This window comes from Mastigoproctus giganteus, chromosome 1, assembly GCF_048544385.1.
Source record: "Mastigoproctus giganteus isolate SK-2022 chromosome 1, ASM4854438v1, whole genome shotgun sequence".
Lineage (NCBI taxonomy): Eukaryota > Metazoa > Arthropoda > Arachnida > Uropygi > Thelyphonidae > Mastigoproctus > Mastigoproctus giganteus.
Window position 1 is genome coordinate 185,188,036 of NC_143575.1, and position 502,869 is coordinate 185,690,904.

The 502,869-nt window shown below is 38.0% G+C and overlaps 2 protein-coding genes across 6 annotated transcripts in view; one reads left to right on the plus strand and one right to left on the minus strand.

The window, feature by feature from the left end:
- Positions 1-1,330: 1,330 nt before the first annotated feature.
- On the minus strand, positions 1,331-305,097 carry LOC150091364 (ralBP1-associated Eps domain-containing protein 2-like). Of its 4 annotated transcripts, none has more exons than XM_090383441.1 (16): positions 304,974-305,097; positions 253,800-253,941; positions 240,306-240,423; positions 223,928-224,107; positions 200,201-200,264; positions 199,914-200,065; positions 171,958-172,031; positions 146,401-146,487; positions 140,635-140,710; positions 111,341-111,415; positions 95,121-95,202; positions 82,311-82,438; positions 63,385-63,452; positions 42,294-42,419; positions 17,303-17,409; positions 1,331-1,679 (listed from the first exon to the last, which is right to left on the minus strand). In XM_090383441.1, the coding sequence occupies exons 2-16, from the start codon at positions 253,926-253,928 to the stop codon at positions 1,508-1,510; spliced, it is 1,638 nt and encodes a 545-aa protein (XP_090239567.1). In that variant the 5' UTR covers positions 253,929-253,941; positions 304,974-305,097; the 3' UTR covers positions 1,331-1,507. The 4 variants fall into 4 exon arrangements, with proteins under 4 accessions (XP_090239567.1, XP_090239547.1, XP_090239556.1 ...); XM_090383421.1 differs by having other exon boundaries at positions 171,958-172,043; XM_090383430.1 differs by lacking the exon at positions 304,974-305,097 and adding an exon at positions 288,477-288,570 and having other exon boundaries at positions 171,958-172,043.
- Positions 305,098-433,613: 128,516 nt separating this feature from the next.
- Positions 433,614-502,869, plus strand: part of dgo (ankyrin repeat domain containing protein 6 diego) — a 405,239-nt gene continuing 335,983 nt past the window's right edge. For both annotated transcript variants that reach the window (XM_090383458.1, XM_090383467.1), the window contains exon 1: positions 433,614-434,084. The gene's annotated coding sequence lies outside the window, so the exon portion shown is untranslated. The remainder of the gene's footprint in view (positions 434,085-502,869) is intronic.

The window sequence follows — 502,869 nt, forward strand, 5'->3', positions numbered from 1 at the left end:
GAGTGTGTACTTGTACACATCACTAGCACACACACACACACAAATTTAATTTTCCTGAACGTTATTATTACTATAAAAGTTGTATAATATAGTTACAATAATTGGCTCAAACTTATCAGAAAATTACAAGAATTATGTTAATAAAATTTCAAATTAATTTTATTTTAAGAGAAAAGGAATAATTTTTTCTTAAAAATTTATTTCACTAAAATAATTTTTTACTTCAATATTTCTGCAGTGTTAATAATTTCAGTGTGTATGTGTGTGAATGAAGATTACAGGTTCCAATTCTGTTCAAAGAATTAAGCTGACTAAGCAAAAGTTTATTTGTGGAGTTGATCATCAAAAAATCTTCTAAACTCATTTATTTTTAATCCTTACATAATCTGTAGCATTTTTGGTAACAAAAACTTTCGTCACCGTCACATTTGTGGAATTCAGTGAGAAGCTAACAAATTAAGTTAACACTTAAATTTACATAAAATTATAAATCAAATAACATCAAAAAGAGTATCTTTTATCAAGGATGAATATGGGTATTAAAAATCATGAAAAAAATATGTGCAGCTTGTTAACGTGATGTTTCATAAAATTTAACTACAACTAAATGCAATATTGGCTGTAGCAAGTAAGCTTAGCATTAAAAAATAGTGAAGATGGCTCGCATTTAGAATCTTGATAGTTATCACTTCTTGTTCTTCAAACAAAGTAAGTGTGCTTCTCAGTTCATTATCAATTTCATTATCAGAACATATCTATTGTCATATCTTTTGAAAAACAATTAAAAATCAGTGAACTTTAACATAATACACAAATATATATATAAAAGATGTTTGGCACAGAGGCTTCATTTTTCTTGACTTGTATGCACATTTTAATACTTGTAAATATAATCCTAAAATTCCTACATGTGCTGAATATGTAACATATGTAACTATGCTTCTAGATCCAGGAAGTGGCTGGATGTTTTAGCAAGACACCACCTGAAGATCAAAATCAAATATATTCTAAATATAAATAATTTACAGTTTTCTAATTTATCAAGGAATGTACAATTTTGATTGCACTATATTCAGCTCACAGTTAACCACTGTAAGACAAAAATGAATTAAATGATATATGTCAAAGGGTATCACAAATGATTTAATTCTAGTCCTTATGGAAATATTTACAATAAATAGAAATATGAATCTTCTTAACACTGTGTGAACATACACAAGAGCTTTCTTAAGGGGAAAGGGATAAAATTTAAGAGACTGAAGGGAACATATTCTAAATTTTCTTACCTTCTCCTTACTCATATTTGAAGAGATTATTTTAATGGCTCTATTTTTTCCAAAAGACAAAATTATTGATGTGCAATTTTAAATTAATAAATGGGGATGTGTTATTTGATAGCTGTTTTCTAGACACTATCAATCATGTTGAAAAACATTACAGTGAAAAAATTATGAATTTAAAAGCTAACATTACTGACTGTTATTGGTAACTGGTATATAAAAAGGGTTCAAGTACAGAGTGGCTTCATATGTTCTAACTGGATTTCTAGGGCAATCCTTTCTTCCATAATTTCTGACAGTTCTTGATTCAGTTCATTGTGAAGTAATGCTAACATCATATGACGTTTTCGAAGTGTCTCAATTAGTGACTGCAATTCTTTTTTGTCTCGGGGTACAGTGCTGAAAGAATTTTTAAAGATTAAATTTTTAAAAAATCAGTGTATTATTAAAATGACGAATGCATCTCTTAAATGTTAATTTATATTAAATTCAACTGCAAAGGAAGTAGTATATTATCTTTGCTATTTCCTAAAAACTGCATAAAAATAACCTTTGTTATTTGTTTCTATTCTTATTAAAATAAAATTATTTGGCAATTTCATTAACTTGTTTTGAGATAATAATAATAAAAATAATAAAATAAACATGTAATGTAAATTTGCTACTGATAAGCTACTAATTCAAACAGAAAGCTTATAATTAGTTTTTACCAATTATATTTACACTCAGCTTCTGAACTTTATATATAAAATATGTAAAGATGCTAAATATAAAGATCATATTACTTAAATACTACTGCTCTCACCAACTTTTCTAGCACAGAACAGCGTGAGCGCAGAATTTCATCCAATCAGAATCAAGTCTATAACCCAGTCCATTAATCCAAAAAAAGGTAATATAAATAATAATAAAGGCAGTATATGTAAATACAGAATGTCCAGTGTTAGCTGAAAGCATAACTTATGTTTCTCAAGTTGGCAAAAAAAAAAAAAAAAAAAAAAAAAAGGGATTATGTCAAATGTTAAAATTAAAGTTTTACATAGTCAAGGAAGAGAAACTGTTTCTCATGTAATAAATAAATAATAACTAAATTTTCTGTTTATACTCTGGGGCGACCACACAGTCAGAGGAGTTCACAAGATACAGATACGAGAAATAGCACCATATTTAGCAGTCATGGACTTGAACCCTGTTCACTCAAAGCACATGTACTTATACCCTTGTGCGTGACCACTCGACTATGGTGATGTAACAGCACTCTGTGAAAAAGATGAAAATAAAATTCATATGATTCCTCTTTCCAAAACAGTTGAATGGACTTCTGCAATGGCTGGATTGTCAAGAAAAACTGCATATTGAATGAGAGATGAGAAGTGGAAGTTCAATGAAACTGATAAAGATTTTAAATCTCCTAAAAAGCACTGTCACATTTGTCCCATAATTGACATTGACAATTTTGATAAATGAGTAATATACCAAACTATAAACTTATTTCATGTGAAAAATCAAGCATTTCCAACAATAAGGGCAATTCTTCAAAAATTCAAAGAAAAGAAATATAAAGTGGATGGATTATTAAAAACCTATGGCTTCAGAATTTTGCATTTACTTCCATACAATATTGATGCCAATAATGCTACCTTTAAATCGGATGATGTCAAAGAATTATTTATTTAGAAATTTTCAGAAATTGACGATATATAGCATTTCCCAAACTTTTAGTGACGGAGCACTTTTCATCTCACAACATATTTACGGAACACTTACGAAATAGAAGTTTAGCAGGAGCCAAAGAACTGTTTGCTAATATTTTATTACATATGAAGCAAGTACACATATGCGTCAGGAGCATCTTTATTTTCAACACATGTAAAGGCGAAATTCAAATAACTGTCATCATACTTTCGTTTTGATCTTTTATTAGTTAGTTCCTGTGTTTTCACTTCTGAATTTTTGGTAGTAGTACTGGCATGTGATGTAAGAAAGCAAGCGTATGAGCTTATGCAGCAACAGCCAAAAAAAAAAAAAAAAATCATACAACCATTCCCTCTAAATGTTTGTCTCGTTCCTCCTTAAATTTATTTAACCTATCAACTTCCACAATGACAGATGGAAGTTTGTTCCAGCAATTAACCACCTGCTGGCTAAAGGCAAATTTCCGCACATCTATTCTACACCTGTCTTTCCTCAATTTGAATTTATGCCCTCTTAGGTTCGTAATCTGAACAAGTGGAAGCATCTAATCAGAATTCAGCTTGCTCAACCCATTCAAGGCCTTATACACCTCAATCAGATCACCTCGCAGGTGCCTAGCCTCCAGCCGTTGCAGTTTACAGAACTTAACCCTCTCTTGGTAAGAGGACCAATTCATTCCCCTCACCAATCTTGTTGCCCTTTTCTGTACATGCTGAAGCAAATCTACATCCTTCCTAAAATGAGGCCTCCAGACCTGTATGCAGTACTCAAGGCATGGCCCGACTATTGCCTTATACAGAGGAACAATCACCCCCCTTTTTCCTGCTAGCAAAATTCCTGTATATCATTGACAAAACCCCATGACCTGCCCTGGCAGCCTGTCTGCATTGCTCAGAAAACTTCATACCTGACTGCACAATTACTCCCAGGTCTTTTTCATTTTCTACCATCTTAAGTGTAGTACCACACTGTTGGTACATCCCTCTGGGGTTACTTCTACCCATATACAGTACTTTGCATTTGTCAATGTTAAACTTCAGTTGCCACTTCCCAAATTTTCTAGATCCTGTTGCAGTAGCACACTGCCATTACTGTCATTAACAACTCTTCCAACCTTTGTATCATCTGCAAACTTCGACGCTAAGCCCGATATACCTTCATCAATGTCACCGATAAATATACAAAACAACAGTGGACCCAACACCAAACCCTGTGGGACTCCACTAATAACATTAATCCACGAAGAGCAGCGCCCATTGATTACCACCCTCTGTCTTCTCCCATTCAACCATCCTTTTATCCATTGTAGCAACTTACTCTTAATACCATTCTGCTCCAATTTGTACAGTAGTCTTCCATGCGCAACAGTGTCAAAAGCTTTCCTGAAATCCAAATATATGATATCAAAATTATTTTTTTCATCCAGTTCCTTTGTAACCACATCATAATATCCTATCAAATTTGTCAGACAAGACTTTCCCTTAACAAACCCATGCTGTGTGTTAACTATTACTGCAGTCTTGTCTAGATGATCCTGCAATGCATCTTTAACCAGTGACTCCATTATTTTACCCAGAACAGAAGTTAAACCAATCGGTCTGTAATTACTCGTGTCACCCTTCAACCCCCCTTTGCGAATTGCGGATACATTTGCACATCTCCAGTCCGTGGGGACTCAGGGAAGGTTCCCACAGACTGGAGATGTGCAAATGTATCTCCAATTTAGGGTAACAAACTTAAGGGTAAAAAAAAAAAAAAAATTAAGGGTTTGTTACTTCCTTTGCCACCTCTTTCAATATAACTGTATAGATCTCATCCACCCCAGGTGCCTTTCTTATGTTTAACTTCAACAATTTGTCCTCCACTTTGCTCTCAGTTATTACAAAATCATTAAGCACCTTGCTACAATTTGATAACCTTCTGGCATTTTCAATAACTCCTCATGTGTGAATGTAGATGCAAAATGCTCATTCAGTTTGTTTGCTATCTGAGCAGATCATCAACAGTCGAACCACTGATATCAAGTGGACCAATCAGATTCATCCCCTTCCTTTTAGAGTTTATATAAGTAAAGAAATCCTTGCTATTTTTCTTAGCATCCTTTGCCAAAGATTTCTTATATCTGCCTTCGCCTGCCTAGCCTCCTTTGTAACTTGATTACAGACTAGCTTATATCTGCCATAGGCTTCTGTGTCACCTGATCATTTATATGCATCCCATGCATTTTTCTTCTCTGCCATGAGTCTCATTAGTTCGTGGCAGAGAAGGAGTGCAGCCTTTTGGAGAAAAAAAAGGCTGCGCTTGTTCATCCTCACTTTGAAGTGTGACAATATTGTGTTAGTTTTCATTGATCACAGTTGCAATACCAGAAGTACTTGCTTCTCGTTTTAAGGTTCCATTTTTCAACCATAAATCCATGGTTAAACCATTTTAATTATAATGTTTCAAAATACCGATAATTATCAAAAAAAATTTATACAAGGAAATGAGTTTAGTTATGATATTGGCTTGCTTCCCACTCTCCTGGAATTCAACCCATGTACTCCAGGCTAAATCGCATACTAGATCACTACACTGTTACTTTTTAGTAGATGTCATTACCTCTACGCATACTTCTCTATGCAAAAGCCCGCCAAAATAGTGTTCAGTGGTCTATTTGATTATTAGTCTATGCCAATATAATAATTGAAAAAAGAAAAAGTTAAATATTATAATGATACAAAAGTGGTGTATGCTACTACAAATATGTAAATTTTTTTTTTTTTAAATTATTAATTATGATTTTTTCACGGACCAATTGTTCCGCAGAACACAGTTTGGGAAACACTGATATATAGGAAGAATGTCATAAACATGTTATTCACACTGAAGATGTATACATGATTAATCAGTCAGTTATCAACTGAAAATTTCATTATAAAGTTTAGTGAAGGATACAGTTCATCTGGTGGGGTTGGTCAGTAAAGATGATTCATTTGATGGATCAGTGGTTATTTGAAAAATACACCTATTGTACAAAATCAATTTTTATTTCTAAAATTTTGCGCATTGGTCAGTATCTCAATTTTAATAAACTACTAATATTAATAAAGATACCACATATAAAATTGATATATGTGATATCTGTTTTAAGGTAAATAAACTAAAGAAGCAAACTCTGTTTTGCTCTGCTAAACAAAAACAGGCATTTTCTAAAATAAGCAAAAGTTTCATTTAACTCTTGCAGCACTGAAAGAATTTTTACTTAGGTTTTTAACATATTTACTTAAATTCACTGAATTAAAAAATACCACGTTTCAATATAATTATTAATTTATAGAAATTATTTCAAATTATAGTAAGTTGAAATCATTGTTAGACTGAAAATGCAAATACTACTGCATCCACAAATTAAACAAATTCTAGAAACAAGAAATATATCCTTCCCTAAATTAATATAATGAGAAGAATCCAATTCACTTGTTTCTCTTGCACAAATTTATGCCTACAAACTTGGCAAGACCTGGAGCAACTAAGTCCACTAAAATCAATACCGAGACATCAAATATTATTACTTAAATTGTATTTTATCAAAGAAAAAATAAAAGGAAAATAAAACAAAGACATCACCACCCACTATGATCAAATTAATAAAAACATTTTGCATATGAGCATTTTAAACTCACATAAAATGAAATTTGATATTAAAGTAAAATCTAAAATGAATACTTTCATACTGCCTTTTTATTAACTAAATTTGTGCATAGCTATAAAAGGTTATATTCAATCTGATACTAAGTGCACATATACAGTTCATACAGTTTGCCAGAGTCAGTCTGTTGTTGGTTAAGTGAGAGTCACTTTGATTCCTTTCTGACTTTAACATGAACCATTCCAAGGTAATTTTCATTTCAGTTTCTCTATTCTACTCTAAATCTGAGAAGCCTCTACTAAATAGGGCGAAAGTGTGGCATTAAATTGGCAATACAATATGATTTTGTGACCGATAATGGGTTTAAAATTTTTTCAAATGCTAAGAACCCTCCACTGCTTGTGACACAAATTAGAATAAACTTGCTTGCCCAGATTATATTAAATGCACCCCCCCCTCCCATATCATAAAATGCAGTTTTTTCATTGACACAGCCAAGTGTCAATGAAAGTGACACATGGCTGTGTCAATGAAAGTGACACTTGGCTGTGTGTCAATGAAAGTGCAATAGCATATCAATTTCGGCTGACCATGGTTTAAATCCATGTATTTGCTAAATACAGTTAATGACAGTAATCTTGTCAAAATTGTAAACTTCCTCTAACTTTGGCAGTCATGCCAGAGTATAAGCAAAACAGTTTGTTACTAAATTGGAGATTATTTTTATTATATTTGCCAAATTTATCCCATCTCAATTTTTTCTGAAATTTCTATTTTCTTCAGTCATTCTTATATTGCATTTTACTTTCCATTACATAACTATACACAGTCTGAAATTTTCATTCATTCTTAAAAACAAAACATATTAAATAAAAAATTTTATTTTATTTATTTATTTTTTTAAATGAAGGCAGTGGTACACAAAATCAGGTTACAGAGAACAGAAATTACATTTAATGGTTCTATTGCTTTGCCTTAATATCATCGTCACAACTCTCTAACCTAGCTGACAATCAGATGAAAATTGTTGGCATATGACTTTGTAACTTTTTACAATGCACCATTCCTAGTTTCCTGTAATTTAAAAAGAGAACAAAACACTTTACAGTTGGATTTTAACAAGATAAAAGACGGCCATCAAGAACTTGCTTGATGGCCATCTTTGAAATGAACAACCATTGTCATTCTAGTCTGTTATATCCAGTGGATGTATATGTCACTATAATACTATAAGTAGTCCAGGATTATCACTCTCCCAATCCCATTTTTCCTTCATGCTATCCTTTTTCCTGTTAGATCTTTAGCCTTGCTGGAGTAAGCTCTCTGTTTGCCTCTGGGCTTATTATTTATTTTTGCTTCAAATAACTGTTTAGCTAATCTCTTTTTTCCCATACTTTATACATGCCCATACCATCTTAAGTTTTCTTCACTTACTTTTGATTGGATATATGTTACTCCAAGATTGTTTCTTATTTGTAATATGGTCCTACCATTGCTTTCATCTGTTAGTTCCATTTACTTATCTCAAAACTATCTTTTCTGAAGATTTTAATTTTTGATCAATCCATTTATTTTCTTACCCAGCTCCACACATTAAACAGACTTAAAAATTTATCAAAGCGAAGTTTCCTTTTTTGATCCAAATAAATTTGTTTAAATGGCTCGCTACACCTCCTGCTTTCCTTCTATGATTTATTTCCATGTCTAATATTCCATCTTCATTAACCTTTTGGTGAGGGTGTGTGTAATATATAAGCAGTGCTTTTTTTGTAAAAAAATAGGTGCTGGTATTCATTCTTTGCTATCAGGAAAAATGAAAATTAAAAGGATTTTTAGAATTTTAAAAGTACTCTAAAAAATTTCCTGATATTGTTACTTTGTTGTTTGGTTGGTTGGTTTTTAGGAGCATTAGCAACTAAGGCCATATTGCTCCGGGATATGCGGTGGTCATTCCTTGACCTTTCCGCATCCTCCGTATTTGGTGGTGACGGGCTCGAACCCCGGTCTAATCAAGAAGCGTGTGCTACGCACTGCTGCTGCTCCTTCCCACCTGGCTACGGAGGCGCCTGATATTGTTACTTTAATAGTAATATTTTTGGATTAAGAACAGCAAATTAAGTATATTAACACAGTTTATTAAGCATAAATTTGTTATTTAAGTATATAAAAAAATAAGTAAAATGGGTAAAAAAAAAAAAAAAAAAAAGTAAAATGTGAGTAAAATAAGTAATAAGTAAAAATAATTTCATAATAAAGTTTTTGTAGAATATTCCAAATATTTATTAAGTTCTCATCCGACACACTATGCTGACTTCTTTTCATCTGTTTGTGTCTGTTGCTGAATGACGTTTCCAAAGCAGCCATGAATGGACTGCTGGATCGAAGCGTGTCAGCGGTTGGTCTACAATTTTAAGAAACAGGAGTGAAGAAATTGTTTTTGTCATCAATGAAGCACTGGTGGGCTGACGATCAGATTCATTTGTGAAAATTCTCGTTCACATTCACTCAATGAAACTGGTATCATACTCAGAGCATTCATCAAATGCTTCAATTCTTCCGAAACTGTCTTATCAATTAGGTACCCCCGAAACCCCAGAATTGTATCTCTTTCATTTAACTGTAACCTAATTGACAATTTTCTAACTTCATTTTCAACAAATGCCAACATTTCACGCTTAGATGGTTTAATACCTTCGTTGTCGTTTTCCTTCTCTCATCATCGATACTGTCACTAGTTCTTTGAACTAGTTGTTAAATTTGAATATTTTCTTTTCTCGTTTTTTTTTTTTTTTTTTTGAAACTGTCCAAAATGGTGTCATTTGGATATTCAGGTACTGTGACCACGTAAACAGAGATAGGGAAATTTACTGAAAAATGCGGATAATGCACTTCCACGAAATAACAGATGATTTTTTGTTGGGGTAAAAGAAAATCACTCTCTCCTAATTCTCGAACGGGATGCTTACAGTTAATTCACAGCGGTGTCCAACCTAAAGTCTGTGTGGAAAGTGAACTAAAACTGAATTTTAAATTTTGTTAATTATCAAAAAATTCTCATTAAGTATTTTGTCCAGTAAATGTAATTGTGTATTGTACTTAATAAAATTTCCGGATATTTTTCTTTTACATGTAACAAGATATGGAAAAAGTAACACTAATTTTTCTCGAATCACTCAGCTTTCAAAAGCTGAGTTATTCGAGCCTGCGAAAGAAATCTAACTTTGAATTTTTTTGAATATGGCCCCTGCATGTTAATCTCTGCATCGTTGCTCTATTCAGTTTTTACGGACTCGGCCAGTGCGTGTCATGTAATAAAAAAAAAAAAAAAAGAACAGACAAATTTTGCCTATTAGCTTGTGTGTGTGTTCTGTAGTGTAGTGTTGGCCTTTTGGCTACCTGGAAGCAGTGATCACCTGGACTTCTGCCTCCAGGTACTCATCCCTAGCCGCGGGAAGGGAAGGCCTCCCCTACTATTTGCTCGGCCTCCTCTCTGGGAAACGAGTTTCCCAGGAAGGAAAAGAAAACTAGTCAGGTGAAGAGGGGAAGGACAAAAGAGGGGGGAACTCCCCCTGGGCCAAGGGGAGCCCAGTCCAGGATAAATTGCTGGGGGGGGGGAATGAGTGGGTGAAAGGTTGCTAAGGTTGCAGTGGTGTCCAACCTTTTCCTGGGGGAAAAGGGTGGACACCACTGCAGTATAAAGTTGACGAAAGCCCATCGGGAATACCCCTTGATCTGCTCACTGTTGACCAGTGCGACTTCTCCGTATGTGGGACAGGTGGTCAGATAGGTGTTATGAGTATCTGTAAGTTGTAGAATGGTAATCCCTTTAGCTCTCTTAATTCGTGCAGCAGCACTAATTGCCTAAATTGCCTGAAGGCCAGAAATGCAAACAGTGCGTACCGAGTTAAGTCTGTCCTAATCCGTTCTTTATATGAAAATTTTCTTTGCTCAATGGAAACTACAGCATTTTAAATGTAATTTCCAAGAGGAAATTCAAAAAATTTGCTATAAAAGGAATTTGTTAAACAGAGGTCTGAACGAGTAATTCAGAATTCTAAAAATGGTTATAGTTTTATATAGAAAACATCTTAACAATAGACAATGAAAAATGCAAATTTAGTTAAATAACTTTAAGCTTATTTGAATAGTAGGTAAACATGTAAAAAAAATTTATGGAATATTACAAATTTCGAAGTGTACTGCATCCAAATATCACATGTCACAGTTAATAAAGGTGCCGGTACAGCGTACTGTTGTGTACCGTCCCAAAAAAAAAAGCACTGTATATAGGTGTATGTGTATGTATATATAAAAAATATTTTAAGTATAAAATATTGTAGGTAGAACGTGTTAAAGAGCTTTATGTATAGAATTAAAACTAATGAATATACCGTATACTCTGGGAGCGATATATGTTGTGAAAGAAGGCGGGGGGGGGGGGGGAATTAACCGGAAAATAAAACAATAAGAATTGCAAAAACTGAAAAAATACCAAAAATATTTTGAAAAAACGACCAAGGTGAAAATAATATTGCAGTGTCTTTCATAATTTTTGTGTCATCATCAGAGGTCATCCACCGAAATCATGAAAAAGACAGCAATGCTCTTACTTATGTTTCCGACATGTTCTGTATGTATAGGTTCACGTGTGAAATAGCCACGTGGTATTTTACAAATTTATATTTTAAAATTTTAATTTTACAAATTTTGAATTTAAATTCAAAATTTGTAAAATTTTGATGATATATGTGATTGATGCACTAGATAGCACACTACGTTTGCTACCTAGTGCATCAATCACATATATCATCAACTGTTCAGAAAACTTCGTGCTCGACTGTACAATTCTCCCCCTCCCCCAGGTCTTTTTGTTCTTCACTACTGTCAGTTGGTACCACATAGTTGATGTTATTCTAGGATTTGATTTGATTTTTTTTTTTTTTTTTTTTTTGATTTGGTAGTTGTTGGCGCATCGGCTTCTGTGGCCATATTGCACCTCCCAAGGTTTTTGCAGTACTTTGATCCAAGCCCGAGGCGGGAATCGAACCCACGACCTTTGGGTTGCCGGGCAAGTACTTTACCCACTCGGCTAGCCCGGTCGGCCCGTTATTCTAGGATTACTGCTATGCATATACAGTACTTTGCATACATCAATGTGAAAGTTCAATTGCCATTTCTGAGCCCATCTGCCTAATTTTTTAAATCTTGTTGCAGTGACATACCCTTATTATGGCCAAGATAATTAACTGCCCTGCCAACCTTAGTGTCACCTACAAACTTAGACATAGACTGATATGCTTTCACCAATAAATATTGGGGAAAAAATAAATATTTCACCAATAAATATTTGGGGGGGGGGGAACCAATGAACCCTGGATGACTTCACTAATAACATTAGTCCAAGAAGAGCAGTGCTCATTGACCACTCTATGTTTTATCACTCTACTATCCATTTATCCATAGTAGTAATTTGATCTAATACTACACTCTTCCAATTTGTATAGCAGGGTTTCTTTCATGTGGAACAGTATCAAAAACCTTTCTGAAATCTAAGTATATTAAGTCAAAATTATTTTTTTGCATCCAGTCACTTTGTCATGTCTCACAGTATCCAATCAGATTGGTCAGATGAGATTGCTCCTCAACAAATCATTCATAAGGGGCGAGTTGCATAACTGACTGCTGTATAAGTGCATACCTGTCTGGATGATCCTACAGTACTTCTTTAACCAGTGATTACACTATGAATTGGGGATACATTGGCACATCAGGATCTCCCCCTGAGGATGAATGCTCCCTATGGATATTCTCATAATGATGGCTTAAGGTTTTCTTACCTGTCGATGCCTTTCTTAATAAAATTAGATAAACCCCATCTGCCCAGGCATCTTATTCACCTTTAGCTTCAACAATTTATTTTCCATTTTGATAACTGTATCTCCTCAGTCATCACAAAATTTAGCTTCCTGTTAGAATTTGATATACCCATTTGCATCTCATGTCCCTAAAAAATTCCCCATGGGCATATGTAGATGCAAAATATCTATTCAGGTTATCAGCAACCTGAGCAAGGATCATAAACAGCTGTATCATTAATGGACCAATGTGATTCATCCTTTTCCTTCTAGTGTTCACATAAATAAAGAAGCCTTTGCTAATTTGCTTTGCATTCTTTGCCAGATATTTTTCTTAATCTGCTTTAGCTTGCCTAACCCACTTTGTCATTTGATTGTAGACTACTTTGTACTTGACATAGGCTTCTATATCTCCTGCTAATTTATAATTATCCCACATATTTCTTTTCTCTGCCAGTAGTTTCATCAGTTCATCTAACATCCATTTAGGTGTAAATCTGATTGCTTCCTATTAAGAATTTTCAGTTGGCAACACCAGTTCATTCCACTGATGGGAATTTAAAAACTGTCTACAAACACTGTGATCACCTTTGTTAAAGAAAAATCCCTTCCCTTTACAGTAATTATATCTTTAAGTATCTTCCTTTATCAACTTATTATCATCAAAGCAACCTATTTGCCCTTTATCTGCAGATTCTTAATGCACGAAGAGTCACTGCTGACAACCAGATAAAGAGTACTGCTTTCCTTTGTGAAAGAAAAATCCCTTCCCTTTACAGTAATTATATCTTTAAGTATCTTCCTGTATCAACTTATTATCATCAAAGCAACCTATTTGCCCTTTATCTGCAGATTCTTAATGCACGAAGAGTCACTGCTGACAACCAGATAAAGAGTACTGCTTTCTCTCATTCCCTCTCTAATATGCTGGTGTAAAAAAACAGTCATGCAATAAATCCTGCAAACTCCTGCTACTGTGTGAATGGCCAAACACAAGTTCCAATTCAATATTCAGAAGGTTAAAATCTTCCACATTCTCCCACTTTTATTTGTTTATATGTCATATGAAACTGACTCAATATTGCACTGGTCACTGCCATCAACTGAGTGCACTGCCTTAGATCCTCTATGCTTCCTAACCAAGGGAATAACCCCTCCCCCTCATGTCCTGCCTGTACCCATTTTACTTCCCACATTCAAATTCTGTATCCCTTCAAAGAGGTACAAGTCTCTGACATTCCTACAATGTCCATGTTTCATGACTTAATGAGTCCTTCGAATTCATAAAATTTGTTTACTAATCTGCTGATATTACCGCACATGCAAGTATACAGGTATCTGCATTTACTCTTAGTAAACCTGAAACAGCCTGTTTATATGATTCACTCCAGCAGGCCTTGTAGTTCCTGAATTGTTTCAAAAACAATTCAATAATTACAAACGATATTGTTTCAAAAACAGATATTACAAGCAAAAGCAATAGTGTTTCAAAAACAGATTGTTTAAAGAAAATCTGTTTTCTTTAAAATAACAGGGAAACAGCAGTGCAAGAATCACTCATGCCTCTGCCTATGTCTGAGGTGTAAGTGATCCTTGCACTATTAGTTTCTGTATTTCCCCAAGCTATCAAGGTTTCTAATCTGCCAAAAATTGCTTTGTTAGCATCAACAATATTCTTGCAACCCCCCCCCTTCTATTTAAGGGTATCCTAACCCTTAAAAACAGTTTTTTCTGTTAGCAACACAGACTACACAGAAAAAATTCAATCCCATGAACAGTCTCTTTAGGGCCAAATTGATTGGCATGACTCTCACATCACACACTTTCTCCTATCATGTCTGGGCAGAATTGCAATTTCAAATTTAATCCTAATATGCAACTTTTTCTCATCATTACTCTGTATTTGTTAAATAAGTCCTCAGATCTCCTACTCTTAATATCATTGTTATATCAAGCACAGACCATGCCAAGAAAAAATCCTAACCCATGAACAGTTAACTCCAGGGATGAATTAACAAGGCTCTCATCATGCACTCCCTCCTATCAACATCTGGGCAAAATTGCAGACACTTTGAAATTTAATCCTAGCACACAACTTTTTCTTCAACATTGCTCTGTACTTGTTAGGTAAGTCCTCAGATTTCCTACTCTTAATATCAATAGTACCAACATGCACAACAAATTCAGTAAGTGATGTTTAGAAGATTGAAAATAGATTTCACTAATTTTAGAGCCAAGACCATTTATAAATAACAAAAGAAGTTGTTCGGTCACCCTACTTTTAAATAGATTTTTAAGATAAAAAAAAGTTAAGAAATTTTTTGATATGCTGCATACACACAATTAAAATAATATCCAATTCCTCAATAAGGCATACTGGCAGTTTGTCTCTAGATATGCCTACAGTGACTCAATTCCTCAATAAGGAATGCTAGCAGTTTGTCTCTAGACTCTCTTGAGCCAAGGTAAATAATCTTTATTTGTATATTTACCATCCATACAATACATATAGAAGAAACTGCAAATTCCACACCACTGCAATTAATGCCAGATTAGCAATAAGGATATAATAATAATAATAATAATAATAATTAAAGGAGGAAAGAATTACATGTCTAAAGTTTTATTAAGCAAGCAAGAATTGTCAGATGTAAAATTAATAAAATGAAAGACAGCACTCATTAATTAATGATCTTTAAAGTAAAAATGCAAAAGTTAAGTGAAGACCACAAAAACTTCTTTTAAGTGTTTTCTTTTAAAACTTCTTTTAAAACAAAATGTCAAATGTAAAGCTGTAAATTTCATGAAATGAAAATTAAAGCTCCTGACCTGTGTTTGCAGGAAACCCAACTGACCACAGTAGAATTATTTTGTATATACACTCTGTGATCACTGAACTGTGACCACCCTATCCATAATGATGGGGTAGTCACAATTTGGATATGATCGAAAACCTGAAATGTAATACACTGCACGCTAACTTTTTTTATTGGTGTTCAGTTACTTTGAATAATGAAATGCTAATAATTTCTCAGTACAAGTAGGTGGGAAGGAGCAGCAGTGCGTAGCACACATTTCTTGATTAGACTGGGGTTCGAGCCCGTCACCACCAAATACGGAGGATGCGGAAAGGTCAGGGAATGACCACCGCATATCCCGGAGCAATATGGCCTTAGTTGCTAATGCTCCTAAAAAAAACAAAAAAAAAACAAACAAAACAATCAGTACAAGTTTTGTACTGAGAAGCACAAAGGTATTAGGTAGGTGGTCACAATTCAGTGATCACTGAGTACATATTGCTGTATTAAACTTAATAAATATGTGGTTATGTCTGGGGTAAAACCTCAGGGGCTCACATCTGGTGAGTATGGGCATGGCACACCCAGAGTCCCGAGCTGGATATCATCATTCTTCTCTTCCTTGGTGATTCCCTTCTACATCCCTCTCTCTCTCTCTCTCTCTCTCTCTCTCTCTCTCTCTCTCTCTCTCTCTCTCTCTCTCTCTCTCTCTCTCTCTCCCCCTCTGTCAGGGTAACAGAGTAATATTTTTTTTTTTTTTCAGTTGGTGCAGCAAAAGCCTCAGGCTTCCTTGCACCATATGGCTAATGATAATAATAATAAAATAATAAAAGCTTCAAACTATGAAAGCTATAAAAAAGTCATTGTACATATCAGGCACACCTCATCTGTGCATAGCTTTGAGTAAACTGAGTTTTCTACTTAGTGAATCCAATCCCATATTGTGGAGGCACTTTGCAAATGACTTGCCTTGGTATTGCACACTAAATAAAAAGCACTCCTTCAATGGAGAAGTATACTGCTAATTATTTATAATGTTAGTTGTTTAAATTGTATGCCACTACCATAACCACGGTTTTGACCCTGACTGGGGTCTCCTCGTTGGATATGTAGGCACTGTGAACACCTGAACAATCCAGTGATGAGATATATCCATATTATGTGAGATACGAGATGGTGCCGTAAATGAGGTAGGCATGTTTAAGTCTAGGGCAAAAAAGCTTCAAGCTACAAAAACTACAAAATGTCATTGTACATGTCAGGAATAGCCTCTTTCTGTTCATAAGCTTTAAGAAAATTAGGTTTGCCACATAGTGCATGATTTCATATTGTGGAAGTACTTTGCAATAGGTAGCTTAGTATTGCACTACTCTATCCAGTTGGGTATGGAAAAGGGCTATACCCAACATGTACAATAATTTAAAGCTTTTACAGCCTGAGCACTTCTATTTCATTTACTTCACCATCTTGCATCTCACATAATATGGATATATCTCATCACAAGGTTGTTCAGGTGTTCACGATGCCTAATTACTCAACAAAGGGACACCCAATCAACTATGGTCTGGGTAGTGATATACACTTTAAATAAATAGCAGAATATTTCTCTATTGGATAGCTACTTTTTATTTAAGCAGCATAATAAAAGGCAACTCATTGCAATGTGCCTCCACAATATGAGATCAATGCACTAAGTGGCAAATCCAGTTTTCTCAAACTATATACAGAAAGAGGCAATGCCCACACAATGACTTAATAAATACTTAAATCTTCATCTAGATTTAAGGGTACAGTAATTTACTGGAACATGTAAATTATTATTCAACTGCTACTGTAAATGTTTGTTGCTCTCTGCCTTCTACATTTACAGTTTTGTCTTATAGGAGAAGAGAACAACAATCAACTTAGTAATTTAAATTTTCTTTTCATGAAACACAGACAACAAACACACAGTAACTTTCAAATTAATCTGAAAGTTAATTCCTAAAATTTACCTAAACAAATTATGATACTAATGCAATCTTATAAACAAATATTACATACAATACAGAAGGCTGATATAATGCAAAACTTTCTCGCTGTGTTTGTTTCTGTTCAACAATATCTTCCGAGTAAGCCACAGATGAAGTACAAGATGCAAATGGAGTGGTCTAAAAATTTAAAAAACAAGTTTAAAAAGTTAAAGGAAGTCAAATAAAAGGAAGAGTCACTCAAAATTTAAAATACTCTTATCAAATAATAATTACTATATTTAGGTAAATACTTATTAAAGTAACACCAAAAATTTAACAGGACCTCATAAAGTCTTATTTAGTTTCAGAAACCACGTGGAGTTTTTAAAGTATGTGTACTGCCTGGTTTTGCACCAGTAAAATCCAAATCAAATCAAATCAAATCAAACTGCCTGGTTTATTAAAAAAAAAAAAAAAAAAAAAATAGAGTACAACAATTTACTTAACATTCGGTGCAAAAATCTGATTTGCATAACCCACTTTGTGATGTTCGCAAAATGCTAGAAGTGGAAATTACATCACTAATCTGTTTAATTGCTCTAACTCAAAATCCATTACTTCTACCTCAAACTGAGTAGACTTTTTTTTTTTTCTATTTTTTTTTTTTGCAAAGGTAAAGAAAGCCAACACGAGAACCATGGCAAACTTACCAGACAAACTGGTTTGCAACTACTGCAGTTTCTCCCTGCATTCTCGGTAAACAGACAGTGCATGTTATTGGTAGCGGCAGTAGAAGTCGAGAACAATATACTGATTGACACAGAGGCATGACAGACAGATAATGTACTGATTGGTCCGTAAACACAACAGACAATAACATCATAGCTTTAAATGATTGACTGACATTATGATATGTGCATATATAAAGAACCTTTCTTTCTTTTTCTATTATTTCTTAACGTACCCTTTCCCTTTAACAAATGGTTTACTCTTCAGACTGAGATAGTAGGACCAGTGCTGAGATCACTATTGTTTTTCATTTTCATATTTCTTAAATGACAATGATGATGGTGGGGTGGGGAAGGAAGTCATGTCAACATTGGAAGAGTGGTTAATGATAACAAGCAGTGCTCCTTCAGGTAATTAAGACAGGCTTCAAGAATGATCACAAAAATGGCAGCTACATTTTAATGCAGCAAATGCAAGGTCTTATACTGGGGGAAATCCAATAATAACGTAAACCGTATACAGGAAACGTCTGCTAATCTGACTCCTCTTAATCTGACTTTCAGTTAATCCGACAGTTTATGGGTTTGAACCCCCACTCCAAAAAATTGAAAAAGGCATCAATTTAAAAAAGCCAAATTTAAAGTGCATGTCATTAGTTTGTTTTATTTTTTTGTTAGCCTGAGAGTTTTTACTTTCCCTGGAATTATAACCAATCCATACTAATACTCAGTTATCGTTATTGTAATAGTACAACATCAAGTCTGAGTTGTGTAACTGTTGAGTATCTATTGCCAGTTGAAAGAATAGAGAGAACATTCCCATTGTAGCTCAGAGCAATATGGCCTTAGTTGCTAATGCTCCTAAAAAACCAAACAACAACAACCCATTGTAGCTAGGCAAAGTTTGGAGCTCAGGGAATGTGAGAAACCTCTCGCTCTGAGTTATATGAATTTCTCTCCTTATCTAATAAAAAAGTAAGGCAAAGTCTCCCTAGTCCCTACCAGATTAATAGAAATGAATTAATTAATGAGCAAAGGGAAAGGAATGCAGGAGCCTGGCTTCTCACAATACATAAGGGATTTTATGGCCGGGATAACAGAACGGAAGTCGTGGGAGGTTGGCAAGAAGGGAAGCCAGTGTGAGAAAAGAGTAGGTGGGCATTTTTATTAATGTCTCCGACACCAGGACGTTAAGTAAAAACATCCAGAGACAAGGGTACCCATGTGTGTGTGGGGGGGGGGGCACGAGTCATCCCTGGACCGTCTTGGACAGGAAACTCGTGACTTCCAGTGGCCAATGAGAGAGTTTTGCTCTAGAAGACAAAGGAGAGTATAGAATATAAAAGGGGCCCAAAATGAGACCAGAGGGTTGTCACTGTCGTCACCGCTGGAGGCTCTGCTAGTTTTGGTCGCCATCGTTCCTGTGGATGCTGAAAGATTGTCGCCTTAGTTGCTGTAGGTTTGCCATTATATAGTGGATCATGTGGTCATCAATGCTGGTTGCCGCTCTGCCTAAGTCACCATTGGCATCTCGCCCAAGCCTCTTCACAGTAGCTGTCCGCACAATCCGATCTGGCTGAAGAGATGGAATTGTGATGACCAGAGAAGACCACAATCCACTCCACTATAGAAGGAAGCCTTGTAAAGAGCTCCAGGACAAACCAATTTAATCTGGTAAGCAAACCATTCTTACGTATGGATGAATATGTGTGAAACAGCCAAATTTACTTTAAACTCAATGCTTCCTTTCTCATTCTCTTTTATACCTGGATATTAGTATTAATTCAATAAGGTATATCAGAGTTTATGTTCTAATATTATATAGAGGATGTCAAAAGTCAAAGACCGGATTTATTTCGAAAAGATAGAATGTAGAATTGCATAAAATCACTATACCATTGGATTTTATAACTCTATGTCCTGTTGTTAGTATATGATTGTACTTGGAAGCGATGCATACTTTACTCATTGTATTATTATTGTGTGAAAATATATTTTATGCATGACCCTTTTTGTTTGTAATAAATGTTAAGTGTTATTTGTTTGTCGCATTCTCTCTGTCAGTATCTTGAAACACGCCAGGGTAAATAAATAATGAAAATGGATTTTTGCAGGATGGAAAGATACTAAGTGATCTTTCCATTACAAAACACAATGCGATCTGTTGCTGCAACGATCAGGGGGGGGGGTCATGAAAACCCCTTGGTTGCCGAGAGCACAGGTTTTTGTCCTAAGTGATTGAACAGTTGGAGCAGAATAGACATCACAGGTGTACCCTGAAGAAAGGGGGGGGGTCGACATTTTATTGTTATTTTTAAAATGTTTAAGATTAATATAAAAGTACGCTGTGGTGATCACCAACCTCGAATAGGAGAGAGCATCAAAAGAAGATTAATATACAGAGTACATATATTACAATGTTGGAATAAACACGTACTACAATGTCATTTATTCTGTACAGTGCCCAGAAAATGTATTTTTATTGAGAAATGCTTGATTATTATTTTGTAGCATATACTATTCAACTAAATATTTTTTATAGTTGTATGGATAATATAAAATAAAACAAATAAACAAACTGAATTTTGTTTAGGTTATTTAATAACAAGGCAGACTACATTGTACCCAGGCCTGTGCATCTTGGATTTCAAATTGTCATTTTGCCAGTATGAGCATTGGGTATTGTCTTGTGCAGTGTCTAGTAATAGAGCTCCATTTTACTTTCTCAAGGTAATATTTTTTTATTTATTAACCACGGCTGACAATGAGCAGTCCAAGATGACCTACCCCTTTAATGATTCAGGAGTCCTACTCCTGAATCACCAAAGACCAATAAGAGGAAGCATAATACTTTGTGCATTGCTCAAAAGCTGGAAGTCACTGAACAAATAAAGTGAGGGGCATGCCGAAGCAATGTTGCTAAAGAATATGGCACAGGATTGATGACAGTCTAAGATATTGTGAAGCAGGCAGAAGCTTCGAGAATATGCTACCAAGCTAGAGAATAATGTACAGAAGTCCTTGCAACAAAGAAAGACAGTAAAATCATCTGTTGCTGGTGATTCAGCAGTGTATATGTGGTTCAAAGCTAAGCATGCTAAGGGTTCCCCCCTCTCAGTGGTGAGAATTATGTGAGGACTTGACAATTCTATAATGACTTGGCCAGGCAGGAGTAGCGTGCTTATAGTGATGGATGGCTCAGTAGATTTAAGAGGCGGTATTGTATCCATAAGTTGGTTGTGTCAGGTGCAACTTGTGCATTATAAACATGCAGAAGTCTATAATGCAAACAAAACTGGACTGCAATGGAGGTGTTTGCCCAGGACTACACTAGCTGGTTCTGATGAAGCTTTACTTTCCTGATGAGGTTTTATTTTCCTTGAACTCATGAGACATTGTGAATTCAAGGAACATAAATATAGTGTGACGGTTTTAGTCATGGAAATGTGGCAGGTGCTCATAAATAGAAGCTGCTCGTTATTGGAAAGTACAGCAAGCCTCATTCCCTTAAAAAATGTAGCCAGCCTACCTGTGGTCTACAAGAGCCAGAAATCTGCCAGGATGAATGTAGAAATATCTGAGGACCAGTTTAAGAATTCTTTTGTTCCCAGCATGAGAGATCAGCATCTGAACTGTCATCTCAAAGACAGTTCTCATCTTGGATAACTGCAGGGCTAATTTGGCAGATGATTCTCTTGAGGTGAATGTACTACAGCTTTTCTTCCAGCTAATGTAATATCTTTGATTCAGCCAATGGACCAGGGGATCATTCTAAATCTTAAAAAAATGTATTACAGCAGGCCCCCATTATAACATGGTTCACTTTACGCTGATTCACTATAACGCTGTTCTTATATTATAACCCGTATCTGACTATAACGCTGTCACAGATCACTATAATGCTCTTTTACAGATTGCATTTCTGGCATATTTAACGAAATCGTTTCATCTGATGGAGTCGATAGCTTGAAAATGAATATCAAAACAGCATTAAAACGTTTCCCACGCCGACTTGAAAAATTTTCCCACGCTCAGTGAAATTTTCCCACGCTCAGTGAAATTTTCTCGCACGCTAATTTAATTTCAGTACAGTGACTTGTTACGTAGTTCTGAGATCAACATTTTAAAAAATGATCAAGTATATTGCTTGTAATATTTGCGTTATATGCATTTATCCAAAGACTAATCATCACTCAGTACAGTATTACACAGCGTGCGTAACGGACAGTTTACTCGAACATTGTATCATAATTAATGCAACCAACGCAGTTACATTTTAGAAGAGTTAATAATGGCCGATAAGAATGAAAAAGCAACGTCTGAGCGCAGTACGAAGACTATAAATGTAAGAAAAAGACTGAATTGGAAAATTAAATTAGACGTTTTGAAGCGAATCGATTCCGTTTTTTCGTTTTTAGGAGCATTAGCAACTAAGGCCATATGCGGTGGTCATTCCCTGACCTTTCCGCATGCTCCGTATTTGGTGGTGACGGGCTTGAACCCCGGTCTAATCAAGAAGCGTGTGCTACGCACTGCTGCTCCTTCCCACCTGGCTACGGAGGCGCCGAATCGATTCCGGTCAACGACAAGCTGATGTATGCCATAATTTAGGACTTGTAAGTTTAACTGTAAGAACAATTATAAAAAAATAAAGAATTAATTTAACAGCGGGAAAGATAGCTGTTCCACTGCAAGCAACTAGGGCTAGGCCGGCTATTAGGATTGAAATGGAAAGACTTATTTTATTGAAGATAATATCCAATGCAGAATTCAGTTATGTTAAATATTATTAAAAAAGAGAGAGATCAGCCAATATGATTATCTGAAGAAAACTCACTTAAAAAAAAAAATGTGGAACCATTTAAAACTGGTAAGGGCTGGTTGAATAGATTTAAAATCCAGGGAGAAGCCGCAAGTGCAGATCAAGGAGCCGAAACTTTCAAAAAAGAACTTGTTAAAATTATTGAAGAGGGGTATTATGTGTTATACTTCTCAAAAAGTTTTTAACATAGATGAAGCAGGACTTTTGTGGAAACGAATGCCTAAAATAAGTTTCATATTGAAAGAAGAAAAAAAAAACATGCCAGGTTACAAAGCGGCGAAGGATCGGTTGACTTTATTGTTGGGTGGTAACGCTGCGGGGGATTTAAAATTAATAACCCTTTTAGTTTATTTGGAAGAGGGCCAAAGTTCAATAGAAAATCGACACATTTTTCATGATTAAATTCATCATTTAAAATCATTTTAGATCTATTAAATTCATGATTTTAATTGGAATTTTAAGTTTAATTTTGATAAGTAAATAGTTACCACATTATTATATACGTATGTAATAAAGAATATTTTATATGTACAAATATTTGGATATTAAATATTTTGACCGACATTTGTGCATCTTTTCACTACCGTTTATTATTGATTAGGAAATATCCTATGGCGCCGACCGCAACTCACAAATACATATGTTACCTTATGGGAATGCGGTGCTCGCTTAGCGCAGATTCACTTAGCACTCTGTTTTTCCAGAACGAATTATCAGCGTTAAGCGGGGGTCACCTGTATAGGAAGTTATTTATGCAATCAACTTGGATGTAGTTGCATTTCAGGAAATTTTTAATATTAAACATGCAATCTTCAAATTCTATTTTATGTTTGGGAGGTCAAGAAAGAGACATTGGTGAGGTGCTGGCATAAACTCTGGCTGGATTCTATGTTTTTTTTTTTTTATGATAGTTGTGATGAAAATAACTTTGAAGGATTTCGGACAAAGAGAAGAGCCCCTCAGGACAGTGCAATAAAGGTCTGGAAGAGAAAGAATTAGAAGAGTATCTTTCAGTAGATGATGATGACCAACCTATTGAACCTTAATTAACTGAAGACGTTATAGCAGAGATGTAAAAGGCCAAAAAGCAGAGGCTAGTGATGATGAAGAACCAGTCATAGAAAACAGTGGCCAAGACAAATACATATTACATGGGCTGAAGCTGCTCATGCTTTGGATACCTACACTGAGTTTGTGAGGAACTCTTTAATGTACAATCAGGCTGATTTGATGGATCTGATACTGGAGAAGTATAAGTTTGAAGAACAAAGATTGAAAGCTTTGGTACAGTCTGAAATTAAAGCCTTCATCCAACAAAAGAAGGGTCTTCATCATCAGATATTTTCAACCCAGTCCAGAATAAAGGCCTCTCCAGCAACTTTCCAGGTCTTCCTATTTTGCGCAATGGCCATCCATTTACTAACCACAAACTCATGAATTTCATCTGTCCATCTCCGTTGTTGTCCTCCAGGTTTTCTTCTAGCTCCTCTAGGGTACCATTCTATTATCACTTAGTCCATCTGCCATCCATTTTAGTTCTTTAGTTTTGATAAGAATGTCCTTTATTTGTGTTTGCTGCCTAACTATGTATTTCTCTTCTTATCTAACAGTCTGATTCTTAATATAATTCATTCCTTTCTTCGCTGTGTAGTTTTCCACTTCTCTTCCATTCTTTCGGTGAGTGCTCAAGTTTCACTTCCATAAGTCATGGTGGGGAGTATACATAAGTTCATTATTTTACGTTTCAGACAAATTGGGATATTACTCCACCTCAGTATGTGACTATATTTCCTGAATGCTACCCACCCGAAATTCATTCTTCTCTTGACTTCAGCCATTTATCATTATTACAGCTAATAACTTGTCCCAGATAAGTATATGACTCCACCTTTTCAATTACTGCTCCTTCAATCATTATGTCCCTTTCTGTGGCATACTTATTCATCATTACTTTTGTATTAGCCATATTCATCTTTAGTCTGAAATCCTTACTAACTATTCATAACTGATTAAGATTTTCCTCTAATTCTTTGGGATTGTGGCTTATGATCACAATGTCATCTGCAAATCGTAAATGGTTTAGATATTCTCCATTCACATTGATTCCTTTCTGCGACCAGTCTAATCTTCTGAAAGCTTCCTCAAGGTCAGCAGTAAACAACTTCGGAGATATTGTGTTCTCCTTGTTGAACTCCTTTCTCAATTTTAAATTTGCTACTATCTTTGTCTAGTCCAATAAAGGAGGTAGCATTCTCATAAATTTTCTTCAATATCATAATGTATGGAGTCAAATGCCAGGCATAATGGTGTTTTATATTCATTTGCGTTCTCCATTAGCTGTGACATTACGTGAAGGTGATCCATAGTTGAGACTCATGTCCTAAAGCCAGCTTGCTCTTTCAGTTGATTCTCATCAAGTATTTTTTCTAATCTGTTAGTAATGACCCCTGTGAATAACTTGTAGATGTGGGACAACAAGCTAACTGGTCTATAATTTCCAATTTCTGATTTATCTCCTTTCTTGCACAGCAAAATTATGATTACATTATTCCACTCCTTAGGTGTCACCCCTTTCTAATGTATTTTGTGAAGAGTCTTGGCAATTTCTGTGTCATGTCTCTTCCTTCCAATTTTAACTCTACAGTAACTTCATCTTCACCTGGGGCTTTCTGATACTGCATTTTCTTCAATGCATGTTCTACCTCATCAGGAAGGATATTGCTGTTTTGTGATCCACCTTCCCCACTGCTGGCATTGTCCGGACGGTCTGTGACAGCCAAATCCTCTGCTTGCACCTTCACGATGGTGGGACTGTTAGTAATCCTGGGTATAACTTCCATGCACAAGTACATGGTGGGTGACAACCCAGGTGTGAACCAAAGTGAGCAGGGGTCGAGATGTGGCGCCCACACCACATGGAGGAACGCCGCCCCTCTATGTTACCAGGCAGTACTAGGTGGTAGATGACTCTCATCAACCGGTGAAATACCACCACTTTGCTTATTGGAGGCTTCAAGTGGTGGAACCCATGTTTAGTCTCTAGTGCTAAGTTCCGGTCAACCCTTCCCTATCTCTTCCATCATGCAGTATGATTCATGACTTTTGAGGTTATGATGAACGTCGTGGCGAGATCCAATATTCCTTACATTTCGAGGGTACAGCTCTAAAATGGTGTTCGCAGGCCGGCTGCTAGTTAGTACACCGGACCGAACCTATTGGTAACTCTCTAGGAGGCTTCCGGATCAGCTAGTGTATAATCTTGCTACCTCTACTCTGCCAGATAGTGACTGGAGGGAGTCTGAATAGTGTGTGTGTGTGTGCGGGGAACATTGTCGAGGCCACGTTATGTCAAGGATCTGGGTATATTCTTACCACGTGTATGCCATATCCAAAAATTTCATTACTTCATACAGCATGTCCCACCCACTTTTTCTTACTATTGAATACACCATGAATTGTCAAATTAATAGAGCAAGCTTATCTGCGAAAAGATATAAACCTCCCAAGGACTTCCTAATTCATTTCACAAATATACATGGCCTCAATTCTAATCTCAACGATGTCCATTTCCACTTGCAGTCTGCCAAACCCCATGTACTTTTTCTGACAGAATCTCAGTTATCGGTTGATTCAACTACTGCTCATCTCAGATACGCAAATTATTCGCTGTATGATTGCTTTCGCCTCAAAGGCGGGACTTGTGCATATGTCCGTTCTGATATTCCCTGTCAGAGACTTGGCAATTTGGAATCTCCTCTCTTTGATCTTCTCTGGCTTAAAATCTCTCTACCTCATTGTGTCAAATTCATCTGTTGCCTCTACCGTTCTCCCAACTCCACTAATCACCTGGAGCTCTTTGACTTCCTCTCTTCGCAACTTGACTTTCTCCAGTCCAACTTTCCTAACAGTGAGGTAATTTTCCTTGGTGATTTTAATGTTCACAACTCCAGCTGGCTTCCGTTTTCTAGTCACACCGACCCAGCAAGTCGAGATGCTGAGGCTTTTGCAATTACTAATGACCTAGCTTGATCTTTTTCACACAAACAACCCTTCTAAGTACACGGTCAAAGTGAGAGGTCCTTCAGGCACTTCAGATCACAACTTGGTGATTGTCTCTTCTCCAATGGAACCTTTATCTCATGGCTATTCCCAACCTCGTGTTGTTTGGCATTACAAGAATGCAAAATGGGATGACCTGAGAGACTTCTTTTCTTCTTTTCCTTCGTCGAATTACTGTTTCAAAACTTCTGATGTCAACGTTTGCTCAGATCGTGTCAGTGAAATTATTCTTGCAGGAACGGAATCCTTTCTCCCACACTCCACTTTAAAATCTCGTCCTTTATCTAAACCTTGGTTTTCCAATAAATGTGCTAAGGCTGTTCAAGAGAAGAATGTTGCATATTGTAATTGGACTGTTTATAATTCTTCAGTTTCATTTTCTGCCTACACCAAAGCTCGCAACAATTGTAAAGCAGTTATTAATCAGTCCAAACTCGAGTTTGAACAGGCTAAGAGTAGAAAACTTGCTTCTTGCCCTAATGGTAGCCGAACATTCTGGTCTCTTGCCAAAGCTATTGGCCACAACTTTCGCCCATCTCTGCTCCCACCGCTGTCCAAACCAGATGGTTCTGTTGTCACTTCAGCCAAGGATAAAGCTGACCTGCTAGCATCCCATTTTTCTTCCAGCTCATGTAATGATCTTGGTAAAACACCTCCCACCATTCCCAACACGCTCCATTCAATTCGTCCTGTGGTCTTCCGTCAAAATGATATCAGAAGGATTTTGATGAATCTTGATGCTAAAAAAGCTCCAGGTCCTGATGATATTTCTCCACTTGTTCTCAAAACCTGTGCTCCTGAACTCACTCCTATTCTTTGCCACCTTTTTTCACTTTCTTATTCCAAAGGTGTTTTTCCTTCTGCTTGGAAATTTGCTCATATCCAGCCAGTTCCTAAAAAGGGTGACAAATTCTTCCCATCGAATTATTGTCCTATTCCAATTACTTCTACTCTTTCTAAAGTAATGGAGAAATCAATTAACTGCCAACTCTTAAACTACCTAGAAACCTTCCGTCTGATCTACGATCGCCAGTATGAATTCTGTCAGTGTCGATCCACTGGTGATATTTTGGCTTATGTTACCCATTTATGGACTAATTCAATGGAAAGGTTCGGTGAAACACAAGTAGTTGCTCTTCACATCTCAAAGGCTTTCGATCGTGTTTGGCATAAAGGTCTTCTAAACAAGCTTCCATCTTATGGTTTGCCAACCGTTTTTAGTAATTGGTTATTCAGTTTTCTCTCTGATCGCTCACTGAGGGTGATGGTAGATGGCTCTCTGTCTTCTAACTTCTCCACTAATGCCAGTGTCCACCAAGGTTCAGTTCTTTCCCCCACTCTTTTCCTCTTGTATATTAATTTCCTTCTTCCATTGACTGGAAATCCTATCCATAGTTTTGCGATTATAGCACATTGCATTCAACTTTCAATTTTGAGAAATCTTGTCCGCTCAATCAGCTTCAACTTCTCGAAAATCTGCTACCAATTCCTTAAATGCCGATCTTCAGGTTATTCTCCAGTGGGGCAAAGACAACTTAGTTGATTTCAATCCTTCTAAAACTCAGTCTTGTCTTATATCTCGCAAAAAGGATTCTTCTGCTCCTATGCTTATCTTTAGTGACACTCCAATTTCTAGGCAAAATGATATATCACTTTTGGGGATTACCCTGACTTCTAATCTCTCTTGGCACAAGCACATTACAAATATTGCTTCCGCTGCATCTAAAAAACTTGGTTTTCTCTTTCGCTCTCGGCGTTACTTTTCTTCCAAACAGCTGCTCACTCTGTATAAATCGCAAATCCACCCTGCCATGGAATATTGTTCCCACATCTGGGGTGGTGCCCGGAAAACCTCTCTCAGGCTTCTTGATTCCATTCAGAAGAGGGCAGTTAGGTTAATTAATGATTCAACTCTAACAGAGTCTCTCCACTCGCTTTCTCATAGACGTACTGTTTCTGCTGCATGCCTCTTCTACAGATACTTCCATGGGCACTGTTCTTCTGAATTGGATTCTATAATTCCCGCTCACTCTTTCAAAACAGTCCGACCACGTGCCGCCACCAGTCAACATCCATTTACTGTCCAACTTCAAACCCACAGAACCAACTTTTCATCTTCCTCATTTATTCATTCAACTGCCGTTTTCTGGAACAACCTTCCTTCATATGTATTTCCTGAAAATTACAATCTACTGAAGTTCAAGTGCAATGTCAACAAATATCTTCTTTTGTCTTCTCAACCTCCAACCCAAGCACAGTACTAAGTACTATAGGTTCTAATACCTCTCGTGTTTGGGGTTCACATAAAAAAGGAAAAAAAAAAAAAAAATTATTCCCTCGCTCCCTATATAATTCTTTATAGTAGTATTTTGCTATTTATAAGTACGTCATCCCTATTCTTCATTTTCAGTATCATTTGTCTTTCTGTTTTACTGCTCATGGCTGCTGATTTAAGTCCTTTGTTTTCCCTTAATGCTTGTTCTATTTTTCTTGTGTTAAATCTTATGTCCTCTCTCAGTCTCTTTCTAATGGATTTGCATAACTCTGTATACTGAATTCTGTCTTTGTCAGTGTTTATCTTGCTTTTCATTTGTAATCTTCGATTCATCACGACAAGTGTTTCTTGACTAATTTTTTCTTCTTTGGATTTCTTTTTACCTATAAGTTTCTTGATCTTTATCACTTTCTTGGTCCTGAGCAGTCTGCAGAAGCTCAAACTTGTTCTTAAGTTCCAGTATATACTACTGCTTTTTCTCCTCTTCTGTTATCTCATAGAACTTTGTATTATTTACTCAAAGTCAGTTTTTCCTTTTTTTTTTCTTACATCTACATCAAGTGTGCATCTTACCATTCTGTGATCACTTCCAACATTTAGCTTGTTCGGGACAGTAACATCATTCACAATATATCTTCTGTTAGTGTATAGAAAGAGAAGGGTACCAGCTAGCAATATATGTAATTTATGGACTATGATTTCGTTAAAATTTTTTGGAGAATTTTTTTCTTTTAGTACCTCATGTCTTAATAAATAGAGCTTATTTATCTTATACAGTGCATTAAAAAAACATATTTTTATTAATTAGGCAGCTTCTTAGGCTCAAAAGTGTAAAAACTTGAGTGGAAATGAAAAAAAAATCTAACAGTTCAACTTTTCAGCTAATCTAACACCACGGACCTCGGACCTGAGTGTGTTGGATTAGCAGAAGTTGCCTGCATGTATAGCAATCCCAAAATAAGATAAACTATGTATGTTATCTATAAGAAATATATATAATTATCCTGGCGGATCATATGATAATAATAATAATAAATTGTCTGTTTATACTCCAGGATGACCACACAGTCAGGAGTTCATAAGATATAGTCAGCCCTAGTATAGCATGATAGTTGTGTTCCTAGAAACTCCTATGCAATATAAACAACAGGCCCAATGGGAAAAATACGGTTAGGTGGCAACCACCCAAAATTGAACACACATTTGTAACCAAAACATTACCAAACACAATAAATAATCGTAATAAAATACGTAAGTATTTTGTTACGACTATTACAAAATAAAATATTGTTAATGCTTTTGCTTCTATTGTAAGCAAACTTGTTCTTTGTTTGATTTTCTATCCAAACAGATGGCAGCCGTTCCATCTCTTCCAATTCTTTGTCTTGATCTAATAGATTTTAATTACACTTTGAGTTGTTCCTGCTATGAAAGTTGTTTATATTTTCTCTGCATTCTTTCTAATTCTTGGCGTTGCCTCATTTAGGCCTGTAGCATGTGCAATATCACATGGTCTTTCATTTCGCTCAAGACGTTTTGCAATTTCATATTTTTTCTCTATCGACAGAGGTGGACATAAGCCTTACCAGGGAAACCCCGGTGGGCCGGAGGCCAGTGTGATTTTGGCCATAAATGCTAGTATGAGGCCACCACAAATTTTCCCGGGTAAGAATTTTCGACCCAGTCCACCTCTGTTTATCGATATTGCTTTTATTTTTCTCTCTGAATCTGTAGTGTCTTCACCAGGATGCTTTTCCTTCCTTTTCATACCTTTTAAGTATTTTACTCATTTTTAGGGAATAAAGCACAATCACAAAATGAGGAGGCACGCTTGATACACAAACAAAGCTGCGCACGTGTAGCAACTGAATAAACAACGCCGTAAAGGCAGTGTCACACTATTAACACCTCACTAGCTCACATTTTACTAAAGCACATTTCTGGAGGCTACTACCATAAAATAATAAAAACAATTTCCAGTTGCATTTCTGCTAGTGGAATCTGTTATAAACTGGTAGTAAACTCGATCTAATTGCATTTGCGATAATACTGATAGCTGGAATTGTGTGGGTTTTTATGTTATTATGGTGAAATGTGTTTCCCCTTCACTGATATAAAAAACATAAATACATTTTCAGAATCTTCTCTTCATTCCTATGTTGTGTTCAGTTGGGGTTATTCCGTGTTCGACTGCCATTTCTTGTAAACACAAAGGCGAACTGTGCATAAGCGAATTCGGTTCGTGTTATATACAATATTGTTCCCCAATTTATAAATCGTGCATGATCGAATTCTTGTAGTGTAAACATGTGTTATATGAGGACTGACTATACAGAGAATATGAAAAACAGCACTGTATTTAGCAGTCACAGGCTTGAATAAAGGTAACTCAAAGTGTGTACTTATGCACCCTCGCGCTTGACCACTGAGCAATGATGGGTAACCAAAAATAAGGTTCTTGCATTAACCATTAATCAAATATCTAGACAATAACAAATTTTTTTCTACCTTCCTAAATATAGTCAAACTTTTACTGCAATATTTTTTGGTGGTTTTTTTATGGTTTTCATACAGAAACTGCAAGCAAGAACCAGTCATGTGACCTGGCACTATCTTTGCAACTATTTGGCTTTTTGCCTAAAGCATAGCATGGTATTGGACAAGCACTGACACTACATTTGTTTAGAGTTTCAGACTACTTTATTTCAATAAATATCTCCAGTTTTACCCTACCTGTTTCAGAATGATTTGTTATTGTTTTCACATAGTAAAGACAGGAAGTAAGTACTGTCAAACACCCTTCTCAAAAAGAGGATGTTTGTTGTCGTTTATTTGGTTTTTAGGAGCATTAGCAACTAAGGCCATATTGCTCTGGAAATATGCGGTTGTCATTCCCTGACCTTTCCGCATCATCCGTATTTGGTGGTGATGGGCTCGAACCCCAGTCTAGTCAAGAAGCGTGTGCTACGCACTGCTGCTCCTTCCCACCTGGCTATGGAGGCACCACCAAAAAGAGGAAACAAAACACAGATTGCATACATTAACATACAGCATGCAGTTCAGATAGACTGAGGCTATTCTCTGATAACTGAAGAATTCAACCGAGTTCATAAAACAAGTAAGCCTTCAGCAACAGAGCACTACAGCATTACAGCCACGAGGACAAGAGTCCACCAACTCTGGTCTTATCTGTATACTATGACAAATGCCACAAAAAAAAAAAAAAAAAAAAAAAAAACAATCTGCGACAAGTCCCAATGAAAACCCAACACAATCTGATGAACAAATAATGAATTCCATTGCAATGTTGCATTGGATCAATGTTGTTATCCACCAAGAAGCCCAGGTCATGTCAAAACCAAACTGGCTAAATATCCTATAAACAGATAAAACTAATGAGAAACTCCACAGAAATTTTGCACTTCCACCAACAAATGCTCATGACCACAAGACATAGCAAAATGATCTTTGGTTTGTTTTTTTGAGGCAATGAGCATTAATATTCATGCCCATCTAAGGCCAGAGGCAACATATTTGAACAAAGGCAACCAAACTTCCATATACATTTCCATCTTGCCACCATGCCAAATTGTTAGTAAATATTATATAATGAGGTCTCCCTACTTTTTGCCTATCATGCATTTCTGGGTGCATTTTAAAAAATTTGACCCCCCCCCCCCATAATTTTTTATTTCTAACTCGACCTTTTGAATATTCTGTGGAAAATGTTTTTTTTCCGGGAAACAGCAGGAGTACAGCTTTACTAATTTAAATGTATCCAACTAAAATCATTCCTGAAAAAATCTATTCCAATACTCTGGACGCTGTAATGACTTCCTTTCACTAGAAAACACTTGGAAATTCTCAATCCTTTTCAGATTTATTCAAATGTTAATCCTTCATCAAGTCCACCTTCATATGCCCAATGATCAATTCTGTGATGATCCTTGCAAGTGAAGGCAGGAAACTGCATACCCTCTCACCTCTCTTAATATGGTATGCAACAACTTTAACAAACTGTATATCTAAATCAATTTTATATGCAGGTTAGTGCAATTTAACCTTCATTTTTCTAAATATTTTCTCTTCATTTGGTATAATTTTCTTTACAGATCAATCTGGTTTTCATAAAACAGCAATAAAACAGACTTCACAGAATTAGGGATTTTGCTAATATCATTTACAAAAATAACATATGGAAATTTCCTCCAGAAATATATGGAAACTGTAATGGATTCCTACTATTAAGGAAGGACTTTACATGAATAAGGGCGAGACTCCTAATCTTTATCAGATAGCACGGAGGGTCCACGAGATTTTTGCAGACCTCAACCTGCCTAATAAGATCTGCTAAAGATACCAACACTTTGAATGTGGGCTTCAGAGCTCAGTTTTAGTGTTTCATATTAAAGATCAAGCAGAATGTGGAGGTTCCACCAACTCTGCATTGTGTACTTTGTGTTGCAGAACAAACTCTGTCAAGGACAGATAGTGTGTGTTATTTTGTGTGGTCTGTGTAGTGTTGTGCTGGTTGGTTGGTTGGTTGGTTGTTGGGTTTTATTGGCGCATTAGCAACTAAGGCTATAATGCACCAAAACCAGGTGATATATAAAAATTTTAATTTCACTGACCTAATTACTTAGATCACCATGTCAAAATATAAAATGTAAAAAAGATAAATCAATAAAGAAATAACAATAACATGTAAATTTTAAATACAAGTAAAAACCTTTATTGATTTAAAATAGCTAAAAACAGCAGACACATTGTCATTGTCGGATAAAATCTGACTGAGTGTATAAGGCTCAGTCAGATGGTTAAAAGCGGTAAAACGGATATTGCTAAAATCTGGACAGTCAATTAAAATGTGTCTGATTGTTATGTTAAAATTGTGCCACAGGACTCACACATAGGTGGATTATCAGCCCTCAGTCATTTGACTCATTCGTTTTTTGCTATGTCCTATGCGGGTCCGGTCAAGAACAACTTCCTCCTTATGATTCCAGCGCAGACTAGACTGCCACGGTTCAATTACAGGCTTTATATGATATAATTTATTCGTAGTCTGTCTATTCCACGAATCCTGCCATTGGGAGTGTATGTTCTGGTGTATTATTTGCCTGTAGTCTGTATAGGGGACTGATAGGCGGCGATTATTATTGGGAATTGCTGATTTGGCTGTGATGTTAGCCAAATCATTTCCCCTACTTCTTAATCTTCTGCTGAATGCAAGACAGAACTGGATGAGAATTATATCTCACAGTTATTAAAGCCTGTAACACGCTGAGAGAATCGGAATATAAAATAAACCGTTGGTATTGGCATTTACTAATGTGATCCAAGGCTAACTCTATCGCGTGCAGCTCTGCAGTAAATATGCTGCATTCAGAAGGAATCTGCTCCGATGTAGTGGTGTCTGTAAAGACAGCAGCAGATCCCACACATAATTCCGACTTCTAACTGTCTGTGTAAACTGGCGCGAAGTCAGAATGTTCAGCTCGGTGTGCTGAATAAAGCTGCAGGTAGACAGATGATGAAGTGTCCGACTTTCCCCAATTTCTAAGGGACAAGTCACATGCTGGAACATGAGCATGCCAGGATGGAAGGGGTTGCTTTGGTGTTTGGGCAACCTTGTCTACCTTGATATTAAGTTCTTTGAGTAGCTCTTGGAGATGAATACCAAAAGGACGATTGGCAGTCTTACGGGTGTTGTACAAATTTTCCCATCGTGGCTCAAAAACGGATGGCCACGTAGGATGGTCTGGAAGGTATTTCAGTTTTAAAGCGTACTTTAGAGACAACTGCTTACGTCAAAGCGATAACAGTGGTTCATTTGCTTCGACGTATAAGCTCTGGACAGGAGATGTTCGATATGCTCCAATAGCGATACGGAGAGCCTGATGATGGATAGGATCCAGCCAACGAAGTACACTGTCTCTGGCCGAATTGTAAATCAGGGACCCGCAATCTAGTCTGGATCGTACAAGCGCACGGTAAATGCGTAGTAGGGTGCATCGATCCGCACACCAAAACGTAGAGGAGAGAGAGCGCAGAATATTCAGACCTCTTGTGCACTTTGTGCAGAGTTGACGGATGTGATCCAGAAAGGTCAGCTTTTTATCAAATACGAGTCCCAAGAATTTCGTGTCCGCTGCTATTGGAATAGCATTTTGTCCGAGCCTTACTTCAGGTTCAGGATGAAGATTACGCTTACGAGAAAAGTGTATGCAAACGGTCTTCTCCGGCAAGAACCCGAAGCCATTAGCAAGTGCCCAGGAATTAAGGCGATCGATGGCTTTTTGCAGTTGTCTTTCAATAACCCTCATGTTGCACGACTGACAAAATATGCTAAAGTCATCAACATAGAGGGCACTGTTTACAGTTGAAGGAAGTTGTTCTATGATGGAATTTACTTTGATGGCGAAAAGCATGACACTTATTACTGATCCTTGTGGTACTCCCTCCTCTTGGCGAAAGGAACGAGAGAGTGAGGATCCCAGACGAACTTGGAAAGATCGATTGGTTAAAAAGTTTTTAATAAAAATGGGGAGATGCCCTCTAAGACCAAGGCTATGCAAATCTTTTAAGATGGCAAATCTCCAAGTTGTGTCATACGCTTTCCCAATGTCAAAGAATACAGACACTAAATGTTCACATTTTAGGAAAGCATCCCAGATGGATGTTTCCAGTCTAATAAGATGGTCCAAAGTGGACTGGTTCCTTCGGAAGACGCACTGGATGTTGGTGAGAAGGTCATTTGATTCTAAATACCAGATTAAACGAAAATTAATCATTCTCTCCAGGATTTTGCACAGATAGCTAGTCAGAGCAATAGGACGATAATTAGTAGTGACTTTTGGATCCTTTCCTAGCTTAGCAAAGGCAAGAACGATTGCCTTGCGCCAGGAATCTGGAAACTGCCCTTCAATAAAGATTTTGTTATATAGAAGGAGCAGATAATCCATAGATTTTGGTGAAAGATTTTAATCATTTCATAATGGATGCCATTGCTTTGGAAAGAGTGAGGGCTCTTTTCAGTTCCTGTATAATGAATGCCCCGTTGTAAGGATAAAGGCTCTTAGACTTAAAATTAAGAGCCTGTTTTTCAATTTTATGTTTCAAGACCAGCAACTCTGGGGAATACAAAGATGTTGCAGAGATGTTAGAGAATGTTTCCCCAAGAGAATTGGCTATTGCAGTTGGATCTGCAATAGTGCATCCGTTATAATCTAGGATTGAAGAAGGGTGGGATGTATATTTTCCCTTCATTTTCCAGATTTTATCCCAGACGAACTTAGTACTAGTGAACCAAGTAATTGATGAAGTAAAACGGATCCACGATTCCTTTTGACTCTGACGACGGATGTAGCTTGCTTTGGCTTGTGCACGTTTAAAGGCTATAAGGTTGGTCGTGGTAGGATATCGCCGGAATATCCACCACACTTTGTTTTGAGCCTTTTTTGCTGCTGTGCATGTGAATTCCACCAAGGTTTGGGAAATGGTGGAAACCGGGCAGATGTTTTTGGAACAGCATTCACAGCTACTTGGACGATAATTTCTGTGATGTACGTTACTGCATCATTGATAGGCTCCTGACTGTCTGTACTGAGGTCAAAATTTCCTGATGTTGGAAGGCAGTTCAGTCAGCCTGATTAATCTTCCACCGTGGTAACCTGAAAGGAAGACATGGTCTCCCACTGTGTAACGAGGTTATCACAGGGAAGTAATCACCTCCACTTCCCAAGTGAGTGAAGGGAGTAGAGAAGGGGAGCAGATAGAGAGATCAATGGCAGAAAACGTACGGGTAGGCATGCGGAAGAAGGTATTTGTTCCAGTATTTAGAAGGGAAGGTCATTGTCATTTAGCATACGCTCTATGACTCTTCCCCTTCCGTTGATGTTAGCACTACCCCACAGGGTGTTATGTCCGTTAAAATCCCCGAGAAGTAGGAAAGGGGGAGGCAGCTGCATTAGAAGATCATCAAGGTCTGCCTGGGTGATGTCAGTCCCAGGTGGCAAATAAATGGAGCACACAGTTAATAAAAATCCCACTGAAAGGCGAATTGCAACAGCCTCTATGCTGGTTGTAATTAGCAAGGGCTGCACTGGGGTCTGGTTACCCACAAGGATAGCCACTCCTCCACGAGCAGGATCATCCACAATTCTGTCCTTACGAAAAAAATGTTATGTTACGCATGGTGGGGTTATCATTTGCCTTTAGATAAGTCTCCTGCAAGCAAAAGAAAACTGGCTCGTGCTTTTGCAGGAGGGCCTTGATGTCATCTGTATTTCGCTGGAATCCACGACAATTCCATTGTAGGAATTTAGCCATTATTTTGGCTTGGTGGGTCCATCAGGCGGCTTCCGAGGTGCTGAGGGCTTACTTTTGTCAGTCTTGGATTTATCTTTTTTGGGGAAGAAAGGATGCTGTCCTGTGTCCATTTCTTCCTCCGCAAAGAGTTCCAAGACTGATTCATCCGGTACCTCCTTGTTCTGTACCATTCATTGTTTCTTTTATTACTGGAGGCTCTTTACCGCTTAATTTTGGTAGTGGTGGAGCACTAGGAGGTACGGATATAGGAGTGGCAGCTGACTGTTTTTTTGGTGGGCTTTTGTGAACTCAATAAATAGCGTGCAATCAGGATGAATGACTCTCTTGGTGGTATAGTCATCTCAGTTTGTGTACCGATAGTGCACTTAGCAGAAACCTTCTGGGTAGGAGATATTCAGCTCTGTTTTCAGTTTTTGGACTTTTTTTCATCCTTCCACCGCTGGCATGCTCTAGAGTAGGCGGGGTGCTCTCCTTGGCAATTGACACAGATCGGTTTTGGAGCTGAACATTCCTTGCTCTCGTGGTCTTTAACACCACATCAGGCGCCTCCGTAGCCAGGTGGGAAGGAGCAGCAGTGCGTAGCACACGCTTCTTGATTAGACCGGGATTCGAGCCCGTCGCCACCAAATACGGAGGATGCGGAAAGGTCAGGGAATGACCACCGCATATTCCCGGAGCAATATGACCTTAATTGCTAATGCTCCTAAAAACCAAACAAACAAACAAACAAACAAACAAAAAACACCACATCGAGCACAGACAGGGTTACCACGACAAGATGTTTGTGAGTGGCCGTATTTTTGGCATCTAAAACACCGCAGTGGGTTTGAGATATAAATCCTCACTGGGCAGTTTAAATAGCCTGCCTTGATGGAACTTGGAGGCCGTGGGGTGGTAAACGTTAGGATGAGAACTCAGGTAGGGACGAGATTCCCATCCTCTCTCACTGATATTCTTTTGACAGCTGTCACTCCTTGTTCTTTCAATCCAGAGCAGATCTCTTCTTCAGAAACATGAAGAAGGTCCCACTCTGAAATGATACCTCGTGAAGAGTTCAAAGTTTTATGGGGGGTTACGATGATAGGTATTCCCTCTATTGATGTGACTTTCAGGATTTTTTCCGCCTGTTTAATAGTTGTAGCTTCGACCAAAAGGTCGCCAGATTGCATTCTGGCGACCAAATGGATTTAATGGATTTTGGTGAACCTGCCAACCCTTCTAATCCTTTCTGGATAAAGAAGGGTGACATCTTTCCAACTGACTGCTCTCCGGTGGAATGGAGAATGAGGAAAAGCGGTGTCACTGATGGTGTTGGTATATCCTCAGGCCTGGCTCTTTTTGCAGAGGTATTTTCTGCATCATCATCTCAATTAGGTAGGGCCTTGTTGGGGCCCCCAGAAGAATTTGAATTTATAATACTCATAGGAGTAAAATAAAAATTTCCGATGCCCTAAGTACCTCATCCACCACGGAGCCCTACGAGGGGACACCCACTCGTGAACTAGCAGGTACTGTGTACACGAATGGGATACCAAGTTAGCTTAGAGACACCATACCCATGTTTCCAATAAGCCTTGATCCCATCCCAGGACCAAAGGGAGGGAGGCTTATTGGAACGCAGTTGACCCTAGCAGTAAGAACCACCCGCCGATTGATCTAGTCGGGCCAGTCCGGGACCACCCGTCTTGTCGAAGCAGGGGCCAAAGTGGTGTATTAAGGCAGAAACCTTCTGGGTAGGAGATATTCAGCCCCTCAACCACCAGGATCCCCCTTTCCGAATTCCATGGGTCGCGGCGCACGGCTGCACATGCCAGATTCCAACGATGTAACCCTGGAACCAAGATATGGGCGTTAGATCCCAGTGATGCTAGTCTGGAAGTCCAGCAGTGTCACTGGGAGGTCCCCTCACCACATACAGGTGCCCATGTCGAGGAGTTTGTGCTGGTTTGTTGTTCATCTAGCCTCCTAGCCATGGGGCCTTGGAAACCAAGTTTCCCCCACTACTGCCCATCCACAACCATGGGGAGGCTGGCCAAGAAGTAGGGTGTAAGGTCTCTGGCTGGGGTTAACCCTGGCAGAGCCTGAGCTTGGTAGGGAGGGGACCTAAAAAAAGAAGAAGTTTTTATTGAAAAAGAGTGCAGGATCATAGTATAAGTTAAGGAATATAGGTGAAGGTGAAAAGTTACAAAGCCGAATATTTTCTCAAGATGGTTGCTAGCTGCAGGAAGCAAGATACATAGTTTCAAAATTTTCAAACTGTGCAGTGCACAGCAACATTTTGAAATAAGAAAAAATATCAAAATATATACGATTTGTTGATTTTTTTTTATTTTTAGTGATATTTATATACAAAACAAGAAGTACACGAGCATGTGCATGTTTGAAAATTTTACATACTTAAGTCTAAACTGGAAAACCATAAGAGACTAATGTTTCTAAAACATCATTTATGTCTAAAATGTTTTTTTTTTTTTTTTGCAATTTTCAACAGACTATGTATATGGCTGGTGGTAATCATCTGAGAATAAGTAACATTAGTCTTCTCCTCAGGTGAAGCGTTACTTATTTGAAGTAGTGCAATATCATGGCAACTCGTGAAGGTATTCACAATATGAGATATAACTTAAAACGATGCCGCTTTGCTAATATTCTGTTCATTCAGATTTGGCTATGTATTATTGATGCTTTCGCACTATACTTATACATAGTGTAGACTTTTCCATAGCTTAAGGCTTACACCCTAAACACTTTATTTTCAACAGACTTATTTAATTTCTGTTTATTAAAAAATAAACGCTGTAAAACATACATAGGATGTTTTAAAATTTTTAATTTTTATTAAAAATTAACACAGTAATTGCTGCAATCCATTAAGAAAAGATAAAATATTTCCAATATTTAAGCAAAACTCAGAAAAAAACAAAATATTTTGTAGAAAATAAAGCTGACCACCTGTCAGGTGACCTGCCACCATTTTTGGTATATATTTTGGATGCCACTGCCAAGGTTAAGGACACTTTTACCATGTGAAATATGGCACACAGTTAGTAGTCTACAACTGAAAAACTGTTTATCACATGGACATCAGTTATAGCCCTTTTGAACCCTCTCTAAAAGTGCTATGTGTTTTTTTCAGATGTGGCATCTAAACATGAAAACAATAACCCAAATGTGGTTTCACTGTTATTTTCTTTCAGCCAGCGAGTGACTGTTTGCTGGATAGGTTGCCTCCACAAGTAGTTGGGGTTGACAATTTGAATATACTCAAAGGTCGACTGGATAGTTACCGATGAGGAGGGAAGCAAATAATTTGTATTTTCTTATTTACTCGTTTCCCCACCCCCCCCACAGCTAGTGCAGCAAAAGCCCATAACTTCTTTGCACTACATTACTATTACACAGTGCGACAATGACATCCTTCTCCTACTTGCAAAAGTCCTACAAATTATGAACCGAAATCATGTGCTTTCCCAGCCATCTCTTTACAGTGCATATTAATTTCATATCTTATTCAACCTCAGAGTCCTTTTTTTTTGTCCTGAACCACTTCTCTTCCCCTAGTTATAAGTAGCCCCTACTGTATAAGTAACTTCTGTAATTTCTGTTCTCTAGGCCTAAAACCATTTAGAAGCATTAAACATTAATTGTCATTTTCACACCATACTTGAAACTATCCTAGTAATATTTAACATGGCCTGGTTCTGGTCATTAAAATTCCAGTTGAAGGTGGGATCTCACACTCCTCTTCAAATCATCATCAAACTCTGACAACTTCCCTAAACTCACTTGTCAATGTCATTAAGGAAAATCAAAAACTGGAAGTACTCCATGATAATCAGGGTCTTTGGATCAGAGGTTTTTTTTTTTTTTTTTTTGGTTTGGTAGTTGTTGGCGCATCAGCTTCTGTGGCCATAGTGCACCTCCCAAGGTTTTTGCAGTACTTTGATCCAAGCCCGAGGCGGGAATCGAACCCGCGACCTTTGGGTTGCCAGGCAGGCACTTTACCCACCTGGCTAGCCCGGTCGGCTTTGGATCAGAGGGTGGGCAGTAACTTATGTAACAGCCTTTCAGGTAAATTCATTAAAAATGTGGGCCATTTGCAGTCCATGGTTGAAAACAACAATTTCTCTAGAGCAACCAATTTTGATACCAGCTGTTTTCATTATATGAAATAACTTGGATGTGCACCAACTTTGAGAACATCTTGAAGGGATCTGTCTCTTCTCATTTTGTGAAACATACTGGTGGCAGTGTAGCCAGTCTGCACATGCTTTCCATTGTATTCCTTTGTACCAATGGCTTTAGTGGAACCATACTAAAGGAAGAATATTGTGACATCTTTGATAGCACTATTCTTCTGCTGCTAGTGGAAATTTATGTTGATAAACCATATATTTTTCAAAGGAACAATGTTCCTTATAACAAACTTTGATCTGTGATGGTCAAATAAATTTTGGTATGAGTTTAAAATGTGAAAATGATGGGATGACCTGCTCAAAGCTCTAATTTGAGTCCAACAGAACCAGAACTAGCATGGGAAACATGGTTCTCTGTTGAAGTTTCACGGAGGTCAACCTTACTTCTACATTTAAAATCTGTCCTGCTGGAGGAATAATAGAAAAATATTTCTTGATATGTGTCAATATCGTAGTTTTTGTGGAGACCTGTTTTATGAAAAAACGAATTCTCACAGATTTGCTGTATTAGGGAGGTCAAAGGAAGCCATTAACCATATATTAAAATTTTAATCCATAAATCACTGTTCTTTTTTTCTGTTCCAAAACTTTTGGTAACAAATAACATTTGTGTTCACAAATGCCTAAAATAAATACACTAATTATTAAAAAATTAAAATTTTAACACTTACTTTCATTGAAAGCAAGGCACTATTAGGTTCATCAGGTAATGAGAAATGTGCTACATCTAAACTTTTGCTCTTAGTTGTTTGATATTTTTTATCTTTAATAGAATTAACCATTCTTTTTGGAGTAGCCTGAAATGAAATAATAAAATTTTTTTTTTAAAAAAGTGCTGCGATACACAGAATTAAAAATGGTGAATGCTAATTAAAGTAAATTTCAACTTAGTATTCTTGACAAAAAATTTCATTTTATTTTTCATAAATTAAAAAATAAAAAATTCAGGTTGTGGTACTCTGAAGGGCATTCAAGAAAGTAACTGTTTATTTATTTATTTTTTTTTTTTTACCCAAATGAAATGAAATGAATGGTTAAAAATATTTTTCATAATACAAAATGAAAAATACCTATTCTACAATGAATGCCAAGGAAAGTTGTAGAATACCCTGTTCCTAGAAACGTTTGTGAAATGACTTTGACACATTCTATACTGAAGAAAGCAGTATTGTGAAATGCAATACTGAAATGTCCTTGAAACAAATTCATGATTAGAATGCTAAGAAATTACCAGAACTGAAAAATTTTCCATTCTGTTAATGCTATTCCTAAAAAAACAAATTCAGGGCAAGAATTTGCTTTTTTACGGAGAGATTTTATCATACATCTTACAGATGTAAGATGCAGCAATGCAAGAATATGGTGCATTCTGGAAATATTTAAATCTTGCAGTGATACGTCATAATTCCTAATACAGTTGTGGATGATCCTCTGATTCTCAATATTTCCAAAAAATACTTCCCTGAGACATATCAAAGAAGGGGCACAGACTACAAAAAAGTGTCTAGTTAGCCCAAAAATAGTGCACCCTTTAATATTAATTATTATTCACATATTTTCCTGTAACTAAATCTGAATGTCCCTTTTAATTCATCTTTAATTTTTCATTCTTTTTGCTTTTACTTACTAAGCTAGGTAACACCAAAGGTAGTACCAAGTTTTCATGTGTGCAGCAAGTGGGACGCATGCACATGCAAAAGGTTAGAAGCATTAACAGTTTGCTGATGTTGCATAAGCTTGCTTCTTTGCATCACTTTGCCACTAATACTAGTTCAGAAAACTGTTTCTAAATAGACAAAATGGTGGTGCTTGAAACATAGAGCATTAACTTGCCTGCCACTTCAATTCCAAGTAGTTTGTTTTCTTTGCAGTATGATTTTTATTTGAATAATATCATCATCAGCCATTTTCAATCCACTGCAGGATGAAGGCCTCTCCAGCAACTTTCCAGTTCCTTCTGTTGAATTATTAAGAAGCATATTGAATAATATGCTTCTTAATAACTTGTTTTTGCTTAAATGACTCAGAGTTTTTATTCTTATATGTCTTAGACACAACAACCCATCAAAAACTACATCTGCTAAATACATAAGCAAGCTTGCACAAAAAAATATGCCGATCCAATGTTATATTCTGCCATTAATACACTCCTACTTACTCCTATTCTATTTCTATTATAATACAGGCATACCTCGGTTAACGTTACCTCTGATAACGAAGCTTCGATATAACGAAGTCCGCAATTTCAAGCCCCATTTATCTTAAAAAATATATTCCAATTTAAGGCCAACGCCCGACAATCATCCGACTGGTGACTGACGGCGACTCGTTACGTACTCCCGAGCAGCGGGTGTGTCTGTTATAACAGTTTTGCACTTCATTCGCCTAATTTAGTTGTTGTTTACACTTCATAGGGTGTGTTTCAGTGTGGTGCATTGCAATGATCCCTATCTGTCAGTTTTCTTGATATGCCAGATCGTGATTTTTAACTGTCCTCCATTTCCTTTACATGATTGACGTTGTTTCAGTGTGGCGCATTGCAATAATCGACGTAGGTTCTTTGATAGCATTACATAACGTAGATTTTGTAAATTTTAATAGAAATATTTTTGTTTTAGTTAATTAAAATGTCAGAATCAAAGAAAAGAAAAGCAATTTCTTTGGAAACTAAACTAAATATCGTACGACGTGTTGAAAGCGGCGGAAGAAAATCCGATGTGGCACATTCTTTAGGATTAGCGCAATCAACTTTAACAACCTTTAACATACTAAGTCAATCAGAAAAAATAAAACAGCCTGCTCAGAATTATACAGATGTTACAGTGGCAAAATTAACTCGCTTAAGGAATCCAATTTTAGAAAAAATGGAGAAAATGTTAAGTTTGTGGATAGATGATATGTCACAACGTCATATACCTTTAAGTCAAATGGTGATTCAAGAAAAAGCATTATTTTTGTTTAATCACCTGAAATCTAAACAAACTGAAGAAATTACGTAAACCTTTGGGGCTTCTCGTGGTTGGTTCGAGAAATTTAAAAAACGGGCCAGGATTCATAGTGTAAAATTAACAGGAGAAGCTGCAAGTGCAGATGTTGAAGCTGCAAATAAGTGTCCAGAAAAACTAAAGGAAATAATTGAACGTGAAAATTTTCCACCAAATTTGGTGTTCAATGTTGACGAAAGCGGTTCGTTCTGGAAACGGCTACCAACAAAAAACTTCATTTCTATTGAAGAAAAATCAACTGCTGGGTTCAAAGCAGCCAAAGACCGTTTAACGTTACTCTTTGGATCAAATGCCTCTGGCGATTATAAATTAAAATTGTTATTAGTTTACCATTCAGAAAATCCGAGGGTTTTAAAAGGTAACATAAAAATGAATTTACCTGTAATATGGAAAGCAAATAGAAAAGCGTGGGTTACCAAGGAGTTATTTGCTGATTGGTTTGTTAACCACTTTTGTCCTGAAGTAAAACGGTATTGTCAAAAAAACAACTTTGAAGAAAAAGCTCTTTTGTTGTTAGACAATGCTCCGGGACATCCTACTGATCTTAACATTGGACACATGCATTCCTGTCAAAGTTGTGTTTCTTCCAGCAAACACAACTTCCCTGATTCAACCATTGGATCAGGGAGTAATAGCATCATTTAAAGCTTATTATCTGCGTCGAACATTAAGCAATATAACTGAACTAGAGGATAAAGAGGAAATGACAGTTAAAACTTTTTTGGAAAAACTACACCATTAAAAACGCAATTGAAAACATTGATAGTCCTTGGAAAGAAGTCACTAAGAAATGCTTAAATGGAGTTTGGCGCAAAATATGGCCAGAAGTTGTACTAGAAGAAGAAAATAACATCCAAGAAATTAGAAATGAAGTTATCCAGATGTCTCAATCAATAGGTTTCGAAAATGCCGATGAAGAGGATGTTAGAAATTTATTGAATGCAGAAGATGATGGTTTTTCAGTGGAAGATTTAGAAAACCTTTTTAGGAACGAAGACAAAGATAATGAAGACGAAGTTAAAGAAGTTTCTGCCGAAAAAGTGTTAACAACCAAAGATTTAAAAAGGTGCTTAAATGACATTGAAAACATTTAAAATTTTTTTAGTGAAAATGATCCTGATTTAGGAAGAAGTGTTATTGTTAAGCGATCAGTGTTAAATGCAATAACTCCGTATAGGCAATTGTTAAATGAAAGAGAAAAAAAGCATAAACAATCAACTTGAGACTCATATTTTAAAATGTGATTTCACTTTGTATGTAAGTTGACTGTTTATTTAATAAAACTTTTCGTTGTTCGAAAAAAAAGCTTTTCATTTTCTTTACGTAGGAACGTATTCCTATTCTGGCCATAGTATTTTTACCTCTGAAAACGAAGTTTCGCTTAACGAAGTAATTTCGTGGAACGCATCCTATTCGTTATTCGAGGTATGCCTGTATTAGGTTTGTCACTAAGCTTTAATGTTGTTCTATAAGGTTTATTAACATTAGGAGCCATAGTGAGGGGTTTTTAATTTAAAATAAATGTAAAACAGAGTATAATCCATGATATCGGTACAAAATTTTCAAAATGGCGAACTTAAAAAAATACAGTAATCATGTGACTTGCCATTTTCTTTTTTCGCCACCGATCTCAATGTGCTGCTAGCTTGAATATTCTGTTATTTTGGGTACCATAATTTTGACAGTCTACTGTAATATAAATTTTTGACTATAATCAAAATGTTCTAATTTATAGTAAAACAAGAGGGCATGATTACTGTCAAAAATAAAATCCAAAATTTTGTTAAAAAAATTTGGGGGAGAAAATTTTTAAAAAATTTAAAAATATAATGAAACTAGCTGTTATTTTTTTTTTTTTCAATACAAAATATTTCTACATTTTATACATCATTTTATTCAGTTTCATCAGCTTTGGGATTGGGATTCCACAAAATTTCTTCAATTCCAGCTTGCATAAGTCTACATCATTGTTATTGAAATATGTTGTTGAAAGACTGCACCCTCCTATGCCAATTACTGAAACTATTGTTCCTAAAATGATGCTTCTAGCCCTGTACTAAATATTCAAGGTTTAATTTGATTTGATTTTGAGTTTATTGGCGCAAAAACAACTATGGTCATACTGCGCCAAGTAACGATTAAAATAACAATAAAGATAAATTCTGGTAACCTTTAAAAAGGTTACCTCGTCAAATTGTTATTTATATATGTGTGTATATATTAATAGCTTTTAAAAATTTAAAAACTGCCGACACGTGGTCGTTGTCTGATAAAATCTGACTGAGTGTATAAGGCTCAGTCAGATGAGTAAAAGCGGTAAAATGTATATTGCGAACATGGGTATAATGAACGCAATCTATTAAAATATGCTTTAGAGATAAAACGGTGTCGCAAGACTCGCACATAGGAGGGTCATCCACCCTCAGCAGAAAAGAATGTATCAAATGACTGTGTCCTATGCGGAGTCGGGCAAGAACAACTTCCTCGCTCCGATTCCTGCGCAGACTAGACTGCCATGTTTCTATTACAGGCTTTATTTGGTATAATTTATTTGTTCTCTGTCTGTGCCATAGTTCTTGCCATTGGGAATATATCTTGTTCCGTATTATTTGCCTGTAGTCTGTATAGGGGACTGACAGGCAATGATTATGAGTGGGTGTTGCTGATTTGGCTGCAGCGTCAGCCAAATCATTTCCCTTTATCCCAATGTGGCTAGGAATCCAGCAGAAGCGGATATCAAACTTGTATTCATGAAGAGAATGTATCTTCTGCTGAACTCGACAAAGAACTGGATGAGAATTGTGTCTCGGAGATAATAAAGCCTGTAATACACTCATTGAGTCGGAATATATTATTGACCTTTGATATTGACAAGTTCGAATGTGATCCAAGGCTAGCTCTATAGCATACAGCTCTGCAGTGTATATGCTGGATTCAGGAGGAATCTGCTGAGATATTATAGTGTCCGGAAACACAGCAGCAGATCCTACGCACGATTCAGACTTCGAGCCGTCTGTGTAAACGGGCAGGAAGTCTGAGTACTCAGCTTGGTGTGCAGAGTAGAGCTTCTGGTAGACAGATGACGAGGTTTCAGATTTTAACCATTTCTGAAGGGAGATGTTGCACGATGGAGTATGAGCATGCCAGGGTGGAAGAGTCTCTTTTGGTGTTTGTGCAACCTTGTCTACCATGATGTTAAACTCTCTTAGTAGCTCTTGGACACGAATACCAAAAGGTCGGTTGGCAGTCTGACGGGTATTGTACAAGTTTTCCCAACGTGGCTCAAAAACGGATGCCCACGTAGGATGGTCTGGCAGGGATTTCAACTTTAAAGCATAGTTTGAAGACAACTGCTTACGTCGAAGGGATAACGATGGTTCGTTTGCTTCGACGTATAAGCTTTGGACAGGAGATGTTCGAAAAGCTCCAGTAGCGATACGGATAGCCTGATGGTGGACAGGGTCCAGCCATCGGAGGACACTATCTCTAGCTGAGGAGTATACCTGGGACCCGTAGTCTAATTTGGGTCGTACAAGTGCACGGTAAAGCCATAGTAGGGTGCATCGATCTGCTCCCCAATGCGTTGAGGAGAGAGAGCGGAGAATATTGAGTCCCCTCGTGCATTTTGTACGAAGTTGACGAATATGTTCGAGAAAGGTCAACTTTTTATCGAACACAAGTCCCAAGAATTTTGTGTCTGACACTACTGGAATAACATTTTGTCCGAGCCTTAATTCAGGTTCAGGATGAAGATTACGCTTGCGACAAAAGTGTACGCAAACGGTCTTCTCCGGCGAGAACCTGAAGCCATTAGCAAGTGCCCAGGAATTCAGTCGATCAATGGCTTTCTGCAGTTGTCTTTCAATAACCCTCATGTTGCATAAACTGACAAAAAATGCTAAAGTCATCAACATAGAGGGCACTGTTTACCGTTGGAGGAAGTTGTTCTGTGATGGAATTTATTTTGATGGCAAAAAGCGGGACACTTAATACTGATCCTTGTGGTACTCCCTCCTCTTGAGTGAAGGAACGAGAGAGTGAGGATCCCACACGAACTTGGAAAGATCGATTGGCTAAAAACGTTTGAATAAAAAGGGGGAGATGCCCTCTAAGGCCAAGGTTATGTAAATCTTTTAAAATGCCAAATCTCCAAGTTGTGTCATACGCTTTTTCCATGTCGAAGAACACCGACACCAAGTGTTCGCGTTTTAGGAAAGCATCCCGGATGGATGCTTCCAATCTAATAAGATGGTCCAAAGTGGACCGGTTCCTTCGGAAGCCACACTGGATGTTGGAGAGAAGGTCATTTGACTCGAGATACCATATTAAGCGAGAATTACCCATTCTCTCCAGGATTTTGCACAGACAGCTAGTCAGAGCAATAGGACGATAGTTGGTGGTGACTCTTGGATCCTTTCCTGGCTTAGGGAAGGCAAGAACGATTGCCTTTCGCCAGGAGTCCGGAAACTGCCCTTCAGTAAAGATTCTGTTGTACAGAAGGAGCAGACAATCCATAGATTTTGGTGATAGATGTTTAATCATTTCATAATGGATGCCATCTGGCCCAACAGCACTTGCTTTGGAAAGAGTGAGGGCTCTTTTCAGTTCTTCTATAGTGAACGTCCCGTTGTAGGGATAGAGGCCCTTGGTCTTAAAATTAAGTGCTTGTTTTTCCAATTTATGTTTCAGGACCAGGAACTCTGGGGAGTACGAGGATGTTGCGGAGATGTTAGAGAATGTTTCCCCAAGAGCATTGGCTATTGCAGTTGGATCTGCAATAGCGCATCCATTATAATCTAGGATTGAAGAAGGGTGGGATGTATATTTTCCCTTCATTTTCCGGATTTTATCCCAGACTACCTTAGAGTTGGTAGACTGGTTAATAGATGATGTAAAACGGATCCACGATTCCTTTTGACTCTGACGACGGATATATCGTTCTTTGGCTCGTGCACGTTTAAAGGCTATAAGGTTGGTCGTGGTAGGATATCGCGGAATATCCCCCACGCTTTGTTTTGAGCCTTTTTTGCTGTTGTGCATTGTGAATTCCACCAAGGTTTGGGAAATGGTGGAAACCGGGCAGATGTTTTTGGAACTGTATTCGCAGCTGCTTGGACAATATTTTCTGTGATGTACTTAACTGCATCATTGATAGGCAGTCCAGTCAGCCTGATCAATCTTCCACCGTGGTAACCTGAAGGGAAGACATGGTCTCCCACTGTGTAACAAGGTTATCACAGGGAAGTGATCGCTTCCGTACGGATTCTCCTCCACTTCCCAAGTGAGTGAAGGGAGTAGAGAAGGGGAGCTGATAGAGAGATCAATGGCAGAAAAAGTACGGGTAGGCATGTGGAAGAAGGTGTTTGTTCCAGTATTTAGAAGGGAAAGGTCATTGTCATTGAGCATACGCTCTATGACTCTTCCCCTTCCGTTGATGTTAGCACTACCCCACAGGGTGTTATGTCCGTTAAAATCCCCGAGAAGTAGGAAAGGGGGAGGCAGCTGCATTAGAAGATCATCAAGGTCTGCCTGGGTGATGTCAGTCCCAGGTGGCAAATAAATGGAGCACACAGTTAATAAAAATCCCACTGAAAGGCGAATTGCAACAGCCTCTATGCTGGTTGTAATTAGCAAGGGCTGCACTGGGGTCTGGTTACCCACAAGGATAGCCACTCCCCCATGTACAGAGCCATCCGCAATTCTATCCTTTCGAAAAACTGTGATGTTGTGCATGGTGGGATCATCATTTGCCTTTAGATATGTCTCCTGCAAGCAAAAGCAAACTGGCTCGTGCTTTTGCAGGAGGGCCTTGATGTCATCAATGTTTCGCCGGAATCCACGACAATTCCATTGTAGGAATTTAGCCATTATTTTGGCCTGGTGGGTCCATCAGGCGGCTTCCGAGGTGCTGAGGGCTTACTTTTATCAGTCTTGGATTTGTGTTTTTTGGGGAAGAATGGACGCTGTCCCGTGTCCATTTCCTCCTCCGCAAAGAGTTCCAAGAATGAATCTTCGGGTACCTCCTTCTGCTCCACATCCATCTTTTCTTGGGTACTAGGGGGGACTTCCCCTTTCTTATTCTTTTCTTTCATAATTATCTTTGTTACTTGTGGAGCATTAGGAGGTACCGATATAGGAGTGGCAGCTGATTGGTCCTTTTGTGCAGGTTTTTGAGATGTTAAGAGATACCGCGCGATGGGAGTGAAAGACTCCTTTGGAGGAATGGTCATGTCCGTCTGAGTTCCGACGGAACATCTCCCTGCTACCTTCTGGGCGTAGGTAGGTTTGTTGATATTCAGGGGTTTGACCGATTTCCTTGCCTCCTGGTATGATATATTTAGCTCTGCCTGCAGCCGTTGAATTTCTTTTTCTTCTTTCCACCTCTGGCATGCTCGTGAGTAGGCCGGGTGTTCGCCCTCACAGTTAATACAGGTGGGTTTTGTGGCTGAACATGCTGCTGTTTCGTGGTCCTTTGCACCGCATCGAGCGCATGCAAGGACTCCACGGCAGGCCATTTGAGAATGTCCATACTTCTGGCATTTAAAACACCGCAAAGGGTTTGGAACGTATGGACGCACTGAACAGCTGATGTATCCAGCTTTTATCTCGTCAGGAGGTTTAGGAGAGTTAAAAGTCAGGATAACACTCCTGGTTTTAACTATTTTTCCATCCCTTCGCGCAGTAATTCTCTTGACGGCAATAACTCCCTGGGGTTTTAATTCGGAGCAGATTTCCTCCTCGGTTACGTCGAGAAGGTCCCACTCCGAAATGACACCTCTCGATGAATTGAGTGTTCTGTGTGGTGTCACTGTTATAGGTATTCCTCCGATTGATGTTGTTCGGATTGCCTGTCATTTTTAGTTTCAATTAAGAGGTCTCCAGAACGGAGCCTCTTAACTGATTTGGGAGAACCTGCTAAACCATCTAACCCTTTTTGAATAAAAAAGGGCGACATTTTACCAATCGGTTTTTCCGGTTGAATGCATAATCAGGAACCTTGGAACAGGCCCTGATGGTACTTCTGTTCGCTGCCTCTTTGTACTAATAGTACTATCTGGATCTTCGTCGATGTTTGCAGATAGGGACCGGGTTGGGGCCCCTGAAGAAATGAGTTTATCAGGATTCATAGAGTTTTTTTAATTGTTCAGTGCCCGGGCTCCCCACCCACCACGGAGCCCAAAGGGACGCCCACTACCCGGCATGCAATAAATGCGCTCGGGAGTGGGACGCCAGGGCTACCCAGACACTATACCCGCACCGCCGCCAGCCTGAATCCTGTCCCTCGGACCATGAGGGTAGGGGCGTGGCATTGACACGGTTGACCCTCGCAGGCGAGCCTACTAGCCGATTGATCCTAGCCGGGCGTTCCAGGACCACCCGTCTTGTCGAAGCAGGGGCCAAAGTGGTGTATTGAAGCTGGGCCCCTCAACCACCAGGATCCCCCTTTCCGAATTTCCACGGGTCGCAGCGCACGGCAAACACGCCGGATTGCATTGATGTAAGCCCGGAACCTAGGCTGTGGGCGTTGGATCCCAGTGATGCTAGTCTGGAAGTCCAGCAGCATCACTGGGAGGTCCCCTCACCACGTACAGGTGCCCACGTCGAGGGGACTAAATATTCAAGGTGCAGCCTGACCAAGATGCTGTATATGATGGGATAATTACCTCCTTATTCTGCATATCAGCAGAGCCCTATGGAGTGCCCCTCTGAGTAGTGCAGATTGGCTGCTAGGACAGCTCATATGGTTCTGCCAATAATATATAAGAACTTACAGCAGGGACAAGGAGATAATTATCCTGCTATATAAAGAAACTGTTAAGCCATACCTTGAGTACAACTTGAAGGTCTGGAAGAATCCTTTCATGAAGGATGTGGATCTGCTAGAATGGATAGAGAAGAGTGCAAGATTAATAAGCAGTACAAAAGGGTACTCTAATCAACAAAGACTTCAGTTCTGCAAATTACAGTCTGGAAACTAGACGGCACCTGCGAGAAGACCTGATCAATGTAAGTCTTTAAATGGATTGAGTGAACTAAATGCTAATGGCAATCCTTACTCTTTTTCATACATACGGGGACATAAATTTAAATTAAAAAAGATTTGCAGAACAGATGAATGAAAATACAGGAATTTCCCGACTTATGTAAGGGTTGCGTTCCGCGGAATGCTACGCAAGTCTGGGAATTTCCCACGTGCTTGTGCAGCACTCCCAACTGTGCTCGCTGAAACGATTGAATCAAAAAAGAAATGTTCAACGAACATGTAAACAGAATTATTTATTGTATTTATTTAATTTTTTATCTCATGTGTAGGAAAAATTACAACAGTGTGCAATTTAAAAAAATTTCAAAATTATAAAATTACAAAAAAGAGAGGAGACAGGTTGAGGGCTGTTGAGATTTAGAAGGGGTCGGTCGCTTTTTTCTTTTCATCACAGATTTATTTGTAGCAAGCAAGCATATCACTCACCCCTCTATTAACTTTTAAGAATCATCGCTGTCAGGATTCATCTTCTTAAACCTCACCATTGTCATCTCTCTGGCGATGAAATGTCTCGGCTGCTCATTTGGTTCATCTTGAGCTTCGTCAGCATTTTCTTCTTTCACTATTGCTGCCTGCAAGTCAATATGTTATTCATTACATAATTCCTTCTCTTCCTCTATTAACTCCTCCACGTCTTTGGCATCAACCTCCAACTGAAGTAGCTCTGCAACCTTTACAATCTTATCTGTAACCTCTTCATATGATTCGTCTTTTTCAAATCCTTCGAAGCCTTTTACGTGCCGTGGGCATATTTTTTTCCATGTGCCATTTAAACAACTTTTGGTAATTTCCACCCAGGCCTTACTAATGTTTAAGATGGCGTGGTAAATATTGTAAGATTTCCAACCAAAAGCCTCTCAACATAAAATTTTTCTTATTGTCTGCTGCAGACAATGCCTGAGTAAATGTTGTGTAAATAGTATGCTTTTAAATTTGAAATAACACCCTGATCCATAGGTTGGATGAGTGAAGTCGTGTTTGGCGGTAGAAACAGAACTCTCAAATATAGATGCACAGGATGTCCAGGAACATCATCTAATAGAAGCAAAATCGTGAAAGGAACGTCGTTGTCTTTACAATATTTTTCAATCTCGGGAATGAAGCAGCATTTAAACCAATCCTCAAAGAGATATTTTTATCCATGCTCTCTGGTTCGATCCAAAATGCACAGGTAGGGTGGTTTTATTGATGCTCTTAAATGCACGAGGATTTCCAGAATAGTACATAAGCAGTCGTTTTAATCTGTAATCTCCCGCTGCATTAGTCCCAAGCAAGAACATGGTCCTATCTTTTGATGCTTTGAAACCTGGCATTGTATTTTCCTATTTGGCAATGTATGTTCGATCTGGCATTTTTTTCCAATGCAGAGCAATCTCGTCAACGTTAAAAATTTGCTGCATTGAATAGCCGCCTTCAACCATAATTTTTTTCAACACATTGGTTGCAGTCGGTGCCATATGATATTTCCTAATCAATAATAAATGGTAGTGAAAAGATGCACAAATGTCGGTCAAAATATTTGTACATATAAAATATTCTGCATTACATACATAAATAATTATGTGGTAACTATTTACGTATCAAAATGAAACTTAAAATTCCAATTAAAATCATGAATATAATTGATTTAATTTAATTGATGAATTAATCAAGAAAAATGTGTCGATTTTGGGTTGTACTCTGGTCCTCTTTCTGGTAAACTAAAAAGGGGTATTAATTTTAAATCCCCGCAGCGTTACCACCCAACAATAAAGTCAACCGATCCTTCGCTGCTTTGAAACCTAGCGTGTTTTTTTCTTCTTTCAATATGAAACTTCTTTTAGGCATTAGTTTCCAAAAAAGTCTTGCTTCATCTATGTTAAAAACTTGAGAAGTATAACACAATCCCCTCATCAATAATTTTAGCAAGTTCTTTTTTGAAAAGTTTCGGCTCCTTGATCTGCACTTGTGGCTTCTCCCTGGATTTTAAATCTATTCAACCAGCCCTTACTAGTTTTAAATGGTTCCACATTTTTTTTTTTTTTTTTATTAGGTGAGCTTTTTTCAGATCATATAGGCTAATCTCTCTCTCTCTATCTTTTTTTTTTTTTATATATATATAATATTTAACTTAACTGAATTCTGCATTGGATATTATCTTCAATAAAATTAGTTAGTCTCTCCATTTCAGTCCTAATAGCCGGCCTAGCCCTAGTTGTGTACAGTGGAACAGCTGTCTTTCCCGCTGCTAAAAAATTAATTCTTTAATATTTTTTTTATAATTGTTGTTACAGTTAAACTTGCCAGTCCTAAATTATGGCACACATCCGCTTGTCGTTGACCGGAATCGATTCGCTTCAAAACGTCTAATTTAATTTTCAAATTCAGTCTTTTTTCTTACACTTATAGTCTTCGTACTGCGTCCGGACGTTGTTGCTTTTTCTATTCTTATCTGCCATTATTAACTCTTCGAAAATGCAACTGCGTTGGTTGCATTAATTATGATACAATGTTCGAAAAAACTATCCATTACGCACAATGTCTAATACTGTACTGAGAGATGGGACTTCGGATAAATGCATATAATGCAAATATTACAAGCAGTATACTTGATCATTTTTTAAAATGTTGATCTCAGAACTACGTAACAAGTCGCTGTACTGCAATTAAATTAGCGTGCAAGAAAATTTTCTCAAGTCGGCGTGGAAAACGTTTTAATTCTGTTTTGCTATTCATTTTCAAGTTATCGACTCCATCAAATGAAATGATTTTGTTAAATATGCCAAAAATGCAATCTATAAAAGAGTGTTATAGTGATTTGTGACAGTGTTATAGTCAGATACGGGTTATAATATAAGAAGAGAGTTATGACGAATCAGCGTAAAGCGAACGGCGTTATAACGAGGGCCTGCTGTAGTAATATAATTAATAACTGATTAAGCTACTAATTAAATTAAGTAATTACAAATAACACAATCACCACATAAATGTGATGGTAGAGTTACTTATTGTTTTTTCTAGCTTTAGCATTGTTGTTTACGTCCCATCCCATACACATAACAAAAGCTTTATAAATTTATTCTTTCACTCAGTAAACTGCAATATACAGGGTGATTCAAAAGTCACACATCATTATAAATACTACAAATTAATATTTATTTTTTGTTTCAGAGCTAAAGAATGGCTGAAAAATTATCTAAGGTTGACAGAATGAGCTTAGCGTTTATATATGCGGTACCAGGTCAGGGCTGGATTTTGGTGTTCGTAAGTCCAAGGCACTTTTATTCCGAAATATGCCATATATATATATATATAAAAAAAAAAAAAGGGGGGGGGGGGTAAAATGTTTTTTTGATTTTAACACTGTCTGCGAATCATGTCAATTAACACGATTCAAGTTTCAACTATAATAAATGATAAACCACCTCAATTGACGGAGTGACCATCACTTCAATTCTTATAGTTTCAAGAACAGTCGCTAGATAGATAGCATATGCGTATTGAATTGAAGCTCCTGGAGTCAATTGCACATGTTTTCTCAGCTTGTTTTTCGTTAGACACAGTGAACTGTTCTTTTCTTTTTTTTTTAAATTTTGCCTTCCTTCGTAGACCCTAGGCACTGTGCCTATGGTGCCTAATGGGAAATCTGGCCCTGTACCAGGTGTTACACACCATTTATTTACCAAAGAATTTAACAGGCCAGGCAGATTCCACACCAGCCTCCAATTGATCAATCACTTGTTGGATGACTAATAAATCATTTTAAAGACTCTGGAAGCATTGCTGATCATCCTCAAAGTGGAAAACCAAAAAGTGTAACTGATGAAGAAACATCAGTGATGGTATTGGTGCACTTAGAAACAGCCAAAAAAAAAAAAAAAACCAAACAAACCTCAAGGTAGTTTAAGTCAAGTAACAGGGGTTAGTCAAAGTTCAGTAGTGAACATTTTTCGAAAAAATCTGTATAAAGCAACTCTTTCAAGGTTTTCATGGTGATGACAGACTGAAGACAAGAGTTTTGTGAGTTGATGTTGCAAAACAGAGTTGTATTGATATTCTTCAGTGACAAGACAGTATTTTACCTAAGTGGTAATGCCAATAGATACAATTTTCATTACCGGTCAGACAGTGATATCCTAATTGGATGAAAGCAACTAACGTGAAAAACGACCCCTAAGTTATAGCGTGGAAAATGGAATATGGGATGGTCAAATAATTGGCTCTTATTTCTCTGACAACAACAACAATACTGGTGAAACATACTTACATATGCTATAGAGTTAGCTGATGGATTTTCTGGATGATGTTTCTTTACAAAGGATCAACATGTTCATTCAACAAGAGACAGAGCACCACTGCATTATTAATTGGTTGTGCGAAACTAGCTCAATGAACAGTTCCCCAACAGGTAAACAGGACAACACTTATATTTTCCTTTTGGCTCATTTAAAGTCTGCTAATTTACTAGAGTCATTCAAGAAACGGAGAACTTAAGGAAGCAATATCATCAGAATGCCAGCAAATTACAAAATAAACATTGACAAGTGTCAAGGCATCATTCATACAAAGAATTCAAAAGTGTTTGCAAATTGGAGGTGGTCATTTTGAATATCTGTTATAATAAAAATAATTTACTTCATGGTGTGCAACTTTTGACTCATCCTGTACAGTAGTCAAAAATAAAACTTTTTTATTACTCTGGGAAGACTTTAGTCTGAATGAAAAAGTTAATTTAGGTTTATTAAATCTTCTTCATACTAAACCTGCAACACAGAAACTTCAAATGATATCCCCTTCCACTAAAAGAAGAAAGAATATGTTGGATTTACTTTTTGTTAATTTTTTTCATTAAGTAACATTTCTTTGCCAATTAAGCAAGAGAAATATTACTAGTGGACTTCTTATTCCATCATGACTCTTTAATCCTTTTTCATTGTCAAATATTTTTTAATGGTTTTGTCGATGATATACAGAAATTTTGCTGAAAATTTAAGGAGGTAATTATTCCATTGTATAAGAAATGGGCAGGCCACACCTTGAATACTGCTGTTGTTATTTGGTTTTTAGGAGCATTAGCAACTAAGGCCATATTGCTCCGGGATATGCGGTGGTCATTTCCTGACCTTTCCGCATCCTCCGTATTTGGTGGTGACGGGCTCGAACCCCTGTCTAATCAAGAAACATGTGCTACGCACTGCTGCTCCTTCCCACCTGGCTACGGAGGCGCCCCTTGAATACTGCATACAGGTCTGGAGGCCTCATAGTAGGAAGAATGTAGAGCTGTTGGAACAGGTACAGAGAAGTGCAAGAGAAATTGGTGAGGGAAAAAAAAAAAAAAAAGAAGTGGTAAGAGCACTCCTTTTCCACAAAAGGCTTCAGTTCTGCAAACTGCAGTGTCAGGAGACTAGGCACCGGCAAGGTGATCTGACTGAGGCATTTAAGGACAAGGCACCATCGTGGCAGTCAAGAATCTTCACAAGAAATAATCTTTAAAAAGTTATGGTTATGTTAGAGGAGCCAAAGACTAGTTTGAACACACAAAAGGGAAGAGAACATGATAAGCTAAGGATTCATGTAAATTAGTAAAAGTTATAGGCATTACATTTTTTAATATAAGCAGGTAATTAATCTGAAAATTGCATGCATTTCTCATTTGGGGGAACTTTGGTCTCTCCAGCAACAGAGGCCAAATTTGGCTGCAATGGATTGGACTTATGATCACATAAGAGAACACCATTATCTAGGAGTCAACCTAAATTGCTAATATAACTTCACAGAAATGGCATTGCTATAAAGGTGAATTCATTGTGTCTAAAACTGAGTTAGTTAGTTATTTCGGTTTTTAGGAGCATTAGCAACTAAGGCCATATTGCTCCGGGAATATGCAGTGGTCATTCCCTGACCTTTCCGCATCCTCCATATTTGGTGGTGACAGGCTCGAACCCCGGTCTAATCAAGAAGCGTGTGCTACACATTGCTGCTCCTTCCCACCTGGCTACGGAGGCGCCTCGTCTAAAACTGAGAGCATAGTCATGATTGCTGTTACAAGACTTGATGCTTTCTCATCAGATCATGGGTAACCTCTATATGGGAATGTAAGTCAACCTGTAAGTAATGTAGTCTAAGTGAACAGCCACACAGCGTATGAATGCAAAAATTCAATTGAACACATAACAAAGGTTATGTGTACTTTTAAATACTTAATACTGGGCTCCAGTGCCCAACAGCAGGGTAGTAAAGGTTTCAGCATTAAGGCATGGAATTAATTTGAAATTGTACCATGGAGATGTTTTGGTTCCTCAAATGACACACGAGTTTAACTATAAGTTTTGGCTACTTCCAACGTACTGCTTGGCTGCTAACTTATAATGAATAATCTATCTTGGCTGCTAACCTATACTGAAGAATCTATTCTGTTTAAGTTAGCATGCAAGGTTGGCATAAGCTTGCTGATAGAGACCACCTGTTGCTTGATGAGCATGATTAAGTCTTAAAGTAGTTAAAAGAGTGCTCAAAGTTTTAAAAAAAAAATAGATAATTTTTTTTTGGTAATGCTCTTTATACAAAACATTAAAAATTTAGGTTGACTTGTGAATAATAGTGTCATTCAGAGCTGGTCATGGTCCAGTGCATGCAGCCACAATTAAAAAGGTTGAGGGTTCAAGCCTGTACATTGCCACAAAAAGTGCACAACTCATTGTGTACTGCAGTTCCATAAAATCCTAGTTGGGCTTAATTCCATATGTATATAAATCACAACAAATACAGTCGAACTTGGTTATAATGAACATCAAGGGACCAACAAAATTTCCTTGTTATAACCATTACTCACTATATCAGTGATGAGTTAAACCTACCTCCTATTTTTTTTTTTAATTCTCAATAACTTGATAAAGATATTCAAAAAACAAAAGAAATATTAGAAAGAAAAAAATTAATATTAGTAAATACCTGCATATTATTTGCATTAATATGTTTGTATAAACATAATATTAAACACAATTTATTTGTCTGTAATTTTAAAACCATACGCTTAATACTAAACACAATTAATTTTTATATTTTTGTATAATGCTCAAAAAATGCTCAAATTAAAAACAATATTAATTAATAATAAACATGAGTTCCTGTATAAATATATAATAATAAACCTGAATAATAATAAATATAATAATGTATAATAAACCTGTATAATAATAAACATGAGTTCCTGTTTCGTTGTAGATGTCTTTGCCATTGAAATCTTTTCTAATTTCTGCAAAAACATGGTAAATTCATTCATTTGCCATTATTGGATCTGCAGATCGAGATTCTCCACTAATTTTTGCATAAACGATGTTATGTCAGTTTTTAAATCGATCCAGCCAACCATTGTTACATACAAAATTGTTGCATCCAAATTGTTTAACAAATTTTTCCGCTTGAGCCTTCAAAATAGGATTGTCTATTGAAAATCCAACACTTTTCTGTGTAGTAAAACAATGCTTCATCGACGTTTGTAACTGCGCACTTTCTCAATTTTTTTTCCCTTTTTCTTTTGTAGTGCCGATATGTAAGCATATTTATTTTTCCAAAATGTCGATACTCTTAAAGAGGACAAAGAAAACGTTTTTACACTTCAATATTTTTTGGAAACCGGGAGAGACTTTCTTTTGTTAGTAGACATGTTTCCGAAGGAAGGATTTGTTTCTGATTTTACTTTAAAATGGCAGTAAATTGATCTGCATATACAATTATCATTTCCAAAATTCTTAGAAGTCCTGAAATAAATTTATGGTTCAGTGAAGGCAAGATAATCTGTAAATAGGGTGATGCAACCATAGAAATTACAAGTGGAATGCCAATGCTCTACTGTATAGTCCCGTCCCCAAAAAGGACAAGGTTAGGTCATAAACTGGCCCCTAATCCGATGCTGGTGGTCACAAAAGCTAAGTTGCCCCTTTCATTTTTATCTATTCCAAGAATGGGGTTTTATCGACTACCCGAGCAATTAATGTTTGCACAGTTACCAAAAATTTGTACAGTACAGTAAACCCCCGCTATTCGCGGTATCTGCATTCGCGGTTTCGCGTATTCGCGGTCGCTGATTTAAACCTAAAAAAATGTGAATTTTAAAGCGCCGGAACATTTACCGCCATGAAAAAAACATGGGTGTGGCTAAAATCATTTTGCCCAGTCCACAGAGTAGTACAGTCAGTCGTCTTATAACACGTGTTTACACTACACTAATTCAATCTTACACAATTTAGGGGAACGATATTGTATATAACACGAACTGAATTCGCATATGCACGATTCGCCTTTGTGTTTACAAGAAATGGCAGTCGAACGCGGAATCACCCCAACTGAACGCAACACGATAGAAATGAAGAGAAGATTCTGAAAATGTATTTATTTTTTTATAGCAGTGAAGGGGAAACACATTTCACCATAATAACTTAAAAACCAACACAATTACAGCTATCGGTATTATCGCAAATGCAATTAGATAGAGTTCACTACCAGTTTATAACAGATTCCACTAGCAGGAACGCAACTGGAAATTGTTTTTATTGTTTTATGGTAGTAACCCCCAGAAATGTAAAATGTGAGCTAGTGAGGTGTTAATAGAGTTGTCTCTGCCTTTATGGTGTTGTTTATTCGTTTTGCTACACGCTCACAGCTTTATGTGTATCAAGTGTGCCTCCTCATTTTGTAATTGTGCTTTATTCTCTAAAAATGAGTAAAAATAACTTAAAAGGTGTAAAAAGGAAGTGTCCTGCGCTCAATGGGTGGGGGGTGACAAAATCGCGAGCGCGGATGTTTCAAGCTAATCCTTGTTCAGTATGTGTAATGCGCTTGTCATAGAAGGTTTCATCTCTTGCTTTTAATTGATACGTTTACAAAAGTGAAAAATCTACCATTTTGCAGTGTGTTGATGTAAACAGACTTTTTCGAGCGTGTTAAAGTTAAAAGAAAGTGATTTTATTGTGGACAAGTTCTTTTCTAATCCTACAAAAATATGGCCGCGAATAAAAAGGGAACTGTGAAAAGATCAAAGAAGGTGATGACATTAGCGAGTAAAATTGAATTGTTAGACAAAATTTCTAATGGTGAAAGTGTCTCCTCAGTGGCAAAACATTATAAAATCAATGAGTCAACGGTACGATCAATCAAGAAATCGGAAGAAAAAATCCGCCGTAGTGTCCGTGAAAACGCGCTAATTGCATCAAAAATTTGCTCTATAACTCGTGATGTGAAATTAGAAAAAATGGAAAAGGCTTTAAATCTGTGGATAGAAGACCGAACTCAAAATAAAATTCCGTTAAGTTCACTTATCATTCGTGAAAAGGCAAAACACCTTTATCAACACTACACTTTAGTGAAACTGGTGATAGCACTCGTGGGATAAGTTTTTTAGCCAGCAAAGGCTGGTTTGAAAGATTTAAAAATCGATATGGTTATTTTTCGCCCAGCAACCCATGTTCTTGATATGTTTTTGAAAGGTTTCTTTAAAATGTCTAATAAATATGTACAGTATTACATTTAATAAATTGTTTCTTATTTTCATTTCGATGCCTTATGCTTTTTTTTTTTTTTATGTACTTACTCTCTACGTTTGTCTATGTACATAGTCATATTATGTAGGTAAATACACATAATACGTACAGACAAAATTTTAGACTAATTTTTGTTATATATTTCATACTTTGGAACGGAACCCTTTTATTACCATGGGCGCCATAACTCAGTATTCGCGTTTTCAGTATTCGCGGAATTTCTCAGGAACGTAACCCCCGCGAATAGCGGGGGTTTACTGTATATCCATGTAGTACACACGTTATAAGAGTGAGCTTGTAAGAGATTGTATGGGAATACATGTAAATTAAAATCATTATTGCTTTTTGCTCATTACAGCCATAATCTCGTTATTTCTGTGGTCGTTATAACCAAGTTTGACTGTATGTAGATTCCTTTGGCTTCAGCAATCATGAAAATAAACAGCAATTTACTTATTTATTATCTCTAATGTAAGCATAAGCCCAAGATTTCTGGTGGCATGTTGGCCTCTCACTGGAGAAATCGAAGTATCTTTAAGACAAACAGTGCAGGAATATGTACAGTTTCCAAATTATTCTAGTAAACGGCCAAAACAAGCTATTTTTTAAGGATTTTGATTCAGAACATTTTTAAACCGCAGGCTATCACATTACATTGTTGGTAGGAGAAGAGTGGAACAATTCAGGAAGCTGATGATCTAGATTAAGACATTCTAAAGATGAAGAGATTAAAAAAAAAAAAAAAAAAAAATGCTGCCGTTACTGCTTGTGGGGCAGGAAGTGAGTAATACTAAAAATGAGATACCAGAAAAATCTAAACTTTCATCATCAGAGACTCCCTAGACACCAATTAAATTTAGTGGTGTAACTTCTGATCACTATTCAACCTTATTATGACCACCTGAAACGTTTGAGGGAATCTATTATACAGACAAATGCAAAGATGCACATTCAGCTTGAAATTGATACCTTCAAGGTCTATGTCAGTTGAATAACAACATAACACCAGAATCAATACTGCATATTTGCAGTACTTGAGTATGACTGAAAATGGTGGTAAATATAGTACAGCACTTGTAATATACCATATCATATACTTGCATTATTTTGGTACAGCAGAGTTTCTAAGATTCTAATAGTATTTACTGTATGAAAGCCATTAACAAATAAAATATATCTGATACTTATAACTTACTAAGCTAGGTGACACTCGAGGTGGTATAGCAGGTGGCACACAAGAAAACTTGGAAGAAGTAACAGTTCCTGAAAGAACACAGTTGGAAATATTTTGAAAACACTGTCATCAGAATTCTGTGATATATAAAAACTTAGTAAAAATATATTAAAGTAAAAATATATTAAAAGAATTTCTATTTGTAAATTTCCATCATAATTGTGTTCTGCTTGAAGGTTTGCCATACAGATTGTAAGAGCCAATTGTGATATGGGGAAGGAGTTGACCCCTGCTGATAGAACTCCAAAAACACAACCGTCCAAAATTATCCCGACAGGTAGACACAGTGATTGGATGTGTTACTGGCTAGAATTAAAATGAAGAAAAAAAGCACACCAAAATAAAATAATTGAGCACAATATCCTCTCATATTTCTCATATTTCAAAAATGAGTTGTACAAAACTACCTCAGTAGCAGTTTCTGTTGATACTACAAGATTCATAGGTTCACTCAGTAATTAGTTTAACCTTAATTAAATTTATCTTGAGACTTCAAGAGAAGTCACAAGACTTCTTGAGACTTTTGCTGTAAATTAAACTGTAAAGTAATAAAAGGGAGAAGATGACTAATTCAGAAATTTATTGACACCAACAGAATGACAACTGAACACACTTGCTGAATTTGCTTCTCAAAAAAACTGACAGAGGTTATAAATTAAAATGTGGCAGAAAAAAAGAGTATCTTATTTTAAAAATGAAACACCATATCGTCGTTACAAACCCAAAGAGATAAAAACAATAATGATACACTTTAACATTTGAATGTTATTTACAAATCACTTCCAATGATCTATAAATAATACCCAAAAGCTGAAGTCTTCAATAATTTTAAGAGCAGCAGTTTAAGGTCCTGAAAAGCATAACACATAAGCATTATACAGGTTACCCCTGCTTAGCATTGATAATTCGTCCCGGAAAAACAGAACGTTAAGTGAATCCGCGCTAAGCGAGTGGCGCATCCGTGTATTTGTGCGAGCGGCGCACAAATAACTTGTATTTGAGAGTTGTGGTCAGTGCCATAGGATATTTCCTAATCAATAATAAACAGTAGTGAAAAGATGCACAAATGTCGGTCAAAATATTTAATATTTAAAATAGTCTGCATTACATACGTATATAATTATGGAGTAACTACTTACGTATCAAAATGAAACTTAAAATTCCAATTAAAATCATGAATTTAATTGATGAATTTAATCATGAAAAATGTGTTGATTTTGGGTTGTACTTTGGCCTTCTTCCTGGTAAACTAAAAGGGGTTTTAATTTTAAATCCCCCACAGCATTACCACCCAACAATAAAGTCAACCGATCCTTCACCGCTTTGAAACCTGGCATGTTTTTTTCTTCTTTCAATATGAAACTTCTTTTAGGCATTTGTTTCCAAAAAAAGTACTGCTTCATCTATGTTAAAAACTTGTTGAGAAGTATAACACATAATACCCCTCTTCAATAATTTTAACAAGTTCTTTTTTGAAAGTTTCGGCTCTTTAATCTGCACTTGCGACTTCTCCCTGGATTTTAAATCTATTCAACCAGCCCTTACTAGTTTTAAATGGTTCCGCTTTTTTTTTTTTTTTTCTAGGTGAGTTTTCTTCAGACTATCATATAGGCTAATCTCTCTCTCTCTCTCTCTCTTTTATAATACAGTCCATTCCGGTTATTTGGGACACATCGGGACTAGTGCATTTTGGCCTGATTAAGCAGCTGCCCCAATTATCCGAAGTTTCACGTAAATAGTTAAAAATACAATATACCCTCCCCTTTACAACTGGTTCACTGTACAATCAAATCACGTTACGATGAACTCAACATAGTAAAGTACCGTTCACTATACGATGTGCAGTAAGCACTGGTCATTGTGATCATGTTTGTGAATTGAATTCATCGTAACGATGAATTCAATTCATATTGAACAATTAGACTTTACACCAGCCGGTATTCAAATAAACAAATTCCAATCCTGCAACTAAAACACTTTATTTACAATAAAATAAAATACGAGCGTATGAAATGAAATAAAATAAAATACGAAAATATAAAATATGATGATAAAAGCGATAAAAACAATTAATAAAATACCGTAACAACTGTAGCTTTCGGGGATAGCGATCCCCTTTCTCAACAGCATATTTCTGCTGTGTGGCACATCCTTAAATAGCAGATCCACGGCACTCGTCACATGGTTCCTCGGGAGTAACCATTGATCAGGCACACGGGTTCTGGGACCGTAAATGGCTTGAGAGTTTATGTATTGGGGCAGCTAGCAATTCCATTAATAGAGACAAGGGTGTACGTTTGCATCCCCTCACTGTGGTTCTTGGGCGAGATGAACGGTTTCAGCTAGCACACTCCTGAGCCATTTCCGGTGCATAAATGGGAAATTCCGGCCTTACTCCTGAGGAACCATGTGACGAGTGCCGTGGATCTGCTATTTAAGGATGTGCCACACAGCAGAAATATGCTGTTGAGAAAGGGGATTGCTATCCCCGAAAGCTACAGTTGTTACGGTATTTTATTAATTGTTTTTATCGCTATTATCATCATATTTTATATTTTCGTATTTTATTGTAAATTAAATCACATCGGTTTTAGACTACTATATATTTTATTTTATTTCATTTCATACGCTCGTATTTTATTTTATTGTAAATAAAGTGTTTTAGTTGCAGGATTGGAATTTGTTTATTTGAATACCGGCTGGTGTAAAGTCTAATTGTTCAATATTTACCCTTTATTACCTTGCCAATTAAAAAAATTTTAAATTTTATGTTACACAAACGTACATTAAACATACATATGGTAAAATAATAATGGATATATAGGAGACACTGAAGCATAAATTTAAGCAGGGCTTTTTTTGTGACGGTACGTAGCTGGTACGCTGTTGAAAAAGGCGTATCAGCACCTTTTTAAACAGCGTGTGACATTTGCATGCAGTACATTTCGAAATTTGAAATATTCAGTAATTTCTTTTTCACATGTTTAACCATTATTCAAATACATACGCTTAAAGTTATTTAACTAAATTTGCATTTTTCACTGTCTACTGTTAAGATATTTTCTATATAAAACTTTATAACCATTTTTGGAATTTTAGATTACTCAGTCAGACCTCTGTTTAACAAACTTAAAATAGTTTCGTTTCAGCGAAAAAATATTTCTTATAACGAACAAATTAGGGAGACTCGGTACACACTGTTCACACTTCTGGCCTTCAGGCAATTTAGGCAATTAGTGCTGCTGCACGAATTAAGAGAGCTAAAGGGATTATTCCACTTAGTGATACTCATAAATCCTATCCGACCACCTGTCCCACATACGAGAACTTGCGCTGGTCAAGGGGTATTCCTGATGCGAACAATGGGCTCTGGTCAACCTTCTACTGTAAGCGCCCTCTTCGGGAATTAGGAGAGAGTGGTTTTCTTTGCAAATAATCAACTGTTGTTTTGCAGAAGTGTGTTTTTTTCCGTAAATGTTTCTGTAAATTTTTCATATCTCTATTTACATGGTTACAGTACCTCAATGACTTCCACATTTTGGACATTTCACGAAAAAAAAAAAAAAAAAAAAATTCAAATTTAAGAACTAGTTCAAAGAGCTAATGACAATATTGACGACAAGAAAAGAAAAATGAGGATAACGAAGGTATTAAACCTTCTAAACATGAAATGTTGGCAGATTTTGAAACTTTGTCGTGGCCTGAAGTGTGAAGATGTTCCTGAGAATACAAAAGTTATGTTAAAACAAATGCAAAAAATTTTTAAATGATCGATGTACAGTAAACACATTGTACAACAAAAGATAACCAAATATTTTGAAAAATAATTCTTAAGTGTACTAATATTGTGTGCATCATGTCGTATGAAAAAAAAAAAAAAAAAAAAAAATCGTATCTTAATTTGTTATGTATTAATAAATTGTTTTGAAATGTTATAAAATATATTTACCATCTTTTACTGTATTTTTGAATGTTGAATTATTTTTCATTGTGGAAAAGGTCATATTTCTTTATAACGAAATTTTTGTTTAACAAATTTTTGCAAGGAACAATCGACTTAGTTATATAGAGGTTCCGACTGTAGATTTATTGGGGATTATCTCACTTTCGCAGGTGTTCTGTTCATCTAAGAAGTACCACCCACTTAGGAAACTCATGTAGCTCTTTCTCGACTCCCTTCCCCTTTGGAAATGCCATTTCGTAGGGGCTCCAACTGGCTCGCCACTAATGTTTCTGTGGCTTTTGTTATGATGTAAAAGTTTGTTCAACACAACTTTGTATTTGTGCATTTTCAATTCAGACACAACAGTTTAATTCATTTGCCCGTGCGGTAACGAGATTGTAAGTGAATTAGTATTAAAAAAAAAGCTATCTTGAACCATAAAGTACAAAATGAAAAGAATTACTAGTTTCTTCTCACCCTCCATAGTTAAGAAATTAAAAACAAGTGAAAATGTGAGTGAAGACCTAATTACAGAAACTGTGTCAAACACTGCTTTTGTTCCTGATGGTATCCGCATCCAACAGCAAGGAATGACTGACATAAATGACTGCCAAGTTGCTGGACTGTTGATCAAAAAAATGATTTCTGTGCGAAGTATAATTGGCTAAATTATCAAAATAAGAGACTTGGCTGTGCATTACGTAAACAAATTGTAAAGGACTCTTGGAGTGGAAAAGAAGATGAGCATGAAGATTTCTAAGGAATGGGCAAATAATGAAGTTACATATTTTGGTGAAAGCAGACAGCAACAGCTATTGTGTCTTTAAGAAAGAAAATTTTCGATCACAAGGAAACAGCGGGACATAAAGCTGCTATAAAACTGCTTGTGGAAGCTGAGAAAGGACCCCTTGAAAATCTGTGTTTAAAGAGTTTATCACGCCAAAAATTAATAACAGCAAAAATTTTTCACACTGCATATAAGGTGGCCAAAAAAAAATCAGTCTTTTCATAATTTTGAATCAGAGATTGACCTACAGGAATTAAATGGGATTGACATGGGTCGTATTCTTCATTCAACAAACGCTTGCATTAACATCTTGAACCACATTAGTGATGAAATGAGAAAAAATTTGGTTAATAAAATCGTTAAGTCAAACAGTAAAATTTCACTGATAATTGATGAATCAACCACGGTGGGTAGGAAATCCGCTTTGATCATTTATGTTCGAACTTATACATTTGACTGTGGAATGAGATCTCCCATAAATTTGTTTCTGGACTTGATTGAACTCGAAAGTGTTACTGCAAAAGGGATATTTCATTCTCTGCTCGATTGTCTTCAGTCATACAGTATGACGGAAAACTATTTAAAAACTCACTTAGTTTGTGTCACATGTGATGGTGCTGCTGTTATGATGGGTAGTAAAAGTGGCGTTACGAAACTAATGAAACAAAAAATTCCCTTCTTTAATAGTGTGGCATTGCGCTAATTACTGATTAGAACTATCAGTTGGTGATACTGTGAAATTCGTTGCAGGTATCGATAGTTTTAAAGCATTTATTGATAAACTTTATGTCGTGTAAAACTCGTCGCCAAAAAATGCCGGAGAATTGAAGGTGTGTGCCAAATCACTGGATATTGAACTATTAAAAATTGGCAGAATTTTAAGCACACGATGGGTGGCATTGAGCTTCCGGTCTGTTTCAGTTGTTTGGAATAACTATGAGGCGTTAGTTAATCATTTTCAAGAAGCAAAGAATGACTCTATGTGGGACCAAAAAGAAAGATGTACATATGAAGGATTGCAGAAGAAAATTACGATTACAAACTTTAAATTAGACTTGGGTTTAATGTGTGATGCTCTTCAAGAATTATCAGACTTGAGCTTGGACTTGCAGGAGTGTGATATAGATTTGTACAGGGCGAATAAAAAAAACAGAAATTGTTGTACAACTTTTTCTTGAAAGACAAACAGTTCCGGGACAGTATTACAGAAATGCCACCAAAGCTGCTGAAAATCTATGATTTCAAGGAGTTTCACTTCATGGGACAGACTACAGAAATTATTCTCCAGTCGATCCAGGGGCTTTCTATAGGACTTTGAAACAATCAGTAGAAAGCAGGCTGCTTGATAGTAAAAGTGCTGATTTCGCAGCGTCGGCCAGAGTACTCGATAGGAAACATTGGCCTGAAGATACTAACTCTCAAGTGACATTTGGTGAGAATGAAATTAGAAAATTATCAATTAGGTTTAAGTTAAATGAAAGAGATACAATTCGTGGGTTTCAGGAATACCTAATTGAAAAATTTAATGAATGCTCTGAGTACAATACCAGTTTCATCAAGTGAATGTGAATGAGGATTTTTACAAATGAATCTGATCGTCAGCCCAACCAGAGCTTCGATGATTACAAAAACAGTTTCTTCACTACTGTTTCTTAAAATTGTAGGCCCACCGCTTACACGCTTCGATCCAGCAAAATATATCGATTCGTGGCTGCTTCGGAAACACCACTAGCAACAGACACAAACAGTAAGAAAAGAACTCGGCATATTGGGTCGGATGAGAACTTAATAAAAATTTGGAATATTTTATAAAACTTCATTATGAAATTATTTTTACTTATTTTTTTACTTGGTATTTATTTTTACATTTTACTTATTATTTTTTTATTCATTAAATAAGACTCACCTTTGACTTATTTTTTTATATACTTGTATAATAAATTTATGCTTAATAAACTGTGTGTTAATAAAATTAATTTGTCGTTCTTATTCCAAAAACATTACTACTGAAGTAACAATATCAGGAAATAAGTTTTTAGTTTACTTTTCATATCCTTTTAATTTTCAATTTGGTAGAGATTCAGTATTGGGTACAGCGTTCCGACTGCTAGTGATACGGCCGTGATTGACGACTGCTGACTCTGCCCAGTATCACGTGATCTCCTTAACAGACAGAAACAGCTGGCATGGCTGACAACCACTGTGGGCCAGCCGTGTCGGCACGGAATTTTTCCTGATAGCAAAAAATGAGTACCGGCACCTATTTTTTTTTACAAAAAAAAGCACTGAATTTAAGTAAGTTTAGCATTTTATTTTATTATGTAAAATTTGCCCTTCTACAGCTGGATAAAAGTCCTACATACAATACAAAAGCAATTAAGAATTTGTGAATATAAATAAGATAAACACTGTTCTGAAACAAATGCTCCTATAAACTAGCATATAAACAGATCTTTTGTATAAATACACTGTGTTTTACAAAGACATTAAAGAGGTTTAGTAGCATTTGTTAGCTTCTTATTTTGAATTTAACTAGTGATTTTGGAAGTTACGACTCCCAATGTTGGTGCCAATATTGTTGAACTTGCCGCCATATTGTAATCAATAAGAAATAGTGCAACTTATATATCTCAAACTGATAGCGTAAGGTATAACGTAAAACTAGATAACGTAATATCAAGCATTGTATTAGGAATCTGTTAGCTTAGTATAGTATTATCGATTAATCAAAAATATTTCTTAATCTTATTAATTCCATTGTTAATTAAACTGTATTCAAATGGGAATCATGACCCAGACTAGAGCTGTGAAGCAAAGATCACAGACTAGTGAGAGTGCTAGTCTGTGAGAAACGAAGGGGCGTTTCTCCAACACATCAGTCTCATAAAATATGCAAAATGTTTGCTGAAATTACTAAAATGGGACATGATCTAGCCAAGGAGGATGTCTTTGTGTGTGCTAGATGCCTAGAGTGTCAAGAAATTAGGTGCCAGCTCAGCGTTCTGATGAGTGTCTATGAGGGCTTGAGGGTGTATGGTAAATGCCCTCGAAGAAATTAATATGAAAGGCCCATCAAGCTTTCAGCTGCCCAGCACAACAGCAGAGCTAACTCCAGTGCATCAGGCAACACAGAGGCAATCTCCAGGGCAGAATGCGTAGGTTCGAAAGGAACTAGTTATTGTTGGTGACTCTATTATCAGGGAGACGGGGAATATACTATGTAAGAAGGATAGGTGGAACTGGGCCAGGGTATGTCTGCCAGGGGCAAAAGTTGATGATGTTGCAGAGCAGATATCTTTTAAGGGCACAAAAGGTGATACGTTGTACACATCGGAACTAATGACATTAATAGATCTGCAGATTTACTCAACAAGTACAAGTCCATGTTGAAAAAAATTTGCGAGTTAGGATTGAATGTGAAAGTGTCTGCAATTCTGCCCAGACACAATAGGAGGGAGTATATGATGAGAGCCTTGTCTATCAATTTGGCTTGTTTGTTTGTTATTTGGTTTTTAGGAGCATTAGCAACTAAGGCCATATTGCTCCAGGAATATGTGATGGTCATTCCCTGACCTTTCATGACATCTCCGATATCCCAACATTCCCTGTTGGGATATCAGAGACGTGGCGACACACAGATATAAGCAGCGCAGAATTGGAATTTGGGGAGTACAACGTGTACAGAAAAGATAGACAGGACAGAAGGGAGGAGGGGGTTATGCTGTTGGTTAAAAAACACAAAATCTAAGGAAGTGCATCCAATTGATGTTGGTGGACAATGCAATGTTATGACATAAGCACTGGGAAAGGAAAAATGAGAGTAGGTGTGTGTGTTATAGCCCTAATGAATCTGATGAGTATAATGAGCAATTGTTCAGAGAAATAGAGTGGGCCAATAGTAAATCAGAATATCTTATAATGGGGAATTTTAACTTTCCAGACTGAAACTTGTGGTTTGGTCACTCGCACGCTAGCAGGATTTCTTTGGATTTGTTGGATAACTGTTTTCTACAGCAGCATGTTCGAGAGGCAACCAGAGGGTGTAATACTCTTAATTTGATTATCACCAGTTAGTATTCATGCATTAAGAATTTGCAGATAAAGGAACCGCTGGCTGACAGTGATCACAATGTACTGATACGGGAATTACTTAAAGATGTAACTACCATCAAGGCTAAAGGAGAGGGCTTTTGCTTTCATAAAGATGACTACAGGGGTCTAGGACAGTTTTTAAATTCTGTACAGCGGGAAGCCTCCAGGGACTTAATCTTGTAGGCTACTAGGCTTTTCATTCCAACTAAGAAATACTGTTTAAGGTTCAGGCCTAAATGGATGTCAGATGAATTAATGAGGCTCGTGGCCGAAAAGAAAAATGTATGAGATGCATATAAATTATCTAGTGACACAGAAGCTATCACAGATATAAGCTTTTCTGTAAGTCACAAAGGAGGTTAAGCAGGCAAAGGCAGATTACGAGAAATCTTTTGCAAAAGGATGCAAAGAAAAACAGAAAGAGTTCTTTACTTATCTAAACTCTAGAAGGAAAGGGATGAATCAGATTGAACCACTTAACATGGATGGGTTGACTATTGATGATCATGCTCAAGTAGCTGATAAACTGAATGAGTATTCTGCATCCACATTCACACGAGAGTTATTCAATGAGGGGAATGCCAGAATTTTATCAAACTAACAGGGAGCAAGTGATTTTGTAATAAAGTGGAGGAAGAATTGTTGAAGTTAAACATAAGGAAGGCACCTGGGGTGGACGGGATCTATCCAGTTATATTAAAGGAGGCAGCAAAGGAAGTAAGCAAACTCTTAGCCATAATTATGAGAGCTTCCTTGGACTCAGAGGAGGTCCTCATTGTCTGGAGGTGTGCAAATGTATCAACAATCCACAAAGGGGGTTCAAAAGGTGACACAAGTAACTATAGACCTGTTAGTTTAACTTGTGTTCCAGAGAAAATAATGGAGTCACTGGTTAAAGAAGCATTGCAGGATCATCTAGACAAGACTGCAGTAATTGTTAAGACACAGCATGGGTTTGTTAAAGGGAGGTCTTGTCTGACTAATTTGATTGGATACTATGATGTGGTCACAAAGGAACTAGATGCAAAAAATAATTTTGATATCATATACTTGGATTTCAAGAAAGCTTTTGATACTGTTGCACATGGAAGATTGCTGTACAAATTGGAGAGGTATGGCCTGAAGGGTAAGTTGCTACAATGAATAAAGGGATGGTTGAGCTGGAGACAACAGAGAGTGATTATCAATGGACACTGCTCTTCATGGACAAAAGTTATTAGTGGAGTTCCCCAGGGTTCGGCTGGGTCCATTGTTGTTTTGTGGAATCCTGATATACCTTCATCAATGATATTGATGAAGGTATATCAGGATTAATGTCCACATTTGCAGATGATACAAAGGTTGGCAAGGTTGTTAACGATAGTAAAGACAGTATGCTACTCCAACTGGATCTAGATAAGTTGGAAAAATGAGCTGAGACGTGGAAACTAACGTTTAACATTAACAAATGCCGAGTACTACATATGGGTAGCAATAACCCAAGAGAAACATACCAACTGTGTGGTACTACACTCAGGGAAGTGGAAAGTGAAAAAGACCTGGGGATAATTGTGCAATCAAATATGAAGTTTGCTGAGCAGTGCAGACAGGCGGCCAGGGTAGGTCATGGAGTCTTGTCAATGATATACAGGAAATTTGCTTGCAGGGACAGGGAGGTGATTATCCTGTTGTACAAGACAATGGTCAGACTACACCTAGAGTGCTATGTACAGGTCTAGAGGCCTCATTTTAGAAGGATGTAGAGTTGCTAGAACAAGTACAAAGGGCAACAAGATTGGTGAGGGGAACAAAGGGGTGCCCCTTACCAAGAAAAGCTTAAGTTCTACAAATTGCAGCACCTGGAGAATAGGCCCTGCAAGTGATCTGATTGAGTTGTATAAGGCCTTGAATGAGCAAGCTGAATGCTGATGGGATTCTTCCTCTTGCTCAGATTAAGAACCTGAGGGGGCATAGATTCAAATTGAGGAAAGACAGTTGAAGAATAGATGTGTGGAAATTTGCCTTTAGTCCATCGGGCGGTTGATTGGTGGAACAGACTTCCATCTTTTGTTGTGGAAGTTGACAGCCTAAATAAATTTAAGGCTGAGCTGGACAAGCATTTGGAACGAGTGGGGTGAAATGAGAGGTTTTTTTTTTTTTTTTTTTTTTGGCTGATGCTGCATAAGCTTGCTTTCTTGCATCGTATGCCTACTAATGCTATCTGACAAAAAAAAAAGTATTCATACAAACATCAGTTTAGTGAATAGTGTGTCACTCCCCCCTTTAGCCACTACAGCACACTCCACCCTAATGAATAGCCTTTCCCCTAATGAACGCTAGACTGCAGTGGGTATTGTTCTCTATTCCATTTGCAGTGGTCAGTTGAGCTAACAATATGGAACATGTCAGTTTCACCCTTGCGGACACTCCAGTTCATTCCAAAGGCATTCCATAGAGTTCACATCAGCACTCTGTGCTGGCCATTCCAACTTTTGTACATTTATTGTTGAATCATTCTTAAACAGTACGAGCAATATGGTATGGGTATAACCCACATTGTTATAGTATTATGCTGCTGTAACAATGTGGGCTATACTCAAAACAAGTGCTACATCATAGAAAGCATCAGCATTCATGGTTCTGTCACACAACTAGCAAAATTTTTGGGTCAAACCATAAGAAACAGCTACACTATAACCATTCTCCAAGCATCCTACACACCCACCTATCTGATCAGAATAGCACGTAGCATGATTGGTCTCTCCATAGAATCAATTTCCTTTCCTCTATATGGACAAAATTTGGCATTCATCAAACCATGCTTGCATGGTGTCAAATTTGACATCATGCAAGCATGGACATAGAGGAATGTAAAATGCACCCACTGATTGTAGTTGGTAATACTGGCTTTTCATCACCCCTTTGGAAACCAAGGCTATAGAATTCCATATATAATAGGTTCACACAGACCTCAACTGCCACTGATGCCTTAAAAGTTCTGGTTGATGTTTTGCAAGGATGTATGAGATTGTCATTCTGTCTTCTTAGTACCTTATTGTCATGGTGGTAATACTATCACACTTCCATTTCATGGTAAGCTCACTGAAAGTTGACTATAGATGGTGTAGACTGTCAACAAGCCAGCAATGGTTAATGAAACAACTAGTTGGTTGTTCTTGTCATTCCATGAAAAAAATAACTAACTTGTATCATACATCTTCTCATATATCAATCTGAGTCATATGTTTATCAGGGATGGTCTAATGGACTATGAAAACAGGAGTGCCTGGATACTTTTTTTTTGTAATATATAAAATGAAGGCTTTGGGAGCAGAACCAACATTTGGTATTAATTAAAATTTTAATACCATGTTGCTCCAAATTGCTCCCATAAATATGTTGCCTAATTTAAGCAATAAAGTGTATTTGTTAACTAATTTTATACCTGCATATACTTATGTCCTTTTACAAATACAGCAGACTCTCGATTTACTGGGATCGGATTAACGGGGACACTTCAAGACTCCAAATTAAAAAAAAAAAAAAAAAAAAAAAAAAAAAACAACTAGAAATCTTATATAAAATTCAAGTAATAAATATAAAGGTATAAACATCTGTTTATAAAAAAAAAAAAAAAAAAAAAGGGGGGGGGGGAAAGAAAAAAAGAGAGAGACCAAATGTTTAGTTTGTTTTAGTGTGTCGCGTCAATTGTTGTGTTCCGGCTCAGCACAAAAGGACAAATTTTGTTTCGTTATTCATGTCAGGGATGTTGGAATTTTTTTTTATAATAACTATATTTTCTTTTTGTTTAGAAATTGCGAAAATGGGCAAACGCAAGAGAATTTAAACAAAAACTCGAAATTATTCGAAAGTTTGAAAACGGTGCATCCATTAAATCTCTAAAGAACCATTATAATGTTGGTGACCAAACCATACGCGACATTGTAAAAAATAAAGGGAAGCTATTCGATTTAAAATTGGCATCGCAAAAAATAAAGGGAAGCATCGTATTGGACACGCGAGTAGTACGTGGTAAGTTTTTCGTTTTTTTTATCTATCGACATACTTTTTTACATAGATTGCTGAACATTTTTCGATACAGTAAATCCCCGACTTATGAAACTTTTTTTTATATATATTTTTTATATGACTGAAGATTTCAGTGAAGGGGACACACATTTCACTATAATAACTTAAAAAACCCACAGAATTCAAGCTATTGGTATTATCGCAAATGCAATAAGATCGAGTTTACTACACGTTTATAATTAGATGCACTAACAGAAAGCCCAGTAACCCGGAAAGTGCAAACTGTTTTATGCTAGTGACCTCCAGAAAGGAGTTTTAGTAAAATGTGAGCTCGTGTGGGATGATAATAGTGAGTTTTTGCCTTAACCCTGTGAAGTTCTTTTAAGAAAATTTAATTAATTTTGACCGTTATCATGGTGTCGACTAAGAGAATAAGTGACAGCAGTACTAGTAAATCTATCAAGAAAAGGAAAGCGATCGAGTTGGATCAGAAAATTAAAATGATAAGGATGTATGAAAATGGCCAAACATTAACAAGTATTGCACGGAATTCAGATTTGTCAGTGGCAACGGTGAACACAATAAAGGAGAAAGAGAGAATACGAGAAGCGATAAAGGGATTGGCACCAATTAAGTCAACTATAATACCCAAGGTTGCGAAACACACATCAGTTTTTACAGTACTAACATGCGTTTTTTCTTCCTTTTATGTTTTCTTTTCTTAAGCACCACCACCACTCTGGCTACTTCACCGCCATTCCCAGATAAAGTTTTTAATTGAACTAATCAAAAATATATAACTATTTTTCTTCATTCTTCTGAGGATATTTTGTGATTTTTGTAATTTTGGCATATCAGGGATATAGTAGCAATATTTTTTTAGTCATTCTCGAGTTACGTAAAACTGGACTTAGGTAAGAAGTCCAGGAATGTATCTCTTACGTATGTCGGGAACTTACTGTATTTTTGGATTAACCAAGAAATCGATTGTCAGGGAATTTTCTTTTACCATCTATCCCGGAAAATCGAGAGTCTACTGTACATCAGATTATACTGTAGGCCCAATATATCATTGTTATTTTGTTCCAAATGAAAAAATGACATCTGCATGAATATTTTGAAGATTCAAATTTCTACTAAAATTTATACTTCATCATTCCCTTAGAAGTATGTCTTAAAAATAACAGCAAAGACTACAGATCAGGGGTCATGTTTCTCAGCACAGAATAGGCAATCAGATATAAGTTTATGCTGGAAAAAAAAATTTTTTTTTTTTCCAGTATAAATTGAGCCTTGAAATGGCAGGCTCTATTTCTGAAACTGGAGAAACTTAAGTCAGACAGCAGAGGACCTCATAAATTTCTCCACCTACTACCACAAGGTGTTATACTTCTTATCAAAACCTCCAACTGAAATTGTAGAATGGCAATCCATCAAATTGAATAGAGTTTTATACCAACTGCATGACTTATTTATTCCAGTATGTCAGAAATGGAACAAGGGGCTAAAGTGTCCTTGACCTGGTTCTCAACAATTATCTGGGCGGTATAAGACAGTACAGGAACCAATGCTGGGCACTGACCACAATAGTATAAAATGAGCACTGTCCAAAAAATCTTGATGGTTAACATGTTGACTGCTATGGCTTATTTGGGTGAATGGGTCTCCGACGCCAATCTGAGTTAGGTATGTTAAATTATTCAAAACTCAAATTATAATATATATTCGTCACCAAAACTCCTAAAAAAGCTTATTGTTGATAAAAAAAAGAGCTTCTCGATTCTCGAATTGTCTCGTAGATGGCATGTGTAATAGAAAATTCCTCGCAGCAGTCAACTACAAGTTAACTCAAGACGTATTGTTACCTGTAGAATTCGCCGTATATAAGTCAGTACTGTGCGTAAATCCGCAGTAGTGACATAGACTGTGCTGTGTATGTGCCTTGTATTTGGTAATTTGTTGTGTTTCTAAAAAAAAAAAACAAACAAAAGAACCTAAACATGGATAAGAAGAGACCACTGACCAAAGAAGAAGAGCTTGAGCTGTATGCTAATATGAGCGACTCCGAATTTCAAGAGATTTTTGACGAGCCGTACAGTTCTGGTTCTGACAGTGACAACTATGAACCTAACAATTCAAGTGAGGATAGCGAAGGTAAAGCCAGCTGCCAGCCTGAAGATAATCCTAATTCTCCGCAGGCAAGTTTTGAAGTACTTACCTCAAATAATGATAATAATTTGTGAAATGAGATAGCACAAGATCCTACACAATTTATTTTTGAAGAGAACGTTGGCTTGAAAATGGACACAACAGAACTTAGTGTACAAAAATTGGTAGAGCTATATTTTTCTGAAGAATTTCTTTGATTATTAGTGGAACAAACTAATTTATACGCTAGGCAAGAAATTGAAAAATGTGGACAATTGCAAAATTATGCCAGGTCATCAAAATGGAAAGACTGTGACATCTCAGAAATGAAAGTGTTTCTTGGGATTTTTCTATAAATGGGTCCTTGTTCTTTTCCTTCAATAGAGCATTACTGGAGTACAAGTGCATTCTACAATGTATTGGCATTGTTTTAGCAATCTTTTATGAGTCGAAATAGATTCCAGTTGATATTGCGATATTTTCACTTTGTACTGCGATATTTTCACTCATCATATGTATTGATGAGTCGATGATGTTGTGGATTGGGAGACTGAATTTCCGCCAGTATATAAAAAATAAAAAGAACAAATACGGAATCAAACTTTACGAACTGTGCGAGTCCAATGGCCTTGTTATGAAAATAAAAATTTACTCAGGTAAATCAGAAAAAACTGAACAAAATATAGGTCATACAGCTGAAGTTGTACTATACTTGCTTGAGAACTACTTAGACAAGGGATATGTAGTGTATATGGACAATTTTTACAATTCTGTTGCTCTGATGAAATTGTTCTGCTTGAAAAACTTATGTATATGGAACATTACGCACCAACAGAAAAGAAAATCCAAAAGATCTGGTGATGAGAAAATTAAAGAAATGTGAAATTGCATGGCAACGAAATGGCCCTGTTGTAGTTTGTAAGAGGCGGGATAAAAGAGAAGTTCTCACTATTTCTAACAAACACTTTGAAATGGTTGAGATATGTAACCAGAATGGAAAACTTTCAATAAAACCAAACATAATTTGGGATTACAATAGTGGAATGTCCGGCATAGATTGATCGTATCAAATGCTGTCATATTATTCAGTGCTAAGAAAAACCATCAGATGGCTGAAAAAAATTGCATTGCATATTTTAGGATGTATGCATTATATACATAATGCATACATCCTTTTCCGTCAAGTTATAGGTTCCACCAGAAAATCTCTAAAATTCAGAGAAACATTCATTGAATCTTTGATTGGAGAAAAAATTCAAAACGCTTCAAAGAAGATTAGATCAGAATGCGACATTCATTATTTAGAGGTAATACCACCAACTGAAGAAAGAAAAGAAGAAGAAAAAAAAAAAAAAAAGCACACCCGACACTAAGCCGCGTCAAATATGTACCAGCAATAAAAAAACGCAGAGAAACACGCTATTGTCCAGTGTGCCAAGAAAAGCCTGCTCTTCGTGTAGAGGAATGTTTCAAGAAATATCATAAATAAACACTATAATATTATCGTGAATTTTAGTTATACACTTTTATTTATGTATCTGTAAATAAAAAATATGTTGTTGTTGTTGTTATTTGGTTTTTAGGAGCATTAGCAACTAAGGCCATATTGCTCCGAGGATTTGAGGTGGTCATTCCCTGACCTTTCTGCATTCTCCGTATTTGGTGCGGGCTCGAACCCCGGTCTAATCAAGAAGCGTGTGCTACGCACTGCTGCTCCTGCCCACCTGGCTACAGAAGCGCCAATATATATATATATATTTTTTTTTGTGTGAATAAATTTTCTGTTTTCTGACGCCGTGGTTCATTCTTATCCCAGAAGCCCACTATCCATCAGTTGCACATATTTGCTACAAATATACTCGTAGCTGAGCCTGAAAGGCAAGTCATACCAGTCCGGGTTAACTTGTAGGCAGCATCCTGGGCCAGATCACCAAATACGAATTAACTCATAGTCGCCAGTCGACGTGTTAAAGAAGATGAGGGTTCTGATTTCAAAATGAAATTTGGGTGGGGGGGTGCAAGATGGTTTCTCAAGTTGTGCTCTATTAATTGGAGAAATAACTACTCATATATACCGAATAGAATATATTAGAGGAAATGTTTAAAGGATTTATTGTGTTATTTGGTTTTTTTTTTAGGAGCATTAGCTAACATATTGCTCCGGGGATATGCGGTGTTCATTCCCTGACCTTTCCGCATCCTATGTATTTGGTGGTCACGGGCTTGAACCCTGGTCTAATCAAGAAGCGTGTGCTACACACTGCTGCTCCTGCCCACCTGGCTACGGAGGCGCCGATTTATCGTGGAAGCCACTAATACATTCATTACAGAAGAGACATAATCAAGTGGGCAATGTGGAGTGCAGTAGTACATGGATTTGATTTGACTGGTTCAAGCCTATGTGATTGCTAATTAATGATTATATTCTTGTCCAAATTATAAATTTCACTCTCCTTTGTGGTTATGCCAGAGTACAAACAGAACATATGCTCATTTTATTTACTTACTGCAAAAGAAGGAAGACAAAATGGTCAGTACGACAAGTGAGAGGTTACAATGAGGAAATGCAGAAAAAGGTTGGCTAGTTAGATTTTGCAAGGTAATTTCAAATGGCAGTTTGACAAGCTGACTAATTTGTCAGTTTGCTGTAAAATTAGTGACTTAACTATCACTGAGAGGCACCTGTTGCAAAAGTTACTGATGCTTAGGGAGGGTAAGACCCTGGGATGGACAATACACATCATGTGAGTACTAAACCAGTAGAAACAGTAACAAGATCATTACATTTCAGGAGTGTGGGGGCCTGACTGATGTATATATATATAAGGTCCCAAAGACTGAGTACCTCTTTGGGTACCCAGTCTTTACACATAAAATGAATGACGAAGGTACATTTCCACTTATAAGAGAGACAGGAACAAGAAGGCACAACCATAAAATCTTGAGCATAAAATATGGGATCCCACAGAGTTTATTATTGGGCAGTGCATGGCAGGTCAGTGGAGTAAATTATGCTCCAAGATGGTTCAAAGTAGAAAGATTATTACAGTTTAGTGGAGAACTGACTGGTCACTTTTTTGGCAATAGGAAAAGCATGCATGATCAGGAAAAGAAATGTGCACCTTTAAAAAATTTCTCCCATGTGAGGAAAGATGCCAGCAACCTACTTTAAACACAGTGATCTAAACCTAAAAAATAAGCCCCAAAAAGGATCAATTGAGCTATATAAGAAAAACAGAAAAGATTAGGTGTTCACAATCCTAGACAAGATCAATTAAAACAGACACCTAAATTAACAAGGATTCTATAAACCCAACTAGAAAAGAAGATAAAACAAAAATTGAAGGAACTTCTTAAAGATAAAAAGATCAACACATATATTACTTTATCATTACACATAAACTGGAACTCCCCACTTCATTTTTGGAAATATCGAGGTACATGAAAAGGAGACCCCCCACACTTTGCACACCACATTGTCAATGGAAGTCACCACACCTGAATTGTTTTTTGCGGAGAGTGAGTGCAAGTGTTATTAGGAGGTTTGTTTTAAACAAACTTCAACTGATTTTACAATTATTTATTTGATAGATTAATGCATGACAAATGTTTGCACAATCAAAGTCTACAGTAAAACTAGTAGTTGGTTGACCTCACAACAAGAAGGGTGGAAATGGTAATAACATAGAAACTTCCTGAATAGTAGAAGCTTGCTGCCAGAAGCAATGGAAGTCATAAGTTTCCTTAACATTACTTCAGACACCATTTGCAGAAGGCATTTTGCAATAATATAATAGTGTTATAATTAAAATACTGGACAGTGCACAAAGGTTAACAAAATTTGATCTTAAATCACTTATTCTAAAGGCTTTCCTTGTTATGGATATAACATTATTAGTTAATATTTACCCAGTCCACTGAGATCAAAAGAGTAACTTCGACCATGACTTGATCTTGGCCTTGGTGGAGGTGGGGGTGGTTCTCTTCTTTGTCCAAGATGAACTGATAGGGGCATGTTATAGGAGTTTGATAAATACCTACAGGTACAGATTTTCACATTAAAAATATAATAAATAACCATTACTAATAATAAGCTAGAAGGGAACCTACAGGGAAAAATTATAGGAGAAATAAAATTAAATACTGCATGATCAAGTTTAACCTAATTTGATGATAAAGAACACTTCTCAAGATTACCACTAATCATAAGAGAAAGAAATTATGTTACTGGTGGACGTAGCTATATCTTTAATTGGTGAAATGTTCATAAATAAAATAATGATATAGAATAAAAATATAAAACTGGAACTTTTTTCAGGAAGATCACACTTCGTAGACTAAGTAAAAATCATAAATCTTGAATTAAAATTGACAAAGTCAGTTTTAAAAAAATACAGATGCATATTTTATACCTGATTTAGATCATATAAGCAAATTCTGAAGCAGAGCTTAAGTGGAATCACCCTTTCTTTACAATGCTGGTTAAAGATATAAATGTAGCCTTCTAAAGCTATATTAACATCTGGATAAAGGTATCAAAAACTTTTATGGGATGCTTCTCAGATGGACATTTCTAAATACATTTTGTATATAGTAAAACTACAATCTACTAATGCTGTTTCAGTGTCAAAAAATCGACAATGGAACAGCATTCTCTCACGTTCCACTTAGTTTATTAAAAGCAATCATGGTACAAAAGTGTGTGTGTGTGTGTGTGTGTGTGTGTGTGTGTGTGTGTGTGTGTGTGTGTGTGTGTGTGTGTGTGTGTGTTTACAATAAAACCTCACTAATTCAGACTACTTTTGTTTTTAATGCAGAATGGAGATCTTCCTTAAATTAGAATTTAATGACACAATTCCAAACTTCTTTCAGATCATGTTGTAAGTGAAATAAAATTATTATATTAAAAAAAAAAAAAAGTAATGCAAATGAAAGCTATTTATGGCATAAAGAATTAAACAACAATATAATACAGGAATTATATACAAAATTTATAACTATCAGCATTGAACATACTGATTAAAGTTTGTTTATAAAGTCTAAATATTTGTGTTCTGGTGTTCTGTTTGATTTGTATTCCACTTTGTTTTGAACATAAATCTTTTCTTTATCTTTTCATCGTATGTGCCCAAATACCCTGAATCTTGCTGCTTGGACGACAGACACAAGGGGACATAAATTTAAACTGAAAAGGAATGATTGCAGGACAGATGTACAAAAATTTACTTTCAGCTAGAGAGTGATTGATTGCTGGAACCAATTTCCATCTGGTGTTGTGAAGGTGGATAGTTTGAATAAATATAAGGAAGAATTAAACAAATTATTAGAGGGAATAGTCATATAAGGTGAATTAATGCTTTTTTTTTTTTTTTTTTTGTGGCTGATGCCACATAAGCTTGCTTCATTGCATCATTTGCCATTGCTAATTACTAATACTAAATGAACTTATATTTACAAGCAAATACATCTGCTTGTTTTTTACGAACTACAACTTTAAAATATAGAGCAACCGCGCCATAACACGCCTCTTCATACCGTGGTTTTAGGATATTATGGGTATGATTATGTTCCCCAAAACGAATTATTAAAAAGAAAAGTAGTGTGTTCAAAGAACTAGCAACTTCATATTGTAAATTGGGAGAAGTGAAACTGTATATTCTCGTATCTACTCGTACATTCACCACCATATTTCCAAGAAGGGAAATCAGCAAAAAAATTGGCTGTATATTCGTTTCAACAGCACTCATCTGACTCCTGTCGAAACTCACAGAATGCATACAAATTATCATGTGAATCACAGAAACACAGAAACCTAAGGCAGATATAAGCTAGTCTGTAATCAAGTCACAAAGGAGTTTAGAAGGGGAAGGCAGATTATCAGAAATCTTTGGAAGAGGATGCAAGAAAAACAGCAAAGACTTCTTTAATTATATAAACTCTAGAAGGAAGGGGATGAATCAGGTTGATATCTGGTCCACTTGATATTGATGGTTCGACTGTTGATGATCCTGCTCAGATAGCAGACAAACTGAACGAGTATTTTGTATCTACATTCACACATGAGGAATTCTGTAGGGAAGTGGAGGAAAGAAGCTTATAAAAGTCTAGCAGGGAGCTTAACGATTTTCTAATAACTGAAAGCAAAGTGGAGGAGAAATTGTTGAAGTTAAACATAAGAAAGGCACCTGGGGTGGATGGGATCTATCCAGTTATATTAAAGGAGGCAGCAAAGGAAGTAAGCAAACCCTTAGCCATAATTACGAGAGCATCCTTGTACACAGGGGAAGTCGCCAGGGACTGGAGATGTGCAAATGTGACCCCAATTCACAAAGAAGGATCAAAGGGTGACATGAGTAATTACAGATCACTTAGTTTAACTTCTGTTCCAGGGGAAAATAATGGAGTCATTGGTTAAAGAAGCATTGCACAATCATCTAGACAAGACTGCAGTAATAATTCAGACACAGCATGGGTTTCTTAAGGGAAACTCTTGTCTGACAAATTTGATTGGATACTATGATGTGGTTACAAAGGAACTGGATGCAAAAAAATAATTTTTATATCATATATTTGGATATCATGAAGCTTCTGATACTGTTGCTCATGGAAAACTACTGTACAAATTGGAGCAGTATGGCATTAAGGGCAAGTTGCTACAATGGATAAAAGGGTGGTTGAGTGGGAGAAGACAAAGAGTGGTAATCAATGAATGCTGCTCTTCATAGACTAATGTTATTATGGAGTCCCCCAAGGTTTGGTGTTGGGCCCACTGTTGTTTTGTATATTTATCAATGATATTGATGAAGGTAAATTAAGCTTAATGTCCAAGTATGCAGATGATACAATGGTTGGCAGGGCTGCTAATGACAGTATGCCAATTCAACAGGATCTAGAAAAGTTCGGCTGAGAAGTGGCAGCTGAAGTTTAACATTGACAAATGCAAAGTACTGCATACGGGGTAGAAGTAACCCCAGAGAAATGAACCAACTGTGTGGTTCTACACTGAGGGTGGTATAAAATGAAAAAGACCTGGGAGTAATTGTGCAGTCAGATATGAAGTTTTCTGAGCAGTGCAGACAGGTTGCCAGAGCAGGTGATGGACTATTGTCAATGACAAAGAAATTTTGCTAGTAGGGAAAAGGAGGTGATTATCCCTTGGTATAAGGCAATGGTCAGGCCATGCCTTGAGTACTGCACACAGGTAGGTCTGGAGGCCTCATTTTAGGAAGGATGTAGAGTTGCTTGAGCAAATACAGAGAAGGGGCAACAAGATTTGTGAGGGGAATGAAGGGGTCTTCTTACTAAGAAAGGCTTAAGTTCTGCGAATTGCAGCGTCTGGAGACTAGGCACCTGCAAGGTGATCTGACTGAGGTGTATAAGGCCTTGAATGGGTTGAGGAGGCTCAATTCTGATGGGCTAGAGATTCAAATTGAGGAAAGACCATTGTAGAATAGATGTGTGGAAATTTGCCTTTATCCAGTGGGTAGTTGATTGCTGGAACAAATTTCCATCTGTCGTTGCGGAAGTTTATAGCTTAAATAAATTCAAGGAGGAACTAGACAAACGTTTAGAGGGAATTGGTGTGTGAAATTGTGTTTTTTTTTTTTGTCTGATGCTACATAAGCTCATATGCCTGCTTTCTTGCATCATATGCCTCTACTACTAAATCAGAGTCCTGTTCTTTATAACAATGGGACTCATCAGGGACTACTGTAGATGCCAAGTTTCTCCCCTCAGCTAGAGATGAAATAAAAAAAGTATATCAGTGGAACGCTAATTACAAACAGCTACATCTGGAGGAGAATACAGTTACTGTTCATCAAGTGCATTACATTAGTTACAAAGTAAATTTTTGTAAACAGCACACGACATCCTTTCTTTAACTAGTAGTCACTGGATATTAAAAACCCAACAAAGTAGACATAAAAATTAAAAAAGAGAGAATTACTGTGTTAAAGTGTGCAAACAAGACTGGAAATCACAAGTTAAAGCCACTGTGCATCAGTAAAAGTCAAAGCCCCCAGTGTTATAAGCTAATAAACATGAAACCTCTACTTGTGATTTATAAAAATAGCTCTAACACTTGGATGACGAGTAATATTTTTGCTTCACGGTTTGCAAGTCGGTTTGTACCATCATTGAGAGACCACTTGCTTTCCAAAAATCTTGGAGAAAAGGTTACTGTTGGATCATTGCTCAGCTCATCCTTAAGCTGATGTCCTGAAATCAAAAGATGGCAAGATCAGAGTTGCATTTCTACTAAGGAATTCCTGGGCACTAATTCAGCTCATGGATCAGAGCATTTTCTGAGCTTCCAAAGCTCACTATTCTCGTGAATTACTTGGTGTTGTAAACTCAGAAATTCGAGTTCTATATCTGAAAACTTTAACACTGAAAGACAGTGCATACAATATTGGATTAGCATGGGAGAAAGTAACCTCAACAGCAATTGAAAATTGCTGAAAAAAAAAAATGTATTGGTCAAGATCACCAATAATAACTTTGAATTGGCAACATTTTCAGAAAAAGAAGCAAAGGCTGCTTGTAACAGACTTGGTGGCAGTCATGGAGCAAATGACCTGGCTGCTTGGATTGAAGGTGAATGTGGAAGCTCCAGCTGCACATTACCTGAGCAAGAAAGAAATCGCAGTCTCTGTGAACAGCGGGAAGACAATCAACAAACAAAAGGCCAGTGACATAGGAAGTGACTCAGAAGATAATGTAGATGACTAATGTAAGAGAAATGCATCAGAAATTAACAAAGTGCTTGAAAACATTAGTGAGATGATGGTGTGGTTAGAACATCATAGTGATTGTGAACATTTCATTTATTGCAACTGACCACCATTAAGAATTATGCACTGAAAAAACACTGTCATCAGTTCCAGCTAACTAAATTACATAACTATTTCAGAACAGATGATAAGATGACATGTAAAATGTAAGTCCATAACAGCATTGTGTATTAGTAGAATGTAAATGGAATGATATAGCCTTTAATACTTTGTCTTTTAGTCTATATATATATATATATATATATATATATATATATATATATATATATAGAATCAAAATATTACAGAGTTTAAATTATAAAATTAAAACTTAATTATTAAGTGTTAAATATAGAACGAACCGATTAATGCCAGCTGCAGCTCCAGCTGGCTTGAGGCTGCATCGATTTTCAAACCATGGAGGGCACTTACACTAACTTATCTAATTGCGGTATATATATATATATATATATATATATAGTGTTCTTACCGAAGACTATAAAAATGATATTTGGTAAAGTTTACCGTAATAGGTACCTGTCAAGTGTGCAATGTTAATGTTATTGCACATAGGGCAATTAGGCATTATAAGTGCATGAAATTATATTAGTCAATTTCATTTAATGGTATCTATCTGTAGAGAATTAGGTGTATAAGAACCAAACTAACAAGTTAGTAAAAGTAAACTAGCTTTAGCCTGGAAGGCCTATACAAAATTATATCAATGAAAAATATATTAAAAAGTAAGAGATTACTTCAATCTTTTTCATGGAATGCTTCCAGTCAATTCTCGCCCATACGTGAAAAATAAAATAAGATGAAAAAAGGTGGGAAAAAAAAAACCGAATTAATGAATTCCCTCACTCATAGAGACACAACCAAATCCGATGCACAACGGAATCAAAAGCCGAGAGCCCCAACCCGACCCCGAAACACATCAAACCACCGCAGCAAGACCATGAGTGCGAGAAGACATTGTGTCAAAATAAACAGTTAAAACTGCTTCCGATAATAAATAATTAAAATAACTATTAAAATCACAATTAAAAAGATTAAAAACTATTAAAATTAAATGGATTAAAAGTTATGATTTGGATGAATACTCAAATTAAACAAAATGCACTGCTGTTTCCCTTCCTATATTGGACAGTTCTACTTACAGGGTGATAGACCCTCTGTATTCACAAATTTAGTAAACCAATACAACAAAACCCTAACTGCATATCGTAAGAGTGATTTTATTTCCATGGTCCAATTAAAAGAGCTGAAAGCGAGGACATACAATATTCCTCTACTTTTTGACAGGTTAAACTTCATAAACCCAGTTTTCCCGTATGCCCTACTGTATCTTACAAAAATTCAGCATTTTCACTCTTAGCTGCTTATACACTTATACAACATCATTAAACCATTCAGACAGTTGATTAGGTTTGGCATAAAAAATTATGACACTTTATTTAATAGTATTAAAGATATTACGCTTGGCATTCACGATAAATTATTTTCATTAGATGTTACCTCTTTGTACACCAATGTAAATGTGTACTACGCTCTCGATGTAGTTTGGGAACTGTTAAATAAAGATTCTATTGTGATAAATCACACTAAATTACCCAAAAAAGTTCTTGAAAAGTTCTTCTTGAAACTAACTATTTTGCGTTTAAAGAGACTATATACAAACAGGTTTTTGTTTACCAATGGGTTTGAACCTGAGCGGTCTTATAGCGGAAATCTATCTTGCCAATATCGAGGACATTCATTTAACACCATTTCTTCCCCGCATTACTACGGGAGAAAAATTGATGATATACTTGTTATAACAGATCACAACACCACTCAGGACATTCTGCACATATTCAATAATATTCACACGAGACTACATTATACACTGGAGGAGGAACAGACAGAAACAAAAGCTCTAAATTTCACTCTCACACGTGACATGCAAAAAATCCAAGTTAGCATTTACCAAAAACCCACCAATTTGGGGATGTACCTGCATTACCGAAGTTATCATCCATTCACTTATAAGAGATCCATCATATTTAACCAGTTTTTCAATGTTCCACGTCTGAACCCACCTTACACTTAGACACTGTTACACTAACCGATAGGTTTTTAAATAGAGGTTATCCTCACTCCGTTATAAATCAAACCAGATTACAGGCTAAAAATAAGACAGCAAATATTTTACCCATTAATAATACCAAAAAAACACACTTTATTTCCATACCGTACGTTGAACAATGGTACAGGCAGCTTAATAAACTTAATAAACTCTTTAGAAATACTGAATTCAAAATTGTAGCCAGGCCCATACAGAAGCTCCATAATATATACTAAAAAAAATCACACAATTCTTCCTTCTTGCTCAGCACAGGTAAATGACCTTGTGTACAAGATTTCGTGTAGTCAGTGTGATTCATCGTATGAGGGTTCCACTCGTTGCACGTTAGAGTTATGTGTCAAGCAACATGCTGCTTCCATTCGCACGTCGTGTGCAAACGCGTCGGAGTTGGCTTTTCATGCGGTCAGTGCTTTTCATGATGGTCACGTATTTCTATTCAACGAAGCAGTAATTTTAAATATACAACACAATTACATAAAAATTCCATTAATGTGCGACGGCCTTATCTAATTTCTGGTCTTTTTTGCGCATGCACCAATATAAATAATCTCTCTATATTTCAGAGTCAAATACACACACAAACACTTTGCGATATTCCCATCCTGTAAACACAGCAATCAACCGAAAAGTGTGGTCTGCTTAAAAAAAAAAAAAAAGAGGAAGGGGAACAGCTGTGCATTCCATTTAATTTGAGTATTCATCCAAATCGTAACTTTTAATCCATTTAATTTTAATAGTTTTTAATCTTTTTAATTGTGATTTTAATTATTTATTATCAGAAGCAATTTTAACTATTTATTTTGACACAATGTCTTCTCGCACTCATGGTCTTGCTGCAGTGGTTTGATGTGTTTTGGGGTCGGGTTGGGGCTCTCGGCTTTCGATTCCGTTGCGCATCGGATTTGGTCATGTCTCTATGAAGTGAGGGGAATTCATTAATTCGTTTTTTTTTTTTTTTTTTTTCCATCTTATTTTATTAGTCACATATGGGAGAGAATTGACTGGAAGCATTCCATGAAAAAGATTGAGGTAATCTCTTACTTTTTAATATATTAAAAAATTGTGGAAGTTATTGAGCCCTGTAGCTCTGAATTTTTCACTAATTAATGAAAAATAGAAATAAAAATAAAAAATGATGATGAACATGAAAATAACAATAAAAAATGATGATGAACATGAAAATAACAATAAAAAATGATAATAAACAATGAAAATAAAAATGTAAATAATATTCTTCCACTTGGTCATCGGTCTGCTACCACACCAAAATTACATTAAACAATACAACCTTAAAAGAATTAATTATAAAACGAAAGAACTACAAAATAAATTCGTCATTACAAATACAGATAAGGTCAATAACAACTTCAGCGTTATATGCAAAAAATTCTACATAGACATGTTTAAAGAGGAGATGGACCACTGCGATATATATAAGCTCGTGAACTCCACACCTAGCTGCATTACCAAAAAACTTATAGCCATTCACAAAAAAATCAAATTAAAAATAGATAATACAAGATACCCTTTCATATACTGGATCCCCAAATTCCATAAAGTACAGATTGGAAAAAGGTTATCACCTCTGGTAGAAACAGCTACATAAAACCATCCAGTAATTTAATGGAGGACAAATTAAATATTATAGTCAACCAACTCACTAACACTAAATTTATCTCCAATAACAGAAAATATTTAGACTACATCAAAAACAATAGAATCAGAAGTCTATACACTTATGACTTTAAAAACCTTTTCACCAGTATATCACACAACAATTTTAAAAAAGTTCTTTTACACTACTATGAAACTTATCAGAATATAATGGGATGTAATAAACAGCATTGGCATGACCTTATTAATCTTAGTGTCAAAAACAATTACTTACTTATAGGAGACAGCATTTACGTGCAGAGTAGGGGAGTGGCTATAGGGGCTAGTAGTTCTTGCTCCATAGCCAACCTGTACCTGCATTATTTCGAAAACAACATCAAAGAAGAAATTATATTCTACAAATACATTGATGATGTCCTGGTTATCAATTTCGACAATTTTAATATTATAGCCCAGGAAATTTATCCCGCAGATTTAACAATAGAATGCACCAACCTGAATAGCAACCTACAAGCTTGCTATCTCGACTATCCTGCTATCTATTCATAATTCGACAGCCAAATCACTATCACCAATTAAAATGTTTACACTCGACATTATGATAAGAGAGACCATTTCAGCTTCCCAGCTATAAAGCTTACCAACTGGAAGAGCAATTTGGCTGAACATATCCGTGGCAACACTATTAGATATCAGACAAACAGGTTAATACACATCTGCAATAATCTAGATAACATGATGGAAGCAATAAAAAAACTGAGAGATATTCTCATCAAGAATAATATACCTGCCAATTACAGCAGACATCATATTAAAGCGGCCATACTTGCGAACCTCAACCTACACCACCCCAACACCAATCCCAATACACTTACTAAGATAAAGATTATTGCCCAGAGAAATTACTTCCCAATTTTGATACCCGGATTTACTGCACTCAGAAGAGGCTTGTCGTCAGACTGCACTGTAACCTGGCTGACCAAAACAGACAATGTAATAATTGGTGATATTTTCTATTCTTTTTGATTTGGAATATGATGGCTCTCTATCGGAAATTTGTGGTTTCACTACACTTGAAATAACGTTAGTGTCCAAATTTTCACATGATACACCAGCGCCTCCGTAGCCAGGTGGGCAGGAGCAGCAGTGCGTAGCACATGCTTCTTGATTAGACCAGGGTTCGAGCCCGTAACCACCAAATATGGAGGATGCGGAAAGGTCAGGGAATGACCACCGCATATCCCCGGAGCAATATGGCCTTAGTTACTAGTGCTCCTAAAAACCAAATAACAAACAACAACAACAACACATGATACATTTCTTACCCTTTCAGCTTCTGAAGTATCTCTAGAAATGTCATTGTCGTCACTCCTTGACCGTGTTGTTCCGATTACCCAATTGTCCGTGGTAAAATACATAAAAATATATTATTTTTTTCTTCTTAATTTCAGAAAAATGAAAAACTTTTTGCAGAAGAATGAAAAATACATTCAAGTTGACGTGAAAGCACCGAATTACAAAGCAGCATAAAGTGTGCGTGCAACAGACTTGCTATTTACTTCCACTGAATATTCACACCTCTGGCCTTTAGGAAATTCCTGTAGGAAGCACGAATTAAGAGCTAAAGGAATTACGGTTCAGCAATTGAGCAGTACTGAGAAGTATACATATATACTTAGAAGTTACACTAGTCTGTTGCTTTCTATTTGTCTATAACCAGTGAGCAAATTAAGGCTCACAAGGACAATAAGTGAGGAAGACACCTGTATCGCACTTGAAACCACCCTAAAAATAAAGAGTGGCAATAGGGTTCATTCGTATCTCAGACTTCATTTGAGTAGTAAGGTCTCTACAACTACATATTGAAAAAATAATTTTAATAACAGGTTTTTTAGCCTTTATGTACACAATAACTAATTTTATTTAAAAATTGCCACGACTCCCAGAAGGGTCAATGCTCCATAGTTTGTGCACCACTGGTCTGAGTATTTTCCTTAGTACTTTCCCTGACATGTTGATACAAATAGCAATTATCTAGTTAATTTAAAAATTTTGTCATCCAGGTGTGTTTCCTTCCCATTTGCTCCAATCAATTAGAGGCAAATTGAAATAACCCATAATAAGACATTCACGCTTACTTGACCACTCCATTTGCATGTAGAGGTTCTCGTTATAATCTTCACAATCACCTGGCCTGTAGATTACTCCCACTCTCATTATATACCTTGTCTCATTATACCTTTGCTTCCAACAATCTCAAACCATACAGATTCTATACGAGCATGCGAAACGCGAAACGTCTGAATCTGGGAAAACTTTTGTCGCGCTCAGGCTGCTTTTGATAAGAAGAATGACCCCTTCTATCTTCCTTATCTTTCCTAAATACATTATACATACCATACTGAAACTCATCATCCCCTATCTCCGGGTGGCACCACGTTTCTGTAAGCCCAATTATGTCAGCATGTTCAAATTATGTGAGCAGTTCGAATTCGCTCATTTTATTGACAACACTTCTGACTATATAAACAATTAAGACTTTAGGGTTCTTGTATAGTTAACTACCCTGACACACCCCTTAAAGTTATTTAAGCTTGCTTCCCTGGCATTTGCTACCCACTCATTTGAAATGTTTCTGCCCTCAGAACATCTTGCTACTATGTTCTGTTGCAGTAACAAACAAACGAATACTCTTGAGGTATGTGCAAGCATTAATTTGACCAATACTATCAGATAAACATGTATCTACATTACCCTTGTCCCCCCAAACTAGCAGTTTCTCTGAACCTTAAAGGTATCCTCAATAATTCTGGCAAAAACTCTTGGACCACCTTTGTTTAAATGTATGTCTCTACAAAACAGATTCCTTCTACCTAAAAGTGCAGGCCAAGCTGATAGAAATTTTACCCCAAAAGTCTTGCAGAGTCCTTCAAGTCTTAAGTTAATCCACAAGGCTTTCAGCATATAATCCCTCATATCATGCCTGGGCAGAATTGCAGACACAGACCTTGTGACCTAACTCACAACATTTCTTCAGCATGGTCCTGTGTTTGTCTAACAAATCATCAGATCACGTATGCTTAACGTTATTAGTCCCTACACGAATAATAATATTCTCTTTCCCCCCCTTAAAATCTGACAGTCTGTTGGTGATATCATCAATAGTTGCTCCCGGCAGACATACCCTGGTTCAAGTCCACCCATCCTTATTACAAAAAATATTTCCCATTTCCCTGACAATAGAGTCTCCTAATAAAACTAAGTCCTTTTTTAACCAGAGTAGTTTGCACTTGGTTAGTCTGTTCTGGGGCCCAAATTGGGAGTGCATCACTTGGTAGGTTGCTAGAGTCTTGAGTCCCTGATGAGCTCCCAGTTATGTTATTCTCGAGGGCAAGCACCCACTTTTTCAGTGACTCAAATTGTTCTAGCAATGCAACAAAGAAATGATTCCTCAATTGAGCTAGGATTATCCACTAGGTCGACCTTGAAATACATGCCACAGGTTCTACAGAGGATAAAATCATAATTCACCAGGAAATCACCATCGGCTATTTCCGTATGAGTCAAGTACCCTCTGACATGGTGTTCAAGGTGGATCTTGTAATAACCATTATGTAATTTACTAATTATTAATAAAAGAAACTTTCAAAAAATTATATTTATAATATAAAAAAAAATCAAATTATTACAGAAAAAATACTTATTAAAATAAAACTTTACAATATACTAAATAACCTTTGAAATCCTGCTTTAATCCCCTCTTATCTATACTTCTTTAATGTCACTATGAAGAGCTGTAATAGGCACGTCTGCTCGCTACGAATGCCAACAGCAGAATGACGAGAAAGCCAACAGTACAATCATGCGAGTCCATTTATTTATGAATAGGTAATTTTTTCAGTGAATTATGTTTATAGGTTTCACTTGCTTTTAGCATAGCTTACCAACCTACTCCAATAAACACTAGAGAAAATTATTACACCATAACAGTAAACAAGAAATTTGATTTAAATATCAAAAACTATATGTATCTAGTGAGATAACTAACACTGAGTTTGGATTATATTTAACCTTAACCACAACAAAACTATCATTTTAGAGGGCAATTTAATTCTAAGTCAATATCTATATAAAACTTTTTATCCTGTTTCACTCCATTTTAATTACTCAATAATTATGAAAATAAGTAGCTCTATGTCTTACCCTGATGATCCACTGCTATCTGATATACTTGCTGCTTTTATCAAAGACTGTGGAGGTGGCGGTATAGCACCCTGAGTGGGAACTACAAAAAATGTATTAATATCAGGAAACACATTCAAAACAGTTGTTTTCTATTGATATTTATAAGATTTGTAATATATAAAGTTACATAACCTACCTTAATACTGGGTAATATTTGAAGTACTGCCTTGTAATTATTTAATTTGGTAATAAATGTGTTTCAAAAGTCGAAGATATATTTCAATTATATATATAAGAATGTGTGTTATAAATGTTAAGCTGCAATTAACATTTAGTATACTTCTGCAATGCAAAACAGTCAGTTTACTTTACCAGAGAGAGTCAACATTCCATGATTGCACCATCTATGATATTTGTGATCCAAGTGAATTATAGAATGCTGCAGAGAATGATTATAAAAATCAATTATATGGTTCCAGTTTAACTTCCAGTGGTAAGATTTTTAAATTAAATTCTCTTCTGCATACAGAAAGCTATAAAAATTTTATTCATTATGGTACTTATTTAACTGTGTGATCAGTGTGCTTATGTCTTGATTTACAATGTCAGTTAGTCATTTGAGAAAACGCATATTTACTTTATTTCATATTAAAAAATTAAATCTCATTAAATTCAGGTTAAAATCAAACTCGATTCCTGGTTCAGACTTTTTTTCAATACTATATGATTTATCTTTGTATATGCAAAACTCGAGGCTAATATCATGAACAAATGTATATATAAGAATGGTTCTGATGATATATAATAGATTACAACCCTGTCAGTATTCCATTCAAATTATTATTATTATTGGCCATATGGTGCAAGGAAGCCTGCAGCTTATGCTGCACCATAAAAGAAAATTTCTGAATTACACCCAGAGAGAGAGAGAGAGAGAGAGGGGGGGGAGGAATAAGGGAATCGCCAAGAAAGAGAAGAATAACGATATCCAGCTCAGACCCTGGGTGTGACAAGCCCATACTCACCAAATGTCAGCCCTGGAGTGATAAAAAAACATGACAAGAAATCTAGATGAAAAAAAAAAATAAAATAAATAAAATAATTTGTGTATATAAAAAAGGGTATCTAAAAAATTATTTTAGAACTAATCATATAAACTTATATATATGCTGCATAATATGACTATTCAGAATGAAAAGAAATGCTCGATTATGGACATTTCCAATTCAAGGGAGGAATGCTTGACTGCAGAATTAGCAATGCATGAAATACAATGAGATAGATCACTGATTATCCAGTAATTGAACAGCTGACTCCCTATATTTTCTGCCAATCTGTCACGAAAGGCATTTGAGTTGCAGTATGTACTCATAATGCATGTGGAGTGGCTTTCAGTGTATTATGCACAGTGAAACAATGTACAGTCGATTCTGGTTATTTGGGACACATTGGGACTAGTGCATTTTGGCTCGATTAAGCGGCTGCCCCAATTACGTTACCAATTAAAAAATTAAATGATATGTGAAAATCGGAAGAATATTTTCCACAGGTTAGCAAAATAAAAATAAATTTACACTTACGTGCACAGCTTAATTAATACGTACTGATGTACATACTAACTAGTTGACATTTCTGTTCACTGACATTTGTGGCTGGGGGTTAAAATTTAAATTTAAAACAGTAAAAAAAAAAAAAAAAAGATAAGCAATCAATAACAAAGAACATGGCACACACACAAATTGCAAGTAACACGATACGTGCAAGTGAGAACGGAGTAACAAAGCTTAAAAAATAGGAATGAAGAACAGATTCTGAAAATTAATTTTTTATATGATTGAAGCACTAACAGAAAAGCCCAATAAACAGGGGACTGCTAATTGTTTTATGGTTGTGATCTCCAGAAATCCGACCGAACCACGTGGCATGGTCGCAGACAATCATAGTCGATTAAACAGTAGGTTGTCCCAATTAAGCGAAGTAAACCCTGGCTATTTTCTCGATTGGGTTCTGTTCTTTAAGATTTGTCCCAAATAAACAGCCCGATTAACTGGTGGCTCAAATAAGGGGAATCCACTGTATAATATTTAAATTGCTTTTAAGAGAGAAAACAATTACAGGAATTTCGGGAAGGAAAATAGCCTTTTTTATTATTATTATTATTAAAACCTCAAACATGAAAAGATATTAGAGCCTAGAGTACTTAGTACCATGTGTGTGGGTCAGAGGTTGAGAAGACACTTATTGACATTAGACTTGAATTTCTCTATATTATAATTTTCAGGAAATGTGTGAATAGAACATAGGTAATGTACAAGTGGCTATTAGATAGCCACTTAAAAGAATAAATTAAAATAAATAATAAATACTTATGTCAACGATATGAAACATAGCAGTAAACATATTAATTAACAAATTACACTGCATAAGCAGAGAGTAAAATATACAATATTTACAAAATAAGTAATTAAAATCTTAGCTGAAAACCAGTCAACCAAGAAATTAACAAAAATAGCCAAACAGAAGAAATGCAAAAACATATATACAAAACACAAAGAGACAATTAATTACAAGCAACAATAATCCAACAAACAGAACTCACCCAAGGCAAAGATATACCAAAGGCAAAGGCAAAACCAATAAATACTGTACAAATAAATTAGTTAACCAAATCAAAAGCAATTCTAAATTTAAATCTAAGTATAACAAATCAAAATCAAAATAATAAGTTAAATATTAAACAATAATTAATGAATATGCAGAGAAAATGTCTCTGCACAAAGTAATCTAATCTGTATACATATGTACATAACCAGCAAGTGCAAAGCTGCTACACAAGCTGCGAAAAACAAAACTGTCTCAAATAACAAGACACGCAGTATTAACAATAATGCACAGATAAGCATTAAAAAAACAACTCAACCTGCAGGGCTGAACAAAAGCTAAAACTATACATTTCCACTGCAACTGGCAGTAGAAAATAAAAATAATAGCAAGACTGGAGGAGGAGGAGAACAATGCCTCCAACCAGTCAGCCAACAAAGCAATTGGATCTGAGAGGGCGGAGAGAGGTCCATCCCAACCCCTCAGAACCAAAAACTGATTTACAACTAAAAATGCTAGACCAAGAACTATATGGTACTAGCAAAAATCCAACTGATTGCAGCTGCAATCAGGCAGGAAAGAAAAATACAACAACAAATAATTAGCCCCACAGGAAAACAAAATTAAATCAAAACACAAGCAGCAAGAGAAGCAGCCGGCAACTCCAGCAGTAAAACAGTCTAGAGAGGAAAATCATCTCACTCAACCAGAACAGCTAACAGAAGATTGGATCCGAGGGAGAGGTCCATCCACTCCTCAGAGCCAAACAGACACCACAAGAAGAGAAAAACTGTCTCTTCAACATAATCATGAGCTAATACACAAGTAATGTCCAATATAAACACTTAAGATTAACAACTGCTGATTCAAAAACACAATAAAATCAGTTACTCTAAATTTTGAGAGCAAACAGCAAATCAAACAAAAGCACCATGATATTAACAAGATAATTACAGTATTTACAAAATACATACAATTTAACACAGAAAAATCATTTCAGGCAGCCTGGACAGAGTTTGAAGTGGGAGAGGGGAGGTCCATCTCTCCCACTCGGCCAGGCGAAACCTGAAACAAGTCTCCAGGAAAAGACGCAAAAACTCTGCGTCCAAAACACAAGGCAATTTAGGCAAGGAAGAAACTCCTCTCAGAAAAAAAAAAAAAAAAATGAATAAAGTAATATATATAAATATTGAGAAGAAAATTTACAGAACAAATAACAAAATCAAGGGTTATTCCTTGATAAAGCCGCTCTTCTCCAGAAGACACTATTAGCAAAAAAAGAGAAGGCAGAAAGAGAGTCTGCCGACACAACCAGGTGCCAAAAATCATCTAAATTATATACATTTGTACAGATAGACAATTGTTGTCTTAAATCCACATATAAATTACAATGTAGGACAATATGTTCAACCATCTCCTCAGAGCCACAAGAGCAGAGAGGACAAGTCCAAAACTATACAAACGAGAATTAATTACATGTCCCGTGATTAAGAAAGTGGGAAATAACCCAAATTGAAGCCAGTTAAAATTTTTATCTTTAATGAAAACACGAGGAAAGATAGTGTATGACTCTGCCGCAAGAGGAAATATCCCAAGAGTGTTGCCACTCTTCCAAAGCAAGACTGGAAAGCCTGGCCAGATCAACATTTGTAGAGTTCTCATAATTATTAGCAAAATCTCCCACTGAGGCAGGAGAGAGAGATTTTCTATGGTAACACAAGAAATGCAGTATAATTTCCAGGTAGATAGGGAGAGGACCATTAATAACAAGCAGGGCATCAGTAGAAACAGTTCTACATGCCCTGCAAGCATACAGAAGGAAGGACCGCTGCGCCTGCAGAAGGTATTTTTGGACCACTGAATTAAGAATTCTAAAGCCCAAGCGCCGGCACCATAGCAGACGATGGGGATGAAGAGATGAAGAGACACTTGTAGTAAAGACCAAGAGAAGATGACTTAAGATTCCAGAGGGAACGGGCAAGCCGCAACAGCCAGCCGGTAACAGAACGGATTTTCTGCCGAAGGTACTTACAATGGGGAATGAAAGATAAACAATCATCAATCACCACCCCAAGGTATTTATATTCACTTTCCAATTTAACAGCCTGGTCAAGAATTTTAACCACAGGGGGACAATTACGATTCAGTAGGCCTTTCAGAAGAACCTGTTTAGTTTTAGGGACTGAAATGGAGTTTATGGAGGGTACACCGCATGTGAAGATCATCCAAGATGCGGTTTGCTTTAATTTCCAATTCAAGACGAGAATTCCCAGGGACAAGCAAGGCAAGATCGTAGGCAATGTTGACAATATCATCATGAGGGGCATTTAGCCATCCATCAAGGACCACGTTCCAGCAAACAGGGCCAAGAACGGATCCGAGGCCAACCCTAGAAACCGGCCTCGTAACCGAGCAAAAACCCGAGGAGACCACAAGGCTTCTATTATCAAAATAACTAGAAATTAGTTTGTAGATACGACAGGAGACCTTGGTCTCCCGAAACCTCACCAGGACACTCTGCCACCATAAGGTGTCAAAGGCCCCTTTGAAGTCTACAAAGAGACCGAGAACATATTTAGAAGGAGATGCTGAACAGTGCCCAGGAGAAGATTAATTGCATCTGTAGTTGATTTACCTTGCGTGAAACTAAACTGGGAAGAAGATCAAATATTTAGTAACCCATGAAACCAGAAGTTTTTCTAACAACTTGCCGAGAAAAGGAAGAAGGGGAAATTGGACGATAAGAAGGAGAGTCAACTGGACTGCCAGGACTCTTGAGAAGGATTTTTAAGTTGGCAGTTTTTCAGCGATCAGGGAAAAAACCAAACCTAAGGCAAGAATTTTCATAAGAATAGGTTTGATTTTCCAGATTCTTTTAATCACAGAAACCTCCATGAGGTCCAGACCTGGACTTTTGCCATTAGTAAGGATATTAATGGCAGAATTAATTTCTATATTAGTGAAGGGATCCTCAGAAGAAGAGCCTTCAAATACAAGATGCTGTAATCTAAAAAGAGTTTGTTCATTGCCAGGAACTGAGATGTCCCGGAGAAGCAATTCATCCAAGATGGCATCAACAGATGCCGACCAAGTTAAAGTTTCAGTGGAATTTGGAACATGGATTGAGGTCTGAGGAATATATGGATGGAGTTTAGAGGCAATGACTTTATAGGGTAAACCCCAAGGTTCTGATTTAATAGTTCTTTCCACGAGACGAGGCCAAGCCTGGGCCTTCTCCTTTCTAATACTGTTAAAATATCTGTTGCGAGCTGCCTTATACAAGTCAGCAAGCCTGTTTACTTCAATTGATGGCCTGTTATTCCTTTTAGTTCTATTAAGGTTTCGCCTGGTGGTCCTAAGATCTCTTCTAAGAAAGGAAAGACCATCAGACCACTAAGGAACAGAACTGATTCGACAATGTTTTTAAAGAAAACTAAGGTCAGAGACCTCAGTAATAATTCCAGTTATCTTTTCTTCCAGGGAATTTGGATCCAATTCAGAAAGATTAGAGATGAAATCCTCATTAACCAAACTCAAAAGATTAGAGTCGAAAATGCTCCAGTCAGAACCCTTAGTTTTATAGCGAGGGAAATCATGATTAACTCGAGAGGAAGATTGATTGATTTTTGATTTGGTAGTTGTTGGCGCATCGGCTTCTGTGGCCATATTGCACCTCCCAAGGTTTTTGCAGTACTTTGATCCAAGCCCGAGGCGGGAATCGAACCCGCGACCTTTGGGTTGCCGGGCAGGTACTTTACCCACTCGGCTAGCCCGGTCGGCCGAGAGGAAGAAGGTCTAACAGTGGTGACCAGGTCAAAAGTGATAGGGTGATGGTCACTGCTCGACCAAGAAGTACGAACCGACCAATTATTTATACCGAAAGAAAAAGCACGATTTGAAAGTGTGATGTCAATGTAAGACTGACCCCGCGAGCTGGAAAAAGTTGGGGCATGACCCCGGACATTATGGACAATTAAGTTTTTTGCAACGATGAAATCCTCAAGGAGATCACCCTTGGGACTAGAAGTAGGGGTTCCCCAAAGGGGAGAAGAAGCATTAGAATCCATCATAATGATTAACGGAAGACAGAAAGTCTGGTTAATAAGAGTTCCAGGTAATTTAAGAACGGCTCAATAGGCTGTGCCTATTGAGCTTACTGCGAACATCGCATGTACAAAGAGACTGCATAAATCCTGCCGAAGGAACTCTCAAGACAAGTGCAAGCAGCAAACTTGGAGCAGAGACTATTGATCTTAGTAACCGTGATCAGAGGGTCCACGATCACCAGAGCAGCCCAAACCCTAGTCACCGCCTTACCTCCAAACCCAGAAAGTATCAGGGATAGATTGAACTAACTTAGACTGAAAGGGCAAGCCCTTAATCACACCTTTATAGGAATATGGTTCCTGGAGAGCAAAAACAGAAAATTTATGTAAAGGAATTAAACTAGATACATCATTAATAACAGATAAACTTCACTGACAATTTAATTGAAGGAATTTTACACTTATATTTACAACTGTAGTATGGGTACTATTTATAAGATGTCCTGAACCTCACCTGGTCTTGGGCCCTGAGATATTCGGAACAGGAAATGTCCTTGTAAGAATGGTCAGCTTTGAGTTTCCTAATTTTACAGTTGGGACAAACTATGGGGGAAGATTTACTGGGGCAATCAGAAATTTGATGGCCCTGACAACCACAGTGCCCACAGGTGTGTTCAGGTGACCTACAAATTTTATATGAGTGGCCATAGCCCAGGCATGTCAAACACCTAGAAGATATTATAAAATCCTTAATACCGTGGACTGACCACCCAATATAAATTCTATTATTATTTTGTAACAAAATACGTCTGATAGAGCCAGGGACCTCAATCACCCAGTGCTAGCAGTCCTCCTGCTTGGCATTCATCTTAAATCGAAATTTAACTAGTTTCTTAAGGTCCTCAAGGGAATAATCCGTGCCAATGAAGTTCTTATCATGAAGATCCTGGATGAAATCATCTTCAGAAGTGTCTTTACCAATGTCGCAGATAACTACCATAGGATTTAATTTCTTTGGAATGTCAAGAGAAATTTTCAAGTCTTTGAACTTGTGACACGATTGCAGGGAATCAAAGTCGGCTTTAGAAGATGTTTCGATCACAATACCACGGTCCCGGACCTTGCGGACCGTCTTAATTTTAATCTTTCTAAATTCGTCCCTGAATTGAGTAGTAATTTCCTTCTTTACTTCCTCACTAGTTTTTAAATCCAAAGATTCAGAAGCTTGAACGATGATTACGTGTTGCGGCTGAATTGGACACTGAGAAGATTGGGCCAGGGCCCTAGATGCCACACTGGCATAGGTATTGGAAGGCAATGGAAGAGAAGCCAAAGGTGCACTGACAGAGGGAGCTGACTACAAGGCAAAAACATCCAGGTACTTGTGTTCCAAAACGTTAAAGATCTTAGTAACTTCAATCACAGTGGTTGCAGAAATATTAGGATCTAACTCCAAGACACGAGTCAGCCAGTCCCTCAAACCATAAACCGTGTCCACAGAAGCCTTCATAGTAGGGTGAGAGGGAGTAGAAGTAGAACCTCTCTCATTAGAAAACATATCAAGGAAATCTTTACCAATGTCACTAACGATAACTATGGGATTCATATCAGCTCTCAACTCCACAGGGCCAATAGACAGGTTAGGAGGAGAGGACAAAGTAGAGGCAGAGTCATATTCTTGTGCACTTGAAGAGTCCATTTTATTAATAACTCATTGACAAACGACACTATAATAACCAAAGCTGGTACACTGAAAGATACGGTAGAGAATTCCTCACACCAAATTCAGTCAGATTTGCCCAATAGAACAGAAGTTATGGGCAACTCAAAACGTTACCACTAAGGGGTGCTGTAAAAATTCCAGAAATTAAGTAATTTAATTTTAAGTATTCTCACAAAGACTGAGCTTAATCTGCCTAATATGGACGGAGATAAGCGTTTAAAGCCAGAAAAGTTTCAGCCCAAACCACCCCACAAAGGAAATGGAAGGGCAGTTTGAGTTCCGCAAGAAGAAATGGCTGTAACTCAGTCCCTAAAGCACCAAACCCCACCAAACTTCTTGGAGGGGGGTCCCTAGGGCAAGAGGAAACTATATACCAAGTGGCAAAATAATAGGAACGCCTAAATACAATATTAACACAATTGAAAGTTTTACCAATATTCTGTACCTATATGTATGTACATAGAGAAAGGCAGCCATTATTAAAGAAGATAACCATTGTAACATAAAATATCAGCATATATATATATATATATATATATATATATATATATAAGTCTAATACACTAAGTACAGGGCATCTAATACTTTGCCTCAAAGATACACTAAAATAGTTCACACAGTAAACCCACAAAATGTCTGCCACCACAAAAAGCAATAACCAATGTAATTCTATGAGCGTTTCACGAAATGGCGGCCTCCAGTGTAAGCAGCCATGTTTTTCAAGATGGCAGCCTTCAATTTTTAGGAGTCCACCAAAGCAACCGATTGGCTGTCACTATGGGGAAGAAGACATGGCTACCAAGTATGTATTAAAACTAATATTGTAGGCAAAAGCTTAATAATTTCATTTCTTCTATACGGCTGGCAATAGGCTACAATAAAGTACATCAACAAAGTCTCCAAGCCTCCAACAGCCACCCAGAAGTTCCGAAATAGTGTCCAAGACCCTGGACACCCCTATACAGGGGATCAAAGGGCACAGCAGCAAAAAATAGACCATCAACGAAGGAAACAATGATAACTGGCGTCCATTTTTCAATGTTAATAAATGGCAAAAATATCACAAAAAATACAAAAATGTATAAATTGCTTCAGGTAAAATTCAGTGGTTTACTGAAACATAATTATCGTCATGCCTCAAAAGCTTAAAAATCACCATTAACAAGTTCGGCTGTGTGCATGGCTCTTTCCTAATGAAATCATAATGGTGTACAATCATGATTGATATTCGCGAAAATTTACCAATTTTACTTTGGGCTGCCCTCTAGGTGAGCAGAATAAGGCAGGGGCACCACATGTTATTTCTACCCTTGTTTGAATGGATTAGATGACTGGTTGAACAAAAGGAAAACATCTATACCATTGGCCAAACCAATTATATGGAGAGAGCCAATAAATGACAATGTTGATTTTTACTTTTTTAATATAAATGTAACTTGATTTACAGTAAAGAATAAGCATAAGACTTTATCCAAACCTGAATTCAGTGATGAGACCAATCCTTCATGACAAGAGTATGCCAATTCCAATAATTTCACAGCATGAACCATTTCAGCAGTTATCAAACTGATCAGGTTCATGTAGCTTTACCTTAGGATTCCACACATTTCACAGGGGTACTGTGAACTTTCTGAAAATTTCTTTTTTATGGATTCAATAAATGCACAAACTTTCTTTTATCAATAGAGAGAGAACTGTAAATGAATTTCTGTTCTGCCAAAGTTGCCTGAGTCGAGAGAGAGACACTTCACAGAATTCACATACCTTAGTTCAATTTGGGAGGCAGCATCACCCTGCGTCTGAGTTATTAAAATTATGCTTAAATCATAAGCATAATTTTAGGTTGCTGCCAGCTGAAAAAGTTTGAGGAACCACTAGACTAGATTCTTTAGAAGATAAAATAGAATGTGATAAAGGTGCAATTGGTGGAGACCTGGGAACTTCAGCCAATCCTGAGTACAGATACTTGAAAATGAGACACTAAAGCCAGAGCTGTTTAACCAATGTAAGTTGAATGATCTCATTAGAGATTTAGTCTTTTTCAAAGGTAAAGCCACACTTCTCACTTCAAGACTAAAGCAGAAACATCTGGTTAATAAAAACACCAAAATATCGAAAAGAAACCAAGTTTTTGCAACGCTATCAATAGAGTTTTTTAGAATGAATGGTGCCTCTTCACTGACTTCTCACAGTAAAGTCTGAAAGCTGTTTCTTGCATAATGGGAATTTAAAGCCATCCATCCCCATTTTTCACTCTGTTCATCTAAAGGTTACATATTATAACATAAAGACACCATTGAAAGCAATTAAATACAGCACTCATTGAAAGGAGTAACAGCAGTAACCTCAAAGTCATTGGTAAGTTAATGGTCATGCAAGGAGGGTTCACAAAATGTTGTTGCCTATGAGACAGCCATTCTACTGCAAAGCATTACATCAGATGTGACTGGCCTCAAAGAATCAGATATGAGCCAGGAATGAGTAATGTTGTAATATGCTCCATCAGTGAATCCAAATAAGATTTTCCTTCCACCTCTCCATATTGAACCTGGCCTAATAAAGTTTTGTCAAGGTGATGATTAAGATGAATTTGAGAGGATTTCATTACTAAAGTGAGAAATTTTCATAGTTCAGTGCCACAAAAAGTGAAAGAGGAAATAATCTTTGTGTTGCCTCAAATCAGAGAGCTTCTGTAGGATGAAAGCTTTGAAAAATGCTTCAATGTATTAAAACTAAAGGCACTGCAGGCTTTCAAATGGCTTTGTGGAAACTTTTGAGTAACCACATACCTCCCATATACAAAGATTAAATTCAGAAACTGCTTGATGAACATAAAGAAATGGATGTTGTATGTCACTGAAAGTTCATTTCTTGCATTTACATTTTAATTTCTTTCCGAAAATCTTGGCACAGTGAGTGGGGAGCAAGCGAATGATTCCACCAAGACATTAAGTCTACTTAAAATCACTAACAAGCATTCTGGGTCAAAAGTATTTTGTACTGTGACATTCAGAAGAAAGCGTACTAAAAGAAATCAACTACACAATATTTTTAAATTGCACATATCTTTTTTACAATACTGTAGTGCAGTGCTTCTCAAACTTTTTTGGTTCACCACCCCCCCCCTTGGTTGGATAAACGCCCCCTAAAAAAAAGCCCTCGCCAGCACTTTTTTTTTTAGCCCACCAATATAAAGTGAAGCTAAATAAATGAAATGAAATGAATGAATGAATGATTGTTTACTACTGGAGAGACAGGAAGTGAATGAAATAGTCAATAAGAGTTTTAAAAAAAATGAATTAGATAGTATGAATCAGAGCTGTAATACTCAATACGTATTACAGCTCTGATATACTCAATCGATACACACAATTATGGGAGATTTTTTGAATGGCTTGGTGCAAAATTACATTAAATTTACACTAAGGTAAAAAACTCGGCCCAAAGTTACCATATTTCTTTTCTAAAATATTGCCTTCAAAACAACATTGTTTTGAAGTTTGCCAGGGTTAATTTAAATCAAAAATTTTCAGGCATAAAACAACTAACACTGGTGACATCACGTAATATTGTTAAGCTTGCCTTAAAATCTCGATATTTGAATAAACAAAAATACCTTTCCCAAGTTAGGAAACTTCGCGACAAATTAAAAAATTATCTACATCCGAACGATTGGTCTCTATTGAAGACCTCCATAGATTTGCGACGGGAAGCACAGGCCTCAGAAATAAAAAACACACACGTTAATAAGTTGCAAACATTATCGGATAGGTCAAGACACGTTCATGCAAATTCTAACACATTGTCGCAGGCTTGCGACCAAGTTCATACGAGTTGGGTGACAACCCCCACACAGACACATAACGTACTACCACAGAATATGTCAGCTAGTTCACGAACACCCCCTCACCCAGTATTCAACAAACCGACATATCAACAGGTTACAAATCTTTCCTCATGTATGCTATCGCAGGACCAGATTATAATTTATCACCTCAAAAACTACCTAAAAAACAATGCGTAATTGAATTTGGACTTCATAATGTTCCACAAAAAGATGTATTTATTCAACAAGTTAACCAAGTAGTGAATAACATAAAAGAAACGCGACTTCCTAAATTGAATACACATCACAGTTCAGCTTTACGAGAACTTCGGGGAAATAAGGACATTATTATACAGAGGGCATATAAAGGAGATACAGTGGTAATACTATATAAACCTGATTATATTAATAAGTTTGATTCAGTTGTTTCAGATACCTCCACTTATCTTGAAGTAGACCCGGCACTGTTTACCAATTTGGTCAATCAATACAATAAAACGTTAACCACATATCGAAAAAACGACTACATTACTATGGTCCAGTTAAAGGAATTGAAGGCAAGAACATACAATATTCCTGCACTTTTCGGTCAGGTAAAATTACACAAGACTGGATTTCCTATTCGGCCTATTGTTTCCTACAGGAACTCGGCATTTTCATTCTTAGCCACACATGTATATAACATTATAAGATCCTTTAGACAGGTAATACAATTTGGGATTAAGAACTACGATACATTATTCAATAATCTTAAAGGCTGTAGACTCGGCGACAATGACAATTTATTCTCATTAGATGTTACCTCGTTATATATGAATGTAAACGTTGAATACACATTAGATATTATTTGGGATATGTTAAATAAAAACTCGACACCGATTAATTATACGAAACTACCTATTAAGGAAATTTTTCACTTAATTAAACTGTTAGTCGAGGCCAACTACATCACCTTTCGAGACAAGGTATACAAACAAATTTTTGGATTACCAATGGGTTTGAGCCTGAGCGGCTTAATATCAGGGATCTATCTCTCAACGATTGAGCATATATATTTGACACCTTTTCGACCCCATATCACATACTATGGGAGGTATTTAGAAGATGTTCTAGTTATTACTGATAGTAGTACTATCCAAGACATTTTACATTCATTTAATAATATTCATTCTAGACTCAAATTTACATTGGAAAGGGAGGATACGGATACAAAGTCATTAAACTTTCTAAATTTCGTGCTTACCCAGGACTCGAAAAAAATACAATTTAGCATCTATCGAAAACCTACAAACACCGGTATGCTTCTACATTATAATAGCTATCACCCGTTATAACAGTTATCACCAGTCACAATAAACCGAATTAGGATAGGATACAAAATATTACACCAACCAACAATAGTAATATCAAAAAATACTTTATTTCTGTCCCATAGGTTGAACAGCGGCACAAACAGCTTAATAGATTCTTTAAGATACCGAATTTAAAACTGTAGCCAGGCCAATACGGAAGTTACACACTATACTGAACAATCGCTCGGTTCTTTCTGCATTCGCAACACAAATTAATGATCTGGTATACAACTTTTCTTGCGGTGATTGCGACTCGTCTTACCAAGGTTCGACGCGATTTTCTCTTGATATTCGTGTAAATCAATATGAAGCCTCAGTTCGTGCTTCACGTTCAGCAGCGTCATTAGCCTTTCATGCCATTAACGTAAAACATACTTTTTTATTCAACGAGGCGAAAATACTTAATGTTCAACGTAATTATACGCGACTATTAATTGCAGAAACCATAAAAATTAAATTACACGAGAATTCTGTTAATGTTCGGTGGCCATATTTGATCTCCGATGCGTGGACATTTAGGCGTATGCGCAAAGACAAATAATCACTATTTAAGTTTCAGGTTTAACCCAATTCGGTAATTTTCATTCCTGTGATCACGACATACGGTCGAAAAGCATTGTCAGCTTCAGGAAGGAAAATCGTTTTGAATATTTTCGTTAAGATTCTTTTAATTGCATTAATTTGATTTTTAATTGATTTGAAGTTAAATTGATTTTTTAATTATTTATTTATAATTTACTCTATGTACCAGTAAGTTGTCGATTTTTTCGTTTTAATTTCTGGAGGGTATCATATGGAAGTGTTCTACGTATTATATTGAGGTAAACTCCTCTTATTATTTTACAAATATTATTATCAACGTAGAACGTATTGAGTATTACAGCTCTGATTCATACTATCTAATTCCCAATGCAGGATAATGGTCAGGGATTTTCTTTTGTAACAAAAATTCCTGATATGAATTTTGAAATTTTGGCTTCAGTTCAACTTCATTTTGTAACTCAATCAATTCTTCTTCTACAAAACATTCACCATCGTCATTATTTAAAAAAGGATACCCAATCTGGAATTTTCAAATTAAGGAGATCTTCGAACCTTTCCTGCATATCTCTGTGCAACATTTCTAGATGATTACAAAAAGTTAGTAGAGTTTCATCAGCTATTTTCCCTTTTTTCTGTATTTCCAACAGATTTGGAAATTGATACAATTCACGTTGTCCTACGTTGCGCATAAAAAGCTTTAATTTTGAAATAAATGCTGAAATTTGAGTTTTCGCCTTAATCAGAGTTACATCTTGTCCTTGTAAATGTAAGTTCATTGAGTTGAATCTAGTAAATATATCTGCAAGATAGGCAAATATCAGTTTTCATTTTCTTGAGGTCATTACTAAGGTCGTTGTTCCTATCTTCAAAACATTTGACAACAATATCAAAGAGTTCATAAAATCTGTTGAGACAGTTGCCTTTTGACAGCCACCGAACCGCGGAGTGAAGTAGAAATCGTTCAAAATCTTCACTGTTTTGATCACAAAGCTTTCGAAATATACGACCGTTCAAAGAATGTGCTTTAATTTTGTTTATAGCAGTAATAACAGTTTGTAGAGAATTGTGCAGTTGATTCGCAACTAAATGCTGACAGTGAATGACACAATGAACAGTAATAATATTTGGCACAGCATTTTTTTAAATAAGCCATAAAACCCTTGTAACAGCCAATCACTGATGGTGCTCCATCCACCCCCATTTCATGCCTATCGCCCCCATGGATAATTCAAACGCCCCCCAGGGGGCGACATCGCCCACTTTGAGAAGCACTGCTGTAGTGTATTATTTTAGTTATGTGTACAAAGTGCATTGGGTTTAAACTGCAAAAGTGATAAAAATATAACTGTAATAGTCTCATGTTTTGTAATGAAATCACCTCAATTAACCTGTTCATCTAAAGATTATACCTTATATTATTAGCAGTTATATTATGAAAATTGTACACAATGAACATGCTAAAAAAAAAACCAAGATATTTGAAATCAGCCTGGAAAAATGGTTTAGAAGAATGTCTTTTGATGGGAAGGAGTTTTATTTTGTTAACCAGCATTATTTTGGTGACATGTATATTCAAGGCTGATATTTACAGCTATTATTGTCAGGAACAAAAAAGAAAGGAAGAAATTGCTGTTCGATAAAATATGTAGAATTTTTTGGACAATATGTTCCTATTTGAATAGTTGCAACCATCATAGCATGCACCCTGTTTCTGTTATGCCACTCCTGGTGTCCAAGTCTGGCATTATTTCCATTTTTATGTATTATTTTATGATTAGTTGTATATGATATATTAATGCCACTGGAGTAAAGTTATTCTTAAAATATTTTGTGCATTAAATTCATAAAACGACACCAGACGCAATTAAAAGAACTGTTTGGTTTCCTTCTAAATACAGCAAAATAATTACACTTCATGACAATGGCCATACATATGAAGAAAAGTAAAAAGCTAACAAATCCAGGTAAGTGGGTAACAGCGACAACATTATGAACAGTACCAAAATTGCTAAAAGAATGACTGAAACCTTAAAATAATACCTCAAGATGAAATAACTTGTTAACCAGCTCTACAAGATCACAGAACTTCTAAAGAAATTTTACTGACAGAACTGAATCAGTTTATACTACTAAGGGGTGAAACTTACCAGAATATTTCCTAGGAGTTGGCCTCTGAATTGCATGTGGCTGTGTAGATGGTGACTTCACCTCTTTTGAAAATGCTGTAACAATTATAATAACTGTAAACTGTAATAATCATAAAATTTTGAAAATGAAGTTTCATAAATATAAATATATATATATATATCTCCTTGAGTTCAATTCATGCCCTCCATTTTGAGGGCAAGGAGGAATTACATGGGGAAGGGGTTTTTTCCAGTCTTTGAAAAGTCATATACAGCTTTTTTGAGATTGCCATCACTTCAAAATTGATTCCTACACAAGTGTTTGCTCAGATATTTGAAGAGCAAATAATCACTGGGGAGACTGGGTACAGATTCTGTGAGACTGGGTCCAGGTTCTGTAATCCCTCAGAGTCAAGTGCTTTATGGGTCATGTGTACAGGAGCACTGTCACAAAGAAGCAAGACACCTTGCGTAAATTTCTCTCTTCTCTATTCCATTATGGATATCTTAAAGTTTTGAGAACAGTAGCATACGCACATTCAGCAATTGCTTTTCTTATGTAGCGTGTAGTCAATCAAAAGAATTCCATACCCAAAAATGGTGACTTACCTTCTCAACTGAGGATTGGGTCCAAATATTTTGGGCAGTGGTGGCCCCTGGAGTTTCTACTGCAGGAATTTGTTTCTAGATCTCAGTGATGAATCCATGTTTTATCACCAGTTACAATTATTGAAAGAAATTCCTGTGGAACAGCATCATGCATGTATACATTTTCCTCACAATTTTGAGTCCTACACTGTTTCTGAAGAGGCGTAAGCATCAGCATCCTTGGCACCCAGTGAGAGCACCTTTGATACAGCCTAGTGTTTGTGGAGGATGGCCAGCACCATCTCCTCATAAATATACATTCTCTGACAATAACACACTCAATGTGTCTATCTGCATAATTAGGCATTCAATTTTGTAACACATTTCTGGTGTTGCCACTTCCAACGGCCATCCCAACTGGGATAATCTATGGATTTTCAAATCTATTTTAGCTGTGTAGACCAAAATTTTATCTGGTATTCAGAAAAGTGGATAGCATCACCATGTATGGTTTTATTTATTCACAAATAACTTTTGTTCCACTTCCTTCTTTTGTGCGAAAATTGATGACGGCTACTGCTCCAATTTCATGACATCCATATTTTCCAGTGGGTTGGCTACTTAAATCTTTTCTGTACTTCACAGAATTGTGGCCAGACCTGTGCAAATAAAATACAGACTTTTTGAGAGTAATAGAAATAGTTTTTATATATCATGCATATTTAAAGTCAAGGGACATAATTTATTGAATGCCCCTCATAACATCTGGAATGCATACCATTTTTGTAATCTATCTTAACCACAAATATTCAATACTTTAAAGGAGTTAAAAGGTAGTAATGAAATAAGTTAAATTCAGACTGACACACAAAGAGTCCCTTAATTAATAAAATGGATATGCTTAGAATAAGTCTTTCACTAAACAAAATTTTATTAAACAAAACCCATTTTTCCAATGATGCATTATATAATTCAAAATGCATTCTCACATAAATTCTGTCACCAGAGGACATAAAACAAAAACAGAAGAATAAAAAGAATATTAATTTATATATTTGTTCTTTTAACTTTTTTGTTCCTTTGCACACTCAAAACTCCACTATATTTATGTAGCACAGACACTTAATTAGAAAGTTTACACATCTCGACACTTAATTTCTGTCTTTAGGGAAGGTACAGCAATACCAATAGCCTCCAATAACAGCAACAGGCTTTCAACAACCAAGTCTTGGAGGGATAAGAAAATTATCCATTAGTTGAATGTTTCCTCCTCCTCTTCTCTTGGCCGTTGAGGTTGTCACAGACATTCTCTCAGATAGGCCAGACAAGCTGCACTTGCTACCTGGGAGCCTAAAACGCTGATGGAACTGATATTCGGGTGACACTCAAGTCAAGTGGACTCAATTTCGGCAAAGTCCGGACAGTCTGTGACAGCCAAATCCTCTGCTTGTACCTTTACGATGGTGGGACTGTTAGTAATCCTGGGTATAACTTCCATGCACAAGTACATGGTGGATGACAACCCAGATGTGAACCAAAGTAAGCAGGGGTCGAGGTGTGGCACCCACACCACATGGAGGAATGCCGCCCCTCTATGTTACCAGGCAGCACTAGGTGGTAGATGACTCATCAAACGGTGCAATACCACCACTTTGCTTATTAGAGGCTTGAAGTGGTGGAACCCATATTTAGTCTCTAGAGCTACGTTCCGGTCAACCCTTCCTTATCTCTTCCATCATGCAGTATGATTGATGACTTTTGAGGTTATGATGAACGTCGTGGCGAGATCCAATATTCCTTACATTTCGAGAGTACAGCTCTAAAACAGTCTTCGCAGGCCGGCCGCTAGTTATACACCGGACCGAACCTATTGGTAACTCTCTAGGAGGCTTCCGGATCAGCTAGCATTGTCGAGGCCACGCTATGTCAAGGATCTGGGTATATTTTTACCATGTGTACGCCATATCCAAAAATTTCATTACTTCATATAGCATTTTTCACCCACTTATTCTTACTATTAAATACACCACGAATTGTCAAACTAATAGAGCAAGCTTATCTGCGAAAAGATCTAAGCCTCCCAAGCACTTCCTAATTCATTTCACAAATATACGTGGTCTCAATTCTAATCTTAACGATGTCCATTTCCACTTGCAGTCTGCCAAACTCCATGTTCTTTTTCTGACAGAATCTCAGTTATCAATTGATTCAACTACTGCTCATCTCAGATGCCCAAATTATTCGCTGTATGATTCCTTTCGCCTCAAAGGTGGTACTTGTACTTATGTGCATTCTGATATTCCCTGTCAGAGACTTGGCAATTTGGAATCTACTCTCTTTGATCCTCTCTGGCTTAAAATCTCTCTACCTCATTGTGAAAAATTCATCTGTTGTCTAATCACTTGGAGATCTTTGACTTTCTCTCTCTTTTCAAATTGTCTTTCTCCAGTCCAACTTTCCTAACAGTAAGGTAATTTTCCTTGGTGATTTCAATGTTCACAATTCCAGCTGGTTTCCGTTTTCTAGTCACACCAACCGAGCTGGTCGAGATGCTGAGGCCTTTGCAATTACTAATGACCTTGCACAGATTGTTCATTTACCTACAAGAATACCGGACAATCCTAATCATGCAGCCAACACGCTTGATCTTTTTCTCAAAAACAACCCTTCTAAGTACACGGTCGAAGTGAGAAGTCCTTTAGGCACTTCAGATCACAACGTGATGATTGTCTCTTCTCCAATGGAGCCTTTAACTCATGGCTATTCCACCTCGTGTTGTTTGGCATTACAATAATGTAAAATGGGATGGCCTGCAAGATTTATTGTCTTCTTTTCCTTGGTTGGATTACTGTTTCAAATCTTCTGATGTTGTTTGCTCAGATCGTGTCAGTGAAATTATTCTTGCAGGAATGGAATCCTTTATCGCACACTCCACTTTAAAATCTCGTCCTTTATCTAAACCTTGGTTTTCCAATAAATGTGCTAAGGCTGTTCAAGAGAACAATGTTGCATTCATAATTGGCATGTTTCTAATTCTTCAGTTTCATTTTCTGCATACGCCAAAGCTCGCAACAATTGTAAAGCAGTTTATTATTCAGTTCAAACTAGAGTTTGAACAGGCTAAGAGTAGAAAATTTCCTTCTTTCTCTAATGGTAGCCGAGCATTCTGGTCCCTTGCCAAAGCTATTGGCCGCAACTTTTGCCGATCTCTGTTCCCACCTCTGTCCAAACCAGATGGTTCTGTTGTCACTTCAGCCAAGGATAAAGCTGACCTGCTAGCATCCCATTTTTCTTCCAACTCATATATTAATGATCTTGGTAAAACACCTCCCACCATTCCCAACACACTCCATTCAATGCCTCCTGTGGTCTTCCGTCAAAAGGATGTCAGAAGGATTTTGACGAATCTTGATGCTAAGAAAGCTCCAGGTCCCGATGGTATTTCTCCACTTGTTCTCAAAACCTCTGCTCCTGAACTTACTCCTATTCTTTGCCGCTTTTTTCACTTTCTTATTCCAAAGCTGTTTTTCCTTCTGCTTGGAAATTTGCCCATATCCAGCCAGTTCCTAAAAAGGGTGACAAATTCTTCCCATCGAATTATTGTCCTATTCCAATTACTTCTACTCTTTCTAAAGTAATGGAGAAATCAATTAACTGCCAACTCCTAAACTACCTAGAAACCTTCCGTCTGATCTACGATCGCCAGTATGAATTCTGTCAGTGTCGATCCACTGGTGATATTTTGGCTTATGTTACCCATTTATGGACTAATTCAATGGAAATGTTCGGTGAAACCCAGTTAGTTGCTTTTGATATCCCAAAGGCTTTCGATCGTGTTTGGTGTAAAGGTCTTCTAAACAAGCTTCCATCTTATGGTTTGCCTACTGTTTTTAGTAATTGGTTATTCAGTTTTCTCTCTGATCGCTCACTGAGGGTGATGGTAGATGGCTCTCTGTCTTCTAACTTCTCCACTAATGCCGGTGTCCCCCAAGGTTCAGTTTTCCCCCCACTCTTTTCCTCTTGTATATTAATGACCTTCTTCCATTGACTGGAAATCCTATCCATAGTTTTGCCGATGATAGCACATTGCATTCCACTTTCCATTTTGAGAAACCTTGCCCTGTCCAATCAGCTTCAATTTCTCGAAAATCTGCTACCAATTACTTAAATGCTGATCTTCAGGTAATTCTCCAGTGGGGCAAAGACAACTTAGTTGATTTCAACCCTTCTAAAACTCAGTCTTGTCTTATATCTCGCAAAAAGGATTTTTCTGCTCCTATGCTTATCTTTAGTGACTCCGATTTCTAGGCAAAATGATATAACTGTTTTGGGGGATTACCCTGACTTCTAATCTCTCTCTTGGCACAAGCACATTACAAATATTGCTTCCCCTGCATCTAAAAAACTTGCTGTCGGTGTTACTTTTCTTCGAAACAGCTGCTCACTCTGTATAAATCGCAAATCCGCCCCGGCATGGAATATTGTTCCCACATCTGGGGGTTGTGCCCCCAAAACCTCTCTCAGGCTTCTTGATTCCATTCAGAAGAGGGCAGTTAGATTAATTAATGATTCATCTCTAACAGAGTCTCTCCACTCGCTGTCTCATAGACGTACTGTTTCTGCTGCATGCCTCTTCTACAGATACTTCCATGGGCACTGTTCTTCTGAATTGGCTTCTATAATTCCCACTCTCTCTTTCAAAACAGTCCAAACACGTGCCGCCACCAGTCAACATCCATTTACTGTCCAACTTCAAACCCACAGAACCAACTTTTCATCTTCCTCATTTATTCATTCAACTGCCGTTTTCTGGAACAAACTTCCTTCATACGTATTTCCTGAAAATTACAGTCTACAGAAGTTCAAGTCGAATGTCACCAAATAACTTCTTTCATCTTCTCAACTTCCAACCCAAGCACGGTACTATGTACTATAGGTTCTAATACCTCTCGTGTTTGGGGTTTACATAAAAAAAAAAAAAAAAAATATATATATATATAATAGACAACCAATATAAGAATACCCTTTACCAATACCCTTTTATAAGAAAAACATTATCATAATGTAATACTAATGTTATTAACACCTCTCTTGCACAGGTAATATCTCTCAAAAAAAATAAGCAAGTTGTTAACTTTTTTGTTCCTTTGCACACTCAAAACTCCACTATATTTATGAAGCACAGTACACTTAATTGGAAAGTTTACACATCTTGACACTTAATTTCTGTCTTTAGGGAAGGTACAGCAATAACAATAGCCTCCAATAACAGCAACAGGCTTTCAACAACCAAGTCTTGGGGTTATAATCCCATTATGGATAAGACAATTATCCATTAGTTGAATGTTTTCTGCTCCTCCTCTCATAAACCTTGCTCCATCTACGTGGTTTTTCCTAGTCCTATCTCTTTATTCATTCGTGTTTTTGGTACAAATCTTCACCCACTCTGCATTCTTCCAATTCATTCTTTCACAGATCAACCAATCTATTTAATTCTTACTATTGTATAAAACATTTAACTGTGCAGCAAACAAATTTTATTTGCCAAACATGAAAGAGCAGTGGTGGTTGTGATGGCTTAACAGCACAAGAGCTGCTGAAATCAAATTGTGTCTAGTGATTTCATATAAAATACATGGGCAGCATGGACTATAAAGTTATATTAGAAATGAACCATAACTGAATTAAATACAGATAAGTAAAAAAAATTCTATCAAATTTATTTTATTCTCAATGAGGTGATGAATTATCAAAGGTTCCTATAGGTCTGTGAGATAACTAAAAATTTCTGATCTGATTTTTATAATGAATACAATCTATACATTCAATTCATGTATCAAGGAGGGCCATTCCCTGTGATAAGATTAAAGATATGCCAGATGGATACGCCCAATGTGTACTCTAGCAAAAATAACTTATGTCTATTTGATCAGAAGTTTGATTTCCATAACGGCCATCCATGTATTATTTGTAAACTTATTTGAGCTTGTCAGATCTGTGTCTGCTGATCATTACAAATTCTGCATGAGTTTGTAATGATCAGCATAAACAGATCTGGCAAGCTCAAGCTTGTAATTATTTGCATAGTGCATTGCATTTTGAATTTGCATTTCTCACTTCCTATACTATTTAGAAGTACAACTAGACCTTGTGTTTATTGTATATGTTCTTAATATACAAGTGTGACTATTAAATTAAGATTTAGAAGTTTACATCTATCAAAGTGTTATTATGCCACACGATTTTTCTATATTCTTAAAAAAAAAAAAAAAAATACAAATACTTACCAGGTTTTGTTAGACATGTTTTTATAATGACTTATCCACTGAGAACCAAAAGGAGTTTCAATCAAATAAAGAAGTGTTGAATCAGTCTGGGACAATAAAGCTACACTGCATTATGTTTTCTGTCTTTACTGCCTGGGGACTATACTGCCCATCCCATGATAGAGCTTAGGTCTTTAGAAATGACCGTTATTATCTATCCCTGATCTAACCTACAGTAACTACTATAATTTTTTTTAGTAGTTTTCAAATAGCATCACCCATCAGTTATATAAATCGTTTGTTATTTGGTTTTTAGGAGCATTAGCAACTAAGGCCATATTGCTCCGGTGATATGCAGTGGTCATTCCCTGACCTTTCTGCATCCTACATATTTGGTGGTCATGGGCTCGAACCCTGGTCCAATCAAGAAGCGTCTGCTACGCACTGCTGCTCCTGCCCATGGAGGCGACAGTATATGAATCTGTTACTCATTAAAAACTCAAAGGCACTGTTGTGATCAGACAACAGGTAGCCTCAATTAGGTGATGTTGTCCAATTAACTTTAACAACAACATCCATAGATAAAATGTTATTTCTAAAAAACCTAAGCCCAGCTCTGTCATAGAAGGGACAATATGGTTCCCAAGCACTAAAGACAGAAAAAATGTAATGCACTGTAGCATTATTTTTTCAAACTGTTTCAATTCCTGTTTTGAAATACCCTGCTTCTTTACTTGATTTCTGCATTTAGCCAATGCAATCTACCAAATAGGGGCTTATTATATACATAATGAAAGTTGTTTTCAATTGCAAGTTTTTCTTCCAAACAATGCTTGCCTGCTTTTTTAGATTAAATACATTTACTCATTAATCAACACAAAGGTGACTAAATGAAGCTACGGTTGTCTGATGAGTGACATAAATAGGTACAAAACTGGTCACAATAGTTTTCAATGAATAATGGCTTCACCTACTGGGTGATGTCATCCAATTGAAAATGAAATCAGTTACTTTACGTCAATCCATGGACAAACATAGCTTTTCTGAAGAGCATCTGCCGCTGTCACAGGAGAGAGAATTTCCAAATTTCTATCTTTACATGACTGATTCTTAGGCAGTAAAGACAGAAAGTAAAGGCAGACTAAGTAAAGTAAAAGCAGAAAGTACATCATCTAAATATCTTACATAATAAACCATTTTAGGAATGAAAGAGTAAATAAATTCCTTCAATTTTAGAAGGATACAATTCTGCCAAAAGACCACTAATGCAGAGACCCTAAGGTAATCTTTATACTTCTTTATAAACCTGATTCTGAGAGGGCATGTAATTTACATTAATTAATAGGCTCACTTTCAATTCCAATAAACATCTATTGGGAAGTTTAGTTCCAGAACTGAGTGTATGGTCATTACTGTGTAGAGACCTGAAGACACTGAGAAAAAAAGATACGTGGGTATTACACGTATACACAAGGTGCTTAATGAAAATAACCTCTCATATTTAGTTCTATGCGAAGCTTCCAAATTAGCTATAACATGCTCAAAACAAATCCCAGAGCTTCAGAATTAGCATACCATGTCCTTACTTTGAATCCTGAATTTATTTTAACAATAGTGGTATAATGGACATACAGCATAATTACACTAAATTACCAATCCGGAGACCTTAGAAATGAGACCACATTGCAATTAAGTAAATGTAAATGGCCATACTTAATTTTTGATTATTGGACATTTGAGCATATGTGCAAGGATATTCCCCCTCGCCTATATAAACCATTTAAAACTTGTTGCATTATGTTAGCCAGTCCATGAAATCAATTTCAATTAAAAAGCATGTCAGTTCTTCAGACTAGGCATGGTTTTTTTTTTTTTTTTTATTATGTTAGGCTAGTTTATTGCTGGCTCAATAAAAAACAAGTTAAAAGGGTTCCTGACTGCTTTTTTTTTTTAGCGAAAAAAGGAGGCATGTCTCATAACATTTGATTGCGAGAGTTCCAAAATTCATGCCATAAGTGGCATGACTTTTTTTTTTTACAGCTGAGGAACATAGAAGTTTTTTCTGTTTTATTAACTTAAATTGGCTTGAATTGGCATATTAACTTATTTTATAGAGTAGCTCTATATTCCTAGGAGGAGTTATTAAGGTTTAAAATGTAGCATCAAATTGTAGCAGGGTGTGTTTAATGATTTTGTAATAACTAAGAGCAAAGTGGAGGAGAAATTGTTGAAGTTAAACATAATAAAGGCACCTGGGGTGGATGGGATCTATACAGTTATATTAAAGGAGGCAGCAAAGCAACTAAGCAAACCCTTAGCCATAATTATGAGAGCTTGGACTCAGGGGAAGTCCCCACGGACTGGAGATGAGCAAATGTATCCCCAATTCACAAAGGGGGATCGAAGGGTGACACGAGTAATTACATACCAGTTAGTTTAACTTCTGTTACAGGTAAAATAATGGAGTCACTGGTTAAAGATGCATTGCAGGATCATCTAGGCAAGGTTGTTAATGGCAGTGTGCTACTGCAACAGGATCTAGAAAATTTGAGCAGATGGGCTAAGAAGTGGCAACTGAACTTTAACCTTGACAAATGCAAAGTACTACAGAAATGTACCAACTGTGTGGAACTACACTTAAGGTGGTAGAAAATGAAAAAAACCTGGGAGTAATTGTGCAGTCAGATATAAGTTTTCAGAGCAATGCAGACAGGCTGCCAGGACAGGTCATGGGGTTTTGTCATTGATATATAGGAATTTTGCTAGCAAGGAAAGGAGGTGATTGTCCCTCTGTATAAGGCAATGGTTAGTCCATGCCTTGAGTACTGCGTACAGTTCTGGAGGCCTCATTTTAGGAAGGATGTAGATTTGCTTGAGTGTGTACAGAGAAGGGCAACAAGATTGGTGAGGGGAATGAAGAGATCCTCTTACCAAGAGAAGCTTAAGTTCTGCATATTGCAGTGGCTGGAGACTAGGCACCTGCACGGTGATCTGATTGAGGTGTATAAGGCCTTAAATGGGTTGAGCACGCTGAATTCTGATGGGATTCTTCCACTTGTTCAGATTATGAACCTAAGGGGGCATAAATTCAAATTAAGAAAAGATAGATGTAGAATAGGTGTGCGGAAATTTGTCTTTAGCCAGCAGGTCATTAATTGCTGGAACAAACTTCCATCTGTCGTTGTGGAATTTGATAGATTAAATAAATTTAAGGAGGGACACGACAGGCATTTGGAGGGAATGGTATGATTTTTTATTTTTTTTGGCTGATGCTGCATAAGCTCATACACTTGCTTTCTTGCATCACATGCCACTACTAGTTATGATACTTAGTTTAAATTTTAACGTAGATAAAATAGATAGAGATTTTGTAGGTTATTACTTAGTATCGGTAAGCGTATCCTATCTGCGTGTTTTACAAATTTTGCAGAGCTGGCGAATCGGAAGTTTTTTAGCTATTGTTAGCCGCTTTATTGACCAATTGTTGTATTAAATTATTTTCTGTAAGTAGCTTATAGACCTAAGCCCTGTTTTAATAAATCAAGATCCTTGATTTATTCTGAATTGAGACCGCGGGATTTTGGAAGTTAATTAATATTTAAGTGTCCGTAGATTTATCATTCGTAACTTCTGCCATTGTTATATGATACATTATATCCCGAACTAGATAGCGTTAGCTTAGTATAGTATAGTATATAATATTATCAATTAATCAGTAAATTTATTAATCTTGTTGAACTTCATTGTCAATTAAATTGTACTTTTAATTAAATAATATAACAACTTAGATTTTACGAATGTAACATAATTAATTAATACATAACTTGATACGGAACTTATATAAAGAACTCGAAGATAATACTTGACACTTAAAAAATATATATAGATATATAGTGTTACAACTGCGTTGGCATACAAGTTTAGGGTTATAATTTTGTACTGATATTGAAATTTTATTGAAATTGAATTGAAATCATGACTCATACCAGAGCAGCAAAGCAAAAGGCTCAAGCTAAATGGAGTGCTGTGGCTCAGGGGAGAACTGAGGGGGGCAGTTGCCCTCTGAATCACAGCCTTTTAAAATGTGGAGCAATCAGGTATGGGACATGATATTGTCAAGGGGGATGTCTTTATGTGCGTGCGATGTAAGGAGTGTGAGGAAATGAGGCGACAACTCAGCGTTGTCATGGGCCTATATGAGAGCTTGAAGGACAAGGTGGATGGTCTCGAAGGATCGAAATTGAGGGGGCCCATCAAGCTCTCAGCTGCCCACATCAATGGCACAGCTTGCACTTGATCATCATGCAACACAGCGGCAACCCCCCAAGGCAGAATGCACTGGTCCCACAAGAACTAGCAGTTGTTGGTGACTCTATTGTCAGGGAAACGGGACACATGCTATGTAAAAAGGATAGGTGGAACATGACCAGGGTATGTCTGCCAGGGGCAAAGGTTGATGATGTTGTAGAGCAGATATAATCTTTTAAGGGCAAAAAGGGTGATATTGTTGTACACGGAGGCAATAATGATATTAAGAGTAGGAGACCGGTAGAATTACTTAACAAGTACAGGTCACTGTTGAAAAAAAGCCGTGAATTAGGGTTGAATTTGAAAGTGTCTGCAATTCTGTCCAGACACAATAGGAGGGAGTATATGATGAGAGCCTTGTCGATCAATTTGGCTCTGGAAAGATTGTGCAAGGATCCAAGGGGTAGAATTTTTTTCAGCCTGGTCAGTACTTGTTAATAGGAGAGACTGCTTCTACAGGGATGGGATACACTTAAATAGAAAGGGTACAAGAATGTTTGCTGATGCTATTGAGGCAGTGTTAGGTGGGTCGGAAAACTGCTAGCTAACAAGTACTAATAGATTAACAGTAGCCACTGGCAGAGGTGATTTTTGCACTGCTTCTAATGGAATGAGCAGCAGCCTGGAAAACAAGATGCAGGATATTTCAGAGACAGCTGGGACTCATTGCGGTACACATGGGTTGTGTTAGGGTAGCTAAGAATAGGAACAGGTGCATGTATACTTGCGTGTACACCAATGCTAGGAGTTTGGTAAATAAATTTGATGAATTTGAGGTATTGCTCAGAACACCAAAGGCAGATATTGTTGAGATATCAGAGATGTGGTGTCACACAGATATAAGGAATGCTGAACTGGAATTTGGGGAGTACAATGTGTACAGGAAGGATAGACAAGATAAGAAGGGAGGAGGGGTTATACTATTAGTAAAGAAACACAAAATTCAAGGAAGTGAAGCCAGTTGTCATCACTGGACAGTGCAGTGTTGAGTCAGTTTGGTGTGACATAAGCATTGGGAGATCAAAATTGAGAGTAGGAGTGTGCTATAGGCCTAATGACTCTGATGAGTATAATAAGAAACTGTACAGGAAAATAGAGTGGACCAGTAAATCAGAGTCTTATAATGGGGGATTTTAATTGTCCAGATATTGACTGGAATTTGTGGGTTGGTCACTCACACACTAGCAAGGCTTTTGTGGATTTATTGGATGATTGTTTTCTACATCAGCATGTTAGGGAGGCAAATAGAGAGAGTAATACCCTTGATCTGATTATCAGTAGTGATTCTTCATGCATTAAGAATCCGCAGATAAAGGAACCACTAGGTGGCAGTGATCACAGTGTGCTGAAGTGGAATTTACTCAAAGAGGTAACTACCATCAGGGGTAAAGGGAAGGGTTTTTGTTTTCGTAAAGGTGACTACGATGGCCTGAGACAGTATTTAAATTCTATACAGTGGGACCAACTGATGATGTTATCAACAGCAAATTCAAAATGGGAAGCATTCAAAGAACTTATCTTGGAAGCTACTAGGCTTTACATACCAACTAAGAAATATTTTTCAAGGTTTAGGCCTAAATGGATGTCAGATGAACTAATGAGACATGTGGCAGAGAAGAAAAATGAATGGGATACATATAAATTAATGGGTGACATGGAAGCCTATGATAGATACAAGCTTGTCTGTAACCAAGTCACAAAGGAGGTTAGGCAAGCAAAGGCAAATTATGAGAAATCTGCAAAGGATTCAAAGAAAAACAGCAAAGAGTTCTTTACCTATGTAAACTCTAGAAAGAAAGGTATGAATCAGATTAGTCCACTGGATATTGATGGTTCAACTGTTGATGATCCTGCTCAGGTGGCTAACAAACTAAATGAGTATTTTGCATCTACATTCACAAATGAGGAGTTATGCGGGGGGGGGGGGGGATGCCAGAGGTGAATTAAACTCTGGCAATGAGCTAGATGATTTTGTAATTATTAAGAGGAAAGTGGAGGAGAAATTGTTGAAGATAAACATAAAAAAGCCACCTGGGGTGGATGGGATCTATCCAGTTATATTAAAGGAGGCAGCAAAGGAAGTAAGCAAACCCTTAGCCATAATTATGAGAGCTTCTTTGGACTCAGAGGAGGTACCTGGAGATGTGCAAATGTGACCCAATTCACAAAGGAGGATCAAAGGGCAACACAAGTAATTATAGACCTGTTGGTTTAACTTCTGTTCCAGGAAAATTAATGGAGGCACTGGTTACAGAAGCACTGCAGGAAAGTGGAGGACACAGTATGGTTTTGTTAAGGGAAAGTCTTGCCTGACCAATTTGATTGGATACTATGATGTGGTCACAAAGGAACTGGATGCAGGGAATAACTTTGATATCATATATTTGGATCTTAGAAAAGCTTTTGATACTGTTGCATATGGAAGACTGCTTAACAAATTGGAGCAGTGTGGCATTGGAAGCAAATTGCTTCTATGGATAAAGGGATGGTTGAGTGGGAGAAGACAGAGAGTGGTAATCAATGGACACTGCTCATCGTGGACTAATGTTATTGGTGGAGTCCCTCGGGGTTCAGTATTGGGTCCATTGTTGTTTTCTGTATTTATAAATGATACTGATGATGGTATATCAAGCTTAATGTCCAAGTTTGCAGATGATACGAAGGTTGCAGGGTTGTTAAGGATACTAATGACAGTACACTGCTGCAACAGGATCTAGAAAAGTTGAGCAGATGGGCTGAGAGGTGGCAAATGAAGTTTAACCTTGACAAATGTAAAGTACTACATATGAGAAGCAGCAACCCCAGAGTGACGTATCAACTCTGTGGTACTACACCGACAGTGGTAGAGAACAAAAAGGACCTGGGGGTAATTGTGCAGGCAGATATGAAGTTTTCTGAGCAATGCAGATGGTCTGCAAGAGTAGCTCATGGTGTCTTGTCAATGATATACAGGAATTTTACTAGCAGGGATAAGGAGGTGATTATCCCCTTATATAAGGCAATGGTCAGGCCACACCTCGAGTACTGTATACGGGTCTGGAGGTCTCATTTTAAGAAGGATGTAGAGCTGTTGGAATGAGTACAGAGAAGGGCAACAAGATTAGTGAATGGAACAAAGGATTGCTCTTACGAAGAAAGGTTTAAATTTTACAAATTACAGTGTCTGGAGACTAGGCACCTGCGAGGTGATCTGATTGAAGTGTATAAAGCCTTGAATGGTTTGAGCATGCTGAATGCTGGTGGAAAATTGAGGAAAGACAGATGTAGAATAGATGTATGGAATTTTCCTTTAGCCAGTGGGTGGTTGGTTGGTGGAACAGACTTCCATCCTTTGTTGTGGAAGTTAATAGCCTAAATAAATTTAAGGTTGAGCTGGACAGGTACTTGGAACGAACGGAGGGGTGAAATGGAAGTGTGGTTTTTTTTGTTTTTTTATTGGCTGATGCTGCATAAGCTTGCTTTCTTGCATCATATGCCTCTACTAATGCTAAAAAAAAAAAAAAAAAAAAAAAAAAAAAAGTGTTTTAAATTAGGCATTTAGTTTTTTTTAAGTATGTGCAGTTCAAATAGTACTTTGATAAAAAAACAAAGGCAAGAATTTTTTTTAGATACTTAATATGAAGATGATGAATAATTGTTCGTAAAAAAACCTGTGAACTTTGTGTTGCCTGCTCATACAAATATTTCCTGCAGAAACAAAGATTACTGTGCCAACCTGTAATCTACTGTCTGATTAAAAAAATACATTAAAGTTTTACATCACCATTACTGTAAAAACAAATACAATGCATGTGAAATTTGATGCTGTCTCACACAAACACATTCACACATAGAACTGAAGTAAAAAAAAAATTTGAAATAGAAACAAAAAAAGTTTAATGTTGTAAAAACATTTTTTAACTGAGTTTTGAAAATACTGACAGAACTTTTAAAACTTGGTCACAATGTAAACTTTAAGGCAAGGAATTAGTAAGAAACTTGCTTTAAACATACTAATCAGGTTAGCGTTAATACATTAACAAATTAACACAAGATTAAAAAAAAAAGAGAAATGTTAAACTGATTAGTGGCTAAAATATAAGTTTAAAATAGAAAGAATGAAGCCTTGATTAAGTTAAAGATAATATGTGAATCATTAACTTAATCAAGAAATTAAAAAATATCACCGAGTCTTTCCTCAACGATATTTCTATATCATTGAGGAAAGTGCACACATGCAGGATGTTTTTGAAAGTTCTCATAAAACTCGGGGAGCATGTTCTGAACATAGGAATGAAAAAGTCCATGTGGACATAGATCAAAAAATGTTTCCCTTCCAAGTTACAATCTCCCTCCCCCACCACAGTAGAGTGAAGTTAAGGATGCCTTACTAGTTATTTATTTATTTTTTTTTAAATTAAACTACTAATGCATGCTGTAAGTGATAAGAACTTTCCTTTAAACCTACATCAGAGTAAAACAAATTGTTTAAATGGATTCCATGAGCAGCAGCACATTCTTCAGAGTATATTTTCAAATATTGCAGAACACAAAATTCCTGTAGTTTTCCAAATTGTTTGTGCATTACAAATGAGGATAGCATAAACAAGGTACTTCAGGTGTCTTCCATAAGAAGAAATTCAATTTTATCACAATTGAAACAGGACAGCATGCAGGCTATGTAGATGGTCTGCATCTAGCAACCTAACAGCCAGGATACTTATCAAGAAATTTTCAAGCAATTAGGGTAAAATGTGTGGAGGAGTCCCATAACGCATGAAACACATCTCAAGGCATATTTACAATAGAACTTTCCATAAATGCAGGTAGTTCCTCTCCTCTCTTCCTCCAAGATGCCTGTAATTTGGACAGTGTGCATAGATGGTAGAAAAAAAAAAAAAAAAAAAAAAAAAAAAAATGGACCAATCAGATAGTCACCAATGATACCAACCAAAATGTTCCAATGAAACTGCTGCTGATGCCACAACTGGGTTGTAACATGAGCATTTCCTGTAGCCACAGGTGACTGTTGCGAATCACAACTAATCTTGTAAATTGTGATCCATACATGAAAACTAGACAATGGAGAAGAGGTTTGATTGTTTGTTTGTTTTGATTTTATTGGCTCATTAGCTACTAAGGCTATAATGCGCCAAGAAGAAGAAGAGGTTTGATACAATGCTACATAAGCCCTTAACAAAACACAGCTTACGGATGAAAATCACCTTGTAAGAGGATCTGCACTTGCTGCATATAATATGGGCAGGGTTACTCCTCACGAAGAATTTTTCGTACAGTTAAATGTGCAATAACTAATACTCTTGCTACATTTTTCATTCTAGTTCTAGAACTGTCCTTCACTGTGTCCACGACCTGTTCCTCTAAAGCAAGTGTTCAGATAGTTCCAATTTTTTCCCCAATCAACAGTGGCAAAGATGCTAATGGTTATGGATATTATCAGCATCTTTTCCACTGCTGATTGGGGAAAAGATGCTGATGGACATCAGCTAAAGTATCTTTGGTTGGCCATCGTCAATGTAGAAACCTTTCCTGGTAGAGACACTGAGTTCGCTGTTATTCCCATTTGTATGTCCATAAATGAAATGAACATCTGTCATTTCAGCATTAGAGATTGATTCATGGAAAATGTAAAAAATAACACATGAATTGAAAATTCATGTGTTATGACTCAGACCAGAGCAGCAAAGCAAAAGGCTCAAGCTAATGGAAGTGCTGTGGCTCAGAGCAGAACTGAGGGGGGCAGTTGTCCTCTGACTCACAGCCTTATAAAATGCACTGTTTGCTTGATGTTTGCAGAGCAATCGGGTACGGGACATGATACTGCCAAGGGGGATGTCTTTGTGTGTGCGCGATGCAAGCAGTGTATCGATATCAGGCAACAACTCGGCGTTCTTGTGGGCCTGTATGAGAGCTTGAAGGACAGGGTGGATGCCCTCGAAGAAACTAAATTGAGGGGCCCATCAAGCTCTCAGCTGCCCACATCAACGCCAGAGCTTGCACTTGGGCATTGCGTGACACAGAGACAACCCCTAAGGCAGAATGCGCTGGTCCCGAAGGAACTAGTAGTTGTTGGTGACTCTATCGTCAGGGAAACGGGGAACATGCTTTGTAAAAAAGATAAGTGGAACAGGACCAGGGTATGTCTGCCAAGGGCAAAGGTTGATGACGTTGTAGAGCGAATATCATCTTTTAAGGGCACAAAAGGTGATATAGTTGTACACGTTGGCACTAATAATATTAAGAGTAGGAGACCGGCAGAATTACTTAAGAAGTACAGGTCACTGTTGAACAAAAGCCGAGAATTAGGGTTGAATTTGAAAGTGTCTGCAATTCTGCCCAGACACGATAGGAGGGAGTATATGATGAGAGCCTTGTCGATCAATTCGGCCCTGGAAAGATTGTGCAAGGCTCAAGGGGTAGAATTTTTTTCAGCCTGGACTGTACTTGTTAACAGGAGAGATTGCTTCTACAGGGATGGGATACACTTAAATAGAAAGGGTGCAAGAATATTTACTGATGCAATCGAGGCAGTGTTAGGTGTGTCAGAAAACTGCTAGCTTGGGGGGAGACAAAGACCAATAGATTGACAGTAGCCACTGGCAGAGGTGAAAGAGATTCTTGCACTGCTTCTATTAGAATGAGCAGAAGCCTGAAAAACAAGATGCATGGTATTTCAGAGACTGCTGGGAGCCATTGCGGTACAAGTAAACACATGGGTTGTGTTAGGGTAGCTAAGAATAGAAACAGGTGCAGGTATACTTGCGTGTACACCAATGCTAGGAGTTTAGTAAATAAATTTGATGAATTTGAGGTATTGCTCAAAACATCGAAGGCAGATATTGTTGGGATATCAGAAACGTGGTGTCACATAGATATAAGGGATGCAGAACTGCAATTTGGGGAGTACAACGTCTACAGAAAGGATAGACAGGATAGGAAGGGGGGAGGGGTTATGCTATTAGTTAAGAAACACATAAAAACCAAGGAAGTGAAGCCAGTCGACATCGCTGGACAGTGCAGTGTGGAGTCAGTTTGGTGTGACATAAACATTGGGAGATCAAAATTGAGAGTAGGAGTGTGCTATAGGCCTAATGACTCTGATGAGTATAATAAGGAACTGTACAGGGAAATAGAGTGGGCCAGTAAATCAGAGTGTCTTATAATGGGAGATTTTAATTTCCCAGATATTGACTGGAATTTGGGGGCTGGTTATTCACACACTAGCAGGGCTTTTGTGGATTTATTGGATGATTGTTTTCTACATCAGCATGTTCGGGAGGCAACTAGAGGGAGTAATACTCTTGATTTGATTATCAGCAGTGATTCTTCATGCATTAAGAATCTGCAGATAAATGAACCACTAGGTGGCAGTGATCACAGTGGGCTGAAGTGGGATTTACTCAAAGAGGTAACTACCATTAGGGGTAAAGGGAAGGGTTATTGCTTCCGTAAAGGCGACTACGATGGACTGAGACAGTATTTAAATTCTATACAGTGGGACCAACTGATGATGTTACCAACAGCAAATTCAAAATGGGAAGCATTCAAAGAACTTATCTTGGAAGCTACTAGGCTTTACATACCAACTAAGAAATATTGTTCAAGGTTTAGGCCAAAATGGATGTCAGATGAACTAATGAGGCATATGGCAGAGAAGAAAAATGCATGGGATACATACAAATTAACACATGACACAGAAGCCTATGATAGATACAAGTTGATATGCAACCAAGTTACAAAGGAGGTTAGGCAGGCGAAAGCAGATTACGAGAAATCCTTGGCAAGGGATGCAAAGAAAAACAGCAAAGAGTTCTTTACTTATGTAAACTCTAGAAGGAAGGGGATGAATCAGACTGGTCCACTTGATATTGATGGGTCAAGTGTTGATGATCCTGCTCAGGTAGCCAACAAACTAAATGAATATTTTGCATCGACATTCACACATGAGGAGTTATTCAGCGAGGGGAATGCCAGAGGTGTATTCAACTCTAGCAGTAAGCTACAGAATCTTGAAATAACTGGGAGTAAAGTGGAGGAGAAACTGTTGAAGATAAACACAAGAAAGGCACCCGGGGTGGATGGGATCTATCCAGTTATATTAAAGGAGGCAGCAAAGGAAGTAAGCAAACCCTTAGCCATAATTATGAGAGATTCCTTGGACTCAGTTGAGGTACCCATAGACTGGAAATGTGCAAATGTGACCCCAATTCACAAAGGAGGATCAAAGGCTGACACAAGTAATTATAGACCTGTGAGCTTAACTTCTGTTCCAGGAAAATTAATGGAGGCACTGTTTAAAGAAGCACTGCAGGATCATTTAGACAAGACTTCAGTTATAGCTCAGACACAGCATGGTTTTGTTACGGGGAAGTCTTGCCTGACCAACTTGATTGGATACTATGATGCAGTCACAAAAGAACTGGATGCAGGGAATAACTTTGATATTATATACTTGGATCTTAGAAAGGCTTTTGATACTGTTGCACATGGAAGACTGCTACACAAATTGGAGCAGTGTGACATTGGAGGCAAATTGCTGCTATGGATAAAGGGGTGGTTGAGGGGGAGAAGACAGAGAGTGGTAATCAATGGACACTGCTCATCGTGGACTGATGTTATTAGTGGAGTCCCTCAGGGCTCAGTGTTGGGTCCATTATTGTTTTCTGTATTTATAAATGATATTGATGATGGTATATCCGGCTTAATGTCCAAGTTTGCAGACGATAAAAAGGTTGGCAGGGTTGTCAAGGACACTACGGACACTATGCTGCTGCAACAGGATCTGGAAAGGTTGAGCAGATGGGCTGAGAGGTGGCAAATGAAGTTTAACATTGACAAATGTAAAGTACTACACATGGGAAACAGCAACCCCAGAGCAACGTATCAACTCTGTGGTACTACACTGACAGTGGTAGAGAATGAAAGGGACTTAGGGGTGGTTGTGCAGGCAGATATGAAGTTCTCTGAGCAGTGCAGACGGGCTGCAAGAGTAGCTCATGGAGTATTGTCAATGATATACAGGAATTTTTCCAGCAGGGATAAGGAGGTGATTATTCCATTGTAAAAGGCGATGGTCAGGCCACACCTAGAGTACTGTATACAGGTCTGGAGGCCTCATTTCAAGAAGGATGTAGAGCTGCTGGAACGAGTACAGAGAAGGGCAACAAGATTAGTGAATGGAACAAAGGGGTGCTCTTACGAAGAAAGGCTTAAGTTTTGCAAATTACAGTGTCTGGAGACTAGGCACCAGCGAGGTGATCTGATAGAGGTGTATAAAGCCTTGAATGGTTTAAGCATGCTCAATGCTGATGGGATTCTTCCTCTAGCTCAGAAAAATCACCTGAGAGGGCATAAATTCAAATTGAGGAAAGACAGATGTAGGATAGACGTGCGGAAATTTGCCTTTAGCCAGCGGGTGGTTGGTTGGTGGAACAGACTCCCATCCCTTGTGGTGGAGGTTGATAGCCTAAATAAGTTTAAGGCTCAGCTGGACAGGTATTTTGAACGAACAGAGGGGTGAAGGGGAAGTGGGGTTTTTTTTTTTTTTTTTTTGGCTGATGCTGCATAAGCTTGCTTTCTTGCATCAAATGCCTCTACTAATGCTAATGCTAAAATAACAACAGGATTGACAACAATATTGATTCACTTAGGGTAATCCAAACTTAGGAAAACTGATAAATGACAACTAACAACTCATTTTAAGATCATATGCTTCACCTGGAAGGAATAGATTAATTCAAACAAAAATCTGCAGTCATGTACAGCAATATGAGATAAGCAAATTATTAAAATTTATCTATCATCTTATTTATTAACAGATGTATATACTTCAAGAAAGTAAGAGGCCTCTATGCAGTTGGGGGGGACCACAGACTATAAATTTTTTGTCACTATATTAAGCAGAAAATATAACCAAAATCTGACAGAACCTTTTAAAAACACTATAAAACCCCAGGGACTCACATCTGGTGAGTATGGGCTTGGCACACTGTGTCCTGAGCTGGATATCACCAACCATTCTTCTATTTCTTGGTGATTTCCTTCTACTTTTGACTCTCTCTCTCTCTCTCTCTCTCTCTCTCTCTCTCTCTCTCTCTCTCTCTCTCTCTCTCTCTCTCTCTCAGGGTAACTCGGGAATTTTTTGTTTTTTGGCTGGTGCAGCATAAGCTTCAGGCTTCCTTGCACCATGCAGCTAATAATAATAATATATATGCGTGCATGTGTGTGTGTGTGTGTGTTTGTGCGCGTGCACGCACGTGCAGAGCAAGGAATTTTGGCATGTGCGTGCACACACACAAAACCCCCATGTCATTATGAAGGGTCAACCACTGAAGTTGTGAGAAAAGATGGCAAATGTAGGCCTCTGTTTCTGAGTAAACATTATGCAAGTAAATAGTAATTAGAGTATGAATTTAGAAAACAAGAAAGGCTAAGGCCTTTCTTGAAAGAAAATACTATTGATAAAAAGCATGTGGTTTGTACCTAATATGATCTCAACAGATCAAATAAGAGAAAAATTAGGCAGAAGGGCTGAGAAGCAGCAATTCCAGTTTAACATTGAAAAATGCAAGCTACTGCATATGAGGCAGTAATCCCAGATTAACATACAAAAGTGTGTGGTTCCACACTGAGGGTAGTGGAGAATGAAATAGACCTGGGGATAATTGTGCAGTCAGATATAAAGTTCTCTGAGCAATGCAGATGGGCTGCCAGGGCAGCTCTCATGGGGTTATCAATGGTGTACAGTAATTTTGCCAGCAGGGATAAGAAGGTGGAAGTGGTTATCCTGTTGCATGATTGATTGTTGTTATTTGGAGCATTAGCAACTAAGGCCATATTGCTCGGTGCGGTGGTCATTACCTGACCTTTCCGCATGCTCCGTATTTGGTGGTGACGGGCTCGAACCCCGGTCTAATCAAGAAGCGTGTGCTACGCACTGCTGCTCTTTCCCACCTGGCTACGGATGCGCAGACCCTGTTGCATATGGCAATAGTTAGGTCACATCTTGAGAACTGCAAACAGGTCTGGAAGCCTCATTTTAGGAAGGATGTGGATTTATTGGAATGATTGAAGAGAAGAATAAAGAGGTGCTCTTACCAGGAAAGGCATCAGTTCTGTAAACTGCAGCACATGAAGGCTAGGCACCTGCAAGGAGATTTGATTGAGGTGTTTAAGGCTTTAAATGATTGAGTAAGCACAATGCCAAATGGAAACCTTTCTCTTGCTCAGACTACTCATGAGTGTATGTGTGTGTGTGTGCACATGCTATGGGTTGCACATAAGCTGCAGAGTATCTATTCATGGAAATGCTAGAAAATAACTAAGAAAAGCAACCACTTCATTTTCATTTCAAAAACCCATTCAGAGTTCATGATATACTCCAGTTTGTTTCAGAAAACAGAATTAATGTTTGCCTCATCACCACTAAGCTGCAGTGTCATTGTTTCTCAGAGAGTGGCCGGCCAGAGAACAAAGGACTGAAGTTCTGTCCTGTTGATATCCCAGCAGTAAATCAGAATTGTCTGATTGTTAGATGTGCTGAAAAGTGTGAATACTGAGGACCACCACCTGTGAGACAAAGGTGAGTCGGATTAGTATGTCCTATTCTTGCCACTTGCAAGTACCACTTCTCATTGCACTATCTGAATGCCAGAGTAGCGAAGTTTTGGGTCCTGTTTCAAGTGATAAAATTTATTAGTTTGATTGTGCATAGTTTTTCCACTGTGCAAGATACAGTGGTAAAACTATGCACAATCAAACTGAGATTATAGTCAGAGGAGATTATATAGCAAAATTCTACCCCTTGAACCTTGCACAATCTTTCCAGGGCCGAATTGATCGATAAGGCTCTCATCATATACTCTCTCCTATCGTGTCTGGACAGAATTGCAGACACTTTAAAATTCAACCCTAATTCACAGCTTTTTTTTCAACAGTGACCTGTACTTGTTAAGTAATTCTGCCGGTCTCCTACTCTTAATATCATTAGTGCCAGAGTCCTTTATGGAGCTGAGGCCTAGACACTGACACAGAAGACTCAAGAGTAAGTTAAATGCTTTTGAGATGCAGTGTTATAGGCAGATATTAAGTGTGTCATGGACTGATAAGATAAAGAATGACGAGATCATGAGATGGACAAAGAAAAAGACAGAAATAACTAACACTGTTAAGGAGAGGAAACTAAAATATTTAGGTCATGTGATGAGGAATGACAAATATAACATGTTGCAAATGATAATCCAGAGCAAGGTAAATGGAAAAAAGAAGTCAAGGGAAAAGAACGAAATTTTGGTTGGCAAACCTCAGAGAGTGGTATGATCGGAGTAAAGAGGGTTTATGTTTAGGGCTTCTACCTCACGTCCATCCATTGCGAAGCTGACAACGAACCTCTGCAAAGAGAGCATCATTTGAAGAAGAAGCAGACAGAAACCAACTGGAGAGCAGTGATTAATTAAGTCTTAAATATTGTCGATGTTGCCACAAAAGCATCTAATTTTAGTAGAACAAGTTGTATCTGATGGCTTTTTTTTTTTTTAAATGGCTGGCTTATAGCATTCAGACTTTGTTTTGTCTTTTCTGGGAAGAAAGGCTGACTGGTGTCCATATCTTCTCGCACATATATATTTCTAGAATCGAATCTTCCTGTTTGGATGAGTCATCTGTATCCATAGATGTGTCTTGAATATTCTTTGATGAAATCAAACTTGAACTATGTAATGTAATAGCAATCAGTGGAGGAGGACAGCTTGAGTGATCAGTGGTTGATGTTTTTGTACAATATTGGAATAGATACATTTCAGCAGACTGGGTATACAGTTACTTTTCTTACTTCTTGATAACTTACTTTGTTTTCAACCTTATATTTTACAATTTTTTTTCTCAGTTTTCCATCTGTCACATGTCTCAGAGTACAAAGGTAGGTTGCCTTACAGTTCAGGAAGATAATTTCTGTCACCAAACAATCATTTTCAGTGTGATCGGCAGATCCACATTTGGGACACACCGGGTTTCCTATAGATGTTATTTGAGAGTGGCCATACTTTTGGCATTTATTAGTATCTCAAGGGATTGGGAATATGAGGAACATTTATTATAATATTTTTAATCATAGTTCACAAAATTATATTTTGTTCCTGAAGTCTGTGATGTTATTAGTGGAGTCCCCCAGGGTTCGGTGTTGGGCCCATTGTTGTTTTCTATATTTATCAACAATATCAATGAAGGTATATCAGGCTTAATGCCCAAGTTTACAGATGATACAAAGGCTCGCATGGTTGTTAATGACAATATGCTACTGCAACAGGTAGTAAAGTTGGGCAGATGGGCTGAGACGTGGCAACTAACGTTTAACATTAACAAATGCAAAGTACTGCATATGGATAACAGTAACCTCAGAGAAACATACCAACTGTGTGGTACTACACTCAGGGTGGTAGAGAATGAAAGAAACTGGAAGAGTTGTGCAGTCAGATATGACGTTTCCTGAGCAGTGCAGACACCCTGTCATAGCAGGTCATGGGGTCTTGTCAATGATATATAGAGGAATTTTTCCTAGTAGGGATAAGGAGGTGATTATCCCTTTGTATACAGCAATGGTCAAGCAATGTATTGAGTACTGCGTACAGAGATGGGCAACAAGATTGGTGAGGGGAACAGAGGGATGCTCTTTCCAAGAAAGGCTTAAGTTCTACAAATTGCAGTGTCTGGAGACTAGGCACCTGTGAGGTGATCTGATTGAGTTGTATAATGCCTTGAATGTGTTGAGCAGGCTCAATGCTGATGGGATTCTTCCTCTTGCTCAGATTACAAACTGAAGTAGGGTATAATTCAAATTGAGGAAAGACAGTTCTAAATAGATGTGTGGAAATTTGGCTTTGGCCAGCAGGTAGTTGATTGCTGGAACAAACTTCCATCTGGAGTTGTGGAAGTTGATAGCTTAAATAGTTTGTCCAATTCAAAGAAGAATTGGACAAACTGTTAGAGAAAATGGATGTGTGAAATGGGATTTTTTTTTTTTTTTTTTTGGCTGATGCCATATAAGCTTGCTTTCTTGCATCGTATGCCCATACTAATGCTAATAATAATAAAAAGACAAAATCTAAGGTTTGTATTTGTGAAATACTGTATGTTCAAAATGGGATAATATCCACAACAGGTCTAAGCAACTGCTCTAATGTTTTAACGATATCTGGGCATAATTATTCCTGCAAGAGGTTATAAATTTGAAACTTAATGGTGCTTATGAAATTCTGGAATTAAACATAACTAAATTGCAATTATGTATATTAAATTTTAATTTCTTAATTTACTACCACAGTACACCTGTTGAAGCTGATAAGCTTCAACAGGTGTACTTGTGTTTAAAAGGTCAAAGTACACAATATTTTTATAGGTTCTGATAGTTGTTTTTTTTTAAAGGAGATGAAATTAACTTTTGAACTCAACCTAAACATATATCCAAATGAAAGGATTTCTTTAAGTTCCGAGTGTAACACAATTCATAAATCTCCAGAAATAATATGACCATAGCTGGAATCAATGTAAGAATTTAAATTTTGTTGTCTGCAAATACAATTATCCATGTCTAAGGTATCAACACTACTAATGTTAGTGACTAATTTTATAGTTGCACACAATTAAGCCAAAAGGCTTAGAATACTACCTAACTTTAATATGAATATTTTGACTTCTAATGGGCAGTAAATCACTATGTGAATTGATACATTTATTAATATTCATGTAGACATTAATTTATTTCAAATTTTCAGAACCATAACAGAATGTTCCAATTGAAGATATTTATGTTAAATTTGTAAATATCATTTATAAGATGAAAAAAGGTATCTGGACTTGAAGTCCAAGTATAAATGATCCTATGTAAGGCTTTAACACTGAATAATAAGTTATGCACAATTGTACATTATTATCCCATATCTTTAAGTACATGAATAAAATTACCTGCATTATTTCTCATCATATAAGATGCACTTTTTCCCCTGAAATCTATCTCAAAAAAAAAAAAAAAAAAAAATCACCCTGTGTCTTATAAGGTAACATTGTGGTCATAGCTATCATAAACAAGCAGGCTGCTATGCCTTGTTTTGCCAATGATTTTACAGTTTTTACCAATATACTTACAATTTCATGAAACTCTTGCTAAAAAAACATCCAAATAAATTATCAGAAAATTTTAGCTCTGGGGAAAAAAAACCTTGCTGGATCTGTTAAGATAGCATAATAAATATTTTTATGGTGTAGCTGTAATGAATATTAGTTACAGCCATTGCACATGCACACATACACTTATTCACCTTTAACTGTAAATATCAGATTATCAGTACCTTATTACAATGGAATCAGCAAAGAAAAGGCTTGCTTACACAATTGGCTACAAATTACAAGTCATCAGTTAAGCAAAGGAACATGGAAAAAGAGCTGCAGAGAGACATTTAGGGCCACCACCAACAGAGAAGACGATGTGGGAGTGGTGGAAACAAGATGATAAACTCAGTATGGCAATATACTGAGTTTATCTTCATAAACAGCATAACTTTTTCCAACCAACAAAAAGGGCAAGACTTGAGAAAGAACTGAATAGCTGGGTTTCTGAGGCAAAAGCTAGGGCGGCAGCAGCAGCAAAGAGACTTGATTTTGGTGGCACAACAAAGTTGGTGTTATAGATTTATGAAGCGAAATGGCTTAGCTATGAAGACAGACATAAACAAGGACAGCCCAGAAAATGCCAGAACAATACAAACACCAAATTCTAGAATTTCACAGATTTATAAATAATGCTAGGAAGCACAGAATATGAGCATGGCTAAACTGATAATATGGATGAAATCCCTTCAACAATTGATGTACCCTCAAATAGAATAGTCAGTGTTAAAGGTACAAAATCAGTAACCACAAAGACATGTTTAAGGTACAAAATCAGTAACCGTGAAGAGTAACCACCTCCAACTCAGGGAGGTGGAGAATGAAAAAGATCTGGGGGTAATTGGGCAGTCAGATATGAAGTTCTCTGAGCAGTGCAGATGGGCTGTCAAGACCAGGTCATGGAGTTTTATCAATAATATATAGGAATTTGCTAGCAGAAACAAGGTGCTTATCCCTTTGTATAAGGCAATGGTCAGGCCACACCATGAGTACTGCGTACAGGCCTGGAGGCCTCATTTTAGGAAGGATGTAGAGTTGCTAGAATGAGTACAGAGAAAGGCAACAAGATTAGTGAGAGGAACAAAGGAGTGCTCTTTACCAAGAGAGGCTTACAATCTGCAAGTTGCAGCATCTGGAGACTAGGCACCTGCGAGGTGATCTGACTGAGGTGTATAAGGTCTTGAATGGTTTGCGCAGGCTCAATGCTGATGGGATACTTCCGCCTGCTCTGATTAAGAACCTGAGGGGCATAGATTTAAATTGAGGAAAGACAGTTGTAGAATATATGTGTGGAAGTTTGCCTTTAGCCAGCGAGTAGTTGATAGCTTAAATAAATTTAAGGCAGAACTAGACAAACATTTGGAGAACCAGATGGGTGAAATGGGAAGGGTTTTTTTTTTTTTATATATATAAGCTTTCTTTCTTGCATCATATCCCTCAACTAATGCTAATGCTACATCAAGCCATGAAAACAAACACTATAACACTGGGGAAAAATTCCACCAGGTATTTCTGTTCACACTCATCCTAATATGGGTGGATGGATGAAGATGGATTCAAACTATGGCTGGAAAAAGTGTGGTCATAGCAAGCATCCTGGTGGCCTTCTCAAGAAACTAGCTTTACTGGTATGGGACTAATTTCATGCACATAAAACAGAAGCTATAAAGAGGAGGGTGGGAAAGTTAAAACCACAACTTTTTGTAATTCCAAATGGACTTACTGGCCAACTACAACCATTAGATGTTTCGATTAACAAGCCTTTTAAAGCTTTAGTGAATGAAGAATGGACTAAACAGATGAAGGCACCACAACACCCACTGGTCATATAAAGAGATCAAAAACCTCTCAAGTCTGCTAATGGCTATAAAATTCTTGGGATGCAGTAAAGACTGAGACAGTTATAAAGTCATTGAAGAAGTGTGGTATCAGCAATTCCTTGGATGACACAGAAGATTCTGTTTGATGAAAATAACAGTTTACTATCAGACATCAGTGACCATGAGGATAAGAAATGTGATGATTATCTTGCTGAGACTGTCAGCAGTGATAGTTTTTGTGAGGTCTGAAGATGAATTAGAATAATATTTTGTTTTATTTTATTTCAAAATATTAAAATAAAATAAAATTAGTATGTATGGTATTATAAAAACAGTCATGTGTAATAGTGTTTTTGTTTTAAAAGCATTAGACTAAAAATAAATCAGTTCCTCAAAAAAAATAAATTTTCCCCCTAAATAATCTTTTCTAAACTATAAGTACATCTTATGTGGTAGGAAATACAGTAATCTAAATTTTCTTGTGTTTTTATTTTTATCCTTGGATTTTTTTTACAAGATCTACTAATTTTAGGTTAGATTACTTGCAATTTTTTTTTTTTTTTTTTTTTTTGCTGCAGCAATTTTTGGTAAATTTGGCTTTGGTCAGACTAATGAGTTCTAAATAGGTGAAACTTAAAAAATGAATGATGGCTGTCTTGTTTCAAAATGGTGAATAAAAATTAACCTTCCCATCAGGCTATTCAAATACCCCATTAGGGAAGGGGATTATATTCATGGTGCATCTGGTTTCAATCAAACTGTAAACAAACTGTAAACATTATCACAGTGGGAGACACATACAGTCAGACAGCCTCACAACCTTTTGGAAAGAAGACTGGGAGGAGAAAAAAAAGAAAAAAAAAAAAAGAAACCAGTAGTCTTGAAACATCTGTTGGGATAGTGTGTTGGATTTTAGACAAATAGGAGAATAGTTTTTTGATGAGAACAGCCATTTGTTTAAAAGATATTAGCAGCAGAGATCAACTCATTAATAATGGTATTTGTTTTTAGTAAAAGCATAAACCAAAGCCTTGATAGTGGGCTTTTATCCACCATCATTAGAGGGACCAAAGCATCCTCAAATATGAACAATTTTCAAATTATTTCAATGTCCATGTTGATAATATAACCCACACATTTATAATTTTGGTTTACTTCTTAAACCAAAACTTACCTTTATAGATATGTTGTTTTTCAACTTCACTATCAGAAACCATTCTTGCAGCTACAGGGTGTAATGATCTTGGATCCTAAAGAGAAAGAAAAAGCATCTATATATTCACTGTTATGTATACGTAGAAAAATTCTTCTAGGTAAATTTGAAGATGCATCAATATTTCAAAATAATTATTTATATTAGTCTTAAAAATATTACATTCAGATTAATATGGTTATTATTTTGGGATTGTTTTTGCATCAGTTATTTTGGTCATATGATGTGGTAGTTAAATGGACTGTTGTGTGTTAAAACACACAATTGTCTGTTCACAGACTGATTTATGTGTTGTGAATTTTACATCACCAAGAATTTAGAAAAGATTATTTAGGGGGAAATAATACTGAAGTTGAAAGGATCGTGTCTGTCAATTTAGATCCAGGTGAAACAGTCCAAAGATTTACAGCTGAAAATTTAAAGCCCAAAAAGTTAATTTTTGAAGCAGAAAATTTAATGAATGTGTAATAATTAATTCAACTTGTATAATTTATATTTTCATTTTAATAATACAAACTGAATGAAATAAACAATAAAATTATTAAAAAAATTTATATTTTACTTTTGAACTGAAAAACCTTTTTCAGCTTATAAAGGGGATGGAAACATGGGTGCCAAACCAGAGTTGGCTCAAGGCATCACAACCCTTTGAGCTGCATCTGTGTTTTACTGGATCAAGTTCATCAATTTTGTTGATCTCTGAAGAGGTCACTTAACCAATCTTAGGTTGAATGGTTTCATTAGAGATCTAGTCCTCTTCAAAGATAAAGGCCAACTTCTCACCTCAAGACTAAAGCAGAAACACTTCGTTAAGAAGAATGTCAAAGGGTCTCACTATTGAAAAGAAAACAAGTTTTGGCAACATTCTTTACAGTAAATAGTTTACAGTCTATCCTGCTACTACAATGTTATCAATTAGTGAATTTTAGTGAATTGTAACAAGTACACATTACATCTGAACATTGCCTCTTCATTGGTTTCTCAGCAAAGTTCAAAAGCTGTCTCTTGCATAACAAGAACTTAAAGATATCAATCCCCATTCTGTTCATATAAAGTAGTGGTTCCCAAAGTGAGAGAACCCCCCCCCCCAGAGACATGCTAAGAGACAATGGGATGTCATGGGATGCAGTGGAGAAGGAAAGCCTCTATGAACACAATGATTGCTTATTTAGAATTGACCAGGCTAGAGCCTAGATTGAAGCACTTTCCTTGCTTCATATTTAAAGTTTTACTGCTTTCAAAACTTTTCCTTTGGTCATTTGTATTTACAATGCAAAGTCCTTGTTGCATTTCCAACTTCACATTTAGTGAAACGTGGTTTTAGTGTGGTCATCCAACTTCTCTCCAAGCAAAGAAATAGACTTCAGATTATTGAATGTGATGATTTAAGACTCCTACTAAGTGACTTAAAACCAAATATTGAAAAACTGGTATCACTTTATCAAGCCCATCCATCACATTAAGAATTTCCCTGAGCAGCGAAGTAGTTACTAAATATATCTCAGTCTCTTGCTAAATGACTATCAGACTTTAAAAAGCTGGTATCACTGGATCAAGTTCATCAGTTGTGATGAATTAATTAAAATAAAAAGTTTCAATTCAATTTTGAAATGTGCAATTAACTGTTACTGTTTTGAATTTTATTGTGTTATTATCTTCCTTATTGGATCATGCAAACTGCTAGTTTAGTCACCATCAAATAACTGAAATATAGCTCTTTACAAACTTTGCTGGGTGTTTTTTTGTAGCAAAAGTGACAAGACTTTTGATAGAAACAAAACTTTTTATACATTAAAAATTCATATAGAAAATGCAATCAAAATATCTACTAATAAACAGCCTAATAAATAAATAGCAGCTGTAGGCAGAGGTGTAAGCAATTTTTGCATTGCTTCTATTGGGATATGCACCTTTGTGATCTATGACAGGTAAAAAGCAAGGTGTCAGAGATTAAAAGAGTTGCTGGGCTTCCCAGAAAATTTTGGAGAAGTGCCGGTGAAACTTGGAGGTCCTCAATAGAACAAGCAAATACATAGGCTGTATCAGGGTTAATAGGAGTAAAAACAAATGCATGGATACTTACTTGCATGTACACTATGCTATGGGTTTGGTAAACAAATTTTATGAACCTTAAAATACTGGTTAAATCTCTAATTTCAATTACATAAGTTAAATGTAGACAATATGAGGATATGATATTGGAGACATGGTTCCAATCAAGCAAAGGGGATGCATAAACTAAATTTGAGGAATACAATATGTATAAAATGGACAGTCACATGCACTTCTATGCAGTCTCCAGGCACCCCCTCCCCCAAATGTCATCTATACTCGGCAAAAGCCAATGCTGGCCATGTTGGAGTGTAGGTTTATGTGTGGTGGAGCGTTATAGGTTGACGACTGGTGACTTTACACCCATGGGATGGCAAACACTCAGTTAGCTGCCTCTTGCCTCTCATCCTTTGCCATGAGGGAGGGGGCATGCCAAGTTCTGCAATCAAGGCATCTTGCTGGGCTTCCCAGAGAATTTTGGAGAGGCCCAGGTGAAACAATGAAATGAGCAGGGAGAAAAGCAGAAAAAGTATGGGTACAGGGTGGGGAAAGAGGATGGAAGAATGAGGTGTCCCCTTGGAAGTTGAAAGATATTAGATTACAAACAGACAGACACGATGGGGGGGACAATTTTTCGCTTGGTTAAGACACACACAGAAGCTCAGGTGCACCCAATCAACAGAGGTGGCCCACACAATGCTGAGCTGAGTCAGTCTGGAGTGATATAAGAATTAAGAAAACAAAAATGAGGGTAGGAGCATTTTATAGATTTAATGTCTGTGATGAGTATAACAGACAACTATACAAAGAGTGGGACAGTAAATAATGTCCCATAATTGGGGGGGGGGGGGGGGTAACTTTCCAAATGTTGCCTGGAACTTGTGGATTGGTCACTCACACAACAGCAATGCTCTTAATCTGATTATAAGCAGAGACTCTTGGTGCATCACAAATAAGCAGATAAGAAACCACTAGAAGGCAGGATCAGTGTATTCATGTGGGATTTATATAAAGATGTAACTATGGGCAAAGAGAAAGAACTGGTTTTTGCTTTATTAAAGGTGACTAATATGCAGACTAATAGATCATTGCCTGTTATTAATGGACCCAGCGTTGTTTTCATTATTTATTAAAGAAAGCATATCAGGCTTAATGCCTAAATTTGCAGATGACACAATGAGTTTTTTAAATTACTTAGTAGGGCCAACTGATATTATCAACAGCAAAATTCTAAATGGGAAGCACACAGAGAAGTAATTAGAAGCTACTAGGCTTTTTATACCAATTAAGAGATGCCATTCAAGATTTATACATAAATGGATGTCAGATGAATTAACGAGAAGTGGTAGAGAATAAAAATGTATGGATGCTCATAAATTACAAGGAGGTATAGAAACATGCAGTAGGAATAAACTAGTCTGCAGTCAAGTCTTAAAGTAGGTTAGGCAAGCTAAGACAGATTATGCGATGTCTTCAGAAAGTAATACAAAGAAAAACAGCAACAATTTTACTTATGTAAACATTAGAAGGAAAGGAATGAACCACAATGGTTCATTACATATGAATGATATAACTTTAATGAATGAAAACAATGAATTAATGAATCACAAGAATGAAAATTCTCATTCCTGTGATCACAACATACGGTCGGAAAGCGTTGTCAGCTTCAGGAAGGAAAATCGTTTTGAATATTTTCGTTAGATTCTTTTAATTGCGTTAATTTGATTTTTAATTGTTTTAAATTGATTTGTATTGTATTAAATTGATTATTTAATTATTTATATTTTACTCTAATGTACCGGTAAGTTGTCGATTTTTTTCGTTTTTTCCGTTTTAATTTCTGGAGGGTATCATACGGAAGTGTTCTACGCACTATATTGAGGTAAACTCCTCTTATTATTTTACTAATATTTTTCATCTATATTTACACATGAGAAATTTTTTTGGGTTGGGTTGGGGATGCCAGAAGTATATCAAGCTATAGAGAGCTAAATGATTTTGTGATAACTGAGAGGAAAGTGGAAGAAAAATTATAAAAGTTGAACATAAATAAGGCGGCTGGGGCAATGGAATCGATTCAGTTATATTAAGAGAGGTAACAAAAGAGTCAGCAAACTTTAACTATAATTTGGGGCAGGTCCCAATGGAATAGAGATTTATGAATGATATATCCCCAATTTAACTAAGGGTGATCAATGGGTGAAGTGAAATAATTGCATACTCATAAGCCTGACTTCTGTTTCGGAGATAATAATAGAGTTACTGATTAAAGAAACCATTCAAGACTGTCTAAACAGGAATGCATTTATACAATAGTAACAGTATCAATTTGTTAAGGGGACAATCTTGTCCAACCAATCTGATTAGATACTATGGCACAGTAACAAAGGAACTGAATGCAAAAATTTATCTTGATATTACATGCCTAGATTTCAGAACAACTTTTGACAGTGTTTCACATAAAAGACTTCTGTACATACTGAAGCAGTGTGGCATTAGGACAAGTTTTGTTTGTTTGGTTTTTAGGAGCATTAGCAACTAAGGCCATATTGCTCTGTGGATATGCAGTGGTCATTCCCTGACCTTTCCGCATCCTCCGTATTTGGTGGTCACGAGCTCGAACCCCGGTCTAATCAAGAAGCGTGTGCTACGCACTGCTGCTCCTGCCCACCTGGCTACGGAGGCGCCTTAGGACAAGTTACAGTTATGGATAAAGAGATGGCTGAATGGGAGAAAAGAGAGTGGTTATCAATAGGCACTGCTTTTCTTAGAAGACGTTATTAATGGAGTTGCCCAGTGGTGGGCTCAGTGTTGTTTTCAATATTTTAATGATATTGATGAATGCATATTAGGCTTAATATTAAGCTTGCAGATGATACAAAGATTAAAAGGCTGGTTAATGACAGCAATCAGGGTATTTACTGCAATAAGATGTAGGAAAATTAGGAAGAAATTTAGATTAGCTGAGAAGTGGCAAATGAAGGTTAACATTAACAAATGAAAAGTATTGTGTGTGGGCTGCATACATGGTAGTGAAGAATGAAAAAGACCAGGGGGTAATTGCACTCTAACAAAATTTTCTGATCAGCAGACAGGCTGCTAGGGATTCTATCAAATGATATAGAGGAATTTTGTCAGCAGAGACAAGAAAGTGATTATTCTGTTGCATAAGAAACAGTGGTTAGACCGCATTGTGAGAACTGCATGCAGATCTGGAAAGCTCACTTTGGGAAGGATGTGAATCTGTTGGAACAAATGTAGAGAAGGGCAATAATATTAGTAAGAACAAAATAGTTTTCTTACCAAGAAAGAGTTCAGCTTTACAAATTGCAGAATCTGGAAACTAGGATCCTGTGAGGTATTTAAGGCTTTGAAGAGATTAAGTTAAATGTTGATGGCATCCTTCCTCTTGTTTAGACAACACACGAGAGAGAGCATAAATTAAAACTGAGGAAACATAGCTGTATAACAGATATGCAGAAATTTGCTTGCAGCCAGTGGGTAGTTGACTGCAGGAACAAACTTCCATCTGAGTTTATGGAAGTGAGTAGTTTGAATAAATATAAAGAACTAGACAAATTATTAGTTGGTTTGGAAGTGATCTCCTCCCACTTCCATGCCATATAATATTAATTTATAAAATGAAAAATCAAATTTCAAGGACATATTACTAACCTGATTTACAGAAGACATGGAAAACCTAAGACCCCCTGCTCTGGGAGATGAGGTACAGCTATTGGGTGAGGTATTAAATCTGGTCCACTAAATAAAAATATTCAAAGTTTTTAGAATATGGATTTAAGGGGAGGGGGCATCACACCTTATAATAATTGCACACATGACAACTTTTAGAAATCAAAATCTAGAAAACTTTTAGTGCAGGTTTGTCTGCACTAAAAGCTTTAAACACACACACACACACACAAAAACAAACCTTTAGAATGAGCTTTCATTACATACCCTAAGCTTCAATGCTGATTTAAAAGCTGACATTTTTGAACAGTAAGGATTTTTTATAAATTGAGAAAAAGGAAAATGAGTTTATCCAAATAATTTGTATATATTTTTATTATAATTGGATAAAATTCAATAAGATGAAGAAAAGAGAATAATATTAATTAATATAAAAGTGAAAATTTATGCAGACTGACCAGATTTTTTTGCCAGGAAAAAAAATCTCAGTAGGAATGCAAGAAATTACCTTTCACATTTATCTTAGATCCTAATTTTTAGAATTTACCAAGCATATTTTCATAATTGACATCTTTCTTGTTTCCTGAGCGGTTCAAAACAATATATCAAGGCAATCCACATTTCCTTTTCAGCTACAGTCCTCTTGCAAAGAAAATACCCTTTTTTTTTTTTTTTTTTTTTATTTGTTGGCACATCAGCTTCTGTGGCCATAATGCACCTCCCAAAGTTTTTGCATTTTCTACTTTGATCCAAGCCCGAGGGGGGATTTGAACCCGCGACCTTTGGGTTGCCAGGCAGGCACTTTACCCACCCGGCTAGCCCGATCAGCAAGCTTCCTGTCAAATAAAGTTGTAAACTGATTGCAAAGATATCAAAGCAATTGTCATCCTTGTCTAAAGTGGTTCATTAAAACTAACTGGATATGAAATGGAGGTAACAGCACTCTGTATAGTCACTGAATCCTAGTCCACTGATGATTTTGTACTCCACTGTCTCAATCACATGTGAAGCATGGCATTTTGAATATTGGCACAACTATACACGTGATTGGTTGTTTTGTCTCTATAAAGTAGCCAGTTATGGATTTTATTCATCACCTTAAGTGAACTAAATGAGTAATTGGAACAGAAGCATAAATGTTCTCCCTTATGAAACATTTATGACACATGTTTTGGAGGAACTGATGAACAGTCTCCACTCACTTAGTCCTTGTACTGAAATCACTTACCTAATAACATGTTGGGCCACCTTCTGCCATGATAACTGCTTGCACAACGCACAGAATTGCCTCCACAAGACTTCAGAAGGAATCCTCGGGTATCCGGACAAGATGGATTGAAGGATGTCCCAGAATTCGGCAATGTCAGGGGAATTTGGCAGAGAGGGTGCATTCAATGGAGATGAGAAGACCCAGTGATGTCCATGAAATCTTTCCCTAAATCATGATACCACTGCTGTCAAATATGCACCTGTCCACTAGCATGATGATGGAGCTGGAACATTGATTTATCAGACCAAGTGAAGCTTTCAGTTGTCCAATTTCCAGGAACAGTGCTCCCATGCCCAGTGAAGGCGAGGTGTCAATGATGATCAGTCAACATGGGCACACGAACAGATCATCTATTCTGTAGGTCTATCTGCAAAAGCATCTGCTGGATGGTGTGCTTGGAAATGCTTCTGTGTGCACTGATTGTAGCCTGCTGTTAATTGAGTGATCATGAACTATCTGCTGCCCCAAACAGCACATGTCAACTGCCATTCACCTTAACTGTCAACCAGTGGCACTTTCCCAATCCTAGCATTATGGGTGGTGGCACGTCCCTCTTTGGACCATTCACACCAGCATTATGGCAGCCCTCAAACAGCCAACAAAGCCTGCTGTTATTGAGATGCTTTTGTTCAACCTCACTGTTGAACAAAAGCCGAGAATTAGGGTTGAATTTGAAAGTGTCTGCAATATTGCCCAGACACCATAGAAGGGAATACATAATGAGAGCCTTGTCGATCAATTCGGCCCTGGAAAGAATGTGCAAGGCTCAAGAGGTAGAATTTTTTTCAGCCTGGACTGTACTTGTTAACAGGAGAGACTGCTTCTATAGGGATGGGATACACTTAAATAGAAAGGGTACAAGAATGTTTGCTGATGCTATCGAGGCAGTGTTAGGTGGGTCGGAAAACTGCTAGCTTGGGGGGGGATACAAGGACTAATAGTTTAACAGTAGCCGTAGGCAGAGGTGAAAGTGATTCTTGCACAACTTCTATTAGAATAAGTAGCGACCTGGAGCGTGGGGTGTTGGGAGTTTCAGGGACAGATGGCAGTCATCCTGAAATAGGTGGGTATATGGGATGTGTTAGGGTAACTAGGAATAGGAGCATGTATACCAATGCTAGAAGTATAGTAAATAAATATGATGAATTTGAAGTGTTGGTCAAGACATCAAAGGCGGATATTGTTGGAATAGCAGAGACGTGGTGTCACACAGATATAAGGAATGCTGAACTGGAATTTGGGGAGTACAATGTGTACAGAAAGGATAGAAAGGGAGGAGGTGTTATGCTGTTGATTAAGAAAAACATAAAATCAAAAGAAGTGCATCCAGTTGATATAGATGAACAGTGCACTGTTGAGTCAGTTTGGTGTGACATAAGCACTGCAAAAGCAAAAATAAGAGTAGGAGTGTGTTTTCTGCAGCAGCATGTTCGAGAGGCAACCAGAGAAAGTAATACTCTTGATTTGGTTATCAGCAGTGATCATTCGTGTATTAAGAATTTTCAGATAAAGGAACCACTAGGTGGCAGTGATCACAGTGTACTGATGTGGGATTTACTTAAAGATTTAATTACCATCGGGGGTAAAGGAAAGGGTTTTTGCTTCCGTAAGGTGAGTACAGTGCTCTCGCAGTTTTTAAATTCTATACAGTGGGATCAACTCACGATGTTACCAACAGTAAATTCTAAGTGGAAAGCATTCAAGGAATTAATCGTGAATGCTACTAAAAGTTTCATACCTATTAAGAAATGTTGTTCAAGGTTTAGGCCTAAATGGTTATCAAATGAGACTCGTAACAGAGAAGAAAAATGCATGGGATGCATATAAATTATTAAGCGACTCAGAAGCCTATGGCAGATATAAGCTAGTCTGTAATCAGGTCGCAAAGGAGGTTAGGCAGGCGAAGGCAGATTACGAGAAATCCTTGCAAAAGACGCTAAGAAAAACAGCAAGGACTTCTTTACTTATATAAACTCTAAAAGGAAGGGGATGAATCTGATTGGTCCACTTTATATCGATGGTTCGACTGTTGATGATCCTGCTCAGATAGCAAACAAACTGAATGAGTATTTTGCATCTACATTCACACATGAGGAATTATTAAGGTTTGAAAATGGCAGAAGGTTATCAAATTGTAGCAGGATACTTAATGATTTTGTAATAACTGAAAGCAAAGTGGAGGAGAAATTGTTGAAGTTAAATATAAGAAAAGCACCTGGGGTGGATGGGATCTATCCAGTTATATTAAAGGGGGCGGCAAAACAACTAAGCAAACCCTTAGCCTTAATTATGAGAGCATCCTTGGAGTCAGGGGAGGTTCCCACGGACTGGAGATGTGCAAATGTATCCCCAATTCACAAAGGGGGATCTAAGGGTGACACGAGTAATTACAGACCAGTTAGTTTAACTTCTGTTCCTGGTAAAATAATGGAGTCACTGGTTAAAGATGCATTGCAGGATCATCTAGACAAGACTGCAGCAATAATTCAGACACAGCATGGGTTTGCTAAGGGAAAGTCTTGTCTAACAAATTTGATAGGATATTATGATGTGGTTAAAAAGGAACTGGATGCAAAAAATAATTTTGATATCATATATTTGGATTTCAGGAAAGCTTTTGACACTGTTGCGCATGGAAGACTATTGTACAAATTGGAGCAGAATGGTATTAAGGGTAAGTTGCTACAATGGATAAAAGGATGGTTAAGTGCGAGAAGACAGAGGGTGGTAATCGATGGGTGCTGCTCTTCGTGGACTAATGTTATTAGTGGAGTCCCACAGGGTTCGGTGTTAGGTCCACTGTTGTTTTGTATATTTATCAATGATATTGATGAAGGTATATCAGGCTTAATGTCGAAGTTTGCAGATGATACAAAGGTTGGCAGGGTTGTTAATGACAGTAATGGGCAGAGTGCTACTGCAACATGATCTAGATAATTTGGGCAGATGGGCTAAGAAGTGGCAACTGAAGTTTAACCTTGGCAAATGCAAATTACTGCATATGGGTAGAAGTAACCCCAGAGAAACGTACCAACTGTGTGGTATTACACTTAAGGTGGTAGAAAACGAAAAAGACCTGGGAGTAATTGTGCAGTCAGATATGAAGTTTTCTGAGCAATACAGACAGGCTGCCAAGGCAGGTCATGGGGTTTTGTCAATGATATATAGGAATTTTGCTAGCAAGGAGAAGGAGGTGATTGTCCCTTTGTATAAGGCAATGGTCAGGCTACGCCTTGAGTACTGCATACAGGTCTGGAGGCCTCATTTTAGGAAGGATGAAGATTTACTTGAGCGTGTCCAGAGAAGGGCAACAAGAGAGGCTTAAGTTCTGCGAATTGCAGTGGCTGGAGACTAGGCACCTGTGCGGTGATCTGATCGAGGTGTACAAGGCCTTGAATGGGTTGAGCCCGCTGAATTCTGATGAGATCCTTCCACTTGTTCAGATTACGAACCTAAGGGGGCATAAATTCAAATTAAGAAACGACAGATGTAGAATAGATTTGCGGAAATTTGCCTTTAGCCAGCGGGTGGTTAATTGCTGGAACAAACTTCCATCTGTCGTTGTGGAAGTTGATAGGTTGAATAAATTTAAGGAGGAACTGGACAGGCATTTGGAGGGAATGGTGTGATTTTTTTTTTTTTTTTTTTTGGCTGATGCTGCATAAGCTCATACACTTGCTTTCTTGCATCACATGCCACTACTACTACTACTAGTAGCACTTCAAATCATTCTCTGTTCAAACTTGGTCAGGTCCTTCCTTCCCCAATTATTAAGAATTTGCACTAATGAAGTGACAGGCAATACCCATGCTTCCCTGGTCAGTGACATCACTCCTAGGTGCCATGCAATGTGTCCCCTCATGGAGACGGGGTGGTTATAATGTTTTGGCTCATGAGTGTACAGCGCTCCTAAGATACACATTAACCTTATATGGAAATCCTACTACAATAGACAAGTGTATCTTCTTGAGAAAAGCATGTAATGAACTCCTCCTTATGGTATTTGTACAATGAAAATGATGTCCCTGGAGAGAGTAGAATTTCAGCTTGGTGCCTTGATCCCAGGATCACTGTAAAAGATTTTGAAAAACCCAATTCTTTTTCCAAACCATTTAACTAATTTTGTGTGAGCGTTGTACTTCACATGCACTTCATGCTGAGAAGTCATCGTCACTATATACATTGCATTCACAATCTAGAATTATAGAGACCATGACATTTTTTATTTTTAGTGATACAGCCTAGCACAGTGGTTCTCAAAGTGGGTGCCACTTACTCTTTATAGGGGTGCCGTGACGTCAAATTTAGCACCAGCTTACATCATGGCCATCTCTATAAAAGGTCGTTGATTTTCATGCAACCATGTAAATTAGAAGTCGTCATGAAATAATTGCTGACTGCATCACAGTGTTTATGTACATACACCTACATATACGGAATAGCCGAACTGTGTTGTTTCAAGTATACTGTATTTGAAACAGCACAGCGCCGCTGCAAATGCTCGTACTTGCTTAGCGGATCTTATCCCTTAGCCCTAAAATTAATAAAATTTCAAAATAATTTTGTATTTTTAATTTACATTTAAAATTTTTAATTTCCGTATTTCCCCATATATAAGACACTCCCGTGTATAAGACGCATCTTAATTTTGGGGCCCGAAATTTGAAAAAAAAAAAAAAAAAATGTATTACATAAAGTTATTGAACTCAAGTTTTATTCATCATAAAATTCATACAACTCATCACTGTCAAAACTCCCATCCATTAGCTTGTCCTCATCTGTGTCTGATAACAAATCACTGTCTTCATATATTGCCTCGTCCTCAGTTCCATCTATGGCATTTGAAATGCCACACTTCTTAAATGACTTGACAACGATCTCAATCTTGATATTATCCCAGGATCTTTTCACCCAGGTACAAACTTCTCCTATAGTTGGTTTCTTCACTCTTCCTGCTGATGTAATTGTCTCCAGAAGACTTCATCCATTGGTTCCATTCGTCTCTCATGGCAGCTTTGAAGGGTTTGTTAATCCTGACATAAAGTGGTTGGAGCTGGGATGTCAAGCCTCCAGTTATGACAGCAAGTTTTGTTTTTTGCTCTGCAGCAATCTTCTTTGTATTTTTTGTTATGTGTGCCCTGAACTGATCAAGCACCAATAGGGCAGATTTGCGTAAGAGCCCACCTGATCTCCTGCTCCAAACTTTCTCAAACCAGATCTTCATCCCATCCTGATCCATCCAATCCTTGTCATGAACGTGGACAATCACTCCTCGAGGAATGTCTTCTTTTGGCCTTGTTTTGCGTTTGAAAATCAGCATAGGAGGCAGCTTGGTTCCGTCGGCACAACAAGCTAGAACAACTGTATAATGGCTCTTTTCATGTCCACTTGTCTTCACAGTTACAGTTTTCACCCCCTTCTTATCAACAATTCTGTTACTTGGGACATCAAATTGAAGGAGGACTTCGTCCATATTTGCAATCTGCCCCAACTCAAACTGATGTGTCTTCCAACATTGAATGAAAAAACAATGAAATTCAAGGACCTTCTGCTCATAGCTTTCAGGCATCTTTTGGGTAAGTCTGGTGCGTGTACGCATGCTTATTCCATTCCGTTTCATGAACCTGAAGCACCAATTGTGTCCTTCTTTTAAATCAGTAACTTCTTTTTCATCAGCAATTCTTCTTGCCTCATGCTGAAGCATCTTTGTGGACACAGGAATTCCAATTACCCTTTGCTCTTCAATTCCCTCTCAAAATCAGACCATTTTACTGACTTGCCTCTCATGGCATTCTGCCATGGCGTTTTCAGTAGGGGTTTCTTCTTCCTGTAACCAGTCTCGAATTGTTTTCTCAGTTGAAGGAGGACCAAACTTACATTCAGCAGCACGATTTCCATTCACTTTTGCAAACTGGATCACTTTTAACTTGAATTCAGCACTGTACGAAAATCTTTTCTGAGCCATTTCTGGGCAGAACGTGGCAAAACTTAACCTAATATACCAGTAACAAGTGCGAAACAATGAGTGCAAAGACAAGCGCGAAAAAGCGGGAAATGCAAGTAAAAAAATCTACAACCACTGTACAAGACGCACCCAGTTTTTAGACCCCAAATTTTTCGAAAAAAGGTGCGTCTTATACATGGGGAAATACGGTATTTTAGTTTCTGGATATAAATTTGAAAATGTACTTATTGTTGTAAAAACATTAAAATAAGTATGAAAAAACAATCAAATATTATTTCTTTAATTTTGATTTTTTTCATACAATTTATTATTCTTAGAGATATAGAAATTGTGCATAAAATGCAGTATGAGGCCAATTTTTAAATAAAAAAAAAATTTTGTTTAAAAATCCTGTACCAAAAGCCAAATGTTTTTCTCATGCATTTTTCAAAAAAAAAAAAATTCCCTCATTGCCCTTCCACATGCACCCGGTGCTGGGGTTGCCGGGAATTTTTCATAATGGATTTAGGGTGTCTTCACATTAAAAAATTTGAGAACCACTGGCCTAGCACTTTAGATTAACAAAAATTGCCATCACTCCTTGCTTTTTTGCTATTCCCATGGTCTTCTCTTAGCTTATGCAAGACCATGGGAATAGCAAAAAGCAGGGATTCTTCTTAACTTGACTCCATTTCGTCAAATGTTTCTCACTAGTTTGATGAAATTTGTGATTTGTTTTGGCCAACAAGTTTCATGTTAAAATAAATACAGTATGTCTTTTTTAACAAACTCTGTAATGGCTTTCTTTAACTTTTTTATATAAAAGTACACCCATGTTTCAACACCAGCATTAACGCAATTGATAAAATTAGCATTAGCATTAGCAGAGGCATATGATGCAAGAAAGCAAGCTTATTCAGCATCAGCCAAAAAAAAAAAAATACCACTCCCATTTCACCCCTCCGTTCATTCGAAATACCTGTCCAGTTGAGCTTTAAATTTGTTTAGGCTATCAACTTCAACAACAAGTGATGGAAGTCGGTTACACCAACCAACCACCCGCTGGCCAAAGGCAAATTTCCGCACATCTATCCGACATCCGTCCTTCCTCAATTTGAATTTATGCCCTCTGAGGTGATTATTCTGAGCAAGATGAAGAATCCCATTGGCATTGAGCATGCTCAAACCATTCAAAGCCTTATACACCTCTATCAGATCACCTCGCCGGTGCCTAGTCTCCAGACTCTGTAATTTGCAAAACTTAAGCCTTTCTTCGTAAGAGCAACCCTTTGTTCCATTCACTAATCTTGTTGCCCTTCTCTGTACCCGTTCCAGCAGCTCTACATCCTTCTTGAAATGAGGCCTCCAGACCTGTATACAGTACTTCAAGATGTGGCCTAACCATTGCCTTATACAAGGGAATAATCACCTCCTTATCCCTGCTAGAAAAATTCCTGTATATCATTGACAAGACACCATGAGCTACTCTTGTAGCTCGTCTGCACTGCTCAGGGAACTTCATATCTGCCTGCACAATTACCCCCAGGTCCTTTTCATTCTCCACCACTGTCAGTGTAGTACCGCAGAGTTGATACGTTGCTCTGGGGTTACTGTTTCCCATATGTAGTACTTTACATTTGTCAATGTTAAACTTCATTTGCCACCTCTCAGCCCATCTGTTCAACCTTTCCAGATCCTGTTGCAGCAGCATAGCGTCAGTAGTGTCCTTAACAACCCTGCCAACCTTTGTATCATCTGCAAACTTGGACATTAAACTTGATATCCCATCATCAATATCATTCATAAACACCGAAAACAACAACGGGCCCAACACTGAACCCTGAGGAACTCCACTAATAACATTAGTCCACGTTGAGCAGTGTCCATTGATTACCACTCTCTGTCTTCTGCCACTCAACCATCCCCTTATCAATAGCAGCAATTTGCCTCCAATGCCACACTGTTCCAATTTGTGCAGCAGTCTTCCATGTGCAACAGTATCAAAAGCCTTTCTAAGATCCAAATATATAATATCAAAGTTATTCCCTGCATCCAGTTCTTTTGTGACTACATCATAGTATCCAATCAAATTGGTCAGGCAAGACCTGCCCTTAACAAAACCGTGCTGCGTCTGAGCTATAACTGAATTCTTGTCTAGATGATCCTGCAGTGCTTCTTTAACAAGTGCCTCCATTAATTTACCTGGAACAGAAGTTAAACTAACAGGTCTATAATTACTTGTGTCAGCCTTTGATCCTCCTTTGTGAATTGGGGTTACATTTGCACATCTCCAGTCTATGGGTACCTCCCTTAAGTCCATAGAAGCTCTCATAATTATGGCTAGGGGTTTGCTTACTTCCTTTGCTGCCTCCTTTAATATAACTGGATAGATCCCATCCACCCCAGGTGCCTTTTTTATGTTTATCCTCAACAATCTCTCCTCCACTTTCCTCTCAGTTATTACAAAATCATCCAGCTCACTGCCAATGTTTACTTTACCTACATCATTCTCCTTCCTGAATAACTCCTCATGCGTGAATGTAGATGCAAAATACTCGTTTAGATTGTTAGCCACCTGAGCAGGATCCTCGACTGTTGAACCATCAATATCCAGTGGACCAATCTGATTCATCCCTTTCCTTCTCGAGTTTAAATATGTAAAGAACTCTTTTCTGTTTTTCTTTGCATCCTTTGCCAAGGATTTTTCGTAGTCTGCCTTTGCCTGCCTAATCTCCTTTGTGACTTGGTTACAGACCAACTTATATCTACCATAGGCTTCCATGTCACCCATTAATTTGTATGTATCCCATGCATTTTTCTTCTCTGCCACATGTCTCATTAGTTCATCTGACAACCATTTAGGCCTAAACCTTGAACAATATTTCTTAGTTGGTATGTAAAGCCTGGCAGCCTCCAAGATTAGTTCCTTGAATGCTTCCCATTTTGAGTTTGCTGTTGGTAACATCATCAGTTGGTCCCACTGTATAGAATTTAAATACTGTCTCAGACCATCATAGTCGCCTTTACGAAAACAAAAACCCTTCCCTTTACCTCTGATGGTAGTTACCTCCTTGAGTAAATCCCACTTCAACACACTGTGATCACTGCCACCTATTGGTTCATTTATCTGCAGATTCTTAATGCATGAAGAATCACTACTGATAATGAGATCAAGAGTATTGCTCCCTCTTGTTGCCTCACGAACATGCTGATGTACAAAACAATCATCTAATAAATTCACAAAAGCCTTGCTAGTGTGCGAGTGACCAACCCACAAATTCCAGTCAATATCTGGGAAATTAAAATCCCCCATTATAAGACTCTCTGATTTACTGGCCCACTCTATTTCCCTGTACAATATCTTATTATACTCATCAGAGTCATTAGGCCTATAGCACACTCCTACTCTCAATTTTGATTTCCCTATGCTTATGTCACACCAAACTGACTGGACACTGCCCTGTCCATCTATGTCGACTGGCTTCACTTCCTTGGACTTTATGTGTTTCTTAATTAATAGCATAACCCCTCCTCCCCTCCTGTCCTGTCTATCCTTTCTATACACATTGTATTCCCCAAATTCCAGTTCCACATTACTTATATCTGTGTGACACCACGTCTCTGATATGCCAACAATATCTGCCTTTGATGTTTTGAGCAATACCTCAAATTCATCAAATTTATTTACCAAACTCCTAGCATTGGTGTACACGCAGGTATACATGCACCTGTTTCTATTCTTAGCTACCCTAACACAACCCATGTGTTTACTTGTACCGCAATGACTCCCAGCAGTCTCTGAAATATCCTGCATCTTGTTTTTCAGGCTTCTGCTCATTTCAATAGAAGCAGTGCAAGAATCACTTCCACCTCTGCCAGTGGCTACTGTTAATCTATTAGTCCTTGTATCCCCCCCAACTAGCAGTTGGGGGGTACATTAGCGTGGATTTATTTCTGTCCTTTTTAACTCCTTGCACATCCTTGACAGTGAACCTTTTGGTTACTGTGCAACAATTGTGGAACAAATTTTATTGACATGCCATTTTACTCGAAGTATGCCAAAGTTTTCAGTCAAAATCGTTGGCAAGGCCTAAAGGAGATTTTCCAGTTCATCAGCCATTTCTTAGATGGTTAACTGCCAATCAGAACGAAAATTTTCACAAACTTTACCAACAATTTCATCTCTGCTTGGAGTTGAATGAACATCAGTCATCCTTGACAGCTTTCTGATCATTCCAGAAACATTTCATCCACCGAGGAACCACAGCCTTACCTAAACAAGCGAGAAAAATTATTTTTTTAAAAGAGGAAACCTGTGGAAAACATAGATAAAAGTGAAAAACAGTCAATTACATATCAGAAGGCTACACTTTTCAAACCTCTACCCCTAAAGTCTTACACATCACTCATCAACAAAAAAGAAGGGACTTCCTAGAAGCTTTTCAGAAAGACTATAGAAAAACTATTAACAGAAACACAGGTGGCATTACCATCTTCCAGAATAATGCATAACTGTATTCAATGGAATGCCAAACAGAGCCAATAACAGAGTAAGGACCATTTGAATAACCCACAAAATAACCACAACCTCCAACCCTTTAGTTCAGTTACATTTCCAGACAAAGACATTAGCGAAGACAAATTGACAGTTGTTCAAGCCAGAGGCAACAACAATTCACATGGACAACCCCCCCTACAGCATTTAGCACGAAGAGCAGCAATGAGAAGCCTTAAGTCCAATCAAGAAGGGGCAAACTAAACACCTGACCCTCTCTCTCTCTCTCTCTGCTTCATTATGTTCAGTGCACCATGGTGGAAGGATTGTATGTAATATTTATTCCAGACTGCAGACATCTCAACATATAATTTCATAATTGTATATCTATTCCAATTCTCACAGATAAAGGAACACTGTTCCAGAACACTTGTAATATCAGTTATTAATTAAATTTCTAAATTATGTTATTGCAATACAGTTCAGTGTATATTTTAATCAGATTAGTTATACATAACTATGTCTTTCAACCACCTCATTCAGAATTTCCTGTTTATACTCTGGCATGATCGCCAGGTCAGAGGAGTTTACAATAACTCGTGGATGCAATTGTTAATCATATTTAGCATTCACAGTCCACTCAAAGAGCATGTGCTACTGCACTCTCACTCCTGATTTGACAGCATTTCCTTTTGTCACTTTCATTATTGTTTGTATTTGAAGTAATGCAGTAGTAATCTCACTTTTTCATAACCTCACGAAAAAATTAAATAAGTGAATTACATTACAAAGACAGACCACTCTGAGTGAAAAATAACACTATATATAAAGTAGAATTTTTTTATTATCAAAATTATAAAAAAAAACCCTATGATTCAGCCATTTTTAAATTAAGAAAGTCCTACTTTTCATTTAAAATTCTAACTTCACCTTCTGCATGGCAGTTCATACAGATAAACAATTGCTACTGTTTTGTCAGGAACTATCACCATATTCTGTTTCAATCTCAGCTGACACCACTGAGAAAGGTACAGTATCTCCTCACATGACAAATTGTATAATATGTTAATAAATTCTACTCAAGTCAGTGGGATATATTAGCTTTTTTGTTTGTAAATATAACAAAATGTAAACATACATAACAATATGTACTAAAAATGAATATTAATGTTAAGTTATCACACGAAAAAAAAAATCGTGGTGGTTTTGAATGCAGTACATTAACAAAATACTTGATAATTATTGGTTTCCTATTTTTTCTAATTTTTTGGTCATTTACATAAAAAAAAAAAATGGAATTTACTTCATACGTTTAAATTTTATTTTTCAATATTTTGGTGATTACTTAAATATAATTTGTGACAGTTTCCAAAAAAGGGTGCTTTTTATAACATGGAATCAACTATTCCATTTAAATTTTCAATATCGGTATCACCAGAACTGAAATTGAGGAAAGGCAGTTGTTGAATAGACGTGTGGAAATTTGCCGTTAGCCAGTGGGTAGTTGATTGCTGGAACAAACTTCCATCTGTCGTTGTGGAAGTTGATTGCTTAAATAAATTCAAGGCAGAACTAGACAAACATTTGGAATGAATGGATGAAACGGGAAGAGTTTTTTTGGCTGATGCCGTATAAGCTTGCTTTCTTTCATCGTATGCCTTTACTAATATTAATGCTAACACACAAAGGTATCAATTTTTAGTTTAACCCGTGGGGAGTGAATACAATTATTTTGTATATCAAATGGATAGTACCAAAAAAAAAAAAAAAAAAAAGTATCTCCACCAAAAAAGACTAAATTTCCAACTAGCTAAATGTTTTTCTCCACTTTAATTCTGTGCTCTAGAAATAACTACTGTTTTGTCTTTTTACACACTCTTATTCCACTGCTGTACGTCCTTTATGAGAATTATTTTTTGGTCTTATTCAACCAATTCCTAAAAAAGGTGACAAAAAAAAAAAAAAAAAAAATCCAGGCATCCCTCTCAATTATTATATTGTGCTTACTGCTCCGTTTTCTCCAAGGTATTAGGGAAATCATAAAGTGCCACCTCTTACACCATCAGATCTTCCTCTGATTAATGAACTCCAACATATATTCCATCAAATTCAATCCACTGGTGTAAATATGTCTTATGTTACTAATCTATATAATATTGGTGTAAATACACCATAGAAAACTCTTAAACGAAAAAACTACTTTTGTAGTTTGAAGGGGCATAATTTCATCTGTATCCCATATTGTGCTTCTCCTTCACAATGAGTTGCCACATATTGCACTACCTCGAATAAGTAACGCTTCACCAAAAGAAGACTACTGTTACTTATTCTCGATGGGCACCACCACCACCACCCAGACAGCACCGTTTCAAGGCTTGTTGGCCCTTCATTGGTGGGTAGGTAGGCAGGCACCCTGGCTGCAATACCAGTTTAAGAGTGTGAATATTATATAGAATATATTTTATATAATATTCTATATAATATATGATGCTTTATTGCATCAATCTTCAAACATATTATGCTTTATTGCATCAATCTTCAAACATATGATGCTTTATTGCATCAATCTTCATTTTAATATTATCATGTACACCTTCTGGCATCTGTCATATTGTGTGATTATCTTCTCAACTGGATTGTCTCCAATACAACTGTCTGCAATGTGGTGCCTGCCCACCCACAAATGAAGGGCCAACAAGCCTTGAAATGCTGCCGTCTGGGTGGTGGTGTCCACCGAGAATAAGTAACAATAATCTTCTCTTTTGGTGAAGCGTTACTTATTCGAGGTAGTGCAATACATGGCAACTCATTGTGAAGGAGGAGCACAATATGAGATATAGATAAAATGATGCCCCTTCAAACTACAAACGTGGTTTTTTCGTTTAAGAGTTTTCTATGGTGTATTTACACCAATATTATATAGAATATTTACACTCTTAAACATATGATGCTTTATTGCATCATATCTTCATTTTAATGTTACTAATCTATAGAAAAATTTGAATTGAAAAAGTTTTGAGAAATCCAAACACTTCTTATCATGTTTGGCACAAAAGTCTTCTAAGCAAACAATTGTACAGTCAGATATGAAGTTTTTTGAGCAGTGCAGATGGTCTGCAAGAGTAGCTCATGGTGTCATGTCAATGATATACAGGAATTTTTCTAGCAAGTAAAAGATGATTATCCCCTTATATAAGGTATTGGTCAGGCCACACCTTGAGTACTGTATACAGATTAGGAAGGATGTAGAGCTGCTGGAACGAGAACAGAGAAGGGCAACAAGATTAGTGAATGGAACAAAGGGTTGCTTAAGGCTTAAGTTTTGCAAATTACAGTGTCTGGAGACTAGGCACCTGCGAGGTGATCTGATTGAAGTGTGTACAAGTGTATAATGGTTGGAGTATGCTCAATGCTGATGGGATTCTTACTCTTGCCCAGCTTAATCGCCTGAGGGGACATAAATTCAAATTTAGGAAAGACAGTTGTAGAATAGATGTGTGGAAGTTTGCCTTTAGCCAGTGGATAGTTGATTGCTGGAACAAACTTCCATCTGTTGTTGTAGAAGTTGACAGCTTAAATAAATTCAAGGTAGAACTAGACAAACATTTGGAGCAAATGGATGGGTGAAATGGGAAGAGTTTTTTTTTTTTTTTTTCTGGGTGATGCTATATACGCTTGCTTTCTTGCGTCAATATGCCTCTGCCAATGCTAATGCTAACAATAAGTGGAAAACCCACTATACTATAAAAGAGACCAAGCAAACTAGTACCCAAATAAATAAATCTGAATATTTTCATTCATTGAAGGTCATTTCAATTCTAGTTATCACACTGGCATTAAATAACTGTATTTTCTTGAATAACATTGCTCTGCATTTTGAGAAAAAAAAAAAAAAAAATCACTGATATTTTCTCAGAAAAGGGTTGTTTCTGAATAATTTTTAATGCTGATTTCAAAAATGATTTCTGTTTGTTTCTATCTCATCAGGTTTCTTCAAAAATCACAAAAATTTTGGAAGAAACCTTTTGCTAAATGCTACTTTTACTAGACTTTTATATTTAAATACATGTTGAAAACACTATTAAAAATGCAATGGTAAAAAGTCCACAAAACACTCATCTCTCATTTTAAAAAATGATCTATGATGGGTAAAAATTTTGTTTCTTTGGTTTTCTTGGAAATCCTAATACTTTACATTCCCTCGTCAGCATCCAGCAAAATTCAGCCATGATGTTGACATTCCACGTCCCCTGGAATGTCAACATCATGGAATGTCTACCTCACATCTCCATGACTTTAATGTCCTGGTGAAACCTCTCACCCTGTTATTCACTAACATTTCCTTAATTTTCTGGGAAGTAGTCAATGTGGAGTGTAAAAAAGGTATCCTGATGATCATGTTGCAGCCCAGCTTGTTGAAGTTGGCCAACATATTTTTAACTATATCCTTGTAGTCTGGATCCTTTTGTACCTTAAGAAGTTCTCAACAATAGACCTCAAGCTAATTCATGCCTGTTTTTCTCTTTTATTCCCAATTCCTCAAAATCTCAGTCCCCATCAACTTGCAAATTTGAGGTCCAACAAAAATACCTTGTTTTAGCTTACTTTGGGTGATTGATAGGATTTTAGTACAAATGAAACTGAAGCATGAACCTTCCTGAGGTATAGCTTCACAAACTGTTTCATCACATCCAGTTTGATGTGCAAGGGTGGAAGGACAGTTCTAGGGTCTAACAGTGGTTCTCTGATCCAGGCAACAAACTGCCCCTCTTTGGCCAGACCTCGTTATCCCTATGCTTACTCTTTGTCCGACAGTCCCACTCACACAAAAAGCAAGGCATTTTTGTATAGCCAGATTGCTGTCCAAGTAACATGTAAGTCAGCACAGCCCAACCAACCATGTTCTTCATACTTAATATTTGCCAACAACTTCTTCATGTTCTCACATGTTTCTTTCGAATGCACAGTGATCTACTGGAATTGACCCATTTTTATTTACATTGTTGAGCAACACACCTTTGAGACTCCTCTTTGATAAGTCAATAAAAAGTCTTCACTGTGTAGGTTTGTAACTAATTCCTAAATAGTTTATTGAGTTATTTATATTACTGCAAGAAACAATATCCTAATTTCCTAGAAAAGTAGGGGACTAGTTCTCATTCTCTGTCTGTACTATGAGAAAAACATCCCACGTGCTAAAAGATTTGACTTAAGCCAGAACCAAGGAGTTCTGCATATCACTGAATTCATGCTGTAAAAATAACTGAAAGCTACATTCAATGTCTCCAGGTTGTTATTCAAACACTTGCCTGAAGATGTTTTACTCACTTTTCAGCACAAGTGTGACACAATAACCTCAAAAATAACTGAGCTCGTACTGATAGATGCTGCTGCACGGAGCTCTCAAGGTAAAGAAACAAATGACTGAAGGCAGTGTTGCCAACATGTGAAGATTTAGTTTACAAATTCGCAGCATTTACTTTTAACTTAATACACTCAATAAATACAACTCATGACAGCAACCTAAGTGATTTGTGAAAAAATGGTACACAATAGAAAAAAACTAATATTTCTGAAATCATCAAAAAAAAAAAAAAAAAAACACAAGAGTTAAAAGCAGCTATTTGTTTAACAACATTAAAAACCATGGAACATGGTGTAATCTGTGCACTCCATTTTTAAGAAAAGAAAAAAAAAAAAAATTATAATCACAGTTAATCCAACACCATTTCAGAACTCAAGTGGCCAGGATCACTGTCACAAAGTAGATTGTCCTTGAAGCTATCAAGTTCGTTGTTTGATTTCCTGCATTTTTAAATGCTTTTCTCCCAAAATATGGGATGAAATGCTACCCATTCACAAGCCTATTTCTGGCTACTTGTAGGTATGTAGTTGTGTCCTTCCTTCCTTCCCTGGCTCCGCTCCTCCCCCCTCAAAGCCATTGTATGGATAGTTCCTTCAAAGAAACCTTGACACAGCTAATCCAGCTATTGTAACATTGATATTCTACTGAGGATGACTGTTTTGATCTATGTGACACTGATTTAGAGCTTTTGTTATGTCATCAATTTTTGGGTGCCACAGAAGTTGACTAGAAGAGCTGGAAATGGTCCTAGGGAAACATAGACTGGCCTAATTTGCACGTAGAGAGCTCAAGACTTTACAATGCCACATAAAATGTACACTGTCACACTAGCATATTGGCCAAAAAACAGTTACAATACAGCTGTAACTCTTCTGGCCACTCTGACACTATATCAGAGTATAAAATAAAGAAAAAAAATTTTAATACCAGCACTATTCTGATATTTCACAGTGCCCCAGGGTGATTTTGAAACAATGATGTGATCCAGTCCAGAATAAGTGCATTGTTCACCCATCCCTTTTCTTGGGCTTAGACTTTCACATTCACCTTTGAAAGAGTTTTTCTCTTAATGATGTACAGTGACGATTTTCTTCCATCTGCCATGATGCACAACATTAGGAGGAACCACTGTTTTTTGTTATCATCATTTCTTATTATGCCACTCTTTTCATCTTTCCTGTTCAAAGTAGTGTCAAAAGGCATCTCAAAATACACTGGCAATTAACATTACCACTTTGTGACAGTGGATATGAATGCTGCTGCTGCTACTTTTTATGCATAGAATGTTTCTAGTTATAGGTCTCATGCTCTACCCACCCCTACAACTTGTCTCTTAAGTTTTTTGTAACTGCTTAGGCCAGTTACTGCAAAAATTATTATTTCTGCAAAAATCATATATCCAATGTGACAACTTTCAGTGATATATTTGCAGTTTTTTCTTCAATACCTCAGAGTTTTGCTCTCTCTCCATGAAAAGACCTGCAACTACCTAATAACATCAAGTCCTTCCTCCAATTTCATATAACAGTCAGTGACAGTTAATTATTTTCTTTCCACTATATGATTTCCAAATTCTTTTGCCCCTTTGATGATTTATGTTTTTTTATGCTATGAAAGAATGATAATGCAAACATTTAGTACTCAATTATCAGAGGAACATGTTCACAATATTATTAAGGTGTATTGAAAAGTTTTCCCCTGACCAGGTTCTACATATCCCAGGAGGTTGGGAGCCTCCGTAGCCAGGTGGGCAGGAGCAGCAGTGCGTAGCACATGCTTCTTGATTAGACCTGGGTTCGAGTCCGTGACCACCAAATACAGAGGATGCAGAAAGGTCAGGGAATGACCACCGCATATCCCCGGAGCAATATGGCCTTAGTTGCTAATGCTCCTAAAAACCAAATAACAACAACAACAACACCCAGGAGGTTGAGATTTGGAACAAATATTACTCCTCTATGTACTACCATTCAAAGTGACACATTTCTCATTCTATTTTTGTAGAAGGTCTCATTTTGCTCTTAAAACCATGCTTCTGTCACAGAACTGAAATACCAAAAAAGTGCTTTCCGCAAAAAAATGATTTCAGCTGCAGAAAGAAAAAGAAGACAGAAGATGCCAAGTCGGGAATAAGGCAAGTGTGGCAAGATCAGTGGTTGCAACAACAGTGTAAGCTGTTGCATTGTCACAAAGCAATAGCATATCTTTGTTGAGCATTCTGCATTACTTTTTTCTTAACTGCCTCATGTAATTGCTTCAATAAGTTGCTGTAGTAATGTACATCAACGATGGCAACCTTTTCCAGATAATCTGAAAATAATGGCCATTTCATCCCAGAAAACTGACAGCAACACCATCCCTGCAGATGGTTGCACCCCAGACTCTTTGGGAGTTGGTGATGATGGATGTTTCCATTGTTTTGAAACCTGTTTTTTTCTTGGTCAAAATGATGTATCCAAGATTCATCCATAGTCACCAATCAGGAAAAAATCAGGTCAGGATTGCTGTCACACATGGCAATCAATTCAGCAGAGCAGACCTGCCTTTTTTCTTTTTGAAGACATGTGAGAAAGCAAGGAATCCATTGCACTGACACCTTTATTCATATTCAAATCATTGTGAATTATGCTCTCCACCAATACATAGCTTATCCCAGCCTCAGTAATTATCTGTTTAATTGTTATCTGGAGGTCATTGAGGATCAGCTGTTCAACTTTCTACACGAAGTACTGTGAGATGTGGATGGCTGCCCACTTCTTTCCTCATCTCCCAGCAACACAAACTACCTTCACCAATGCTTTACTACGTCATACGACGGACAGATATCCCCATACACCGTAGGCATTTCTTCATGGATAGCTCTTGGCTGTTTGCCTTGCAAAAACAGGAATTTGATAGCAGATCGATATTCAACTTTATCTATGATGACAGTGTCACACATTCAGCTCTGTAACGAAAGAAATATGAGTTAGAGCAATGAAACATCTGGCATATATTATACTAGATAAACAAGCAATACGGTCAAAAAAAAAAAAGATGTTCACATCAGTACATATACATGTGGGAGGTTTTGGTTTCATTTTATATAGATGTTTTATTGGTTGCAACTGGTGTCGCATAAGCTGTGGATATGGCAAAACGAACAGAAAGTTTTAAGAACTAATGTGATGTGGAAAGAGTGAAATTTCAAATTTTATACATGAAGAAACTGTGCATCCCAATTTTTGGTCACTTTTTTTTTTTTTTTTTTTTTTTTTTTTAGTTCAGATTGTTCAAGTATATATGGTATATATTTATTATTCTGTTTCAAAAAAGATGGCCATACAGTATGTCAAAATCAAAGGTGTCTGCATCCTAGGGTAATGTATATAGTTTTAGATTTGTGACGCTGAGCTGTATGTTGCCATAAAAAAAAAAAAAAAAAAATCAATGCATAATTGTTAACTCCTGCACTATATATCAGCTGAAATTAAGGAGCTATGATGCAACATCTCTGGTTCTTTGGTATTGTAATATAAACAGAATTTTTTTTTCCCCCTTTCCTTTTTCAGTACCTGTCTACTATAATCTTACTGCCAAGTACATGTCTATTATCTTACAACTCGGCGCTCTTAACATTCATCACCATTAACCTTACGAACTACAAGGCTAAATATACAGGAGGTAGGCAAAAATAATGGAAACCTCCGATAACAGTTACAGGTATGCACTATGTTTGGGCCACCCTCTGCTTTTAAAACAGCTTGTATTCTACTTGAATTGATTCAAATAATCTTTAACTTTCTTAAGAGGAATATCAATGGAAGAGCGTTTCAAACTCCTTAAGCGATGTATTAAGGTGGAGGAAATCTGCTTCTCGGTCTCCTTTCCAAATATGCCAACAGTGGCTAAAAAAAAACATTTTAGTCTGGTGACTGTGCACAGGGTATGGGAGATGCTCAGCTTCAGTTTCATATTCCTCAAACCAAGATTGTACACATCTGGCTGTGTGTATTGGAGCATTATCATCTTGAAACATGACATAATTTATGGGAAACAATGTTTGCACCACGTGATGAACCTGACCAGTCAGAATATCAAAGCAACCAGTGGCAGTAATGCATCCATTCAGAGTGACAAGAGAACCTAAAGAATATCAAGATATTGCTGCCAAAACCACTATTGATCCTCCCCCACATCTGATAGTTGCTTTTGGCATTTGCCAAATGTAAACACTCTCTGACATTAGAAAAAAGTCTGAATGATGATTCATCTGAAATTATGACATTTTCCAATCAAGAATTCAGTTTTTGTGCTCCTTACACCACTGCATCCTCTTTCTAGAATTACCATCAGTAATTAGTGGCTTGACAAAAGCAGTTCTAGCAACTGGATTGCTGAGGCTCATTTAAGTTCTGCAGTTATTTTTGCAGCAGTAGTCTTTCAGTCAGCTTCAGTTTTTCCATACTTGGTGAAGTCAGAAACCACTTCTGACACAGTTGCTCTGGATACATTAAATAAATCAGCAGTTTTAGCTGACATCACTGTTAAACATGCGTTAACAATTTGACCTCTTTGAAATTCAGACAGGTCAGTCATTTTTTACATGTACATTTTTATATCACCTCTAAATAAACATCAGTTTTTATCATCTTTCCTTCCCAGTACTACCAGCAAGAAAAAAAAAAAAAACCACTGCATGTTCATAAATATGTCATACAGCCATTCATCATCATCATCAGACATTTTCAATCCACCGCAGGATGAAGGCCTCTCCAGCAACTTTCCAGTTCCTTCTGTTTTGGCCAACCATTTACTACCCACAAACTCATGAATTTCATCTATCCATCTCTGCCTTTGTCTTCCAGTTTTTCTTCTAGCTCCTCTTGGGTACCATTCTGTTATTTTCTTAGTCCATCTGTCATCATGTCTTCGAGCTGTGTCCTGCCCAAGACCATTTTAGTTCTTTAGTTTTGGTAAGAATGTCCTTTACTTGAGTTTGCTGCCTAATCCATGTGTTTCCCTTCTTATCTAACAGTCTGATTCCCAATATAATTCGTTCCATTCTTTGCTGTGTAGTTCTCAGCTTCTCTTCCATTCTTTTGGTGAGTGCCCAAGTTTCACTTCCATAAGTCATGGTGGGGAGTATACACTGGTTCATTATTTTACGTTTCAGACAAACTGGGATATTGCTCTTCAGTATGTGACTATATTTTCTGAATGCTATCCATCCAAAATTTATTTTTCTCTTGACTTCCAGCCATTTATCATTATTACAGCTAATAACTTGTCCCAGATAAGTATATGACTCCACCTTTTCAATTACTGCTCCTTCAATCATCATTTCACTTTCTGTGGCATACTTGTTCATCATTACTTTTGTTTTAGCCATATTCATCTTTAGTCCAAAATCCTTACTAACTGTGCATAACTGATTAAGATTTTCCTCTAATTCTTTGGGATCGTGGCTTATGACCACAATGTCATCTGCAAATCGTAAATGGTTTAGGTACTTTCCATTCACATTGACTCCTTTCTGCGACCAGTCTAATCTTCTGAAAGCTTCCTCAATGGCAGCAGTAAACAGCTTTGGAGATATTGTGTCTCCTTGTCGAACTCCTTTCTCTATTTTAAATTTGCTACTGTCTTTGTCTAGTCTAATAAAGGAGGTGGCATTCTCATATATTTTCTTCAAAATCATAATATGTGGGGTATCTATGCCTTGTCTTTCCAGTGCCCGAAACATTGCCTTATGCTGTATGGAGTCAAATGCCTTTTCATAATACACAAATGCCAGGCATAATGGTGTTTTATATTCATTTGCTTTCTCCATTAGCTGTGATATTACATGAAGGTGATCCATAGTTGAGAATCCTGTCCTAGTTGAGAATCCAGCTTGCTCTTTAAGTTGATTCTCATCAAGTATTCTTTCTAATCTGTTAGTAATAACCCTTGTGAACAACTTGTAGATGTGGGATAACAAGCTAATTGGTCTATAATTTCCAATTTCTGATTTATCCCCTTTCTTATGCAGCAAAACTATGGTTGCATTATTCCACTGCTTAGGCATCACACCTTTTCTAATGCACTTTGTGAAGAGCCTCGCAGTTTTTGTGTTATGTCTCTTCCTCCCAATTTTAACAGCTCTAAAGTAACTTCATCTTCCTCCAGGGCTTTCTGATACTTCATTTTCGTCAATGCACATTTTACCTCATCAGGAAGAATATCGGGTATGTCGTATGTGTTGCTAATTTGAAATTCATCTTCCCCGCTGCTGGCATCATTCCCTCGCTCCTTGTATAATTCTCTGTAGTAGTCTTCTGCTATTTGAATTATGCCTTCTCTGTTGTTTATAAGTACACCATCGCTATTCTTCAGTTTCAGTATCATTTGTCTTTCTGTATTACTGCTCATGGCTGCTGATTTAAATCCTTTGTTTTCCCTTAATGCTTGTTCTACTTTTCTTGTGTTAAATCTTCTTATGTCTTCTCTGAGTCTCTTTCTAATGGCTTTGCATTACTCAGAATACTCAATTTTCTCCTCGAAAGTGTTTATCTTGCTCTTCATTTTTCGCCTTCGGCTCATCATAACAAGTGTTTCTTGACTAATTTTTTCTTCTTTGGATTTCTGTTTCCCTATAGGTTTCTTGGGCTTTATCACTTTCAGAAAGTTATAATATTCCTCGTCGATATCTTGGTCCTGAGCAGTCTGCAGAAGCTCAAACTTGTTCTTAAGTTCCAGTACATACTGCTTTTTCTCCTCTTCTGTTATCTCAAAGACCTTTGTATTATTTACTCGAGTCAGTTTTTTCCTTTCCTTTATCTATATCAAGTGTACATCTTCCTATTCTGTGATCACTTCCAACATTTTCCTTATTCAGGACGGTAACATCATTCACAATATATCTTCTGTTAGTGAGGATGAAGTCGATTTCATTAGTTGTTAATCCATTTGGACTCTTCCATGTCCACTTTCTGTTCACCCTTTTCTTGAAAAAAAGTGTTCATTACTGACAATCCTTGAGATTCTGCAAATTCCACAAGTCTTTCGCCTCTTTCATTTCTTTCACCAATTCCAAAATTTCCTATAGTTCCCTTGTCTGCTCTGTTTTGTCCTTTTCCAACCTAAGCATTGAAGTCCCCCTAAATAATAGTGTAGTGGGTTTTCTGCTCATCTAGAAGACTCTCAATTTCGGTGTACATTTCTTCAACCTCTTCATCATCATGGCTCGATGTTGGTGCATAAATCATTATAACCTTTAGCTTGTACTTCTTAGAAATCTTGAGTATTAGTCTTGTCACCCTTGGCGATGTACTTTTGAATTCCAAAATGTTATTTTTTAAATCTTTATGGACCAGAAACCCAACTCCACCTTCACTCCTTTCACTGTTTCCATTGGTGTACAGCAATTTCCACTTGATAAACTTATAAGTGATTGATTTCTTCTTCTTGTTTCAGCCAAACCGATGATATTCCAATTCACATTTTCTAATTCCTTTTCCAGCTCTAATATCCTGTCTTCACCGATGAGTGATCTTACGTTGTAACAGGCCAAGTTCAGTTTCCGTGCATGGCAGCCTGGTCGTACCCAGAGATTCTTAGCACCCTCTGCTTCCACTCTGATCCTCTCGCTGACATAAGAGGGGGAGTGAAAGCCGCTGGGGACTGAGGGCCATTTGTTTTGTCATGCAGTCATATGCTGGAGGGTTTGGTCTTTTCCTCTTCAGGCTGACCAGGCGTCTTGAAGAGAGCCACTCTACACATTCGTTGCCACCTAAGTGACGTAACAGGGCTTACCATCAAGAAGGTGTGCATGAGTGGATTTTAGAGAGGCAGGCCAACCGGACTTCTCCTAAATCTTCTGTAATAGAAAGATATTGGATCCATCAGTGTTTTAGACTGAGTGTCTGATAACACACAGGATACCTGTTCCCCTCTAAGCCCCCTTAGAGGGGAACAGGTATCCTGTGTATACAAACAAGTATACAGCCATTACAAAACCTATTACTTTCATATCATATGTTTACATTATTTTGTAAATCCCCTGTACATAAATATACATATGCAGAAATATAAATAAATATACCCTAGTTAAGATTTAGGTTAGACTTAATTGTAAATTACACTGGTCTGAAGACAACAGACAAGCACCTTTTTTTTTTCTTTAAATAGCATGCAAAACAGTGCCAGTTTTAGCTGACACTTTTTTTGTATACTAGGATAATTTCTGTGTAGTGACAATCATACTAGATAGTATAAATATGAAACCAGTAATAAGTTTTTTCCTTGGGGAAAAATAAAAATATATTTATATACAAGTTTGCCTTTTTTCTTTACCCATTATTTTCTTCATAAATTTCATCTTCTATTGTTAATTACAAAACTTTTACTATACAGAAGATGCAACATGCGCACCCATTGAATAAAAATGTTATAATTGTAAGAAACATATAAACATACTTAAAATATTAAAAATGCATAATTACCTCTTTCTTAGGAGAAAAATTCTGTGGGTCCCATGTAGAAACGGAAGAACTTTTCTTCTCTTCTGAAGATGAGTCTGCAATTATTTCTGTATAAAAATTAAAAATATCCCAATAAACCCATTATGATACAAATGCTGACTTCCTGCTCACTGCAGTCAATACATAATTTTTATGAATAAATTCCATTATATCACTATTTATAAATTCTATCATAAGGATTACAGATATAAAAAAAAAATAAATAAAACAACATTATAACCTATTTGTTGAAAGAGAAAGGGGCATTATATTAACTCAGAATATTAATCATATTAATTTATACATTATGAATGAAATAATATTCAAAAAACTATCAAACCACATGTTACTGTTAAGCAATTTTTTTAATGAAATAATATTACAAGGGGAATATAAAGTAATCACCATAATACTAATATTTAAACCAAAATTTAAAGAAAGCATGTGGTGGTAAATAAAATTAATATTACAAATACTACAATTATGTAAATTTAAAATAATAAACATGTTGAATACAGGTAGTTCTCGACTTTACAAGTTAATTCGTTCCCAGCGTGCGCTCATCAAGCGGGAATTTATTTCCCACAGATATAAGGTTAAAAATAGGGGTTACATTCACAACAATGAAATTAGTTAGCAAATTAGCTTATGTTTAAACAATGATTGATTTATCGAAAGAAATGAAAATGTAGTCTGTAAAATCAAGCAAATTATAATAATAGAGAAATTATTTACGACTTACAAAATGTTAGTAAACTTATAAAAATGTTAAAGAATGTTTATTCTTCATCATCATCATTGACTAAATGCACACTTGTTGAACACTCATTATTGGCTGGGCACTCGTTGGTTTGTTGCACAAGGAGTAGTCTTCTTCAGACATGATTCAAGAGGCATTTGTTTCCAAGATAATCTTCTCTTATAAATTTCACGATTGCATGCATAAGCATTTTTTAACGGCACACAGAAATTGCAACTAACATGATTCGCTTGGAGTAACAAGTTTACGAAGCTTAAAAAAAGGAATGAAGAGAATATTCTGAAAATTTATTTATGTTTTTTATACGATTGAAGATTTCAGTAAAGGGGAAAACATTTCACCATAATAACATAAAAAACTACACAATTCCAGCTATCGGTATTTTCGCAAATGCAAGAAGATCGAGTTTACTACCCGTTTATAATTGCTTGCAGTAACAGAAAAGCCCAATAAACTGGAAAGTGCAAATTGTTTTTGTTTTATTGTCGTGACCTCCAGAAATGTGCTTTAGAAAAATATCACAAATTGATTCTTATAACAGAACATGTGATAACGATGAAAGTGTAGTGCATTTGAATTGGTAACTAATACAATTTACAAACCATGCTCACCACCTTTTATATGGCCTTAAGGTCATGCTCGTGACCTTAAAAATGACATTTTAGAGAGATAAATAGCTTAGTTATACGGCGAAAATTTCAACTTCCGTGGTCTTGAAACGAATTACCAAAAAACAATGTGTTATTGGGTCACATTACGATATTTTAACGATACAATAGTATCTCTGGAACGGATTAATATCGTAAAGCTGGGGTACACTGTATTGTATAGCTACGCACGTGGTTTGAAATGCAGTATTTATGAATGTTTAACATTCATTTTTTGCAATTAATGTTCATATTTTCAATTTTGTTGAACTTGAGGGAAAAAACTCGTAAACCTGGGAACTCGTAAAGTGAGAACTGCTGTAGTTTCATTTTATCATGTTAAAGAATATGTGCAAATAAACAGAAGGAATAGGCAGCTGAAGCTTGGGTCTAGAATGAGATGCAACCCCTCCAGCTGTTCTGACTGGACCATCTAAACCAAATGAAAATTAATTCCTACTAGGAAAGAATGATTGAAAAGGAAGTATGAAGAAGCCCACAGTAAGGATAATCTAATTACAATAGAATGCCAGTTACCCAAAAGAACTGGGACTGAGGGTATTTCAGGTAATTTATTTTTTTAGATAACTGATTCAGATTGTTATCGTTACATATATAAAAGGGAAATGCAAAACAATTAAATAGAGAAAAATGCAAGGTGTTTGAAAAGTTCATGGCCTGAATACAAAAATTTCTGTACTTAAGGTATAACATGTCAAACAGTAACCCACCAAGTTTCACACAGTTTCAATATTCCTTTTTCAATTATAGTCCAGAAGTGAACAAAGTTGTATGAATAAGGAAAGACATACAAAATTAGTCATTTAGGAGGCAATTCATGAGGATACAGTTACAACACTAGAGAAGGATGTCCTTCCTTTTCCAGAGCCTGGAAGATGACCAATGCAAATTCATCACTCTTAAAGTTGTTGACAGCGTGCACAATCTGGTAATGATTAATCGAGTGACAGTTTTGTACATTGTTAGCGTCTTGGGTATCTCAGCTGAACGTGTGTACAACATAATAACAGAGGTTCTCACTATGAAAGAGGTGTCAGCACAATGGGTCTCAAAGTTGATACATATCAAAAACACATGAGAGTCATCAAGTCAAGTGAACATCTGCATTTTTTTTCAAGCAGATTCAGCAAATTTGCTTGCAAGGTTTGTGTCTATTATTTTCAGCTACGGACAAAGGAGCATGCCAAACATTGGAAACAGCTGTTCTCCCACTCCAAAGAAAACCTTTTAATTCCTTTTACCAGCAAAGTGATTGCATCAGCAACCTTCGGAATGGCCAAACAGTCACAGGTACATATTATGCTGTTGTTGTTATTTGGTTTTAAGGAGCATTAGCAACTAAGGCCATATTGCTCCGGGGATATGTGGTGGTCATTCCCTGACCTTTCCGCATCCTTCATATTTGGTGGTCACAGGCTCGAACACTGGTCTAATCAAGAAGCGTGTGCTACACACTGCTGCTCCTGCCCACCTGGCTACAGAGGCGGCGCATATTATGCAGACCTTCTGAGGGGTTTGCAAAAAAATATCAAAGGCAAATGCTGAGTAAAACTCAGCAAAGGAATTGTGCTCCACCAGGACAACATACCTGCTCATAAGTCTGCAATTGCCATGATGGCTACACCGCATGACTGTGGCTTTGAAATCTCGGACCATCCCCCCATATTCACCAAATCTAGCACCATCGAACTTTTGCCTATTTCCTAATTTTAAAAATATCTAGCTGGCATCCATTTTTGAACTAACAGTGACATCATTGCTGAAGAGGATGCATTACTTGAAGTCTAAGAGAAAACATTCTTCAGAGCTGGAATTAACACATTACACATCGGTGGAAAAAGTGTATTGACTCCAAAGGGGGACTATGTTAAAAAGTAACATGTTACCAAACTCCCCAAATAAACCCTTCATACTTGCGACATGGACATTTCAAATGCCCCTCGTACATTATCAGAACATCAGCAATCATAACTGCCAATGTTCTGCTGCCTGAAAAATGCCCGTCTTTTCTTTATTTCTTCATTTGTCAGAAAGTGATAACCTGGATCATTACAAACACGACTTATAATTAATGCCCAATTTTGTCTCTAGTTTTGTGTACTGCTGTTAAAAAATGGCCAAAGAATTTATTACAGAGTTCATTGTAATAACAAAGAAAATCCCCATTTATAGAAAGTTGAATGGAGAGAATATACAAATAAAAATTTAATGAACAAGGCATGTCAGGAAAGCTAAGTTTTATGTGTCTATGCAAAAAAAACAGTCAATAGGCTGGGTATATTATCCATACCACCTCTATATAACCAATGCCAACAATTGAAAAAATATAATGCCAAACTGCACATTATAATTTCTGTTGTAACTGTCTGGTTGGGAGTCAGAGGGCAGGGAACCAGGTGTCCCTTAGCTGCAATGCCAGCAGGTGCCGGCACTCAACACAACAACACACATACTTACATACCTACATATATACACTTGCCAGCCTTGGCCTTTTGCCTTTTCAGATGCTACTGCGGTATATAGAGGAAACCATGGAGACCACAATTAAAACAAACACACCTTGACCTTGTGACTGTCTGGGAACACTTTTGTCCCTCATATGACAGGCACAAAGTTTAGGATAAGGCTCTTTAGAGATGACTACATTTACCCATAAATCAACCAAGTTTTTTATTTAGTTGAAATAATATCACCCAGTAGAATTGTTTTTCATTAAAGACTCTCAAAGGCACTGTTGCTGGTTCAGACCTACTTGGGTCATTCATCAGACAAGTAGTCTCAGTTAGAAACCTTATGATGAACAGTGAATAAATGTATTGAATCTAAATTAACACCCAAACAACATGGGAAAAAAACTTAATTGAAAATGGAACTTCCGTTACATGTATATTATCCCTATTACTGGGCTGAACTGGCCCAATGTAGCATTTCAGTAAAGAAGTGGGGTACTATTTCAACACAGGTATTGAAATAGTTTGCGAAAATAATGCAACATTGTGTTATTTTTTCTCATGGGAGTAAAAAAATGTCCCAAACAGTTATAACAGAAAAAAATAAATAAAAAATTTTCTTCAGAACACTAGCTTAGCTACTTGTTTAGATTCGACACATTTAACTGACCCAAATAGGTCAAAATCTGGCCAAAACAGTGCCTTTCAACTTTTAGCAGAAATTTATCAGATATTTATCTTTGTATGGAAAGAAAGATGTATGCCACAACATGTGTACAAATGTGAAAACTGTTACCATGAAGGATGACTCCCACTCAGGATATGCTTGCAAGTGACAGTTGTCAAAGGAAAAAATGTTATCTTGGCAGACATCATCAGAACAGATCAGTGTATGATAGTTGATGACATAGCTAGAAAGCTGCTGGTACCTGTGTTCAGATACCTGTTGAAATAGTACCCCACTTCTTTACTGAAATGCTGCATTGGGCCAGTTCAGCCCAGTAATAGAGATTATAATATACGTGTAATGGAATTTAATCAATTCCATTACACGTATTTCTGGTATAGGCAGATCATCATGGAATTTAATCAATTCCATGATGGTCTGCCTATACCAGGGGTGGCCAATGAGTCGATCACGAATTTAATTTCGGTTGATCACAACGAATTTTAAATATACAGTCATCCCTCGATTTGTGCACCTTGTGCAATGTAATTTTTGAGATGGTAGATCACGGCACATTTTGAAGGAAAAAAGTATATCACATCACAAATTAAATACGCCACTCCTGGCCTATACCATCATGGATGATGTGTAGGCACCTGGGAATTATTTGTTCATCACTGACACTTGGGAAGAAGCCACACTTGCGGAATTGTAACTTTGAACCAGAGGGGAAGGTGATGCAAAATGCAGTGGAAACATCAGTTATCACTATGGGAAAAGAAATTTAAGACTTCTAAGAGCACTGGAAAGGTTATGCTCATGCTAATTGTCAACTTGGAGGAATTGCTGCTGTCATTTCATGGATAGAGGTGAACAGTCAACTCACAAAATTATGCATGAATCCTCAAAGTTGTTCTGTGGCACACCATCAAAAACAAAACACCCAGTCATTTAACAGTGTCTTTTTTTTTTTTTTTTTTTTTTTTTACGTAATAGCATTCAACCACACAGATCAGCACACACTGTGGCAACAATCTTGATTTTCATATTTTTGGAAGACTGCAAAATGCTATGTCAATACTAATTCTGCATGGGCAATAAAATGAAGGAAGCCACATTTATGCCAACAACACTCAAGACTTTTATAATAATGAGCTTTTATTTAAGACTTTTATTAAAAATCTTGTGTAGAGGTACAATAAGTGCCTAAATTGTGGTGATTTTTTTGAAAAATAAAATATTAATTATTGGTAAATAATAAAAAAAATATCTCATAAGTACATCCACTCTAGGAAATTTTCTAATCCTTTCTTAAATTTATTCAAAATACCCACTTCCACAACACCAGATGGAAATCTGTTCCAATAATCATTACTTTCTAAATGAAAGCAAATTTTCATACATCCACCCCTTTCAACTTAAATTTATGTCCCCTTGTGGTGTTATCCACAAGGGGACATAAATGCCATCATCAACTGTCCCTCATATTAAACATTTTTCATTACTGCCTTTGTAGTGATTAACCTTTCCTGAATCAGAAGCAAACTAAAGTGAAGCGGTGTGCTGTTGTTGTCATCAAATGATGACAAGAACAGCACACCGTTCTTGTCATCAAATGATGACAAGAAGAGCACACTGCTTCATGTGAAGTCCTCTGGATGGTTAGTTGGTGTTTTTGAATTTTTATGATCTATTATGGTCATAATGTACCAAATTCAGACTCCACCTTCTGACCTCAAAAACAGCATTTACATATCTGCCAACTTTTCTAAATTTTGATTGCGATTTCTAAAAGATACAGATCTGTCATTCAGCCAAAATGCACTAGACTATTTCTTCCAAATTTAATGGTAACAATAAATGTCACACATTTATCCAGTGCAACAAATATATGTGAAGAGGTGCTGTTCATAGTGAAACAATGAACAGCACCTCTACAATACAAGGGTGGCACACCCGTTTCAATGTGGTGGTATGAAAGTTTAAAGGCACAAGGTCTACTAGAGTCAAATTCTGCCTTTCTATGCTGTATAGTGACTTTGATCCATTTCGATCTGGATCATGCATTGCACACTAGCGTGGTTGGGCTACTGCAACAAGTGGCCCACCTGAATATTCCTGTTGTGCCCTGTTACAAGCAATTGCACCTACAGTGAACACAGGAGTGGACTACTTGACAGGTGATAACTGAAAATGACTTGTCTGGTCTGATGATTCATGTTTACAACCATATCATGTGGACAGATAGCAGTGCACCCAGGGCCTGCCATCCAAATAATGCCAAAAAAGAGTTACAATGATTATTGTAACTCTTTTTTGATTGGTTAATTGGTTTTTAGGAGCATTAGCAACTAAGGCCATATTGCTCCGGGGATATGCAGTTGTCATTCCCTGACCTTTCCGCATCCTCCGTATTTGGCGGTCACGGGCTCGAACCCCGGCCTAATCAAGAAGCGTGCGCTACGCACTGCTGCTCCTACCCACCTGGCTATGGAGACACCCAATTAAGTTGTAAATTCCTCTGATTGTAGTGGCTGTTCATAGTATAAATAGAAATTTTATCTATTTATTTAAACATGTAGCTAACCTGCCAAAACATGCAAAATAAGTAGCAGTATCCTTCTTCAGTAGAACAAATTAATATATTCATTATAAGTATTTTTTCACGAAATCTGCACTAAAAGTTGAAATAGGAAATAAGCTCTAATGGGATAAATGCCTAAACCTGGAGATTTTTTTAAAAAAATACTGTTACTGGTTTAAGAAAGAAAGAAAAAAAAAAAAAAAAAAAAAAAAAGATTCATTTGATTCGCCCTTGAAGAATCAATGTTTTCTGTTACATTCCTGACAAGAATATCTCTTGCTTTTGTATGATAAGTTGATTTTTGACACAAGATGTGAAGAACATTTCAAATGAAAAATAAATAACACTTTCTCTAAATACGAAATAAAGAATTTTTTATTGTCAACTATGGTATCTTATACCTGACACGAGAAATCCAAACTCGAATTTAAAATAAAATTAATCCTCGGACAAGATGCATGTTTCCAATATTGTTTTCAAGAGAGCAAATAATTATGAGAATTAACTCTATCTATACAGAGCACACTATCAAATATGTGTGTGTGTGTTCATTATCACTATACGTTGTTTTCTACATTAAATATAAGCACAGCCTTGAGTCTCTATACTGAAAAATTTGGCACTTCTATATTTAAAGAACATAACACAAATTTGACTGGAATCCGGGAGAAAAATAAAAGACAATTTGAGTATCTTCCAAATAAAATGGGAAAATTTTTGCAGGTGTCATTCCAGATCATTCCAATATATACAGTGAAAGTCTGAAAATGTGGACTGCCTGGGGACTGGGTCGATCCGGATTTTCCAGATTCTCCGGCAGTACTTTTAAAATTCAAATTTAAGATGGAATAAAGAAGAGATGACCAGATAAATTTTAACAGTTTATTCATTAGCAAATAAAGCATGCTTCATTTATCAAAACGAGCAGTTTTAAAGAAAAATAAAGTCAAAACCTGACGAAGATGTAAACAAAAATTTTCACAAAAAAAAAAAAAAGCGTGTAATGCTTGAAATAGTGTTTAAAAATGAACAATGTAAAAGCAAAATATAGTATATAAATGAAAGCAGAAGATACATATTTTATATAAATTATTTGTTTTAGTTTATTAACAAAACATTTTCCTATAAAATACAAAGTTCGAAAAACAAACAAATATTTATTCGTTCTTTTCTATGATTTCTGTTGCACTGCTTGTGGATGGAACACTTGCAGCTTCTACTCTATCTGCTGCACTGCTTGATGCTTCTATTGCATTCTTTAAATACTTCATATATTACCTTGTTTACGACTTTGTAATTTTTTTGTGATAAAATTATTATGCACCATGTGCGCATGCACGATGTCCTGAAGACTGAAGCTATGGTTCTGTTCCATAAATTTAATAACTTTTTCAATGGACTTTTCTGCAGTAGCCCAAGATATCTTTTCTTCTTCAACTTAAGTCATTTTCTTCACCAGATTCTTCTGAATAATTCTCTTCTATCTTATCAGGAGTTATAATGCTTTGAATAATTTCTTGATCAGTGAAAGTTGCTGCAACTTCAACATCATCTTCAATGCATATCCACTCTTTTATGTCATCAGCATTAAGTTTGAGGGGGTTGTCTTCTGTACATAATTTAACAGTTTCCATCAGTTCTTTAACTTCAGATGCCTTCAGCTTTGTGAAAGCCTTCAAAATCTTTGTTTCGATCAGATTGTAGATCTGCAAACATCACGTTCTCCCATAACTTTCGCCACGCTCTTAAAAGAGTTACAGGCTTGACTGCATTCCATGCAGTCGCGAGTGAAAATGTTTCATCTTTGATTGTAAAACAGCATTGAAATTCTGAAGGGTCGACATTCTTATGCATCATTTTTGTCATAAAATCATTTTTATAGTGACATTTAAAGTTCCTAATGACTCCTTGATCCGTGGGTTGAATTAATGGTGTTACGTTTGGTGGCAAGTAACATGCAAAAATATTTTCAATCAGACACTAATTTTGATTCATGTGGGCGGGCCCTACAGTTGTCGAGAAGTAGCAGGCACTTTTTATTTGCAGGCTTCGCAATTTTCTCAAGTTCTGATGAACTGATGGAACAAAATTATGAACAAACCAATCGCGAAATATATCTTGGATGAGATATATCTCATCCAAGCATTCTTTTGGGCTTTATAGATCACAGGTAAGTGCACAATTCCTTTAAAGGCCTGTGGGTGCTGAAATTTACCAATCACCAAAAGCTTAATTTTATGCTGACCTGAAGCATTAGCACACATTACTCTTTCCTTATTAAGCTTAAACCCTGTTGCATTTCATTCTTGGTTTCCAGCCAAAGTTTTTGTGGGCAAACACTTCCAGTAAACCGCTGTTTCATCAGTATTATAAATTAGATTGGCTGTAAGCTTGTAGCCACATACAATTTTTTCAAATGTTGCACTATATTCTGTTGCTGCTTGTGTATCAGCTGACTGTCTTTCTCCAGCAATATCTAACTGTCTAATACCATGACAAGACTTGAAACTCCCAAGCCATCCATCACTAAACATGCACTCTGATTCAATGTTCATTTGCTCCTTAAAAGACCTTGCTTTACCTTCCGATCGTTTTAGAAAAAACCATTCGTACAACACTTTATCGAGATTCTCTAATTTTGGTCGATGTAAACTTTTCCTCTCAGCAATTTTATTATAAGGCTCAGACAAGGCTGTGAATTCTAGAATTTTATTCTTTGCCCTTTTTATATTGTAAATTGTAGACTTTCTGATGTTGTATGTTTCCATTAAGACAGTATTGCCCACACCACTTTCTAGTTTAATTATTTCAAGTTTGTCACTCAATTTCAATGTGTTCTTTCTCTTCACACCATGAAGTATATCTATTTTGGGAGCCATTATTATGGGCTTGTAAATAAGTATATATGGTAAATGGAAAGAGTAGGACAAAAATTATAGCGTTGCCACAGTTTGATTGCTCATTTCAAAATGGCGACTACAAGCTCACTTGTCGTCACTGGGCATCTGTGCCACTCACGCATGCATGCGCACACACAAAAGTCCACTAAATTTAAAAAGTTTGAGTTTTCGGAAAGTCCGGATTTCTGGCATCTGGATTTTCGGACTTTTACTGTAGTAAGTTCCGGTTATAGCGATAACTGATTATTAGAATCAGCCACTTAATAGAATCAAATTTCAAAGAACCAATTCAAAGCAATAAAATGCACTACCCTTGCATCACTTATTAGAATCACATCTTTGGTTATAAGAATCAATTTGAACACCTGTCTGATATTTTTATAAAGCACAATTCTGGAGCTCACAATCATAAAACAACAAAAACAATTTGCAATTTCCGGTTTATTGGGCTTTTCTGTTAATGCAATAAATGGGTGGTAAACCCAATCTTATTACATTTGTGATAATACCAATAGCTGAAATTCTGTGGTTTCATGTTATTATGGTGAAATTTGTTTCCCCTTCACTGAAATCTGCTCTTCATTTCTATATCTAAACTTCATCTCACTTGCATGTGTCATGTTAGTTCCAATGTGCATGTGCTTTGTTATTGATTGATGCTTACCTTTTTTAGTGTGTTTTAAATTTTACTACCCAAACAAAAAAAGGTCAGTGAACAGAAAGAGTGAATCTGAGTGTAAAAGATAAGTTACGAATGATAGAAATGTACGATAAATTAAACTTAGGAAATGTTTCAAAAGGGAAGCGGCAGTAAAATTAGGAGTGCCTCAGTCATCTTTATCAAAATTATTAAAATCATGTCACACATTAAACGCTAATGTGATAAGTGAAACAAGAAAAAGGAAGCATGATGGGAAATGCCAAACAGTAGATGAAGCTCTGTTCGTTTGGTTCAAACAGGCCAGCTCATTTAATGCACCAATCAATCATAGCATTCTTCCTCAAAAAGCTGATGATTTTGCTAAAAACTACATAAAGAGTTTATAGCAACAGACAGATGGCTGGCAAGATGGAAGGAGAGGCACAATATTGTTTACAAAAAACCTCAAGGAGAAAAACAGGATTCTGATGGTTCTGCAGCTGACACGTGGTTGAAAACCTCTTGGCAAACTGTATTAAGCACTCATAATTCTGAAGCCACTTTTAATACAGATGAAACAGGGTTGTACTACAGGGCTACCCCAGATCATCACATGACTTTTAAAAATTCCTCTGCATCTGCAGGAAAGAAGATCAACGAGAGGATTACAGCTCTTTTAACATGCAACACAACAGGAACAATCAAGATGAAGCCATTAGTTATAGGCAAGAGTAAATTGCCTAGTTTTAAAGGAGTAAAACAGCTGCCTGTTGAATATGCCAACACTTGGATGACAGCTTATTTATTTGAAGATTATCGTAAATGGGATTTGCAATTGGATAAGAAAAACAAAAACATTGCATTGGTTTTGGACAACTGCCCAGCTCATCCAAAATTGACTTTCAAAAACATTGAATTAACACTGATTCAACCTCTTGGCCAGGGAATAATAAAAACCTTTCAGACCTTTTCATAAATCGGATACGAAGCAAAGAATCATCCAGTCTATAGAAGAAGATTTGAGAACATCATACGATATTGCAAAGCAGATAACTGTTCTAGACACACTTCATATGACAATGAGTGCATGGAATAAAGTTTCTAAAACCTGCATTAGCAACTGTTTCAAAAAAATGTGGATTAATTATTCACGATGGGCAACTAAGTCACTATACTGATCACACTGAAAAGCATGAAGACCATGAGCCTGCCGATATTTAAGGATGTGCTGTATGATAAACCTCACAGTTGAAAAAGGAGGCAGATGCCTCTAAGCTATGGTGTTTTAGCACTTTTTATCATCCTGTATTTTATCTACATTGATTATTGTAATTTATCCATTGCAGTTTCAAATTTCATATTTTATTGTACAGACAGTTACCTTTTTATCCAGTGTAATTATATCATTCTATTTATTTCATTTATTTGTATCATTATTATTTTAATATAACACAACACTATTTATTTTATTTAATAACGGTTGGTGTAGGATTGTGCAGTTATTATGAAGGCACTTACTATATTTCCATTCTCTGATCATTAATCAACATCAGATACTTTTTTAAGTGTAGAAATAAACGGCTACCCATTACAATGAAAATGAATTTTCCAGTAATCACTGTGCTATAAATTCTAATAAAAAAAATTAAAAAAAGAATGATCTTATCAGTTATAAGCAATTTTAGTTTTAGTCTACTTTTCAAAAGTGGGATGCAAATCCACAAGATCAACCCTTTCATTAATAATTCTCATAAACTGCATTTTCAGTACAATCCAAACCCAATTTATACTGCATGACAATTTACTAAGGTGTCCTAACAACAGTACTTTAATTTTGATTAACTACCACGAAACATGACAGCCACTTCTCAAATTATAAGGACTGACCATTACTATGTTTGCTGCTGGAATGCAAACTTACATCAAAACAAACTGCAAGTGTTGTTTGTTCCTTAATGGAAATATGCATCCATTTAATTGCTGTCAGGAAATGAGCACTGTAAAAGGAAAGGCACATGAAATGAACAACTGATTGATATTGGCACACTTATTGAACCACAGTTATTTGCATTACAGATGGGATTTGGCTCAGTCACACTGTCTAAACAGAGCCATAAAAGCTGTATACTTGGTTCACAGTTTCATATGTTCTTTGCTTATGTTGAAGTTATTTTATTTAGTATCTTCCACAAGAAGATAAGATAAAATTTTTTGAAGATTATTCTTGCTGAATTTCAATTCTTAAGTTTTAAAAACAAAACATCATTTTGTGTAAAAAGCATTTTCTTATAAAATTTCATCCTAAAAGGTTGTTATAATGGATCCACAGCCTGGAACATCAGGACTGAAAAGGAACGGGGATGGACAGTATGCTGAAGCTGATGACACTGAATCAGCTCTTTATAATATGTCATTCGATACTGAAATAGAATTCTATTCAAGCAATGTGGATTTTGAATCTTGTTCAAATGCATCTGTTAATGTTAGAATGCTATAAACAACAGATGCTGGAACGGGGATGGACAGCATGCTGCAGCTGATGACACTGAATCGGCTCTTTATAATATGTTATTCGATACTGAAATTGAATTCTATTCAAGCAATGTGGATTTTGAATCTCGTTCAAATGCATCTGTTAATGTTAGAATGATATAAACAACAGATGCTTGAAGCGATAATTCTTCACAAATGAAATTCTTTTCATTTAATATAAAGCACCCAAAGAAATAATCCAATTAGGAAAATATGCACTTTAGTCAAAGCTTAAATAATTCAATTAGTTATTTTTAGCTTCTTGCAAACTGATAAATTTTTTAGCTGCTTGTGAATGAAACTAATGCTTACACAGCCACCATAAGATATAAAGCAGGAGTGAAAACTGGCTCACGAATAAATGCACAGAAAGATGTTAGCATGGAGGAGATGAAAATTTTCTTGGGATTAGTTACTGGAAAAAAAAAAGACCCACTATTTGCAATGAATTGCTTTTCACAATTAATGAGGAGAAACAGATTTTTAGTAATAATGAGATGCCTGCACTCTGCCTAAAATTTCAAACTGCTGAATACATGTATTGAACCTGCACTCAGAAAAGTTCATTCCCTGTGCCAGTGATGCAAATGTGAGACACTCTTGTGTGTGGAAAAAAACACTTTATTCTTAAATATACTTACTGAAAAATTATATTGAATCAAAATCTAGTAGACTCTCGATTTTCCAGGATAGATGGTAAAAAAAAAAAATCCTGGTTAATCCAAAAATACAGATATATGATATACAGATATACAGAGATATATAACTCCCAGATATATGTAAGAGATATGTTCCAGGACTTCTTGCATAAGTCGAGTTTTACGTAACTCAGGAATGAGTAATAAAATATTGCTATTATATCCCTGATATGCCAAAATTACAAAAACCACATAAGAATGAAGAAAAATAGTTACATATTTTTATTTAGTTCAATTAAAAACTTTATCTGGGGACAGCGGTGAAGTAGCCAGAGTGGCACATAAGAAAAGAAAACATAGATCGCAGTACAATAACATAGATGTTATTGTACTGTAAAAACTGATACTGTATTTCGTAGCCTTGGTTATTATAGTTGACTTCATTGGTGCTGATTGCTTCACAGCTTCTCGTATTCTGTCTTTCTCTTCATTGTGTTCACCATTGCCACTGACAAATCTGAATTCCACACAATACTTGTTAATGTTTGCCCATTTTCAAACATCCTTATCATTTTAATTTTCTGATCCAACTCTATCGCTTTCCTTTTCTTGGTAGATTTTCTAGTACCACTGTCACTCTCTTAGTCAGCACCACGATAACAGTCAAAATTAAATTTTCTGTAAAGAACTTCAGAGGGTTAAGGCAAAAACTCACTATTATCGCCCCATGCGAGCCCACATTTTACAAAAGCACATTTCTGGAGTTCACGACCATAAAACAAAAACAATTTGCACTTTCCGGGTTATTGGGCAATCTACTGTATTATAAACGGGTAGTAAACTCCATCTTATGGCATTTGCAATAATGCCAATAGCTGGAATTCTGTTGGTTTTTACGTTATTATGGTGAAATGTGTGTCCCCTTCACTGAAATCTTCAGTCTTATAAAAAAAATATAAATAACATAACATAAGTCCGAAGCTAATAAATCGGGGACTTACTGTATCAAAAAATGTTCAGCAACCTACGTAAAAAGTATGGTGATAGATAAAAAATGAAAAAAACTTACCACGCACTACTTGCATGTCCAATACAGTGCTACCCTTTATTTTTTGCGATGTCGATTTTAAATCTAATAGTGACCCTTTATTTTTTTACGATGTCGTGTATGGTTTAGTCACTAACATTATAATAGTTCAAAAGATTTAACAGATGCACCATTTTCAAACTTTTGAATAATTTAAAGTTTTTGTTTAATTGAAAGCAAATTCTTGTGCATTTACCCATCATTTTCATGATTTCTAAACAAAAAAAAATATATTTACTATAAAAAAAATTGATGTCCGTGACATAAATAAAACAAAATTTGTCTTTTTGTGGTGCGATGGAACACAACAATCGACGTGATGCATTAAACACTCCTCTCTCTCTCTCCTTTTTTTTTTTTTTTTTTTTGAGCGGCGGGTGTGAAGATAGCGGGCATTGCAAGATAATAGATACACTAATCTTCCAATGCCGACACTTATTTACGACTTGCAAAACATCTGTTTATACCCATTCTAGTTATTACTTGAATTTTATGATTTCTGTTTTTTTTATTTTTTATTTTTTTTTTTAAATTTGGAGTCTTGAAGTGTCCCAGTAAATTGAGTCTGCTGTATAAGTTACATTAAAGCACACAGAAACAGAGCTACAATATTCAGTATGGTGAAAAAAAAAAAAAGTATAATTAAAAAGGAGTGCCATTAATCCCACTTAAGACTACCTGTTTTTAAATGAAAAAGAAATTATTCTAAAAATAAAATTTCTGCATTTATGAGAAAAACCTTTTTTGCCCTTTAATATCCATATCTTTGCAATACACATTTTGTTGAAAGTTATAATGTGATGTGTGAAACTAATTATTAAAAATTACAAGCCCAAGTAACAAAAGGCAAACCAGAAATGAATGTAATTTTAAAGAAAAATAACAAACTACTTTTTAACAGAAATTAAGAGAATTCCTGAGCAAATATCATGTCAAAATTTGCATATGACGTAAAGAGTCTTTAATGATCAGTGCTAAACAGTGCTCCTTCAAAGACAGACTTGAACAGACTTCAAAGACGGTCAGCAAAGTGGCAGCTATGTTTTAATGCTACTAAATGCAGGATCTTACACTTAGGGGACAGCAACCCACAAATAAATTATACTTGGTGGGGTTGAATTAAAAATAGTGGAAGAGGAAGGGGATCTGGGAGTTACAATATGAGCATATATGAAGTTTTCTAACCAGTGTAAACAGCCAGGAATTATGTCCTATCAATGATTTATTGAATGCTATCCTGTAGAGATAGGGAGATCATAATCCCACTGTATAAGGCAATTGCAGGACCACATTTGGAATCCTGTGCTCAAGTACAGAGACCTCGCCTGAAAAAAAAAAAAGTAGATTCTTGAAAGGATCCAAAGACAGGCAATCGAATGGTGAGAATGGCAGAAGGATGACCATAAGAGGAAAGATTCTGATTATATGGGCTAGAGAGCTTGGAAACCGGGCACCTCAAAGATGACCTGATTAAGGTTTATAAGGCTCTGAGAGGGGTTAGTAAAATGAATGAAGGTAGAATTCTCACTGTTCTAAAGAATTGGTGGTGCTGTGGACGCTGACCAACTGTAACTTCGTGAATTTTTAAATTTTAAATGAACACAACTGAGAGTATTATTTGCAATTGTTTATTCTTACTTTTGTGTTTTTGAACACATTTTTGTCCAGTGCAATGACTACAGCGCTAGCAGTAATGATCCTACTGATACAACCAGTGACTTGCTTACACTTCAAAGTACAAGGATTTTTATTGTTTTACTCTTAAAACTGCTTGGGTAGATGTTATTTTTTGAATGAGGAATGCAAATCTAACCTATATTTAGATTTTAAAGTAGATTTCTTTGTTTATGGCGATTTTTCCGCCAAAAACAAAAAATCACGTTTCTTGGGTTTAGAAGCCTATGCTTCTAAAAAGCATATTAAACTATTCTCCTGGACCTAAGGAACGGCATTATTAGAAAATGGCTAGAAAATATCAGAATTTTGAAGAAAGAAAACAGAAAATATAAATGACTCTGATACAGAGCCTCTCCCACACACCGAAGTGAAAGTATAGGGGAAAAACTCCTAATACAACAGTAAATTCTAATAACAATGAAGATACCAATCAAAGGACCAAAAAAGGGTGGAATCAATTGGAAATTAAAGAAAATAAGAGAAAAAAAAAAAAAAAACACCACTGAACAAACAGAGACCAGACAGAGGAAGAGAAAAAAATTTGAGGCAATCAATGAGATAGAAGACCCAATCAGACAAATTAAGGAACTAAAATTATACTTAGAGGACTTTCTACATAACATTTGCAATAGGGCTGCAGACTGTAAACTGCTGGACTGTATTGGAGCAAAGAGTTAAACACTGAAAATAAAGTGTTAAAAATGACACAGTGACTGAGAAAAAAAAAATAACAGTGACACTGACTGAGGAAAAAAACAATTACAAGGGAATGAATTCTCTAACCTAGCGTTTCCCAAACTTTTTTTAGTCACAGAACACTTTTCATCTCACAATATATTTACGGAACACATATACAGGGTGTCTCAAAAATATTGGTACAAACGTTTAGGGAAGGTAGGTAACATTTAAAGGAATTTGAATCGCATAGGAACCCATAACTGGAAACATCACCGAAAGTCGGTAGACGGCGCTGTTCATCAGTTCACAAGACAGAAAATTTCTGGTTTACTCATTCAAGCAGTAGTCACCGCAATAAGAGCATGCATCGATATACAAACTGTGAGCTGGCAGACGTGCAACTAGTGTATGGATTAGCAGAGGGCAATGGACGAGCCACTCAACGAATTCATGGAGAACGCTTCCCAGACAGACATGTACCGGACCACTCTTTGTTTGTGCGTGTGCATCAAAATTTGTGCAATTATGGGTCATTTAGAGGTAACAGGAGTAGTGCAGGCAGATCACGTTCGACGTGAAATCCTGCCATGGAAGAAAGTGTGTTGAATGCTGTCCAGAATAATCCTACTACCAGCACACATGCCGTTGCCTCTGCCTTAGGAGCGTCTCATTGCAGTGTACAGCATGTCTGGCACAACGATTCCTTGCACCCCTTTCATCTCCAAAGAGTTCAGTTACTGCTCCCCCAAGATCATCCTGCTCGTGCGGCTTTTGCACAGGGGTTTCTCCAAGAAAGAGTTCAAGACTTGAATTTTCCAGCCTATGTTTTGTTCACGGATGAGGCTTATTCAATCAGCACAATGCTCATGTGTGGACTCACGACAACAAACACGGTGTGCGCCCCCATGCGGCACAACATCGCTTCACAATAAATGTGTGGGCAGGTATGGTCGGTGACTGCTTAGCCAGCCCGTACCTGTTACCATCCCATGCCGCATGAACTCTGATAAATATCGGATCTTTCATGAACAAGTTCTACCAGGGTTACATGACGATGTTCCAGCAAATGTGAGATGCAACATTTGGTTTCAACATGACGGGGCACCTGCCCATTATGGAAGGTGTGTTCGTGACCATTTGAACAGGCGTTTTGGGCGTCGATGGAATGGCCGTGGTGGACCCGTTGCCTGGCCCCCACACTCACCTGATTTATCGAGCCTTGATTTCTTTCTGTGGGGGGGCTCCCCTCAAATCTATCGTGTATGAATCACCTGTGGAGACGGAAATGGATCTCGGGGTGAGACTCGTCTGCGGTGCTGCTACTGTCAAAGAAACTCCAGGTGTTTTCGACCGTGTCCGCCAATTCATACTGCGTCGGTGTCACGCATGCATTGCATCTCATGGTGGAACTTTCGAGCATCTGTTGTAATATAAGTTTGGTGTGACATAAGCACTGCGAAAGCAAAAATAAGGAGGAGTGTGTTATAGGCCTACTGACTCGAATGAGTACAATGAACAATTGTAGAGAGAAACAGAGTGGGCTACTAAATCGGAATGTCTTATAATGGGGGATTTTAACTTCCCAGATATTGACTGGAACTTGTGGGTTGGTCACTCACACACACTAGTCAGACTTTTGTGGATTTATTGAATGATTGTTTTCTGCAGCAGCATGTTCAAGAGGCAACCAGAGAAAATAATACTCTTGATCTGGTTATCAGCAGTGATCATTCTTGTATTAAGAATTTTCAGATAAAGGAACCACTAGGTGGCAGTGATCACAGTGTACTGATGTGGGATTTACTTAAAGATTTAATTACCATCAGGGGTAAAGGAAAGGGTTTTTGCTTCCGTAAAGGTGAGTACAGTGGTCTCCGACAGTTTTTAAATTCTGTACAGTGGGATCAACTGACGATGTTACCAACAGTAAATTCTAAGTGGGAAGCATTCAAGGAATTAATTGTGGATGCTACTAAAAGTTTGATACCTATTAAGAAATATTGTTCAAGGTTTAGGCCTAAATGGTTATCTAATGAACTAATGAGACTCGTAACAGAGAAGAAAAATGCATGGGATGCATATAAATTATTAAGCGACTCAGAAGCCTATGGCAGATATAAGCTAGTCTGTAATCAGGTCACAAAGGAGGTTAGGCAGGCGAAGGCAGATTACGAGAAATCCTTGGCAAAAGATGCTAAGAAAAACAGCAAGGATTTCTTTACTTATATAAACTCTAAAAGGAAGGGGATGAATCTGATTGGTCCACTCGACATCGATGGTTTGACTGTTGATGATCCTGCTCAGATAGCAAACAAACTGAATGAGTATTTTGCATCTACATTCACACGTGGAATTATTAAGGTTTGAAAATGGCAGAAGGTTAAACATAAAAAAGAAAGTTAAGAAAGTTAGAAAGTTAAACATAAAAAAGCACCTGGGGTGGATGGGATCTATCCAGTTACATTAAAGGAGGCGGCAAAGCAACTAAGCAAACCCTTAGCCATAATTATGAGAGCATCCTTGGATACAGGGGAGGTCCCCATGGACTGGAGATGTGCAAATGTATCCCCAATTCACAAAGAGGAATCGAAGGGTGACACAAGTAATTACAGACCAGTCAGTTTAACTTCTGTTCCGGGTAAAATAATGGAGTCACTGGTTAAAGATGCATTGCAGGATCATCTTGACAAGACTGCAGCAATAATTCAGACACAGCATGGGTTTGTTAAGGGAAAGTCTTGTCTTGCAAATTTGATAGGATATTATGATGTGGTTACAAAGGAACTGGATGCAAAAAATAATTTTGATATCATATATTTGGATTTCAGGAAAGCTTTTGACACTGTTGTGCATGGAAGACTATTGTACAAATTGGAGCAGAATAGTATTAAGGGTAAGTTGCTACAATGGATAAAAGGATGGTTAAGTGGGAGAAGACAGAGGGTGGTAATCAATGGGTGCTGTTCTTCTTGGACTAATGTTATTAGTGGTGTCCCACAGGGTTCGGTGTTAGGTCCACAGTTGTTTTGTATATTTATCAATGATATTGATGAAGGTATATGAGGCTTAATGTCGAAGTTTACAGATGATACAAAGGTTGGCAGGGTTGTTAATGACAGTAATGGCAGTGTGCTACTGCAACAGGATCTAGATAATTTGGGCAGATGGGCTAAGAAGTGGCAACTGAAGTTTAACCTTGACAAATGCAAAGTATTGCATATGGGTAGAAGTAACCTCAGAGAAACGTACCAACTGTGTGGTACTACACTTAAGGTGGTAGAAAATGAAAGACCTGGGAGTAATTGTGCAGTCAGATATGAAGTTTCCTGAGCAATGCAGACAGGCTGCCAGGGCAGGTCATGGGGTTTTGTCAATGATATATAGGAATTTTGCTAGCAGGGAGAAGGAGGTGATTGTCCCTCTGTATAAGGCAATGGTCAGGCCACGCCTTGAGTACTGCGTACAGGTCTGAAGGCCTCATTTTAGGAAGGATGTAGATTTACTTGAGCGTGTACAGAGAAGGGCAACAAGATTGGTGAGGGGAATGAAGGGATCCTCTTACCAAGAGAGGCTTAAGTTCTGCAAATTGCAGTGGCTGGAGACTAGGCACCTGTGCGGTGATCTGATTGAGGTATATAAGGCCTTGAATGGGTTGAGCATGCTGAATTCTGATGGGATCCTTCCACTTGTTCAGATTACGAACCTAAGGGGACATAAATTCAAATTAAGAAAACACAGATGTAGAATAGATGTGCGGAAATTTGCCTTTAGCCAGCGGGTGGTTAATTGCTGGAACAAACTTCCATCTGTCATTGTGGAAGTTGACAGGTTAAATAAATTTAAGGAGGAACTGGACAGGCATTTGGAGGGAATGGTGTGATTTTTTTTTTTTTTTTTTTTTTTTTTTTGGCTGATGCTGCATAAGCTCATACACTTGCTTTCTTGCATCCATCTCGTACTCCATTGTTAATATTATGTCAAATAAATGTTTGCCAGTAATTAATACTATCTTGTGTTGTTTCTGGTTCTTATGCCTCTGCTGCTACTTTCCCGTGACGTTTCCGGTTATGGGTTCCTATGCGATTCACATTCCTTTAGATGTTACCTACCTCCACTAAACGTTTGTTCCAATATTTTTGAGACACCCTGTATTTACGAAACACTTACGGAATACAAGTTTAGCGGGAGCCAAAGAACTGTTTTCTAATACAGTGGATTCCGGTTATTTGGGCCAGCCATTTATTTGGGACAAATCTTAAAGAACAGAACCCAATCGAGAAAATAGCCAGGGTTTACTTCGCTTAATTGAGACAACATTCCGTTTAATTGGGGCAAGAGACTGCAGCACTCGAGATTACCTTATGATTGGCTCCGACCATACCACGTGGTTTGGTCGGATTTCCGGAGGTCACAACCATAAAACAATTATCAGTCCCCTGTTTATTGGGGTTTTCTGTTAGGGCAATCTATTATAAACGGATAGTAAACCTGACCTTACTGAATTTGCGATAATGCCGATAGCTGGAATTCTGTGGGTTTTCCTGTTAGGGTGAAATGTGTTTCCCCTTCCTTGAAATCTTCAATCATAAAAATAAAAATAAAAAAAAAAAAACAAATTTTCAGAATCTTCTCTTCATTCCTATTTTTTAAGCTTTGTAACTTGTTACTCTGTTCTCACTTGAGAGTGTCACGTTACTTGCGATGTGTGTGTGTGTGTGTGTGTGTGTGTGTGTGTGTGTGCGCGCACGCCATGTTCTTTGTTATTGATTGCTTATCTCTTTTACTATTTTAAATTTTAACCCCCACCCACAAATGTTAGTGAACAGAAATATCAACCAGTTAGTATGTATATATTACAGTACGTATTAATTAAGCTATGCATAAGCATAAATTTATACTCATGCAGAGGCACGGTACACAGTGCAGATATTGGAAAACAAGACTGATTTTTTTTAGATGAATGCTGGTGCTGCCATCTACTAAAAGTAAACATGAAATAAAAGAGTGATTGTTCCCTGAGCACTGCAGTTTAGGTTAGTAGAAATTGCTGCCATTTCAGAACGGTGTGAGTTGAACTGCACATCTCTCCTGTGTCTGTGTTGTGGAATGACAATGGAAGAACAAAGAGCAAACATCAAGTTTTGTGTTCGACTGGGCAAAAGTGCCACAGAAACATTTCAAATGATGAAGCAAGCATAAGGAGAGAATTGTCTGTCACATGCATGTGTGTTTCAGTGGCATAAATATTTTGCCCATGGAAAAGAATCACTGGAAGACAACAAACATCCATGCCCAGAAAAAACATTCAAATTAGCATTAGCATTAGTAGAGACATTTGATGCAAGAAAGCAAGCTTATGCAGCATCAGCCAAAAAAAAAAAAAAAACCCACTTCCACTTCACCCCTCTGTTCGTTCAAAATACCTGTCCAGCTGAGCCTTAAACTTATTTAGGCTATCAACCTCCACCACAAGGGATGGGAGTCTGTTCCACCAACCAACCACCCGCTGGCTAAAGGCAAATTTCCGCACGTCTATCCTACATCTATCTTTCCTCAATTTGAATTTATGCCCTCTCAGGTGATTTTTCTGAGCTAGAGGAAGAATCCCATCAGCATTGAGCATGCTTAAACCATTCAAGGCTTTATACACCTCTATCAGATCACCTCGCTGGTGCCTAGTCTCCAGACACTGTAATTTGCAAAACTTAAGCCTTTCTTCGTAAGAGCACCCCTTTGTTCCATTCACTAATCTTGTTGCCCTTCTCTGTACTCGTTCCAGCAGCTCTACATACTTCTTGAAATGAGGCCTCCAGACCTGTATACAGTACTCTAGGTGTGGCCTGACCATTGCCTTATACAATGGAATAATCACCTCCTTATCCCTGCTGGAAAAATTCCTGTATATCATTGACAATACTCCATGAGCTACTCTTGCCGCCCGTCTGCACTGCTCAGAGAACTTCATATCTGCCTGCACAACCACCCCCAAGTCCCTTTCATTCTCTACCACTGTCAGTGTAGTACCACAGAGTTGATACGTTGCTCTGGGGTTGCTGTTTCCCATGTGTAGTACTTTACATTTGTCAATGTTAAACTTCATTTGCCACCTCTCAGCCCATCTGCTCAACCTTTCCAGATGCTGTTGCAGCAGCATAGTGTCAGTAGTGTCCTTGACAACCCTGCCAACCTTCGTATCATCTGCAAACTTGGACATTAAGCTTGATATACCATCATCAATATCATTTATAAATACAGAAAACAATAATGGACCCAACACTGAGCCCTGAGGGACTCCACTAATAACATTAGTCCACGATGAGCAGTGTCCATTAATTACCACTCTGTCTTCTCCCCCTCAACCACCCCTTTATCCACAGCAGCAACTTGCCTCCAATGCCACACTGCTCCAATTTGTGTAGCAGTCTTCCATGTGCAACAGTATCAAAAGCCTTTCTAAGATCCAAGTATATAATATCAAAGTTATTCCCTGCATCCAGTTCTTTTGTGACTGCATCATAGTATCCAATCAAGTTGGTCAGGCAAGACTTCCCCTTAACAAAACCATGCTGTGTCTGAGCTATAACTGAAGTCTTGTCTAAATGATCCTGCAGTGCTTCTTTAACCAGTGCCTCCATTCATTTTCCTGGAACAGACGTTAAGCTCACAGGTCTATAGTTACTTGTGTCAGCCTTTGATCCTCCTTTGTGAATTGGGGTCACATTTGCACATTTCCAGTCTATGGGTACCTCCCCTGAGTCCAAGGAAGCTCTCATAATTATGGCTAAGGGTTTGCTTACTTCCTTTGCTGCCTCCTTTAATATAACTGGATAGATCCCATCCACCCCGGGTGCCTTTCTTGTGTTTATCTTCAACAGTTTCTCCTCCACTTTACTCCCAGTTATTTCAAGATTCTGTAGCTTACTGCTAGAGTTGAATACACCTCTGGCATTCCCCTTGCTGAATAACTCCTCATGTGTGAATGTCGATGCAAAATATTCATTTAGTTTGTTAGCTACCTGAGCAGGATCATCAACAGTTGACCCATCAATATCAAAGTGGACCAATCTGATTCATCCCCTTCCTTCTAGAGTTTACATAAGTAAAGAACTCTTTGCTGTTTTTCTTTGCTTCCCTTGCCAAAGATTTCTCTTAATCTGCCTTCGCCTGCCTAACCTCCTTTGTAACTTGGTTGCATATCAACTTGTATCTATCATAGGCTTCTGTGTCATGTGTTAATTTGTAAGTATCCCATGCATTTTTCTTCTCTGCCATATGCCTCATTAGTTCATCTGACATCCATTTTGGCCTAAACCTTGAACAATATTTCTTAGTTGGTATGTAAAGCCTAGTAGCTTCCAAGATAAGTTCTTTGAATGCTTCCCATTTGAATTTGCTGTTGGTAACATCATCAGTTGGTCCCACTGTATAGAATTTAAATACTGTCTCAGTCCATCGTAGTCGCCTTTACGGAAGCAATAACCCTTCCCTTTACCCCTGATGGTAGTTACCTCTTTGAGTAAATCCCACTTCAGCACACTGTGATCACTGCCACCTAGTGGTTCATTTATCTGCAGATTCTTAATGCATGAAGAATCACTGCTGATAATCAAATCAAGAGTATTACTCCCTCTAGTTGCCTCCCGAACATGCTGATGTAGAAAACAATCATCCAATAAATCCACAAAAGCCTTGCTAGTGTGTGAGTGACCAACCCACAAATTCCAGTCAATATCTGGGAAATTAAAATCCCCCATTATAAGACTCTCTGATTTACTGGCCCACTCTATTTCCCTGTACAGTTCCTTATTATACTCATCAGAGTCATTAGGCCTATAGCACACTCCTACTCTCAATTTTGATCTCCCAATGCTTATGTCACACCAAACTGACTCAACACTGCACTGTCCAGCGGTGTCGACTGGCTTCACTTCCAGAGTTGAAGTGAAGAAACAAATGCCAGAGTTGATTGAAAAGGTGCAGAAAATCATTACCAATGACCAATGTGCAATGCTCCAAACAATTTCAGATCTGAGAATTACAAATAATAACCCAGGATTTGAAGAAAATGAGGTTTTCTTCAAACGAGGTCTGTGTGAGGTTTTCTGCATTCATTAACGTATGGTAAATAACCCGTGCAAGTCAAACACTGCAGAGAACTCACTGGGGGCTGCTGAAATCAAATCCAACTTCCCGAATTCAATCATTACGGGTGTTAAGACATGATGTTTTCAGTATGACCTCACAACAAAGCGACAAAGTGCAGAGTGGAAGTTGGTAAACTCTCCCAAAGCCAAAAAAGTTCTCCAAGAAAGGTCAAAACTAAAAATTATGCTTATCACTTACTACGATAGCAAGGGAATTGTGCACAAAGAATTCATACCCGATGGCCAAAGTATTACTGCTGCATACTATATGGACATTTTGAAATGTTTGTTGCAGAGAATCCATCATCATCATGTGCAGCCTCAGTATGGAGAAGACAGTAGTTGGTTCCTCTTGCACAATAACACACCAAGCCACAAGGCTGTCATTGTTCAGAACAGTTTTTGGCTAACAGAAAAGTCTGTAGACTGTCCCACCATATTCACCAAACTTAGCCCTGTGACTTCTTTTTGTTCCTGAAGCTCAAGGTACCACTGAAAGTTGGTTATTTTTATGACGTCGACACCATTCAAATAGCTGCTGTTTGTTGTTGTTTGTTTGTTATTTTAGGAGCATTAGCAACTAGGGCCATATTGCTCCGGGCTATGCAGTGGTCATTCCCTGACCTTTCCGCATCCTCCGTATTTGGTGGTGATGGGCTCGAACCCCAGTCTAATCAAGAAGCGTGTGCTACACACTGCTGCTCCTTCCCACCTGGCTACGGAGGCGCCAATAGTTGCTGTGACAAGAACAATAAATAGTATACCAGTCACAGTGCCTTCCAACAGTCTTTCCATGATCACTGCATGCAGTGCATGGACATAGGCGGAAGTTACTTTGAATAAATCAAGGTTGTGTTAACGAATTGATAAACACCACACTATTATATCACGTGGCAGATTAATTAATTTATTATCAAAACGATACAATTCAAAGGAATTGAACCACCTCAATGCCAAACACTTAAAACTATTTATGGCTACGTTTGAGAACTCACTGTTTCCCGTCTTCAGGTTTGAGGAGTGGTATTACAAGTTTTCAATTTGATATTTTGCAATTGGCAAAATAGCATTGCAATTGTACTATACTCTTTTACATGTATAATTTTAGCATAATTATTACACTTTTTCTTATAAATTTAACTCATTAATTAATTAATAAAATAAAAATATAAATGGTTAAAAAAGTTTAGAAATGGATATTTCTAAACTTTTTAGGCTGTTATGGATTATTAGATTGACATATGAAGTATTTAACAATTGTTTTGTACTAATATTAAGTAGAAATAAATTAAATTAAATTAAATTACAGTATCCTTATAGAACTGCTATACGGTTGTCAAATTGTTATGATTATTACATTTATTGATAATGATAATTATTATTGTGCTAATTAATTGCTTATTATGAGTAATAAGTATTATTATAAGACAAGCAATTAATTGACAAAATAATTATAACAATTTGGAAAATGTATGGCAATATTATAGGACAATGCAATTTAATTAAATTTTAATTTAATACTAGTAAAATATTAATGTTGATGACGTCGACACCATTCAAAGAGCTGTGACAAGAACAATGAACAGTATACCCGTCACAGCCTTCCAATGGTCATACCATGATAAAATAAAATATTAAATACTTCTTATGTCGATCTAATAATCTGTAACACATTGAAAAGTTTAGAAAAATCCATAGATATACTCTCAATCTGGCTCTCACCCTACTCCCTCCTCCCCTCAACCTCGGAACCATCCTAATTTACCTCTAGGTAAGCCCTTCCAACTAATTTAGAGAGTAACTCTAGGGATATTTCATAAACTATTTTTATTTATTAATTAATTAATTAATGAGTTATTAAATTTATAAGGAAAAGTGTAATAATTATATGACAATTGTATATGTAAAGGAGTATAGTATAATTAGAATACATTGTATCGTAAATAATCAGATTGAAAACTAGTAACCATACCTCTAGCAATTTGGCATTGAGATGCTTCAATTACTTTAAATTGTATCATTTCAATAATAATTTACTTAATCTACTATGTGATATAGTGTAGTGTCTATCAATTCACTAACATAATAATGAACAGTGATGTAAATCCCCCTTCCAAGTAATTAGAAACCAAAGTTAGTTTACTCATACATGAGATCCTTATTTTTTTCTAGCACAGGCTCATTTTCCAATTGCCAACTTTGTATGGGTCATGACCATGGACAGTTTATTAATCTGCAGTTTGCTAGTTTAACAGAAGAAATTATAAAAAGAACAATACTTGATTTATAAAAGCAAAATTAAATGTGTTCAAAGGTTAAGAAATAGGGCTGAATTTCTTCTTGAAATATAAAGCATAAATAAGAATCACTAATAATCAGTCCTAATATAACAATATTCAAAATGCTGAAGTTTCAAAATGTATATATTTCAATGATTTAATATTCTTAATTAAATGCATAAAATATTATGCAATTGATTAAGAATATTAAATAATTAATATAACAAAACCTACCATCATTTGTTCCTTGCAAAAGCTGGGAAATTAAAGTCGGAGGTAGAGATTCTGGTAACTCAATACTGTTACGACGCAATACAACAAGATGCATTGCTATGCAAAACTCTTCCAAAGTTAATGTTCCGTCACCATCAATATCTGCTAGTTGCCTAACAGAACAAGAATATGAGCACATAAATATATTTAGAAGGAAGCAGTATACATTATTATCATAAAAAAGATCAGTTAAAAATTTTCAGTTACTACCGAAATTTGAAAAGAGCAATTCCTTTTTTAACTCTTACCATATTCTTGATAATTCGTGTACTGGAAGTTTTGATTTCTCAAAGAAGTCTCTGGCTACAGTCCCTTGAAGAAAACAATAAATCTAAATTAATATTCTTAATAAATTTCATTGCTCAAGAAACAAAGGTATGCTTAATATTTATCTCTATTTCCAACTATAATTGTAAAAAGCAGCATTTACAACAAAATCAAAATGTAACCAGCATACAAGTTAGTGCAACTGCATAACTACAGGAACTCCCTGACTTGCGTAAATTCGACTTTACGTAACTTTTGCTGGCCGGTGCAAAGCGTAGAAACATATTTTGTATCGTGTAGGAATAAATGCCGTATCGTAATGTGAACCCAATAACACATTGTTTTTTTTTTTGGTAATTCATTCCAAGTCCTTGGAAGTTAAAAATTTCGCTATATTACTAAACTATTTATCTTTACCAGAGTTTATGCCCTGCCACTGGGGGATTCCTTTGGCTCATTGCCATAGAGGTAGGAAAATAACCAAATGTGACTGATGGGAATAAAGGCAGGCTGGTACTGCCCTCATCATACCATACGTGCAACCAAAACAGACTGAGTTCCCAAACATGACAACACTCACGGAAAGGACTTTAAAGAGACTGGTTAGGGTTAGGAAAAAAACTAGTAAGCTACAGGTTTCTGAAGTATGCTAGTATGATTGAGAACTGGAGTGAATGTAAAGGCGAGAGTATGAAAGGAAATGCTAGGAAGGGTGAGTGGGTGGTAATTTATGCCTCTGGGTGTGTGAGGGATGAATGTGTGAGAAGAGGTGAGTGCTGAAAGAGTAAATGTGGAAACTGAGTAAAATTAGCGAATAACTGTGGAGTCTGAGTGAAATAGACTGTGTGAATGTAAGGGTGTAAAAGTGTGTGCCTGAATGAGTGAATGAATGTGAGAAATAGTGTGTTGAATGTATAAATGTCGAAAGCAGAATGTAAAAGTATGACAGGCAGTTTGTTTAAAACAAAAAAAAAAAAAAAAAAATTAGCATTAGTATAATTGTTATATAAATGTTTTTTATTATTATTATTATTTGTATGTCATTTAAATTGTGTGAGCTTTCTTCAAATTGTTTGCTTGTTAAAAATGGTTGCATTGTATTTAAAAGAAATGGTTAAACAAGCATTAAATTATTTAAAAGCAATAATTGGACATGCGGGATTGACAGCTTGGTGTCAGTTTTGCTTGTTTAATAAGTCATCCCTCCCTGGTGTGAATGAGAATGATGGATGAATGGAAAAAGAAGAAGAAGAAGAAAAAAGTATAAAAAAGTTGTCATCATCATCATCATCAGCCATTTTCAATCAACTGCAGGATGAAGGCCTCTCCAGCAGCTTTCCAGTTCCTTCTGTTTTGAGCACTGGCCATCCATTTACTACCCACAAACTCGTGAATTTCATCTATCCATCTCCGCCTTTGTCTTCCAGGTTTTCTTCTAGCTCCTCTTGGGTACCATTCTGTTATTTTCTTAGTCCATCTGTCATCACGTCTTCGAGCTATGTGTCCTGCCCAAGACCATGTTGTAAAAAAGTTGTAAAATGTAACAAATATAAAATGTTGCCTTGAAATGTAGGAGGTAAAAAAAAAAAAAAAAAAACTATAAAATGTAAAGAAAAGAGAAAAGAAAGAAAGAAAAAAAAAAAGGTATAAAATGTAAAAAAAAAAAAAAAAAGGTATAAAATGTAAAAAAAAAAAAAAAAGAAAAAAAAATTGTGTGAGAGCGAATGATATAAACTGCATGTTCTATTCCAGTCTCTCAACCAGATGGACGGATGGCCATGGGAACCTTATGGACCACAAGGTCATCCATGCTATGGAATACTGTCCCAGGTGGGATACAACCACCAGCACAGATCAGCTGCTGCCATTAGGCATCCCTAGCCTAATGGCAGCAGCACGGTCCCTTGCGTGGTCCTTTCCCTCCACTCCCCGGGTGGGTTACCTCTGGTCTCCCCCCTCGCTGCCCCTCTTTCTCCTTTTGTGGGACAGGCCTGCTCCACTGATTTGGGGGTCATCTTCTCTATGGACCCCATATCTGTCTTTCCCCCCAGCCTTCAGTCTCCCATCCCCCTCTAACTTACAACCATTAGCATTCAAATCATTGTTAAATTGCTTGAGCCCTACACCCAAAACTTAATGACATCAAATCGCATAACTAGTACTCCTTTTGGCTGACCCCTATCTATAGCGGTTTTTTTTTTTTAGGTCCCAGTCACTGAAATCTCAGGAAATTAGGTGGCAAGACCTGCCAGAGTAAATAACAATAATACTCGTGTACCTGGTCTGCCTCCACGGGTTGGAGTGTGGACAACGTTGGGTCCCATTGGGGACCCAGCGGCCGAATCACCAGAGGAACAACGGTACACGAGACTAGACATTACAAGATTCACACACTTTTAAACCTTTGGCATTATTCTGTTGTTCTGTTTCACACCTACAATGTATATTACGCAGAGATGGGGGAAACCCCTGGTGCCATTTGACATTAAACACACTCTACACTCTAAGCTATTTATTTTTCTAAAAGGTCATATTTTATATTACTAAGCTATTTATCTCTCTAAAAGGTCATATTTTCTAAAGCACGTTTCTGGAGGTTACTACCATAAAACAATAAAAACAATCTGCACTTTCCAGTTTAATGGTCTCTTCTCTTAGAGAAGAGACCATTAAACTGGAAAGTGCAGTTTAAGAATTTTTTATTTGTTTGAGAATTTTGTATGCAGAATTGTTTGAGAATTTTGAATGTTAAAATCACCATACATAAGGTGGTTAGTTTTAAATTTGCAACTGAAGCATAAGATAAACTTAGTAAACATCTATTCATCAACCATTGGTGGAAAAGAAAAAGTTATGATATTAAGGTGATAAATATATTGATGTAACATTCAATAACGGTAGCTTCATAAACTTCAGATTTGGAAAGAACACCACCACCCTTTTTATCCTCTCTGTTGTTTAAAATCATAATTTGTCTGTGATGGGGGAAAAAGATGATGAGATGTATTTATAGATAGCTACATTTCATTAAAACATGTGATATCAAAATCTTGCAAAAGAAAAAATCCTCTTATTCAGATAACTTATTATTTAAACCATGTATGTTTTGTCTGAAAACTTTTAACCTGAGAAAGTAGTTACAAGGAATATTCAAAACATTCAGGAATTTCACAATATTTGGTTTACCAGAAGAGCAAGCTGACCATTTCGTGTTAAGCATACTATTTACAGTGAAGACAGGAAAATAATAAGAATTGACACAAGCAATTACCAAGTTTTTTTTTTTTTTTTATGTAAACCCCAAACACGACAGGTATTATAACCTATAGTACTTAGTACCGTGCTTGGGTTGGAGATTGAGAAGATGAAAGAAGATATTTGTTGACATTCGACTTGAACTTCTGTAGACTGTAATTTTCAGGAAATACGTATGAAGGAAGGTTGTTCCAGAAAACGGCAGTTGAATGAATAAACGAGGAAGATGAAAGGTTGGTTCTGTGAGTTTGAAGTTGGACAGTAAATGGATGTTGGCTGGTGGCGGCAATTGTTCGGACTGTTTTGAAAGAGAGAGCGGGAATTATAGAAGCCAATTCAGAAGAACAGTGCCCATGGAAGTATCTGTAGAAGAAGCATGCAGCAGAAACAGTACGTCTATGAGACAGTGAGTGGAGAGACTCTGTTAGAGATGAATCATTAATTAACATAACTGCCCTCTTCTGAATGGAATCAAGAAGCCTGAGAGAGGTTTTGGGGGCACCACCCCAGATGTGGGAACAATATTCCATGGCTGGGCATATTTGCGATTTATACAGAGTGAGCAGCTGTTTGGAAGAAAAGTAACGCCAAGAGCGAAAGAGAAAACTAAGTTTTTTAGATGCAGAGGAAGCAATATTTGTAATGTGCTTGTGCCAAGAGAGATTAGAAGGCAGAGTAATCCCCAAAAGAGATATATCATTTTGACTAGAAATCGGAGTGTCACCAAAGATAAGCATAGGAGCAGAAGAATCCTTTTTGTGAGATATAAGACAAGACTGAGTTTTAGAAGGATTGAAATCAACTAAGTTGTGTTTGCCCCACTGGAGAATTCCTGGAGATCGGCATTTAAGGAATTGGTAGCGGATATTCAAAAAGTTGAAGCTGATTGAGCAGGGCAAGGTTTCTCAGAATGGAAAGCAGAATGCCATGTGCTATCATCGGCAAAACTATGGATAGGATTTCCAGTCAATGGAAGAAGGTCATTAATATACAAGAGGAAAAGAGTGGGAGAAAGAACTGAACCTTGGGGGACACCAGCATTAGTGGAGAAGTTAGAAGACAGAGAGCCATCTACCATCACCCTCAGTGAGCGATCAGAGAGAAAACTGGATAACCAATTACTAAAAACAGTTGGCAAACCATAACATGGAAGCTTGTTTAGAAGACCTTTATGCCAAACACGATCGAAAGCCTTTGAGATATCAAGAGCAACTACTTGTGTTTCACCGAACCTTTCCATTGAATTAGTCCATAAATGGGTAACATAAGCCAGAATATCACCAGTGGATCGACATTGCCGGAATCCATACTGGCAATCGTTGATCAGACTGAAGGTTTCTAGGTAGTTTAAGAGTTGGCGATTAATTGCTTTCTCCATTACTTTAGAAAGAGTAGAAGTAATTGCAATGGGACGATAATTGGATGGGAGGAATTTGTCACCCTTTTTCGGAACTGGCTGTATATGAGGAAATTTCCAAGCAGAAGGAAAAACACCTTTGGAATAAGGAAGTGAAAAAAGGCGGCAAAGAATATGAGTAAGTTCAGGAGCACATGGGACCTGGAGCTTTCAGGTCCCAATGGTATTTCTCGTTTAGAAGCTTGTTTAGAACTAACACATATAGCTGATGGGGATCCTGGAGTTCTTTCCTTATGTCATGTCAGCTACGACTGCTCTGTGACTAATGTTGGAATCATAAAAGTATTTCTCTCATATGTCCTATTGATTTATGGCACTTGAATCTTTAAATAGGATCTAATTTTAGGTTGGGAGGATCTTTATTTCTATGCAGTAAGAGTCTTGACAGCAATGGCACCTAAGGATGGTAAGCTTTTGTTCAGTAAACAAGTTATTCTGATGATTGTGGATAACCAGGTAAAGAGCAGCATATTATAAGCAGTGGCAATGCACACTTTTTAACATATAAAACTATTTTAACAGAATACAACTAATTAGGCATAAAATAGGCATGAGTAACATTCACTGGGCTGTTGGTAGAACCACCCAAACACTCAGGGTTACTAACAATCCCACCAACTTAAAGATGAAAATAGAAACTACGTTCACAGATATGAGACAACAGTGCATGACACTTTAAACCAATGTGCCACCTCCTCCTGTGAGGCGCCTCCATAGTCAAGTGGGAAGGAGCAGCAGTGCGTAGTACACGCTTCTTGATTAGACCAGGGTTTGGGCCCATCACCACCAAATACGGAGGATGCGGAAAGGTCAGGGAATGACCACTGCATATCCCGGAGCATTATGGCCTTAGTTGCTAATGCTCGTAAAAAAAAAAAAATAATAAAAATAACAACAATTACAAATAACCTCCTCCTGCGACTGCCAGGTTTCATTATCCAATGACTTGGCCATGCTGAATACTGGAGATGTGGTTATGCCACTGAGCAAGTCAAAAAATGGGAATGAAGTGATGTGGTTGCAACCTGTGTTTTTATAGGCATTAATAATTTGCATAATGTGCAGCTGTCAGATACTGGATAGATTTCTATTGGATACTCGGAATTTGCATGCTAGGATGCCTATTATATCAAATATTCACTGGTGACACTGTTCTCAACAAAATATTCATGTTGTTTTTATTTTCTTCTGTTAACTTTGTCCAGCAGTGTATTACGGTCCTTGAAGTTGTCACATACATTCTCTATATGCCAGACAAACTGTACTTGCTACCTGAGAGTATGCAAATTCGGAGTATCCAATAGAAATTTATCCACCATCTGACAAAGCCACACATCATGCAAATTATTAATGCCTATAAAAATACAGGTTGCAACCACATCATTATGGAACTGATATTTGGGTGACATTCAAGTCATGTGGACCCCATTTCGGTGAAGTCCAGACAGTCTGTGACAGCCACATCCTCTGCATGCACCTTCACAATGGTGGGACTGTTAGTATTCCTGGATATAACCTCCATGCACAAGAACATTGTGGGTGACCACCCAGGTGTGAACCAATGTAAGCAGGGGTCGAGGTGTGGCACCCACACCACATGGAGGAATGCCGCCCTGTGTGTTACCAGGCAATACTAGGTGGTAGATGACTCTCATCAACCGGTGAAATACCACCAGTTTGCTTACTGAAGGCTTGAAGTGGTGGAACCCATGTTTAGTCTCCAGAGTTAAGTTCGGTCAACCCTTCCCCATCTTTTCCATCATGCAGTATGACTGATGACTTTTGAGGTTATGATGAACATCGTGGCAAGATCCAATCTTCCTTATATTTCAAGGATACAGATCTAAAACAGTGTTCGCAGACCAGCCACTAGTTAGTACACTGGACTGAACCTATTGGTAACTCTTTAGGAGGCTTCCGGATCAGCTAGTGTATAATCTTGCTACCTCTACTCTGCCAGATGTTTGTTTGTTATTTAGTTTTTAGGAGCATTAGCAACTGAGGCCATATTGCTCCGGGATATGCGGTGGTCATTCCCTGACCTTTCCGCATCCTACGTATTTGGTGGTGAAGGGCTCGAACCCCGGTCTAATCAAGAAGCGTGTGCTACGCACTGCTGCTCCTTCCCACCTGGCTACGGTGGCGCCACTCTGCCAGATAGTGACTGGAGGGAGTCCAAGTAGCGTGTATGCAGGCAGCATTGCCGAGGCCATGTTATGTCAAGGATCTGGGTATATTCTTGGCATGTGTACGTGATATCCAAAAATTACATTACTTCATACAGCATATCCCCCCTCTATTAAATACACCATGAATTGTCAAACTAATAGAGGAAGCTTATCTGCAAAAAGATCTGCTAAACCTTATCTGCTAAACCTCCCAAACACTTCCTAGTCCATTTCCACTTGCAGTCTGCCAAAGTCTATGTACTTTTTCTAACATAATCTCAGTTATCCTTTGATTCAACTACTGCTTGTCTCAGTTGCCCAAATTATTTGCTGTATGATTCCTTTCGCCTCAAAGGTGGTTCTTGTGCATATTGCTGTTCCGCTATTCCCTGTCAGAGACTTGGTAATTTGGAATCTCCTCTTTTCGATCTTCTCTGGCTTAAAATCTCTCTACCTCATTCTGTCAAATTCATCTGTTGTGTCTACCGTTCTCCCAACTCCACTAATCACTTGGAGCTCTTTAACTTCCCCTCTTTGCAACGACTTTCTCTAGTCCAACTTTCCTAACAGTGAAGTAATTTTTCCTGGTGATTTTAATGTTCACAACTCCAGCTGGCTTCCGTTTTCTAGTCACACCAACCCAGCTGGTCAAGATTCTGAGGCTTTTACAATTACTAATGACCTTGCACAGATTGTTCATTTGGGTACCAGAATACCAGACAATACCTAACCATACAGCCAACACCCTTTATCTTTTTCTTGCAAACAACCCTTTTAAGTACACTGTCAAAGTGAGTGGTCCTTTAGGCACCTCAGATCACAACTTGGTGATTGTCTCTTCTCCAATGGCGCCTTTATCTCATGGCTATTTCCAACCTCGTATTGTTTGGCATTACAAGAATGCAAAATGGAATGACCTGCGAGATTTCTTTTCCTTGGTTGGACTACTGTTTCAAAACTTCTGATAATGTTTGTTCAGGTCGTGTCAGTCAAATTATTCTTGAAGGAATGGAATCCTTTATTCCACACTCCACTCAAAAATCTCGTCGTTTATCTAAACCTTGGTTTTACAATAAATGTGCTACGGCTGTTCAAGAGAAGAATGTTGTATATTGTAATTGACTTGTTTCCAATTGTTCAGTTTCGTTTTCTGCCTACACCAAAGCTCGCAACAATTGTAAATCACTTATTAATCAGTCCAAACTAGATTTCGAACAGGCTAAGAGTAGAAAACTTCCTTCTTGCCCTAATTATAGCCGAGCATTCTGGTCTCTTGCCAAAGCTATTGGCCGCAACTTTTTCCTATCTATGTTCCCACCTCTGTCCAAACCAGATGGTTCTGTTGTCACTTCAGCCAAGGATAAAGCTGACCTGCTAGCATCCCATTTTTCTTCCAACTCATATATTAATGATCTTGGTAAAACACCTCCCATCATTCCCAACATGCTCCATTCAATGCCTCCTGTGGTCTTCCATCAAAAGGATGTCAGAAGGATTTTGACGAATCTTGATGCTAAAAAAGCTCAAAGTCCTGATGGTAGTTCCCCACTTGTTCTCAAAACCTGTGGTCTCATACTTACTACTGTTCCGCCTTTTTTCACTCTCTTATTCCAAAGGTGTTTTTCCTTCTGCTTGGAAACTTGCTCGTATCCAGTCAGTTCCTAAAAAGGGTGACAAATTGCTCCCATCCAATTATTGTCCCATTGCAATTACTTGTACTCTTTCTAAAGTAATGGAAAAATGAATTAACTGCCAACTCCTAAACTACCTAAAAACCTTCCGTCTGATAAACATTCGCTAGTATGGATTCCGTCAGTGTCAATCCAATGGTGATATTTTGGCCTATGTTACCCATTTATGGACAAATTCAATAGAAAAGTTCGGTAAAAAACACAAGCAGTTGCTCTTGACATCTCAAAGGCTTTCGATTGCGTTTGGCATAAAGGTCTTCAAAACCAACTTCCATCTTATGATTTGCCAACTGTTTTTTGTAATTGGTTATCCAGTTTTCTCTCTGATTGCTCACTGAGGGTGATGTAGATGGCTCTCTGTCTTCTAATGCTGGTTGTGCCCACAAAAGTTCAGTTCTTTCCCCCACTCTTTTCCTCTTGTATATTAATGACCTTCTTCCATTGACTGGAAATCCTATCCATAGTTTTGCCGATGATAGCACATGGCATTCTGCTATCCATTCTGAGAAGCGTTGCCCTGCTCAATCAGCTTCAACTTTTTGAATATCCGCTACCAATTCCTTAAATGCCGATCTCCAGGAATTCTCCAGTGGGGCAAAGACAACTTAGTTGATTTCAATCCTTCTAAAACTCAGTCTTGTCTGTCTTATATCTCACAAAAAGGATTCTTCTGCTCCTATGCTTATCTTTGGTGACACTCCGATTTCTAGTCAAAATGATATATCTCTTTTGGGGATTAATCTGCCTTCTAATCTCTCTTGGCACAAGCACATTACAAATATTTTTTCCTCTGCTTCTAAAAAACTTGATTTTCTCTTTCGCGATCGGCATTACTTTTCTTCCAAACAGCTGTTCACTCTGTAAAAATCGCAAATCTGTTCTACCATGGAATATTGTTCCCCCATCTGGGGCGGAGCCCCCAAAACCTCTCTCAGGCTTCTAGATTCCATTCAGAAGAGGGCAGTTAGATTAATTAATGACTCCTATCTAATAGAGTCTCTGCACTCGCTGTCTGCTGCATGCCTTTTCTACAGATACTTCCATGGGCACCGTTCTTCTGAACTGGCTTCTATAATTCCCACTCTCTCTCTTTGAAAACAGTCCGAATACATGCCACCGCCAGCCAATATCCATTTACTGTCCAACTTCAAACTGACAGAACCAACTTTTGATCTTCCTCGTTTATTCATTCAACTGCTGTTTTCTGGAACAACCTTCCTTCATACGTATTTCCTGAATATTACAGTCTACAGAAGATCAAGTCTAATGTCAGCAAATATCTTCTTTCATCTTCTCAACCTCCAACCAAAGCACAGTACTAAGTACTATAGGTTCTAATACCTCTCGTGTTTGGAGGTTTCATAAAAAAAAAAAAAAAAATTATGGTGGCAGCCATAATTATGGTAAAATCATTAAAATTATGGTAAAATCATTAAGTATCTTGCTACAATTTGATAACCTTCTGCCATTTTCAAACCTTAATAATTCCTCACGTGTGAAATAGTATTGCCCTTTGTATTGATTCTAATTTATTCCTATTCTTTACTATGGCCGAGCGGATGAACCACGCACCGGCTCCATAGGTGATAACAGGTAGGAACACTGCATGTTCATATTGCAATTTGTAATTGCAATATGACCGCCAGGGTCTTTCTTTTGAGCCCCCAATCTGCTCGACTGATCCTGGCAATCATATCTGCATAATTTCTCACTTTCTTCGCCAAGTAGATCAAATGGGGGTAAAAAGTTAGTTTTGAATCAAAGACCACTCCAAGATATTTTAGTTCTGTTACCATTTTTATAGTGGTGGTGTTAATTTTGATTTGTGGACGTCTGCTTATGTCCAAATTGCCTTTTAGAAGTATTTGTTTGGTTTTTTCAGGCGATATTTTGAGCATGTGCATTTATGCCCACTCCTGCAGCTGCAAGAGGGCGACGTTTGCTCTACAACCACTCTTGAGTTACCTTTTAGAAGGAAAATCATGTCACCTGCAAAGGCCAGGCTTTCCACGGGGCCCAGATCCAAGGCCAGAAATTCGTCCAGAACAATGTTACAAAAGAAAGTGCCAAGGATTGAACCATGCGGGCAGCCTTTATTCACAGGGCGTGTCAATTCCTGGAACCTTGTGTGTATTGAGACACTTCTGTCTGTAAAGTAGCTGTTTATTACCTTATAGAGGTTTTGTGGGGCATTTGCCTGGTGAAGTCTCCCAAGGACACTAGGCCACCAGAGTGAGTTAAATGCCCCAGCAAAGTCAGTGGAGATTGCCAGCATATATTTCTTCTCTGTGTTTTTAACTGTTGTCAGTAGGTGGTGCATGGCATCCTCCGTGGAATTGCCCTGCTTAAAACCGTATTGCTTGTTGGAATGCAAACCTGCTTCTGTGTAATATTGAACTAATCTGCTATATATTAGTCTTTCATATGTTTTCCCTAGTATAGGGAGTAGGGCTATTGGTCTATATGATTTGGGATCAGTAGGGAGTTTTTCAGGGTTTGTGAGAATTAATCTTAACACAGCTTGTTTCCATATTTTTGGGAATATACCTTCTATCATACAGTTATTATATAGTGCTATTAATTTATCTGGTGCTATTTCTGCTAATTTTTTGATAATCTCAACCTCTAAGAGGTCAACACCTGGGCATTTACTGTTTTCGGTTTTAGATAGAAATAGCACTAAGTCTTTTATAGTGAACAGAGGTTCAATATTGGCATTGTCATATTCGGTGTTTTTTTTTATAATGTTTAGCTGGGTGGGGGAATGATTCCCAGTTTCAGTCTGAATGATACTGTCTAGGATGTTATTTACAGAATCCACCCAACACAGTGTTGGGGTTCCATCTGGTTTGACAATAGTTTCTAAGACATCTCCTCTTGGCAATTTGTTGGTCACTATTCTGTAGACGAATTCAAAAGTACATCACCAAGGGTGTCAAGACTAATACTCAAGATTTCTAAGAGGTACAAGCTAAAGATTATAATGATTTATGCACCAACATCGAGCCATGATGATGAAGAGGTTGAAAAAATGTACACTGAAATTGAGAGTCTTCTAGATGAGCAGAAAACCCACTACACTATTATTATGGGGGACTTCAATGCTAAGGTTGGAAAAAGGCAAAACAGCGCAGAAAGAGGAACTATAGGAAATTTTGGAATTGGTGAAAGAAATAAAAGAGGTGAAAGACTTGTCGAATTTGCAGAATCTCAAGGAATGTCAGTAATGAACACTTTTTTCAAGAAAAGGGTGAACAGAAAGTGGACATGGAAGAGTCCACATGGATTAACAACTAATGAAATCGACTTCATCCTCACTAACAGAAGATATATTGTGAATGATGTTAACGTCCTGAATAAGGTAAATGTTGGAAGTGATCACAGAATGGTAAGATGTACACTTGATATAGATGTAGGAAAGGAAAGGAAAAAACTGACTTGAGTAAATAATACAAAGGTCTTTGAAATAACAGAGGAGGAGAAAAAGCAGTATGTACTGGAACTTAAGAACAAGTTTGAGCTTCTGCAGACTGCTCAGGACCAAGATATCGACGAGGAATATTACAACTTTCTGAAAGTGATAAAGCCCAAGAAACCTATAGGGAAACAGAAATCCAAAGAAGAAAAAATTAGTCAAGAAACACTTGTCATGATGAACCAAAGACGACAAATGAAGAGCAAGAAAAACACTGACAGGGAGAAAATTGAGTATACTGAGTTATGCAAAGCCATTAGAAAGAGACTCAGAGAGGACATAAGAAGATTTAACACAAGAAAAGTAGAATAAGCATTAAGGGAAAACAAAGGATTTAAATCAGCAGCCATGAGCAGTAATACAGAAAGACAAATGATACTGAAACTGAAGAATAGCGATGGTGTACTTATAAACAGCAAAGAAGGCATAATTCAAATAGCAGAAGACTATACTATAGAGACTTATACAAGGAGTGAGGGAATGATGCCAGCAGTGGGGAAGATGGATTGCAAAGTAGCAACACATATGACATACCCGATATTCTTCCTGATGAGGTAGAAAAGCATTGAAGAAAATGAAGAATCGGAAAGCCCCGGGGGAAGATGAAGTTACTGTAGAGTTGTTAAAATTGGGAGGAAGAGACATAACACAAAAACTGGCAAGGTTCTTCACAAAGTGCATTAGAAAAGGTGTGATGCCTAAGCAGTGGAATAATGCAATCATAGTTTTGCTGCATAAGAAAGGGGATAAATCAGAAATTGGAAATTATAGACCAATTAGCTTGTTATCCCACATCTACAAGTTGTTCACAAGGGTTATTACTAACAGATTAGAAAGAATACTTGATGAGAATCAACTTAAAGAGCAAGCTGGATTCTCAACAAGGACAGGATTCTCAACTATGGATCACCTTCACGTAATATCACAGCTAATGGAGAAAGCAAATGAATATAAAACACCATTATGCCTGGCATTTGTGGATTATGAAAAGGCATTTGACTCCATACAGCATAAGGCAATGTTTCGGGCACTGGAAAGACAAGGCATAGATACTCCATATATTATGATTTTGAAGAAAATACATGAGAGTGCTACATCCTTTATTAGACTAGACAAAGACAGTAGCAAATTTAAAATCGAGAAAGGAGTTCGACAAGGAGACACAATATCTCCGAAGCTGTTTACTGCTGCCCTTGAGGAAGCTTTCAGAAGATTAGACTGGTCGCAGAAAGGAGTCAGTGTGAACGGAGAGTACCTAAACCATTTACGATTTGCAGATGACATTGTGGTCATAAGCCACGATCCCAAAGAATTAGAGGAAAATCTTAATCAGTTATGCACAGTTAGTAAGGATTTTGGACTAAAGATGAATATGGCTAAAACAAAAGTAATGATGAACAAGTATGCCACGGAAAGGGAAATAATGATTGAAGGAGCAGTAATTGAAAAGGTGGAGTCATATACTTATCTGGGACAAGTTATTAGCTGTAATAATGATAAATGGCTGGAAGTCAAGAGAAGAATAAATTTTGGATGGATAGCATTCAGGAAATATAGTCACATACTGAAGAGCAATATCCCAATTTGTTCGAAACATAAAATAATGAACCAATGTATACTCCCCACCATGACTTATGGAAGTGAAACTTGGGCACTCACCAAAAGAATGGAAGAGAAGCTAAGAACTACATAGCGAAGAATGGAACGAATTATATTGGGAATCAGACTGTTAGATAAGAAGAGAAACACATGGATTAGGCAGCAAACTCAGGTAAAGGACATTCTTATCAAAACTAAAGAACTAAAATGGTCTTGGGCAGAACACATAGCTCGAAGACATGATGACAGATGGACTAAGAAAATAACAGAATGGTACCCAAGAGGAGCTAGAAGAAAACCTGGAAGACAAAGGCGGAGATGGATAGATGAAATTCATGAGTTTTTGAGTAGTAAATGGATGGCCAGTGCTCAAAACAGAAGGAACTGGAAAGTTGCTGGAGAGGCCTTCATCCTGCAGTGGATTGAAAATGGCTGATGATGATGATGATTCTGTAGACAACTCCCCAGGGGTTATTGTTTCCAGTAGTTCCCACAAAGTACCTCCAGCATTCCCTTTTCTTGTCTCTTATGAGGGCTGTATACTGATTCCTGAGAGTGGCTCTCTTTTTAGGCTCTCTTCCCTGGCATTAGCTATGCTAATGCCAGGGGAAAAACTTCAAGGGTTGTTAAATATACAAGAACAGCAAGTCTTAATTGTTTATATAGTAATGTTAAAAGTGTCATCAATAAAATGAGCGAATTTGAACTGCTGGTGAAAATAAGTAATGTGGACATAATAGGGCTCACGGAGACGTGGTGCCACCCAGAAATTGGGGATGATGAGTTTCAGTACAGCTTGTATAATGTATTTAGGAAAGATAAGGTAGATAGAAGGGGTGGTGGGGTAATGCTTCTTATCAGAAGCAGCCTGTGTGCAATGATAGCTTTCCTGGATTCAGACGTTTCACGTGCTAGTATAGAATCTGTATGGTGTGAGATAGTTGGAAACAAAGGTATAATGCGAGTAGGAGTAATCTACAGACCAAGTGATTGTGAAGATTTTGACAAAAGCCTCTACATGCAAATGGAATGGGCAAGTAAACGTCAATGTCTTATTATGGGCGATTTCAATTTGCCTCTAATTGTTTGGAGAAAATGGGAAGGAAACTCGACATGGGGAACAAAATTTTTAAATCGACTAGATGACTGTTATTTGTATCAACATGTCAGGGAAAGTACTAGAGAAAAGAATATCCTAGACCTAATCATCACCCAAGAATCAGATGACAGTAGAGGAACCAGTAGCAGGACGTGATCACAGAGTTCTACGGTGGATGATGATGAGAGAGGTAGCAGTAGTAAAAGGCAGGTTGTTGTTGTTATTTGAAAGCTATTGGCGCAAGAGCAGCTTAGGCTATAATGCGCCTAGCCTAGGTAGGAGAGTTTTGTATATCAGCATTTTTTCACTTTACTTGTGGTTTATGGCAGAACCAAGACTTTGCTATATATATTGTGTAGTTTCTCTATAAAAGGTGTACTTTTAATTTTATATGTTTTGAAAGTATCCAGTTAACTTGAGGAAGGAGAAAACTTCGGTTATATTTGGCCGGTCATCTAAAATTGTTTTAAGCATGAGATTGTTTTGTTTATTCATTATTGATTGAAAGGCTCTTTGACGTTCTCTATGAAATTTTGGGCAGTTCACCATGAAGTGATGTATAGTCAGCGGAACTTGACAGTTTTGGTATTGAGGGGGATCTTCACCTCTGAGTAGGTAACAGTGTGTCATATGTGTATGCCCGATTCGCAATCGAGCGAGGATCACTTCTTCCTGTCTATTCGATCGGAAGCTAGTAGACCATGGTCGAAGTGTTTCTTTTATTAGGCGAAGTTTGTTGTTAGTCTGATCTAGCCAGTGTTTTTGCCATTGTTTTATACTGCTTTGGTGGATCAAGGATTTGTAATCTGTATATGGCATTGTATGAAAGGCATAATCAGATGTGGAAGCTTCTTTTGCTGCTTTGTCTGCTCTTTCGTTTCCAGTTATTCCTGTGTGGCCTGGGATCCAGCAGAATCTGATATTGTGCTTTCTTTGTAATACCTTTGATACTGAAAATTGGATATGTTGTAGGATTGGATGTCCTTTGGTATTTGCGTTCTGCAAGGCAGTAACAGAGCTAAGCGAGTCCGTGAAAATAATGCTGTTTGCTATCTGTTTATGTTTGATGTGGTTTATAGCCATTGAAATGGCTTGTAATTCAGCAGTAAAAATACTGCATTCTTTTGGGAGTTGTTGGATGAAGGTACGATCCTCAAAATGAATTGCAGCTCCTACACAAGTCTCTGATTTAGACCCATCTGTATATATGAAAGTGTGATTTGGATATTGTTCTTTGTATGCTGCATATAACTGCTGGTAGTTTTTTCTGGATAGAGTGTTTTTCCCCCAGGTTTGAAAATACATATCATATATGGGTTGAACTATGCACCATGGTGGAATGGTCTGTGCAATTGCAGTAGCCACGTTGTCATAATCAAGCTCTCGGCTTAGCAGTAAATCTTTCAGACGGATGTTGGCAGGTCGATTCATCCGTGGATGGGCTTGGTATATGTTTTCCCAGTTATATGAAAACAGAAAGTCTCTATTTGGATGATCACTGATAGATTTTATCTTGACGGCATAGTGCAATAACAAGTTCTGTCGTCTAAGCTGTAATGAAGGTTCATGGGCTTCTGCATAAAGGCTTTGTACAGGTGAAGTTCGAAAAGCGCCGAGTGCTATACGGAGTGCACTGTGGTGTATGGGGTCTAACCATCTCAAAGCACTTGGTTTAGCCGAGTCGTAAACAGCTGCTCCATAATCTAGTTTAGCACGAACTATAGATCGATAAAGTTTGAGAAGTGTATATCGATCTGCTCCCCAAGTTGTTGCGGAAAGAACTTTGAGAATGTTTAATTTCTTTAAGCAAGAAAGCCTGAGTTGTTTAATGTGATCAAGGAATGTTAGTTTCTTATCCAAAAGAAGTCCTAAGAATCTTATGCTTGGTATTACTGGGATAATATGTCCGTCAAGTTTCAATTCGGGATCAGGGTGTAGGTTTCGTTTTCTACAGAAGTGTATACACGCAGTTTTTTGTGTGGAAATCAGGAAGCCATTTGTTTGAGCCCATTTGCTTATTTTGTTTATTGTTCCTTGTAGCTGACGTTCTATACTTCGCATATTCTGAGAGTGATAGGAAATGCTGAAATCGTCAACGTATAAAGCAGCGTCAACGATTCTTGGAATGTGCTCGGTTATTGTATTTATTTTAATAGCGAACAGGGTAGTGCTAAGCACAGACCCCTGAGGCACTCCTTCTTCTTGGATGAAAACCTTTGAAAGGATTGTCTGCAGCCTAACTTGGAATGTCCTGTGTTGCAAGAAATTTTGGATATATTTAGGAAGATGTCCACGTAAACCAAGGAGGTGTAGGTTTTGTAGGATTCCATAACGCCATGCCGTATCGTAAGCTTTTTCTATATCAAAGCAGATCATGACGTGATGTTCCTTGCGGATGAAGGCATTCCGTATACTGTTTTCTAGTTTTATAAGTAGGTCTAGTGTTGAGCGATTTTTCCTGAAACCATGTTGTGCCGGGTCGAGAAGATTATTACTGTTCAGATACCACATTAAACGAGCGTTGATGATTTTTTCCATAACTTTGCCTAGGCAACTTGTTAAAGCAATTGGACGGTAGTTGCGTGGATTGGAAAGATCCTTTCCCGGTTTTGGGAAGGCCAGAATTATTGCATGATGCCAACTATGTGGAAACTGGTTTTCTAGAAAGATTTTGTTGAACAGTTCAAGTAATGCCATTTGGGATTGGTGGTCAAGTTCCTTTATCATCATGTAGTGAATTTGGTCTGGTCCTACAGCGCTTTGCTTTGTCTGCGACAGAGCTGTTTTTAATTCATGGAAAGTTAACGGAAGGTTGTACTGTTCGTCATTTCTTGTGGAAAAATTCAGTTTGTGTTTTTCTATTCTTGCCTTGTATGTTTGAAAATTAGGAGTATATGATGTGGTTGCTGATGTTTTGGCAAAGGTTTCACCCAGTGCATTGGCTATTTCTGAAGGCTGTGCGGTGATTTGTCCATTCCAGTTTAGGATTGGGGGTGGATTAATCTGGTATCTGCCATTCATTTTTCTGATTTTATTCCAGACAGTTTGAGATGGTGTGGGACTTGTTAAAGTGGATGCAAATTTTATCCAGGATGCTTTGCTACTGGCTCTTCTAACGTACCTGGCTCGCGCTCGTGCCTTTTTGAATAATACTAGGTTCTCTGTAGTGGGACATCTTCGGAAATTATTCCAGGTTTTAATTCTCTCTCTTTTAGCGTGTGAACATTCTTCATTCCACCATGGTTTTGGATGTCTTGGAAGGTGTGGTGATGTTTTTGGAATAGTCTGCTCAGCAGCTTGGATTAGTTTATTTGTTACATATTGTACTGCTGCATCTAAAGGCTTTTGCTTGATAATATCTGCATCTAATTTTACAATGGATTTATACTGTTCCCAATCTGCTTCATTTACTTTCCATTTGGGATTTCTACGTGACTGACATGTGGTTCCTGATATCATGGAAATGATTATTGGATAGTGATCGCTGCTGAGAGGATCTCTGTGTACAGACCAATCAAGTATTGGAAATAATGTTGGAGAGCATAATGATAGGTCAATAGCTGTGCTGTTTCCCGATGGAAGATGCGTGTATGTATGTGTGCCATCATTCAACAGGGTTAAGTCATTCTGTTCTATCCATTTTTCGATCTGTTTTCCTCTCCGGTCTATGGCTGTGTTTCCCCACATAGGACTGTGTCCATTGAGGTCTCCCAGTATACAGTAGGGTGGAGGTAACTGAGTTAATATATCTTCCAAGTCTTGTTGTTGTAATTCTTGGTTTGGGGGAACGTAAATTGTTATAATGGTTATGAGAGATTTAATGGCTATGCGTACTGCAACCGCCTCAAGGGTTGTGTTTAGTGGAAGAACTTGGGAAGGAATGTGTGATTTTACCAAAATTGCCACACCACCATGGGTCGTGCCACCTGTTACTCTGTCTTTACGGTATGTGATATAGTTCTTTACTGTGGGAGAGTCTTGAGGTCTGAGATACGTTTCTTGCAGGCAAAGACACAGCGGGGTATGCTGTGCAATCAGATCATATATATCATGTATATTAGTGCGGAAACCTCTGCAGTTCCATTGGATTATAATCCCCATTATTTGGTTTTCGAGAAAGTGTCAGACTGTTTCTTAGCTGTTGCTTTAAGCTTTTCAAGTTTGTTTTTCCTTTGGAAAATATGGTTTGCCGGTATCCATCTCTTCTTCCGCAAAAATCTCTAGTACTGATTCCTCTGCTTGATTGGTCAATTCTGTATCCATTTGTTCTGTTGGCTTCTGGCTTATGACATTACGTTTTTCTGTGGCTTTTGTTTCTGTGTGTTTTGCATTCGGAGGTACAGATAGTGGTGTGTTTGTGACTTTCTCTTTTTGTTTTGGCTGGGATGTGAGAAGTAGACCTCGTGCCCAGTCTGAAATAGACTTCTTTGGGGGAATCGTGAAATCTGTTTGCGTCTCTATTGTACGCCATTTCTTTATGACCTGTGCATAGGAAGGTCTGTTTAAAATAGTCGGGAGTACAGTTCTCTTAGCTTCTTGGTATGTTACGGAGTGTTCTACTTTATATCGTTGAATCTGCTTTTCTCTTTTCCAGAATTCGCAGTTCTTAGAATAGGCGGAATGATCCCCCTTACAATTTGGACACTTTGGTTGCTCGGCTGGACAGTTCTGATTGGTATGATCTTGAGATCCACAGTTGGAACAGATAGGGACTCCACGGCATGCCATTTGTGAATGACCATACTTTTGGCATTTAAAGCAGCGGAGAGGATTCGGAATGTATGGTCTGATGTTACAATTTAGATACCCGGCCTTTACCGATGTAGGTGGTTTGGGAGTGTTAAAGGTCAGTATCAAATTTCTAGTTGGAGTAAGTATACCATCTCTAGTAACATTAATCCTTCTCACCGCAATGACGCCTTGATCTTCTAGCTCATTTTTAATTTCTTCTTCTGAGACACTAATAAGGTCCCATTCAGAAATTACTCCTTTTGATGTGTTTAGGCTGTTATGGGGAGAGACTGCTACTGGGATCCCTCCAAAAGTTCTCATCTGAAGCAGTCTTTCTGCATGTTTGGCACTGGCTGTCTCGACTAAAATGTCGCCTGATTTCAGTCTCTTGACATTTTTTGGTGTTCCAGCTACACTTTCTAGGCATTTTTGTATTACAAATGGCGACAGTTTTCCCAATGGCTGTTCTGATGTTGAGTGGAGGACTAGAAAGGTAGGTGCATGAAGCGATGTTATCTCCTTTTTTTGTCTTTTGGTAACATTTGTCTCATTATCCTCATTTTTCCGACTCAAAGGAGTCGGATCTTTGGGATCTGTGGTTGTGATGTTTGGATCATTCATGTTTGCTCCTTTTAGCCCTGGGAGTGAGAGCTTTTCCTCCCAGGTTTCCGGCCCCGCCACGGGGAGGCAGGAGCGGTGCCACCTAGTGACCAAGCGGAAGTTGATTAGTAGTTAGTAAACTAGAAAATAAATAAAAGAAAGGTGTCTTTCCTTTCTTAGGATTCTTTGTGCTGGTACTTTTCAGCAACTATATATATATATGTACAATAGAGAATTTTCTTTAAACTCTATAAACGTGTATCACTATCACTTTAGAAATCGCTTTATAATCGCAGAGATATCGCCTGATCACTAGAAACGCTTGGCACTCGGGGCCTAAAAGGCAGGGATGGGTTATATTTTCAGAAAAGGAAATTACAATGCCTTAAGGTGCTACATGGCCTCTATTAACTGGGTAGATATCGCACAAAGAACAAATAAAATTGAACTGTGGTATGCTTCTAAACTGATATTCAGATGCCTTGAATGCATATCTACTATTAAAAAAATACTCCACGAGGAGGATTCCAAGTTGGATGAATAGTGAAGTTGCCACATTACTTGAGCAGAAAAAGGTGGCATGGAAAAGTTACAGACCAATAAAAAGTACTGAAGCCTATAACATCTACAAGGTGATCTGTAATAGAGCCACAGAAAATGTTCGACAGGCAAAGGCAGATTATGAGAAATTGCTAGCAAACAGAGCAAAGAGGGGGGGGGAAGAAATAAGGAATTCATCACACATATATAAATGCTAAAAAGATCTGACCTTTATGTAAGGGAAAGGGGATAGTATTAAATACACCAGCTGCTGTTGCAGATGAACTCAACAGTTATTTTGCATCGATATTTACAGAATAAAAACCTTTTGTGGCAATGGGAAATTGTGGGAGCGAAGTTGAAAAATATGTAATTAATGATATTGAAATTTTGCAAGATTTAATGAAAAAATTTTCGAGCCTACAGGTCAGTAAGGCTCCTGGAGTTGATGGAATGTACCCTATAATCTTAAGGGAGGCAGCAAGTGAGTGCACTGAACCATTGAGGCTAATTATGCGAGCATCACTAGACTTTGGGGAGATTCCGTTGGATTGGAAAAGTGCCAGTGTATCTCCCATACATAAGGGTGGTTCTAAGAGTGAAGTGGGAAATTATCGACCTGTCAGTCTGACTTCAGTAGTAGGGAAAATCATGGAGGCAATGATCAAGGGTGGAATTCAGAATCATTTGGATAGAATTGAAATTCTCAAGGATACTCAGCATGGTAAAGGGAAAATTATGTTTAACAAATCTGGTTCGCTAATTTGAAAGGGTCACTCATCAGCTGGATTTAGGGAATAATTTCGACACTGTTTATTTAGATTTCAGCAAAGCTTTTGACTCAGTCCCACATGAGTGGTTGCTTTATAAGCTGGAACAGGTTGGAATCACTGGGAAAATCCTTAGATGGATAGCAGGATGGCTTCAGGGCAGGAGGCAGAGGGTTGTGATAAATGGCTATTCTTCAGATTGGGTTGATGTAAGAAGTGGGGTTCCCCAAGGATCAGTATTAGGACCACTGTTGTTTTTAATTTTCATAAACAACATTGATGAAGGGATAGAGGGCGTGATGTCTAAATTTGCAGATGATGTTAAAATTGGTAGAGTATTTAATGATCACTGTCAAGCTGAGCTTCTTCAGAGACCTAGATAGATTTCAGGAATGGTCAGAAAAATGGCAGCTATGCTTTAATCCAACAAAGTGTAAGGAATTACACCTTGGAAACAGTAATACGAAAATAACTTATTCACTTGGTGGAGTTCAACTAAACCCAGTAGTGGAGGAAAGGGACTTAGGTATTACGATACGGTCAGACATTAAATTCTCTAAGCATTGTAAACAGGTTGCAAGGAAGGCCCATGGTGTCCTATTGATGATCTATCGAACTTTTGCAAGTAGAGACAAGGATGTGATTATCCCATTATATAAGGCTTTTGTAAGACTACACTTGGAATACTGTGTTCATGTATGGAGACCACACCTAAAGAAAGACATCGAGCTTCTTGAAAGGGTGCAAAGACGGGTAACTCGTCTGGTGAGATCAGCAAAAGGGTGTCTTTATGAAGACAGACTTCGAATATGTGGGTTGCAGAGTTTGGAAACTAGACACCTTAGAAGAGGAGATTTGATTGAGGTGTTTAAGGCTCTGAGAGGCATCAGTAAAATGAATGAGGATGAAATTTTCAAGATTATAAATGATGCTAGAACTAGGGAACATGTTGTTGTTTGGTTTTTAGGAGCAATTAGCAACTAAGGCCATATTGCTCCGGGGATATGCGGTGGTCATTCCCTGACCTTTCCGCCATATTTGGTGGTCATGGGCTTGAATCCCAGTCTAATCAAGAAGCGTGTGCTACGCACTGCTGCTCCTGCCCACCTAGCTATGGAGGCGACCACTAGGGAACATCAATTCAAGTTACAGGAGGAGATGTTTAGATTGGACTGCAGGAAGTTTCATTTTAGCCAGCGAGTTATAAATCACTGGAATAAGTTGCCTACATGGGTGGTAGAGGCTGACAGTTTGGGGAAATTCAAAGGTCATCTGGATAGTACCTTTGGGTGAGGGAAACGCAAGGATGATAGGTTTAATTTCCTTTTCTTTTATTAATTATTAGTTTTTTTTTTGGCTGGTGCAGCATAAGCCATAAGTTTTCTTGCACCATGCGGCCATTACTAATACTAATAAATATTTCAATTAACTGATCAGTCATAATTAGCATTACTGCCAGACATGCAAAATAGACAAGATGGCACCCCAGCCACCTATAAATTCAGCACCTGGTGCTGACCTAAGTCCTTTCTTATATCGACCACCATCCATAATGATTGCAGGTAAATACCTTTGTACTTTATACTGATGCATACCCATTGGGCTTTGCGTCCCAATCCCAGTTTGCTGTTAATAACAATCTAAAATTAAATTTTCAGCTTATGACAGCTTTTCGGCTAGGATAGCTAAAACTAAATTTGAAAATGAAGTTAGTAAAACTGTTATTGGGACTACAGAAACAAGTATGCATGAGACATTCATTTATTATGGCTATCTCCACTCAAAGCCACTGAGGAAGTAGTGGAGAGATGGCTATGTGAATGAATGTAATTTTTCCTAATTTTATTCCTAATATCCCACTTCCCCCCCCTCCTTTATTTTTATTCATTAATAATTTTCCTATTTCCTCTAACTTTTATATTCATTTTAAAAATTATTTTTTTATATTCCTTTACTTTATTTGATTTTAATTTTTCAACATAGATCATTAGGTAAACCTACAACTGCCACACCAATTGCTAGAAAGTCTGTCAAGCCTTAATGACTGAAATGCCTCCTACCAAAAATAAAAAATTACACCACAAACACAAACCCAAAAATTAAAAAGAATCGTTCCTTAATACTATTAATGTGTGTATAATGTTTAATTGATTATTCCTACAATAGCATTAGCACCACATAACTACAACCATTACAACTGAAAGTTTATTCCTATAGAGTACAAAACTTAAAATTAGCGATTATATATTAACCACCATAATTTAATACTGAGTTGGGTTACTTTGAATGAACACTGAGGGAACTAAGAAGTTTTTGAAATTCTTTTATGAGAAAAGGCAAATAATGTAAATTTTTAAAGTTACCTGAGAGTGTCATTTTAAGATCACCTTGCAAAGCTTTAAACTGTGATGTATAATACTGTTTTTGTTCATCATTTATGATCCATATATCATCCTCTTCATCTACGCCATCACTTGCACTTCCATCATCACCATCATCATCACCATCATCTAATTTATCAGATTTCCATATATGATGGGCTTCTGAAAAGAAGAGGAAACCAATATAAAAAAGAAACCCCACAAAAATTGCACATACAGCATCCTTATACACAATGTTTTCCAATCATGTATAAACCATAATAAGACTTCCAAAAGTACAAAATATGTCTCAGAATTTTCAGAACTAGCTACGCTAAAAAAATAATAAAATAAATAAATAAACAAACAAATTAAAAGTACAATACTTATAAATTAATCTTAACCCACAATTATACAGAATTACTAAAAATAAATGAAACAGCTCAGAAAGCATTTTCTAGAACATGGAGGTATGATTTTTTCATGTCACATCCCATTTTTCACCCATGCAATTAATAACAATCTCCTTGTCTGATGCAATTCAAATTTGACACAATGTTTGGTTATTTTAGCATTCATAAAAACACCTATTCTGCACATGTAGGAAAATAACTGTTTGCAATTTGAAAATTATTAATCATTCTGTTGTTTATTGGTTATTTATTTTGAATGATCAAAACATCAGTAACTTTCAACTACCATCAAACTCAAATGTTCATTTCAAGCTCATAAGTAGAACATATTTATTAGCTCTTTATTTATGAAATACTAATTGGCTAAATTCTATCAAATGATTATTGCATCATAAATTGAGTGGCTATATGTTTAATCATTTGTTAATACAATTATGATTCTATGTAAATATCCGTAAAAAAAAAAAAAAAAATAAATAATTTTAAATGCAGACATTATGTTGGCAAAAAAAAGCCACAGCAGAATACACCCTCTTCTCCTTAAAATTTTTCACACCCCTTGTGTTGGCAGACTTCAACATACTTGTTCTAGAATACCCATAAACTCTTTTTACATATGAGTTCTTGGGCATGTCAGTCTGTGATGGTAATTTCTTGGAATGTACATAGGATTGCAGTGGTGAGTTTTCCAAACGTGTGGCCTAAACGTAGTTAGTTTACAACAGCAGCATGCTGCATGCAGTAAACGAGTTGGTTGAATTTCAAGTTTTGTGAAAATTAACACTTTGTACACAAATTCTTTTAAATATTATTCTGTTGCTTATTTTGATTTGAATGCCAAACATCGGGGTTAAATTGACAAAAATCAAATCAGAATTTTAAAAAAACTGTGATAAAAATTGTGAAAAAAAAAAAAAAAAAAAAATGCTCATTATAAAATTTTAAGTTTTTGTTATTTTATTAAGTAAAAGCTCAATTTATAAGACTAGATGGGATAAGCTTCTTCACTAAATCCAACTGTCTGCTATACTTGAAACAAATACATATGGTGTCATCAAAGTTGCCAGAATGTTATGAAAAAGTGCTGCTTAATTTTACTACAATTACCAGTTGTGTGGAAGCCAACTGGGCTAGCCAGGTGGGTAAAGTGCCTGCCTGGCAATCCAAAAGGTCGCGGGTTCGAATCCCACCTTGGGCTTGGATCAGAGTAGAAAATGCAAAAACTTTGGGAGGTGCATTATGGCCACAGAAGCCGATGAAATTTTGCAGTACAGTACAATGGCATTAGAAACTGAAAAGCCCTTTAATACCTAATCTGGAGGTTCAAATGACAACCTACTGATGTCTGACAAGGTTGGCAGGCTAATGGAAGTGATGATGAAGAAAATATTTGGCTTCCTTGCATTTTCTATGGTGTGAATCTTGTAAAGGATACAGAACACAAATTTAGTTTTGTTTACAACCTCCTCATAATATAAGGACCTGTAAGCACAACTTAGGTAGTTATTGTTATTTGGTTTTTAGGAGCATTAGCAACTAAGGCCATATTGCTCCGGGAACATGCGGTGATCATTCCCTGATCTTTCCGCATCCCCGTATTTGGTGGTGACGGGATTGAACCCCGGTCTAATCAAGAAGCGTGCGTTACGTACTGCTGCTCCTTCCCACCTGGCTACGGAGGCACCTACTTAGGTAGTACATCATTTTAACAACAACTACTTCAATGGTCATAAGAAGAGAACAAAGATGCTTCATACAATATTTTGGTTTCTCTCTCTGATTATTTTATACTGTCTGATAAATGAGAGTAGGCCAGCCTCCTCATGAGTTAGTCTAATCAGATCTTTGATTTTAAGTGATGGTAAAAATCATCAGACTGAGGCAGTCACTGGATCCTGCACAGATGCAAAGCCTAATTAAATGATCACTGTCAATTATTTCTAAAGTTCTTTAAATCAAAGATTCACTATAATATTCCCTACTTCTATTTATGTATCTGATCTAGAAGTTGATGGTATTGAGCCATCAACTTCTAGATCAGAAATTTATTCACTTTCAGCTTTTGTAAGTCTAAAGAACTGAAGCTTCTGATTTCCAGAGTTATTTTCTGCCTTCCATCAAACTTAGATGTTGCCATGCCATTATAGGTGGTATGGCAGCAGCTACTTCAATATTTCTAGTCAATTTGAACTCATTATTTAAAATAGCTTTCAAGAAAACATATATATATTTGTTTGATACAGGCATGTGTGTGTGTGTGTGTGTGTGTGTGCGTGCGCGCGCGCACGTCACACACACACACACACACACACGCCCTTTGAATGAGATCAATTTTTTTTTTGTTTCCATCTGAGAAGAATCTGGTAAACATGCAATGAAGTTTTACTACCAATAACTAACACACAGTCACTTTTGTAATAACAGTGTGATAGGGATCAGCAAAGACACTTGTTCCATCACAGTCAAATTTTTAGTTTGTCTTCAGTGCCATGTGAGTCTTATTTGAAGCTTGAAGGTTGTTGTTATTTGGTTTTTAGGAGCATTAGCAACTAAGGCCATATTGCTCTGGGGATATGCGGTGGTCATTCCCTGACCTTTCCGCATCCTCCGTATTTGGTGGTCACGGGCTCAAAGAAGCTTGAAGGAATGAAATGAAACTTTAAGTGTCACTAGGCACTCAATTTTTTAAAAAGCCCTTGCTGATAGTAGGGTTTCAGATGGATTTCATCTTTCCTTTCCAAGACCAATAATTTTCACATATGCCTTACCAATAATACACCTCTAGAAACAAAAGAGTAATATTTAAAATACAGGTAGCCCTCGTTTTGCACTGGTCCGATTTGTTTACGCCGATCACTAACCACAACGCCATTTTTATTTTTTATTTTTGCATTTTTTTTTTTTTTTTGCAATTTTTTATAAATTGAAAGTTTAAAATTGCCAGACAAAATTTATCAGCATCATACTGTGCCATGTATCGTGCACTGTTCACGTGATTTAGGACAATCTGAGCCAATCAGCAATTAGTGCATTCGTATCAGAGACGAGAAAGATTCCCGCCCTCAAAGTAACCACTCGTGGATGGGGGTAGCAAATGTCCATGCAGTGAAGCATTCAGTTGGTTGTTGTTTACGCTATTTACACATGTTAGAAATTTATTACGTTAACGTTTTTTTTATTAATTTTCCTATTAATAAATCATGTTATAAAGTTTTTAATTTAATAGAATAAAGACACGCCACGTCTGGTAAAAGTAGTTAATTGAATCCTAGTGCAATATTCGGAGGATAGAATCTGATGAAAGTCGGCCTAATGTGTGTAGGGCTATGAATATGCCTCAGACTATTACTACAACTATGAAGAATGCTAATAAAATAAAATAATTGATACAAAGTGGTAGGTAATTTTTGGTGCCCGGAACCTAATCTTGTGATTTCCAATTGACTCCATTATATAAAGGGTTCCATTTGTGCCTGTCCCCCCAGGAACCTAACCCCGACATAAATCAAGGGCTACCTGTACTTTAACTATACCAATTACGTACAAGGGTATTCAAGGGTATTCATTGAGGGTATCTGAGACTGTACGTGTTCTTAAGAATATGAACTGTGAAGCATTAAGAATACTTAAAGTTTAATTTCAAAATAGCTTTTGCATAATATATACTTCTTGCAATATTCTATATACTTCTAAAACTTCATACAACACTGTTTTTGAACATGCTTTTCAGAAGTAGTTTTAGCTTCTTTTCATTCCCACATCACTACCAAATTTTGTCCTCTTAATGTGCCTCTGATGGCTACTTTTTTGTCTCTCTTTCCCACAAGTGTAACATGTGGTTTAGTGTTATCCTGGAAGGGATATACTAGCTTATTTCATAGTTCTGGTTCTTTGTCTGGATTGTATCTCTCAAATGATATCATTGTGCTGCAAATAATCATCTATCACTGCTAGTTATGGAACCCCAGTGTAACGGAACAAAGTCTTAAATATCAAACAAGAGGATCAGCATATCTTTTCCCCGTGAAGGACCACTGTGGAATATTTTTGGTGGTGCAGCACAATGGTTTCCATCTCTGTGTTCCTTCCAGACTTAACACATTCTAAATGTGGTTTTACCAATAACTTGTATAATGGGATTATAACATTTTTCTTCCTAGATGCAAATGTAAAGTGAATTTACCTGTGTATCTTACCGACATGGCAACTTCATGTATGATTAATCATATACTGAAGTCTCTCTCTCTCTCTCTCTCTCTCTCTCTCTCTCTCTCTCTCTCTCTCTCTCTCTCTCTCTCTCTCTCTCTCAGCTCTAGTACCCCATCACAAGTACAGGATCTCCCCGACTTCCATAAGGGTTGCGTTGCGTTCCGTGGAACTCTAAGTCAGAATTTCCCCCATGTTTGTGCAGCACTCGCAGCTTTGCTTGCTGAATTGATTAAATCGAAAAGGAAATGTTCAATGAACATGTAAACAGAATTATTTATTGTATTTATTCAATTTTTCATCTCATGCGCAGGAAAAATTACAAAAGCATGCAATTTAAAAAATAATAAAATTATAAAATTACAAAAAAAAAGAGGAGACGGGCATAACATATCAGTAAGTTTTACCTCTCGAGCATTGTTGCCAGGATCAACATCTTCAGATAAGTATGCCGCTGCAGAGGTTGAGGGCTGTGGAGATTTAGAAGGGGTCGGCCACAAAACCTTACAAAAGAACATATTAATAGATGACTGGATGGTGGCTTTTTCTTTTCATCGTAGATTTCTTTGTAGCAAGCAAGCATATCATTCACCCTCTGTTAACTTTTAAGAATCATTCGCTGTCAGGATCCATCTTCTCAAACCTCGCCATTGCTGATGCAATTTCACAAAATGCCGCTGCCACCTCTCTGGTGACGTAAGTGTCTCATCTCATTTGGTTCATCTTGAGCTTCATCAGCATTTTCTTCTTTCACTATCACTGCCTGCAAGTCAATAAGATCTTTGTTAGATAATTCCTTCTCTTCTTCCTCTATAACTCCTTCACGTCTTTGGCATCAACCTACAATTGAAGTAGCTCTGCAACCTTTACAATCTTATCTGTAACCACTTCATCTTTTTCAAATCCTTCGAAGCCTTTTATGTGCTTCTGAAAAACCCACAGAATCCCAGTTATCGGTATTATCTTCATATCATCTGCAAATTTCAGCATTATATCCTTCATTTTCTCAACAATACACAAAATATAATTGCTGTTCATGATTTCAATCCTCAGAACAGCAATCCAGTACTAATCAACATACATAAGTATGTATTGACCTGCATATGAGGACATTAATTGGGACGTCTCAGCCAGTCTACCTCATTTCTCCAGCATAACACTATATGTACATCTATTGCACAAAAGATGTGCCAAAGGGGAGAAAAAATTTGGTAAAAAACACACATGTTCTGGAAGATCACATTTATTATTTCTAATGAACTATAAAAAATATTACTAAGGAGACCAACTGGTGGCTCATTCTTCAATTCCACAATTCATGACCTCAAGTCACCAACGTTTTCTCATTAGTATAAACTTCATGTAACAAAACCTATAAATAAACAAGAGGTCACTAGTTTAATTATCTAAGGACTCTGATATGGCTGCCTTAAATCATTTATCTTAAAGAAAGAAGTACTTTTTGTTGTCCAATTTGATTTGTTTTTCTTTCTCTGTAAAATTCTTTGAAAAACAGAAAATTGCAACTTTAATCTTCCTTACCAGCACTGCTAGGTTCCACATTAACAGGGCTTTTACAAGGTGATCTTTATAGCATGATTTATCCAAGCTACTCTGTATGTTAAGACTAAAATAATATCAAAATTGTTTTGTTACATCCACTTGCTTGTGATGTCATGGTAGCTAATCAGTAGATGATCCTGCATTACTTCTTTAACCATTGACTACATTATTTTCCCTGGAACAGAAGTCAAGTTTACATGTAATTACTCACGTTGACTTCTGATCCCACTTTGTGATTCTTCTTCTTTTGATGCCGTCTCCTATTAGAGGTTGGCAATCACCACGCTGTACTTCTCTCTGTCTTGTGTGAGATGAAATACTAGCCATGGTGATTATTCTTGGGAAGTATAGTGCAGTAGTTTCCCCTTGCTTTCTGCACCGCAGTGCTTCAGCTGTATCCGTTATATCTCCTAATGTATATCCTAGGAGATACATTTGCACATTTCCATTCAGGTACCTTCCCTAAATCCAAGGATGTTCTCATAAATATGGCTAAAAGATTGACATAACAATGGCTCAAGGTTTAAAAACTCCTCTACATTATCTTTGAGTCATTAAAGCCTGCCTGCTGTACAAGATATAGATTGTTATTACTCCGTTCCACCTCTTTCCAATTTTTTTTGTTAAAAATTCCATGATAGTTACACATCTTTACTGTATGTTTCTTTGATAAGCCACTGAAAATGTAAATCACGTATAGTAGACCTTAAACACAACAAACACTCCCTGATCCTTGGGCTGCAATAGTGGTGTTGGGTGGAATACTATGAATTCAACTGTAACATCTGTTGCCAAAGAATCAAGATCAACTGGATAACTAGGAGTATATTCAAGGAATACACAAGCTTTTTTTTGAAAGTTCATTTCTCTCAAAACATTCTTTAACTGGAAAGAAAAAATTGCCCACAAACCACTCTTTAAAAATATCGAGTAATAACCTATACTTTTCAATTTGAATACCATATTACAGGTAAACTTGCTTTTGTTATAACTCTTTAGTGCAGTAGGATTTTCCAGGAAAAACAAACAAGGGCTTAAATTTTACTTTTGCCTGGAGTTTCTTGTAGTCAAAAGAAGCAGGCAGTCTTTGGCTATTTTGAAGATATAAAGTAAAGTGTAAAGTGTGTTAATTGTCTGATGGCATTAGGGGTTTCCCACATCTCCACGTTGTGTACTCTGTTTTTGTGACACAGAACTCCACGGAGGCCAGAGATTTAAAAAGTGTGTGGGGAGTGGAATATAGTGTAGTGCTGTGTTCTGTTGTTTCTCTGACCATTTAGCCGTTGGGCCCCCCCTACTGGAACCCACCTTGCCCACACTTTGCCACGAGGAGGCAAGTCAGGCACCCAGCCACCTAATTTCCAAGGATTTCAGTGACAAGGCCTATATATACAGTCGATCCCGGTTATTTGAGACACATCGGGACTAGTGCATTTTGGCCTGATTAAGCGGCTGCCCCAATTATCCGAAGTTTCAAGTAAAAAAAGTTAAAAATACAATGGATCCCTGCTTTACAATCAGTTCATTGTACAATCAAATCACGTTAAGATGGAGTCGCCATAGTAAAATACTTCACTATATGTGAAAACGTTTGTGAATTGAAATTTAATTCTATTAAACAGCGATTCCAATTAGTGAAAATAGGAGGAATATTATCTACAGGCTATAAAAGTAAAGATATATTAAGCACAAATTTATCCTTTATTACCTTACCAATTAAAAAATTAAATGATACGTGATAATCAGAATAATTAATACGTACTGTAATATGTACGTACTAACTAGTTGATATTTGTGGGTGGAGGTTAAAATTTAAAACAGTAAAAAAATAAGCAATCAATAACAAAGAACACGGCACACACAAATTGCAAGTAACATGATACATGCAAGTGAGAACAGAGTAACAAGTTACGAAGCTTTAAAAATAAAAACGAAGAGAAGATTCTGAAAATTAATTTTTTTATACGATTGAAGATTCCATAGAAGTGTAAACATATTTCACCATAATAACCCAAAGACTTCCAGCTGTCGGTATTATCACAAATTCAATAAGATCGAGTTTACTATCTGTTTATGAAAGATTGCACTAACAGAAAAGCCCAATAAACAGGTGACTGCTAATTGTTTTTGTTTTATGGTTGTGACCTCCAGAAATCCGACTGAACCACGTGGTACAGTTGGAGACAATTGTAGGGTAATCTACAGTGCTGCGGTCTCCTGCCCCGATTAAACGGCATGTTGTCCCAATTAAGCGAAGTGAACCCTTGCTATTTTCTCAATTGGGTTCTGTTTTTTAAGATTTGCCCCAAATAAATGGCTGCCCTGATTAAACCGGTGGGCCAAATAACCAGAATCCACTGTATACAGGAAAAAAAAAAGGGGGGGGGGGTGAACAGTGGAATTTGGAAGGGCCAAAAGAGGTTTTCGAGAAAGTGGTTGAATTTAGACGTTGATTAGAATTTGGTGGTATTGTTAAGGGGACATACTCAGTCGGTTTAGTTAGAGTGGGGGGAGACTGAACATTGGGCTTAAACTGGTAGAAGGATGGGGACGATAGAGTAGCCCAAAGAGGTCAATGGGGACAAGCCCCACCGGGGGGGGGGAGTATGGGACAGAGACCCATCTCCCATGACCTGTCAATATAAATGTTGTAAAAAGTCCAGGGGCATACCACTTAGGTGGCTTTGGGCTAACCACTGCCACCCGCGGCAGAAACCTTTTGGTAACCAGACCTCTGGTTTCCTGCTCCCACTTTGTTTGCATAGCCTGTGGAACTTTGTGGCTATTACTTTTCTTTCAGCATTGAAGGTGTTGGCTGTGTCAAGGGCTATCCCCTGAAATTCTGTGGGTATGCCCTTTTTAAGTCTATAATACAAGCCTCTTTTGGCTACCACCAGGTAAAGTGGGAGAGCACTGGCCAGCAACTGTAGTGCAGGTGTGCTTACTATGCGACATGTTCTGGTAATAGTGAGAAGTATTGTCCTTTGGATCGATTCTAATTTATTCCTATTTCTTACTATGGCCAAGCGGGTGAACCACACACCAGTTCCATAGGTGATAACAGGTAGGAACATTGCACGGTATATAATTGCCAGGGTCTTTCTTTTGAGTCCCCAGTCTGCTCGACTGATCCTGGCAATCATACTTGCATAATTTCTCACTTTCTTCACCAAGTATGTCAAATGGAGATAAAAAGTTAATTTTGAATCAAAGACCACTCCAAGATATTTTAGTTCTGTTACGATTTTTATAGTAGTTGTGTTAATTTTGATTTGTGGATGTCTTCTAATGTCCAAATTGCCTTTTAAAGTATTTGTTTGGTTTTTCCCGGCAATATTTCGAGCATGTGCATTTGTACCCACTCCTGCAGCTGCAAGAGGGCAGCATTTGATCTTTGCTCTACAACCACTCTTATGTTACCTTTTACAAGGAAAATCATGTCATCTGCAAAGGCCAGGCTTTCCATGGGGCCCAAGGATTGAATCTTGCGGGTAGCCTTTATTCACAGGGCATATCAATTCCTGGAACCTTGTGCGTACTGAGACACTTCTGTCTGTAAGGTAGCTGTTTATTACCTTATAGAGGTTTTGTGGGGCATTTGCCTGGCATAGTCTCCGAAGGACACTAGGCCACCAGAGTAAGTCGAATGCCCAGGCAAAGTCAATAGAGATTGACAGCATATATTTCTCCTCTGAGTTTTTAACCGCTGTCAGTAGGTGGTGCATGGCATCGTCTGTAGAGTTGCCCTGCTTAAAACCATACTGATTGTTGGAATGTTTCTGTGTAGTTGTGAGAAGGCTTCTCCTCTTGAGCAATAAATGTACAAGAGGCACAAACTTCTAAAAGATGCCCATTTCATCTACATTAAAGGCTAACTAGGATGGATAACTCCCCAGTTCTGTTAGAGCCTCAAAAATCCTCTGCTGCCTGCCTGCCTGCCTGCCCTCTCTCTCTCTCTCTCTCTCTCTCTCTCTCTCTCTCTCTCTCTCTCTCTCTCTCTCTCTCTCTCTCACCCCTCCCGAAATTCTGATGCTGTGCAAGCTGCTATGTCATTTAAAATAGTAGTAGTAGTAGCATGTGATGCAAGAAAGCAAATGCATGAGCTTATGCAGCATCAGCCAAAAAAAAAAAAAAAATCACACCATTCCCTCCAAATGCCTGTCCAGTTCCTCCTTAAATTTATTCAACCTATCAACTTCCACAACGACAGATGGAAGTTTGTTCCAGCAATTAACCACCCGCTGGCTAAAGGCAAATTTCCGCACATCTAATCTACATCTGTCTTTTCTTAATTTGAATTTATGCCCCCTTAGGTTCATAATCTGAACAAGTGGAAGGATCCCATCAGAATTCAGCATGCTGAACCCATTCAAGGCCTTATACACCTCAATCAGATCATCGCGCAGGTGCCTAGTCTCCAGCCACTGCAATTTGCAGAACTTAAGCCTCTCTTGATAAGAGGATCCCTTTATTCACGTCACAAATTTTGTTGCCCTTCTCTGTACACGCTCAAGTAAATCTACATCCTTCCTAAAATGAGGCCTCCAGACCTGTATGCAATACTCAAGGCGTGGCCTGACCATTGCCTTATACAGAGGGATAATCACTTCCTTTTCCCTGCTAGCAAAATTCCTATATATCATTGACAAAACCCCATGACCTGCCCTGGCAGCCTGTCTGCATTGCTCAGAAAACTTCATATCTGCCTGCACAATTACTCCCAGGTCTTTTTCATTTTCTACCACCTTAAGTGTAGTACCACACAGTTGGTACGTTTCTCTGGGGTTACTTCTACCCATATGCAGTACTTGGCATTTGTCAAGGTTAAACTTCAGTTGCCACTTCTTAGCCCATCTGCCCAAATTATCTAGATCCTGTTGCAGTAGCACACTGCCATTACTGTCATTAACAACCCTGCCAACCTTTGTATCATCTGCAAACTTCGACACTAAGCCTCATATACCTTCATCAATATCATTGATAAATATACAAAACAACAGTGGACCCAATGCCGAACCCTGTGGGACTCCACTAATAACATTAGTCCAAGAAGAGCAGCACCCATTGATTACCACCCTCTGTCTTCTCCCACTTAGCCATCCTTTTATCCATTGTAGCAACTTACCCTTAATACCATTCTGCTCCAATTTGTACAATAGTCTTCCATGCGCAACAGTGTCAAATGCTTTCCTGAAATCCAAATATATGATATCAAAATTATTTTTTGCATCCAGTTCCTTTGTAACCACATCATAATATCCTATCAAATTTGTCAGACAAGACTTTCCCTTAACTAACCCATGCTGTGTCTGAATTATTGCTGCAGTCTTGTCTAGATGATCCTGCAATGCATCTTTAACCAGCGATGCCATTATTTTACCCGGAACAGAAGTTAAACTAACTGGTCTGTAATTACTCGTGTCACCCTTCGATAATAAATGATCAAACATATTACGCATTCAACACGTTAAAAGCTTCTTCACTTGCACTCTTGCCAAATTCTTGCTTCTCACACACGCATATACTCAATGCCTTATCCACAATTATTCTCATACTTGGGGATATGAATTGGTATATGCTGCAGATTCATATGCTGCAGATTGGTATATGCTGCATATCCCTAATCCAGAAGGCTAAAAGTTCAATTTTTTCTATAAAATTGCTTCTTGTTCCTTTGGATGCATCCATAAAAGTAACATTTTATGCAGTAACACAGCTTAGAAGCGAAGCAATGTTATGAAAATATGATATAATATTGCTGTTTCTTGCACAGTACAACAATCATGCACCATATGCTACAGTGGAAATTTAGTGGTTTCTTCATCAGTGGCAGCAGAATCACTTACACACTTAAGTACAGAATCCAAACAGAAACTAAACAACCATCCCCCCCACCTGGCATATTCATAACATACATACCGATTTGGCCAATTCCTTTTATGAAAGGCACAGCTTCAGAGTTTTCTTCTAAGTGCTATTTGTTTTTGCTATTTATCTTTGCAAAAAATGCAGTTAGCATTTTTTGCATACATTTATCACTATAATTGGCAATATGGAAAAATCTCATGCAATTTTAACTACACATTCACTAGTTTCAAATCTGTAACATTTAACCTTTGTTCTCATGTTGTTTTAATTCTTATTCTTTTACTTTCAATGGTATGATTTACACTAACTCACTCACTAAACACACAAAGAACAACTGATTTTACTGCAATATGACCCAATATGTGCCAGCATGGACCATTGTGTGCATGTGACAGACACAGTCATGGTGGTAAATATATGATACCACACACACCTCAGTCTGTGCACTCCATGCAGCAATGAAGTAATGAAACAGTGAATGACACAAGGGCTTACTTTAATTCAAGAAAATCAAACATGAGTTGTATTTATATTTAACACAGTGCTTAAAGAAAAGCAAGAAGACCAAAATATTGTGGTGGTCCAAAATGCAAATATAGGTCATTATCTATTGTGGAAAAGGTTGCATTATTAACCTACTGGTGTATACATGAAATTCAGAAACACTTACATTGCCACTGGTGTGTGCGTAGGGGGGGTAATTATTATTATTATTATTAACAGCCATATGGTACAAGGAACCTTGAAGCTTATGCTGCACAAGGGGAAAAAAAAGTTCCCAAGTTACCCTGAGAGAGAGAAAGAGAGTCAAAAGTAGAAAGGAATCACCAAGAAAGAGAAGAATGATGATATCCAGCTCGGGACCCTGGGTGTGCCAAGCCCATACTCATCAGATGTAAGCCCCCAGAGTTGCTATTGCATGTGACTATTACTGAATATTCATTCAAAAATAATATGCGGCAGCATTATGTACAGTCATAACGTTAACGTTTTAAAAGAGAGAAAATTTTTTCCATCATTTATATCATAACTGCTTTAAAAAGTCATGTACATAGTAGTTAGATATATCTAGTTATAGCTATACTGTGTATATATGTATACTGTATATATAGTTATGGCCTCCATAGCCAAGTGTCAGGAGTGGGAGTGCACACGCTCTTTGAATAGACCAGGGTTCAAGCCCCTGACAGCTAAATACGGTCGATCTGCCAACCCACACTGGACCAGCATAGCCCATGGCTCTCCACAGTTTCTAAACATAAAAGGAGTTTGTTGCTGGTGATCAAGCCTTTAGAATTCTCTTGTAAGGTACTGAAAAGTACAGAAGAACCGGAATGGTCCATTTCCCTCTACATGAATCATTGAGGAGGCATCCATCCTGCAACAGATTATAGCAGGCCCTCATTATAATGCGGTTCGCTTTATGCTGATTTGCAATAATGTTGTTTTTGTATTATAACCCGTATCTGACTATAACACTCTTTTACAGATTGCATTTTTGGCATATTTAATGAAATTGTTTCTTTTGATGGAGTCAATAGCAAGAAAATAAATAGCAAAACAGCATTAAAACATTTCCCATGCTCAGTGAAATTTTCTCGCAAGCTAATTTAATTGCAGTACAGTAACTTGTTACGTAGTTCCGAGATCAACATTTTAAAAAATTATCAAGTATATTGTTTGTAATATCTGCGTTATATGCATTTATCCATATAAATATGGATAAATATTTATAGGGATATATATTTATAAAGTCTAGTCATCACTCAGTACAGAATTAGACATCGTACGCAACGGACAGTTTACTCGAACATTGTATCATAATTAATGCAACCAAAGCAGTTACATTTTCGAAGAGTTAATAATGGCGGATAAGAATGAAAAAGCAAAGCAACGTCTGGACACAGTACGAAGATTACAAATGTAATAAAAAGACTGAATTTGAAAATTAAATTACAGTGGTTTTTTTTTTTTTTTTTTTTTTTTTTTTTTTTGTTAGTTGGTGCATTGGCTTGTGGCCATAATGCACCTCCCAAAGTTTTTGCATTTTCTACTCTGATCCGAGCCCAAAGCAGGATTCGAACCCACAACCTTTGGGTTGCCAGGCAGGCACTTTACACACCCGGCTAGTCCGGTCGACAAATTAGACGTTTGGAAGCGAATCGATTCCGATCAACGACAAGTGGATGTGAACGGATAAAATTAAAACCCCTTGCCAGTCCTAAATTATGTGCCATAATTTAGGACTGGCAAGTTCAACTGTAAGAACAATTATAAAAAATAAAGAATTAATTTTAGCAGCAGGAAAGACAGCTGTTCCACTGCAAGCAACTAGGGCTAGGCCGGCTATTAGGATTGAAGTGGAGAGACTTTAACTAATTTTATTGAAGATAATATCCAATGCAGAACTCAGTTAAGTTAAATATTATTAAAAAAAAAAAAAAAAAAAACAGAGAGAGAGAAATTAGTCTATATTATGATCTGAAGAAAACTCACCTAAAAAAAAAAAAAAAAAAAATGTGGAACCATTTAAAACTAGTAAGGGCTGGTTGAAGAGATTTAAAATCCAGGGAGAAACCACAAGTGCAGATCAAGGAGACAAACCTTTCAAAAAAAAACTTGTTAAAATTATTGAAGAGGGGTATTTGTGTTATACTTCTCAATAAGTTTTTAACATAGATGAAGGACTTTTCTGGAAACGAATGCCTGAAAGAAGTTTCATATTGAAAGAATAAAAAAACATGCCAAGTTTCAAAGCGGCAAAGAATCGGTTGACTTTATTGTTGGGTGGTAACGCTGCAGTGGATTTAAAATTAAAACCCCTTTTAGTTTAGCAGGAAGAGGGCTAAAGTACAACCCAAAATCGACACATTTTTCATGATTAAATTCATCGATTAAATTAAATAAATTAAAATCAATTTAGATCAATTAAATTCATGATTTTAATTGGGATTTTAAGTTTAATTTTGATACGTAAGTAGTTACCACATAATTATATACGTAACATAGAATATTTTATATTCTAATGTAATGTAGAATATTTTATATGTACAAATATCTGAATATTAGATATTTTGACCGACATTTGTGCATCTTTTCACTACCATTTATTATTGATTAAGAAATATCCTATGACACAGATGACAACTCACAAATACGTATGTTACCTTATGGGAATGCGGCGCTCACTTAGCACTCTGTTTTTCCAGAACGAATTATCAGTATTAAGCAGAGGTCACCTGTATATAGTAGTTCATCAATATGCAATTTAACTTTTTCTGAAAAAACTTAATAGATTTTTTTTATACCTATTTCTGCCATTTTCCCATTCTTCTAATCACTTTAATAAAACAATGACTTTCAAATAAAATGAATAGCATGCACATAGGTAACCAACCCTAACAAAACAATACATAAATATATAATAAATAAATAAATAATAATAAGCTGGTAGTAGATTTGAGTGTTTCACTGCAGCAAGAAATCAGAAACCCTTGTGGATTTCTGATTTCAACTAAGACCTATCACTGAAGAAAGTGTAGCTAAGCCTGGCTGCAAAAGGTGAGAGTGTAGGAGTGTCATGTAGACTTACCCACAAGGCATTTTGCTCATACCTCTCCACAGTTTCTGAACATAAATGGAGTTTGCTGCTGTTGATCAAGCCTTTAGAATTCTCTTGTAAGGTATTGAAAAGTACAGCAGAACTGGAAACTGTTTTTAGTATACTAAATATATATATTTTTGCCACAAGTGTAAATTTACAACTACAACAATGATAATAGGTAAAGCAAGATAACAGCAGAATTGGTGAAGCAATTATATAAAGCTTTTGGCACTGGTTTATCTATGCCAAAAGTTTATTTGTAGTGTTTTTGAAGAGAATTTGTATTTTTTAAAAGATTTTTGAAGAGAAAAGATAAAATATTATTTTGAATATTTTATCTTTTTTATTTTTACTGTATACTGTACAGTAAGATGCAGCATATAAATACCGTCTCTTCCCTGCATCCCATATCTTAAAGATTTGGGAAGAGGTTCAACTTTATGTAAAATATATGTAATAAATTAATAGAAACAAGAAACAAATGCAGTTCAATCCTCAGACTGAAGGGCTATTATGGAGGGTGTTATGGTCTGACATGGAGCAATTTGTGAAACAAAATAAATATTTTCCAAATATCAGTAATATTGTTTACTTTTTAATACATTTGTTTCAAAGCACTGTCAATGGTATAAAATTCACAAACTACACTAAATGAAATAAACAGTGAACAGAATTAATACAATTATGAAAGCCCAATTATATGAAAATATATAACTGATCTACTTACCCTGATGATTTATCTTCCCATTCACGTCTTTATGGGAATCTGGAAGAACTTGTTCAACATAATTATCCTTTTTTTCAGCAGATATACTGACTTTTCTTAATGACTTCTGAAAGGAAGACTGAAATAATTGAGAAATTTCTAACTATTCAGTTATTAATTATGCATTTTTTTTTTATTGAAAAGAGTAAGAATTGTTCTTATTTCATAAAACTATTTCACATCAAAAACAATTGGTTTAACATGTTCTATAGGGAAAAAAAAAAAAAAAAAAAACACTATAGAAAACATAATTCCTAAAAACAGTCAGGGTAAAAACTTCAGAATAAAATTCCTTTATGGTGCCTAATATTTTCTTTCACAAAACATTATGCAATAAAAAATAAAATAGTATACAAAAAAAAAAAGAAAATAAAACCATAAATAAACTATTTTTGTTTATTTATTTATATATTTTTTTAAACTTGGAAGATTATCATAAAAGCTGAATTCAAAAGAAGTTGCCAAATACATTTCGCTGTGAGCTCACTGTCACTAGAACAGAAAACTATTTCGTAACATTTCCAGATTTATAAAAACAAAGTGAAACACTAATTATTACAAAACAACAATGCTTGCACCCACAAAAGAATGAGTGCCACTTCATAGTAAAAATGGAATTAAAGCACCATCTCTTAAAGGGGACTAAACTCAGAATTATCAAGTATGCCAAGACCAATGCCCTCCACAGAGTAAATAAGCAGAAATAACAAACAAAATGTAAATTTGAACATCAGCCAATCAATGGGTCTAAACCATATGCTGATATGCAAATTATAATTACACAAAATCATAATAAACAGCAATAACATTTATGAATTACATATAAGCAAATAAAACTCTGCAATGCAAACCAAATGATGGAATTAAAACATAATGAAGAAACCAAGATTTCTTCACTATAGGCATGAGCACTCAAACTAATGAGGAGAGAATGGGACAGAAGAAATATACAAATCATGGGTTGGGGGGGTAAGTATAATATTCAAAAGACATGTTATCTATCAAAAGTAAGTTTACAATAAAGATAAATGTAGTTATATCTCTAAGACTATAACAGAAAAAGAAACTCTGATAACCATGAATCAAACATAGCAAATTAATACTAAATTAGAGTTATGCTTGGCAAGGTGCATTTCTGCTACCCGAGTACAGGCACTCCCCAGCTTATGTAACATTCGACTTTACGTACATTTTTGCCGGCCGGTGCAAACTTAAAAAATTCATGGAAACATATTTTGCATCCCGCAGGAATAAATGGAGGCATTGCGATATCGTAATGTGAATCCAATAACACACTGTTTTTTTTATTCATTCCAAGACCTTAGAAGTTGAAATTTTTGCTATATAACTAAGATATATATATCTCTTTAAAAGATCATTATTATAATGGAAATTGCACTACACTTTCATCATTATCATATGTTCCGTTATAAGAATCAATTTTGAATGCCTTTATGATATTTTTCTAAAAAAACATTTCTGGAGGTCACTACCATAAAACAATAAAAACAATTTGCACTTTCTGGTTTATTGGGCTTTTCTGTTAGCGCAATCTATTATAAACGGGTAGTAAACTTGATCTTATTGCATTTGCGATAATACCGATAAGAATCTTCTCTTCATTCCTATTTATTTATTACAGTGGTGAAGGGAAAGGGACCAAAGGAAAGTGCTGCAGGTGCTGGAAGTGCTAGGAAACAAAACAGGACAAAGTTTGTCGTCTATTGCACAGAATTAGGTCTCGCTGCTTCAACAGTGAATACTATTTTAAGGGACAGTGCATGTATAAAAGAACATGTTAAAGGATCAATGCATTTAAGATCAACAGTAATCACAAAACAGCATTCAGGCGCTATATCGAAGATGGAAAAGTTAATAATATGGATGGAAAATCAGATTCAGAAGCAAGTGCCACTGAGTCCAATGGCCATTCAAGCAAAAGCAACAAGTATTTATGAAGAGATTAAGGATAAGTACAGCGAACACAAACCCAAGTTCGTGGCAAGCAACAGGTGGTTTAATAGGTTCAAGCATCGTGCTGGTTTCCAAAACATTAAAGTATATGGGAAGTTGCCAGTGTCAATTCTGCAGCTGAAGAGAAATTTTGTGATGTCTTGGAAAAGGACATCACAAAATTTCTTCACCCCTTCTAAATCTCCACAGCGGCATGCTTATCAGCTGGAGAGTTAATTCTGGCAGCGATGCTTGAAAGGTAAAATTTGCTGACGTTATGCCCATCTCCTCTCTCTTTTTCTAATTTTTAAATTTTTGTAATTTTGTAATTTTTCCTGCACATGAGAAAAAAAAATTTAATAAATAAATTCTCTTTACATGTTTGTCAAAATTTTTTTTTTTGCTTCATTCAAATTCAGCATGCATAGTTGCAAGTACCGTATAAGCATTTAGAGAAATTCTGACACATAAAATTCAACTCAGGGAGTGGCTGTACAGTGAAAATCTCACTTTACGATATTAATCCATTCCAGAGACACCATCATATGGAAATATCATAATGTAAACCAACCGACACATTGTTTTTTGGTAATTCGTTCCAAAACCTCAGAAATTGATTTTTTCACTATATAACTAAGCTATTTATATCTCTCTAAAAGGTGATTTTCATAAAGGAAATTGTATTAGTTTTATCTAGAATACTGAATACTGTATTTAGTACATTCATGTCAAATAAGCACAACACAAAAAATCACTTCAACTAAATAAAGGATGCAAAAACAAAACGCAGCCAAAACATTTCCATATGCTGCTATTGGCTAAGAGGAAAGACCACGTGATATAGTCAGAGACAATTGTCAGTCGATCATAAAGTAAAACGGTAGGAACAGTTAAGGTACCAGAAAAAGTAGGTACCAGATTACTGGTTAGTAGAATCAGCCATTTTATAGAATAACATTTCAAAAAACCAATTAAAATCAAATGCACTATACTTTCATTGTTATCATATGTTCAGTTACAAGAATCAATCTGAACGCCTTTGTGATATTTTTCAAAAGCACATTTCTGGAGGTCACCACCATAAAACAATAAAAACAATTCACAGTTTCCGGTTTATTGGGCATTTCTGTTAGTGCAATCTATTATAAATGGGTAATAAATTCGATCTTATTGCATTTGCGATAATACCTATAGCTGGAATTCTATGCGTTTTATGTTATTATGGTGAAATGGGTTCCCCTTCCATGAAATCTTCATTCATATAAAAACATAAATAAAATTTCAGAATCTTCTCTTCGTAAATAAATAAAATTTCAGAATCTTCTCTTGGCTTCGTAAATGTGTTACTCCGTATCTCAACTTGTGTGCATCATGTTAGTTGAAATTTGTGCGTGCTATGTCCTTTGTTATTTGATTGTTCATCTTTTTTGCTGTTTTAAATTAGTGGTAGTAGGGACATGTGATGAAACAAAAAAGCTTATGTACAATCAGCCAGAAAAAAAAAAAATGTGGGGGGGGGGGAACATTTCACACATCCATTCCCTCTAAAAGTTTGTCCAGTTCCTCCTTGAATTTATTTCAGCTATTAACTTCCACAACGATAGATGGAAGTTTGTTCCAACAATCAACTACCCTCTGGCTAAAGGCAAATTTCTGTACATCTATTCTACAACTGCCTTTCCAATTTGAATTTATGACCCCTCAGGTTCGTAATCTGAGCAAGAGAAAGAATCCCATCAGTATTGAGCCTGCTCAATCCATTCAGGCCTTATACATCTCAATCAGATCACCTTGCAGATGTCTAGTCTCCAGACGCAGCAATTTGCAGAACTTAAACCTTTCTTCATAAGAGCACCACTTTGTTCCCCTCACCAATCTTGTAGCCCTTCTCTGCACTCACGCAAGCAACTCTGCATCCTTCCTAAAATGAGGCCTCCAAACCTGTACACAGTACGCAAGGCGTAGTCTCACCATTGCCTTATACAGTGGGATAATCACCTTTTCCCTACTAGCAAAATTCTTAAATATCATTGACAACACCCCATGACCTGCTCTGGCAGCATGTCTGCACTGATGAGAAAAATTCATATCTGACTGCACAATTACTCCCAGGTCTTTTTCATTTTCTATCACTAAGTGTAGTACAGTTGATACATTTCTCTGGGTTACTTCTATCCACATGCAGTACTTTGCATTTGTCAATGTTAAACTTCAGTTTCCCCTTCTCAGCCCATCTGCCCAACTTTTCTAGATCTGGGTGCAGTAACACAGAGCCATTACTGTCATTAAAAACCCTACCAACCCTAGCATCATCTGCAAACTTCGATATTAAGCCTGATATACCTTCATCAATTTCATTGATAAATATACAAAACAACAGTGAGCCCAACACTTAATTGTTAGGAACTCTACTAATAACATTAGTCCATGAAGAGCAGTGTCCATTGATTACCACACTCTGTCTTCACCCACTCAACTACCCTTTCATCCATTGTAGCAACTTGCCTTTAATACAATACTGCTCCAATCCGTATAATAGAAAAATAGTCTTCTATGCGCAACAGTATCAAAAGCTTTCCTGAAATCCAAGTATATGATGTCAAATTTTTTTTTGCATATTATTCAGTCAAATTTGTCAGACAAGACCTCCCCTCATCAAACCCACGCTGTGTCTGAAATATTACTGCAGCCTTGTCTAGATGATCCTGCAATGCTTCTTTAACCAGTTATTCCATTATTTTCCCCAGAACAGAAGTTAAACTAACAAGTCTGTAATTACTCATATCATCCTTTGTGAATTGGGGGATACATTTGCACATCTCCAGTCCATGGGGAATTCTCCTGAATCCAAGGATGCACTCATAATTATAGCTAATGGTTTGCTTACTTCCTTTGTTGCCTCCCTTAATATAACTGGATAGATCCGAACCACCCCAGATGTCTTTCTTATGTTTAACTTCAACAATTTCTAATCCACTTTGCTTTCAGTTATTACAAAATCATTAAGCTTCCTGTTAGAGTTTAATAAGCCTCTGTCCTCTACTCCCCTACAGAATTCCTTATGTGTGAATGCAATGCAAAATACTCGTTCGGTTTGGCTGCTATCTGAGCAGGATCATCAAAAGTTGAACTGTCGATGTCTAGAGGACCAATCTGATTCACCAGCTTCCTCCTAGAGTCTACATAAGTGAAGAAGTCTTTGCTGATTTTCTTTGCATCCTTTGCTAAAAATTTCTTGTAATCTGCCTTCGTTCATCTAAACTTCTTTGTGACTTGATTACAGACTAGCTTATATTTATCATAGGCTTCTGTGTTGCCAGATAATTTATTTACATCCCATGCATTTTTCTTCTCTGCATGAGTCTTGTTAGTTCATCTGACATCAATTTAGGCCTAAATCTTGAACAGTATTTCTTAGCTGGTATGAAGAGCCTAGTAGCTTCCAAAAATTGCTATTGGTAACATCAGTTGGTCCCACTGTATAGAATTTAAAAATTGTCTGAGACCACCACAGTCAACTTCACAAAAGCAAAAATCCTTCCCTTTACCCTGATGGTAGTTACATCTCTAAGTAAATCCCACATCAGTACACTAATAATCACTGCCACCTAGTGGTTCCTTTATTTGCAGATTCGTAATTCATAAATAATCACCAGAGGGAGTAATATTCTTGATAATCAGATCAAGAATATCACTCCCTCTGGTTGCCTCTTGAACATGCTGCTGTAGAAAAAATCATCCAATAAATCCACAAGTCTTGCTAGTGTTTGTGTGCGTGAGTGACCAACCCACAAGTTCCAGTCAATATCCCCTGTGAACAGTGAACAGACATTCTGATTTAATGGCCCACTATTTCTCAGTACAGTTGTTCACTGTGCCCAGAGTCTAGCCTATAACACATTCCTACTCTCATTTTTGCTTTCCCATTGCTTATGTCACACCAGACTGACTCAACATTGCACTGTCCACCCATGTCAACTGGATGCACTGCCTTTCCTATCCTGCTATCCTTTCTGTATACATTGTACTCCTCAAAAATGCAATTCTGCATTCCTTATATCTGTGTGACACCACATCACTGATGTCCCAACAATATCCGCATTTGATGTCTTGACCAGCATTTCAGATTCATCAAATTGATTTACTATACTCCTAGTATTTGTGTACATACAAGTATACATGCATCTGTTCTTACTCTTAATTACCCTAACACAGCCCATGTATTAACTTGTTCCATGACGACTTACAGCAGTTCTTGATATAGTCTTCTGCTATCTGAATTATACATTCTCTGCTATTTATAAGTACACCATCACTATTCTTCATTTTCAGTATCATTTGTCTTTCTGTATTGGTGCTCATGACTGCTGATTTAAGTCCTTTGTTTTCCCTTAATGCTTGTTCTACTTTTCTTGTGTTAAATCTTCTTATTATGTCCTCTCTGAGTCTATTTCTAATGGCTTTGCATAACTCAGTATACTCAATTTTTATCCTTGTCAGTATCTTGCTCCTCATTTCTCATCTTCAACTCATCACAACAAGTGTTTCTTGACTAATTTTTTCTTCTTTGGATTTCTTTTTACCTATAGGTTTCTTGGGCTCTATCACTTTCAGAAAATTCTTGTATTCCTCATTGATATCTTCGTTCTGGAAAGTCTGCAGTAGCTCAAATTTGTTCTTCAGTTCCAGCATACTGCTTTTTCTCCTCTTCTGTTATCTCAAAGACCTTCATTCATTTAATCAAGTTACTTTTTACCTTTCTTTTCTTACGTCTATATCAAGTGTGTACCTCACCATTCTGTGATCATTTCCAACAATTAACTTGTTCAGGACGGTAACATCATTCAAATATATATATCCTGTTAATGAGGATGAAGTCAATTTCATTAGTTATTAACCATTTGGGCACTTCTATGTCCACTTTCTGTTCATCCTTTTCTTGAAAAAAGTGTTCATTACTGGCACTCGTTGAGATTCTACAAATTCCACAAGTCTTTCACCTCTTTCATTTCTTTCACCAATTCCAAAATTTCCTATAGTTTCCCTTTCTGAACTGTTTTGTTACTTTCGAACCTTAGCATTAAAGTCCCCCATAAAAATGTTGTTTTATGTAGTGAATTTTCTGTTCATCTAGCAGTCTCTCAATTTCGGTGTATGTTTCTTCAACCTCTTCATCACCATAGCTCGACGTTGGTGCGTAAATCATTATAATCTTTAGTTTGTACCTCTTAGAAATCCTGAGTAGTACTGACACCCTTGATGTACTTTTGAATTCCCAAATGTTGTTTGTTATATCTTTATGGACCAGAAAGTCAACTCCACCTTCACTATTTTCACTGTTTCCATTTGTACCACAGATTACTACTTGATAAACTTATAAGTGATTCATTTCTTCTCTTGTTTCACCAAACCGATGATATTTCAATTCACATTTTCTAATTCCTTTTCCAGGGCTAATATCCTATCTTTACTGATGAGCAATTTTACGTTGTAACAGGCCAAGTTCAGTTACCGTGCATGACAGTCTGGTCGCACCCAGAGATTCTCAGCATCCTCTGCTTCCACTCTGATCCTCTCGCGTTATCATGTGCTGGAGGGTTTGGTCTTTTTATCTTCATGTCTTGAAGAGAACCAGTCTACACGTTCGTTGCCACCAAAGTGACGTAACAGGGCTTACCATCGAGAAGGTATATATGAGTGGGTTTTAGGGAGGTAGGCCAACTGGACTTCTCCTAAATCTTCTAAAATAGAAAAATATTGGATCCATCAATATGTTTTAGACTAAGTGTCTGATAACACAGAGAATGCCTTCCCCCTCTAAGACCCTTAAACAAGATACACAATAACAAGAACTTATATCATGCACACAATCCACATCTGTTGTTAATGCATGTGTAAGGCTACGCCTGTGTTAACAACAGATGTGGATTGTGTGCAGCAAAAAAAAAGAAAAAAGAAGGAAAGGGAAGGGGAACAACAAAATACTCAACTGTCAGACTCCACAGGAATGGTGCACCCTACACTAGCCCTGTTGTTACCCCACGATCTCTCGTTCAAGATGTAAAATAATGGCTTCCGTAACAGGATGTATGCAGGTCCCAGTATTGTGATTAATGGTGAGACCTGCCACAGCTATATGGAGGGCCTCCACCACGAGAGATGGCAAGAATCATTGTTGATACCCTCCTCATCATTCCCTCGGAGTCTGATGGATGAGTATTTTGTTGTTCCTCTTCCCTTCTGTTTTCTTTACTTTTTGCCACACACAATCCACATTTGTTGGCAATGCACGCACAAGGCTTCTGCATAATATAAGGACTTATTATTTATCATGTATCTTGTTTAAGTTGATAACGAGGGTCATCACCTTGAAAGCTTCTTCATGCTTGTTTTATAGCATTTATTTTATTTATATTATTAGTTAATCTCTTATTATTTTTTGTATATTTATTGGCTCTATATAATTTCAGTTTTAATTTGTACATAATGTTTTTTTTTATATCTATCAGCATCCGTGTACCTAATCATTTTTAATAAACTTTTAATAAACTGAGGCTTCTAGCCCTAAAATGCTTTATAATCTTAATCACTTGCACACCATCAAGCATCTCCCATATTGTGGAGTTGTATTTCATAACTGGGTTGTCATCATTGCAACACCAAGGTACCCGCACACCGATGAGAAGCCAACACTTCGAAATGTGCCGTATGAGTGATGGTATAAACTGAGAATAAGTAACAATAGTCTTCTCCATTGGTGGAGCATTACTTATTCGAGATAGTGCAATTTCATAACTTGATGTGAAGATATTCACAGTATAAGATATACTTAAATGATGCCAATTCTTAACTACTTAGTAGTTGTCTGCGTACACAAATGATGCATTTGAAAAATATAATAGATTTAACTCATACCTTTTTATAGGAAGTTCTTCGGCCTGACACTCATATCATATTAATCCAATTAATACATTATATGAGACTAAATTTATGACACGATATTATGATTTAAAATTGTTAATATATACGGGTTTCTTAAAAATAATCCTGTATTTAATTTCCATAATCTACTCACTGCCAAAAGGAAGAACAAAGCAAGTTGATGCACATCAACCCACCAGAAACTAAACCACCCAGCAATAATGAACAGGAAATTGAAGACAATTGTCAATTTTACTAAAATATTTCAGACTGAACTTCTTAATAAGGGACAAAGTTATTTCGAGATGGTCCGTGCTCACAAGAAATAAAGTGACACTTAACAATCTCCACTCTCTTTTATACTAATAATAAGATTCAATTTAGTGTACCTGACGAGATTATGTTTATTAGCAATGTAAATAATGTTATTTACGCATGCACGTAAAGGTCCACGAGTCTGAAATCGTGTATGGTCGAGTAGATTATGGAAATTGAATACAGGATTATTTTTAAGAAACCCATATATATATTAACAATTTTAAATCATAATATCGTGTCATAAATTTAGTTTCATATAATGTATTAATTGAGATTAATATGATTGAGTGTCAGGCCAAAGAACTTCCTATAAGAAAGTACGAGTTAAATCTCTTATATTTTTCAAACAGTATCAAAGTAGGAAGGATTGAGCTGTATTGCTGTTATATATTTTAGAAATGATGTATTTAAACTAACTTGTGCGTCAGTTAACTTCTTCACAACCTGAGGTTTCTAGTCCTAAAATGCTTTGTAATTAATAAATTTTACTTATTTTGACTGTCTTCATTAGTAGAAGTAATATTTATTTTGTCATTACATTAATTATACCACTCAAATTAATTTTCATTCACGATTAAATGTTACTTTCCTTTTCATCTCTATTTCCATATCTTTTCTTGTCCCTTTAATTTCACATAATTGATATATCAACTCATGCTCTCTTCATAACACAGCTATAAGAATTGTAAAAATCCAAAATGATAGGTTCAATGGCTTAACAGTACAACAATACAAAAAAAGTTTTTATGTGCACTGTGAATGTGTTATGATGATATGGAATTACCTTCAATACTAAATTAACTTAAGATAAGTTTAATTATTTTTCTTAACTTAATGAGAAAAATTATATTTAACAAATTTACTCACAAACAGTCAGATAATTCACATTAAAAAAGATACAAGTAAGCATGTAATGCAGTGGTTAACACATTATAATTCAGTTATTTAATTCTCTTTTCTTCTAAATTTTGAGTCACAGTTTAAAAAATGCCAAGTTAATTTTTTTTTTAAAAGTAAAATGGATAAGAGGACAAGTATAATCATTACATCTAGAAACACTTATAAAACGTTCAGATAAAAACCACATTCAAGCAAAAACCAGTGATGTGCTGGTCTCCTTTGACATGGATAATACGTTTCACAAATATCCTGTTGGAGGTGAAGGCAATCCTCAGCAATTCTGTGTTAAGTTCTCTTAACACAGAATTCCTGTTCGCTAGAAACAACAGACATAATAGACAAAATGGCAATAAAAATAATCCTAAAATCCTGGCCAAGATTAGAGCAGCTAGTAAATTCACTCCTAGTGGTTGAAAATGAATGATTTTAAGGTCAAGGTTAAAAAGGCTGAATTACAACAGAACAGAATTGATGAACTGACAACAGCAAATCAAACTGTCACATCTGACAGGAGTTCGAATGCCACAGTATTAAGGGAAGCAATTTCTTCTGCTCCAGCACAGTAACCCAAGACAAACATGATTCTTCCCTTTGGCTGAATCCAGCATGCAGCACACACGCACGCACGCACACGCGCACACACAATCAACCATCTCAGATACCACAAGTCAGTTGAGAACTGTCTATAGCCTTTATGATTAAAGGCTATAGACAGTTCTCAACTTTCATCCAGTCAGAATGTAAAAGAAAACATAACTAAAATATGAAGTGATTTAAAGGAGATTAAAAAAAAAACTCCATGTCTCATTAAAAATAAAGGCATCATTATTAATGCCAATTACAAGGATGATACCAAAAAAAGAATAATCCTTTAAATTCCTTTCTCAGGCAGGTTTATCTTCTGAACCACCAAGAGAACTAAAACCTACAATACTAGTCTATGATCCTGATAACAAATTTGTGTAAGGAAGTAATTACAAATCACTTCTATTTTAAAAATTTGAAAGTGTATGACTATTCGCATAAAGAAGTTAAAAAAAGATCTCTCTTAAATCCAAGACAAAATCTAAATCAAAAGTCACTTCTAATTGGATCATCAAACAATCTCCATGTATCTACAATAGTGTCTATCAGAGAGAATTTTTTCAACTCAACTTTAGACCATTTACCATCATAACAAAATGCTTTTGCTGCCTTGCATACAGGCACACATCTTGCACCTGTAGGCAAGAAATTCCAACCTTTGGGTACTGTGCCTGATCCAGATAAATCTATCCCAACTGCCCAAAGGCTATCCCAACAGAGGAGACCCTGCAGTATACACAAATTGCAAAAGAAAAAAGAAGAATGCAAAGCATTTGAGTAAGAGATCTGCTCTGCCTGGAATATCTAAAAGCACTAGACACAGTAAGGCAACATACCATTCCAGCCCAATGTAACTGACAATAAAAACATCCATCTACCAGATTAATCTACAGATTGTTTCCAAAGTTGTTCAACTGAATGTGCAGTAATCCAGGACAGCTGCCAACAAATTTTTTTACTTAAAGGATAAAGTTTCTCCCAACATATCCTGTCTGCAGGAACTATATCACGTCAAGGGCAAAATTATTGGTTATCCCAACTCAGCCAGAGTCATATATTCAAATAATGAAAACCCAAAAACTGGCAATAATTATATTCAACACCTAGACATTCTACCTGCTTCCTGTTTGTCATCACAGTTTTCTACATGTATACAAGTAACTAGCACCACTATCCTTTTATATTATATCACTAGACCGTACACCACCTTAAGACTTAAACTCACATCTACAATACCTTGAAACAGTACAGAGTAGACATTGTTGTCTCTGTTAATATGCATTTCACAATAATTGTATCAGACCAATTCTAAATCCATCTTTGGAATAGTGCTACCAGTGACTCAAGAGGGCATTTGCTCGAGGACCTTATTTTTGCACATCACTTAGATGTCATTAATCTTCCTGAACAACTTTTTACTTTCTGCAATAGCCTTGGCCAGTCAAATATAGATGTAACACTTGCAACTACCAATCGTTTCCTCCTTGTTTCTAATTGGAACATAAATACAGAGTCCACATTGTTAAGCCACTGAGCCATCTCTGTTAATATGCATTTCACAATAACCATGGATCTCCCCTATGCAAATTAGTCAGATACTCATTAAGAATATTTTATGGAACAAATTTGACCTGTCTGTGGTCAATGACCTCCTTTCAGATAATACTACTTCCTGTGACCATCTCAATGAGAGCCAGCTGGCCATGTGGATCCAAAATGTCATCCACACAGCAAAAAACTAAACATACTAGTAAGAAAAAAATTACATGCAAATGTACCTTATGGTGCAGCCACAAGTCCCACACTACTCAGACGGAAAGTTCATCAGAATATACTTTATATCAAAGGGCCAAAGAAACAGATTTTCTTAAAAATGACATTAATCTATCTATGGCATTTCACTTTTCTTTCTTTCTTTTTTTTTTTTTTTTTTTTTTGTTAATTGTTGGCGCAGCGGCTTCTGTGGCCAGAATGCACATCGCAAAATTTTTGCATTTTCTACTCTGATCCAAGCCCGAGGCAGGATTTGAACCCGCGACCTTGGGTTGCCAGGCAGGCACTTTACCCACCCGGCTAGTCCAGTCGGCTGGCATTTCACTATAAAAAATATTAAAATCACAAGTGTTAAGTTAATCTATAATGATAAACTTACATCCTAGCAAAATTTTGTTTGCAAAGCAAGGAATGACAATCCATGGGGCTTAAATTACAAAATAAGCAGGAACAAGCTCTTTCCAGGAAAAATATTTAATACATAATCACAAACAACAAAGAGTCTCTCAATTGGTCTGATACAGCAAACAAGACCTTAGACAGGCTCTTCCCCAAAGATGATATTAATCAAGATTCTTCCTACCTTCTAACTGTTAGAGTACAAAATGACCAGTACAGGTCTTCCATTCCTTTCCAACTGTTTACCATGGAGGAGTTGCAGTGTTGTTCATCTATTAAGAAGAATAAATGTGCCAGATCTGAGCTCCTGCAAGGCATTTTCATTAAGATCTCTCTCTCTCTCTCTCTCTCTCTCTCTCTCTCTCTCTCTCTCTCTCTCTCTCTCTCTCTCTCTCTCTCTCTCTCTCTCTCTCTCTCTCTCTCTCTCTCTCTGTGTGTCTCTCCCCCCCCATGTTGTGTGTGATGATGTATTTAGCCTTGCTACATATTTTGCCAAGGCCTCCACTTTGAGAACCAGCATAGTAAAAGCTGATTTAAAAAAAAATCTAACAAATGTTTTTTCTTAAAGGACAACTAAAAGTAAGCATTATAAATTTCATTTCTCACCTGAGAAGGGAGTGAGGATACATCTTTATGTCCGGTTCCTGAGGAAGGAACTATGTGACCTTTATGAGGTGGAGGAGGCAGCTGGGGAAATGCATTTTGAAGAAGAGTATTTTGATGGTCATCCGACATGACCTATTATGCCCTATAATAGAAATTATAAAGTTATATCTCTTGTGACTGTATATTCATTATTTGTATATTGAATTTGTGTATACAGCCACTCCCCAGCTAACGTAATACTTGGCTTACGGAAATTCGACTTTACGTAAGTTTTTGTCGGCTGGTGCAAACTTATTAAAAAAAATCATGGAAACGTATTTTGCATCCTGTAGAAATAGAGGTATCGCAAAAATATCATAATGTGAACCTAATAACACACTGTTTTTTTTTGGTAATTTGTTCCAAGACTTCGGAAGTTGAAATTTTCACTATATAACTAAGCTATTTATCTCTCTAAAAGGTCATTTTTATAATGGCAATTGCATTACACTTTCATCGTTATCATATGTTCCGTTATAAGAATCAATTTGGAAAGCCTTTGTGATATTTTTCTAAAACACATTTCTGGAGGTCACTACCATAAAACAATAAAAACAATTTGCACTTTCTGGTTTATTGGACTTTTCTGTTAGTGCAATCTATTATAAACAGGTAGTAAACTCAATTTTATTGCATTTGCGATAATAAAGATAACTGGAATTCTATGGGTTTTTACATTACAGTATTATGGTGAAATGAGTTACCCTTCACTGAAATCTTCAATCATACAAAAAACAAATTTTTACAATCTTCTCTTCATTCCTATTTACTTATTTACAATGGTGAAGGGAAAGGGACCAACGGAAAGTGCAAGTGCTGGCGGTGTTAGGAAACGAAACAGAACTGATTTAAAAATGAAGATGATTAATTAAGAAGAAGAAGAAGCAGGGCAAAGTTTGACATCTATTGCACAGAATTAGGTCTCGTTTCTTCAACAGTGAACACTATTTTAAGGGACAGCGCGTGTATAAAAGACATGTTTAAGGATCAACGGTGATCACAAAACAGCATTCAGGTGTTATATCTGTTACATCGAAGATGGAAAAGCTATTAATAATATGGACTGAAAATCAGACTGGGAAACAGGTGCCCCTGAATCCAATGGCCATTCAAGCAAAAGCAACAAGTATTTATGAAGATATTAAGGACAAGCAGGGCGAACCCGAAGCCAAGTTCGTAGCAAGCAATGGGTGGTTTAATAGGTTCAAGCAGATTGGTCCTTGAGGATGTTATAGACATTCTCTCAGATATGCCAGACAAGCTGTCCTTGCTACCTGGGAGTCTAAAACGCTAATGGAACTGATATTCAGGTGACATTCAAGTCAAGTGGATCCAATTTCGGCAAAATCCAGATGGTCTGTGACAGCCAAATCCTCTGCTTGCACCTTCACGATGGTGAGACTGTTAGTGATCCTGGGTATAACCTCCATGCATAAGCACTGTGGGTGACCACCCAGGTGTGAACCAACGTAAGCAGGGCTCGAGGTGTGGTGCCAACACCACATGAAGGAATGCCACCTCTCTCTGTGTTACCAGGCAATACTAGGTAGTAGATGACACTCATCAACCGGTGCAATACCACCACTTTGCTAATGGAGGCTTGAAGTGGTGGAACCCATGTTTAGTCTCCAGAGCTAAGTTCTGGTCAACCCTTCCCCATCTCTTCCATCATACCATATGACTGATGACTTTTGAGGTTATGATGAACATAATGGCGAGATCCAATCTTCCTCACATTTCGAGGGTACAGCTCTAAAACAGAGTTCGCAAGCCGGCCGCTAGTTAGTACACTGGACCGAACCTATTAGTAACTCTTTAGGAGGCTTCCGAATCAGCTATTGTATAATCTTGCTAGCTCTATTCTGCCAGATAGTGACTGGAGGGAGTCCAAGTAGGGTGTATGCAGGGAGAATTGCCGAGGCCATGTTATGTCAAGGATCTGGGTATATTCTTGGCATGTGTACGTCATATCCAAAAATTTCATTACTTCATACAGCATATCCCCCCTCTATTATATACACCATGAATTACCAAACTAATAGAGGAAGCTTATCTGCAAAAAGATCTAAACCTCCCAAACACTTCCTAGTCAATTTCCACTTGCAGTCTGCCAAAGCCTATGTACTTTTTCTAACAGAAACTCAGTTATTGGTTGATTCAACTAATGCTCATCTCAGTTGCCCAAATTATTCGCTGTATGATTCCTTTCGCCTCAAAGGTGGTACTTGTGCATATGTCTGTTCCGATATTCCCTGTCAGAGACTTGGTAATTTGGAATCTCCTCTCTTCGATGTTCTCTGGCTTAAAATCTCTTTACCTCATTGTGTCAATTTCATCTGTTGTCTCTACTGTTCTCCCAACTCCACTAACCATTTGGAGCTCTTTGACTTCCTCTCTTTGCAACATGACTTTCTTCAGTACAGCTTTCCTAACAGTGAGGTAATTTTCCTTGGTGATTTTAATGTTCACAACTCCAGCTGGCTTCTGTTTTCTAGTCACACTGGCCTAGCTGGTCGAGATGCTGAGGCTATTACTAATGACCTTGCACAGATTGTTCATTTACCTACAAAAATACTGGACAATCCTAACCATGCAGCTAACACGCAAGATCTTTTTCTCACAAACAACCCTTCTTAGTACACAGTCGAATTAAGTGGTCCTTTAGGCAATTCAGATCACAACTTGGTGATTGTCTCTTCTCCAATGGAGCCTTTATCTCATAGCTATTCCAAACCTCCGTTGTTTGGCATTACAAGAATGCAAAATGGGATGACCTGCGAGATTCCTTTTCTTCTTTTCCTTGGTTGTATTACTGTTTCAAAACTTCTGATGTCAACGTTTGCTCAGATCGTGTCAGTGAAATTATTCTTGTAGGAATGGAATCCTTTATTCCACACTCCACTTTAAAATCTTGTCCTTGATCTAAACTTTGGTTTTCCAATAAATGTGCCAAGGCTGTTCAAGAGAACAACGTTGCATATTGTAATTGGCTTGTTTCCAATTCTTCAGTTTCATTTTCTGCTTACACCAAAGCTCGCAAAAATTGTAACGCAGTTATTAGTCAGTCCAAACTAGATTTTGAACAGGCTAAGAGTAGAAAACATGCTTCTTGCCCTAATGGTAGCCGGGCATTCTGGCCTCTTGCTAAAGCTATTGGCCGTAACTTTTGCTCATCTTTGCTCCCACCTCTGTCAAAACCAGATGATTCTGTTGTCACTTCAGCCAATGATAAAGCTGACTTGTTAGTATCCCATTTTTCTTCCAATTGTATTAATGATCTTGGTAAAACACCTCCCACCATTCCCAACACACTCCATTCAATGCCTCCTGTGGCCTTCCGTCAAAAGGATGTCATAAGGATTTTGATGAATCTTGATGCTAGGAAAGCTCCAGATCCCGATTTTATTTCTCCACTTGTTCTCAAAACCTTTGCTCCTGAACTTACTCCTATTCTTTGCTGCCTTTTTTCACTTTCTTATTCCAAAGGTGTTTTTCCTTTTGCTTGGAAATTTGCTCATATCCAGCCAGTTCCTAAAAAGGGTGATTAATCTCTCCCATCCAATTATCGTCCCATTGCAATTACCTCTACTCTTTCTAAAGTAATGGAGAAATCAATTAACTGCCAACTCTTTAAACTACCTAGAAACCTTCCGTCTGATCAATGATCGTCAGTATGGATTCCATCAGTGGCTTTCCACTGGTGATACTCTGGCTTATTAGCATTAGCATTGGCATTTGATGCAAGAAAGCAAGCTTATGCAGCATCAGCCAAAAAAAAAAATAAATAAATAAATAAATAAAAAATAACCACTTCCACTTCACCTCTCTGTTCGTTCGAAATACCTGTCCAGCTGAGCCTTAAACTTATTTAGGGTATTAACTTCCACGACAAGGGATGGAAGTCTGTTCCACCAACCAACTACCCGCTGGCTAAAGGCAAATTTCCTCACGTCTATCCTACATCTGTCTTTCCTCAATTTGAATTTATGCCCTCTCAGGTGATTATTCTGAGCAAGAGGAAGAATCCCATCAGCATTGAGCATGCTCAAACCATTCAAGGCTTTATACACCTCTATCAGATCAACTCGCTGGTGCCTAGTCTCCAGACACTGTAATTTGCAAAACTTAAGCCTTTCTTCGTAAGAGCACCCCTTTGTTCCATTCACCAATCTTGTTGCCCTTCTCTGTACTCGTTCCAGCATCTCTACATCCTTCTTGAAATGAGGCGTCCAGACCTGTATACAGTACTCTAGGTGTGGCCTGACCATTGCCTTATACAAGGGAATAATCACCTCCTTATCCCTGCTAGAAAAATTCCTATATATCATCAATACACCATTATGTTGTCCATCTATGGACAAATTCAATGGAAATGTTCGGTGAAACACACGCAGCTGCTCTTGACATCTCAAAGGCTTTCAATTGTGTTTGACATAAAGGTCTTCTAAACAAGCTTCCATCTTATGTTTTGCCAACTGTTTTTTGCAATTGGTTATCCAGTTTTCTCTCTGATTGCTCACCGAGGGTGATGGTAGATGACTCTCTATCTTCTAACTTTTCCACTAATGCTGGTGTCCCCCAAGGTTCAGTTCTTTCCACCACTCTTTTCCTCTTGTATATTAATGACCTCCTTCCATTGACTGGAAATCCTATCCATAGTTTTGCCAATGATAGCACATTGCATTCCACTTTCCATTTTGAGAAACCTTGCCCTGCTCAATCAGCTTCAACTTCTTGAATATCTGCTACCAATTCCTTAAATGCCAATCTCCAGGTAGTTCTCCAGTGGGGCAAGACAACTTTGTTGATTTCAATCCTTCTAAAACTCAGTCTTGTCTTATATCTCGCAAAAACGATTCTTCCACTCCTATGCTTACCTTTGGTGACACTATGATTTCTAGGCAAGTTGATATATCTCTTTTGGGGGATTACTCTGACTTCTAATCTCTCTTGGCACAAGCACATTACAAATATTGCTTCCTCTGCATCTAAAAAACTTGGTTTTCTCTTTCGCTCTTGGCGTTACTTCTCTTCCAAACAGCTGTTTACACTGTACAAATCGCAAATCCGCCCTATCATGGAATATTGTTCCCACATCTGGGGCGGTGCCCCCAAAACCTCTCTCAGGCTTCTAGATTCCATTTAGAAGAGGGCAGTTAGGTTAATTAATGACTCCTCTCTAACAGTCTTTTCAATCGCTGTCTCACGGAAGTGCTGTTTCTGCTGCATGCCTTTTCTACATATACTTCCATGCGCACTGTGCTTCTGAATTGGCTTTATTATTCCCGCTCTCTCTTTCAAAACAGTCCAAACACGAAAAAGCTGAGTTTCCAGAAGATATAACAATGCTATCCTCACCTGAGACTGACTAACTCAGCCACGTTGTGAAAGAGACCTATAAAAATTCCTCCTGTCATTTTCCACCTGGTGTGGGGATGACGGCGATTCTACCAACTGTGCTGCCCACGGGGCATTTCAGTAGGCATATCATCAAAATCTTCCCCTCCTACTAACTTAGTTAAGTTCCACTATCACACAGATTGTCTGCACGGGTAGTACAGTGGTATCGTCACCATCCTCCCCACACTGGGTGGGAAAAGCCTGGGTTCAAATCCCGTCGATGATGTGAGGAACTTTAATGGGCTTTTTTTCACTCTGTGGCTGAGTTAATTGGTCTCATGCATAGATAGCAAGGTTTTTCCTCCAGAAACCTCAAAAATACCATGTTATGAGAGGTTGCCGCAATTCTCTAACCGTGTTAGAGCAAAACCGTATTACATAAGTACTGTGTTGTGCAAGGATTGCCGCACTTTATCAATCGTGTTAGAGCAAAACCATGTTGTAGAAGTACCATGTTATATGGAGGTTGCCTGTATTGTAATCAGCACTACGGTTGTTATCGCATTTTAGCCTTATCACAGTTTACCCATGCAGTGGAAGTGCCTATGTAACATTCCAATTTTTTCTCTTGCACTTTGACGCACTATATCTAGTTGTTGCTTCATTGAGTTCATACAGTTGTTGATGTCATTACCCAATAAAAAAAAAAAAAAAAGTGCTGTATCTGCACCTCCTACCAATCTGACTGTTTAAGAGTAGACCCTTTTATAATCCTTGATTTTCAATAAAAAAAAAAAAAAATACTGTATCTGCACTCCTACCAATCTGACTGTTTAAGAGTAGACCCTTTTATAATCCTTGATTTTAATGTTTTCTTTATTTGTGTTTTAATGGTCTGTATGAATTTACAGAAACATTATGACAGCTTCATTTCTATTGATTACTTCCACAAAAAAATAATGGATAGTCAAATTAAAGTATTTTATACTGCTTGATTTAAATAGTTTATTTGTACCCACTTCCATCTTAATCAATAAACAATGCTGAACCGATGCATTCTTGTTTCTTTGGTTATTGTTATCAATTAAACCGAGTCCTAAATTGATCACAATAAGCAGCATTCATTGCAATAATAAAAAACCATTATTTGACTCCCTCCTCACATAGGTATCTATCCAGATGAAGTCTGAATTTCCCAAAGCTGTCGCAGTCTCAACCATCCATGGAGGCAACTTATTCCAATAATTAACAACTCACTGGCTAAAAGAAAAGTTCCTGCAATCTAGCGTAAACCTCTCCCATCCCCACATAAATTGAATTTATGCCCCTTAATTCTGGAATCATTTGCAACAGTGAAAATTTAACTCTTATTCACTTCACTTTACCTCTCACAGAGCCTTATATATATATATCATTCAAATTTCTTGTAAGCTATAGCATTGCATGTCTTTGTATTGGACTCTTTCATGAAACTCAAGCTATATTTCTAGAAGCGTGTGCTACGCACTGCTGCTTCTTCCCACCTGGCTACAGAGGCGCCCGTGTAGTCTTGCAATTGCAGTATATAGTTATGACCTTCCTATCCCTACAAGCAAATATTTGACAAATCATTGATAGGACCATGGGCCATCATTGCTACCTGTCTACACTGCTCAGAGGCCTTCATGTCTGACTGTATTGTAACTCAAAAACTCTTATCTTCCTCTATTTTTTTAGTTCAACAAGTGTCTAAGTTATTTTAGAGTAGCTTCCCAAAAGTGTAAGACCTTGCATTTCCTACATTAAAAGATAGTTGCCACTTTTCTCACCATCTCAGAAGTCTATATGATCCTGCAGAAGTTGTGCTTGCTACTGAATCATTAACTACTCTAACAAGCTACAAATTTTGACACCATGCCCTCTATCCTTTCATCAATGTCAATTAAGAAAATGAAATCAAAAGTGATCCCAGTACCGATCTTTCAGGAAACCCACTTCTTACATTAGCTCAATCTGAAGAATAACTGTTAACCACAAACCTCTGCCCTCCTACCCTACAGTCATCCTGCAATACAGCTAAGGATTTTTCTCTGTGATTACAATATGTTCCAGCTTATACAATAACCTCTCATGCAGGACAGAGTCAAATTCTTTCCTGAAATCTAAGTAAACAATGTCAAATTATTTCCTACATCCAGCTCACAAGTGACTCTCTCAAAATAGGATGGTTAAATATGTTTACAAAACTATGCAGTGTTTCCTTCAGAATTCCATTTCTATCAAAATAATCCTATAATGCATTCTTTATCACTGCCTCTGTAATTTCCCTTACCACCGAAGTCTAATTAATCAGTTGGTAGTTGCCCACTTCACTCTTAAAAATGGCACTTGTCCAATCCTTTGCGTAATGGCACTTGTCCAATCCAAGGAAATAACTGCTGAGTCTAGTGATGACTTCATAATTAACCTCAATAGTTCAATGACCAACCTTGCCATCTCCCTCAAAATTACTGGGTATATGCTATAACTGTAGAAGCCTCGCTTGCCTTTAAGGTAGAAAGTTTTTCTAATAATCTTCTAAAATTTATCACTAATTTCATGATTTTCCAGCTTCCTTTGCACAGTTTCCCCTCAACACCAAGGGTCTTTCTTCTGTAAATACTGATGCAAATCACGTGTTCATTTGTAACGTCAGCTAGGTTACCTAAAACTTTCCCACATCCATTATGCAAGCATCTAATCCAATTTGCTCCTTTCTTATTAGTATTCCCTATGAGAAAAACTTCTTGTTCCCCGTTCTTTACCCTCTTAGCCAGTGATATCTCATAATCTGTATTTGCCATTTTAATCTTTACTGTGGTATTGTTACAGGCCAATTTGTAGCTGTTATAGGCTTCAATACTTTTTGTCACTAACTTTTCCAGCCATCTTTTTCTGCTCTATTAAACTGGCTAGTTAATTATTTATCCATCTTAGATTCTTTCTTGTGTTATATTTCCTTAATGGTATATACACTTTATGGCTTATGTGACTATAGCTTTAAAATTATATTATAATTCTAATGTACCAGCACTGTGAATTAATCCCCAGTTGATAGAGGACATGTACCACGTTGTCATAATCACCTTTCCTGAAATGGAAACCCATTCCTTTCTTTAATAACAGCTATCCCTCCCCCCCTCCCTCTCTCTCTCTCTCTCTCTCTCTCTCTCTCTCTCTCTCTCTCTCAATCATCCAACTTAGAACTGGAGGATCACTCTCAGTTAATGGGTCCTGTACTGAAGTTTTCTGGTTCATGAGAAAGATGATTAGGTCTAGAATATTTTTCTCCTACTACTTTCCCTAACATGCTGATACAAATAACAACCAATAAGTTGATTTAAAAATTTTGTATCCCACGGTGAGTTCCCTCCCACCTACTCCAAACAGGTAGGGAAAATTAAAATCACTCATAACAAAACATTTACAATTGCTTGGCCAGTGCATTTATATGTAGAGGCTCTCATCATAATCTTCATAATCTCTACTTCCAGTTAACTCATCCACACAGATTCTATACTAGCCTGGTATATGTGACTTCTGAAACTGGGATAGCTTTTGTAGCACTCAGGGTAGTTTTAATAAGAAACATGGCCCACCAACCCTTCTATCTTCACTATTTCCCCTAAATACATTGTACATACCATAGTAAAATTCATCAGGGATACTTCAGGTGCAAGTTTGTTATGGCTGCTTATGCACTTAGCTGCACATAATGTATATACTTTTAATGTTTACAGTTTAATTTGTGTGGATTTTTTATATCAAGTCTATTTCAGTATCTTTTTATGTTTTAGACAATCAACTGCATCTGCCTTTCAGTATGCTTGTTGTACAATGTTCATATTTCCATTCTCATAAGCCTAAACTAAGCTGGCCATTGCTGCAAGCAAATAAACAAATATTGGTTGATCATCTCCTATTTCTGAGTGGCACCATGTTTCCTTCCATTTTAATTTAAGTTTCCATTAAGGTCTTTTGCAGTTATGATGAACATCACTGCAAAATCCAATCTTCCTTACATTTCAAGGATACAGCTCTAAAATGGTATTCACAGGCAGGCTGCTAGATAGTCCACCAGACCAAACCTACTGCTAACTCTATAGCAGGCTTCCAAATCAGCTAGTGAATAATCTTACAGCATCTACTCTGCCAGATAATGACTGGAGGGAGTCAGAGTAGTGTGTACACAGAGGACATTTGTTCAGGCCACATTATGTCAAGGAGCTGGGTATATTCTTGTCATGTGCACGCCACAGCCAAAAATTTCATTACTACATACAGCATGGCCCCCCCACATTTTCTTACTACTGAACACAACATGAATTGTCAAACTAATAGAACAGACTTATCTGCAAAAAAATCTTAAACCTCCCAAACAATTCCTCATTCATTCATAAATATATGTGGTCTCACTTCCAATCTCAATGATGTCCAGTTCCACCTACAGTCTGCCAAACAGCATGTACATTTTCTGACAGAATCCCAGTTATCGGTTGATTCAACCACTGCTCATCTAAGTTGTCCGATTTATTCGCTGTATGATTCCTTTCACTCTTAAGGTGGTACCTGTGCATATGTATGTCTGTTCTGATATTCCCTGTCAGAGACTTAGTAATTTGGAATTTCCTCTTTTCGATCTTCTCTGGTTTAAAATCTCTCTACCACATTTTGTCAAATTCATCTGTTTCCTCTATTGTTCTCCCAACTCTACTAATCACCTGGAACTGTTTGACTTCCTCTCTTTGAAACTTCATTTTCTCCAGTCCAACTTTCCTAACAGAAAGGTAATTTTCCTTGGTGATTTTAACATTCACAACTCCAGCTGGCCGAGATGCTGAGGCTTTTGCAATTACCAATTATCTCACACAGAGTATATTTAATTACCTACCAGAATACCAGACAGTCCTAACTATGAAGTCTTTTTGATATTTTTCTCACAAATAATGCTTCTAAGTACACGGTTGAGGTGAGTGGTCCTCTAGACACCTCAGATAACAACTTGCTGATGGCCTTTCTCTCATGGCCATTCTCAACTTCATGTTGTTTGGCATTACAAGAATGCAAAATGGGATGATGCCAGAGATTTCTTTTCCTTTGTCGATTACTATTTCAAATGTTCTGATGTTAACATTTGCTCAGATCATGACATTGAAATTATTATTGTAGGGATGAAATCCTTTATTCTAAACTCCATCTTAAAATCTCGACCTTCATCTAAACCTTGGTTTTCCAATAAATGTGCTAAGGCTCTTCAAGATTAGAATGTTGCATATTGCAATTGGCTTGTATCCAAATCTCCAAGTTCATTTTCTGCCTACACCAAAACTCGCAACAATTGTAAAACAGCTATTAATCAGTCCAAACTAGATTTCGAACAGGCTAAGGGTAGAAAACTTGCTTCTTTTCCAAATGGTAGCCAAGCAGTCAGGTCTCTTGCCAAAGCTATTGACTGCAACATTTGCCTATCTTTGTTCCCACCTATGTCAAAACCAGATGGTTCTATTGCAACTTTAGCCAAAAATAAAGTTGACCTGCTAGCATCCTATTTTGATTCCAACTCGTGTATATATGATCTTGGTAAACCACCTCCCACCATTCCCAGTACACTCCATTCAATGACTCTAGTGGTCTACCATCAAATGATGTCAGAATGATTTTGAACTATCATGATGCTAAGAAAGCTCCAGGTCCTGATGTTATTTCTCCACTTGTTCGTTCTTAAAATCTGTGCTCCTGAACTTACTCCTGGTCTGTATCACTTTTTTTTCACTTTCTTATTCCAAAAGCTTTGGAATAAGAAAAAGGTTCTGGAACAGTTGTGGTTGCAAAACTTGAAAGACTGTGAGATTGATCAAAAAATTTTTCAAGATAGTGTTTCAGTTACAACTGTGAATAAAGTCAAGAACAAAAATGTTAATAACTGGATTTTACAGGTTTCTGGGGTTAGCCATAAGCAGTTACTTAGTGTTGGAATAGTATTTGTAAATTGGTCTTCGTGCTGAGTGCATGATATAGTCACAGTGACTCAATGCTTTAAATAATTGGCCTTTGGCCACATAGCAAAATATTGTTAAGAGTGATGCATTTTGTGGTCACTGGTTAAAGGGCATTCGTTTAAAAATTGTTCAATTAGTTTTGAAGCTCCTCGATGTATAAATTGTTGGCAAAAATGTATTTAAAATGAGCACATGACAGTTGATCAGACCTGCCCAAAGTATAAGAGGGCTATAGAGCTTAATCAAAAATGTATCAATTATGAATAGTAATAGGAAATCTATGCTAAAAATTGTCTAATTAAATGTAAAAAGGTCAAAATATGTGGCTTCCCAGCTGATTAGGGAGGTTGAAGAGAGGGCATATGACATTGTGCTATTGCAGGAACCTTACTCCTACCTATTCCAGGAACCTTACTCCTACCTAGAAAAAGTGAGGGGATTTCCGAGTACATATAGGATCCTTGGCCGTGGCAAAGAAGCTTACTCTGCAATTGTGGTTGATAACCCAGATTTGGGAGTAACAATGATAACTTCACTTTGTAATGAGTTTGGTGTTTGTAGTGAAATAGTTGGCCCTTTTGGATCCTTGTATCTGGTGTCTCTTTACTATAAATACAATGATGTGCTTGAGCCATACTTGAAGTATTTAGAAAAGGTAGAGAGTAAGTTGAGAACAAAGCCTGTGATAGTTGCTGCAGATTTGAACACAGGTTCCAAGTTCTGGGGTGCAGAAGTATCTGATAACAGAGGCTTGGATCTCAAGGATTTCCTGGCCTCTGTGGGCTGGGACGTGGTGAACGATTCAACACAGTTGCCCAACTTTTCCTTTGTGGCTGGGGAGTCATATATTGACATTACAATATACTCTAGTGCCTCGAGTGTACACGTGTGTAACTGGAAGGTACATGAGAATGCAATGATCAGTGATCACAGATGCATTTCTTATGAGTATGCCATGACTGGAGAGCCGCATCCTTGGCTCAAGACCAATAGATATTCCATTAAGACTACTAAATGAGATAAGTTTGATAATATTTTTCAGAGTCAACTGGATCTGGTAGTTGGTTGGGGTGATATGAGTGCAGAACAGAAGACTGGATTGGTAACAGAAATTCTACAAAAGGCTTTGAGATCTTCTATGAAGAGGAAATGGAAGTGTCTCAAGAAAGTGCCTTGGTGGATTTTTTTTTTTTTTTTTTTGATTTGGTAGCTGTTGGCGCATCGGCTTCTGTGGCCAAATTGCACCTCCCAAGGTTTTTGCAGTACTTTGATCCAAGCCCGAGGCGGGAATCGAACCCGCGACCTTTGGGTTGCCGGGCAGGTACTTTACCCACTCGGCTAGCCCGGTCGGCGCCTTGGTGGAATTCAGAGTTGGATGCCCTAAAGAGAAGAGTAAGGTCAGCTAGGAAGGACTTCCAAAGAGAAAGAAGAAATGGAGGATACAGATCAGAGAACTTAAAGGATATTTACATGATTTAGATTCATGAATATTCCTCTAAGATAAAGTTATATAAGAAATTAGCATGGCAAAGTTTTGTAAAAAAAAAAGCAAGGAAACTTTGATCCCTGGAATCCGGTTTATAAAATTATCACTGAAAAAATTTACTTGGCTGATGTAACGCATAGTGTTGGGGATGAGACCTAGGGAAAGACCATTACCTGGAGTCAGACAGTTAGACAGATACTGAGTAGCCTTTTACCTAAGGAGAGATTAAACAATAATGTGAAAGAACTTATATCGTAGGATAATAATTTGTATGTGCGTGATCAGATTGAGTGTCCTTTTACTAATGATGAATTAATTTTGGCCATAAACCAGGTAAAGGATAGGAAGGTGCCAAGATTGGATTTCCTGGAGACTCGTGTTATAAAGCAGTTGGGGATGAGATGTAGTGTTCGATCATAGTGTTCTTCTCTAAGCATCAAGATATCCTGTTGGACTTGTTAACACTTGTCCAGCAGAAGGAACATTTCCAAAGATTGGGGAACTGCAGTGCTGAGGGTGATTCTGAAGAGCCCACAGAAGCTCATGAATGAACCAACATCGTATCGGCCTATTGCCTTACTAGCTATATTATGAAAAGTCTATGAGAGACCTCTCTGGTATAGACTTAAAAGTAGATACAAGGCTCAAAATTTGAGTTCTAAGAATCAATATAGATTCGAGAAGCTCCTCTACAGAGGATACAGTCAGAACTATGATGAGTTTAGTGGAGAGTGCACGAGCCCTATATTTACTTGGTATGTTTGTGGCCTTGAGAGATGCATTCGACACCCTCTGGTGGGGTAGTATCCTCCAAAGGGTTAGAACTACACTCTGTCCCAGAAATCTCTATAAGACCTTTCAGGATTACTTCTTGGATAGTAGTGTTCTTGTAAGAATGAGTATGAACAAGGGATATATAGCGTTGAGAGGGGATGCCCCCAGGGATCTATTCTAGGCCCTTACGTCTGGAACATGGTTCTAAACGAATTTTTGCAGCGTGACATGGGGGACTCTCATGCCATTGCATACGCAAATGATCTGGCCTTTTTACTGAGGGAGATTCAAGAAAAGAATTAGAAGAGAAAGCAAGTGCTATTCTCCAGCAGTTGCTTGGCTGGAGTGAAGCTAAGTATTTCTCCTAGTTCCCGAAGGAACTAGTAGTTGTTGGTGACTCTATTGTCAGGGAAACGGGGAACATGCTTTGTAAAAAAGATAGGTGGAACAGGACAAGGGTATGTCTGCCGGGGGCAAAGGTTGATGACGTTGTAGAGCGAATATCATCTTTTAAGGGCACAAAAGGTGATATAGTTGTACACGTTGGCACTAATAATATTAAGAGACCGGCAGAATTACTTAACAAGTACAGGTCACTGTTGAACAAAAGCCGAGAATTAGGGTTGAATTTGAAAGTGTCTGCAATTCTGCCCAGACACGATAGGAGGGAGTATATGATGAGAGCCTTGTCGATCAATTCGGCCCTGGAAAGATTGTGCAAGGCTCAAGGGGTAGAATTTTTTTCAGCCTGGACTGTACTTGTTAACAGGAGAGATTGCTTCTACAGGGATGGGATACACTTAAATAGAAAGGGTGCAAGAATATTTGCTGATGCTTTCGAGGCAGTGTTAGGTGGGTCGGAAAACTGCTAGCTTGGGGGGAGACAAAGACCAATAGATTGACAGTAGCCACTGGCAGAGGTGAAAGAGATTCTTGCACTGCTTCTATTAGAATGAGCAGAAGCCTGAAAAACAAGATGCATGGTATTTCAGAGACTGCTGGGAGCCACTGCGGTACAAGTAAACACATGGGTTGTGTTAGGGTAGCTAAGAATAGAAACAGGTGCAGGTATACTTGCGTGTACACCAATGCTAGGAGTTTAGTAAATAAATTTGATGAATTTGAGGTATTGCTCAAAACATCGAAGGCAGATATTGTTGGGATATCAGAGACGTGGTGTCACACAGATATAAGGGATGCGGAACTGGAATTTGGGGAGTACAACATCTACAGAAAGGATAGACAGGATAGGAAGGGGGGAGGGGTTATGCTATTAGTTAAGAAACACATAAAAACCAAGGAAGTGAAGCCAGTCGACATCGCTGGACAGTGCAGTGTGGAGTCAGTTTGGTGTGACATAAACATTGGGAGATCAAAATTGAGAGTAGGAGTGTGCTATAGGCCTAATGACTCTGATGAGTATAATAAGGAACTGTACAGGGAAATAGAGTGGGCCAGTAAATCAGAGTGTCTTATAATGGGAGATTTTAATTTCCCAGATATTGACTGGATTTTGGGGGCTGGTTACTCACACACTAGCAGGGCTTTTGTGGATTTATTGCATGATTGTTTTCTACATCAGCATGTTCGGGAGGCAACTAGAGGGAGTAATACTCTTGATTTGATTATCAGCAGTTATTCTTCATGCATTAAGAATCTGCAGATAAATGAACCACTAGGTGGCAGTGATCACAGTGTGCTGAAGTGGGATTTACTCAAAGAGGTAACTACCATTAGGGGTAAAGGGAAGGGTTATTGCTTCCGTAAAGGGGACTACGATGGACTGAGACAGTATTTAAATTCTATACAGTGGGACCAACTGATGATGTTACCAACAGCAAATTCAAAATGGGAAGCATTCAAAGAACTTATCTTGGAAGCTACTAGGCTTTACATACCAACTAAGAAATATTGTTCAAGGTTTAGGCCAAAATGGATGTCAGATGAACTAATGAGGCATATGGCAGAGAAGAAAAATGCATGGGATACATACAAATTAACACATGACACAGAAGCCTATGGTAGATACAAGTTGATATGCAACCAAGTTACAAAGGAGGTTAGGCAGGCGAAGGCAGATTACGAGAAATCCTTGGCAAGGGATGCAAAGAAAAACAGCAAAGAGTTCTTTACTTATGTAAACTCTAGAAGGAAGGGGATGAATCAGATTGGTCCACTTGATATTGATGGGTCAAGTGTTGATGATCCTGCTCAGGTAGCTAACAAACTAAATGAATATTTTGCATCGACATTCACACATGAGGAGTTATTCAGCGAGGGGAATGCCAGAGGTGTATTCAACTCTAGCAGTAAGCTTCAGAATCTTGAAATAACTGGGAGTAAAGTGGAGGAGAAACTGTTGAAGATAAACACAAGAAAGGCACCCGGGGTGGATGGGATCTATCCAGTTATATTAAAGGAGGCAGCAAAGGAAGTAAGCAAACCCTTAGCCATAATTATTAGAGCTTCCTTGGACTCAGGGGAGGTACCCGTAGACTGGAAATGTGCAAATGTGACCCCAATTCACAAAGGAGGATCAAAGGCTGATACAAGTAATTATAGACCTGTGAGCTTAACTTCTGTTCCAGGAAAATTAATGGAGGCACTGGTTAAAGAAGCACTGCACGATCATTTAGACAAGACTTCAGTTATAGCTCAGACACAGCATGGTTTTGTTAAGGGGAAGTCTTGCCTGACCAACTTGATTGGATACTATGATGCAGTCACAAAAGAACTGGATGCAGGGAATAACTTTGATATTATACACTTGGATCTTAGAAAGGCTTTTGATACTGTTGCACATGGAAGACTGCTACACAAATTGGAACAGTGTGACATTGGAGGCAAATTGCTGCTATGGATAAAGGGGTGGTTGAGGGGGAAAAGACAGAGAGTGGTAATCAATGGACACTGCTCATCGTGGACTGATGCTATTAGTGGAGTCCCTCAGGGCTCAGTGTTGGGTCCATTATTGTTTTCTGTATTTATAAATGATATTGATGATGGTATATCGGGCTTAATGTCCAAGTTTGCAGACGATACAAAGGTTGGCAGGGTTGTCAAGGACACTACTGACACTATGCTGCTGCAACAGGATCTGGAAAGGTTGAGCAGATGGGCTGAGAGGTGGCAAATGAAGTTTAACATTGACAAATGTAAAGTACTACACATGGGAAACAGCAACCCCAGAGCAACATATTAACTCTGTGGTACAACACTGACAGTGGTAGAGAATGAAAGGGACTTGGGGGTGGTTGTGCAGGCAGATATGAAGTTCTCTGAGCAGTGCAGACGGGCTGCAAGAGTAGCTCATGGAGTATTGTCAATGATATACAGGAATTTTTCCAGCAGGGATAAGGAGGTGATTATTCCAATGTATAAGGCGATGGTCAGGCCACACCTAGAGTACTGTATACAGGTCTGGAGGCCTCATTTCAAGAAGGATGTAGAGCTGCTGGAACGAGTACAGAGAAGGGCAACAAGATTAGTGAATGGAACAAAGGGGTGCTCTTACGAAGAAAGGCTTAAGTTATGCAAATTACAGTGTCTGGAGACTAGGCACCAGCGAGGTGATCTGATAGAGGTGTATAAAGCCTTGAATGGTTTAAGCATGCTCAATGCTGATGGGATTCTTCCTCTAGCTCAGAAAAATCACCTGAGAGGGCATAAATTCAAATTGAGGAAAGACAGATGTAGGATAGACGTGCGGAAATTTGCCTTTAGCCAGCGGGTGGTTGGTTGGTGGAACAGACTTCCATCCCTTGTGGTGGAGGTTGATAGCCTAAATAAGTTTAAGGCTCAGCTGGACAGGTATTTTGAACGAACAGAGGGGTGAAGTGGAAGTGGGTTTTTTTTTTTTTTTTTTTTTTTGCTGAAGCTGCATAAGCTTGCTTTCTTGCATCAAATGCCTCTACTAATGCTAAAAGTGAAGTTGGAAATTATCGACCTGTCAATCTGACTTCAGTAGTAGGGAAAATCATGGAGGCAATGATCAAAGGTGGAATTCAGGATCATTTGGATCAAATTGAAATTCTCAAGGATACTCAGCATGGTTTTGTAAAGGGAAAATCATGTTTAACAAATCTGGTTCGCTATTTCGAAAGGGTCACTCACGAGCTGGATTTAGGGAATAATTTCGACATTGTTTATTTAGATTTCAGCAAAGCTTTTGACTCAGTCCTACATGAGCGGTTGCTTTATAAGCTGGAACAGGTTGGAATCACTGGGAAAATCCTTAGATGGATAACAGGATGGCTTCAGGGCAGGAGGCAGAGGGTTGTGATAAATGGCTATTCCTCAGATTGGGTTGATGTAAGAAGTGGGGTTCCCCAAGGATCAGTATTAGGACCGCTGTTGTTTTTAATTTTCATAAACGACATTGATGAAGGGATAGAGGGCATGATTTCTAAATTATAGACCTGTGAGCTTAACTTTTGTTCCAGATGATGTTAAAATTGGTAGAGTAGTTAATGATCACTGTCAAGCTGAGCTTCTTCAGAGAGACCTAGATAGACTTCAGGAATGGTCAGAAAAATGGCAGCTGTGCTTTAATCCAACAAAGTGTAAGGTATTACACCTGGGAAACAGTAATCCCAAAAAAACGTATTCACTTGGTGGAGTTCAACTAAACCCAGTACTGGAGGAAAGGGACTTAGGTATTACGATACGGTCAGACATTAAATTCTCTAAGCATTGTAAACAGGTTGCAAGGAAGGCCCATGGTGTCCTATTGATGATCTATCGAACTTTTGCAAGTAGAGATAGGGACGTGATAATCCCATTATATAAGGCTTATGTTAGACCACACTTGGAATACTGTGTTCAAGTATGGAGACCACACCTAAAGAAAGACATCGAGCTTCTTGAAAGGGTGCAAAGAAGGGTAACTCGCCTGGTGAGATCAGCAAAAGGGTGTCCTTATGAAGAAAGACTTCGAATATGTGGGTTGCAGAGTTTGGAAACTAGACACCTTAGAGGAGATTTGATTGAGGTGTTTAAAGCTCTGAGAGGCATCAGTAAAATGAATGAGGACAAAATTTTCAAGATTATAAATGATGCTAGAACTAGGGGACATAAATTCAAGTTACGGGGGGAAATGTTTAGATTGGACTGCAGGAAGTTTTATTTTAGCCAGCGAGTTATAAATTACTGGAATAAGTTGCCTTCATGGGTGGTAAAGGCTGACGGTTTGGGGAAATTCAAAGGTCATCTGGATAGTACTTTCGGGTAAGGGAAGCACATAGGATGATAGGTTTAATTTCCTTTTTTTTTTTTTTTTTTATTAATTATTATTATTTAGTTATTTATTTATTTATCATTGTTTTGTTCTTTTTTTTTTTTTTTTTGGCTGGTGCAGCATAAGCCATAGGCTTTCTTGCACCATGCGGCCGTTACTAATACTAATATAAATTTGAATTTTTTAGTTGGTCTGGAACGCATCTCCCACATAACACATTAGTTCAATGGGAAATCGATGTCCGATATATGTTATTTCATTATAAGTCGTGCTTTTTAGGAACATAACTACAACACATACCGAGGACCCCTGTATGTTCTCTTTAGGTTAACCAACACACATATACCTAAAAAGGTATATGAGTGTTGGTTATACCCTAAAGTATATCCTCTAAAATGGATTGAGTTTAAATGATAAAGTAGATATTATCATTATTTCTTTGTTGTAGAATGTTAAAATTTTCTTTGCTGTCTTATTAAGAGTGTTCTAATTGATTGCGTGTGTCTTATGATTACTTTTTCACATAAGTGCAGGAGTGAAAGTACCCTTCCTGCAAGGGATAAATTAAATTAATCTCCAAAAATGATTGGAGTTCTGATAAACAAATTTGGAATTAACTTATTTCTTGTAAATAGTGATTTGTCTATTCTTCTCTATTGAGAGAAATGTTAAATTGATGGCTTTGTAAATAACATGTATATTAGAATTAGTAGAGGCATTTGATGCAAGAAAGCAAGCTTATGCAGCATCAGACAAAAAAAAAAACCACTTCCACTTCATCCCTCTGTTCGTTCAAAATATCTGTCCAGCTGAGCCTTAAACTTATTTAGGCTATCAACTTCCACGACAAGGGATGGAAGTCTGTTCCACCAACCAACCACCTGCTGGCTAAAGGCAAATTTCCTCACGTCTATCCTACATCTGTCTTTCCTCAATTTGAATTTATGCCCTCTCAGGTGATTATTCTGAGCGAGAGGAAGAATCCCATCAGCATTGAGCATGCTCAAACCATTCAAGGCTTTATACACCTCTATCAGATCACCTCGCTGGTGCCTAGTCTCCAGACACTGTAATTTGCAAAACTTAAGCCTTTCTTCATAAGAGCACCCCTTTGTTCCATTCACTAATCTTGTTGCCCTTCTCTGAACTCGTTCCAGCAGCTCTACATCCTTCTTGAAATGAGGCCTCCAGACCTGTATACAGTACTCTAGGTGTGGCCTGACCATTGCCTTATACAAGGGAATAATCACCTCCTTATCCCTGCTAGAAAAATTCCTATATATCATTGACATGAGCTACTCTTGCAGCCCGTCTGCACTGCTCAGAGAACTTCATATTTGCCTGCACAACCACCCCCAGGTCCCTTTCATTCTCTACCACTGTCAGTGTAGTACCACAGAGTTGATACGTTGCTCTGGGGTTGCTGTTTCCCATGTGTAGTACTTTACATTTGTCAATGTTAAACTTCATTTGCCACCTCTCAGCCCATCTGCTCAACCTTTCCAGATCCTGTTGCAGCAGCATAGTGTCAGTAGTGTCCTTGACAACCCTACCTACCTTTGTATCGTCTGCAAACTTCGACATTAAGCTTGATATACCCTCATATACCCTTCATATACCCTCATCAATATCATTTATGAATACAGAAAACAACAATGGACCCAACACTGAGCCCTGAGGGACTCCACTAATAACATTAGTCCACGATGTTAGTTTTACTATTGATTTGTATGGCCTTACAAATTTGTGCAAGTTTTGCCCACGTCTTATATTCTTTACTCTTTAAACTCTTGCTTCTTCCTCTTCTGAGGATGCCTATTTCTTTCATTCCCTTACCCCTACTTCTTTCATTTTTTTTTTTTTTTATACCCCTTATTTATTGGGATGACAAGTTTTTGTGTTATCCCAAAGAGTCTTTGCCTGATAGTAGTCCCTGGCACGCCTCCACATGTCTTGGGATGGCAATCAGGGGGCAGCAGACCAGGTATTTGCTGCCCCCTGGCTGCGAAGTTGCCAGGCACTCAACATAACAAACGCAAACTTTACACACCACCCCTTATTCACACTTGCTGGCTTTGGAATATTTGCTTTTCAAACACTACTGTGCCATGTAGGGGGAACCCTGGAGACTGTCTCAAAAAACAAGAATACTTTGAATATCCCTCCCCCCCTCCAAAAGTAGTTTCCCCTTAAGGTATTTTCAACGATATTCAGAAAAACCCTTGCATCACCTTTGTTCAAGTGCATTCTGTCTCTACAAAACAGATTCCTTCTGCCTACAAGTGTGGACTACACTGATAAAAATCCTCCACCCCTAAAGCTTTGCAAAGAACATCAAGTCTTAAGTTAATCGACAAAGTTTTCAAGCATATAGTTCCTCCTATCATGGCTGGGCAGAATTGCAGACACATATTCCAACCTCATTTTGGCACTTTGAATTTAAAACTAAAATATTGATAAAGATTTATAGAAATATTTATAAAGTTGAGATGAGAGAAGTAATTATATTTATAACTACTCCTTTCATCCACAAAGACAAGTCTAGCAAAGCATTCACTGCTGAGTTGCAATCATTCTTGCAATCCAACCAAGCTGTATGGTTGTGATGACATAATGCCTGTTCTCCTGTGAGAGTATGTGGCAATACCTCTGATCATAAGTCAGATAATTCCACAATGAAGTTCACTATGATTTCCCTGAACTTTCTTTTGTTATTTTTTCCTCTCGTAGTGTCAGTATTTGCTTTTGGGCTGTTACACGTGTATACTTTTCTGCAATATTCTGAGTAACAGTTCTGTGCTATTTCTGCAATATTCCATGCCACTATGCTTCCCTGGGAAGGTATTTACTGTTGTTTGTTAGCTTGATTTCAAATCCCCCTGCAATTTTTTTTTTTTTTTTGTACTGTCATTATTTTGTCTACTGCTTTATCCAATAATTGCTCGGATTTGGGTACTTTTAGCATTCGACAAGTATAATCCGTTGTAGTAAGTACAAGTTTCGCACATGACAACACAACATTCATTTTCAAAAACCATTTAAAAAAAAAAAAGAGAGAGAGAATGAACACATTGTCACTTTGGAAGGCTTTCAGCTATTTAATGCATAATGTGCATAATTTCAGCTATTTAAGTGCATAAGACATGATATTGACTTGGGGGATGTCTTTGAGTGTGCGCGATGCAAGGAGTGTAACGAAATCAGGCAACAATTCAGCATTGTTACGGGCCTATATGAGAGCTTGAAGGACAGGGTGAATGCCATCGAAGGAACTAAATTGAGGGGCCCATCAAGCTCTCAGTTGCCCACATCAACACCAGAGCTTGCATTTGTTCATCACGCAACACAGCGGCAACCCCCAAGGCAGAATGCGCTGGTCCCACAGGAACTAGTAGTTGTTGGTGACTCTATTATCAGGGAAAAGGGGAACATGCTTTGTAAAAAGGATAGGTGGAACACGACCAGGGTATGTCTGCCAGGGGCAAAGGTTGATGACGTTGTAGAGCAGATATCATCTTTTAAAGGCAAAAAAGGTGATATAGTTGTACACATTGGCACTAATGATATCAAGAGTAAGAGATCGGCAGAATTACTAAACAAGTACAGGTCACTGTTGAAAAAAAGCCGTGAATTAGGGTTGAATTTAAGTGTCTGCAATTCTGCCCAAACACGATAGGAGGGAGTATATGATGAGAGCCTTGTCGATCAATTCGGCCCTGGAAAGATTGTGCAAGGCTCAAGGGGTAGAATTTTTTTCATCCTGGACTGTACTTGTTAACAGGAGAGACTGCTTCTACAGGGATGGGATACACTTAAATAGAAAGGGTGCAAGAATATTTGCTGATGCTATCGAGGCAGTGTTAGGTGGGGCGGAAAACTGCTAGTTGGGGGGGATACGAAGACTAAAAGATTAACAGTAGCCACTGGCAGAGGTGAAAGTGATTCTTGCACTGCTTCTATTGGAATGAGCAGAAGCCTGAAAAACAAGATGCAGGATATTGCTGGGAGTCGTTGTGGTACAAGTAAACACATGGGTTGTGTTAGGGTAGATAAGAATAGAAAGAGGTGCATGTATACTTGCGTATACACCAATGCTAGGAGTTTGGTAAATAAATTTCATGAATTTCAGGAATTGCTCAAAACATCAAAGGCGGATATTGTTGGGATATCAGAGACGTGGTGTCACACAGATATAAGGAATGCAGAACTGGAATTTGGGGAGTACAAAGTCTACAGAAAGGATAGACAGGATAGGAAGGGAGGAGGGGTTATGCTATTAGTTAAGAAACACATAAAATCCAAGGAAGTGAAGCCAGTAGACATCGCTGGACAGTGCAGTGTGTCGAGTCAGTTTGGTGCATTGGGAGATCAAAATTGAGAGTAGGAGTGTGCTATAGGCCTAATGACTCTGATGAGTATAATAAGAAACTGTACAGGGAAATAGTGGGCCAGTACATCAGAGAGTCTTATAATGGGGGATTTTAATTTCCCAGATATTGACTGGAATTTGTGGGTTGGTCACTCACACACTAGCAAGGCTTTTGTGGACTTATTGGATGATTGTTTTCTACATCAGCACGTTCAGGAGGCAACTAGAGGGAGTAATACTCTTGATTTGATTATCAGTAGTGATTCTTCATGCATTAAGAATCCGCAGATAAATGAACCACTAGGTGGCAGTGATCACAGTGTGCTGAAATGGGATTTATTCAAAGAGGTAACTACTATCAGGGGTAAAGGGAAGGGTCATTGCTTTCGTAAAGGCGACTACCATGGTCTGAGACAGTATTTAAATTCTATACAGTGGGACCAACTGAAGATATTACCAACAGCAAATTCGAAATGGGAAGTATTTAAAGAACTTATCTTGGAAGCTACTAGGCTTTACATACCAACTAAGAAATACTGTTCAAGGTTTAGGCCTAAATGGATGTCAGATGAACTAATGAGACATATGACGGAGAAGAAAAATGCATGGGATACATATAAATTAATACGTGATACAGAAGCCTAGGATAGATACAAGTTGATCTGTAACAAAGTTACAAAGGAGGTTAGGCAGGCAAAGGCAGATTACAAAAAATCTTTGGCAAGGGATGCAAAGAAAAACAGCAGAGAGTTCTTTACTTATGTAAACTCTAGAAGGAAGGGGATGAATCAGATTGGTCCACTTGATATCGATGGGTCAACTGTTGATGATCCTGCTCAGGTAGCTAACAAACTAAATGAATATTTTGCATCGACATTCACACATGAGGAGTTATTCAGCGAGGGGAATGCCAGAGGTGTATTCAACTCTGGCAGTAAGCTAGAGAATCTTGTAATAACTGAGAGTAAAGTGGAGGATAAATTGTTGAAGATAAACACAAGAAAGGCACCTGGGGTGGATGGGATCTATCCAATTATATGAAAGGAGGCAGCAAAGGAAGTAACCAAACCCTTAGCCATAATTATGAGAGCTTCCTTGGACTCAGGGGAGGTACCCACAGACTAGAGATGTGCAAATGTGACCCCAATTCACAAAGGAGGATCAAAGGCTGACACAAGTAATTATAGACCTGTGAGTTTAACTTCTGTTCCAGGAAAATTAATGGAGGAACTGGTTAAAGAATCACTGCAGGATCATCTAGACAAGACTTCAGTTATAGCTCGGACACAGCATGGTTTTGTTAAGGGGAAGTCTTGCTTGACCAATTTGATTGGATACTATGATGCAGTCACAAAAGAACTGGATGCAGGGAATAACTTTGATATTATATACTTGGATCTTAGAAAGGCTTTTGATACTGTTGCACATGGAAGACTGCTGTGCAAATTGGAGCAGTGTGGCATTGGAGGCAAATTGCTGCTATGGATAAAGGGGTGGTTGAGGGGGGAGAAGACAGAGAGTGGTAATCAATGGACACTGCTAACATTAGTGGAGTCCCTCAGGGTTCAGTGTTGGGTCCATTATTGTTTTCTGTATTTATAAATGATACTGATGATGGTATATCAAGCTTAATATCCAAGTTTGCTGACAATACAAAGGTTGGCAGGGTTGTCAAGGACACTACTGACACTATGCTGCTGCAACAGGATCTGGAAAATTTGAGCAGATGGGTTGAGAGGTGGCAAATGAAGTTTAACATTGACAAATGTAAAGTACTGCATATGGGAAACAGCAACCCCAGGGCAACGTATCAACTCTTTGGTACTACACTGACAGTGGTAGAGAATGAAAAGGACCTGGAGGTAATTGTGCAGGCAGATATGAAGTTCTCTGAGCAGTGCAGACAGGCTGCAAGAGTAGCTCATGGTGTCCTGTCAATGATATACAGGAATTTTTCTAGCAGGGATAAGGAGGTGATTATTCCCTTTTATAAGGCAATGGTCAGGCCACACCTTGAGTACTGTATACAGGTCTGGAGGCCTCATTCAAGAAGGATGTAGAGCTGCCAGAACGAGTACAGAGAAGGGCAACAAGATTAGTGAATGGAACAAAAGGGTACTCTTACGAAGAAAGGCTTAAGTTTTGCACTAGCGAGGTGATCTGATAGAGGTGTATAAAGCCTTGAATGGTATGAGCATGCTCAATGCTGATGGGATTCTTCCTGTTGCTCAGAATAATCACCTGAGAGGGCATAAATTCAAATTGAGGAAAGACAGATGTAGGATAGACGTGCGGAAATTTGCCTTTAGCCAGCGGGTAGTTGGTTGGTGGAACAGACTTCCATCCCTTGTGGAAGTTGATAGCCTAAATAAATTTAAGGCTCAGCTGGACAGGTATTTTAAATGAACGGAGGGGTGAAGTGGAAGTGGGTTTTTTGTTTTTTTTTTTGGCTGATGCTGCATAAGCTTGCTTTCTTGCATCATATGCCTCTACTAATGCTAATGTTAATGCTAATAATTAACATAGAAAATCCAGAAGAAACTAACGCTGACGTAACATGAGACAAGCACTACAATGTATCCTTGGCTTGGACTGTTATCTACAATTCAGAATCACATCCATGGTTCAGTGCACTTAGAATGTATACACCCATTGGGTGGGGACATGCTGCTATTCACTAAAATCAATCATGCACAGATTTATGGAAGATGATTTCCTCAGATTAGAATCTACATGTGAATTAGGGGAGTGGGGATGCTGAAACTGATGGGATACTGGTTTTGTCTTGTTTTTGGGAATTTTTGGTGCATACCACTCAAGCCACATCATACCAATTCTTATGGTACTTTCAGTTCATGTGGGTTTGCCAAATGTTATCTATACAGGTGGGTGTGTGTGTGTGTGTGTGTGTGTGTGTGTGTGTGTGTGTGTGTGTGTGTGTGTGTGTGTGTGTGTGTGTGTGTGTGTGGGGACTGATTTGTAGAGACTCTCTCACTTTCATTGCACTCCCAAATAGCACCTTTAAGAATTTCTCCAGTCTCTTATGGGTTTCAAATGTTTGTTATTTGGTTTTTAGGAGCATTAGCAACTAAGGCCATATTGCTCCGGGATATGCGGTGGTCATTCCCTGACCTTTCCACATCCTCCGTATTTGGTGGTGATGGGCTCGAACCCCGGTCTAATCAAGAAGCATGTGCTACGCACTGCTGCTCCTTCCCACCTGGCTACGGAGGTGCCGGTTTCAAACTTAAAAACATTCTGAGTGACAAATGGCGCAAACACTATACCGTTACAGAGGATGGATAAATAATATGACCACCCCTCCTGGATGATGTTGAGTCTATTTATTGGTCTTTGAAATCTGGAGGGGGAGAGAGAGAGAGAGAGAGAGAGAGAGAGAGAGAGAGAGAGAGAGAGAGAGAGAGAGAGAGAGAGAGAGAGAGAGAGAGAAGCAGAAAGGAATCACCAAGAAAGAGAAGAATGATGATATCAGGACCAGGACCCTTGGTTTTCCAAGCCCATACTCACCAGATGTGAGCCCCTGGGGTTAAAAATGAAAGGTAAGCAAAAGCATTTTATAATTATTGTAACAATAACTATTTCATTTTCTCTTTATCCAGTGAAATGCTTAAACGCAAATATGTTTATAAATGCGTTTTTAAATATCTACAGGAACTCCCCGACTTACGTAAGGGTTGTGTTCCGCGGAATGCTACTCAAGTCGGATTTCACGTTGGATTTTACGTGTTGGAATTTCCCCCATGCTTATGCAGCACTCGCAACGGTTCTCGCTGAATTGATTGAATCAAAAAAGAAATGTTCAATGAACAAGAAAATAGAATTATTTATTGTATTTATTAAATTTTTTTATCTCAGGCACAGGAAAAATTACAAAACCGTGCAATTTTAAAAAATTTCAAATTTATAAAATTACAAAAAAAGAGGAGACAGGTTGAGGGCTGTTGAGATTTAGAAGGGGTCAGCCGCTCAACCTTATGAAAGAACATACTAATGGATGACTGGACGGTGGCTTTTTTCTTTTCATCGTAGATTTATTTGTAGCAAGCAAGCACATCATTCACCCCTCTGTTAACTTTTAAGAATCATCGCTGTCAGGATTCATCTTCTCAAACCTTGCCATTGCCATCTCTCTGGTGATGAAGTGTCTCAGCTCCTCATTTGGTTCATCTTGAACTTTGTCAGCATTTTCTTCTTTCACTATCGCTGCCTGCAAGTCAATAAGTTCTTCGTTAGATAATTCCTTCTCTTCTTCCTCTATTAACTCTGCCACATCTTTGGCATAACTTCCAACTGAAGTAGCTCTGCAACTTTTACAATCTTATCTGTAACCTCTTCATATGATTCATCTTTTTCAAATCCTTTGAAGCCTTTTAGGTGCCTTGGGCATATTTTCTTCCATGCGCCATTTAAACAACTTTTAGTAATTTCTGCCCAGGCCTTATTAATGTTTAAGATGATGTGGTAAATATTGTAAGATTCCCAAAAGTCTCTTAATGTAAAATTTTTCTCATCGTCTACTGCAGACAATGCCTGAGCAAATGCTGTGTGTAAATAGTATGCTTTTAAATTCGAAATAAAACACTGATGCATAGGTTTGATGAGTGAAGTCGTGTTTGACGGTAGAAATATGATTCTCACGTTCGAATTGAAATCATCTAGATGCGTAGGATGTCCAGGAGCATTATCTAATAGAAGCAAAATCATGAAAGAAATGCTGTTGTCTTTACAATATTTTTCAACCTCAGGAATGAAGCAGCGTTTAAAACAATCCTCAAAGAGAGATATTGTTATCCATGCCCTCTGGTTCGATCAGAAATGCACGGGGTAGGATGGCTTTATTGATGCCCTTAAATGCACCAAGATTTCCAGAATGGTACACAAGCAGTGGTATTAATCTGTAATTTCCCGCTGCATTAGCCCCAAGGAAGAGCGTGGCCCTATCTTTTGAAGCCATGAAACCTGCCATTGTCTTTTCCTCTTTGGCAATGTATGTCCAATCCGGCATTTTTCTCCAATACAGAGCAGCCTTGTCAACGTTAAATATTTGCTGCACTTAATAGCCACCTTCATCAATAATTTTTTCTAACACATCACAAAATTTCTGTGCAGCTGGAGAATCGGCACTGGCGACTTCACTGCATACTTTAACGTTTTGGAAACCAGCGCGATGATTGAACCTATTAAATAAACCACCCATTGCTTTCCACAAACTTGGCTTGGGGTTTGACATACTTATTCTTAATATATTCATAAATACTTCTTGCTTTTGCTTGAATGGCTATTGGACTCAAGGGACACTTGCTTCTGAATCTGATTTTTCATCCATATTATTAATAGCTGTTCCATCTTCGATGTAGCACCTGAACGCTGTTTTGTGATCACTGTTAATCTTAAGTGTGTTGATACTTTGACATGTTCTTTTATACGCGCACTGTCCTTTAAAATAGTATTCACTGTTGAAGCAGCGAGACCTAATTCCCTTGCAATAGATGACAAAAACTCTGTCCTGCCTCGTACTTCTTAATCATTTTCATCTTCATTTCTAAATCAATTTTGTTTCGTTTCCTGGCACTACCACCACTTGCACTTTTCGTTGGTCGCTTTCCATTCATCATTGTAATATGTAAATAGGAATGAAGGGAAGTGTCTGAAATTTGTTTTTTATATGATTGAAGATTTCAGTGAAGGGGAACACATTTCACCATAATAACATAAAAACCCACACAACTGCAGTTATCAGTATTATCACAAATGCAATAAGATCAGTTTACTACCAGTTTATAATTAGATGCACTAGCAGAAAAGCCCAATAAACCGGAAAGGGCAAACTGTTTTCGTTTTATGGTCGTGACCTCCAGAAACGTGCTTTAGAAAAATACCACAAGGGCATTCAAAATTGATTCTTATAATGGGAACATATGATAACGATGAAAGGGTAGTGTAATTTCCATTATAAATATGACCTTTTAGAGAGATATCTCAGTAATATAGCAAAATTTTCAACTTCCAAGGACTTGGAACAAATTACATAAAAAAAAAAAAAAAAAAAAAACCGTGTTATTGGGTTCACATTAAGATATTTTCACGATACCTCCATTTGTTCCTACGGGACACAAAATACATTTCCCACAATTTTTTTAAGTTTGCACCGGCCAGCAAAAACTTACATAAAGTCGAATTTCCATAAGTCAGGGAGTTCCTGTATATGTTTTCATGGTGAGGTGAAATTATAGAATGAACAATTCAGTGGGATTGCAGGTGCAAAATTGCACCTGCAATCCCACTGAATGTGCCTTCACTTTCCTAACCTCCATTGTGACTTGATTACAGACTAGTGTATACCTACCATAGGCTTCTGTGTCACCTGATAATTTATATGCATCTTATGCATTATTCACACACTGACAATAGTTCATCTGACATCCACTTAGGCCCATATCTTGAAGAGTTGGTACAAAAAGCCTAGCAGTTTCTATTATTAATTCCTTGAATGCTTCCCATTTTAAATTTGCTGATGGTAACATCATCAGTTAGTCCCACTGTATAAAATTTAAAAACTGTCTCAGACCACTGTAGTTGTCTATACAAAAGCAAAAACACTTCCCTTTATCCTAAATCCCACATTAATACACTGTGATCGCTGTCACCTAGTGGTTCCTTTATCTGCAGATTCTTAATGTATGAACAATCACTGCTAATAATCAGACCAAGAGTATTAACTCCCTCTGGTTGTCTCTCAAACAAGCTGCTGTAGAAAACAACTATCCAATAAATCCACAAAAGTCTTGCTGGTGTGAAAATGACCAAAACACAAGTTCCAGTCAATATCTGGGATGTTAAAATCCCCTATTATAAGATATTCTGATTTACTGGCCCACTCTATTTCTCTGTACAGTTGTTTGTTGTACTAATCAGAGTCATTAGACCAATAACACACTCCTACTCTCATTTTGGCTTTCCTAGTGCTTATGTCACACCAAACTGACTCAACATTGCACTGGCTACTCATGTTAACTAAATACACTGCCTTAGATTTTATGTACTTCTTAAAAAAGAGCCCTTCCCCTCTCTGTACTCATTATACTCCCAATATTCAAACTCTGCATCACTTATATCTGAGTGACACCATGTCTATGATGTCCCAACAATGTCTGCATTTAATGTCTTGACCAGTTCTTCAAATTCATCAAATATATTTACTATGCTGCTAGCATTGGTGTACATGCACCTTTTCTTACTCTTAGTTATCCTCCCACAGCCCATATATTTACTTGTTCCACGATGACTCCCAGAAGTCCTTGAAATCCATTGCACCAGATTGCTGATGATTTCAGGGACTTTCCAGGCTGCTGCTCATTCCAATAAAGCCATGCAAGAATGACTTTCACCTCTGCCTGCAGCTACTGTTAATCTATTATCCTGTGTAATCCCAAGCTAGCAGTTTTTCAGCCCACCTAACACTGCCTTCACAGTATCAGCAAATATTCTTGCATCCTTTCTATTTAAGTGTTTCCCATCTCCCTATAGAAGCAGGGTATCCCATCCTTCTAGTAACAAGTTCTTAGTTTACATCAACAAAAGTATGGAAAGAATAATGTCAAAATTTGCAAATGATATCAATTAGTAAGGGTAATCAACAATCAGTGGCAAGCTCAGTTTCTTCAGGATGACTTCTTAAATGGTCAGGAAAGTGGTAACTAACTTTTAAGGCAGAAAGTGCAAAGCCTTAGCATTGCACTTCCTGCATTATTATTATTTTGAGGTTACTTGAGAAACAGTAACCTCAAAATAATTTGCACACTTAGTGGGGTTGAACTAAAAACAATAGAGGAAGAAAGAGTTTTGGGAGTTATGACACAGTCAAATGTGAAGTTCTCCAAGCAATGTATGCATACACCAATGACGGCCCAAGATTTCCTATCAATGATTTATCAAACATTTGGTTGTAGAGATTGGGAGCTCACAATACCACTGTATAAAGCAATTGCAAGACCCAATAAAAAAAAAAAAAGAGACCGTCATGAAGGGGTCTACAAAGATAGGCAATGCAATAACTGGTGAGGTTGGCAAAAGGGCACCCATATGAGGAAAGACTTTGAATATGTGGACTGCAGAAGCTTGGAAAGTAGGCTCCTTAGAAGAGATTTGGTACAAGGTAGAAGTAAAATGAACGAGAGTGAAATTTTACTGTTAAATGATTCTAGGACCAGGGAGAGACCATAAATTCAAATTACAGTGAGAGAGGTTTAGACTGGATTGTAGGAAGTTTTCGTTTAGTGTTCTCAATTATTGGAATAAGTTGCCTCCGTGGGTGGTTGAGGCTTACATTCAAAGCTCAGCTGGAAAGATACCTACATGAAGAGGGAATCAACTAGTTGGTTTATTTTATTTTTATTCTAGCCAGTGAAGCAAAAGTCTAGAGCTTTCTTGCATCATATAGCTAATACTAATTATAAGGCCTGATGAGCTTCCCATGTAAAAAACAAATATATGGGCTGTTTAGGATTATTATTATTAATAGTGGTGGTGGCATATGGGAGGCAAAATCATGCTTATAAAGTATCAGCCATAAAAAAAAAAAATAAAAATAAAAAAAACCCTCTAACATCACCTGCCATCCAATAATTTGTCTAGTTCTTCCTTGAATTCATTTAAACTACCCATCTCCACAACAACACATGGAAGTTTGTTCCAACAATCAACTATCCACTGGTTGAAGGTAAACCTCCACACATCTATCCTGCAACCATCCATCCTCAATTTGAAATTAGGCCCCTAATGTGTGTAGTCTGAACAAGAGGAAGAATTTCATCAGCATTGAGCTTGCTCAATCCATTCAAAGCCTTAAACACCTCAATCAAATTGCCTTGCAGGTCTCCGGATGCTGGAATTCACAAAACTGAAGCCTTTCTTGGTAAAACCACTTTTTCATTCCCTTCAATATTGTTGCCCTTCTCTGCAGACCTACATCCTTCCTAAAATGAGGCCTACAAATTTATATGCATTACTGAAGATGCAGCCTAAACACTGCCTTGTAAAATGGTATAATCACCTCCTTATACCTGCTAGCAAGTTTCCTGTATATCATTTGATAAACCCCGTAAACTGACCTGGCAGCCTGTCTGCATTACTCAAAAGAACTTCATATCTGACTGCACAGTTCTTTTTCATTTTCCACTATCCTTAATACCGAATGTTGGTACACTAATCTGGGATCATTGCTATCTATATGCAGACCTAATATTTATCAATGTTAAACTTCAACTGCCATTTTTCAGCCCATATGCCTAATTTTTTTAGATCTTGTTGCAGTAGCTTACTCTGATTACTATCATTAACTACCATGCCAACATTTGTATCATCTGAAAACTTGGATATTAAGTTTGGATAACATCTGAAAGCTAATATACCTTCATCAATATCATTAATAAATATAGAAAACAACAATGGGCCCAGCACTGAACCCTAGGGTACTTCACTAATAATATTAGCCCATGAAGAGCAGTGTCTATTAATAACCACTGTTAATAATTAATTAACCATTAATAACCAGTAGTGGTGTTTTGGGCCGGAACGCACCAGAACGATGTTCCGGTACCTTTTTAAAAATGTTTGTTGTTTATTAAACTACATGGTCCACCATTAGAATTATGAAATCTAAATTTTTATGTCCGAAATTGGTTGGCTGCAGTCTCATCGTTCTGCTGTTGACCAAAAAACAAAAAGGGCAGTCACACAAGAATACATAATAGATCCTGTATGGGAATTTCTATTATTCTTCTGAACAGTATTTTTTATATTATTTTGGAGTTTTTGTTTTTATTTTTTTATTTTCTGATTTTTTTAATTTTTTGTCTTTTGTTTTTTACTTTTAAAATTTTTATTTAATAGTTATAAATAAATACTGAACAAATATTCTAATCTTTGACTTATTTATTTTAGCAAATGAAAAAATCGTAGGTAACTATTTGTAGTTAAATCAACGAGCATTCCGGTACTATTTTTTTTGGCAATACACCTCTGATAACCAGTGTCCATTAATTACCACTCTGTATTCTCCCACACAACCATCCCTTTATCCAAAGCAGTAAACATCCCCTTAATGCCACACTCCTGCAATTTGTACAGTAGTCTTTTACGTGCAACAGTATCAAAAAGTTACTACGAGTAAAAACAGGTACATGTATACTTACACATACACTAATGCTACGAGTACAGTAAACAAATTTGATGAATTTGAAGTATTGATTATATCTGAAATTCTACAGTTTAAATATGGAATTTAAATTATATTTAAATATAGCCTAGTTCTATATATCTATTCAGAAAATTCCTATTTTATTAAGGGACATCCGTAGATATCCCTTAATAAAATAGCAGATGCGCTGCCAGGGCAGATCATGGTCTTGTCAATGACACATAGGAATTTTGCTAGTAGGGACAGGGAGGTGATTATCCCGTTGCACAAGGCAATGGTCAGGCCACACCTAAAGTACTGTGTACAGGTCTGGAGGCCTCATTTTAGGAAGGATGTAGAGTTGCTAGAACAAGTACAAAGAAGGGCAACAAGACTGGTGAGGGGGAACAAAGGCATGCTCTTACCAAGAAAGGCTTAAGTTTTGCAAACAGTAGCACACGGTGAATAGGCACTTGCGAGGTGATCTGATTGAGGTGTATAAGGCCTTGAATGGATTGAACAAGCTGAATACTGATGGGATTCTTCCCCTTGCTCAGATTAAGAACCTGAGGGGGCATAGATTCAAACTGAGGAAAGACAGTCGTAGAATAGATGTGCGGAAATTTGCCTTTAGCCAGCAGGTGGCTGATTGGTGGAACAGACTTCCATCTTTTGTTGTGGAAGTTGATAGCCTAAATAAATTTAAGGCTGAGCTGCACAGGCATTTGGAATGAATGGATGGGCGAAATGGGAAGGGGTTTTTTTTTTTTGCTGATGCTCGTGGACTAATGCTAAATTTTGATTAAGGTCTAGGAATATTCCAAATAGATAAGGTATCAGTGTCAAGAGACAAGTTTGTTTAAATTTGTATTTAAAGCTAATTGATGGACTGAGCTTTCAATACAGATATTAAAATTACCCATGTGAGTTCAACTTTCTCTCAAATGGAATGGTTACATCAGTTTCTGAAATGATTAGCAGTGTTAAATGTCTCAAAAATTATTTCTTTTCTTATGGCTAACACATAATTACCTATAATAAATTACCAATATTATTTATATTAAGAGCATGTCAAAACAGCACTATCATCTGTAAATTTATAGTTCCTGGAAAATATAAAAACACATTTTTTTAAATTTTAATGCATTAATATTTTATATTCATAGCTACCTGGAAATTAAAAATTTCTAAACAAATAAAATTTTCAAAACTACCCACCATAAAAACTATCACAGATATTCTTAAGTTGATAAAAGAGAGAAGCTACAAGTTATCAATCCTGTCATTGGCCTGGAATCAAGCTCTGGAAATTTATACATTTACAGAATGTACACACACACAAGAAGATGCACAAGAAGTTATAACACAAAACTAAAGTAAATCAAATTTAAAAACTCTGTTTTCTAATACAACATATTATAAGAATACCCACAAAGACGATAGCACCAGACAGTGACTGCCACTAAAAGATCTGTAAGAAAATATCATAACTCCTTGCAAAGAGAAGGTATTGGAATAATGCCAAAGAAGTAACATGATTACATTATTAAGAGATGAGCAACCAAGTGTTGTAGCTTAAACAATATTATGAAGACTACATACATCAATCTGAACAATGAAATACCTTTGTTAGGGTCTTATTTAATATCTTATAAAAAATTATTTTAGTAACAAATATATTATGAAAAAATGCCAAGTTTACCTTCTCATCATTAAAAAGTGCTTTTTATAATATATATATACAGCTTCAATAATATGAAATTAAAAGCTAATTTTCTACATTCTATATGTTCTGGATATAAGGTTTCCTCAGCATTACAGAGCCAATAAGCAAATTGTTGCTTTTAAAATAAAAAGTTACTGTTTTCATTTAATCTAATTTTAAAAGATCAGTAGATAAATGAGATAAATGAATTCCTAGTAGGTAAGCTGTATAAGGTCATTAATAACCAGCTGCAAACCGGACAACTAGAAAATTGAAGGGAATTATTAACATTAAAATCACCAATGAAAATTACTTCGTTAGACTGTAGAAAATAAGTTTCAAAGAAAAGATGCGGTAAAGAGATTTTAAACTAAAGCAGATCAAAAGAGGAAATTTTAGGATATACTCTACTTACAGATAAGATACAGTGTATGTACCCAAAAGAACATGAATGCTCAAGAAAAATCATGAATGCTAAGAATTAAAACTGAAGCCAGTTTCCCCTGCATGATCCCTTGCTGGTACTGTTAATCCTTTATTCAAATTGAGATAATATTCTACTTGTCACCCTCAGTACCATTAATGCTCATGTCTGATTGTGCTCCCCAACAAGTGAACATGCAATAATGACAGTTTTTTTTATTTACAATTACTGTCTATTTTCTTTGAATAGACTACGTTTTTTTCTCTCCAATATCCCACCAAGTACACAGTTAATACCAGATGTGACCTGTGGGGGCTTAGAGGGGAACAGGTATCCTGTGTGTTATCAGACACTCAGCCTAAAACACTGATGGATCCAATATCTCTCTATTACAGAAGATTTAGGAGAAGTCCGGTTGGCCTGCCTCCCTAAAATCCACTCATGCACACCTTCTCGATGGTAAGCCCTGTTACGTCACTTAGGTGGCAACGAACGTGTAGAGTGGTTCTCTTCAAGACGCCTGGTCAGCGTGAATAGGAAAAGACCAAACCCTCCAGCAATGAGAGCACAACAATACAAATAGGCTCAGTCCCCAGCAGCTTTCACTCTCCCTCTTACGGCAGCGAGAGGATCAGAGTGGAAGCAGAGGGTGCTAAGAATCTCTGGGTACGACCAGGCTGCCATGCACGGAAATTGAACTTGGCCTGTTATAACGTACGATCACTCATCGGTGAAGACAGGATATTAGAGCTGGAAAAGGAATTATAAAATGTGAATTGGAATATCATCGGTTTGGCTGAAACAAGAAGAAGAAATGAATCACTCATAAGTTTATCAAGTGGAAATCTGCTGTACACCAATGGAAACAGTGAAAGGAGTGAAGGTGGAGTTGGGTTTCTGGTCCATAAAGATTTTAAAAACAACATTTTGGAATTCAAAAGTACATCACCAAGGGTGTCAAGGCTAATACTCAAGATTTCTAAAAGGTACAAGCTAAAGATTATAATGATTTATGCACCAACATCGAGCCATGATGATGAAGAGGTTGAAGAAATGTACACTGAAATTGAGAGTCTTCTAGATGAGCAGAAAACCCACTACACTATTATTATGGGGGACTTCAATGCTAAGGTTGGAAAAAGGCAAAACAGCGCAGAAAGAGGAACTATAGGAAATTTTGGAATTGGTGAAAGACTTGTGGAATTTGCAGAATCTCAAGGACTGTCAGTAATGAACACTTTTTTCAAGAAAAGGGTGAACAGAAAGTGGACATGGAAGAGTCCAAATGGATTAACAACTAATGAAATCGACTTCATCCTCACTAACAGAAGATATATTGTGAATGATGTTACCGTCCTGAATAAGGTAAATGTTGGAAGTGATCACAGAATGGTAAGATGTACACTTGATATAGATGTAGGAAAGGAAAGGAAAGGAAAAAACTGACTCGAGTAAATAATACAAAGGTCTTTGAAATAACAGAGGAGGAGAAAAAGCAGTATGTACTGGAACTTAAGAACACGTTTGAGCTTCTGCAGACTGCTCAGGACCAAGATATCGACGATTAATATTACAACTTTCTGAAAGTGATAAAGCCCAAGAAACCTATAAGGAAACAGAAATCCAAAGAAAAAAAAATTAGTCAAGAAACACTTGTCATGATGAACCAAAGACGACAAATGAAGAGCAAGAAAAACACTGACAGGGAGAAAATTGAGTATACTGAGTTATGCAAAGCCATTAGAAAGAGACTCAGAGAGGACATAAGAAGATTTAACACAAGAAAAGTAGAACAAGCATTAAGGGAAAACAAAGTATTTAAATCAGCAGCCATGAGCAGTAATACAGAAAGACAAATGATACTGAAACTGAAGAATAGCGATGGTGTACTTATAAACAGCAGAGAAGGCATAATTCAAATAGCAGAAGACTACCATAGAGAATTATACAAGGAGCGAGGGAATGATACCAGCAGTGGGGAAGATGGATTGCAAAGTAGCAACACATATGACATACCCGATATTCTTCCTGATGAGGTAGAACATGCATTGAAGAAAATGAAGAATCGGAAAGCCCCAGGGGAAGATGAAGTTACTGTAGAGTTGTTAAAATTGGGAGGAAGAGACATAACACAAAAACTGGCAAGGCTCTTCACAAAGTGCATTAGAAAAGGTGTGATGCCTAAGCAGTGGAATAATGCAATCATAGTTTTGCTGCATAAGAAAGGAGATAAATTGGAAATTATAGACCAATTAGCTTGTTATCCCACATCTACAAGTTGTTCACAAGGGTCATTACTAACAGATTAGAAAGAATACTTGATGAGAATCAACCGAAAGAGCAAGCTGGCTTTAGGACAGGATTCTCAACTATGGATCACCTTCACGTAATATCACAGCTAATGGAGAAAGCAAATGAATATAAAACACCATTATGCCTGGCGTTTGTGGATTATGAAAAGGCGTTTGACTCCATACAGCATAAGGCAATGTTCCGGGCACTGGAAAGACAAGGCATAGATACTCCATATATTATGATTTTGAAGAAAATATATGAGAGTGCTACATCCTTTATTAGACTAGACAAAGACAGTAGCAAATTTAAAATTGAGAAAGGAGTTCGACAAGGAGACACAATATCTCCGAAGCTGTTTACTGCTGCCCTTGAGGAAGCTTTCAGAAGATTAGACTGGTCACAGAAAGGAGTCAATGTGAACGGAGAGTACCTAAACCATTTACGATTTGCAGATGACATTGTGGTCATAAGCCACGATCCCAAAGAATTAGAGGAAAATCTTAATCAGTTATGCACAGTTAGTAAGGATTTTGGACTAAAGATGAATATGGCTAAAACAAAAGTAATGATGAACAAGTATGCCATGGAAAGGGAAATAATGATTGAAGGAGCAGTAATTGAAAAGGTGGAGTCATATACTTATCTGGGACAAGTTATTAGCTGTAATAATGATAAATGGCTGGAAGTCAAGAGAAGAATAAATTTTGGATGGATGGCATTCAGGAAATATAGTCACATACTGAAGAGCAATATCCCAGTTTGTCTGAAACATAAAATAATGAATCAATGTATACTCCCCACCATGACTTATGGAAGTGAAACTTGGGCACTCACCAAAAGAATGGAAGGGAAGCTAAGAACTACACAGCGAAGAATGGAACGAATTATATTGGGAATCAGACTGTTAGATAAGAAGAGAAACACATGGATTAGGCAGCAAACTCAAGTAAAGGACATTCTTATCAAAACTAAAGAACTAAAATGGTCTTGGGCAGGACACATAGCTCGAAGACATGATGACAGATGGACTAAGAAAATAACAGAATGGTACCCAAGAGGAGCTAGGAGAAAACCTGGAAGACAAAGGCGGAGATGGATAGATGAAATTCATGAGTTTTTGAGTAGTAAATGGATGGCCAGTGCTCAAAACAGAAGGAACTGGAAAGTTGCTGGAGAGGCCTTCATCCTGCAGTGAATTGAAAATGGCTGATGATGATGATGATGATGATGTGACCTGTGTACCTTCAGACTTGGAATGGACTCTTCACCAATTTAGATTTAATTTCAAAGAATCACAACGGTTTTCTTGTCCAGAGTCAAATAATAAAAATGTTGTAAGCAAGATGTTTTCTAATATTAATAACATAAAAGTCATAATAAAGGTCATTCATGATGAGAGTGCATTATACACACACACAAAAATCCAAGTCCACTATATTTAAACAGTTCTTAATTTTTTTATAAATAAAAAAAGTGCCAGTATAATTATAAGGATCCCATTAACGAAAAAAAATAAACATATATATTTTTTTATTTATAATTCTCAGGGTAATTCAACCCACTGTTAGACACATGCCTTTTCCTTTAAAGAGGGTGTGTCCAGTGTGTCTGAAACACTCGAGTTTCAAAAGCACATAACATAGCAAGGTAACTTTTTCATTTATTTATTTTTTGTCTTGTCTCTGTTTGACAATACTATATGCAGTAAACTCATGATAGTCTCCAGTTATAGGTACTGTTTTTTGGAAAATTGCTTTTTAACCAAACTGATCACACAGGCTGATTTTTGCAATCCAACCTTTATAAATATTTATCAATGAATTTTTTTCCTTCAGTATACTGTATATTGTTATATACATACTGTGAACATAAATTATGATAACAATATATGAAATAGTTAAGTGTCAATTAAAAAAAAATTTTTTTTTTAAAAAGTCAGAAGTCTTAAATAACTCCTACTTCTCTACATGTCCCATTTTTGTGGCTTACAAATGCAGCTACATATGGAAGGAAGATACTCACTTTTATTCAAATAAAATTAAGAATTAATAATAAAATTTCCGCAATTTTTATAACAGTATTGAATACAAACAAATCGACTCTTGATATTTTAAGGAGTCCTTATGTGCTGTAATGTAATAACTAGATCGTATGTATAGCTTAGCTTAATTTTCAGCACTCACCTCATAGTAATCCGCTTAGCTGGTGGAGGGTTTTACCACATACATAGTGGTTATAGGATTCTAATACTTTACAGGGATTATGGGTTTAAAATTAAGTTATGGGCTGTAGAAAAATTTTTAAGAAAGGAAAGTGCACCTTCCATGGTTGCCTAATTAAATTAAATTAAGAGAAAAAAACATTTTTTTTTCCCTTCCTTTTCCTTATATTTTCCTTCCTCTTTTTCTCTTCATTTAATTTAATTTAATTAGGCAACCATGGAAGGTGCACTTTCCTTTCTTAAAAATTTTTCTACAGCCCATAACTTAATTTTAAACCCATAATCCCTGTAAAGTATTAGAATCCTATAACCACTATGAATGTGGTAAAACCCTCCACCAGCTAAGCGGATTACTATGAGGTGAGTGCTGAAAATTAAGCTAAGCTATACATACGATCTAGATACAAACAAATCTTAAACATACATTAAAAATAAATAACATACACAGATATTTATGTATTGTTAAAATCCTTTATAATTTTTCACACTGACATTGAGTAGGTGGTGAAGAAGTAAAATAAATATGAGAATGAAACTCTAATAACACTCAGAGCTTAAAGATGATAATGGTCACTTTGTGCATAGTAGCAATTGGCATTTAGTATTTAAAACATGTATACCCCATTAAACATTAATTTTCATATTTATAACTTATAAAAATAATAACCACATAACAACATTATTATTAATGTTAATGGGTGGGCTTGTTTTTTGGCATAAAGTTTCTCAAAACGTGGTGCCACTGATGATGACACTACATGCAATTCTTTTTCAACCACTAATCGAGAATGATATTTTGTCTTTATAACAGCTACAGCAGAAAATTGTTTCACAAAAATAAGATACTATGAATGGTACTAAAATTTGTATCACTTTCTTTCTTTTTTTTTTTTCTATAAATCGGAGAACTATTATATTTATCCATTCACCCATAGCCAAAACAGAATAAGATTTTCAGATTCAAAATCTTGTTTCAGCGTATTATCACAAGGCATTATTACCCAACCTGGTCCAGATGGGGCAAGATCATGAGCATCAAACATATATTTTTCCATAACAAGTCAGTTCCTTATCCATTCATATACAAAATATCTACATCTGTAAAATAAAATTAAAATTGCTTTTGATAACCAGTCAAGTGATTCATAAGCAGGTCTTTACTTTTTCTATTTCATTTGCAAGACAGTTATTTTTTAAATTGAGAAATACATCAAAAATATTCTTCTGTGAATTTATTATCCATTACCTTTAACTTTTTCATAAATGTAGTCACTATCTTTATGAGTGAGTATGAATTTGAAGACCTTGCATTCATTTATTTAAACACTCAGTTTTTCAAAAATATCCACCAAATATACAAGTATCAGGAGGGTATTTTTTTTATTAAATGAATTCGCTTCATCCATATTATTATCACTTGAGAAAATTGGCAATTGCTTCTTTTAGCTCAAACATCCTTTGAAGTATTTTGGCACAAAAAAGTCAGCATGTTTGGCAATAATACAGAAGTGCCCTATGATCTGCCCCCATATCATCATGCAGTAACAAGCAAAAAACTAAAAAATTTGGAAAAACTGCATGTAGCTCTTCACTCAGTTCTCAAAATAAGTGAATTCTGTGAAGCATTCAATATGTCCGAATTGCATGAGGGGCCACTTTTTTTTTTTTAACTAGTGCTTTTAGACCTGCATTTCACACAAACATCAAGTGACCTCCATCAGTGCAGAGTTCAATACAATTTTCCCACATTATATCATTTTCTTTAAAAAATCCAACAATTATAGTGAAAATTTTTCTTTGATGTGGCATTTCCATCAACAGGTTTGCAAAATAATAAATCTCCCCTAGCTTGAACAACATATCTTATATGTATAATTAAATGAGCACCATTAACTACATCTGTAGCTTCATCTACTTGCAATGCAAATGCAAAAGGAAGAGCTTAGTTTCTCAATTAAATGACTCCAACAGTCTTCAGGCGTATCAGCAATTCTCCTTCCCACTGTATTATCTGAAAGTGAAACTACTTGAAGCTGTTCTACATATGATCCACCACACATTGTTTCACACATATCAATAGCTATGGGTGACACAAATATTTCTGATAGCGAATGAGGTTTTTTACATTTAAAAATTCTGTAAGCAGCCTTATACAATACAAGCAGTCCTTTTGATGTCAAGCCATTTTTCTTGAAAAACAGCTTTTGCTTATTAAAAACTCCAAATTCTCTGGAAAATTGCTCTTGTCTTGCAAGTGTGACTTTGCATATCTTATGACAAAATCATAAGATACGTAAAGTTCATTTAATTTTCTAAAATAAAAATCTCAATAAAAAATCAATCAGATCAACCTTTATAAGGAAATAACTTTTTTAAGATAAGGAAATTGCCTTATCCATTGTAAAAGGCAATAGCCTAACCATTGCCTTATACAAGGGATCCCTGTTAGCAAAGTTCCTGTATATCATAGAAAAGCCCATAAGCTGTCCTGACATTCTATCAGCAATGCTCAGAGAACTTCATATCTGACTGCACAATTACCCTCAGGTCTTTTTCATCTTCCAACTAATCTGGGTGTGATATACCACACAGTTGGTATGTTAAATCTGGAATTACTGCTATCCATATGTAGTAGCTTACATTTGTAAATGTTGAACTTCATCTGCCACTTTCCAGGCCATCCGCCTAATTTTTTTTTTTTAGATCTTGTTACAGTAGCTCACCCTGATTACTGTCATTAGCCATTCTGCCAAACTTTGTATAATCTGCAAACTTAGACATTAAACCTGATATACCTTCATCCATATCATAAACAATTACAGAAAAAAACAATGGGACCAGCACCGAAACCTGGGGTACTTCACTAAAAACACTAGTTCATGAAGAACTAGTGTTTTTAATGTCCACTGATAATCACTGTCTTCTCCCATTCCCTTTATCTACAGTGGTAACTTTAATGCCACGCTGCTGTAATTTGTACAAGTCTTTTAAGTGCAAGTTTTATATAATATGTAATATATATATATATAGGCAGTTCTCGCTTTATGAGTTCTCGGGTATACGAGTTTCTTTTTTTTCAAAGTATCAACAAAATTGAAAATATGAACATTGATTGCAAAAAAATGAATGTTAACATTCATAAATATCGCATTTCAAACCACGTGCACAACTATACAATACAGTGTACCCAGCTTTACGATATTAATCCGTTCCAGAGACACCATCGTATCGTGAAAATATCGTAATGTGAACCCAATAACACATTGTTTTTTGGTAATTCGTTCCACGACCTCGGAAGTTGAAATTTTCGCTATATAACTCTCTAAAAGGTCTAATGAAAGGTCTATTAGTTACCAATTCAAATCACTAACATGCACTATACTTCATCATTATCATATGTTCTGTTATAAGAACCAATTTTGAACGCCTTTGTGACATTTTTCTAAAGCACATTCTGGGGGGTCACAACCATAAAACAATAAAAACGACTTGCACTTTCCGGTTTACTAGGCTTTTCTGTTACTGCAAGCAATTATAAATGGGTAGAAAACTCGATGTTATTGCATTTGTGAAAATACCAATAGCTGAAATTGTGTGGTTTTTTGCGTTATTATTGTGAAATGTATTTCCCCTTTACTGAAATGTTCAATTGTATAAAACACAAAAATAAATTTTCGGAATCTTCTCTTCATTTTTTTTAAGCTTTGTACACTTATTACTCCGTGTAAATTGTGTTAGTTGCAATTTGTGTGTTCCGTAAAAAAATGCTTATGCATGCTATTGAAATTTATAAAGAAAATAGAAGATTATCTTGGAAACAAATGCCTCTTGAAGCATTTCTGAAGAAAACGACTCCTTGTGCAATAAACCAACGAGCGCCGAGCCAATAATAAGTGATCAACGAGTGTGCATTTAGTCGATGATGAAGAATAAACATTCTTTAAAATTTGTAAGTCATAAATAATTTCTTTATTATTATAATTTGCTTGATTTTACAGGCTACATTTTAATTTCTTTGGACAACTCAATCATTGTTTAAACAAACTAATTAACTAACTAATTTCATCATTGAGAACATTACCCCTATTTTTAACATTACATCTATGGGATTTAATTCCCACTTTAAGAGTGCGTGCTAGGAACGAATTAACTCGTAATGTCGAGAACTACCTGTATATATTATAGTTTACATATAATGATATATTACAGTTTACAGACCTCTTCTGATATGCTGCTCTTTCTGATGTAGAAACCTCGCCTAGTTTCCATATAATGATACATATATATTACAGTTTACAGACCACTTCTGATATGCTGCTCTTTCTAATGTAGAAACCTCGCCTAGTAATATTGCCTAACAATCGCAACTTCGGTTTGCAGAAATAGAGATTCTGTCTTAAGAGGGTTTTTTTTTTTTTATGTAAACCCCCAAAGAGGTGTTAGAACCTATAGTACTTAGTACCTTGCTTGGGTTTGAGGTTGAGAAGACGATGTTGTTATTTCATTTTTAGGAGCATTAGCAACTAAGGCCATATTGCTCCGGGAATATGCGGTGGTCATTCCCTGACCTTTCCGCATCCTCCGTATTTGGTGGTGACGGGCTCGAACCCCGGTCTAATCAAGAAGCGTGTGCTACGCACTGCTACTCCTTCCCACCTGGCTACGGAGGAGCCCATGTTGAGAAGACGAAAGAAGATATATGTTGACATTGGACTTGAACTACTGCAGACTATAATTTTCAGGAACTACGTATGAAGGAAGGTTGTTCCAGAAAACAGCAGTTGAATGAATAAACGAGGAAGATGAAAAGTTGGTTCTGTGAGTTTGAAGTTGGACAGTAAATGGATGTTGGCTGGTGGCGGCACGTGTTCAGACTGTTTTGAAAGAGAGAGCAGGAATTATAGAAGCCAATTCAGAAGAACAGTGCCCATGGAAGTATCTGTAGAAGAGGCATGCAGCAGAAACAGTACGTCTATGAGACAGCGAGTGGAGACACTCTGTTAGAGATGAATCATTAACCAACCTAACTGCCCTCTTCTGAATGGAATCAAGAAGCCTGAGAGAGGTTTTGCGGGCACCACCCCAGATGTGGGAACAATATTCCAGGGCAGGGCAGATTTGCGATTTATACAGAGTGAGCAGCTGTTTGGAAGAAAAGTAACGCCGAGAGTGAAAGAGAAAACCAAGTTTTTTAGATGCAGAGGAAGCAATATTTGTAATGTGCTTGTGCCAAGAGAGATTAGAAGTCAGGGTTATCCCCAAAAGAGATATATCATTTTGCCTAGAAATCGGAGTGTCACTAAAGATAAGCATAGGAGCAGAAGAATCCTTTTTGTGAGATATAAGACAAGACTGAGTTTTAGAAGGGTTGAAATCAACTAAGTTGTCTTTGCCCCACTGGAGAATTACCTGAAGATCGCATTTAAGGAATTGGTAGCAAATTTTCGAGAAGTTGAAGCTGATTGAGCAGGGCAAGGTTTCTCAAAATGGAAAGTGGAATGCAATGTGCTATCATCGGCAAAACTAGGGATAGGATTTCCAGCCAATGGAAGAAGGTCATTAACATACAAGAGGAAAAGAGTGGGGGAAAGAACTGAACCTTGGGGGGACACCGGCATTAGTGGAGAGGTTAGAAAACAGAGCCATCTACCATCACCCTCAGTGAGCGATCAGAGAAAAAACTGGATAACCAATTACTAAAAACAGTAGGCAAACCATAAGATGGAAGCTTGTTTAGAAGACCTTTACGCCAAACACGATCGAAAGCCTTTGGGATATCAAAAGCAACTAACTGGGTTTCACCGAACATTTCCATTGAATTAGTCCATAAATGGGTAACATAAGCCAGAATATCACCAGTGGATCGACACTAACAGAATTCATACTGGCGATCGTAGATCAGTTGGAAGGTTTCTAAGTAGTTTAAGAGTTGGCAGTTAATTGATTTCTCCATTACTTTAGAAAGAGTAGAAGTAATTGCAATTGGACGATAATGGATGGGAGGGATTTGTCACCATTTTTAGGAACTGGCTGGATATGAGCAAATTTCCAAGCAAAAGGAAAAACACCTTTGGAATAAGAAAGTGGAAAAAAGGCAGCAAAGAATAGGAGTAAGTTCAGGAGCAAAGGTTTTGAGAACAAGTGGAGAAATAAAATCAGGATCTGGAGCTTTCTTAGCATCAAGATTCATCAAAATCCTTCTGACATCCTTTTGACGGAAGACCACAGGAGTCATTGAATGGAGCGTGTTGGGAATGGTGGGAGGTATTTTACCAAGATCATTAATACATGAGTTGGAGGAAAAATGTGATGCTAGCAGGTCAGCTTTATCCTTGGCTGCAGTGACAACAGAACCATCTGGTTTGGACAGAGGTGGGAGCAGAGATGGGCAAAAGTTGCGGACAATAGCTCTGGCAAGAGACCAGAATGCTCAGCTACCATTACGGCAAGAAGCAAGTTTTCTACTCTTAGCCTGTTCAAACTCTAGTTTGGAATGATTAATAACTGCTTTACAATTGTTGTGAGCTTTGGTGTAGGCAGAAAATGAAACTGAAGAATTAGAAACAAGCCAATTACAATATGCAACATTCTTCTCTTGAACAGCGTTAGCACATTTATTGGAAAACCAAGGTTTAAGATAAAGGATGAGTTTTTTAGTGGAGTATGGGATAAAGGATTCCATTCCTGCAAGAATAATTTAACTGACACGATCTGAACAAACGTTGACATCCAAAGTTTTGAAACAGTAATCCAGCCAAGGAAAAGAAATCTCGCAGGTCATCCCATTTTACATTCTTGTAATGCCAAACAACACGAGGTTGGCAATAGCCATGAGATAAAGGCTCCATTGGAGAAGAGACAATCACCAAGTTGTGATCCGAAGTGCCTAAATGACCTCTGACTTTGACCGTGTACTTAGAAGGGTTGTTTGTGAGAAAAAGATCAAGCGTGTTGGCTGTATGATTAGAATTGTCCGGTATTCTTGTAGGTAAATGAACAATCTGTTCATTTGCATCTGTTCTTTTGCATTAGTAATTGCAAAAGCCTCAGCATCTCGACCAGCTGGGTCGGTGTGACTAGAAAACAGAATCCAGCTGGAGTTGTGACCATTAAAATCAACAAGGAAAATTACCTCACTGTTAGGAAAGTTGGACTGGAGAAAGTCAAGTTGCAAAGAGAGGAAGTCAAAGAGCTCCAAGTGATTAGTGGAGTTGGGAGAACAGTACAGACAACAGTTGAATCTGACACAATGAGGTAGAGAGATTTTAAGCCAGAGAAGATCAAAGAGAGGAGATTCCAAATTGCCAAGTCTCTGACAGGGAATATCAGAACGGACATATCCACAAGTACCACCTTTGAGGCAAAAGGAATCATACAGCGAATAATTTGGGCATCTGAGGTGAGCAGTAGTTGAATCAACCGATAACTGAGATTCTGTCAGAAAACGTACATGGGGTTTGGCAGACTGCAAGTTGAAATGGACATTGTGGAGATTATATCTGAGACCACGTATATTTGTGAAATGAATTAGGAAGTGCTCGGAGGTTTAAATCTTTTCGCATATATGCTTGCTCTATTAGTTTGACAATTCATGGTGTATTCAATGGTAAGAAAAAGTGGGTGGGACATGCTGTATGAAGTAATGAAAAATTTGGATATGGCATACATGTGGTAAGAATATACCCAGATCCTTGACATAACGTGGCCTCGACAATGCTCCCCGCATACACACTACTCGGACTCCCTCCAGTCACTATCTGGCAGAGTAGAGGTAGCAAGATTATACATTAGCTGATCCAGAAGCCTCCTAGAAAGTTCCCAATACGTTCGGTCCGGTGTATCAAAAGCCTTTCTAAGATCCAAATATATGATATCAAAGTCATTCCCTGCATCCAGTTCCTTTGTGACCACATCATAGTATCCAATCAAATTAGTCAGGCAACACTTTCCCTTAACAAAACCATGCTGTGTCCGAGCTATAACTGAAGTCTTGTCTAGATGATCCTGCAGTGCTTCTTTTACCAGTGCCTCCATTAATTTTCCTGTCACAGAAGTTAAACTAAGAGGTCTATAATTACTTGTGTCGGAATTTGATCCTCCTTTGTGAATTGAGGTCACATTTGCACATCTCCAGTCCATGGGTACCTCCCCTGATTCCAAAGAAGCTCTCATAATTATGGCTAAGGGTTTGCTTACTTCCTTTGCTGCCTCTTTAATATAACTGGATAGATCCCATCCGACCCGGGTGCCTTTTTTATGTTTATCTTCAACAATTTCTCCTCAATTTCCTCTCAGTTATTACAAAATCATCTAGCTCACTGCCAGAGTTTAATTCACCTCTGGCATTCCAACCCCCCCTCCCCCCAAATAAATCCTCATTTGTGAATGAAGATGCAAAATACACATTTAGTTTGTTAGCCCCCTGAGCAGGATCATCAGTTGAACCATCAATATCCAGTGGACCAATCTGATTCACCCCTTTCCTTCTAGAGTTTACATAGGTAAAGAACTCTTTGCTGTTTTTCTTTGCATCCTTTGCCAAAGATTTCTCATAATCTGCCTTTGCCTCCCTAATCTCCTTTGTGACTTCGTTACAGACCAGCTTATATCTATCACAAGCTTCCATGTCATCCATTAATTTATAGGTGTCCCATGCATTTTTCTTCTCTGTCATATGTCTCATTTGTTCATCTGACATCCATTTAGGCCTAAACCTTGAACAATATTTCTTAGTTGGTATGTAAAGCCTAGTAGCTTCCAAGATTAATTCTTTGAATGCTTCCCATTTTGAATTTGCTGTTGATAACATCATCAGTTGGTCCCACTGTATAGAATTTAAATACTGTCTCAAACCATCATAGTCACCTTTATGAAAGCAAAAACCCTTCCCTTTACCCCTGATGGTAGTTACCGCTTTGAGTAAATCCCACTTCAGCACACTGTGATCACTGACACCTAGTGGTTCCTTTATCTTCAGATTCGTAATGCATGAAGAATCACTACTGATAATCAGATCAAGAGTATTACTACCTCTAGTTGCCTTCTGAACATGCTGATGTAGAAAACAATCATCCAATGAATCCACAAAAGCTTTGCTAGTGTGTGAGTGACCAACCCACAAATTCTGGGAAATTAAAATCCCCCATTATAAGACTCCGATTTACTGGCCCACTCTATTTCCCTGTACAGTTTCTTATTATACTCATCAGAGTCATTAGGCCTATAACACACTCCTACTCTCAATATTGATCTCCCAATGCTTATGTCACACCAAACTGACTTGACGCTGCACTGTCCAGTGATGTCGACTGGCTTCACTTCCTTGGATTTTATGTGTTTCTTAACTAATAGCATAACCCCTCCTCCCTTCCTATCCTGTCTATCCTTTCTGTAAACGTTGTACTCCCCAAATTCCAGTTTTGCATTCCTTACATCTGTGTGACACCACGTCTCTGATATCTCAAAAATATCTGCCTTTGATGTTTTGAGCAATACCTCAAATTCATCAAATTTATTTACCAAACTCCTAGCATTGGTGTATACACAAGTATACATGCACCACAATGACTCCCAGCAGTCTCTGAAATGTTGTTGTTGTTTAGTTTTTACAAGCATTAGCAACTAAGGCCATATTGCTCCGGGTATGTGCGGTGGTCATTCTCTAACCTTTCCGCATCCTCCGTATTTGGTGGTCACGGGCTCGAACAATGGTCTAATCAAGAAGCGTGTGCTACACACTGCTGCTCCTGGCTACGGAGGCACCTTGTCTCTGAAATACCCTGCATCTTGTTTTCCAGGCTGCTGCTCATTCCAATAGAAGCAGTGCAAGAATCACTTTCACCTCTGCCAATGGCTACTATTAATCTAGCCAACCGGGCTAGCCGGGTGGGTAAAGTGCCTGCCTGGCAACCCAAAGGTCGTGGGTTCGATTCCCGCATCGGGCTTGGATAAAAATACTGCAAAAACCTTGGGAGGTGCATTATGGCCACAGAAGCCTATGCGACAACAACTACCAAAAAAAAAAAACTGTTAATCTATTAGTCCTTGTATCTCCAAGCTAGCAGTTTTCCAACCCACCTAACACTGCCTCGATAGCATCAGCAAATATTCTTACACCCTTTCTATTTAAGTGTATTCCATTTCTGTAGAAGCAGTCTCTCCTGTTAACAAGTACAGACCAGGCTGAAAAAAAAAAGTTCATAACAAAACTATTGTTATGAACCTACAAGGCATCCAAAGGATCAATACATAACACTATCTAAAATCTTCTATCTTTCTGAAATACGACAACCAAAATACTTGAAAGATATGACATATGATAAATGTTAGGTCATTAAAAAATGATAATTCTGTTTTTTTATCATTAAATTAATGTGAAATAATAGGTGAATAAGCGCAGTATCTTGAGAAAGCAGTAAAAGTTGCCCAATAGCAATTCTTGAAATAAAATGTGCAAGTAGGTGTTGCTCCGTGGTTACGGAATACTGAAGGAAAGTGATCTGATAGTCTATTATCTAAAATAATGAAAACAGTATCAATATCATGCTGTAAAATATAACGTGTGCATTTCTCTTTTTTGACAGGAATTTCTAAAAATCCTAAAAAGAACTTCATACAAAAATATCATAAGTCATGCGTAAAGTAATAGTGGCTACAAGGTATAAGATAGTCGTTTAGCACCAACAAGGAAATTCTCAAAATGAAATATCCCATCAAACAGGAGTTAACATTAAAACGTAATTAGCAGTATTGGAAATGGGATTCTGATAATATTTCTTCTATTTCCTTGATTTCCTGAATTAACAGCACTGTTAAAAAAAAATAAAAAAATAAAGTGATTCGCGTGTATGGGGTACAGTTATCATTCCACAAATGTCAGTATAACCCTGTAAAAAAGGCGCACAAGTGAATCTGTGCGAAATATATCAAAAACATTAAAAGGTCTGGTGAGTGCAGTGAACAATGCGTGGAAACTGAAACGAACAAACATTTTACACTAACTTTAAATACGTACATCTAGAAAACTAAGTGTAAAATTTCACGCTAAATGATGGAAAATAATAATCTCACCTTAACTTCCTTTATATGAAAACATTAATGCATACTTTATAAAACCACAACACGTCCGAAAACAAGCAAAAAAAAAGTGTAAACAAAATTCGTACAGAAGGAAGAAAATACGTCAAACACGTTTCTGTTCTATTCGCATCATGTGGATTCTACTCGCGCGACCTCACAAAACATCAACTCGTTTGCTGGGGCCACTTACAAATGTGATGGATTTTATTTTTTCATTATAGGCATGCATGCCAATCAGGGTTGAAAATTACTTTTCAAAATTGGATATACGCTCTAGAAGCAGTTAAAGCAACAACCGTAAAATATTCACTCACGATCGGCTGTTCGATCTCAAAGAATATTTTGGTCACCGAGTACACAAAAATAGAAATATAATTTTGTGGAGAAAACCGTTGCAAGAAATCTCATTAACTACCTGCTTGAATTGATTTTTAAGTTTAATGTTATTCCTAATCTGATATATACAAATTTGTATATACAGACAGTTCTCGCTTTACGAGTTCTCGGGTTTTTCCCGAGAACTCGTAAAGCGAGAACGCGTAAAGTATCAACAAAATCGAAAATATGAACATTAATGTAAAAAATGAATGTTAAACATTCATAAATACTGCATTTCAAACCATGTGCATAGCTATACAATACAGTGTATCCAGCTTTCCGATATTAATCCGTTCCAGAGATACCATCGTATCGTTAAAATATCGTAATGCGAACCCAATAACACATTGTTTTTTGGTAATTCGTTTCAAGACCACGGAAGTTGAAATTTTCGCCGTATAACTAAGCTATTTATCTCTCTAAAATGTCATTTTTAAGGTCACGAGCGTGACCTTAAGGCCATATAAAAGGTGGTGAGCATGGTTTGTAAATTGTATTAGTTACCAATTCAAATGCACTATACTTTCATCGTTATCATATGTTCTGTTATAAGAATCAATTTGTGATATTTTTCTAAAGCACATTTCTGGAGGTCACGACAATAAAACAATAAAAACAATTTGCACTTTCCGGTTTATTGGGCTTTTCTGTTACTGCAAGCAATTATAAACGGGTAGTAAACTCGATCTTCTTGCATTTGCGAAAATTCCGATAGCTGGAATTGTGTGGTTTTTTACGTTATTGTGGTGAAATGTGTTTGCCCTTTACTGAAATCTTCAATCGTATAAAAAACGTAAATACATTTTCAGAATCTTCTCTTCATTCCCTTTTTTATTAAACTTCGTAAACTTGTAACTCCAGGTGAATCGTGTTAGCTGCAATTTGTGTGTGCCGTTAAAAAATGCTTATGCATGCAATCGTGAAATTTATAATTAAAAGAGATTATCTTCGGAAAAAAATGCCTCTTGAAACATTTCTGAAGAAGACGACTCCTTGTGCAACAAACCAACGAGTGTCGAGCCAATAACGAGTGATCAACGAGTGTGCAATTAGTCGATGATGATGATGAAGAATAAACATTCTTTAACATTTGTAAGTCGTAAATAATTTCTCTGTCATTATAATTTGCTTAATATTACAGGCTACGTTTTCATTTCTTTCTATAAATCAATCATTGTTTAAACATAAACTAATTAGCAAACTAATTTCATTGTTGAGAACACAACCCCTATTTCTAACCTAATGTCTATGTGAAATAAATTCCCGCTTTACGAGTTTTCGCTTATGGACCGCGCGCATGGAACGAATTAACTCGTAAAGTCGAGAACTACTTGTATATGTAAGCTTAACCTAACCTATATATATATAGGGTGCTTCAAAAGTGATGGTCAATAATTTAAAAGTGAACTATACAGTACAATATGCAAAAAAACCTAGTAAACGTGGGTCCTTAAGTGAATTGTTTTCGAGATATTGCACATTTCTAGTTGGGAGCCACCACTGACTTGTTTTTTTAGGTTTTGACTATGCTCATTCTCTCCCTCTCTCAATGCTCTGAGACGTAACAGGCATGCTAGTACCTGTCAAAGGATAGTCAACATGGAAAGAACTTACAGCAACGAAGAATATGCGGATATGCACTTCATGTATGGTATAGCCAACGACAGTGCAGTCGATGGTGCACGTTTGTACCAACAAGCATTTCCCCGCCGAAGGCAGCTCAACAGGCGCACATTATTATTATTATTATTATTATTATTATTATTATTATTATTATTATTATTATTATTATTATTATTAGCCATATGGTGCAAGGAAGCCTGAAGCTTATGTTCCACCATCCAAAAAAAAATCCCGAGTTACCCTGAGAGAGAGAGAGAGAGAGAGAGAGAGAGAGAGAGAGAGAGAGAGAGAGAGAGAGAGAGAGAGAGAGAGAGAGAGAGAGAGAGAGAGAGAGAGAGAGAGAGAAGGGAATCACCAAGAAAGAGAAGAATGATGATATCCAGTTCAGGACCCTGGGCGTGCCAAGCCCATACTCACTTGATGTGAGCCCATCAGGGTACATCAACGCCTTAGACAACATGGGCGCTTCACACATGGAGAACGAGCAGGCAGGTAGGCCCAGAAGCATAAAACCTGATGTTGAGGAAAGGGGTTAGAAAGAATAGAACAAAATCAAGGAATTTCGGCAAGGAGGATTACTCTGCAAGAGTGTGTACTGAGTCATAGCAGTGTGTGGCGAATTTTACATCACCAATTACTGTACCCGTACCATATCCAGTGTGTACATAGTCTCAGCAATACAAACTTCCCTCCCAGAATGAACTTCTGCCAGTGGAAGCAACAACAGTGTGTCCTGAACTCCCAAATTTTAATCAATGTTTTGTTAACTGATAGAGCTGGGTTTACTCGTGATAGTATTTTTAATTTTCATAACTGTCATGTTTGGTCCGACGAAAATCTTAATGCAATTCACGAGTCACGACATCGGCAACATTTTTCGTTCAATATCTACTAGACAGGACTACTAGGAGACCGGCTAATAGACCACACTTTCTGCCAAATAGGCTAACAGGAGCGCGGTTCCTGCAGAATGTTCTTCCAGACCTCCTTGATGATGATAATGTTCCACTTCAGCAACGCCAGATTTGGTTTATGCATGATGGTTCACCGGCACATTTTGCTCGACTTGTGACTCGGTATCAAACTAGAAGGTATGGCCAACTGTGGATAGGTAGAGGTGGGCCTGTAATGTGGCCTCCCAGATAACCAGATTTAAATCCTATGAATTTTTCTGGGGTCATGTGAAAAGCGTGGTGTACACGTAGTTGTTGATATTAAGGCAGTTGAGAAATTGCAGCGTCGGATTGAAGGAGCCTTTCAGCAAACCACAAATGACCCAGAATGCCTGAGAGGATTCGCAACTCAAGGCAGAGAAGACTACAAAGCTACGTACGGATGCCAGGACAGAATTTTTAACGCCTTTTGTAACATCCTGTGACATGTAACATCTGTGAAGTCCTGTGGTGTTGAAACCAAAAATTAAAAATGTATTATCTTATGTTTAATAAAACCACACTTAGAAAGGTTTCACAGCTTTTTGCTAAACTAGTGCTCCCATAGTCAGTGGGCAAATCTTAACAGAAAAGGTGCGTTATCTCGAAAACGGTTCATTTGCGGCCCGATGTTCACCGGGACTATTTTGCTTATTTTAGTTTGTACTTTTCACTGTAAATTATTGACCATTATTTTTGAAACACCCTGTTTCAAAAATGATGGTCAATATATACCTAACCTATATATACAAACTTTGTATATATATATATATATATATATATATAGGTTAGGTTATGTTAGGTTATGTTACGTTGTAAAGGTTTCGCCAGATATTTGGATTAATGAGAAGTCAAAATATCTGCCGAAACCGCCGACGAACTCGTCCGACCAGAACACTCGTTTCCACCCCTCCATTTCCCAACCAGCGTGCTGTCGATACCACAGCATTTGCCGTCGGCGATGATCAGCGGTGAGAACAAGTTGTTCTCGGGGTTGTCTGCTGTGAAGTCCCTCAACGCCTAAGTGGGCTGCTGATCATCGTTTGGGATATTGTTCTTCCATTCTCCATATTGTATTGCGATGTCAGCTATCGCGCAGTGACCAACCGTTGAGTTCATATAACGTTCTGCACGAACTTTGCTCGCTACGAACATTCAGTTTGCGTAATCCTTTACAGTTCCGTCGGCGGGACTGTAAAGGATTACCACTGGTCTAGCGTGAGAAGCTGTTCTGCTTTTAATATTAAAAAACCAAACTATTATATTTAGGCCACCAGAATAATTAAATTCATCTGCCGTGTTAATTGTGTGTGTTCTATGGTCGATTTGTCTATTTGCTTGACGAAAAACCCCAGTTTCTGAGATAAAAACCTTGCTATCTACGCCTGAGACCGCTTAACTCAGCCACGAAGTGAGAAAAGCCCATTGAAGTTCTTCTCGTCATCGACGGGATTCGAACCCGGGCCTTTTCCACCCAGTGTGGGGAGGACGGTGAGGATACCACTGTGCTACATGCGCAGACTGACTTTTAATACTGAAAGCGATTTGGCATAGTCCATTACATATAGGGGTGTCAATATTCAGTATCACTATATATATATATATATATAGAACGCAAATATGGCCGTCGTTACGTGTGGGCACGTTAGCTCCTGATTTTTAGTTTTAAAATGTGTATTGTTTCCAGTCTACAGCTAAACTTTTCTGCACACAGCAAGTTATCAACATGTGGAACATTGTGGTTAGCATAGTTTTGTGAAATTCCTGGAGTATTTACCAGATTTCAGCGTTTTTCTCTATATCCGCTGTTTGTGAGACTGCATGGTCACCATGAGGCTCACAATCAGGACATAGCCAAGAGCGATATAACGCAGCTGCCGCGCTGAAGTCTGGATCTTGACTGGGGTGCTTCCGAACTGTGAGTAACCTTGGACCAAGTCAGAATCCCATTTTTCGCCGATTTAAGAATAAAACTGCCAAGTAATGACAATGTAGACATGTAGACATGTATAGTAACTTATGCAGGACGGCACCTGAACGTCAATTCATCTCCTCCTTTGTACACTGTGATGATTACAGAAAGCACTGTAAAAGGCCAGAAATGTGTGTAACGTTATGTTCGTGCAGTGTGTGTGTTGTTGTGTTGTTTAGTTGTTTCTGGCCGTTTTGTCACCAGGCAGGCGATCACCTGGAAAGCCTGCTCAGTGTCCATCTACACCACGGGGAGGTAGGCCCCAACTACGCATGTATCGCGACCTACCTGGTTTACCAGCACTTACTGCCCTAATATCAGAGCAAAAAAAGAAAAGAAAAAAAATAATAAAATAAATAATAATAATAAAAAATATATATATATACCTATCTAAGAAAATAATAAAAACTAGATAATAAAATCCTGTCCATCGGGCAGCCCAAACCCAGGGAACCAGCAAAAATGAATAAATAAATAAATACAAATTAAAAGTGAAAAAAAAAATAATAATAATAATATTAAAAAAAATAAAAAATTAAATTAAATTAAGAAAAAAAATAATAATAAAATAAATAAATAGATAAAAATAAAAGTAAATAAATAAATAGATAAAAATAAAAGTAAATAAATAAATAGATAAAAATAAAAGTAAATAAAAATATATAAAATTGAAGATAAAAATATATATATATATATATATATATATAGAATATTATTAGAAAAAGTAAATCAATCCAATAATAATACCATCAGGGACCTAAGAAAACGCAAAAAAAAAAAAAAAAAAATTTATCACTAATATATATATATATATATATCTGATCACGCACTGGCCAAAAGCCAGTGCGGCAGGGGTCTCCACTAGGAAGGCTAGGAGGTATTCGTAGTTGAGTGTGAAGACGTCTCTGGCGATCAAAAGCATGACGAGCAAATTCTTGCAGGGACTGGAAGTTTTCTGTGGTGCTCAGGAAGTCCGGCTCATTTCCGGGGACAGTGATGCTGGTGGATTGAAGAAGGTTCTGTCGAAGATCTTGGTATTGATGGCAGTGGTATAAAATATGTTCCCAGTCTTCTGGGTCACCACAAGAACAGAGAGGTGATTCAGCAAGGTTGAAAGTTGCAAGTTTGGCATTAAGGGAGCCATGACCAGAGAGTAAGTAGAGAGTGTATAGACCAGGATGAAACCATTTCTGAGTGCACTCTAACGTGGCAAAGGTGACGTTAGGGATGAACTTTAAAGTAACAAGACCCTTAGAGGTAGCGGACCATCTATCTTGCCAGCTCTGCATCAAAATATTCCAACAGCGTCTTTTCTCTGCCTTAGGATCCACAGTGACATCGATGGTAATGCCAAGAAAGGTGACAGGGACAGCGTGCCTAATGAAGAAGCACAGGCCTCGAAACATAAGAAAGAGATCGAGGGGCAGACAGCCGTTAAGGACCTGCAAAGCAGGAGTAGACACAGTCCTACAGGCCCTGCACATTGCTAAAAGCATTTTACGTTGAATGCTGTGAAGTTTATTCTGCACTGAAGCCTTCTTAACATGCCAGAACCAGGCGGCCGCGCCATAGGAACAAATGGGTAGAAACACAGCTTTGTAATATAACCGTAGAGAACGAGAATTAAGACCCCAAGATTGTTTAGAGAGACGCAGAAGTGAGAAGGTAAGTTTTTTGACTTTCTCTGAGAGATCTTCCAAATGTTTAGTAAATGTAAGTTTACTATCAATGATCAGACCAAGAAATTTTAGAGAAAAAACCATGGAAAGTGATTTGTTTTGAAGTTTTACAACAGGTAGCCGTGAAATATTAAGCGAACCCTTAACCAGCATCATTTTAGTTTTCGATGAGGATATGGATAACTTATTTGTGGTGGACCATTGAGAGAGATCTGACATGACTAAGTTGGCAGTGCTTTCAAGGGAGGCACGGGAATTGCCCTGGATCAGCAGGGTGAGATCGTCTGCATAGGCCAATTTGGAAGTATAAGGAATAGTTTTAAGGAGCCATTCGTCAAGAACAATGTTCAAGACAAGTGGTCCAAGAACAGAGCCTTGGGGACAGCCCCTAGTGAATGATAATGTGTGTGTGTTCCCCCCTTCCATCATACACTTTCCATGATGTTGCGCAAACTTTTCCCCAGTGTATAATACAGCATATTAGATGTCGCCATCGGTTTCTTGCCACCCCTATAAACCTCACAGGGAATTAGTCCCACTCCTCTAGATGAATTTTAACTGTTGACTGTCCCCCCCCCAATCTGATCACAGTGGGGAACAGCTCAAATTTTTGCTGACGGACTGCTCAGCCCCTATTTCACTTAGAAATACACGACAAGTGTAAATCTCTACCGACCTATGATTTCTATAACAGGAAACCCAAGAAGCCTCGGTAATCCGGACAGTCTCAAAGATCCGGATTTATTCAAAATGGAGGGAAAGCCTGAAAACACCCAGGACATTACGTACCTGAATCCCAACGATGACCCCATCACAGAAAACCAGGATGAAGCGGCGGATCCCCGCACTGGAGCTCCACAGACTGGCATGAAGAAATATAGAAAGCCAACAGTGCTGAAGTTGGATCAGGAGATGCGCTCGCAAACCGAACTGAAAGAACCAAAAGTAATCCAAGATAACCAGCCAAGCCAGCGAGATGACAGCGATGAAAAACAACCGAAATTCCCTCTGGAGAACTCCCTACCGGAGGGCACTGTTCCCGAGAAGGCGATGTTCCTCAAGGCAGCCCTTGAAACCCTGTTCAAGGAACAGACAAACAGGGTAACTACAGTTCTCAGAGGACAAATTGTGAACCTCTGGAACAAGCTAGACACACTCTTAACCGAAGCGTACATAGAGAGCGAAAGAGCAACAGCCAAGCTCCAGGCATACATTGAACGTGGGGCGAAACAAATGCAACAGCGTGCACCCATATATGCAGAAACGCTGAGGATTTCATCCAAAGTACCCGACAATATACAAACAAAAAACCAACCTGCCAAAAGAAAAACTCTTCTGCCAAATCCCAATAATGTTGTGCTGAGACCACTCATCCCTGACGACACCACCTCCAGTGAAAGTATAAAGACCCACTTTATACAAGTACTATCTGATGATCAGAAATCGACAATTTTTTTGTTGTTTTTGGTTTTTTTTGGAGCATTAGCAACTAAGGCCATATTGCTCTGGGATATGCGGTGGTCATTCCCTGACTTTTCCACATCCTCCGTATTTGGTGGTGACGGGCTCGAACCCCGGTCTAATCAAGAAGCGTGTGCTACGCACTGCTGCCCCTTCCCACCTGGTACGGAGGCGCTGAAATCGACAAGAATAAAAACAATCAGAAAAACGAGGAGTCCAGGAATCGTCATAGAGACTGAACCATCGAAGAAGCCAGCCAAATTATGACTAACCCAAAGATAACAACTATAGGATTGAAAGCAGAATCACAGAATAAAAAAGGGCCCTCCATCAAAATCGACGACCTGAATTTCCACATTACGCCAGAAGAACTGACCTCTGAGGTATACTACAGAAACCTGCAGAAGTCACTCCCAAATACCAATATGAAAGAACAGGTCACACCGAGATATGCGATTAAACCCATGACATAAAACTCCAAGAACTGGGTCGTGGAACTTAGCCTCGTGGCATGGCAAGTCCTTGCCAAGCAAACAAGGATCTTTGTAAACTAGAACAGCCACAGATTTCAAGAACACATCGTGGTCTCCAAATGTTATAGGTGCTGCTGATTTGGCCACACCACCCCTTTTGGCACAGTGGCCACTGTGCCGAAAAAGGCCACGACTACAAGGTCTGCCCCAAGAAAGATGAACAACCAACATGTGCCAACTGCAAAGCCCAAAAATTCGAAGCAGTGCACTCAGTAAGAGATAACAAATGTCCCATCTACATACAAATCAAGAGTTTGAACCAATCCAGAATCGACTATGGCAGCATACCCTAAACAATACAACACTACGATTGTCAAATTCTTCCAACACAACGCACAAAGAGCAAGGGCCGTAACAGACCAAATCAGTCTCAAAGCTGACGAAGTAAATGCTGACATCATCATCCTACAAGAACCATATACACACTCCAAACTGGTCAGGGGATATCCCCTAAAATACAAAATAATACAGACAGAGGAAACAACTCATTGGCTGCAATTCTCATAAGAAACCCGGATATAACAGTCACCAAAGTCTCCCATCTATGCACAGCCTGGGCGACCTGCGCCCAAGTTATAACCGTAATCGGTGCCTTCTACATAATTTCCCTCACTGCAAGCCTGGAGAAGAAAGCACTACAGCCACCAGATACCTGGACCACGTCACCAACACGCTCCAAGGAGAAAAAATTATCATCGGAGCTGATGCTAATTCAGTTCCCCGGCCTGGTACAACCACACACCTTACAGGGAGGGCACCAGTAATGAACAGCGACTGGAGAAGTTCATTGCGAGCACTTTCATTGCTGTACTAAACAGGCCAAACCAGATGACAACATTTTGTAAATTGAGATGGGAAGCGACCATCGATGTCTTCCTTGCCAACGAAATATAGCGCGTAACATTTCTGCTTGGACGATGCAGCATGCCTGTACCACATCCGACCACAGGGGCCTCGCCTTCCAACTCAATAGGAACTTCCACAGGCAGCCAACAGCAGAACTAATGCTTCACCGCTATGTGCTCCATACTACAAACTGGGATCTATTTAAGGAGACCCTAACTGCTAACAAAAACAGAAGAACAATGTACCTAGAAAGCGCTAGAAGCTCAGACGAATTGCAAAGGACAATCACAGATATCATCACCAACGCTGCCAACGCCGCAATAAAAAGAAAACGACCTACACCTGGCGCTATGCCGTGGTGGACCCATGAGTTGCAACGACTTCGAAAAGAAGTTCAAAACAGAATGAAAATCTTCCAAAGAGCGAGACGGACTTGGCCCGCAGAGGAAGCGGAGATACTCAGGGAACTCTATAGAGAGGCACGGAACTCATACACTCTCATACGGAAAACAAACAAGAATCATGGGAACGACTTGTGACTAACACGGAGAATGCTAACCCCTGGGACACCGTTTATAAAATCTTCAGGAACAAACTCCCCAGGGGGGAGGTAATGACAACCACGATAACACACCAGAAGGTGTTGCAACGTGTTCCTGGGACGCATCAACAAACAACATCCTGGATACTGCCTTCTGCCCTCATCTGGACCCACAAACAGATGAACAGATTAGGACATGGCAGTAAAATAGCGCTTATCAAACTGACGATGTGGAGCCACAATTTTCTAAAGAGGTGCTCTTCCAGGCTGCATCACACATATAACTGCTAGAAAATTCCCGGGCCAGAACCTCCAGGAGCCGGGATCATTAAGAAGGTCACTGAAATAGACCCTGATCTATTGCTCCATCTGTTCAACCGATGCATGCTAGATGATCCTTACCAGTCGACTGGAAGATAGCCAATGTAAAACTTATAATCAAAAATCCGAACAAACACCTGAACAACCGTCTTCATACAGACCAATTGCCCTTCTCATTGTCTGCAGTAAACTTTTTGAAAGGTTACTACTATCAAGAATCCAACACTATTATCAACTAGCGAACCCACCTTCATCCAACCAATATGAATTCCGACAAAGTCGCTCCACTGTTGACACTCTTCAAAGCCTAATCACACAGGTACAGTAGACGGATAAAAAAATACCCACTGGCTTGTTCCATTGATTTTTGCAGGGGAATTCGACACCCTATGGTGGCCGAGCGTCCTGGGCTGGCTCCGAGAGGCCAGGGACCCCGACAACCTGTACAACGATATTCACAGCTACCTCACCGACAGCACCATCATCGTCAACACCCCTACAAGGCATTACAGAGAGAAATCCACAGAGGCTGCCCACAAGGCTCAGTGCTGGGACCAAATATGTGGACCTTTTTCTAATGGACGATTTCCTGATCAAGGACCTGGAGGACATGTGGACATGTGTTATTGTTAGAGCGGCTCCTTGAACGTTAATTCAAATAAGCCTCGTATTACTGTAGGTTTTAACAGACTCTATAAACTAGGCCAGACTTAGAGTAGTGTGATGTTTGTGTATTTTATGCATGTTGTGTTGTTGTTGTGATGTGCTGGCCTCTTGGCTACCTAGAAGCAGCGATCGCCAGGAAGGCTACTTCCAGATACTCGTCCACTCCACGGGAAGGTGGGCCAGTTCCATAAGGTGGGACGCCTTAGGTCTCAGTTTATGAGACAAAAAAAAAAAAAAAACTCTGGGGGCCCGCTCCAGAGAACCCTTAAACGATCCGGCCCTTTTTAAAGAAGGGCGACGGGGGTTATATTTGCTATCCTGTAAAGTTGCCTGCGTAACATTCACTATGTTCACAATCAAATGAATAAGGCATTCAATCATAATTGTTTATGCATCATGTTTCGTTTTCAACTAGAATTTGTGAAAAAAACTTTCCTAAAAAAAAAACAAATAAATAAATAACTTCACACTTGAATTGTAGGTTTTCAAAAATTACCTTCTTCATTCATTTGCCAAAACAGACTTGCAAATGTAAGGAATTTTAACACAGTGGTAAAAATCGGAATTAAAGTGAAATGTTGATATTTTTGGCTATCTATATATATATATATATATATATATATATATCATCAGCCATTTCAATCCACTCCAGGATGAAGGCCTCTCCAGCAACTTTCCAGTTCCTTCTGTTTTGAGCACTGGCCATCCATTTACTACCCACAAACTCATGAATTTCTTCTATCCATCTCCGCCTTTGTCTTCCAGGTTTTCTTCTAGCTCCTCTTGGGTATCATTCTGTTATTTTCTTAGTCCATCTGTCATCATGCCTTCTTCCTGCCCAAGACCATTTTAGTTCTTTAGTTTTGATGAGAATGTCCTTTACTTTAGTTTGCTGCCTAATCCATGTGTTTCTCTTCTTATCTAACAGTCTGATTCCCAATATAATTCGTTCCATTCTTCGCTGTGTAGTTCTCAGCTTCTCTTCCATTCTTTTGGTGAGTGCCCAAGTTTCACTTCCATAAGTCATGGTGGGGAGTATACATTGGTTCATTATTTTACGTTTCAGACAAACTGGGATATTGCTTTTCAGAATGTAGCTATATTTCCTGAATGCTGTCCATCCAAAATTTATTCTTCTCTTGACTTCTAGCCATTTATCATTATTACAGGTAATAACTTGTCCCAGATAAGTATATGACTCCACCTTTTCAATTACTGCTCCTTAAATCATTATTTCCCTTTCTGTGGCATACTTGTTCATCTTTAGTCAAAAATCCTTACTAACTGTGCATAACTGATTAAGATTTTCCTCTAATTCTTTGGGATCGTGGCTTATGACAACAATGTCATCTGCAAATCGTAGATGGTTTAGGTACCCTCCGTTTAGATTGACTTCTTTCTGCGACCAGTCTAATCTTCTGAAAGCTTGCTCAAGGGCAGCAGTAAACAGCTTCGGAGATATTGTGTCTCCTTGTCGAATTCCTTTCTCGATTTTAAATTTCCTACTGTCTTTGTCTAGTCTAATAAAGGAGGTAGCATTCTCATATATTTTCTTCAAAATCATAATATCTGGGGTAACTATGCCTTGTCTTTCCAGTGCCCGAAACATTACCTTATGCTGTATGGAGTCAAATGCCTTTTCATAATCCACAAATGCCGGGCATAATGGTGTTTTATATTCATTTGCTTTCTCCATTAGCTGTGATATTACGTGAAGGTGATCCATAGTTGAGAATCCTGTCCTAAAGCCAGCTTGCTCTTTCGGTTGATTCTCATCAAATATTCTTTCTAATCTGTTAGAAATTACCCTTGTGAACAACTTGTAGATGTGGGATAACAAGCTAATTGGTCTATAATTTCCAATTTCTGATTTATCCCCTTTCTTATGCAGCAAAACTATGATTGCATTATTCCACTGCTTAGGCATCACACCTTCTCTAATGCACTTTGTGAAGAGCCTTGCCAGTTTTTGTGTTATGTCTCTTCCTCCCAATTTTAACAACTCTACAGTAACTTCATCTTCCTCCGGGGCTTTCTGATTCTTCATTTTCTTCAATGCATGTTCTACCTCATCAGGAAGAATACCGGGTATGTCGTATGTGTTGCTAATTTGCAATCCATCTTCCCCACTGCAATCCATCATTTGTAATTCATCATTCCCTTGCTCCTTGTATAATTCTCTATAGTAGTCTTCTGCTATTTGAATTATGCCTTCTCTCCTGTTTATAAGTACACCATCGCTATTCTTCAGTTTCAGTATCATTTGTCTTTCTGTATTAGATCCTTTGTTTTCCCTTAATGCTTGTTCTACTTTTCTTGTGTTACATCTTCTTATATCCTCTCTGAGTCTCTTTCTAATGTCTTTGCATAATTCAGTATACTCAATTTTCTCCTTGTGGGTGTTTATCTTGCTCTTCATTTTTCGCCTTCGGGTCATCATAACAAGTGTTTCTTGACTAATTTTTTCTTCTTTGGATTTCCCTTTCCCTATAGGTTTCTTGGGCTTTATCACTTTCAGAAAGTTGTAATATTCCTCGTCGATATCTTGGTCCTGAGCAGTCTGCAGAAGCTCAGACTTCTTCTTAAGTTCCAGTACATACTGCTTTTTCTCCTCTTCTGTTATCTCAAGACCTTTGTATTATTTATTCGAGTCAGTTTTTTCCTTTCCTTTCCTACATCTATATCAAGTGTACATCTTACCATTCTGTGATCACTTCCAACATTTATCTTATTCAGGACGGTTACATCATTCACAATATATCTTCTGTTAGTGAGGTGATATATATACAGGGTGTTTCAGTTAAACGTTTCATTACTTCTAAGAGGGGTAGGGTACATCCTGACAACTTGAAATCATATAGCAATGTGGGGTCGGAAATGCTTTCCTGAAGCGGTGTTGAACACAGAAGCACCATAAAAAGAAAAGAGACCGTAAGTGAGAAATCGTTTTAATAATACATGAAAAGAAGCAAAAGGTACATGGATTAAAGTAAGTGTTCGAAGTTTCTTCAACCTCGTATTGCTTTCGCACAGTGGTACCTTTAAAAATGTGCTACAAATCCCCTTTTTCCTGCTGAAGTGTTGTTTTCCGATGAGGCATCCTTCACAAGGGAAGGAATTTTCAACACGCATAACGACCATATCTGGGCGGTCGAGAACCCGCATGCAATACGACGTCGTGCAGCACAGATTCGATTTTCGGTCAATGTTTGGGCCGGTATTATGGGATATCACCTCATCGGACCTTACCTGTTACCGTGTCGTCTAACCGGACATATCTACTTGATCTTTCTGCAGCAAGTATTGCCACAACTTTTGAGAGATGAACAGATTTCTGCATCGACGCAACAAACAATGTGGTTCTAACACGATGGAGCCCCTGCCCATTATAGCGGAGATGTTCGTAACTACCTGGATGTCACATTTGGTCAACAGTGGATCGGACGTGGTGGTCCCGTGCGTTGGCCTGCTCGGTCACCCGACCTATCATGTCTTGATTTTTATTTCTGGGGTCATATGAAATCGCTAGTTTATGACACCCCTGTTGACAATGCTGAGGAGCTGGTTGCAAGAATCGCAGTAGCTGCCGAAGAAATTCGAAATTCGCCTGGAGTATTCCAGAATGTTCGGATGTCCATGCGTCGGAGATGTGAGGCGTGCATTGTAGCCCGTGGAAGAAACTTCGAACACTTACTTTAATCCATGTACCTTTTGCTTCTTTTCATGTATTATTAAAACGATTTCTCACTTACGGTCTCTTTTCTTTTTATGGTGCTTCTGTGTACAACACCGCTTCAGGAAAGCATTTCCGACCCCACATTGCTATATGATTTCGAGTTGTCAGGATGTACCCTACCCCTCTTAGAAGTTCTGAAACGTTTAACTGAAACACCCTGTATATATATATATAGTGATGGCAATCAAAATTTTTAAAAACTGGTTCTCTATCATCTTACTCCCCCTTTTCAAGGTATAAAAGAATAACCAAACATAGTTTATTAATATTTTATTTTCCTTCAAGTACTTTCAAATTGCAAGTTGATTATCATCATACTGTTTTTTTCCTCCATCTTTCACTCTCTTGTCATCGGCTGTGTGTGTGTGTGGTTAACGGAGTGGGGTCCCAGGAAATTCTAGGTTCAGGTTCGCGCGAACCGGCTGGATTTCCATATATATATATTATTTTATTTTATTTTACTTTCGGTTTCGGTTCGTTTCTAGGCCTGTTTTGACTTACATAATTTTTCACCTGCTTTTTCCCCGAAGTACAAGCATTTGGTATTCATCTCCTTTTTATACTAACTTTTACAAAACCAGTGCCCTTACTAAAAGGTTAGGCCTTACAACCACAGCTAGCCTAGTATGTTTTAATAACTTTTTCTATACCTTTTACCTTTCTTCTTTCTAATTCTACCTTTCTTCCCCTTCGTAGAACTATTAGTGCAATACGAGGTGATAAGAACGTTCCAACTATGCTCGTTCTATCGATATTTTCGTCTTTATTTAACTACGCCTTTATCCCTTCCCCATCCTCAAATTAATACCTCTCCCTATACATCGTGCTTATTACTGTTTATTTTAATTCTTCTAATATTCAACACTAAAAAATTTTTCCTAATTTACTCAAAAACCTACATATATTTCAAAACCTTTTTCCTACTCTGAAAACACTTATATATTTTTTAGCCTTATCCTTAATTTTACCTTAATAAGTTTCATTCCATTGACAATGGGTTGGGACTACCTTGTCCATACTGTAAATGAATGTGCTAATTTTTTTTCTTTTTGCTTATTGGCTTTATTTAACTTTTCTTCTACTGTTATGGACAAGTATAGAAACGCATTTCATGATACATACTTAGGTGTAGTACCCTGATGAAATACCTAACCAAGTAACAATATTTACTTCTGCTGACATCAGACTTTGCGACTTTGCATTTTTGCCTTCCCTGTATTCGATCTATTACTAAATTTGCTCACTCATATCTGATGACAGCTTTACCACCTTTATTTTATTTATTTTACTTTATTTTGTTTTGGCTTTGCAATTCAGCCCATAGTTTTCTTAATTCATCATAACTTTTAGGATATTAACATTTTTTCGCCTTTTTCAAATCTACATTACTTCTTTTTTCTACTATCTTTACCCTTCTAGTCCTTGGCACTTTGTGTAATTTTCACGTCCATCTATGCAAACTTTATCAGACTTCTCTATTCTTACTTATTATATACTTTTTCATCTTTTACTGCTGCTTTGCGCGTTTCGGTGCATTTGTGATACCTTGCTTATTCATTTTTTTTTTTTTTTTGTTTTTTATTTTTTCATCAACTGCAACTTTGACCTTAAATTACATTATATATATAAATGGATTTTTAATGTAACTCTTTAAAAGACAAAGTTTAAAGACTCACAAAGAAAAGAGGTAAATAGTAGATGAAATGGTTTGGGTGAAAGCAAGATTAATAAATTAGGTATGACAGATGCACCTAAAAGCGAAAAGCAGCATTAAAGGATGCAAGAGTATATGCAATTTGTATTAATATTAAATTAAATTGAATAAGTATAAATTGATATGAAAGTTACACATGGTGCCAGTAACTATAGGGTGAGGAAAGTAGAAAAAGAAGAGTAGTAGGTTAGTGAAAGATGAAAGAATGTTAATATCCTAGATGTTATGATGAATTAAGTAAAATATGGGCTGAATTACTGAGCGAATATAAAGTGGGGCACTGTAAAGTAAAATTAGTACGACAAAAATATTAATAAAATGCAAATAAAAATAAAATGAAAATGGTAATAAAAATTAAAATAAATACAATGAAAATGGTATAGCTGTCATCAGATATGGGGGGAAACAATTTAAGTGAATGATATAATATAGGTAATGCAAAAAAATGCTTGATCTGATGTCAGCAGAAATAAGTATTGATACATGATCAGGTATTTCATCAGGGGACTACACCTGACCATGTATCAGGAACTGCGTTTCAATACTTGTCCATAGTAGTAGAAGAAAAGTGAAAGGCCAAAAAGGAATGAAATGAAATTAGAACTTTTTAATACGGTATTGACAAGGTAGTCCCAACGCAGTGTAATATATTTAGGTAAAAATAAGTATTGAGTTGTGATAAAAATGGTTAATATAAATATGTTTAATATAAATATGTGGAATTTAGTGTAGGATTTAATTTTGTATAGATAAGCAACCAGTGTATTTTAAAAATAAATTTGGAACAAGAAAATGGTATAAGGGTGAGGTATTAAATTGAGGATGAGGATGGGGGAGGGAAAAGGAAAAGGAATATTTTAAATAAATAAAGACGAAAAATAGCAATAGAAGTAGGATAGTAGGAACGTTCGTTTCACCCTCGTATTGCACTAATAGTTTAACGAACGGGAAAAAATTTAGAATTAGACAGCAGAAAAATAAAAAACCATAGAGAAAGTTATTAAATAACACTGAGCTTGCTGGGGTTGTCGTTATGGGGTTTTAATGACACATAAGCTGCTACGGCTATAATGTGCTTAACTGGGGTTGTGAAGCTCAACCTTGTAGTAAGGGCTCTGGCATTTGTAAGCATTAGTATAAAAGGGAGGTAATACCAAATGCTTGTATTGAAAGGAAAAATATGTGTCGAGACATGCCGAGAAACGAATCTAAAACGAAACCGAAAGTATGATAAGACAGTGAAAGTGTACGATACCTGGAGTATTTCAAGAAAATGAGCTGGCGGGGAAAATAAAGGCGGGGAGCTGAGAAATTCCCCGCACAAATTCCCCGCCTTTATTTTCCCCGCCAGCTCATTTTCTTGACTCCAGGTATCGTACACTTTCACTGTCTTATCATACTTTCGGTTTCGTTTTAGATTCGTTTCTCGGCATGTCTCGACACATATTTTTCCTTTCAATACAAGCATTTGGTATTAGCTCCCTTTTATACTACATTTTTTGTCCACACTTTTTCGATCAAATTTCTCTGCTTTATATTTGAATTTTAATTTTCAACCACGTTAATTTAATTACCTCTCACCCCTTCCGCACTTCACATACATTTGTATTATATTTCACATTACACTTTTGTAAATTTGTATTTATTTTAATTTACATTATTAACTTTATTTTTACACTGCGTAGGGACTACCTTGTCTATTAGTATCACGATAAAGGCCACATATTTTCTTACCCCCTTTCTAATACTACAGACATGTTTGGAAACGCAGTGCCTGATACATGGTTAGAAGTATTCCCGTGATGGATTTCCTGGCTATGTATCATATTTTCATTTACTATATTCAGATTTTGAATATTTGCCATCCCTCGATTCGACCTCTTGCTAAAATTCTTTCACCTGTTTAACCACTACTTCACTTCCACTTTCGACTATCCCTTAAACTTCTCTTAGTTCAGGCACCGTGTGTACTTTTCATTTCCATTTTCACAGACACTTTATTTAGTTTATAAACCACACATTATTTATATCCTTTTGCTTCCTTTACTGCTGCACTGCGCGTTTTGGAGCATTAGACTTACGTAACTTTTGTTATTTTCCTTTTTTTGCTTATTTTGCTTCTTAGTGGGGTCTACATTCGCCCGTGGGTCAAGTGGAGCGGGGTTTCTGAGTTTGTTTCAATAGAAGTTGCGCGACTTAAACTTGCTCCTTTGCTACCCTGCATAAATAATTTGTCCAGATTTTGACTGTTTATTTATTTCAGAAATTTTTCTAATTCTTATTTTAATTTTTGTTATTGTGCAGATAGCAGTTGGCACCGCATCTTCATTACTGGTTCCAGTTGCAAATATCTCTTCCACGCGATATAGCAGTGTTTTTAATTCCATAAAAATCATTAATTCCGGCACATTTATTTTCAATATCTAATGAGATATTATAATAATGATGCCTAATGTATAAACCGCGGTTTATCTTAGATTTCAACTATTTAATAATGATGCAATACACCAAAACAATTGGGACTTTCCGCTCTAAAATTTTATTAATAAAACTTACTTAATTAGAAAATACGTACGAGATATTTGTATGTCTGGATATTTTCAATTTGTAGGTGAATCCCGAAACGTCAGCAACTAACAAATTAGAAGTATTGAGCTTGTAATATATATGAGTTTAATAAAACCCATTTATTAAGAATTTTCACATGGTATTATTATTATTATTATTATTATTATATAGTATAAATTTTAACGTATGGATAGAAACACGTAATGTCTTTTCCCAATTATACGATGACGTTAGGAAAGGTTGTAACCAATGATATTCGAAATTTGCGGAATTTATTAAAATAAATTATCTTCTATTTTTGCATAATTTATTGTATGTCATATAAGAATAATTATATATATATATATATAATTATTTGTGAAAGTTTGTTCACAAATAACATCTCTTTAAAATGTAATATAATATTTCGTCAGAGACAATAAATATCTCATCAGATGGAGCCGCCTATAATTTATTTGTATTTATCGTTAGCTTCTTTATTATGCAAGTGTGGTGGGTAAAGTGTATTGATGTGATAAGATTTTTTTATACTAGCCTTGTATTTACATTGTTGAGGTAAGTTGGACTGTAAGCGATATATTCTTTTTAAATCAATAAATATATGAATAATTTAATGCAAAGTGTTTTATGATATAAATCCTAACATTTCATTTTGAGCATTATGGTACATATGTGATACAAAGCCTAATATTTCGCTCTAGTGAAGGATCTGTTCAGGTAAAATTCGCAAAGGGGTTTTCATTTTTATTCAGTTAATGCGTAGTTTTTTTTTACTGAAAAGGGATGTGAAGTGGTTCACGACCTTCATACCTTAGAATAAGTAAACACGGAAAGTATTGTAGCCGATTTTCTACGAAGTATTGAACTTCATAGAAAATCAGATTGTATGAAGCTGCCTTCTGGCCATAAATCGTACGGCAGTAATTGGGGAGGATTTGAACAAGCTATAGGGCAATTTTACTTCGTACAAAAATGGCTTTTGTGAAATTATACTTGAAGGACGGGGATGTGATGCATTACGAAAATATCGGGATGTTAAATCTAAGAAGTTTCATATTAACTCCTTATGCTCAGAAAATTGACGGAGTAACTTATTTATGTAACACATGAAATTATGCAAGCGGTCACTCGCAAAGTTTCGCATGTTATTTAAATTTCTTATTTATATAATCAAAATGGAATACAGAATCCAATTCAGCGTGATACTGTACGTGCCCAAAGTGACCACTATGATAATCTTTATCTACATAAACAAGCTTATTTTATAATTCGTACAGTACTCGTGTGAAACGAATAAGATTTATTTTATTTATATTTACTTTCTATTTCTGAGTGCTATAGCAATATTTTGTTGAAAAAATCGATCGAGGGAAGCAAGGAAGCCTGGCTTATATACCTGCTTTTTGACTCCCGTTAGTGACTTCCGCCATACCCTTAATTCGGGCCTGTGATTGTAACGTAATAATTAAAATAATTTTATTATTTCGTTAAGTAGCTAGTTACAAATAAACACTAAATCTTTTTGTTCTTAAAAGATCGAAAACTTCTGGTGTAGAAATACTTAACCCTAATACAGTTTGCGCGCATTGAATGAATTAGTCGATAATAGAATAATGGAAGTTGATAGGTTGAATAAATTTAAGGAGGAACTTGATAGGCATTTGGAGGGAATGGTGTGATTTTTTTTTTTTTTTTTTTTTTTTTTTTGGCTGATGCTGCATAAGCGCATACATTTGCTTTCTTGCATCACATGCCACTACTACTATAGCGTCATTTTGAATGTCACCACTATTGAATCAGGGCCACAGTTGTCTCATTTGTTACCTTTTTTGTTGAAAACGAAAGTATATCTGCAATATTCGTGTTAATAAAGGCAAATTTATGCAAGAAAGCTAAGCTTATAGAACGTTGGTCTTTAAAAGAGGCCACAGTTTCCTTATCTATCTAACTTTTCCTAAAATTTACATTGCATCGCTTATTCCACAAGATTATGGATTAATATATTTCAACTGTTGATAACCCTTTTGCTAAAAGAGAATTTTCTTATATCTGCCAGACGTATCTGAACAGACTCACTGAGGCAGTGGCATCAATTACTAGACAGTGTTAGGGTAAGGCGCTACCAGTGGTTTCCCACAACTTTGTTATCGGTACTCTTGTGTGGAAAACAAATCCGTAAAAGTCAGAAGTGTGTGTAGTTTTTGTAGAGTAGTGGTGTGTTCTGTTGTTCTTCTGGCTCTTGGTTGCAGGGCCACCCTAGTGCGACTCCATGTTGCCCTTACACACCACTATAAGGTGAGCCAGGCTGTCCTTCATTCTCTGGCTAGTCTTCGCCAGGCTCAGAAAAGTTTCTGAAAAAAAAAAAAAAAAAACAGAAGTCTTTTATTAAGAAAAGGGCACTGGTAGATAGGCAAGAGGGCAGGCCCGAACGGGGAAGTTAAAGTAGTGTGCCGCAGAGAAGATGGCCCGCTAAAAGAAATAGAAGAAAGGAGGGAGTGGGGAGAAAGTCGTGATCGCCATTGGAGCCTATTGACTGTGAAATCCCACACTGCAGATGCAGTGTCAGCATTTATTCAATTCCAGTAGGGGGTCTGCAAGAAAGAGATAAGATCCCACACTGTTATTGTACCCACATTGTAATCCTACCTCGAATGAGTATTATTATCATTAGTGGTTTTTTTGCGGATTGTAGGATTCCCCCATTCGCCGCTTTGTCGTCTTGTGGTGAGGAAGCGCCATCGCCGGCAGTTTGTGCGTAGTGTTGGAATATGTGAAAGTTTTTTTTTTTTTTTTTTTTTTTTTTTTGTGTTGAGTGGCCAGCGTCAGGCGATTTAGCAACCAGGGGGCAACAAACACGAGTTTGATTGCCCCCTGTCTTACATCTCTGGCTGCGCAGAGGCAGGCCAGATTCCTCTTAGCACCTGCTAGGCGTCCCCAGAACTGATGGTCCAGGGAAGCCCGCGGAAATACAGGTTTTGGAGAATGGCTGTATAGCAGGGGGAAGGAGGGACTGGGGGGAATATAGTAATAGAAAGATGGAGATGATAGAGGCATCCACATAGAAATAGGAAGGAGGAGTTGTTAGTTAAAGTGATAGAGAAGAACACTAGACAGTAAGCCCAGGAATCCCACCCCTCAGTAGGGGCCGCAGGCAGTGAAGATTCCACCCTAGGTGGGGGTCAGCAGCAAATATCCCACCCCTCAGTAGGGGTCAGCAGAAAAGATCCCAGCTCCAGGCAGGGATCAGCAGGCAGTGAAGATCCACCGCCAGGTGGGGTCAGCAGCAAATATCCCACCCCCTCTGTAGGGGTAAGCAGGCAGTGAAGATCCCACCCCACCCTTCTGTAGGAATCAGCAGGCAGCAAAGATCCTGCTGCAGTTGGGGTTAGCAGTGATGGTCCCAACGTAGGTGGGGTAAGCAGCATAGATCCTGCCCCAGGCAGTGGTCAGCACAGAGGATCCCATCCCCAGAAGTTCAGGGTCTGCAGTGTTTTCTGCCAAGGTGTGGTTCTGTAAGCCAAGTGAAGTGTCCCTCACTGGATATAACTATGAATGAAGTTAGGTAAGTCACAGTCGAAGGATTGGTCCCCTTAATGTGTCTGATCAGTCTGATCTTGTTAGAGTTTACACGTCAGGATGTCGTTGGCGCTCTTCTTGGGTAATAGTTGTCCTACGCCTGAAGAGGGCATTAGCATACCTACAGAAGGCTGCATAGTTAGCCTGAGTTGCAATTAATTCCGGCGATTCATCTTGGGTGTAGTAGCCAGTCTCAATTTCAAGTTGTGTCCGGATGTCCACGTACAGGTGAAAATCATACATTAGATGGCCCCAAGATTTCCTGTTTCTGCAGGTGCAATCTGGGGTGTCTGTGAGGCCCATGCTGCGAAGTTTTTCGTTGAAGCTACCATGGCCCATTAACAAGAATAGGGCATGGAGCCCTGGAGTGAACCATTTAATGTGGTTTTTGCTATTCTCAGCTACTTCTGGTAGGAATTTACGGGTGATTGCTCCGGGCTGTGTGTTGTTCCATTTCTCCTGCCACCTGAAGACTAACAGCATTCTTATTCTATTCAGATCTTGTTTAGCAGGAATGGTGAGGTCTATCTGGATGTTGTGAGCATTGTCCTGTATGTTCCTTTTGCGGAGAAACTTTATCTGGGGCTAAACAAGTTCCATATCAAGAGGAATCTTGTTGATAAGGACCTGGAGTGCAAAGGTGGAGGTTGTTCTGCAGGTCCTGGTCATTGCTAGGAGGGCAGCCCTTTGCATAGTAGTTGATTTATCACAGCCTGTATGTTGACTCTGTGCCCCCATGCCCCTGTTCCATATGTTATTATTGGAAAGAGAATAGCATATAGATATCAGTGTTTCTGATTGGAAGCATAACAGCTGTGGAATCCACATTGCAGAAACAGTGTCGGCATCATTCCTGCCGCCGAAGGGGTTTGCAGGAAGAAGATCCCGCACTAGTGTAGGACATAAATCCTACACTACTCTAGCATAGAAATCCTACCTCAGATGAGGTTTGCATTTAGGAGTCTTTTCAGAGTTGGTAGTCGAATCCGGTAGTTATCAAGACTGGTGCCTTTGAGAGTTCATTAGCCAGTTGTTGGATGGATGTCTCTAGTTCAGGAAATATATGTATGCAGTCCAGGTGGCTCTACATTGCCTTGTACGCCTGAGTGCAATCACTGAGTTGGTTAACTCTGAGAAGGCAAAGTAATGTTCATCTTGTCGATACAAGTATTTGTGATGGCAAGGTTGGTCCTGGATCTTTGTTTTAAGCCTAATCCGGAAGTCATAATATAATGGACATTCATACAATTACTATTTTGATTTTTCCACACAAAGAGTAATATATTCCAATCGCACCATTAATTTTGCAAAAAATGCACAGAAGGACCAGTTGGCTGCAGCTCTTGTATCAGTAGGTCCTACTACCAAAACCAAGTAGTAAAGGGAAACCTGAGAAATACTGAAGTTCCCCAGTAACACAATCAAAATGGATGTCAAGGTTGAAGGAGGTACTGGGCAACTTAGTTGTGGAAGAAGAAATAGACGCAGAAAAGCACCCATACTTATTCAAAATTGATAAATCCAAGGCTGTGAAAAGCAACCCCTCAGCACTTCGGAAGCTGACTGACAGATCCACTAAATCCAAATAATTGCCAAATTCATACATAGTGCTCGTTGACTGAATCTGACCCACCTGATGTTGCCAAAAGGTGCGCCAGGTTTCTCTGGGGACCCACGCCAGAGGAGGGAAAAAAAATTTCCGTGGTGTTAAAAACAAAAAATTACTACAGACATACTAGTAGTCGTACTAGCGAGGGTCTGTGCAGAAATGGACTGTTGAATCGACGTCTGCTGTATAACTTGTGAATCTCATATGGACACCTTGGGCCCATTGAAAACTTTCAGAGATTCTGTGTCCCAACAAGAGTAAATGCCCGATTTAATTTGAATGACTTTTTTAAATGTTTAATCTTTGAATCGGCCTATATATATATACCGAAAAATACTAACGATTCCTTCAGTTTGCAAGCAAACTAAAAGCACAATGCTTTTAACCGTATTCCTGTCCTCTTGGGTGTGTCAAATTCATAGAGGGAGAGTAAAAGTGATGTATAATAATTTCTAAGCAAAAATTACTCTTATGGTAAGTAGCTGATGTAATGATATCAGGTATAGCTACTGTTTGTCAAGATATATGTACCGTAGAGTTGCTCATTCATTGTAGTGCCATTCTTTTTTTAACGTGGTATGTTATGGCGACCTTCAGATTTCTTGTAGAATTAATATATTGTTTTCTATGCGACTGCTTTGTGATATGGAATATTTGTCGTTACCTTTTCAGTCTTCTTAATTAACATAGTGGTTATGCTTAGTCTTCCGTCTGGAACGCTATCAGTTGGAATCCCGTCTCGACAGGAGGATCTTTTATCAGAATTTTTTTTTTTTTTTTTTGGCCTAGTCATTAATCTCGGGCGAAGGTTGCATGGTTTTGAAGTGAAACTTCTTTAGGCATGCTCCAGGCAGTTTTCAAATGGAAGTAACGTGCGTTCGTAGAAATCGCAATGAAAATGCGACACGGCAATCTAAGCCAGTGTTTCTCAACCTTTTTTGTTCGCGTCCCACGAAAGAACCACGTTCTTATTTTTGTACCCCCCCTATATCTTTGTCTACTTTATTTTCTACAAGTAAACCTCTACACTTGAATTCTAAGTACTTACAGTGAGTTAACTTTTTTGTACTTATATAGTAAAACAGATGATAAGACCTTTTTATGCACAAGTTTTGTGTTGCGCGACAAATTGTCGAAATACTGCATATGGGAAGCAGTAACCCCAGAGTAGCGTATCTACTGTGTGGTACTACACTCAGTGGCGGATTTAGCACTTGAGAGCCCCCCCCTAAATATTTTCGGTACCACTACAGTGTGCATTCTACGCGCACGTAGAATGCACACTGTAGTTTTTACTATAGCACGCGCTCTAGATTTGGTGTAGCGGTTTTAATCATTTTGGTTGCGCAATTCTTTCATACATATTTTAACTAATGTTTAAATTAAAAAATGGCACAACTAAGCATTAATGATAATACGTATTCTATTTCAGATTCACTTAGTTCGCATAGATATTTCATATAATATGTAGGGATATTCGCATAAGAGTTTACTAACTTCTCATATTAAATTATAGTTTTATTCAGTAACGGTACTAAGGATGAGTGTAAAAATTAAAAATGAAACAATTTTATTTTTTTTTGAGACCTGAGATTTGAGGCCCCCTCTATTTAAGAGGCCCCAGGCGCGCGCCTCGTGCGCCTGTGCGGAAATCCGCCACTGACTACACTGACAGTGGTAGAGAGTGAAAAGGACCTGGAGGTAATTGTGCAGGCAAATTATGAAGTTTTCTGAGCAGTGCAGACGGTCTGCCAGAGTAGCTCATGGTGTCTTGTCAATGATATACAGGAATTTTTCTAGCAGGGATAAGGAGGTGATTATCCCTTCGTATTAGGCAATAGTCAGGCCACACCTTAAGTACTGTATACAGGTCTGAAAGCCCCATTTTAAGAAGGATGTAGAGCTGTTGGAATGAGTACAGAGAAGGGCAACAAGATTAGTGAATGGAACAAAGGGTTGCTCATACGAAGAAAGGCTTAAGTTTTGCAAATTGCAGTGTCTGGAGACTAGGCACCTGCGAGGTGATCTGATTGAGGTGTATAATGCTTTGAATGGTCTGAGCATGCTCAATGCTGATGGGATTCTTCCTCTTGCTCAGAATAATCGCCTGAGAGGGCATAAATTCAAATCGAGGAAAGACTGTTGTAGGATAGATGTGCGGAGGTTTTTCCTTTAGCCAGCGGGTGGTTGATTGCTGGAACAAACTTCCATCTGTCGTTGTGGAAGTTGATAGCTTGAACAGATTCAAGGCAGAACTGGCGCTTCCGTAGCCAGGTGGGCAGGAGCAATAGTGCGTGGCACACGCTTCTTGATTAGACCGGGCTTCAAGCCCGTGACCACCAAATACGGATGGATGCGGAAAGGTCAGGGAATGACCACCGCATATCCCCGGAGCAATATGGCCTTAGTTTCTAATGCTCCTAAAAAAAAATAAAATAAAATAACCAGTAACAAAGGCAGAACTGTACAAACATTTGGAGCGAGTGGATGGGTGAAATGAGAATGTTTTTTTTTTTTTTTATGGCTGATGCTATATAAGCTTGCTTTCTTGCCCATTCTAATGCTAAATGCTAATACAGACATTTATTCTCATTATAATATCGCTTTTACAAAAACAGTGTTTAAAAGAAATGCAAACATTTATTCTCATTATAAATAACAAATATTAAAAACTCAGTGAGATTTTTGAGCGTGTTTTGTTGAAGCCAGCAGTTCAATTCGTGGCCGAGTTAGGGCAAGAATGATCGCTGACTCAGAATTCAAACGGTTTCTGTCCTTAACTTTTATCGACGTTAAAGCAGAGAAGCCTTGTTCAAACAAATAAGTTGACGGAAAAACGAGAAGCTTTGAAAGAGCTTCATCGCTAATTTCTTTGAACTGTTTTAGAGTTTTGGGCCAAAAATTGCATATTGTCAGGCTTTCAAAAATTGTTTTCAACGAGTTATCCCCTGCAATTTCTAAAACTCTTTTAAATTGACTGGCATGTCAGCAGTTATGGCATTGGCTGTGACGAAAGGATTTAATATCCAATCGTTTATTTTTTCTTCGTTCTTGATATGCGGAAAATATTGTGTGAAGGCTTCACTGGGTCGCATCAAGTGGCATTTAATTATTTTAGTCATTACGGGAACTCCATTCTGAACAGTGAATTCGTTAAGATTTGGAAAAGCTGTGATATTTCAATCCATTGATACATTCTGCCCATAACAATAATTTATTATATAAACCTTTTATTTTAGTATGCTTAATCCATAAAGTCTTAAAATCATTTTTTTTTTTGTAATTTTATCATTTTGAAATTTTTTTTAAATTGCATGCTTTTGTAATTTTTCCTGTACATGAGATAAAAAATTGTATAAATGCAATAAATAATTCAAATTACATGTTCATCGAACATTTCTTTTTTGATTCAATCAATTCAACGAGCACAGTTGCGAGTGCTGCACAAGCATGGGGGAAATTCCGACTTACGTAAAGTTGCGTTCGTGTTTGCTAAAGTATTAGTGGCTATTTCTGAAACTTTATGAGTATAACTGAGTTAAAATGCTTCTGTTATTTTGTTAAGTGGTCTATTTGTCCTTTGTGAGGGCTGCGTGCCCCTGCTGATTACATAAACGTGGACAAAATTCCCTTTGAAATACGTGTTTCTAATTTATGGTTATATATAATGGACAAATAATGTTTTATAGTTCCAGATGACTAACCTGTTACTGGAACTCTAGTTTTAGTTCAGTTGGAACTGCTATTTGAGTTAAAGGTCATAGGATTGCATTGGTTTTCATCCAGGAATTCACTGGGGTGAATCAACTAGTGGAACTATTGACAACTGGTAAATAGAAACTGACACACACTAAAATACTGAGATTTTCATCCAGGACTTTTGGGTAATTCGGATCTTGGATCTGATATATCCAGTATTGTGATTGCTAAATACTATTTTTTCTTAATTTCTCATCCAGTCTTGGGTGTAGGAATTTTAGGTGTATTTGAATTGATAAATACTGGCTCTAGTTCAACTATGTGATGAAAGTTTTTCATCCTCAGACATGCCTGGGAATTAGACTGTTGCCCCTGAAATGTTGGATACTTGTTTGAAGGAACCTTCTGTTGTTTTGGAGGATCTTCTTTCTGAAGAGTCTCCTCCTATGAGTCTAGTTCGAGGTGGGCCAGAGGCCCAAGGTATAAATAGCGTAAATATTTTAGACCAATCAAACACTTCTGTAAATATAGACTTTCTGTTTGCTTTTAAGAATAATCTTATAGATTTGTTTAAGATTAATACTAAGGTTTCTCCACTTATGATGGTGGAAGTTTGCAAGATCTGGAACAATGTAGAAAGGTTAATTATAGACCTTACTTTAGGAAACTATAGACTTAAGTGCAAGTTGGATAAAATTTCTTTGCTTGCTGTCTCTTCTGCTGCTATATGCTGGTGTGGCGGCAGTAAGTGCAGGAAAACAAACTGGAGAGGGGTTGGTTCCTTCGGGAACACAAATAAAACATGTTGCACTAATACGTGCAAATGATGAATTTAAATTAAAAACTAGCGAAGAAATCAAATTAGCTGTATCAGACGATTTTAAGACGGAACTGAAGCACGTTAAGATCAAATCCATTAGAAAAGTAAGAGATAAAGGAATAATTATTGAAACTGCCTCTAGCAGCAATCTAAATAAATTAAAGAACTGCTCCAAGTTCAAAGAGCATAATTTAAACGTGGATTCGCCGCGTAAGTTGAATCCTACTCTCATCGCCTACGAAATACATAAAGAAACTAACAGACAAAGACTTTCTTGATGACTTGTATGTAAAAAATTTCAGTGAATTTAATATTAATGAGGAAGACTTTAAGAAAGACGTTAAGGTTAGATTCAAAATGAAATCCAGGAATAAAAATTACTCCCATTGGGTTTTTGAAGTCCCTGCTCAATTTAAAAATATTCTTTTTTAACTCTGGTTCCCGAATTTACTTGGGCTGGTCTGTACAGTGTGAAAGACTTCGTGATTGCCTCACGTTGTTTTAAATGTCTGGGTTATAGGCATTCTCCCAAGAACTGCAGGCAAACGGATTTCACTTGTGAACATTGTGGCCAGTTAGGTTACCAGACTGAAATTTGTCCCAATAAGGACTCTCTCTTGGCATGTCCACACTGCAGGTTAAGAAAAAAGAAAGCTGATCATTCCTTCCGTGATGCAAAGTGTCCTGAGCACGTATGTACTCAGGAACAGACTAAATCAAGAACCAACTATACCTAATACATTCAATCCGTCCAATATGGATAATTTAAGTTCAGGATTTAAAGTTGTGCAATTAAATTGCCAACGATCAGCTTCGGCAGTGAGTGACGTATTTAAATTAATTGTTGAACAAAAAATCTCTGTCCTAAGATTACAGGAATTATATTCCTACAAGGGAAAGGTTAAGGGACTCCCTTTCCAATGCGAAATTTTGCAGTCCAACACTCAAATTTCTGGTGAGGGTGGAAATGTGGTGGCCAGGGTTTGGGCGGCCTTGGTTGTTACAGATCCACAAATTACTGTTACATGGATAAACGGACTTTGCTCTGATCACGCAGCATGTGCCTGCCTGGAGAGTTTCTTTAGACAGTTGTATTTCATCTCACTCTATATGCAGTGTTCTCAGGCTAACCAACAGATCGAACCTTTCCTGAATTACCTTGAAGATGCTTTAATTAAACTTTCTGGCATGAAAATTATCATTTTAACCGACAAATCCATCTTCTACCATGTAGGGTAGTCCCTAAACTGATCCTAAGGGAGTGCTTTTGGAGGAATTCGTCTTGTCAAAAGGGCTGTGCCTCTGGAACACTCCAGGCCAAATTCCAACATTCGTTTCTGCCTCCGGGCAATCTTTTATTGACATTACTTTATCAAATAGAGCGTTTGGTCGTTGCTTGGCAGATTGGAAAGTCGATTCTTCTTGGTCTTGCAGCGATCACAATGTTATCTCATTTAATATCGTCTCTTCTTTATCTCCTGACAGTCATAGATTTAATCATGATTTTCTAAGATATAAAACTGCTCAAGCTGACTGGAATCTCTTTGATCAGAACATTAAAGAAGCTTTTTGCTTGGAAAATATCCATCGTATCGGTGTTTGGCTCTTAAGCCACAGCTTGATGAAATAATGCATACTATTGCGGTTATTTGTGATAGTTCTCTAGGAAGGAAAAAGAGGATGCATAACTCAGTCCCTTGGTGGTCACAATCTCTAACAGATTTTCGTAAAAACCTAAAAAAACTCTAGGAAGAATTTACAACGCGCTAGAAGAAACAATAGACCTTTAGAAGAAATTGCTAGGCTAAATGAAACAATAGACCTTTAGAAGAAATTGCCCGTAAAAAATACTTCAATTCCATTTACAGAGAGAAACGCTCTGCGTGGGAAAGCTTTGTCAAGTCATCTTTGGATAAGGATCCATGGAATTTGCGTATAAACTCGTAGTTGACAAATTACATCCAGGGGAGATTTTCTCTTCTGTTTTGATGGAAAATAATACCGAATCATTACATGGGAAGAATCCATTATTCCTTTTTGGATGAGTTGATCAAGCAAGATTATACTGTTCCGGAGCATTCTGAACAAACAAGGCTCAGAATGGAACACTTAACTTATGAGGGCCCTGCCCAGGAGCAGGAATTTATGCAGGATGAAATTAGTTATGCTGTCTCCTCCATGAAAGATGGAAAGTATCCAGGTTTGACCTTATGGAAGTTGGAAGTTGTAATGAAGAGAATCTGCACTTGTTGTCCACTGTTACTTATAAACCTCCTTAACACTTGTTTGAATGAAGGGTGTTTCCTTTTCCCTGGAGGGTTCCAACCTTAAAATACTTCTCAAAAATCCTGGAAAACCTTCAAATTTAACTTCGTCTTATCGTCCCATTGCACTGCTTCCAGTTTTCAGAAAGGTTCTGGAAAAGCTTATTGTTATGAGATTCTTGGAAAATTATCATAGTTAAAACTTGTCATATCAATTTCAGTTTGGCTTTATGAAAGGCAAGTCAACTGTGGATGCTATTAGATTGGTTTTGGACTCGGTTTCTTCTGAGAATAAATATGTCCTAGGTCTCCTTGTGGACTTCAAAGGGGCCTTAGACACCGTTTGGTAGCAGAGTGACCTGGCGAGGTTCCGGGAGGCCAAGGTTTCAATTCCCATTTACCGTTAGATCTGACTATTTTCAGGACCGGTGTCTTGTTGTCTCCTCTGGATTCAGTTTTGTGACGAGACCAGTCACTCGGGGCTGCTCTCAGGGATCTGTTCTTGGACCTGTATGTTGGAACGTTGTCCTTGATGGGTGGCTTACTATCAACAAGGAAAACATCCTGAAAATTGCATTTGGTTTTCATTGTTTATGGAAACTCAAAGTTTCAATTTGAAACTAGGGCAAATGAAGTGCTTGCTGATTTGAACGACTGGTGTCAAATGCACAAATTAGAAATTTCCACTGCTGTTTTGATCTAATCGCCCTTTAAAGGGCGATTAGATCAAAACAGGCCTCATACTATTAGATTATTAGACCAACCTATTAAGTTAGTAAGTGTTTATAAATATCTTGGCATAATGTTGGATTCTAGCTTAAATTTCATCTCCCATGCAAAATATATTCTGCAAAAAATAAAAATGCTAACAGGAAAACTAATAAAAGTAACAAAATGCGCTTGGGGTATTAAACCCTCCGCTTTGCGGCGGTATTATAAATGTATTTTTATACCTGTGGTGTGCTACGCAACAGGCACATGGGGTCCCTGCATTAGTAAATATATTGTTAATAAGTACATAACCCAGGCCTAAAGGTTTTCCCTCCTAGCCACCTCGAGATCTTGCCGTACAATTTCAACTGCGGTTCTACAAGTTATTTCGGGTAAAATACCTATAAAATATGAAGTCATTTTTAATTATCTTAAAAATTTCAGAAGGCAGGGTGGCGCGCCTCCATAGCAAGGTGGGCAGGAGCAGCAGTGCATAGTACACGCTTCCTGATTTAGACCGGCGTTTGAGCCGGTGACCACCAAATACGGAGGATGTGGAAGGTCAGGGAATGACCATCGCATATCCCCAGCCCGGATAAAGGGTGAGGAAGGGCATCAGGCGTCAGGAAGGGCATCCGGCCGTAAAATTTCATGCCAAAACAGTAAAAAACGCTGACCTCATATATATAATGGGAAAAAGGCGAGGACAAAAAAAAAAAAAAAGAAAATCCAGAAGGCAGGGTGTGCCTAAAGCCTGTGGACATACTCCATTAATCTTGATGTACCTACTAAGAAGGATATAACAAGACTAAGAAATCAGTTCATTAGTAATTGGCAAAATGAATGGGTAAATGCCATCATTGGCTGAATAATATTTGGATATTTGCCTAGAGTAGCTGAATTTGATAAACATTACATTTAGTTTAATCCAGGGCTAAATTTAACTTTTTTGCTTTCTGGACACGGCAGTCTAAATTCAAAGTTGCATACTCTGGGTTTGGCTGCCTCTCCGATGTGTAAGTGTGGTTCTCCGGAGACTGGCCAACATTTAATATTTGAGTGTAATTACTACGTTGATTACAGGTATGAATTACAGATGTTAACTGATGTTTATGATGAATGTGATCTCCTGAAACTTGTTGAAAATAAAGAAAATTTTGCCGATAAGGTATTCCATAGAAAGACGAGAATAATAAATGTTATCTGATTGCTATTTCTAGATTGAATAATTGGTTGAATAATTTTCTCAATTTAGTTGAATACTTTGGTGTTAACTGCCTGCTTTGGTTTTCTCACTTGGCAACATTATTAAATTTCTGTTTGTACTTATGTTTAATAGTTGTTTTGATCTGAAGATTTTTCAGATCTTATCTTTACTGTAAATACTGTTAATAGGTTGAACTCGGCTTTTGGGATAAACTATTTAAAGTTGTAAACTCTTTACTGTAAATATTTTGAATAGGTTGAACTTGCCTTTTGGGGTGCATAAAAATTCTGTGTTGCTACTTGTTCTGGGTCTTGAGAAAAAAAAAATTAATGTAATAGGTTAAAGTACTAATTTAGTACTCCCTGAACTTGTTCTGGTTGATTTATTCCTGTCTAAAGTACTTTAGGCAGGAGTATTTTATTGTGTTAACATACATTGGAATGTTAATAGCACTCTTTTGTTTGTCTTCTTGTGTTAGATCCTCTTTGGCGTTTGAACATTATTGTTATTATTATTAGTCATATGGTGTAAGGAAGCCTTGTTCTGCTGCACCAGCCAAAAAAAAAAAAAAAAAAAAAAAAAATTCTGAATTACCGAGAGAGAGAGAGGCACCTTATAAAAGAAGAATGATGATATCCTGCTCAGGACCCACATTCTGAGAGTATGAACCTCTCTTAGGACATGTTTACTTGATACTCTGTTGTTGAGTATTGTAACTTATGTATTGTAAGATACATATGAGATTGAATCTTTAGTTGACTTTCCTCTCATCGATTTTGGACTGTATTGTTTGGAACTGATACTGTTGTCTTGCCTAAAATATTGGGATTGTTCTCCCTTCACAGCTGTGTTGATGTTTCGGCTTGGTACTATCTTTATAATTGCCGTATATTGTATTATAAGTTTGACATTGTTGTTTAATGGCTTACTTTACGAGTGTTTCTTGTTGCAGGGGATAATTCTCCCTTACAGCTGTTAAATTATTTTTACCATGGCATTGGTACAGGCAACCACTGTATATTTGTAATTTAAGTTTTGATTTAGTATTGATAATAGCACATGGCAACCTTTGTATAATTGTATTATAAGTTTAGATTATGTTAACGGCTTTAAACTTTCTTTTCTAACTTCTTCATTTTCGGGGATGTCTTCTTCTCCTTCACCTTCTTCTTTCTGCTTTCTTCTTTTATTTTTGCACGATCGTGGAAATGTTTCTTTGAAAAATTCATTAATAGAACACTTGGTATAATGAAAGGATATTACACTTGAGTTAAAACAAGATAAGCATGAATAACTTTTAGCATCTAATTGTCATTATTTTATTTCTCAGTCATGAGTTTGGTTTCGTAAACAACTGTAATAACGGCAGCATAAGTAGCGTTACACAAATCTAAGGAATTTGTAAAACACTTGATTAATTTTTTAATTATATCAGTAATGTTATTATTATCCACATTACAACTGCTGAGCTGTGGGGTTCCGAATGCACCGGAACGGCATTCCTCTTCGCAACGCGCGTCTCTTAAATCATGAACTTGATTACTAAAAATAAGATATTTTAGAGCATTCTAAAATTTTCAGTTACGACTCCGACTCAGTATCGGATTTTATATGTAATAACGAACGCGAAACTTAAACCGTATTGGAAATTAGGAGATGCGTTTTTATGGATTTTCGTTTCTGGATTGTTCAGAATTCTTTTAACATTCTTCTGACAGAAGACCAGAGGAGGCATTGAAGGGAATGTAGCAGGTGGTTTACCAAGATTGTCAATAGTTAGAAGAAAATTCTTCCATATTAGAAGAAAGGTATCTGTTTGAGGATTCAATAGAATCAGGTCCTAATGGCATTTAGTAATCCGCATGTTCTGAAAACTTATTCTCCCGATCTTGCTTCTATTCTGTATCGCCTTTTACATTTTCTTATTCCACTAGTGCTTTTGCTTGGAAATATGCTCATATCTAATCAGTTCCTAAAAAGGGTGACAAATCTCTCCCGTCCAATAATCGCCCCATTGCACTTACGTCTACCCTTTCCACAACAATGGAAAAATCTACCAACTCAGACTATCCCGAAAGTTTCCAACTTTTCAGTGATCGCCAATATTGGATTAAAATATTGGAGTTGACGATTAAAAAAGTGATTCATCCAATGTTATTTAGACTGTAGATCTGTATTTTGCTAGAATAAATATGTTGAACATGCAGTTTCGTAGCTTCCATACGACGTCACAAGGAAGCCACATAACTTCTTTTGTCAATACCTAGAGTCTCTTTTGTCCACAAAAGGACACTGGTGTGGTGTAGCAGCAAGTTTATTCTTGGGAAATCGAAGTCTGTTTGCAAGAAAAAGTACAAAACGTACACGTTGGTCCTCTGACTGATATAAACGAAAGTATTGAGAACTTTATTTTTAAATACAGTACTTGAAATAAAAACACTTCACCTGTGTAAAGTTTAGAATCTATTTATTACTAATAGAAAACAGTAGCTATACTCTATGTGGATGTTTTCTCCTCCGCTTCTTCGGTAATTGTCACGGTGTAAAAGCAGGATCACAAATCACTGAAGTGGAGGTAAAAACATCTGCGAAAAGTGTGTTTGTTAGATTCTATTAATAATTGATAGATTCTGAACTTTATACAAGTAAAGTTCTTTTATTTTAAGTATTTAGATCAAGATAACCTGTGTAACATGCTCTTCAAACAGTTTATTAACTTTTCTTGCATATAATTTAAATAATAATAAGTAATAAAAATTACGATATGGTTTAGGGCTAAAGCCTCAGGTTATAAAAAGTTTAACTAATGTACAAGTTAGTGCAATTGCATCATTTCAGTACATAGCCAACTGCTTAAGTAGTTCTAAATTGGCATAATTAAGTATATCTCATATTGTGAATACCTCCCCAACGAGTTGCCATGATATGCACTACCTCGAATAAATAACACTTCACTATAGAAGACTATTGTTACTATTCTCAGCGGATACCATCACCCATATGGCACCGTTTGAAATATGGTATGGGATGAAGTTCTCTGTTATCCTCATACTATTCCTATTAGATTTAGGAAAGCAAAAAAGATGTAGGAAGGTGATAGTAGGAAAGGAAGAAATGCCGTCGAAGAAAGAAGGGGACAGTTACTCCTTCAACTCACACTACTCAAAAGTTCATAAATTCCTCATATAAGCAACGCTTCACCAGTAGAGAAGATCGTTGTAACGTATTCTCAGAAACTCCGTGGCCATCAGGGTTCCCCCCCCCCCATACGGCACCGTTTCGGAGCTTATTGGCTTCTCATCGGAGGGTGGACAGCTACAAAAATAAATAATAATTTTCTGTTTATACTCCGGTACGACCAAACTGTCAGAGGAGTTCACAAGATAGAAAGAATACAGGAAACAGCACCGTATTTAGTGGTCACGGGCTTCAATCAACCCCGGTCACTGAAGGCACGTGTACTTATGCACCCGTGCGCTTGACCACTCGACTACGGCGGCCTTTGGTGTTGCGATGATGACAACCAGTTGCGAAATATAAATCCACAATATGAGAGATTCCTGATGGTGTGAAGTCATTTAGATTACGATATGGTTTAGGGCTAAAGCCTCAGGTTATGTAAAGAGTTTAACTAATGTACAATTTATAACTACTTAAGCAGTTGGTTATATACAAAGTACTGAAATGATGCAATTGCACTAACTTGTACATTAATAAGTAATAATAAATTGTTGATACAATACAACTTTATTTCCAAAAAGATACATAATATAACTCATTAAGAAATAAAATTCCTTATCAACAAGTTGTAGCTTAGGTTCTTTAACTGATATTTAATATAAACAAGTTAATGAAACTACTATAAATTTACACATTAATAAGAACTAATTAATTTTCACAGATAAATGGGAAAAAAATAGTAGGGAATTGTTAATTAAACATTTGTATGGAAGGTAACATATTTAACAAAAGAAAAAAAAAATTCATATGAACATCATTCTTCCACCAACCAGTGGTATTGCAGGTTATATATCACAAAAATAATGCTTCCAAACAACAGTATAATCTGAGACATTTTATAGATAGACTTTTTACCTTAAAATATAAATTATATTATATTTCTTTAGTAGTGCAAAGTATGCCTTACTCTATATCTTTTTAAAATGGGTTGGTGACCAAATAAATTTTCATATACTCATAAAAAATGATATTGGGAAGTTTCAAAATTTTCATATCTTCTCGTAAATTAAGCTTTAAATTTTCACAAATTGGAATATTATACTTTTTTTGCGAAAACTTAGTTTAAGTTTTCATAAAAAAATATATTTTAGTTTCTGATCTGTAAAAAGTAATCTTGTACTTCAATATCAACAATCTCCTTTTTAAAATATTGTTCCAAATCTCATTAGCAAAAATTGAACAGCATTATTAACTGGCTTCAGTTCAGAAGGATTAGTCCTGGTCCAGATAACAAATTCAAAATGTATAACAGAATTTTTTAAACATATTTTAACTTTAGTTTAGATACTAAAAATATTTTTATATAATAAAAAAAATAAATAACTTAAGCCTAGCTATTAGATAAATAGTATGAGTTGGCCAGCTAAGGGAATAATCAATCCAAGGACCAAGATATTGATTCTTTGATACTAAATCAATGTAAATACTACGGAGCCATCCAAGCTGGAATTTAATATGGAATCTTTGGGAGAAATTGTGTAGTTTTATGTGAGAATCTGATTAACATTACTTTTGTTTTTTGGTAATTTAAAAGAAAGTGATTGTCATGTGCCTGTAATTGCACATTTAATAAATTTTGCTAAATTAATGAGCTCACTGTGTAAAGGTCTTTTCCAATTCTGAATGGATACCCTGGGGAATATCTTTTGGTACTTTAAATTATCAAATATATTAACAGTAATATGTCAGTAATAATTTAGGAGTATATAAGTAGTAGTTTAGAAGATTATATATATTATCCCAAATTCCATATTGATATTACTTCATAGTTAACATAATCAAATGTTTTACTTCAGTCTATAATAAAATAGTATGTTATTGTTCTGTAAAGATTGAATTCTTCAATTAACTCAACAAACAAAATTTTATATTCTTCTATTCTTTTGGTATGTATAATTATTTGAATTAAGTAAATTATATTTTTTGAAATAATCTGATATTTGGGACATTAGTATATTTCCATTAATTTTATTTAGAACAGATTATGTACTGATAGGTTTGTAGTTCTATTGAACTACAAACCTATCAGCATAAGAGCTCTTTATGGTGACTTTCTTGTACATAGTATTACTTTTAAAAATGAGTAATAGTGTAGGATAATTAATAGTACCCAGTGGACAGCATCATTAGTAATCAAATGAACAATTAATTTTGCAATTATTAGAATATGGGTTAGAATATGAGCAAATCTATTTGCTAGTCCAAAGAAATTTCTACCTTCCTTGTAGAATGTCTACTGCAAGGAAGGTAGTAATTTAAGCAAGTGAGAGGAGGAACAAGAAAGTCTGTTTTGTGTATTTTTTTATTAATCTCATCCTATTTCTGTTTCTGAGGTTTTAAGATTTCACTAAACAGTTTAAGTTAATATAAATCCTTCTGCTTAACAATTATGAGTTCATCCTATTTCTTAATATCTTATAGTTTAGCATAGTTTGCACCTTCACGGTGGTGGGACTGTTAGTAATCTGGGTATAACCTCCATGCACAAGCACACTATGGGTGACCACCCAGGTGTGAACCAACGTAAGCAGGGGGTCGAGGTATGGCCCCAACACCACATGGAGGAATGCTGCCCCTCTGTGTTACCAGGCAATACTAGGAGGTAGATGACTCTCATTTACCGGTGCAATACCACCACTTTGCTTATTGGAGGCTTGAAGTACTGGAACCCATGTTTTGTCTCCAGAGCTAAGTTCCGATTAGAGCTAAGGGGCTTAGAGTGTGTTATCAGACACTCAGCCTAAAACACTGATGGATCCAATATCTCTCTATTACAGAAGATTTAGGAGAAGTCCGGTTGGCCTGCCTCCCTAAAATCCACTCATGCACACCTTCTCGATGGTAAGCCCTGTTATGTCACTTAGGTGGCAACGAACGTGTAGAGTGGTTCTCTTCAAGACGCCTGGTCAGCGTGAAGAGGAAAAGACCAAACCCTCCAGCATATGAGAGCACAACAATACAAATGGCCTTCAGTCCCCAGCAGCTTTCACTCTCCCTCTTACGGCAGCGAGAGGATCAGAGTGGAAGCAGAGGGTGCTAAGAATCTCTGGGTACGACCAGGCTGCCATGCACGGAAACTGAACTTGGCCTGTTATAACGTACGATCACTCATCGGTGAAGAAAGGATATTAGAGCTGGAAAAGGAATTAGAAAATGTGAATTGGAATATCATCGGTTTGGCTGAAACAAGAAGAAGAAATGAATCACTTATAAGTTTATCAAGTGGAAATCTGCTGTACACCATTGGAAACAGTGAAAGGAGTGAAGGTGGAGTTGGGTTTCTGGTCCATAAAGATTTTAAAAACAACATTTTGGAATTCAAAAGTACATCATCAAGAGTGTCAAGACTAATACTCAAGATTTCTAAGAGGTACAAGCTAAAGATTATAATGATTTATGCACCAACATCGAGCCATGATGATGAAGAGGTTGAAGAAATGTACACCGAAATTGAGTCTTCTAGATGAGCAGAAAACCCACTACACTATTATTATGGGAGACTTCAATGCTAAGGTTGGAAAAAGGCAAAACAGCGCAGAAAGAGGAACTATAGGAAATTTTGGAATTGGTGAAAGAAATAAGAGGTGAAAGACTTGTGGAATTTGCAGAATCTCAAGGACTGTCAGTAATGAACACTTTTTTCAAGAAAAGGGTGAACAGAAAGTGGACATGGAAGAGTCCAAATGGATTAACAACTAATGAAATCGACTTCATCCTCACTAACAGAAGATATATTGTGAATGATGTTACCGTCCTGAATAAGGTAAATGTTGGAAGTGATCACAGAATCGTAAGATGTACACTTGATATAGATGTAGGAAAGCAAAGGAAAAACCTGACTCGGGTAAATAATACAAAGGTCTTTGAGATAACAGAGGAGGAGAAAAAGCAGTATGTACTGGAACTTAAGAACAAGTTTGAGCTTCTGCAGACTGCTCAAGACCAAGATATCGACGAGGAATATTACAACTTTCTGAAAGTGATAAAGCCCAAGAAACCTATAGGGAAGCAGAAATCCAAAGAAGAAAAAATTAGTCAAGAAACACTTGTCATGATGAACCGAAGACGACAAATGAAGAGCAAGAAAAACACTGACAGGGAGAAAATTGAGTATACTGAGTTATGCAAAGCCATTAGAAATAGACTCAGAGAGGACATAAGAAGATTTAACACAAGAAAAGTAGAAAAAGCATTAAGGGAAAACAAAGGATTTAAATCAGCAGCCATGAGCAGTAATACAGAAAGACAAATGATACTGAAACTGAAGAATAGCGATGTACTTATAAACAGCAGAGAAGGCATAATTCAAATAGCAGAAGACTACTATAGAGAATTATACAAGGAGCGTGGGAATGATACCAGAAGTGGGGATGATGGATTGCAAAGTAGCAACACATACGACATATTCGATATTCTTCCTGATGAGGTAGAACATGCATTGAAGAAAAAGAAAATGAAGAATCGGAAAGCCCCGGGGAAAGATGAAGTTACTGTAGAGTTGTTAAAATTGGGAGGAAGAGACATAACACAAAAACTGGCAAGGCTCTTCACAAAGTGCATTAGAAAAGGCGTGACGCCTAAGCAGTGGAATAATGCAATCATAGTTTTGCTGCATAAGAAAGGAGATAAATCAGAAATTGGAAATTATAGACCAATTAGCTTGTTATCCCACATCTACAAGTTGTTCACAAGGATCATTACTAACAGATTAGAAAGAATACTTGATGAGAATCAACCGAAAGAGCAAGCTGGCTTTAGGACAGGATTCTCAACTATGGATCACCTTCACGTAATATCACAGCTAATGGAGAAAGAAAATGAATTTAAAACACCATTATGCCTGGCATTTGTGGATTATGAAAAGGCATTTGACTCCATACAGCATAAGGCAATGTTTCGGGCACTGGAAAGACAAGGCATAGATACCCCATATATTATGATTTTGAAGGAAATATATGAGAGTGCTACCTCCTTTATTAGACTAGACAAAGACAGTAGGAAATTTAAAATCGAGAAAGGAATTCGACAAGGAGACACAATATCTCCGAAGCTGTTTACTGCTGCCCTTGAGGAAGCTTTCAGAAGATTAGACTGGTCGCAGAAAGGAGTCAATGTGAACGGAGAGTACCTAAACCATTTACGATTTGCAGATGACATTGTGGTCATAAGCCACGATCCCAAAGAATTAGAGGAAAATCTTAATCAGTTATGCACAGTTAGTAAGGATTTTGGACTAAAGATGAATATGGCTAAAACAAAAGTAATGATGAACAAGTATGCCACGGAAAGGGAAATAATGATTGAAGGAGCAGTAATTGAAAAGGTGGAGTCATATACTTATCTGGGACAAGTTATTAGCTGTAATAATGATAAATGGCTGGAAGTCAAGAGAAGAATAAATTTTGGATGGATATCATTCAGGAAATATAGTCACATACTGAAGAGCAATATCCCAGTTTGTCTGAAATGTAAAGTAATGAATCAATGTGTACTCCCCACCATGACTTATGGAAGTGAAACTTGGGCACTCACCAAAAGTATGGAAGAGAAGCTGAGAACTACACAGCGAAGAATGGAACGAATTATATTGGGAATCAGACTGTTAGATAAGAAGAGAAACACATGGATTAGGCAGCAAACTCAAGTAAAGGACATTCTTATCAAAACTAAAGAACTAAAATGGTCTTGGGCAGGACACATAGCTCGAAGACATGATGACAGATGGACTAAGAAAATAACAGAATGGTACCCAAGAGGAGCTAGAAGAAAACTTGGAAGACAAAAACGGAGATGGATAGATGAAATTCATGAGTTTTTGGGTAGTAAATGGATGGCCAGTGCTCAAAACAGAAGGAACTGGAAAGTTGCTGGAGAGGCCTTCATCCTGCAGTGGATTGAAAATGGCTGATGATGATGATGATCTCTTCCATCATGCAGTTTGACTGACTTTTGAGGTCAGTCATACTGCATGATGGAAGAGATGGGTAAGATTGGATCTCGCCATGATGTTCATCATGGCGAGATCCAATCTTCCTTACATTTCGAGGGTACAGCTCTAAAACGGTTTTCGCAGGCCGGCCGCTAATTAGTACACCGGACCGAACCTATTGATAACTCTTTAGGAGGCTTACGGATCAGCTAGTGTATAATCTTGCTACCTCTACTCTGCCAGATATTGATCGGAGGAAGTCCGAGTAGTGTGTATGCGGTGGGGGGGGGGCTATTGTCTAGGCGACGTTATGTCAAGGATCTGGGTATATTCTTGCCGCGTGTACGCCATATCCAAAAATTTCATTACTTCATAAAGCATGTCCCCCCCACTTTTTCTTACTATTGAATACACCACGAATTGTCAAACTAAAAGTAAGCATACCTGCGCAAAGAACTTTATTTCCAAATATTGATACAATACAACTTTATTTCCAAAAAAGATTCATAATATAACTCATTAAGAAATAAAATTCCTTATCAACAAGTTGTAGCTTAGAATCTTTCGCTGATATTTAATATAAACAAGTTAATGAAATTACTATAAATTTAAACATTAATAAGAACTATGTATATAAAGTGCTTAGCATCATAATACACAGCCATTTCTGAATAAACAGAAAATTTTTTAAGGTGGCATCGTTTTAGGTTATATCTCATATTGTGAATACCTTCACAACGAGTTGCCATGATATTGCACTACTTCGAATAAGTAACGCTTCACCTAAGGAGAAGACTAGTGTTACTTATTCTCAGATAGGTACCACCACCCAGACAGCACTGTTTCAGGGCTATTTGATGTATGTATGTGAATATCTACTCGAATATCCACTTGTCCCTATTAGACTTAGAAAAGCAAAAAAGGTAGAGGGAAAGTTATAGTAGGAGTGGAAGAGGAAAAGAAACAGTGTAGAAGAATGAAAGGGACAGTAACTCCTTCAACTCACACCACTCAAAAACTCATAAACTCCTCGAATAGGCAACGCTTCCCCAGTGGAGAAGGCTGTTGTTACCTATTCTCGGAAACTCCGGACATCATCAAGCTCCCCCTAGCAGCACTGTTTCAGGGCTATTTGGCCCTTCGTCAGTGAGTGGGTAGGTACCCAAGTGATGCAATGATGGCAAAACCAGTTATGAAGTATAACTCCACAATATGAGAGATGCCTGATGGTGTATGATGTATTTAGACTAAGGCGCATTTAGGGCTAGAGCCTCAAGCTGCGAACAAATTTAGACTATGTATATAAAGTGCTTAGCATCATAATACACAGCCATTTCTGAATAAACAGAAAATTTTTTAAGGTGGCATCGTTTTAGGTTATATCTCATATTGTGAATACCTTCACAACGAGTTGCCATGATATTGCACTACTTCGAATAAGTAACGCTTCACCTAAGGAGAAGACTAGTGTTACTTATTCTCAGATAGGTACCACCACCCAGACAGCACTGTTTCAGGGCTATTTGATGTATGTAATGTGAATATCTACTCGAATATCCACTGGTCCCTATTAGACTTAGAAAAGCAAAAAAGGTAGAGGGAAAGTTATAGTAGGAGTGGAAGAGGAAAAGAAACAGTGTAGAAGAATGAAAGGGACAGTAACTCCTTCAACTCACACCACTCAAAAACTCATAAACTCCTCGAATAGGCAACGCTTCCCCAGTGGAGAAGGCTGTTGTTACCTATTCTTGGAAACTCCGGACATCATCAAGCTCCCCCTAGCAGCACTGTTTCAGGGCTATTTGATGTATGTATGTGAATATCTACTCGAATATCCACTTGTCCCTATTAGACTTAGAAAAGCAAAAAAGGTAGAGGGAAAGTTATAGTAGGAGTGGAAGAGGAAAAGAAACAGTGTAGAAGAATGAAAGGGACAGTAACTCCTTCAACTCACACCACTCAAAAACTCATAAACTCCTCGAATAGGCAACGCTTCCCCAGTGGAGAAGGCTGTTGGTACCTATTCTCGGAAACTCCGGACATCATCGAGCTCCCCCTAGCAGCACTGTTTCAGGGCTATTTGGCCCTTCGTCAGTGAGTGGGTAGGTACCCAAGTGATGCAATGATGGCAAAAACAGTTATGAAGTATAACTCCACAATATGAGAGATGCCTGATGGTGTATGATGTATTTAGACTAAGGCGCATTTAGGGCTAGAGCCTCAAGCTGCGAACAAATTTAGACTATGTATATAAAGTGCTTAGCATCATAATACACAGCCATTTCTGAATAAACAGAAAATTTTTTAAGGTGGCATCGTTTTAGGTTATATCTCATATTGTGAATACCTTCACAACGAGTTGCCATGATATTGCACTACTTCGAATAAGTAACGCTTCACCTAAGGAGAAGACTAGTGTTACTTATTCTCAGATAGGTACCACCACCCAGACAGCACTGTTTCAGGGCTATTTGGCCCTTCGTCAGTGAGTCGTTGTGAAGGTATTCACAATATGAGATATAACCTAAAACGATGCCACCTTAAAAAGTTTTCTGTTTATTCAGAAATGGCTGTGTATTATGATGCTAAGCACTTTATATACATAGTCTAAATTTGTTCGCAGCTTGAGGCTCTAGCCCTAAATGCGCCTTAGTCTAATTACATTAATAAGAACTAATTAATTTTCACAGACGAAAAAAGGGAAAAAATTAGTAGGGAATTGTTAATTAAACAAAATAAACTTATTAACCTGGTCGTCATACGATAGTGTCTGGAGTTCTAACTACAGAGTTGGTCTGGCCCGGAAACAGTTCAGATTTGAACCCTATTGAAAATTGCCGGTACATAATGTCGTCTAAAATTGCTCAGAATTTTGAGGTTGTCACAGACATTCTCTCAGATATGCCAGACAAGCTGTACTTGCTACCTGGGAGTCTAAAACGCTGATGGAACTGATATGCGGGTGACACTCAAGTCAAGTGGACGTAATTTCGGCGAAATCCGGACGGTCTGTGACAGCCAAATCCTCTGCTTGCACCTTCACGATGGTAGGACTGTTAGTAATCCTGGGTATAACCTCCATGCACAAGTACATGGTGGGTGACTACCCAGGTGTGAACCAACGTAAGCAGGGGCCGAGGTGTTGCGCCCACACCACATGGAGGAATGCCGCCCCTCTATGTTACCAGGCAGTACTAGGTGGTAGATGACTCTAATCAACCAGTGCATACCACCACTTTGCTTATTGGAGGCTTGAAGTGGTGGAACCCATGTTTAGTCTCTAGAGCTAAGTTCCGGTCAACCCTTCTCTATCTCTTCCATCATGCAGTATGATTGATGAATTTTGAGGTTATGATGAACATCGTGGCGAGATCCAATATTCCTTACATTTCGAGGGTACAGCTCTAAAACGGTGTTCGCAGGCCGGCCGCTAGTTTGTACACCGGACCGAACCTATTGGTAACTCTCTAGGAGGCTTCCGGATCAGCTAGTGTATAATCATGCTACTTCTACTCTGCCAGATAGTGACTGGAGGGAGTCAGAGTAGTGTGTATGCGGGGAGCATTGTCGAGGCCACATTATGCAAGGATCTGGGTATATTCTTACCATGAGTACGCCATATCCAAAAATTTCATTACTTCATACAGCTTGTCCTACCCACTTTTTCTTACTATTGAATACACCATGAATTGTCAAACTAATAGAGCAAGCTTATCTGCGAAAAGATCTAAACCTCCCAAGCACTTCCTAATTCGTTTCACAAATATACGTGGTCTCCATTCTAATCTCAACGATGTCCATTTCCACTTGCAGTCTGCCAAACCCCATGTAATTTTTCTGACAGAATCTCAGTTATCGGTTCATTCAACTACTGCTCATCTCAGATGCCCAAATTATTCGCTGTATGATTCCTTTCGCCTCAAAGGTGGTACTTGTGCATATGTCCGTTCTGATATTCCCTGTCAGAGACTTGGCAATTTAGAATCTCCTCTCTTTGATCTTCTCTGGCTTCAAATCTCTCTACCTCATTGTGTCAAATTCATCTGTTGTCTCTACCGTTCTCCCAACTCCACTAATCACTTCGAGCTCTTTGACTTCCTCCTTTTGCAACTTGACTTTCTCCAGTCCAACTTTCCTAACAGTGAGGTAATTTTCCTTGGTGATTTTAATGTTCACAACCCCAGCTGGCTTCCGTTTTCTAGTCACACCGACCCAGCTGGTCGAGATGCCGAGGCTTTTGCAATTACTAATGACCTTGCACAGATTGTTCATTTACCTACAAGAATACCGGACAATCCTAATCATACAGCCAACACGCTTGATCTTTTTCTCAAAAACAACCCTTCTAAGTACACGGTCGAAGTGAGATGTCCTTTAGGCACTTCAGATCACAACTTGGTGATTGTTTCTTTTCCAATGGAGCCTTTATCTCAAGGCTATTCCCAACCTTGTGTTGTTTGGAATTACAAGAATGCAAAATGGGATGACCTGCGAGATTTCTTTTCTTCTTTTCCTTGGTCGATTACTGTTTCAAAACTTCGGATGTCAACGTTTGCTCAGATCGCGTCAGTGAAATTATTCTTGCAGGAATGGAATCCTTTATCCCACACTCAACTTTAAATCTCTTCGTTTATCTAAACCTTGGTTTTCCAATAAATGTGCCAAGGCTGTTCAAGAGAAGAATGTTGCATATCGTAATTGGCTTGTTTCTAATTCTTCAGTTTCATTTTCTGCCTACACCAAAGCTCGCAACAATTGTAAAGCAGTTATTAATCAGTCCAAACCAGAGTTTGAACAGGCTAAGTGTAGAAAACGTGCTTCTTGCCCTAATGGTAGCCGAGCATTCTGGTCTCTTGCCAAAGCTATTGGTCGCAACTTTTGCCCATCTCTGCTCCCACCTCTGTCAAAACCAGATGGTTCTGTTTTCACTTTAGCGAAGGATAAAGCTGACCTGCTAGCATCCCATTTTCCTTCCAAAACATGTATTAATGATCTTGGTAAAACACCTTCCACCATTCCCAACACGCTCCATTCAATGCCTTCTGTGGTCTTCCGTCAAAAGGATGTCAGAAGGATTTTGACGAATCTTGATGCTAAGAAAGCTCCAGGTCCCGATGGTATTTCTCCACTTGTTCTCAAAACCTGTGCTTCTGAACTTACTCCTATTCTTTGCCGCCTTTTTTCACTTTCTTATTCCAAAGGTGTGTTTCCTTCTGCTTGGAAATTTGCTCATATCCAGCCAGTTCCTAAAAAGGGTGACAAATCCCTCCCATCGAATTATCGTCCCATTGCAATTACTTCTACTCTCTCTAAAGTAATGGAGAAATCAATTAACCGCCAACTCTTAAACTACCTAGAAACCTTCCGTCTGATCAACGATCGCCACTATGGATTCCATCAGTGTCAATGCACTGGTGATATTCTGACTTATGTTACCCATTCATGGACTAATTCAATGGAAAGGTTCGGTGAAACACAAGTAGTTGTTCTTGACATCTCAAAGGCTTTCGATCGTGTTTGGCATAAAGGTCTTCTAAACAAGCTTCCATCTTATGGTTTGCCAACTGTTTTTAGTAATTGGTTATCCAGTTTTCTCTCTGATCGCTCACTGAGGGTGATGATAGATGGCTCTCTGTCTTCTAACTTCTCCAATAATGCCGGTGTCCCCCAAGGTTCAGTTCTTTCCCCCACTCTTTTCCTCTTGTATATTAATGACCTTCTTCCATTGACTAGAAATCCTATCCATTGTTTTGCCGATGGTAGCACATTGCATTCTACTTCCCATTTTTACCTGGTCTTGGCGCATTATAGCCTTAGTTGCTAGTGCGCCAATAAAACCCAAATCAATCAACCAACCAACTTCCCATTTTAAGAAACCTTGCACTGCTCAATCAGCTTAAACTTCTCGAAAATCTGCTACCAATTCCTTAAATGCAGATCTTCAATTCTCTTGTGGGGCAGTGACAACTTAGTTGATTTCAACTCTTCTAAAACTCAGTCTTGTCTTATATCTCGCAAAACGTTTTCTTCTGCTCCTATGCTTATCTTTAGTGACACTCCGATTTCTAGGAAAAATGATATATCTCTTTTGGGGATTACTCTGCCTTCTAATCTCTCTTGGCACAAGCACATTACAAATATTGCTTCCTCTGCATCTAAAAAACTTGGTTTTCTCTTTCGCTCTCGGCGTTACTTTTCTTCTAAACAGCTGCTCACTCTGTATAAATCGCAAATCCGCCCTGCCATGGAATATTGTGCCCACATCTGGGGTGGTGCCCCCAAAACGACTCTCGGGCTTCTTGATTCCATTCAGAAGAGGGCACTTAGGTTAATTAATGATTCATCTCTAACAGAGTGTTTCCACTTGCTGTCTCATAGACGTACTGTTTCTGCTGCATGCCTCTTCTACAGATACTTTCATGGGCACTGTTCTTCTGAATTGGCTTCTATAATTCCCGCTCTCTCTTTCAAAACAGTCCGAACACATGCTGCCACCAGCCAACATCCATTTACTGTCCAACTTCTAACTCACAGAACCAACTTTTCAACTTCTTTGTTTATTCATTCAGCTGCCGTTTTTTGGAACAACCTTCCTTCATACGTATTTCCTGAAAATTACAGGCTAGAAAAGTTCAAGTCCAATGTCAACAAATATCTTCTTTCGTCTTTTCAAACCCAAGCACGGTTCTAAGTACTATAGATTCTAATACCTCTCGTGTTTGGAGTTTCATAAAAAAAAAAAAAGAAAAATAGTGAGTCAATTTGGAGGGACAATTTATAAATTGCTTAAATAATTGATACTTTTGTTTCATAAATTTCTTTATTTACAGAGTCATCCAATTTATCTTTAGAAGTAATTGAATGTGAGATATATATACACCTTGTAATTTTATCCTGCTATTAATTATTCTAGAGTTGTTGATGGCGTGATAAATTCTATTCATGAACTCATGCAATGATACGTTAAGGTAGCCTAAATCAGTTTGAAATTAAAAAAAAAAAAAAATTAAAGTATGTTCAACAATAGATATTAATTTTTTAGCATTATTAAATCCAGCACCTGTTGTCTGATGCAATTTATTATTGTTCAAAGATACATGTATTTCAAATGTTTGCTTTCATATAATAGTTAATATAATATTATGATCTGAAAATTTGTTTGTTAGTATATTTTTTAATTAGATTCAGTTCAATATTGGTGACAATATGATCTGAACATGACACTACTTCTAACTACAGATACTTCTTCCTTGTTATGCCCCAAACATGTTCACATCCTTTATTGTGTAATATAAAACAGTAATTCTGAATAAATTTGAATGAATATTCTCTAAATGCAATGTGTATTACTTCCAATTGTATTATGAGTAAGAATTGTTTTCCATTTCATCCCAAAAGCCAATACTGCACAAGTTAGGTCTATTGATTGCACAAATTGGAAAGATAAAATTGTTATCATAACTACACATAGCCTAATGCTAATATTTTCACGAAATCTGGTATCATTTTTAATAGGCAGTAAAGAAAAAAAAATCAATCTCCTCTATTTTAATATTAACTTTAGTTATAAAATGTAATTGAATAAACTAACATGATGAATAATGTAATTTTCATAGTTTATTCAATGTAACTTAAAAATGTGAAACAAATTTTTTGAGAGTGAAACAAATGTGAAACAAATTTTTTGTAAAAATTCATTTTCTATTTTGATACATGTAGTATCAAAATAGAAAATGAATTTTTACAAGTTTTCATTTATACTTAATTAAATTATTAGTTAACAGTTTGAAAAGGAGACAAAACTGTGACTCATTAATATCACGAGGATTAAAAAATTGCATTTGAAATTATATCACATTTACAAGGAATTCATTTCCTGATTGTTTTGCCATACCAAGCTAATTTAAGTTGTTAATTGTAAAAATAGAACTTGTTAAATCTAAAAAAAGAAATTTTAAAATATTATAAATATATATGTAATTATTTTGTTTAGCAGATTGTTTTGTCTTCCCCAAAATAGTTTTTATACTGTGGAGTCTTTTTTTATTTATTTTATTTTTTTGAAAATCCAAACATGAAAGGTATTAGAACCTATGGTACTTAGTACTGTGCAGAAAGCTGACAATATTATTATTATCATCATTATTATTATTAAATCTATTTATTAGCTCTAAGGCTTGCCCCGAATACATTCTTCTGTCTAGGAGGACTACAAATATACATAATAACATATATAGATGAACCAACAATTATACATAGTTATATCTACAAATATCCATCATTACTTGTACAAATATACATAGTTGTACTTAATGTTTTGCACAGTATAAAGTGACCCATGTTCCTGTAACAAAGAAAAACATGCACAGAATATTGAACTCAGCTACAAATATACATTGTTACCTTTATATATATGCAAAATTATATAAAATATTACATGGGCTGTTTCACACAGTATGAAATTTACAGTATTCCTGTAACAAAAAATACAGGTACACCGAGTACTGTACTCGGTAAACAATTAAAGTTTCAAAGTACAATATGTCCCTTATGATTAGATTTGTAGTTAGCCTTGTCTTCATAGTCTCTCAGCATCAATTTTTGGAACTTTGAAGATCTTCAGCATGTTAGGGAACATCTGGTCGATGCACCTTAGACTTTTTAGGCTGCTCCTCAGTGGGAGAAGTAACCTTCTTAACCCCATGGGAACTTTTGGTTTCCATGGGCTTAAGTGCTGGTGTGGAGAATAGCATATGAGATGGTGAAGGGTTTTCTTCCGACCCTGTTCAACCGTCGGTGTATTCGGTGCTATAATGTTTCTTCAGGTAAGTCTCAGGTCCAGAGGACCAAATGGATAATGAGTAGAGTGGAATAAGCATGCGACAAACTTGGGCATAGTTTACGATCGCCTTTGGGCCATGGCATCCCGCCAACTCCTGTCTAATGGCCCATAATGCGGCATACACCTTCGCCTTTGTGTGAGAAAAGTGCAGGCAATCATCCCAGAAAAGCTCAGGTAAAGGTGGTATTTAACAAATTTAATTCCTGTGCCCCAATGAACACTGGCACTTCATTCACTGATTTGGTTTTTGTGATCGACATTTAAGCTGGTCAGCTACTTTAGGCAGTTGTTCCAAGGTAAACCTCCAGCCTTTTAATTTGGTTAACACCATGCAAAATCACTTCAGGTAATTGCTGCTGATCCTTTGTTCGTAGGAAGAACTTTAAATCATCTGCATAACACAAAGTCATTTTATGTGGCAAGAAATAGTTCCAGGGCAGCTGCAAAGAGGACGGCCGAGAAACTCTCTCCAAGTAATACCCAATTCCTGGTACAGGTGGTTATGCGAAATAATCGGCTTCTGTAAGAGTAATGCTCGCAGGAATTTCCATTTCCATCAGATGTTCCAAAGTAAGTTTGGAGGATGTGCAGAAGCGCGGAGATGTTAATATTATCATAGGCTGCCTTCACATCAAATAAAACAATAACGAGTTTGGTTCTAGATTTAAACAGCATTTCCAGGAAGTTGCTGGTCGTTGACCGGCCCTTAATAACAGTAGGTAGGTAAGATTGCTTATGAAGAAAGCGGTGATCCACTATCCTGAGAAGGGATGGCCTTTTTGGAAATCTTTAGTAGAGAGAAAACAACAGAAATGGGCCTGAAATCTTTGTAATCCTTAAGTTGACTTTTTCGGGACAGGGATGACAAAATATGTGTTCCATCCTGTAGGTACAATGCCTGTCCTAATGATGATGTTAAAAGCCTTCACTAGCGGCCTGATGATGTAGACACTGCAAACTTTGACAGTGAACCGGGGAATGCCGTCCATTCCTACCATAGCTTTATTAGGGAGCTGGTTGATCACATTGACGAGGTCTTGTTTGCCCAATGTAATATTTCTGCACTCCACAGAGTCCTGTGGAGTGCAGAAACCCTGTTCCGTTGCGTTTTGAAGGGAAAAAGCAGAATTTATCCATTCCCTAAACATCTCGTCCATGGTAGCATTTCCAGGATGGTGCGTCACAGATTCTCTTAGAGGTCCTTAACCGCCTTGAGATCCATTGATAGTATGCTTTCTTTTTTGCTCTCAGGAAGAGGGCACAGGCTCTTATATATCAATAGATTGGACTGCAGGAAGTTCTATTTTAGCCAGCGAGTTATACTGGAATAAGTTGCCTTCATGGGTGGTAGAGGCCGACAGTTTGGGGAAATTCAAAGGTCATCTGGATAGTACTTTCGGGTAAGGGAAGCGCATAGGATGATAGGTTTAATTTCCTTTTTATTTATTTTTTATTTTATTTTTTTTATTTATTAATTATTATTATTTATTTATTTTTTGTTTTTATCATTGTTTTGTTCGGATTTTTTTTTTTTTTTTTTTTTTTTTTTGCTGGTGCAGCATAAGCCATAGGCTTTCTTGCACCATGCGGCCGTTACTAATACTAATAGGTCCTCCTGCAGTTCTGTCTTCTGCCAACGTCTTTGGACTCGTTGCTTCTGTTGAAATGCCTGTTTTTCTTTGCTGTTCAACCATGGATCACTTCTTGGAGTAATGACAATCCACTTTGAAGCACCTCCCTTAGCCATCATCTTCAACTATTTTGGTTTCAAGAATGTGAAGGAGTATGCGGTTTACTTTATTTCATCATTAGGTGGGTTGGATGTCACCCTTTCCCTACAGCACTCCAAGCAAAACCAAAGGTGATGGGTTTGTGATCGAATCAAATTTAAATGTGTGGTGCTCATCAGTTTTCAGGTCTTTCAGATTCTGAAATAGGAGGCTAAGGGACTCTTTATCTCTAGTTGAACCCGAATGCTTCTCGTATAAAACCAAAGCTCCTCAATGTTTCCCGAAGTTCGACCTTGGCTTAGTCATGCCAAGGGCTGGGCATGTTAAAATCACCCGAAACCAATGTTGGCAAGAGGGAGTTTAAATTAGTTAGCCGCAAATCAAGTGAATAATTCATCCCTTGTTTCATCTGAAGAATCCAGAGGCATGTACACAGTGCACATCTTTTAAGGGATACCTAAATAGGAGAACGTGGTAGATAGTGCTTCAAAGTGGTTGGTAGAACTATTGCGCGCACCTTTCAGTGTCAGGTTGTTCCTATATATCATGACTACACCTTATTTTCTCGTTACTCTTCCATTACTGGTACAACCGAAGCCAAAATTCTCTGTTAAGACATTAAGCTGCCTATTATGCGTAATCTAGATTTACTGCAGTAAAATGAAATCGAACTCATCAAGCAGCAGGACAGATTGAAGTGCGGTTAGCTCATTTGTGATGCTTCTCACGTTCTGTGTAAAGCATCAGAAGAGCGCATTATAGCTCCCTTCATTCTCAGATATTGGTAATTGCTATCTACCAATCGTTTCCTCTATGTTACTACTTATTTTGATATGTGGTTCTTCTGTCATCAAAGATTCTGACCAAAGTACTACGTAGCCATGATTTCGTGTCCAGCACGCAGTGCAACGTAGCAGCCTGGTAGGTAACCGTAGAGTGCCTCTGTAGCCATGTGGCCAGGAGCAACAGTGCGTAGCACACGCTTCTTGATTAGACCGGGGTTCGAGCCCGTGACCACCAAATACGGAGGATGCGGAAAGGCCAGGGAATGACCACCGCATATCCCCAGAGCAATATGGCCTTAGTTGCTAATGCTCCTAAAAACCAAATAACAACAACAACAAGATTAGGTAACCGTAGGTTATTACAAAGGAAGGTGCCTCCGTAGCCAGGTGGGCAGGAGCAGTAGTGCATAGCACACGCTTCTTGATTAGACCGGGGTTCGAGCCCGTGACCACCAAATACGGAGGATGCGGAAAGGTCAGGGAATGACCACTGCATATCCCCAGCCCGGATAAAGGGTGAGGTTTGGCGTCAGGAAGGGCATCCGGCCGCAAAAATTTCATGCTAAAACAATAAAAAAACGTTAATTCCATATATCATGGGAAAAAGCAAGGACAAAAAAAAAAAAAAAAGGTTATTACAAAGGAAATATATGTCGGCTGCCTCGTTTTCAATGGTCACACCTCGAGAGTGATTCCATGCTCTTCTTCAAACATACGCTTGATAATTATGAATTATGGCCTGTGTCACAGGACCTTGAAACAAAAACCATTGCCCTTGTTGGAACCGCAGTAATGCTATATTTGGCTGTTATCAGGGCATCTTCCTGTTCGTTGTTCTGTTCGTACCGGACTTCATCTGAAGGAAGTATGTGTTGGGTTTGCTGCGACGTTGGAAGAGCCTTCTGGTGCTTACCAGGGGTTGATTGCTGTTTCGGCAGGAATTTCGTTTATTTTGTTCTCAGCATTCCGATGTTTTTATTGGGGCGTATACATTAGCAGGGCGGGTAACAATGTTATTTTCTGTAATGCTATTTATCGTTGTTTTGTTGGGATATCAGATACGTGGTGTCACAGATATAAGCAGTGCAGAATTGGAATTTGGGGAGTGCAATATGTACAGAAAGGATAGACAGGACAGGACAGGAAGGAAGGAGAAGTTAAGCTGTTAGTTAAGGAAAATAAAATTTAAAGAAGTGCATCCAATTGATGTTGGTGAACAATGCAATATTGAGTCTGTTTGGTGTGACTTTAGCACTGGGAAAGGAAAAATTAAAGTAGGTGTGCGTTAAAGGCCTAATGAATCTGATGAGTATAATGAGATATTGTGCAGAGAAATAGTGGGCCAGTAAATCAGAATGTCTTATAATGGGGGATTTTAACTTTCCAGATATTGACTGGAACTTGTAGTTTGGTCATTCGCACAATAGCAAGACTTTTTTGGATTATTGATGACTGTTTTCTACTGCAGCATGTTCGAGAGGCAACCAGAGGGAGTAATACCCTTGATCTGAATATCAGCAGTGATTATTCATGCATTAAGAATTTGCAACTAAAAGAACCACTGAGTGACAGTGATCACAATGTACTGATGTGGAAATTACTTAAAGATGTAACTACCATCAAGGCTAAAGGGGGAGGCTTTTACTTTCGTAAAGGTGACTTCAGAGGTCTCAGACAGTTTTTAAATTCTGTACAGCGGGATCAAATGATGATATTATCAACGTTGAATTCTAAATGAGAAGCCTTCAGGAACTTGATTTTGGAGGCTACTAGGGTTTTCATTCCAACTAAGAAATACTGTTCAAGGTTTAGGCCTAAATGGATGTCAGATGAATTAATGAGGCTCGTGGCAGAGAAGAAGAATGTATGGGATGCATATAAAGTATCAGTTGACAGAGAACCCTAAGGCATGTATAAACTAGTCTGTAATCAAGTCACAAAGTAGTTTAGGCAGGCGAAGGCAGATTACGAGAAATCTTTGGCAAAGGATGCAAAGAAAAACATCAAAGAGTTCTTTACTTATGTAAACTCTAGAAGGAAAGGGATGAATCAGATTGGACCACTTAACATGGGTTGACTATTGATGATCATGCTCAGGTAGCTGATAAACGGAATGAGTATTTTGCATCTACATTCACACATGAGGAGTTATTCAATGAATGGAATGCCAGAAGTTTATCAAACTCTAACAGGGAGCTAAGTAATTTTGTAATAACTGAGAGCAAAGTGGAGGAGAAATTGTTGAAGTTAAACATAAGGAAGGCATCCTGGGGTGGACGGGATCTATCCAGTTATATTAAAGGAGGCAGCAAAGGAAGTATGCAAACCCTTAGCTATAATTATGACAGTTTCCTTGGACACAGGGGAGGTCCCTATAGACTGGAGGTGTGCAAATGTATCACCAATTCACGAAGTGGGTTCAACAGGTGACACAAGTAACTATAGACCTGTTAGTGTAACTTGTGGTCCGGGGAAAATAATATAATGGAATCACTGGTTAAAGCAGCATTGCAGGATCATCTAGACAAGACTGCAGTAATACTTAAGACACAGCATGGGTTTGTTAAAGGGAGTTCTTGTCTGACCAATTTGCTTGGATACTACGATGTGGTCACAAAGGAACTGAACGTCAAAAATAACTTTGATATCATATACTTGGATTTCAGGAAAGCTTTTGATACTGTTGCACATGGAAGACTGCTGTACAAATTGGAGAGTTATGGCATTAAGAGTAAGTTGCGATAATGGATAAAGGGATGGTTGAGTGGGAGACGACAGAGGGTTGTAATCAATGGACACTGCTCTTTGTGGACAAATGTTATTAGTGGGGTTCCCCAGGGTTCGGTGCTGGGCCCATTGTTTTGTGTATTCATCAATGATATTGATGAAGGTATATCAGGATTAATGTCCAAGTCTGCAGATGATACAAAGGTTGGCAGGGTTGTCAACGACAATAAAGACAGTATACTCCAACTGGATCTAGATAAGTTGGGCAAATGGGCTGAGAAGTGGCAACTGAAATTTAACATAGATAAATGCAAGTACTGCATATGGATAGCAAAAACCCAAGACAAAAGTACCAACTGTGTGGTATAACTTGATGAGCAGTGCAGATGGGCAGCCAGGGCAGGTCATGGAGTTTTGTCAATGATATATAGGAATTTTGCTATCATGGACAGGAAGGTGATTATCCCGTTGTACAAGGCAATGGTCAGGTCACACCTAGAGTACTGTGTACAGGTCTGGAGGCCTCATTTTAAGAAGGATGTAAAGTTGCTAGACCGAGTACAAAAAAGGGCAACAAGATTGGTGAGAGGAACAAACGGGTGCTCTTACCAAGAAAGGCTTACGTTCTGCAAATAGCAGCGCCTGGAGAGTAGGAATCTGCGAGGTGATCTGATTGAGGTGTATAAGGACTTGAATGGGTTGAGCAAGCTGAATCCTGATGGGATTCTTCCTCTTGCTGGGATTAAGAACCTGAGGGGGGCATAGATTCAAATTGAGGAAAGACAGTTGTAGAATGGATGTGTGGAAGTTTACCTTTAGTCAGCGGGTGGTTGATGGTGGAACAGACTTCCATTTTTTGTTGCTGATGCTGCATAAGCTGGGAAGCTCCTTTGGCAGTTCCACGATTTCTTTTGACTTTAATTGGCTATTTGCTCACCATTTGAAAATGTCTTTGTGTTTACATAAATCCCTCTTGTGAGGGATTTGTAATTTGTAAATTTAGAATTACTGAGTGAGTTGTTTGTACCTTGATTGGTATCCTCTGCAGAAGTGGTCTGCAAATAATTTTTTCGATGCTCATATGAGTTCGTCAGCATTTAGGAAGTTAGTGAGCATGGAAGAATCCTTGCGCTTACCTATTTCAGTTTTATTATATATTTCTAGAAGGGCTTCTCTAGAACAGCTTAAGCTTTATCTCCTTATTTCCTTTGTGGAGAGCTGTGACGTAATCTTTCAGCTTTGATAACTGGCCCTTTGAGGTTTGGTTTCCATAGACGATTTTTGCTGAGTGCATTTCCGGGGTGTTTTATTTAAAGTTGTTTAGTGCAGTTTCAGTACGTCCTGTCTTTGTTTCAAAGAGCTGAGTCTTATTTTGCATTACCTTAATCGCATCATTATACCGTTTTCTATTATTTCTTTTCATTTGCAGATCCCTTAAAGTGGCTAATTCATATGTTTTGTTTTCTTCGCCTCCTGAAATGCTTAAAGTGATCTGCCAGTTGCAAAACAGCCACTTGAATGGGACAGGCTAATGCTTTTATGAAATTCAATCAGTCCATTCACGTATGCTGCTTCAGGAGATGAGGGTGTGTTGGTATCACTGATTTATTTCATCTGACTTTTTGTTCTACATAATGAGCAGTTGTACGATTTTTTGGCATTCTTTGACTGTTTTTTTAGGCTCTTAAATGGAGAACAGAATTCATTACATGAATTATATGTGAGCACATATTCGACTTCTTTATTACAAAAGTAAAAGTTAGTGATTCTGCTATATTCTTAGATATTGCAGAAATTTCTACTGCTGTGCAAATGTAGGTCGTTCCTACCCACAGCACTGATTTAGAAGATGAATGACAAGCAGACCGGAAATGAGATTCCAAGAATAGGCTTTATCGTTGAGAACAATTGTTAGGAAGGACTAATAATTCCTTAGGAGTTTCACTGAATGTCAGGAAGTATCAAATATCAGGAGTTTCAGGCACTAATGTTAGCAGCTAACTGGATCATATCGTTCAAAAGAATATTTATCTATTTGTGAAAACGATAAGAAATATGAATATAATAAACGACCTGGTCACCTTAGACACCTATAGCTTCTTGCAGAGTAGAGAGCAAGGCACTGGAGTCAGTCGGTATAGAAAATCGTTCATTTGGATGAGGATTTCGTCTCTATAAGCCAGAGCGCAATTTTGCTGCGACCACACCGCAACTAACTGAACCTTTCTTTTACCAAACAGAACAGTAACCTTAATACTTCTTAAAATTAGACTTAAATTTGTGTAGGTTGTAATATTCAGAAATACATGTGAAGAAAGGTTATTCCAGAAAACAGAAGTAGAAAGAATAACTAAGAAAAAGTTCGTAGTTGGACAGTGAATAGATGCTGACTGGAAGCAGTGCATACTTGGACTGGTTTTTGAAGAGAGTGGAGGAATTAGAGACGCCAATTCAGCAGAACAGTGCCCATGGAAGTATTTATAGAAAAGTCATGCAGCAGAAATTGAATATCTAAGTTTTCTTTGCCCCATTGAAGAACTACCTAGAGATCGGCTAAAGGCTTGAAGTATAAAGCGTTTAGGGCGTAAGCCTCAAGCTATGGAAAAGTCTAGACTATGTAAAAGTATAGTGCGAAAGCATCAATAATACATAGCCAAATCTGAATGAACAGAATATTAGCAAAGCGGCATCGTTTTAAGTTATATCTCATATTGTGATTACCTTCACAACGAGTTGCCATGATATTGCATTACTTCGAATAAGTAACGCTTCACCTGAGGAGAAGACTGATGTTACTTATTCTCAGATGGATACCACCACCCAGACGGCACCGTGTTAGGGCTATTTGGCCTTTCTTCGGTGAGTGGGTAGGTACCCGAGTGATGCAATGATGGCAAAACAGTTACGAAGTATAACTCCACAATATGAGAGTTGCGTGATGGTTTACGCCCTAAACGCTTTATAGTCTAAATACACCATCAGGCATCTCTCATATTGTGGAGTTATACTTCATAACTGTTTTGCCATCATGGCATCACGCGGGTACCTACCCACCCACCGAAGAAGGGCCAAATAGCCCTGAAACGGCACCAGCGGGAGCCTGATGATGTCCGGAGTTTCCAAGAATAGGTAACAACAGCCTTCTCCACTAGGGAAGCGTTGCCTATTCGAGGAGTTTTGAGTTTTTGAGTGGTGTGAGTTGAAGGAGTTACTGTCCCTTTCATTCTTCTACACCGTTTCTTTTCCTCTTCCACTTCTACTATTACTTTCCCTCTCCGTTTTTGCTTTTCTAAGTCTAATAGGGACAAGTGGATAGTCGAGTTATTATCCCACAAATATACAAAATAGCCCAGAAACGGTGCTGTCTGGGTGGTGGTATCCATCTGAGAATAAGTAACATTAGTCTTCTCCTCAGGTGAAGCGTTACTTATTCGAAGTAGTGCAATAGGAAATCCTATTCAAAGTTTTTCCTATTAAAAAAAATTGCATAGGATAGTGGAAGTAGGTCATTAATATACAAGAGGAAAAGAGTTGAAGTATGAACTGAACCTTAGGGAACACTAGCATTAGCTAAGAAGTTAGAATACAGAGAGCCCTGCACCATCACTCGCGGTGAGCAGTCAGAGAGAAAACTGGATATCGAATTACTTTTTAAAAGCAGCTCTTATTAAGCTTCCGTCCATCAGATGGGAGCTTAGAAGACCATGCCAAACACGATTACAAGCAACTGTTTGAGTTTCATTAAGATTATTACTATATGTTTAATACCCGTCTTATAAAACGCGAAATTAATAATATAATTTATTAAGTTATTCGCCTAAACTATTATACAAAAAGTTCACGTTTCAGGTATCTTACCCATACCCATCATCAGACAGGCGTACTGTAGCCCTGGCAGCTTATGCGCCCCTAAACCCCCATAACACACACACACACACACACACCATCATCATCATCAGACCATGCTGCTGACAAACTCCTCTTGCTCCCAGAAACCTAATGTGCATTACTTTTCTGGGAGCATCGGCAAGAGGAGTCTGTCAGCAGCATACTCTGATGATGGGGTATTGGTAAGATACCTGAAACGTCACTTTAATATACACTGAGTGGACAGAAATCATGAGATACTTACCTAATAACGGGTAGGCCCACCTTTTGCTGGATAAGGGCAGTCACATGGCAAAGCCTTGAGTCCACCAGTTCACGAAAGCGTTCCACAGGTATTTCCATCCATGCACCGCTGTCCATATTCCGTCACATTCCTGGATGGAGGATCCAAAGCTCGAACGAACATTTCCACAGAGTTCATGTCCAGTGAAGGGGGGGATCCATTCCCTGGTGGTAAAATCTGCAGAATACTCTTCGAACCATGTTCTAGTCACCACGGTTCTGTGGGGAAGCGATTCTCCTGCTGGAAGAGTCCATTGCCCTGTGAGTGCACGACGACCATGAAGGGATGCAGATGGTTTGCAAGAATGGACACGTAACCTGGACCGTTCAGACATACCAGAGGTCCCAATATGTGCCAGCTGAACACACCCCACACCTGCCTGAACAGTTCCTTGTTGACATGACGGGTGCATAGCTTCGTGAGGTTTCTGCCAGATACCCACTTCCAGAACGCTCGAAATAACTGGAAACGGGACTCATCGGACCAGGAGACTCATCTCCAATCATCCATGGTCCAGTGCCAATGTTCTTTCGCCCAGTTCAGGCGTACAGCCCTGTGCCAATGTTCTTTCGCCCAGTTGAGGCATAGAGTCCTGTGCCGTGATGTCAGCAATGGGATTCTTGTGGGTCGGCGGCTCCCATAACCTATTGCGGCTGATGGTCTTAGTGGAGACGTTTCTGGCACCTCCCTCCTTGAAGTCGGCGGTGATTTGTGCCACTGTCGGCTGAAACAATGCGAGACAGACGTCAACGGCCATGTTCATCCACACCTTTCTCTGCCCACAGCGCTGTCTGCGCCGGTAGCACAGTGGTATCGTCACCGTCCTCCCCACACCGGGTGGAAAAGGCCTGGGTTCGAATCCCGTCGATGACGCGAGGAACTTTAATGGGCTTTTTTCACTCCATGGCTGAGTTAGTTGGTCGCAGGCGTAGATAGCAAGGTTTTCTCCCCATTAACTGGGGTTTTTTCGTCCAGCAAAACAGGCAAATCAACCATAGAACATACGCAATTTACGGACACAAATACGGATTAATGTATTTGATTATGGGTAACCCTAAAATAATATTTTTTTTTTGTTTGCGTGTATCACAGTGGTATCGTCACCGTCCTCCCCACACCGGGTGGAAAAGGCCTGGGTTCGAATCCCGTCGATGACGCGAGGAACTTTAATGGGCTTTTTTCCCTCCGTGGCTGAGTTAGTCGGTCTTAGGCGTAGATAGCAAGGTTTTTCCCCCATAAACTGGGGGGTTTTTTGTCCAGAAAACAGGCAAATCGACTAGAGAACACACGCAATTTACAAGCATAATATATAAATGGGTATATGTAAGAAATTACGGGTGGCCCTAATATAATAATTTGTATTATTTTATTTATTTATTTTTTTTTGCCCACAGCACTGTCCACGATGAGATGATATTCGGAAATGGCGTATTCCCTATACACTCTTGATATTGTCGACAGGGGATAGTACAATTTCTGTACCACCTCCATGATATAGTGACCTATGCGTCGGGCACCCACTATCATCCCTCTTTCAAAGTCTGTTTACTCACGATGTTTATCCATACTGACATCGAATTACCGTCTACCTGAATGCAGTGTACTTATATACCTGCCAAGCGGTGAGTTCATCCACTAGCGAGAGGGGGAATAGTGTCTCGTTGCCCAGGAACCAGTATCCCACGAATTCTGTCCTTTCAATATATAGTAGTTTAGGCGAATAGCGTAATAAACTATATTATTAATTTCACGTGGTATAAGAGTGGGATTAAATATATAGTAATAATCTTAATGGAAAACAACCACGTTTGTTTGTTTGTTTGTTTGTTTTTAGGAGCATTAGCAAATAAGGCCATATTGCTCCGGGGATATGCGGTAGTCATTCCCTGACCTTTCCGCATCCTCCGTATTTGGTGGTCACGGGCTCGAACCCCGGTCTAATCAAGAAGCGTGTGCTACGCACTGACGCTCCTGCCCACCTGGCTACGGAGGCGCCTAACAACCACGTAACGTCTTTCCCTAACTATGTTTGAGCTTCACCAAACCTTTCCATTGAATGTGTAAAAAGATGAGTAACATAAATCAATATATCGCCAGTTGATCGACACTGACGGAATCCATACTGGCGATCATTAATCAAATGTAAGTTTTCAAATTGGAGAGTTGGAGTTTATTAAGAGTTGGCAGCTGATGGATTTTTCTATTACTTTGGAAAGAGTAGAGGTAAGTGTGAAAAATGGAAAGGAGAGATTTTTCACCCTTTTTAGCGACTGGATATGGGCAATTTCCAGGAAAGGAAAACCAGTGGAATTTGAAAGTATATAAAAAAAAAAAAAAAAAAAAAAGCGACAGGCCCAAGCTCGGAAGCACAGGTTTTGTGAGCAAGTGGAGAAATGCCATTAAGACCTGGCGCTTCTTGATATCAAGCCTATTTAGAATTATAGAATCCTTTGTCGGAAAACCACAGGAGGTATTGAGTGGAATGTACTGGGTGGTAGGAGGTGGTTTACGCAGATCAACAATTAAAGAGAAGGAAAGTAGGATGCTAATAAGTCGGCTTTATCTTTTAATTCTGGATGCAGTAAACCCATTAGGTTTTAACAGTAGTGGGCGTATAGGTGGACAGAAGTTGTGGCCAATAGCTTTGGAAGAGACAAGAATGTTCGACTACCATATGGACCAGAATCAAGATTTGTACTCTTATCATATTCAAAATCAAGTTTGGATTGATTAATAACTATTGTACAATTGTTGCACTCTTTAGTGTAGGTAGAAAATCAGTCTGTAGATTTGGATGCAAGCTGGAATTATGCTGCTGTCATATGGTTTTTTAGGCGCAGCGGCAACTTCGGACATGTTATTTGGTTTTTAGAAGCATTAGCAACTAAGGCCATATTGCTCCGGGATATGCGGTGGTCATTCCCCGGACATATTACACCGTATATAATATGTCTCTGTATTGCATATGTTCCTTTGTAGATTTGCTGTTTTCTGGACGAAAAACCAGTTTCCAGAAGAAAAACTATGCTATTGTCACCTGAGACCGACTAACTTAGCCAGGTTGCAAAAAGTTCCCATAAAAATCCCTCGCGTCATTGAAGGAATTCGAACTGAGGTGTTTTCCACCTGGTGTGAGTAGAACGGCAATTCTACCAACTGTGCTACGTACGAGGGAAGGATATAAGCCAATTGCGATATGCAGTATTCGTATCTTGAACAGCCCAAGCGCATTTGTTGAAACACAAATGTTTAGATAAAGGACGAGGTTTTATAGTGGAATATTACAAGCATAATTTCATTGATATGACTAAGCAAATATTAGGGTTAAAACAATCATCAAACCAAGGAAAAGAAGAATATAAGTCTCGCAGATCATCCCACTTCGCATTCTTGTAATGCCAAACAACTAGACTGAAAATGGCGATGAGAGGAAGGGACTCCATTGGAGAAGATACCATCACCAAGTTGTGATCTGAAGTGCCCAAAGGATAACAAATATGGACTATGTACTTCTAAGGGTTGTCTGCGCTGGTAGTACAATGGTATCATCACAATCCTTCCCACACCAGGTGAAAAAGGTCCGGGTTCGAATCCCGTCGACGACTCGAGGAACGTTTATGGGTTTTTTCACTCCGTGTCTGAGTTAGTCGGTCTTAGGCGTAGATAGCAAGGTTTCCCCCCACGGAAAAACTGGTTTTTTCGTTCAGAAAAGCAGGCAAATCGACCAGAGAACACACGCAATTTATAGACACAATACATATGGGTAGTTGAAAGTAACTTTCCAGGTGACCCTAATATAATATAATAGTTTTATTAGTTTAGTACTTCTAAGGGTTGTTTTTGAGAAAAAGTTCAAAAGTGTTGGCGTGGTTAAGGTCGTTTGGATGCTGATAGGTAAATGAACAGACTTTATGTGGTCATTAGCAAATGCAAAAGCTTCGGCTTCTCGAGAAGGATCCGTGCAACTAGATCTCTGAAGCCAACTAAAGGTGCGAACGTTAAAATCACCAAGGAAAATTACCTCACGGTTAAGAAAGTCAGATTAGAGAAAGTCGAGTTTCAGAGGAAGTCAAAGAGTTTAGAGTAATTAGTGGAGTTAGGAGAACGATAAAGGCAACAGATGAATTTTACAGAGTGAGAGACGTTTTAAGCCAAAGGATATAAAGAAGTGGATATTCCAAATTAGGAAGTCTCTGATAAGGAATATTAGCATTAGCATTAGTAGAGGCATATGATGCAAGAAAGCAAGCTTATGCAGCATCAGCCAAAAAAAAAAAAAAAAAAAAACCCCACTTCCACTTCACCTCTCCGTTCGTTCGAAATACCTGTCCAGCAGAGCCTTAAATTTATTTAGGCTATGAACTTCCACGACCAGGGATGGCAGTCTGTTCCACCAGACTACCCGCTGGCTAAAGGTAAATTTCCGCACGTCTATCTTACATTTGTCTTTCCTCAATTTGAATTTATGCCATCTCAGGTGATTATTCTGAGCAACAGGAAGAATCCCATCAGCATTGAGCATGCTCAAACCATTCAAGGCTTTATACACCTCTATCAGATCACCTCGCTGGTGCCTAGTCTCCAGACACTGTAATTTGCAAAACTTAAGCCTTTCTTCGTAAGAGTATCCCTTTGTTCCATTCACTAATCTTGTTGCCCTGCTCTGTACTCATTCGAGCATCTCTACATCCTTCTTGAAATGAGGCCTCCAGACCTGTATACAGTACTCTAGGTGTGGCCTGACCATTGCCTTATACAAGGGAATAATCACCTCTTATCCCTGCTAGAAAAATTCCTGTATATCATTGACAAGACACCATTTTCTTGTGTTTATCTTCAACAATTTCTCCTCCACTTTACTCTCAGTTATTACAAGATTCTCTAGCTTACTGCCAGAGTTGAATACACCTCTGACATTCCCCTCGCTTAATAACTCCTTATGCGTGAATGTCGATGAAAAATATTCATTTAGTTTGTTAGCTACCTGAGCAGGATCATCAACAGTTGACCCATCGATATCAAGTGGACCAATCTGATTCATCCCCTTCCTTCTAGAGTTTACATAAGTAAAGAACTCTTTGCTGTTTTTCTTTGCATCCCTCCCGAAGATTTCTCGTAATCTGCCTTTGCATGCCTAACCTCCTTTGTAACTTGGTTACAGAACAGCTTATATCTATCATAGGCTTCTGTGTCACGTATTAATTTATATGTATCCCATGCATTTTTCTTCTCTGTCATATGTCTCATTAGTTCATCTGACATCCTAAACCTTGAACAAAATTTCTTAGTTGGTATGTAAAGTCTAGTACCTTCCAAGATAAGTTCTTTGAATGCTTCCCATTTTGAATTTGCTGTTGGTAACATCTTCAGTTGGTCTCACTGTATAGAATTTAAATACTGTCTCAGACCATCGTAGTCGCCTTTACGAAAGCAATAACCCTTCCCTTTACCCCTGATGGTAGTTGCTTCTTTGAGTAAATCCCACTTCAGCACACTGTGATCACTGCCACCTAGTGGTTCCTTTATATGCAGATTCTTAATGCATGAAGAATCACTACTGATAAACAAATCAAGAGTATTACTCCCTCTAGTTGCCTCCCGAACATGCTGATGTAGAAAACAATCATCCAATAAATCCACAAAAGCCTTGCTAGTGTGTGAGTGACCAACCCACAAATTCCAGTCAATATCTGGGAAATTAAAATCCCCCATTATAAGACTCTCTGATGTACTGGCCCACTCTGTTTCCCTGTACAGTTTCTTATTATACTCATCATTGTCATTAGGCCTATAGCACACTCCTACTCTCTATTTTGATCTCCCAATGCTTATGTCACACCAAACTGACTCGACACACTGCACTGTCCAGCGATGTCTACTGGCTTCACTTCCTTGGATTTTATGTGTTTCTTAACTAATAGCATAACCCCTCCTCCCTGTCTATCCTTTCTGTAGATGTTATACTCCCCAAATTCCAGTTCTGCATTCCTTATATATGTGTGACGTCTCTGATATCCGAATAATATCCGCCCCTTTGATGCTTTGAGCAATACCTCAAATTCATCAAGCAACATATCAGGTAACATATGTAAATGTACTGCCTTTGAAGCGAAAGGAAATGTAATGAAATAATTAAGGAAATAGATGAGTGGTGGTTGAAACAACCGATAATTGGGATATTCAGAATAGTAAATGGGGCTTCACAGACTATGTGGAGATTCAAATTCCTTCCACATATATTTGAGAAATGAACGAGGAAGTTTTTTGGAGGTTTAGTTCTTTTCCCATTTGTTTGCTCCATTAGTTTGACTATTCATGTTGCACTCGATAGATAATGTAAAATTAGAGGGGGACACTATATTAATTAATGAAATTTTTGGATATGGTATACACGTAGTAAGAAAATACTGAACATCTTGGTAAAACATGACCTCGATAATGCCGTCCGGCATGCACACTACTTTTACTCCCTCCAGTTACTAGCCGGTAGAGCAGAGATGGTGAGATTATATACAACTGATACAGATGGCTCTTAGAGAGTTGCCGATAGGTTCGAACCAGTACACTATCTGTGGGCTACATGTAAAAACATTTTTAGAGTTGTAATATAAGGAACTCTGGATCTCGCCATGATGCCCATCATAACTTCAAATGACTTCATTCCTATTGAATGATGAACAGATGGGGTTTACTAGGTGGATACAGGCAATACTAGGTGAAGAGGCATCTACAACCTAGTATTGCCTGGTGATACAGACAGACGGCATTGCTCTGTGTGATCCTGGATGGTTCACTCCCGTGTACTAGGTGCAGTGTTTCTGGACTTGCACACGGAGGATATACGTAGGGTTAGTAACCGTCCCACCATCGTGAAGGTGTATGCAGATGGTTTGATGGACGCAGAGTGACGGAATTTCGCAAAAATTCCTTCCACATGATTCGTGTGTGGGTTTAAATATCAGTTTCATCAGCGTTTTAGACTCGAAAGTGGTATACCCTGTTCTATCATACTGGAAGAATGGCTGAGACAAGCCTCAGGGATCTCATTCACATAAATCTCATTATTTGAAGTAAATCATATGCAGTTATTTTAACTTGGTTTGACTTTATTAACCAATTATTTTGTAGTAATATTCTAAAATTTTGTAACCACTGTGTATTGATTACATATTTTCCTAGCGTCGTAAGAATATAAGGACACTCATCAAAAATTAGTTACTTGTGGCATTTAGTTCCTATAACAGATCGAACACATATCTTCTACGCTTGTTTGCTTCACTGAAATTAGATATAAGGTTAATCTGTTTTCACTAGTGACAGGTATACTAGCTGTGACTGAACCAAGGGTTTCCACCAAAAAAAAATTTAGTTGATGGAAAAAGGAGTAATAGCGTTTGGCTGGTCTAAAAGACGTCCTGTTAAACAAGTGGCTGAATTTGGTGTTTCAGAAAGAACAGCAATAAGAATTTTTTAAGAAACGGAAAGTTGAAATCAACCAGAAATTAGCTGCAGGATTGTAGTTGAAAGTCTGTGCTATGTGATCGTGATTAGCGACGAATATTGCATCCAGTAAACAATAAGCGATTTCAGACAAAACAGGAACAGCCGCAAACAGTTAACCAAGAAACTTTACGAAGACAATTGCATAACTTATATATCTGGAGTTGGGACCCCCGAAAAAGACCAATGTTAACAGCTGCGCATTCGGCTAATGCTTAGTTTTCCAATCACCAACAGTCCGGTTGCTGATTGGAAACCTATAATATGGTCTAACGCATAGAATCTACTGAGGCCAGATACCGAGTTCGCAAGCGAAGCAATGGCATTTCTTCCAGACTGTGTGTGTGCACGGTGTCGTACAAGCTGGTGATGGGTGAGTGATGCTTTGGGAATGTTTTAACTATTATGCATTGCATCCCCTACTTGAAATAGTAACAAAGACGAATCGGGCTGGTTATGCAAATATTTTGGATGATCACATTGCGCACTTTGCTGAACATTTTCGTACTCGACTATCGACATTACTCATGCTTTCAATACTCCTGTGTTCCAGAATGATAACTGTTCGGTTCACAAGGCGTGTATTATTTTAAACAGGAATGAAGAATACGAAGGAATGATAGGACATTTAAATTTACCAGTTAAGTCACCAGATTTAAATCTTTTATAGCGAACTTGAGACTTTCTTGAACTGCAAGTTCACCATTCATCATGAAAACTAGTTTTCAGGATGGCCTATTTTTGAGATAAACTATTTAAGGGATCCGTTGAATACTACCAATGCAAATTCATAAATTTATTCGTGCTAAAGGAGGGGTTACACATTATTAATTGTAGACTCACATAGGTAATTAATTTTTTCTCCGAAGCTCTTATCTAAAATTGGAACAAGCGATGAAATTAGTAAATCAATCTCTTTTATGTCTTCCTCCTTTGATTCAGTTCAGCTGAACTTAAATAATTTACAAGATTCAATAACTTTATGTCAAAAAATATACTTTTCTTGCTGCTTATTACACAATCATGAAGAAATATTAGTTTAAATTGATGAACTAATTGAAGTTTTAGAACAGTAACAATTAAAAAATAATATTAAAATTACTGGTTTACAGGCAGTGAACTTGGCTAGTCTTCAAACGATTACACAAGCAGATTTTAAAGCTTTCTAGTAAAGAATCACAATTTTTTCACTTCATCACACGACTCGAGTTTACTACGCAATTTCTGTTACAAATGACGTTCTTTTAAGTATTTCCATATTTTCCTTCCATCTGGCGACTAGCTTTTAGCAGTGCGACTGATATTGAACAAATTTGGCTAGATCTGTTAATAGCATTCGTGGGTCGCACAGTTTGTAGAATTGTCATCTTTCTCACACCGGCTGGATAAGACCCGAATTCGAATTCCGTCAGTCGGTCTCAGGCGACGGTACCATGGTTTTTTTCTCTCTTGGAAATCGGGTTTTTTGTCCAGAATAGCCTAATATAGCCTAAGTTGCTAGCGCCTAGAAATCCTTCAACAACAACCAGCCCGTTTATAAAAAATAAATTTCATAATTAATAATTAATATTTATTTAATAGAATTTTAATTAAGATTAATAATGGTTTTAATTGAAATTAATTTTAAATAAAAATAAATAGTATGATAATTTTATTTATATGGATTTTAAATTTACAATTAGAGTGGACTGGGAAAGATGCCGAGTTCTCTCAACTTTTGCCCTCAATTCAACATGAATTGGTTTACCAGGAGTTGATGTACTAGTGGCGTCACCTTGGCTTTATGAAGAACATTGGGTAAGTCAATCGGCATCTCATGTTTTTAATGCTTAAAAATCAAGGTAAGTGTTAAAATGAAAACCTGAAAATAATTGCAGCCCTAATTTAAAGTAAGAATAGTAGTCAAAATCAAAAAAGAATAAAATGCTGCGATTTAAGCATTTAGCATGTACAGTATATATGTTTTAAAAATGCATTGCCAGTTAATAGCTCCGATGATGCCATTGTTAGGTCTCATGGCTAAAGTGGCATCCTCCGGTAAAGATGCTACTATAAATTCGGTGAAATTTGTCTAGTTTAAATTTTCATTTGTATTTTCGTTTTCAGTCAAAAAAGACTTGGGAGCTACTTCAGTGAACTGAGGAAAGCGTTAAACTTGCCATGGAATAAAGACGTGAGTTGTTTTAAAGCTGTGCTTTAAGAAGTATGGAATTCCATAGAGACCGCCCAGTAGATAACTAGAGAACAGTAATGACAGAGAAGAGCGATATTGTTCATGTCTGTATTTTGCATCGTTACCTTAGCGTAGGGAGAAGACAATTATGATCTCACAGACCAGAAACAACTGATGAGACAAGAACTCTTTGCAGGAAAACGACTGCTTCCAGACAAAAATATCACAGGTATAACGCCCGAACTAAGGAAAATGAAATGAGTAATAACAAAAATGATTCTTGTGTAAAAGGAATTACTGTGGGAAATAAAATGTGTTCAGGTAGACTGGATTATTTGCGAAATGGAACTTGCATTATCAAAATATAGGGCCCATGCGCAGCCACAATCTTGAGATAAAGTGCAAATTGCTTAAGTATTAATTTGCATGCAAAGTTTCAGTAGGAGTCGGTATTTATGCTATTTTTTATATTGTCATCTTGTCCTGAAAGATGGGAAAGGAATGCATAAAATGTATAACTGTGAAATATTCGTCAGTGACAATGTATTTGGATTTTTTGTATTCACTGACTGCATTTTTGGATGCATTAAAGTATAGCGTTTAGGAAAAAAAACTATTGGTCATCTTATTCCCAATTCACTTTAGATGAGAATTACGGTGTTTAATTTCAGTCTTTTTTGTGCGTTAGCATATATGCATATCCGCTTATTGTCTTCACCATGGCCGTCTACATGTATCAGAGGAACTCCCAGTGGACAGATTTGTGTGAAACTTTATACTTGCTTCATGTAGAATGATTTTTTGAACCATTCCAAATTTCATTAAAATCGGACAAATAGAAATCCATCAATTATTTCTTTTTTCCCATACATCTTTTGCCCATAATCAAAATTCAGTTAATTTATGTTGTAAACTAAATAAGAATGGAATAATCTCAATTATTTACAGTACTCATCCTTGGGTGAGTACTATAAGAATTTTCTTTTAAGGTTATTCCTTAATTAGTTCAACCATTCCTTTTTGTAAGTTCAACCATTAAAATAATTCATGATTTTACGTTCTATATCTAACTGTTATGCGGAGATGAAATGATAGAAAATTTTTAAAATCATCAGCTTATCCGAATATTTGTATATTAGTTTGCGTAGATATGCAATAAATTTATTGACGATTTAGTGAATAGTCGACCACGAGGTATCAATTGTCAGATTGTAGAAATAATGAAAAAATAAAGAATATTAAAAACCCCCATTTTTCAGGATTTTATCCTAAATAAGGGAGATTTTTTATACTTTAAAAATTTAAAAGCAAAGAATTCAGAGAATTTTAAGAGAAAACGTTCGTTATTTACGAAATATAAGGTCCTGAGATCGGGTTGCACCATATTTGGGTTGCTTTCTCTTATGAACAGTAGTGGTGGTGACATGCTGCCTGAACAAGCAAATGATGTTGACAGCCGATTTTTCCAGCTCTGAAATACTGTTGTGCTTCAGAGAGAAAATGATTAAGGTAAGAATTTAATTTCTCGAATATTATTCAAATAGTTCAGATGAATAATTTAATAATGCTATTGGGCTATAGTTTTCAGTTGCAAGTTTGGAGGGTTTATTTTATTATTATTATTTATTTTTATTTATATATAAACATCAATGCAGTGAAACAATTTAAGCATATGCCCGATTTCGGGGAGACATGAAATATATATTACAGAGTGTTTCAAAACTGAACTGAACAAATGTCGGAGCATATTCTACCTATAAAAATAAGAAAAAGGTTTCCATAAACATACTCAAAATCTTTATTTCAGAGATATTAAACAGGGATCATAAATTACAAAATTGTCCAACGCTGTTACAATGCAGAATAAATTTATATTATAGACACTCAAGTAGCCGGCTACCACCATCATCTTAATGTTTCTGATCGAAATAAAATTACTTTTATTCCCAAAACTGTGAGTTATTAGCAACTATAAGGGCTAAAACCGGAAATCCTCCGTTCGTAACATCAGCAGCAATATCCTTTCTTCTATACGTAGGGGCCCTACATACAGAAGATTGACCGAGTCTACTCTGATGAGAAGACTTGGTCTTTCTTATTTAGGCATCAAATTCTTAGCCTTTTGTGCCCTGCAGGGAACATATGTAGGACAGAAGGCGCATCAGTGTATGGGGTTGTGAGGAGTGATCCCTTAATGTCTTTGGGATCCAGATCCCTTTGCCGGTATCAGAACTATGAATGTGAGAAGTTGATTTAAAAAAAAAAAAAAGTATTCGCTACTACCAGCGCTTGAAATTGTGCGTATGGCTAAGCATCAGCCCAGCTTTTATGTTAATTATATTATTTTTAATTTATTGTTAACCACAACATTGACTATTATACAGTTATGTCCTTTTGAGCAACCTTGATGTTATCTAAAGTGCTTGTGAAAAGTATGTTTATTGGTAATTTTTTTCCATCCTGTCGGTAAAAATCATAGCTTGACGATCTTACCCGAGTGGTCTGAATTGGAGTACAGAGTTACATCTTGTTTTCATATCATGATATCGTAAGGTATGTAATAATAAAATTTATATTGAAAGGCACAGTGGTAAAAGGAAGCAAACTTCTCATGCATCTGCTAAAATAAAAAAAAAAAAAAAAAAAAAACCCTGTTGTATTGCTAATATAGTTAGGGAAGGTCGTTACGTGGTTGTTTTCCATTAAGATTATTACTATATTTAACACCACTCTTATATCACGTGAAATTAATAATGTAGTTTATTAAGATATTCGTCTAAACTGCTATACATTAAAGTAACATTTCAGGTATCGTACCGATACCCATCATCAGACCGTGCTGTTGGCGGACTCCTCTTGCCGATGCTCCCAGAAAAGTATGCATATCAAGTTTCTGGGAGTTGGATACATTCATTCTGCATGAGTGTCAGTCTGACATTTATCATTTTAATTATTTTTAATTACTTCAGAAAATTTTGCCTGTATGCGCCTTTGTAAATAGCTCATTCACTTCTGCTACCGTCATTTCGATGTACACTGAGTGATCACTGAATTATGACCACTCCTATGAAAACTGAATGCGACGCATTGACCACGTAAGGTACGAGAGTGCGCAGTTAGTCGACCTACGTAGCATAGATAAGGTATCAGTGGTTCAGCAGGTAGTAAAATTCCGAGCGTGATGGGTAAAAGGAAGAATATAACGGACTTTGATAAAGGACAGATTGTGGGAGCTCGACGAGCTGGTGCCTCGATTTCCCAAACGGCTGAACTGGTGGTGTGTTCGAGAGCCGCCGTTGCTAAAATGTACCAGGACTGGCGTCAGAATGGTCGTTGTTGACCCAACAGCAAAACTGCAAAGGTCAGCGAAAGGTTGATGTTAGAGGTGAGGGCCGGGTCCGATGACTCGAACAAGCGCAGTACTGCTGAAGAGTTGACTACCCAATACAACATGGACCAACCCGGAACAATATCTGGCATGACCATGCGTCGCACTCTCGCACGTATGGGCTATACCAGCAGACGACCCCTACGGCATCCTCTTCTAACCAAGGCTCATCGTCATACAAGACTCGCCTGGTGCAAAGAGCATGCAAGTTGGACGTTAGAAGACTGGAAGAAGGTGTGCTAGTCGGATGAATCACGTTATTTACTTCACACCGTGGATGGTCGTGTACGGATTTGGCGTCAACAACATGAGGCTCTTGATCCATCATGAATGATATCAAAAGTGCAGGCCGGTGGAGGCGGTTATATGGTGTGGGGCATGTTTCACTGGCAGGAACTATGTTACACTGTAATATCCCGCTATGTTACACTTTTTCCCGAATGGTGATGGTGTCTTCCAAGATGACAGTGCGCCGAGCCATCGGGCACTTGTTGTGCAGGAATAGTTTGAGTAACACAGTTCTGACTTCCAGCATATCGATTGGCCTCCGAACGAACTCCACCGATATCAATCCTGTAGAGCACTTGTGGGGCACTATGAAAAGGCATATCAGGCGTCTGGATACACCAATCACCTCCATACCTGCATTGCTGACCGCATTACACACAGCTTGGTTGCCGAACGCTTCCGACATCTTGTTGAATCAATGCCACGTCGGATAGTTGCTGTACTGAGGGCAAAAGGAGGGCCTACGAAGTATTAGGTAGGTAGTGATCATTCAGTGTACAGTATTCATAATTTGAGTAGCAAATATCGAATAAATAGCTCTTATAAACATCAAACAAATATTTACAAGGAAAATTCACTTCGCAGAACCGTATCATGTAGTAAATTTCATCTTACTATATAACTTCATGAGGAAAGTAAATAAGTAAACACAATCTTCTTCAAGTAATCGGATATCCACATTAGAGTGTCTCTACAATAAAAAAAAAAACGATACATACGATATCACACTTATTAAAAGGAATGGATAACGTGATCAGATACTATCAGAGAAGGGCAGCTAATAATAACGCAGGAAAAGATTATTTAACAAGATAGTGTTGAGTAGATGAAGAGGAAATCTTTGCTAGAAAAAGGCGTGCTGGAACGGATTTAAAGCATGCAGGTACGATGATCGGATAACCTGTTTTTTCATGCACGAAAAAAAAAAAATATATTTTTTTTCCGAGTGCGTGGTGATGTATGCAGAAACAGACCAGATAACTAAACTGAGAAATTTAGATTATACGATAGCATGAAGTTAATACTTTGTTCAAAAAATGTTTATTATATTTCATTATGTTTTGTTTCATTGCCTAAATTCTTTGTGGTAGGGTCACAGGAGAATGTAAAAGGGTGGAGCTGAAAATCCTATTAAAATTTATTATTGCTCGATAAATGGTAGGCTAGCTCTGCACACTGAATTGCAATAACAAATGAATATCCATAAATATCTGTTGTCGTTATCTGATAAACACTACATCACGGAGCCAATCTATTAAAAGACCAGCAGTAGCATGATAACGTTTTAAACTAATAGTTAATTTAAACAAATACGGATGTTATCATGGTGTCATAGATAGCTAATTAAAGAAGTTAAAAATTAGAAGCACGTGCTCAAAATTGTAGCTATCAATCCTTACGCAAGAAGTGAAGGAGTTTTGCATTAGTCTCTTCTCTTTTACATGAAATATATTAAGTGGGCTGCGACATTTCGACGTAGCCGAGTGGTCAAGAGCGGAAGTGCAGTACGACATGCTCTTTGCGTAGCCCGTGGTACAAACCAGTGACCGCTAAATACGGGGTCTGGTACGAATGTAGTCTCCTATGTTTTTTGCTTTCAAATGTGCCATTGTAGATCTCGTTTCACCATACTGAGTGGCGCTGTGATCGGTCTCGTGAGTGTAGTACTGTACACGGGTAGTTTAAAACGGTTGATGTTACAGATATACGTATCAAGCAAAGAGTGGTGATTGAATTTCTTAACAAGGAAGAAGTGACACCTATCGAAATCCATATGCGTCTCAAAAATGTTTATGGTGGCAATACTGTAAATGTGAGTAGAGTTAGGTAAGACACTTTAATAGTGGGGAAAGTGACTTTTAAAAATTTTTTTTTTTTTTTTTTTTTTTTAATTTCTAGGGTGGCACCAAGACTTTCGTCTATCTCCACCTGAATATCCCGTATTTACGCATATCTTTTGAAATGCAGGCCTGAAAACGTTAATTGGACCATGGGGGGGGGGGCTGTCCAACAACCCCAGGTCCAACAAACAGGGAAAAAAAAGCCTACAGTGAGTAATAAGTGACCTTAATAAATAACAACCCTAATTTGTAAGCATTAGTCTAATGATCCTAATCCAATGCCTTCTCCGTTGGAAAACAGTTGCACAACATTCTTGTAATTCATCAGATTTTACCTGGTTAACAATATAATCATTACCACTAACTAAATTATTAATCTTTAATTTTAACCTGTCTCTATGTGGGGAAAGTGACATTATAGTGGACATAATGCATTTTTTAGGCGGTTCCTGTGGTTTTCCACAAATCCGCTTTAAATACTCTGTGACTTGCAAAGCCAGTCGGTGTGGGTTATGTCAGTAGTGTGTTGTTCGATTGGTGTCTTAGTTACCGGGAGGCAAGATCACCAGTAAAGAACCTCCCAGCATTCGTCCAAGGCACGGGGAGCCGGACCAGGGACTGTAGAAAACGGCTATTGGGCTGCCTGCACTCTTGCAATAGCGAGAGTAAAGGGAGCCAGCAGAAAGGAGTATTTTACAGGGAAAGCATATGGAGGCGGCAGAGCGGAAGGCACTGCCAAGGCAAAAACAGAGGAGAGGAAAATGTTTAGTGCAAGGGGATGTAGTAGTAGTAGCAGTAGTGGCATGTGATGTAAGAAAGCAAGTGTATGAGCTTATGCAGCATCAGCCAAAGGGAAAAAAAAAAAAAAAATTCACACCATTCTCTCCAAATGCTTGTCCAGTTCCTCCTTAAATTTATTCTACCTATCAACTTCCACAACGACAGATGGAAGTTTGTTCCAGCAATTAACCACCCGCTGGCTAAAGGCAAATTTCCGCACATCTATTCAACATCTGTCTTTTCTTCATTTGAATTTATGCCCCATTAGGTTCGTAATCTGAACACGTGGAAGGATCCCATCAGAATTCAGCGTGCTCAACCCATTCAAGGCCTTATGCACCTCAATCAGATCACCGCGCAGGTGCCTAGTCTCCAGCCACTGCAGTTTGCAGAACTTAAGCCTCTCTTGGTAAGAGGATCCCTTCATTCCCCTGACCAGTCTTGTTGCCCTTCTCTGTACACGCCCAAGCAAATCGACATCCTTCCTAAAATGAGGCCTCCAGACGTGTACGCAGCACTCAAGGCGTGGCCTGACCATTGCCTTATACAGAGGGACAATCACCTCCTTCTCCCTACTAGCAAAATTCCTATATATCATTGACAAAACCCCATGACCTGCCCTGGCAGCCTGTCTACATTGCTCAGAAAACTTCATATCTGACTGCACAATTACTCCCAGGTCTTTTTCATTTTCTACCACCTGAAGTGTAGTACCACACAGTTGGTACTTTTCTCTCGAGTTACTTCTACCCATATGCAGTACTTGGCATTTGTCAAGGTTAAACTTCGGTTGCCACTTCTTAACCCATCTGCCCAAATTATCTAGATCCTGTTGCAGTAGCACACTGCCATTACTGTCATTAACAACCCTGCCAACCTTTGTATCATCTGCAAACTTCAACACTAAGCCTGATATACCTTCATCAATATCATTGATAAATATACAAAACAACAGTGGACCCAACACCCAACATGTCCCTAGAGAAGGGCGTGTGATGGGAAAGAAAGAAAGTGCAAAAGAAAGTAGAAGTTCTGCCTGCTGCGAGAAGTCATCTGGAAAGTTGGGAAAGTTGAATTTGACTATGGAATAGTTTATTCACTTGCAGGGGACTTTTCTGATGGAATGATCAGGGTGGTGCAGCAGAGGAGATGGCGACCGTTAGAAGGGCTTCAAATCCCATCAGGGTATTCCCTGGTTACTCACTCATGCTCACTCTTCCTATTCCCAGGAAGAGTGAGTATGATGGCGCTTTCAGATCAGTGCCGTCTTTACTACGAGGAGGATGTCCAGTTGGGTATTGATTCAGGTCTGGTTGTGGCCGGTGATGTGGGAAAAGCAGATGCGAGGAGAGGCAGAACGGTCTCAGGAACGTTTGGTCTGGATGTCTCATTTGTAGAATCAGACGTGGAAAGATGATACCAGCGCCTCGTTGAAACTGCAGAGGCATACCTAAAAGCTAAAAACGTTTCTTTTGATTTTAACAGGTTGCTCTCCGGACTGAGTGTAATTAAATTTAGATCCAGTAACAGTTGATTACGTTGGTCCAGGTAGATGTTACACGAGTGCATTACGTGATGCCAGTCCTCCAGTTCTCCGCATTCACAGTGAGCATCATTTACAAGTCCAAAGTCCTGAAGTCGCTTTTTGAATGACCCATGTCTTGTCAAAAGTAAGGTAGTATGTACATTAAGGAAAAACCAGTAAAGTCTTTGTTTGTTGAGGTACGAGACACTATGAAGAAATAGGTTGGCAGTACAGCCTTTGGTGGAATCATCCCAATGGATTTGCCAGAGGGAGAATAGTTCCTATCAAGTACGCCGGAGTTCTTGATTTGGATCTGCATCGACAAGAGTTTTTATCCCGAGGAATTCAGCTTCTTCTTTCTAATAGCATGGGAAAGCCCAGTGAAGGTCACTTGGAAGTCAAGGACGATACAGCCTGGCAATACTTGTAGTGCTGCTGTTGACGTCGTTCTACATGCCCGAGTCATTTTTAATAACATCAACCGTTGTACACCGATGAGCCAAAACATTATGACCACCTACCTAATGTGATGTTAGTCCTCCACGTGCAGCCAAAACAGCTCGTATCCGGCGAGGCATGGACGCTACAAGATTTCTAAATGTGTCTTGTGGTATCTGGTACCAACACGTAACCAACAGATCCTTTAACTTCTGTAAGGTCCGTGTTGAGACGCAAGATCGAAGTTGCTGTTCCAACACAAACCACAGATGCTCGATGGGATTGATGTCTGTGGAATTTGAAGGCCAGGGCAATACCTGGAAGTCTTCCTCATTTCCGCGAACCAGTCTTGAACAATCCGAGCGGTGTGACATGGCGCATTAGCCTGCTGAAAGACGGCACAGCCAGAGGGCAAGACCGTTGCCATGAAAGGGGGAACCTGGTCAGCAATGATGTTTAGGTATTTTTTTTATTATTTATTTATATAAATACATAAACAGAAACACTCTCTATTTACATTCATTCGAACCTGTGTAAGAAACTCCAGCAGAAAATGGAGCTTGTCTTACAAAATTGCAAAACGCAACAAAACTCTGAAAGACTCAAAAGTAAAAGAAATGCATGTATGCACACGCAGTGACATTTATGTATGTATGTGTGTATGTATGCGGCCTGTTTGTAGCGGCTCCAGGATCTGAGTCCATCTCCGCAAATTGTCTCTATCTTGACTACAGAATCTGTGTAAACAGGTCCTGAAATGTGAGCAGCCAACACCGAACAACTGCTACCTGTTACCCGTACCAAGGCACGTGGAGCCGGGCATAATCTGCTATCTGCGCCTCAGTAGTGCGCTAAAATCCCGCATCCACTGGAGGCAGTGCAATACCAGTGGATGCCAGCAATCCCGTACTCAGGATGCCCAGTCCTGAGTACCAGCAGAAAGAAAAAATAAATAAAAAAATAAAAATGAAAAATAAATATAATAATAATATAAAAAAAAAAAAAACACCAGCGATTGACATCTCTGAACAACCTCAGAGATCAAAAGAATTCAAGTCCAGGATGACTGGTAGGTGACACAGGGAACAGCTCAGCAAGAGCTTGTTGAATTATCCAGTGTGGTGAAGTAACTGCATTCTTCTGCTGAAGACATCGTTGGTGAAGATTTGAAGGGCTTGTAAGTTAGTCTTATTTTCAATTAAGGCTTTAAGATTGACTTCTGAGATGTTCTGAAACTTATTTTTTAGTGTTGTCCGTTGTTCTTTGTAGATGGGGCAGGACAATAGGATGTGGTTCCAGGATTCCTGTTCCCTACAGGAGCAGTGAGGATTTGTCGCCAGTCCGAATTGGAACAGTTTCGCTTTAAGAGCGCCATGACCTGTTAGGACGTGCTCATGGATGGGTAGAACCAATTACAATGCGGCTTATTCAGGGCAAAGGTGACATCCTGGATAAAAAGGTCTGGTGACCTCTCCAGTGGGACTTTCATCTCATATAACCTTCCAAAGGAAGAGGAGTTTATTCCATAGGTTTATTTTTTCCTGTTTGATATTTGTAGCAGGATTGCAGTCTATTCCAAGGAGTGAGGGGGATAGGTCTTTTTTGTGTTTGTAGATGTAGCCTCTATAAGCTATATATAGGCCCAGGGGATGGGCCCCAGATATAACCTGCAGTACATTAGTTGAGGTTGTTATTCGTACTCGGTGTGTCGCAAGCAGCATGGTTCTTTGCATGGAAAGGAGTTTGGCCCGGATTTTACTGTTAGTGATCCTATGGGACCATACCCCAGCAGTATAGGAGGCAATTGGCAAGAACACAGCTTTATAGTAGAAGGATAGGATTCTTTTGGTGAGCCCCCAGTCCGAACGGGAGATCCTGATGATGGCTGTAGTGAAGGCTTTGATTTTGTTTGCTAAACTGTTCACGTGTGGTTGGAAACTGAGCCTGTCGTCCAATGTGATGCCAAGGTGTTCAGATTGTGCCACATATGGAATTTGCTTCCCGTGAATAAGCACTTTAGGGGACTGCAGTAATCCAACCTGTTTTTGAAGATCATTAGCTTTGTTTTTCTGTTTGATATTTTTAATTTATTTGTGTGGGTCGGCTTACCAGGTCATCCAGGACAATCTTTGCTCGGTCCTCAAGGGATTTCCTGGATCTTCCTGCAATGCAAATAATCAAATCGTCTGCATAGGCGAAACTGACGCAGTTGTCAAAGCTTCTGGTGAGACACTGGTCAAGTACGGAGTTCCAAAGGAGTGGTCCTAGCACTGACCGCTGTGGGCAACCTCTGTTTTTAAATTTTGAATATGACAGGTATTGGGCAGTGACCTGTTCCTGATCTGTTCCTGAAGTAGGATCTTATAACTTTGTAAAGATATTGATTGCAGTTTGCCAGTCTAAGGGACCTGAGGGAACTCTCCCACCAAAGAGTATCAAAGGCACCCTCAAAATCCACAAAGATGGCCATCTCATAGACTGCTATGGAATGTGTACAGTGTTTTACAAGGGCTGCAATGGCATCGTCCGCGGAGGATCCTTTCTTGAAGCCATACTGCGAGTTGGATGAAATGTTTTGTGAATTTAGGACAGTTTGGATTCTGGGACCAATCATTGTTTCAAACAGCTTTCCCAGGTTGGCTAACCGAGAGATTGGGCGGTACGCTCTTGGGACGGTATTAGGTTTTCCCTGTTTTTGAATAATTTTAAGCAGTGCCTGCTTCCATAAATTGGGGAATATGCCTTCCAAGAGGCACTGGTTGTAAAGATTTAACAAAATATTAGGGTAGATCTCATGAAATCTGGTGATGACTGCATTTTGTACCAGGTCAACGCCTGGACACTTTTTAGGATTCAACTTGGCCACCGCAGCACCAAGTTCAACAGCAGTGAAAAGATCAACGTCCAGGGTACCTTCGTAAGTTTCAGTGTCTGCTGGAATCTGAATTTGATGCATATTGTGAAGATTAGGATCATCTTCGGGAAAGATGTGTTCAATGATTTTCTCAACTGTTGAGTGCCAGTCATATGTTTCACTGTTTTCATATTGCACTGCGTTGTATATATTTGGGCAGATAATTTTGTTCCTATAGATCTTGTATATGAGCCCCAAGGGATCAGTGTTCCCTGCTTGGGAAACCAATTGTCTCCAAGACCTTAATTTGTTCTCCGCAATGGCTTTATGGTAGATTTTTCGCTTCTCCTTGTATTCTTGCTTGAGAGCATTAACTTCAGGATCAAGCCAGTGCCTGCGTCGTTGAAAGGCTCCCCGTACCATATGCGTTTGTTTTCTGAAATCGGTAAAGTTCCTGTGTCCACCGAGGAGTATGAGGAGTGTGCATTTTCTTTCGTTTGGCCTCTTTCTCTGAAACCATGCAGCTATCCATCTAAGGATTTTCCCTGCGATTCCAACCTGTTCCAGCTTATAAAGTAACCGCTCATGTGGGACTGAGTCAAATGCTTTGCTGAAATTCAAATAAACAATGTCGAAATTATTCCCTAAGTCCAGATGTTGAGTGACCCTGTCAAAATAGCTAACCAGATTAGTTACACATGATTTTCCCTTTACAAAACTATGCTGATTATCCTTCAGAATTCCATTTCTATCTAAGTGATCCTGAATTCCCCCTTGATCATAGTCTCCATGAATTTCCCTACTACTGAAGTTAGACTAACTGGCCGGTAATTTCCCACTTCACTCTTAGAACCGCCCTTATGTATTGGACATACGTTGATACTTTTCCGATCCAACGGAATCACTCGCGAGTCCAGTGGTGCTCTCATAATTTGCCTCAGTGGTTCAATGCAGTCACTTACCGCCTCCCTTAAGATTATAGGGTAAATTATATCAACCCCAGGAGCTTTACTGGCCCGTAGGCTCGAAAGATTTTTAATTAAATAAACATGTGAAATTTCAACATCATTAATTACATTTTTTTCAACTTCACTCCTAGAATTTCTCATTAACGTGAATGGTTTTTCTTCTGTAAATATCGATGCAAAGTAACTATTGAGTTCATCTGCAACTTCAGCTGGGGTATCCATTACATAAGGGGCCCGATCTGGTTTGTCCTTCTCTTCTTTGCATTTATATAAGTGAAGAATTCCTTGTTCCCCCCCCCCACCTCTTTACTCTCTTTTCCAGCGATTTCTCATAATCTCCCTTTGCCAGCCTAACCTTTTCAAAGGCATTATTACAGATCAGTTTGTAGCTGTTATAGCTTCAGTACTTTTTATTACTTTGTAACTTTTCCATGCCGTCTCTTTCTGCTCAAGTACTTTGGCAACTTCATTATTCATCCAACTTGGAATCCCCCTCGTGGAGTATTTTTTAATGGTATATAAACATTCAAGGCTTCTGTGATTAATATTTTAAAGGTATACCATAATTCAATTGTATTCGCTCTCTGTGAGATATCTACCCAGTTAATAGAGGCCATGTAGCACCTTAAGCCGTTGTAATTTCCTTTCCTGAAATTATAACCCATTGCTTTGCCTTTAACTACTGCCATCTCTCTTCATCATCCACCTTAGAACTCCATGATCACTTCCTGCCATTGGTTCCTGTACTTTAAGGAACAGTGATTTTTCGTATACTGTGCCCTCCGGTAAGATGGGATCCGGGGGTTGCTCCTGTTGCTTATCTTCACTGGCATCCTTTGGACATGTAGGGTTTCCTTGTGTTTCCTTTGGTTCGGTCTGGGAGCGCCTCTCCCGCTCCGACTTGGGTATTGTCGTCTTCCTATTTTTCCTTTTCCCTGTCTGTCTGGGCAGACAGACAGGGAAAAGGAAAAATAGGAAGAACGGGGTCCTCCACTTCTTGTTGTTCATTGATGACGGGATCGTCGTTTTGACTCTGCTGCATGACCTATTTAGTTTTTTCGGGTTTTCCCTCCAATTGTAGTGATATCCGAATTAACGGGCCGAATTGGATTATCGAAAGTTTCGTTGTTTCACGTGAAGGGCAGCTGAATGTCGCTTTCTACAAGTCCGTAGCTATATTAGACGGCTTTCAATGGGCCAGCAAAATTTGGGGGAATCTCTCCTGTCTTGTGCGGGGGAGGGGATCACCCTAGTTAAAATTGCAGGTTGTTTGTTTGTTTTTGGTTTTTAGGAGCATTAGCAACTAAGGCCATATTGCTCCGGGATATGCGGTGGTCATTCCCTGACCTTTCCGCATCCTCCGTATTTGGTGGTGACGGGCTCGAACCCCGGTCTAATCAAGAAGCTTGTGCTATGCACTGCTGCTCCTTCCCACCTAGCTACGGAGGCGCCAAAAAAAATTGCAGGTACAGAGACGGGACCTCTTTGGGGGTTTGCAGAGGCACCGATCATGATTCCGAAGTCTGTTTTGGCACAGATCACACTGGTCAAGAGTTTACACTCTTCCATGTTCAGTTTATGGAAGAAGGGGTGGGGGGGACCAGATACACATGTTAATATACATTTTTTAGCACAATTTTCTCGTAAAGCGGTCACAATTGTTGTTACAGGCAATAAGCCTGTATTGTCACACAAGGGGGGGGGTTCCAACCCTGTCAAGGGCCAGATATCAGCGTATCAGCCACGTTATATTGGCCGGTTCTCTATTTCTCTGTTGTCAGCCACATGGTGAAAGGTGCGGTCTGACAAAAAAGGAAACGGATAAATAACGCTGAGATCTAACTAAATACCCGGTAGAATGCTAAACGTTTCTCACCAGTGGTATCCACTGTTGTTTATCTTCATGGGAGAACACAATCTGAACACTAAACTAAACTTAAGACACATATTTAATCCAAAAATGCACGAACGTCCTCATTGTACGGCGGCCGTATTGGCGATCACAATGGACCTATGGTGGGCCGAAGCATTGTTACCAGCACAGGATCAGTAACGCGTTGAAATACATAATTCACGTTGAAATACATAATTTATGGGGAAGAATCCAGAAACTAGCACCAAGTTAACCTAATAAAAACGTTCAAAAATCACTGAGCGATTTGCAGCACGTGTTTCCATTACGGCGACCATTTTGGCGTCCTGTGTCTGTTCGGGACAGAGGGAAAGTGTAAAGTGTCTTCAGTGTCAAGCGTTACCAAGGGTTCCCCCCATCTCCGCGTTGCTTTCATTGTGGGTAAACCAGTTCACTGGAAAGACCAAAGATTTAAAAATGTGTGGAAGTGTAGTGTTTTGTACTGTTGTTCCTCTGGCCATTTAGCCGCTGAATCCCTCCTTAGGCCCAACGTTGCCCCACTTACGCCCTGTGGAGGCAGACCAGGTACCCAGCAGTCCATAGTTCACTCTGGCAGGTCCCACCATCTAAGTTCCTGAGATTTCAGTGGCTAGGACCTGTAAAAAAAAAAAAATCATCATCACACTCACATAGTATATTGTGATCTCTCTCTCTCTCTCGATTGCGTAGGGTGATGTCGCTTGAATAGGGAGAAGCCGAAAATATGGGCGTAAGGTAATTTGGATATATTTAAATTTAGGTGTATGGGGCATTCGCTTGTGTATAGATAGAGAGGGGGCAGACTGAAGACTAGGGGGTTAAAGGCAGAAGGATGACGTCAATAGAGAAGGAGACCTCAATTGATGTCGGCGGGGCATGCCCATGCCTCGTCAGAGGGAAGAATGGGATGACAAGGAGGGGAGAAGACAGCAGGACCATCCATCTCCTCCCCGCCATGATGGGACAGAAAGGGCCGGACAGGGGAGCCGGCACAGATGGCCAACGTGGCGTGTGTGTGCAGCGTGACAGCTAGATGGCTAGGTCAATAAGTTCGGGACTGTATCCCAACAGTGGCCCACCAGGAGGTCTATCCAGGGACACGGTCTCATGTTCCCAGATCGGTTTAGTCTTGCGTTACTCGTGGGATGAGGGTCCCGTCCAGTTTGGTGATGGACGGTCATTCTTGGTATAAAGCCACTTCCACTGTTTGTTCAGTTGTCTGGAAGCCGATGTAGTGTTGTCGTTTCTGGGAGCTGAGTCCCGTCCAGTTGTTTCATCGTCGTCAGTCTCTATTGTGATGATTGTCACATCCTAGGGTAGTTCATGGGGTAAAGTCACATGCATTTCCGGTCCAGTTGACAGGGTGTCAATATTTGATGGTGGCATTCGTGGGAGCAGAGTCCCGTCCGGTGAGTTGTAGTTGCTATCAGATCCTGCATCACACCTGGGGAGGTTGCGGCATTGCTTGTAGCTGGGAAAACAGCTCACGTGCAAAGCACGAGAGAGCCCTGTAGTGCTCCTCATGTAGTATGAGGTGCTCCCATTCCTTCGGGTTAAAGCGTATTTTTGTGATAAAATGACATCTTATGTCTTCAAAGAGGGGGCAGTTGTACATTAAGTGTGACCACGTTTGGGTTTCCTCGCAGTGGCATAATCGAGACTGATGCCGAGAGTCGACAACTTGGCGTTAAAGGAGTCATGCCTCGTTAGGAGAAAGGTATTGTAGAGCTCTGACGAGAACCAGGTTGGCTTTTAGGAATATATTCGGGTTATATCCGGAATGAATTTCCGGGTTATCTCATCCTTAGTTGATTCCGCCCATCGGGACTGCCAGGTCTGTTGGAGGTGTTTGGTTAGTCGTTTCTTTTCCGCGTTGCTATTGTTGGTCGGGTCTGTGGTGAAGCCAATACAGGTTACACTTTTCCCTCTTGATGATTGGTATAGCATGCCACAGCAGACAATCTCCAGGGGCAGGAGTCCCAGAAGAGCCTGCAGAACGTGTGAGCTGACCGTGCAGCATGCTCTAGAGACGGTGAGTCTACTGCGCTGTATCGTTTCTAGTTTTCTAGAAACGATACAGCGTTACGATATGTGTATCGTTATGATATATATGTATATACGATACACATACCAACATGCATATGCATACAACGTACATACCAACATGCATATGCATACATATAAACATCAATGGTGTAGGTTAGTTCGCGTGGTGAAGGCGCTAGGAAGAGAAGCTGAGAGTTTTGGACGAAATTTATTTTGATGGTTAAATTTGGATTGTGTGAGACTTTAGTTTTCGTATAGTTAGAGTTGGGGGAAAGAGACTGAAGACTGGGGATGTAGTCAGAGTTAAGGAGACGATAGTGAAGGTAGCTCTAGTTTGCAGTGGGGCATGCCCATGCCCCACCAGAAAGGAGAGAAGGGTGGCAGGGGTGCAGGAGATGGCAAGCCGTCTCCCCCCCCCGCCGGGGAAGGGGAGGAATAGTGGGCCAGATAAGAGAGCTGCCTCAGATCGCCAATAGGGCGTGAACGCCTATGGCTGCGAAGTAGTCGTCTATCGTCAGTGGACTACCATCCAGGACTGATGGAGATCGTTCAGGCTTTCTAGTCAGGTCCCTACAACGACTGTGCCGGTTCTTCATCTTTTGTTGGGTGTCGCTCATGGGACAGAGTCCGTCCGTGTGTCATTAGTTGGGAAGGATTTTCATCCACGTTGAAAGTCCAGTCATGTCCATTTGGTGTCTGTGCAGCGTGACAGCTGCTTGGTCGTTAGTCTTTGTAGATTGGGCAGTGCCCCACCTGTGGGTTAAAAGTATCAGCAGATCTTTACTACCACTGTTTGTGGGATGTGTTCCCGTCGTAGTGGCGGTCTTTACATGTTCGTTTCCGTGCTGTGGTCCCATCTTGGGTTGGTTGTGTAGAGTCATTTGCACGCTACAGGTTGGACTTGCCTTTGGTAGTCGTGGTTTCTACGTGGGTCCTATGACCTGTCCGGGAGTTAAAGTCATGATGTTTGGATTCAGTCACGATGGGGAGATAAGGAGTCAGGACTCCTGATTTTGCTGTGCTGGTTATTCCGCAGGTCAGTGCGGCTTGGTGTGGTCGTGCAAGCAGTGAGTTATGTTGGTTCTGATTGCCCAGGGTTTGCTGGTGGCGGGAGGGTTTGCCGTCTGGCATAGAGGCTCCGTGCAAATTTAGAGAATAGCTTGTAAGTTGCTTCATTCTCCAGTAGATAATGCTCCTGGTTTCTGGGGTTGAATTCTATTGTTATAGCTGTCGGTATCAGGTCTTCATATATATCTCGTGGGTCTCGAGGGCAACTGATTCATAATCAGCGTCCGTTGCAACGCTTCAGGCTACTTTGCAGGGTTTTCTTGCATAGTTTGCTGCATTTTATTCTCGAATGTCGCATTAGCGAGGTATCCGAATAAGCGGGTGGCTGTTCTGGGTCTAATAGGGGTTGATTTTTGGTGAAGAATGAGGTATTATACAAGTTCGTGTGTTAAGTTCCTGCCTCGTGATGTGCTGGAAAAGTTTTGGGCTGACCCCCAATACACTTAGGGAGAGGGACAGCCGAACGCAAAAATGGCGCTAGAAGAACGGGATTACTTCTCCAAGGGGGTTTCTGAGGTCGGCGAATTCAATGGTGGCTTCCAAAGGTCTATGGGATGCTCCAGAAAAAAAAAGTTCGGATGTCATCATTATTAGTTTATATTGGGTGGGGGAGTCACTGTTATACAAATTTGTACATATTTCTCTCATATGATACACTCGATTTGGACTCAATTTGATGAAGTGTACATCGAATAGCGCAGTAGCTATTCGATGTACACTCGTTGGAAGCACCTCCGTAGTCAAGGTTGAAACGTAGCCGCCGCGTCATATCGGCAGCCTCTCTATAGCCCTGTTGCCAGGCACATGGTGACCATGCGGTCTGGCAACAAAGGACTCTTCAACCAGACCAAATTCCCAAGTAAAAGGCAAAACTTTTCTCACCAGCGAATTCCTCCGTTGTTTGTATTCCTGTATGACGCTTTTCTTGCTTTAAAAAGCACTTCAGATACATATTTACGACAAAAAAATACGAGCTGAATAACACGCGACCGTACAGTGACGCAGCTATATTAGCTCTCTCTGGAGAGGTGTAAAGTGTTTTCGTGTCTAACGGTACCAGGGGTTTCCCCAATCTCCGTGTAGCTTTCATTGTGGGTGTCACAGTTCACTGTTAAGGCCAGAGATTTAAAAATGTGTGGGCTATGTATGTGTGTAGTGTTATATACCGTTGTTCTTCTGGCAATTGAGCCGTTGGGCCCATATTGGGACCCAGCGTTGCCCACATTTGGCCTCGTGGAGACAGACCAGGTACCCAGTAGCTCTATATTTTACTCTGGCAGGCTCTGCCACCTAGTTTCCTGAGATTTCAGTGGCCTAGGGTTATGTAAAAAAAAAAAAAAAAAAAAAATAGTGGAGGTGAGTGCATGGATTGGAAAAGCCGAATGGATTATAAATTATGTAATTTGGACGTAATTAAACTTTGGAACTTGTGTGGGGCGTACGCTAGTACAATGGCGCGCAAATTTATTTCATCCTTTACTAAATATAAAATTGACGCGACCCCTTAATGTAAACCCCGAGGTAGGATGACCGAATTTTTGGAGAACAAAAATGGCATTTTATAAATTATGTAGTAGAAAATTATATTCGAGTACTGAGAAAGGAATAAAAAAATTGTTTTCTTTTTTAATTTACATATTAAAATAATTTTTTAATATTTTAATTGAATACAGTATAGCAAAACACAATAAATCAAATTCTTCAATTAAAATTACAAAACAATAAAAAATGAGCAATTACAAAACAAAACTATTAATAAGAAGGATGAGCCTGGATAACCGATAATATTTGGTGCAATATTTGAAATTGCTAATCTCATGTCGTCATCTGGATCAAGTCTGGAACGTTGTTTTGCTTTTATAGCAGTTAATTTTGAGAAGCCAACTTCACATAAATTTGTAGATCCAAAAGGTAGCAAGTTTGTATCACTATTTTCGATAATTCTGGATACTCTTCTTGAAGAGAAAGCCAAATTTTCACAAGTTGGAGGCGTCCTGAAACGTGCAAGTAATGATTGGTCAGACTTCAGGTCGATAAGATCTTCCTTTTGCTGAATGGTAATTTCGGGGCACAAAGAAATTTCAAAAACAAGGGGATCACGAATCCAGTACAACTTTTTTTTTCTGGAGATACATTAAATTGTTTGGAAAAATTCTTAATTAGCATTGTCAGGTGGGTGGCAATGATATCCCTAAATTGTAGACTGTCAATATTATTGCTATTAACAAATTCAGAAAAACAAGGGAATGTCTCAGTATTATTACGCTCCAATTCAATTTACCAAAGATTAAGTTTCTTTTTGAAAGCGTCTATTTTATCATTGAGTATTAATATCAGTTCCCTGTTCTTGAAGACTTAAATTTAAATCATTAAGTTTTTCAAATATATCAACAAGGTAATTAGGTTTCCAAGCCATTTTTGATTTGTAAACAATTAAGCAAGGTTCTGATTTTTATCCGATAAAATTAATAAAAACTGCATGTTTGAAGTCAAAAAGACGTTGCAACACTTTACCACTGGACAACCACCTCATTATCGTATATCAAAGAAGCGTTTCTTATGAAACGCTTCTTTGATATACGAAATAATATACGATATAAGCGGATCCCATTTCATTACAAAGTTAGTGAAAACTCTACTATTTTAGCTTCCACTTGTAATAAAGTTGATCACACTTACTGCATCTTTCAAAACTTCGTCCAATTCAGTTTGCATTTCCTTTGCTACTACTGCTTCCCTATGTATAATACAATGCAGTAGCCTAGCTACCCTTTTTCGGGCCCGGAGGCAAAGAACATGTTCGGGCCCCTACTTAATTAATGAAAATTGCAAAAACAGGAGACAGCCAAAGACATCGGGCCCCTAATGGGCCCGGGCCTGGAGGCAATTGCCTTGCCTGCCTACATGGTAGCTGTGCCACTGATACAATGGCTCTAAACTATATTTGAAGCAATTTCCTTTACTTCGTCGTTTAAGCCTTTATTTTCTCCCGTTAATGCAGCCGCACCATCAGTACAAATCGCAACAGAGCTGTTTCACGTTAGATCATTTGTTTGAAAGAAAATATTTATAACATCAAAAATCTTCTCGCCCGTCGTTCTTCCTTCGAAAGCTTTGCAAAATAGAAAATCCTCCAAAATATCTCCCTCATAGCAGTATCTGACATATACAATAAGTTGAGCAAGGTTGGAAATATCTGTGGATTCATCTAACTGTATTGCAAAAATTGGACTTTCTCCCAATCGATTTAATAAATTGAATTTTATGTTGTCCGTGATGACTGTAATATGCCAAGAGACTGGTCTCTGGACAGAGGAATGGTTTTTAAATCGTTGCTGTATTTTTCTCCATGCATAATTGAAATCATTTTTGTTGCAGCAGGGAGAACAAGTTGATATGAAAGCACCGAATTACGAAGCAGAATAAAGCATGCGTGCAACAGACTTGCTATTTGCAGCACAATTTCTTCGTTATGTTTCAAATTACTTCAAGTATATCATATGGTCAATACCTAAGCAGAGTATGTATACATTCTGTGAGATTTGTGTCAATTGATTCCGGTCCTCAGGCGCTGGAGTCTGCTAGTATTAACAATATGAATCTATATTGTCAATAACAATATGGGTCCATAGCCAGTGAGCAAACTAAGGTATATTCCCGACGAAATAGGCAGTAGGGTTCATTCGTATCCCAGACTTAGTTCGAGTTTTAAATTCTCTACACCAAAGTATTGAAAAAGTAATTTCAACAACAGGTTTTTAGCTTTTATGTACACCAAAAATAAATTTATTTAAAAATTGCCGCGACCCCTGTGTGGGTGGCGCCCCGTAGTTTGCGCACCACTGCGTTAGTGTATAGGTAGAGTGGGAGAAGAAGACCGAAGGCTGACTGGGAGTGAGAGGTAGAAATATGGGGACGATAGAAAAGGCGAACCCAATATGGTCAGTGAGGCTGGCCCAGACCCCACCAGGAGGAAAGAGGGTGAGGCGGGGCGGAGAAGAGAACCGTCTTCTCCCCCCCCTCAGGGAAACCCTTTGATCTAAACTGATCAGTTTTTCACAGGCTATTCTCTTCTGCAGCTGAATGTTATGATAGTAGGTTCTTCTTGCTTGTCTATATCGCTCTTGTAGGTTGTGTACTTCTTGTTGGGGTCTGGTTGGTTCTCGCCGGGCTCTTTGATATTCTCTTCGAGTTAGTCTGGTTTGCTGCTTCAAGTCGGTGAGAGTTGCTGTCTACTAAGGGACATGGTATTTTTATCTTCTTCGGGGCTTCATGGATGCAATGCACCCTTTTATTATTTTTCCTTGCAGACTCTTTATATGCTCTTCTGGTGTCAGATTTTGTATGTCCTTGTCTCTCAATTCCTCCTTTATGGTGGGTTTCAAACTCATCCCAGTTTGCCGATTTCGTTTGAAATCCTAGTGGATTTTACCAGGAAATGTCATTCCTGGTGGATCTTGTTACTTGTGTGACAATGAATGTTATCGCATTATGGTCACTAGTCTTGATGGTTTGTTGGACTTCCCAGTTTTGGACTCTTTGAAAACATTGGGGGTTGCTAGGGAGACATCTATATATGACATGCCCTGTGGGGTGACGCATGTTGGGGGATGCCCTTGTGAGTTCAGCACTTTCAGTGTGTGCGTTATAATAACTTCCTCCATGATCTGCCCTTTGTTGTTTGTCTGTGGGCTGTTCCATAGAGTTCAGTTTGCGTTCATGTCTGTTAGTATCAGAACGCTTTTGTTTTGCAGGGTGTTCAGTGTGAGTTCCATGTAGTCTGCGAATGGTTGGATGGGATCTGCAGATTGTGAGCACTGGCAGTACAAGGACACTACATACATCTGGGCGAAGTCGCCCTCAAGGCAAGCCGTGATGGTTGGATCCGTTATAACAAGCCTTGGTCACCGTGATGGTTGGATCCGTTATAACAATGGCAACCCAGATCATTCTTCTTGCATTTCCGCCTTGCCTCACTGTGGTTGGGTTTGATTGAATGATTCGGTGGGTCAGTTGGATTCCTTTAACTGTTCTCTTATACGTGTAGGGTTCCTGTAGTGCGGCAGCTTGTATGGATTGGTCTATTAGAATTTTGGTCAGGTCATTTGTGACAGCAATGGCTCTTTAGCAGTTTAGTTGTAGGAATTTAAGGTTGCTGAATTTCTTCTCCTTGCTATGGTTCTGTTACTCATAATCGGTTTTTTGTCTTACAAATTCGACTGCTTTTATGTACTCCGGACATTTGGGATTTTTGAATGAGTGGCTTTTCTGTATCTGAACAATCTTGAGTGTTTTGTCCTTCCAGGGCGCAGTGTCCACAGGTTCGGGACTTTTGTATGCACGTGCCGCCTGCTGCCCATATTCCAGGCAGATGAAGCAGTGTGGCACCACTGTATAATCTTTGACTGTATGAGCCGTCCAGCCTATGTAGACTTCCTGCATGTTAGCCAGTAATTTTCTTCTTACCTGGAGTATCCAATTAACGTAGGGTCGTTTGTCTTTGGGGTTTGGTGGAGAATCGGAGCTTAACTTTCACTCTGACATCCTCTTCCGTGTAGGCATAGTCTTTTAGGTTTTTATAATATAGGTGTGCTATAATTTGGTCATGTGTAATGTCCTCTGGGACGTCATATATGGCGACTGTGGGCCTAACTTTCTAGGAAGTTCAGCTTGGAGTCCTGCTTGTTGTAACTGAGTACAGTTTTGGAACTTTTTCAGGTCTTCTTGGCTCAGCGCTTCTCTGATTATGCCATTGGCTCTAATTTTCCTAATATTGGATATTTTTACGTCCTTTAATATTGGGGCTAGTTTGGATTAATTTTTTTTTTTATTTCTTCACTCGTGACATTATGACCATCAGCAGCTTTAATTATGATGGCATGTTATTTGCTGGCATTAGGTAGATTGGGTCTTGCTCTTTGCATTGTTGGGCTAATTTTGGGCGTGTATATATTGGAAATTTGGGCAAACGATGTTTGGCTTTGGTTGTGTCCGGTTCTTCTGTTTAGCTTGGACCATGGGGGGGGGTCATCAGTCTCCATTGGAGTTTCCAGTAGGCGTTCCTTTTCTGCTTCGATTGCTCCTTGCATACTTGGCAGTTTGATTTGTGCCATGGTATTCACTCTGCCTGAAGTTCCGTTACTCTCACTCCATCTTGCATTGTCCACCAGGAGTGCCGTATTGAGACTCTCCTACTCAACCCACAATGAGAGCACATGGTTTGTTGTATCTCTTGAGATCTGGTTGTCTGTTGTGAGGTGTCTGCACAGTGCAATTTTAATGCTTTTGGTTGCACTATGGATCTTGTTTCCATCTGTGAGTTCATTTATGTTTATGGTGTCCAGTATTACGACATCTTGTGGGTCTATTGTTTCTTTTCTGCTCTCTTTTTGTTTCAGGTCTTCTCTCTCTCCTGTTTGGTCGAGTGTTGTTACTCTACAGCTTTTATTATAGGGTCATCACATCTGTTCAGTACTATCCTTGGTCTCCTGTTTGGTTTGTCCAATGGAGCCTTGGCTCCTGGGTCAGTGTCCATTGCTTTCAGCTCAGGGTGAGGATGTGGGGCAGCTGAATCTTTTCCCCTCATTTGAGATTGGTTTTCAGCCCATGTAGTGTCCTTGTCTGTGACGCCTCCAGCTCCTGTGAGGTGTTGTAAGCGGGATGGTGTTGAATGTGGTTGTGTTTTCCCTCTTCTGTTTTTTTCTTAATTGCTCTCTGGAGTTTCCTGATGGTAATTTTCTTTTCTACAAGGCTGCTGTTGATTTTCTCCTTTGCTAATGTGACTTCATAGATCAGTTTTTCCATTTGGGCCCATGTTCTTTGGGCTTCATTGAAGATCCTTTCAGTTATAAAGGTACCCATTTTAAGGGTTCCCAGCTAGGTGGTCCGCAATGATTGGATCACATCAATTATTGATGAGTCCATGTCTGTTGGTTCGTCTTCTTGAGCTGTATTAGGACATCTTTGCCATGCGTTTGTGGGTTCTTCTGTATACTCCTGCATAGGGGATATTTGTTGTGCCATTATGTCTTCAAGTTTATCAAATGGATCCTGCAGATCAGTCAAGTCTTCTTGAACGGCATCCTGGGTGGGTATGCTTACTTTCCAGGGCCTCTGCTAGATTCATAGCTGTGGTTGAGTTTTGTTCTGCTTCTGGGTTTGGATTGCCCCTGCTTCAGTTTTCGGTGGCATCCTGTTGTCTGACAGCCTTGGTGCCTTCTGAGTGAGTCCAGCTGGGGGTTTCCCTCTTTCTGGGTGTGTGATGCCTCATATGGTGTGGTAGTCACAGTTCAGTCAGTTACACTGTTGTCACTTATAGTAGTAGTAGTAAGAGTGGCATGTGATGCAAGAAAGCAAACGTATGAGCTTACGCAGCATCAGCCAAAAAAAAAAAAAAAAAAAAAAAAATTACACGACCATTCCCTCCAAATGTTTGTCCAGTTCCTCCTTAAATTTATTTAACCTATCAACTTCCACAACGACAGATGGAAGTTTGTTCCAGCAATTAATCACGCGCTGGCTAAAGGCAAATTTCCGCACATCTATTCTAGATCTGTCTTTGCTCAATTTGAATTTATGTTGTTTGTTTGTTATTTGGTTTTTAGGAGCATTAGGAACTAAGGCCATATTGCCCCGGGAATATGCGGTGGTCATTCCCTTCACCTTTCCGCATCCTTCGTATTTGGTGGTGACGGGCTCGAACCCCGGTCTAATCAAGAAACGTGTGCTACGCACTGCTGCTCCTTCCCACCTGGCTACGGAGGAGCCAATTTGAATTTATGCCCCCTTTAGGTTCGTAATCTGAACGAGTGGAAGAATCCCATTAGAATTCAGCGTGCTCAACCCATTCATATATGTCACTATATGTCTCACTTGTAACTACGTGTTGCACTTGTCACTATGTCACACTTGCCACTATATCACTATATGTCTCACTTGTAATTATGTGTTGCACTTGTCACTATATCACTATATGTAACACTTGTGTCATTAGTATGAAATATCGTGAAGATCAAGATTCTGTCGCCACTTTACTTTACAATCAGCGTGGATTAATAAGGTTCAGAATTAACTCAAGATAACACTATTCAATGCAACAAAAGGTAGCAGTCCATGGAGCACTAGGAGGTGTGTGTGGGGGGGGGGGGGAATCCCGCATTAGGAGTTTTAGCCTCAGGAAGAAGTCCTGAGGTTTTTTTTTTTTTTTTTTTTTTTTACAGTGATACAAATAAAATATGATACATGTTTGTTTTGTGTGGCATGAGTGCAGGTGCAGCCAGTGCCACGTTATCCCCCCTCCCCTGCTCCACAGGCTACTGAGGTGGCTTAAGCAGCCATGTTGTTACAGCACACAAAATTAAAGGATTCCATAATTTCAGTAGCGAAAATACTATATTGAATTACTTTAGCTCAACTTTGACATTTGGGATCTAATGCTATAGTTTGTGTGTACAACAAGATTTTGGTAGACTATTCAGCAGTTATTAAGAGAGGCAGAATACTGCTCTATTTCACTAGTTAGGACAGTTCTGGTGTGTTTGTTACAGATAATATACCAAATTTGCAGCGTCACGTGATCGTCTTGGCGCCATGTTTGAGTATCGATATCTTCTCTTATTTTGTTCCTAAAATTTTTGAAAAGGTGTCTCTTAATAAAGGGGACTTTCTTGTTTCTGACCAATACCGCCGCCCACGGGGTATATTCCTCTGTATTGATAACTTTATCGTAGTTGGTAGCCCGCCACCCCCCTTGCATGGATGTACGGCTCCTGTAATATAATAACGTCTATGTTCTCTTCATCAGTCTTGACCCGAATCTGGTCAGCCACTGCTTTTGCTCGCTGGGAATTTGTTTGCATTATTTTGATCATGGTTGTGCTATATTTCTTAATTTTTGTACCCATAATCGATTCTGTTCTGGTAGGTGCCCTTGGCTTTTATATAGATTGGGCAGTTATGATCCCTGATTGAGTGTGTATATTCGAGTTTCATGGTTGTGTTATATTTCTTAATTTTTGTACCCATAATCGATTCTGTTCTGGTAGGTGCCCTTGGCTTTTATATAGATTGGGTAGTTGTGATCCCTGATTGAGTGTGTATATTCGAGTTTCATTGTTTTTTGCAATTTGCGGACGTGACTTCCTTGTCTTTGCGTGGGCAATCTTTATATTCGTGGCCCTTTTCAGTGCAATGTCTGCATGTTGGGACCATCTGGGAACAGACGTGGCTGGAGTGGCCGAACTTTTAAAGCATTTCTGTACTGCCACCTGCTCTCGAAAACGATAGCTTCCCCATTCTGTGTAGACCCTTGTCCGGTCTTTTAGGACTTGCCGCGCCTCCGGGATAAGTTCCACACTCCAACTGTTTTTTTATACCTCCTCTCGCCTTTACGTGGTACTTTGGTATTATCACTTCTTGCGGCTCCTTGTCCGGGATTTCGCGTTGGAGGTTTCTGTGGTAAAGTTCTTCGGCTAACTGGGTGACCATGATTTCTGGGCTAACGTCATAAATTAATATGTTTGGTCCCTTCTTTTTGGGCGACTGGGCCGTCAATCCAATTCAATGATTTCAATGATGCCCTGGATTTCTAGTCTGGTCTTTGTCTCTATTACCAGTCCTACGTCTCTCATCTTTCTCATCCATTTTATTCGTGTTAGCGTGAGGTCCTCCTTCATGTTATTTATTACTTTTGCTTTGAGATCTTCGCTTGTGGGAATTTTTCCGGTTTCTTTCGGTCTGAGTATCACCAGGTTTGGTGTTGGTAGGAGCGTTTTCCTCTTCTGGTGCGTTGTTGTTGTCTGTTGCGTTTCCGTTACTGGCTGCCATGATACAGATGCATCACTGCCAAAGATGGAACAAAGAGAAGAGGTGGCCCTAAGTAGGAGATACGGCCACCCCTAATGTCGATGCAGGCTTTGCACCGCCTGTTCATACTTAGAACAATGTTGCTGATAAGTTCATACGGTAACATCGTCCATTCCTCTGTCAGCGCCATCTTCAACTGGTGAACATTTTCTGGTGGGTGTGGACGTGCCGCTAGGCGTCTCCCCAGAGCGTCTCATATCTGTTCACTGGGATTTAGATCGATGGAACAGACAGGCCAGTCCATACGAACAATGTTCTCACTTTCCAAAAGCATATCAACAGCTGCAGTGCGATGGGATGTGGTGTTATCATCCATAAACACGAACTTGGGGTCAATGGTACCTCGGAACAGACGCACATGGGGAAGGATTACCTCAGTACAGTAGCGTGCACCGGTTACAGTACTGCTTTTCAGTATCTGGAGTTGTATATGTCCATCCAAGATAATGCCTCCCCAGACGAGAACACCTCTGGAAAACACCTGGGAATAATTGTGCAGTCAGATATGAAGTTTTCTGAGCAATGCAGACAGGCTGCCAGGGCAGGTGATGGGGTTTTGTCAATGATAAATAGGAATTTTGCTAGCAGGGAAAAGGAGGTGATTGTCCCTCTGTATAAGGCAATGGTCAGGCCACGCCTTGAGTACTGCGTACAGGTCTGGAGGGCTCATTTTAACAAGGATGTAGATTTGCTTGAGCGTGTACAGAGAAGGGCAACAAGATTAGTGAGGGAAATGAAGGGATCCTCTTACCAAGAGAGGCTTAAGTTCTGCAAATTGCAGTGGCTGGAGACTAGGCACCTGCGCGGTGATCTGATTGAGGTGTATAAGGCCTTGAATGGGTTGAGCATGCTGAATTCTGATGAGATCCTTCCACTTGTTCAGATTACGAACCTAATGGGGCATAAATTCAAATGAAGAAAAGACAGATGTAGAATAGATGTGCGGAAATTTGCCTTTAGCCAGCGGGTGGTTAATTGCTGGAACAAACTTCCGTCTGTCGTTGTGGAAGTTGATATGTTAAATAAATTTAAGGAGGAACTGGACAGGCATTTGGAGGGAATGGTGTGATTTTTTTTTTTTTTTTTTTTTTTGGCTGATGCTGCATAAGCTCATACACTAGCTTTCTTGCATCACATGCCGCTACTGCTACTACTACTACCTCGACCTCCATATCGATCCCTTTCAATGATGTTTGCAGGGTGATACCGTGTGCCAACCAGATTAGCTGACGTCCAGAATCGCTGGTCAGACTGAATCTACTCTCATCAGTAAAGAGTACCTTAAGTAAAGATTTTGTGGTTGTAACCTTTAGAAATAGTATTGGTCCTTACGTTTTGCACACCAGTGTATATACAGGGTGTTTCAAAAGTGATGGTCAATTTAAAAGTGAATTGTACAGACCACAATATGCAAAAAAAGCCTAGTAAACATGGGTCCTTAAGTGAATCGATTTCGAGATATTGCACATTTCTAGTTGGGATCCACAACTGACAAGGTGAACTGTACAGAGTTGGGATCCACCACTGACTTGTTTTTTAGGTTAGGTTATGCTCATTCTCTCCCTTTCCCCTCTCTCAATTCTCTGAGACGTAGCAGGCATACTAGTACTTGTCAAAGGATAGTCAACATGGAAAGAGGTTACAGCAAGGGTTCCCAACCTTTTTTTGCTTGTGGACCCCCGAGTCCTAACTTTACGTATGTGGACCCCCATATACGCATATGTAATATTCCTAAATGAAATATTTATTTGTAGGTTAGTAAAAGCTAATAATTAAACAATTCCAATATAATATAAAAAATGTAAATTACAATTTTTTAAAATTTTAATTGATAAAACTGAAACATATTTTTACTTGTAATGACAGAATTAGTAAAAAAAATAAATAAAAAATACTATTTCAAGCAATATATATAAATTTATTCCTAAGGCTATTAAATAGGATCCCTTTAAATAGGCCCTACTAATGAGATCCTTGTAGCTGATGTTTTGATATTAGCATTTTAATATCTGGCTCCAATTTTGTGAGAGTCAGACGAAGATCACCTCTTTTTACTATATCAAGTCGATTACGATTTTTTGTTAACAACTGTGTTACACTACTAAAGCCAGATTCCACAAGATAAGATGATGGGAAAACAATGACATACATTTTAGCTTTCTCCCATAAAAGCGGATATTTACATGCAATGTCACTATTCTTCCATACATCATCTTTCCTTTTTTGAATAGACTTCGGACTCTCATCAGACCGCAATTCAACAAGTTCCTCTTGTAAATCAATTTCAACATCAGCAACATTTACCTCAAATGGAATCAGCAGCCAATCTGGGATGTTCAGTTCTAGTAGGTCCTTGAACCGAACTTGCATGTCTTCATAATTTTTTTTTAAATGATCAGCATACACAACACAATCATCATCTTTTAAATCACTGCTAACTGAAGCAAGGTTTGGAAACTGGTCAAACGCATGGCATGAGATATTAAGACTGTACAATTTGAGTTTTCCTAGGAATGCATTAATGGCTTCTTTACTAGATATTAAATCACAATTATGTCCTTGCTGCAGCTTATTAAGAGAATTCAGTTTTGTCTGTTTTCCAATCTCCTTTTCGTTTAGAAATGATACAATACTGTCCCAAAGGACGACGAAGCAACGAAGACAATTGCCTTTAGACAACCATCGCACCTCTGTATGCAGTACAAGACGGTCAAATCCTTCTTCATTTTCATCACAAAATTTGCGAAAGAGACGATCTTGAAGAGCATTAGCCTTAATGAGGTTGACAGCTTTTATTACAAGAGTTAAGGCTTCATGAAGACGTCCACTCAGTCTCTTCGCCACCAGATGTTGGCGGTGAATCATGCAATGTATGCAAAATACTTTTGGCAGTGCATTTTTTAAATGAATGATAAACTCTCTGTACCTACCGACCATGGAAGGAACGCCATCAGTAGCACAAGCCATTAAATTTTCGAGTGGAATATTTTTTTCTCTAAAATAAGACTGGACTTATTTTAGAGAAAAAAATTGGACTTAAATATTGTTTCACCTTTAGTATCTGTTTTGAGGAATCTTGCAAAAAGAATTTCCTCTCCGAGTTGATTATCATCCATACATCTTACATATGCCAATGAAAGTGCTTCATTGCCCATCAAAGTTGATTCATCGAGTTGCATTGCAAACTGTTTCACTCGTAATTGAACAATAAGTTGATTTTCTACATCTTCAGACATTTCATCAATGCGTCTGGATATTGTATTATTGCTCAAAGGAAGGTTATCGGTAATTTCACGTGCATTTTTGTTTAACATTGTTGAAATTACAACTGATATCGAAGGCAAGATGACAGTTTCACCAATGCTATGTGGCTTTCCAGATTTTGCTATTATTTTGCTGATTTCATATGATGCTAATAAACCGCTATCTTTATTGCTTGCTTGTTTACTACAAATCTGATCCAATTTGTTTCTTCCTTAAAAATTATCTTGTAGTTTTCGGAAATACTCCACTGATTTATTTTTCTTTTCGCTGTGCCTTGTCTCCAAATGGTGACGAAGCTTACTTGGCTTCATGCTATCATTAGACAGCAGTCATACATATAAGACACATTGGTTTTGTGATATTCTCTGGTGATTCAATAAAACCATACGACAGATATTCAGTCAAATATTGTCTTGTTTTCTTCTTTGCATGAGCCATGGGTAATCTGAAAACAATAATAATATTAATAACCTCAAATATTTAATGTTGGAAATGCTTGTAGGTACTAATGGAAATATAGTTCACTAGAACAATAACGTTCAATAACACAAACAATAGATTTCACCACGACGATGCCGATTACTCACTATAGAATGAAATGACTGCCTCTGACTGACTGACTCTTTCTAGATTAGTCGGTGCTTAAATAATGTTTTCTTCTTCGAGAATTTTCTATGGAAAGAAATTTTTTTTTGCGTCAACTAATGAAGGTTCCAGAAAATACGAGTATCTTCTAACTGCGAATTTCTGGACTTTTCTATGACATTAGTTTATTTTATTATTATTATTTTTATTTAACAGATTATTTTATTTATAATATTTTATCATGAACTCCTTAGCTCATATTATGGACCCTCGAAATACAATTTTTTTCTTGTGGACCCCCTCAAAACTTCTATGGACCCCTAGGGCTCCATGTGGACCCCGGTTGGGAAACGCTGGGTTTGCAGACATGCACTTCATGTATGGTAAAGCCAACGGCAGTGCACTCTAGACTGCACATTTGTACCAAAAAGCATTTCCCCGCCGAAGGCAGCCCAACAGGCGCACATTCATCAGGTTACATCAACGTATTAGAGAACATGGGCGCTTCGAATATGGAGTACGAGCAGGTAGACCCAGAAGCATAATATCTGTAAAATCCCATGGTGTTGAAACACAAAATTAAAAATGTATTATCTTATGTTTAATAAAACCACCCTTAGCAAAATATTCACAGCTTTTTGCTAAACTAGTGCTCCCATAGTCAGTGGCGGATCTTAACAGAAAATGTGCCTTATCTCGAAAACGGTTCATTTGCAGCCCGATGTTCACTGGGACTTTTTTGCCTATTTTAAGTTGTACTTTTCACCTTTAAATTATTAACCATCATTTTTGAAACACCCTGTATATATAGTGTATATTATTATTGTTTGTACTCTGGAACTGGCACGCAGTGTTGAAGATATTTACAACTAGAACGAGTTAAAAGGCGTGGATAACTTTATACTCTAAAATTGACCATCTGGCTATGGGCGTGTTCACCATTTCACTATGAAATGTCTTCCCATTACGTAGTATCTTAGCTCTCTTTTGTGCATAGCACGTTCTATATTTCGATGACAGAAAGCAGGAAGTAACAGAATAATAAGTATCTAATCTCTTTGCCCACAGAAGAGTGCGGTATAGCGAGTTGGTGGGGAGGGGGGAATCCTCGGTAATTAGTATATTAAATTAACTTGCTTTATACCGAAAGCCTTAGGTGAAAAACTAAAAGAGCAGAGGACAGCTACTAGCCACTTGCTCTATGTTACTTAACAAGTAGCAGTCCATCAACTAGTAGACGTTCTACTTTTGCACGTATTTACATCACGATTCGAAGTTCACAAGCCAGCAGCTAGGGCGCTGACCCAGGTGAGCCCGGTAGTACAACTCATGGGGAGCGAACTAGATAATCACCGGGGTCCATTGTTCTCAACCACACCCATGCCGTATGTCAAATCTGGCCCTTAGAAAGTGTTGTCGTCTGAAAGATGTTTCGCATCTTTTGCTTAGTGAGTCTTGCGTCCAGTAATTTGTTATTTAACGTTTCTTGTGCCCCAACGTTTTTCAATAAATTTAAAAAATATTTATTATGAAAGAGAAGTTCGCGAGATCATATAATAAATTTAAAATATGTGTAATCAGTGCATATACTGGCAGTCAAAGTAATATACGAAGAAATTTTTTCAGTGAACATAGTCCCAAAATATCTACGTTTTTGTTATAATTGATTTTGAAGGAGCGAAGTCAAGAGAACTTTTAGATTGCGTGTGTGTGTGCGCGTGCCTGCTTGCATCTCATTTAGATGATTTATACGAAATCCCTCTCGGTGACACAAGCTGGAACTAATCGTATTACTTAGTTACTACTAAGTAACTAAGCACATTACAGCAAGTCTACATGGGAAATATAGGCGAGTCACCCCAAAAATAATAACCATTTTCGTTTTCCATTCCCCTCTGAACAAAGGTTATTGCGAATGCTATTTACTGGATAATCTTTATATCAGGAAGTACTTCCCTAGACTTCATCTACATTTTATCAGAGGGAAGAGGCAAAAATTTTAGGACAGAAAACATTTATTTTCTCTACCACTTTCAGTGTGTGTGTGTGTCTTCTTCTATCATGGGAATAAAAAAGTGCGGATATGCTGAACTCAGGTTACAAGCGGAGAGCTGCGATAGATTTTCGACTGCAAAAAGAGAAGGGGCGATAGCAATCCGCAAACATCTCTGAATTATATTTGTTTGAACCGCTCAAACAGCGCTCGCATACTCTCCACGGAATGAGGAGTGAAATTGTTTTAAATCGAATGCGTAATATGATGACATGAAAACAACGGTTCGTCACTGTCCGCATGATGCTGTCCCTTGGTGGAACCACCAGCTAGACGACCTAAGAAGAAGGATCCACCATGCTAGGAAAATGTTCCAGCGGGCAAGGGCGACGATGTCCCCTCAAGAGGTTACGGCAATCAGGGAAGTTTACCGCACAATCAGGAATGAATATACTAAAGAAATTCGCAAAAACAAAAAGCAATCGTGGCAAACTCTTGTATCTACCTCCGGAAATGAGAACCCCTGGGGCATCGTTTTCAAAACTGTAACTAATAAATTACCACGTGGTTGAGGTACTTGATACAACATTGAAAATAGACGGTACTTCCACCTATACCTGGGAGAACACTATAAATAACATTCTTGATACCATTTACCCTGTTGAAGAGGCACCCTTGACGCAACAGCAACAAGAAATTATCAACCAGAATTTAAAATACCACACAACAACGGTGGAGGCCCCTATCACCGGTTTTCAGATGGATCTGGCAATTAACAAGATGAAAGACGGAAAAACATCAGGTGCAGACCTACTGGAGGTAGAAGTTCTCAGAAAATTCTCTTAGAAGTATAGCCTTACCCAGCTATACTTCTAAGCCTACTGAATAAGTACCTGGCAGAGGGCACCTTCCCAGCTTCATGGAAGACTGCAACCTTAAAAATAATTCTGAAAAAGTCGGACAAATCACCACAGAACCCAGCCTCATATCGCCCGATTGCCTTACTCTCCGTGATGGCCAAACTACTGGAGCGTCTACTCTTGTTTCGACTTTCTGGCTGCTACGAGGAACACCAACTCTCCTCAGAAAAACAATATGGCTTTAAAACAGGCTGCAGCACTGAAGACGCTATCAACAATTTAATCACCCAAGCAACGCACTCAGCTTTCAAGTACCCTCTTGCTATATTGGTGGACTTTGCTGGAGCTTTCGACGCCTGTGGTGGCCTAGCGTTCTTTGGAGACTTCGGGAATCAAATGTCTCAAAAAATCTATATAACAGTTTGAAGTCTTATCTAACCAACAGAAAAGTACGAGTTACTAACAAATATCAGACAGTTACCAGATTCATCCACCGGGGATGTCTGCAGGGCTCTGTGCTTGGCCCGTTCCTCTGGTCTTGGAGGGGTTCATGGGCTTGGACCTTGAGGGGGCTGAGCCCTTGGCCTTTGCGGACGACTTTGTCCTGCTGGTACTAGGTCGTCCTTGGAAATTATTGCAAATGCAGCGCTTGTGAAGCTCCAGAACTGGGCAGCCTTGCACAACTTTACAATCTCGGCAGAAAAAACAAAATCCATTCTCCTCAAGGGCAGACTACAAATTAGAAGACCACCTACGATGAAATTAAACTTCACTCCCATCCGACTGTACACAGGGGTTAAATACTTAGGTATTTACATTGACTCGGGTCTTACTTTCCATAACCACCTGAAATATCTAGCCAACTAAATCCGGAAGTATGCCGCCATGATCAGGAGGGTGAGCAGAGCCGACTGGGGCCTGAAGCACAAAGCTCTAACCCTCATATACAAAGCAGTATATGTCCCGATAGTTTTCTACGGTGCCTCCACCTGGTACAGACAAGTTACACTAGCAAAAAACAAACAGAAGCTGGATACAATTCAAAGGTTCATGCTGCTATCAATTAGTAGGGCGTGCCGTAATATGAATTATACTTATTGTCATATTATAATTCATATTATGAATTATAATATGACAACCTGTTAGCCACTAGTTAGAGTGGCTAACAGGTTATCAGTCACTCTAACTAGAAGTAGTCAGGCGAGGCCTATATTACCACCTTAGGAAAGGAACACCAGCTGAAATAGTAAATCTCCACCTGGATCTTGCAAATGACCCCAAGATAGAGAAGAGGAGAATCACCCAACACCTACAAGCGATATGGCAACAGAGCTGAGAAACCACGCAGAAAGGAGACATCACGAGGCGATTCCTTCCCAACTATAAACCATACTCACCCAACTATAAACTATACTCACCCCTCCCTGGTTCTCGCCTGGTCTGCACATGACGTTTATTATCACTGGACACGGCCCCTTCCGTCAGAAACTTACAGCTATGGGGATTGAAAGAGACCCGCGGTGCCATTGTGGAGAAGAAAAGTCCTGGGTGCATCTCATGTATGAGTGCTCTGCCTATGACAACAGTAGAATCAAAGAATCCAACAGTACAATCCATGCCTAATATCAGCCCATAATTGAGAGCAATAAACTTGACTGTTTTCAAATTTGTATTACGTTGCTTAACCTATACTAGCGTTTTTTCACAGGTATTCGCGAATCTCCAAAGGTTTGGGATCAAAATTTGCTAATGCCTTTTTTCTCTCTTCTTTCCCTTTGCTTTCAGTTCTTGCTGTTTCTTTAGCTGTATTCTAATTTCTTAAAATATTTTAAAAGTTGATAGATTATTATTTTTCAGCCGATTACAGGTTTAAAAGTCTCTAAGGAGTCTTTGGTTGTTCCTGAAGCAAGAAGATGTTTTACATTATCTGTCCCATTTTTTAGCTACATGCGAGAAAGTATCTTTAACTTAGGTCTCCGTAAAGTAAAAATACTCCCAGAGGTGGATGCAGAGCCCGATTTAAGATTCTCCTTTCTGTGGAGCTGAGCTTTAAAGTCCTGTGTTTTTTGAAAACAACAGCTCTGAAGTCTCATTATTTTAAGTGAAATTGTTTTCAATTTTTAATTATGTTTCCAAAATTCTATTTTAGTAATATTTCGTACTACAAACTATTGACAATATCAGAATTCTGATTTTACAAAGTATTTTATGAATATGAAAATAATCGACATTAATCTTTGACAGTTTTATTGAAAATGTTACAAAGTTCAATAATACAAATGTTACAAATTTAATCAATTTTACTGTAAACGTGTTTCGTGCTATGTGTTAAGAAAAAGATTTGTTTTCAATACATTCAGTTAAGTTCAAAAAGTTATTTCATTTTAAAAATTATGAACTATTAGCAAGGTTTCTATTCAAATACTGCTATTATTAAAGGGTTCGCTGTAAATACTGTTATTTCCTAAGGGGGTTCGCTGCAAAACAGCTGTTATTACTAAAGGGGTTCGCTGCAAAAGTTATTACTTAAATGATTTGCGAAGATGTTTGTGTTTGTTTATTTGGTTTTTAGGAGCATTAGCAAACTAAGACCATATTGCTCCGGGATATGCGGTGATCATTCCCGGACCTTTCCGTATTTGGTGATGACGGGCTCGAACCCCGGTCTAATCAAGAAACGTGTGCTACGCACTGCTGCTCCTTCCCACCTGGCTACGGAGGCGCCTGATTTGCGAAGAGAAAATGATTGCAAACCACTGTACCAAATTGCACACTCCCGAAGTTGGATATAGTTTCAGCCGGTTAACAATGAGACGAATAGAGAAGTCGCCGAGGACCGCGTGCTTGGGGGAGCCTCTAAATTGCTTTCATAAACTGTTTATATATTTTTGTAGACTCTGTAGTGAGTCAAAGAATAAAAATTATTTTATTCATTGCAAAGATCCTCATTAGTTTTCCAAGTAAACCATAATAGTTTCTAAATTCACTGTTGCCTACTATGATATTTCACTACAATTCTCCTCTAAACCAGGGTCGGTCCTTAATTAAGGTGCGAAGCCGGGTGTAATGTAAAGCAGTGGTTTCAAAAGGAGAGCAAGGAGAACTGCTTGATATAGACTGTGTCCTATATCATGTTATGTGTTGACATTGTATGGTGTATGGTTGCCTTGTATGATATTATGTTTGTTACTGTGCAATTTTTGGAGGAATCAATGGCAGATGCATAAAAAAGAAACGTTCTGTGCTCGTGCATAGGAAATTGTTGTTTATTGTTGAGCTCGTTTTTTATTAACAGTTTAATAAATATATAAATCACGAATTATTGATATTTGCTTATTACATTAATAAGCAAATATGAATAATCACGTATATTATAAAAATGTTGATCGCAAACTACGATCTGATGTATCGTTTTTTGCTTAATTTATTAAAGCCCAGAAGACCTGTGAAATATGTGTATCATTCCAGTTTTTATTTTAAAAAATCAAGGAGGAAATAAGTAATGTATTGCAAAACGTTAAGTGAATATTACAGTAAAGAGGTGTATGTGCAGCGAAGTGAAACAGACAGTTACTTACTGAGAGGTCGGCAGTTACTTTCCGAACTCTGGGACGTCCTTCTCTCCACCTGAAGGCACCTTCTGCTGTCGCTTGAAGTGGATGGCACGCCGGGTGCAAACGGTTAACACGGCTAAAGGCGGCCCAGTACGCTATTTAGGTTAGGTGGTGATATATTTTGGCTCATAAATGTAGTTTAGTGACTTTGGTATGCTGCGGGAAATTCGACCAAGTTTATCGCCAAACTTTCTTTGGGTTCCAGAAAATTATAATCCAAATAAGTGTCACACCCACTTGCTTATTTCACTTATTATGTATTTTTTTTTTTTTTTTTTTTTTTTTCCGCTACCACACTTTGTCCCAGTTGAAATCTGCATTCGAGCAGTTGTGTTTGGCTCAGCTGATGTACGGTGTATTGTTCTTTTGAAGATAGCAACATAATGCTTGTGCAAAAGGGAGTGTAACTCTAAACACTTCTTATATACACCATTTATTTGAATAGAGTAATCTATTGTTATTGTTATATTGTTTTATTGTTATTTTAAAGAAATTAATTTTTGATGCTCGTCTTTTAAGTTTAACTAATAAGTACTTTATGTGTGAAGAGGGTGGTGAGTCTGATAGGAACCAAATTTCATTATGAAGTTAGTGGGAAGTACTAAACGACCTTTACTGGCTGCCTTTCTTCAGATGTTCTCTAGAGCTAGAATAAAATGTGATTGAATCATTCACTGGACAGCTCTTCAGACTTCAACCCCGTAGTTCGTTAAAGATTGAAGTTACAGACACAAAAGAAAATTAGACTGGTGAATGCTTACAATATTTCCGCAGGGTCATTCTTTCTCTGCATTTCTACTTTCCTTTTTGCCCTTCTCCTTTTCTTTCACTACTTCATAGTCTTGTTATACCGTCTTGATCGTGCATGGTCATGGCTTTTAACTTTTGTCTTTTCTGCTGCTAGTTGAATAAACCATACTACTGATATCCAGGTTTATTTCTGTGGATGGTTTACTTTATTGTTATCGTTCCTGTTATACAGCATTGTTATCCAGTAGATCTCGCAGTCACGTGCATAGCCTATTATTTGTTCACTATCACAGGCTATTGTACTTCGATTAAGAGAAGCAATGTCTTAAGTTTTGCTCACAACTTGGGTAGTTATCTACTTCGCTGCTAGAAATGTCTCAGGTGTGTTATTCTGGGATTAGAATGCCAACGACCTCGCCAAAGAATAAATCGCCTCTGTTCCCTTGCCGTGATTTCAAATGGTTTAACAAAGTAATGCGGATAAAATGCGATATACCAGTGTAGCAAAAATGGGAAGGTTGGAGGTATTGTTCTCGGGGATTGTGAGAGATTGTTCTAAATTGAGGGACTCCGGGCATGGAACTGTGGTGAGAGAGACTGTTATCGGCATATATACACAGACTGGTCATTTAATTGTTGGAATGGCGGCGCCACCATACATTCACTCAGGTTTCTGGAATTGCCTGTAGACTGCAGGAGAATGTATGCCAATGAATAGGCTGGCACAATTGTAAATTTTGACATGTCTAGTAGTTGCAAAGTGACCTTAAGTTGCTTGCTGTTAGTCCTGAGCCATTTTGAGCTGCATAATGTGAGGTTTGAAGACTTAGCATGATTTTTATTCACTGTTGTGTTCGGTGTGGTATGGAGACTACGAGAGAAATGTCAGACTTATCAAGACTTAAAAAACTTATCAAGAAATGGCTTCCAGGAGTGTTTCTAGGAGTGAGTTCATCAGCAGTGTAAAGTGTGTTTACACTTTACACTCTTGATGAACTCACTCCTAGAAACACTCCTGGAAGTCATTTCTTGATAGTAAGTGTATACGCTTAGAAAGAGATTATTTCGAAAAGGAGATAGCACCAGAAGACATCAGCGACGAAGTGTAAAGTTATTTCATTCCGCGAATTAATAATTAATTTATGCATTAATTAATTTATTTATTTATTAATATCCGCATTTATTAATTAGCAGGACAGGTCCATTATAAAATTAGCAAAATATTATAGTAATCCTACCCTACACTACCACGGTTGATTACCAAATAAAATGAGGAACATATTGCAAAATATGGACATAAATTTGATCATCATGTTTCACAACTGGATCCCTTCTCAAAAATTCCAGATTTTTTTTGTCCTCGCCTTTTTCCCCATTATATATATATAATGGGAAAAAGGTCAGCGTTTTTACTGTTTTGGCATGAAATCTTTTTACGGCCGGATACCCTTCCTGACGCCAACCCTCACCCTTTATCCGGGCTGGGGATATGCGGTGGTCATTCCCTGACCTTCCCGCATCCTCCGTATTTGTGGTCACGGGCTCTAACGCCGGTCTAATCAGGAAGCGTGTGCTACGCACTGCTGCTTCTGCCCACCTGGCTACGGAGGCGCCCTTGTCAAAAATTCCAGATAGAGGACTTAAATAATATAGAATCATACGTCTTTCTTACATTTCCGCAGATGTTACCATAAATATAGACTCCAGAGTGAGTTAGGTGGACTGAGTTCTCAATACATGAGCGAAATTTTTCTCATGAACCAGAATTAGACATCGCAGTAATTTTAATACAGTTAAATTGGAATTGAAGAGGACTTTACATCAATATTAGTTAAAGTAACATATGATAAAATAACTGCTGCCTTTTCATCTGATCTTATCTTATCCTACATGGCTACAATCACGGCAAAAAAGCCTGCATGTGATTCCCAATCTCATGTGTCGCATCCAATAGGAAAAAAAAAAAAAATTCTGTACCAGTTCCTGCCGCTAAGATATTTAACGTGTTTGTGTTTTACCTTTAAGAGTCATCGGCAGGCGGTAAAAACGTTTTAATTTTCAGATATTAATAAAATTCATGGATAATAATATAACAATGTTTTTATTTTATTAATAATAATTACATATCGGTTACTGAAAGTATTGGTCTGTGATGACTAAAGTAGGATATATAATTTTTTACATTGAAGAGATTTTAGTTCACGACTAAATACACCATCTATAAATGCCACTGAATACACCATCTATAAATGCCACTGAATACACCATCTATAATGGAATTGCATGACTGGTCCATTATGTGTAGTATTTATCGAAAGATCTGACGACATGCCCAAGTTGAATAATGTTTTTCATAAATGTGCAGAACTCTTTTCCAGCTTCAGAGTTTAATTGTAAAGAAAAAAATTACATTCAGTCTGAAAACACCAGGTGACTTGAAACAAGATGTGTTTTCGAATTAACTCATTTCCCAGTTTCCAAAATTTTTTTTTTTTTTTGTATCTTAAAACCTTCATATTTCTGTTTCTAAATTCCTTAGCTTTCCAACGATATGCTATACATCCACATTATCCCGTTTATTATGTGAAAAAATTTCTTTGATCACATGTTCATATTTTCCACTATCCTGAAAAAACTACTGCAATTTTTAGAGTTTTGAAAGTTTTTCCTTTAGTATAGACATAAGATGAAGCGCCGTGCAAAATTTCATTAAATTTGGTCCAGTATAAGATAAATTATTGTTGCCGTCATACAAGTATGATTGCAACAGTACAAGTTACAATAATTCGCTTCTGGCCGAAGCTGAAGATGATGTCACTTGCTCAGTGCTTTTTGCATGACGCTTTTTTGTTACAGAATTTTTGGAATAACGCCACTAAAAACGATTTTAACGTCAAAAAACACACGCCATCATCAGGAAGTGCCGAAGTCACGACCCGAGATCTCAAGCAACTAATTCCAAGCTTGCAGGCAAAATTTATCAAACCCCGAATTAAATTAATGCCTCTAAATCTGAAATACCCAAGCTCAAAATACGTCACCATTGTTCCCACTAAAGCTCACATTAAACCCCTCAGTCGTTCCACTACCTTCAGAAACTTCTATTAGTTTCAGATGCTCGAGCAATACTCGAGAATAAAAAAAAATAGGATCGACACCAAATTTTGAGCGGTTGTTACGTTGATCATTGGGAAACTTTTAAGGCCAGTTGCGATTTTATGCTCTATTCCAAGTTCCCCACCATCAAAAAAAGATATCTGCATAAACTAAGAAATGTTTCGGGCATTACTTTAGAAGAAGTCGAACAGACAGTAAATTTTCATTGCATATTTTGTTGGTCCAGTTCTAACTTTATAGCTGCAATAAATCCGGAACAGCAATGTCCATAGGTTAACCCATGCCCCTGTGTACGCTTACACCCCCTCCCCATAAAGACTGCTGCACAAATCTTTTTTTTTTTTTTTTTTTATGACAAATCCCAAAGAAGAGAGGTATTAGAAACTATACTGCTTAGTACCGTGCTTGGGTTGAAGGTTGAGAAGACGAAAGAAGATGACATTAGACTAACTTCTGTTGACTGTAATTTTCAGGAAATACGTACGAAGGAAGGTTGTTCCAGAAAACGGCAGTTGAATGAATAAACGAGGAAGATGAAAAGTGGTTCTGTGAGTTTGAAGTTGGACAGTAAATGGATGTTGGCTGGTGACGGCACGTGTTTGGACTGTTTTGAAAGAGAGAGCGGGAATTATAAAAGCCAATTCAGAAGAACAGTGCCCAATATCTGTAGAAAAGGCATGCAGCAGGAACAGTACATCTATGAGACAGCGAGTGGAGACCCTCTGTTAGAGAGGGGTCATTAATTACCCTAACTGCCCTCTTCTGAATGGAATCTAGAAGCCTGAGGGAGGTTTTGGGGGAACCGCCCCCGATGTGGGAACAATATTCCATGGTAGCGCGGATTTGCGATTTGTACAGAGTGAACAGCTGTTTGGAAGAAAAGTAACGCCGAGAGCGAAAGAGAAAACCAAGTTTTTTAGATGCAGAGGAAGCAATATTTGTAATGTGCTTGTGCCAAGAAAGATTAGAAGTCAGGGTAATCCCCAAAAGAGATATATCATTTTGCCTAGAAATCGGATTGTCACTAAAGTTAAGCATAAAAGCAGAAGAATCCTTTTTGCGAGATCTAAAACAAGACTGAGTTTTAGAAGGGTTGAAATCAAAGTTGTCTTTGTCCCACTGGAGAATTACCAGAAGATCGGCATTTAAGGAATTGGTTGCGGATATTCGAGAAGTTGAAGCTGATTGAGCAGGGCATGGTTTCTCAAAATGGAAAGCAGAATGCAATGTGCTATCATCGGCAAAACTATGGATAGGGTTTCCAGTCAATGGAACAAGGTCATTAATATACAAGAGGAAAAGAGTGGGGGAAAGAACTGAACCTTGGGTGACACCAGCATTAGTGGAAAAGTTAGAAGACAGAGAGCCATCTACCATCACCCTCAGTGAGCGATCAGAGAGAAAACTGGATAACCAATTACAAAAAACAGTTGGAAAACCATAAGATGGAAGTTTGTTTAGAAGACCTTTATGCCAAACATGATTGGAAGCCTTGGATGTCAAGAGCAACTGCTTTTGTTTCCCCGAACTTTTCCATTGAATGTCCATAAATGGGTTACATAAGCCAGAATATCATCAGTGGATTGACACTGACGGAATCCATACTGGCGATTATTGATCAGACGGAAGGTTTCTAGTTAGTTTAGGAGTTGGCGGTTAATCGATTTCTCCACTACTTTAGAAAGAGTAGAAGTAATTGCAATGGGACGATAATTGGATTGAACGGATTTATCACCCTTTTTAAGAACTGGCTGGATATGAGAAAATTTTCAAGCAGAAGGAAAAACACCTTTGGAATAAGAAAGTGAAAAAAGGCGGCAAAGAACAGGAGTAAGTTGAGGAGCACAGGTTTTGAGAACAAGTGGAGAAATATCATCAGGACCTGGTGCTTTCTTAGCATCATGATTCGTCAAAATCCTTCTGACATCCTTTTGACAGAAGATCACAGGAGGCATTGAATGGAGCGTGTTGGGAATGGTGGAAGGTGTTTTACCAAGATCATTAATACATGAGTTGGAAGAAAAATGGGATGCTAGCAGGTCAGCTTTATCCTTGGCTGAAGTGATAACAGAACCAACTGGTTTTGACAGAGGTGGGAGCCGAGATGGGCAAAAGTTGCGGCCAATAGCTTTGGCAAGAGACCAGAATGCTTGGCTACCATTAAGGCAAGAAGCAAGTTTTCTACTCTTAGCCTGTTCAAAATCTGGTTTGGACTGATTAATAACTGCTTTACAATTGTTGCGAGCTTTGGTGTAGGCAGAAAATGAAACTGAAGATTTGGAAACAAGCCAATTACGATATGCAACGTTCTTCTCTTGAACAGCCTTAGCACATTTATTAGAAAACCAAGGACGAGATTTTAACACAAACATCTCTCACAATTGTAACATCTCTCACAATGCGAACTTTACGCTTTCTAAGAACAATATGGAAGTTTTGAGCCCCCTGAGGCAACTTATATGATAACCGAATGGGCGTGAAATGTAACGCAATGCGCATATCACCTATTTTTTTTTTTTTTTTTTTTAGGTACTTTCGATATCCATAATGCATCCATTGTGGACTGATTTTGATGAAATTCTAATTTAGATTTTTAGAAATATTTGGTGAGGCATTCCAAATTCAATTAAAATGGTACCAACAGAAATTCGAAAATTTTAATTTTATAATATTTTGAGTTATCTCCAAATAGAAATTGCGGTGTGTTTCGGATGTTCGGGCACTGCACTACCAACAATATATGTCCTTTTACTCCATCGGAGGGTTTTAGAATACGGAAAATTCACTAATCGAACAAGTTAGTGCATAGTATTGTGTTAGTTTGTAGCAAATCAATGAAGTAGGTTAAATAGCATAGTTTTTATCACTCATATTGTGAATGCCTTCACAACTAGTTGCCCTGACATTGCACTTTTTTTGTATTGTTGTTTGGTACTAAGGCCATGTTGCTTCGTGTATAATGTCTGTAAATTGCATGTGTTCTGAGGTCGATTTTCTGTTTTTTGAACGAAAAACTCGAGTTTCAGGAGAAAAGACCATGCTACCCTCGCCTGAGACCGACTAACTCAGCCACGTTGGGAAAATGACCTATAAAATTCCTCCCGTCATCGACGGGATTCGAACTCAGGTCTTTTTCACCCAGTGTGGCGAGGACGGCGATTCTACCAACTGTACTACCCACGATATTGCAACATTTTCGAATAAGCAATGCTTCACCAGTGGAGAAAATATTATGGCAACGAAGTGTTTTAAACTTAAAATAAAACGTAATATATGGTGCAAAGAATGGTTGAAAAAAATAAAAGTTTATTCACATGTGAACTTAAGTGAATTGCAATAATTCTCAGAAAAATCCCCCAGATTTATGAAAATTTAATAAAATAATATAGTAATCAATTTTATTATTGCTGTTATTATAAATTGTATATATTGACACTCTGATATTAAAATTTACTTCTAATCCAGGCAATTTTTTTATTAATCGACGACAAAATTAATAGTGAATTTGTTTTTCATAGAATTGATGTAGTTATTAATGATAGTCGAATAGGGAAATCCCTCAATGTGGCAGTGCGCCTGCTACGTCGCTACACACGCTCCGGTTTGCCTGTACAAGGCCACTCCAGTTCAGGCAAATCGAATGATTTTTCATATTTCCTCCGGTCGCCTGTGCAAGTCAAAATAACTGTGCAGTTTTATCATCTAAACCTGTACAGGCGTGCCTGTGCAGACATACCTGAAGGTGTGTAGCGGCCATAACGTTACTTATTCTTGACGGTTATAACTCATATTCACAATATAAGATATAACAAAAACGACGCCATTTCACCTACTTCGCTGATTCACTACAAACTAACATGATGCTATGCACTAACTTCGATTAGTATTACTTTTGGATGTATAAATATACAGTGGCGGACAAAAAAATTGCATCACTCGTGAATTTTGCAAATGTGTTTTGCGCTGCATTGTGGGTTCCAGAAATGTTCGAAATGCATTTGTTAGATGGAATATATATATCTGAAATCCAATAAAAAGACTCCACCTGATATACATAATTGCAATAAATAACTTCCCAAAGGGTAAAATGCGTAATTAATGGAAATACTGTATAAGAAATCATGCAAATGGCAGTCATGACAACCAAACATACAATTTTATTGCATTTACGTGTATAAACCGAAATGACAAGTTAACGTAATAGTATTATATACCGTAAATCAGCCTCGAGCTACAATTACAGCCTTCAACGATTTGGCATAGAGTTAATCAACTTCTGGATATACGGTTGCAAGTAAGATTTCTGCATCTGAATCTTACTTGTTGGCTTCTTCTGGGCAATTTTACACGACGTTTTGTATCAGCAATTTTCAATAGGGTTCAAATCTGCACTGTTGCCGGGCCAGTCCAACACTGTAATGCCAGCATTTCTGAGGTATGACTGCACCTTAAGGGGGGGGGACGAGGGAAAGCATTGTTTAAGTATGTTTTAAGCCTTGGGAGACAAGAAGACAAACTCATCATTAAATCTAAATAGCATAAAACGTACTAATTTTGCTGTGTGGCAAGGTGCTGAGTCCTGTTGAAAAATGCAGGTTTGGACGTCTGTGCGGTGATCCCCAATAACGGGTTTCAGGCACTCCTCCAAGATAGCAGTGTAGGTTTCTGCATTCACCATTCCATTAATAAACTTAATTCGCCTCATCCATTTGCTTGTTATGCATCCCCCAGACCATCTGAAGGGCGGGGAATTTCGCCGATTTCGAAATTTCGATTCGTCAGAAAAGATGACGGTGTCCAATTGCTCTTTTTGTCCATAAAACATGCGTTTTAGCCCAAGCAAGTCACTTCTTCCTAATTTTGTTGGGTCAACAAAGGCTTCTTGGGCCGATAGGCATGCAGATCACATTACGAAAGCCGTCTGTGGATAGTTCGTGCACTTGTTTCAACATCATCATCATCATCAGCCATTTTCAATCAACTGCAGGATGAAGGCCTCTCCAGCAACTTTCCAGTTCCTTCTGTTTTGAGCACTGGCCATCCATTTACTACCCACAAACTCATGACTTTCATCTATCCATCTCCGCCTTTGTCTTCCAGGTTTTCTTCTAACTCCTCTTGGGTGCCATTCTGTTATTTTCTTAGTCCATCTGTCATCATGTCTTCGAGCTATGTGTTCTGCCCAAGACCATTTTAGTTCTTTAGTTTTGATAAGAATGTTCTTTACTTGAGTTTGCTGCCTAATCCATGTGTTTCTCTTCTTATCTAACAGTCTGATTCCCAATATAATTCGTTCCATTCTTCGCTGTGTTCATTCCACTTCGCTGCGTTCCATTCTCAGCTTCTCTTCCATTCTTTTGGTGAGTGCCCAAGTTTCACTTCCATAAGTCATGGTGGGGAGTATACATTGGTTCATTATTTTACGTTTCAGACAAACTGGGACATTGCTCTTCAGTATGTGACTATATTTCCTGAATGCTATCCATCCAAAATTTATTCTTCTCTTGACTTCCAGCCATTTATCATTATTACAGTTAATAACTTGTCCCAGATAAGTATACGACTCCATCTTTTCAATTACTGCTCCTTCAATCATTATTTCCCTTTCTGTGGCATACTTTTTCATCATTACTTTTGTTTTAGCCATATTCATCTTTAGCCCAAAATCCTTACTAACTGTGCATAACTGATTAAGATTTTCCTCTAATTCTTTGGGATCGTGGCTTATGACCACAATGTCATCTGCAAATCGAAGATGGTTTAGGTACTCTCCGTTCATATTGACTCCTTTCTGCGACCAGTCTAATCTTCTGAAAGTTTCCTCAAGGGCAGCAGTAAACAGCTTCGGAGATATTGTGTCTCCTTGTCGAACTCCTTTCTCGATTTTAAATTTCCTACTGTCTTTGTCTAGTCTAATAAAGGATGTAGCACTCTCATATATTTTCTTCAAAATCATAATATATGGAGTATCTATGCCTTGTCTTTCCAGTGCCCGAAACATTGCCTTATGCTGTATGGAGTCAAATGCCTTTTCATAATCCACAAATGCCATGCATAATGGTGTTTTATATTCATTTGCTTTCTCCATTAGCTGTGATATTACGTGAAGGTGATCCATAGTTGAGAATCCTGTCCTAAAGCCAGCTTGCTCTTTCGGTTGATTCTCATCAAGTATTCTTTCTAATCTGTTAGTAATGACCCTTGTGAACAACTTGCAGATGTGGGATAACAAGCTAATTGGTCTATAATTTCCAATTTCTGATTTATCTCCTTTCTTATGCAGCAAAACTATGATTGCATTATTCCACTGCTTAGGCGTCACACCTTTTCTAATGCACTTTGTGAAGAGCCTTGCCAGTTTTTCTGTTATGTCTCTTCCTCCCAATTTTAGCAACACTACAGTAACTTCATCTTCCCCCAGAGCTTTCTGATTCTTCATTTTCTTCAATGCATGTTCTACCTCACCAGGAAGAATATCGGGTGTGTCGTACGTATTGCTAATTTGCAATCCATATTCCCCACTGCTGGCATCATTCCCTCGCTCCTTGTATAATTCTTTATAGTAGTCTTCTGCTATTTGAATTATGCCTTCTCTGCTGTTTATAAGTACATCGCCATTCTTCAGTTTCAGTATCATTTGTCTTTCTGTATTACTGCTCATGGCTGCTGATTTAAATCCTTTGTTTTCCCTTAATGTTTGTTCTACTTTTCTTGTGTTAAATCTTCTTATGCCCTCTCTGAGTCTCTTTCTAATGGCTTTGCATAACTCAGTATCCTCAATTTTCTCCTTGTCAGTGTTTATCTTGCTTTTCATTTTTCGCCTTCGGTTCATCATAACGAGTGTTTCTTGACTAATTTCTTCTTCTTTGGATTTCTTTTTCCCTATAGGTTTCTTGGGCTTTATCACTTTCAGAAAGTTTTAATATTCCTCGTCGATATCTTGGTCCTGAGCAGTCTGCAGAAGCTCAAACTTGTTCTTAAGTTCCAGTACATACTGCTTTTTCTTCTCTTCTGTTATCTCAAAGACCTTCTGCTTTTTCTCCTTGTTATCTCAAAGACCTTTGCATTATTTACTCGAGTTAGTTTTTTCCTTTCCTTTCCTACATCTATATCAGGTGTACATGTTACCATTCTGTGATCACTTCCAACATTTACCTTATTCAGGACAGTAACATCATTCACAATATATCTTCTGTTAGTGAGGATGAAGTCGATTTCATTAGTTATTAATGCATTTGGACTCTTCCATGTCCACTTTCTGTTCACCCTTTTCTTGAAAAAAGTGTTCATCACTGATAATCCTTGAGATTCTGCAAATTCCACAAGTCTTTCGCCTCTTTCATTTCTTTCACCAATTCCAAAATTTCCTATAATTCCCCTTTCTGCGCTGTTGTGTCTTTTTCCAACCTTAGCATTGAAGTTCCCTATAATAATAGTGTAGTGGGTTTTCTGTTCATCTAAGAAGACTCAGTTTCGGTGTACATTTCTTCAACCTCTTCATCATCATGGCTCGATGTTGGTTTCAACACCAGAGGCCATTTCAAAGTCCAGTTTTAGATCAGGAGCACTAGCATGGCGATTACGAAGGCATAGCCGTTTCAATTGATCTTGGGAAGGTGTAGTCACTCTTTTACGGCCTGATCCAGGTCTACTCTTCACATCACCGGATTCACGCTTTAATTTCAGCGCCCCGGATAATGTTGACTGGTGGCAGCCTATTTTATCAGCGATAAGCACGCGTAGAAAGCCCTTCCTGGGACAGAGCAACAGCTTTGTTTTCTTGGTGTCAACTGAACATATGGAGCTATGCTTACACCTTCGCAAAACAGGATATTAATGAGCGTGCATACCCTTCCAACGCAGTATTTATAGAAACGGCTGATGCAATACCTTGCAATTACTGTCTGATGCAATAGAAGCGTTATCTGACGCAATATCATTGCTTTGCGACAACAAAATGACTGTATTCAAACAATATCTTATACGTTTCACTACAAATGTTACTTTTTTAAGGTGATGCAGTTTTTCGTCCGCCTTTGTAAAAAAATGAATTATGATATTAGGCTACCCGAATATTTTTTATTCATCTTCCGTGCATTATGTACGTAAATTGTGTGTATACTATAGTCGATCTGGACGAAAAACCAGAGTTGCCGGAGGAGGGGACCTTACTGTCTACGCCTGAGACCTTCCAAGCTCACATTTCACTCAGCCATTGAGTGAAAAAAGCCCATAAAAGTTCCTCACGTCAGTGATGGGATTCGAATCCGGCCCTTTTCCACCCGGTGTGAGGAAGACCGTGACGATAACACTGTGTTACCCGCTCAGACTGCTTTTGGATGTTAAGATACTCGATATGAAGAAGTTGTATCAACGTCAAACTTTCGCATTTGTTTGGATGGTTTTAGGATTTCTACCCCCCCCCTTCCACGTTGTGATAATAGAGCAGTTACTCCGATCCTTTTGTAGACTTCAGGACTTATTTAGAATATTCTTCTGGACCATTGTACCAAATTTGATGTCCACAGGTTAACCCTTGAACTCCATCCCCCCCCCCAAACAATTGCTATACAAGTCCGACCTCGCCGCTACCAATCACGTGGAACATCATGTGACGTTGGTATATGTCATGTCCACAGGTCTAAGCGCGAGTTAGTGTATATGTGTGTGCGCGTGTGTGTGTGTGTGTGTGTGTGTGTGTGTGTGTGTGTGTGTGTGTGTGTGAGCATGTATATGTGTGTGCGCATATGAGCTTTTATATGTGTGTGTGCATATGAGCTTGTATATGTGTTCGCCATATGGTGCAAGAAAGCCTGAGACTTATGCTGCACCAGCCAAAATAAAAAAAAAAAAAAATTCCCGAGTTACCCTGAGAGAGAGAGAGAGAGAGAGAGAGAGAGAGAGAGAGAGAGAGTCAAAAGCAGAAGGGAATCGCCAAGAAAAGAGAAGAATGACGATATCCAGGGACCTTGGGTGTGCCAAGCCTATACTCACCAGATGTGAGCCCCTGGGGTTAAAAATATTTATCGTATTTAGTAGTCACGGGCTTGAACCCCGGTCCACTCCAGGAACGCGTGCTATGCAGTCTCGCTGCTGACCACTCGGCTACGTCAGTATAATGCGGCTAGCAATGCAGGTATGGAGATGATTGATGTATCCAGTCACCTGATATGCCTCTTCATTGTTTCCCACAAGTGCTCTATGGGATTGACATCGGGGGAGTTCGAAGGCCAATCGATATGCTGGAAGTCAGAACTGTGTTTTTCAAACCATTCCAGCACAACAAGTGCCCGATGGCTGTCCGATCGCATTGTCATCTTGGAAGACACCATCGCCATTCAGGAAAAGGTGTAGCATAGCGGGGTGTACACAGTCAGCAAGCAGTTAACGATAGCAGAGACCAGTGATACGTCGTTCCACATGCACGAGGGGTCCAAGTTCCTACCAGTGAAACATGCCCCACACCATACGACCGCCACCACTGGCCTGCACTTTTGATACCATGCATGATGGATGAAGCGCCTCATGTTGTTGACACCAAATCCTTACACGACCGTCCACGGTGTGGAGTAAATAACGTGACTCATCCGACCAGCACAAATTCTTCCAGTCTCCTAACGTCCAATTGCATACTCTTTGCACCAGGCGAGTCTTTTACGCCGATTAGCCTTGGTTAGGAGAGGCTGTCGTAGGGGTCGTCTGCTGGTATAGCCCATACGTGCGAGAGTGCCACGCATGGTCATGCCAGATATTGTTCCGGGTTGGCCCATGTTGTTTTGGGTAATCAACTCTTCAACAGTGCTTCGCCTGTAGGAGTCATCGGACCCGGCGCTCACCTCTAACATTAACCTTTCGCTGACCTTTTCAGTTTTGCTGTCGGGTCGTTGTTTGGCCATTTTGACGCCAGTCCTTGTACACTGTAACTGCGACGGCTCTCGAACCGCACCAGTTCAGCCGTTTGGGAAATCGAGGCACCAGCTTGTCGAACATCCACAATCTGTCCTTTATCAAAGTCCGATAAATCCTTCCTTTTACCCATCACGCTCTGAATTTTACTACCTACTGAACCACTGACACCTTATCTATGCTGCGTAGTGACTCTCGTATCTCACGTGGTCAACGGGTTGCATTCAGTTTTCATAGGCGTGGTCATAATTCAGTGATCACTCAGTGTATACATGTATGTGAGTGTCTCCATGTGTATGTGAGTAGGTGTGAGTGTGTATATGTACATTTTTATGTGTATATGTGTGGGTGTGTAAGTGTATGCATAAAAATGAAAAAATAAAAAAAAATTCTGATTATACTACGGGACGACCGCATGGTCAGAGGAAGTTCACAAGACAGAGAAAATACAAGAAGCAGCATCGTATGTAGTAGTCACGGGCTTCAGTGTATGTATGTATGTGGACTGTATCAGAATCATAGCTATATCGGCGTCTCCGTAGCCAGGCGGGCAGGAGCAGCAGTGCGTAGCACACGATTCTTTATTAGACCGAGGTTCGAGCCCGTGCCCACCAAATACGGAGGATGCGGAAAAGTCAAGGAATGACCATCGCATATCCCCGGAGCAATATGGCCTTAGTTGCCAATGCTCCTAAAAACCAAATAAAAAACAAACAACAACATAGCTATATCGCTGAAAGAAGTAAAACCATCAACGTTAAATGCGTGTGGAAAAATGTATGGCCATAGTCAGTTCATTCAGGAAACATGATTGAACCAGAAGAAAACGGAATTGGTGCGATAGTAGAACTTGCTAAGTCGGTAGGAGGGGGAGGGGAGGTTTGATGATATGACTACTGAAGCCCTCGTGGTAGCACAGTTGGTAGAATTGCCATCCTTCCCACATCGGGTGGAAAAGACCTGAGTTCAAATCCCGTCGACGATGGGAGGAATTTTTATGGTTCTTTTTCACAAAGTGGCTGAGTTAGTTGGGCACAGGCGAGGGTAGCATGGTTTTTTCTCCCAGAAACTCGGGTTTTTCGTCCAGCAAAACAGAAAATCGACCTCAGGAGACACGCAATTTATAGACAATATACACAGAGTAAGGTGGCCTTAGTCGCCTGTGCTCCTAAAAAATAAAAAAATATATGATTACTAAATACATTCAAGAATTACTGGTAGAACAAGAGGCTGGCGAAGAGGATTTGGTGGAAATGGCATCGGAGGTAAACCAAATCAATTCAGAAGATGATAGAGCAGATGAAAATTCTAAATTTCACACTAAAAGGCATACGGGAAGGCATAAAGTTAGCCGAGCAATTAAAATCTTATTTTTTGAATGCAGATTCTTGAACAAAAGGCGCTCAGAGTTAAAAAGGAGCTTCAAAATTGCTTAGTTCCATACAATGAAATTCGCAAAGATTTATCAAGCAAAAGAGAACAAACCCAGTTACTAACAAAAATTATGAATTTTTGTTATCTTTTGGAGGCGCTTCCGGAGCCAGGTGGGAAGGAGCAGCAGTGCGTAGCACACGCTATTTGATTAGACCGCGGTTCGAGCCCGTCACCACCAAATACGGAGGATGCGGAAAGGTCAGTGATGACCACCGCATATCCCGGAGCAATATGGCCTTAGTTGCTAATGCTCCAAATAACAAACTAACAAGTTGTTAGCTTTTGGAACGAAACCCCTCTTTTTGTACTTTTTCTTAGTTCTGTGTAACACGGTTTCGCACAAAACATTTTATAGGAAAACCTAACTACCGTGTTATACAATGGTTACCTGTATGTGAAAAAAAAAGTGTGTTCCTGTCTAAATAATTGTGTATATGTGGGGGGAAAAAGTGTGTTCCTGTCTAAATAATTGTGTATATGTGGGGGGGAAAAAGTGTGTTCCTGTCTAAATAATTGTGTATATGTGGGGGAAAAAGTGTGTTCCTGTCTAAATAATTGTGTATATGTGGGAAAAAAAGTGTGTTCCTGTCTAAATAATTGTGTGCATGTGCAATTAACATTAGTAGAGGAATACGATGCAAGAAAGCAAGCTTATGCAGCATCAGCCAAAAAAAAAAAAAAAACACCTCCCATTGCACCCCTCCATTCATTCCAACAAATGCCTGTTCAGCTCAGACTTAAATTTATTTAGGTTATTAGCTTCCACAACAAAAGATGGAAGCCTCTTCAACCAATCGACTACCCGCTGGCTAAAGGCAATTTCCGCACATCTATTCTACAACTATATTTCCTCAATTTGAAACTGTGTCCCCTCTGGTTCTTAGTGCAAGAGGAAGAATCCCATCAGCATTCAGCTTGCTCAACCCATTCAAGCCCTTATACACCTCAATCAGATCACCTCGCAGGTGCCTACTCTCCAGCCACTGCAATTTGCAGAACTTAAGCCTTTCTTTGTAAGAGTACCCCTTTGTTCCCCACACTAATCTTGTTGCCATTATTTGTACTCATTCTAGCAATTCTACAGGCCTCCAGACCTGTAGAATTGGTACTCTAGGTGTGGCCTGACCATTGCCTTGTATAACGGGATAATCACCTCCCTGTCCCTGCTAGGAAAATCCCTATATATCATTGACAAGAGTCCACGTCCTGCCCTGGCAGCCCGTCTCCACTGCTCATCGAACTTCATATTTGACTGCACAATTACCCCTAGGTCTTTTTCATTTTTCACTTCTCTGAGTGTAGTACCACACAGTTAGTACGTTTCTCTTGCATATGGGTTAATGACCCATACCGAATATGGGTTATTGCTACCCATATGCAGTACTTTGCATTTGTCAATGCTAAACTTCAGTTGCCACTTCTCAACCCATTTTCCCAAATTATCTAGATCCAGTTGGAGTAGCATATTGTCGTTAACAACCCTGCCAACCTTTGTATCATCCACAAACTTGGACATTAAACCTGATGTACCTTCATCAATATCATTGATAAATATACAAAACAACAATGGGCCCAACACCGAATCCTGCGGAATTCCACTAATAACATCTGTACACGAAGAGCAGTGTCCATTGATTACCACTCTCTGTCGTCTCCCACTTAACCATCCCTTTATCCATTGTAGCAACTTATCCTTAATGCCATACCTCTCCAATTTGTACAGCAGCCTACCCTGTGCAACAGTATCAAAAGATTTCCTGAAATCCAAGTATATAATATCAAAATTATTTTTGCATTGAGTTCCTTTGTGACCACATCGTAGTATCCAATCAAATTGGTCAGACAAGATCTCCCTTTAGCAAACCCATGCCGTGTCTTAACTGTTACTGTAGTCTTGTCTAGATGATCCTGCAATGCTTCTTTAACCAGTGATTCCATTATTTTCCCCGGAACACGTTACACTAACAGATCTGTAGTTACTTGTGTCACATTTTGAATCCCCCTTTGTGAATTGGTGATACATTTGCACACCTCCAGTCCATGAGGACCTCCCCTGAGTTTAAGGAAGCTCTCCTAATTATGGCTAGGGGTTTGCTTAGTTCCTTTACTACCTCCTTTAATATAACTGGATAGATCCCGTCCACACCAGGTACCTTCCTTATGTTTAACTTCAACAATTTCTCTTTCACTTTGCTCTCAGTTATTAAAAAATCACTTGGCATCCGGTTAGTGTTTGATAAACTTCTGGCACTCCCCTCCTTGAATAACTCCTCATGTGTGAATGTAGATGCAGAATACTCATTCAGTTTATCAACAACCTGAGCATGATCATCAATAGTCAACCCATCTATGTTAAGTGGTAGAATCTGATTCATCTCTTTCCTTCTAGAGTTTACATAAGTAAAGAACTCTTTGCTGTTTTTCTTTGCAGCCTTTGCCTAAGATTTCTCGTAATCTGCCTTCGCCTGCCTAGCCTCCTTTGTGACTTGATTACAGACTAGTTTATACCTTCCATAGACTTCTCTGTCACCTGATACTTTATATGCATCCCATACATTTTTCTTCTCTGCCACGAGCCTCATTAATTCATCTGACATCCATTTAGGCCTAAACCTTGAACAGTATTTCTTAGTTGGAATGAAAAGCCTAGTAGCCTCCAAAATGAAGTCCCTGAAGGCTTCCCATGTAGAATTCAACGTTGGTAACATCATCAGTTGATCCCACTGTACAGAATTTAAAAATTGTCTGAGACCTCTGTAGTCACCTTTACGAAAGAAAAGTCCTTCCCTTTAGCCTTGATGGTAGTTACATCTTTAAGGAGTTCCCACATAAGTACATTGTGATCACTGTCACCCAGTGGTTCCTTTATCTGCAAATTCTTAATGCATGAATAATCACTGTTGATAATAAGATCAAGAGTATTACTCCCTCTGGTTGCCTCTCGAACATGTTGCTGTAGAAAACAGTCATCCAAAAAATCCACAAAAGTCTTGCTAGTGTGCGAGTGACCAATCCACAAGTTCCAGTTAGTTAAAATCCCCCATTATAAGACATTATGATTTACTGGCCCACCTTATTTCTTAGTACAACTGTTCTTTGTACTCATCAGATTCATTAGGCCTATAACACACACACACACACCTATTCTTATTTTTCCTTTCCCAGTGCTTATTTCACACCAAACAGACTCAACACTGCATTGTCCACTAACATCAATTGGATGCACTTCCTTAGATTTTATGTTTCTTAACTAACAGCATAACCGCTCCTTCCTTCCTGTCCTGTCTATCCTTTCTGTACACATTGTACTCCCCAAATTCCAATTCTGCATTGGTTATATCTGTGTGACACCACGTCTCTGATGTTCCAACAAGAGTGTGTTCCTGTCTAAATGATTGTGTGTATGTGTGATTTCCTGTGTAAATCACACTGAACATAACCTGACAAATCATGAGTGGGATGCCCTGTGTTAGGGGCTTTGTCTTCCATAAGCTACCCTTGCCTGAGGCTATCACTGCTGACGTAATGTTGATCGCTCTTCCTAGGCAGCATGACGTGCGATGCTGATATTTTGTGAGCTACTGCCTCGCCTCGATGCGATCTCTACCCACCTCCCACTGGACACTTCACATCGACCACAGAACACACACAATTTACAGGCATAATAAAAACGGCTCAATACGGCCGATGCGCCTAAAACGCTACAACAACCAACCTGCATGTGTTCTGGAATCGATTTGCTGTTTGCTCAACGAAAACCCGACTTTGCAAGAGATAAAAACATTCTACCCTCTCCTGAGGCTGACTAACTCAGCTACGTTGTGAAAAAGTCCTATAAAAACTTCTCTCGTCATTGACGGGAGTTGAACTCGGGTCTTTTCCACCCAGTTTGGGGGAGAACGGTGGTTCTATCGACTGTGCTAGCTGCGAGGGCGACTTGGAAAGTGAGTAGTCTGGAGTACGTGGAAATTTGCAGTTCTTGTGAGTCACTTTTCGAAGGACGCATTCTTAAAATTGGGGCTTTTGGAAGGACTGTAGCAGTGTCCGAGGGTCCACCCAGAAATGTTCATGTTTATACTCCGGCACAACCTCTAAGCTAGAGGAGTTTGCAATAAATCATGAATTCAATTGTTAATCATATTTTGCGGTCACGGGCTTGAACCAAGGTTCACTCATGGATCGGTGCCACTGCGTCACCACTCGGCTATGTCATTTTGTTGGGGGGAGGGGGGGGGGCTTGTGAGTGTGAACTGGAGGCCGTGAAATCAGAATTGATCCCAAGCCTTTCCTGAGGGCTAAAAGAATGTATCCTGAAAATTTCATATCGATTTATGAAAAATAAAAAAATTGCCAAATTTCTGTTGGTTTGATTTTAATGAAATTTGGGTTAGCTTGACAAATATTTCTAAAAGACCCAAATATAAAATTTCATGAAATTTCTTATAGAGTCAAGTTGTTTAATACAGACCCACATGGTGAAGACTAATATTAATTGATAAAAAATGGAAAGAAAAAATTTGAAGTTTACTTATTGATTTTTCCATTACTGTATTTTCTGATTCCAATATCAATAGAGGCATGTGATGTAAGAAAGCAAACCTATGAGCTTATATAGCGTCAGTCAAAAAAAAAAACAAAAAAAAAACAACAATTTCACACAACCATTCCTTCTAAACGTTTTTCCAGTTACATCTTTAAGTAAATCCCACATCAGTACACTGTGATCACTGCCACCTAGTGGTTCCTTTATCTGCAAATTCTTAATGCACGAATAACCACTGTTGATAACCAGATCAAGAGTATTACCTTCTCTGGTTGCCTCTCGAACATGCTGCTACAGATAACAATCATCCAATAAATCCACAAAAGTCTTGCTAGTGTACGAGTGACCAATCCAAAAGTTCCAGTCAATATCTGGGAAGTTAAAATCCCCCTTTATAACACAGTCTGATTTACTGGCCCATTCTATTTCTCTGTACAATTGTTCGTTGTACTCATTAGGCCTATAACACACTCCTACTCTCATTTTTCCTTTCCCAGTGCTTATGTCACACCAAACTAACCCAACATTTCACTGTCCATCTATGTCAACTGGACGCACTTCCTTAGATTTTATGTTTTTTCTCAATTTACAGCATAACCCCCTCCTACCTTCCATCCTTAATGTTGATATATTAAATATATCAACTCTAAACTTTCATTTTCCAAATAACAGGTCGGCGTTATTTGCATTAAATGAATTTTTAGAAACAAGAACTCTTAGAAAGCAATAAATAAGATTATTATCGTTATTTAACAAACATTTGGTATGTAGTAAAAGTTAATTTCTGGAATCTTAAGCCACCAGTTTTGCAAACATTTTTCGCCTGATTCGTTCTTAACTCTTACTTTAATGCGTATTGGTTTAAAAAGAAGCATATTCTCATGTAATTTTGTAAACTTCTCTGTTTTCTTTACTTCTTTGAAATCATTTGTGATTAAACCACATGTAGAATATGGAACAGTGGCTGTCGTAGGTAGGGACTATCTGTCCCCTTTTTTTATAATAAAAATATATGGTTTCTTTTACTGCTACACGATGGGCTCTGTATATAATGCATTTGTCTGTCTTTTATGTTTTATCTCTGTATCTAACTGATATCCTCTAGCTGCATAGCTGTAAAGGGACAATTTCTTCGGAAATAAATTGATATTAATAATAATGATTAAAGCTCAATGATACTCTAAAATACTGGTGTATTCTTCCCCCCCACCTTCAGAAAAATCCTAGATGGAATTGGCAATACTGCTCTCCGTGCTTAGTTATGTTGGGCACTGTAAAGGTAGAAGTGCATCTAGTTATATCTACAACAGAGAGAGAGAACACACCTTAAGAATCGAGTTTTGGATGCTTTAATGGCCCATTTCGAACCCTTGCGCCTCGGGTCAGGATTTTTAGCCAGGTGAGCCGTCTACAATCCGAGACACTCACCTGCTGCACGCGAGTAAAAGCGTCGTTAAGTGAATGAAGAGGAAGTCAGGAGTTTCGTGATTCTGCTTTCGCCGACTGGAAGGACTGGTTACCTATGATTGGCTGAACTACATTCTCTCTCTGCCTGCGAACCAAACAAAGAGCCACCTGTTGATTGGCTGAAGGAAATACATTACCATTAAACTTGTGCCCGCTGTTTGGATCTCTTAGGCCACCTTAAACCAGGTATCGCCTACACTTGTACTACGGATGGATGTCGTCACTTGCAAGTAGTTGTATTAGTGATTGTTCTCTGCGAAAGGAGCGTTGAACCAAGGTTTATCATGGTGGATTTCTTTACAAGTTTTTCCGTAATTTGAAGTTGTTCTGCACACCTGTGGATTGAATTGAGGGTCAAAACGTGCTGTTGCTGTTTCCCCATTGTGATTACGACAAAAACAGTCTGCGTTTCGTCGTTGTTTTTAAGGTTAAAATTGTGCGGGATCTAACAAGGATATTATTCCAGAACTTACCTGAGATTCTGTTGAGATGACAGAGTATTTACGGCTGCAGTTATTCTGGATGGTGTGTTGCTAGGTAACCGGCAGTACAGAAAATTCTGTGTAGAAGCTACTTGGTAATGAGTTTTGCACTTCTGTCATGTCGCAGCTGTTGCTAACTTTGCTACCTATTTCCGTTAACGAAAGGGCGGACTTGAATGGAAGGTAAGTTCTGCATTTGGAACATTACCAAAAAAAAAAAAAAAAAAAATCAGATAATTGTCACTAATATACGATTAGTATTATTTGTTAATATGCTTATCACTCAGGAGACCATTATAGTTATGTGATCATTTTAATAAAACTGTTGAGGTAACTGCCTATGCGTTATGTTTTTCGAAGCCTTTTAAATGCTTAATGTTGTTTTCAAGTTTGGAATGAATATCTTCTAAAGGAAGACATGCATTCCACGTACAATATACAAGGCATAAAAGACGTATTGAATATACAAGGCATAAAAGCTTCTTCGTAGTAAATGCTCACAGCATAAGAAGAATAAATATTTATCAATTACTGACTGCAAAGAGAAATCATCAAACAGATATCTTCTACTTGAACATTTCTTTTTATTGCTGAATTAGTTATAGTTACCTGTCCTTCGTGGGACTCCTGATTGCTACTGAACTCTTCCTAGTCACGGAGGGAAGGTAAGATGTCTGAATAACAATGATGGGGCTACTGCCCTAAGTCATGGCTCTACAGCAACTCAAGGTTGTACAGAATTCAGTCAGGACGAGTTAGTGAGGTCGCTGCAATTTAATTAGTTGTCGGCATGAATTCTTTTCTTACCCCATTCGTGGCACTTCCATTGAATTATGCTGTTTCTTGAGAAGGCTGTTTAATCCCAAAATATCAAAGTGTCATACAACGTCACATTTAAACGATGTGAGTTATTATGAAATATTGTAAATAATCATCGGTATTTAAACCCAAATCCTCATGTATGTGGTAATAATGAGGATTTAGGATTTTCTTTTTAAATGAGAGAATTTCAAAAAAATAATAATAATAATAATGAGCATGTGTGAAAATTCTTCGGAAGTGATATTTCAGAAATAAATATCTTTATCATTATTTAACATTTTTTTAAATTTTATTTCAGCATATTACACCATTCAAATAAGCAAAAATAATAATTTGGGGGGGGATTAAGCTTCATAAAGTAAAGTTTCGTTTATTTTCCGAACAGAAGTTTTGCTATCTTAAGTAACCTTCCATAATGACAACAAATTGTTTATTTATTTATTTTTTTTTTAATAAACTTGTCTTGTTCAAGAGCTGATTAAAGATAATAACAATATTTCACTTTGTTTCGTCTGAAACAGACGTACAAGAGCTGGCAAACTTCTGACCACAGTGTGGAACAAAATGCTTTTTTTAAAATACATACACTGAGCTAGCTTTGCATTAACAACAGATGCCTAATACCTCGTGGGGCTATATTTTGCCCATAATATAGCCCGTGCACGTCTTGGTATGAAATCCAGGTGTTGCGGGGCGTCCTGTGGTAGTGCGGGCATTACTGGACAATGTGTCCAGTAATGCCCGCACATTGTCAGGTGGATGGTTGTAGCATCGACTGTCTTCTTCGAATAGGACCTCAGACATGTTCAATTGGGTTCAGATCGGTGAGTTTGGCGGCATGGGAGGACGGAGAATTCATCGCCATGTTCGTGAAACTAATTAGTAACCTGCCGGGCCTTGTGGCGTGCCGCGTTGTCTTGTTGATGGACGCCACAGTTATCTAGATACACTGTCATCAATAAGGGTGTAGTTGGTCGGTGACAATAGAAAGGTAGGCGTTCCCATCGAGTCGTTGATTAACGGTGAACAATCTCGAAACCATAACACCACCAGTGCATCCATGTGCCGTGGCCTCATGTTGCTTTCTCCAACTGCGGATACGCCCGTCAACATGATAGAGTTGGAAATGGGATTCATCAGATCTGGTGACAGGTTTTCATATGTCGGTAGTTCAGTGTTGGTGCTGATGTGTCTAGCAAGGCATAGTTTCTCGTGTCTCGCAATGAGAATGGTACTCGTGACAGCCGTGAACTGCCATAGCCTGTACAAGCTGATGTCCGGCGCATAGTCCATGTGGATATTGGTCTTACTGTTTCTACGTTATACTCGGTAGTTAGTTGCGCCACTGCTGTGTTACAAGGCTAGACACACGACACTCGCCATTCGACCAGACGTGTTGTCCCACGTGTGACCTTTGGATTGTTCTTCAATCTCTGTTCTGCCAGTCGCGTTAGACTCGTGACACCACAGAATGGGAATACAGCCACTTTGGCTGTTGTCGAGATACTGACATCTGCATCTTGCCCCACGTTCAAAGTCGGAAAGATCTTAACGTCTACCCATTCTTCTTCGGAGACACCCAAAAATCGATTTCCACGTGTACGAATTGCAGTCTTATATCAGCACCTCCGTAGCCGAGTGGTCAGGAGCTGGAGTGCAGTAGCACACGCTCTTTGAGTAGACCGGGGTTCAAACCCCTGATTGCTGAATACGGTCGATTTGCCAACCCGCACTGGACCAGCGTGGCAGATTATGGTCCATTTCCCTCAGCATGAATTGTTGAGGAGGCTTCCATCCTGCAGTGGGTTGATAATGGCTGCACTTTACCTTTTTTTTTTTTTTTATCAGCCGTTTGAGTCTCTGAGCCTTCACAGACCAGTCCATTCCTACACAGTGGGGTGTTGCTAATGTAAATCTAACTCAGTGTATTTAGGAACATTTCAAAGTTGCAAGTAATCACTTTATGGTTGCCATTTGGACACACCTAGTCTAAAGCATTGACTTTAATGCTAAACAGTTGCCGGGACAACTCCAGCTTTGAAAATTGTTAAAAAAATACTTCTCGTCGCAAAATTTATAAATGACCTTTATAGAATTATTAACTAACTATTTAGCAACCTTTTTGTCACCAAAAGGAGAGTTACTTTGTACCGAGAAGTGCACTATCGAAGTGTAATAAAAAAATTGGTTTTTAATTTTAACATTAAAATATAAATGATAGATTTCAACTGGAATAGTTTTTCCTTGACAAGCATCGAATAACTCATAGCTAATGTGTAGACATGTATAGTATCTTATGTAGGACGGCACCTGAACGAAAGTTCAGGTGCCATCTTTGTATACTGTGATGGTTACAGAGCACTGTAACAGGCCAGAAATGGGTGTAATATTATGTTTGTGCAGTGTGTGCGTTGTTTCTGGCCGTTTTGTCACTAAGCAGGCGATCACCTGGAAAGCCTGCCCAGTGTCCGTCTACACCACGGGGAGGTAGGCCACAACTACGCATGTACCATGGCCAACCTCAGCAGTTACGCACTGAATGTCCAAATAGTTTGGAGCCATTCAAAAGAACTCCCGTGTCGGCAACAGCGCGCGCGCACACACACACAGTCATTCCCATGTGACAGGGCAGAAAACGAAGAAATAAGGAAGAGAATAGCATAAAGTAAAAAAAAAATTTAATTAATTAAATAAAAAAAATGAATAAATAAAATCTTTATCCATGTCTTTGCCCACGTCTTTATGCAGTGCTGCCTAAAGTAGCCCACAAAGAGAAAAGGTGTACTGTCAAACAGAAGTAGTAATGTCATTCAAACAAAATCAGCAGGAACAAGTTCTGGATATAATTCTGTTAATCTGGAGTGGTGTCAGAAGTCTGGTCGATGACGGGATCACTGAGCAGAGGAAGGATTGTTGCAGAGTCTTGATAAAGGATGAGTCAGAAAAGTGCAGCATAGCTAATGTGATTTTTAAATTTTTAGCTCCATTAGTGACGGAAATATTTAAAATAAAATATTTTAAAATTATATTTTAAACCTACTCGTTGAGATAGGTTGTCTACAACATTTCGCCTCCACACACATTTTTCAGAGAAAATTTTGTCACCAACTATCAATATGGCGTTATGTTGGCTCACATGATGTACAAACCCATGCAAAATTTGAAGTCAATACGTTGTGGTTCCAGAGATGCAATGCTGTTAGTGACGGACGGACAGACAGACAACCGAGTGACAATATAAGGGTTCTTCGTTAGAATACGGACCCCAAAAATCACACAAAACTGTCTGTGTGTGAGCGCTCGCTCGTTTTTTGTGGCGTTTACGAATTTCTTTTATGCATATGCGTGTATGTTTAATCAAATATTTACCAGTATGAGTTTTGCAGTATGATATTCACAGAATAAGTGCTATTGTAGTACATAAATTGGGGGTGGGGGATTACGCTATGCCACTCATTATGCTGTAATCCGCATAATGAATGTAATTCTGTGAGGGAAGAGAAGAAAAAAAAAAGGGGGAGAACATAGTTTAGCCAATAAGTTGATGGATATGTTGCAAATATACACACTGTGCTTCTTTGCATCCAAAAAGATTGTTTCCGTCTTGACTACGGAATTTTATATTTACAGATAAGTTCATATCGTAAAATTTAAACCATAAACTCCTTTAATTAATGCAATAACGGCACTTTCATCAACGTGCAGAAAATTGACAACTCATTCAACGATATAAATTTGTGGTACAGTAATTTCAACAAAGCTATTTACAAATATCACGGGCATTTGCTCTTGGGTTTATATTTGAAGTACAATTTAAAATAACTGAATAATATTTTGTTACGTTGGTTCCATTTCTCCCCCCCCCCCTAAGAACCTGATTGTCATGGTCAGTCTAAGGTCTTTGCAACAGACATCTCACTGCGATTTGGGGATAAAATGAAATGAGAAAGTTGAAGAAATATGGATAACTACAATTCAATTATATAATGCTTCCTTAAAAATTCAATATTTTTTGGCAAAACAATGTGAACAAAATAGTATTCCATTGCAAGTGATAACGTGGAGAGGGGTGTAGTAAACTGGGTTTGATGAATATCCAACAGAGGTGCGCCCCTTTAACGTGCTGCCTTGAGCCCTGCAAACTGTTGCTAATTGTTAATCTGGTGTCTAAACTCATTGTGTTATTTTTCCAATGTAGCAATAATTATAAATTTCTTAGTGTTGTTGTTATTTGATGAAAATGTTTCATTTAGAATAGGGTTAAATTTTTCGGGAGTTTCACTATTCTTAAAACTCTTCCATTTTATACTAAGAAATCTCTGTCCTCCGCGCTAAAAATTCCACGATTGCTAACTGGCTATCTAAAAATATAATTTTAGCACAAATTTATAGCTAATAATTAGTACATGTACAGTATATAGTATTGTTATTATTTTCTGCAGTGCGGTTACAAGCACTACTGAGAGTTTCTGAAACGGCCAGCTAACATAACGTCAATAAGTATCTCACAGTTTTTACAGCACTTTTTTTTTTTAATCAATGTAATGTAAGGTGAAAATCGATAATTCTCAAGAATGAGTAAGGAAAATATATAGTAAGTTATAAAGTTAAAAGTGACCAGCTGTTATTAATCTGCAAGTGGATAAAAATTTTATAAATTGCTGGATTTTTAAATAACTCCTTATTAGGAATATAACAAATCAAACAAATCGTGCAATAAGAAATTATGATACAGTATAATAACACAAAAAAATGAAGAAATAAAACATTTGTGTTTTGGAACTGGACATTTTTACAACAGTGTCAATGTTTAGGGAAATAATTACACGTCGTGGCAATTGGTACGCAATTTTGGAGGTCATATTTAATCAGTTTCTGATTTTACTTATTTCATTTTAAGAGAACAGCTGCGCACCCTTATCAAATTAGACTTTTTTTTTTTTTAACTTCAGACTATGAAGAGTGTTAGTAGTAGCAAATGTTCCAGGAAGAAAGCTTATATTTTTACGCTTATGTACAAAGAAAAAAAAAAAACACTTCACATTACCCGTTCATCCCCCCTCTAATAATTTGTCTAATTTCTCATTAAATTTATTCAAACTACCTGCTTTCATAGTGGGATACCCCCACTATGTAAGTCGGTTGAATACCCCAGTGTTCTATTCAAAAGTACGGCCAACCATGTTTTTGATATCTCATTGGGACAAAAGATTCAGGAGACTTGACAAACTTTAAAGTGGTAAACACGTGCCCACACACTTTAAATCGATTGCTTGGAAATGCTGCTGCATTAGTTAACATTTGCCGGGCTGTCGCATAATACATTTTGTTCGTAGTTAACTTTTTAAAATATATACGTTTAACTTTCACGTGTCTTCTGTATCATCTACAAACCAGAGTTCCTAGGGCTTCTCACAAAAGTAAAATAGAGTAATGGAAATGTTTTGCAAAATCCCCACTTTTTACGCGATAATATTGCCAACTTTTCAAATGTAATTCCGGGCCTTTCTGGCGTGAATACATGAAATCGGTCCGGTATGGGGGGTTCTACGAAAACTCTAGCGACCAAAAAAAGTGGCAAGATTTGTCGCTTATATCTCGTAAACTATAAATGATAATCTAATGATTTAAATTTTGTTGGATAGAGGGTTTATGTCTGTATCTAAAATGGTGGGTAGTGGGAATGTGCAGCGGTGAGGGGTAGGGTGAGGCGTGAACACTGAAAATGGCGACGCCGCGTGGCGTTTGGGCAGTGTAACTTTGGATTGCGAAGAGATAGGACGTTGAAATTGGTGTCGATTTGTAGAGAATAACAGGATCTACAATATTATTTAGCAATAATAATAACCGATAAAATAAAATTTGTAAAATTATAAGCCGATAAGTGTGCTGAGTTGAAGAAAATTTTCATAATGTCGAAAAATTGCAAAGGAAATATGAACAGAAATGTAAGGAACGTATATTATTAGAAAGAAAAGTTCAACGTGAGTTCAATTTGAAGTACATTTCTACATTGCCCACTACTCTGGGCAACACTTGTATAGCTTTAACCTTTGTAAGAAACATCGATGTAAATACTATGCCATACGTATCTTACTTCTATCATCGGCCTTTGATAAATAAAATTATACTTCACTTATAACCACCAAGACTTTATTCATTTACATCTTACCCTTCCTCTAATAACACAAAGACGGATTCACGCTTTAAACGATTGCGGTTGTGTCCCCGTACACAACCCACCCCAATTTTTTTTTTATGGAAAGAATGTTACTGCCATTAGAATTTAACCTCCTTAAATTTTATAAATAAATTTTGAAAAAAATCAAATACGTATTACAAAATACATGCTAAGGCAAGATGGCATCATTATTTATCATTATCACAAATGTCTGGTGATGCTCTTATCTGGCTAAATATAAAATAAATCTTTAGTTTTTAGAAGCTATACTCAAGGATAGAGATTTATTCATAGTAAACATTTAAATAGCACTCTTATCAGGAATTAATGTTCTTATTCCTAGAAAAATCACACGTTCTCATAGAATTTTTTTTTTTATTGAAATTTAGAACAGATATCGGGAAATTCAGTCTGATTAACGCCATTCTTTTATCTCTTAGATTATTATGACTTAGACCCGTTCATATCTTATGCAAATTATGATAAACAATTAAATGAGATATATTTGAGTCAGGGATGTAGTACCCCTTTTGGTGAATGTAGATCAACTTAGTAAGAAATAATTGTATAAAAATAATTAAAATATATTGTAAAATAATTGTAATAAGTAATTTCTGCTTAAAAAATTAATTTTTATGAGTGCATAATTTTAAAAAGTTATGTTATTACATTTTAATTCTTATCAATGTAATGATAAGGGCGCCTCCGTAGCCAGGTGGGCAGGAGCAGTAGTGCATAGCACACGCTTTTTGATTAGACCGGGGTTCGAGCCCGTACCCACCAAATACGGAGGATTCGGCAGGTCAGGGAATGACCACCGCATATTCCCAGCCCACATAAAGGGTGAGGGTTGGCGTCAGGAAGGGCATCCGGCTGTAAAAATTTCATGCCAAAACAATAAAAACGCTGACCCCATGTAATAATGGGAAAAGGCGAGGGAAAAAAAAAAAAAATCAATGGAATGATAAGGTCTAACTGCACCAGGGGTTTCCCCACATCTCCGTGTAGTTTACATTGTCGTGTGATATAGTACACTGTAAAGGCCAGAGATTTAAAAGTGTATGGATATTGTGGTGCGTAGTGTCGTGTACCGTTGTGTAATGATAATGTATTTGATAACTGTTAAAGGTGCCGACTGGGCTAGCCAGGTGGGTAAAGTGCCTGCCTGGCACTCCAAAGGGTTCGAATCCCGCTTCGGGCTAGAATGAGAGTAAAATGAAAAAACTTTGGGAGGTGCATTATGGCCACAGAAGCCGATGCGCCAACGACTAACAAAAAAAAAAATAATAATAAATAAATAAAAATTAACTGTTAAAGGAATGCACATTGTAACTAGGTTCTTCTTCAAAATGGGCAGTAGGACTATTTATTTATTTAGCAAAATGTGCTTTTGCTAAATAAATAGACTGCGGCATATTCTTCGTGTTCACTTTTTTTTTTTTTTTGTAGAAATGACATGGGAAATTTTCTCAAAGAACATCTCACTTATTTTATACCTCCACTGAAATTATTAGTAGTAATTTTGATTACTGAATCCCCTGCAAGCCTGGGTACTTTAGTTTATTCTTACGATACAATATAATTTAGGTCGCGTTTGTACACAATACCAATTCTAAACCGAATTCATGTGAGATGAAAGGGAAGTTCACATAAATGTAAACAAAGAATTAATCTATCATTATTTTTTATTGGTTTTCATCCATGTCTCTTTACGATCTTCACTGTTAGTCTCAGAAAACTTCATATGATTATATCAATCTAGGAAACAAATATACAACACGGCTTAGAGAAAACAACCTCTCATTTGTCTTATAGCTATTGTTTCCGCTCTCAAAGGCAGTCTTCCAGCTCGAATCGCAAAGTCACGCTTCTGACGTAATATCTGCGCGCTGTAATGTTACCGGAAGAGAGAGAAGAAGTCATGCCGAACTCCGAATAAAGTGGTTATTTCAGAGACAAAAATATAGAGAATGGAAGTTTATATTTTATCGCTCTCATCGCCAAGGAAGAGAAAATAATGTAGGTTGGCATGATCACATGGATAAGCAGTATTTTTTTTTTTTTTTTTGCTCTACTTGGTTTTTTTCGATATAAGGTTAGAGAATTTTTTCATGACCGGGCAGAACTATTAAATTGCGCTCATTTTAAACTTTATGTTAAAAAAAATCCGCAGTGATATAACGTTGCGGATTATCTTTTGTATATATTTCTGAGTTGTAAGAGAGAGAATATACAGTATATAAAACAGAACCCATGATGTTTTATATCTTTGGGAACTACTGATATTTTTTTTTTTTTTTTTTTTTTTTTTTTAATTCATACAATGTCGTCTCTCTCTACAACTTTTCATGCCCCAGCTTTGGCGCCCAAAAAATTGACGTCAATTACTGGTATACAGATAATTGATTTCTGAGAAGAATTAATATAGTCGAAGCTTTTTTTTTTTCAACCCACGTTTTTAACGTCCCACACGTTATAACGTCCTATATGGCTGGTGCCGGCCAATTTCTCATTAACCTAATGCTATTTTATGAACAATCGATATAACGCCTTAAGATTATTATTATTATCAGTTTATTCAACAAACACCCCTGTACAGAAATTATCTAGGAGGGTGGCTCATACATATATCCAACTAAACTTATTAGAGTGTAACATAGGATAAAATATCAGCAAATACATAAGATATATAAATATAGAGGAAAAATTACATAGATATAGAAATCATACATTCATAGAAAAATTACAAAACATTATACATACATAGAAAAATAACATCGTCAGTCATTTACACTATGAATTGGTCCTCGTTGTCATTCTCTGAACAAAAGGAATACCCTCAGTCCTATAAGAGTCTTTTGGAAATACAATATATCGTTCATTTAAGATTTTTATGAGTTCGAGGGCACTTGAAGTCTTTCTTGAATTACATTCTTCATCATATTTCTAGTTTCGTATACAGATCCGCTGCAACGGATCTGTATACGAAAGTTTTCTCATGGCAGTACCTGTCCGGGTTTATTTTGAGGTCTCTAAACAGCTCCAGAGTATCTAACGATCGAGATATAACGATCGTTTTCTCATTCCTTTGGGGGTCGAGTGTATAAGTAAGAAACCACTCTGAATATTTCCATAGATGCGCGATAATGCTTTTGTATGCGTTTTATTTATGGAGTAATAGCATTTAAATCTGATGCAGTTGCAGTAACCTATAAGTGTTTTATTTATTTATTTATTTAACTAATGAGCAGCACAAATGATTAAAAAACAGTAACAGCAACATAGATAAGAACTTAAGCTATACGACCAGAGATACTCTTAAAGTTACACTTGTAGTATTTTCCTGTGGTAAAAATGTGTTTTTATCTCTATCAGAAAATCAACAGCCAACAGAACGTGACAGTAGGAATGTGTAGGATGTGTTCGTGCGCTGTAGTTTGTTTAATGAACTTGAGTAGACTAGATACCTTTCTAGTTTCTGCAAGATTAAAGCAGTAAAACTACCTTTTAAGATAAGGGAGAGGGAGCATATATCAAGCTGTGTAGACTGGATACGAAGCTGATGCATAGTTTTATTAACTGACGGCAGAAATGACGGAAGATACTTTTAATTAGGAAGAATGTTCCTCTCGTAATTGCTGGCTTGTAATAGTTATCTCTTACAGTAAATAGAATATCGATTTGTTAGTCATCGTTATTTAATGTTACTATATCAGTAATTAATTCTCTGCTTGTCTATTAATTGTAAATACCAACCTGATTATTATTATTATTATTTAGAAGGTACCTTGAAATGCTGTAAACTATTTGTATTATAGGTTATATAACTGTATAAGGAATTAGCAAACAGGGGAGGATAATACAGGGATATTAGGCTAGAAAAAGTATCAAGATTAGAGCTTGCTAATTATGTATGGAGGGAGGACTTAACTCAGTTGACATTTCAATGTAGAAATAAAAATTAGAAATTAAAATAAGAACTGAAGGGCTATTTCATTCATAAATGCATCAGTGCCTAAATGCAGGCACTAGAATTGAAAAATGTAATAACTGAAACGTAAATATTTGTAATAAAAACAAGACTACTTTTTGTCAAAGTTTACATCTCAGATACTCTTAATAGTGAAACAAGATATACTTCACTAGCAAGCCACTGGAGCATATTGATACTGCAGAACAAATGTCGACAACATTGCCGTATGAGATCGAGCACTGTCCTCTCCTAAAAGAAAGTAATACAACAACTGTTGGAGAAATGTGAAAAGGACAGGTCTGAAAACGATTTAGATGTAATGTATGTCGGCCGGTGAGATTCACACGGATGATCCTACAAACAATCCTTGTAAATCTCACCATTTCTCTCCAGACAGAACTTAAGACGATTCATCGACATTCTTCATTCCACTTGGTTCTATCTGTCACGATGAGGTGGAAGTCGCCGTATGCACATTGTGCATTCAATCCTTCCTATGCCAGTCGTCTCCCAATGATGTTTCATAATACTGGATGTTTTAAGATGATTAACGCACTCCCTAATTCTTCTTACTGACATTCTGTTAGCTGCAGTTTGCCAGAGATTTATCTCGTCCATAGGCTCTGATATTTTCTTGAATATTGCAGAACTTGGACTGTCTTCTTCCTGTGGGTGTGTTCTGCTATTCATTGGTGCCAGTTATCATACAATCTAGTCCAACATGAACATCAGTTTGTCGGGTAGACCAGTGGTTCCCCTCGACGTGGGCACCTGTACGTGGTGAGGGGACCTCCCAGTGACGCTGCTGGACTTCCAGACTAGCATCACTGGGATCCAACGCCCACAGCCTAGGTTCCGGGCTTACATCAATGGAATCCGGCGTGTTTGCCGTGCGCTGCGACCCGTGGAAATTCGGAAAGGGGGATCCTGGTGGTTGAGGGGCCCAGCTTCAATACACCACTTTGGCCCCTGCTTCGACAAGACGGGTGGTCCTGGAAGGCCCGGCTGGGATCAATCGGCTAGTAGGTTCGCCTGCGAGGGTCAACCGTGTCAATGCCACGCCCCTACCCTCATGGTCCGAGGGACAGGATTCAGGCTGGCGGCGGTGCGGGTATAGTGTCTGGGTAGCCCTGGCGTCCCACTCCCGAGCGCATTTATTGCATGCCGGGTAGTGGGCGTCCCTTTGGGCTCCGTGGTGGGTGGGGAGCCCGGGCACTGAACAACTAAATAACCTTCATGAATCCTGAGAAACTTACTTCTTCAGGGGCCCCAACCCGGTCCCTATCTGAAAATATAGACGGAGAGGCAGATATTATTGCAACAAAGAGGCAGCGAACTGAAACATCATCATCAGGGCCTGTCCCAAGATTCCTAATTATTCATTCCACCAGTGAAAAACCGATTGGTAAAATGTCGCCCTTTTTTTATTCAAAAAGGGTTAGATGGGTTAGTAGGTTCTCCCAAATCAGTTAAGAGGCTCCGTTCTGGAGACCTCTTAATTGAAACAAAAAATGACAGGCAATCCGAACATCTACTCCGAGTAACATCAATCGGAGGAATCCCTGTAACAGTGACACCACACAGAACACTCAATTCATCGAGAGGTGTCATTTCGGAGTGGGACCTTCTCGACGTCACCGAGGAGGAAATCTGCTCCGAATTAAAACCACAGGGAGTCATTGCCGTCAAGAGAATCACTGCGCGAAGGGATGGAAAAATAGTTAAAACCAGGAGCGTTATCCTGACTTTTAACTCTCCTAAACCTCCTGACGAGATCAAAGCTGGATACATCAACTGTTCAGTGCGTCCATACGTTCCGAACCCTTTACGGTGTTTTAAATGCCAGAAGTATGGACATTCTCAAATGGCCTGCCGTGGAGTCCTTGCATGCGCTCGATGCGGTGCAAAGGACCACGAAACAACAGCATGTTCAGCCGCAAAACCCACCTGTATCAATTGTGAAGGCGAACACCCGGCCTACTCACGAGCATGCCAGAGGTGGAAAGAAGAAAAAGAGATTCAACGGCTGAAGGCAGAGCTTAACATATCATACCAGGAGGCAAGGAAATCGGTCAAACCCCTGAATACCAACAAACCTACCTACGCCCAGAAGGTAGCAGGGAGATGTTCCGTCGGAACTCAGACGGACATGACCATTCCTCCAAAGGAGTCTTTCACTCCCATCGCGCGGTATCTATTAAGTTCACAAAAACCTGCACAAAAGGACCAATCAGCTGCCACTCCTATATCGGTACCTCCTAATGCTCCACAAATTACAAAGGTAGTTATGAAAGAAAAGAATAAGAAAGGGGAAGTCCCCCCTAATTCCCAAGAAAAGATGGATGTCGAGCAGAAGGAGGTACCTGAAGAGTCAGTCTTGGAACTCTTTGCAGAGGAGGAAATGGACACGGGACAGCGTCCATTCTTCCCCAAAAAAGATAAATCCAAGACTGACAAAAGTAAGCCCTCAGCACCTCGGAAGCCGCCTGATGGACCCACCAAGCCAAAATAATGGCTAAATTCCTACAATGGAATTGTCGTGGATTCCGGCGAAATATAGATGACATCAAGGCCCTCCTGCAAAAGCACGAGCCAGTTTGCTTTTGCTTGCAGGAGACATATCTAAAGGCAAATGAAGATCCCACCATGCACAACATCGCAGTTTTTCGAAAGGATAGAATTGCGGACGGCTCTGTACATGGGGGAGTGGCTATCCTTGTGGGTAACCAGACCCCAGTGCAGCCCCTGCTAATTACAACCAGCATAGAGGCTGTTGCAATTCGCCTTTCAGTGGGATTTTTATTAACTGTCTGCTCTATTTATTTGCCACCTGGGACTGACATCTCCCAGGCAGACCTTGATGATCTTCTAACGCAGCTGCCTCCCCCTTTCTCACTTCTCGGGGATTTTAATGGACATAACACCCTGTGGGGTAGTGCTAACATCAACGGAAGGGGACGAGTCATAGAGCGTATGCTCAATGACAATGACCTTTCCCTTCTAAATACTGGAACAAACACCTTTTTCCACATGCCTACCCGTACTTTTTCTGCCATTGATCTCTCTATCTGCTCCCCTTCTCTACTCCCTTCATTTACTTGGGACGTGGAGGAGAATCCATACGGAAGCGATCACTTCCCCGTGATAACCTTGTTACACAGTGGTAGACCATGTCTTCCTTTCAGGTTACCACGGTGGAAGATTGATCAGGCTGACTGGACTGCCTTCCAACATCAGGCAAATTTTGATCTTAGCACAGTCAGTCAAGAGTCTATCAATGATGCAGTTAAGTACATAACAGAAAATATTGTCCAGGCAGCTGCGAGTGCTGTCCCAAAAACATCAGCCCGGTTTCCACCATTTCCTAAACCTTGGTGGAATTCACAATGCACAGCAGCAAAAAAGGCTCAAAACAAAGCGTGGGGGATATTCCGCCGATATCCCACCACGACCAACCTTATAACCTTTAAACGTGCACGAGCCAAAGCACGATATATCCGCCGTCAGAGTCAAAAGGAATCGTGGATCCGTTTTACATCATCTATTAACCAGTCTACCAACTCTAAGGTAGTCTGGGATAAAATCCGGAAAATGAAGGGGAAATATACATCCCACCCTTCTTCAATCCTAGATTATAATGGATGCGCTATTGCAGATCCAACTGCAATAGCTAATTCTCTTGGGGAAACATTCTCTAACATCTCTGCAACATCTTCGTATTCCCCAGAGTTCCTGGTCCTGAAACATAAACTGGAAAGAGAAGCACTTAATTTTAAGTCCAAGGGCCTCTATCCCTACAACGGGGATTTTACTATTCAGGAACTGAAAAGAGCCCTCGCTCTTTCCAAAGCAAGTGCTGTTGGACCAGATGGCATCCATTATGAAATGATTAAACATCTCTCACCAAAATCTATGGATTGTCTGCTCATTCTGTATAACAGAATCTTTATTGATGGGCAGTTTCCGGACTCCTGGCGAAAGGCAATCGTTCTTGCCTTTCCTAAGCCAGGAAAGGATCCAAAAGTCACCACCAATTATCGTCCTATTGCTCTGACCAGCTGTCTGTGCAAAATCCTGGAGAGAATGGTTAATTCCCGTTTAATTTGGTACTTAGAATCAAATGACCTTCTCTCCAACATCCAGTGCGGCTTCCGACGGAACTGGTCCACTTTGGACCATCTTATTGGATTGGAAGCATCCATCCGGGATGCTTTCCTAAAACGCGAACACTTGGTGTCGGTGTTCTTCGACATGGAGAAAGCGTATGACACAACTTGGAGATTTGGCATCCTAAAAGATCTGCATAGCCTTGGTCTTAGGGGGCAACTCCCCATTTTTATTAAAAACTTTTTAGCCAATCGATCTTTCCAAGTTCGTGTGGGGTCCTCACTCTCTCGTCCCTTCAGCCAAGAGGAGGGTGTACCACAAGGATCAGTATTAAGTGTCACGCTTTTTGCCATCAAAGTCAATTCTATCACAGAACAACTTCCTCCAACCGTAAACAGTGCCCTCTATGTTGATGACTTTAGCATTTTTTGCCAGTCGTGCAACATGAGGGTTATTGAAAGACAACTGCAGAAAGCCATTGATAGTTTGAATTCCTGGGCACTTGCTAATGGCTTCAGGTTCTCGCCGGAGAAGACCGTTTGCGTACACTTTTGTCGCAAGCGTAATCTTCATCCTGAACCTGAATTAAGGCTCGGACAAAATGCTATTCCAGTAGCAGCGAACACAAAATTCTTGGGACTCATATTCGATAAAAAACTAACTTTTTTGGATCATATTCGTCAACTCCGCACAAAGTGCACACGTGGACTTAATATTCTCCGCTCGCTCTCCTCTACATCTTGGGGAGCAGACCGATGTACCCTTCTTCGGCTTTACCGTGCACTTGTGCGATCCAAACTAGATTATGGGTCCCAGGTATATTCCTCAGCCAGAGACAGTGCCCTTCGATGGTTGGACCCTGTCCACCATCAGGCTATTCGTATCGCTACTGGAGCATTTCGAACATCTCCTGTCCAGAGCTTATACGTCGAAGCAAACGAACCACCGTTATCGCTTCGACGTAAGCAGTTGTCTTTAAACTATGCTCTAAAGTTGAAATCCCTGCCAGACCATCCTACGTGGACATCCGTTTTTGAGCCACGTTGGGAAAATTTATATAATACCCGTCAGACTGCCAACCGACCTTTTGGTATTCGTGTCCAAGAGCTACTGAGAGAGTTTAACATCATGGTAGACAAGGTTGCACAAACACCAAAAGAAACTCTTCCACCATGGCATGCTCATACTCCATCGTGCGACTTTTCCCTTAAGAAATGGGTAAAGTCTGAGACCTCTTCATCTGTCTACCAGCAGCTCTTTTCTGCACATCGAGCTGAGAACTCCGACTTCCTGCCCGTCTACACAGACGGCTCGAAGTCTGAATCGTTCGTTGGATCTGCTGTTGTGTTCCCGGACACTATAATATCTCAGCAGATTCTTCCTGAATCCAGCATATACACTGCAGAGCTGCATGCTATAGAGTTAGCCTTGGATCACATTCGAACTTCTCAATGCCAAAGGTCAATAATATACTCTGACTCTTTGAGTGTATTACAGGCTTTATTATCTTTGAGACGCAACTGTCATCCAGTTCTCTCTCGGGTTCAGCAGAAGATATATTCTCTTCATAAATATAAATTTGATATCCGCTTCTGCTGGATTCCTAGCCATATTGGGATAAAGGGAAATGATTTGGCTGACACTGCAGCCAAATCAGCAGCTCCCACTAACAATCGTTGCCTGTCAGTCCCCTATACAGACTACATGCAAATAATGCACCAAAAGATATATTCCCAGTGGCAAGAATTATGGCATAGAGAGAGAACAAATAAATTATACCAAATCAAGCCTCTAATACAAACATGGCAGTCCGGTCTGCGCAGGAATCGGAGCGAGGAAGTTGTTCTTGCCCGATTCCGCATAGGACACAGTCATCTGACACATTCGTTTCTGCTGAGGGCGGATGATCCTCCTATGTGCGAGCAATGCGACACCATTTTATCCGTTAAACATATTTTATGTGACTGTTCCAGTTTTAGTAATGCTCGTTTTATCGCTTTTAACCATCTAACTGAGCCTTATACACTCAGTCAGATTTTATCCGACAATGACCACGTGTCTGCTATTTTTAGTTTCCTGAAATCAGTAAACCTTTTTAACCATATTTAAAAAATCTTTTTATTTTTACCTTGTTTACTGCTGTTCGTCTTTTAAAATATATACGTGGCTTTTATATCCTGACTTAGTGACCTAATTCGTTAGGTCACTGAAAGAGTTTTATCACTTTCATGACAAGGTTTTGGCGCATTATAGCCTTAGTTGCTGATGCGCCAATAAAACTAAACCAACAACAACAACAACGACCAGTGGTTCCCAAACATCTGAGATCTACGGAACCTATCAAAAAACGTTTACGGACCCCTTAAAAAAAAGTTCAAAATTTTATTTTTAAAACAACTCAGCTTTATTCTTATTTTTACACAAATATATAATAACTTTATATATCATCAATTTGCTATACATAGAACGAATAATTTGACCAGTTCCGGAGGGTCCGTTTCGCGGCCCCCCCCCTGGAACTGGTCTACGGACCGCAGTTTGGGAAGCGCTGGGGTAAACCATGCAGTCTCACAAAGCCCCACTATGCGATAAAAAAAAAAAAAAAAAAAAAAAATCTGCTGCAGAAAAGTTTGCGTTTTTGGCCGATTGGGTCTTCCATTTTGCCAGTTTTGTTATCTTCTATTTGCTGCTAAATGTGCCGCCTAAAATTACAAAAAAAAAAAAAAAAAAAAAAAAAAAAATCATATGGCCTAAATCATATGGCTTAACTACCTGTTTAGGGGATATGTACCCCCCGACCATACAGAAGATTCATGAAGTGAACTGATAGCATGGATAACAGCCAACCTAGCCCCCAATACCCCCATCTTCATTATCTACCACAAACCTAAAGGTTTGAGTTCAACGGTAGTTAATTTTCTATTGAGAGAGTTTCGCACGACAGTTTTTCCCTCCTTTGTTTATGTTCTGATATATCCACCTTTTTTTTTTTTTTTGCAGTGTCCTGTCTAAATGGGTCATCTGCATGAAGTAAGTACTGCTGCGTACAGGTCGCTTAGTTCGTGGATTAAATCGAAAAACACATTGGTCTCTGAAGATTTGACAGTAGTATATAACATATTTGTTGAGGCCAGGTATCTTGTTCTTTAACAGGTGATTTCCTCCTCCCTCCCCCGCTTAATAAATACATTATGTATTTTATCGAAACTAGACAATAATACAGGTATACTAATAGAACAAAGTTTGTATGTCTACCTGTTTTTAAGTCAGCTTAAAAGATTAAGATTTGCATGTAGTGAGTACAAACCCTGTTTGCACGAAGTAAACCACGTTTTATGCCCGTTTGCTTTGTTTTATACTGCAGATAAAGGATAAGGTAACAAAAAATAAACAATAGAAGAAAAGCATTTTCGTGGTAGTGACGAAAGACGAAGTTATAACAGTGAAGTTTCTGCAGAGACATATATGCCTGTTTCCTCATGGCAACAGAGAAAAAGATAATCCTCAAACGGGAGTGTTCTTGACAGGAGCAGCTCTAAGTAAGCTGGCACCCCTAAGCAATTACTTAGGTATACCGTGTGTGAACTGTAATGTGCAAATTCTCATGCAATGCGTAACAAGTCTCAGCGAGAGGATTTCAGGCCTGTTTAGGGGATATATACCCCCCGACCATACAGAAGATTCATGAAGTGAACTGATAGCATGGATAACAGCCAACCTAGCCCCCAATACTCCCATCTTCATTATAGGCGATTTTAACATGCCACCGCCTAGACATGATGAGGCCACTGAAGATCTCATATCAGTCATTGGCACATTTGGCTTAGCTCACCAAACTACACCTTCTACCAGGGAAAACCAGATGCTGGATCTATTATTCCACAAACAATCTCCCACACCTTGGTCTGACCACCGAACACCACAGCTTCTCTTCTGATCACTCTCCCATTACGTTTGAGTTCAACGTTACTAACGACTCAAACGCTGGTGAAGCTTTCGGGAATGAAGTGATGACCAAAACAGTATACTCCATCAAATACTTAAACCCAGAGATCATTCTTGCACGTCTCACAGAAATAAACTGGAAGGATCTACAGCAAGAATCAATAGACATCAGACATCGCTATATCTAGCCTGGCTAACCAGCTAGTTGAAATTGCCACACAAGAAGCTTCCAAGCAAATTAAATTCTCTGGTAGGTCCAACACATGGTTCAATGCTAAAGTCAGAGAAGCATTCAAGAGAAAACAAAAAGCTTTCAGAAAACGGAAAAAGTATAACTCGCCTTTCTACCAGATGTATAAGAAACAGCGGACAACCTTCCTTAAATGTAAACTAAAATCAATCCGGCAGCTGGTACTCCAAGAATAAACCACTCCAAACATAATTACATCCAAATGCAACAAGGATTTGCATATGAATGAGAAGGTATTTCAGGAATGGTATCTTTGACTTTCAATGAGGTTGCCATCAGACTCAAAATCCCAAATCTAAGCGATTTCCTCATGCACTCCAGACAGCCTCTTTCAACTATACAAATTTTTTGTATTTCTATCAAAACAACACCTTATAAATACCATCAATAGACTCCCCAATAAATCTACAATTGGCCTTCCGGCTTCCCTTTATTCATGGTTAAAGTGTGCAGTGCTTTCATTGTGGAGCCCCTTCTAACAATCTTTAATCACATATTAAATTCCTGGAACAATCCCGACAACGTGGAATCACTACAGGGTATAACCCATACCCAAAGGAAGAAATCCTAAGGACTTCAGTCCGATATTAGTGGGCTGCTCTCTATTAAAAGTGCTTTAGAAAACTAGCTTACCAGCACTGATCGACGAATGCTTCTCTCATAGACCTAAACATCTTCATATTGTGATCCCCAAAAGATTTACATATACAAACCTTACTGGACACCCTATTTAAAATTCAAACTTCTCTCAACAATAAATCTCAGCTGGACGTCATCTTGATATTTCATCTGCTTATGATAAGCTCTCAATTCTTGCTCTGATCTACATTCTGAAAAAATACTTGGGGATTACAGGAAGCCTGTTAAAATGCATCAACCTTATCCTTACACCAAGACAACCCACCAACAGGAGTGCGTTATAACGCGGGGAGTACCGCAGGGTGGTGTCCTGTCCGGTCTGCTGTTCGTTGCTGCCCTTGAACCTTTCCTCGCAAGGTACACTGATTTCTCATCATATGCAGACGTCTCCTCAAATTATACATAACATCTAAAGACGATAAACAAACTCACCTCATAATTCAGCAAGTCTCCGTCCTGATCAACAGCCTGGTAGCCTATCTACTGCAAATAGTCTGGAGCTAAATATATCTAAATCAACTCAAATTACCTTTACAAAAAAGAGAATCAAAATTGACATCAGAGCCTATCACAACAGATTGCAGATAAGGAAAGTGAAGTATCACACCAGCCTCGTCAGGCGAAGATGGGGGAAACCTCTGGTGCCGTCAGACAACTAACACTGACCTCGGCATGACTTGGGACGAGGGCCTCACTTTTCAGAACCATTTTTCGACCATAAAAACGAAGACTTTCTTAGCGATATGGGCAATTCGACAAGAGCTGACGGGGTTACTCAACGTCGATGTAGTCGGAGGATACATCCAGCGGTGCCTACAACCTCTTGCACTATATGCAACTGGCACACCTTCCCGTGGTGTGGACGAGTACCCAAAATCACCTGTTCAGGTGACTGATGTATCTGGGTAGCCAAGCGGCCAGAACACACACACACATAATACACACAAACCTACGTCATTCATATATCTGGCCCATTTGTAGTGATACTGTTCTCCACAGAGATACGGGGTGGAGTTGAACTGACGTTCTAGGAGCCGCCCCTTACATAAACACATGTCCACATGCACTGTATGCATCACCAATCTGGTTTTCTGCCCCGACGTCGTACATAAACAGATTACTGGGAGTTGAGTACCGGGTAATGTGATGGATGAATAAGGTCACGGGCAATACATTCACCATCTCCAGGGCTGTTTTATATACCAAGCTAAATATCACTCCCTGGAGAGTTCACATAGCATCCAGGAATATTCTTCTTCTTTCTCAGATGTTTACCGGTGTGATTGACGCTCCTAGTCTTCGAGGACTTATCCCTACTCCACGTGCTGGAGGCAGTAATGACAATCCCTACCTACCGTTACTTTCTATATTGTCCAACCTGTGCTGTCTGAAGAATTTCTTCCCAAACAACTCAGTCAAACTTTTCAATTCATTGGCAACAGACCCTGTGAAATACACCGAAAGCAAGCAGTACAGAGTGAAGAGCCTCTCTGAAGCGCACAGTTTCAAACTATAGAACAGGAACACCACCTGAGGAAACTACTCTGATAAATATGATGGAATGACCAACATGAAATGACTGTTCATGATCTACTTTTTTATGAGACTGTAAATAATTTCCTCTTTTAATTTTGTAAATATATGCACTTGCGAATCACCTGGAATTGTTGAAATCCCAGCGGAATTGATTAAAGCTACAGGTGTGAAGGGCGCCGAGTTATTTCATAAAATGATTGTAAAAGTTTGGGAAACGGGACGGTGGCCATCAGATTGGAAGAAATCAATTTTCATCCCCTTACCAAAAAAAATCTGAAAATTTGCTCAAATTACAGGACTATTAGCCTAATTTCTCACGCTAGCAAAATTCTTCTTAAAATAATATTGAACAGAATCTCAAGAAAACTTGAAGAAATGCCAGAAGAGCAAGCAGGTTTCAGAAGGGGTAGAAGAACAGTAGATCAGATCTTAAGCCTACGACTGATTATTGAATAATGCAAAGAATTCAATGTTCCAGTCGTTTTGTGTTTTATAGATTATGCAAAAAAGCATTTGATTGTGTTCAACATGAGAAACAATGGGAAACGATGACTATTATGGGTTTCTCAATCCACATAATTCGGCTGATTAAGCTATTGTACCAGGAACTGTGAGAACGAACATGGGAAATACACACTTTTTCATAATAGGTAAACAGTGTCAGGCAGGGCTGTATTTAGTCACCTCCCCTTTTTAATCTTTATGCCGAAGATATCATGCGTGAAGCTTTGATAGATTTAGAGACTGGCATCAAAATTGGAGGACTGAAGATAAACAACCTTCGTTATGCAGATGTTACTGTGCTAATTTGTAATTCTAAGGATCATCTTAAAGAAACTCTGAGGAGAGTATGTGAAGCAAGTTAGAAAAAAGGATTGTTTCTGAATGTTTGTAAAACTAAAATTATGGTGATTGGTGATAATTTCGATTCCAGTAAAGTGAAGGTTAATGGGCAAGATATCGAAGAAGTTGATGAATTTGATTACTTGGGGTCAAGAATAAATAAAAATAGTGACTGCTCAAACGATGTTAAGAGACGACAGGCAATTGCTAAAACGTTGGTCGCTGAAATGATAAAATTATGGAGAGATCATGACTTGCCCCTAAAGACGAAGCTGAGAATCATTGATTCGTTAATTTTTCCAGTTGCCTGCCACTAATGGATGGAATCTGAAAAAGAGTTGACAGGAAGAAAATTGAGGCATTTGAAATGGTGTTACAGGAGAATACTGCGTATTTCTTTCTTGGATCGAAGAACAAATGAGTGGGCATTGAATAAAATTGGCAGGCCTGAAATTCTTCTTCATAGCATCAACAAAAGAAAACTCAAGTTTTTTGGTCAAAGAGTAGTAAGAAGAGAAAACTGTCTGTTGAAGAATATAATGGAAGGAAAAACCGAGGGGAAGAGGTGCAGAGGAAGACCTGCAACTAGGTGGAAGGAAGGGATCAGTGAACTTCTGGGCATGACACTTCGCAATGTTACTCGTATAGCACACGATCGATGCAGTTGGAGGAATTTGTTGGTGGCCACAACAGCTCCTCGGGGAGCTATGTGACTGGAAGAAGAATGAAGAGATACACTTTTGTAAATAATTGCATTTTTGTACACCCTTCTAGCCGGTCGGCTGTGTAAAAGGGGTGAAAGCAAACACTTGGTACAATAATAAACGAATTTAATAATAATAATGATTATTGTTGATCCGGGCAACGCTCACAGCTCCAGGCTGTTAATAAAAATGTTTGGAAGATTTTTAATTCGAAGAACAATTGAGGATTGACCACAGAAATTTATTTCACCCAGAACATCCTTTGTATATGTATAGCCAGTGCGATTCAGAGCTGAAGACGTGTTCGGTTTTCGCTCCATTCGGGAAAGAGCTTCACTCTAAAGAAAGTCATCCACTTCATCTAATAGATAACAATGCTTTCGCCTTATGGCGAAAGCATTGTTGTCTATTAGATGCAAAGGAGAGTTACTGCCTTGCTAAAAACGTTGATAGAATTTGTCTGTACTCCTTACATTAATTAAGGTGAACAACATCCCAGAATTGAAGGGGCATTCTCGCATTTTCAGTATACGTTTTGGTTACAAATTCTGTTTCGCTTTCGCACTTGACAATTTTACCTGTCACGAAGCACGAAAGTAGAATTTAACTGAAATTCACTTCTGGGCATTCTCGTACATAAAGCTGTTTACTCTGTTAATGGGTGATTAATTCAGCTTCTCGGTTGGCTTTCTGCGTGGTTTAGTTTGCAGTGTTCTGCGTGGTGTAATCTTCTATATTTAGATAGTTTGACATTTTTGATGCATTTAAATTTTGTAGTTTTCAAAATGTAACAACAAAATGTCTTCGATATGATATGAATAGGTCTCATTTTTCATGAAATTTAAAACAGATAATGAGTGCGTAGTTTACGCTTATCAAACACTAATGCTGCCACTGTCAGCTTTTTTATGGTGAATAAAATGTCGACTACTGAAAAGTCGTTAGTGGATATTGTTCAACTTCGTTATAACGCGGCAGCGTTATACGAATTATAGAAGTGTACCGCTATCGACAGCAGAAGATTGGGTCTCTTTTCCTGACAGCGGTCGCAGTCCTCTCAGACATGCAACTCCGTAAATGCATTGTGCATTATTCCTGCTCAGACAACTTCCTCCGTAACTGTCCCTTCCGTTCCTTGATGTTTACAGAATTATTATGGGCTTGTACAATGAAGTTTTATTTATCCGTGAATATCACATTATGTTTGGTCGAATATACATGTTTATAACACCAGTCGAATGAGGCATCTTTTGTGCAGATGAGAGAGAGAGAGAGATCATGGAATAAGAGATCTTCCTACAGTTCACTGGATACAGTTCGGCTGGAGATATTCCCTCCTGAAGCAGTTGTGAACGCAGAATTATTATTATCATTATTATTATCATCTGTTTATTAACCTTAGGTTCACCTCCTGAACAGCCAGTGTGCTAGGAGGGTGCACAAATATATATTTTTTAAATGCAGCGTACAATTTTATACAAATTTTTCATATTTAAAATAATGATATTGTTTAGAAAATTATATTTACTTAATAGCAGTAACGATTAACTTGAAAATAAAATTTGGCGCCTCCGTAGCCAGGTGGGAAGGAGCAGCAGTGCGTAGCACACGCTTCTTGATTAGACTCGGGGTTCGAGCCCGTCACCACCAAATACGGAGGATGCGGAAAGGTCAGGGAATTACCACTGCATATCATGGAGCAATATGGCCTTAGTTGCTAATGCTCCAAATAACAACAACAAACAAACAACAAAATAAAATTTATATTAAATTAATATGGAATGGAGTTGATATGCTTTCTTCCGGCAGTTAAAGCCAAATATCAGCCATCTGATGTTGTGACGTTTCTGCTGCTGCTCTGGATACTTCTATCTACACAATTAGGATATCACATTTGGACAGTCATTCAAAACCATTACTGTTCTGCCTATGATTGGCCCGCTTCCCTATTGCGGATCGGTCCCCCAAGAATTGAGCGACTGTGCGTCATTCAGTTTGACTGACACACGGTCAATATTCTCTATTTAAAAAAATCCATATTTACATATTTGAACGATGCTCACATTTTCCTATTTGCATCAGGTACTTGATCTATTACCACAATTTCTGTTTCATTTATATAGAGCAAATGGGAGATAATTCAAAACCAACCTGAAAGTATGTATTCAACCGACTGCTTTATAATCTTACGATTGCATAGTAATGTTGATTAGAGTGGAACGAACTGACTTTGAAAAGGAGTATCTCCAATGATACCTCAGTGGGTTGCCCAATGGTTCCGATCGGCGCGCTCTCACACCCTGGAAAGATAGCGTGGAAAAGGATTCGGATTTCGAATCCAGTAAAAGGTCGGAGAGATGTTTCTTTATTTTTTTTTCACACCGTGACTGAGTTAGTCACACTTCTTTGGCAGGAAATCAAAACTACCAACCAATATCCAATAATATAATGTGAAATTTTGAGATCTAATTTCTAAACTTATTGCTCCTTTAACCTCGGTTATTAATTAATAGTCTAAATTTTAGTATAGAAAATGGATCTTTTTAGCCGTTAGAATTTTATCTTCCATAGTGAAGATGGGCAGAGTACGGATATATTTTGCCTCAGACCCCTTGTGGAGGGGGAGATGACACTGGAAGGGACACTGCCTTCTTCACGATATATAAGATTAAACTTTTATATAGCGTAATTTTAATGATAAATTAATGATAAAGGTGCGTCCTTGTATGAAATAGCTTTGCAACTTGATATGCGATACTTAGTGCAACTTTCCTAATTTGGTGTAATTTAGAGTCATGAGTCTACAGTGCTGTGGGTCACAGGTCCAGCTGAATACAGAACTGTGGCATGTTGTCCATCCAGTTCTGATACAGTCATCTTCACATACAATAACCTGGTTATTTCCATGCCCCTGAACAGGATATGAAAACTAGATTTACTCTGAAGGAAAGCAGCACGTTGCGATAGAGAATGGCTGCTCCGTCACGAGTTACATTGTCATTGTGTGAACAACACGTGTGCGGCGTTTCACCTGCAGTTCTAAAACAGCTGTCTTAATATCACCTGTACGAATAAACACCCAAAGCATCAATCAAGGCGTGGATGTCTTCGTATGCCTGTCTGTTCACTTTCTATATCTCTGCATTTTGAGACAAGACCGCTGTGTAGCATACATCAAAAAAGGAAAGGGCGAGGAGAGAATCAAGACAACACAAATTATACTCACTGCTCTGAAGGAATGATTCGTGGGTACTGTACCTACATATATGCCGCTGCAACTCTGTGTATTAGAACAGCATTTATATCCCAGCTTATATTATCCTATTATGATAGAACCTCTCTGGTTGTGTATTAATTTATAACTGAAATTGAATTATTCATTTCGATATTTGTAAACTGATAGCTGTTTTTTACACTGATTTCAGAAATGTTATTCTCTTTTTCCTATTACGTAATGTGTGTGTGTGTGTGTTTTTCCCCCCCTCACGAATCACTTAAGTTTATGTCATGAGTGGCATTATTGAATGTAGGGGTAAATGTTGGGAATTTGTAAACTACATCTCGTTGGCAACAATGCCTTGTCATTTGTTTCTTGGTCTTGAGAGCTCCATGCAGTGTTTATCAGTGTAAGCTCTGTTTATTTTTGAGGTTATTGTGTCAAATTTGTGCTGAAAAGTGAGTAAATTGTTTTCACGCTAGTTTGAACAATCCGAACTTATTTTGTTATATTTGCGGAAGTTATGTAGTCCTCAAGCAAAGACAAGATATTACAGAATTTGTAAAATATATGTATTGTACTTGTTTTGGAGTGAAACTCGGTGACCACGATAAACAATGGGCTCCATATAAAGTTTGCTAAACCTGTGTTGGAGCACTGAGGTTGTGGAAAAATAGTAAAAAGAAGGCTATGCCATTTGCAATTCCCATGATTTGGCAGAAGGCTACAACCCGCTGTGATGACTGTTACTTTTGTTTAGTTATTGTAGATGGATACAATGCAAAGAGTAAAAAGGGCATTGTGCATCCTAATATTCCATCGTCATTAGACGTCCCACATGGAGATAACTTGCCGATTCCATGTCATCCACTTATATTGGAGAATGTAGGATCAGAGAGTGCTGAAAGTGAAGCTTCTGAAGAAACTATTTCTGAAGGTGAAATTACACGCCTTAAGACATTGAGTCCAGCCCTCAGCTGTTTTCATGAACTCAGTGATCTGAGTTCATGGTTAAGTGGTATAGGAGTCCCCTTTTTATAATTTCCATGTCCAGTGGGAGAGTTCCCGCTAGGACTTGCAGGGTGTGTACTGATTGTACTACAGGCACGGGTAATGGACAATAGGATGATTCTCTGAGTTGAATCTATGATTCGCTTATTGGAGGTGTTAGTGGCCTTGTGGCACCACACCCCAGCAGCGTACGTAATAATTGGATTGTATACTGCCGAGACCCCAGTCCTTTCTGGTAATAGGCTCTTATGTTTTTTGCGTATGTACTTTAGATGGTCTTGGAAGGTCAGTTTGGTGTCCAGGATTACTCCTAGGTACTTGATCCGAGTTGAGAAGTTAATTGTTCTATTATTTATCTTGATTTGTGGTGGCCGTCAGACTTCTAGGATCCCTTGAGTAGGGTTGAGTCTGTCTTTGCTGGGGAGATGTCCAGTTGATTTTGTCTGACCCATTTTTTTAATTTGTTTAAAGCATTGTTTGTCATGTTTTCTAACTCCGCTCTTGAGTTTGCTGCTACGCTGAGAATGACGTCATCGGCAAAGGCCTGAGAGTTAACTTCTCCGAGATCCAAGGTGAGGAAGCTGTCCACTACAACATTGCACAATAAAGGTCCCAAGACCGAGCCCTGCGGGCCGCCTCTGTACATATTCCTAGTCAGCGTTTAGAAGGGTGCTTTGACTGTGATTTTTCTATTTGACAGGTACGTAGCTGCAGACGAGTCGGTAAACGTTTCCCGGAACGCCAGCGGCTCTGAACCTTACCAGGACGCTCGGCCACCAGAGGGAGTCAAACAAAGTCCACCCCAGTGAAGTCCACAGAGATCACTAGAAAATATTTTTGGGGCATGTAGCCATTTGGTCCAGTAAGTGCTGATGTGTGTCCACCGCCGAGGACTCCTGCCTGAAACCAAACTGGTTTGGGGATGAGAGCCCAGCCCTGTCATAGTGTTTCAAGTCTGCAGGAGAGAAGGCATTCAAGCAGTTTGCTGGTCACTGTGAGAAGGGCTATTGGCCTGTATGAGTCAGCAAGTTCTGGCGATTTGGCTGGATTTTTTAGAATTAGTTTGACATTTGCCTTTTTCCTTTCGGTCGGAAAGATTTCTGTTTGGAGACATTTGTTGTATAAGAGAAGAAGCAGGTTGGGGGCCATCTCGACTACTCTTTTTATTATTTCTGGCTCGAGCGGGTCCGGTCTCGGGCACTTGTTAGATTTTGTGTGTGAGGCGGCAGCGTTTAGTTCTTCCGTAGTAAAGTCTGGTTCTACTTCGTGGGTTTGATAGACATCATTTTGCACACAGTTGCCTGTGTTCTAAGGTTGTTGGGTGTAATGCGGGGTGAAAGACAGTGTTCAAAATATTTCAGACTGATCCTTCCCATGTAGTTGTCATTTCTCCACTCGGGAGTCGTGTTGAGGCGTGACCTCACCCCTGGGGAGCTTGTTTGTAGTGACTTTGTACATAAGTCCCCAAGGGCCATTGTTCCCGGTGGTGGCAACGAATCACTCCCAGCACTCTTGCTTAGATTGTCGTATTTGTGCTGTGTAAGCGTTCCGTGCACTCCAGTAGGTCTGGCGCATGACTTCCACCTCCGCCCAGGTCCTTCTAGCCTTTTGGAATGCCTTGGGACTGGCTTGCGTCTCTCTCCTTAGTCTGTTTAGTTCTCTGCTCCACCAGGGCACCGTACCCGGCACTGGTTTTCTCTTCGTTATAGCTTTATTGCTAGCTCTTGTGATTAGTGCTGTAGTTCTTTTTTCCAGTGAGTTAGCGTTCTGAGTAACCAACAGTCCCGCACGTTGTTCCTGGTAGTCAGCAATTAGGGTCGCAGAGAATAGTTCCCAATTTGCTTTCCGAACTGAGTATCTGTACTGGATTTGCCTAGGAAGAGGGGAGTCTATTGAGTGTGCGGGTTAGTTGGAAGGTAATCGCTCGGTGATCGGAGGTGGTCCAAGCGTCCTGCACCGTCCACCCAACGATGTTATTTGCTACGTTTCTGGTGGCCATAGTGATGCCAATTGTCGCCTCCCTCATAGTATTACAAAAATGTCGGGAGGTTGTTGTGCTGGTTCAAGACTGTCATGGGGGCCTTGGCCAAGAACTCCTCTAGTCTTAATCCATTTCTGGTTCCCCGTCGTTCAGCTTTGTTACAGTTTCTGTTTCCGATTGGATAGTCTTACAGGTAAGAGGATACCCTCTGACTGCCTTGAAGCCTGTGTACGGCTCCTGAAGGATGAGTACATCAATGTTTTTCTCTTCCGCCTTCAGTCTGACCTGATCTTCTAGCGCTTTGTGCATTTATTTGCATAAAATTGACCTGTCTGCTATTGAAGATTCTACTGCGTGTCCCCATAATCCAGTCTGGATTGGTAGAGACTCTTAATCTTCAGGTACGCGGGGCATTTATTATCCCTAAGCGTGTTCTGCAAGTCCAACTTGAGACTTTTACAATTTACACAAGTTGGTTGGTCACTTTTGTTGGGGCATGTAGAGTACGAGTGTCCTTTTGCAGAGCAATGGCCACAGGTCTGTTCTTTTTGTGTGCAAGTGTGGGTGGTGTGCCCAAACTTGCAACACTGAAGCAATTGGGGATTGTTACCCGTTCTTGAAAACTGTGGCTGCTCCAGTTGATGAAAATCCTAGGCTGTCTTGCCAGGGCACAACAAGCCGCATGAGCTATCTCCAAAATTCAATTCTCTTTGACGTGTCTCTTGACGATATCGAGTATTTGGGAACAAGCAGTGTTCTAGGGTCTCGGCTGGGTAAGATGTGGCTCAGGTTTCGGTGATAGATTTCCTCCACTATCTGGTCCGCGGTCAAATCTTTTTGTATGTCAATGTTTTGTATTATCTTTTCAGCTTCTTTAGTTGCTGTTTCTATCAGGACTCCGGCATTCTTGGTCTTACTGACCGCTTTTATTCGCGTTTTGAGCTCGTCTTTCAGTTTAGCGATGACCTGCTCCTTTAATTCCTCGCCTGTCTGATTTTTCAACTGGGGTTATTGTACGCAATATTACCAGGTTTAGCTGTTTCAGGAGAGTTTTCTTCTTGGGGGATGTATAGTGGCGCTACAGATCCGTTGTGCAGTTTCGGTGGCATTCCTCAGCGCTTGAGCATATGTGGGCGCCGCTGTGGCATTTGATTTGCCCCACATTCCTTGTACTCTTGTAGCTTAGCCATTGCTGTCTTGCTGTAAAGGTAGGTTTCATTGAGGAGTGCTTCCATTTTGTTGAAGATGGTCACTAGCTGGGACCGCATTCCAGTGGATACTCTGCTCGGGTTGTCTTTAAATATGGTTTCCAGTACCGTTTTAAGATAGTGTTTTCATCTGGAGTGTACCCTCAGGCATACTGGAATCCAGTGGTTGTTCCTGTGGTTTCCCTCGCCGGGGTCTTCTTGTGATACAATGATATCCTAGCTTCAGTCTAGGAATGAGTTTCCCTCTCTGACTTTGGGTACTGTTTGTTTGCGGCTTTTCCGCTTGTTTGGGAGGCCCCTGGTCGGGTATCCTCCACTTCTTCTATTTGGTCCACGATAACGGGGTCTTCATTCTGACTCTGGGTCGGGGGATCCTTATTTTTGTCGGATTTCCCCTCCATTTCGATATGATCCCGATAACCGGGACAGTTCGGTTTATCGGGTAAGAAATGCTCTATGCAGAAAGGCTGATTAAAATGAAGGCAAATGATGCCCACCACAGGCCCGTTGCTGTATTAGAAGGCACACACAGTATATACTAAATGCTTTGGTACCCACTGATACCATATTGGTCCTTGAGGTTGTCACAGACATTCTCTCAGATATGCCAGACAAGCTGTACTTGCTACCTGGGAGTCTAAAACGCTGATGGAACTGATATTCGGATTACACTCAAGTCAAGTGGACCCAATTTCGGCGAAGTCCGGACGGTCTGTGACAGCCAAATCCTCTGCTTGCACCTTCACGATGGTGGGACTGTTAGTAATCCTGGGTATAACCTCCATGCACAAGTACATGGTGGGTGACCACCCAGGTGTGAACCAACGTATGCAGGGGTCGAGGTGTGGCGCCCACACCACATGGAGGACCGCCGCCCCTCTATGTTACCAGGCAGTACTAGGTGGTAGATGACTCTCATCAACCGGTGAAATACCACCACTTTGCTTATTGGAGGCTTGAAGTGGTGGAACCCATGTTTAGTCTCTAGAGCTAAGTTCCGGCCAACCCTTCCCTATCTCTTCCATCATGCAGTATGATTGATGACTTTTGAGGTTATGATGAATGTCGTGGCGAGATCCAATATTACTTACATTTCGAGGGTACAGCTCTAAAACGGTGTTCGCAGGCCGGCCGCTAGTTAGTACACCGGACCGAACCTATTGGTAACTCTCTAGGAGGCTTCCGGATCAGGTAGTGTATAATCTTGCTACCTCTACTCTGCCAGATAGTGACTGGAGGGAGTCCGAGTAGTGTGTATGCAGGGAGCATTGTCGAGGCCACGTTATGTCAAGGATCTGGGTATATTCTTACCACATGTACGCCATATCCAAAAATTTCATTACTTCATACAGCATGTCCCACTCACTTTTTCTTACTATTGAATACACCATGAATTGTCAAACTAATAGAGCAAGCTTATCTGCGAAAAGATCTAAACCTCCCAAGGACTTCCTAATTCATTTCACAAATATACGTGGTCTCAACTCTAATCTCAACGATGTCCATTTCCACTTGCAGTCTGCCAAACCCCATGTACTTTTTTTGACAGAATCTCAGTTATCGGTTAATTCAACTACTGCTCATCTCAGATGCCCAAATTATTCGCTGTATGATTCCTTTCGCCTCAAAGGTGGTACTTGTGCATATGTCCGTTCTAATATTCCCTGTCAGAGACTTGGAAATTTGGAATCTCCTCTCTTTGACCTTCTCTGGCTTAAAATCTCTCTACCTCATTGTGTCAAATTCATCTGTTGTCTCTACCGTTCTCCCAACTCCACTAATCACTTGGAGCTCTTTGACTTCCTTTCTTTGCAACTTGACTTTCTCCAGTCCAATTTTCCTAACAGTGAGGTAATTTTCCTTGGTGATTTTAATGTTCACAACTCCAGCTGGCTTCCGTTTTCTAGTCACACCGACCCAGCAGGTCGATATGCTGAGGCTTTTGCAATTACTAATGACTTAGCACAGATTGTTCATTTACCTACAAGAATACCGGACAATCCTAATCATACAGCCAATACGCTTTATCTTTTTCTCACAAACAACCCTACTAAGTACACGGTAGAAGTGAGAGGTCCTTTAGGCACTTCAGATCACAACTTGGCGATTGTCTCTTCTCCAATGGAACCTTTATCTCATGGCTATTCACAACCTCGTGTTGTTTGGCATTACAAGAATGCGAAATGGGATGACCTGCGAGACTTCTTTTCTTCTTTTCCTTGGTCGGATTACTGTTTCAAAATTTCTGATGTGAACGTTTGCTCAGATCGTGTCAGTGAAATTATTCTTGCAGGAATGGAATCCTTTATCCCACACTCCACTTTAAAATCTCGTCCTTTATCTCTAAACCTTGGTTTTCCAATAAATGTGCTAAGGCTGTCTGAGAGAAGACTGTTGCATATCGTAATTGGCTTGTTTCTAATTCTTCAGTTTCATTTTCTGCCTACACCAAAGCTCGCAACAATTGTAAAGCGGTTATTAATCAGTCCAAACTAGAGTTTGAACAGGCTCAGAGTAGAAAAAATTGCTTCTTGCCCTAATGGTAGCCGAGCATTGCATTCTGGTCTCTTGCCAAAGCTATTGGCCGCAACTTTTGCCCATCTCTGCTCCCACCTCTGTCCAAACCAGATGGTTCTGTTGTCACTTCAGCCAAGGATAAAGCTGACCTGCTAGCATCCCATTTTTCTTCGAGCTCATGTATTAATGATCTTGGTTAAACACCTCCCACCATTCCCAACACGCTCCGTTCAATGCCTCCTGTGGTCTTCCGTCAAAAGGATATCAGAAGGATTTTGATGAATCTTGATGCTAAGAAAGCTCCAGGTCCCGATGGTATTTCTCCACTTGTTCTCAAAATCTGTGCTCCTGAACTTACTCCTATTCTTTGCCGCCTTTTTTCACTTTCTTATTTCAAAGGTATTTTTCCTTCTGCCTTGAAATTTGCTCATTTCCTAAAAAGCTCATTTCCAGCCAGTTCCTAAAAAGGGTGACAAATCCCTCCCATCCAATTATCGTCCCATTGCAATTACTTCTACCCTTTCTAAAGTAATGGAGAAATCAATTAACCGCCAACTCTTAAACTACCCAGAAACTTTCCGTCTGATCAACGATCGCTAGTATGGATTCCGTCAGTGTCGATCCACTGGTGATATTCTGGCTTATGTTACCCATTTATGGACTAATTCAATGGAAAGGTTTGGTGAAACACAAGTAGTTGCTCTTGACATCTCAAAGGCTCTTGATCGTGTTTGGCATAAAGGTCTTCTAAACAAGCTTCCATCTTATGATTTGCCAACTGTTTTTTGTAATTGGTTATCCAGTTTTCTCTCTGATCGCTCACTGAGGGTGATGGTAGATGGCTCTCTGTCTTCTGACTTCTCCACTAATGCCGGTGTCCCCCAAGGTTCAGTTCTTTCCCCCACTCTTTTTCTCTTGAATATCAATGACCTTCTTCCATTGACTGGAAATCCTATCCATAGTTTTGCCGATGATAGCACATCGCTTTCAACTTTCCATTTTGAGAAACGTCCTGCTCAATCAGTTCCAACTTCTCGAAAATGTGCTACCAATTCCTTAAATGCCGATCTTCAGGTAATTCTCCAATGGGGCAAAAAAAACTTAGTTGATTTCAACCCTTCTAAAACTCAGTCTTGTCTTATATCTCGCAAAAAGGATTCTTCTGCTCCTATGCTTATAGGAGCAGAAGAATCCTAGAAATTTTGCCTAGAAATCGGAGTGACACTCCGATTTCTAGGCAAAATGATATATCTCTTTTGGGGATTACCCTGACTTCTAATCTCTCCTGGCATAAGCACATTGCAAATATTGCTTCCTCTGTATCTAAAAAACTTGGTTTTCTCTTTCGCTCTCGGCGTTACTTTTCTTCCAAACAGCTGCTGATTCTGTATAAATCACAAATCCGCCCTGCCATGGAATATTGTTCCCACATCTGGGGTGGTGCCCCCAAAACCTCTCTCAGTCTTCTTGATTCCATTCAGAAGAGGGCAGTTAGGTTAATTAATGATTCATCTCTAACAGAGTGTCTCCACTCACTTTCTCATAGACGTACTGTTTCTGCTGCATGCCTCTTCTACAGATACTTCCACGGGCACTGTTCTTCTGAATTGGCTTCTATAATTCCCGCTCTCTCTTTCAAAACAGTCCGAACACGTGCCGTCACCAGCCAACATCCATTTACTGGCCAACTTCAAACCCACAGAACCAACTTCTCATCTTCCTCATTTATTCATTCAACTGCCGTTTTCTGGAACAACCTTCCTTCATACGTATTTCCTGAAAATTACAATTTACAGAAGTTCAAGTCCAATGTCAACAAATATCTCTTTCGTCTTCTCAACCTCCAATCCAAGCACTTACTAAGTGCTATAGGTTCTAATACCTCTCGTGTTTGGGGTTCACATAAAAAAAAAAAAAAAAAAAAAAAAATACAGTATACCTAATTTAAGACAATCTTTACCAAATTAAACTAGACAGCGGAACATAAAAATCAACTGTTTACAATTTCCGCCACCTAGCAGTACTCCCCAGTTTTATCTAACACTTGGTATGACAACAAAATTTTGTTAAGACGTAAGCCTAACGCCATATATTTAACATAATGGCAACACAAACCTATGCCATAAGTCAATTGAAACATATATGGAGTAATATCTCAGTTAATCCTGAACGCACTAACACCAAATTTTCACAGTAGACTCACCATTCCTTCGCAATTAAGCCACGATCTCTAATGTCCGATGAAAACTCGGTATGTCGACAGAAATAAGGTCTTAAAGTACCGCACAAATTTAATAATCAGTATAAGGCAAAGCGTCACCTTGTAGTGGTGATCACTGATCACAAATAAAAGAAAAAAGGGGGGGGGGAGGAACAGTGGGTATACGGGATGTAAAACACCACGCCAACGGTAAGTAATCAGTAGGCGAGTAATCAGTACTAAGTAAAAAAAAAAGGGGGGGGATATACTTTTCCTATTAAAATAAAAGGGAAAAAAGGAGGGAGGCGTATATCACGCTATACCTTAAACTGAATTTTCACATATGAAAATTCAGTTTAAATCAGTAGTGTGATTTCCTCACCAGTAAAATTTACCACACCTTTACTTAGTATTATCCTGTCATGCCCCTATTAATCGTCTGAGCAGATAACACATTAAGTGACATCAGTGCCCTGTTTTTCTCACACCACTTTGAAAAGTCTTTGATTCTATTTCTAGTGCCAGCCGAAGATTAGGATTATTTCTCATGGGATCCTTATTTTTTCCATTGAAAACGTCATTTACAGACGCCTCCTGGTATTAGTTGCCTCAGCACAAATTCTACACAATGCATCCAGTCCTATTAACTTTATAAAGGAGAGAGAGTGAGAGGGGACTTCCAGAACACCAGATGAATTTATTGAGAATTGCTGAATTATGTAAAAGGTGTGATGATGGGAGTTGTTGCCTAACGTTTTGGGAGCCGAATTGCTTCCTTCTGAGGCCTAGAAAATTCTACAGAATGCCTACCGGCTGTAGAAAAGCAGATAAGTAACTGTAGTCCTATTTGCATAGACAATTACAATACATATTGAACAATCCTCTTAATTATTGATATTGTAAATCACCATATTTGTACATTAATTCTTTAGGCTCTGTATGTGTAAAGTGTGTAAACATTGGTAATTTTTTTCTAGCTGATTTATATCAAACATCCTAAGTAACCTAGTTCTCTGTCCTATAAATATAAATGCTTACAGCAGTTATCCATGCAGTGTAAAATAGGCAGCTAGGAAGGCTAGTGACCTGTCTGATTTATACAGCCTTTGATATTAGGGTGAAGGCGTCATTATCCCCTGTTTACAGGGCGATGGTTAGTTAACCAAACTCATATTCGGAATATTGTATTCAGATCTGGAGACCGCACTTATAAAAAGGCACAAATTCTAGAGAAGGCTCAGAGAAGTTCGACCACATTAGTGACAAGTGCAATGCAATGCACATATTGAAAAACTGCTGAGATGGTGTGGACTGCAAAAGAAACAATTTTGCATTAGGTTTAACTGTCACGTAAACATCATGTTCATTGCCGTTACCTACAAACTTATCAGAGAAACTTCCCAACGTGCAAATGCGTGACGAATTAATATATTTTCTGACATTATTAATCGATCATTAGCAACTGTGTGGCAGACAGCAAATTGAAACCTTCAAATTGTTAACTCGTTCTCTGCCCTATCTTAGTAGCAAGCTCTGATTATTTTCCTAGTCGTGCTTTCCTTAATTTGCGAACGCTCACTGAAGTAATCGCCCGCTATTCAAAATTTGTTACTCAAATAAAACAAAAGTGTGCGTTTGGGAATCGAACACGCTACTTTTTTGCTGCCCACTGATTACCAATTCCACTAAAGTAGTAAGTCTGGGTGACACTCGGCAGTGGCAGGTGATGGAGTATGACGGATGAACTAAGGGAAACGTCTCTGATAATGCGGATACATCTGGTGAACGGAGAGGGAAAGGAAAGCACCGTCGAAGCTCGTCGGTCGTAGTACGTAAGGGGGTCCAGTGAGGAGATAGGTTGGCAGGTTAACGAAGGTCGTAGAACCGGATGACGAGGAAAGGAAATGGGAGTGGGAAAGGGGTCACCGAAGTGAAATTTATGTTTGGATTCTCTAGCAAGAACACTCTTTGCAGGAACTAGCAGTGGAATGGTGTCTGAATAGGATCACTATAGAGTTCTAGATGAGTAGCCTCATTTTGTTCCATAGAGACTTAAAGATGCATTTTCTCTTCTTCATTAAAGTGCTGAGCGTAAATTTATATGACTTGATATATTGCTTTAATTCAGCTATTGCCTGAAGGTGCAATTGAATATGTACACGTCACACAGTTTATGAACTCTTATGGCGTAAGAAATGTGGTTTGGCAGCAAAATCTTTTCTTTCTTTTTTTTTTCTGGCTGTTTTTAATAATAATTAAAAAAGTGATTTCTTGAATATTTGATAATAAAGAGATGAGTGTTGATTATGAAATGTATAATGAACCGTTCTTTCCAAGATCAATGCCATTTGATTTCAAGTGGATAGCAGATATCTTATATTCATATATAGCAAGTGAATAGTGTATAGAAATGTTTTCGGAAAAAAGCGTAAACTAGGGATTTTGACACTTATGGCCAAATATCAGAAAAGCGCCTTTGATATCATAAAATAATTAAATCATAGTTTAATTATAATATTAATTAAATTATAATCACATTATAGAAATTATTAGTTTTAAATTATTATCCATTAGATGGTACTTTTATATATAAAAAAAGGGTTCTATAATAACTGATAATCAGTTTTCATATTGTTATTATCAGGTTCGCCCAACTTTTCCCGATCTGCTGTTGTTTGGTATTATTGGTGTGAGCAGCATGTTAATTGTAACCCATGTTGAAATTTTGGACGCGCACATGATTCTCGTTATCACTCCTGGTTGGAAGCCTCCATATAACTGTGGCAGGTTCCAACATTAATTGCAATCTTGGAAACAGCATACACCTGTTATGGAAGCAGTTACTTTACAATGCGACGAGAGATAGTGAGCTTTATGGCAAATGTACGTCGTCCTACTTCCGCAGAGACTGACGGCTGGTGTTTAGTCTCCTCGCTTTTTTTCCTCTCTGTTTCACGTTTTTATTTATTTATTTAAAAAATTTTTTTCACCGTTCACGATCTGCATTAATCGACACCTTCTGTTTTCTCTTGATATCCCCTGCCAGTTCATGATGCTGTAACCATTGTCGTGATTGTCACGAGCAGCCCCTTGTGCTTTTTCGCGATTTTGTGCTGTTTAAAGCTCCAGCTCCTTGTGCTGGCAGTTTTGTCCTAGGCAGCTACCTGTGGTGCAGGCGGAGTTCCTGGTTCCCACAGTCGTCAGTATTTCCTTATTCACCATTTTTTGATTTGGTATGGTTTGCTATAGCCAGGGCCGGATTTACATATAAGCTAAACAAGCTACAGCTTATGGCCTCGCTCAGTCTTAAAAAATCCTTTTTTTTAAACTGTCACAGGTGAACTGTAAGAGAGAAGGGACTCATACGTGTTATAGCTTAGGGCCGCGACAAGTTTAAATCCGGCTCTGATATAGCCATTGATGATGCTGTGGACTTTGAAATGGGCTGACAGTTATTTATAACCTGGACTTTGACGCCTGAACTTGGACTCGGACTTAAAACTGTCTTCTATATGTATTATTTTATTATTATTATTATTTTGTATTGCCTTAATGTGTCGTTTCAGAGGGTCTTCCCACCCTGCAATTGGGCAAAAACAGGGGAGAGAGATTATATTTTAATTATCTAAATTATCTGTAGATTGAAGAGCGGTGTTGCCAAATTTTGGCAGAAACCACTTATATAATAATAATAATAAAAGTCTGTTGTAACGCATGTGTATATGTCGTTCTACAAAATATAATGATGTTACGTTATATGCTTGTCTTCAAACAAGTTGATAAAGGAGCACATCGCTCTGAAAGCTTAATGTATATTTATTTTTATCGCTTTTAGTTCTTTTATGACCTGGAATCTCTATTTATTGTATTCTCAATCTTATTTGTTGAATTCTTTGTAAAGTTTTCGTATTTTTTTTCTCCGTATTTGTAATAGTTTTTTATATTTTTACGTTTCGTCGGTAGTTACAAGATTTGTTTCAGTGTGCTTATTCCCAACCCAAGGCATTTTTGCTACTTTTCATTCATATTTTTAAAATAAATTAAATTCAGGTATTCTAAATCTATTTTGAGGCTGTAGCAAAGACTGCACTCACCATACCTTAGTTACGCCTCTGTTTTCAGCTCAACAATTCCTGTAGAAAACAGTAATATTACTACGTTTTACTAGTTTTATTTGATCGCTTTATGCTGGCCTTGGTATCTGTTACCGAATTTTCCATAAACTTTTTTTGGAGCCGAAATTTTTAACTTTTAGAACATGAATTTCTCACTCTCAAGTATGACCAGATCATGGGCTTAATGAAAATAATCCTCTATGGGGGGGCTGAGTATTTTCTATAAATTTTTTGTATGTGGAGATCAGAATCATGCTTTGTCCCCTGTAAGGCTATGACTGGTTATCTCCTTAAACTAAAACTCCTTGTTCTGGCTGTCAACTCTGATTCAAAAACATCCAAAGGCCTTCATTTGGATTCAGATCTAGACTGTAAATGGTGGGTTTACCTCATTATTCGCCTTAAACCACTGTTTTAGTGGCATGGATCATTGTTATGCTAATACAACCCCCCCCCCCCCAAAGGATTACCACAATGCAAGTAAGGTTGGTGCAATACAATCTACGTGAAACCGTTTCTTTGAGCGTGTGATGCCTGGACTGTGTAGCGTAATTCATTCAATATTATGTTCTGCCATTGTTGTAAAGTAGTACAATGTTTCCGTTATTTTTATGAGGCTGTGTGCAGATGCGATAAGCATTTTGGGAGACACCTTCCGCTTACGTGCAGCTGCTATTTCTGATAGCTGTTGATTTTACACATTTCCCAGTCTGCCTATTAAAGGTGCCTTTGTGATTGCCTCTCATTATCCGTTTCAACTATCGAAATGCTCTTAAGATCATTAATGGTGGTTTACCTGACTTGGGCCAATTTACCTTGTGCCTTCATTGTTTTACGAAGTTTTCAATAGTTTATTTTGGGTCTCCTACTCTTCGCTGTCTTCAAAAGGATATGCCCACTATTACATTTCTTGTAAAAGGACCTAGTTCCTTTTCTCTTCCCATTGTTCCAGCTGCTTGTTATTGAGTGTGCATTTTTTATCCAACGTATAACTGGTACTGTCATCTACATGTCATATGACATCTGGAATTAACCATTACTTTCGAGAGGCGAGATGCCTAAATGCATCTTGGAGGTTGGAGGATATAATGGCATTAACTGCCACCAAGCGTGCCCTCGTAACCATATTACCATGTCGAGGGTTTAGTGTCGAACAATGTTAACTACAAAATCATTTGTAGTTTGTTTTTTTAATTAACCAAGAAAAAGTCATTTGCCATTTTCCTTGTTTACCGGAAATGTACTTACAGCCTAAGCTAACTTGTAAACTACTAGAGAGATACAGGTCTATATGATATGCATTGTTATTTGTGTAAAGTAAAACTAAAGTTATCACAAAAAGAAAAATGCAATTTTGTAGTTAACGTTGTTTGACACTAAACCCTCCATGTGTGTTGTTCGTAGGCCAATTTGCATGTTGTGCTGGCTGAAAAACCGGAATAAATTCGCGAGGAAACTAGACCTCCTCCGCCTGATATCGGCTCAGGCGGAGGAGGGCTAGTTTCCTCGCAACAGCATCAACGAAGAGTACTTTCGAAATTCTACAGTCGTCGACGATATTTGAACTTAGATCTCTCTTTAAATGAGTGTTATACATTCATTTAAAGAGAATGAGAATTTAACATTTAAATGTTATACGCATACAGTGTATAACATTCTAATAGCTTTTTTTTTTTTTTTCTTTCTTTCTTTCTTTTCTCTCCACACCCTAGCCGAGTTATTCAGTTGCGGGAGACGGTTGAATGAAAAATTGATTTTCTGTTTATACACGTACTCGGAAGCGGCATGTAGAGTTTACAAGGTAGAGTGCAAAACCATCACGTTATTTAGCAGTCAAGCGAACTGTGGTCAAACGCGTGCATAAATGTACTCTTGAGTTAGACATTCGGCTACAATAGTTTCTCCCTCCCCTCTTTTTAAGTCTGAGAACATGGTTGGAGGGATATATATAAAAAAAAAAAAAACTTTCTTACAGCGCAACAACCGAACAGAACATCGAAAACATACGATTTTTCAGACAACATAGCGACTCCGCTTTGTCTTCTCTACCTCGGCGTTAATTACAAACAAACACCCCAGCTTTATATTTAAATATATCACATTCTTAATAAAATTTCAAATAATATTAACAAGCAAACGGAGTATGCAATGTGGGTGGTCGTTGGTTGCTTGTGGGCGATGCATGAGCTTGACGATCGCTCTGAACCTATGTTCAAACAGACGCTCTAATTCTCTCTTTTATTCGTGTGAAAATGGATACTGGCAAGTAGTTTTTCAAATTAGGAAATAGGTGAAAGTCCGATGGTGCTAGGTCTGGTAAAATGGGAGATTGTCCAAGATTTCAAAGCTGGGGGCGCGTTGTCCTAGTGGAACAAGACTCCTTTTCTAAGTTTTACTCTCTTTGATGTTTTCACACAAACGCCTCAGAAGATCAGCATAATATGCTTCTGTGAGTGTATGGCCTTTATGAAGGTAGTGAAGGTAGTACACTAGGAGCACTCCATCAGCATCCAAAAAATCCGATGCCATGACCACAGTTTGGACTGCTCCTTTGTCTCTGGCTGAAAATGATGGATCCATGTCACATTCATGGTCACAAACCTTGCAAAGAAATTTACTGAATCTGCTTTAAAAAAATCCAAATGTTCACGTGACTTCAAATCTTTTGCTTTTTTGATCTTCTGTCAACAATTTTGGGAACCATCCTGCTGATAACCTTTTTCATAGCAAGTAAAAATGTTATTATGTGGTACACACGTTCAGATGAGATGCCCAAGATGTTGAAAGTGAATCGAACTGTCACCCTTCGATCACTCTAAACCAGTTCTCGTACACTGTCAATTCCTGGAGTGATGGAAGTTGCAGGTCTCCCACAGCATGGGTCATTTTCCAGACACTCCCTCCCTCTTAAATTCTGCTGCTCATTTCTTAACCATGGAATAGGAAGGGGCGTCTTCCCCAACGTTGTAACCATATCCTCTCATGATTTTCCTTTGGTTTAGTACCTTTTTCTAAAATATGGGATAACTACACAGTGACAGATTTTGTCTGTCTTTCCTTATTCACCCAACTTTTAATTTCGGGACCTGTATTAAAAAAAAAAAAGGAGAGAGACGTTATTGAAACTGCTTGAAACTTGGTGCGGTTACTATTTGAAGTGTTATACATTAAGTACAGAAATTTTTCACACTGTACCACTACCTTCTCACTATCAGGCTATGAACTTTTCGAACGCACCTTTCCCTCCTAGGTCGAAAAAATTGGCCAGTCTCCTATAATATCTTCATGCGTCAGGATGTCAATGAGACCGTTTTGAAAAATGGTATGGGATAAAGTTCTCGGTTATCCTCATACTATCCCTATTAGACTTAGAAAAGAGATAAAGATGTAGGAAGGTGATAGTAGGAGAGGTAGAGGAAGGAAATGCCGTAGAAGGAAGAAAGGGACAGTTGCTCCTTCAACTCACACTCAAAGCTCATATATTCCTCGAATAGGCAATGTTTCCCCAGTAGAGAAGACTGTTGTTACCTATTCTGGGAAACTCCGTGAATATCAGGCTACCCCCCCCCCCCGGCGACCGTTTCAAGGCTTTTGGCCTATCATCAGTGGATGGGCAGGTACCCTGAGACCGTTAAGGAGCGTTCCTCTGCACTGATGCCAGTAAAGTAAGAGTCTCTCTCTGAGCGAAATTTATTCGTGCCTGTCTCTTTAGAACCGGGTTGTCATATCAGATCATTAACGATTGATTCCGTCAAGTGGGGAGGGGGGGGGAAGGTGAAAGTTACGTTTGTTCATTATAACTAGAACATCGTAAGCACTTTGGTTATCAGTGAAACGTTTGAAATAGTAGGTATCTGAGACATCCTATTTTGCATTATAAGAGGTGATAGGACCTACCCTTTTCTATCGATATGCAGTTCCGAACTGTATAATATGATGCATATATAAGTTTATCAGTTTAAACCAGATTTATGAAAAAAGTGCACTTGTAGCATATTTTTTGCAGAATCCTGAAGTTAATATAATTGCACTTGTTCTGATATTCTTAATGTAAAAAAAATTGGGCGAATTTGAACTTCAAACGCTTTTATCAAATATACGTATGTGAGTGTTTCTGCACCATATCAAATTTTTAATAACCAGTTTGATCGAACCGATGCAAACCGGTTGGATGATACTACTAGTTTGGACGATTCAATCACTGACCAAAAAAAAAAAAGGTGTGGGGGGGGGGGAATAAATAAAATAAATTATTCAGCCAGGTGGAATTTTTTTTTGCTTGTTCTTGTTTATGATATTGAGGGGAAGTTTTTTCCAGTGTTTTCGTTGTTTAAAGTAATGGATAACTTGCACCTACATTATGACAGACAAGGAAAGATTAAAAAAAAAAAAAAAAAAAAAAAAACCGATAATAAAAGTGTTCCATGCTTGCAAATAGCTTTACTTTCTTTCTCATCAACTATCGGTTGGCATTCATCTACAGGCCTGTATACAGTCACTTTCGAGCCCTGAGGGGAGTGTTGGTCTACATAATAGATCGCAATTGGTTCCGCGCCGGTTAAGAGAAGTAGTTAATGCACGCTGGAAGAGTCGTGAAACACGAGTGTCATTAACAGGAACTTTTATCTGCGGCAGCTCTACCAGGCGATTACTTGGCCTACGAAACATCACAAGAATGAGCTCCAGGGAAGGCAACCAGCGGGCTAGTTCTTCCAAGAAGAAAGAAATAGCAGTGCCCGAAGAGATTAACGAAGGAATCACTGATTTCCTTGACCCTTCGAAAATTGTACTCTTTGAAATTGGTTCCCAGCAATTCTATGACAGACATGGTCACTGTGCCAGTACAGTATTCAAATGTGAAAAGCGCAGAGATCAAGTTTAAGAGTTATTAGATGTACACATCTGCTACAGACAAAATGTTTGATCCATTCATGGAGAGTGTATTGATTTCTTCTTTTACAATAAAAATACAGTTTTTATTTTTATTGTAAAAAACGGAGAAAGACTTTTTCTTTCTTTACCATTGAGGTTAAAAAAAAGAAAATTTTCTTTATATTTTTAGTAACTGTTTGTGATCATATATGGACAAAACCCGAAATCAAACACTTCGCTAATTGTCTAGATAAACTTATTGGAGATGTTCAGAGAAGGGAAGAAGTATTTTTAAATTTAAATCTGCGATAGGTACTGTTAATATAAAAGTAAGATATTTGCATGTTCCTAGCTTGAACTTACTTATTTTCTCACTAGATATGAACCTTTTAAGCCGAAATTGAATGAACTTGGTCTTTATGGAGTTTTTGGTCTTTCTGACGAATTTAGGTTCCTGCTGTTTCACGTTGATAGGAAGACCAGAAATATGGCGAAATCAGGTAGAGTCCACGAACGCATCCTGCAAGGTGTTAACAGCGTTGGTTCGTGGAACTGGAAGCAGTATGGTGTGGGGAGTATTTCCATTGTGCACATTGGGCCCCATTGATACCACTGGAGCAAAATTTGGATGCTACTCCTTATCCATAAATTGTTACCACGAACCAGGCGCATCCATTCATGGCTGTAGTGTATACGAGATGTGGCAATAAAGTCACACTTTGTATACACTACAATACTACTGGCGCAATAAAAAAGAACAAGGTGAAGGAGCTCAAAAAATTTGTTTTATTTTTATTCAGAGTAATCACCATCTGATTGATTGCACATATCGTCGGGCCTCAGTAGGGGTCTGGCGGCTAAATGACCAGATGAACAACGGTACAAGGCATTACACATATACAAAGTCCATACACTTTTATCTATGGCTTTTCCAGTCAACTGGTTCACCCACAATGTAAACTACGCGGAGATGGGGGAAACCCCTGGTGCCGCTTGACCCTAAACACACTTTACACTTTACACCTTTCTAAAAGTTTCTGAAAAGAACCAGCAAGGCAAGGATGCTCAGTTCGGCAGTTACCTTTTTCTTTGTCCTCAACATCTTGGAATTCTTTCCTTTGAGAGCAATTTTCACTTGGGATCTTCTGATCAAGAACACTCTTTTCTCTTGAAAAGAGTGTTCTGGATCGGAAGAGTAGGATGGACAGTTGCCCTATACAATGCGATGTTTCGTCAGAAATGTCTTCACGACAAGTGCAGAGGCATTTTCGTGCAACAAGAACCAGCTGCCTTTCTCTCGAAATTGCGGTCTCACCCAGGAAATGCGTTTCCATAGACTTTCAAGTATCTATACGTATAACGGAGCGCTGACTCCCTCCCCTTCGGTTAAAAATTCCTTGTGAATCGTACCCTATTTCTCGCACCCCGTTTGAACAGCATCGTCTTGATAATGGACTTCTGAAAAGAAACACTTTTTGGGCCTTGGTGATGATTTTGAAGTCCAGGGCATGCTCTAATTTTTCGTCTCTGGGTCGTACTGAAGCACTTATCTCCAGTCGAGGAAATTAGGATTGCCTTGAGTCTGGATGGCATCTTCGCCATCCAGACTCGTTGTTTCTTATCGTCCGTCAGGCTCTGCGGCATAATTTTGCGCAGATCTTCTTTTTCCCCTAAATTTTCATGTAGAATTTCACGAATCATCTCCTTCATATCAAACGATTCATATCAAACTCATCAACTCCAACTCGTCTTGGGTCATCACGAACATCATCCATGTCCGTTTTTGAACCGTTTATACCATTCAGACATTGGTACGACTTATCGTTTCATTACCACATATGAAATGTTTTTAATATTTCGTATGTTTCCCTTGCAGGTTTTCTCGTTTTATAGCAAAATTTGATATTCGTTCACTGCTCCATTGCAAAATAGTGATACGAACTTTAACACTACTAACGAAAATGGTTGTTACTTGCAACTTGTCAGCCTACTGGACAATTTCTGTACCACCATCTATTAGAAGGAGTTTGAAGTACAATATGCCATTTCTGTTTATTTTCAAACTCATCGAATATGACGTAACAGCACCAGTCCTGGAGCTTTATTTCTGTGCATCTGCGAATACGTTTTTCCAACAGGATAATGTTCCATGCCATAAGGGTTAATCTTACAGAACTCGTTCTTAGACGATGAAAATGAATCTGGCCTGCTGCTGTAGTATTTTCCCAGTCAGTGGATCTCAATTCAATTGAGTAACTTTGGGGGTGAGGTGAAACGAGCTTATTCGTAGTAGACATATGCAAACATCCATTTTACAACTGTAGGACTCACTTATGTCAGTGGACCATCATCATTGTGGAAAGCTTTTTACACCTTGTAAATTCATACCGTGACGAATGTAGCTGTTCTGAGAGCTAAAGAGAGAGACCTACTTGCTGTTAGGTAATGTACCTATGAAGTAGTTGGTTTATTAGTGTTTAGTCACCTATTTCAAATTGCTAAAGTGAGATATTGTAACTAGTTAAGGCATGATTCTCGATGGGAAGAGAACATACTGGAAAGTTTTAATATGCCCTCATCACAAAAACATCGCAGCTACCCTTGCAATCACCGAGAATGTATCCAGTTGGCAGTGTTTCAAAAAAAAGCAATACATCTGGCGCCAATGTTACTTTTACGTTTTATTTTAATATTGTGAAATGTTCCAATCTATTTATTCAGTCCGTCCATTTACAAAAATCAGTTGTAACATACTTTTTCTTACTCGATAAATACCGATCAGAGCATATTGAGGCTACAGTTGGTGTTATTGGATAGGGAAGACATGGGCAAGACGACGAAGTAGCTTTTTAAAATATTTTCTGGTAGATGTCACTAAAATTGTAATAATGAACCAAATATGACACTACTCGACAAAATTAACAGAACACGTAGAAAACGTGGTGTAACTTACAGCATGCGATGAAGTGGAACAAAATTTGGTATGGTGTTAGTGCACCATAGTTAGCGAACAAATGAGGAGACAGCGAGAAACTTCGAATAGGTATAAGAATTGACAAAAAGATCACATTACAGGAGTTCATAGAAGATGTTCGAAAAAATGGTAACATGACATTAGTAGGGCGTATAATCCCCTCCAACGGCTAAATAGACCTGACAGTGGTGAACCATGCTCGATATAAGGGTGTCTATAAGATTCTGTGGCAACAATCCATCAGATATTTATTAAATAGATATTTTGTGTCTACGTTTGCACATGAGGAATTTTTTAAGGGTGATGCCAGAAGTATATCAAATTACAGAGAGCTAATGATTTTGTGATAACTGAGGAAGGTGGAACAGAAATTTAAGCCAAACGTATTTGAAAGAGGCAGCAAAAGAGGTCAGCAGACCCTTAGCCATAATGATGAGAGCATCCTTGAATTCAGGGCAGGTCCCAGTGTACTGGGGATGTGACAATTTATCCTCAATTCACAAAGGGGAAGGGTCAATAAGTGACATGAGTAATTACAGACGACCTATAAGCTTGACTTCTGTTCCAAGAAAAATAATAGTCACTGGTGGTTAAAGAAGTAATGCTCTTATCGAGATAGAAATACAGTCACAGCATGGAGTAACAAAGGAACTGAATGCAAAAATTAATTTTCAGATCATTTACTCAGATTTCAGAAAAGGTTTTGATAATGTTCCACATAAAAGACTGTTGTGCAAATTGGAGCAGTTTACCATTAGGGCAAGTTACTGTTATGGATAGAGATGTTTCAAGGAATGGTTGAGTGTGAGGGCACTGCTCTTCTTGGACTAACGTTATATCTGAAGGCCCCCGGGGTTCAGTGCTGAGACCCCTTACTGTTTCCAGTATTTCTTAACGATATTGATGAAAGCATAACAAGCTTTTATCTAAGTTTTCAAATAAGGTTGCCATGGCGGTTAATGACTTGAATCAAGGCATACTACTGCAACAAGACCTGTAAAAATTAGAGATGGAATTGAAAATTGGGGTTCAAGATTGATAACTGCAATTATATGGGTAGCTGTAATCCCAGATTAACATACTAACTGTGTAGTTCAACACTAAGAGCCGACCGGGCTAGCCGAGTGGGTAAAGTACCTGCCCGGCAACCCAAAGGTCGCGGGTTCGATTCCCGCCTCGGGCTTGGATCAAAGTGCTGCAAAAACCTTGGGAGGTGCAATATGGCCACAGAAGCCAATGCGCCAACAACTGCCAAATCAAAAAAAAAAAAAAAAAAAAATCAACACTAAGAGTAGTAGAGACTATTAGACTAATAAAGACCTGAGAGTTATTGTGCAGGGAGACATGAAGTCATTTGAGCAGTACAGACTGGCCGCTAGGACAGCTTACGGGGTTTTTTCAGTGATATACAGGAATTAGTCTAATAGGGTGACTATCCTGTTGTATAAAGCAATAGTTAGGCCACACCTTGAATATTGTAATACAGGTCTGGAAGCCTCATTTTAGGAAGGATGTTGATCTCTAAGGATGGGTGCAGAGAAGGGGAAAAGAGGGCTTACCAACAAAGGCTTTAGTTCCGCAAAATTGCAGCGTCTGAGAGACCTGCGAGGAGATAATCTGTTTGAAATGTTTAAGACTTTGAATGAATTGAGTAAGCTCAATGCTGATGATATCCTTCCTCTTGTTCAAACTACACAATACGGGGGGGGCAGCAATTTAATTTGAGGAAGGATAGTTACAGGGGTGATATGGGGGAAAATTTGCTTTTACCCAGCGGGTAGTTCATTGTTGAATAAATTAAGTCAGAACTAGACACACAAGGAGTCGGACTGGTGATGTGCGAAGTGTTATTTTTTTATTATTCTTTATTTTTTATTTTTTCTGTTTAAGCTTGCTTTCTTGCATCATTTGCCCCTACTTATACTAAATTATCACTTACATGTAAACTTTGATTTCTCCTAGCTCCTAGACATTTATGAGCGCATGATAAAATATATTTTTTTATGTAAAGGTAGATAACATGTTAAAACGCCCTTCATACGTGTGCTTTGATGTCACTTTACTTCTTTTAACTAGGCGCTTAAAAAGATAGATGGTCGGAGAAGTGGCAGCTTCGTTTTAATGCTGCTAAATGCAGTCTTACCCTTGGGGAATAGCAACCCATAAATAAATTATGCACTTGGTGGGATTGAATTAAAAGCAGTGCAGGAGGAAAGGGCTCTTGGAGTTACGGAGTTACAATACGGGCAGATATAAAGTTTTCTGAGCAGTGTAAACAGGCAGTCAGGAAAGCCCATGGTTTCCTATCGATGATTTATCGAACGCTATGCTGTAGAGATAGGAAGGTCATAATCCCACTGTATAAGGACAAATGTAAGACCACATTTGGATTACTCTGTTCAAGTATGGAGACCTCATCAGAAAAAAGACATCGAGCTTCTGAAAGGGTCCAGAGACTAGCAACTCGCATGGTGATATTAGCAAATGAGCGACCATGTGAGGAAAGACTCCAAATATGTGTGCAATCAGGCACCTCAGAGGTGATCTAATTGGGGTTTATAAGGTTCTTTGAATAAATCCGAAGATCAACTGAATACTTACCTATATGAGGAGAAAGCATATGATTTGTGTTTTCTTATCTACTTGTTTTTTTTTTTTTTTTTTTTTTTGGGGTTTTTTTTTTTGCCAATTCGACGTTTAAACGTATAGTCCCAATACATTGCAGCTGCTTGATTTATTAAATGCTTTAAAGAGACACTGATATACAGTAGCATCAGTTATTTCCTTGAGGTCTGCTGACAAAGTGCACTCTTGCACTGTTTTATTCTCGGGCATGACTGCGTACAAGATGCAGGCTTCTGTCGAGCCGTCCTCAAAGATTGACATGCGATCTATAACTCGTTTTCTGAGAGCAGATGAACTAAAACTGGCCGAATTGTGTCGTGGAAAGTTGGTTCAGTATAGTATCCTCGAACAAGGAAATTCCGGACCGAAAACGAGTGCAATACACTTCAGAATGCCCGAAAATCATCTGAATTCTTCAGTTCCAAATTGTCTAACGATTAGTATCAATCTCGTTTTTTTTTTTTTTTTTTTTTGTTTAATACAGAGGCGTATGTCTTCAACGCGACACATTCTGTATTTCTATCGTCCATTCTACGTTCGAGAAGATGATACAGGAGTTGTGAAGGAAGCAGGGCTGGAAATTAAATTTTACGAAACAGAACGTTGGTCAGGATAGTAGAAAGGAAAGCAGTTAACACACAACATGTTAACTGCTTTCCCTCTTATTATTATTATTATTAGCTACATGGTGCAAGGAAGCCTGAGGCTTATGCTACACTAGCCAAAAAAAAAAAAATTCCCGAGTTACCCAGAGTGAGAGAGAGAGAGAGAGTGTGTCAAAAGTAGAAGGGAATCACCAAGAAAGAGAAGAATGATGATATCCAGCTCAGGACCCTGGGTGTGCCAAGCCCATACTCACCAGATGTGAGCCCCTGGGTGTGTATAACTTGGCAAAACGACGTTCTGTCTTTTCCTGCCTCGGTGTGAAGTGTAAATCACTGCTTACTGACCAGAGTTAGCCTCAAATGATCTTCACCTTTACTGGCCACTGGAAGACTCCCCCAGAAGACTTCATTCTCACGAAATTAAGGCGTTACGATGGAGGAGACTTAATGTTTCCAAAAACCACCCGAAACAGTTCATTTGAACACGCGCCCTCATATAGTAGCAATAATCAAAAGTTGTGGAAGTACATGTATTTACAATTCGCTATTTATAAATACAGTACTTATGATAAAAAGTTATTACTTTGCTATAACTTTTTATGAGTACTTATGAGTTCCTATGCTTGGTATCATAAGTGCGTTGTTTACAATTTTTGATACACTTATATCGTGTTATTTGTCCTAATTAGCAAATGAAAGGTTTGAAATTCTCTTCTCTGTGCTCTTATATCTATTACTTTTCCATTAACAAATGACGGGAAATTGAAGTTTTTCGATTTAATTGAGATCCTTTTCATGCTAGTAACTTTATTTAGAGAAACGTTTCTGTAAATGATAATGAAATATTTAAAGTAAAACATTATTATTTGCACCTGGAATCAATCATATGAAAAAAAAAAAAAAAATGATGTGAGATCTTTTAGAGAAAAAAATATCCCTTAATGAAATTGACATATGAGTAATATGAAGTGTTCGTGATAGAAAAGTAACACCCAATGGGTGTAGAGGGGAGGCGGAAGGATTTTTTTTTTGTGCGTTCTTTTTAAATTTAGCGTTGTCTATAAAGCCAAAATACAAACTGAGTGTAGCAGTGATAAAATGAAACTATTCTTACTAATTTCAGCCCTATGATTCTCCACAGAGCATAATGCTTTCATTTAGAAAGCCCTTCTGACCCCTGAAGACTTTCTGGCGACAGGAAGACTGGACGACAGCGATAACATGCACATTCTGTTTTCTCCACACTTCATTCGATTCTGGGAATCTTCAAAATTTGATTTTCTTGGACAGGAGTGACTCATCTGACATTTAACTGATAACAGGCCTGCTGCTATTGTGTGCTTTTAAATGACTTTTTTTTTTTTTTTTTTTCGATTAGTGTAACAGATAGCACTTGTGAATTCTTGAATCCATTATAAGTAAGGAAAAGCCGGAAAGTATTGTTTCAAAGCAAATTAATAAATGTCAAATTGTGAGAAATATATTCATTTACGAAATTTAACCCGTGGCTTTTTGGCCGTGAAGGGCATTATATATATATATATATAAAATTTTAAATGTTAAATAATTCCGTTAAGTTTTTTTCTAGTTCGAACTGGCAACGGTAAGCAAATATTTATGCAAAGTTTTTAGTTAAAAGGAAAATTGTCAGTTTTTTTTTTTTCATGCTGGAGGTGATATATGAAGATAAAACATTTAATGTATTAAGTATCATTACAATAAAAGTGATTTAAATCAGCTAGTGGGATGGTTAGATTTCTTTCTTTACCATTTCCCCCCCCTTTCCCTAGAAATGCTGCACAGTAAGTTTGCTGTTATACTGGGACGGGAGGCTGATGGAATACGACAGTGGTTGCAATCGTGATTTGATTTTTAAAACTGTCTAGTTTCAAAAAATAATTTTAGTACTTATAATTGTTATTATAGTACTAAAATTGTAATAATTGAAATTGTATTTAAAAATTGTTAAAAAAAGGGGGGGGGATTGACTTAAACGGCGAAATATGACTAAAGCCGAATTTAAGGCTCTAAATAGAAGTCGACTTAACCTCGAATGTACGGTAGTTGCAAATATTCTTGCAACCCAACAAAACTCTGTGTCCAAGTATATCCTAACTGTGTTTGTGGACTTCGAAGGCGCTTTCGACTCCTTGTGGTGGGAGAGCGTCCTTAGGTCCTTGAGGTCTGCAAATTGCGACGATTAAGTCTATAAAGCCTTACAATCTTATTTTTGTGAACGTTCAATCAAGGTTAGTGCTTATAATTCTCAGGTTTCAAAAGGATGCCCCCAGGGGTAGATGTTGGGGACTCTGGAATGCAGTCCTGGATCAATGACTCTTGAGAACGCATCACAACGTTCTGAAAATTGTATATGCTGGTGACCTTGTGATGGCTGTTGAAGGAAATTCAAGAAAAATTCTTTAAGAGAAGGTGGACCTATTATCAATGATTTGTTATCCTGGGCCAATACTGAAAATTTCTCAAAGCAAGACAAACTGACTTTCAGAAAAAATTTTAATTATAACAATTATAACTAGGATCCTACTCAATAATAGACAGGTACCTCAAACGAAAAAGGCCTCCGTAGCAGAGTGGTCAGTAGCGGGAGTGCAGTAGCACACGCTCTTTGAGTAGACCGGGGTTCAAGCCCCTGACTGCTAAATACGGTTGATCTGCCAACCCGCACTGGACCAGCGTGGCAGATTATGGTCCATTTCCTTCAACATGAATTGTTGAAGAGGCTTCCATCCTGCAGTGGGTTGATAATGGCTGCAGTTTACTTTTTTTATCCTCAAACGAAATGTCTATGTGCTCTATTAGATGACAGGATGAATTTCCAGCCACGTGTCTAATTTAAAGAAAAAAATTCGGAATTTTGCTACATCGGTGGTCAGGAATGACTGGGGCCTGACTAAAAAAACATTGTTATTATACTATAAAACAATTTTCCTGCCTGTGGTATCCTATGCATCTAGTGTCTGGCACTAAAACGTTATCAAAGTAAAGATGAAAACGAAGTTAATTTCTTTGCAGAGATCCGTATTACTAACGATACTTAACACATATATTTCTAGAACCACTTCAGACAATGCCTTACAAGTCTTAAGAGGAATGATGCCCTTAGATCTGTACATTACATATCGTGGAATGCTGTACAAACTAAAGAAGGGTCTTTCGATTACTGTGCATGGCATAGCATCTGAATCTGCAAATGATATAAACCAGGAAAAGGTTAGAATTTGGAGAGAGCTAACAGGAATATGGCTACAGAGATGGGATGAGAGTCAATAACCACAAAGACATACATACAACAAGCTGATTACTTAGCATTTCCAGCTATAAATTTATGGTTCACGCCTAAAATGTATACCTCCTATTTGTTAACCGGGGTATGGCTCCTTGAGGGCTAAGCTTTCCGAGCGTGGGTTAGAGCCGGACCCGTTTTGTACTTGTTGTGATTTTGAGACCTGGGAATGTGTTCTCCTGCATTGCTCAGATCATGTACAATTCAGGCACACTCTATTGAGTCTGGTTCCTGAATTATCGGAAGCGAATGTCAGTGTTCTTATAGAGAATGCTGGCAATTTCAGATTCTTGTAAGACTTTGCTACTAATGTCTTTAAAAGCAGCTTCAGCTAAGGTCCCTAACTCCTCAGAGAACTTAAATAAAAACGATCCCATATGATTCTATTTTTTTATTATTTTTATTTATTTATTTTTTTGCTGGCTCCCAGGTATGGGCAACTGGGAGTGGGAATACTGGCACCCTCCCGTGGATGCGGGATTTGTACAAAAAAAAAAAAAAAAAAAAGCACATACAGATGATAACAAGAGAATCCCACTACTCATAACACCAAACACTTTTCAGGCTCGCTATACAGAGTTTCTGTATGATCACAGTGGTGGACAAAGGCGAAGATGGACATTTGCCTAGAAGCCCCCCCCCCCCATTCTCAAATATATCTATCCTAAGCACACACTTAGGGTAGATATATTTGAGAATCTATATAAATTGTATACAGGGTGTTTCAGTTAAACGTTTCAGAACTTCTAAGAGGGGTAGGGTACATCCTGACAACTCGAAATCATATAGCAATGTGGGGTCGGAAATGCTTTCCTGAAGCGGTATTGTACACAGAATTCGTCGGGCAGCACAGATTCGATTTTCGGTCAATGTATGGGCCGCTATTATGGGAGATCACCTCATCGGACCTTACCTGTTACCGTGTCGTCTAACCGGACCTATCTACTTGATCTTTCTGCAGCAAGTATTGCCACAACTTTTGAGAGATGAACAGATTTCTGCATCGACGCAACAGACAATGTGGTTCCAACACGATGGAGCCCCTGCCCATTATAGCGGAGATGTTCGTAACTACCTGGATGTCACATTTGGTCAACAGTGAATCGGACGTGGTGGTCCCGTGCGTTGGCCTGCTCGGTCACCCGACCTATCATGTCTTGATTTTTATTTCTGGGGTCATATGAAATCGCTAGTTTATGACACCCCTGTTGACAATGCTGAGGAGCTGGTTGCAAGAATCGCAGTAGCTGCAAGAAATTCGAAATTCGCCTGGAGTATTCCAGAATGTTCGGATGTCCATGCGTCGGAGATGTGAGGCGTGCATTGTAGCCCGTGGAAGAAACTTCGAACACTTACTTTAATCCATGTACCTTTTGCTTCTTTTCATGTATTATTAAAACGATTTCTCACTTACGGTCTCTTTTCTTTATGGTGCTTCTGTGTAAAACACCGCTTCAGGAAAGCATTTCCGACCCCACATTGCTATATGATTTCGAGTTGTCAGGATGTACCCTACCCCTCTTAGAAGTTCTGAAACGTTTAACTGAAACACCCTGTATAAATTAATTGTATATTTATCTTGGGAATGTACATAAAATGTGTGTCTAAATAAATGGGGGGGGGGGGAACCAGAATGGTCTGCGCGAGCAGCACAGTACAGTGGTATCGTCACTATTCTCCCCACACTGGGTGGAAAAGGCCCGGTTCGAATCGAGTCGATGACGCAAGGAACTTTAATGGGCTTTTTTCACTCCGTGGCTGAGTTAGGCGGTCGCAGGCGTAGATAGCAAGGTTCTTCCCCAGAAACTGGAATTTTTTTTCTTCCAGGAAAACAGGCAAATTGAGCAGAGAACACACGCAATTTACAGACAAAGTACATATGTGGGTATATGTAATCAATTATACCTAATATAATAATTTGAATTTGAACCCAACGGAATGTGTTGCAAGAATATTTGCAACCTATTTGGCCAGTGCTGGATGAGCGAGTCTCAAAGCCATGGACTTGTGTCGAGACTGTTTTGTTCTTCTAAGGAGGAAAAGCCAAAGACCAAAACTATAATCCTGAAGGCGAAAGCTGGGAGGCTTCAGGATAGTGAACAAGTTAATGTGGAGCTGGTAGTCAGTATTGCTCCAGTTCTGCCAACTGTTAAAATAATCGCTGTACGATCTATAAAGAATCGGCGTGTGACTTTGGAGGCTGTATCCGATAAGTGACATCAATAGGATTTAAGACTGTACACAAGTTGGAGAACTGGGGCTTTAGGTTGAGAGGAACCCTCGGAGGAACTCGAAGCTTGTCTTCGATGTGAATCCTTATGTGACCAAAGAACACTTTGTTGAGGAGCTATGGGGAAGGAATTTAGTTGATAGTGGAATAACTAAAGATCAGGTTCTTTCCGAGATTACAGTTTTAACAAAGAATAAAGCCAAGAACTCTTCTGGTCTGAACTATGTCTTGGAGACTTCCGGACGCATAAGAAGAATTCTTATAAATCGCTCCAGAGTTTTTGTGGATTGGAGTCCCCACCGGGTTTGGGACCTGTTGACTCCGACTCAGTGTTATTATCATCATTATTATTATCATCAGTTTATTCAACAAACACCCCTGTACATAAATTTTCTAGGAGGGTGGCGCATACATACATCCAACTAAACTTATTATAGTGTAACATAGGATTAAATATCAGCAAATACATAAGATATATAAATATAGAGGAAGAATTACTTACATACAGAAATCATGCATTCATAGAAAAATTACAAAACAATATACATACATAGAAAAATGACATCGTCATTTACACTATAATAATAAACATTATTATAGTGTAAATGCAGCACTAATATTTCTTCAACCTTGTTATTCTTTTGGTTTTAATGTTACAGGAGTTTTTCGGAAATCAGATCTTCACCATGTGAATGGAATAAATTGACCATAGCAGCCTCCATTATTAACCAACCCAGACTTTTTTTTTTTTTTTTTTTTTTGTCTCCGTTATGTTTCTTTGTATATATCAAGTGCTGTCTCTCCAAAATACGTGGTAATTTTGAATACAACCTGACCAGTTTTCGCCGAGCTCCATCACGTTTCATTTCTTAACTATCTTTCATGCTGCTTCATCCTTTCATATAGGATACCTCTACTTGCTGAATGACACTTAGATTTGACTACGAGAAACGTCGCCACGATGATTTATTTTTAATCAGCTAAGGAGACTGCTATTTGTTGACGCGTCTCTCAGTATTTCTAGAAATTTAACGTTTTTTTTTTATTTTAACAATACAGCGCAGAACAAACAAATGCCCTATAAAAAGGCGTGTACGTAATAATCACTCATTTAATAATCATATCAATATTTTAGTTTAAACATTAATAGAACTTATATTAATCTACATTAATAGAATTTATGATATTAATCAGAAATAAATTAATTTTTCATTACGAAATTAAGCTATTGAATCACAATACCACCACTTAAGAGAGTTCTGCAAGTCGGTCGCTTCACTATTGCAGTAGATAGGTAATACTGTTAAGATCTAATTAAAAATGCGAATGGTAAGAACTTCCAGCGGGAAAATGTACAAAGGTAAAATTACCTCATCTTGTGTATAACCCAACAATTATTATTATTGGGTCATATACAAATGTATAAAGAATCTCTGAAAATTTCCCATAGATCCTAGAGCCTTCAATATTGAGGGCAGAATAACGGAAGACGTGGATTCTACAGTCCTTCCCAGACCTCTGCCGATAAGTCTGCAGCAACTGATGCCACTACCTCAGTGACACTGTTTCAGTTCAGGAAATGTGTATTGTCAATGGGTTGGCATCCACACATTCCCACTAAAAGAAATAACAAGGTGTTATGTGCAGAGACCTGGTGGGGGGATTCAAGTTGTCTTCTGAACCTCCTTTCGTCCCATCCATCAACGAGATAGTCCTGTTTACAATCTGGCACAACCACTAGGCCAAAGGAGTTTGCAATTAACTACGTTGGCAATGAAATCTGTCCTTAACAGTACTTATCAGCCACGCGGGCTCGGACCACGGTTCACTCAAACACATGTGCTACTGCATCTCTCGTGATTGACCACTCGGATACGTCAGGCATTAAGTAGGGTTAAGGAGATCTTTCTCTCACGTCCACATGAAAGTACCGAGGCGCACTGGTTTGCTTGAAGATGAAAATCAGTGAAATGTTGAAAATGACATAAGCCAGTTATTCAACATGAGCCCAGCTGGAAACAACTATCAGTAACATCACCACTGATAGTCGTTTCTAACAAAATAGGGGTGGGATCATAAATTCTTATTATGAAATGGCACAAAACACAATTTTGGGGTGTCTCGTTCATGCTAGGATTGGAACGTTTTAGTGCCACTCGAATGTAATCGCTGTTGGCTTTCCACTCAATTGAATAGTGACTTAAAATAAGATGTGCTGTCAATGCTTTCTCTTCCACAATCTTTCAAAGTCACAACAAAACTCGCATCTCTTACGCGTGCCTATGCACGCGTAAGCGATGCTAGTTTTGCTGTAACTGCCTTTCGGAAAGTGTGAGATTTCGTATTTCATGGAAAAATAGATATTTTTTAAACCCGGGACTTTTGCACAGAAATTCAATTTCAATGACGAAGAGAAAAGTGCAATGGAACGTTAACTGGAAGGTAGGGATTTACCATTTTTTTTTAGGAAGTGACTAGATATGACCAAATTTACATGCAGAAGAAAAACAATTTTATTCCAGGGGAATAAAGCAGTGTATAACGACGACAATACAAAGAAAAGAAAGCTCAGGAGCATCTCGGCATCAAGATTGCTCAAGTTTCTTCATTTGCAGAATATAAAATATTTTTGTACTATATTTCTGAACAATGACTCTGCATGATCAGCCCAGCTCAGAGGAAGCTGAGAGTTTCTACACTGGTGTGAAAAACTTAAGGACCAGTCACGTTTTCACCTGTAGCTTCTCATTGGATTGGTCTAGATATGGGAAAAGCATACCAAAGGAACCCCGTGAGGTACAGAAATGAAGGCAACAACACCGACACAACAACGGAAACAATACAGAGGGACTTTATTCAAAAATGGCACCATAGCACTGGCTGCCATGATACAGAGTCATCACTGCCAAAGATGGAAGAGGTGGTCCTCAGTAGGAGATATGGCCACTCCTAATGTCGATGCCGGCCTGTCCATACTTAGAACAATGTTGTTGATAAGTTCTTACGGTCACATCGTCCATTCCTCTGTCAGTGCCATAGGCGCTCTAGGCGTCTCCCCAGAGAGTCCCATATGTGTTCGCTGGGATTTAGATCGGTGGAACGGGCAGGCCAATCCATACGAACAATGTCCTCACTTTCCAAAAGCATATCAACAGCTGCAATGCGATGGAGTGGGGTGTTATCATCCATAAAAACGAACTCGGGGCCAATGGCACCTCGGTACAGACGCACATGGGGAAGGATTACCTCAGTATAGTAGCGTGCATCGGTTACAGTATTGCCTTCCAGTATCTGGAGTTGTGTGTGGTATGGTTGTTTATTGGCGCATTAGCTGCTATGGCTATAGTGCGCCTATTCGTAGGAATATTAGAAAATAATTAACAGTGAAGCCAGTTCAATTTAATTTCAGTTCTGACACCTATTCATAAAAGATTATACACTTCAATTTGTTTCAAAAAGCAGAAAAGTTCGTTAACATCTGTCTCCTCTCCAATGATACGACGTAATATCAACGGTTCTCGAGGATTAGCCAGATTTGAGTATTGATGCTCGATGTTGTTGATAGTGTGGACAGTCAATCAGTCAATCAGTTTGACTGTTAGATGTTCTAAGCAGTGTGGATACTGAGGAGGATCATCGCCCATTAGTAGATGGAGATGAGTCAGATGGGTGAATCCTATTCTCATCCGTGTGAGCACTACTTCTTCCCGCCGCACTGTCTGATTGCTCGAGTGCCAGAACTTTGAGTCTTGTTTCAACTGGAAAAGTTTGTTATTCGTTTGGTTATGCCATAACTCTGTCCACTGTGCATGGCATGCTGCTTGAATTAAGATATTATAATCAGGCGCTGGAGTATGGCGCTGGAGAACTTTGCTGCTCTTATATAGAGCACTGATTAGATCCCGTTTAGATTATGGTGCTCTAGTTTATGATTCTGCCCGAAGGAGTGTACTACGCTGGCTGGATCCTATCCAACATAATGCACTGCGGATTGCAATTGGTGCATATAGGACACCTCTATAGATAAAGGTGATGGATTTTTCGCAGATATATCAGCAACTTCATTGCCTTTTATGCCCGAATGTGCTGGAATCCAGCAAAACTTCACTAGTTGTTGACGATGATCAATCTGCAATAGCAAACTCCTGATTTTCATTAAAATATGGTGATTCTTTTGAGATGGATTCTGCATTGCTCTAATTGAGCTGAGAGAGTCAGTGTAAACTATATATTTTGCAGATGGGTGTATAGTCAAATTTTCTAGAGCTAATTGTATTGCATACAGTTCTGCTGAAAAGTTGCTATACTCTGGTGGAAGAGAAGCTGATATGATAGCAGAGTGAAACACTGCTGCTGCTGCTCCAACAATTGAAAGAGATTTAGAACCATCCGTATATATCGGCAAGAAGTCAGCACAGCTTTGAATATAGCTAGCATGGAGTTGTTGCACAGTCAGTGCCGGTTGATGATTCTTTTCCCATTGAAGAAAATAAGTATCACAGTTCAGTTGAGGAAAGGGGTCCATGGTGGATGAGAGTTATTTTTTATCTGTTGCCTATTGTGGAGAGGAACATTCCAACAATTCTGTGATATTTCAAGAAGCCGTAGGCCAGCCGGTCGTATTTTACTTGGTTTATTTCTGTAGAAGTTGAGTAGTGGTTGATTAAAAGGGTATGACTGAATAGGATGCGATGAGCAGTCTGTATTTCGGCTGCATATTTAAGTAATAGCATTTTTCTGCGGAGATGCAGAGGAGGCTCATGAGCTTCAATGTATAGACTCTGAGTTGGGGGTGTCCTATATGCACAAATTGCAATCCGCAGTGCATTATGTTGGATAGGATCCAGCCAGCGTAGTACACTCCTTCGGGCAGAATCATAAACTAGAGCACCATAATCTAAACGGGATCTAATCAGTGCTCTATATAAGAGCAGCAAAGTTGTACGATCTGCTCCCCAAGACAGGGCAGATAAAGCTCTTAAGCATATTGATCTTTTTAAGACAGGTAGTACGTATTGATTTAACATGCTCAAAGAAGTTCAGCTTACTGTCCAGGATTAGTTCCAAGAATCTGATATTGCTGGCAATCGGAATGATGGAATTAGAAATCCGAAGTTCAGGATCTGTATGCAATTTGCGTTGGCTGCAAAAATGTATCGCAACTGTTTTCTGTTGGGAAAGACGATATCCATTAAGCTCAGCTGAGCTCAATGGATATCATATGAGCCCTGGACCAAATCTCAGATAGAGAGACGGAACATATATTACATTGTTTTGCGTGTTGTTCAGTATCGTTGTTGGCTCTGAGTCGGACGGATGTTATTGCTTATATCGCTTCATTGCTGTACTTTTTTATACGTATTATGCACATAATTTAACATATTTTATATAATTATGGGTTCTAAAGAATTGAAAATTGGAATAAAAAGAAAACACGTTACTTTAACTATTATTAACAAACTCAAAGTGATAGAACAACTTGAAAATGGTGTTCCAGGGAAAAAAAAAATTGCTGAAGAATTTGGTATTGTCAGATATTAAAAAACAAAACGAATCTATAAAGACATTTGCTTTAAAATTCGATGTGGGAGTGATAAAAGCAGTGTATCAAATAGATAGACATTAAAAAAAGCCAAAAGAAATGTTGCTGAAAGAAGCTGTATTTAAGTAGTATTCACAGCAACGACCAAGTGCCGTTTGGTGCGACGCCAGCGCCACCTGATAAATGTATTGTTTGTTTGTTGTTTAGTTTTTATGAACATTATTAACTATGCGCGCGGAAGCGCACAGAATACCGTAATGCTGAGAAAAAAGGTGGTAAATTTTCGTTTCGCGCGTCCTACATATTTCATGCAACATTAGTACACCCATCGCTAGCCATGGAACTCAAGGAAGGAACCAGAGTGCAAGGATTACTGGAAACGGTGGGGGAAAAGAACAGCAAGGAGAAGGAGTTCTTGTTTAAATTGGGAGAGCGATTCCCGTTAATGGGATCTGTAAAACTCTTCAGCATGGGTTCCGCGTGCAGTTCACTCGTTGCATCCTCACACTGTATGGTTAATACTAATACTAGTGTCTTTTTAGTACTACATTGTATTTATTTGTAATACATATTAATGAAGGATCAGAGGGCCAGACCCTGTGCCTCGAAGCCCAAGGGTGCCCTGTGCTAACCTGACGTCCAACTGGTGAACTAGATGATAAAAATGATGAACAACAAAATTTCATGCACAAATTCGCAGAATTTTTTTTTTTTTTTTTTTTATATATTCTACTGTCAGAATTTGTAGTTTCCGTCGTAAATCAGCAGAGTTCGCAATTATTATGATTAAGCTTGTCCCTTTTTTGGTTATAGTAGTAGAAAGTAATAAAAAAAAACGGAAATAAAACAATCACCTTTTTTATTGGAACTGTTCCATAAAAAAGAAATACAAATACTAATTGCAACATAAACTGAATTAAATTTCATTTGCTATGAAGATATATAAACTTATACTGAGTGAGAAACGTGTACAGATTTTTTGTGGATGTTTTGTAGGTTTTTAAATATTTGAAAATAGATCAAATCAATCAGAATTTCCACATGCATTTAAAACATTTAATCAGAATTCACACACAATCTCTTTCCTGTAGTATTGTAGGAGCGAGAATAAGATAAGCAGGAAATCTCTTTCCTGCTTGTTAATTATTTCAAATATCACTCGTATACACACATACACACACACACCCCAGTATTTTCTTGAAATGGTTTAGTAATGACCTGGAAGTTTCGAAATGAAAAGAAGAGATTTTTCAAATTTTCGTACCCCTGTTAATACTTCTCGGCCAGAAGACAGATTTTCTAAATAGCGGAATCTTTAGGTCGTCGGCCTTCTTCGAATTATAATAAACGTTTTCAGCCGCTTTTATAATGAAAAGATCTAAAGAGCTAGGAAGTCCATAATGTGGAAAGCATTAAAAAAAAAAAGAGAACTTCAGATTTGTGGAACACTTGATAAGTCTTGAAGAGTCTCACTTTCACTGTAATAGTGTCAAGGATGAGTTCTTAAAATTGAACGGACACATTGGTTGAGTACAGAACCAATGATCCTAGCAAGGTTTTCTAAATACAGTACCACATGAGGTAACGCTAAGTATGTAGACTTGTATAGTACCTTATGTAGGACGGCAGTTCGAAACGAAAGGCGGGGTACTGTGATGATTACAGAGCACTGTAACAGGCCAGAAATGTGTGTAATATTATGTTTATGCAGTGTGTGTGTGTTGTTTCTGGCCGTTTTGTCACCAGGCAGGCGATTACCTGGAAAGCCTGCCCAGTGTCCGTCTACACCACGGGGAGGTAGGTCACAACTACGCATTAAACATGGCCAACCTCAACAGTCACGCACTATATGTCCAAAGCGACTTTGGAGCCATTCAAAAGAACCCCGTGCCAGCAAGCCGGCAACAGCGCGCGCGCACACACACGCGCACACACACACACACACAGGAGACAGGACAGCAGAAGACGAAGAAATAAAGAAGAGAATAGCATAAAGTAAAAAAAAAAAAAAAAAAAAAACAGAAGAAGAATAAAAAAAAGCTTTATCCATGTCTTTGCCCACGTCTTTATGTAGTGCTGCCCAAAGTAAACCACACAGAGAAAAGGTGTACTGTCAAACAAAAGTAATAATGTCATCCAAAAACAAGATCAGTAGGAAGAAGTTCTAGATATAATTCTATTAATCTGGAGTGGTATCAGAAGTCGCTGGTTGGTGACGGTATCACTGTGCAGAGGAAGGATTTAGTTGTGGAGAACCTTGATAAAGAATGAACCAGAAAATGCAGCATCTGTTAAAACCTTCGTGTGTTCTTGAAAACCAGCAACATTACGTCATGAGGATGACAAACGAGACAACAGGTTGTATTTTCATTTATGAACTGTTTTCAGTTTGATTGCTTGCATTAACATTGAAAGACTTCCTGCGATTAAAAGCAGCATTGCAACACTAAGTATGGCGAATCTGAATTAAAGAGAAAAGTACTGTAATCTGCAAGGAGAAGGATAAACACCTAGATGGAGGTTTAGGCAAGGATTCCCGCGAGTGATAAAAGCCTGGTTGCATATGGTGATACATAATCTGTTTATATCAGCTTAGACCAGTGGTTTTCAACCTTTTTTAATAACGGCACCCCTAAGTAATTTATTTTATTTTGCGGCACCCCTACTCAATTTTCTGCCTGTCAGATCAGATCCGATTCTCTCTCTCTCTCTCTCTCTCTCTCTCTCTCTCTCTCTCTCTCTCTGTACACACACACACACACACACACACACACAATACAGAATATTAAAAAATATGTTATATGATATTTATTACAATAATATAATTATAAAAATTACATTTTATAATACAAATTATATATATATACACACACACACACAGTATATAACTTTATTCTTTATATAGAGGTACTAAGTAAACATCAATTACAGATCACCACAAAATTAAAAAGATACGGTACACCTTTTTATAAACAAATAAACATATACATTTAAAAAATAATAATAAGTTTAAGTAACTTAAACCCAAATTAAGTGGCACCCCGGAATGTTGTTGTGGCACCCCGGTTGAAAACCACTGGCTTAGACCATTATCAAGTCAGCTTCCCAAAGAAGCTAAATTTCATTCACTATTTCGAGTTACTTTCCTTATGTATTATTCCAAATTCAAAAAGTTCACAAATGAAAAGAATAAATAGGATGGGTTCAAGACGTGAGCTCTGTGGTAATCCTCTGAAATAAATTGAAAATATTTGTTTATTGTAACAATAAATAAACTATCAGTAAGGCTCTTTAAGGAGAAGGTTAATATTCCCTCTCAGCCAAGTTTGATGAGGTCGCTGGGGAGCAGGATAGATTTTATGCAATGGAAGTTCAGGAACAGTTCCAATGAGTTGTGGTCCTCCTCAAAAGAGTAGATTCGTAGAAATTAATAAGTCAATTTAAAGATATTAACTTCAACCAGCATCTTTCAAAAGAAATTGACCGATGAAGTAGCAAAGAACTAATTACATGCCACTAATGAAACGGTTTTCTTTTAAGTAGTTCAACCATTGGCCCCTCCATGTTATCGTTAAGCAGCGGTTTCAGAGCGTGTGCCGACCGTGTTTTGTTGTTTTTCAATCTGAAAATTTAATTAAAAGTTGCAGATAACTTCAACTAACGAGAGAAGAGTGTCAAATTATAACATAAGCGTGCGTAAGCTCTTTCCCCTCCACGTCGATGACAACAGTAAAACATATTAAAAGGAACCGCTTATCTATACTAGTGTTATAGAAACCCTTTGGAATGCGCGTTATCTGTTAATCAAGGAACTAAAATTTGCGGTTAAGAAACTATGTCGATAACGTCCGCCCATTCGATGTTACTGTCTGGCTACCGAACTACTTTCAGAATAAATTAGCTGTTAAAAGCGATGGCTAATGCTTTAGTTAACAAAGTGTGTGTGTGTGTGTGTGTGTGTGTGTGTGTAGATAGATGTTTCAAAATTATGTATATACACTTTAAAAATTTATATTTAATTTATATATACAAATGTAAATTTTTTGATACTTTGAAGACAAAAAATTAATTTTTTTTACAACACTGAAACTTTAATTTAATTGCTCAAAATGCTCTTCATCAGCTTTAATGCATGAGCGGCATCTATCTTCAACAGATCTACATACTGAATTGCACAAATCAGGTGAAATGTTTCTGCTTCTTGTTCAATTTTCATCCACAATTCCTCCAATGTTTGCGGTTTGTGACTGTAAACCTGATTTTTCAAGTATCCCCAATCAAAAAAAAAAAAAAAAAAAAAAATATATATATATATATATATATATATATATATATATATATATATATATATAAAGGGGTCATCTAGAGACCTTGGAGGATATTCAAAAGCACTCCCTCGACGATTTATCCATTGATCATGAAATTCATTGTCACAATAATCGCGCACAACTGTGCGCGATTATTAATTCCTTCATGATTCTAAAAACACCTGTATGGTTTAAACCTAGCTCTTGTGAACACCGTCTTGTTGATTTTCTTGGGGTGTACACAAGATTGCATTTCTTACAGCTTCAACGTTTTCATTACTTCTTGATGTCCTCTTCCTGCCACATTTAAGTTATTGATATTCTGATTGGTTCCATGTTCCTCAAATATATCCCGCAAACGAGTAATTGTTAAACGAGTGGGCGCTTTTTTTCCATATAGTGATTTACAAGCACGCTGAACTTAATTGACATTTTCATATTTCCAATACCATTTTATAATTGCCTCCTTTCTTTCTTCAAAACTTAATAGGGTACTCTGCATCGTTTTATCTATAAAAAACGGGCGCCTCCGTAGCCAGGTGGGAAGGAGCAGCAGTGCATAGCACACGCTTCTTGATTAGACCGGGGTTCGAGCCCGTCACCACCAAATACGGAGAATGCGGAAAGGTCAGGGAATGACCACCGCATATCCCGGAGCAATATGGCCTTAGTTGCTAATGCTCCTAAAAACCAAATAACATAATAATAACATAATCTATAAAAAACGAAAATTAAATTATTGTAAAAAAAAAGTCTATTTTTAAGCTACAAAATGAGTTTTTAAGAAAATTTAAGTTGGTGCATATTGTTTATTAAATATAAATTTTTAAAGTGTGTATACATAATTTTGAAACACTCGTGTGTGTGTGTGTGTGTGTATACCGGTATAAATATATATACACACACAAAGTTTAAGAGCAGGCGATAAATGACAAGAAATAAATAACATAAGACAGGAAGGAAGAAGCATGATGAATCCCTTAGGCTTGCTAGTAATGCTCAGCCAAAAGAACAAAATTTGTATGTCGAATAATTTAAATTATTTCTTAATGTAAATTGAAATGCTATTATGTATTACAGTAAACTTTCATTAGTGGAACCGGAAAAAAGATACTTGGGCCAGAAAAGCGAAAAACCCAGTTATAAGTAATACACCCTACCACCGGAATTTTCAAAACTTTTATACCTTGAGCTCCTTTAAAATTTTTCATAAATTTAATGCGCCCCTCCCAAGTTCCAGAACAAGTGCAAATAAACAGATCTTACATAAAATTTAGCTATAAATATAGGTATCTATAAAAAACGAAATTTAGAGGTATCTATAAAAAACGAAAATTAAATTATTGTAAAAAAAAGTATATTTTTAAGTTACAAAATGAGTTTAAGAAAATTAGGTTGGCGCATATTGTTTATTAAATATAAATTTTTAAATTTATATTTAATTATATATACTTGAAATGAAATACGAATAATCGAAATAAATAAAAAACGCTTTGTACCTGGATTAGTGGGATGGTTTGCCCATATTTCGTTAAAAAAAAGTGCTTCGTGAAAACAACAAGCGCCATCCCACAAAAACCAAATGTGCCCCCGGGGGCGCCCCACAATTTGGGAACCTCTGCACTAAATCTATGGCTTGACATATGAATTACTCGAAGTCGCAATGAAATAAAATCAATTATGAAGCCTTCAAACATTAGAAAACACAAAAAACATTCTTATTCTCGAAAAAGTCCATTGTCTTTCTTTATTACCATTGTACCAGAGATTGAAGCGCTTACTTATTAAAATACTTCAAGTTTGAACTGAAACCATTCATATAAAACATTGAAGTTTGCAGTTTCGGTTTGAAGTAGATGCCTTTTAAAAACCCAGTGTCTTTTTAGTTCAGAGGCGGCATCAAACACCATTATTCACGAATAAATATATTCTTTCAAAAGAGTTTTCTTGTTATCCGGGGTGGAAAAGACTTCAGTTCGAATCCCGTCAATGACACAAGAATTTTTATAGGACTTTTTCACAACGCGCTGAATTCGTCGGTATCAGGCAGGGGCAATAGGTTTGTTCTCCCGGATGCTCGGGTTTTTGGTCCAGCAGACAGGCAAATCGACTGCACGATACACGAAATTCACAGACACAGACGGCGCCTCCATAGCCAGGGGCAGCAGTGCGTAGCACACGCTTCTTGATTAGACCGGGGTTCGAGCCCGTGACCACCGAATACGGAGGATGCGGAAAGGTCAGGGAATGACCACCGCATATCCCCGGAGCAATATGGCCTTAGTTGCTAATGCTCCTAAAAACCAAATAACAATAAATAACAACAGACACAGACTTACTCCTCATTGTTAGTTGTTTTAGCGCTTAACACACATCACATTACAAAGTATCCTTTTTCTACTTTACTTTTCTACTGTATTTCTAGTAAGATAGCATTATGAATTTGCGGACCTTACAAAAAATAATAGTATACAGTTGCTACAAGAAAATCCGGGGGGGGGGGGAATTAAAACAAAATGATTCTCAGATAACAAAGGATTTTTTTTTTTTTTTTAAAGAATGTGATACAACAGACTGTTATGGAGTTGGGTAGACTCTAGAGCACTGGTTTTCAACCTTTTTTTTTAAATAACGGCAACCCTGAGTAATTTAGTTTATTTTGCGGCACCCCTACTCAATATATATATATATATATATATATATATATATATATAATATAAAATGTTATATGATATTTATTACAATAATATATAGAGGTACTAAGTAAACATCAATTATAGATGACCACAAAATTAAAAAGATACTGTACACCTTTTTATAATGAAATAAACATATAAATTAAAAAATAATAATAAGTTTAAGTAACTTAAACCCAAATTACGTGGCACTCCTGGAATGTTGTTGCGTCATCCTAGGTGTCGCGGCACCCGGGTTGAAAACCACTGATCTAGAGTGTAGACAAAAGTCTTAACTTGTCCAGGCATAAACTGATCCCGATAGTTAGCCCCACACTTAAATTTCACATGCGTGACGATGGGGTAAATTTTACGGCGAATAAACAAATATTTCAACAAAAAAAAAAAAAAAGATGCAGTACTTTAAAATGAAAAAAAATTTATATATATTTGGAGAAAACAGTCTAAAAACCGGGTTCCACTCCTGTCAACAAAAAAATAAAAATCGGTCAAGATGTGGGACTACCTATCCCACATTTTGACCGATTGTGCATGAGGACCGATATACAACCACTTTGAGAACAG

Excerpts from the sequence above, each read along its gene's own strand:
- LOC150091364 (XM_090383421.1), bottom strand. The coding sequence starts at position 253,928 with ATGTCGGATGACCATCAAAATACTCTTCTTCAAAATGCATTTCCCCAG. Across the intron at positions 224,108-240,305 it reads TGGGAAGATAAATCATCAGG|AAGCCCATCATATATGGAAA; the intron begins GTAAGTAGATCA and ends TCTTCTTTTCAG. Across the intron at positions 63,453-82,310 it reads TTTTGATCTCAGTGGACTGG|GAACTGTTACTTCTTCCAAG; the intron begins GTAAATATTAAC and ends GTGTTCTTTCAG.